Source organism: Meriones unguiculatus, chromosome 8, assembly GCF_030254825.1.
Source record: "Meriones unguiculatus strain TT.TT164.6M chromosome 8, Bangor_MerUng_6.1, whole genome shotgun sequence".
NCBI classification, from domain to species: domain Eukaryota; kingdom Metazoa; phylum Chordata; class Mammalia; order Rodentia; family Muridae; genus Meriones; species Meriones unguiculatus.
In genome coordinates, this window is record NC_083356.1 from 114860181 (window position 1) to 115427210 (window position 567030).

A 567030-nucleotide genomic window follows, 5' to 3' on the forward strand; every position below is an offset into this window, starting at 1 on the left:
TGTATGTAAGTGTAGTTATTACTGTGGAGCTAAGCATTACCTGGGACCTTCTGGGGGCGGCAGGTCTCTTACCACACCCGCACTATGGCCTGCTGGCACTTGTCCACCTTAAAGAGCAGAGGGACAGCTGTAGCAAAGCGTGGCTGTTAAGTATAGTGGGACTTAATGGCGCAGGCCGTTAACCCAGCACCTTCCTTGTCTGGGAGGCCTGCAAGTTCTCTTTCTCAGTCCTTACTGCCCCTCACGTCCTCTTTACAGCTGTTTTAGAGCTGTGCCTAAAGACTCTTCTTGAAGCATGCTGTGACCACTCCCACCCAGCTTGCACTGCTGTTCAAACTCTCTCATCTCTTCAGAACGACTCATCTGTTGACTTGTTGGCACCTCACCACCTGGTTCCCTTTGTTCTGTAGCCTGCCCCTCAGAAAGGACGAAGAAACAGATGGACTTGGTTAACTCTTCCACCCGTTAAGAACTGGTTTTGTCCGTAAGTGGAGACTGTGAAGTCCAAGATGCCAGAGGACTCAGGTCTTGGAGTCGTTTCCTGTCAGACCCTATTTTTATTTCAGATCAGCTTCCCCCCAGAGCAGGACTGGGGATGGGAGAGCCCTTGACGGCCTGTTGACTGGCAGCTCCTGCACCTAGTTGGATGAGCCCAAGCAAACTTAACCCCTTTCTTTTCCTATTCTTCTGAAGGATTCTTATAGTACTTGCTTTACAGAGCCCGGACTACGAAATAAAAACACAAAGTAAGCACTCAGCCCTCTTTCGTCCCCTTCACAAAGGAAGGACTTAAAAGAAAAATCGAGCTCTTTGATTGGCTTTTTATGATCCCTTTCTTTTATCTCACCTAAAATAGCACTTAACCTTTTCTTTTTCTTTTTAAATATTAAAGTAGCCACATAGGAAGGACATTTAGGTGGGATATAGGTATGACAAAAAGCCTTTTCCCATCATTTTTCTTGTATTTCTTACTGTTTACAGCCTTTAAGATTTTCCAGATACATATATCTTTTAAGCAGAAACAACCTGATTCTCCTGCCACTTCAGTGTGTTGCCAGGTGAGGAGGGGAGAAGGAGAAGACTTTTGTACGTACCAGTGAATTTTCTTAGAATTTTGAATTTATTTTTGAGATTATAATATAATTCCCTCATTCCTTTCTTCCCTTTCCTTTCTAAAAGCCTCTCACATCCCCCTCTTTGCTCAAATTCATGGTCTCTTTTTCATTGCTTGCATATATGTACATGTCTATACATAGAGATTTGTAAACACAACTGCTCAGTCTATTCAGTGTTACTTGTATGTTTTCAGAGCTGACTATTTGGTGTTGGACAACCCTTTGTATAGGTTTGAGGTTTTGTGGGCTTTTCGCCGTCCATGCTGGCATGTCCATTGGATCATTCCTGTTGAGCTCACACTTGGGCAGGCATATTGCAGAGACTTCACTAGTAGGACTTTCTCACAGCAGGCTCTCACCAATGAGTTCTTGACTTTAAAAATCTTACTTACACTGTTCTCATTGACTTGACTGACAGTGTATCCTCTCTGGCTTCATTGGTGTTTGTATCCTGAGAGGGTTTAGAGCTCCGGCACTCCTTTTGCAGGCCATTTACTGGAGAGGGCAAAAAGTACTTGTGCACACAAATATGCCCTAGAGAAGCCAAGAAAGTTAAACTCGCAGGCATCCTTCAAAGCAAGAGATGTTTAACCTGTCTTCCTGGAGGGCTGGGAGTGGATGTGCTTTATAACCTGGGATCCTTCGCTGATGAGCTAGACTCTACGCTGGTCTCGGAACTTATGTTTTACTTACTCCTTCCCCCCTAAAACCTTGAGCATTATTTCTGGGCCATAAAATCCATCCATATGAGAGATGTCATTTGTACTTTAAAACAGCCTAAGTTATCTTAGGGCCAAGCCAAATCCTGACTTCCACAGGCATTTAGTTTACCTCAGTCATTCTCCTAGACCGTTACGTTTCTAAGACAGCCAGAACCCGTCTTAGAGCTTCAATGTAAGCATGTCTGAAGCTTTGCTGTACTCACAGGGTTCACTTGTTATCAGAAAAACTTTTTTCCAGAATTGTGTTGTGCTTAAATATGGCAAAAAATAACCAAGCTTATGTCAGACCCCAAAAAGTCTTGGCCTAGCACTGGTTATCTAATTCTGGTTGAACTTAGTTTCATTCTCCCTCACCGGGATCATTTTCCCTGCAGGCTATAAAGGCCTGCAGTGTCTCCCATGAGTTACCATCTTTTGTAACTTAGTGAAGCAGCCTTCCAGACCTTTACATCCTTTCCCTGTTCCTCGTACACGTTGAAGACTGCTTCTGCAGCTCCGAGAGTGTCAACATCTGGTGACCCTTCAGGGGGACAGAGGGCCCAGTGTGACGCCTAAACATCATCCTTCCTGTGGACATTTCATCACACCCCAGACTAACCACCGCCTCACTGGCCTGCCTCGCCACTCTGACCTCTTTTTGTGTCTTCAGCCTTGGATGTGATACAGTATTCTTCCACTCACAGTTCCCTCATTCCCTTTCAGATGGCCTTGAAGATGTTTGAGTTTGTTACATGTCCCATTAGAATGCACATTATTTGAAGTCCTATCTGTGTTATGTTTACTGAAAATAAAGGGACTTTCTGTCAGTCTCTACCACTGCCCTCTCCCCATGTCCATGCTTTGTGCTGAACTGTTAAACTTCAGTCCAGCCCAGATGAGTTATACACAGGTAAAGAGTGGGTATTTGCCTACCCACAGTCACATGGAGTGATCCGGGAGTACCTGGCTGGGTTTATAATCTCACCTTTACCCCTTTCTGGCTATAGACCTGTGGAGAGGCCCTTTAACATCTGCCTTAAGTTTGATAATAGCACAATGGTATAATAATAATTCATGCTTGGAATAAGATCTCTGGAACACACATAGTGAGTGCCTGGCACAGAAAGCTCTGTGTTGTCATTACTGTTGCCTTTTTTTTTTTTTATTAGAATGTCATTGTCATTAAAGATGATCTGGTACCACTCATTAGACTAGAAGTTTCACAGACAAACACCTACTTTGATAGATGACATCAAATGAATCATACTGTGTAGCAAATGCAGGCAGCCCATCCTGTCCTGTATACCTGGAGGTTTTTCAGTGGCTGCTTGTTCAAGAGAATTCAAGATTTTTATGTTGTTTTTGTTAATGTGTATTAACTGGTTGTTTAATTCATGTGTTATAAAATACAAAGACTGGGGAAGTGGGATTGAGTTTACTGGATTAGCTTTACTCCTGGAAATGAGAACCTTTGGGATGATTTAGGGGTCCTTAAGAAGTCCATTTTCTATAAACAGGCCTATTTTACATAACTGGAGGTCTCTCTAAAGCTATGCTGTGGTCATAAACTGTTGTGTAGCTATTTCCCAAAAGTTGAAGCATTGCCTCCTGGAGGATGGACTCAGCTCAAAAAGTTCTAAGTCAGAAGGAATTTCCCAAGGTTATAAATACAGGTAAAGAAGAGGAGGACAAGAAGGAAGGAGAGGAAGAAGCAGCAACAAAAACAAACGAAATTCTTCAGGGGAGCTGCCCACATGTTGGGCAGGAAGCTCCAACAATTCAGCATTCATAAGTCATCCATTCTGAAGTGAACTTTAAGTGTGCAGTTATCTTAAGTTTCCTGTGCTCCTAGAGGTAACCCATGTGCCTTTAACCCCAATATATTGGTTTACCAAGCTATACTTAGAAGCTTTGGACTGTGAATAGACATCTATCTCCACCACCCACCACAATCCCCTGGTAGGGAAATTACAGCAGACCAAATTAAAGATACCACCAAAATCCAACTTGTTTAACAGTGAGTGTATTAGGGTTATGTAAGGGATCAGGAATGATCCCAAAATAGCTATATTGCTGAAAGCTATATGGGTGACAGCTCACAAGGGTGGAATCTTGGCACTGATTGCACAACTTGTGCATAGCTTGACAGGTCAGAGTCCCAAGAAACTCAGCTATCACCTTTGGTCTCCCCAGCAGTATTTTCTGCTTATCTGACCTTTGGGGGAATGTTGTGCGCATGTCCGAAGTTTTAGGGATGTCCTGCGCTTTCTGAGTTGTGTGCTTCCTGCCTACAGCACTGGAACTTCTCTTTAGAGCGTCCTGGGTCTTAAGGAGCCTTCTTTGAAACTGTCTGTGTATTGGCTGGCTGTAGAGAACAATACTACACAGTAGTCTGGCATAAGGCATAGGTTCCCTGTTGGGTGAACAGACATTTCTTTAAGTCTCCCTAGAAAATGTCACTTGGGAATACTTGTGAGCGTTGTGCTAAGCAACTGCAAATCCTCTTGCTGAGCAAATGATTCTAGTGAATCTGGCAACTGACCCTGAGCTAATGATTCTGATGAATCTGGCCACTGAAGCATTCACTGACTTGAAAAAACAGTATCTATGTCCCCTGTGCCATCTAACTGGTTCTGCAGTGACGTGGTCGAGCCATCCAGAATCCTTTACAATAGTTTTTTCAGTTTAGGGCTTGAAACACGGGGTCCTGTTTAAGGGTATGCAGGGCAGGAAGGGAGCTCTGGAGGATCGTTGTCCATCTTACCTAAAGCAAGCCTCCCCACTCACATGAGTCAGTGGATTCTGTCCCCACTTAACCTACTTTTCCTTTGGATTTGTACCACGTGCACTGAGAGCTCCAGATTAATGTGGATTCCTTGACGTACAGGCTGGGACGGCTTGGTGGTGAGCAGAGCTGTCCCCTCCTTAACTGTATTTTGCTTGCACACTTCTCACTTCCTTTTGACCACAAGTGGGAGTAAGTATAGTGATGGCTATAAAAAAGACTTTTGGGTATCTTCTTCCTTTATGGAAACATCTAAATGAGTAATTTTACATGAGAATAATTGTCTTACTAGAAGCCAGTGCTCTATTTTTATAAATTACAGAGAACTTCCTTCCTAGAGTATTCTTAGGCTTTGAAAAGTACAGATGCAAGAAGTTGATTCACAAACAACAACAACAACAACAACAAAAACCTCTTTAATATACCAATAAGGGGCCTAAGTGTATATTTTGAGAGCTTTAAGGCACAAGGCTTTAGAGCACATTATGTTAAGCAATAGTCTTTTTTCCCATACTACTTTAATATGCACTGCTGTGCAGCAAAGAACTGAGCATTTCCAGTATCTCAGTAGAAATGTCTGAAAAATCCCACTCCACACATGTGTGCAGATACTCTTTCCTGAAACACAGGGAAGATGTGGAAAGTGAATGTGCCACCATTCTTTGGGCTGGAGAATCCTTTTGTTTGTGTCATATTTTTGTCAAATGAGGGAAGAGTATCCTTCTTACAGATAGTTTTCAGTAGAGAGAAGGGGAGGAAAACTGTGCCCGTAGCCAGGGGATGCTGCCTTCGGTGCTGACGATAACCTTTATAGCTGCCAGTCTGCTGTGTGTGTTCCCCTAGGCCAAAGCAAGTGTCAGCAAAGGTACAGGGCACTCGGCGGGCAGACAGGGAGGGAGTGCTGGAAAAGAGTCATCAGCTCCTGTAGACACCTCTTGGAGAGCAGAAGTCCAACCATATATTTTTTGTAAGCCCAGGTTCAAATCTTAAACCATATGTAGATACTCAGAAATCTTTTGATGGGGAACTACAGAAAAGGACCCTCTGTTTCCACTTAGTGCTATGCAGAATGTTCCAGTGGTTTACTATTGAGATTCAACTGAATCTTTAAGTTCAGGGTCAACTACTGTTAAGCCGGTTACAGTTCCCATATAAGTGTTTTATGGTAGAGCAGGAAAAAGGATGCAAGAATGCATTTGCCTTAAAACCTTGGCCATTAATGTAAAGCTAAAATGCATGCATTAAGGTATGGCAGAAAATTTTAGATGTGGGGATGATATGAATGTGATATCTCCAGGGTTAACTCAAGTGATCTGGCTGGCCAGGCTGGCATCCCCTCTCTCTCCACGATTCCCTCTTCATTCCATCGGTGTCCTTCCCAAAGCTTCAAGGTGGGCTGAAGGAACAGCTTTCCCCACTAGAGGAAGAGAAGGCACTCTTCAGTCTAGGGTGATCCGGGAACTGCATTCTGCACAGAACCTCCAAACAAGCCTGGAGAAGCCTGCTTCACAGTAGCAGTTGGGATTCAGCAATTCCTGTCTCAGAAACATACTAAAATACACACATGTATGAACCGGAGGACATGTACAGGAATGTTCCGAGTAACACTGTTCATACTAGCCCAAACTGGGAAGCTGCCTGCGTTTATGTTGTGTTCATTCAATGGGATACTGTGCAGAAATGAAAGTGCAAAGACCGTAACTAAGTTCAACAGCACGAATCAACCTAACTCATAAATGCTGAGTAGAGAAACCAAATTCCCATGATCACACAATGTATGAGCCCCTACCTAAAAGTCTAAAGCAACACATTAGTCACAACTGTGGTTACCTTTGGGGAGGATAAGGTTGGAGAAATGATAAACAGGAACACTGGAACATTGGCAATGTTCTCACATGTAGCTGTAAGTTACACAAATGTATTCATTTTGTATGAATTCATTGAGCTCCAAACCCTTAAGATTTGTTTACTTTCAGTTCTCTAGCAAAAGCCAGGAAAATACAAGTATGCACTGTCACCTGCAGTGAGCAGTTTTCTGCATTTTTTTTTAACTTGAATGCAACTGGAATCATTGCCTTTCACTAGCCATAAACAAAAGTGTGTGACAGGGGAGATGACAGCTTACCTATTGAGGAATCTTACATAGATCCTCCTTCTCTTCTGGGTTGCTTGAGGAAGTTAATGCCTGAATTCTACAACAGACAAACAAAAGATTCTTTGGGGGAAAAAAGGGAGATTTCTTGTAAGCTGTGAAATGCAACTAGCCAGGTACTTTTCTGTGATGATTTATAGCTCAGGCAGTGTTGCCAGGGAGAAGAACTCATAGCAGCAAGAACACTGTAAAGCCCACACCGAAGGGAACACAGAGACACCACAGCTTCTCAGAACAGAGGAACAGTGGTAACTGGAGGCTTCCGTGATGGACCCATGACAGGAACAAGGCAATTTATGAAAGAACAAAAACAAACAACAAACAAAAACCTACCTTCCCCAATTTACTCAAATTTATTAAATCAACTTTTCTAATACTGAACAGCATAATTAATAGTAGGAGGTTTTGAGATTTTAAGCAATTATAAATATGAGCTGGGGATGTGGGTCCTTAATACTTAGCATGCGTGAAGCCCTGGATTTTATCACCAGCATGCCATAATTGGGTCAGATGCCTACAATCCTAGCACTTGCGGGAGTATCAGAAGTCTATCAAAGTCAGGCTTATGAATACAGCAGTTTGAGGCAAAACCTGGATGGAATACATGACACCATATCTTAAAAAAAAAAAATCACATCTATGGTTTAGAATGAGGAAATTATAGAAATACAACGTCATGAAATGTACTGTAAACTCTTCAGAGAGTCAGTGAAGGCTGTGAATGCCAGGGACAGGGCTGAGTTTGGAGGCAGACAATTAGCAGCATGCAGAGGGGATTTTGAAGAGAGGAGTCAGAGTGACAGAAATCAAGGTAAGAGGCACTGGGAAGGGAGTATGTCATAGGCCATGGACAAGGAACCGGTTTAGAGTAAGGTTAACTGCTACTAGACATAATCTCTCTGGTGGCCATGGGGTTTCTATTTATATTGAAAGTAACTTCAAGAAAAGATTGATGGCATTAAATCCATCATAGTCCAGCCTAGACACAGAAGAAACGTGACTTTAGCTCAAGAACTTACTAGCATATAGGAGGCATAAGAAACAGTCTTATCTGCTGAGATGTTTTGTAGTTCTTGACCTCCACCAGAGGCACAGGATGCAGAATGTGACCGGAAACACTGTCCCTGCCCTACCAAGACAAACTCAGCAACATCAAGTACACATTTTCAGTTAAGCGAAAGGGAGCTGAGCATGCAAAAGCCTTCATGAACTAAAACTCAAAAAGAGCATTCTCAGCTTCTCCAACCTCAAGAACAGCTGGAATAGGAGGAAGCTGCTGCAGATCCAGTAAGAGTAAAATGGCCATGAGTTTTAAAGACAAAATACAAGCTATCATGGTGACTCAGAGAACCCCAAAAGCCCCTCACAGAGGAAGAGTTTGCTCCCCTCAGATCTTTTCCACAGACCTTCGTTGGTGGTGGAGAAAAGGACAAGAGAATGAAGAATGTATCTATTTCGAGGAAGCACAAGCTACAGTTTGAAGGGAGACTGGGGAAGGAAGAGAATTCCTCAATGACAAGCTAGCCTCTCAAACACTGCTCCGGAGCACACAGACACACTAAAGTGTAACAGAAAAGCAGAAGTGAAAGGGAACCTATGGGCATGAAGGCCTCCCAGTGCCAAGATAAGGCTCTCAGAGCCTGGATAATACCACGAAGAGCAGGTGCAACAGTATCCGGAAGGCAAGCAGCAGGAGAGGAACCTGGAACCTCTCCAGTTACTAAGATCTTGAGCTACACTGTAGGGAATGACTTATTCCCACCCTCCAACCTTGGCAAAGCCTACTGAAGCATCAACTCTACATTCAACTCACCTGCAGACAGTATTACTCTACCCTCTCCACAAGAGCCTGACTGGAAAAGCACCCTTTCTGCAGAAATGTTGTGTTAACTTGTTTTCTCCATTCTTTGATATGCACTATTAATATTTAACTTAAAAATAGACAATGTATACTGAAGTGGAAGTCTCTGGACTCAGATTGGTCATGTGATGTTTTACTGCAAGATGGGCATGTGATATTTTAGAGTAGGTTGGCTTTTGAGAGGGCACATGATGTTTTGCTCTCTCATTTGAGGGGCATGACTTTGGCCAGCTGAGAACATTGTAACTCTGAGAAGAGGAGATATATAGAGGCCCGTACACAGTGAGACATCACTTTTTAGAACCACATCACTGCGCTGATCTTCTTGCTTCAACACTTGACTTTGCAGAGAGAAACATTCCAGAGAGCTTCTCTGGGTAATCCAACTGAGTCTTGGAGCTTTCATTGATTTTGTGTTGCTGCTTCCTTTTCACCTTTGGGCTGGACTATGGGTATCCTGACGGCTGAGTCTGGTAATCCCCTAATGACCCATCAACCCTAATCAACAGGAATTAGATAAAAGAAGACTACAGCCCCTTTTCCTACTAATCTCCTACCTAAGGTTTCAGGGAGCTTGGAAAAGAGGTAAAGGTGCTTAAGAACCCTAAATAAAGATTTGGTGAAAAATCTAAGCCTACAGTATACTTGGTGAAAATGACCTGGAATCTGTGAGGCTGTCCCTTAGCAAGGGCTCCTGATGGTGGAGGATATGGAGCCTGAACTAGCCATCTTCTGTAACTAGGCTAGGCTCCCAGTGGTGGGAGTGGGACACTAACCAGCCACAAAACCTATGACCTACAACTTGTTTTGCTGGCAAGATGCACTTTGGCACTTGTGGCTCAGACCTTGTAGCAGTGGACAACCAATGGCTGGTTGCCTTATTCATGTCAAATATTGCAAAACTGTTGTTTACAGCAGAATGGAAGTCTCCTACAGTTTCAGAAAATACAATAAATAAATAAATAAATGCTTGCCAACTTGTTTCAGGAGGACGGATTGTCCTCATGCATGGACCAGAGAAGGGCCGTGAGAAGAAAGAATTACAGCCTATTGTACATCTCAACAGCAGCTACCATGAAAGAGTGATGGCTAAATTCCAGCAAAGGGCAGAGGTGTCACACAGTTGTGGCTCAAGAAGAGACGGTGTGACTACTTTGGAGAAGTGTTTGAATGTTTTGTAGAAACAGCCAGACATATATTTACTTTACAGCTCCGCAGTTCCGCATCTAGGTGCTTAATCCAAAAGTAATTGAAACATGCGCACCAAAGCCTGATACACAACAACCTTATTTATCACAGATAAACACTGCAATCAGCCTAGGCGGCCATCAACAAAAACAAAATAAGTAAATAAATCGTGGCGTGCAATAGAAGGAAAAAAACCAACAAAACAAAACAAAACCTTCCCCATCAATGCAGGAGAATGAAGCAGAAACACAAAAAGTTCCAGAATACCTGGGTTACAGAAAACGATCCTCTTTCAAAGATCTAAACAACAACAACAACAACAAAAATGCCACCCTTCAAAAAAGAAAAAGCCCAGAAATCACACAAACAGCAGAAAACATTTTAAAACTATGGCTATATTTATCCTGAATATATGTGTCTGTGGCAAAAAGGCTCAGCAGAAAACATTTTTAAAACCATATGCTCAGTGAAAGAAGTCAGGGACAACCAAAACAGTGGTGCAGGGTTAGGGAAGGCCGGAGGGGACACAGCAGGCTTGTGAGGGAGGGGAGGGCTTCCTGTCCTTACAGCTTTAGGGGTTATGCCTAAAGTCTGCACATTTCCTTGCAGAGGAGTTATATTAAAGTCAACGTGGCTGGAAACCAAGACTCAAGGGACAATGTATTTTGAGAATTTCAACCAAATATTCCTGGTTAAGCTCCAACATTCAAATAGGAAACATTCTTCAGCTTATTATCACTTAGGTTTGTATCAAAAAAGCTAAAATAGGGCTGACGAGGTAGCTCGGAGGGTAACAGGACTTGCTGCGGAAGCAGGAGGATTCAAGTTCAAATCCTCAGAAACCACATAAAAAGCCAGGCATGGCAGTGTGCATAACTGTAGCACAGGGAAGGGAGTTGGGAGGAGACTAGAGACTACCTTGGGGCTTTCTGGCCAGCCAATCTACCTCCAGAGAAACCATGTCTCAAGGGACTAAGACAGTGATGAAGCAGACCCCAGCTTCTCTGGCTTCTGAACATGAGCATTAACACAATTTATGTGTCTCTCTCACATACACACAAACACCCCATCCATACAGCACACACAGAAGCTGAAGCAACTTCCTATGGGATTATTTAAATTTTTTTCTCTCTATTTTCCTTAAGTGAGTTTGCAAATTATAATCTCACTTCAGCTCAAATGTTGGACTTTGTAAAAGTTTCTTCTTTCTTTTCTCTTTTGGGTTGGATTGGCTTTAGCTATGAAACTGCTTTGAAGTCTCAGCAGGTTCAAGTTTGGGATCTAAAAGTCTGCCAGGGTCATTGTTCATCTTAGCCGTGAGTCTCATGATTTCCTTCCTTCTGAGGACACACAAGACAAAAACTCAATCCGCGTGTATTTGCCAAAGCCTCTATGTGAAAAAAAAAAAAATCTTGGCAGTATTATAATCTCACCAATCCCACTTCTCTAATTAATTTGTCATTAAATGTAATTAAAAAACTGTGGTAATTTAGTTTAAGAATCTGCATAAGTTCCAAAGGGTAATTAAAGGCTTTCTTTAATTGATTTCAATATAGAAGAAAAATGGAACCTGACCGCTCCACTTTGTTTCCAGCGGTTTCAAAGGCGCGCTGTCGCTCTTAGGTAATTCTTTTAACATAAAAATGTGTTATGTTGGTAGAGAGACTTTCTTCTTTGAAAAAAAATTGTTATTCTATGTCATTGTAAATCAAATACTCGCATGAAGGAATTCTTGAAAGCGTCAGAAAAGATGAGAATACTGAAAAGTCGGGGTTAACTTGGTTAACACTGTGAAGTATTTTGTTATTTTTTCCTTCTTTTAAATTTTTATTAACTATTACCATACCAAAGAGTACTTAGATGCACACCTGCCTGTATTTCAACATGGACTTTGTGTGAGCTTCTGTGTCTCTGCACACTTCATTCTGGGTTCCAGAGGGTTGTTTTGCTTTGCTTTATTTTGGTTTTAGGCCTTAGGATGCTTCATCAGTTTTTTGGATTTTTTTTTTCTAAACACAGTTCTCTTTCCACACATCTTCATCTTTTCTTTTAAAAATACAAATTACTGTTGGCATTTTGCGATTATAAAGATAACATATGTTAGTTATTTTAAAAGTTGGGGAATACACAAAAACACATTGAAGAATTTTTTTTTAACTTTTGAAACAAAGTGATAATGAGACAAAAGTCTACAAAAATACCATTGAGTTCTTTTGTCTTGATCCTCTACTTCTGAACAAGGGGCTCACAGTTAATTTATTTGTTTAATTTAACTTTTATGTGTCTGAGTGTTTTACCTGCATGTATATAAGTACACTGTATGCATGCCTGGTGTCAGAAGAGGCCAGAAGGAGACCTTGGACCTGGAGTCACAGGTGGTTATAAGCCACCATGAAGGTGCCTGGAATTTAACCCAGGTCCTCTGGGAGACCAGACAGTTAGTTTAACTGCTGAGTGAGCCGTCCCTCCAGCCTCTTAGAAGAAGAGCTAACCTATCCACAGACTCCTAGCCTGAAGCCACTGATGTTTTGGTACTGATGGTCCCTGTCTGTGTATTATTTGTATGCGTGTGACTTCTCGTCTGATTGTTTCTAGTGATGATTACATTTCATTGGTGACTTGACTAGATTTATAATCAACAAGAAAACACCCTTCTGGGCACATCTGTGAGAGCATTTCCGGAGAGCAATTAACTATTGATATGTTAGTGGAAGGAAGATCCACTCTGACTGTGGCCAGCACTGTTTCATGGGCCGAGGTCCTGAGTGGAAGAAGAAGGAGAAGCATAGCTGAGCGCCATTCTACCTCTCCCGTCCTGCTTCCTGACTACAGAGGTGGTTACCGGTACTTTGCGCTCCGGCTGCCATGCCTTCCCTTTGCGAACTGTGAGCCGGGATCAGTTCCTCCATCCTTGAGTTGTCCTTGCTAGGCATTTTGTCATAGCAGTGAGAAGAGGGCTGATACAGAAAACTGGCACTGGAAAGTGGTGTTGCCATCCTCACGTGTTTTACGGTATGGCTCTGAGGCCTGCAGCACGGGGTTTCCAGGGGGACGTGGAAAGTTCAGAGAGTCTGGCTACAGAGGACCTAGGGTGACGTAAGCAGAGCTCACTGGGCCATCGTGGTGTGAACGTGGAAGGCTGGGATGCTGGAGGAGAGGTGGACAGTGGGAGCCCAGCCTGCGTGGTCTGAGGGGAACAAGGACTCTATTGGGAACTGGGCTACAGGCCAGTAAGCTGTTCTGGCAAAGAATCTGACTTTATTATGCCTGTGTTCTGGTAACGTGATTGAGGCTGAAAAAAAAATACATACATATATATATATGTATATATATATAGTTCACATATATATGAACTTGAGGGAGGAAAGAGTATGAGCATCTATAAAATTGGAGACAAGAAGGATACAGACAGAGCTTGTGTCATTGTTAAAGAGATTAACACCAGTGCTGGGGAAAATGCACCTTTACTTCCACGGAGAGAACCTGAACCACCATAGCCGAGCTGAAGGCGTTCCCTGCTCAAAACAACCTTGAGCGTACCTCCTCAGATTCAGCTGGAAGCCGCACAGACACCATCACGCTTTGGTCCAGGGGAGCCAGGCTACATCTGGAGATGGAGCAGAACTCAAAAACATCTGCATGATAGCGGTTTTGCTGGTGCAAAGATGCCAGACTGAAAGTGCCGTAGGGTCTTGCAACCAAGGCTCCGGGTAGTTGCCGAGGCTAGGAAAAGTGTGAAAGGATTAGAATCTCTGTAAGAGGCCCCAAAAGGCCGTTCTGTGAAGCTGCGGAGGTAAAACGTAGTGGCAGGGGAGACCATAGAGCGCTGGAGACATCTGCCAAAGAAAACTGCCGAGGTGGAGTAGACTCAGCCCAAGGAGTGGCAACGTTGCTCCAGCTGGCAGGGATGGGGGAGGGGCCCTACTCAAGCCCTTTGGAGCCCAGAGAGTCCATCACAGGCTCCAGCAGTCAGACAGACACGGACCTGCCGGACCTGCCGGACCTGCAGGACCTGCAGGAACTGCCGTGTCTGACGTCTGCGCTCCTGGGTTTTTGTTTTGCTTGCTCCGAGCTTTCCCTGCTACGTCCCCATCCCTCATTTTTGGAATGTGAATATTTTATTTGTGTCATCATGTGTGGAAAGTCTTTAATTTGTTTGTTAATTTCATAGGGGTTTAAAACTAAGAGCTGAGTTTTTTGTTTTCTTTTTTTTTTTTTTTTTAATGGACTTTTGAGTAGTGTTGGGACTGCTAAAGGGACTTTTAGAGATAGATTAAATGCATTTTTTCTATCATGAAATGAAATAAGACACTGGGGATCAGAGCAGAATGCTCTGATATTTACATTTGACAAGGGATATACTTACAGTGATCAAAAAGAAGATTTGGGATCACTGTGTAGACCTAGCTCTGGGTGTATCTGTGAGCGCCAAGGACTTTCCCTGAAAAGGGAAGACCCACCCTGAGTTTTGCAAGGAACCATCTTAGGGCCAGAGGCCGGTTAAATGAAGGGGGCAAAGCGGGTTGAACATTGACGGCATTTTGCCTCACGCTGCTTTCTGAAGCAATGTTGTCAGCCCTGCGCTACCGCGTGCTCCTCGGTGCAGCAACAGGACCCCTTCCTGAGCGGAAAGCTAAAATTAAACCCTTCTTTCAGGTGTTTTTTGGTCTGGCATTTCATTACAGCAATGAGAAAAGTGAGTAGCACCTGTGTCATGCTCTATCTGTCATTTCGTATCCTGGTTTGTTTGTTTTTTTTTAATTTCTTTATAATATTTTATTAACATTTCCCACATCATTAAGTATCTCACAAGCACTCAATTTTGTGCCTTCGTTGTGTTCTTACACATGAGTGAACCAGAATGGCCAGTCCTTTGTGTTGTTTCTAAGTGTCCACAGTCATAAAAAATGTTGAAAGGAGCAGAAAGAAACCGTGTTCTCCTGGTCAGTTGCCCACGGCTATCATTTTATCCTCCTGCTATGGAAGATGGAGAATTACCTGTGTGGTGTTAGAACAATTTCTTCCTGGTTTTTGCCTTGCTCAGCTCTCTTCTGCAGCAACTTGCTTTTCTCCTGCTGTCTCTCCAATTCCTCATCATTAATAATCCTATTTATAGGACTATATTTTGATTCCTGAGTCAAATATATTAGCCACTTAAGAAATGGTACCATAGAGAGATAAGTAGTTAAATATAATTTTTAAAAGCAGTCAGAAAGTTTTTTCTTCTAACTCTGTATTCACTAAAGTCAATCTTGCTCCTGTCTATTGATGACTCAATTAACTATTAATATGACATCCATACAAACTGTCAAAAACACTGATTCCAAGAAAATAAAGATATTTCCATGGGTGACCATGCTATTCACCTATAGCAAGGGCATGGAGACAAGAGAGCATCTGTCCTCAACAAAGCCAGCATTTGCCAGAGATGAGTCATCTGTCAGCGAGACATGACAGGGGTACAATCCCTTCCTTCTTAAGAACTTCTCATCTCTTTTGCTGCCCTAGGACTTGGCTTGATTGACCCCTTCTTGAGTAAATTACAGATCAATCAGGAAAAGACAAAGCAAGAACAAGAAAAATCATGACTGTAGGCTGAGAATGAGTAACACAAATTTGAGGGAAGACATTTCCCAAGATGTTTGTGATCAAAAGAAAATGCTCAAAAATCTTTGTGTTTAGATAATATGGTAACAATGGACCATGGTTCATCCCCCTGTACCAAAAGTTACATTGTAGAAATAAAGTAAATGCAGTTTCACATCTCCAGCCTTGCTGGAAACCTGGGAGGAAACCAGAAACTATTTATATATAAGGCTGTAGCCATAGAAAGATTACAGGCAATATTCTTTTTAAATTCATTGTTGTCTCTCCCAAGTGAGTGATCTAGCTAGACTCTATTTTATATAGACACTTCTCTAAAGCTATTGAATTATCAGCCAGGCAGATCCCTCAGCATCAGTTTTACAGACTCAGATACATCATATATTCCAATGACACAGTCACAGTGCTTTCTATTTAATTTCTGTCAACTCTTTTCCCTGCAACAAAACTAATTTTGTTAATATAACTTGTCCTAATAAAGCCCTAATATATGACTCCAGTAGATGATAAGAACCAACATTTGTTTCAGGCAATTTGGATATGAGTTCCAGACTGTCATTAGCTCCTTTTCTGACCTTGGTGGATTGATTTACCATTTATTCAGTTTCTTCATTTGTTATATGCATCTTCCAGGATTAAATAATGAAATATGCAAAGCATTTCACGTGGTACTACCAGGCTACTGACATTTATTCTAAATGGCTACACTTAATTCATCTAGCACTTAACCAATACTTAGATATAATGCAGTGTTTGAGTAAATAGTAACATGATACAGACAAACAGGAGCTTATCTTGATGAAGGTTGCCATCTAGTTGGCTAATTTGGAGCATCCAACATGCAAATAGCTATAATACAGCATGTAATTACAATACAGTGCACCACAAGAGCTTCCGGGCTCTATCTATCATCTATCTATCTATCATCTATCTATCTATCTCATGCTTTCCCACACACCTCTTCATGAACGTGTGTCTGTTTTGTGTTGGTTAGTTTTTGTAGTGCTGGAAACCAACACAGCCCCTCACCTATGCTAGGCAAGATCTTTCCTACTGAGATGCACCTCTTGGCCATGACAAGAGCTTTGAATTAATACCCAGAATGAGTTCTGTACATTTTGGTGCAGTGGGAAGGTCTTTCAAGAGAGATGGAATATCATACTCCCAAAGACAGAATAGAGTAACTAGGGGCTCAGGCTCTGACATCAAGCAGATTCAATATAATTTCTAACTCTGTTCTTCCAGCTATGTATTCTAGGACAAATTATTGAAATGGTCTGTGCTGCAATTTCCCCATTAGCAGCAATGCAATTCTCTCCCATAGAGCTGTTTGGACCAGTATTGTTTGGACTCGTAAGTACATAGGTCCTGACCCAAGGAACCTGTAGAGCGAACAGCCACACCTAGAGGGAAATATTACAAAGGAGGGCAGAAAATGAACACAGTACAGGCATGCTCAAAGATGCCAGGGCATCCTTAAGAGGTCAGAAGACAACTTGCAGCTCTCTCCTATGAAGTTGGGTTCCCTGGACTGAACTCAGTTCATCAGTCTTGCTTGAGAAACGCCTTTACTCACCTACACGTCTCACTAGCCTAGGGTCAACTTTTTTAAAAATTGGAAATGTAGTTGATATGATTTTTTTTTTTAAAAGCAGGCAGGAACTCAATAAACGCAATTTGGTATTTATGATGATCACACTCTATTTGCTATTTTTTAATCAAACTTTTAAAATAAAGTAGCAAGGATTTTTTTCCAGGCTATTTAGATTATTAAATTTAAGAGATTTTCAGAGCCAAGACCTAGTCATAAATCATTTTAATTCTTTTTAGGGTACACAATTTTTAAAACCTTCTATACCACAGTGATAATTTTAAAATCAATTTCTTTTCTGAAGCTATGTTACTATTAATAATTTTATCCCATTATCCTTAGATATCATCTTACTTTATATAATTTTGTCTCTTTCTTTTACAAAATTATATTTATTGTGCTCATAATAACAAGCATACAGTTGAACATAAAACACAAAAGGCATAAACAGTGATGTTCTTAATATCCTTAAATGATAAATGTGATTGAATTAGATGCATTTACACCTCTGATGGTTAATCCAGCAGCAGAGATGCTAAACAATAAAAACGCATTTTGATTATTTATTAAATTATTGAAAATCCAAATGGTAAATGTTAGTATGTTATGAAGCTTTGATGTTTATTACAGTCCCTCTCATTCTGCATTGTCACACTTGACCAAAATATTATGAGTTCCATAATACTAAGTGAGAAAGTACCATAAATAAACAGTTCTAGAGAATAATTTTATCAACTTTGGCTTGCTTCTGGTTAAAAAGTTTGGATAACATGAACATTTTCTTCCCAATGACCACAGCACACCTCTGGAGGCCAAGTAGGAATTGTTCAATGTAAGTTCAAAAGAGAAACTCGAGCAGATGAAAGAGTTTAGCCAGGTGTTACAAGTCATTGGGCCAAGGTCAAGACACACTGTAAATGGAGGAAAAAGAAAAAGAAATTAAGGTTATCATAGACAAGACTTGAGCTAAACACTGTCCACTGGAAGGTCATAGGTGATGAGGTCAGCAAAATGCACCTAGAAAACACGTCATGAGTGACAGGCATGGAGACATGCAGGATAGCATGGCTGCCACAGGACTATGTGGCCCATACTCCAGCTGAGCCCTGAGGGTGTCGTTACTGTGACTGAAGCTTTCACTTAAGATTTGCCCTTTTGTCTGTGAGATGACTATATTGCTAGTGTTGGCTTTTGGGCTCTCACTGGTCCCTGACATGCACAGGAATCAAGGTAGGTGAGGCTATCATGGCGATCTCATCCTTTAAATCTATCTAAGCAGCATACATTTCTAGGGACTGACTCTGGGCTGATTTCTTCAGCTGCTTATTACTTTTCCAGAACTTTTTCTGGGGCAGGCCCCTTCAGACAACAGTTGTGTCCTTGAGTTCAATACTGACAATTGTTTCTGAAGTCCTGGCTCTGAGATCCCCTTGATAATTCATTGGACACACAAGGAGAAACATTACTCTTCTGGGTCAACAGGACCCACTTATTGAATTTCTGTTTTAAGGTATATTAAATGCTTAGTCAACCTTTATTGAGTACATGCTGTGCATCTAGCATTATATCAGACATTGTGGGCAGGCAGAGATAACAAACTGCCCAAGACTCATGCTCTAGAATAATTCTATAGAGAAAAATAAATGAAAAAGACAAAAGAGCCCTCAAAATAAAGCCTAGAAATATAAAATCTATCTAATACATCTTATATACATACTAAAATTTACCATTTGTCAATATCATTCATTAAACAAATATTTTTCACATGTTAAATATACATATACATTAAATATGCCAGCCCTTAGGTTACTGCTGACAAATTGTGTGTGCCCATAAGTTTGCTTGTAGTTTAGCCATGACAAACAGACCTCCACTAAGTGTCTCAGTATCTCCACTAAGTATCTACTTTCACACCAGGAAGGTGTGAAAGTAAGAGGAGTTACAAGTGTTCCCCCATATTAGTCAAGACTGTCTGACAAGAGATTGTTTCTTGCCTAGGTGCTTTAAAAACTCTACTTTGTGGTGTAGCTGGGTGTACATTATGTGGATTTGTCCTCAGGACAACCTGAGAGTTAGGCATATAAAGATCTCAGAATCACATTCCTAAATTAGTCATCACATAGGCTGACCTCTACATCTTGTCAGAGGGGTCACTGCCTTGAGACATTTACTGTGACGGATGCCATCTTCCACCTGAGAATTTTTTGGTGGAAATATCAGGTGTAAAGACTCACAGCCAAACTTTGGGCAAAGTGCAGGTGGTCTTATGGAAGAATTGGGGGACAGAAGGACACAAAGGGGACAGGAACTCCACAAGGAGACCAACAAAGCCAAAAAATCTGGCCCCAGGGAGTTCTGCAGAGACTGATGCACCAACCAAGGACCATGCTTAAAGAGGACCCAGACCCCCTGCTCAGATGTAGCCCATAGACAGCTCAGTCTACAAATGGTGTCCAAGTAATAGGAGCAGGGGCTGCTTCTCTCATGAACTCAATTGCCTGATCTTTGATCATTTCCCTCTGGCAATGCAGCCCTGCCAGGACACAGAGGAGGAGGATCCAGGCAGTCCTGATGAGACTTAATATGTAGGGTCAGTTGGTAGTAGGGGGGAAGGACTCCCCCTTTCAGTGGACTAAGGGAGAGGGATGGGGGGAAAGAGGGAAAGAGGGTGGGACCAGGAGAAGATGAGGGAGGGGCTGCAATTGGGATATAAAATGAATAAATTGTAAAAAAATATTAAAAAATAAAATTATATACACACACAACTATTTGCTGTATTGTTTGGGTTTTGTTTTGCTTTGCTTCAAACTGATACAGGATACGGAAAGTCTTGGAACTTTGGGTTAAAAAAAAAATCTTCACAAATGCTGTAAATAGAGCCCAATAGGCCATTCTGGTGGGTGCTTGGGAGACAAAGAATGCTGAGGAGAACGTGAACAGTGGAGATCTGAGGTTCCTAAGGCAGGCAACGCACTCTTAACAGGCATAGGAGGGGAGACATGGAGACGAAGATGGAGTCCTACTCCACAGCTGCAGAGAGCTGGGGACCGTAGGCGGTACCTCGCACGTTCTTTAAAGGAGGAGTCACAGCTTTCCTGGACGAATAGCATTTCAACTGGGAAAGTGAAATACTCTCTTATGCGCAATTCTGGTTGGAATCTGGTCCAGATGGCACTAAGTGAAATCATCCTCCTTCTCGTTGGGCGATTTAGGAGTCCTCTGCTCACAGGCGGGGTGCCTTGAACGAACACAGACCACAACCTCCATGCTAGGGAGGGATGGCTCACAGTGAGACCAAAACCAAAAGCAGGCCCAGGAGAAAACTGTTTCCGTCATAGCTCCTGAAATGACTACTGAAATCTCCAGTGAAAGGACTGAAATTTGTTTTGATTTCACCACCACTTTTTAAAGGAAGACAGTCCAAAAAAAAAAAAAAAAAAAAAAAAACCCACCCCGGAGATGTACATACTCCAGAGAGATTGCACACCACCCTGGGGAACAAGGCCAGCAAAGATTCCCTCCGAAATGGAAACAAAGAGACTCAGCCCCTATTCATGTACGCCCTCTCCCCTCTCCCACGCACCCTTGCTCAACTCTTCCCCGCAACCCACTCTGTGCTGGAAATAGATCGATAAGACTGCTTGTCAGACTTATGCAAGCCTCGCAGCCTCGCGAAGCTCTCCCAGACTGAGGCTCAGAGTGGGAGCTTACCCAGGAGGTTAAGAGTTGAGGCTTCGCCGGGCTGCGCAGTACACTCGCTGATGGCACACGGAGTTGCGACACGAAGAAAACCAAAGCACATCTGTGGCAGTGAGAGTCTGACATTTCCGCTTCCCCGGAGCCTGACGAGTGTGTGTGCCTACCCCTGCCCACTGCTGCAGCTTTTTTTCCTGGCGTTGGAACCAAATTGGGCCTGCGCAGAGTTTTGGAAAGAAGTATGATTCCCCACATACTAGTTGGGTGTTTCTGACCCAGGCTCACAGTGACCGCTTTGCTGTCTCTGACTCTCTAAGCCTCGGCCCCAATCCCTGTCCTTGAGTTTCCTGCTGGTGGTCAGCAAGATGGCCTCTGCTGTGAGCTTGGCTGCTTGGTCAACTCTGACCAGGCTTCTCGTTCCTCAGCTCGACAGCCCATGTGCTCTGTTTACAGAATAGTTGTTAATGCAGTAGGATATTGGAGACATAAAGATGACTGATTTTTAAGTGCACAATTCAGCGTCATGAAGTATATCACGTTGTGCAAGTGTCACCACTATCCATCTCTGGGGAACGTTCGCCTCTCCTGCTTGGAATTCTGTGGGCGTTCAGCCGTAACCTCCGTGCCCTGTGCAGCTCATTCTCCGGGAACACCCCTCAGTCCCCTCTGCACCTGTTTCATGCCAGTGTTTCATGTAAAAAGAACCGCACGGGGACTGTCTTTTTGCATCTATTGTAATTTCACGTGACACGTTGTTCTCAAGGCCTGCCCGTGGAGTACTGTAAAACCAGAACTTCATCTCCTGTAACTGGGGAGTAGTACGTTTCTGCAGTCTGTGCTCTGCGTCGTTCACCTGTTTATCCAGCGACACTCCTGCAGAGTGTTCTCACCCCTTTGGCTGTTAGAAATGCCCCTTCAAACAGTGGCCTGAGTCTGATTCCCTAGTTTCAATCCTTTTGGTTCTGTGACTGGACTATATACTGATTCTGCTTTCTTTTATTTGAATTTGGAGACTGAGGCTCACTGTATCACTCAGGCTGTCCTCAACGCCGCTATATAATCCAGGCTGGTCTTGAACTCGCAGTCCTCCCCAAGAGCTTCAGAGGGCTAGGGTTACAAGACTGAGCCGTTACAGCCAGCTTGTGCTTGCTTCCCACTACACTGTACAGGCCTGATAGCAACGCGACTTCTTCATATTCTTCCCAGAACTGGTTATTTTCTCATTCTGTATGTTAGTTTTTTGTTTAAATGATAACTCAGGTGGATGTGTAACACCATAGGTCAGTCCAGAGACTCTAGTCTAACTGGTCAAAGACTAGCATCCGTGGCTGATAGCACTATACAAGTTACTCCTCTATTACTGTAAGAAAATGCTATGACCAAGGCAACTTAATATTTAAACAAAATTAATTGACTATTTTGTCCCAGTTAGAGTTCAGGAAGGCATTGCGCCAGGAATAGATGAGAACTCACATTTTGAATCTCAAGGAGGCAGAGAGGGCACTCTGGGAGTAGTATGGGCTTTTGAAACCTCGAGGTGTGTCCCTAAGTGACACACTTCCTCCAGCAAGGCCACACCCACTTAACCTTCCCAAACAGTCCACAAACTGTGGACCAAGCCTTCAGTCATATGAGCCTAGACCACTCTCACTCAAACCATCACAGTCTCCAAGAGGCTCTTGGCTTCTTCTCCCTGCCTTCTGTATCTTGTTGCTGCTTTCCTGGTCCCATATGAAGAGACAGAAACCTAAAGAGGGACTTCTCAGGTAAACACAGTCATAACTCAAGAGATCGGTCTACTCCAGACCCCACATTCTGTCTGCTGTAACCAACTTGTGACCAAAAAGTGATCTTATAGGGTTTCCAACATAGGCAGACAACACAGGACATGCAGCACGCTTGGGCCTAGATTGTGGGGGTGTATTCATTTGGGGGGGGCTACTATAAAACTTCAATCAACAAAAATTTGGTGTGGGTATTCTAGCAGGTAGAAATTTAAAGTCAAATCCTAGTAGGCCTTGTTTCCCCTATTAGTTGAGTCTGTTCCTGACCAAACTCAACGGCACTTGGCAATCCATGGCATTCCCTGACTTGAAACTGCATCATCCCAACTCTTAATCCAAAGCCGTCGACCTTTAGTGCTGTCTGAGTCTTCTTTCCTTTTTTTTTTGTAAAGACAATGGTCTTTACAATTTAGTATAGGGCTTATTCTAAATCCAGGGTAATCTCATCTCTAAATCTCTCACATCTGTCACAATCTTTTTTCCAGATAAGGTCATGATCATGGGTGCTGGTGTTTAGGATTTAGATATGCCTTTTGGGGTGTCAAAGTTAAGTCCACTACAAGAGTTTTCTATTCACTTTCCAAACTGTAATTGGTTCTATTGTAAGTCAAGGGTTCAGAATACACTAGGTTCAATTCTTTAGAATCAGAGCTCGGGTTCTAATTGCTCGGCAACCTGTTTGCCTACATTCACCGCATATACAACGAAGCGTCTATCTGTAGGTCAATGGGTAAAGAAAATAGGACACAATGGAGTAGTATTTGGATTAAAAAAGGAATGAAACCTGTTATCTGATACAATATAGGAAGGATCTAGAAGACCTCGTGCTAAGAGGGATAAATTCTTTGAAAATGGAACAACACTGCACATTTTTCTCCTGTATGTGGCATCTAAATTTAATTTGCATAGAAGTAAATAATGATGGTTCCCAAGAAACAAAGAGAATGGTGCAATACAATGTAAAACAGTTCTCCAAAAATGCTGGAAACATACCTCATATTGCAAACAATAAAGTACTGTCCTCTTGAGAATGGGTTGAGTGTATTAGTTAGACTTCTTTGTCCCTATGACAATCTTGACAGAAACAAACTGGGAAAAGCCTTTTTTTTTTTTTTTTTTTTTTGTCTCATAGCTTCAGAGGGTTCAGTACAGGACTGAATGTGCTTGGGTATAACATCATAGCAGCATGAATGTATCCCAGGGAAGATTCTTTACTTCAGGATAGACTAGGAGAAGAGAAAAAAACGAATAGAGAAAGTAAATAAGGAGAGCTAAAGCTTCCAGAACACCTCAGAAATCTTTCTCCTTCAGCCAGATACAGGCCCTCACCTTTGATCCTCTCAGTAAGGCTGTCTTAAGTAGTCATCAAGAGGTTAATGCACTCATTAGGTCAGAGTCCTCAGGAACTAATTATCCCTGGAAATGACCTCACAGACACACCCACAAATTAGCTTCTCTAATCCCATAGGCATTTATTAATCCGATGAGTAGACAAATTAAATAGCACAGAACCCTCTTGCAGTAAATGTTCTTACCGCAAGAAGGTGGAGGAGATACAAGGAGCCCTTCTGAGGTGAAGGATGATAGACACTGTTATTACCCTAACTATGGTGAGGGCAGCATAAATACATACATGCATTCAGACTTACCAAACTGTTTGCATTATGCTGTGAAGGGTCTCACACACTAACTATACCTTAATAAAATGGGAAGAAGAAGGAAGAGGGAGGAGGGAGACGAGGTCATTGTGTAATGTATCTACATAATCTCTGCCTCAGTCACAAGAGACTGACATTTCAGTATATCTACAATGGGCTCTGAGGCCAAGGCCAGGATAGCCAGAGACTATCTCAGGGTGAGTGAGGTGTTGCTAGGAACCCACCACAAGATACCAAGAAAGGCCCAACTTGAGTTTATACTGATTCCTTTCCAATATAAGAGGATGCGACAGAGCTCACAGTGCTGAGGTTGTTGCTCTGTGGAAGCATGTGGAGTAATAGAAGGGTCTCCACTGAAGGCACTGGCTTTCCTGGAGAAGTCCTGAGTTAAGCAAGCTTCATAAGGACCCTCTTTTCCTACAACATTACTCAAGCTCATCCACCTTGGCCAATGGTTTTCAACTCCTAATGCTGTGACCTTTTAATAAAGTCCCTCATGTTATGGTGACCCCCAACCATATATTTCATTGCTACTTCATAACTGTCATTTTGTCACTGTTATGGGTTGTAATGTAAATATCTGATAGGCAGGATATCTGACATGAGACTCCCCAAAGAGGCTGCATAGTGCCCCCTGACAACTTCAAGTGGAGACAGGGCAAAGTTAGCGTCTCTGGAGGATCCCTTACCCATCTGAGCTCTCTCTTCATCTGAGCTGCATGTCCTATTGGGCAGTGAAAGCCCTCCCTCATGGCCAGTCTGCACACTCCCTATCCAGTCTGGGACAGCTTGGGGGAGTTGGTACATTTCATCTCCTAGCTCTTCTGCTGTGTGTGAAAACCAGGGCAGTCCCACTTTTCCAACTGTGCAGCATCTGGGCTGTTGGGTGTAAATTCAAGCTGAATTATTTTTGCCTCAGCAGCACTTGATAAGGTGTCTAAAATGGGAGTGTGTTGTTTCTCGACTCCAGGGGGAAGTGCACACATGGCTCTCACTCTCATCTTCTTTTAATATTTGGAATGATTTTATTGTAACCTGCGATTACTTTATGAGTGAATACATCTGAGGAGCCAAGTGCAGCTTCCCAGTAGACTCAGTTGTTCCTAAAACCATCAGAAAATATGCAACCAGGGACTTTAAGATGTGAGAGAGGCAATTCATCAACTCTTCATGCAAATTCCCCCATCTTCTGGGGAATTAAATTAGTTTTCACCTTCGGAAACATCAACACAGTTTTACTGTATAAATCTAATATGTGTTTAATGCTAACCTAGAATCATTTTACTCATGATAGTGGTGACTCAGTCCTACATTTTTTTTTCTAGTTTGAGGTTTTGTTTTAGCATATTTATTGATGATCCAATTTACCCAACTTATGACTCTGAGTCCTTAATGTTTTGTGAATTTACAACTTTTTTTATATGAAGCTTCTAAGCTGCCCATTTTTTTATGTTTTAATTTCTCATTTAGGATGCCTAGTTAATTAAATGGGAAAGCTCCAGCTTCAGGGACAGGGCCATATTAATTTTGCCTCCATGGGCTTAGGGGAATACCTGGCTACTGGCAAAAGTCCCATAGATGGTTGTGGAAATTTACACGTCAGGTGTGTTTCCGTCTTCTAAACATCAGAGAAGCCCAATCCTCCTTGACAACACTTAATCTTATAAATTTATAGTAGTTCTAATATGTGTTCTGTTATAAACCCTTACTAATCTACTAATGTCAGTAGGAAGTTTTAACTATCTATACATAAAAACATGATTGTAAATATTATTGGTGTACAAACAGCCAATGGATGAGTGTGAAGTTGCTCTGGCTCATTAATGAAATAGACGCAAATTAAAGCCATAAGATAATCTTGTCTGTCATTTTGTAAATGATATGTCTGATAAGAATTTGGCATTTTGAGCTGATGGGCCCCCGTGTTGTGGATGGGAATTGAAGTAGGTATACGAATCTGAGAAGGAAAGTGATCATTATGCTTAACTAGGCCATCTCACTCCAGGGGAATATAACCTGCAAAATAGAAGGCGAGATCTGTAAATACATGTAAAAACAATAGTTAGTATTTTCAGCAAGTTCTAATAATTTCAATGCCTATCACTAGAAGACTAAACAAACTCATACAATAGAATATAATGCAACCTTTACAAAGGACAAGCTGATGTACTTGGCCTGAAAGGATGATTCAGGGGGCAAACAAGTAGTGAACACACACACACACACACACACACACACACGAAGTATTATATGTCAATCCTGATTTTCATTAGAACAAGAATTATGTGTGTATGTGTGTGCATAGAACTTCTTAGACAGTCAAGTGTCAAAGTGTTAATAGAACTTGCTGTGTAAGTAGAGTAGATCTTCAGTTTTTACTTATTTTATTAACTTTTGATTGATTCTTTGTTTCACATCATGCACCCCACTTCCACTCATCTCCCAGTTCCTTTGTATCTATCCTCTGCCCTTGCACCCTCCCCCCAAAAGAAAACAAACATAAAAACAAAGAAACAGCAACAACAAAACAAAACATCTCCTCGTGGATGCTGTAGTGTGTCACGGGGTGTCACACAGTATACCGTGTTGGTGTTGTCACACATCATGACTTGCAAATCTTTGTTGCAATGAGCCATTGGTCTGGTCAAGGCCTCTGGCTTCTGCTATACTCTCAATCCTAGAACCTCCCTGGGACTCCTCTCCAGTACCCTGTTGTCCTGTGTCATGGATATCCTGCAGCTTTGGATCTGTAGGCCCAGGCCCTTTCACGTGCACCAGCAGTTCATAGATGGGATAGATGTTGGGGAGGGACAACTCAAAGCCATGGATGTGGGCCTTGGTGGTAGCTGAGCTGGTCAGCCGGCCAGCAATGCCACCCCCACATCACCAGGGTGAGCTTTGCAGCATTGCCCCTGGCTAGCTCATCCAATGCTGAAGCCGGCAAGGAACAGAGACAGTTTTCCAGATCTCATTAAATCGAAACCATCTCTCCAACCTGCCACAGGTGTCCAGGGGCAAGGGAAGAAGGGGGCATGCAGCTCTCTCATACCAAGACACCTCACAGCAGTCAAGTGTGGGACCATCTGTCCTGGGCTCACAGCTTTGGGGGCCGGCCCACCCATGCTCCTGACAACAGAGCCAGCTCTATTGCGCTACCCAGGCATGGTTCAGGGCCCACTCTCCTGAATGCTGCAGCCAGTGAGAGGGAGGGTCATTTCTGAGCAGCCATTGACCATCAACATGGTCCCAGGAGGCAGCCCAGACCAGGGACATCCCCAAGGTCTTTAGTGGTAATGTCAGACACAGACCCCTGCTGCTGCATGAACTGCCAGAGCCCCTCGGCAGAGTGGGACAGTTCTTGAGTGGGGAGGGAGAGGGCTGCCAGTAGAAACCGTCACACCGGTTTATTCCACAATCCTTTTTTATAGTAAGAGCAAATGACCTCAGTTCAATGAAGGGGTTAGAGAAGTAAAACTTGCTTACCTCAACCACTTGTCTGTGTGATTCTCACACAAACAAAAGGAAATGAACTTGGCAAAACATCCTGCCTATCTCTGTCTCTAGGCCAGGGTGAAAATAGGCTTTTCTCTGAGAGCTCAATAACAAAGCAGCCTGACAAACAAGCAGCTCTCCATAGGTCTTCCTTTTTTATATTAAAAAAAAAAATTGACCATAACTTAAGAGATATGGAGCAGAAGATTGTGCCTGTCTTAGGTTGTCTCTCTTGAAAGATATATTCTTACCCATCACCGGTACATGAATTCCATCATTCATGCCCTGTCTCGGGTTGAATATTCTTTAGAGGGATCTTACCTTTCTTTGACTACCAACCTCTGCTAGGGTAGATGTTGGAGTTTAATCTTATGCAGATCAGCTTTAACATTCTAAAAGGCCTTCATAAAGGTTTTAATTATCACTTGTAGGAGACATGCTCCTCCTAATAAGAGTAATAAGCCAAGTCCGAAAACATTCTATAAAAGTGACTTAGAAGATGACCCCCTATCAGAATACCAAGCCTGAGAAACATTCACAGGAACCTTAATAAAAGAAGGCTGTCGAACAACCAGGACCTGCTGTCCATTTGAAAGCTTAGAAATACAGTTTTAGTTTACATTGATGACAAGAAACATTAAAGTTTGAATCTTGTATTAAAATGTTAACATTTACAAACAACAAAGCATAAGAAGAATTTACACAGACAGTTACAGGGCCTCCCAAGAGTTTCTGTGACAAGCTTCCAAATATAAATCTGCTGAAAACCAGATTCAGATCACCAAAGTCCCACAGTCAGTCCTCTTTGAGAATTGTCCTGATTACCAATCAAGTACAGTCACATTGTATCTAAAAAGTTTCTCTCCACAACATCTTCTCTCTGGAGCAGAATGAAGCAAAGGTGGGTCAGGAGCATATGCCCCAAACAGCTCTCCATTCACCGTCGGGACAGAATTCACCATGGTCAGCAGCAGGAACATCTTCCTTCTGGGGCACATCTCCTGCAAATCTCACCAACCTTTTCTGGGATCCATTCGGCTCCTTCAGCATCCTGCAGAAAAACACAAACATGCCCTCTTCCCCAGAGGCCCTGCCACATTCCAGTAATCGGATCTTTCCATTTCATTTGGGCATAATTATCCTTGGTATTAGGGTGCCACAATCGATCAGCCACAGAATGGCCTTGTATATCCACATTCAAAAATTTTATAATAAAGATAGCATGATTAAGATTTGGGGAATATGATTCCCCCTTTTTATTTTTTGCAATGTTTTAAACATATCCAATGACCATAATCTATAACCAAGACATATTGAACATGGCAAACTTTTACATCCATAACAGACAGACAAAACACCTTGCTATTTGTTGAATCTGATTTTTATGACCACAGAAGCTTTGTAGCAGAATTAACCATTAGCTTTCTAACTGGAAAAAATGAGAAGCTGTCTTTTTCTTTCCCTAGCTCGAGTGATTTTAGCTGTTGCTTGACACTGCTCAGCAAATTTTAACTTTCACAATAAATGATCTTTTCCTGCTAAACATTCTTTTGCTAATTGCTTCCAGTCCCCTGGGCAGAGGACTTCGGTAGACAAGGCCTCTAACAGAGTTTGAGTAACATGTACTGTAGGACCATATTGAGGACATGCAATTTTCAGTTCTTTTAATTGTTTAAAACGTATAGGAGCATGGACTCTCACCATATGACCTGTCCATCAGGTTGCTCTATAATTGGAAGCCATAAAACTCAGTTATATATTTGCCTTTTTGCCTAGCTTGTTGTAAAGAAGCTAGTAAAGGGGATACAGTTGCCTGCAGAGTAGACAAAGGAAAAGGTCCCCTTTGTCTTTTGAGCAACAGCAACTGTAGCTGTCCTAGGAGGAGGGTCCAAGCCTGCAATCAATGAGGGAGTTGGAGTGGGGGATTGAACCTTATTTTCCCTAGTAGTTAATTTTCTAATTTTTCTGTTTGTTTCCTCTAAGCCCCATTCCAACTTTATTTTTTCTTCCAAGCGTAAGTTTTTTTTAACACTCATAGCCTGAATTGGAGGATAACTCTGAGAATAATATTTAGCTGCTTCTTCCTCCAACTCTGCAATCTCATCAGGATCTAAGTCATCCTCAAAGTTTTCTTCTAACAAGAAATTATTATCATCAGGAGGGACATGTAACTCTTCTGGAGGAGCTAATCTTTTTTTGTCTTGAAGCCTCCCATTTTTCTTTCCTCTTTCTCTCTAACCCTGAAAGTTTAATTTTCTCAGTTCTGTGCTGCATATACAATTTCTAATTAAATTCCATACAAAAAAAATGAGGCTACAGCCTTGTCCCATTTTTACTCTCGAATTTTACGCAGCGTGCCCTTTTCTCTTTACTTTATGATCCGAGCTCACTAACACTCGTGGTGTCCTTCACTGCTTCCCCGTATCTCAAGGTCCCTTTTTCGAGGCCACACTGCCAGATCCTGCTGGCAGAGTTGAACAGTTCTTGAGTGGGGAGTGAGGATTGAAAGAAACTTTAAAACCAACACACTACACATGGGATCTGTTGGAGAGGGCTGCCGGTAGAAACTGTCACACCGATTTATTCTACAATCCCCTTTTTAGAGTAAGAGCAATGCACCTTGATACAATGAAGGGGCTCATGAAGAAGTCAAATTTATTTACCTCGACCACCTTTCTGTGTGATCCTCACACAAACAAAAGGAAATGAACTTGGCAAAACATCCTGCCTATCCCTGTCTCCAGGTGAAGGCTAGGGTGAAAATGTTTTTCTCAATAACAAAGCAACCTGACAGACAAGCAACTCTCCAAAATGAACACAGATCCAGACATGGCGCTTAGAGGCAGCACTGGCTAGGACTTCACCATGGCCTCAAGTGGCAGGACAGGCCACTCACCTCAGGCTGTTCCTCTCCACCCTCGCTTCTCTAGTTCTGCCTCCCTTCATTGTGCTCCCTTTCCTCGTGTCTTTCTTTCCCATCTCTCCATCACTTTCTTGCACTGCACATTGCATATGGGCCTTGGGAGGAGGGCCTCTGGGTGGAGGCCCACTGGGACGGGCACTTATATTTTATTGTGGTGTGTGTACTTTTATTTTTAGGTGTTTAAAGTTTATAGTATGACAGAAGAATTTAAATGTATCTGACTTATCACAGCTAGTACAAAGCAGTAGAGGCTGGGTTACTGTACTTTCTAGTTGTCTTTGTTAGAAATGCTGTGTTTTTCCCTTTACCACCTCAGTGTTAAAGAAACAGAAACGATTCAGGGCCTGTGGCTAAATTTCACATATTGGTTATAGGAGATCCCACTTATCTTATGTTCTAAGTATAAATGTCTAGCCATTTATTCCTGAAATCATATTTAGAAATGCTAAGTAAGTGCAAAGATCTGTGTTTTATAAAGGCACCAGGAAATAGAGGGGTAATGGCTTTCTTGGAGAGCTATATGAGGAGGAACACTGGAAAAGACTGAGGCTGAACTGGAGCCCTAAGCCTCAAGTGAAGGATACATTTGCTCACTGGTGCTCAGCAATGTTGTAGGCAGGAACTCAGGGATAAGGAGATAGGATCTTCCTGAGGGTGCCGGAAACTCTAGGAGAGTTCTGATGTGCTAGCTCAACACTTTGTGCTTCATGTCCTCTGCCCTGGGACTTGGCATGGGTGTGGGGCACATTTCAAGAGTATATCTGCTGCCAGTGATGGGGGTTGCACACACCTTTAATCCCAGCACTCAGGGAGGCTAAGTCAGGCCCTGATCTACAATGCAAGTCCAGGACAGCCAGGGCTACACAAAGAAACCCTGTCTCAAAAAACAAAATAGAATCCACAAACTAGTCTACCTGCAGCAAGGCAGTAGGGCAGCCACTGTAAAGTTGATAAGTGTATTGATTACCTTTCTTAATGTTATGACTGAATGTTGGACAAGAAGGAACTTGAAGAAAGGATTTCTTTCGTCTCACAGTATAAGGGAATACAGTCCATCCAGGTAGGAAAAGCATAGTAGCAGGAGTTTAAGATGGTGTTCATGTTGTAGCCAGGCACAATCAGAAAGTTGTGGGGACAGGAAATAAGTTGGGTTGGAAGACCTCAAGCCCCACCCTCACTAAAGCCACTTTTTCTCCATAGATTCCATCCCTGAAGGTTCCGCAGCTTTCCAAAATAGCGCTAATATCTGGGGACCAAGGATTCAAACATGTAAACCCATAGAGAACCATTAATATTCAAGCCACAACAGGCAAAGACTACACATTAGTTTAGCTAGAAATATAAATAAAGGCAGTGGCAAACCCCAGGATTTATGTTGATAATGTAGACAGGTGGTCAGGAAAGGACTTTGGAGAAAGGATATTTGTTATGAGCTCTAAATGATAGAAAGCAGCTAGCTCTGACTGAGTCTGTAGGCAGAAAGAAAGACATCAATACTTCAAATTCATGTTTAAAACCCCCAATCTTCAATATGTGTGCTTTAGCGATAAGGAGTAGTTAAGATTAAGTGAGACCGCATGCTTGGGATTATGATGCGGTAGGATTCTTTTCCATAGAAAGAAGTGACCCTGAGGTACTTGCTGTCACCCCTGTGCAGATGAGGAGCCATCCGGTGGATGGCTAGTTGCAAGCCAGGAAGACGAGGCTTCACCGCAGACAGCGTCAGTCCATCATGCTTGGATATCTCCAGATGCAAGAATGACTAGAACATGAGTTTTTGCTGTAACCTGTGGCATTTGTTATGCTAGCTTGAGCAGAGCAAAGCACCAGTTCTAAGCCTTATTCAAATTAGAGCTGGCAGGACTTTCTGACAGGTTGACTGTGCAGAATAAGAAAAAAAAAAGTCAAATTCTGAGTCTTTTTGTCAGAGTTACTCGGGGAGCAAAGATTCGGGAAGGGAAGACTGGGGAGGGGTAAGACAATGTTTTAAGGAGGAAAGCATGACCACAAGTTTCATTGCTTATGCATGAAGTGGAAGATAGTCTTACCTGTTGAATGTTGTGCAGTGGAACTGGACATACAGACTGGGGCTCAGGGTTGAGGATGCTAAATTAGAAGATACTCTGCATTGCACTTGGCTTTAAAGCCATGGGAACTGCATGAGAATGTCTAACAAGAAGCATTGACTAGGAGCCCAGTGGCATTCCAGAGCTCTTGAGAGTAGTCTAGAAAAGAGCAGTGAAATCTGTAGAAATGTGTAGGGTGGGGAGAGTGTCAGAAACCAGGCATGGTCTGACTCCTGTTGGACACTAAGAGGTGAGTGAGACAGGAAAAGAGACTGAGGATTAACTTAAGCAGAGGGCTTCAGGTGCAGATCAGTCTCAAGACCCTCAGTGGAGAGGGGGGGATGGAAGATGAAGATGTCCTGTAGGGAATTCCACCACAGTGGGGAGCAGAGAAAGGAAGCTGCCAATTTAAAAAAAAATGCAGGAGCAAGAGACAATTTTTGAAAGTACTTTTATGATTGGGAATTTAAAACTTAGATAAATGTGAGCCTTCTAGCACACTCAACTCCCCATATCTGTAAGTGGCTATAAGAATAAATGGTCTTGGTATGCTTGTAATGTCACTGTAGTACTTTGAAGCAAATCATAGATATCATTATTTCATCTATAAATATTTGCGAGCATGCCGCTAGAAGAATGCTTTGCAGAAATGTAATTCAGTACCGACATGGCAATGAAAACCAGCAGATAAGGACACTCTCATTCCAAACAGAGAGCAATCATAGTTCTCACTGTCTCACAAATGCATATATTGTGTCTGAATGAAACAATTTCCAAACAATAGCTACATGTGGCAGTTCCTTTGGGTTCAATATTTGGTCCTATCTCTGTATGTCTCTTAATCTGAAGACTCTGTCTTCACCTTTTCCCTTGTTGCAATTTGTGTTACTTGTCCTATAGCTTCTTTTTGTCTTGACCTTTGTCTTTGCACATTTGGGGTTTCTGTAACAGAGTATTTGAGACTGGGAAACTAAAAAGAATGGATATTTATTTTTCACAGCTCTGGAAGTTGAAGAATATAAGATTAAAGCAGCTGCAAGTAAGTCTCTAATTCCAAGATATGTACTGAATCCTTCAGAGAGGATAAACATTGCAGAAAATCCCGAGAAAGATAGCCTAGACCCTAAATTCCTTAGCAGAGCTGTGCCCGTCTGTTCATGAGGTGGTACCCATACAATGAGGTGGTGCCCATATGATCGGGTATTTCCCATTAGACCCTACCTCCCAACACTGGGAGAGGGGGGTTAGGCACTAGATCTCAAATATGTATATTGGGGCCTATTTCTGATTAATTTTCTGTATATTTTAAATAATCCCCTTTCCGTTTTTTAAAATATTTCCTTCAATTCACAGCATCATCGAAAAGTTTGTCAGGTTTGAATTCAAATTTTGGATGAGATTATTTTATAGATAGTGACATTGTTCTTCTATGGGATAACACGATGCTCAAGGCCTGGATATATGTTAATTCAGAAGAGGCTGGTTATGAACTTCCTTCTTTCATTTCTTGAAGTATTTCCCTCATCCTTTTATTCAGTTTCTCATCATTACAGTTTGTTTAGGAAAGGCAGATTAATGTTGGATTGTGTCTCTCTGTTCTTGAATAATAAGTTGCTTAGTATCCTCCAACAAACAATAAATTTTTAAAATAATGAACTCATGGAATTAAATATATTCAGTATGTTTCAATAATTGGAGTTTTAACCCTTATTACATTCAAATTGTCTCAATCTGTGCACAGATGAGACATTGTCCTTTTGTCCCCAAAATCTTCTTGACATGCCCTGGGAGCATTTAATAGCTTCTTTGCTGTCTGGTATAACAGTTTTGATCTTACTTTGTAAAATTCTTATCTTAACATTTGAGAAAGGATCATCATAGAAGCTAATTCTTTCCATGGAGGAGAAGATGGGGCAGAGCGAATTGTTGGCCTTACACTGACACAATAACAGTTCATTATTGTGACAGTGTGACAGGGAAAGAAACATGCTACAATACAGGACCATAGAGATAACTCGGCAATAAAACTTTGTTTATATTATTCTGTGTTAAATTAACATATTTATTGTTTACAAATTCACACTTGTCCAAATAACTTCTACAATCAAGAAAGCGTAAGTCATGCACTAAACTTTTAAGACTGTCCACTGCTTTCAGGAATTATTTAAAACACAGGAGACAGTTATATTTAATATTAAATTTGTTTATTATAAGTTAATTTTTCTTCAATTTGAAAATTTGACATAGTAGTCATTTATTCCTAATATATTTGAAAAAAATATTGCTCTTCTGTTTGTTTTTGCTTTTGCTGGCTTGAGTCATTACCAGAGGAGGATCTTAAAGTCAATAAAAGTTCTCAACCAATGAATGTCCTTGATGTATTAATAGACAGTGTCCCTTATCTTTGCGGTATCAGAGGCAGCTAATAATGGCAAAGGGTATTGAGCTCACAGTTTGGGAGGTTTGAGGGAATTTACATTGGTGGAGTTCTGGTGAAGATCTCATGGCATAAGCGCCATGGGATAGTCATGTCTAGATCCAGAGGCAGGAAGTCCCTGTGGGGACCAGCTTAGGCTTTTATAGTAACCTTCTCAGAACTGCCAAGGACTCCCACAGTAACTCTCTTCAGATAGCATGCCTATAATGACTCAGTGATCCTCACATCCCACAGCTGACACCACCTTCTGTGCGCCAACAGCTCAATTGCAAAGGACCCCAGGGGATCCCTTTAATCACATCTAAACCAAAGCACCATCCATCCCAGGTTGTTTGACTTGCCTGAGGAGTTACTCCCTGTTTCATTCCTTCACAAGCCATTCCAAGTTATTTATTTATTTATTGCAAAGATCTGTTAAATCGTCTCTTCTATTTTCTGCAGTGTCCATTTGAGTACGTCAGAAATGCTGTAGAGGAGTGACCAGATGTAAAAGTATGTGGTCTCTCTCCATCATTGATAGGGCTGTTATTGAGCAGTAAAGTGAGATGCTCACCTCTTTCTCTCCCCACTAGAGGCTTTGCTCCCTGTATTTTTGGCCCAATTGCATGGGAAAGCAAAAGAAATTGTGAAGAGATAGGACAGCTTCAGGTCATCCTGCAGCTTGAAATACATCCTTTAATGCCATTTCAGCAGAGGACCATGAAGATTCCCCGAGGGCAGGGCTCTGAGAATGGAACTGGATCAGGAAGAAAGAAATGGAGAAAGTACAGGAGTGCTGATAGCAAATATTGCAGTTTTGAACTAGTGCTTAAGAAAACTCAGTAAAGATTTGAAGATGAAATTGTTTTTCATTCTCCTTTGTTCTTAAGATATGCAAGGCTTTTCAATCCCAAGATAAAACTGATCTGATAATTCACATTACAAATAGATTAATGATCACCAACATTAGAGTTAAAAGGATATGTGTGGGATCTTAGCTAAAATAATTTTGATGAAAGGTTTTATTCTGATTTTTCAGTAATTAATGTTATAGCTGAACATATTGGAATTGCATATAATCATAAATTTCAAACACATACGTGGTTTGTCTATGCAGAGTTGAATTTTCCAAGTGAAAATTAATATTTAATAAATCAATTTGCTGAATGATCCACCCTAGGATTCCTTTAAAATGGGAACTTATTTAGTGTGTGTTTCCAGACCATTAATTACTTGATAGGGGTTGGTTAAACAGCCTAATGCACAGAAGTTGGAGACTGGTAGGCAAAGATGGATGGAAAATTAATGTTAACCAAATTATAAGAGATATGAAAATAGAATTGATTTATTGATCTATATATGTTGGGAATAAATCAAATCATGAAAGTGAAGTAGAACGTTAATTGTTGCTCACCAGGCACATAGCCTAATTTTGTTGTAGTTATTACAGAGAGTAATCAAATATTTTCTTATAATATAAAATTCTCACTATAAATTTTTTACCCCTCTTCACAGATTTATCTGCATACCACTGTATACATAATTGAAATATGTATGAAAATAGGCATGCTGCTTATGAAAGGATGTGTCACTCTATCATGCCTGTCCCAGAGAGTTATTAAAATTTAATGAGTATCAGTTGGTGATAAATCCTAGGGTGATAAAGAGAGAGTAAGGCAATTATCCAGGTAACACAGAAACATGCAGAGTCTTTTTGTTTGATGCTTCTAGATGTTTTAAATTTTCCTCTCAAAGCTTAATTACAGCACTGATTGATTTGAGTAGGGAATTTTAGCATCCCTGCCCAAATAAAGCTTTGGTACTCAGCTAGAAATTGAATCATTGTGTTGAAGGAAAACTTTCATTTTGTGTAGCTATTTGGTTAAATGTAGAAGCCAATGGACAGACACTTCATAATGTTTATCAAATTAAACTCAACAATAGGTAGTTCTTATTAATCACACTAGGTGCTGGGATAATCCAGTCTCTGGTCTCATAGGATTTATAACTTAGTAAGCACACCAAAAAGATAAAATAATAGTACAAGTTATTATAAGCATACTCCAGAAACAGCATAAAACAAAAATTTGTGGCTAGCAAGCAAATAAATGGGTTTTTTCCTTTAAATGAATCATCAGGCATTCTGTGAGATTAAAACTTTGACTATAAGAATCAGCTATTGTAAGTGAAAATATGGTTTGACAGCAGAAACACGGAGGTTGGCCAATTAAGATGAGAAAACTAAGCATCTTTAGCTGACAATAGGCAACTGGGAAAACCCTTTGAACCTAGACTTTTGTTTTATAATAATAACTCTAGTAGGTTTGGAAGGTTTAATGGTTAATATTGATTTTCAAAGGAAATGGATCTAGAATGACCATGGAATACACCTGTGAGGGTATCTAAAGGTATTTCCAGAAAGGATTAGCAGAGAAAGGAAACCCCACTTTGAAGATGGGTGGCACTGTCCTGTAGGCTGGGGTTCTGGACCTGGTGGAGAGGAGAAAAGGGTGAAAGCCAAAAAAGGCTCCTGTCTTCCTGCTTCCTGATGCCCACACAATGTGACCAATGGCCCCATGCTTTCGCTGCCATGCCTTTCCTGCCATGAGAAATGATATCCTTAGTCTGTGAACCCAAACAATCTTCCTCCCTTAACTTTCTTTGTCTGTTATTTTGTAACCAATACAGATAGGCAGAAGTTGGAGTGTCAAATGCAAGACTTGAAAATGTGAGCTGACAATGCTCTGAGTAAGTATAAGAGTGTGGAAAGATGGGAGTGCTCATAGATTTCACAGTAGTAAGAGTGTAAAGACCTAGTAGCTGACTGGGTAGTGCTGACAAGGTAATGATAAAGAAGGAAAAATTAGAGAAATGTGTTGGGAAAGGATTATGGAGAGGACCACACAATATTCAGAAATTAGATAAGAAGGACAAGAGAAACTGAATTAGAAATTAGGTTATATGAGGAGAGAACAAATGTAGATTGGATAATCAAAAGGTAGTTGTTTGTATTTAATCATATGATAAGACTACAGCCATGCTGCAGTGGGTGGAGAAAGAAAGGAGGTCTTACCTTGGAGAAAATAGAGTAGAGAATTGTCTCTGAGTCATTGGGACCAAGTGCCCATGAAAAAAGATGATGACTTAGAGAAAAGTAAGATTGGGAAGGAGCTTCACGAAGGACGTAGGAGCTGCAGGAGAGAAAACAGATTGACCACATAGGGAGTCAGGATTCATCCTGGGGAAATAAGAGCCAGTATGGTCTGTCAGTTTGATGAGGCCAATCAACACAGCTTGGTGATTTTGTACCCGTACTGAGACTGGCTTCTTTTAGGGTCTGAATGAATGGCATGGGTGGGTGATGAACCTTCTCTTTGATTCTGGAGATTTGGGTGCTAGTCATACTAACCTCATGGAAACAAGAATAACTTGAAGTTTTAAATTTTTTCAAAATTTTCAATGATTCAAGTCTTTTTTATTTTTTAAGTCCAAGGTCTGGTGTCCCACCCTTTGTCCATCCCTTCCTTGCTCATTTGAAATACTGGAAATTATTTCCATTGTCAATTGCTGAATCATATACCTGAGATTACAGGCAATGCTATTTATACTAAAGAAATTGAGTGCACATCTATTTTAGCTTCCTGTCCTATTTTCATACTTCCATCCATTTAGATTTTTGTCCCATATGTTGTCCTCAGCATTCTGTCTTAAGCTGGTATCTAGTTATAGCTCAAAAAAGCTTCCGTTCCAAATGGGGCTTCATTCTCGTTGGGGGATGTACTTTCTTTCAATCTATTACCTAACTGACAGATATTGTAAAGATTAATTAGTCACTTCTTAAGAACTCTGTGTAATGGCAAAAAAGTAAGTTATATATCCTTGAATACTCTAGAGTGATGGTTCTTGGTAACTCCCCATATGAAAGCTAAGTGGCTAGAATGGCTGAATGCCACTAGTGGTAGAAGCCAAAGGATCCAAGGACATTTAGACCAACACTAGCAGGGAGGTGTGATGTCTCACCCTGTTCCGATCAATGAAACCTAGTGTTTTTCTCTGGTCCGTTTCCTTTTCTCTCTCTCCCATTTTTCTCTTTTCACCTTTAAGGATGCTTTACTTCTTGACCTCTAATTTCTTGAAGCCTCAAATTCATGGTTGGCTTTGAACTCTGTGCCAGGACCCAATTCTTCTCTTGTTTTTAGTCCTGACTGCCCAGTTTGACTCTATTATAAACTGCAACCAGTACCAATGGAATTTGACACAATTCCTTCCATATAGGATATTAACCCATGATAAGGAAAGAACTTGCTAAAATCTGGCAGGCACATGCCATGCTTTGGGAAAGATGAGCATCAAGAATACTCAATAACACTCAGGTAATTTACAGAACTAATTAGGTTTGCACAACAGAATGTTCCAACGGGCCTTTTAAGATATGACAGGAGGGTGTGGACAGCCATGCAAGGCTCATAAATAACATCCTAGTTCCATTTAGTGAGGAAATCTGGGTTAGAATTACTTCCTTTCCTCTGTTGGTAACTCACTTAGGATTCTTCTATTTTTATACCTGTGGGCCGGAAGTTAACATGGCTAAGATAAGCCCAGAACTGTCAAGTTAAATGCATATGAGAGTAAAAGGAGATTGAGGGTTGCGTTGCGTATCATGGTATTTACTATGTACAAGCTAAACATTTCAACGAAAGCAGCAACAATAGCGAAGTACGTTTGCACTCCCAAAGCAGAGTATGTTCACTGCATTGACCAGGAGGAAATAAAATCAAGCTAATGTGTGGCCCACAAACTAGCTTGGTATCAATAAAACATAGAAATCCAGGCTAAACCTATGTGCTAAAAGTTTCTCTAGTCCTAAAGAACTGGGAAACTTTGGCACTTGGTATCCAGTAGTTCATTTCTGGAGCGCCTTCATTCATTCTGGTGCCTTACCATCACTAACATCAAACTTGCATAACTACCCTGCAGTTTTCCTTTTCTTGGCTTGAAAATATGGTGAGGGTTGTATTATAGTTTTTCAGAGGAACAGAACTGATGGAATGAATATCTATGTGTGTACGTGATGTATGTGTGCATGTGTATATTTATATATGTATATGTATGTATGTATATATATGATATATATGTGTCTATACATATATATATACCACATATATATATATACACATATATATAAATACATATGCGAGTGCCTTATGAGCTATGTTCCAGCTAGTCCAACAATGATTGTCTCCCAATGATGCAATAGTTGTTCATTCCACAAAGCTGGGTGTCCCAGGTGATCATAACATGTCAATGTATGTCAGAATCCAAAAAAGTAGGCTAAATTTCTCAGGTGGCCTTCAGCATATATAAGAATCCTGAAGAAGTAGGCTGTGTGCCCTATGTATAAGGTAAGTCTTTACAATCTATCTATTTATTTATTTATTTTGCTATTAAGAAAACAGAAATAGGTAGGATTTTTCAGGAATTTATTCATGGGCTAAAGCTTTTGAAGAATGGACTTTACTTAAAACATAAATAAATATCTTCAATGATATGCATAGAAAATATTTTAAATATGTTTCCATTGGGATATAGCTCAAAGTATAGTTGTAGTAGTTGTAAACTGCTAGGAGGCTAAGAAATAATATACTCCAAATTTACCATAACGGCTTAATTTATCATCTTTAAGTTTGCTCCTTCAAGGCCTTCAATGATTTATTTCTTTGTAGGGATCTTTGTCTTATGTTCAGTTGAAGACTCTAATTCAGGGTTGCAGGGTTTATTGAGAAAACTCAAGACAAGAAGTCTGAGAATTCTTCATAGAGGAGGAAAGAATATGGTGAGTTGTCATGTCCCTTCCATTTGTAAACCCACACAAGAAGCTATTAGACTGTTCATAGTATTGAAGCACAGTGTGTGTGTGTGTGTGTGTGTTGAATTGTATCATAGGTATTCGGATGTATGAAATATATAATATTTTATATCTGGTTTCTCTCAATCTGTACTGCTGTGTTTAGGAGATTGTGCTGGATAGTTTTGACAATGAATTTTACACAACTAGAACCCAACGAAGAAGAGAGTGTTGATGAGGAATTTTCTCTATCAGGCTAGTGTGTGGGCATCCCTTCAGGGATTGCTTTGGCGCTAACTGATGTAGGAAGAACCAGCCCATTGTGGTTGGCTCTTATCTGAGCATGTGGGCCTGGACTCCGCAAGCAGGGAAAGCTAGACAAGAGCCAGCAGGCAGTCCAGCATCCATGTGCTTACAGAGAGATCGTTCTTTCTGCTCCTGACTGTGCTTTTTATTAGATACTTTAAATTTCTGTCTTGACTTCTCCAGAATAATGGACTTCAACCAGACACAGTAAATTAAATAAACCTTTTCTTGCCCAAGTTGCTTGTTATCAAGGTATTTTATCACTGCGATAGAAACTCAACTAGAACAGACATTAACCCTTATTCTTGCATGTAGTTCTAGATTGTTGTTATTGCATATATTTCCTTGTGTAAATACAACACAATTCATATATACCTTCTGAAAGTATTACCAAAGCAATCTAAAGTCAACTGTCTGAATCCCTCACGCTAAATTTCTGAAGCTATGTGACATTTGGGGTGGTGGGTAAAGGGGTTATACCGCCCTTGCCCAGGCTGTTATCCCTTCAGCAACAAAAACAATTCTAGCCCACGCGGCTAACGTGAAGTTGCACTGTCAGTTTAGGAACTTCTTCCTGCCTGTGACTGCGAAGCACCAGAGATCCAGAATGCCTCGAAATGTAAAGTACGTGTTTGATTTCAAAGGCGTAATATGAAAAACAACTCACTGAGTTTTATATTTATAACTTGTTAATATTATATAGGAATACACCTCTGGCATTAACGTCACCTATTTGTTTAGTTTTTTAAATATGACTGTTAGGGAATTTTTAATTGGGGAAAGAGCAATGGCTCGGGAGATAAAGGCCCCACATACAACCTGATGACAGGGGGTAAAGAGAGAACCGGATCCCACAGGCTGTCCTCTGCTCTGCACATGAGCACCACAGCACACACCTGCACATACACACCGACAGATGCCTGCAAAGGGAATTTTAAAATAAGAAAGGTTGCTTTGGTTAAGGTTTTGTTAATCTAGACCACTGTCTTATACAGATAACTTGGTAAAATTCAGAATGCTAAATCAGGCAACCCCCAAAGCTTTCTGAAAAACACTCTGCAAGTTCAGGTATGCACTAGACAAAGCGTGCAGATGTTCAGCTTTCCCAGTGCTTACTTCCCTTCTAGGCATCACAAGTTGGTCCAGTGAGAACCAGCTCGTGCCGCCATCTGGATGGGTCCTATTCATAATGCCCCAGACAGCTGAAGAGTTTGGGTATGATGCTAAGAGTAACTAAACAACTACCTAAACTAACTAACTAACTAACTAACTAACTGACTAAGAGTATGATAAGAATGTCAGTTACAGAGCAGTGGAGATGACTATGACAGACCCCACATTGCCAATCTCTACAGGGCAAGTACTTGCTTCGCTTGACCCTGCTTATAGCTGTTAGTTCTTAAGGGAGCGCAGCAGCTTACGTTCAAACAACTGATTTATTACAGTGTAACTTACATGGAGTCGCTTTAGAGTCCAGTTGAGTAATCAGAGTGTGAGCTGAGTGACAGTTTGTAGCCACGTGTTTGGGTGTTTATCATCTCAGGTAAGTCCCAAACTTCCAAATTAAGATAGTCACCAGTTCTACTGCAATAAATTCAAGACAAGCTCAGGAAAATTGGGTGGTTAAAGTGAACAAAAATAATTTAAAGGAGGAATATGATTCCTAATGATGTTCCTAATTATACTCACGGGTCACGTTTTATCCTACTGTGTAGATTTTAACATGTTAGAGGTAGGAACTCCTGAGTGTTTCTCTGGGCAGGTAATCTTTTTGGCACACTTGCATTTGAATATGTTACTTACGTGTTATTAATCTCTAGTGAATGACTGCTGGCAAACACACGTACGTTTTTCTCTCTAAAGTCACAATCGTCTACCACGGAGGTATATCCCCCCGGCCATGTTGCAAGCCTCTTTAATGTTTAAAAAAATCCATAGAAATACGATCTCTCGGTTTTACATTATATTATATTTCAAATTCCCAGTTGCTCAGGACTCATGACTAAGTGCTAGCACTCAGAAGCCTAATTCAGGAGGGTTACCATAAGTATGCCAGGAGGGTTACCATAAGTATGCCACCAGCCTGGGCTACAGATCGAGACCTTGTCTCAACAAGAAACAAAGCAACAAACCCTAATCGACTTAGTTAAAACCGAAGCGATTTAAATAATGACAAGGATGTTTTCATGGCTTTGTATTGTATTATGACTACACTTAAAGGGAAAATATTTGTTGCTATATATTTGTTAAACAAATAGATAGAATTATTCCAATTCCTCAAAATACAGTTATTAGGATTTCAAGTGGGAAGTTAGGAATCACACTCATACAAATGTATCCAAGGGGCAAAAACCAAGGACTTTTTTTTTTCCCCTAAATACCATTATAGGAAGGAGGGAAACCATGCTGATTTCAAAAAGAATTAAATATTGAACAGGCTCTAGAGTTTTCATCAGGAAATGATCTCGTTTTAGAATCTCCATTATTTTTTAAGCTACTTTTGCAGACTGTTTTAGAAATAGCCTCGGCTTCTTCGGAATTAACCTCTAAGCACGCACTGACTGAAATCTCTCCTGCTCTCTCTCTCACTGAGTCCTCTCACAAAGTCAGCCCATTAGAGACCTTCTTATGTAATCTTGAGCAATATAGGGCAGGACTGCGGTGCAAGCAGATGAGAGGAAACAGATGTCCTCGGTGGTCCGTGGTGCTTCTCACCCACAGAGCAGCCCGCTGTGCTGCCAGCGTCTATGCCCAGGACCTCTGAGGACTGCCAGCGGAGGACCTGAAAGTGACCGTCAACAAAACTCCAGACCTGATAGAGTCAGAAGGAAGCTTAGAAAGCCAGGAATCCATTCCCTCTTTCTGGGATACTGACGGGGCGGTGAGACCCTTAGGATTGAGAAAGCCAGCAACAGAGAAGGCAGGGAAGCTCTTAGCCCACTCTCACTCTCTCCAGGTAAAGTCAAGCGAGGCATGGCAGGAGCTTTCATGGACCTCAGGCTTTTTTTTTTTTTTTTGAAGAACATCTCCCGTGAAACCCTTCTGAGGGCCTTTTCAGATCCAGTGGTGTGATCTTGAGGGGCAGGGCATGATGCTTTCTCTTAAAGCCTGCAACTGCTGACAATGTGTTCTGCGCAGAAAATAATCTGTAACTTTGTAAATCAAACAAACAAAACAAAACAAATATCAGTGTTGACCATGGAACAAAGGACTCAGATTTTATTAGTTTACAGTTTCCACACTGTTGGCATTCAGAGGGACTTCAGTCTGTTTGCATTGCCTCTTGAAGTCATGCATATCCAGCGAAAACAGGAAAGACGCACCAGGCAGGGGGGATGGGTCTCAAATCTCCAGCAGCGATGGGAAAGCATTTTTGTTTTCATCAGCAAATCCATACTATTGTCAGATTCCACCGTGAAATATCCAGTCAAATCTATCCTGGTCCTGGTCTCAGATCAACAGACTCTGTAACGTTTGATTGAAAAGACCGAATTTCTGCATCTCTGCAGGCACTGCTGTGCCCTGTTTCTACACGTGTATCTCTCCCTGTCTCCCCAATCTCCAGTGCCTTCAACTCTGCAGCGGAAGATTTTCAAACGCGACACTCTTGACATTCTGAGCTTGAGAACTGGGGCTATGACTGTATTGTAAGGTGTTTCGCCACCAGTCTGGCCGCTTTCCACCGGATGTCGAGAACTTTTGCTAACAGTCCCGGTAATCAAATGTGTCTTCAAACAGGATGAGGTGATGCACATCTGTAATCTCAGCTCTTGGGGATGCAGAGCCAGTTGGATCTCTGAATTTGAGGCTAGCCTCATCTACAAAGCGAATCTAGGACAGCCAAGGATACATAAGAAACTCTGTCTTGAAAAAACAAACAATAAACAAACAAACAAAAAAAGTGTTTTCAAAGGAGATAACTGCATTAGTATGCTCCTTCTGCAGGACAGCCTGGGCCTTGAACCGTGATCTATCTTTGCATAGACACTGCCTTATACATACCTGTGCTGTTCCTTGCAGACAACTGGAGCAACCACACAGACACAGCAAGTTTGCCCAGGAAAGAATTTAACAACTTCCTTTCCTACTGTCTGCAGGCACCATGCTTCTCCGTGGTACTGAGCTTCTCTGATTGAGGTTGCTGTCACTGAAAGTGTCTCTTTAGCACTAAGGACTATCAGAGCAACTGAAACATCCTTTCTTATGGGTCTCTTCCATCACTGACAAGATGCTCCTCAGTTCTCAGTCACCAGAGAGGAGGGCTTTGTGTCTAGGAACCTACACGTTGATCTTTGGGCTGCCTCACTTCCCTGATGGTAAATCAGCTCACTCGTGGAGGACCCTAGAGGCAGATTTATTATAGCCAAAGCAACAAAACTCTCCCTCCCACACCCCTCCAATGTAATGGATTGCAAATGTGTCAAACCCCGGATAAGGACTGCGCTGCGTTGTCAAAGCAGTGTTGTCTTCAGCCTTGCCATTTCAGCTCTTCAGTGGGAACACTAAGTTCATAAGCCAACACAGCTAGAGAAGAGGGTGTGTGGGAACAGGAAAAGAGTGGGAGAAGCATTCTGTAATTTATTAAAATCAGAGTAACAGCACCTCTCATTTTTGTACAAAAACAAAAGGCAAAACATAGATACTTATTTAAATCTTTGCGTCTTCTGGACCAGTTCCCAGCAGTAGAGATGTGCTGTGAGGAGTCTTTGACTTTAGTTTAAGCTCAAATCGGCAGAGCTGCTCTGGTCGGTTAGCAGGTACGCAGACGAGGAAAGAAAAAAAAGAACCTCTCAGCAGCAGAGTCTTTCTCTTTCTCACTCCTTAATTTCCTCCTTGCATGCTGGATCAGGGCTTCCCTACTTACAGAGAGCTTGCTGGGGCCATTCCAGGTGAGTCTAGGACAGAAGAACGCCCACTGATACAGAGAAGGGGAAAATATCTTCTTTCTAAGACAGCTCAATCTGTTTGCATAACTCAGTGCTTCTCCAGGGACAGGGCTTCTAGGAGAGAGCATCACAGCGAGGCTGGTAAGGGGTCAGGGAGACTGTGTCCGGAGGACACCTCATGCAGCTGTTTGATGGTGCTGTCTCCAAAGAGGGTAGTCTGAACTGAACGGGCACTAGCTCTTCCCTCTAGGTCTTACCTTGTGGCTGTTCTAATGTGAGGGGAGAGATCAGATTCTTTATTATTATTTATTCATTTTACATCCTGCTCATAGCTCCCTTTCTCCTCTCCTTCCAGTCCCACCCTCCCTCCCTGTTTTCCCTATCCCTATCTCCTACTCTTCAGAGAAGGGGAGCCCTCCCACCCCCACCCATATCAAGTTGCATCAGGGCTGAGTGCATCCTCTTTCCTTGTGGCCTGGAGAGGTAGCACCGCCAGGGAGAGTGAACAACCAGTCCTGGAGATTAAATTCTTACTCATGAACTGTAAACCGCAGTGTGTTTATAGTAAGTGGGGATACTAACGCTGTGACTCTGAAGTTTGATAAATGCTGACAGATCTTCGCTTCCTGAAAAAGACCTTTCCTTCCACATCTCAATGCCAGGAAGGCATCATGCACCGCATGGGATCTATAGACCCCATGGGAATAAAAACACACATCGTCCTGAATCTGTTTTCATATCTTTTACAAGATTCTCCAGGGGGTCCATAATGGATGACAGGTTAAAAATCACCTTTTTAGAGGGAGTCTGTTTTTTGTTTTTTTTTGTCTTTGCCTGGGGTTGGGGGATAGAGTGTCCGTATGTGTATGAGTGTATAGTGTGAATTTTTTTTAAGAATGGAGAGTTTAATTGAGGTTCCCCTAAGGGACATTTTTTTTTTTTCTGACATTGGGTCAATTTAGGGTCAAAGAACTCCAGAGACTTATTCCTTTATTGTACTCGGTCTTGTAGAGAGGTGGTTTTTGTTTGTTTGTTTGTTTGTTTTGGTGGAAATTAAAAGGCATCATGCCATGAAAGATTATAATGAGCTGCGAAAGGACTTCCTAGGGAGAAAATGCACAGAGAGTTAAATCCTCAGGGTACACAATCCAGCTGTACTTTCCTTCAGACACATTGGAGGCAACAGATTGCCTTCTGGTTTGGTACTCCAACTCCAGCTTTCTGGGAGAGAAATACTCATGGATCACAGTGCTCAGAGCAAGGCCTGCAGGGCAGAAATCACTTATTTGCTCAAGGACCTTTCCCTGGGGGCCCTGATATACTGTACATATACTTTATGGTTTTCTTCCTACACTTATTTTTCTTTTCATCACCTGCCACCATCTTCTTCATTCTAGATTTCACTTATTTCAGTGCAACCCTGATGAGCTTTGCTTCCACTAGAGCATAGATTCTGGGAAACAGCAGCATTTTTCTTTGTTTTTGGTTTGTGATCAAAGCTATAGAGTGCACAGAATGATCTCTGGCCTATTGTAGACACTCTGTAAATGATCTTTGAATGTGATAGTTGAGCATTGACTTAATGGTATTTATAGTTTCCTAGGAGACACACCTTTTGATATGTCTGTGGGAGTGTTTCTGGGGGAGGGGGTGTTAACTGAGGAGGGGAGACTCACCCTGAATGTTGGTGTTACTGATATATGGATCCCAGACTGAGTAAGAAAGGAAAAAGGAAAAAACCATTTGAGCATCAGCCCTCGTCTCTTTCCTCTTTTGGATGACAATATAACCAGCTGCTTCACACCCCTGATACGATGCTTTCTCCATGGTTGTGGACTCTGACACTGCACTGAAATAAACTCTTATTCTCTGGGACTTTCTGTCAGGCACTTTGGCCTTCTCACAGCAATGACATGAGTAACTAGTACCTTGAACAATACCAAGAGATTCGGGCATAAAATCTGCCCCTACTAAATGGTGCCAGGGACCCGCTGTGCTAGTTTCACCGCTGTTGCTAGAATAAACAACGGCGATACAAAGGAAGCTAAAGGGGGAAGGAGGAAGGGCTCTATTTGTCTTAAGAGTCCAGGTTCCAGTTCACAAGTGTAGTGAAGTCACAGTGGCAGGCACTTGGAAGCAGCACGTCACATGACATGACATCCATGGGAAAAAGCAAAGAGAAGCAAAGGCGTCTGTGCTGTGTTTCTGCTCACGCTCAGCCAGCTAGCTGCCCTCGCTCTTCAGCCGCTCAGAACTCAGCTCACCGAATGGTGTCGTGCACTGCTGGGGAGCCTCTTCCTACCTCTGACACCAAGCCTACAGTGCTCCCCGCCGGCCCCCCCGCAGACCACACAGGTCAACCTGATCTCCATAGCCCCTCACTAAAAACGCTCTTCTCAAGTGAGTGTAGGCTGTGTCAAGTTGACAGTTACAATTAGTCGGTGCAGCTGCCAGGCCTCTGCTGCTGTTCTCTCACAGGCTAGTCAGGCAGGCTGGCGTAAGTGCCTCGCACTGCATCCAGCAAAGCACTTGGCATCTCCATGTTATGATCGTTACACTGGCTGTCCTCCCTGTGTTAAGACCTTTGGAAGAATGACTGCGTTTACCGGGAGTGGTGAGCTGTGGCTTAATGAAGTAACAAGGCACTCAAAGGGAAAATACTGGGGAACATACGTGAACGCCCAACCTCAGCTTCAGGGTAAGAAATTTCTCTACAAAAAATGAGCACATCCCCTTTGGAAGTGCTCAGAAGAACCCCCTAGAGGGTGGCAGGATGGAGAAGAAGCCGTGGTCTCTGAAGAAGCCTCTCAGAGCAAAATTAGGCAACAGCCTTGGAGCAGGCTCAGAGGGAAGTGCTGACAGGGAGCAGAATGAGACTAGAAAGTGGGACAGGAGCCAGGGAGAGGTGGCAGTGAAAACACTCAGTGACTGTAAAGCACTTGTGCATTCAAGTCCTGAGCTAAGGTAACTAGCAGTGAGGACAGGCGTCTTAAGGAAAATGGTGGGCGCGATGCCAGCCTGACTCTACAGCAGCTACGGTTCCCACAGTGATGTTAGCACTCTATGGAGGAGCATGCAGGCTTCATCCTTCTCATCGACCAAGCCATCGCTCACCTCTGCCAAGCCATATGATGTCTATCATTCTCTGCTTTGGCTTATTCAGAGAGACAGGGGACCTAGGAAGGTTAATTTTCCAGGTGCCAGTCTCCTTCTTGTCAGACCTTGAAACTGGATAGAACTTGCACAAACCAGTACGTTCTTTACCACCTTCTCTTCAGTGTTACCGTCCTCCAAAACTGATTTATTTTAGCCAAAACTTCATGGTAATTTTATTGTAAATCACACCCACGATAGCACATCTACTCTCTGCCACTCTTCTCATCATCAGTATTTATATCTTTGCAAATGTCATTTCCTTTAGAAATATGAAACTGTCCATCACTTCCTCCTATAAAATTGTCATCTGTATGCTAAAAAACTAACACCTTTTATCGTGCACTCTTAGAAAGAAAATGTCCACCTACCGAGAGCTGATAAAGAATGGAAAATAAGAAGCTCAGCATGTCAATCAAGAAGTTTCTGGCCCAATACAGAAGGTTTGTGTATTTTTTTCCCCTTCCATCATATTCTTTTAAGCTCTCTCTTTTTTTATTAAATGGCAATGGCAAGAAAAGTCAGGGGCATGCTGTGCCTGTCACTGTGGCTGATAGATCAGAAGAAAGCCAGTATTAATCATCTTGCCTGATTATGGAGTCTATTAATTTTCCAAGAACAGTGGCTCAATGATACAATTCCTTTATTCTGCAATCTCATGCAATGTCACTGTTCTTTCCCCTTGTTAAAGTAAACCTTGGAAAAGGTTAGTTACATAAAACCATTTTAAAGTAACCCCCTACCTTTCCACTGGCCAATTAGAAGAAAGTACCATTTATGAAGAATGTGCTTGGCCTCTCTTTTCCATCTTTCAAATGCAGTTCATGCCCTAGGCCTGACAACTAGCAACAAACTTGAGTTAAACTTGAGTTAATTTCTTCATCATTAGAGAGTCTTTTGTTTTGTTTTATTTATTTTTTTATTTTTTTTAATTTTTTAATAAAGGTGACTAGACTAAGATCTATTCTCAAGTCTCAGGTTGACAGTTTTTGGAATGAAATGTTTTTGTTTGTTTTGTTGTTGTTTTATTTGCTTGTTTCCGAAACATCTTCCAAATTCTGACATTATGGAAAGAGCTTGCTCCGTGCTCATGAAAGAAACCCTAATTAAACTCACTGGCTCATACCCAAAAAACACATAAAGGTATGAAGAGGGCTATAGCAGGGAAAGAGGTTCAGCAGGAATGAGAGAGGGATTAGCCAAGGTAATGAAGGAAGAGTATGATCAAAATGCATTTATATGTGTATAATTTGTCAAAGAATAAATAAAATAGTGAAAGTGAGAAAATTCTTTCGAAAATACTGTCTACATAGTAGGCCCTCAATGAACATTATTCAGTGACTCATGGAAGCTGAGGATAAAGCAGAGTCTATGTCCTGGCCCTGATCTGGAGAGGGACGAGGGCAGTACAAAATCTGGGATGTGACCAGTGGGGCCTCGATAGCTGCTGACTTGAGCCACTGAGCAAGGGGATGCACCCTGCTTCCCTGTGAAGCTTCCTTTCTGAATTTTGTCAGTGTATTCTCCGGAATATAATGGAATCTGTAATGGAATCTATAACTTTGGCTTAACTTCTGGTAAATGTCATTAAGTTAAACACTGAATTGTGTAGAGTAAGAAAATGTGAGTTGTATTTTGAACAAATAAGAAAGTATTTGTTCATTGTAAGATTTGTACAGGGCTGGAGAGATGGTTCAGTGGTTAAGATCACCTGGTGATCTCCCAGATGACCCAGGCGCAACTCCTGGCAACCGTACACAGCTCACAATGGACTGAAACTCCAGTCCCGGGGTTCTAATGCCCCCTTCTAGCCTCCTTGGGCACTGCACACAAGTGGTGCACATACTTTTACGCAGATAAACGGTCATACACATACAAGTTTCCAAAAAAAAAAAAAAAAACAAACAGAACTAAATATGAACTCAAAAAGTAAATAATGGCTTTTCAAGTGGGATTTATATATCTCCTGTGCATGTGATGCTATATAACGCCCAGTTTTTAAAGGATGGCAACTTCCTTTCATGTTTATCTATGGAACAACAAAAGTTGCCTTGACTATGCTGCAAGTTTACTGTTTTTCAAAGTGACCAAGTGGTGGAAGGCCAAAGTTAATTTTATAGTGCACCAGGTTTTCCCTTCCACTTTCCTCTGCTTTTTCCTTTACTGTTCTGTTTAAAGCCAGGTTCTATTTTCAGCCTGTGGGAGTGGGGAGAAGTCTAAAAGACACTTGTAACATCTGTAGCAATGGACAGAAGAATGACTAATAATAGGAAACATACCATCTGGTGCAAACACAGATGTGTCTTGTCTTTAAATATAAGACTCCAGCACTCTAAAAAGGGAAGGTTCATAAGCCAGAGAAGTCAAGAACCCATTGTTGAGTGGCTCTTCGTTAACAAGAAGCAGTCTTCCCTGCTTGTTGGTAATTTATTTATGCAACCAAAGTGGCAGGGACTGCTCATTTGTTGCCCACACTATGAATGCTAAGGTCACAGTGCTTGTGGCCAAAGATGACCCTGGGTGGTGTTTTCAATATGAATTGTTACTTGTTTGTAATCTGATATAGTGGACAAAACTCATGACATCCTGGGTTTTATCTGATAACTGGTCCTAGAGTATGAAAGTTTCAAAGAAAAAAGTTCAAAAATAATAGGGGACATAGCTGTATTTTATTAAGTTTATAATATTTAGATCTGTTTACAGGTTTATTGTGTAAACAGTGCATGGTGGGCACGTGGAGAGCAGCAGACAAGTTGCGGGAGTGCATTCTTTCCTGCCACAGCGTGGTCTCAGGAGATTAAGCTCCGGCAGCAAGGCTTGACGACAAGGGCTTTTACATGCCGGGATCACCCCTTAAGCATATGATCCTAATCCTTAACTACAGAAGAGTCTCTCCATAGAAATAGTGATGTCTGAAAAAAAAAAAAAGGAAAGAAAGAAAAAAAAATTCAGAGGGAAAGTTGCCTTTTAAAAAGTGATGCATACATTTAGTCCTAATAATGAATTTACCAAGCCTTCTCCTGTGGAGAATTGAATTCCTGTTTTTTATAGGCATCTCACATTTCTCGGGTTCTGAGAAATCCAAGTGTGTCTTAACAGAATAAAAGGCTGTGATGTCACCTTCCAGAATGTGAGCAATTCCTGTCAATTTAAAGTACCCCAGACACAATGGTGTAAATGTTATTGTAATATTGCTATGTTGAGACCATTCCAAGGACAGTCTAGAGTACATTTGCTGTCCACTCTTATTCGGTCACAAGATGATGGAGTGTCTCCTGGACATGGGAAACAATAGAAAAAGAATTATGAAAGGCCCGTGCTCTGCATGTGCATAAGACACACACATTCGTAAGGCGAGGAAAGGCCTCGCCTTTGCAGGTGGAATGCACTCTTGAGAAATATGTACCCTTTCCTAATCTCCTCAAAAAGTTTTCTTTATTATGAAATCAAATTACATGTGGCTTGTCCAGAATAAACAATGTATCTTCAAAGCCTCCTTACTCTCTGCCTCTTGTGTATAAAGAAAGAAAATAATGAAATTGGAAAGCATACCCTGAAATGTCCCTACTGTTACCCCGCAGGCTATTCGCTTCTGGTGCTCTCTCCTCGTAGTAGAGAATGTGTGTCGCTTCAGCTGCTCATCACCTCTGGGCTCATACATGCACAGGCAACATCTCCTGAGAGGGAGAGAGTTCTCACTAAAGTTGGAACACCCAACAATGGCGAGAACTGAGTACTCAGTCTGTAACCTATTGCTTTTGGTTGCTTCTTCATTCTAATTCTTTGATTCTCTTCTGGGTTGTTCCTCATTTAGCAGACGTCCAACACGTATGTACACATTTGAAGTGTGGAGATCTGCACGCAGAGACTGACCTTCTGAAGGTTCTTAGACTGTTTGGTTTGCTCATAGTACTTTTTAGAAAGGATGTAAAGATAACAAACAAAAACCCAATATGACTAGATTCCATATATTATTCTTTTTTCTGCAAATACGTATTTATTTACTTTATTTTTAAAGAACTTTTGAAAAATGAGCCCTATGAAAAAGTGCTGACAATTCAACCTCATTGGTTTAAAATCTTATTTTTCTCCTGTTCCAAACCTTACAGAGTTTATCTAGGAGATAAGAGGTTCGAGCAGTTGTAACAGAATAATTACAGATTCGCTCTTCTCAGCTAGCACAATTGCCCGCGCAGCTCATTCTGTGGGCAGACACCCCTCTACAGAACAACAGCAAAATAAGCTGTGCACACTTTGGGAATCACAGCGTGAGACTGGCTGGTGTCTGCAGAGCTTCTTATGATAATATTCTGCTGGACTGGAATCACACAACGTGTGGGAATAATGGGATTCTCCTACTATTTATTGCCGAGGAGGGTTGCTCGGAGTTGAGTGGGCAGGGTAAAGACATGAAAGACGGGACAAGCGCGACGCGGATGTGTTTCCGGTGAAGCTAGAAATGTTTGGGGAGCTGAATGGAGAACTCTCAACCTTGGGCATGGCTCTAAGGAGAGGTGTCATTTCAAACAAAGATTGCTGCCTGCTGGAAAACTGGAAGGAGAGGCAACAAAGTATAAACCTGCGGAAGGAGTGAGTGTCGCCTGGCCTTGAGCAGCCCTCGCTGCGGGACACAACAAAGCTCCCTCATGTGTTGGCCTTTGCAGAGAATCCTAGACTCCTCTATTTATTGTTGCCCCCAAGCCCCAGTAAGAAACTTGGTTGATAATCTAGCCAACACACACCTATACAGATAAAACCTTGTATGTAACTGAGACACAAGTTTAATAGACTGATACTTTTTTTTTTTTTAATAGAGTGCACATGCCTTGTATATATCTGTTTTCTATGCTATGAAAATTTGCACCTGGTCTATAAAAATCTGTAAATTATAGATAAAATTAAAGAAATATTTACCTACGAAGATTGATATATATGTGTGCATATATGTATGTTCATATATGATGATGATATATGATGTTATTTAAATCAATGTTGATCATGACTTACCAATGAGCTGTGATTACAGTTTGCCCAAACATAAGAAGCTATGACGATTACTTCTGACAATATGAGCATGTTTTCAGGAAGCCTGGGTGCCTCTCACCGTCATCAGGGGCATCTGGCTATTCTGCCCACATTCCCACAGCACCAAGGCCCACAGTTTGCACTGAGTTAATTCACACTTCTTACTCTGAGTGTTCTGACAACTTTCTCCTTGGTTCCTTTGAATTCTCAGCTTGATCGAAAACTGGGACATCAGGACTTGTGTTTTCTTGACTCCTGTATCTCCAGGCGTTGTGTGTGTGTCTTCCACTGAACTATTGATAAGTGCTGCCGCCGCTGTTCCACTCTCCCGGTAGTTCAAAAGCTGTGCACATCAATTAACTACATAGAATTGTAAACACAAACTTTTTTGCCCCTGCTTGAAGAATTTGCATCTATAAAACTGGAGGCTGACAAGACAGCTCAGAAGATTTGCCATGCAAGCCCGATGACCTGAATTTGATCCCTAGGACCCACATAAAGAAGAAAGCATAAACAACTTCACAAAGTTCTCCTATAATCTCCAAATACATGTCACAGAAGATATATCCACTCACATACCTGTATTCACACACACACACTAATAAATAAGTAATAAAATTTGTTTGAACTAAGGATTCAAAAATATATAATTTCTCTGTCATATTCTTTACCATTTACCAGTACACTAGCCTCACTATGTGGTGGGTAGCTGCTACTATTTTTAGTACAGATGCTATATAAAAATATATACTATATATGATATAAACTATAGGTATTAATCGTATGTACATCACATATATTTGCCCTTCAACAAGGTAGGGTAAGAGACAAGTAACAGGGTTTTCTCAGAATTGTGATTTATTTGAATCAACAGTTGAATTGTCTAATTTTTTATTAGATTGATACAGATTTTTTCTGTTTACTCTGTTCTCCTTAACATCATAATATAACCTAAAATTTGATGTTATTTAAAACATGGTTATTGATTTTGTTTTACTTTGGGACAAGATCTCACTATATAGATCAGGCAAGTCTCAAACTTATAATCCTCCTGCCTCAGTCTCCTATGTGCTAGGATTTTATGTATGGGCTATCACACCTAGCTTTAAATATTATTATTAAAACAAACCAATGAAATAATGATTTTGAAAAAGAAGTCAAAATTTAGATTTCCAAAAACCTAAGTCGTATTTAATAGTATCCCTCGTATTCCCCACACACTGTAACCTTCAGACCTCAAATTCATATAATTATATTAACCCTGGATTCACCACAGGTCCAATCAAAGCTTACTCGCTCATCTACCTAACCACCTCTTATAACCAAACTGTTTTATAGTTAATATTGTACCCAATATAAAACTATATTCTAAAGTTATTATAAATAACAATATCAATTAAGAGTGACAATGGCTGGAATGATTTTTTTAAGTTGACCAGTAGAAAAGGACAGGGAATCTGGGGTAACTGTGAGTTTGCATGAGGAGGTAGATCCCTGGCAAAAAGAGAAACCATTAAAAACGCTGAGCCAGGAAGAATATATGGGTTACCAGCTTTGACTAAGAGCTCAAAAGTCAAAAAGTAAACTTGAAAACTCCTTAAAGAAAATGTAGGTGACTTCTCTTCTCTCAAGCAGAGGAGAGCTTTTAAATTAAAATATAAAGTACTAGTTTTGAGAAGACTGATAAAACTGATTACTCTAAAATTAAGAAGCTGGATTCATCAAGTCATCTCATGAGAGAGAAAAAAAGCAAACAAAACAGAAGACAGCACAAAACTTGGAAAAATATTGGCAAATATACATTCCTGACATTGATCAATAGCAAAGCTATGTGATAAATACACTAGAAACGATAAATGCTTGCTTTTCTTCTCTTTCATGTATGTGCCCCTTTCCTCATATTTTCCATTAGCTCTTCATTCCTTCACTCAATCAACAAGAAGCAAGAAGGTACCTGAACAATTCATTTCCTCCAGAGGGTGAACATCTCATCCTATCAGCCTGGCCATCAACATCCCGGAACTCTTCCTAGAGCCCATCCTAGAGCCCAGTGCTCCTAAGAATCTTCCCCGTTGAAGACATCTCACCAGTTCTCCATCCATCCATCCATCCATCCATCCATCCATCCATCCATCCATCCACGGATTCAGAAAGAATCAGTGTTGTGGATATAAACATTTTTGTTTTGGTCCCAGGTGTGGGATATAGGACTGATTCAGATGGTCCACAGCAGACTATTATGTTGGCTCTGAGGGGAGCTCTTTGACAGCTGCAGATAGTTTAAATCTGAGGACTCTGGAGAGAGAATAAATGCCAGAGCCCAGAGAATAAAGGGGAGAAAGAACAATGCTGCTCCCACCTCCTCCTTGCTGCTCCTAGTTGCTGTTATGAGACAAGAATCCTACTGAAATGAGGATTGGACTGGCTCCAAGGAACACAACAACTCTGAACAGCAGGAAGCAGCTAAGAAAGAACTGCACCCCTTCCCCACCCCGGCATTTCTCTCTCCTACCTGGTGTTGGGGTGTTGGAAGGGATTGAGGTGGGGTAGGGAGAAGATGTAAGAAACATGAATAAAAATTGTTTTTTGGTTTTTTGTTTGTTTGTTTTAAGGTACGCCTACAAATCAGTTAAGACCTGGTTGCTATTTTTACAAACTATCCTTGGGTTCTGGTTTTTCAGATCCCCCATCTACCACATCACATGTCAACTTGCCTCGTTGTGAAAACTCTATTGCGTTTTGTTTTCATGCTCTTTATTCCGCTTGGTTTTTTCATCCTATTGCTAAACTCCAAGGTTATAGGGTGATGTTATCTAGTGAGTGGGAGTTTCTTTCATGGGCTGATTGCAAAATGAAGAATTCATTCACTTTAGTTATAACCTTTGAAAAATAGGACAAAAGTATGACCAACTTATCCATGGAAGTAAAAAGAAAGAAAAGGGAGCAGTTCAAACAAGTAAGTGCCTAACAGAGATCTTAGACAACTTATGCAGACATATGGAAAAGATATAAAAATATCAATTCACAAAGAAATTGTGAAGGAGGAAGAAAGCAATGTAAACAAGCCATAATAAGGGAAAGTGACATATTAGAGTAGAAAAAAACAATAAGCAGCAGGTTTTCAAAAACATGGCAAATGGCTACAAAGTGAACAAAATGATGGCAATGAATGAAGGTAAATGACTGGACTAATTAGGATTATAAACAAGAGATTGCTTAGGATATAAAAACCCAGATGTGTTTATGCCTTTTACTTTAGAAATAGCAGGTGGAAAAATACCTTTATCAGGCAACAATTTTCCTGGGACAACAGATGTAGGCACTTGGAGAAAAAAGTTACCTGCAAAGAAATCAGACAAGACAGCAATTCCAGGTCGGGTATGCTCGTGATGGTTAGAAGAGAGGAAGTGAGTGATGGTGCATTGATTTAGACAGTTTAAGATGCTATCAGTGTCATAAGAGTTTCAGAATGTTCACAATGTAGCAAGGCAGGAAGGAATCCATTCACTAAGCTTAGAAAAGTTGAGCAGCAGTTTAAGTTTGGGTATTTAAGATGCTCCAACTTCTCTGTGTATGCCACAACACCTTACTAAACGTGATTATTTGGAAATTATAACTTCACATCAAGTATTGCTTGCTCACAGAAGAATCTAGTCAAATGAGGGGTCGATCGCTTTTTAAATTGAGGCTGTTATGTTACATGTGCACCCAAAGATCCTAGTTATAAATCTGGATTGTGGACAAGGCATTTTTGTAGCATGAATTTCAATGACAACATCTAGGCATAATTATCTTACATTTGCCCCTCAGGTGCCTATGGTTAGATTGTGTTTTGTGTAGAAACACAGATGACAACGGCTATTGTGAAGCAGTTCTGTGTTGAGTGCTATGTGAAGCCCTGTGGCATGAGCATTAGGGCAAAACAGATATATTGCCCCATATATCCTGTATTCTGTGTGTGTATGCATAAGCTCATTGGTCGCTCACTGAACCATCCATACAAAGCCTGATGGAGGTGGCCATGGAAGTAAGACGTGTGGCAGCTCTGAAGATACAGCTCTGAGTCCAGGCTTTTTTGTCACGTACTTGCTGAGTAACGTGGGGGTAAATCAGATACTCTTCCACGTGCCTCATTTGGTGAATGGGGTCAGAGTTCAGCATGAGGGTGGGGTGTTTCCTCCTGATACGCTGTGTGTGAGAATTCATCTTGATCGGATGTAAGGCAATACTTTAAAATCACTAACAACTGAAATCAAGATAATCAAACAGGATGAAAACTGCCAGCGTTGATGAAGTAGGTTGAGGCCTGAAGGCTGTGGTTGAAGGGAAGCTGAGAAACTGCAGACAAAAAGCTGCCTTTTCTAAGAACTTTGTTGCCCGTGTGCAATCCACAGTGGAAAGAGAGATCGCCGTCTGTTGTGACTGATTTGCTTTGGTTTATTGAGTTTCTCTTACTGTGTAGCCTGTTGTAGTGTGAACTCCTCGTCCTTTTGCCTACCCTGCCTCATGCTGTGCTGACAGGTGAGTACTACCATACCGGCTAGAGAGGCATTTGAACAAGAGAGTGAAGAGACTGCATCTTGTGTGTTTTTATACGCCATGCTCTACTCTAACTCACCTCAAAGTATGGTGGTGAGAACAAGCAGGTGCTTGAAGTATTAAATATGTAGTAGGTGACAAAGAAGCAAGCAAGAAGGGAAATGGAAGAGATGTTTTTCTGTGTTTCAGTTGATTTTCTCTTGGATATGTTGATTTTAAGATCGTGTAGGAGGGACCACGGAGAAGAGGCCATTCTCTAAAATGGTGGAGCCAGTGTAGAGGCAACAAAGCTAAGGATGCAGAGGGCTGTCCCATAAGAAGTAAGAGAAATGGACATTAAGCATATATGGAGGAGCAGGCACAGTGGCGCACGCCTGTAATCCCAGCACTCTGTGAGTTCGAGGCTAGCTTGGTCTATGAAGTAAGTTCAGGACAGCCAAGGATAATCAGAGAAATAGTGTCTGGAAAAGCACCCTCCCCACACACACAAAAGAATACATGAAGGTAGGTATCTTGGATAGAAAAAAGCAAACTTCTTAGGTGTTACTTGTAGGGAGGAAGAAAGCTGACTATGCTCCCATCAGGTTCTGCCCTCCAGGAGTTCAGGAGTCAGGCCTCCCCTGCTGCCTACGAGGGCATTTGCAACTTGGATTTAGCTGACTACTGAATTAACTGGGGTAAGAAATAGATAGGTGGAAAGCACCTGGGGTAGGGATATCAGGATGTCAGCAGCAATGAAAAGTGAGGACAGACTGTGACCCACAGGTTAAGGAGAGGAGAGAGGGAGCTGAGGTGCTCTTTTGTTCTGCACAAGACAAAAATGGTATGCGGATCCCTCCCCCACCCAGCGCTCACCTTAAGTGACCCAACATGATAATACAGTTTCTCTTCTCTTCTTTCTCTTTCTCTCTCTCTCTCTCTCTTTCTTTAAATGGAAGAAGTTAAGCAGGGATCTGGGCATGAAAGTGCTGAAAATTGCTTGCAAGGAAAAAAAAGTTTTGAAATAAAGACAAGGAAAATTAACCTGATGAATTTGGATTCATGAAAAGGAAACATGAATGGTTGAAGATCTCCAGAAACAGGAGTGCCCTGTTGACCAGCACACACCCTCCTTATTGGTGAGGCTGATCTAGCTTTGGTACAACATTTTCAGCCAATGGAATTGAATTTCAGGATCCTCGGACATTTTAAGTGGCATTCTACTGATATCTAGGGTAGGCTGTGGTTCACCCAGCTGTGTTTAATAATTATTACTTTGATTCAACAAACCTCAGTCTTTCTCTCTCTCTGTGTATATATAAGCCATAGCCTGATGTTAGGTGTCTTTTTAAAAATTATTTACTTTTTATAATTTATTCGCTTTACATCCGATTGTAACCATCTCCCTCTTTTCCTCCCTGCCCCATCCTTCCTCCCTGCTCCCCCCTACTCACCTCCCCTAGTCCTCAGAAAGGGGGAACCCTCCGCCCCTACCATCTGATCCTAGCCTATCAAGTCTCATCAGGACTGCTTGCATCCCCTTCCTCTGTGGCCTGGCAAGACCTGACCCCCTTACCTCCACACCCCCACCAGAAGGAAGTGATCAAAGAGCAGGCAACAGAGTCCATGTCAGAGATAACTCTGCTCCTATTACTAGGTAACCCACATGTAGACTGAGGTGCCTATAGGCTACATCTGAGCAGGGGATCTAGGTCCTCTCCATGCACGGTTCTTGGCTGATACATCAATCTCTGAAGGACCACCTGGGCCCAGATTTGTTGGCTTTGTTGGTCTCCATGTGGAGTTCCTGTCCCCTCCTGGTCTTCTATCCTTCTATCCCCCCAACTCTTCCATAAGACTCTCTGCACTCTGCCCAAAGTTTGGCTGTGAGTCTCACCATCTGCTTCAATCCCCTGCTCGGTGGAATCTTTCAGAGGACATCTATGGAAGGCTCCCATCCTTTTCTTTTTCTTCAGCCACTTCTGATGTCTATTCTGTTTGTCCTTCTGAATGAGAATAAAGCATCCTCCCTAGAGTCCTTCTTGATATTTAGCTTCTGTAGGTCCGTGGATTGTAGTATGGTTATCATGTGTTGTATGACTAATATCTGCTTATAAATAAGTATATACCATTTGTGTCTTTCTGCTTCTGGGTTACCTCACTTGGATGACCTTTTCTAGTTCTCTCCATTTGCCTGCAGATCTCATTATTTCCTTGTTTTTAATAGTGGAGTAGTATTCCATTGTGTAAAAAGTAGCACAATTTCTGTATCCGTTCTTTGGCTGAGGAACATCTAGGCTGTTTGCAGTTTCTGGCTATTATGAATAAAGCTGCTATGAACATAGTTGAGCAAATGTCCTTGTTGAATGGTGGAGCATCTTTTGGGTATATGCCCAGGAGTGGATCTTGAGGTAGCACTATTCCCAATTTTCTGAGAAACACCAGATTAATCTCCAAAGTGGTTGTACAAGTTTGTTCTCCTATCAGCAATGAAAGAGCATACTACTTCCTCCACAACTTCTCCAGCATGTGTTGTCACTTGAGTTTTTGATCTTAGCCATTCTGATGGGAGTAAGGTGAAATCTACGGTTGTTTTGATTTGTGTTTCCCTGATGAGTAAGGACATTGAACATTTTTTTTAAATGTTTCTCTGCCATTCAATATTCCTCTGTTGAAAATTCTGTTTAGCTCTGTAGCCTAATTTTTAATTGGATTATTTGGTTTGTTGGTGTTTAATTTCTTGAGTTCTTTATATATTTTGAATATTAGCCCTTTGTCAGATACAGGTTTGGTAAAGATCTTTTCCTAGTCTGTAGCCTGTCATCTTGTTCTGTTGACAGTGTCCTAAGCTTTTCAGTTTATTTCTGGTTTTCGATTCAATTCCACTGATCCACCAGTCTGTTTTTATGCCAGGACCATGCCAATTTTATTATTGTTGCTCTGTAGTACAGCTTAATATCAGAAATGGAGATATCTCCAGAAGCTCTTTTATTTTATAGGATTGTTTTAGTTATTTTAGGTTTTTGTTTTGTTTTGTTTTGTTTCATATGAATTTGAGAGTTGTTCTTTTAAGGTCTGTAAAGAACTGTGTTGGTATTTTGGTGGGCATTGCATTGAATCTCTAGATTGCTTTTGGTAAGATGGCCATTTTCACTGTGTTAATCCTACCAATCCATGAGCATGGGACATCTTTCCATCTTCTGATATCTTTTTCATTTTATTTCTTCAGAGACTTTTTTCTTACAGGTCTTTCATTTGCTTGGTTAGAGTTAAACCAAGATACTTTCTATTATTTGTGGCTATTGTGATGGGTGTCGTTTCCCTAATTTCTTTCTCAGCCCATTTGTCTTTTGTATACAGGTGGGATTCAAAAATTTTTTTTTAGTTAATTTTCTATCCAGCCACTTTGCTGAAGGTGTTTATCAGCTGTAGGAGTTCCTTGGTAGAATTTTTTGGGGTCACTTATGTATACTATCATATCATCCATGAATCATCTACTTTGACTTCTTCCTTTCCAATTTGTATCTCCTTGATCTCTTTTAGTTTTCTTATTGCTCTTGCTAGGACTTCAAGTACTGCACTGAAGAGTTATAGAGAGTGGGCAGCCTTGTCCCTAATTTAGGTGACTTGATTTAAGTTTCTCTCCATTTAGTTTGATGTTGGCTATAGGCTTACTGTATATAGGCTTTACTATGTTTAGATGTGTGAGGAGTCTTCTGCTCTTTTTCTTATTGATTGATTGATGATTGATTGGATTACTTACTTTTTTAGAAGCAGGTCTCTTATTGATCCTGGAACCTGCCATTTTTGGCTAGAATGGCTGGCCAGCAACCCCCTAGATACACTCGCAGTGTGAGGGTTGCAAACATACGCCACTCCTATTTTTGGTGTGGGTACTGGATGTCTGAACCCAGGTGCTTGTGTATACAGCAAGCACCTTATCGGTATACTGGGCCATCTTCCAAATCCTCCAGTCAATTGCTTTTAAGGAGATTTTATTTGTTTTGCAAAAAAATGTTAAGTCACAAGTACAAATAACTTTCATTGAAAGGAGATTAGATGCATAGTACATTGATTTCCTTTATCATTCCACCGATTGCTGGGTCCTTAGTTTACTTGTGATGCTTTCTCATTCAAACCAGGGCAAAATAAGCATCTTTGTACCTACTGATTTTCTTCGGTATCCTAGTATGTTTCTACGATAATGTAGAGCTGTTGTGCGGAAGCACATGCACACTCATAAAGTAACTTCCTGAGAGACCATCTGAATTTAAAGCCCCATCAACAGCACATGAGTGTATGTGCATTGTTCAAGAGCCTCATATAGCATACCCACATCCTTAGAATGGGGGAAAAATGTTGCCTTTCACTTTAAACTAAGGAAAATTTAACATATGCAAAAGAAATCTCAGATGGTACCTAACTGAAAATACAGTATGCCAGTGCATCTAAGTATATATTAACCACCTTCTATAGTGAGTTTAAAACGCCATATATCAATCAGAACTCCCGGAAATCAACAAATATGGATGGATTTCTCACTGCAGTCAATCTTTCACTCCCTGATTTACTTTGCTTTGCCGTGATATATATTTTTTCTTTCCTTTCTTTGTACTCTGTGAGAGAGAGAAAGAGAGAGAGAGAGTGTGTACATTCAAGTGTGGACACATGTATGTGGAAACTAGGGGACAATCTTAGGCCTCATTCTGAGGAACACTGTTATGTGTTTTTTGAGTCTTTCATTGGCATGGAGCTCATAGGGTGGGCTAGCTTGCAAGTACCACTGATTTTATTTTTGCCTTCCCCCATTCTGGGAGGTAGTGCGTTCCACCATGCCTGGTTTCTTATATGGATGCTACAGATGGAATTTGGGTCCTCACACCCTTGTGAGATAACAACTTTGCTGACTGAGCCAACTCTTCCCAGTCCCTTTTCTCCTTCTTCCAACTACAGTTAATAATTTTCTACATCATTATAAAACTCTAACACACATCAATAAGAAAATCTTCAAAACATCCCCTTAATGGTATTTGTTTAACTGTTCCTCTTAGGTAGTCTTTAGTTTTTCCTATCATTCATAAAGCGATGATAAATATTTTTGGTGTGTTACTCCTCACACCTTTAGTATTATTTCTATAAAGTTGACTTTAGGATAAAAAATATCTTCTATGGAAATAAGAAGGCTTATTTCAGGTCTTTGGAAAATATGATAAGCACCATTTGGAAAAGTTGTGGCAAAGAACAAGGTACCCATTCCATGGCATCTTTATGAAACTGCTTCATGACTCTTCTGATGCTCTCATGGGATGTTTAGTGAGCACGAATGTTGTGTGTATCTGTCTTTGCACAGAACTGACCTTCAAGTGTGTTTCTCCTTCTTGGCTGAAGGGTCTGTCGCATGTGCTGAGATTATCTATCAGTTTCCTGGTGAAAAGACTAAAAATGCCTCCAGATGCCATCAGTGGTTGGGAGGTGGGGGTGGGAGTCAGTCCTTCCAGAGAATCCTCTTTTTCTTAAAAAGCAAATATTTTTTCAAAATTTAGTTTTGAGTTACTGACAGAGTTGATTTACCTTGTGAGTTGTACTATTTTGTATGTGTTGATGGTTAATTTTGACCGTCAATTGATGAACTCTAGAATCACCCAGGAGACAAACATCTGGGTTGTGTCTGCCAGGGTGTTTCCAAAGAGGTTTCACTGAGGTGGAAAATACTGACCTCCAGTATTATCCGCACTGTGCCATGGGCTGGACTCCAAACTGCATGAGAAGGAGAAAGCAGGTGGAACACCAGCATCGGCCTGTTTCCTGACTGTGGATGCAATGCCGTCAGTCACCTCACACTCCTGTGACCATGTCTCCCCTACCACAGTTGACTGCCTTCACACTGTGAACCAAAACAAACCCTTCATTCTCTCCCCTTCTCCTTCCGTCCTTCCCTCCCTTTCTCTTCTTCCCTCCCCTCTTCCCTTCCTCCACTCCTCCCCTCCTCCCTCTCTCCACTCCTACCTCCTTTCCCTCCCCTCCTCCCTCTTTCCTTCTTTCCATTGCTTTTGTCTAGTATTTTATCTCACTTGGGTCTGCTCAGAAAGCTTCCTGATGGTACCAAAGCTAGCAGACAGGACAGCAAAGGCACAGGAAACTTAACCAGCTTCTCATGACCCCTGTGCAGGAAGCTGGTGGTAGCGTGCCAGTCTTGAACCCTAGGCTCTCATGTCTTTGTGTAAACCAGTTCCCTTGTTCACATCACCTTTCCTCTTTGTTGCAATCCAGCCAGACTAATCTCCTTAAAGGGAGTATTTCTAGAAACCCACACAAGCTTCAATAATTTCAACCAGTCCTCTGGAGTATGCTGATAATATTGTGGAGTTGCTCAGCTAATGTTTGATACTTAAAATGATTATTAATTGTGCTCCGGACTTTAATGTAATAGCTCCTGTAGGATATTGAATAAAGAACACCCATAAAATGTTATCACCTGGCACAGTTTTAGTAGTATCTTGGAATAAATGGTTTATGAAAGTGCTCAAGTACTGCTCACTTCTTATGTTAATAAAAATACAAACAAACAAAGAAACTTTGGGCCTGTAGCAGGGAAGTTTAAAAATGTGGTAACAGAAGGACAATATTGAATTGAGTAGAATATTAATGTATTATGTTTACTAAGGAAAAGAGATGAGCAAAGGGATAGATGTGTTAAGAAAATGAAGAGAAAGATAGAGAGCAGGGAGGCAAAGGACATTTTGTACAAAACGTAGGACAAGATTACATCCAGGTGAAAGGAGAAGTGGCCATTGGTTGGCTTATTGTAAGTACACTTGCATTTCTATGGACCTTGGAATACATACTCCATGCTGTTCATCATGGTGTCCCTGGTGCCTGGTAAAATAACTGGATGTTAATTATAAATTGTGTATTAAAAGGTGATCAAATGCCTGGCTGGACCTGACTTCCTAAAACTTTTTTCCTTTGCTGCAGCAGGAAATCCTGTCTTGTCTGGCCCAAATGTGTGGTCTTCCTCCTGTCCTTTAGATCCTGGAATAATGACTCATAAGACTAGATTATTATTTTATAAATACCTAGGCCATATAGCTAGGCTCTTCTCTAACTAGCTAATAACTTAAAATAACCCATTATTCTAATTTACATTCTGCCACATGGCTAGTTACCTGAGCTCAGGCACCACGCACCCTTTCCTCCTCACATCTTGCCGACATCAAATCCAGCATACTTGGCTCTATCCCAGAATCCCCCTTGCCTACCAGAAAGAAGTCCCACCTATTTCTTGCCTCAGCCATAGGATTTCTTTTTTGACAGATGTTGCATACATACGATACACAATACCTACAAATGAGGGTTGATAAGAATGGAAATCACATGCTACATTTAAGCTAGCTTTGAACCCCAACTGGTGTGGTACATCCCTAGCAGTGGGAGCAAATTCAAGCAAAGCTTAGAGATGTTCATTGAGATGTTCATCAACACTGTAAATTTAGTGTATGGCAAAGGTAAAAATGGAGAACTATTTAAAGTTACAGTTTGAACCCAAAAGATCTTGGTCTTTAGGGAGACCCCCACGTGAGTTAAGTATATAAGGAATCAAAGAACTAAGGAGTATTAGCACATTTTCAGACCTTTAAAAGTAGAATGAAATCAAAATTGCAAATGCAAATTCAAAGATTAATTATTTCTTATTGTCTCAGAGCAAAGAGCCACACAGGAGAAGGTATGTAACCAACTTAATCATCTTATGATCTAATCAGGGGAGGGTTTAGGTGGTATTGTGAAATTTTGCAAACTTCGTGTCAGGACTCAGGACTGTGCTGGCTTGGTTTTCAAAGAAACAGAAGCAGAGCAAGAGGTACTGTTGCAAAGCTGTAGTTAGGGTCCAGAAGGAATCTTTTTATAATACTGATCACCTCTGGACAGAGAAGCTATTACCACTTCAGAGAGGGGACAAGAGTGTTACCGTCCAGCACCAATTCCAGGACTGCTCAAGAAAATACATTTTTAATGAGGAAAGAGTAAAAACAGAGTTCAGAAAATACTTAGGAAGAATACTGAGACAGTTAACATAAACATTTATGTAAATCATAATCTGTAAATAGGAAGGGTTCAGTGAGTGAGCAAGAAATTTATGTGGCCTTTCTCTGCTAAGAGCATTGAATTAAAGAAAAAAGGATGAAAAGAAACCCAATCTCCAGTTAAAATATAATTATAGGCCCAGAGGACAACTACTTTCCAAAGAATACTAATGATTCATATCAAAACAACCTCCAAGACAGGAAGAAAAAGAGAACAACTTGGCTCAGAAAAAAAGGCTGAGGTTTAACAGTTTGTTTTCTGTCTTCATCTTCTGAATACAGACAGTAGAGTCAGATTTAAAAGATAATGAAGTTAGATTCAAAAATAAGAAACACAAACCGACACGGCAGAAATAACTTTAAGATTTCCATCTAAAACAAACTCTTCTACACTTTATTTATTGACTGGTGTAGCGATAAATGTGCAGGTCAAGCTGGAACTTCTGAGTAAAAAGCCAACACGTGGACCTTAAAGGTCGAACAATGTTTTAATTTTTTAAGTGAATGTTTGAGAAAAGGACACTGAAAACTACTTGGCCCATAAAACCACAGAACTGTTTGTTACAGGTCACCATCGTCTGTCTTGAATGGGCAGAGACCCTTAGTTAAATCAAGCGGGCTCCTGTGTGGCGCAGTGGGAAAAGTTGTTTCCAACTGTAACCCACACGGTAGAGAAGAAGACCAGCTCCCGCAGGTCGCCCTCTGGTCTCCACATGCACAACACTTGTGCCTGCTCCCGATAAATCAATGTAGCTAAATAAAAATGACAATTCATACAAATTATTTTTAATAAATATTTTCTTTTTGCTGAATCTGAGTTAGGGCTCTAAAGAGCACAGCCTCTAAGGCACAGATTTCACTAATTTCTCATAAGTTGTGGAAATCATAAGGAAACAAAAGAGCTAGGATTTGCAGAAATGCATCTCGTGCTCCACAGAGAATAAGCGTTTTAAAAATTGTTTTGTTTTATTTTTGTTTGTTTGTTTTTCTGAGCCAAATATGAGTGAGTACAGCCCAGGAACATGGGTTCAGTTTCCCTGGATGACATCTTCCAGATACTTCCATGGAAGTACTTACTTGAACTTGTACTTTCACAAAACAAAACAGGATCGTAAGTTAATGCCTTTACCAAATACATTGGTGAGAACTTCAGGCATCCATGTTACGGTGACATCAGTAGCCAGATCACAGCAAAGCAGGGGGAATCCGTGTGACAGGTGTAGATGGGATTTTCTGACATCCTCAGCTGCTGTGTTGATGGAAGCTACGTGGGCCAAATCTATGGAGTGTATTTCAAGGCTTTGATACAAAAGTCAAGAGAACATTAGATCAGGCCCAGAGATGGACGATTAATGACCATCAAGACAACGAAAGGGAACCAAAGATAATTTTGGCTTTCTGTCTGCAACATTCCAACTCTCTGTAATCATGACATTCAATTCAGTCATTCCAGAAACTTAGGCTGGGGGTGGCCTCTCCTTTTCAGGGCTTGTAAACAAATGTAATTTAGTAGCTGATTGAAAATATCACATAGTATTTCTCTTCCATCTGTAAGCTGCTCTAACAGAACAAGAAGCACATTTTCATTTCTAGTACACTGTAGACGTTATTGCCAAACGTGTATATAGACCTCTCATTCATTTCCCAAGTATTTGTTAAAATGAATTATTGTAAGCACTTGTGATGTGTTTTGGAACTTAGGAAAAATTTTCTCATTTGTCTTGGTCTTCAGGATAATGCTATAAGGAAGACATTTTTATTCTCCCATGTTTCTGGTGAAGAAAGTAGGCCAAAGGCGTGGCTAAGCAGGGAAGGGCCCTCAGCATGAAGCCTGGTAACCTGAGTTCAACACCCAGGTGACAGGAGAGAACTGCCTTCCACAAGTTGTCCTTTGACCTCCATGCATGCTGTGCCATGTACACACACACACACACACACACACTAATTTTTTAAAGGTGAACTTTAGTAAGTAAGTGCTAGTTCCTCGCAAGGCCTGAAGTCAAGCTCTCGGACATGGGATCTCTGTCCCCATCCTAAAGCTGCGGAGCCACCCTAAGGCTTCCTAGTGCAGATTGTCGGGAGAGCGAAAGAAGATGTATAAAACACTGTGAAGAGTTGCATCGCACCCAGAGAGGCAAGGAGGGAAAAGAGAAATGTGAGCAAGATACCCGTCAATCAATGGTGCCTTTTGGGTTTGTGTGGTCGCCATACATCACGGCTTTCCAGAATTGCGGCGACACATCCAGACAGGCTGCGGCTACCAGTCACATGCCATGGGATGGAAGTCCTTGTCTGCAAAGCTACAGCTGAAGCTTGGGCTCTGGCTTTCTCTTCCACGACAAAAGTGGCTTTCAAAGTATGTTCCCATCCCAGAGAACAGAGTCTAACCAATGGCTGCGACAACATATATAAAGCCAACAGGGGTTTGTCTTATAAGATAATGTGCCGTGTTCACGTGTGCTACTGTATCATAAAACCAAGGGATTTCTAAAGCTCTCAGATTGGTTGATGGCCTGTTTGTCACTATTATCCACTGGGCAGGGGAATTAACATTATTGGAAATGAGTCTGACTGCATGTAATACGACTTTCAGGGAACCACATACCTCATAAACACAAAAGTGGGACAAGACTTCAACCAACCTCTTTCTGCTCTGTCCCTCCCAATGAGTGGTGTCTCTCTGGTGTGCTATCTGGTATGTTACTATCTGGATGCTCATAATTTAGGGTGTCAGGTCTCTGTAACTGAACAATGGTTTTAAGGAAAGGGTGGTGGGCCGGAGAGCCAGAAGTTGGCCTACAGCACACAGCTCTGGAAAAGCAGTCAATGCTAGATTCTCCAACAGAAAGTGAGACTTCCAGAGGGAAGCTTAGCTTTAATTTATTTTCTCTACACACCTCTTCTTTTACTCCGCAGTTGTTTTCATGTTGAAGTGTAATTCTGGAAAGGTAGGTATAGGGAGTGTTTTTGGACATGGACTTCTAGAAGCTTTTATCTTGCTTTGACTAAGGGCACAGTTCTTTGTCTCCTAAAAAAAAAAAAAAATGAGACTCTGCAAATATTTTATGCTTCTTTCACTGTTGTTAGGATATGCAACCCTCAAATTATTTTCTACCATACGTCTTAGCTATAAGTGATTAAAAATAGACAGGGAGGAGGGAAGGATATAGTTGCAGACTGCAGGACATTAAAAAAAATGCACATCCTGCTAAACTGTGCAAGCCACGGGGAGCGCTGTTCACAGGTGCTGCGGTCCATAGGGCTTGTTCCATTTTTTTCCCCTCCAAGTACAGTCAAAGGTGTGTTGGCTGGAGGCCTCCAGGGCCCTCCTCTCAACCTGCACCTTAGATTTCTGGGAATGCTAACTCTTGAGGTCAGCAGCAGCTGAGGCAACCACAGTGCTTTCAGCTCTCAAGTGCCAGGGCCTGGAAGCTGGGTGCTTTCAGGGAGTTTCCTGCTGGCCTTCATTCTCGGGGCTCATAAAATGCTTACTTTCAGTATAACCTTCATGGACAGGAAGAGATGTTAAGACCATAATTTTTAAAAGAACTCTTCAAGCAATTACAGTTCTTGGTGTTCTTTGGGGGTTATGAATTTTGCTGCTTGCCTCCTGTGGTCATTTCGAACAGAGGCAGTAGTAATAATAAACATACCAGTGAGGCTCTGTCCCTTAGTGGAGTGAGCCAGCCCAGCCAGAAGATATTTGGAGTCTAAAAATATAAAGATCATCAGTCAGATTAATGTCCCTTCTTACGCTGGTTACCTCAGGTGCGCTGGCGCCTGCAATAACCTGACATTCCAAGGTGGATAAAAAAAAAAAATACAAGCTGCTCCTTCAGAAGGCTCCAGAATGCTCCAGAATACGGTCGGTGCGCGTTCATCAGATCTCAAATCCACCCCGGAAGCAGCACTGGCTTTGGCTGGACTCGAAGATATTTACTCCGGACGCTATGCCAAGACATTAACAGCTGCCGGATTAATTATTTATGGCCTCAGTGTCAATCATCTAAGACAAGATCCAAAGAAAAAATATTTTAAAGTCAAGTCATCTGGTTTAAAAAAAAAAAATCTTTGCTGCCTAACACGGTTCCCTTGTCATTTGTTACCCTTGAATTTCTTCCCGAAGAAGTCATCTCAGAAGACTGAGCCCTTAAAATTATGTTTCCTACCCCCTCGGTGTTTCCTTTGAAGTGCTCTCAGCCGCAGAAACAAGCGCCCTGGCTGTGTCTGCACTATTTTCAGAAGATGGCTTAACCACCGGGAGAGCCCCTGACACGCTTTAGTTTTTGAAACTTCAATCGACGAGGTCTGGCGGTGGGAGGCAAGCGAGCCCCTCCCCTGCGCCGAGCCTCGCGGCCCCTGCCCGGCTGCCAAGCCCCGGGCCCACGCGGAGGCTTGCTCCGTGTCGCCCAGCCCGTTGCTGCACCGGCAGAGCCAGTACTTGGTGGCGAGCATCTCCAAGAAGAGTTTCAGTCCGCTTGGCCAGTAGGTGACACGTCGGCCCCCGCGCGCGAGGTTGGCATCCCGCCTTGGGGAGCCTCAGCCAACCCCTCCCCTCCTCCCCGACCCCCGCCGGAGGCTTAGGGGCGCGTGGGACCCGGTGACCGGGCGGGCTCCGAGGCTGCACCGCCCCCCGGGGCGTCTCCGCGGCGTCCCTCTCCCCGGCCGCAGCATCCCGCGCCCGCCGAGCGCCCTCGCCGGTCCTCGCGCCGGTCCCCGCGGCACACGCCCCTCACCTGGGCGAGGCCAGGCGCGCAGGCGCCGAGCGCGGAGCCCGCGAGCGGCCGCTCAGCCCGCGCTCCCGCTGGGGGGTCGGACGGTTCCGAGGGCCGCGGCGCAGAGCTGTCGCCGGCGCCACCGCCCCGGGCTGCCGCAGACCGCGGGAGAGCGTCTGCGCGAAGCCCCGGCGCAGCCCTGGCGGGGGCGCCGCCTCCCGGACGCCGGCCACAGCCCCCCACCGGCCGCAGGAGCGGCTGCCCCGCGCGCCCGCCGCCCGCGCGCAGAGGTAAGCTCGGGGCGAGCAGCTCCGCGCCGGTCCCCGCCGCCTCCGCCCGGGGCGGAGGATGGAGTTTGCGCTTCGTCCCGCCGCCCCACTTGTAGAGGCGGGCACCCCGCCGCTGCCCCGGCCGCAGAGGCGAGGCTCCCGCCAGCCCCCTCGAGTCGAGGAGCCTAGGTCCTGGAAGCTAGACGTGCAAGGAGTCCCCTGGGTGGACTGGGATAAGCCAGGATGGAAGGGGCGCTGGAGAAGGATGGGGTGGGGGTGGCAGGGAGAGCCTCGTAGGGGTCAGAGGCAGCTCCTCTGCCCCCAGAACTCCGGGGTTTACAGACTCTCTTTCCTAGAGGGAAAGGAATAATTTGGTTACAGAGGTGTGAGGGGAGGATGACTGTGGCAGCTTAGGGTCCCAAGGGCATTCTGCAGAGATAAAGACCGTGACATAGGTGGATGGTGAGGCTTGAGAGCAGACGCCCAAAGTTTGCACTTGTTGGGAGCTGGAGAGGGCAGCCTGGGTTAGCGAGAGCTGGTGAAGGTGTCAGCTCAGGGTGGGAGGACTCTGCAGGACGGCGGAAGCGAGGAGGGAAGCGGGAGGGGGAGGACCATCTGCTTTGCCTCTGCTGTGTGCGGGCCTTGGGATGAGGGGAAGGCTAGACGGAGGTCGCTCATGCTTTGCTGCCTATGGCCCGGGAGAACACTCGGATGGTGAAGGTCCTGGGGCCTTCAAGGAAAATGAAATGCCCCCGCCCCCATGAGCACAAACAATTTTGGAATGGCCTCAAAAGTTCCTGGATTTGGAAACATTTTCACATAGTGAGGAGGTTGGCGGTTCTCTGTGGTTTTGCTTATCTGATAAGCAGTACGCAGAGGCTATTGCAAACTTTGTCACAATGAAGCAAAATACCAGGAAAATAGATGCCCAAGTGGAGCAAAGACTTGTCATGGGGTAGACCGGCAGCGTCCATACAGCGTAGGAAGGGCTGAAAAAAGATTTATTAAATAAAGAGGCAGGTTTGTTTGTTTTTTTTTAGAAAGTTACTGAACTGCATCTCAAACACTTATGCTCCAGATATCTCCTTTAAGTGTTTCAAGGTCTGCTCTTGCCTGTTTCCAGAATCCTTCAATTTTATTTTAATATCATGTGTGCATTGAATATTGTCCTTTCCTGTCACAGATGAATGTCCTTAAGAATGTAAAATACTGGCTTGCAGGTTTGGCTGCTTAAGATATGGGTGAAGAAAATACGTTTATTTGGTCAAAGCATTGGTTGTTCAGATTTTATATTTTTCAGTAATCAAGTATTTGTGGATTTATCGTTTATACTCTTAACCCATCTCCGAAAGTGATTTGAGGAAGTTTAAGGTGAAAACCACAAATCAAATAAGCTATTCTTGTAAATCTCCTTGACCTCTTATGGGTGCATTTGTAGTAAATACTTTCGGAAAGGTGAACTCTCCCGCACGGGGAAGCATGGCTGTCGGTACTGGAAAAGTGCTGGTGGTAGCAGTGGTTTGCAGCACAACCCCTGAAGTCTCTCATTTGCATAATATTGTGTTTCAGGTACATAGGTAAATGATTTAAGAGGAGCCTAATCACCACTGTCACTGATATTAAGGAAAACAGTGTTGATAGCTTACAGCATTTAAACAATATACAGATTCCCAAGGCCAAAACAGTCTGTCTCTGAATGGAGGCAGAAAGAAGCCAAGGGGAGGCATTTCCTCCTCAGTGGAATGAGAGCCTGGCCGCAAACACGGCAGGTGATGAGAGCGACAGCAGTGGGAAGGCAGCCTCACAAAGTGCGACTACTGAATGATGATAAAACGTCCTGGCTGTGGGAATGAAGAGAACCCATCAAAACAGACATTCCCGGGAGACGGAAGTCTACGTAGGGTAATGCTGGACGGTGTTGGGAACCACAAGCGAGGCATCGCAGCGCTGCTGCTTTCCTTTCCCTTCTGGCTGAGTCTGAAGATGTTCCTGCTTAGCTTCTCATGACGGCAACATGCAAGCACACACACACACACGCACATGCACACGTGAGCAATTAGCTGACTTCTTACAGGAGTGACTACTTCACTTGTGGAAAACCTTTGCTCATGGAAACAAAGAGAAAAGTTGGCTTTCTAAGGCTTCCAAGTTCCTGCCTCTCCAAAGGTCTAAATTAGCACAGTGTTTTGGGTTGTTTTGTTTTGTTTTTTTTCTGTTGAAATTACCGCTGCCTTCTGGGATTGTGGGCATGCTCCACTGGCATTTTTTTTTTTTTTAATCTAGGGCCTTCTCTTGGTTTTCTTTGCTGTGTAGGTTATCTTCCTTTTGCTTTTTGTAGATTTTATCCGGCAGTGTTCGCCATCTCTTGTCTACCCCGTCCCTAATGCATTTCCCTCTCACTTTTGGAGAATATAACTTGCTCCTCATCAACTCTTCTGCAGTGCCCCAGTAACATAAATCTCTGCCTTAAGAGCAAGACCCTCTGCTAATAGGCTGTCCTCTGACCTCATTGACTCATTCATTAAGTGAATCTGTTCTGTGCTGGGCACAGCCTTGGCTGAGAATGAAAACAAAAACAAAACCTGTCTGTTTTATGTTCAGTGATATAGCGAACTTTTTCCCAATATTGGAATCCGCTGCTACAGTGTAGTCCTACATGGTAGAAACAGGGTCTCAGCAACCCAGCTGGCTTGTGGCTGCGCTGCTTAACCCTCCCAGGTGCAGCCAGGTGCAGTCAGTCTGGCCTGGCCTGTGCTGAAGGCGGTGACTTTCTTGGGATGGGCTGCCCTGCAGACTCCTGGGCTCATGCTGTTCCCTCTGCCGGGAGCAGACCTCTGTTTTCCCGCAGCCACTTCCACCTGTCTGAGACGCGGGGCAGTTGCCACGTGCTTCCTGATCTGCTTTTGAACTGTAGCTTTGACTGGTGGGTGCTCTATCATCTTCGATTCCACTTCTCTGAAGTGCAAGCCAGTTATGTGTTTTCTGCATTGCACTCAAGGGCACTGCAGCAACCTAGTCCTTTACTTCCTGAAATACCTAGCCCAGGGCCCGGCCTCTCGTACTGACATCAATAGATAATTTAACTAGTTGGATTACGTTCTTCCTGGTTCTGTGGTCTTACTTTATATAACTGATATTATTTAAACACTTCAATTTGGTTCTCATAGTAGAACCCATGCTTCATAAGTTTGAGTATGCATATAAACCATTCAAAAATGTTATTAAATGCAGATTCTGGTTGAGCAGGGGCTTGGAGAGGCCCACGATTCTGCACCTCTTACAAACTCCTGGGCACTCTGGAAGAAGCTGTGACACGTTCAGCATGAAGGCAAAATGTGATGATAAGCAGGCTTGCTGGGTTCTAGCAGTGACTGTCCTCCTGCCTGGTGGCTGCACTGCAGTTGGTGCTTGCCTCGTGTTAGAGAACTACAAGGTGCCGATGGTTCTCCAGGGTGAGTGGAAGGGTGGCTATTTCCATGTGTGTCCCTGTGATTTGGCTGCTACATGTTTGCAAGTGGGTCTGACCCCATTGTATTTTTCTCCAGCCTGACAGTAATGCTTTGTTACGCACCCCCATTTCCCCAGTGACACACCTTCTGGCTCTGTTTCTTTCTCACGCAGCTTCCATTTCCCCCTCCTCTTGTCTTAGGTGCTCTCTCTCTGCCTCCCTCCCCACCATCTCTTGGTCAGCCCTGGCTGACTCTGCCCCACCCATTTTCCCACCCTATCCAGAAGTTTTCAGGGTGCAGGAGACTCAAGCTCTCTTTCTGCCATGGTTGCCAGGTTAACGCCCCAGGCAAAAAACGTTTCCTTTCTGGGTATCTCCATCACGTGTCAGTAAAAAAAAAAGTAGTGATGGAGCTTCTTGGATCTGCTTCAGGACCAAGGCAGACACCATGCAGAATCTTCCTTCCCTTGGAGTGGAAGGCGCATGCTGGGCTGGGCAGAGAAACGAAGCTTGCTGATCTGCTCAAGCTGGCGTATGTCTCTGCCTGCGTTCCTGTATCACGGTCCTATTCAGTTAAAGAACTTGAACTTCTATTGTTAAAAGCAATTCATTGCTTTCCTTTTTTTTTTTTTTTTCAGTGTTGGGAATCTGAAATCTAGGTCTGCATGCTAAGCAAGTGCTCTACTTCTCTGGTACCTTTTAAGTTTCAAAATTTTATTTTCACATTTAATTGAATTGCTGTGTATATGTGCATATACTCACTCACGTGTGTGCAAGTGGAGGGACATGTGGACGGCGGAGGACAACTTGTGGAAATGGCTTCTCTTTTTCCACCGTGTGGGTCACAGCAATCAAATGCAGAGTTCCAGGTTTGGCAGTGGGTGCCTTTTGCCCACTTTTTTTTTTTTTTTTTTTTTTTTTGAGACAGGGTTTCACTAAGTTTCATAGGCTGGCCTTGAACTTGGAATCTTCCTGCCTCCACCTCCCAAATAGCTGGCATTTCTAGACCTGACATACTTGTATTTCTTAAGAAAATAAGTGTTCCCTGTATTTCCAACTCAGGTTCAGTAATCCATAGGTGTTTACTCAAAAGCGCTTTATGGAACTTAAACAATAAAAAATGCTTATTAATGTTTAAAAAACATCTCCGAGTTATTCTAGGCTCCAGGCTGAGTGGAAAACTTGAGCCTCTGGTGGGTAAAGTGGGTGTAAGGTGGTGGCTGAGAATGCGCAGTAGTTTTCTAAAGCGAGTGCTGGCCTTTGGCTCACCAGCCTGGCAGAGTCTGGAGGGGTCGCCTCAGCTCTCTGGGTCTTGATTTCTTCACGGTGAGATGACCTGACGTGCCCGTGGTGGACCCTGTGCCAGAGGCTGTCTGCTGTCGTGCCACGTGCACCTCCATCTGGGAAGGACAGCCACTGCTCACCCTGCAGGTCCATCCCAGGACTGCGGCCTCCAGGCCCTGACCCGCTGAGGGCCCCAGGACTGCAGCCTCCAGGCCCCACCGAGGGCCTCATCAACACTTCCCTCCCTGCCCGTTCAGCTCCAGGAGATTCAGCCCAGCGTGATCAGCTTGAAAGGAAATTCATGAGCATATCTTTCAGAAGGCAATGAAAAAAAAATGAGGAAGGCATATATACCAATAAAAACTCAACCACCCTTGGTATTCGATTCATTTGGTGCCACATCAACTCTGTGATCTCGTAAATAGCAGAGATAGATTAAAATACTTATAAACTGATACAGAAGGGTGGCATGACTTTTTTTAACCTACTTTATGAAAAATGACTTAGCTCTTTAATAAAGACAGTTCTGTCATCAACAAATAAAAAGGATTGAAATCCGTGAGCCTGGGAGAGCATTTTATTTTGGTAATAAATATGAATGTGCAAAGCATTTACATTTCTGAGTTTATGATGGGAAATGGAATTTAAAAATAAAAAAGCAAACACATAGATAGTCTGTCCTATGCGTCCAATCAACTTTTTTCCCCTCTTTTTGGCTGGAGTTCTGAATGGCCAGTATGCTATTATGTTATCATTGTCTCAGCAAAACGAAGATTAGATAAATGAACAGAACCAATAGTAACTGGGGGCTTCTGGTCCACCTTTTTCTTCATACATCTGAAAATAAATAATTTCAAAAAAAAAAAATAAAAGGTAATTTTGTAATCTCAGTGGACTTGGTCCAGGTAGCAGACTGTGATTGTCAGGGGTGCCCGTGTGACCCATTTGTCAGCTGGAATACAAAGTTTCATTCTGGGTTACTTTTTAGTCAGGAAGAATGTTTTCAGTTAAGATACTACCAACAGCCCAATATTAATTTCCTACCCTGTTGACATATAGGTTTTAAATAACATCATTAAAAAGATGAAATGGAACGTTAAAAGTACATTGAGCTCCTCTGAAGACTGTTTTGAGGAGTGATGAACACATTCTTGTCTTACCTTCAGTAGACTAGTGTAAAATTCTACAGAGAGCCGTGGTATTTGATGTGTGTTCCCTGAGTGGTCTGTCTCATGCTTAGACTATTAAGTACAGGCTTTATACCCTCAAAGCCTGGACATTTGGTCAGCTTACATTAATTCCCTTCAGGCTTAACAAATTTCTGTTTCTATGACACATCAGCAAAGAGTGTGGAAGTGACCAGTCATTCAAATGACCATTAAATCATGATGTCTCTAGGGTTAAAAGTGACCATCATACAAAATTCCCTGTGATAAGTAGAAAAATGAGACACTAAAAATTAATAATATTTAAAATCAGAGCCTAAGGACATTAAGCAGGGCAGGTAATGACAGATAATGCTTACTAGCATCAACACTAGATTCTAAACTTCTTATTGTAAGTGTATATGTGTGTGTGTTTGGGTATGATGGCTTGGGCGCAAGGAAGCTTACTCTCACAGGCTTTGAGGGGGAGGAATTACTTTAATGACACAAAGCACTGTTTACATATAAAAATTACTTATATATGAGGCATTTTGGTTTTATATGAAAGAAATATTTTTATTTAAGTCAGTAGATTATTTCACATGCTGGAGTCCTGGAAAGGTCCTCAATCCTCATTTGTGTTGCACTGCTGAAGATGGAAATAGAATGGCCCAAAGACTGAATTTTTATTCTTGAATCAGACTTTGTGGATGTCACTTGCAGCGCTTTCATTTATTAGCTTTGTAATACTGACTTAATATTACATAACGTTTACATGTTTTTAATTTCCCAAATATAACAACAATAAAAATACTTTCATGGGATTGTTTTTAGATAATACAACGTAATGTACTTAGCGAAGTCCTTGGCACCTATAGTATTCATAGAGGTAGCTTGAGTCGTCCAGGATGCAACTTATTATTAATAGAAGGTACCCCCCAGGTACTCGGACTTCTTTGCCAAGGGAACTCTTACCATCCCTGGAGGTCTGAGCTTCAGTTTGAAACTCACTTGGTATTTTACAATTTGTATTTTTTTAATCAGTTTTAATGTTTACCTTATTCTGCTCTCATGCAGTGCATCACAAAGGCAGCCTCCCCTCCCTGCTTCCCTCCAGCCGGCCCACCTCCCCTCTCTCCAGGTCCCCCGCTCTGCCATAATTTGTCCTTTTATTTCTCTCAACCACTTTTCCTTATTTACGTTAGGAGAACAATGAAATGGGAGCCTGAAGAGAGGTGGAATTTCAAGCACCCCAAGGACTCTTGGAAATGTGTAGCTATGTAAGGCCCCAGTGGATGGTTTACTGATGCAGATGGGTTCTAGAACTTGAGGAAAGAGCAGCTGGCTAAACAGCATCTGTATGACCATACTTCCCGCACCTGGGCTGTTGGGAAGTGCCCGCAGTCAGGAGTGGTCCAGGAATAGGCACTTATGTCACTGAGGTCTGTGCATCTAGGGTGAGGGCACATCCACCTAGTGGTGCTTTCTTCCCGGGCAACTGACTTTAGACAGATGGCCACCCATCCTGGGGATAGCAGCGTCTGTGCAAAAATCTGGATCCTGTTCGTTGTTATAATTTAGAAAGGGACAAGAGGGTGAACTACATGAAGGATTTCCAGAGCTTAAGTTCATACACCCCTCCTCCCCTCCTATGGTTCGTAACTGTCAATTTCACTTTCATAAGGATAGAATATTTGGAGGGGGAGGGGTGAGAAAGGGTTATTCTGAAACTCGCTCTGCAGACCTTGAACTGGCAGAGATCAGCCTGCTTCTGCTTCCTGAGTGCTACAAGTGACAGTGTGTGCCGCCACGGTTGGCCTTTGGAATTTATTCACTTTTGGAGGCTACGTCTCAGTTTCCCATTGCTGAGAGAAAATATTTGGGATAAAACTTAGAAGGAAGAATGTTTATTACGTACATGTATACATATATACATCACACAGGCAGGCAGGCACGCACACGCAGCTTGAGAAGTGTGGCATCTGTGGTGAGGGCATGTGGTGGAACACAGCTGCTCACCTCATGGTATCTGCAAAGCTAGAAGGGGCCAGGATCTAATGATATCACCCCTGGAAAAATTTAATTTTCTGACCAGACCCTACACCATGGAGGTTCTACTACTTCCTTTTAGTGAAACAGGTGGAGAACCAAGTGTGTAACACATCGCGTCTCTTGGGAGACATTTCAGATCCGAGACATAGCAGAGGCTTAACCTCCCCAGCTTGGAGGAGCAACCAGGCCACACTTGGAGATTAACGCTGCTTCTCAGCTAGGGATGCTTGTTGGCATTATTTATGGTTCTAAGTGAAAGACCAGGAAAGCACAGCCTTGTCAGAGAACACTGTCCTCACTTTGCCCCAAGAGCCAGCCATGCAGGGCCTTTCCTGTGTGAATTCTGGCAAGCAGAATTTGCTCCATCATCCACTGCTCACTGGGCTTTATGGGTTTTAGTCCGCTGCAATTCCCTACAGCAGTGACACTGCCGCTGTGTGCTCTGCCTCAGTGTTTCTGTAAGCATCCCCTATCGGGTGCTGGGATCCCTGGGCCCAAATCTCACCCCCCGCCAAACCTAAGTGAAAGGGCTGAGGAGATGGTTCAGTCAGTAGTTCGCTTGAAATACAAGTGTAGGGACGGGACTTCAGTCCTTCCAGAGCCATCATGGAGAAGCCGAATGCCGTGGTGAGTGCTGTAAGGCAAGACGGTCTCTGGGACTTTGGCTTCATGGGCAGTGGGTTTGGTTGAATCGCCAAGCTCCAAGGTCAGTATGAGACCTTATCTCAAAGATTAAGGTAAAGATCAATGGAAGACAACATCAGTGTCTACACCTAGTTTTCATACGTGTGTTCATCCATGTGCGTGCAACACACATGGGTATGCAGCCACACATACTGATGACAAATGTGTGCATTGCTCACCAGGATAAAAAAACATTCAAGATGAGAAGAAAAACAGAAAACCCCGTGAACACCAGAAGCAAGCAGGAAGAGCTGACATCTCGGAGCTAGTTAACCATGGCTGAGGTTTGCTGCTGGTACCGTGCGGAGTTTTTGCCTTCCATGAGCTCATGGGCTTCAGCCGCAGGCATGGAGTCCACCAGGGCTACTGAATGCTGGCACTGCCTCTTTCTCCCCGTGTGTCTAGGCTTTCCCCCGTGTCAGCATTCTGGGAACAGCCATTTGTTCAGTCTTGGTGGTTTTTATGGAGGGAAATCGGTCTCCTTTCTTCTCGGCTTCTTCCCATCGTCCCTCTCCAGAGCTGCCAAGCAGCAACCATGATAACTGCCAGAGGTCCAGATGTGATGGTGCGCAGACCGCTGCTGTCCTGGCAGACTCCTTTCAGTCTTTCAGGTCCTTGGAGAGTTTCTTGCCTTGTAGGACTTACATAAGCAAGGTTTAAATTTGCTGAGCGTTCGGTAGGCTCTCAGATCTCTCGTCTTCCTCTTGCATTGCAGTGGAGAAGGAACAATAGGGCAGGCCCAAGGCTGGCATTGGCAAAGGGGAATCAAATCTTTTGGAACAGCTGATCATTGAGCTCATGTTTCTGAAAGATCAAAAATGACAGCAAAGAACTGTGGAGGCTGTGTAACAATTCCCCTTGAGTCTTCAGGGTGCGCATTTCAGTGTAGCCATTCCAAATGCAAATATTAGAACTGTTTATGTTGATGTGTATAGCAATCAGCACAGGCGAGACTGCTCGTTGATGGGTAAGTTCCAGCTCTCACTCTGATCACTATTTCCAAACCCTGCAGTCCTGTTGTGTTTAGTTAAATCACACTGTTTTCAGAGGCAGGAGGCATCACAGGTCTATAATTTAGTGGTTCCTTGTTCTAGGGTCATTATGTGATTGAGTACTGCTTTCAATCTGCCTCATCTCACCCGATGTCACCCTCTCTCTGTGCTGTATGGGAAGGCTCGCTGGTAACCGAAGGGTGAGTTGCTGAAGGTGGATGATTAGCAGAAAGCTAGAATGAGAAGAATCGTACGTTCAGGACGTAGCAGCATCAAACCTTACGGATCCCGAAAGGCACATTACTGATCACCTGACAAGCTTATTTGCTAACATTAAGGAAAAAATATATAAAAGGAACCATCTGAACTGTTCCACAGGAGTAATTATGCAGGTGGCTTGAGGACACCTCTGCAAGATGGCTTTTTAATAGTCTGGAGAGCCTGTGCCTAATTGGGAAGGTCACGGCACCTGCAGGGCCTCTCTGGCTCCTTCATCCCTTTCAAGCCTGTGATGACCAGGCACATTGGGGTCAGGATGCCTTATGGGCAGAAGCCATTCCAAGTAAGGGACAGGATAGGTTTTTTTGTGAATCCCTCTAATCCCCGAGGCTGCTGTCTCTTAAACCCCCTTCAGCAAGCGGGGTGGCATGTGCCCCACCATCTGTGTCACATAAGAAGGCTTTAAACAGACGTGGCAGTTGCCCGAAAGCCCTGAGAGGGTGGCATGTGGTTACGGAAGTAGATTCATTTTCCGAAGCTCCAGCAGGCACCACCAGATTCAGTGGGCAGGAATATAGGAGACAGATTTCAACCCAATATGAGAAAGTACTTTCTAATGATTCCAACTTTCCAATAACAGTCTGTCTGCCTTGAAGTTTCACGTTCCCTTGAGCTGAGTGGTGAAAGTCAGCAGAGTGTGGACCAGTCACCAGAAACCGATGGAAGGGGTTCCAGCACTGACTGGAAACTCAGCTGAGCTGGTCTCTATGATCTAGCCTCTTGACGTTATTGTTAAAAAATCATTATAGAAAGGGGCAGGAGGCTGTAGGAGAGAAAGTAGGCGGTGTTTCTAGACTCTGCAAAACAAGAAGGAATGGTCCTACCTTCTCCCGATTTCTAACACACTGCTCTTACTCAGCGCTTGTGACAATGCTGCCACCTGCTCTCACTGAGCAACCCAACAGTGCAAATTCTGTTAGCCAGAATTCCACAACTTATTCCTCCTCCGCACACAAGGTCAAGACCTGAGGGACCTTTAGCAGGCTGTAAGCAATCAATCTGGCTTAAATACCCTTGAGAATCCTTGCATGTTTCACACCATTTTGCTGTGCTTTTCATATGCTATTTGTGATATTAGATTTTAACAGGCTTTGCCTTGTTCTCCCCTCCCCCCTTTACTAGAATGAAAGCTTCTTGAAATTAGGCTTGTTTATTTCTTTATCAAGTTAATGATTGTACGAGTGTCTGGCAAAAAGTAAACGCTAAGTCGTAAACCACCCACCTCACTCTTACCCCTGAAAGAAATATGTGGGCTGGGTTTTATCCTCCCAAGTGTGGGACCAAAATGCTACAATATTCTCTGTTTCTGGATCCACCTTTCTAATCCTAGTCACATCCTAATTACCTCTCCCGTACATTCTCTCTCTGGGAGAGAGGGAAGGCTAGAAAAGGGAATGAAGCCCTAAGAATGCTCCCCATTAGCTAAGGATGATGCTTATGCAACATTGTTGGTTTCCCGCTGGGTCTGTTGCCCTCTGAATCCCCGGTGTTAAGCTGGGCTGTGTTGTCTGTTTCTGTGACTTCACTGTTTCTTTCCAGACAGTTTCTGAGCTCATTTGCTCTTACATTCTGTGATTCATAATCTTTCTTCCCTTCCGGGGCTTTCTGCAGCCCTTCTCTTCAACACAATATTTTCCAAAAAGACAGACAGGATGATGCTGGCAGGAGACACACAGTGCTGGGCATGGAAATCTGGGAATTGCAATGGGAAAGAGTTTGTTCTCTCTGGGCTGACTCATCCAGATGAAGTTCCTGCTGCATGGATAACTTACAAACACCTCGAAGCAGAAGGCTCCTCTTGTGCAAAATGAGTGTGTTACGTATCTAGTAGGATTGCAAAGAATCGGTAAGACACTGTACAGGGAACATTTATGCTGGCCAAATAAAAAAATGAACAGTTAAGAAATGGTTGCTGCTAGTAGTTGGAAAGTCCTTTTTTTTTTCCCTTTCTCTTTTCTCCAACAACTGGAAGGTATACACACACACACACACACACACACACACACGTGCATGTACGCACAAACATCCTGAAGAAATTCCCTTGGCTCATGCCAAGCCCATCACCATTGTATTCTTTATTATTATTATTAATTTTTATTTTTTATATTAATCACAGGTTATTTACTTTCTATCCCAGCCATAGCCCTTTCCCTCATTCCCTCCCAACCCCACCCTCCCTCCCTCATCTCTCTACCCCTTTCCAAGTCCACTGCTAGGGGAGGTCCTCCTCCCCTTCCATCTGACCCTAGCTTATCAGGTATCTTCAGGACTGGCTGCCATGTCCTTCTCTGTGGCCTAGCAAAACTGTTCCTACCTCGGAGGGGGGAGGAGGTAAAGGAGCCAATTGTTGAGTTCTTGTCAGAATAGTTCCTGTTCCCCTTACTAGGGAAACCAACTTGGTTACTGAGCTACCATGGGCTACATCCGAGCAGGGGTTCTAGCTTATATCCATACATAGTCCTTGGTTGGAGGAACAGTCTCATAGAGGACCCCCATGCCCTGATATATTTTGTTGTTGTGGAGCTCCTATCCTCTCCCGGTCATATTAACTCCCCTTTTTATCATATGCTTCCCTGCATTCTGCAGAAGGTTTGGTTATGAGTCTCCACATCTGCCTTGATACACTGCTAGGTAGAGTCTAGAAAAGATCATCCTGAGTAAGGTATCCCGGGAGCAGAAAGACACACATGGCATATACTCACTTATATACCTTATATAAGATAGGGTAAACATACTAAAATATGTGCTCCTAAAGAAGATGAACAAGAAAGATTACCCAGAGTAAGATGATCAGTCCTCAAACGGGATGGACATGGGAAGGAGGAGAAAACAAGTAACTGACAGGACAGAAGTTTACTGCAGAGGAGAAAACAAGTAACTGACAGGACAGAAGCTTACTGCAGAGGCCTCTGAAAGAGTCTACCACGGTACTCTTGAATGTCAGTCATCTTCCATCTAGAATTGCTGGAGAAAAGCAAGATCCCCCTTCTCTGAGGCACGCTGCCCCTGCACGGGCAGTGAGAGAAACCTGTTTCCCAGCAGTGGGGAAGATATTCTGCATTTGTTTAGAAGACATAAATGGGACTGCAGAGACAGGAAGTGGGAGTGGGGATGTATCTTAACATCACATAATATATCACACCCGTATCAGGATTCCTTTATTTGCAAAAGCTTTGACTGAGCGATGGTGACACAGCAGCTCATAGACACCTTATAAAAATTTATGAAGTTTGGGTTGTAAGGAACACACTGCTCTACACATACAGAGCAGTCACATTTTTTATTAAAATAATTTCATCTCTAGGCCCATTGTCTCCATATCACCTGTAATAGAAGTTCATGCTATGGCTAGACACCTTGCCAGCCTGTAAACTTTATATGGGCTTTTGGCAAAGGCTGATAGTTTTATGAGATATGATTTTCTATCTTACCAAATTAGATTATTTGAGATAGCATCCCTGGATATAAAAATTCCAGTCCTGAGGAAATCGGTACCTCGGAGACTGTGCATCCTGACAGAGTGGAAATGGAGCATAATAAATCAGCCCAAGCCCATTTCTCTCCACTCAGCTTCATCATTCATCCTTCGTGTGGTTCCCATGACCACTTCTCCACCGTCAGTCAGTCTGCATCCGGGGTTGGCTCATCTCTTGTGCAGTTTGTCTTCCTTCCAGGGTCCAGCTCGTACCTACGGCATGTTGTTCTGTTCATAGGGTCCTTTCTGGAACCATGAGGCATTGCCCAAGTCTTCTCATGATCATATGACAAGGTCCAGGCTAGTGAGAACGTGCTCTGCTGGTTGCAAAAGCTTACTACTAAGGAGGTAGTTCATTTAATACGGGTTAGAACAGATAACTCCTTTCTGCAACACAAATGGAGGCCCACTGGGTAAGTCAAGAATTCTCTCCTGGGTCTCCTGTGAGGGCACAGAGGAGTGATCTGATACTAAAGGTCTCCTTATTCCATCCCTTCCACTTCTTCTATGAGGAATGCTTCTTTGCTGTGCTTCTTTGTCGATACTTCCTTGATCCATGGACACCATTATCTGTTGCCATAAATCCAAGGGTGACTGCAATGATGTGCAAGAAACTTGGAAAGAAAAAAAAAAGTAAGCTTAGGACACTTCACTGGGAATTAGATACATAGCTTTCAATCCTGTTTCCAGCCTGTATTGTTTGTGTGATGTTGGATCATTTTTCTGTACTACCCCTTGTCTTTGTTACGTACAAAGCAAGCAACAGGATTAGTTTACTCTTAACAGAAAACTATGAATGAAGCAACATGCACAGGGCCTAGACAGGTCTGCACCAGCTCTTCTGTATATGTACTACAGCTTTCAGTTAGTACTTTTATTTTGGACTCCTGAATTTGTAAACGAGTGGGTCTCTGATTCTGATTCTTGTGCCTGCTCTTGGGGCTCATCTATTTTTTCTGTTGGCTTGTCTTGTCTAACTTTGATATGATGGTTTTTGTCTTATCTCATTTTATTTCATTTTGTTTTGTTGTTATCTCCTGGAAGCCTGCTCTTTTTTTAATGAGAGACAGAGGGGGAATAGATCCGATGGGAGAGGAGATGAGGAGGAAGTGGGAGGAGCAGAGGGAAGGGAAACTTCATTGAGATTGTATTATGAGAAAAGAATCTATGTTTTAATAAAGAGAAAAAACTATAAATTATGACATGTGTAGACATGGGAAGTCAGACTCTCTTCTTCTGTACTATTTGATTTAAGAGGTAGATGTCCTGAGAATCAGCCAGTGGACTCTGAGCCTGGGAAAGGACTGCTCTCAAGAGAATGGCCCTGCTACTCTGAGCTCTAGCTAGGGGACTGTCAGAAACATCTCTGTGTAGAAGACTGGATTATTGGTCGTGACTTGGCTAGAGCAAACACCTGAAGCAGTGGCTTACCAGATAATGTGAGCGAGAGCGCAAGCGGGGCGCAAAGTGCATAGCTGAGCTGCTGGCACTCGTCTTGTGTAGGAGAAGAGGTAATGATTTCAACCTTCAGGAGTTTTTACATGGTGTGTGTAAGTGTGTGTGTGTGTATAGAAGTCTGTCTGCTGTGTGTCATGTACCCACACTTGTGTGGGTGTGCATGCCTGTATGCATGCATGTATTGGCCAGAGGAGGGTATTGGGAGTGTCTTTTTGTTTACGTCATACTTAAAGCCAGCAAGCTCTACAGTTCAGCATTTTGGCTCAGATAGCCGGTCACCAATCTTCCTGTCTGCAGACCCCAGTGCTGGGGTTTCAGGCATGTGTAGTCATGCCTTGCTTTTACACAGCTGTTGAGTCTTTGAACTCAGTTTCCCTGCTTGTACAGCAAGCAGTCTTGACCACTTAGCCGTCTTCCAAGCCCCCGACTAGACTTTTTTAGGGTGCTTTCACCTGTGTTTATCCACTCATATGCTTTCAACTCCCTTAATAAGGCTGGTGCTGACCTCTGTTTCTTGCCTGTCTATGGAAAGGAGGAGACTCTCAGTTAAGTCCTGAGAAGCAACATATTGTGCACAGAGCAGCACAGTTCCACAGTGGCAGACAAGGCTTCTATGTCACAGAAGCAGTTAGAGCCTAGGTTTATGGATCCACAGAATTTCAGTTCACACCTCATACCTCTTGGGTCAGAATCTCCACTGTGAACCTATAGATGTTTTATCTAGAGACTGGCTTCCAAGGAGTAGTGATTTTGAGGAACCTGGTGTCTCCACTGCAGACCCTTCTTTCTCATGCATGGTTGGCATCAGGTGGGCCCATCTGAATCCTTGGAGAGACCAGTCTATAGATGGAAATCCTACTCAAGGGGCCCCAGCACGGCTTCTTGGATTACACACACAGAATAAAATCAAAGGATGTTTCTGTTTTCCACACTAGCAGAAAAGGTGCTGCTTAGAACCATTCATGTAGATACGCCCCAAGCCTTCATCGTTCAGCTCCTTCAGAACTCCCTCTGACTGTCACCATCTCGTGTCAACAAAGTCCCACTTGAAAACAGGCAGTTGGAGCAGGGCAAGCCCAGAACACCTGCCAGACTTCCCAGTGCCTAAAACAATTCGAGTTAAAGTTTGTAGTTGTGATTCTGGCACAGATTCTGATAAGAGGACTGTTTGACCATATTCTGATAGCGGCCGGTCCCCAGTTCCAAAAGAGCTGTTCTACATGTGTTGTAAGGATGAGAAATAAACTTAAAAGTAACTGAATAGCATCAAATTTTGAACACAAAAATTTCTTGATTACCAATTATTTGTATAGTCGGGCAAGTCAGGAGCTCATTTTCCACATCTTCTAAAGGTATCATGGTGTCCCTCACCTTGTAAGAGAACAGCAGTGGGAAAGATGCGACCTCAGAGGAGAATAGGTGAAACAATATCTTTCATTGTCTTTCAGAAGAGCGGGATGGCTTTAAAAAGTTTCACTAGCCCACGGCTTGACAGCTCTCGATTTTGTTAAGATAACTGAGTGGAACAGGGACTACAGTGACTCAGTTTTCTCTGAATGCACCTGATGCCGTGGTGTAAGTAAGGGGCAGTGGACAGCTTGGTCCTGGCATTTCTTTGGAGGCATCTGGGACCCTCTAATGATGATGCTCATGTGAGCCAGCAGAGATCAGTTGTGCACAGGTTTTGCACATATGATCCCAGACAACGGAACACGAGCTGCAGATCCTCCAGAAAGAAGCATGATGCACAGGGATGCGTGTGATACAGGCTCCTTTTGAAAGCGTGTCATGCCCTTTGGTTGATGGCTTGATCACTGATCTCTGGTCCCATCACTTTGAATGGCACCTACTCTCAGATTTACAGGTCGAGTAATATTTTTATTCTGGCTGAGTGCCCTCCGTCAAACCGCCCACGGGCTGCAGCACTGCTGGTGAAAGTTTTCATCTCTTGAGGCTGGTTTTAAATTATGCCGCATGGTGCATCGCTGGGTTACTGATTTTTATTCTATTGCCTTGTTATATTCCTTCAGATCACACTGTTTACCCAACAAGGGAACTAAAACAGCCTGCATATTTAAGTAAATCTGTGCCAAGAATTTGCTGTATGGTATACTTATATATTTAGGATGGATATACTAATTCATTCTTCTGAACACGAAGGTACACATTATATTGGCAAATTGTCCTGTTGTGCTGTTTCAAGTCACTAAGACGCTGGCTCTCCAAGCAGGCTTGTCCCCCCTGCTCCCCTTCCCATTTCAGACTCAAGCATATTTGTCTCAAAGTGCCTTCCTAACTGTGAAAGGGAAGGAGGGAGGGGAGTAGCAAAACACCCCAAGAGTAAAAACAGTGTGTTCTTGGGAACAGCTAGGTAGTAAACCATTTCCAACAGGGTTAACTATTACTTACTCCATAATATTAAAAGACTTGCAGTAGGAACAGGTAGTTGGAAAGCTCATCCATGGAGAGACCAATCGGGAACTCTACCTGACTGCCTCAACTTCCCCAGCCAATTCCTGCTGGGTGTTTGTAAGCTCCAGATGTGATGATGTCTCCTTCTTTCGCTGGAGCTTCTCCAGTTATCTTGCTGGGTGCTGTAGGCAGGTACTGACCAGGTACTCGGTACTCTCCACTGGTTAGTTGCTTCTTGTTCCTTCACGTTCACTTGCTATGTACTTAGTGCGCTGACTTGTTCAAAGCCAGAAGTACGGTTGTCACAGCAGACCGTTCTCCTGACTGCACGAAGAGCGTCTTACAGCACTGATGCCTCCAGAAGCTCTGGACCTGTTTCTGTGTCGAGGTGATCAGTTGCATCCGAGATTATCTTTACGTATAGTGAGTGTTAAGACTCCTGATTGAACAAGGTTACACTCCCACCAGCAGTGGAGGAGGGTTCCCCTTTCTCCACATCCTCTCCAGCATGTGTTGTCACCTGAGTTTTTGATCTTAGACATTCTGATGGGTGTGAGGTGGAATCTCAGGGTCATTTTGATTTGCATTCCCCTGATTGCTAATGCTAATTGAGCATTTCTTTAAGTATTTCTCTGCCATTCGATATTCCTTTATTGAAGATTCTCTGTTTAGCTCTGTACCCATTTTTAAATCGGATTACGTGGTTTGTTGGTGTTTAACTTCTTGAGTTCTTTATATAGTATGGATATTAGCCCTCTGTCAGATATACGGTTGAAGATCCTTTCCCAGTCTGTAGGACACTGATGTCAGTGTCCTGTACAAGCATTTTGGAAATCAATCTGACACTTTCTCAGACAATTAGGAATAGTGCTTCCTCAAGATACAGCTATATCCCTCCTAGGCATATATCCAAAACTTGCTCAAGTATACAACAGGGACATTTGTTCAACCATGTTCCTAGCAGCTCTATTCATAATAGCCAGAAGCTGGAAACAGCTAGATGTCCTTCAACAGAGGAATGGGTACAGAAATTGTGGAACATTTACACAATGGAATACAACTCAGCTATTAAAAACAAGGAAATCGTGAAATTTGCAGGCAAATGGTAGGAAGTGGAAAAGATCATCTTAAGTGAGGTAACCCAGAAGCAGAAAGACACACATGGTATATACTCACTCATAAGTGGTCATTAGACATATAATATAGGATAAACATACTAAAATCTATAGTACTAAAGAAGCTAAACAACAAGGAAGACCTGAGGGAAGATGTTCAGTCCTCATTCAGAAGGGCAAATGGGATAGACATTGAAAGCAGGAGAATATAGGTAACAGTACAGGAGCCTACCACAGAGGGCCTCTGAAAGACTCTACTGATTGAGGTATCGAAGTAGAGGCTGAGACGCAGAGCCAAACTTTGGGCAGAGTGCATGGAATTTTATGAAAGAAGGGGGAGATAAAAAGACCTGGAGGTGGCAGAAGCTCCAAAAGGAGACTGACAGAACCAAACAAAAGCAAAAACAAACAAACAAACAAAAAACTGGGCCTTGGGGCCTCTGAAGAGACTGATATCCCAGGTAAGGACCATGAATGGAGAGGACCTAAAACTCCTGCTCAGATGTAGACCATAGACTCAGTCTCCAAGTGGGTTCCCTAGTACGGGGACCAGGGGCTGTCTCTGGAATGAACTCAGTGGAAGGCTCTCCGGTCACCTCCCCTTGGGGTGCAGCCTTGCCAGGCCACAGAGGAAGACAGTGAAGCCAGTCCTAATGAGACCTGATAGGCTAGGGTCAAATAGAAGGGGAGGAGGACCTCCCCTATCAGTGGACTAAGGGAAGAAGAGGGATGCAGGGTGGGATTGGGAGGAGACAAGGGAGTAGGCCACAGCCAGGATACAAAATGAATAAATTGTAATAAGTAACAAGTAAAAATTTAAAAAAAAAAGTTCTGATTGAAGGAGGGAAAATCCCAAGTGTACATGGATTTCAACAAGACAGTGTCACAGAGAAAGATGATGAAGTTACTAAGTCTGGGATGTGATACTTCAAGTTTAGTTGTTTATAGACATTATCTCTCATGAGGTAGTTACAGTTTTACTCAGTACTGTTTGTATTAGAACAACTCTTGGTATTAGTTTTTCATTTACATTCTGAGAATGATGAAACTTGAGGTCAGTAGTACTAGCTTTCTTTCTCAGGCCATAGTTAAACATGCTTTGCATTTATAACGCCGACACTTATACTGATTCACTGCACTTCTTCTCCTTACACTGCTAATAAGCAAATTAAAACTGTTTTTCTGGCTGAACAGTTACGAAGTTTTTATCTTCTAGTTTCATTCTCTTTGATTCCAAACAACAGCAATAGCAAGCAAAGGTCATGGGATGCTTAGCTATGCGCGCTGGTATTTTCAGTACCTAACATGCATCATTTGATAACCTGTCAGACACCGTCGTCACCACCGTTTACAGGCAGTGAAATGGATGCCTTCATCCTTGAGGAATTTTAAATTATAAATAATAACACCTGCCAGGACATGGTCTTGAATCTGGGGCTTACTGGTTCTGGAACTCATCTTACCAGAAAAACGTTAAGCAGGAACAGAAAGGAATTTTGAGATCAGATATTCCATTTTCATAGTTGAAGGCACAGGCCAAACGGATGTAAAAGTCCTCGTTTGTGGTCACACAAGTAGCCGATGCAAGAGGCAGTTTCTGTTGGTTTTTTTTTTTTTCAAGAAATTTGCAGACATTTCATCCCATCTAATTAGCCAACTAGGACCAAGTGTTTCCTCTCGATCTCCCTCTGATACCAAGGCGTTGGATGGAGCTCCATGCACAGAATTTTGAAGTGGTGCCCACCAGGGTACTCTCTTCTTGTGGCGTGTTAAGAGGAGTTCTTGTAGCTGGGAAAATACTGCGAAAGCTGCTCTCCCTGGCTGTTCGGCTCCCATCAGACTTCTACAAAGCCTGGAAGGAAGTCCCGCTAGGGAATTTTCCATGTCTTCAGGACTCCTGGTCCCTTTAAAGTGGATCACATTGAGGGTGAAGCCATTCTGCTCCCTTTGTTCTTTTCTTAGTCCACACTCCAGGCCCTCCCCCGGTGTGGAAGGTAGATTGAGTTTGACAGATGGAGAATCAGCAGCAGTCTCGATACTGACTGCCAAATGGGACCAGGGAGGAGGTGTTCTGAAGGGCTGTGGCACTGAACTGAAGGAGAAGAGACATATGCATGGAGGCTTACCCTATTGAGGGCACACCAGCGTTTCTGTCACTGAATGAATGCACTCAATTTAGAGAAGCACTTGATGAGCACAGTGCCTCTTCCTAACGGTCACCTGCATGGGATACCAATCAATCAGCCAATCATCTTCCTATCTGTATAATGAATAGCTCAGGCAGTATTTACTTTGTGAAGTTTTACTTCAACATAGATGCATTTTCTAGTTACACTTATTTTTTTTTATTACTAGTGCTTTCTGACCCAAACACCAAATATTATTTTATAAAAATATAAAGAGGAAGAAGAAGTTGTGGTTCAGAGAGATGCTCAGGCAGGTGAAAGAAACTATCTATTTATTTATTATTTAGTGACATGGCTGTGTTTTATTCTTTGTCCTTTCCCAACAAGTAGCCAGGCCTCCTGAGCTCTGCTTGCCTCAGGGAGTAGCTGTGTCACCAAGAAGAAGAGCAAGTTGCCCACACTAGAAAAGAGACTGGCTGTAATCTCCTTGAGGCCTCAGGAAGAACCACATACATAGGGACCTTTCAAAAGGTGTAGGTGGGAGGATGCAAGGAGCCCACCCAGAGCTGTTCTGGTCTGGGATTAGTAGATCCTGAGATCTGTTCCTTTGAAGCACCCCAGTGCTGTGAAGAGACTTGAGTTTGGAGCCATGGGAACAGGCAGAAAATGAAACACGGTTAGACCGTGGGTCCTGTCCTTTGTAGAGAATTCTTAAGCTCACAGTTCAGGGCCTACAACACCAGAGTCTCAAGAGGATTCCATTCCATCTTTTTGCTCTTAAAAATTAAAATCAAAGCAAATTTCCCAACAAAGGATCACTTTACGGACTTTTCATCCAGTAGAGAATAGCTAAGAAAGAAAAGCCTTCCAAGGTGAAATTGTCAGTCAAACCGTGACATCGTCAACCCCACAGCACCAGCCCGTGTCCCTGGGCAGGGACCATAAAGGCATCCTGAGGTCCCTGTGAGCAGATGGAGGCATGGGGCAAGGGTTGCACGTGGGGAGCCTTGACTGCCACCTGGTGGAGTCTCTTTGGCCCAGTGACTTTCAAAGGAGCACAGATATGTTTCCAAGTAAAAGTCTACAGAGAAGCACAAGGTCTAAAATAGACAATAACAGAGAAGCTTGCCACAGACTCTCATGATGGGTCCTCCTCACATGCCGTGTTCTTGAGGTGTCTTCGTGGGACCATGGCTCCCTGCACAGTAAGGAACCCCTGTCTGATCACATTTAACTTAAAACAACCCCCAACAAACAATAGCGGTATGAAGGCACACTAAGGGCCAGAACCAGGGGAGGTTGTACAGGTCACAGAGAACTAGATATGCTGAATATAATTTTTTGAACATCAACCTGTTCCATAAAAATAACTATTATCTGTGTTCTATGGCCTTCTGTTTCTACTGTGAACCTCCTTTGAGCTGATGGTGGAAACTGAGTTATAATTCATTGTCATAATCTCCCATGACTTGCCTTTAATCCCAGGGGTGCTTATGTGTATAGTAAAAGCCACCCACTTATTCAAACTTAATTACACAGGAATATACTCATTTAATTGCCTCTGCAGTCCTCTGTGCTGTACAGTGCTGGTAGCTCTGTCTTAGAGCTCTGGGGGACTGAGAACCAGAGTTGAGTGATGTCTAGGATTTAAACCTAAATAGCATGGCTTCCACTCCCTGCTAGTTAGGCTCTTGAATTTTGACCCAGACATCTGCAGTGTCACGCCACCTGTTGGGGAGCACTGTTTGCCCTTGGGGTGACTATTGCCCCTGAGGTTTTGTTTTCTTTCTCATTGGCCCCCAGGGCCATCATCCATTTCATCACTGCGGATTCATTCAGCTTTTCACATCTACACCATTGGGAAGCCTCTGAGGCTGTCTAGGGCTACCAAGACCAGGGGTTTTCAACAGGAATCTTGCCTTGAGCAGACACTTGGTCATTGAATGGAAATATTTCTGGTTTTCACAGCTAGGAGGATAGGGTGGAGAATACATTATAGACACCCGACAGGCAGAGACAAACCATGCCACCGCACACAAATGGCAGCCCAGTAACAAGAATCACCCAGACCAGAATGGCAGGGGTGTCGAGACTGAGGAGCGTTGGCATAAACGTGGAATTAACGTTGCCGTAACTTGTAAAGTCGCACTGTTGTCCCGGGGCTCTTTCTTGCCGGAAGGCACGGGTTCTCTAGGTTGATAGGTCCCCACCAAGCCATGGAGGTCTCCAGTTGCCTTTCTTCCTGTCAAGGCTCTGGGCACGGCTGGTGAGCAGCTGGAGATCCGGCCCTTGTTCAGGTCCCTTCCTGCCTTAGAATTCTCGGTTTGATCTACATGCTCCCCCTCCTCATATCCCCCTCCCCACCTTCCCATTGCTGCCACTGCCTCTTTCTTTTGTCAAGATGCAGTGTGCTAAGTTTTGCTCAACTCCCGTGCCCATGAATTACTTTTCCTAATGTTTGAAACTTTCACCAAAAGGTTAGATTTCCCCCTTTTCCTCCATTGTGCTGTGCAGTCCATTTCCTGGGGCAACAGATATACAAATGTCCCCCGAGGAATGAGGTTTAAGGTAATTCAAGGAAAACCCGAGGTTGCTCTCGTCAGCACTTTTCACACTGTTTTGAGACGACCACTCTCAAATCAACATGTTTTCTACAGATGTGCCCCCGCCCCCAGGAACTTGCAAGTCATACGAGAATTCTTAAAAGCCCAGGAAAATAAACCACATAAAGTTGCGTATCCCAGAGTTTCATGGAGGTATTTGACAAGAAACCCTCCTTTTTCACCTAATCCTCCAAGGACAGTTTTGGCATAGTCTGGAAAGGCCAGTTGTAGGATGAATGTAACCTTCATCAGCTCCCTGTCAGGAAGAGCAGGGAACATTGTCCAGTTATTAAAAGTCAGACTCATGCAGTGCTTGATGGATGATGGTTATGGCAGAGAAATCAGGAGAAGTCAATGGGACAGTATTGAAACTTCAAAATTGGAGGTGAAAATTTCCTATCACCCCTTCCATATCACAAAGTAGTAGGCGCCAGGGATTGAAAAAGTGTAAGCCACAAAGCAATGCTCCCGAATTGGTCTCTCTCCTGGACTACTGCCTCGGTTTTCTAAATAGTCTCCCAGCTTTCATACTCCGCAGTGACACCAAAGGCCTGTTCCTAAAGGATCACGACATTGCGCTGATCAAACAGCTTACATGGCTCAGTTTTCCCCCACAGACAAGCCAGACTCTTTTACAGAGGGCTCAGGGGCTCTTGTGAGAATTGTCCTGAATATGGGTGCTTGGTGGGATGTGAAATAAGTGGCTCTTAATTAGCAAGTACTTGCCAAGCACAACCAACGTCGATGTATGTTTTAGGGACTCAGCACTGGGGCTGCTCGCACTAGCTTCCACCCTATGTGAATGCTCTGACGCTTTAGAAACGTATTGGAGGGAGCTGGAGAGATGGTTCAGCATTTAAAAGCTCTGGTTGTTATTGCATAGGACCTACATTTAGTTCCCAGCATCCTCCTGGCAGCGGACAGCCGCCTGTAATTCCACTTCCAGGTTATCGGATGTCCCTCCTCTGGCTTCCACGGGCACCGGAAACACACATCAGTTTCCACCTGTGTGGATAACGCCTCATGGATTCTCTGGCTCTGTACTCACTTTTGCCTCTAGTCTCCTGGGCTCCAGGAGTTTAGTCTTTCAATATAACTCTTCTACCCTTTCCCTCCTTTAGAATGAAAAATTGGTAGGAGACAGAAAGGTGAAGGGGGATTAAGATCAGGGTGTTACCTCCATCTTTCCCTGGAAGCTCTGCAGGCTAGCTCTGTTCCTGCACCTTGCAAGGTGGTCAGCCCCCGTTTGCTTTTCCTCTCCCCTCTGGGTCAGGGCAGTAGCATCTGAAGCGTTCTTGTGCTTCCTCTATATCCTAATCGTGTACCTGCACAAAGCCATTTAGAAGCATTCCCACTCTCCCAGTTCAAAACTTCTTATCTCTTTTCATTTGGGACCCAACACAGTTGGCCAACTGAAGCAAAATTTTTAGTGCCCTCTAAATGATAAAGGATTGAACTGTGCATAAACGCTTAGCACAAAATATCTGTTTTGATTTTGCCTAATGTTTCAAACATCATGAAACTACCAAATGGAATATTGCATTGAAAAGTAACCTTAAATAAGGACACTGTTCATTTTTCTTCTGTGGTCTGTTGACTGGGAAAGGTTTCAGTTCATTCTCTAATAAAAATTAATGAGAGATGGGAGGAACTCCATCTGCACATAGTCCTCTCTGATGAGGTCCACAGGATCTCTGGGACTGACATGACATGCAGAAACCTAGGAATCATTTATTGCCTCAGAAGCTGTAGCTTTTCCATCTTCTTTAAAACAAACAACTTTTAAGGGTAAGTCAGACCCTCCGAGCTGGCTACAGCTAAGCAGGTCTCTTCTGGAGTCAGGTGGGACTCCTTCATGAGAACTCTCTGGAGAGGAGTCAGGTAGAAATTTGTATGTTTTCTCTCTAGCCTTTTTCTAGTATCCGGTGAATTAGCACACGTTTATGACACAGAAGCCAAAAGATCATATTCTAGCATGCTGTTTATACTAACTTCTAGTCTCTTTATTATTGGATCATACTGTAAACCCCAAACATACGTGTTTTATAATTACTGAATCTCTCTTTCCATGACTCTCACCCTAAAAACATTTTCATTAATGGATTTTTTTCCAAGATACACAAATAGTACTCAAATATGGCAGACAAGAAAGACTGATATTTCTGATCTTATCATTATTTGTGTGTTTGTGCGTGGCGTATGTATGTGTAGGCGTATGTGAGTGTACATAGTGTCTCTGTCTGTCTGTAGGCCAGAGATTGTCTGTGTCTTGTTCTTCCCCTGAATTCTTCCACCTTGGTTCTTTGAGGCGGTATCTCTCACTGAACCCGGAGCTTACACATTCTGCTCGTCTGGTTGACTTGCAAGCCCAGGGATCCTCCTGTCTCTGCCTCTCCAGCACTACCTTGCAGGCATATGCCTCTACACACATCTTTTTACATAGATGTTGGGCTTCTAACTTAGGTCTTCATGCTTATGAGGCAAGCTCTCTAAGGGACCGAGTAATGTCCTCAGTCTCCTTTCAGTGTTCTTATTGGCTGTCTTTTGCTTGTAGACCTAGTCATAAATAGCCCTCAGACTCTCTTCTTCTGTATTTTAGGTTATTTCTTTTCCTCTAGGGACCGTGTTTTGGAAAAGCTGTGGAGTGCATGTCCTTCGGCTTGGCAGAAGGGGGAAGGATCCCTGTGTCTCGGCAATGTTGCTGGGGAGAGAGGCAGTGGAGGATAGCAGCTCCCACTCCCCACTTGGTTATCAAGAAGCATGGTGGGGTGAGCGGACCTGCTGAGGTACCAGTGTTGTAAGGTTAGGAAAGGTCCAGGTGATCTGAATTCATGGCTCTCACTCTGTGGTTCCTTGGAACCTTTCCATTGTTGCCCAGTCACAGGGTGAAAACTGAAAAATAGGCTCTGGACACTGGCTTGTGTGACCCAGTGACCCTCACTGTGCTCAGCTCTCTGCTCCAGAAGCAAGGTTTTTATTTTACTCATTGGAACTTGAGTCAGAAATATTGGAGACTCACGTTCTTAAAAAATTAACAAAATTAGTGTGTTTCTTTTGTACTATATTGTTTTTATTTGTTTGTTTGTTTGTTTGAGACAGGGTTTCTCTCGGTAGCCCTGACTATCCTGCTTTGTGGACCAGGCTGGCCTCAAACTCACCGAGATCTGCTGCCTCTGCCTCCCAAGTGCTGGGATTAAAGGTGTGTGCCACCACACCCAGCTGAGAGTGTTTCTTTCATCTTGCAATTTTAGTTTCTCTTAGATGAGATTATAACTTAGTATTAAGGTTGATAAAACTCTAGACTGCAGCCACCGTGAAGGCATACCTTTTGGTTATTAAAGTATAATAATAACACAGTTAGTGATTTCCTTCCTTTAAATAATCTCACCTGGTGTTTACACCACCGTTGCTTTCTTCGTGTCAGATTCTAAGCCTTGTTTTATATTATAACCATAAAGCACTTCAAAGGAAAACCGTCTTGCTATTTATTATTGTGTGTAAATAAGCTGCAGTTCTTTTCCTAGCGTGAAAGCTGTGGTGAGGGATGCAAGCACACATACCCTCCAGATGCCTTTCTGTATGAAGCAATGGGTCTGGAGCAGTGCAGCCACCATGAGTCAGCCGTCTCTTCAGGCTCCTGTCACCAAACAAGCACTCTCTGCCTTGTTTAAATGACCTTGGCCCTCTCTTGGTCTGACTGCATTTTTGTTTCTCCTCTTGACAAGCTACATTTCTTTCTGCTCACTTGCTTTCCTGGACATACTTCGGGAGAGGGGCATAGTTTGTTCACAAGAACAACTTCCTAAGTCAGGAGAGAACATAAGTCATTGATAGTTCTTTTTACCCTGTAATCCTTACTGAAGGAAACATTCAGTCCCAAGTGCATTTTAATGAAGTATTCGGGAATAAATGCTGGAAGTCCTTTCCCATGTAAGTGTTCTCCTTTGTGCAGATTCTTTGAAATATGAAAGAACAGTTTTAGCAGGTTGGCAGCTTGGAAGTCCTTGCTTTATCAGCTAGCAAATGCTTCTTTTTTTTTTATCACATTTTATTGTCAATGCTCAGTTTCTGGTGCCTCAGAATGCAAAATTATGTGCTCAGCTGACCCTTTAATTAGCTCTCATTCTGTCTCACATGATTTATAGCCTGGTGGCTCACATGGAAGAATGATATATGATTTAATGAACCAGAAAGGCAGAATAGGGCCCCACCTGATTGCTTGGTGCTTCCTTCTGGCTGGACGATGGAGCAGTCAGGCCTAGGAAAGCTGCAGCTCCCCCTGCCCCCCATTTATTTATCCTCCCAAGGACAGCAAGGAAGGCCCCCCCCCGTCTGCTGTGGCTTGTGAGTTTTTATAAATCCTCTTTTGTTTTGTCAGTACACACATTGATCTAGGTATCTCGAAATGACTGTTGATACAAACATTAGAGGGGAGGCAATCAGGACTTACTCTTTGGGGTCTAGCTGGATTTTGTCCTGGCTGGTTTAGTCTGTGTTGTGGGAGTGTGTGAGGTGGTGATGGAAACGCTGGATCCAGCAGTGGATGGGAGATAAGACCCGTCCGTCCTAGAGGACAGATAACAAATGATGAATTAACTTTGAACTTTTTTTTTTTTAAGTTGAATTTTGACATTAGCTTTCAACTAGTGGTCTTCTTGAAGGTCTTTTCATAGATCATATAGATTAGCCCCTCTTCCTTCCCCTCACCCATTGCCCCTATCTCCACTGCTTAATCCTTTTGAATTTTCTCTTCTTTCATTTAATACGTATTCCACTATCCTTTCACTTCTGTGTGTAAGTTGGGCTGTGAGATGGTGAGAGCTATGATAAGCAGCTCTGTGAGCCTGGTCACAGAGATACCATGTGTGAGAGAAACTGGTCTTACTGTGACCAGCTTACTGCACGTCACATCATGTCCTCAAGCCCCATCCATGTTGCCGAATGTGCAGGATTTCCGAGGCAGCACAGGCCCTGCCACTCACAAGAAACAGGAACGGGAAGTATGCGAGGCAGCCAGGGAGGACAGAGGGAGCAGAGTTCAGGATGCTGGTGGCCACAGCGGAGGCATGCTAGCAACCATCAAGAGTCCTTAAGAATATGGCCAGGATCCTCAGCACCACGCAGAAGCTGTGCGCAAACCCAGTTTCTGCCTTGTCCATTAGTCCTGGGAGCCACCGGAGTAGTTTAGAATGCAAAGTTCCAATCCCAAAGCAGATGAAAGTGTCCTGCTTCCTTGAGAGTTCCCACCTTCTTCCTGCCCAAGGATGGATGCTGAGGAAACTGTGAATAGACGGAGAAGTTTGGTTCACTCCTCAGTGCCTTCACCAGGTGGTTGCAGGTTGCCATTCCTGCTTTCTACGGATGTGTCTGCACACACATTTGTTTTTTTGTTTTGTGTTTCTGCAACACGTCAAAATCAGTTGTAGACATGACATTCTGCCCTTAAATACCTCAGCGTGTAACTGACCATGGACAGAACTTTTTTAACAGGGCAAACAAAGTTTTCATCTGTTATTTAGACTGTTTTCCAAACAGTTCCAGTCATGTTCTTTCAGCTGATGGGCTGTCCTTTACTTTTGGTTTTCTCTAACTTGGAGCAAGCCGCTGCCCTGTTTTGTTCATTAGGAGTATGACAATTTTGAAGAGACTTGGATAAGTGAACTCAATTGCTCTAAGAGGTCCCTTTACCTTTGGTCAGCTCTGATGTTTATGAATAGATTTCACTTGAAGTACATTAAGACTGCCCTGTAGATGATGTATCTGTGTTATAAATAGTGTCCAGTGGCTTTGAGGTTATCTCATCATGTTCTTTTTAAACTACCTCTCTCGGTAGAGGAACACCAACCACACTTCTGCATTGAAGGGGTATCTCTTCCCTTTGCAATCAATAAATCATCTGTGGAGATACCCTGAGACTGAATATCTTGTTTCCTGGTGGCCTTTCACTTACTCGTATTTTGCATCCACAGGCACCCATCTCTTCAGGGTGGTGATTCGGCAAGAGGATAACATGCTCTTTGTATACTTAGTAAATGATCTAGATTTTGTTAGGGGAAAAATGCCTCCCCCTATCATGGCCTTAAAAATATCAGTATTCACTTTTTTAAAAAGTAAATGCTTTATGTGATTATCAAATTTCACCATTTTATATTCTGATGTTTGAATTGTATCACAAGAGTCCATGAATCGCAGTTTCTAATGGTAGTTGGACATTTCCTTCCCTCAACCAGGTACAGAAGGCTCACTGTACTTTCTCAGCCCCAAACCAGCAATCAGTGATTTTGAAAAAAAAAATCTTGTTTCTTTTAGTGTAAATGGTATTAAAAAATGAACATCTGGAAACTAGAAATGCTTATTCCTGTTGTTTCATTGTTTCAAGAATGGATGTATTGCTGGTTTTAGAACTGCTCGGTAGAAAAAGCGGTAGACACACAGGCACCCCCCTCACCACCACCCCAAGCACCCTCCCCAAACACATGTAGGATCATGAGCTGTGAGTTCTCCCTGACACTTCCCATTATACTCTGGGGTTCTAGCATCGTTTCTTCCTGTCCTGCATTCTTTATTTGTATCTCTTCTCTTCTATACATAATACTCATTTGAACATGGACACATTAATATTGCTTACTCCTACATGGCTACAATAATCCACCCCCACAATTTTAGCATTGCTGGATCAACTCTAGTACCAACAACAACTCGTGGAATTCATGATCTCTTTGCCCATCTCTTTGTCCGTATAATTTATTTTATTGATGATGTAAAGTTGTATATTATGTTCCTAATTACCTGCATTGTCTTCAACAAAATTATGCTTTTCAATATAATCAGGCTCTTTTCTGTTTGAATTAAATTTTAACTTCTTTCAATTTTTTTTATTTGTACATAGTGTGTGCATGTGTGTGTGTGTGTGTGTGTGTGTACAAGTGTGGTGTGTGTGGAGGCCAGCAGATAACCTTGGTTATCATTTCTCAGGGACCCTTCATCTCGTTTATTAGACATAATCACTTTGTAACCTGGAGATCACCAAGTAGGGTAGGCTGTGTGCCCAGCGAACTCCAGGGACCTTCGAGTCTCCATCTTCCAAGGTCTAGGATTACAGAAATGTGCTGCTGTGCGTGGAATTTTGTATATCAACTCTGGAGCCCCAACTTGAGTTCTCATGTTTGCAGCACTGGCGCTTTTCCAACTGAGCCATCTTCCCAGCCCTAAATATAACATTAAGAAATTATAAAATTAACACAGTCTTAAAATCAAAATGATATGAAAAGATATATAGTTACTGCTTCGTTGTTCATGTTTTATAGTAACTTCAGCAGAATATTACATCTTAGTTGTTTTGTTAGTGTTTCTTGTGTGTACTGTGCCTTAATTTGTGAGATCTGAAATCGTTTCCAAGAAAAATCAAGTGATTGCCTTGTTTATATGATTTTTTTTTGGTGAATTCTGAAGCAGTCAAAATATGGGTACATTGGGGAAACAAAAGATTTAGGACTAAAAAATATGTTAATACTCAGCTGTGTCTGGGCAAATTAAAATTGCACAACGTATCTGATTGCTTGAGTATACTACGTGTGGGTCTAATTTTTCTCTGGAAAAATTCTCTGTTTGTAAAGACTATCTAAAGACCATTATTGTCCAGAGTGGCAAGCCAGGAGAAACAGTAGGCTGTACAGATAGGAGGAAATTAGGGAAGTCTAAAATAACTTTTTAAATCTCTTACATGTATGCTTATCTTTACTCTGTACAGAGTAATTCAGGAGAATAAAATGTTTCTTCATGAAGGTAATACCAGTAAAATTATTTCAGCTCACAGGATGGTTTGTTTATCCATGCAACAAAAGCTAATCACATACTGTGCATTCCATTAGGCGGTAGCTATTTTCTCTCTAAGTGTGTCACTTTAATTCTTGTAGTCTTTGATTATTGGTGTGGATTCTGATGGTTGTTATTATACTATAGAGAATTGCAGTGGTAATTGAAGCTGTTTGCCTAAAGTTGTTGGCTCTGGAGTATTGTAGGGTACACTAGTAAACTCTCAGGAGTGAGGTGACAGGTTATCACTTCTGAGCTGGTGGCCAGTGTGGCTTTGTTAACAGAGGCACGATGCCGGTAGCACTCTTTTTTTTTTTTTTCTTTTTCCTAAACTCTTTGTTTTTTAAGGTTTATTTACAGTTTTCTCTTGTCCAAATTCCACATGAAAAGGCTTGTTTAATACCAACTTTGAGTTTTACATGCAGATACTGACCCCAGGAAGGGGGAAACTCCACTGTCATATATAGCACAGGCTGAGTCATTTTAATCTAATCGCCTTCCTTCTAAATCCTGGAAGAGCTGTATCAAAAGTACATTTAAAGATCAAGATGAAAGTCTTGTAGCGTATGCAGAACTTCAATGAACAGGCTGGGTGGATGCCCAGTGTAGCGGGGGCATGATGCATTAGGCAGAGAGGTGGGCGTGCAGACCGTGGAGAGCGCCTTTGTGAACTGAGCAAAAGCTTAAAGTCCAGTCTTCACCCTGGGCCCCATTCCCCAGGGCCAGCCAGCAGACTGAGCTCACGCTCTGAACGAGGTGTTTTCCAACTGTTGAGCTGATTGTCTGGAAGGAAGCTGTGCTGAGGGAACTGGAGGAAACTCACCCTGACATTTGGATGTTGCATGCAGGCAGCCTTGCTTACATCAGGATGAAGCTCCACCCTATCATAATTTATTCATGCCTTATGCCCAAACTATTTCTCCATCATAAGAATTACTAATCTTCCAAAATCCAAATGCATGAATCAGACAACTAGCAAGCATCTGAAGATTCTTCTTTGTTAGCCTCTTCATAAACTAACATGTTGAGGCACGTGTGCTCGGCCCAGAAGTGTAGAGCGTGGTCCATAGCCTTGGCTTCTCTACGTTTTGACCTCCTGATCTCATGATTGGCCTCTTTGCTCATAAACCTATTATTTGCTGTGACTGGATTTCCCTCTTCCTACCCTTCCTGCTTGCCTTCTCTCCCCCCCCCCCCTCACACTTTCCAAAAGAGAATTTGGGCAAATCAGGCCTTAAGAACATTGTCTGCTTGCATGGAAGAAGCATGCTTTTGCAAAACAAGAGACCATACCTTCATTTCAGGAATCTAAGTATACATAGATGCCACCATAGGTAGGAAGGTAATTTAATCAATAAGCCCATTTTATGCATTATTTTTATGCAAGCAACTCAGAGTAGTAAGTTTTAGAATCCCCACATGCAGACATATTAGTTCTTCTCTTTGTGAACTATGACAGTAACACTGTGGTAAAGAGAACGGTGGGGCTTGTCAGCCTGCTACTCTTTTGTCACTGTGTGAACTGCGGAAAATTTGTGTCTTTATATAGTCTCTTCCCTGACCCTCAGTTTCTCCTGTTGGAAACCTCTTGGTATGGGGTGATACCTGTGTGACGGTGGCTTATGAGATGCCGATTGTGACATCAGCTGAAGTCCATGGCTCACATGTGCGGGTGCACAAAAGCTCAGTGTTCACTTTGTTCAGATTCTTCTCCCCAAGACTGGAAACCAGTGACCTGTTACCACCCCATGGTTTTGCCCATTCCTGGCCACGTAGCTAGGAAATCTACAGTGTGTGTCTATTTAGACAGGCTGCTGTCACCCACTAATAACGTGTGAGCTTCTTGGATGTCCTCTCGTGGCCTAACAGCATTCCTGCAGCCAAACTGTTAACCATCATGAAGGCTTCTCTCATATTCTCGTAGACTATTACTCCTTTAGGTTAATACCCGCAAGCATGGTTGTTAGAGTCCACGGCGAGCACATGTCTGAGTGGGAGAGAAACAGGCCTGCATGTTCCGGAGTGGCTGACTTGGCCTTTCGCCAGCAGCGAGGGCCCCTCTCACTCTACACTCTCACTACCGGGGCCTCCTCAGTATTCCCGCTCTGCAGACAGGTTAGACGTGTTCTCGTCAGTGCGCAGTGGTAGCTCTTCATTGTATTGGTTTTCATCTTTACCTTCTTTCTTTTAGATTTATTTATATAGGTGTGAGTGTTTTAATTGTATGTGTGTATGTATGTTTGTAGGTATGTATGTGTGCATAACACATGTGTACCTGGTACCCAAAGAGGGTGTTGGATCCCCTGGGACTGAAGATAAAGATGGCTGTGAGCTGCCATGTGGGTGCTGGGAACTGAACCCAGGTCCTCTGCAGATGTAACAAGTTCCCTTAACAACTGAGCTGTCTCCCTCTAGGCCCCAGGCTGCATCTTTTGAAGGCTTGATATTCAGCACAGTTCCATCTGCCTATCATCTGTGTGTCTTCTTTGAGGAACTGTCTATTCATGTATCTTTCTCCTCTTTCCTGATTATTGAGAATCAGCAGTTTGGGGTTGAGTTCTTTATCAGACTCTTGACTTGAAAATGTTTCTCCTGGTTCCTGACCACCCGCCCATTCTCTGAAGGTGGTGCTGCCTCCACAGGAACTTTAAATCTCAGTAAAGTTCCTGTCTGTCCATTTTCTCTTGCTCTTGGATCATCTTTTTGGTGTTGCATGTGAAATCTCATTTCCAAGTTTAAGGTCATCTAGATTTTTCCATCTGTTGTCCCTTAGAAACTTTACGGTTTTGTGTTTCACACTTAGGTCTCCAATGAATTTTGAATCACTATTTTGTGAAAGGTCTAAGATGACTGTAAGTAATGATCATTATGCTATTGTTAGTTTATCTAATTTTTATACAGTTGAATAAATTAACATTCCCCGAATACACATAAGAAGATATTTTAATCACTGAAGGCTCGGTAGAATATTTATTTATTTATTTATTTATTTATTTATTTATTTATTTATTTGGTAAATAGAGGCTTTTTCTATGGAGAAATGTATGAGTTTGCGGGCCTCCTTGTCAGTGGACCACTGTCATATTTGGTGTTTTATGAATGAATGAATGGGAAAGACTATGGCACGTGCTATTTGGAATTGTTTCTATTTCTTGACCAGAATCTAGATGTCTAGATATCCAGCAAAATGCTTGCAGGGCTGTTGTTCAAACAGATGTTCTTCTGCGGCTAAAGCAGCCTTTGGGCAGCTGCTTTAAAAGAGGTTGGAATGGAACTGCACAAAGAGACCAACAGAGCCAAAAAACTTTCATAAGATTCCCTGTATTCTGCCCAAAGTTTGTTTATGAGTCTCAGCATCTGCTTTTATACACTGCTGGGTAGAGTCTTTCAGAGGCCCCCTCTGTTAGGCTCCTATCCTGTTTTCTGTTTTCTCCTTCTTCCAATTTCCATCCCATTTGTCTTTCTAAGTGAGGATTGATCATCTTACCCAGGGTCCTCCTTCTTGCTTAGCTTCTTTAGGTATACAGATTTTAGTGTGTTTATCCTATATTGTATGTCTAATATCCACTTATGAGTGAGGATATACCATGTGTGTCTTTCTGCTTCTGGGATACCTCACTCAGGATGATCTTTTCTAGATCCTACCATTTGCCTGCAAATATCATGATTTCCTTGTTTTTTAATTTCTGAGTAGTATTCCATTGTGTAAATGTACCACAATTTCTGTATCCATTCCTTCAAAATGCCTGTATGAAAAAAGCTTCAAGTCTCTGAAGAAAGAAATTGAAGAAGATATCAGAAGATGGAAAGATCTCCCATGTTCATGGATCAGTAGGGGGTCCAGCAGAGACCAAAACTCCAACCAAGGACCATGCATGGAGAGGACCTAAAACCCCTGCTCAGTTTCCAAGTGGGGTCCCTAGTAAAGGGGGAAGACTGTCTCTGACATGAGTGCAGTGGCCAGCTCTTTGATCACCTCCCCCTGGGGGTTGCAGCCTTACCAGGCCACAGAGGAAAATCCACGTATCCAGCCCTGATGAGACCTGATAGGCTAGGGTCAGATAGAAGGGGAGGAGGACCTCCCCATCAGTGGACTGGGGGAGGGGCATGGGAAGAGAAGAGGAAGGGAGGGTGGAACTGGGAGGAGATGGAGGGGGCTACAGCCAGGATACAAAGTGAATAAATTTTAATGAATAAATAAATAAATAAACAAACAAATAAGTCCTACTTTCTCTATTTAAAGAGTTTGGAATTGAAGACTTTGTTCTTCCCTTCCCCTCTCTTTCCTTTCTTCTGCCTCCCTCCTCCCATCTTCTCCCTTCTTTCTTTTCAAACTGCAGTTCTTGGCTAAGAAACCCAAACATCTGCTGACATTATTGATCCTAGGAATTAAAACGTGAGATGATCTCTGGAAATATTTCTAGGCACTGAGCCCAGGCAATCCATAAAACCGGTATATTTCAAATTGTGTGCGTTTTGTGAAATACTTTGAGCCACCAGTTTCCGATGGATGCTTTGGTTATATAGGGGTCTCTAAAAGAAAGGGTTTTAAGCTTCTCTTGAAGTGATTTTTATTCCTCATATTCTCAAACTTTATGAAAGTGAAAAAAGCATGTTTGTTTGTCGATTGTTTTTCTACCCAAACGCTTCCTTTAGGATACAGCTTCTTTTGGCAGAAATGTAGCAACTTATAATAGACAAGCTTGCTTCCCGTTGAAGCAAATTATCTGAAAGACGAAACTGAGTAACAGCTTACTTTGTTTTAAACTCAATTTAGGATTCAGAAGTCAGGTCATGTTTATAAGGATTTTCCCAAATAAAGGCCATTAGCTCTTAATTATGTGTAGAATGTATTGTGCTCACAGTGGAAGGATCACTGACCAAGTTATGGATGAGTGTGTAAATTCTAATCCAGCTGACCTTTGTGGAATATATTTTTATCCCTTGTGATTGTGGTTTTCCACACATCCTCATCCCACACCTGCCCTCTGTTAGAAAGTGCGCCACTGGCATTACAGAATTTAAATAAGGTAGGCTCAGCAATTCCTTTGTCGTTTACGTCTTTGTCCTCTAGACAGAAGGACATCTAATAGTAATCTCACCTGGGAAATACTTTTTAATTTTTTTAATACTTTATTTTTTGCAATTTTTAATAGTAGATTACAGAAATAGAGTATGATATGTATATGACAGAGTACTCTAAAGATGAGAGGGAATAATTTACAGCTATGTACAACAACATGAATAAAGCACATAAATGCGTAAATGTTACACGCTTCTGGCTGGAAGTTTAAACATAAAGAAAGCTGATCCAGGTTGTTTCCAGGTTCTGGCTATTATAAATAAAGCTGCTATGAACATGGTTGAGCAAATGTTCTTGTCCTTTCCCAGTGTACTTGAGTGTCTTTTGGATATATGCCTAGGAGTGGTATAGCTGGATCTTGAGGAAGCTCTATTCCCAATTGTCTGAGAAAGTGCCAGATTGATTTCCAAAGTGGTTGTACAAGTTTACATTCCCACCAACAATGGAGGAGGGTTCCTCTTTCTCCACATCCTCTCCACTTGAGTTTTTGATCTTAGCCATTCTGATGGGTGTAAGGTGAAATCTCAGAGTTGTTTGATTTGCATCTCCCTGATGACTAAGGAGCATTTCTTTAGTGTTTCTCTGCCATTCCATATTCCTCTGAAGAGAATTCTCTGTTTAGCTCTGTACTCCATTTTTGATTGGATTACTTGATTTGTTGCTTTTGAATGTCTTTAGTTCTTTATATATTCTGGATGTTAGACCTCTGTCAGATATAGGGTTGGTGAAGATCCTTTCACGGTTAGTAAGCTGTTGTTTTGTTCTGACAACAGTGTCCTTTGCTTTACAGAAACTTTTCAGTTTTATGAGGTCCCATTTATTGATTGTTGATCTTAGAGCCTGTTCTGTTGGTGTTCTGTTCAGGAAGTTGTCTCCTGTACCAATGAGTTCTAGGTTCTTCCCCACTTTTTCTTCACATATTTAGTATGTCTGGTTTTATGTTGAGGTCTTAGATTCACTTGGACTTTACTTTAGTGCAGGGTGATAAATATGGATCTATTTGCATTTTTCTACACATAGACATCTAGTTAGACCAGCACCATTGTTGAAGATGCTGTCTTTCTTTTTTCCCAATTGGTATTGTTTTGGCTTCTTTGTCAAAAATCAAGTATCCGTAGGTGTGTGGGTATATTTCTGGGTCTTCTATTCGGTTCCATTGATCCACCATTCTGTTTCTATGCCAGTACCATGCAGTTTTTATAACTGTTGCTCTATTGTACAGCTTGAGATCAGGGTTGGAGATACCTCCAGATGATCTGTTGTTATACAGGATTGTTTTGGCAATTCTTGACTTTTTGTTTTTCTATATGAAGTTGAGAATTGTTCTTTCAAGGTCTGTAAAGAACTGTGTTGTTATTTTGGTGGGAAATGCATTGAATCTGTAGATTGCTTTTGGCAGGATGACCATTTTCACTATGTTAATCCTACCGATCCATGAGCATGGGAGATCTTTCCATCTTCTGATATCTTCTTCAATTTCTTTCTTCAGAGACTTGAAGCTTTTTTCATACAGGCATTTTGGAGGAATGGATACAGAAATTGTGGTACATTTACACAATGGAATACTACTCAGAAATTAAAAAACAAGGAAATCATGATATTTGCAGGCAAATGGTAGGATCTAGAAAAGATCATCCTGAGTGAGGTATCCCAGAAGCAGAAAGACACACATGGTATATCCTCACTCATAAGTGGATATTAGACATACAATATAGGATAAACACACTAAAATCTGTACACCTAAAGAAGCTAAGCAAGAAGGAGGATCCTGGGTAAGATGATCAATCCTCACTTAGAAAGACAAATGGGATGGAAATTGGAAGAAGGAGAAAACAGAAAACAGGATAGGAGCCTAACAGAGGGGGCCTCTGAAAGACTCTACCCAGCAGTGTATAAAAGCAGATGCTGAGACTCATAAACAAACTTTGGGCAGAATACAGGGAATCTTATGAAAGAAGGGGGAAATAGTAAGACCTAGAGAGGAGAGGAGCACCACAAGGAGAGCAGCAGAACCAAAAAAATCTGGGCCCAGGGTTCTTTTCTGAGACTGATACTCCAACCAACGACCATTCATGTATATAACCTAGATAACTTAGAACCTCTGCTTAGATGTAGCCCATGGCAGCTCAGTTTCCAAGTGGACTCCCTAGTAACAGGGCTAGGGACCATCTCTGACATGAACTCATTGGATAGCTCTATGATCACCTCTCCTTGCCAGGCCACAGAGGAGGACAATGCAGGGAGTCCTGATGAGACCTGATAAGCTAGGGTCAGATGGAAGGGGAGGAGGACCTCCCTTATCAGTGGGCTTGGAGAGGAGCATGGGAAGAAATGAGGGCGGGAGGGTAGGATTGGAAGGGAATGAGGGAGGGGACTACAGCTGGGATACAAAGTGAATAGACTGTAATGAATATAAAAATAAAAATTAAAAAAAAAGAAAGCTGATCCATGATGTCAGAGGTGGGGGCAGTGGTTGCCCTTGAGGCTGGTCATGAGGAGGCCTGTGGAAATTTGGTAATGTAGCACATGATCTTAAAAGAGGCCACACGGGATATATTCATTTTGTGGCAATTTGTTGACTCTTTACCGATGTGTGTATGTGTGAACGTGTGTATGTGTGCATTAGTATGTGTGCGTGTGCACAATTGTATGCGCATGTATGTGCACTTGATTACATGCTGCTTTTAATGGTGTGATTTCAGAAAGAAAATGATTGATCAATGGTACTGAAACAATACTTTGCATTATTGTTTATGTTCTTCATTTGATAATGTTTCAAATGTGTTGTTGTGTATATTTGTCTAGATTTACAACACTAGTACCCCATCCTGGAGATAGACATCCACCCGTCTCTTAAAGTCGGCATAGGCACTTTACCAAAGATATTGAAGGCTTGAATTAGCAAAGGAAGACGTTTAGCTACTTCCCGTTGCTTTCAGGACAGAGCGCCGATGGCCTGGGGCAGCACACAAGGAGCAATAGACTGTCCTGAGTTTGCCCCTCAGGTTTCAGCCCTCTGCTGTGAGGGCTATCCACAGTGCTCAGTCACCTGGCTTTCCGTGAACACTGGTTCTCTGCTCTGGCTGTCCTCTGTGCAGGCCTGCCCTCCTCCCACCCCCACATTGGTAACACATTTTAATTTTTAAATATTATAATTCTCCTCAGGCATAGCAGGTACACTACCAGCACAGTACCTGCCATATGTGGGCCGCTGCTTAATTGAAGGCAGCTTGAAGATTGTGTATCTTATAATATACTATAACATTTTATCTCCTTAAGATAATTATATGTTTCTTCAGTAACTTTTAAGATCACTAAGTGTACTGTGAGTTTTCAGTTTGTTTTTGTGTGCTGTAGTACTTAGAAGAAGGTAGGAAATTATTACTGAATAAAAGAGTTGAAGTTTTGAATTAATGCATACTAGAAATCAACCAAAACTGTGCTTGACGTCTGTCTTGTCAAATGTAAACTTTACATTTATCTCCCTCACTGCGTTACTTACAGATGCAAAGGCAGTGTTTATTTTTAGAATGTATTTTCATGGGTAGGTGTGAGGCATGGAGAGAAATTCAGGCAAGCTCAAGAATTTTATTATGGATGGTTTACAAAGCAGGAGTTTACATGGAGCAAAGGAAAGCAAAGCCTGCCAGTTTTCATTAGGTGCAGACCCAGTGCACTCCTGCACCTGGCTACAGTTGAGAGCCTTGCCTGCTCTGAGGCACCTCTTGGGAATGGCCTTTGCTGTCAGCAGGGCGGTCACCAGAATGCTTGTCTCATAAGGACGGGTGGGCCTCAAGTATGTGGTGTCTGAGCATCCAGAAGGATTTTAGATAAGTCGTCTAGCTGGAGCTGTGCTGTTGACAGTCTGCTCTCCACCTTTACCCCTGACCTCATCAGAGTGCTTTCTGGCTTTGTTATTGTTTTATTTGTGGCTTTACAGAGTGGCATCAAGAAACAGCACTGCCAGTCTTGTCAAAAATACCCCCTCCCTTCTGAATACTTGAGAAAAACTCATCCCCTGTCCACTAAAGACTGAATGCTTGTTCAAAGCATTGCTCCAAACCCCAGACTCTTCTGCGAGAGTGGGAGGACGCGTGGGGCAGCTAAGGTTTCCCACTTATTTCCTGATCATGGGATGCACACGGGTGAGTTTGGAAAGGAGGGTCCTCCAAACTTCAGAGTAAAATTTGCAGAGCTGTGGGATTTGGCATCAGGACACTGAATTCCAGGATCTTGGGAGGAAGGAGAGGGAGAGACATCCTGAGGTGGTGGGCGGTGAGGGATGGGGGTTCAGGAGGGCAGGGGACACTGTCAGTACTGTACCCTCCTACTTACTTGATAATTAATTGGATGTGGGGGAAGCAGGCTTTGACAGTGCAGCTACATAAGGAGCCAGGAATTTCCATTCCAGAAGGGCCTGATGAGTCATCTTCAGGGAGTCACCTGCTTTAAAACATTATTGCTACTTGATTGATGAGTAGAGAACAGTTAACTGATCTGAGCTTTGAGATAAATACTCAGGTAATTTAGAAAAGAAAGGGTGAAATGGTTTTTGGAACTCATCTCTATATTGTCAAGAGCAGCTTAGCCTGCTGCTCTTTGTTCTTTAGAAGGAAAAGTTTTAATGAATAGTAACACCCTTAATGCAATCCAGAATTGCTTTTAAGCACAGACCAGAAGGATCAAATATTTATTCTTAGACAGTATTTAGAAAGGATGAAGGTACAGTTTGTTTTTCTGTCACTTAAAAACAACAGGAAAGAGTAGAGAGCTCCTGGGGGTCAGGCTGGCTCTGTCTGTGTAAGCGTGGGATTAGGATTTGTGGGCCCTGCAGAGGACAGGAAGCATTTGGGCTAGACAGACATAATCCGATCGCATTACAGTACAAGGCCATTCGAGTCCATTCAGTGTCCAGGGACTGCAAATACCTCCTGGCCACCGATTGGCTCAGGGAAGAGCATTAAGGAAAAAGATAATGATGAGTTTTAATCCAAATCCCCAAAACACAGCATCTGTGGCTTCAAATGAGTTTTCTTTGAGACTTTGGACAAGATTCTGCTTGCCGTTCCAGTGAGAGACAGAACTGAATTTTTCTTTACTACCCAAAAGAGGAACACCTAGTGCTTTGTTGTTGTTGTTTTTTAAATCTGAGCTTTCATAGTTCAGATCTCTTGTAGAATATAAGAGACACCCTGAAAACCTTTGTGTTTTATTTAAAAGCATTTTGGGCAAGTAACATATTTTCTGAAGCAGGGCTGGCTTGAGAATTAGTGAGCATTCTTATAAAACCCAAGGGACCAAAGATGACAATCCAGGAACCTCCTTGGCAGGCAAGCACAGCACACATGTTCACTGTACTTAATTGTCATATTTTTATCTGATTAAAAATTCCATAGCATAGTTATGAGGCCAGGGTTTAAAGGTTAGAGAACCAAATGCTGTTTTGGCATGTGAATTAAAATGCACATTAAAATGAAGAAGCAAAAACAACATAGCAATAACAAGAATGGGTTTGAGTTGTGGTCACAGTGAGCTTTTTAAATGTCCACTGTGTTTATACACGAATCACAAATTTGATTTTCTTCTTATCTGGAAATTCCTAACTGTATTGCTACTCTAGCAAGGATTTAATCAGTGTTCATTCTCTGTGCTTGTGTTTCACTGATTCTTCTATTCATACTGAATCTGTGCAGGTTGAATACTGTGCTGTTCTGTGTGTGATAGTATAAAGAATGGAAGGCAGGAGTATCAACTTGATAAATGTCAAAGATTTAGTTTTACAGCTAACATGCTTGGTTAATTATCAAAAGCCTTCTTCTTTTCCAAATAATTGCTCCCATTTTATAACTATACAAACTGAGTAACATAGATGTCTTCATCTGGAAAAGGGCCCCTTCATGGTAATCCATCACGTGCTCAGTCCTCTTAGGTATGGGGTAGCTTTGGAACTAACTGAATTGATGTTCATTGACATCTACAGGCTCAGTGAATGGGCAGGTGTTCAAGTGGCTTCATCAAACTAGCTCTGTGATGGTTTTACTTCCAAATTAATTAGAATACAGATTTTTTTATATACATGTATATGAAATGAAAACATTTTATGCTCTTCAGTGACTGATAGCAAAAGACTTAAGCTCTGGGTATTAGGTGAAGGAGACAGAAGGAACTACTAAATATGAAAGAAACAAATAGGAAAAGAAAAAATAGATCTATGCAGTGAGGATCCTGGAGAAATTTTAATCCAGCAACATGTCTACTCTGGCAAGCCATCCCAATCCAAAGACCTAGGTCTGTCAGATCTGGTTGGAAAACAGACATGCCCTTAGTATACACCTTTAATACCTCTGGATGGAATATAGACTTGACAAACCTTTAATCCCTCTGGCTGGAGTACAGATACAGCTTTAATCCCAAAGAGTGATATCTAATAGGGGGACAGATAAAGTGATAAATCAGAGAAAGATTTGACAGAATGAGTCAGAGCTAGGATACGCCCAACTCTCATGAGAACAGACAGCAAAGAGAGGCTACTTAAGAGAAGCACAGAGAGGAGGTAGGGGACAGGCAGGACAGAGAATACAGTGCCACACAGGAATACAGTAGAATTTGTGCAGTCAGTACAGGACAGTTGGGTGCAGTTTGGGTCAGTTTGGTGCAGGGTTTTCAGGAAGAGCTTTTCAGTGAGGAGACAATTTGAATCAGTCAGTTTGGAGAGGAGTTTAGGCCAGAACAGCTGAGTTGAGCCAGCCAGTCAGAGATCAGAAAGAACTAGAAAGGGTGAGCTTGTTCAGCAGTCAGCCTCAGAGGCTGAGAACATTCTAGGCCTGGGTTACCAGATGGGGGCTGGAAGCTGAAGCCTTCAAGGTCAGGATTGCAGATGATTAGATTGTATGGAGGCTAGAAGCTTCCAGGGATATAAGCCTAGGGATAGCTAGAACAGAGATAAAAAAAAGTTCTGGGCTCAGCCCAAGCCATGTATTCATAAAGCTTGAGTATGGACCTCATCTCATGCCCTCATCTGTGGAAATAAGAACCTTTACAAGGATGTATCAGTACACGGAGGAACAATGGGGACAGATGGGATGAAATGGCATGGAGGTTACTGATTTGATGAGCTCAGTTTTGAAAAAAAGCCAAGGAGTCAAAAATGAGCTTAGCCTGGTGGCTTTGGCTGACCTGGAAGGGATATAAAATTGTCTAGCCGTAGCAGGCATCTTTATTCTCATTTATAATTGAGATTTGCCTGTTTGTGAGCTTTGCTGTCATAAGGCATCACAATTTTATGCAGTGTTTTATGAGGACAGGCTTGGATTGGTGCAAACCAGATCCGACAGAACTTCGGATCTCATTCTCATTTCATGCATTTTCTCTCACTTACCACACAGGTTAGCTGGTGGCAGCATTCACTTAACCGGGTTTTGTAACCAGCACAGTTCCCTTTTGATTCTTCATGAATCCAAGTGCCTAAATACTAAATACTATAATTCTTCCCAACCTGCTCCAAATGGAGAAAACCCATTTAAGAAGAACATTTTCCAAACTCAGGCTGAAACCAGTTTTCCCCTCTCCCTTACAACATCCAAAGTTATATAATTCAAAGGAAGTTTCGTATCTTTAAAGCTCTATATTCTGAAAATTTCACAAAGAGCCCAGGACTTATATTGTGGTCACAATTAGTGGTTTTTTTTTTTATAAGCCCAGAATCCTGTTTCTGTGTGTTCATTGTGTGTGTGTGAGTGAGTGTGTGTGTGCAGAAGAATAATTCATGAGTGGAAAAATGTTCAGTAATAGCGCTAAGTTTTAGTGATCTGGAGTCTTTGGTCACTTACTCAGGAGGGTTCACCGGGTTCCCTATTTTATGCCTCCGTGGTACCCATGATAATCAGAGCCACGAATCCAAATCAGAAGGCAAGGCAAGGCATTTTCTTAGGGGTGATCTGTGGCAGTGACATCCAGAGTGCAGTGGTCTCCCTGGCACCCATGCACATGAGGACTCCACTAACTTGTCTCCCAGTGCAGCCTGTGTGAGAGCTGCTTCTAATAATTAGGGCTGTGCTGAATCAGAAGAGATTTTGCCATTACCTCCATGAAATTCTCAACATTAAAGTGCTTTACCAAATAAACTGGTTGGATAAGTTTGTGCCCGCCGTAAAAACTAGTTGCTAGTGATATGCCATGTAGCTGTGATTTAAGGACTCCAGACAGCAGAGGAATCTCACACCAGGAAGACACATGGTTAACAGGGACAGCGACCCTCTTCTTTGAATATAAAAGCTGCAAAAGGGGACAAAGCCCATTACCCACCGTTTCCCATGGCTCTGGATAAACCACTGTGCTCAGTGGAATTTTATTTAATTTATTACTTCAGTATAGTATTCATTTTAGGAATCCATTATGTAGGAAATTACTTTCTTTCATGGAAAGCCAAGACTTCAAATTGCTTAAATAATAAGAATTCTGTAAGACTGCTTTGGAGGGGACCATTTTTCCTCAAAAAGAGGAACATAATGAACTTACTCTTTTTTTTTTTTTTAAAGAGACTTTTAGTATGCATTACACCACACTGAATTTTAAGCATATGCAGTTGTTAAAATTTATCTTAATGGTATATTTCTGGGTGCTATAGTCGTACTTTTTTTTTCTTGCATTCTGTTTTGTCACATTAGTGAAACTTAATTATGAAGAATACAGTTTCATTAACATAATAAGAATTGAGATGTATTCCTTATAGGACCATGTTCAAAATGTTTTTATCAGTCACCTAAAAGAACTACAGTCAAGATAGCATTGGGAAAACTAGCGTGTCACACAAGTAACAAGGGGATGATGACTTGGACCAAGTTCCTTTTGATAGCCTGGCAAGATGAGGAATAGTACCTAACTACACACACATATATGTATACATATACATACATATGATTAACTATTAATTACATATTAACATATAAAACATACATACATGTTTGTTATATATACATATACAAATATATACATATATACATATACATTCATATGTTTATTAACTAGAGAGACTAAAATATGGACCAGCTCTAAGCTGGAAGATCTCCTCCGTGAAGCACCTGCCCTCTTTGCATCCTGGTCTCCCTGTTCTTTCATTGTTAGAGGAAACCTGGGTCTTACAGCCCATTTAAAATGAGTAGCATGAAGATTTTCGATGTTAAATAGCTTTAAAGATTTTCAAGTGCCTTTCTAAGAGCTTCCAAACCATCCTGCTCACGATTGTTGCTTAAGAGGAGGTGGTAGCAGAAGAAAGGGAAGAGTGACAAGGGCTTCAACTGTCCTGAGCTTGTATTCCCTGTGTTCTGTGTTGGCAGTTGGCCAGCTGCAGGATGACTTGAAGACTCCCTGTAAAGTCTGGCGCTTATTCCTTGAATCCATACTTTGGGTAGTAAAAGCAAAAAAGAAAAAAAAAATACATGTTTGTAGAAAACAATTGCTCTAAGTTATATTTGCATTTAGAATGATAGAGTAGTAACTGGGGACCTGCTGGTAGTTAATGCCATCATTGGATCCTCCATTCTCAACGCCCTTTTCTAGACTTAGTCTTCACCCCCAAAATGAAGCATCTTCCAGCCACGCTTTTATAAAACCTTGAATTCTTTTTACAATAAATAGACCACCAATATTAGGAACATAGTTGCAGATGTTTAAGAAGATACTTAAAGAAGAGAAGATACTTAAAATTATATACCACCCGAAAGTGTACTAATAGGCATTCATAACACCAAGTGGTTTTATTTCTTAAATCTATAAAATGAAAGACAGTGAGATGGCTCAGTGGGTAAAGATGCTTGGAGCCAAGCACGGTACCCTGAGCTTATTTTCCAGGATCCACATAGTAGAGGGAGAGACTGACTTCCATGAGTTTGTCCTTTGACCTCCATTTAAGTCCCATGCATGCACCTGCCCTTACCTACCTTGCCCTCCAATAAATAAATGATTGTAATTTTAAGACTGCAATGTAAATAGGCAGAAAGTGTGTATCAGCAAAATTCCACAATTTTGGGTTCAGGAAAGGACAGGCCAAAAGACCATAAAAGCCTGACAGCCAGCGTTAATGTCAAGGGCTGAAAATCTAATGTTGTGTCCTCTATTTTTCCTGGGTTTTGTCTTCTTGTGAGCATCAAAATGGGCTGTCCACAAAGATTAGCGCAGTCTTAGAAGGAGCAGCAAAATTTCAGCGAGAGCGATGGTGGATGGAACACAGATGAGGAGCCAGTCCCATCCTCACTCCTTCGAGGTCACAGGACTTACAGTGATAAGTGCATGAATAATGCAGTTAAACAGAAGATGGGGTGAAGAGGGACTGTAGTTGAGGCCCTTCAAGATTCCAGCATCTGCCACTGTCTTGGGCAGAATGAAAGCTGTCATTGCCTTTGGTGTGTTCCTGGTTTCTGGATAGCACCAGCTCATTGCTGGCCACAGCAGACAGAAGGCCATCAGCCCACCTTCCCGACTGAAAGAGAGTATGAGCTAATGAGCGCCGTTCGGAAGTGGGTGCTCAGAGGTAGTCATTGCCAACCACTGACCCACCCCATACGAGAGCACCATCCCCTGACACTGTGAACGATGCTCTGCTAAACTTGCAGACAGGAGCCTGTCAGAGTTGTCCTCTGAGAGACTCTACCCAGCAGCGCCTCAAAACAGATGCTGAGACTTACAACCAAACATTGGGTTGATATGTAGGGAGTCTTGAGGGATAGTGGGAGGAGAGAGAAAAGGACCTGGAGGTGACAGGAGCTCCACAGGAAGACCAACAGAGCCAACTAACCAGGGCCCAGAGGGGCTTGCTGAGACTGAAGCATCAACCAAGGACTGTGCACGAACTGGACCTAGGTCCCCTACAGAGATGTATCAGATGGGCAGCTTAGGCTTCATGTGGGTCCTCTAGTAAGGGAAGTGGAGACTGCATTGGACATGGACTCACTTGCCAGCATTTTGATCACTTCCCCATGGTGCTACTGCCTTACCAGGCCACAGGGGAAGAGGACATGCTCAGTCCTGATGCAACTTGATGAACTGGGGTGGATGGAAAAGCGAGCTCCCCTTTTCTGGGGAAAAGGGGAGGGGGAGGCAGAGGGAAGGAGTGTGGAACTGGGAGGGGAGGAGGGATAGGGGTACAACAAGGACATAAAGTGAATAAAAAAAGAATAATAAAGCAATGTGATATTAGACTGTAGGCGTAGAGTGAATTGTGTATTTTAAAAATGCATATATTTATACACATATCTCCGAGATGCTGGAAGGAAATACAGGGAAATAATACTGAGTTCTAGAAGGACACACTACCTGTGTTTCTTTCCACCCATGAGGAAGCTTTTGTAGGTGCAACTGAGCAGAGGGGTAATTCCTATGGATACAGTTGATGTTTCTTAGGGTTTATAATACAATGAGCATCAGAGCCAGCGCTCAGGATGAGACTTTTTCAATCTCTGATCACTGGTCTCCGCTGTCAGTGGGCTGGATTTAGAACCATTGAGGAGTTTGATGAGGCTCACCATTAGGTATGTCTGTGAGGATGCTTCTAGAGAAGATGAGCTAAGGGAAGAAGAGCCACGGAACTGCACATTTTGTAGGCTGAGGGGCTATATACTGCAAGCCAGTGAAAAGGTGATGTTAATACCCTCCCTTTCTCTGTTTCCTGATTGGTCAAGAAATAAACTACTGTTCTCTGCCACATGTTCTGCCATCATGATGTGTAGTTAAGTGACCATGGGCTGGGATTTTTGAAACTGTGAGCCAAAGCATATCTCTCTTCTTTTTATGTTGTTTCTATCAGTTGTTTTTCAGCAGTAGGAATAGCCAAGATATCCTTTAAGCATTCAGATGGTGAGGGGCCATCGTGTGAAATGTCTTTCTTACTCAGCTCTGGAGAACAAGACAGAATGAACGGAACTGAGGGATACTGTAGAAAGCGAAATAAGACAGCAATCTATGTACCATGTCAGTGTTTCATGGTACGTAGTTTTAAATGTTCAAACATTTCTGGCAACAGTGTGTTTTATGTTTATGCATAACACATACTATCAAGAGAGTTAACCATAATTAGTCAAAAATTACTTCAGTTGAACTTGAATTTAAAATGAAATGTTTAATCAATATACAGTGATCAATTGTAATACTTATTTAAAGAGCCATTTAGTGGGGGAGAATAATTATAGCAGGTCGTTTCAAACTGAAAGAAAAACCATCTTGCTTGCATGTGAAGTCGTAGCATTTAGCAATTGACTGAAGTCCAGGCCTGGCTATTAAGTCATTTTGTTGCATTCTTCACATGTAATTTATATTTGATGTTTTGAGACACACAGAAGAACCTCATGTAAGAAAGGTAGGTTTTAGTAAACGGTACTGTCATACATTTCAGAAAACTCTTTCAACACACAGATGTCAGAGAGTTGAAAGGCTCCCAGTTCTTCTAATACATGTGGACTGAGCCACACACATGCTCATTTGACCTGCATAGATACTCAGTCCTCTGTCTTACCCTTAAATGCTTAGCTGTTCAAGCTGATACACACAAACGATCCCCTCAATCAAGACAAAGCATACGTCGTAAAATGTTTGTAGCCACCAGTGTATACACATACTTTCACACATTCAGACACTCACACACAAGCACTCAGGGTAGTGTGTGCACGTGGACATGGAGGTATACACATAGTCAGTCATGCCAACATACCCATGTGGATCCATTCATGTTGTTACAGTAGCATGCTACAGCACACACACACACACACACACACACACACACACACACACACACACACACACAGATGGAGTAATGCCCAGCCACAGTAACAGTAAAGCTTAATCTCGCTCTCTTCCACTGTTTTATAATTGAGTTCTGATTTCTTTTGTCTTGGTCTTAGACTTAGAGGCGGATAGTTCGTACCAGTTCCTTTATACAGTTATATTTGTGCTGCCTCATTTTTATAATTTTCTTATTTGTGCGAACCCATCCTTCTCTAAGACGTGAAATGGAATGCTGAGGAATTTAAGCAAGCAGGTGGCAAAATTACTTTTCATCATACTTGTGAGGCTACAGGGCTAGAGGAAAGCTTGGAAAAGACCATCATGAGGTTTGAAAACAGTTTTTCTCCTTGCTCTATCATAACGCAGATGGCATTTTTGTGTAGCTGTGAACTCCTTTCTGGTATTTGCACCCCGTGGTTATCACTGGTTAATTTGAAAGGCCCATGTGACTGGAGAGGTAGCTCAGTAGGTCAGAGCATGCACCCCTCTGGCAGAGGACCCAAGTCTAGTTCCCAGCGCAGGTGGGCACAATAGCCTGTTAATTACCTCAGCACCTCAGTGAGAGACCGACGCCAGAGGAGGCTCGTCGGCTGCTCTTACGAAACTGAGATTTTTTTTTTTCCTACTTGTGAAAGTTCAGTGACACAAATGCGTGTCATTGTGCTCTCAGCGGAGCTGAGATGGCCGCTGCACTTCACAGTGAAAACCCCATTTTTGTGTGGAGGGTTGAAAAGCACCATCTGGGGCACACCGTGTGCCAGGTTTCTCCCAGAGAATCTGGAGACCATCCTTCCCGGACACCGTTCCTGATGACTGAAGGGGAGGGCATCTTCCATAAACCACACAGTGGGCTGGGCACTGGGCGTGAGAACAGCAGTGTGGAGGGGAATGGCCGTTAGAACACAGCCTGCTATAACCTGGAAGGAACAGGAGTGCTTCTGAGGGTTGGACCGGAAGATAGGCAGACGCTGACTATTTGGGGCAGCTTCTGCTTGTTGTCCTCAGAAAAAGCGTTTCTGTCCCATGTGGAAACCTGAGCAGGAGATGCTGCCCTGCTTCTGTCCCGCTGCCAGGGTGCTGTGGGAAGCTGACTTTGGTCTTCACTCTGAGGAGAGTGGTGGGGCAGAGAGTCAGAGCAGGAACGCTGGCCTGACCTCACCTACCCGTTTTAAATAATTAGTCTGGCTACTGTGGAGGGATCGAGCTGACAGAGAAGCTTCGTCGGAGGACCAGGCCATTCCAAACGGTGGCTAGCAGGAGCCTGGGAGTGGTTGGGTCCTGGAATGTCTCAAACACAGGCTAAAAAGGACGCGCAGCTCCACTTGTAACAGGCAGGTCTGGAGACCTGGGAAGGAAGACTGCAAGGCCCTAAGGCTGAACAGCCAGATGGATGGAGCTACCGGCTAGTCATGTTTTAACCCAGGCTTGGAGAGTATGTGGGTGTTTGCTTGTGGGGCATTTGATAATAATTAAAGAGCGATGGGAACCTCCTTTATGAAGTTTAGGCGAGTGGATGAGGCTGTGTGCGTGCACACAGCTGCGTATGTGTGCTGTTGAGATGCAGGCTCTTGTGTGTGCATACCTGCACATAGGTGTGCTTTGCTAACTGACAGGTATGTTTAATATCAAGAGCCTGGATGAGAGACTGTGGAGGAGACACTTCGCAGGACATGTCTACTTAACAATCGGACGTGGAGGGCACCAACAAAGGAGTGTGAGGGGGGTACAGTGTGAGTGCCGAGGGCACCAGTGACCCAGAAGCAAATAGGCTGTGATGTTCAAGACAGCCTAATTTCTAATTGTGTCATAGACTGGTACGGTAGCAAATAATGCAAAGACTGGGAACTGGCCACTGGACCCCCCACCCCCAATATGGAAGACATTCGTGTGGTGAATAAAAGAATCTAAATGGCTGATCAGGCAAATGACAAAAGAGATGGCATAGCTTTGTCAACAGAAGCGTTTTATGGTAAATAGGATAACAACTGCACTTGATTTTCCTAACTGAATGATTTCATGGTGTGTGTGTGTGTGTGTGTGTGTGTGTGTGTGTGTGTGTGTGTGCATCTGTGTGCATGTTTAGGTTTTTGTATGCCTATCGAGGTCAGAGGGCAACCTCGGGCATCACTCCTCAGGAAGCATCCATTTTGGTTCAGGAGGCAGGGCCTCTTGCTTTGCCTCAGATCCTCCCAGGGTGTGGTCCAGCTGGCCAGGGAGCCCTAGGCCTTGCCACCTCTGCCTCCGCAGTATGGGGCTTCTACAGAGTCAGCTATCTCCCCAGACCACCATGTCGTAATGCTGTGACATTGTTACTTAGGAAATGAACTCTGACAGAACCCTTCAGCACTCCCATCTTCCCTGCTGTTCCGTTTCCGTTTTGTCATCACCGCCTTTCTCCTCGACTTTGCCCACTGCCTGTGCTCACCTCTGTCTCAGCCGAGGAGGCGGCCTCACAGTGAGCGCTGCAGAAGTGGACACCTGTGAGCTCCTAGCAGCCATGCATCAGCCTGCCCGTCCCCGTCCCTGTTCTGTACTGACCTCCTGCAAGTACCAAAGGGGGAAGGGGGCGGCCTTCTTGCGCAGTGCATTTGTCATAGTCTGCCCATCCTGAAGCCACAGGCCATTCTACCTAACTAGGTCACAGTAACACTGATGTGGCAAAGCATTTTGGAAGGAAATGAAGAATGAAGAGTATGGCGACTGCTCGTGTTACTCCCGGCTATTTCTCTACGTGTTTTTTTTTTGATAAGAATCCAAGTAGATCTAGATTTAAAAATAATCTTCCCTTTTCATTCATCTAATATCATATTGTAATGTCTTCCACATGCCACCAGACAGTTTTGAAAATAACTACCTCAGTAACTAGACTAGGTGACACTGTGTTTGTGCTGTGATTTATATATTAATTATGTTATTGGATTTTCTACCTGGTTTCTATTTTTGATATAGGTGAAGCTACGGAGAGTATCTTTGCACATAAATCTTTTACTATATTTAAGATTATTTTCCAGCTCATAGCAAAAGCGAGTTGCTGAGTCAGAGGATCTGTATGATTTCATGACTCTTGTTAGATGCTGCCAGATTGTTTAAAAAAAAAAAGATTCTGCCAATTTCTATGCCTGCTGGGAAATGTAAGTGCACTCTCAGATTCTCCTCAGTGCTGAGGACTTCTTAAAACATTATTGTTGAGGTCTTTGCTAATTGGACAGTTTAATAAGTGTTGCTTCTTAAACATATTTGACTAATAAAGGATACAAATTACTTTCCATGTTTGCAGGAGTCGCGTATTTCAATTTCTAATGAATTTTGCCTTCATGTCCTTTATCCATCTACCATGTCCTTCACTGAAGTGGAATGCGCCTACAGCTTTTGCCGACTTCTAGAATTTGCCACGTATCTGTTGTCAGCACTTGTCTGTAATATTTAGTATAATTATTTATTGCAATTTGTGGCCTTTTACTTTTATGCTCTGTTAGCTTAAAAGTCTTAGGTAATCAAACAAACAGTTTAAAATTAAATTAGTGTCAGAATCATGAGCCCCCAAATAGGCTGAACCAGACATAGGAAGTTGGTATGCGAGGAAGGTAAATAATTCAGTGGGGACAAATACTCACATTTGGGGGTACAATTGGAGTCATATTTCATCCTGAGTGTCTAAATGATTTCTGGTTTATTAACTGCATTGGTTGCTTTTCCTGTCACTGGGAAAGAAAGCCAGACAGAAATATTTCAAGGAAAAATGATTTGTCACTGTTCAGGCGCAAGCTCATGAGGGCTTAGTCCAGGGTTGCTCGGCACACTGGACTTAGAAAGACAATCACGTGATACGAGCACGTAGACAAGAAGTCTTCAACTCATGATAGGCAAGAAGCAGAGACAGAGACCAGGAAGAATAACAATGTGGTCCCTGAGAACCGGACTCCAGGATCCTCTTCCTTCAGGAAGGCCACACCTCCTGCCTTTTCCTGCCTCCCTATGATGCCATTGAAGTGGGAATCCATCAAGGGGTTAATGCATTCATCAGGCCAAAGCCCTCATGATATAGTGCTCTCCTCATCACAGACACACCCAGAGCTCAGGTTTGTCAAGGCCCTAGGTGTCTCTTGGTCTTCCCAAGTGGACAGTGGAGATTAACCATCAAGCTAAGGATCCAAAGGCTGACACACGGCAGTCTCAGTGGATACTTACAGAGGTAGGAGGCCTTGGGGATGTCATGCAAAATGTGACTAACTCAGAAGCTTTCATGCGGTAAAAACTTGCAGATAAATACAAATCACAAGCAGGGGATATATTCAGGCCACATAGAAATCATTAATTTTATAAACACTCTAGTGGAGCGCTCCAGGAATCAGTTAGTAAAGGTCCACATAGACCATTGGTCAAAGATCAGGGAGGGATAACTAATAGCTAATAGCAACTAATAATACTTTCAGAAGCCTATAAACATCATTGGTTTTCAAAGAAAGTAAAACTAATGCATATATATGGACATATATAATGCATACATATATGGAAGCACATAAATGTGACGTTCTTAGTCAGAGCCATCAATCAACTGAATTGTTTTTAACTATTAAAATCAGAGGTTGTGAGAGGAACTCCAAGACTGGCTTTTAGAGCTAAGTAGTTGAAAGAGAAATTTGTTTTTAACCCTTGGTTTTGTTGCAGTTTCCTTTTAATAAAATGAAATACTTTATAGGCTCTAGAAATGATGATGATAATGGCAGTGGGTGTTTATATTTATTGAAATGGAGAAAAATCCTTAATACAAAACTTTAAATCACAAAGGAACTGTGTTTCATTTTATATAACAATCAAGAGCAATTTACATATTCACATACTTAAAAAGTCACATAAAATACAACAGAAGTTTGCCGTGGTGGTGAGGAGACACATGCCTTCTTGTGTATTTTCTTCATGAATTTTAAACTTTGTGAGTTTCTCACATTTGGATTTTGTAACTACAAGGGTAAACGTATTCACATTTTAAAGATCTGCTTTCCTTTTTGAAATAATTTTTCTTTGTGATTAAGGCAATGCCTTTATGAGACAGTGACCTTCAAAATAGTTGGTAGGGAGTGCTGGAGAGAGAGCTCAGCAGTTAGAGTGTGTTTGCTCTTCTAGAGAACCCCAGTGCAGTGCTCAGCACCACAATGGGGACTCAGAGCTACTGCAAATTTGGCTCCAAGATATTGGAAGCCTCTGGCCACCTCGGACACCTCTATATATGTATAGATACCCACAAACTCCCATATTTTAGGTTAAATTTTAAAAATTAAAAATCTCTTCCCATCTCGAATTTATTAAACGCATGGTTCGATGCAAGACTGTTTATTTCCCTAAGTAATCAGTGTTTAAATGTCAAGCATGGGCTTCACATTACCTGATGAGCGATGACTTGTTGATGCCTGGCACTCCTTAGCAAAGATCGAAGCCCCTGTTGTTGATTCAGCCATCTGTCCCCATGATGCCATTTTGCTGCTTTAATTATAATGCCTATCTTGAGTCTTAACGACTGATAGGACACTTAGTTTAATTTTTTAATTTTTACTTTTTTAAAGAACATACTAACAAATCTGTTTTTCCAATTTAATTTAGAATCAGAAGCTTAAAGTCATTTCCCCCCTCCCCGTTTCTTAATCAAGGTATATTGACTAGATGATTTTTTTTCTGAATAATTCAAGGCTGTGATTACTTATGAATCATCAAAAATGGTGACTTATCTAGATAAGATAGATTCTTTGCTCCTGTTACAAATGTCTCTTGATTAAAAGGTTTTCTAAAATTTCTGGGATAAATCTGCATTTTGTAATACTTTTCTTCAGTGATCCTCCCAGATGTTTTTAATCTCTTTAAAAATAACCCCCATCTGTACTGGGATGGCATGATTCAGTTTTTTTGTTTTTAAATCATCTGTGTAAAGTAAAATTAAATGACTGAGCTCTGTCCCTTATATATTGACTCTCCTTAGATGTTTTACATACGTTACCTATCTCGGTCATATTTCATGTATTTCCTTTTTAAAGTTTTATTTTTAATTAACATAAACAGTAGTTGCATGTACTTGTGGGTTTCAATATATTTTGACACATGAAAAATTAGCATATCCAATCCCTCAGGATTTTATAATTTGTTGTGGCGAGGCATTTATTATGCTTTCTTTTTGTTATGTTAAGAAACACTATTATTAATTACCTCCACCATGTACACTAGAACACCTGAGCTTATTCCCCTCTCTGACTGTATGTAGCTTTATACCTCTGATCAGCAATTCCCTCTCGGCATGATAACCACCATTCTCCCCTCCCAGTCTCTACTTCTCTGAATTCAGCCCTTTATATCCCACATATAAGTAAGATTGCATGACACTTCTTTCTCTGTGCTTGGCTTGTTCCCGTAAGGCAACATCCTTTAGGTTCATCCGCAACATTAGAAATGACAAGATGTCCATATTTTAAGGCTGAGTAGCATTCTGTTATGTATATGTGCTACAACTGATGGACACTTGGGTGATTTGCATATGCTGGCTGCTGTGGTTGTCCTTTCAGCTTACAATTTACTTTCACTTGGGTGTGCCTCCTGCAGGAGGGATTGCTGGATCATAGGGTGATTTTACTTTTAGGGTTTTTTTTTTTAAGCATTCTTCATATGGTTTTCCAAAATGTTTACTTAATTTATAATACTACTACTAGGTGTACGAGGGTTCTGTTTTCTCCACATCTTTGACATTTGTTAAACTTTATCCTTCTGATAGTAGCCAATCTAAACAGATATGATAGCCCATTATATCGTGATGTGATTTTCTCTGATGATTAGCAATGTTGAGCAGTTTTTAATATATTGTTGGCTGTTTTTGTCTTATTTTTTGAGAACAATCTATTCTCGATCTTTGTCCATTTTAATAAGTCTGTGTTTTCTGTATATGTTGAATATCAGCCCCTTTAATGATGCGTGACTTGAAAACAGTTTCTCCCAGACTGTGGCTTTCTCCTTACCCCACTAATTGTATCCCATGCTAAGCAGAAGCATTTTGTTGGATCCACACACCATTTGTCTGTGTGGTTTATTTTCTTTCATTTTATGTGTCCTGCCATCATTTCTAAGAAATTCTGCCCACTTCCATGTCATAGAGTTTTCCCTTACATTTTTCTAGTAATTTTATAAATTCAGATCTCATGTGTAGAGGAATTTTAATTCAGCAATATGGCTACTCCGGCAAGGGATCACATCCAAAGACCTAAGTCTGTGTGATCCAGCTGGAAGATAGACATGCCCTTAAGATATACCTTTAATCCCTCAGGCTGGAAAGCAGACATGCCTTTAGTACTCACCTTTAATCCCGAAAAATGATGTCTAATTGAGGGACAGACAAAGTGACGAATCAGAGAAAGATTTGACAGAATGAGTCAGAGATAGGATACGAACAGACAGGAAAGAGAAGCTACTTAAGAGCAGCACAGAGAGAGAGAGAGAGAGAGAGAGAGAGAGAGAGAGAGAGAGAGAGAGAGAGCGGGAGAGTTAGTGGAAACAGAACAGTAAAGTTCAGGAGTACAGTACAGTACGGTGCAGTTTGGTGCAGTTCAGTTGAGTGCTGTTAAGTTCATGCAATTCAGTTTGTAGAGTTCAGGGGCAGTTTTTACAAGCAAAGCAATTCAGTGAGAAGCCAAGAGAAGCCAAATTGAATCAGTCAGCTTGGAGAGGCATTTAGGCCAGAAGAGCTGAGTTGAACCAGCCAGCCAGCGTTCAGAAAAAAAACTAGAAAGTTTGAACTTAATCAGCAGTCAGTCTTGGAGGCCGAGAACATTCTAGGCCTAGGTTGACAGATGGAGGCTGGAAGCTGAAGCCTTCAAGGTCCAGATTTGTAGAAGATTAGATTGAATGGTGGTGGCTAGAAGCTTCCAGGCCTAGGCCTAGACGTAATTAGGCAGAAATGCTCTGGGCTCAGCCTAAGCCATGTGTTTGTAAAGCTTGGGTATGGCTCTCATCTCATCCCATCATCAGAGGAAATAAAAATGACATTTATAGTCATGTGTAAAACCTTTAGTTACTTTGAGTTGATTCTTGTGTAAGCAGTGAGATAAAGGCCAATTTTCACTTCTCCATATCTGGATTTCTCATTTGTCTAGTACCATCAATTGCATGTGATTAAGAGAGTATCCTCGCCAATGTGTGTTCTCGGCAACTTTGTTGAAAATCACTTGGCCATAGATGTGTAGCTTTTTCTCTTGGATCTCTTTTTCGTTCCATAGGTCAGTGTGCCTACACTAGAACCAGCCTCTTTTCATTGTTATGGAATTGTAATAATACGTGTTCAGATCCGGTAATGTAATGTCTCACGCTTTATTTTCGGTCAGATTTTGGTTTAAGATTGCTGTACTAGTTGTTTAAGTGTATTGCTGTGTTTGCACATAAGTATACACACACACACACACACACACACATATATATATATATATATATATATCTAAGTATAAGGATGTGGGTAAACATCACAGAGAGTGAAGTACAGTACAGTGGAAAGAGTAGAGAGACAGAATTGTTGAAGTCCTAGGTTTTCTTGTAGATGCCACATTCTGTGCCTGCTCTACTTCCTGGTGACCGAATTTGAATTACATCACTCTTTAGGTGGTACTTTGGTGGTAGAACTGAAGACAGAGTAGCAGACTAGTAAACTCATACTGTGGCATAAAGTTCTTTTGGTTTTTACGTCTGTGAGGTTTTCTTTTTGTCCTTGTCATCTGATATTATAGAGTCATTAATCTCAGCTTGACAGTTATCCACCTATTTTCAGTTCGTTAACCTTGAATGTTTTTTACTGCATGCGTGGGAGAGACACTAACAATTCTCTATAAAAATGTGGGAAAATATGTTTGTGTGTTTCACCTGCAGTTTTCTACCCTGTCATAAACAGTGTCACAGCAGGACAGGCAAGGTGCTGATATATTTTTTTTTCATAAATGATTTGTCACTTAATTTTATTTTCCTGTTTATCATAATATGTGTTTAGGGATTTTTCTTATTTGTCGTTTTATGTAACGCCATAGTGTTATTGCTGTAGTAGAAACAATTTATTTGCTGGTTCTCTAAAGGAAGGCAGAGCTCATCAAAGTTAAGGACCAGATGCAGCGACGGGCACTTTCTTAAAGCATTTTTTTTTCTCTCAAAAAAGGGCTTCGATGAAATATATGCAAATCACCTCCCTTGTCATTTATTTTTGGAATGTTCTCTGTTATACCACATTTCATTTGTTTTTGTATTTTTATTATGAACAACTTTAAATATAGAGACAAGTTTATAAACTAGCTTACCAGCAAGCACCTGCTGTGCGGTTTTATCAAGTGTCAGCATATTTGCCCTAGCTATGCATTTTTTAGAGTCAGCCCAGCATTACAGATACAGCTGTAGCTCCTGGGTGTCTTTCTCTATTGCTGTCTACCGTATATTCCTGAGATAGGGTGTCTCTTTGAACCTAGAACCTACTAGTTGGTAAAATTGGCTGGCAAATGAGCCTGTAGCATTCTCCTGTCTTCATCCCACGCTGTCAGGAATCATGGCGTTGGCTTCCATCTCTGGCTGGGTGGCCAGTCTTCCCTTCCTTCCTTCCTACCTCCCTCCCTCTCTCCTTCCATCCATGCCTTCCTTCCTTTCTACTTCCCTCCCTTCCATCCCATTATTTCCTCCCTCCTTCTTTTCTTTCTTGTGGATGCTGGGATCCAAATTTGGTTCCCCATGTTTGCATAGCAGGCATTTTATCCACTGGACTGTATTTTCAGACTCCCATAACCTCAATTTTCTAGATAAGGAAACCCAGGATTTCCTTATCTATGGATTGAATATAAAAAGATTCCCCTTTCCATAGACTGAACAATCTACATGTGGTCACAGTTTCAGGAAACACCAGGCTCAATTCATCTTCAGGGGCTGGTCGTCCTGTCAACCATATGGAAGCATCTAGGGTCTATGGCTTATAAAACGTGCATATTTCAAGTTACATCACAATTCCCGGATCATGCCCACCATATTGAAGAACGTGAGCCCAGGGAAAGGACCGGGAGTCATTCTAACCGTATCCCTGTGACTGCCACACAGTCTGTGCATTGCAGTCCAGGAACCTCTCTGACACTGGTCGTAGCTCCGTCACTTCCAGAGGTCTCAGGTCAAGCGTGTACTCTCATTCCAGATGCTAACGGTGGCCATGGTAGTGGAGGCCATCAGTGGCATCAAGATGTTGACAAATTTACTGATCAGATCCCCCTGTGAGAATCTTTGAATAAGAACAAGAGAAGGAAATACTTGGAAGCAGAAAACAGAGCGAGTGGCAGAAAAAGGCAAAAGTGGTAGCAGGCATGCGCATCAACTAAGTGCATCTGACCTGATTTTATTCCTGTCTCCAAATCCAAGCTGAATGGTTCTTGGATTTCTCTGCAGTCTTATCATAACACAGAACGCTTGTCCTTCTCATTTTCAAAGACATTTTTATAATCAAGTCCCATTATGAGGCATAACCTCAGGGAATTTTGACTCTTAGAATCAAGGAACCAGTCTAACAGATGTTTTCTTCTTGTTTTTATTTATTTTTTTATTAAGTCATTTATTTACTTTACATCCCTGTCTCAGCCTCCCTTCCCCCTCTGTTCTTCCCTCCCCCTCACCTGCTCCCTTTTTCTTCAGAAAAGGGGAGACCTCCCATGGATGTCAACCAGCCTTGGTATATCAACTTGCAGTAAGACTAGGTTCATCTTCTATAAGGCTAGACAAGGCAGCCCAGTTAGGGGAAAGGGATGTAAAGGCAGCCACATAGTCAGTGACAGCTCCTACTCCTACTGTTAGGAGTCCCACATGAAGATCAAGCTACACAACTGTTACATATGTGCAGAGGGCCTATGTCAGTCCCATGCAGACTCTGGCTGGCAGTTCAGTCTCCGTGAGCCCCTATGGGCGCGCCCAGGTTAGTTGAGTCTGTAGGTTTTCTTGTGGTATCCTTGACCCCTCTGGCTCCTTTGATCCTTCCTTGCCTTCTTTTGTAGTATTCTTCAAGCTTCACCTAATGTTTGGCTGTGGGTCTCTGCATCTGCTTCCACTAGTTGCTGGGTGAAGTCTATCTGGTGACAGTTAAGCTAAGCTCCTGTTTGCAAGTTATAGCAGAACCTCATTTACAGTGTCAGGGTGGGCTCCCTCTCATGGAATGGGTCTCCAGGCTGGACCAGTCATTGGTGGGCCAGCCCCTCAATTTCTGCTTCATCTTTACCCCAGCCCACCTTGTAGACAGGACAAATTGTGGGTCAGAGGTTTTGTGGCTGGGTTGGTGTCCCAGTCGCTCCATTGGAAGTCTTGCCTGGCTACAGGAGATGGCTGGTTCAGGTTCCATAGTCCTCATTGCTAGGAGTCTTAGGTTGGGTCTCAGAGATTCTTGAATCTCAGAGATTCCTGGGAGTTTCCATTGCCCTAGGTTTCTAGCTCATCTCAGAGATGCTCCCAACTCTTTCCATTGGTCTCTCCTAGCACTCTCTCCCCTGTCCTCCCCCCCCCGACCTGATCCTTCCTGTTTCCATCCCCACCCTCTCCCAACCCAGGCCCTTTCCTCAGTCCACCCCCAGGTTTATTCCACGTAACTTCCTCAGTGAGATTGGACCATCCGCCTTTGGGCCCTCCTTGTTAACTTAGCTTTTCTGGGTCTGTAGATTATAGCATGGTTGTGCTTTACTTTATGGCTAATAGCCACTTCTAAGTGAATACATACCATGGTAACCACAGCCCAGAAAGGCGTATTCAAATGCCCTGCCACGGACTAGTTTTTTAAAAATAGAGCCCAACCTCTTTTCATAAGGACTTTCTTTTCTTGGTTCTTGATCCAATCCAAGGCTTCGTATTCGGTAAATGACAAGCTGGTATTTGCTGACTTACTGTCTGTGTATTGAAAATTTGAACTTGTCTGTTGGTCATGGTCTCATGTTGATAATGTATAAAATCTCAGGCAGCCTACAATTCTCAATATGTTAGAGTTGAGCTTTTACCTCTGACATGGTCCATTATTTAGAAAAAAGCATTTGTGTTGAAAGTGTTTGAATTAAAAATAATTTTTATCTTAATATGCAATTTAATGTACAATTTTAAAAAACCATCTTTATTCAAACATCAGGTACACATAAAAATACTCTCACAGTTTATCATTTCTCACGAATGAGAATGAGCTACCTCAAGCCATGTTATCTTTTGTAGTTTTTGCAAACTGAAATAACATTACTTTTTAGTTATGTTCATATGTCTTGGGGCTTGGACAGAAGGCTCAGAGTGAGTACTGGATACTCTTCCAGAGGACCCAGGTTCAGTTCCCAGAACACACAGTTACAACCACCTCTAACTGTAATCCCAGGGGGTCCAACCCTCTCTCCTGGCCTCCGTGAGCATCGCACCAGAAGCATGTGGCATGCAGACATACATCTGCACAGAAACCCTTATTTAGGAGATAAAGATAAATCGTCTAAAAAATTATAAAAAGTAGTGTGACCTTAGCAGATGAGCATCGTATGGCATAAAGGTGGACACGTGGACCATTCACGTGGGCATTAGCAACACTCTGTGAAAACTGGACTCTGAACTTAGACAGTCATGCACGACTTGGTGCAAATTATCACAACTTTTGGGCTTCAGCTTCTCCATCGGTGGCACATGGACAATAAAAACATTTCTCTCAATAGAGCATTCCAAAATTAAATTAATTGTGTTACGGTTGTAAATGCTCATAACTAGGACCATATAATTAAGGGTTAGCTGTTCACTGTCATTTGTTGTTGGTTGCTAAGGCTAGAAGAAGCATGTCAGCCCCGTGCTCCAGAGCTTCGTCTGCTAAGGCTTCTGCTTGGCAGAGAAAGAAAACAGAATAGCAAACCCTCGAACAATAGCAGACTTCCACGGAGAACACTCTTAGCAGTCTCCCTCCCCGAGACCGGTCACTGCCTCCGGGAACCATTCTGCAGCTCTGGGTTGTAGGAGTGGGCTGTTTGCATTGATGGCATTCAGCTTCAAAATGGCTGTGCCGTTCTAAATGATCAGAGGGTGACATAAGGGCAGAACATGGAAAACTTGTGGAAATACTTTAGGAGTGATTTTTTTTTGTAAGGTTTAATTTGTGCTAAAAATTCATCTACACATCTCTAGCAAAGCAAATTTTCCCAAGACAGATGGAGGCTGTTTAAAAGTTGGTTGCTTGATTCTGATTGAGACTGTTTTAATTTTGTCACAGGGCACTTCAAAACAAGGAATGAAATGTAAGGTAAATTATTATCTAAAATAAGCCCTTCTCTTACGACGTAAAAACGGGATGTGAATTTCAGAGGGGAATGCACTGATGTTGTCATTGAGACTACAGCCACTTAGCAGAAGGGGTTTAGAGAGGAGATGAACATACCGGGTGGGGATGGTGGTGGAGGAGATGATTTAAAATGAATTACATAATGGAACATTCCCAAAAGGATGCATAAGAGAAGGGTGTGAAGAGGGCTGCATATTTTAAAGGCTGGGATGAGCAGTGTATATTTGCGGGGTCTCTGAGAATATAAAGAGATCTGCTCAGCATGGCAGCCAGCTGCTCACCTCTCACACTGGAATATGAAGAGAAGCGCTTAAGCTGGAGTGTAAATGATTTCAGCTTTCCTCACAATAAAGACTGTTAAACATTGATTTGAATTGGGTAATCTCAGTCCTGACAATAATGAAACAATGTCTTAACTGCCAATCAGCCGGACATTTTTTTTTTTTCCCATGCAAAGACAGAATGATGGGCCCGCGACCTCTTATTAGCCACAATTTGGTTTCCCTTGCATTTCAGTGTGTCAGAGCAATTTCTTACTTGAAAGTCTATGATTTCTTCCCCCAGATTCTTTCCTCCCGTGACCTTTTCCCTCTGTTTCCTTCTGATGCTCTATAATTGTGCATCTCACCGCTTTCCACCCTTCAGTTGCTCTATAGTGCTGAGATCTCACTGTGGATAGGTTGGAAGCCTTCTCTGGGGGGAGTAATGGCAAACCTGCCTCTTAAGTCCTGTTCTCACTGTGGGATGTGTGGGCTGTTCACTTAACTGCACTTTTCCCCCCAGGAGTTTTTATACACCACTGTGCTATACTTTAGAGCTTCAAAATTAAATAAGGCACAGTTTCCATCCTATTGGGATTTACCATGTAGTGGTGTAAGTGCCAGAAGTGATATTAGAAAAATGTGACGTGGTCCCTTCGCACAGAGGAAGGAGTTAAGAGCTTTGTTTGGGGAGGTTGTATTTGTCAACAAATGTGCCCACGAATCAGATCGTCTTGGGGAGCACATATTGAGGTAGGAGGAAATAATGGGGTGCCCTTTTTCTTTGGTCCAGGTCATCAGGGCAGCTTCTGAGCAACAATTCTATTCTCTCTCTCTCTCTCTCTCTCTCTCTCTCTCTCTCTCTCTCTCTCTCTCTCTGTCTCTCTGTCTCTGTGTGTGTGCTTCTTTCAATAGCTGCTATCTTATTCTTTCACAGTAAAGGTGTTCTTAGGGCCAGTGAGTTGGCTCAGAGAGTCAAGGAATTTGAAATGCTTGAAAATATTTTGATATTAAACTAGATAATAAGCACAAAAGCACCTAGTAAGACATAGGGTCTGAAGAAATATGTTTTAAAAGGAAGGGAGGGCTCCTACGTGAAAGGCATGTGGAATCAGCATAAATTAAACTGCTGTAGAGCGATTCTGAAGCAGCAGGAAGCCTTTGATAGGCACTAGGTGAGGAATGGAGTCAAGGAACCACTAACTATTTTTCAAATGGTGAAATAGCAACCGTGGTCATGTAAGAACATGTCCTAGGTATATGTGGAAGTGTGCCTGAAGTCTGCGGCCAGCTTCGAAGGGCTTCTGTGGAGGGCAGATACCGTAACTAGCACAAGTTCCTGATGTGAGTCTGGTCAGGATACCGATGTCTTCTCTCTTTCTATGTGCGCTGGAAGCATTTCATAGCCAAATTCTGCTCTTCTTCCGTCCCAGTGAGAGGACAAGACAGAGCTGGTGGGTTAGAGATGGAACTGCTAACAGCATGCAGGGCTTAATGGGAGACACACATACAGACAGGCGTGAAACTTGAGCCAGAAAGCCTATATATAGTCTACGTTTTGATGTTTTCTTATAAAGTTAGGCATGGCCCTTTAATGTGCAATCCTTAAGACAGATTTCTGGTCAAAAGCAAATCGGCACATTTCTTCAGCGTTGGTTATGAGTAGGAATCGTGTTCAGAGTTTATTGGCAAGAGTGAATAATTTTAATAGATCTGTAATTTCCAAAAAAGACACCTTATGATGTGGTGCTGCAAGCCTCTCATTTATTCCTGCTGAGTTATCCTGAGTTATCCTTTTCACATTCTAGCTTGTGTGACCTATTAGTTCTTTGTGGTTGATGTTTGCTCGAAAAGTTTTACAGAAAAAAGATGAATGTTAGTTTTATTTTTCTTATAAAAATATAGACACGTTTCTTCTCTAACTTAGATTATTCATAAGCATTGGAGATAAATTTTCAAGAACGCATTTCTATCTGAGGTTATATTTTCTATATTGAATAATCACTGTTGGAATTAAAAGTCACTTGAGATTAACAAGTTGCTTTTTTTTTCCCCCTCAGAAAATGTTTTATCTGCTTTCAGAGTTTTAGCTCTTGGATGTCAGATTAAAATTCTGAAACATGTTTGATTCATCTCAGAATTGAATGTCAAGTCCAAAGACAGATATTTATAACTGAGTTCTGTTCAGGCAACCGGGCCCCAACCACAGCTCCAATCATTGCAGGGTTCTTGTTCACAGTCATGGTGTCATCATTTTGAACGAACAAATTAGAGCTTTGAGATTGTGTTTTAGCAAAGCAGATATTTAATTCCCTGCATAGTATGCTTTTTATTTTCAGAGTGCTTTTGGGTTTCTGCACTGCTTTTGAATAATTCCAGTTCCATGTGACATGATGGCATGGTAGCATCCTTTTTCCTAGACTGATAGGTAAACACAAGCTCCGTGAAGTGGAATGATATGGCTGCTTAGCACTTGGCTCAGTTTTCTGCCTAGCTCTTCTGATTCCAAACTACTCCATTATAAAATTTCTATTACAAGTTTTTTTTTTTTTTTTTTTTTTTTTTAAGATAAGGGACTGGTGAAAAGAAATGCAGAAAAAAAATTCTGCACAATTCTAGAACTGTTTGCATACTAATATTGGAAAACTTAGGAGTTCAACAGAAATAGCTACCTTAATTAATTAGTTAATTAACTACTTTTTGGAGACAAGAGCTAGCTGTGTTATCCAGGCTGAAGGGATACTGTAAATGGGCCATTAATTATTTATAAATGAAAGACAAAATAGATTAAAACACATTAGATGTATTAGAAAATCCTCATTTATAATGATACTAAATGATGGCTTCATTAGTGGTCATTGGTAGAGTTATTGTAGAGAATCAACTCAGTACTCAGTATTTGGAAATAACCATAGAGGAAGCAAAGCAATTTGTTGTCTTTCCTATATGAACTGTGCCTCCGGATCAGGATGACTTGATGAGATGGTTTTCTTTCCTTGTGGGTGTCTTCTCACTAGTGAATGACAGAATTAGAATATTGCCATTTTGCAATAATGGATTCTGGTAATGACCATCAAGTATATTGTCATGAAAAGACGGATAAAAAGTCTTCATGTACCTCCCCGTGATTAATCAGTGCGGGAGAGTACATCTCAGTGTGACAAAGCATTGATCTGGCTGCCAGTTCTCAGGAAGAAAAGAAAAACAAAGCTGGGCATTAAAAGGCACCACGGGGCTGCAATCAGCAAAATCTAGCCGTGGAGTGCTCTGAAGTACCAATAAGCTACCACACCCACAAACAAACCGAGAGGGGGAAAGGTGAAGAGCAATTAGAGACTAAAATAGCCTCAAAAATTATATATATTATATATATATATATATATATATCAATTGAACAAATATCTAGGAAAATGTATGCCTACAACAGTTGGGAGATGAACACTGGCTGCATATTTGGTATCTAATTTCACCTTTGAAAGTGTGGTGACAGTATTGCCTCATTATGCTCTGCTGTAAAATCCACATCTTTTAAAGGCATACTGAAATATTTATGGATGAAATATTATTCCTGGAGTTGCTTCCAGATAATTTGGGTCCAGGGAGCGATAGAGAGTTTAGGTGATGCACCCATAAAATTTGTCCAGACTGGGAATAAACTGCACTATATACCAGATAGGTACCCTAATCATTTCACATGTATTATCTACAGTTCTTACAACTCACCAGAGTTCTGTGAAGAAATTGCACTGTCTTCAGTTTTTCTGCAACGCTGGGGTGGAATGCCTTGACCTCCACCATGGTGCCTGGCTATGCTTCCCTGTGGGCCTCAAGCTCGCCTTCCTCTGCTCAGCTCGAGCAGTTCACAGGGGCGGAGAGTTTGAGCAACAGTGTCTGCTGTTTTATATACTTCCCAGCCTACCCCCTCCCCATTTTCTTGATCAGCTCCTTTGCCCAGATTAAAGTCTTTAGGGGGAAATTGTAATTTGCATTTTGGCTAAATGAGATGCTCTCAAACTAGTCAGCCTGCTCCAAAGCAATTGGAGCCACTATCCGATTCTTTAATGAGGCAAGCTGTTCCCGTGCTCACAAGACAGGGAGCAAGGAGAAGCTCAGTTCGGGGTTTGCCATTCACCCTAATTGTCCAGAGGCTTTCCTTGGCACAGTGTGTTCATTGCTGGTGCTGCTGGCAGGCTGGCATGGGGTAGTGGGTCCTAATGTACGGTGCTCACTGCTATGCATGTGCGCAAAGGAGGAGGGAAACCCGTGGTGAGTAGGAAGTGACATTTTCAGCAACGAGAACCCTTAGGTGACATGCTTCTGAACTCCGGGGGTAGTGCCCTCAGCTAGGATCCAGGGGGATCAGAAAAGCCTTTCAAAGATGAATGTTCAAGTCCTCCATGGGCTATCAGAGCACCCCGTGTAAGTACTCTCTGGAGGTGCAAATTAAAAACCCCAAGTCAGTAAAAATCCTTTGCAGAGCTCGGTCCTCTTTGTCTCTTGGAGTGACTATAATTCATGACGTTTGCATCTTCATAGGTAAAGTAGCAGCCAGGAGCGTGACCGGGAGGGAAGCTTTGTTGTTGAAGAGGTTCATCGATTGACGCTGCACACAGGCAATTGTAGAGATCCGGGAAGCTTTCACTAGCAAACACATCTTTGTCTTCCACTTCTTTGAGATGAAGGCAACTGGTACATTTTCCCGGGAATGAATAACAAGTACAAAACTTGGTGAAGCAGTCTTTTAAAGATAGTAAAAACAATACTAAGAGTCTGGGACGCAGCTCCATGGTAGAACACTTGCCTGTTTAGGGTCCTGGACTCCATCGTCAGCATAGAAAATATTAATTTAAAATTTAAAATACATATACTAAGAACTTCAATTCTGAGGTGGTTAATGGTTGTTCAGATAATTGCTCCAACTTTCCACAAGATTTAATTGTCTCCCTTCTTTTCTGTGAATATATTTCTTCACACTCTCAGCAAGGGCAACCAAATTAACCTTCCATAGTTTCTGTCTCGTGGGGAAACAAAGGAAATGAATTGGTATTGTCTGTAGCCATCTGTTCTTTGGTTGAAATGCAAAGACTTCCTTCATGCCTGGACATGCTTCCTGCTCACTACATATTTGTTGACCAACTTTCAGTCACAGTGAAGGTCACAGAACGTCAGCTAGACTAGGGATTGCTCCAAAAGTTAAAACACAATTATTTCAAATAAGAATTTATTGTTAGCTCAATTATACAGGTAATACTACAAGTAAAATATTCATCCTTGGTTAAAATTTGTCAAAATAGATCAAGAACACCACTGCTTCATTGTTGCAAAGCATTACACAGTGATAACCCACTGTGACAACAGTAATGCTATAAAAAAATAAAAAAATAAAACTCCAAGAATACAAAAACAGTGGAAGCTAATGAAACCTAGAGGCCCTTCTAGACACTTAAATATAGAGACTTTGTTATTTATATGATCTCAAAGATGCAGTTGTGACTATGTTTATACAAGTTTCATATTCCCTATGTGTTAGTTTCCTTTCCATTGCTATGATAGAAGACTCTCACACAAACAAGTAACTTTGGAGAGAAAGGGTTCACTTGCCTTAATGTTCCTGGCGGGCGACCATTTCATCTTGCTGGAAGAGCCATGGAAAAGGAGGAGGAAGAGGTGTGCTCCTCATTCTGAAAACAGACACAGGACAAGATAAGAAGCCTGGAAGCCCACCCCTAGTTACATACTTCCTCTAGCAAGTCTCTGCCTCCTAGAATTTCCACAACCTCCCATCCAGTGTGGGGACCGAGGACATTTCCTATTGGAGCTGTAATAATTTATAGTGTTGGTGCCATCATAGTTGAGAAGGACAGTGTGCTCCCCTTGTGACTTTTGCCACCACAGTCACGTAAGAATTTTCATCCATCAGTAGTTGATCTGTGTGTAGACCTCATGTGCAGTAAACCATTCTGTAATGGGACAGGAAGATCCCACCACTTCCTCCAACTTTTCCTAACAGTTCCCCAAACCTGTATCTGTCTGTTAAGCCTTTTTCTCTGCCTTGAAAACACCCAACCTCACACCCTTTCCCTGTGTCTTTCCTCTGAGAATGCACTAACACCATCACTGCTCTCTTGTTTTCATTCTTTAATTATAGGCTCTTTGTAGTTTTGTCTTCAAAGCCATTTCCATCTCTCAGTCCCTAGGAAACACTTTTCGCCTTTCCCTAGTGGCCTCGTCCAAAGCCAGAATGCTTTGATATGAGAGCTATTTTTTAAATTCTCCCATTCCCTTTCCTTTTAGGTTCCCTCCACGCACTGCTCCCTTTGGGGACTTGTCTTTAGGCTGATGTGTCTCTACTCTTCTCCTTGTTTTGAGCTCTAGTTCCTGTCACAAGTTTCCCGGCTATGTTCTACCTTATCCAAGATGGCTGCCAAGTTCACCCTGACCTTTCTCCTCCCCGTTACAGATTTAGAATACCTGTGCCTAAGGCTATGGACAAATGTATGTTGGCCTTGATCCCAGTAAGAGTTTTAAGTTTCTTAAGACCATATCTTATGCATCTTTCTGCCTTCCTCTCCCAACACCCCAACTGATTTAGAGAACTAGTGAGGAGGGAGTGGTTATTAAGTACTGGAAGTCAATAATGGTACTCTGTGGGAGAGAGAACCCCACTTAGCTGGCTTTTGAGTGGTAGACTGACAGCTGCTGACCTACAGAACTGGAGCTGTGTTGTTATCCTGAGCTGCCGATGCTCAATGAACCTTTTCATGATGAGGAGCATCTTATTAGGATATGGGATATATAGAATTCAGCCTAATAGCATTTAGACAGCTTTAGAAACTGAGAGAGTGTTCACAAATTCAGGCATGGTCTAAAGGCCTCAGTAGACATGGCAATGCAGGCTCGTGTGCATAGATGACCGGTCCACGTAGTCGGTTGTAAACCAGTGCAGGTGAGCTGGTATGCATGGCGACAAGGTGCCCGGTAGAGGGAGAAAAGGAGTTGGCCAGGGTGACTTCCTTAAAAGAGATGGATTTGAAGCAGATTCTTACTTAAGATTGGAAAAACAGAAGACTGCCCAATAAGAACAGCTTGAGTTAAGGTTCAGAGTCAGAAGGCGGTCATTAGCATCAAGATGGAAAGGCTTGACTGCGATAAGCCCAAAGACATGGATTCAAACTTAAGAGTGGGCTCATCCCAAATGTTTGCTCTCCCTCCGACAACCTCAATCACAGACAGGTCTGTAAACATGCCCTTTGCCTGTATAACAGGTAGCATCGACACGATGGCTGAGCTTCCCACATTTGAGTCTCAAACTGGAAAGTAAAGTCACACATGCCAAACGTGACTGTCTCTACCTCTTTATTGTTCAACTTTGCCACTGCTGCCCTTGTGGGACCCACCTGTTACCTCTCTCCCTCACTGAGGCACATCATTAATGAGACCCCACATCCATGTTTTAGTGCCACCGCAGTTGCTGCTCACTGTCCCTGTGGCTGCATGGTCAGATTCCGTGGGACACTCTGGTGTCCCTGTCAGCTCAGCACTCCCTGAGAAAACAAATCCTTTTCTTCATGGAAGACATGGGATGCCTGAGAAAAGCCTGAGGCCAGGAATTACACAGATCTGGTCAAATTCAGGTATGATTTTTTTTTTTTTAAGTTTCACAACATATGAGTTTGCCATCTCAGGATTTTGCTGGGTGTGCATGAAGAAAGAGGCACTTCTTGCTTTTAAGGTTATTGGCGACGGGGTGAAGAGAAAATGTGTTGCGGGTGCACAGCCAGTTTCAGCCCAGGCATTCCTCTGTCGTGGCTTTCCACTCAGGTTCTAGACACCTTCATGAGAATCACTGTGTGTGAAGAGTCTTGGTACTCAGTTCAAATCTGTGGACAGCTGCCTGGGAACCTGCACTTGAAGCAGATTTACCACATGTGCCTTCAAGCTGAATTTCAGAACTCCTGCCATATGCATTCATCTTTCCCCCCTTTCAATGGATTTTCCTTTGCTCTCTTCATGAAACGGTGCATCTGAGACAGGGATTTTAAGGTCTAACTGCATCGTGTCCTATGTCATGTTGTTTTCACCTTTCTTTTTCTCTTCGATGAAAGGAAGTTTCTCTACTTCCACAGTCACTATTAGAATAAGTTGTTTAAATGGTACCAAATCTTTAGCAAAAGCACTCCTCCACATGATGATGGTACCACAAATGATTACAGTTGTTGTAATGGGGGGGGTGAGTCTTTCCTTATTAAGAAGAAAATATGGTAATATTACCTGTGACAGGCCCAGGTCCTAATGAAGTGAGGCCAACTTTCTGTGAAAACTTGAAGAGACTGTGAAAAGTTCAGTAATCTAGATAAACAAAACTTTATTTCAGTATTTTTAGAAAAATTAAAAATAACGCAAAAGTCCCACAGTGAACAAAATGTCAAAATTTTAAATGCAGTCAGGATTGGTCCTGTGATTTTTTTCTTTCGTCTTTGTGGTTTGCCTCAGCATTGTTATTGATGTGAAATACCGCAGCAAGACATGGCTTATCTGGAACACTGAAGTCTGTGGCGTCTCCGTAAGTCTCACACCTAGGCAAGTGCCCGCATTTGCCTCCCCATGGTCCTGGCACGGCTCTGTTCTGAATCTCGTCGATGTTTAAGAACCTGAAGCAGAACAGTCTGTTTCCTGGCATTTTGTGCCTGAATCTCTTTACTTTTTTTTTTTTTTCTGGTAACATTTGTACAGAAACTTTTCCATGGTACAGATCCTGGAAAATATCTACATTTTGAGAACATCAGTTTGTGTGTCAGGATTTAGATACATCTCAGAAATGAACATGATTTTGTAAACCACTGTGTCACCAAAAGACTGTTGTAGGTAGAAAGAGAAGTTAACGAGACTGCAAGTGAAATGCGTGGAGTCCATTTCTGACTGTTCTCGTTCAGACTTGGGGAAAGTAAGAGGGCTCAACATAAAAAGGAAAATGTTTAAGCAGATCAGAATCAGCCTGGGTGATCACGAAGGAGATTTTTGTATAATTAAATGTCAGTTTGCATTTTGAAATATTGCCTGCTGCCTCCTACTCAATCACCACGTGAGAGGAGAGGGATGTTCTCTGTGAATACCAGGAACAGACAGCAGCCGCATCGGAGCTCTGTCAAGGTGGCACTGTAGATCGGAAGAGGCAAGCGATCATTTTCCTAAGGCGGCACAATGTTGCTGATAAACCGTGAGACATTATGATTTCCCTGTAATCAAAGTGAATAGACAGAAGATGCGAAACAGCAGGGGGAAAACCAAACCTTACATAAACCTTTGTCATGTAAGAACAGGATGGAGCATTAGGGGTCATCTAGTTCATGCTCCTTCATTTACAGGAGAGGAATCTGATGCTCAGCCAGATGAATGGGTTCTCAAGGTCTCCCAACTATCAGGTGACTTGGGGGGCGGTCACGTTCACCTACTCGATGATGGAAGCATTTGGCAGGTTGTGGACCAGGTGAGGCCATTGGTCTTGGTGTCCTGTTCCTTGAAGACAAATGATTTCAGACGTTTTCAGTTCTGGTGTGGCAGGACTAGGAAGTGGGAGAAACTTCCATACCAGATGAACAAACATGCTCTTGGTATTGTAAGAAATGTCCTTTATCCCCCTGACCTGTTCTACCAATTATACAGAGGCCAACTTGTTGAACCAGAGTCTACAGGTATAGGGCTTGGACACGTGGATTTTGGTAAAATTCCTCCTGGTGTTTCCAGTGAACCTCTGCACTAAAACAGCAATGTGTGAGATTTTTGTCTTTAAGACAGATATGTCTGTATCAGTCAATATCCACTTAATGTAGAGAAAATTTCAGAGTAAGCTTGAGTGGGAATGAAAGGCAGTGTGTCAGAGGCTTAGGAAAGAAATTCATGAAAAGGCAGTTTTGTCCGACTAACACATGAACAGGAGGCTTGCTTATGTGTGGCAGCCCCCGTGAGAGGCGATTCTTGTTCCACTTGGGACCAGTAAACCACAGTAAACGCTTGAACGCCAGCTGGAGTTTCCTGTGCAGTTGGTCTGACATGTGATGGTTCTGGAACGGAAAGCAGTTTTGATCATTCTTCTGACTTCAGATGTCAATGAATGAGTTGGGCATGCTCCGTGGCTCACATGTTAACGCTCATCCCCGGTGCGTAAGAAACGCCTTTCGTGTGTCTGCGCATTGCCGTCTCCTGAAGCCGGCAGCGAGCCTGCGTTCTCATGTGGTTAGAAGGTCCTCTTAGAACCACCCCGGTGCTGTAGAAAAGCACAGGCACTCCAGGGTGCTTTGTGCTTCTCACGTGACCTTTATGAGGGGAGACAGAAGAAACATCCATTCTGGTGGGGGTGGGGATGGGAGCAGTGGTGTTCAGCCAACTCTCCATGGCAAGGCACTTTCAGTCCTCTTTCTCCTCAAGTTGCGCTTAGTGATATTAAGGTGTCCCAAAGATTCAAAATAGTGAATCCTGTCTGCCCATGCGTCATGCCATTTCCCTTTACCTTTTCGGTGCTCTCTGGGCACACAGGATGTGTGGTTGCCAGATGCCTAAAAACTGAAAGTAACTCACACGTGTTTATATATCTGAAAACCGTGAAATTTTTCTACAGTCTGACACAGTTACCAGTAGATCTTAGGGTTTATTAAAGTAGTTGAGCAAATTGTATGCAAGCTGTTCTTTAAGGTGTTTGTGTTTGTGTGTGTGTGTGTGTGTGTGTGTGTGTGTCTGTGTCTGTGTGTGTGTAAATCAGAGTGATTTTTGTCAACTTGATAAATTAGGAGCTTATCTAAAACTAATTGGGGAATAAACTTCATGAACATTTTATAGAGTAAATTGGGAGCAACATATAATTTTTTCAGTATCCTTCCATTTTTTTCTTTATAACAGAATTAAGTAAAAGTCACACACATACACACGCATACTCACTCACACCACATGGGAGAAAAGTGAGATAGTAAGGACTTTAAATGTCACTAAATGCAGTGGAGATATTTGGCAAAGACACATTTTTTTAGATCAATTTTAAAAGGGCAAAAGACCACTTAAAAGAAAATCAATATGGAAGGAACAGGTATCAGAAGTGGCCATAAATTAAAAGTTCAAGTAAATCAGCTTGTCATCGGCTCCTCCATCCAGACACCCCTCTTCTGGGTCAAGCATGTTGCCTCCTCTCACACGGATTCCAGCTAGCGCTGGGTGCCGCCTAATGAACAGTCGCAGGGACATCCTCTTCCGTTTGCAACTGGAACAGGCAGGGTCACCCGCAGGCCCACAGCTCTGCTTTCCGTCGAGCCGTCTTCTCCTTTGTTCTTCAGAAGTGTCTAATTTTGATTCTCAGAACCAGATGTCTCTCTCTCTCAATTGCTCTGCTGCCTGATTCACCGTGGCCCGTTCTCATCATTGTCTCTTATACATCCGACCTCATTCTCAGTAATTGGGCGCTCTTCTGACTGCACTGCCTTTGGGATTAATTTCTCCAACATGGCTCACAGGGTTATTTCCTGACAGCCACATCACACCACCAAGGCTGCCAGCATGGGGTCCTGACCCAGTGTTCTAAATTCTCTAGAGAGTCAGACAAATGACTCTTTTCTTCTAGTGTTATTCTTGAACATTTTCTACTCGATGCACGTTTTGACACAGCAGAGCACAGTCCCGCGAGGAAACGCACCTTCCTTCCCTGTTAGTGGTGCAGTTGAGTAACTAGCAGGGAGGGAAGAACCAGCTAACACCATTCGCAGGAAGTGTGGTCTCAGATCATGTTTGCGTATGACCGTTTCCCAGTGCAGCATTGAATTTTCAATTGTTCTGTGCAAGATTTGAAAATAACACGTAACAGGAAATGAATGAAAACTACTTTGTTGTTAACAGTTATTTGATTTGATTTGATTTGATCTGGAAAGGTTTACGTGAACCTTACATTTGCTCCGCATACAAACACTCACAGATGTTAAAACGCTGCTGCTGCTATACAAATAATGCAATGTCTGTGGCTTTTGAAAGAAGAAGAAATGATAAATGATACCTGAGATTTGTTTCAGTGAATTAATTACAGAGCCATCCCTTCATCTGAAGGTTGCTTAAGAGTTTTGCTGTCATTCATCTGTTCATTTTTCAGAATGGTGAACTAGATAAACTTCCAGTGCTCAGATTCTGCAGGTAAACAGAGATGTTTGCCAAGAGAGCTGGACAGATAATAGAGTATGTTTCATTCTCTGGAATCATAGCCTTCAGAGGGAAGATGGAGAGAGCTATCCTTTTACCTCCTAATCCCTTGGGATTGCAATGGAGTGTCTTTAAAGACTGTTCAGGTCCTTAGCAAGTTGAAGAGGAAGACAGTCCCTGGCCACAGGCTTAAGTGGTGGCTAGCAAGAGTCTTTCTTGCTCTTCTCCTGACCCCTCCTGGTTGACTTTCAGTGTAACATCCCAGTATGGCTCACAGCCATCTACACAACCATCTCATGTATCCTTCTCAGTGAAAAGGCATTACACTAGTTTTTAGCCTTCTATACTTCCATACATTGTCTATTTTATAACATGTTTAAAATTATAATGACAATTATAAAACTGTAATTAGGAATTAAGAATTTCTTCAAGACAGAGGACAGATTTTTCTCTTTCTTTCTCCCTGTCTTTGGGGCTGTCTGCTTGCCTGCCTGTCTTTCTCTTTAGCTAAGAGCAGAGCTCAGAAATGAGAGGATGGATTGACCTGAATATATTACAAGTAAAAACTAAGTGCATCCAAAAGTCACCAGGAACGAAATGAATTAAACGGAAGAGTGTTGGTAATAGATGAGAGACAAAGTTTATGTATTTAATGTATATCTGAAAATTGGTAAGAGTCAAGTTCCAGTTGGATAAGGGAGAAGGAAGAAAGCCCAGCAAGAGTCCTGTGGTGTCACGGAGCAGAGGAAACTTTACCCAGTATTGCTAGCAGACAGGAACATTTGAAACTGGGTTGTGCCTGTCAGACTGAGTCCTCTAGGCTGCGTAGTGCAGCTCATCTGGAGGCCGCATTGGCAGCGGGTACTAACACAAACCTAGGAATGCCACTCATAAAAATTCATCTTAAGGGAACAACCATCAATAGGTGCGGACACACACAGAGCTCAAACACCCTTTCCTGGGAATGTTTCAGGTAATCAAGAGGGGGAGAACCTGGGAATACGGATCAGAGATGGAGCCCTTCCCTAGTATCAGTTAAGTTCCCCAACAAGCTATTTGCATTTGATGCCTGCTGGGAAAGGGCAAATCAGTGTCTCTGGGTATATCAACCACACTTCAGGGTAGACCCCAGGCTCAGGAATAGTTGACCAACACGAAGAAAATGTCTTTTGAGTGTGCGTGTTTGTGTGTGCGCATGCTTTCTGTTTCATTTTGTTTGCCTTGATTTTGTTTTCTTTTATGTGAGAGAGAGAGATATCGAGAATGTACGGTGGGGAGGATCGAAGAAAAGTCGAGGGAGGGGAAAGAATATGATCAAAATATATTGTATAAAATTTTTAATAAAAAGAATTTCATAAATATGTAATCCTAGTATGAACAAACCTAGAAGAATATAGCCTAAATACGTACAAACGCCACATGGTAGACTTGAGGAAGTTTTGAAAAATAACATTACTCAATTTTTCTATGTTGAACACACAAAAGCTTATAGGGGCTGGAGGTAGAGCTTGGTGGTAGGGTGTTTGTCTGCCACTGTGAGGGCTGTAATCTCTAGTACTGCAACAAATAAAAAGAAATCATGCATGTATCATATACACCCAGAAAAGTGCACATACAATAAATGTCAACACTGCTCTAAAAGCTGAGCACACAGCTCCATACACAGTTATCATTGCGTCCTGTTCTAGCCTCAGGTCTGGGCCGACCACTGTCACTCAGCCCTTCACCGCTGCCCAAGGCAACGACCACTGCAGAGTTTCACATATTATACACATACATTTGTATGCTAAGTATATGGATGCATTCACATATTCATACAAATAGTTTAGCTGTACAATCTGTAGCCTTCTCATCTACCTGATGTTATACTCCTTTGATTAATTTTTTTTTTGACTCATACTCCAACCAAGGACTATTCATGGAGATAACCTAGAACCCCTGCACAGATGTAGCCCATAGTAGTTCAGTGTCCAAGTGGGTTCCATAGTAATGTGAAGAAGGACTGCCTCTGACATAATCTGATTGGCCTGCTCTTTGACCACCTCCCCCTGAGTGGGGAGCAGCCTTACCAGGCCACAGTAGAGGACAATTCAGCCACTTTTGATGAGAACTGATAGACTAAGATCAGAAAGGAGAGGAGAACCTCCCCTATCAGTGGACTTGGGGAGGGGCATGCATGCAGAAAGGAGAGGGAGGGTGGGATCAGGAGGGGAGGAGGGAGGGGCTTATGGGGGATACAAAATGAATAAAGTGTAATTAATAAATAAATAAAAATGTAAAATGTTAAAAAAAAGAAAAAAAAATGAAACGAAAAGTCCACAAAAATATCATGTTTTGTGTTGGCCAACTACTTGTGGTCACGGGCCTGCCCTGAATTGTGTTTGATGACACCCCATGAGACCCTGTTGGGGAACGCTGATTTTACCTTTTTAAAGGCATGTATCAGTTGCGGATAGCTTCTTGGGTAGGGTGAGACCTTGTGTCTGCTGCCCCCTCTCAGTCCTGGGACCCCATTTAGCTTGAACCCATGCAGGTTTTGTGCTGCTGCTGTAGTTCACACGTGCACCATGTCTGGAGGGCGCTGTTTTCTTGGAGTCATCCGTATCCTCTCGCTCTGTTCCTCATAGACGCCTGCGCCTTGAGGAGAGGGTTTGGATGAAGATACCCCTTCTAGGACTGAGGGCTCCAAAGTCTTTACTCCTCTTTGTATAAGAGACTTGTACTCTCTGTACAAGAACACTGTATAGTTATTGTTCTCCGTGCTAATTCCCATCCATTTCATGACGCTTCTCTGATGGGGGTTTAACAGCATGTTTATTAAGAGTCATTTTATTCCTCTTATGGAACTTTCATGTTCCTTCAGCAGAATAATAGCAGCAGGTTTCCCCCAGCACCACGACCTATCTAGCCTCAGGTTTTTGGCCAGCTTTGCAGTGTCAGGTATGTGTTCCAGCGCATGGAATGGGCCTGAAGTCCAGTCAAAAAGTGATTGGTTGCTCCTGTAGTATTTGTGTCACGATTGCTTCGCTGGGTAGGTCACCGTTGTCACTAGGCAGGCCACTGTTATCTGTCTGCTCCGGTGGCATGCTGAGTGCTTTCCAGTACCATAAATGCCAGGCAGTAGGGGTGAAGCTTCTGCTCGGCACCACACTAACTCCTCTCTGCTCAATGATGTACATAAGAACTGTCTTCAGCAGGAGAGCAACCAGTAGCCTCGGCAATACCCCGCGGTGTTTGGGATCTTCATGGGGTTTTGTGTGGCTTTGACGTCAGGGTGGCAGGGCCTTGTAAAAAAGAATTAGGAGATATTTCTTCAGTTCCTATTTTGTGGAATCATTTGAGCATTAGTGTTAATTCTCTGAATATTTGGTAGAATTCTGCTCTGAATACATTTTGCCCGGTATTTATTTATTTATTTATTTTCCCTTGAGAGACTTTTAATTACTATTTCTATTTCATTAGGGGTTAAAAGTCTGCATAAATTGCTTATTTGGTCTTGATTTATCCTTGGTAGGTCTATATATATCAAGTAATTCATACATATTTTTGTAAGTTTACCAGTTTGGTGGACTTTAAAACTATGTCCTTATGACTTTTTTTTTTTTTTTCATTCCCCTGGTGTCTGTTGTAATGTATTCTGTTGTTGTATCTAGCTTCAATTCATGGCGTTCACATAGGATGCATTTCAGTTTTCTTGTATGTGTTCAGAGTTGCTTTGTGTTTGTGTCCTTGCATGTGCTCAGTTTTGGAGAATTTTCCATGAGCTTCTGAGAAGAAAACTGTGTATGTGTTTGGGTAGAATGTTAGCACAGATGTCTAAGAGGTCCATTTAATTTATTATATTATTTAACTCCAGCATTTCTCTGGGTTTTTGTTTTGTTGTTGTTGTTTGCTTTGGTTTTGGTTTTGGTCTGGATCAACAGTCTGTTGGTGAGTCTGGGATATTGAAATCATCCACAATCACTATACAAAGGTCAGTAAGTTTTTATTTGTAGTAGTGTTTTTTGTTTGTTTGTTTGTTTGTTTAATGAATTTGGGTACCCTTGTGTTGGGTGCATAAATGTTTAGAATCATACTATCCTCTTGGCGGATTTTATTTTCTTTACTGAGTGTGTAGTGTTTTTCCCTATTTTTTTTTCCTGATTAGTTCTGCTTTTAGGTCTATTTTTGTCACATATAAAAATAGTTAACACCTGCTTGCTTCACGGGTCAATTTTCTTTTTCATCTTTTTGCCCTTAGTGATGCCTTTCTACCTTTACTGAGGTGTATTTCTTGGATGCAGCAGAAAGAAGGATCTTGTTTTCTGATCCAGTCTTTTAGTCTGTGTTTTCTTATTGAGATATGGAGACCATTGAGAGTTACCAATGAGCAGTGTTTACTGATTCCTGTTATTTAGTAGCTATGGTTGGTTCCCCCTTCCCCCCCCCCTTGATTTTCTGGTCTTGGATTATTTATTCCTGTGTTTTCTTAGGAGTAGTTAATCTCTTCAGGTTGGAGGTTTTGTTTTGTTTTGTTTTTCGAGACAGGGTTTCTCAGTGTAGACTTGCCTGTCCTGAACTTACTTTGTAGACCAGGCTGGCCTTGAATTCACAGAGATCGCCTGCCTCTGCCTTGAGTGCTGGGATCACAGGCCACCTCACTGGCTCTTCCATGAGCCATAACTTCTCATCTGTCAATGAGGCTTACCTGTGAGGTTTTTGTTTGTTATCCTGAGTTTTTCGTTTCAGTTTTGATTTTATTTAATTTTTACTTTTATGTCTTGAACTGTTTTCACTATTTTACTGACTGTGTTTTCGTGGTCTTCATTAAGACATCTATATCCTCTTCAAGGTCCTTGAACGTACTCATGATTGCTGTTTTGAAGTCTTTTCTTTGTGCTTCAGCTAACTTGCATTTCTTGTGGCCAACTGCAGCAGGTTACTGGCTTCCGGAGGAAGCATATTGTCTTGGGTATTAATGATTGTGTTTTTGTTCTGGGAACTAGGCATCTGAAGTTATGCTGTTTGAGGTGTTTCTTGGTGTAGGTATGTATCTGTTTCGTCTTTGTTGGATGGGTGTTCCATTCTTGGATTGGTGTTGCCTACTCTGGATCCTGCGTAAGTGAGGTGGCTGTGGGGTTCCTGGTAGGAAACAGTTTCTGCTCACCATGAGGCAGAGTTTCTGGGGAATGTAGGTGGGGTGAGAGGAGAGGTTCATGCGAACAGGCTGCTACGGAACTGAGAGATCAGAATGGGAGACAGGAAGGATAGTGAGAAATTTCAACGTGGGTCTCAGCGCAGTGCAGCCGCTGGAGGTCCCTGGTACGCAGGGTGTGTGTGGAGCATTACTGTACTGCCATAAACGAATGCAGATGGGCTGGGAGGAAAGGCTGAGAAAGTCGGCAATAACTAGCTGGTGTTATTCTTGAGATTCAGGCATATTGTTGCATACAGCTAGAAACCATCCTTTTTTAAAAAACATATATGCTATTCTCTAGGGTAGCAAACATATTGAATTAAAATATCGCATATATACTCATTATCCTTTCCTTTTGTTAGTTTTAAAATAACTTACCCTTTATACTTTTGATGGACAATTGAGCAGTTTTTGTGGAGGTCTGTTAGAAATAGTGCTTCTGTGCACAGATCTTAGTGGACACGTGTACATTCAAAGAACACATCTGCGTATATGTTGGCTATATGTGTAAGCGCGAAGTTGCTGAATCTTCAGGTGTGCGTATGCTCTACTTTAGCGCATCACCAACTAAAGGAGCAGTTTGCGCATCAGGCTTGATTTTTCTATTTCTTCATAATGGCTTCATGTCTTGTGCTGGTTTTACTTTAGCTAGCATCACATCATAATGTCATTTTATGTTTCTGTGATGCCTAAAGAATCAGGGTGCCTTTTCATGAGTTTACTTGCTGTTTGAGGACTGTCTTCTGAATTCAGAGTTTTGGTTTGTTTTTCTGTTGGATCTCCTGTCTTTAAAACTTCAGAGGAGATTTCATGTAGCAAGCCTTCTCTGAATTGCAAATATCTTTTTCTACCTTGCCTTTTCACACTGGTATCCTTAGTTGAAGAAATAATGTTGACTTTAATGTATTTAATATTTCTTTTTGTCTTGGGATCAGTACTTTTTATGTCTTCGCCTACTTTAGACTCATGAAAATAGGCTCCTCTCAAGCGATACCTACCATGCTCCTCCCTCAGCTCTGCCTACCACCATGACCCTTCACCTCTGTCTGTGACGGTCTCCTCTCACCTCTGCCTACCACCATCACACCTCACCTCTGCTTACTATTGTCATCCCTCACCATCCTCCAAGGCAAAGACAATCCTGAGTTGTGCAATAAATAGCAAATACTTTTTCCTGATATAGATGCTAATCAACTCGCTCCATTTATTGAAGTCACTATCTTCACCACTACACCATCAATTCTGTCATTAGTATATACACTCACACATAAACGAGCATACACCATAATCAGTGTGTTGACTTTTTCGTTCTGGTCAGTTTGTTTTTTTCTTCAGTTAAAACCGGGATGTCTTTCTGCAGCCTCATGACAGTCTGTGACCTCTACTGATTCAAGCCCTTCGCCTCAATTGTTCTTCAGAGTTGCCTTGGTTGCCCTTGGTTTGTTTAAATTCCATATACATCTTCAAATCATGTCAATTTTTCAAAAAGCAAATCTCCCAGGATTTAGTTATCACTATTTTGAATCAACTAATTGTGGAGAATAAGCATATTAGCTTTGTAATAAGAAAATGAAAAGTAATTTCACAAATGAAGCACGACTAAATTAAAGAATTTTAGAAAACAATTTTGTTTTCCAAAAGGGAAATGAAATAATTACAGTTGTTTTCAAGGAGAGAAAGAGAGAGAGAGAGAGAGAGAGAGAGAGAGAGAGAGAGAGAATATATACATTATATATATACACACATACACACTATACTAGAAGATACACTGGGAGGTAAGAAAGTAGCTGTAAACTGTAGCCATTAGTCCTTCAAATCAATTATAAGATAAGGTTTGTTTCTTCATGTAACTGGTGAGAGAGGAGAAAGTAGCAGGACTCTGTGTTTTCAATAGCTCAGCTACTCTTTAATGGACTCAAGTTACAGAGGAGTGTGTTGTGAGCATAGGTGACCATTTGCTGCATTTAAATTTAAATACTCCCGTTCCACATCTATTGACCTGGCACTGTAGCACTTTTCGTGGGCAAAGGTGTCCTTATTTGACCTAATACTCAAACAACAAGCCTATATAAATTTGGCTGCTATTATTTTTACTACAAATGCCATACCAATATATCACCCAAGAAAACAGACTTATTTTCAAAAAAATTGTCATAAATTAGAACTGCTCAAGTATTTCTAAATGTTACTTTTATCCACAGAGCCCTGTCGGTGGGTTAGGAAGAATGGCCTTTGGTGACGCTGGGTATAAAAAAAACCTTCATGACTGAAAGAAAGGGTCCAATGGGGAAAGCGCCCACAGCCAAGACTGAGTCCAGTACCTGCAGGGACCAGAGCAAAATCATTACTGCTTTTATGTTCTTATAGCTCAAGGACGACATTGAGAGAGAGACAGGAGGGCAGGCAAGCTGTAAATCCCAGCAGCTGCAGGGAGGAGGGGATGAAGGAGAGGAGGAAAGTCATGCCTTCCAGAAAGTGGGCAGGCTCAAGCTGTGGTGTCTGCAAGGAGCTGTGCAGGCAAAGATGGCCGGAGCCTTCCTGGAGTTGGTAAAGCAGCCCAGAGAGTCAGGAAAAGTGTGAGTTAGCTCTTAGATAGCATCTGAAAATGAAATAAAGAGAACAAAAAAGGGGAAAAAATGCTGTATTGGGTGGCAGATTTCAGTTCAGGTAGCACCTGATTCAGGTTCCTGTGTCCCAGGACAAAGGAGTACAGTATGGCATAATGGTCAAAAAGAGAAATAGAGACAGTTGATTAAGGCAGTGCAAAAGAATTTCTGAGAATGGGAGTGGACAAGTGAGCTAAGAGGAAGACATCTAAAAGCCCAAGCCAACCCTTCCTTGATGGACAATGCTGTCGTGTGCAAAGCCATTTGCATCCCCTCTCCATGCAATAGAAGATTCCTGTCAGGTGGGGTTACTTACTCCCACTTCATATGAAAACTTAGAGTGGTCCCGGGGCTTTCACAGGAAACCATTCCTGGGTGTACCCCAGCCAGGGCAATGGCAATGGCAAGGGCAGGGCTTCCTTGACTGTCCTTGCTGAGGGCACCACGTTTAGCTATTTCTGTGTCTCCTCTCGTGTGCGTTGTCTCTGTCTCATGTTGCACAGATTGACCAGGGATGTTACAGTACTGGTGGAATCCAGATGTCATCATCACAGAAGATTATGTGATTCTGTTGGTGTTGTACTGGTTTGGGTCTTGTCTGGGCAGTCTCCTAGGGCCCCACGCCTAGACAAAAAGCTCTGCAGGCAACTACAGAATGCCGGTAGCAGGAGAAATAGTCTTCCCCAGGGTTGAGCCCCCTGGTTATTTATCCAATAGCAAAGGGTCAGCCTGAAACCCTATACACACAGGTAACACCAAATGGACGGAGCAGGTTGTGCTTATTTATTTATGTGCTTGTATGTGTAATAGCAGTAGTTTAAAAAAGAGGCCATTAAATTTGAGAGGGAGCAAGACAGGTACAAGGAGAGGGCTAGAAGAAGGAAAGGTGAGGGGAAATGATATAATTATATTTTAATTAAAAAACATAAATTCAAAAGAGGAGTCTGTAGCCCAGATGAGCCTCTCCTGTAGTGGGAGGGGTAGCTAATGTATGTTTTAGTTGAAAATAAAAAGCCAAGTGGCGAAACCAATGCTTGGCAGGAATAGATTTTAATCTATCATTAATATAACTCTTGCTATATGGAAATGAAAAGCTATATCACATTATGGGTATAAGTGTATTTAATTATCTCCTTAGGGTAATTATTTTAAGTTAGCAAAGTTGGTCTTTTGCCTTTGATTCAACCCCAAAAGATGAGAATTCCCAAATAGCATTTTTTTTTCTAGGAAAGTTCATACTCTGATGAAATTAAATAAATAAAAAAATTAAATGTAGTGCTTGAAAATTATTTATTTATTATGAAAACTGGCATATCACATGATTCCTCTAAAGATTATAATTATGGTACAATCTAATTTCTATCCTAAAATCATTTACCTACTTATAAATATTTGTATCTCAAAATAAGTATATATTCTGTATCTATTACAGTCCTCTGTTTTAACCGAACATTTCACTGTTACTTATGTAACATTGACAGCATTTTTATTGTAACACTTAATGCTTGCACTAGGCAGCGTTCATGCTTCTTCCTGCTGATATGCTGATTGTATTTAGCAGGTAAGAAAGCTAGCTGTATTGGGGCAGGCCTTTAATCCCAGTACTCAGAAAGCTGGCTCAGGAGGATTGCAAGTTTGAGGCCAGCCTGGGCTACAGATGGAGACCTGGTTTCAAACAAGAGTATGGAAGATATTTTCAGCCCTTGCTTGATATGAAGTATGCATATACGGTTGAAACTGATATTCTGGTGTTAAGAATAAACTGCATTCTCATTGCTAATATTGTTAGGCTGTCTGAATTTGATGGCCATGGGCCACTTTGAAGATGAAAGTTTCTAGAAAAAGTATCTGTTTATAAACACCATCAACTTTTAGGTCTTTTGAAAGTCAAGATCAAGTCCACTGACATCTTCTGAGTAAAGCCAACCTACATTTGAATTCTAGCACCTGCTTGGTTTTATAGAATACCTTCTAAATGCCAGCTGTCTGATTAGTGGTAGCGACTAACAAGAATGCAGTTTGTTTCCTCTATACTTGGATATTCAAATGTCCTTCTGTGTTTGTCCACCAAACATAAAAATATACAACTACAGATCTGGGCTATAGTCCAGAGGCAGAGCTCTTATCCAGTATGCACACAATTCTAGTTTCAATCCCCAGCACCACAATACACACGTACATACCTAACTTTTATTTATTTATTTATTTATTTATTTATTTATTTATTTATTTATTTATTATTAGTTACATTTTATTAACTTTGTATCCCAGCTGTATCCAGCTCCCTCATTCCCTCCTAATCCCACCTTCCCTCCCTCATCTCCTCCCTGCCCCTTTCCAAGTCCACTGATAGGGGGGGGACCTCCTCCCCTTTCATCTGACCCTGTTTTATCAGGTATCTTCAGGACTGGCTGCAAAGTTCTCCTCTGTGGCCTAGCAGGGCTGCTCTTCCCTAGGGGGGTGGGGAGGTCAAAGAGCACGACATTGAATTTATGGCAGAAATAGTCCCTGTTCCCCTTACTTGGGAACACACTTGGATTCTGAGCTACCATGGGCTATGTCCAAGCAGAGTTTCTAGGTTATATTCATACATGGTCCTTGGTTGGAGAAACAGTCTCATATAAGACCCCTGTGCCCAGATATATTTGGTCCTTGTGAAGCTCTTGTCCTTTCCAGGTCATATTAACTCCCCTTGAACTCTGCGGAAGGTTTGGTTATGAGTCTCAGTATCTGCTTCATACATAACTTCTCACTTGACGCAGGAATTCTATTATCTTACCAGGTTTGGGGAACCCTTGAGATGTTATTATGCAGATATTTAATGTCTTCGCTGGCAGACTGGTTCTGAAACTCTGTCTCCCCCTTTCGTAGGTTGGTAGCATCCATCATTCCATTGCTGCCCCTCCCCCACACATGGCCTTCTTCTCAGGGGCCACCCCAGACTTTCACAGTGCTCCATGGTGACAAGATCATGTGTAATGTTTCGGTGTCTGCACCAATGTGTTAGAGATGCAATTAAATTTTAAGGCTTTGTTTTTTATATTTGATTATGCGTGTGTGTGTGTGTGTGTGTGTGTGTGTGTATGTGTGTGCGCACACACGTGTATGTGAGTGCAGGTGGCAGTGGAGGCCAGGGTGTGGTGTCAGATTACCTGCCCCCAGAGTTCAGCTTGTTGTGAGCCACCAGACCTGTGTGCTGAGAATCAAACTCAGGTTTTCTGTAAGAACAGTATGCACTGTTAACCACTGAGCTGCCTCTTCAGCCCCAAAGGTGTTTTGAGAGAGACAGACTACCAGAGGGGAGCTAAACACTGCTCCTAGACAGAGGGTCCTTGGGTTCCTGTACCGGACCCTCTGGAGACATCTCTGTTGAGGAGGTCTTTTGTGCCTAGCCTTGTCTGTCACCATGTGGCAGGGGTCCGTTTCTCTCCTCCCCCCAGGAATATCTGGACTGTAGGCTTCTGCTCCTCTACAGTGGAAATATCTCTTCTTTCCTAAACATACCCACAGAAATATGGTTGGCTTTTTTTTTTTTTTTGTAGCCATTAGGATAATGTCAGGGAAAAGGGGACTGGGCATGAAATTGTGCTTATTTATCCAAAATATGTGCCACGGAACTGTACATTGTGGAGCCTCAAGCCATTTCTCTCTTATTATGTGATATTTCAGCATCATCCTTTCCCAGCTAGTCTCCAAAATCTCCCAAGGTAATGGCGGAACCACACTCATCTCCCAGAATCTAACAAAAAATTTGGGATCCATAGAGCTTAAATTGACTTAGAAGACAGAAATACTTTATGAAAGGAAGCATCGTTCTCAGAGATGCAGCTGTGCAATGGTGAGGACACGTTTATACAGTTACGGGAGGCAGATGGACATCCTTGGAGCCCTAACTCCACAGCTTCCATCACAGAGTATTCTGAGCCCGTGTTCTCACCTTCACACACTACAAAGAGCCTGTAACGTCTTTCCTCTCAACTGAAGGATCAGTGCACCCCCAAAAGCTGAGTTAAAACTTTTTCTCAAAGAGAAGAAACTAACAGCAGCATTGCCGTGCCAGCACCTTTTGGGATCCAGATGAGTTCAGAGCTTCCTGTCACAGCCCGCTTCCTCAGACCCGGCAGACCGCCAGTGGATGACCGGAAAACAGGGGGCAGAGGAACAGTGCAGCGAAACCGGACGCTAAGCAGTCACTTCATCCCAGTGTAATAAGGCTGCAGTGGGAAAGGGGTGTGCTCGGAGGACCCGGGAGGCAGCTGTGCCTGGAGCTGTCTGGAGCCTGCGGAAGCAGCAGTCGCCACAGTGCAGAGCGCTCCCTTCTGCTTATTGCCTGTCGCTGTGGGGGACTGGACCTAGAGCCTTGCACACGCTGGGGAATTCTATGGGCTACAGTCCCCAGCTCTGGATTCTTCTTTTTAAAATCTTGCTGAGTTTTTATTTTAGGCAATTTTTTCATCACCTCAGGGCAAGGGCAGCTAATAACTGATAGTCAGTGTTGGACGAAGGTGAACTTGGATTAAATCAATTATCACCACCCGTAACTAGTTCCTGTTATGAAATAACACGGAACCTACAGCAGAAAGAACACATTTTGCTGACCTCTTAGTTTTTGCACAGGCAGAGAGACTCTGGAGGTAGGTGCTTAGTAGATGCTCTCGACCTAGGGAAAGGAACGCATTCTGTGTCAGAGTCCAGCCTGTTCTTCACCTTCGTCTTTTCATCTTTGCCCAAACCTTCCCCGTGGCACTTAGTGTATTGTTCCCCGTTAGACTAACTACAGGGAAGGAGGAGGCTTTGTGGAGAGCGACAGTGTGACAGGGCTAGAGGCGGGCTGCCCACAGGGAAATAGTTCAAGGTATTGAACTCGGTCACTATGTTCACAATGAGTGATACACACACACACACACACACACACACACACACACACACCTTTAACATGCATGTATAACATTCTATTAATTTATTCAGCCAGTATTAAATTCTTTTTGTACTAACTGAAATCGTGGATGCTGAGGGTACCGAGGCAGATTAAGAAAAGTTTTTAATCTTCAGGGGCTCTTGAAATCCAGTAAGGGAGGAAAAGTTTTCAGAGAACTTAGTGAGTGACAAAGTAAACAATAGTAATACTAACATAATAAGCCTAGATTAAGATTTACGGTGATCATGTAAGGGCTGTGTGCCATCCTAGATTCGTGAACAAACAGTTGTGAATAAAGAATTTTGGGGTGTAAAACCAGGGGAGAGACCCTGGTGAGAGGAGCACAAAGAGCACTCCAGGTGACAACTAGGGTGTGGCAATGAGGGGGCCGTGCAGAGCAGCTTCTCAGAACGTCACTTCCGCACCGTCCACAGGACTAGGCCACCTGTGTCACAGAATGCAGCATTTACTTCTGGAGCAGCCTCCAGCCCCGTTCAAGTCATTGTAAAGGCCACTGGACGGCCACGCACCCGGGGCTGGTCCTTGAGATAAGTGCTTGCCTTAGAAAAATTTACCCAGTCAGTCACCTCTGGATCATTTAAAATCACGCATTCTGATACGGATTGTTCATCCAGCTTGGGCCCTTCAGCTCATTTTCTCAAAGGCGTCCACTCATAGAGCATCCTTCCATACCTTACCCTGCCTAATAATGTGCCCTTCTCTCAGATGCTCAAGTATGGGCTGTCTCACCAAACAACACAAAAAGAGCACTGAACACGTTATCTACTTGCCTCTCCTTGTCCTGCCCCCAGAGACACCTTCTGGTCCACCTAAAGCAGCAGGCTGCCTACTGCTTTCAGAAATTCAGCAGCCCTGAAGGGCTTTCTGTCCCGTGCATACAAAATATGTCATCTGAGATAGTCTGCTGAAACAAATTTAAAATAGCAACTGAGATTTTTCTCTCTTCTTCTACTTCGACTCACTGCTAACCTTACCCTTAGCCAGAAAGTTGACATTATAAATGCCATCACCCCACACATGGCGTAAGCCTGGGCATTTTATGTGGAGACTCTGATATTTGCCACCTCTAGGTCCTTTCCCCAAGAGCTCTGAAACTAAATATACTTGGGTTGCAAGTGACTGTTAGTTAGAACCAGCTTCCCCCACCCCCAAGAAGCCAAGGAAATGTGGTGAGTAAAATCAGATCTTGGAGTGATAACAAGGAGTTTGTGAACATAGCTTTAGCCAATGAAATCCTATGCCCATTTATAACTCGGGAAAAACCAGAGACCTTCAGAGACCGACTCAGACGAAAGCATCAGCAGCCCTTGGGTAACTCAAGGCTCTGAATTACTTGGTTAAAATGTAGCTTGCAGGGTCCAGGAGTGTCCCCCTTTTCCACATCCTCAGCAGCACATGCTGTCACTTGAGTTTTTGATGCAGTGAGGTCTGGTGACTGGCCCAACTCGGTGAGGTTCACAGGTCCCAGTTTTCCTCAATGTGCTGTGGATGTTGCTCTCAGCAGGGTCTAACGTTGATTAGCTCACTTAAGAACTGTTAGTTTATCAGTTCAACTCGCTCAGCAGTTCTTACTTTTGGCTGTTTGGAGAGAGGGTATAGTGATGTTCGGACATGACTTTCATACGGCACTGACACTCTAAACTGTGTTGAGGTTTTGGATTTGAAATAAAAAACAAAAATATAAGTGTGGAATTCCAATCACATCTTAATTCCTTCTTTCAAACTTAGTTATGAGAATCGCTTACTTGTTATTTATGCATATTTTTTGTGGATTTTTTTCCCTCAAGGCATGACACATTTCAAGTGTGGAGGTGGGAAGCAGTTCTCTCCTTCCAACACGTAGGTCCTGGGAATTGACCTAGCTTGTTCGGCTTGGCACCAAGGGCCTTTACTTGCTGAGTCATCTCACCAGCCTGTTTGTGTAGGTTTAAAGGAAGAAAACTGATCAAGCAGAAAGAAATAGGTAAAGTCTTATAGAGTCCCTTAAAAAGGTAGTACCAGGTAAAATAGAATATGGGCCGAGAATGTTTTGTGCGTCACATAAGCAAGATGTGAACTGTCGTCACAGCTGATATGTGTGTACAAATAAGACATATTTGGTGTGTTGCCTGTTGAATCAACATGTCTTTGTGGTCACACCCTTTCTGAATTTTTATTATTCAGCCTGTGAACAACCACTTATGAACTTGTGTTTCATTTCTCCTTCCTTTCCAGAAAGCCCAACCCCAACTTGGATAAAATAATCACCCAAAGCCAATAAAATGTTTTAACCCCCCGAGTTTATCCCATACACAAAGATCTATCTCAAGTTAGTATGGGTCATGATTATTCATTTTTTTTCAATTCCATAGCATTTTTATTTTTGGGATTTCCTTACAAATACTTGAGTTCCAACTGTATATACATTACCTGTCTGTTTTTGTATATCATCATTTACATTTGAACACTTGGAATCTTAATCATTTTCTTTATTTTTATTTTTATTTTTTTATATTAGTTATAGTTTGTTAACTTTGTATCCCTGCTGTATCCCACTCCCTCCCAATCCCACCCTCCCACCCTCATCTTCTCCCTGCCCCTTTCCAAGTCCACTGATAAGTCCACCTCCTCCCCTTCCATCAGATACTGGTTAATCAGGTGTCTTCAGGACTGGCTGCAAAGTCCTCCTCTGTGGCCTAGCAAGGCTGCTTCTTCCAGGGTGTGTGTGTGTGGGGGGGGGTGTCAAAGAGCCTGCCATCGAGTTCATGTCAGAAACAGTCCCTGTTCCACTTATTAGGGTACCCACTTGGATACTGAGCTACCAAGGGCTACATCTGAGCAGGGGCTCTAGGTTGCATCCATACATGGTCCTTGTTTGGAGAAACAGTCTCATAAAAGACCCCTGTGCCCAGATATATTTGGTCCTTGTGGAACTCCTGCCCTCTCCAGGTCGTATTAACTCCCCCCCCCCTTTTTTTTGGTTCTCTGCATTCTGCCGGAAGTTTGGTTATAAGTCTTAATATCTGTTTTGATATACTGCTAGGTAGAGTCTTTCAGAGGCCCTCTGTGGTAGGCTCCTCTGTTACTTGTTTTCTCCTACGTCCAATGTCCATCGCATTTGTCTTTCTAAGTGAGGATTGATCATCATACCCTGGGTCCTCCTTCTTGTTTATCTTCTTTAGGTAGATAGATTTCAATATATTTATCCTATCTTATAGGACTATATAAGTGAGTATATACCATGTGTGTCTTTCTGCTTTTGGGATACCTCACTCAGGATGATCGTTTCTAGGTCCCACCATTTGCCTGCAAATTTCATGATTTCCTCGTTTTTAATTTCTGAGTAGTATTCCATTGTGTAAAAGTACCACAATTTTTGTATCCATTCCTCAACTGAGGGACATCTGGGTTGTTTCCAGGTTCTGGCTATTATGAATAAAGCTGCTACAAACATGGTTGAGCAAATGTCCTTGTTGTGTACTTGAACCGCTTTTGGATATATGCCTGGGAGTGGTATGGGTGGATCTTGAGGAAGCACTATTCCTAATTGTCTGAGAAAGTGCCAGATTGATTTCCAAAGTGGTTGTACAAGTTTGCATTCCCACCAGCAATGGAGGAGGGTTCCCCTTTCTCCACAACCTTTCCAGCATGTGTTGTCACTTGAGTTTTTGATCTTAGCAATTCTGGTGGGTGTCAGATGAAATCTCAGGATTGTTTTGATTTGCATCTCTCTGATGGCTAAGGACATTGAGCATTTCTTTAAGTGTTTCTCTGCCATTCTGTATTCCTCTAATGAGAATTCTCTATTTAGCTCTGTATCCAATTTTTTAATCGGATTGCTTGATTTGCTGCTTTTTAATTTCTTTAGTTCTTTATATATTCTGGATATCAGCCCTCTGTTAGAGGTAGGGTTGGTGAAATTCCTTTCCCAGTCTGTAGGCTGTCATTTTGTTTTGATGACTATGTCCTTTGCTTTACAGAAGCTTTTCAGCTTCATAAGGTCCCATTTATCAATTGTTGCTCATAGAGCCTGTGCTGTTAGTGTTCTGTTCAGGAAGTTGTCTCCAGTGCCAATGAGTTCCAATGTCTTACCCACTTTTTCTTCTAACCGATTTAGTGTATCTGGTTTTATGTTGATATCTTTGATCCACTTGGACTTTAGTTTTGTGCAGGGTGATAAATATGGATCTATTTTCATTTTTCTGCATGTAGACATCTAGTTGGACCAGCACCATTTGTTGAAGATGCTGTCTTTTTTCCACTGAATGGTTTTGGCTTCTTTGTCAAAAATCAAATATCCATAGGTATGTGGGTTTAATTTTGGGTCTTCTATTTGGTTCCTTTTATCCACTATTTTATTTCTATGCCAATACCATGATGTTTTTATTACTATTGTTCTGTAGTCCAGCTTGAGATCAGGGATGGAGATGCCTCCAAATGATCTGTTGTTGTACAGGATCGTTTTGGAAACGCTGGGTTTTTTGTTTCTCCATATGAAGTTAATGATTTTTCTCTCAAGATCTATGAAGAATTGTGTTGGTATTTTGATGGGAATTGCATTGAATCTGTAGATTGCTTTTGGCCGAATAGCCATTTTCACTATGTTAATCCTACCGATCCATGAGCACGGGAGATCTTTCCATCTTCTGTTATCTTCTTCAATTTCTTTCTTCAGAGATTTGAAGTTTTTCTCTTACAGGTCTTTCACTTGCTTGGTTAGAGTCACTCCAAGGTACTTTATGTTATTAGTGGCTATTTTGAAGTTCGTTGTTTCCCTAATTTCTTTCTCAGCCCTTTTGTCTTGGGTATACAGGAGGGCTTCTGATTTTTTTGAGTTAATTTTATATCCAGCCACTTTGCAGAAGGTGTTTATCAGCTGAAGGAGTTCTCTGGTTGAATTTTTGGGGTTGCTCATGTATACTATTATATCATCTTCGAATAGTGAAACATTGACCTCTTCTGTTCCAGTTTGTATTCCCTTGATCTCTTTTAGTTGTCTTATTGCTCTAACTAGAACTTCAAGTACTATGTTGAAGAGATATGGAGAGAGTGGGCAGCCTTGTCTTGTCCCTGTTTTCAGTGGGATTGGTTTGAGTTTCTCTCCATTGAGTTTGATGTTGGTTATAGGATTGCTGTGTATATTGCCTTTACTATGTTTAGGTACATTCCTTGAATCCCTGATCTCTCCAAGACTTTAAACATGAATGGGTGTTGGATTTTTCAAATGCTTTTTCGGCATCTAAGGAGATGATCATGTGGTTTTTCTCCTTCAGTTTGTTTATATGGTGGATTACATTGATGGATTTCCATATATTGAACCACCCTTGCATGCCTAGGATGAAGCCTACTTGGTCATGGTAGATGATATCTTTGATGTGTTCTTAGATTCAGTTTGCCAGTATTTTATTGAGTATTTTTGCATCAATGTTCATAAGAGAGATAGGTCTGAAGTTCTCTTTTTTTGTTGGGTCTTTGTGTGGTTTAGGTATCAAGGTGACTGTGGCTTCATAGAATGAGCTTGGTAATGTTCCTTCTGTTTCTATTTTGTGGAATAGTTTGAGGAGTATTGGTGTTAGTACTTCTTTGAAGGTCTGGTAAAAATTTGGCACTGAAACCATCTGGCCCAGGGCTTTTTTTGGAGGTGAGATTGTTAATGACTGCTTCAGTTTCCTTGGGAGATATAGGGCTACTCAGTCTTTCTACCTGATCTTGACTTAATGTTGGTAGATGGAATCTATCAAGAAAATTGTCCATTTCATTCAGATTTTTAAATTTTTTGGCATATAGGCTTTTGTAGTATGACCTAATGATTGTTTGGATTTCCTCAGTGTCTGTAGTTATGTCACCCTTTTCATTTCTAATTTTGCTGATTTGGATAGGTTCTCTCTGCTTTTTAGTTAGTTTGGGTAAGGGTTTGTCTATCTTGATTTTTTCAAAGAACCAGCTTTTTGTTTCATTGATTCTTTGAATAGTTTTATTTGTTTCTAATTGATTGATTTCAGCCCTGAATTTGATTATTTCCATCCGTCTGTGCCTCTTGGGTGTGTCTGCTTCTTCTTCTTCTTCTTTTTTTTTTTTTTAGGGTTTTCAGTTGGGCCATTAAGTTGCTTGTATGTGATGTTACAAATCTCTTCTTGAAGGCACTTAGAGCTATGCATTTTCCTCTGAGCACTGCTTTCAATGTGTCCCATAAATTTGGGTATGTTGTGCCTTCATTTTCATTTAATTCTAGGAAGTCTTTAATTTATTTCTTTATTTCTTCCTTGACCCAGCTGTCATTGAGTAGCAAGTTGTTCAGTTTCCATGTGTGTGTCAGCTTTTTGTTATTTCTGTTGTTGTTGAGGTCCAGCTTTAGTCCATGGTGGTCAGATAGAATACAAGGGATTATTTCAATCTTCTTGTATCTGTTGAGGCTTGTTTTGTGACCAACTAGATGGTCTATTTTGGAGAAAGTTCCGAGGTGCTGAAAAGAAGGTGTACTCTTTTGAGTTTGGGTGAAAAGATCTGTAGACATCTATTAGGTCCATTTGATTTAGGGACTCTGTAAGTGCCTTTATTTTCCTATTTGGTTTCTGTCTAGTTGATCTGTCCCTTGGTGAGAGTAGGGTGTTGAAGTCTCCCACTATTAAGGTATTAGGATCAATGTGTGATTTAAGTTTTAATAATGTTTTTTTTTACGAATGTAGGCGCTCTTGTATTTGGGGCATAGATGTTCAAAATTGTGATGTCCTCTTGGTGGATTTTTCCTTTGATGAGAATATAGAGGCCCTCTTTATCTGTTTTGATTAATTTTGGTTGAAAGTCTACTTTATTAGATATTAGGATGGCTACTCCAGCTTGTTTTCTGGAACCATTTGCTTGAAAAACATTTTTCCAGCCCTTTACTCTGAGTTAGTGTTTGTCTTTGTTACATAGGCGTGTTTCTTGGATGGAACAGAATGTTGGATCTTGTTTCTGCAACCATTCTGTTAGTACGTCTTTTTATTGGGGAGTTGAGTCCATTGATGTTGATACATACTAGTGACCAACAATTGTTACTTTCTTTTGATGTGGGGTTGGTGGTGTTGCTGAGTTTCATTGCCTGTATTTTGTTGTTGTTGTTGTTGTGTAGTTATCTATTTCCTCTGTTTCCTTAGATGTAGTTGTTTTCTTTGGGTTGGAGTTTCCCTTCTAGTAACTTCTGTAGAGCTGGGTTACTGTGTAGATATTGTTTAAATTTGGTTTTGTCATGGAATATTTTGACTTCTCCATCTATGTTGATTAAAAGTTTTGCTGGTATAGTAGTCCGGGTTGGCATCTGTGGTCCCTTAAGGACTGCATGATTTCTGTCCAGGCCCTTCTGGCTTTCATAGTTTCTATTGAGAAATCTGCTGTGATTCTGATAGGTCTACCTTCATATGTTACTTGGCCTTTTTCCCTTGCTGCTTATAAATTTTTTTCTTTGTTCTGCAGATTCAGTGTTTTGACTATGATGTGACGTGAAGAATTTCTTTTCTGGTCTAGTCTATTTGGTGTTATGTAGGCCTCTTGTATGTTTATGGACATCTCTTTCTTTAAGTTGGGAAAATTTTCTTCTATAATTTTCTTGAAAATATTTTCCAGACCTTGGAGCCTGATGTCTTCTTTTTCATCTACTCCTATTATTCTTAGATTTTTGTCTTTTCATGGTGTCCTTGATTTCTTGGATGTTTTGTGTTTGGAACTTTTCTGATTTTATTTTTTCTTTGAGAGATGTGTCAATTTCTGCAAGTGTATCTTAAGTACCCGAGATTCTGTCTTCCATCTCTTGTATTCTGTTGGTGATGCTTACTTTTGTAGTTCCTGATCTTTTCTCTATGTTCTCCAGCTCCAAGTTTTTCTCTATTTGTGTTTTCTTTATTGATTCTAATTCTGTTTTCATGTCTTGCACCATTTTCTTCATCTATGTGTATGTGGATTCTTGTCTTTCCATGATGGCTTCTATTTTTTGGTCAGTTTCTTCTCTATAAATTGCTAATTGTGCCTCTACTTGTTTGGTGTATTTGCCTGTATTTCTCTGAGAGCTTTGTTCATTTCTTCTTTATTTGCCTTCATTTGTGTAGATATTTCTTTGAGAAATTTGTTCATCTCCTCTTTGTTTGCCTCAATTTTCATGGTTATTTCTCTGAGAGTTTTATTTATTTCCTCTTTGTTCATCTCAATTTCTGTGGCTATTTCTTTGAGAGCTTTGTTCATTTTGTCTTTATGGGCCTCTAATAGCTGGAAAAACATAGTTTTTAAAGTCGTTTTCTTGTGTATCTAGTGAATTGAAGTGTCCATTGATTTGTGGGGTTGCTGGTGAAGCCATAATGTCCTGATTTTTGTTGGGTGTGTTCTTACATCTGCCTCTGGCCATCTGGTTATCTATAACCCTGACTGTTTGCTTCTGGAGTTTGTAGTTCAGGCTAAGATTGTCTCTTTCTGTTTTCTGGACTGTTTATTCAGGAAGATGAGAGAGGTTCACTGGTTTGGGAGTGTGCGTTGTGGTTTCAGTTTTGCCTAAGTAAGGAATGTGATGATGGCGCTATTCGCGTGCACTTTTAGCAGGCGCAGTGTGCATGCGTGGATTCCCTGACTATCACAGTGCCCTGCAGGCCACTATTATGCAGCTCTGTCTGGGATCCAGGGATTGTTTGCCTGGATTTCACTGGTAGTCCCGCAAGGCAGAGGCTTCAGTGTTGGGGTCGCTATCCCAAGAATCCCTATGGTGCCCACACTAGGGGTGTGGGTGGCAGGGATCTCTTGTCTGGTTGCTTAGTAGAGAGGCCCTGAGTCTTGGCTCACTCACTCCCTTGCAGGACCAGTTGGATTGCACTGGGGTTCCCCTTGTTTTCTACTCTCTGACTTGATCCTGCTGGGGCAAATGAGGGTGTAGGCTCACAGTCAGCTCTGTGGCACTGTAGCAGCAGGACTCAGTGTCCACCTGTCCTGTGTGCTGCCTTTCTGACCTTCCCCTCCACCAGGGAAGGTTTATGGTGGCTATGGGGTAGCACGGGGGAAAAAGTTGGGTTGAGTGTCCTCAATCCCAGATCCTGGGCCCAGATCTCTCTGCCAGAAGCCACCTGGTCCTAGCGCATTTTTCAGCGGTTCCAGGAGAGTACCAGGTAGGGTTGAGTGTCCTCAGATCCAGAACTTCGGTTTCTCTGCCAGGGGCCGCTGGGTGCGCTGGAGAGGGGGTGGTGTGGGCTGTGGCAGGCTGCCTCTCTGACCTTCCGCTAGGGCAAGCTTATGGTGGCACTCTCAGGGGAGTGCCAGGAGGGGTTGGGAATTCTCAGTCCCCAATCCTGAGCTGGGGGTTTCTCTACCAGGGGCTGCGGGGAGGGGGTGCCGGTGCTAGGACTTGGTTCTAGACCTTATTGCGCTGGACCCGGGAGAGTGTCAGGATGTGTTGAATGACTGCAGTCCCAGATCCCGAGCTGAAGTTTGTTTGCTAGGAGCAGCTGGCAGCATTGGGGTCCAGGCACTGTGAGCCATTGTGCACCTCTTTATCCTTCAGCTCTGCTGCTGCGTTCTCAGGGGAGTGCCCAAAAGGATTGGTTTTTCTCAGCCCCAGATCTCGGGCCTTTTTTGGTGGAAGCTGCAGCTCTCGCTGGGGCTGGGGTACAGTGTGGTCTGTGGAGGGTTTTGCTGGCCGCCTTCTGCCTCCTCCAAAGAGGGAATAGGGAGTTGGATATGGAGAAGTGCCTAGAGTTCAGCTCCCAGGGTGTCTCCTCCTGGAGGAGTCTGCAGTGACCTGATTCTAGATGGATTCAGTTCCTAGTTAGTCTCTTTCTTCCTGGAAGTCTAGATGACTCTGTTCAGGGTTGAACAGCCCCTTCACTCACCAATTTAGGCATTGCGGGTCCTTTGCCCTTCAGCTAAGGTGCACACTAGCCGCCGCCATCTTCTTCCGCCATGACTATTCATTTTCTAACCTTCATGGCCACCCACCCTCTTCAGCCTGCTCCTCCTCAAGCCACATTTCATTTCTTGCTGCCTAAGTTTTTGCCCTTGCTCTTCTTTTCATCTTGTTTTTCTGATATGTGTTTTGCTGTGTGGCCTGTCCTGGCCCTGAGCTGAAGAGGGTGGGGCTACAGGTGTTTGTCTCCGTGCCTGCGCACCCCTTACCCCCATCCTCACCAAGAGTGGCCTTCTCCTCATCAACCCAAGAAACAAAACAGTGACACAGTCGCATGGGTAGCCTGAAGATGCCAGCAGTTCTGGGATCGACTGAAATGAACACTTACCTGTTTTAAGGCAGGAGCGAACAGTAAATAAATAAATAAATAAACAAACGAATAAATAAAAAGACAAGGTCACTTTTGTTAACTGAGGTTCGAAAGGAACTAAAAGTTTCTTTTAAAATCCCTTAGGATGGATATAATTCTACATGTTCCTGTTTTCTGACAAATGAAAGAAAGTAGCAGCATTTAAAAATAAGATTATGTCAGATTCTGTTTTACCCTTTAACATCTCTGTCGATTCACTACAGTGTTCGCCTTTCTTTCTTTCTTTCTTCCAGATGCTCTACACTTCAAGCCTAGCAAAGATTAAATTGGTATTTATGGACTAACCTGGAAGCTGACCAACAGTTTGCTTCATTACATCTACAAGAAAGTACGTGTAAATTCCAGCCAGCTGGTCTGTCAAAGGGCGTTTACAACACAATTCAGTGTAAGTTGTTGCCACACTGTGCTTTCGTCTTTGTCAGCCCTACCTCTGGCCTGTGTCTGCTTGCATGTGTTCAAATGTATATGTGTGTGCGTGCATGTCTGTGTACACGTGTGTTCTTCATGTTCATTTCTGTCTTCACATATTCTTTGAGACAGTTTTGGGGTTCCAGACATTCCTTCCTTTTATAAACAGATAACTTACATGTCCACTCTGTATAGTTGTAGGCCTAAGACATACCCGGAGATGAGGCTACTGTCCTCACGGAGATCATACTTAATGGAGGAAATTGATAAAGAATTCCTTAGGCATGGAAGGGAGGCTGTGACTGGTTCTGTGAAGGAAGCCGTGTAGGTCTGGGGTGCACATGGCCAGGCCATGTCCTCTCTCTGGGTTCAGAATGAGCTCCCTGGAGAAGGCCACTGCTAAGCTAAGATCTTATGGGTAGGCAGGAGTTCAATGGATGGAGGGAGGGAGAAGTAATAGGAAAGGGGGTAGAGAGTTGTAAAATCTTCAGATTTGTTGAAGACCAAATCTGCTGAAGCCAACCATTAAACATGAATTATACCTGCACTGGAAGCAGAGAGAGCACATATAAATTTATAGACCGCTGTGGCATTTTTTTCTTTCAGTTATGAAGTACTCCTTCAGCCCTGACGACCCTCGTGAAGATGGAACTGTGAATATGGCAACCTTCCTCCGGGGCTTTGAAGAAAAGGGGTTAAAGAGCGACAGGCCTGGGGACCAGTTCAGGAAAGAGAAGAAGAAGATCCTCTTCTCCTTCTGTGACGTGTGCAACATCCAGCTCAACTCTGCAGCTCAGGCGCAGGTCCACTATGACGGCAAGTCGCACCGGAAGCGGGTCAAGCAGCTGAGCGATGGGCAGCCTCCACCCCCGGCCCAGGCCTCGGGGCCACTGCTGGCCAGCCCTTGCCCTGGCCCTGGCACGAACAGCAGCACAGGTAGGACACAGGCCCTGGAGCACCACTGCCTTTTGGGGGAAATTGTTCTGCTACAGAGATTGGAGGTTTTAGAACAAGGCACTGGCCACCTTAGAGCTACCACCATAGTATTTCTCTACAGGTGAGATCTAGGAGAATGTTTGTTTGCTCTCAGAATTTATACACACATACACACATACACACACACACACACACACACACACACACACACACGCACACACAAATACACTGGGCCATGGACTTACTCTCTTCCCATATTGTCTTACATTGTGTTTAACCAGGCTTTCCCCATCTACTCTCTATTATTGGGTAAGATACTTGATGGTGCATGAAAAGCTACAGCTGCATTTCTGACGTCCCACGATTCTGTAAGCTACTCTAATGCCTAGGCTCCCCTTACTCCTTTAGAGGGCACCAGCAGGGCTGTGGGGGAGCTGACAGCCGGAGCAGGCCCCCGTGCAAGCCGTCAAGCATGCCCTCTGAGTTCCCAGGCAGGAAAAAAGCCGAAGGGAAAAGCAGAAGCCTGAGAGTTCACACCGCTCCCTCTGCCCCCGTGTTTGAACTGTCTCTTCACTCCTTCACCTTGTCTCCTTTGCTCCTCCACAGCGCTGCTCAGCGCTGCCTTCATCTGGCAGAACTAGAGAGAACCCAGTTTTACCGTTATCTCTAGAGAAGGTTCCCACTCAGGGTGGGCCTTCTTTGGCCAGAAGCAATGTTCCCCCCTAAATGAGGCAGAAGAATTCTCAGACCCGTCCGGCAGTGTTCATATCACATGGCTTCAGCATGAAATGAGGCAGCACAGGTATGCCAGTTATTGGCGTATTGGTTTGGTCCACACTGACTCCACACTGGAAATGTGTGTGTGCTGCAGACAAAACAAGACAAAACAACTTTTGTATTTAGAGTGAAATGCAACCATGTTTTTGCCTAGTGAAGTAAATTTAACTTCATTAAACTAATTCCTCTAATCAGTGCTCATCACACAGTGATATAAGGTACACACTTACAACAGGCAAAAGTTACTTTCCAGTTCTACTCATTTATTGTAGTGATAATTATCATTGTTCACAGAAGCATGCGTATGCTTGTATTTTCATGTTAAGAATGTGTTAGTGTTAGGCTAAAAATTGATACCTCAGTCAGAAAGCAAATAGGCTGAGTTATGGGTTGAGAATTTCCTCTCAGTCCAAATGTCTACAGTCACCTTAGTACTTAAAACTATCTAATTTTATAGCCTGCTGACAGGCGGAAGTTTCTGTCCTAGGAGGCTGGGTGGCACAGCAGAAATTAGTGGGTGGCCCCGGCAAAGGTTTGACTGTTGTGAGCCTCCACTCAGTCAACACCCAGCCCGACATCAGGTCCCTTTTGTCCTGCTCGCCTCCCTCAGGTTTGATCCAGCGCACTGCTGTTCCCTGCTGGGCAGCAGCGCTCTCAGCACCGGTCTGGTCTCCACCCGTAACTTCCCGCCTTCTGTTCAGACGGACTCTTTTTTAAAATTTTTTTAATTAATTAATTATTACAATTTATTCACTTTGTATCCCAGCTGTACCCCACTCCCTGGTCTCCTCCCAGTCCCACCCTTCCTCTCTCATCTCCTCCCATGCCCCTCCTCTAGTTCACTGATAAGGGAGGTCCTCATCCTCTTATATATGACTCTAGCCTATCAGGACTGGCTGTGTTATCTTCCTTTGTGGCCTGGTAAGGCTGCTCCCCCCCAGGGGAAGGTGATCAAAGAGCCAGCCCCTGAGTTCATGACAGAGACAGTCCCTGTTCCCCTTACTAGGGAACCTGCTTGGAGACTGAGTCTATGGGCTACATCTGGGCAGGGGGTCTAGGTCCTCTCCATGCGTGGTCCTTGGTTGGTGCATTGGTCTCTTTGATGAGGCAGAATATGTCCTATTTATAAAACATCAATCGTATTAATGTAAATGAAGAGTTAGCTCCATGGTCCCTGGAGCTTAGAGTGGAGATGGGGACAGTCCCTGTCGCTCTGCTCTGCCTCAGTCCGCTCTCAGCCCTGGAGATGGGCACGTGGCGAGGAAGATGGAGTGCTGTGACCTCCTTTCGAGTTGCCGAAGTGGCAGTGCTGTTCCTAGTTGCTGCCTGCTGTCTGTCTCAGCTGTTTCTACGAGTCACGGCTGGCTGTCCAAAAGTCGTTCTTTGGCCACTGAGGGGCCTTTGTGAGATGGCTGAGTCTTCCAGCTTGCCCTCAGCTGGAATTTAATAGATTATTAAATTTAGATAATTATTTTTATTAAGTGTAATTGATATTAGAATTTATTGAATATTTCCAAGAAAAATGATGCTTTAATTACTATAAGCACATGAGTTTCCTTCCTTTGCTGATATGTTAAATTAACTTGATTGATATTTAATATACAGATCTAGCTTTATTTATATACCTCAAAGTTCCTTGGTCATATTTTTATACATTTCTGAATTAAAATTGTTTATATTTTGAGAAAGTTTGATTCTAGGTGCATGGTGCTGGAGCAAATTGCACTATTCCTCAACTGTGTGTGCCTCTGTCTTCCCAGACTGTTGTAGTACTGATAAAACGGTATCCTCCATTCTCCTAAGTTCCGGTTCACGGAGCTTCATGGCATCTGCAGAGTTCATCTTAAGCATTTGCAATTAATGGGATCCAGACAAGTAGAGAGCAGGTTTTGGGGGGCGGTTTTTCTTTCTTGCTCAAGTAGTGTAGGGGAGGCTGGCAGTTTCAAGGGCAACACGTGAATTCAAGCAAGGAACAAAATACCAGTGCCCCTATGTTTGCTCATTATTGCTTAACTTTGGAAAGTATGGTGAGTTGAAATCTGTTTCCTTCAGAAGTAAAAGAATAGAAAAAAAAAAAATCAAAACCCCCAAACAACTACAAAAACCTTCTGTTTTAAGAGTCCTAGCTCTGAAAGCAGGATATTATTGGGAAGTACAGTCCTTATTGTAACAATTCAGTTAAAATTAAGCCATTGATTCCTTCAAAATTAAAATTGCTTACTGTCTTAAAGAAAGAAGCCCGAATACAGGAGCGCACATCCAAGGAGAAGAGACGGTGACAAGACACAGGAGAAAAACGCTGACTATAACTTGAGGCTGAAGCTGTCCCTCCCTCAGAGCACTGGGAGCAGCCGGCTCACCTGACACCCCTCTGTTCCTGACATCTAGCCTCGGCAAGCAGGAAGCTGTGAATTGGGCTTGTTTAAGCAGCTCAGTGTGGTTTACTGCCCTGGTGGCTTTAGCTACTGATGTGTGGGCAGGGTCTGTTGCCACCTCCTGTTTAAAGGGGAAACAGTAGGGGCATCATAACGCTGTCCTACCTGATAACCATTTAGGAACTGGCTGCTTCCCCCCCCCCACCCGGGACTCTTAGAGCGCTGGGGTTTGTGGGGTGGGATTGGGGACCACGGACAGTTCTGCTGAGCATTCAAAGGGAAATTAACATCAGTCTAACCTGATCTCTTCCAGAAAATACAGGAGGAAGAAACTTTGTTGCTTACTTTATATGACCAGTATCACACTGATATGAGAAGCAGACAAAAATATTAAAAAAACAGAGAGCTATCAGATAATATCACTTATGCACCATGCACCTAGAATCAAACTTTCTCAAAATATAAACAATTTTAATTCAGAAATGTATAAAAATATGACCAAGGAACTTTGAGGTATATAAATAAAGCTAGATCTGTATATTAAATATCAATCAAGTTAATTTAACATATCAGCAAAGGAAGGAAACTCATGTGCTTATAGTAACTAAAGCATCATTTTTCTTGGAAATATTCAATAAATTCTAATATCAATTACACTTAATAAAAATAATTATCTAAATTTAATAATCTATTAAATGCCTATGGCTTGATGCTCTAAGATTGAAGGTTTAACTTTTAGGGTCTAGAACAAAATAAAGACTTCACTGTAATGCCTCTAATTCATCACATAGTTCTGGGAGTACTGGACTCTGAAATAAAACAAGAACATAAACAAAGAGCGCATAGATTAGAAGGGAGGAAATAAAAGGATTAGTTTCTTTTTATAGATGACACGATGATGGGTGTAAAATCCCAAAGAATCTATAAAGCAGCTGTTAGAGCTAATCTATGCAAGGTTATGTAAGAATAGCACAGAAAAATCACATAGACATATACCCAAAATGAAAGCATAGAAACCAAATTATATAAAAAAAAAACAGTACCATAAACACTACTCCAGTAAAATGAAATACGCAGCCATATCTTTTACAATCATGTATAGCGTCTGTATGCTTAAAATTATAAAATACTAAAGAAATAGCCCAAAGACATAAACAGATGGAGGTATGTACTATGTCCATGGATTAGAACTCAACATATTTAAGATGTCAAGGGTCTTGAATTGATCTGTATGTTTATAAAATGTCCAACTAAAATTTCACAAGTGTTTTGGATCAAATATAGACAAGAGCATTCTAAAATTAATGTGGAAAAAGCACAAATCTAGAACAGCTAAAACAATGTTGACAAAGATAAACCATGAGGAATCTCTAGCCAGGATTCAGGCTGACTGACAGCTGAAATAATCGAGACATCGTGATTGTAATGGATAAACAGACACTTAGATCAAAATCATGTAGAGTCCAGAAACAGCCCATATGCATTTACTGAGTTGATTTTAGTTATTAATGTCTGGGGAGAGAGGGTTCATGCATACGTGCTCATGTGCACTCACATGTTTGCACGTGTGGAGATCAATACTGAGTGTCTTTCTCTACTGTTCCCACCTTTCGGCATGCCAGGGCGGGGGAGCAAGGCTTCTCAGTGAACCTGGGACTTACTGTGTCAGATAAACAAGCTAGCCAACGAGTCTCTGATGTGCCTGTCTGACCCCACCACCCCAACATTGCAGTTACAGGTAAATCCCACAATATCGACTTTTAAGTGGGTAGTTAGGATACAGCAAACATTTGGCCAAGAGCCATCTCCACAGCCCCTCAATTGATATTTGATAAATGTGAAAAAAAAACATTCCAGTGGAAGGAGGACTGACTGATTCTTAGTCTTGTTTGCCAACTGGTGGGATTTAGAATCACCATGGAAACACATGTGTGTCTGGGCACGACCCTGAGGAGGTATCTGGATCAGCCTAATTGAGGCGAGGACACCCACTATCAATGTCGGTTGGTGCCCTTCCATGGGCTGATACAAGAGAGACAGTGAGCTGAGCACAGGCTTTCATTGCTCCATCTGTAGACGAGGGAAAAAGAAGACTGCCTACATTTCATAAAATAAGCAAAAGTTATCTGAAAGTAGGTCATCGACGTAGCTGTAAAACGTAAAGAAAACTTACAGGATAAAATGAGGAGACCCTTTGGGTCATAGGACGTTACTGAATTCTGTCCTAAAACCTAGTGGGTGATTCATTAAGTGGAGACTTGATTAATTGGACTTGATTCATGAAATACTACAGGAATATGATGAAAATACAGCTTTAAAAAAGAAGGAAATAGTTGAAAACCACACATGAACAAAGGACTGCTGTCTACAATATATAAAGAACACTCCAATTTCAATATTAAAGAATCAAAGGCTACACAAAGAAAGAAGTATTTCACAAAAGAGAAACAAAGAACAGCCAGCAGGTGCACAATTACCCATCGGGGAAATGTGGGTGGCACAGTGAGGCCCCACTACATTAACAACCAGAATGTTTGAGCAATAGTGCCAACAGCCACGTGCTGGCAAGGATGCTTAGATCACTCGTACATCTCGGTGATGTAAGTGGTCTGTTACTGTCATGGCAGGGCACCTGGTGCCCTTCATGCTGCCACCTAACACACGAAGGCTGGCCATCCTCTTTATCCCAAGCTGGAACGACTCCTCACAATCCCTACCCAGTCAGCGTTCTCCTTCTCCGAGTTGCTGAACTCACTAAACTTGAAAGCAGTGGACGAGTGAGTGGCTGATTGTATACCTCCGACCTGGAGCGCTCTAGCCAGTGAGCGCATTTCTGGGCGCCAGCTGTGAGCTGCTAATTCAGTGGTTCCAGCCGGAAGTCAGAGACCTTGTAAAAGCTTCCCAGCCAGTGCTGAAGCTGCCGCTGTCTGCTGGTGCCGAAGAACCCTGGGTTTAGCCTGTCGGGCGTGATCTGCACCCAGAACACGGGCCTTTAACTTTAGATGAATGCATAATAAGGCAACTGAGCCGAAAGCTGGACAGGCGAGGTGTGCATAGCAAGGCAGTCTTCTGACTGTGGTGTGCCCACCTGCCGTTTATTGACACAGGTCAGGCGGGGCAGGTACCACCAAGTCTGTGCTTAGTGGTTGCTGCTGCCCAGAGCGGGGTCTAGCATGGGAGCCAAGCCACAGACAGGCGTGATGTCCATTGTGCAGCCTGTGTCTGCGGCAGGGGGCAGCGGCAGTTGCCCGGAGTTCTCCCCTCCCCCTGCACACACACACACACACACACACACACACACACACACACTGCACTGAGTAATGCCTCTCTCTCTGATAGCCGGATGCCCTTGTCCTTTGAGTCAGCAGCGGGACGCTTGCCAGGTAGAGTGACAAATACTCATTTTACATTTTGTTCACTCAGTGTCCTTCAGGAACGTCTGTACCTTCCGTGGAGAAGCAGGGCGCCTGGGGGGTTTTGGTGGGAACTGTTTTTTTTTTTTTTTTTCTGGACTTTTTCTGGGCTCATCATCTCCTCAGAACGGGAAAGAGTTTGCTGCTAGGGAGCTGCTTCCTCTCTTGCCCTAGGCAATCCTTTGCCACAAATAATGTGTGAAGATAAGAAGGCTCAGGCCAAGAGCCTGTGTGGTGGCAGGACACGCAGACCCAGATGAGATCGGAGGTGAGCTAGGTGGAGAGATGGAAATAGGACACCTACCCTTGACTCACCGCCCGTGAGGGGGCAAGATACAACACTGACCGAAAGCCACTTGGACGAGGAAAGCATTTACTTGGCTTCCAGGGCATAGTCCGTCATCAAGGGATGCCCGATGTGGAGGCCGGAACTGAAGCAGAGGAAAGCCGTGCTGCTGGCTTGCTTGCCAGCTCCGTCAGCAGCTGCCGGGCGGCCCTGCCTGGAGATGGCCCCGACACCTGAGCTGGACCAGCCTGAGTCAATCCCCAACGAAGAAAATGCCTCAGGCATGGCCAGTCTGATCTCCGCAGTTCCTCAGTCGTGGTCCCCTCTTCCGAGGTGACCCTGCCCTTGTGTCACGTTGGCGGCTGAGCTTCAGTGTGACAGCGGGTGCAGCTCCGCCTGCTCTGTATTTGAGGGACTAGGAGCTGGAGAGAGCAGTCCCCCTTGGCTGTGACAGCAGACCCAAAGCCGGAAGTCTTCCCCGAAACCCTGTTATCTCTCGGCGCTTTCTGCCATGGACTAGACACAAAGTAGAGACCAAGCAGAATTCAGCGGGCCTGTTAGCTAACATTCGCCTTCCCCTGTTGTTTACTGACTCAGAGGTTAATTTTTGTTTTCTCTCATCTGCAACAGATTCGAAAGGAATTTCTAAGCCTCCTGTCAGGTCGACATGCTAAGGCTAAAAGCAAGTTAGTCATGCCAGGGCAGCAGCCCAGAGGGGCAGAGGCGACATTCAGAACGGGCCTGGAACGGAGAGCTTGGAAGTTTGGGGCCATGGGCAGAGGGCTTGAAAACATTTTTTTTTTTCCCTTAAGTAAGGTTTTCACAAGATCCTCCTTCTCTGGGTCAGAAATGTGTACTGGGCTTGGCAGGTTGTTCTGGCAGACCCAGCATGTCCCTGAGTGGGTGGCTGCCGCTGGTGTCACATGTGTGTCGGGGCAGCTGGTGACAGCAGCAGCGTGCTCATTTTGACCAACAGCCTCTGCTTTGGGGGAGGCTAAACCTTGCTTATCTAGGCGGCACTGACAAAGGAGCATCCTAAGCAGCGAGGGCAGAAGCTAGGCTGCTGGAATCGTTTGGGTCAGAGCTGCTCAGCCACAGGGCAGCCAAGACAGCCTACATTCTCCAAGAGGGGCATTTCAGCTGTCCTTCAGGAGTGTGTGTGTGTGTGCGCACACGCACATCCTTGTTCACTGAAACTGTAGCTCACTGGCAGCCCCACCTTTGGAATTTTAAACTGAGCTTGAGTGTAAGACCTGGACACGCTGAGTGGCAAGATAAGACAAGAATGCTGAAACCATGGGGTACTTTGCAGCAGTACTTTAAGATGATGGAGGAGGGACGGAGAACAAGAGGAGAAGAGGGTTTGCCAGCTGAAACATTTGTGAAACTTTGTGTCTGTGGGTCTCCTCGGCACCTCCAGGATTCTTGAATGGCTTTTTCTTCCAAACCCTTATTTTATTTTCCTATTCTGCATTTTAAATAGTGATAGTAAGCAGCTTGTTGGGGTGATGTCCTGTATTGGAGACTACGACCAATAAAATATGTGTGGGGGCTTGAGCTCCCATGCATCTCGTTCATATTTATGCTCAATTTATCAAGTGCATTTCCCCCAGACATTCAGAAAAGCCTTTAAGCTTGAAGGTGCAGTGACAAAAACCTGCCACACGATGGTGCTAAAAGTCCACAGAAAGCGAGGGAATTGCCTTAGTCCCATCTGTGGGTGGAATTTACGTTAATGATTGTGGGAACAAAGAACCGTACAAAATGATGGGTTGTGTGTGGATGTGCACTTACAGGCATGCTCACAGAGGTGGTAACCATTTTTATATGCACTAGAAAACCTATAGTCTGTTGTGTGTTGTTGGGGAAGGAGTGGGAGAGCTTATTCTCCAGTTTTCAGGAATAAAAATGGCAGTTTGAATGCTCTGTTATCGCCTCCCTTGTGGAGAAATACTATAGGAATACTGAAAAAGTCTAGGTATGAACACAGGAGTTAAGAAAGGCCAACACAGGCCTGTGTGCCTGATGTTGACGCGACTAGGAGAATCCACCCACGTGTGCCGGCAGTGGCTTTTTCCTTCCCTTCTCCTTTCCTATTTCACCTGTTTTGACAAGAGTCTCATTATACAGCTCAGCACAGCCTCTAACTTCCAGTCCTCCTGCCTCCAACTTCCTAGTGCTGCTTTTGCAGGTATGTGCTGTACACGCACTGTTTTGCTCTTCTTTTCATTTATTATTGTTTTGTTACGTGAGCGTGAGTGTTCTGCTGCATGTATGTCTTTGCACCGCATGTGTGCCTAGTGCCCACGGAGGCCAGCAGAGGGCACCAGATCCCCGGAATGGAGTTACAGACAGTTGCAAGCCACCATGTGGGTGCCGGAGTCCTCTGGAAGAATGGCCAATGTTCTCAACTGCTGAGTAGCCATCTCTCTGGCCCTGTTTCTATTTTTGATTCAAATAATTGGAGAAGTATCCACGTCATTTTAGTGTGAGGCGGGTGTCTAAATTAGTTACAGTGCACTTTCCCCCAGGCCACTACAGTGCTTTTTCTTATAATGACCACTCAGTCTTTTTATTGGGCAGAGTCTATGAGTTTTCATGAAGTAATGGAATTTGGAAGGAAAGGCCCTGGCCTGAATATCCACCGCTTGGACCTTTGGGTAGCTGTGAGCGTTTCTTACCATTTTCTCTAGATCCTAATGAGAGAACTCTGGAACCGTCCCTTGCTGATCTGGACCCAGATGATGCCCCCTGCTCCACAGGGAACGCTTCATCCTCTCCCGAGTCTTTGTCTCATTTGTACTGGGGACTGTCTCATTTTCAAGCAGGGATGCCACCGATGGCTCATATCCCTCCTCCCAGGGATATTTAATTGAGAGTCCTGCTGAAGAGACTTCTGGGATTGAGGCTCTTCTTAATGAGAGTAACTTGGAGACAGGAGGCAGGCTGAGGTCCTCATTCCACTTCCCCCAAATGCTTCACCCTGGAGAGAGCCTTGGCCAATCTGAATAATGTCACATATTTAAAACTACCAATGAGGTAGATTCAAGATCGTCATCATAAAACAACTCTGAGTTCTGTACAGGTGGTTAAAATGGTAAACAAAGGTGCTGATTATGTAAGTATGGGATTCTAAAGAAGGAATACTCACAGGCTTTTAAATTTTAAAAAAATTTAAAGAATTGAAAAGAATGGCTGGCCTTTTTTTTCAGTTAAGGAGTTATATTTGAAGATTGCTTTGGGCTGTGAACTTTCATGTATATTTTATTTTCCAAAAGATAAGGGCTGTCTAGCATCAAGTATTAGTTTTTAGATTTTGAAAAGTAAATAGCAACACTTTTCAGTGTGAGTATCAAGTCTTAGGCCATTAGGGCAAGCATTTGGTAGTGAGTGTTTTGAATCATCAAAGGTATTTTTAAAGTGCTGATGCCTTCTTGGAAAAGAAATGTTATCACTTTTAAAATGCTCTAGGAAGAAAGGCTTTGGGTAGCTGGCTCAATGGTGATGTAAAATTAATGAGTTCCCTCTCTGCCATGGGACGAGTGTGGTCACCCTGGCTGACCTGACTGCACATCGATGTTGTACTTTCATACCTTTACGGCATCCTGGGAGGGAGGCTGCCTCAGTGAGAAATCCCTGTGGCGGGGTACAGCTGGCGGTGGCACTGGGATTTGGCCTGGAGTTTTCTGGGGAGGGGGGCTGCTTCTTAGGCCAGCTGTGAAGTCTGTTAGCTCTCAGCACAGGGAGCATCCACAGGAGCTGTGTGGGATAGGTGTTGCATTTTTTATGGGCTGAGTATAACAGCCTTCATGTTGTCTCGACCCACTTTATTTCCAGAGGTCACACGCTTATGAGTCTGCATTGTAAGTCCAAAGATGGCTGGCTGATAGATGCCTGAAGTTCACCTACACTGTATGAGCATGCTTTAGAAGTGTATGTCAGAAGAGTGTGACCTTTACGTAAGGGCATTATGACTTTATTCTGTAATTGTTTCCCATCATTCTGGAAAGCCAGTTACTCTTATAAATTAAAATAGCTTTACCAAACCATAAATATATCACTTTGGTAGCAAAAGAGACAATTTGGACTTATGTAAAACAACAACAACAAAATCCCACGAAGCACCAGAAAAAAAAAATGCAGTTCTTCCCTCATGAAATGACTCTGTGATCATGTTCCGGGGATGAAGCTTAGAGCCCCACACTCTGAAGACTTCTCTTCATCCCCCTGCCCTTTGTGACTCCCCCCAGAGCAAGCCCATTCCCCAAAGTTGTCCAGTAAGTGATCTAAGGGAGCGGCTGGACTTATGTGGGATCAAAGCCTTAAGTCAAGTTCAAGCTTTGCTGTGCTAAAGGTCTGAACTAGACTTAGTTTTGAAAGTACATTATTCAGGGGCACTGGAGAGAAGGCTCAGTGGTAAGAGCACTGGCTGCTCCTCCAAAGGACCCAGGTTCAATTCCCAGCACACACATGGTGACTCACAGTCAGGAACCTCCAGTTCCAGGAGATCCAACCCCCTCTTGTGGTTCCTGTGGGCACAAGGCACACACATGGTGTATACATACATATGCAGGCAACAAAACACGAACAAACCAAACCCATACACATAGAAAAATAAAATGAACTTTAAAGTACATTATTTGGGAGGTCTCCTCAGGAGGACCTCCAAGTAAACCTACAGTCACAGTCATACTTACTGGAAAGGTTTATGGAGAAGATAGAACTATTTTTGCAAGTGATTTTGAAGAACTCCATGGTCAGTCCTCTCCAGAGGACACACAAATAAAACCGAAGCTTTAGCAGCATCCCATGTGATGTTTAGTATCCTCGACATTTTGTGTGTGGGCACAATAAGAATAGAGTAAGAGAAGCTTAAAACCCAACGTCTCATGCCCATTCTGAAAACAGAGTCTTCATTTCACCATTCCTTCTTGACTTTAATGTAGTGGTTTCAGAATACTTGGGCTGAAGGGCTGGTCTGAGCAGGCATGGATGCTTCATCCTCGGGCAGAAGGATCTAAGGCCAAATCCCCAGTACCGGGTTAAAGGCTTGACGTGGCTGTGCTTGCCTGTGACCCAGCACTGGGTAGGGACAGACAAATCCTGGACATTTGCTGGCCAGCCTGGCTTAGAGCACACAGTTCCACATCAGTGAGACCTCATCTCACGCCAACAAGGTGGAATGGAATAGAGAACACTCAGTGTCCTGCTCTGACCTTCCCGTGCCCTGCACACTCCCGTGCATGCAACACACACACACACACACACACACACACACACAACACAACACATACACATAGACCTACATACACATACACACACATATACGCCAGACCACACACACCACACATACACACAGATACACAGACACACAGACACACACATACACACAGATACACAGACACACACACACACACACCCTACTCTATCTTACACAAAGTAAGCAGCGTGTGGTTGATATTATTATGTGGGCTCTGAATCGTTGTTCGGTAATCTGCACGGCTTCCTCTCGCCTTAGGTCCCATGTCCTAGTTTTGTCAGCCTGTATTATTGCCACTTTCCTGCTCTGCTTTGTATCCCAGGCCTCCTCGTACCTTCCCCCCCGCGCCTACCCTGCTGGAGGACGGCTGCCCTCCATTCCACTGAGTATGTAGAAGTCCTGCCACTTCCTAGGTGCCACTTCCCAAGCCAGAGCTTTCAAGCAGAAACCCTTTGACTCTACTGTGCAAATCCAGCAGCCTAGGAAGTTTCAAAGACCAGCGAGTTTCATAATTCATACTGATGGGACTCTGGCCTGACCTGATGGGAGGTTAATTGTAATGTTTACTTACCCAGTCTTATGTGAATATGCATATTTTGCTACAGAAAGGTTAGCGTGTTTGGTTAGCGGTATTGTCCCAGATCTTATGGGTGTGTCCTGCCTGTCACTTATGGTATAAATGGAGGGTCACCTTCCAAAAGTACAAAAATATTGGTATCTGGAATGCACCACAAACTAACTGTTTAGTGAAAAGGAACTGCATACATACTGAAGGTTTTTTTATTCTTTTATTTTTATCTTATGTGTATGTATGAATATCTTCATGTATGTATGAACACTGTGTGTATGTGTGTGTGTGTTTGTGTGTGTATTGCCCTTTGAAGCCACAAGAGGGCATCTTGGAGATTGTGAGTCACCATATGGGTGCTGGGAGTGGAAGCCAGGTCCTCTGTAAGAGTAGCACATGCTGTTAACCACTGAGCTGTCTCTCCAGTTCCATCGTTTTAAATGCTTACTTTATTGCTAGGCTTCTTTGTTCGCAGGAATTACAGAAGGGTCGTCATGCTCGGTCTTCCAGGCAGCATTTCATAAGACGAGACTTGTGTCAGTATCTGGGGGAGACAAGGGTGGTAAGAAGGGAGGAGGACAAAGAAATAACAAGGATATTGAGCAGCTGGGAACTCTGTGATGGTCAGTGTCGTGGCCTCATGATACATTCGACTGTTGTCTTAGGGTCTTCACAAAATAAGTGGAATTTAAAAGGCAAAAAGTAATTGCAGAGGATGACAGTGCTTAGAGGTGTGCATTCGTGTGTGTGTGATAGATGTGTCTACTCAGATGCGCCTGTATTGTCTCCAAGAAAAGTGTCTAGCCAGCACTGTGCAAGGAATCAGCCCTCCATCAGGAGACAGTGAGGGAACCAGTGGGCACACCCAGTGGGAGTGCCTTGTTTGATCTTGCTCCAAACGCTGTTATGCAAATGAGCGTTACATTTAGTGCTCGTTCTTACACAGGTGTTTTAATTGCACACACTATTAAAAGCATCACACAAAGCAGTCACATTGCTAGCGCCGATCTCATTCACAGATTCTCAAGTTAAATATGGCCCTCACCGCACACATCCTGATTTGCTCCACCCTGACAGACTCGGGGAGAACCTAAAACCTGGTTTAAAAACTGGAACAGAACCTTAAGTGTGTCCTCTGTGAGTACAGCCCACTAGGAATCGCTTTGAGTTATCTTGGTGATTTATGATGTATGTTTTGTGTCCACTTTGCATGCACACGTGGAAGCCATGCATTTTGCAATTGAATCATTGTTCCTTTCTGGCTTACTTTATGCCACATCAGCCAGCACTTGCCTCTTATTTGTTAGTAACAAAAGAGGAATATTAATCAAAGAAGGTAAATATTTAAATTTGGAGTTGGCCCGAAGTGGAATATATGAGATTAATGAATCTATATTCTTATGGCATTGGAAAAAATACTCTTTCTCATATGGTTATTCTTTTTCTCACATAGAATAAATTTACGCTTTTTCTGTTTTAAAAACTTATCTTAAAGTAAAACTGATAGCATCTTGTACTGGTGCTTTCCACAGCCCTGCACAGTTTTCCTGTCATCCTACTTCACTGATGACGCTTAAGAGTTAAAGATATTTAAGTTGCTTTTTAATAGACATCGTCAAACAAATGGAGAATTCTCGTCATAATTGTCATGGACTGTAGTGATTTCACTTGTGAATGAAGAAGTCCTAGGAACCCTGCAGCTATTTTGGTCTTTGCAGCCTTAGTTCTTCTTCCTCATACTATAGGCTACCGATTTCTTCTCTGTAGCATGCTTATTGCTGAAAAGCAAGAGCTATTTTTAACATTCACACAGTTTGGAAAGGCGATTCTTCATTGCACAAAGCTCGTTGCTAAATCTGTGGAGCCTTTCATAATTACATCCTTTTTGCGGTTTGCTTGAATTTGATCACCGTGGCTGATTTCATGCATTGATAATGAAGGCTTAGGTTGCCTGTTTCTCGGCACCAATCCACCTCCGACTCGTGCGCTGACAGCGCTGCTGGTTTCAGCACGCGTGGAGATCCAGATTGGAATTGCTCTGCTTTCTTAACAAATGACTCAGAGTGTATTCGCCCTTCCCTGAAATGCCGCCAGCGTGTAAAGGGTTTTCAGTGAGAGTGCAATAAGCCAGCAACGGGAAGATTTTGAGCGGCACTGATGTAACGTGGGGCTGTCACGGGTAATCAGGCTGGAGCCAAGTCCCGGTAGCACCGTGCAGTCACCCTGGCCGCATCCTGGAAGTTTTGTTTATCCAACTTGGTTGCTCGAGAAGCTGCTGAGATCCCTGCCAGGATGTGGAGTGGACTTCCCAGCAGAGGTGAGTGTCTTTATTCTCAAACTTGGATGCCGGGTCTGGGGTGCCAGTAACAGATTCTTTCAACCATCGCTTTGAATCCCGTGGAGTCATCAGCGGTGATTATTGTATCGGCTGGCACCTCTGAAGGGGAAAATTGAAGGGCAAACAGAGCAGCCTTTAATTTTATTGGGAAGTAACTCTCTAAATGGGTGTGATAAGCATCTTCTTTTTCCCCTGTGCTAGCTGTGTGCCGAGGACATCTTACCAGCAGGTGACTTCCTCTGCATTTTAAACATTCAGAACAAGTCAGTGATATGCGATTTGCTATCATTACCGAAAGTAGGCAATTAGCAGTGTTAGTATGTGTTTCAGGTATATAAAAAATGCTATAAACCAAATATGTTCTGCAGAACCTCTGACATGAAAAATATGCAGGAGGAAACAAATCATGTTTACAAGGTAGCTGAGAAAGTGAGAGCAACGGCTTGCGTACTGGGGACGACACCTTGTTAAGCCTGACATTATTAATAATTAAAAGTTATGACCTGTCATGCAGTGGACAGCCTGCAGTAATTGGTTTCCAGCGACGGCGTGCTGACCACGAGTGGGGAAAGGAGCAGTGTTTCTGTATGGAGCATGCATGGAGTAGATGTGATGTTTCAGAGGTGGCACATTTTATCATTCAAATGTAACCTTCCCTGATGCCTCGCCTGGGGAGGGTAAATGACCAGACAACCCTGCTCTGAAAGGTCTGAGGTATTTTACATACGGGGGCACGGGAAACCGACAGGATGAGGGCAGGGTCAAAGTCAGCATCCTGGAGCATCGGTCCTGCTGCCCAGGCTGTGCCCAACTCTGAGTCCCTGTGACCAGAAGCTGTTTCTGAAAGAGAAGGGGGTACGGATGCTGTGCTGTGTCCAGACAGCACTGTGCTTATTATGTGCTGGCTGTGCCGGGGGCACAGAGAGATCTGTTCCTACTGATTGGAGGCTAACATGGCACATGGGATTTGAGCATGTATGTGAGTGTGTTTTTCTCGTTCAGTGTACTTGAGGCTGCTGTTTCCAGCTTTAAAGTTACAGATGAGTGTGTGCTTCTTAGAAGACCCGGGAACCCTGCTCACTGCCAGCACACGTAAAGCATGGCTAAGCAGTCACATCAGGAGCAAAGCGTTTGTGTTCACCAATCTGTCTCGGCAAGTCCCAGGGCCACTATCTCGCTAGAAGCCACTGTGTGCTTTTGAAAGCATGAAATGAGTTTTATCCCAACCACATGGTTTCTCGTTAGGCAGCTCCTTCTATGGCAATGGTCAATTGATGGTCCACTACCTGGGTTGTGGTGCCCTGCCAAAGGTGACTGCGTGTGCTAACGTGTTTGTAAAATTAAAAAAAAAAAAAAGGAGGAAGAGGGGTGGGAGGGGCACAGTGAGACCCTCAAGAGGAAAAGCTTACCTTCACTTTGGAGCCGTTCTCGTTTCTCCAAAGTTCTGTATGCTGTTTTGTTCAGGACACACAGTTCTGAAATTGCTGACATGGTCCAGCATGCACCTGCTCTGGGATGAGACATCAGCATAGCTGTGTTCTGCACTGTACAGTGCTTGTCCCTCCCTTTGCAATGCATATGTCAAAACTGCTCTACTGGCCTGCCATGTTTTGCAATTCATCATGACGCCTCCCTGCTTCTCTGCTAATGCCTGCTTAAGCCCCGCACAGGCAGGGGACCACATTTGGACATTCATATTCTACGTAAACAGCCAACACTTGGCCGTGCTCATACGTGCTCAGAGCAGGGTGAGCTCAGGCATCAACCCGAACCTGTCGGAAGAGACGTTAAAAATTTGAAAAATACCTTCTGTCTGGAAAAGATTTCATCTTGAAATTTTGAAAACAGTTTTTGCTTGTTTTCATGGGATGTTAGTAAATGAAATGTACTTTTGAACATGCCATCCTTAGGGTTTTCCTCCCTTCGGAAAGTAACACTTGTTGAAAGTTTTTGAAAGCACAGGTAACCGAAATGACCAAGCTATTTCAGGGAATAACATGTTCTCCTCGTCATCCTTAGTCATAAGAACAAGGATGACTTAGAGTTTCTGTTCTCTGCATGGTGTATCAGGCATGCAGGTGGACTGGGAAAACATAATGCCATGTTGATAATATGTTGTGTTTCTCTCTCTCTCTCTCTCATATGGTCTGAAAGCCCCTCTGGAACCTTTAAGTATTATTATTATTTTTTAAAAAGTTCTTGGATCTTTGCCTAGGTTAAGTGATTACACACATTTAAAGATCCAAGACAAGCCATCGCTCCAGGCATGTTAAGACTGTGTACCGCTCTTGGGGAGGACCTGAGTTCAGTTCCCAGCGCCCATGTCAGATAGCTCACAACTCCTGGAGCTTGCAACTCCAGCTCTTGGCAATCTACCATGCCTGCCACCTGTGCATGTAGTGTTCATTTGCACAAATGCTCACTCACACAAACACACACACAGACACAGACAGACAGACAGAGACAGAGACAGAAAGAAAAATAAATCTAAAAGTGATTTGAGATACAAATGTTATTGTTGAAATTCCAGGATGCAATACATGTCACTTTAATCAGAATAAGATGTGGTTTACATGAGGCATAATTTTAAACAACTTATTTTTCTTTTACTGTTTTGGGAATGTCATGTCCCCAGCCATTCTCACATTGTACGGTGGACTTTATCTTAGAAATATCTCACGTTTATCACCCCAAAGCCCAGGAAACTAATTGTGTTTGTGGGTTGAGAATTAGAATGTTGTAAGATCTTGACACTTCCTCTTGAAAGTCTAGATGATGTTATGTGTTTACTCAATGAAAGCCTTTAGAGAGGTTCTTGATGTCAGAACTCTCTGGAACAGTGGAATTTGTCATTTTATACACAGTGAAGAAAATCCACTCCAGGGAAGCAGGGGCGAGCTTGTCACACCAGCCTTGATGTCACCAGCACTCTCTCTTATAACGTAATAGGATGTGATCGTGCAGAGCAAGCGCTCTGCCGATAGCTCCTATTCTTCTATCAAAGGGCAACTAGCTGGACGTGCTCATCAGCAGACCTTTAAAGCGATAGCTTCTGTAATGTAGCCCATGGGGTGAATCTGTTTTAACTGAGAACATGACCAGTTTGTGGGCCCTCCCCACTTCCCAATGCCCTGGGTAGTTTCTGGAGTCTACAGTTTGGAGGTATACGGCTGAGGTGGATATGGTTTATTGAGAATGCATCTCTGATCTCAAAGTTCTATTTTTCTGTCGTTCCGTCTTTTCATTGACTTCCTACTAATGAACTAGGAAGGTCTTGTTTTACCTTTGCTAGCTTTGGCAAGTAAAAACACATAGGACTGCTAGTTAAACTTTAAATTTTAGCTAAAAATGGTTGTAATTTTAACCATCATTATGTTGCGTGCATCATCCGGGTCATTCTAAGTTGATTGACGTTTAGCTCTGCCTCCCGGTTTGGCCAGGTGTCCTGCACTAGCTGGAAGCTGAGCCTTCCTACCTGCTTTACCAATGAGAGGCTGTCTTTAGGTGGCAGCCTCTGCAGTCGGCTCTCACGAGAAGCCAGCACAGAGGCTTCCTGTTCCTGCCAAAGCAAATCCACTTCTGCTGTTGGATTTTTTTTTGCCTAAACATGCCCGCTGCTAAGTTGCCATTTGAGAAACTTAAAATGGGTAAAAATAGTACCATAGAATGGAAATAATGAGTGTGTGAAAGCTTCCTATAATTACTAAAATAAATCAATAACAGCAGAACAATAAATAATAGCTGCCAGCGACACTTCAAATAAATGAGGATTATACAATTAGCTTCCAATTGTTATCCCTTGCCAGTTAGAACACTTTCAGGACTTGATCAGATTTGAAGCATTTATAAATGAGTTTTCCTTGGTTGTACTTAGAATGCTTTATGCAAGTTTCCTCCTGTGGTCCCCTCTGCTCTACCACTCTGTCTGGTCTTTATTTAAATGATCTTTTTCTTACTAATCTTAGGACTCACTGCCCCCATGGCTTTCTTCAAAGGCCAAGAGACTTGTGGGCTTGACTGGGCAGGAACTTACTCTAGCGAGATAGAATGAGAAGGACAGTATTTGTATCCATTACACATACCTTTCGATGGCAGAATGTTTTGGCAGGTTAATCCCGGCTTATTGCAGTAACTTTATAACACATTTATATGCAATCATACATATGCTAAGCTGCTTACTCAAACCCCACCCCTATCCCCTGAGCTACCCCTATTTTCACCATGCTAGAACACACCAAGAGCATCATATCTTGGCTCTGCTTGCTGGAGAACAAAGGGCCCTGAGTCTCCTTTCAGGTGAGGGTGTCTTGAAAAGTGTTCTGCTCATTGCCTTCTGTATCGCCTTCCTGCTCTCCTCTGACTTCCTCACACTCCCATGTTTTGTAAATAATCCCAACAGAAACAAATACACATTGATGTGTATTTTAATGCCCAGAGTCATAAAAAAAAAAGTAGAGTGACCTTTGTGCACTGCGATAGTTTTGTTTTTCTTGCCAGGATACCTTATAATCAATTAGTGATTTATGGAGAGAAGATATGTGGGACAGTTTTTTAACCCTTCTGTTCCTTACTAACAAATGGCCTCAGTTTTCCGTCAGTCATGTGATATGTCAAACCAGGAAGCCCATTTCTTGTTTTTGTAAGTGCAGTTGACCTGACTTTTGAAAATGAAGGGCTGCTACTATGGTGATAAAGAACTGTGGGGTCAACCATATCTTCTCTACTTAAATGACTTCCCATCAGCCATGACTTCTCCGTGGCTTGCGAATAGAGAGACAGATTTTTATTATCGTATTTCTTCATGTCTGTTAACAATAAGTGCTGTTTCAGTCTGATCACTCTTATTCCCAAGTATAAATATAAATAGGTTTGGATTTCCCCTTCATTAACCTGTTTTTAATACCTTCCCCCCAATTTTCTAGCCAAGAATGTTATTATGTTATCCATCCTTCTCCCAACTTTTAAAGGGAGATTTGTGGTCTTTTCCAGTACCTAACCTATGCTATTTAAGAAAAGATTCTCTCTTGACCTTAAACATTACTTTGCTCTCTAAGTTCTCTTGAGTAACCTCCTCTGAATTTCAGGTATTGTTGGCCGTATAGTATGTTTGTGAAAGCAAATGACCAACATGAATCCATGATCCAACTTCCAGTCACTGAACATCTTCCAATGTTTTTTTGTTGTTTTTGTTTGTTTGTTTGTTTGTTTGTTTTGAAACTGGAAAGGTGCCGGCGAGGTCAAGATCCCAGTTTGAAACTCTATGAATTTCCTAAAAGATAAATGGTATGGTTTGAATATGTTCCTTTCATGTTTTGGAAATGCCAGGCCTAGTGCCAACAGCATGGACTAGTGGGGCCCATGGCAGGGGTTTAGCTCATGAGCACACCTTCACAAATGGAGTAATGCTGTCATCACAAAAGGGTGGGAGTGAGTCTGCAAGTCTGACCTCTTGTCTTTGCTGTGTGATGCCTTCAGAGCCAAAAGGTCCTTGTGAGGTGCAGTCTTCCTATCTCTGGGGCTCTGTAAGAGGGGACTGTTGGCTCTTTATCAATTACCCTGTCTTAGGTATTCTGTTATACCAGTACAAAATGAGCTAAAGCTCTGAGACGGAAACACACACAGAGAGAGATGGAAATAGCAATTAAATAATAAATAGGTGCCCCTTTTTGGGAATACCTAAGTTGTTAGGGTTTAGCAGAGTAATGTTTTCTGTAACAGCACAAGGGCATTTAGCCAAATGTCTCTTCGATGAGATTTCGAACAAGGTATTGATCAGTGATTGTTGTAGACTTATGGTAATGCTAGTACTAGAGAGATTTTTGTTTATTTGTTTGGTTTTTGTTTTCTCAGACTCTCACATCATTGTTTTTAGAAGAAATATTTTCTAGAAGCGTCTGTCTTCTGGCCAAAAACAAACACAAAAAACCAAACCAAACCCAAAACAATCCACCCAAAACAAACAAAAGCTATTGCTGAGGGCCTTTTTGGAGGGCTCTAGAAAGGGACAGGATTAACCAGACTCAGAAGTGAATCCACAGTAATTTCCTTTGCCAGCATTTTTCTATGCTTCATAGATTACATGATAGGTAATATTCCATTGGACTTTTACCTAACTTGAGCTTTTGGAGTTTGTGTGTTTTAGTAGACAGGGGGCCAAGTGAGATGACGCCATCAACACCATGGGTTTATATTTTCCCACTTGAGGGAAGTATGGGGGGGGGACGCCACTCCTACTGGGGGTTCCGAAATGGCTGTGGACCATTCTTTAACAGAGTCATGACTCAGATCTCTTGGTTCAACTACAACAGGTTTAACCAACATCAGATTCTTAGCAACAAGTTTCACGGTTGTTTTTATTTAGTGGCGCATGTGTGGTAAGCGGTGTAAGTGATAGGACCTAGTAAAAACAATAGCCACAGTCAGCTTTTGGGCTAATGTCATTCCCTGCCCTCAGACATGCAAACGCATTCAGTCTTTTTCACCCCGTAAAGGAGTCCCAAGGAAAGTGCAGTGCAGTGAAGGGAAGTCAACAGCCAGAGCCATACAGCAGCTCAGTCGAGATGGGAAATTCTCTTCGGGGCTGCAGAAGGCAAGTGTTTAATCAAGACCCAAGACCAACTCTTAGAGGAGAACCCACACCGCCAGGTGACAAAGAGTTTAGTAGATTTGTAACTGGCTGAACACCTGTACTTGAGGCACCTGACTCATGTGAACGGAGAGCAAAGCACCCTAATTTGTGATTCAGTTCAGATGCTCGTGACCTGGTCATTAAAATTTTCATGTAATCCAACGAGGATAAAAACCCATAGGAAAGCACAAGCAGTGTCTGTACTGGCCTGCAGGCTGCGCCCACGCCGAAAGCCCGAAAGCTCAGTCTCTACAGCTGCAGTTAAAGAGTCAAAACTCTTAACCTTTGCAAAATGCTCCTACTCAGCGGCCCTAGTTAGAACCACTGTTAACCAGCTTGGTTAATTCAATTAGGAGGAAATGAAGAAGAGAGTGAAGAACAGATGTAGGGGTATTTACAAAACACATCAACCTGAGTAAAAAGTAACGGTATGATTGCCATCTGCCCCTACAATTTTAAATGGCACTGTGGTTAATCTTTGTCAGCTGGGCTAGATTTAGAATCTGTGTGGGTGTCTGTGAGGCGTTTCCAGAGAGCATTAACTGAGAGGGGAAGACTCCCTCTGCTATGGCTAGTCCTATCCCTTGGGATGAGGGCAAGGAGAGCCAGGAGAGGTGGGGAAAGCTAGCTTTGAGTCACCATTCCCACTGCTCTGCTTCCTGACTGGCCACCAAGTAAACAGCTCTGCTCTGACACAGATTCCCGAAACCATGTGTTCCACTCAAATGCAAGCAGCCAAGCAACCATGGACCCTCGAACCCTCGGAAACCATAAGTCAACAGAAATAGTTCCTGCTTTGACTTGTTTCCATCATGAATCTGACAAAGGGAGGCAAAAAGTAACTTCTGCCCTTGGCAGCTCCTGTGGCGTTCTGTGGTACCGTCACAGAATGAGCTCAGTGATGAGACGTAAGCCACGCCCTCTTCTCATCGGGCAGAGCACATGAGCGAGCGGTGTAGGTGAATGGTGGCGGCTCCCTGTGCCTTCAGGAGATTGACCAGCAGGACAACAGGCACTCATGAAGGGGTGATAGCAGGGGACCGCTAAAGCAAAAGCAGGCTGTGACTTAAATGTGGCTAAAAGTGGTCCAGCGGTTGGATGGATGGCAGCAGTCTGTGATCGTCCATTCTCAGATGCACTGTTCCCATGAGCACGTTACATTAAAAGAGTAACGTTAAGTGGTCAGGCATTAGGGTTTACTAGTTCTGCTTCTAGAAGTGGAACAGCTTAGAAATGATTTCTAAGGCTTTCAGAGTCCAGAAACATTCCCACTGAACCTGCCCGATCACAGGCAAATGATTTTACTAGTAAAGATTTAGTCTCCTCATCTGCAGAGCAAGATAATAAAAGACCCAGCTGCACGGCAGAGGTAAAGATGACGCGAGGATGGCGAGCCGAGGGAAAACGCAATCAGAAGATCACCACTGCAAGAGGCGTAGCGAGGCCAAGTGATGCCTTTATGTCTTGCTGTGCACTAAACGCTCAATAAATGCCAATTCATATTATCCGAAAATTAATCTTTCTTGCATTATAGTTATCTTGTAGTAAAGTTAATGTCTCAAGATAAACTGAAAAGTGGCTGGTGCTAGGGGAAAGATGTGGAATTGGGGCAGGAGGCTGCAGGTTGGATGCAACCGGCTAAGAAGCATTTGGGTAGTAGAAGCCTCCCCAACCGTCAACCTTGGAGGGTTGACAGAGTTTCAGGGTGATGCACTGGGAAATCCATTGCTTTTAATTCTTCATTCATTCCCAGCCACTGTTCCATTTGACCCCTGCCGTGGTCCTGAGAAGAGAGAGGGGAGAATTTGCTCACTATGCTGACGATACATTAGCATAATAAAAACAGTAGCGACGATAGTGCATGTGCCAGATATGTGACAACACACATACATATATGTGTCAAGACACACATACATGCACACTTTTCCCAGCCTCCATGTCACACCAGCTCTTGTGGGTCTGGATGCAGCTTGGCCATCTACGTACGGGGCAGTAGACGCCCTGACCAGCACAGTGGTGTCAAACTAGCAGGGCAAGGTATGGAAAGTGAGTGTGGTCAGAGTTTCACTTACTCCACAGAAAAGGTGTAAAGCCTTTCCAGCTGGGAGGAAGGCTGGGAGGTGAGGGAAAGCTCCAGGGGCAGGCTTGCCAGCCGGGATGTTAACATTAGCATCACATCTTCTCGCATCTGACTAGGAAAGGGGCTTCCTGTGCAGTGTAATTAACTCTCGTTGACACACCTCACGCTAAAGGGCACGCTTCTTTAGCATGGTGTAACAAATCCACTGCTTAGCAGGAATCACTGCGGATTAAAAGTTTAATGGTTCTGTGATTTGGAGGAGGAACAAGGGCAGAAGAGGAAAGTTTGTGCTTGGATTTGCTGAAGAAAAAGAAAACATAAAAAATGCTGTAACATAATTGGAGGAACTATGTGCTCAGTTTTATCTTTTAGTCAAACTTGTAAAACTTCCGAAACAAGTATCAAGGTAGACAACTTATAAATTATTCTACTTTCTCTTATTTCAATAGATTATGATCACTGATCTAATATATATTTACCTAATATAACCTTTTAATGTTTGCTGTTATTGCTACTTATGACTTTCTATTGACCAAAGTATCCTGTTCATCTTCCTTTTATCACATTTAAATGTTTATAAAATTTTTAAAATTACTGACAAAATATATTTAAGAACATTATTTAAGTTCATTATTTGTCCATAATGAACTAGTTCTGTGCTGCGTCTCTAAGTAAACACATCCTATTAGTGTATTTATCACAGCACATCGCAGGGAGCAGGGAAAGCCCTGGGTGTGAGGGCTGAATGAGTATGTATTGTTGACGGGGCAAGGCCTTGTCATGGATTCCACAGCCTCAGACGCCCTCAGGAATGGCAGAGCAACCCCTCTCCCAGGATGAGGCTCAGAGAGGGATGGCAAAGCCTTCCTCTAGCCCTGTGGTTGTTGATAGTGTGTGCAGAAAATGTCTGCCATGGCCTCCACCCCCTTTCCCACATTCACAGTCTGAAGACAGCTCCCCTACAGAGACCGCGCCCAAGATGAGCCAAACCTGTCTCCTGGATGCAGCTGCACACCATAAACTCTGCCTCCATGCTTATTTGCATGAAACAACCCCACCTCCCCGTCCAGCGATCCTGCCCAGCTCATGGTGCCCTTTCTCCAGCAGAGAGCCCAGTGTACCCACCAGCCTCAGCATCTTGTGTGTCTGTGTGTCTGTCTCTTATCTCCATTCCCTTGCCACCCAGTCCAGTCTGTCCCTGGGACCGAGGAAGGACTCATCAAAGCAGCACCTTGAAAAGGGACCTGAACAAGAGAGTGGACACTGGCTTCCGGGGAACTCTCATAGGTCAGAGGAGAGAAGGCCCCTGTAGGAGCAGGCTCATTCATGCAGAAGAGGTAGTAAGGGAGAAGAAGGAAGGAAACAAGAAGAAGCAAAGGAGAAAAGAACAAAAGGGGCTGTGATTCCCAGGCCTAAGTTTTCAGGGAAGCCAATGATGAGTTTGGTTCCCTAGGGAAGAAATAGGAGAAAAACCGAGTAGCTGATACAGGGCAGAGGCTTTTTCAGCCAAGAGCCATGGCCACCTGACTCCAGCTTCCTGTCCCTGTGTCCATCCGGCATCTTTATTCCCTTGCCACCCCCAGTCAGGTCCAAGTCCCTGGATCCATACATGGACACAACAGTGCATATTCTTTTGAAAACCCCATCTGTCTCACATACTAGACTTTGAGCATCTTGAGATCACCGTATCCTTCAAGGACCAGCATCACCAGTCCTTCAAATATGTGACACCGACTACAATAGCTGGACATAAATGATGCAGTGAAAACACTGACCAGGGCAGCAGTTCCTAACCTTCCTAACGCTGAGAACCTTTGGTATAGTTCATGTTGTGGCTAATCCCTCCCCCGCCCCAAACCATAAAGTTATTTTTGTTGCTATTTCATCACTGAAGTTTTGTTACTGATATGAAGTGTAATGTAAATATTTGTGTTTTCTGATGGTCTTAGGGGACCCCACGTGGCTGCCCAGGGGCCGTGAACCACTGGTTGAGAACCCCTGGACTAGAGGGTAAGCACATACATTGAGGGTCCTGAAGAACTCAGTATGTTATTGGATAGTGCTGTTTTTAACAAGACTTACTCCCCCCTTTTTATGTGTGTCCCTGTATGCGAACGTAGAAGTCAGAGGTCAACACTGGGTGTCTTTTTTGACCATTCGTGATTCAAGGTATTTTGCTCAACTGGGAACTTGTCAGTTACTCTAGACTGGCTGACTGGCAAGCCTCTGGGATCCTCCTGTTTTAGCCATCCCAGCACTGGGCTGACGGGTACATGCCACTATGCCCAGCTCTTACATGGTTCTGGGTTTCAAACCCAGGTCATCATATCTGTGTGGCCAGCACTTTCCTGAGCCTTCTCCCCAACCCTAAGACGCCCTATTTAAAGTTACAGCACGATGGCTTTTTTTTTTCCTTAGCTTAAAAATGAGTAAGACCAAATGAACAACTATCTACGCATCTCAGATGGGACACCAACAATGAAGTCAGATAAATGGTTCCATTCAAGTCCGACTGGACTGGTTAGGGCAGCGTGAAACTAACTTCTCTAACAAGTGGCCACAAATAGCTGCGTCATCAAAACATCCCAAGAGAACGTGGGCGATGGCCTCCCGAAAGCTGCACAGAGTGGCCCTTCAGCTGGCCCGTCTCGGCACACCCCAGCATTTTCTGAGACTTTATGCAGGTGGTGCAGATTACATACCGTGGGGGTGGGGGCAGGGGCGGGGCGCCAGAGTCCGAGGCTCAGGTGAGGTCCACCACCCTTCTTCTGTTTGGGGACAGAATGGATCTTATGAGTGTCCCCTGCTGGTCGTCCCAGCTGCTCGGAATAAGATGGTAATGGTGTTGTCATGCCCAGAGGACATCAACCCGCATTTGGCAGATGATAGTGGTAATAACTGTTGCTAGTCCATGTGCTCTGATATTATGTAGTGATTTCAAGTAATAAGATACATCTGTAAAAACCGACATGTGATAGTGTATGAAACAAGCAAGGCAAAGTATGTATTTTTTATGTAGAAAACACATTTGTGTATATTTGTATGTGTGTTCATGTCTGGTCATGGGGAGGGGAAGGAGAGAAGGAGAAGAAAGAGAAAAACTGCGTTCTATCACAGAGGAATCCTGGCACTGTTCAAAGGAGAATTACTTTAGACTGTCTGTACTTTTCACTGTTTGATGCTTTTGAATTTTTAACATTGCAGTTGTTTGGGGGAGAATCACACATGAGGTCTACACAGAAAAGGATATGAAAGATGCAGGGGGTGGAGGGAACACGGAAGCAAGGTGATGTTATCAAAACTTACCTCAGTAAAAGCCTGCAGCTTTGTCCAGTGATGACTGTGGTTTTGATCCACAGTTAATATCTGGGGGAAAAGACACAGAGCAGAGGCCATCCTGCCCTGTACCTGGGGGTGGCCAGCCTGCTGCCCTACACCCTCTCAAGTGTCCGCCCCTGAGAAGGGCCAGGTAAAAATCTGGAGTTTGGACAAACCTGAGCAGGTCTTGTTCAGGGCCCACACGACCATGTTCATATTCAGGCTGAGCCTACCTGATGGTTTGTGTTTGTCTTCGGTGTCTGCTGGAACTAGTCCTCAAGCTTTCCTGCCTGTGCAGTTATTCAAATGTTCTTCCCATCAAACACTTGTGCTGTGTGTGCATACAGAACAGCAGGCCTTATGGGACCTGGGCTTTGCGATGGAAATGAAACTTCCTGAAGTACCCCATCACAAGTCCCACTACCATATAAAAAGAAAGAAAAAAGACAAAATCACATTGAGATAATAGCTCATCACTGGTGAGATCTGCAGAAATGACAGTGGTGCTATTTAGTGCCCCTCGGAGCTCACCACGCTGACTGTCGCACTGTGGGTTTGGTGCTTACTCTCATCCCACATTTAGTGCTCGCATTTTGAAACAGAGCACTGTCTCATAACACTAGGTGATTTTACATGGACCAGTTACCCTAGAACTGACAGCCTCAAGCGGGCTATCCTACACATGACAGCAAACATACGATCCTTTCACTTCGTCCAACTTTTACTTTTTTTTTTTTTTTTTTTTTTTTTTTTTGGAGTACCACAAATTGAACTCAGGGTCGTGTGCATTCTAAGCACCCCTACACTCCTACCCTGATCAGCTCTCTCAGGATCAGAAACATGGATATTCTGATGAGCCCCTCAATTTGTCTTTAAGGCACCTTTGAAAGCTGCTGCCTAAAGGGGTTTGCACTCTGCAGGCAGTGATAAGAGCCTTTGAAAGAACATCCCAAGTGATTGACTGTGAAAAGCTTATGGAAGGATTTGTGATTCACTCCTAACCCTGGCTCCTGTTAGCTGTGTGTGGCAGAGTCCAATTGGGTAGGTGAGAAGAGTAAATTAAATCACTTCTGTCAGAGAGACTGATACAACGCTAATAGCATGGAATTGTGGGAATGAGAAAAGCAGTGTCGGATTCCTCTTCTTCTAAACAAACTGGGAAGAGCCCTAGCCAGAGCCACACACTCAGGTTAGTGAACCTCAACCCGTGTGCCATGGAACAACCCTTTCACAGAGCTTGCATATCCGATATTTACCCTATGATTCATAACTGTAGAAAAGTTATAGTTATGAAGTACCAACGAAAATGATGTTTTTGTTGTTGTTGTTTGAGGGTCACAACAACATGAGGGACTCTATTAAAAGGTCAGGAATGTTTTGAACCATTGACATAGGTTGAAAGCAAATGTATGTACATTTTGATGAAGAAATGGTACGTATTTCTGTCAAGTAAATACATAATTTCTAAAAGTTTAACTCATTTGAAGTATTGATTTCCATGGAAAACATTTAGTTACATTTCTAAAGTCAAAAATCCCCACTGATTAAGTTTATAACTTTTGTTTACTTAGGATTTGCCGGCCATTGTAGGAAATGGGTGTGTGGAAGGAATTGTCCAAACTCATTTACTCTTTCGGATTTAATCTGCTCCCCCCATTCTTTTCTCTTTATCTTTGTATCATCATAATCACTATTGAGTGGTATGAACAGTCTTGAGGCTAGAAGAATGAAGAGGAGGGTCTTGATAGATGATGGTCATGTGATCTACCAGTAACATGGACATTTAAGAGCTATTAATGACTAAGCCATGGTGTCCCAGACATCAACTTGACACTGCCTTCTCCTGGAATGTTTGGCCACTTTAAGAAAGGATGTTCCAGTTTCCCTGTTCCAATATTTTTGATTCAACAGTTCATAATTAAAATGAACACCCAAGACAACCCCCCTCTTGGATCAGTGTGCTGTCTAATCACTGACCTTACGGCTAATAGTCACATGACCCTGATAGTCCTGCATTTAGGAAATTGGAGAAAATGAGTATTTTACATAAGCGTTACACACCTGGCCAGTGTGATCAAGACTAGGTTCAATGCTGTCCTGATGAATAATATGGCTCCAAATTTGAGAATACAAGATCTGTTCTTTAGGTTTTTCAGCTTTCTGCTGGGAGGTTTACATCTGTTACGAATTTCATTTCCGCAAGCACTTTGCACTCCCCAGATTCTGATCCTTGGGTCCACTCCCAGCTCTTTGGATTGTGTTTAACCACAGGAAAGTTCCGTTGGTTGTCAGTGATGCCTTGATTGATTCAGCTCTTTCTGTGTTACCTTTTCTCTGTTTGTTGTTGTTGTTTTGCTTTAATGTCCTTTTGGGATTTGGGGGAAAATTGAACTAAAAATAACATTAATTTCTCCTGTTGTTTTTTTCTTTCTTATTAGTATGGAGGAGTATTTTCATCAGTTTCCTTTAGTCCAGTTTTGACTCTGGTATAAATGTTTTACATGAACTAGATTTTCTTTGAAGCCCCATTTTCTTTCTTCTATGTCAGAAGGCAGACTTTAACCTCTTCTTTGTCTGGTACTTTAAATATAAACTACAGGAATATTTCAAAGGCTGTTACTTTAGAAGCAGGATTTAAGGGAAATTTTATAAGGGCTTGTATTTCCCTGGTTTATGTTTAGCTTATCTCTTATCAAGAACTTAAAACTGGGCTTTTAAACAGATGTAAAGTGGCTGTTTGGAGAGACAGTTTTGCATTAATTTCTTTTGTTGTTTTATTCTGCCCCAGGATCTTTGCAGCTGTGAGTTTACAGTGTCGTCACTGCTAGTTGGTGACTGCAGTTCATTCACCAGGGTGGAGGCTATGAGGCTATGTGATGACTCCGTCCTTCTGGAAGGAAGGGTGACATTATGAGAGCCGATAACCAAATATTTTAAACATTTAAAAAAATTACACGTCAAACAATTCTAGTATATTTAGGCCCAGAAATGACTGGCTATGAGAAAAGATAAAATTTCAAGACTCTAAATTGGAGTCCTTCACATTTTAGGCTTGTCCATAAAAGAACTGAAACAGAAGGAGGCACATCAGTTGAGAAATAGGTTAAGATGTTCGTTTGCTGCTCTCATTAATTAACTTTAAGCCCCAAGCAAGCCCTTATCTCTAAAATGATAGACTTAGGAATTTTTTTATTTTACACAATAACTATTATTATTATTTATTAATTGTTATTATTATTATGGAAACTGTGTCTTACTGTGTAGCCCAGGCTAGTCTCTAAATCACAGCAATTCTCCTGTTTCATCCCTCCCAAATTTTAGGACTGAAGGTATATGTCATTATGTCCAAGGTTCTTTTGTTTTTGTTTTAAATACTCTTTAATAGCAAAGTAAGCTATGAAATTCTAGGATTTTCATATGGCTTTGTATGCACTTCTCACATATTATCCTTCTCACATATTCTTTTTTAATTCCATGTGTTTATCTTTGTGCATGGGCCATGACCTACATGTAGAGTCAGAGGACAGTTTTCAGGAATGGGTTTTTTCTTCCTCCACCATGTGGGTCCTGGGGATTGAACTGACACTGCCAGGCTCGGCAACAGGCACCTATACCACTGGGAACAGTCTCAGTGAAAGCCATTCCCATGCACGGTGAAGGTTGAGCATCTTGGAAGTTGAAAGAAGAAGAAAATTTGCAATGATTTTGATTTTATCCGTAATTAGCTACTCTAAGGACATGAAGGATTAAGTGAGAAGTTATTATTGAGTTACCTCTACTCATAGGCTTTTTATTCAGGCAGATTCCTCATTGATTTTTGTCTGAAAGACTCAAACCCAACAAAAGGGCATTTGTTCTTTGAGAATGGGAAAGGGCTGCGTTTACCTTAAGGTTCGGGACTCATTGTGTGGTGCTCTTCAGTGGTGATTTCAAGTGCCCACCAATATTCCCGCACTTTACCCCTAAATTAAGTCCTTATTATGGACTTAATGGAAATGCCCAGCGATGTGGTTAATCCCCCAGTGAAACCTGCTGTCTCCAAGCTCATGAGGGCATGTGCCCCCAAGCAAGATTGCCTCATGCTCACAGTCAGTCTCTCAGTCACTTTACGGTAGTTGTGATGTGCATTTATGGCTTAAGGACATGGAATCTTGCTGTCACATGACGTTTATCCCTGGTGGTTATTCAAATCGGCTTTTATTATGCTCGTTGCTTATATTTGCAGCGTTTGACTTCCTCGTCCATCGTTGCTTTCATAATTCTTAGTTTACATAAAAATTAAAATACTTAAGTCTATGAAATTATAGTCTATTTTAGTAGACTATACCTATTTTTGATGATCAGCATTATTTCTGTTCCCCATGATTAATCCTCAAAAGCCCAGGAATAGTCATTCATAACTGTGACCACCACGTGCTCCAGGTACGTTCACTCACTTAAGAATGCTTCCGTATAAGATAGTCCACGCTATAAAACTGCTTAGATGACACCAAGGCCCCAAAATTCTACCAGCAAGAAATTCATTTCGCTTCATTTTCTACTTAGAAGTTACGTTTTAGAAAAATGAACGTGATGGTCATGTTAAGTGGAATAATTCAAGTTTGAATTCTGATGCTAATTTCTATCTGTTGGGTTAAAGAAGGAAAAGACTTAGAAAGGGTATCTGATACAATATTGTGCTTCTACTTTAGGCAGCTTTGACATATGTGTATGTGCATGTATGTATATGTCTATAGATGTACATATAGTTAGATGTGAGTGTTGAGGATTTGCTCATCTCATATGAGCTGATCACTGTAGTTCAGGTGTCCCAAGAAACATGGCCCTGGAACCCTAACCTTGAAAGCAGGGTTAATGTTTCAAGATGACAGTGCACGTTCACTTAAATCAGAGATGAGGAACTCAAGGGCGTGAATGAATTCCTGTCTCCCGTTGGCATTCATTGGCTCAATATCTAGTGCCCAGTCTTTATCCTCATATGTTACTTCATCAGTAATCTATGGTTTAATTTACTCATCTTTATAAGTACCTGCCTTATAAATCATGATGAAGTGCTTTTGAAGATAATGTGTAAAACGCAGAAGTGTTACTATTACTGACAAAGTAGCCAATCACTTCCAGGCTATTTTGTGACATTAATGTTAGATTTTGTCATCACAAAATGATGTAGAAAGTCTTGAATAGCAGGAGGAAGAAGTGGCTTACAAAAATAGCCACCTAACTGCCCTCACTGTACTTTTCTGACATCTTATTAGGTACTAACCGTGATAAAGTGTTTTGCATAACTGCACTTAATGTTTAAAAACTAACACCCCCCTCCAAACACACACACACACACACACACACACACACACACACACACGCACACACGAGAAACAAAAGTCTGAGAGTAACTCTCCCAAAGTCATAGAGTAGGTAAAAGAATACGGAATGGTCTTCTAGGCTCCTCTCACCGTGTTATTAAAACAGTACAGTGATTGCTAGTTTTACGTCAACTTGATACAAGCTAGAGTCATTAGAGCAGAGGGAACCTCAGTTGAAAAAAAGGCCTCTGTAAGATCCAGGACTAAGGCATTTTCTTGATTAGTTATTGATGGCAGAGGGCCCAGCCCATTGTGGGTGGCGCCATCCCTGGGCTGGAAGTCCTGGGTTCTCTAAGAAAGCAGGCTGAGCACGCCACGGAGAGCAAGCCAGTAAGCTTCTGCCTCCAGGTTCCTGCCCTTCCTGTGTTCCTGCCCTCACTGCTTTTGAAGATGCTATTATATGGAACTGTGAGAGAAGTCAATGCTTTCCTCCCCAAGTTGTTTTGGTCATGGTGTTTCATCACAGCTATACCCACCCTAACGACAACACATACCTAGGGCCCGGGTGTGGTGGTGCACACTTTTGAATGCCAGCACTGCAGAGGCAGAGGCAGATATATCTGTCAGTTCAAGTTCAAGGCCAGCCTTGTTTACATTCCAAGGTCCAGGCAAGCCAGGGCTATTTAGTAAGACTCTTCCTCTCCCAAACAAGAAATGCAAACCGTGCATTTAAAAACATGAAAGGAGGCATGAACCAGTCTCTGAGACCCCAAACAATGGCACCAAGACAAGAAATTTTAATGAAAGGTGTTATTGCCACACCACTCTTTTTGGCAAACTTGGATTTTGTACTTGTAGTAAAGGAAATTGAGGGTGTTGCTATGGAGACAGAGTGTTTAAAATGACAATAATCTTGTCTACAAGTAGGCAAAAGTGGGAGCCACCAATTTGCTCTAGCTAGACGGAAGCTGTGCCTTGCAGTCCTCATGCCCGGACAGTGCACATCTCCTGTGAGACAGAAAGAAAATGGGCTGTTGTCCACGCCTCCCCACGGCCGCTTTTAAATACACTCAGAATTATCGGACCTCCTTGGACTGAAGCAGCTCAATATTTGGAGCCTAGTTATTGCTACCAAATGCTTACATATTATTTTTCAGCCTTTTCAAACAATTTGAATAATGTATCTTTTTTGTTAAAACCTACATGCTTACTTACTCTACTTGTCAATTCTCTACCGTTTCGTTTCAATGTAACACTGCAGAGCAGTGTGAAACTGACTGTCAGAACTGGAGAAATAGAGAACCTTATGTCTACATACTAAATTTATGGCAACAAAGCCAACATTTTAATTTATAGCATGCAAGGAAAAAAGCTTATAAATGGTTTTCTAATGTATGTGTATTTCCCAAGGGAAACAATGTGTGTCCATATACATTCATGCACATATATGCATATATATGTATATATTTGGTGATTTTTAAGGTATTTAAGTCTTTTGTTACTGACTACACAAAATATATCACAGAATATGCAGTGAAAGCAGTATTTTCATTTGTAATTAACCTTTTCACTGGAAATTTACAGCTCATCTAGGCCTGAATAATTTCACTTGACATTTTGAAACACTTAGGTGTTTAGGAATAAGATTATTTTGATTAAACAGTATACACTGAATCTTTAATCACACAGTCATCTTATTAGAATGAGGTTTTACAACTATGTCTATGTAATTCTGATCTGATAGATGAAATTAAATAAGCATTAAATGATTTTAATTAATGTTGCATAGCTTTTGGCAGACATACAATGATATTAATTCACTGTAATGCTTATTTGCTTGTGTATATGCAGACAATTCACATGAATTATATACATGCCTATGTCTACCATAGTGGCACAAGTTCAGAATTTACATAAGAAGTATGATTGAAGGTGTTAGGTGGTATGGGTAAGGGGTATAAAAGAATGCATTAACCATGAAATATATTTATATTAATGACTTAACTTACAAAATCTTTATTGAAATTCCTATAAAAATAATGTCTCTGAGTCTGCAGCTTACACATCAAAGCTAGTACTAGTTTACCCATCAAAGCTGATAGATCCATGCTCGCTTCTGCCTTCCGTGCATATAGTCTAGACAGCATTATCTATGCTAATTTGTCTTATGGAGTCAAAACAACTAACAACCTTTTAAAAGTGCTCCCTTTTCATATTTCTGTCTTGCAAAGTTAGCTCCCTCTGCTAGTCTTATGCCCAAATTACATTGAAATAATATTCACTTAGTATGATTTCTAGTGTAAACATTGTACAGAATCAACCTCTATGAATAGCTTTCTCTTCTCTAAATCCTCATAATTTCGTGACATGCTTAATGGGACTTTTAAAAGTTTCTCTCCTCATAGTACAAATCATGAGAAATGCTAGCGTGGCAGGTTTATCCCTGAAGAACTTATCCCTAAAACATTTTTGAGAAGCAAATCAGTTAAGCCTTTAATAAGCCTTTGGTGTTAGAGATTCTGTTCTGGATAACCAGGTTATCACAGTTCCTTCTCTCAGTTTCCTAATCACTATAAATTATAAATTTAAAATCACTATAAATCTTGTTCAGAGACATACTTGCAGAAACTAGTCTCTGTGTAGAATGTGAGCGGTGACATTATTTGTCCTTGATTTCACCATCTTACTGTTTGGGTCTGACTTGATTATCCAAGCCCAGAGGGTTGGCCTAGTTAGTGTGCTAAGGGCATGGAGTAGTTTCACAATGTGAAATACGGAGCAGCTTCAACAGGTAGGTACAGTTATGACATGTTAAGACAGATTTCCTATTTACCTAACACTTGATTCCGCAGAGAAAACCTTCCTCTGCGAAAAGATGCCTCATTTCCCCCTTTGTTCTCACAAGGCCTTCCTGCTACCTCTCTCCTGCCCCCATGATGCTGACCAGCATCCATATATGCCTCCAAAAGAGCTGGCTGGCATTTGTTATGGTATGCCTACGCACTCAGATAATTTGTAAACATTTTTGCTTTTTCATGTTGCTTGAATTATGTCATTTTTAGCGTGACTTTAGTCTTGTGCCCTATACTCTTATCCATCCTTCTGATAATGTGTACATTGGCTCTTTCTCATCTTGGTTTACGTAGAGGCAGTGCTGAGTGAGCCCACGTACACACAATTGGCCAGTTGCTGGAGATCACATACTTAAAGCATATGTGTCCAGGAAGTGGAAGGTAGGGGCTGGGAATGTGTGCTTTCAGCTTGACGGAGGAAGGTTTATGTCTTGTTCATGGTGTTGCCTTGGAATGGGGCCAGATGCATGAGTGGTAAGTACTCAGCCAATGTGTATGGAATGAATGGGCAAAAGCCAAGCTACTCCCTAGCTGAGAGAGCAGCTGACTATCTAACCAGCAGCACCTGAGCATTCTACTGTATCTTTTCCTTGGCAACACTTGAAACTATCTGACTTTTCAAAATTGTTGACAGTCTGGTGGTGGTGAAGAGCTGCGTCCCTGGGGATTTAATTTGCATATCCCTAGTAACTACTGTCCTTGAATACCTTTTCACGTTTATTGGCCATTTGTGTCTCCTTCTCTATGAAATTCCTGTTCGTTTTAATAAATCGTGAGCTTTTAAAAATGTTACGAGTAGCAGATACTTATAAGATAGAGGTTACTGATGCTTTTTGGTTTATTTTTTTACATTGCCAGTTTACTCTCATGGTTTGTGTCTTGAGCTTCTGTTGTATTAGATGTCTGTTAATGAAAAATAATCCTTATTTTAAACATAATCTATTGCTTCCATGTTCAAAGAAGTTTCTCCTACACCAGGCTCATAACCCATTTCATGCATTTTCCTTCCTTCTGTATAGATAACCAACTGCTCAAGAGCCATTCCGTGGATACTTTCTTCTTCCTCACTGGTTCTCAGTATTCATTCTGCTAAAAGTGAAGTTTGTATAGATGTGTGTGTTTGCTCTCTATGCTTTTTTCTGGCTCACTGGTTTCTCTGTCCCTACACGAACACTATATTATTGTGATATCTATGAATTTATAAAAAGTCTTTATAGCTTCTTAGGTCAAATGTGCTACATTATTTTTATTTTATTATTTTTAAAAGAGTCACAGTGAAGTTTAATATGACATATATATTATATATCATTGTAAAACAGTCAGCTTGGGCTGCCATAACAAAATTCCATGGACCAAGTGGCTTAAATAGCAGATACTTATTTTACAGTTCTAGACCGGGAAAGGCCAGTCTAGACTAAGTGGCTTAAATAGCAGATACTTATTTTACAGTTCTAGACCGGGAAAGGCCAGTCTAGACCAAGTGGCTTAAATAGCAGATACTTATTTTTCACAGTTCTAGACTGGGAAAGGCCAGTCTGGACCAAGTGGCTTAAATAGCTGATACTTATTTTTCACAGTTCTAGACTTGGAAAGGCCAGTCTAGACCAAGTGGCTTAAGTACACAGATACTTATTTTTCCCAGTTCTAGACTGGGAAAGGCCAGTCTGGACCAAGTGGCTTAAATAGCTGATACTTATTTTTCACAGTTCTAGACTGGGAAAGGCCAGTCTAGGCCAAGTGGCTTAAGTACACAGATACTTATTTTTCCCAGTTCTAGACCGGGAAGGTACCAGCAGGATAGGTTTCACTCTGGAGCATTTATTTTTGCCATAGGTTGGTCATCAGCTGCTATGTTTATGAGACCTGTCTGCTGGCTCTCAAGTATCACACACTAGAAAGACGCTATCTTGACCCCTGTGCTTAGAGCACATCTGCTTTGTTTCTTGTGAATGGGAGACAGAAGTAGAGGATTACATTGAATTTGAATCCAGACTGGTCTCCATCGTGAGTTCCAGGTCAGCCAGAGACTCACAGCACAGCAGTCCCCAAATGAATAAACAATAACTAGAAAAAGGAGGGGGAGGGGGAGGGGGAGGGGGAGGAAGAGGAGGAGGAGGAGGAGGGGGAGGAGGAGATGTCTTCTTAAATCAGCACCTTATTCCTAGATCTCATTTACCCTAATCACTTTCTTGGGGGCATTATCTTCCAGAGAATACATTCTGGGGATTCAGGCTGACACATACAGTTCAGCTTTTATGTTTTAGAAATACACATCTCTTGAATATTTTGTTTCTTTTGTTCAAATGTTGACCAGTCTTATCTAAAATGTGTGGCCTCCTTCTCCCAAAAGTTATGTCTCTTTAAAGTCATTATATAAGCTCTAATTGTCTCACCTGAACACACTTAGGTGTTTTACATGCTCTTTTTCTGTTTTACGTAATAAATGCTTACAGATAAGATTGATTAATTTCCTAATAGTCCGTTTAGCTTACTCATCGCTAGAGGTGCCTTTTCACCTTGACGTCTGTTATTTTTAGTGTTAATATAATTTGTAGTACTACATTTATGTCATGTGAAGGCATGTCGCCTATGTTGGTTGTGCTTTTTGTTTGTTTTGGCTATAATCTGGAGAGTTCAGTTCACTATGCTTAAGAGATAACTAATACACCTAGATTTCCCTTCTACCAACTTATCATGGGCTTTCTCTTCTCTTTTTCCATTTCCTTTCATCATTTTCCTTATTTTTGCAGGCCTTTTGCATAAAATGAGCTTGTCTTTCCCCACTGTACTATATCAACATGTTCAGAAGTCATGTATTCTACAGTTGTTTCTTTACTGGTTACTCCATATGGTTTAGCACGGCATTGTCAAAGTTACTCAGTGCTTTTATTCTGATAATAAAGTCATTCTGAAGTTTGCATTCCGTGGTTGGCCAGTTTTTAAATTGCAGGGCTACCCCTCCAGATATTATTGTTACTGTCTGTGCTTTGAGATTTATTGCTTGAGAAGTTGCTGACTCTAAATTTGTTTTGCTTGTGGTGATGATCTTGGATTTACCCTGCGTCCTATTATTATTTCCTTGGACACATACTAAGACAAATGTGGATGTTAAGACAGTTCTGTCCTGATTATTGTGAAGGTAGCCCCTGCTCTGAGCTAATTAACAGGACCAAAGGCTGGTGTGACCACTAGGGTATGGAAATGCAACCTCAGCTTCCCAGATGTGTATGTACAGGCGCTGTGTAAGAAGGGGGGGGGGCGTTCTCTCGGGTAGGTATAAAATATGGTTCCCTTAGGAACGAGATCTCTGTTCAGTAGCCTGGGTTTGTTCCCGGGCAGGAAGGGAAGGCCCACTAGGCTTGGTTGCCCACTCAAACAGTTGCCCAGGAAAGAACAAATGAAGCCAAAGACCGGGCTGAAGGCAGTAACTTGCAGGGATTCCTCCTGGCAGGCACCGCAGGCTGGCTGATGAGGATTCCTGAGGAGCAGAAGATCTACTGTAGAAGAAAAGCAATGTATAGGTTGATATATGACAGACAGTAGGGTGAATAAATCTATACTTTCACATTATCCCTCATTTCTGCCACTGTTAATTCTATGAGCAATTACCTTTAAAATAAAAATGACAATTTGTGAAGATGCAATATGTACAGAAATAGTTATTTTAAAACCATGCCTTTATAATCCTTAATGCTGATTTTGATGATTTGGTGTGTAATGAAATATAAAAGTACATTTATGTGTATCTCACAGTACAGAGATTATAATTGTCCTTTAATGACAGAAATATATATTTATTTCCTATCATAAAGTAAGAAAAACATTTTAGGGAGTCATTGTTCAAACAAGTGAAGCTAAAATTCTTGTTATTTTTGCATTAGCATGGTAATGAATGAATTAAATCATGGAGAAATGCTTTCTCCTTTGAATAACTGTTAGTAAAAATCTTTCTGTGTTAAAAAGATTTCTATCTTTCAGCAATCCTTTGTGTTACTGAAGAATGTTTACTAATTTATACTTTATATCCTGTTGCATTTAAAACATTAACAGAATAATGAAATGTCATTAATTTAGCTTTGTTAATGTATACTATTGCTATGGTTGGCTCAGCATAGCAAAGACATCTATCAAGAAACCTGTTCTCCAAGTGATTTAATACCAAGTGAATTTTTAGATAGAAGCATTAATCTGTGGCAGGAGAAATTGCTTTCAAGTGTTTTGAAACCTTTATGCAAATAATAACGGCTAATGAGAAAGTGGTTTTAAAGACATCCAGCCAAACTTCCAACAAGAAATAAATATTATCTGAACATTCTGAAGCCATGAGGCTAGGTTTATCTGTTACTGTGACTACAGACTTGACTGCACCGATGTTGGAGTACTCCTGTGTCTGAATTCTGTTTGAGCATCGTTTTGCATTTTGTACCTAGAAAATGTTCAACTTCCTTGTGATCCTTTTTCCACTAACGTGAAATAACAAACATCTCGCAAGTGACGTATTTCTTATTTATTTCCAGTTTGAACATGCAACCACCTTTCAAATAAATGGGAAATAGAAGCGAATGGAAGTTTCTGAATGAGCTTGCATGAAAATAGTCACGTCAGGGCTAGAGAGTGGCTGCTCAGTGACTGCCTTCCCAGGTGTGGCCACATAAACGCTTCCTGATCACAGGGGCCTCGTTCAGGTCAGGTGAACCAGTAGCTCTAACCACCACGTGTTCAGGAATCTGGCGGCAGAAGTGAGAACCTGAGGGCCCCTGAGAGGTGTGGAGGTGTGTGAGCAGTCTCCATGCAGTGTTGGAATTGTAGAGAATCAGCCATGGGAGGTCCATGACATCACAGCTAGGCTCTATGGATGTGGCTTTACTCTAACAAGGTTGTCAACCCCCCCGGGTTTTCGAAGTTGATTAGCTTTTAAAGCACGATGCAGAGTGGAAATGAGTTAACTAATGCCTGAGAATCCACGGAAAGCTGTGTGCTTGGGATGGACTCCTGCCCTTCAGGATGAAGTTTCCAGATTGCTTCTTCACTGCTGTCTGCCATAAGGTTCTCGGTTACATAAATATACTTTGCCTCTTCTAATTACAAAAGGAGCATATGCTCAATCTTGGAAAACACAAAACAGAAAGCAAGACCCACTTCCAACTCCACTATACAGACATGGCCACAGCCAACATTTTACTATGTCTCGTTATCTCTCCCAGGACTGGGGAGGGTATCCGCCTTTACCCACAGTTCTGGGGGAGGTAGGTCTTCCTTTTCCTTCCTTATTGGTTTTGTTTGTTTGTTTGTTTTTGTTTTTGTTTTTTTTTTTGCCTTTTTTTTCCTGTAGATCTTTCCGTTCTGCCTTTATACCATCATTCCCACTATCATTTGTGTTTAATTTTATATCATCTTTCTCATTTTTATTTTATGTCTATATTTTGACAATTTAAATTTTGTATAAAGCACAAAATGTCACTTATTTACTCCTGTACACTACTTATTTACTATGCTTATACTCGGTTGTCCTAAAAGCATATGAAAACTTACCTATGTTTTTTCCAGAGTTTTTTTTTTTTATGCTGCAAATAATGTATGACCTTCATATGCGATTTAATTTTCCTTAGCTGATAACCTTAGCAACATCGTTGAAGCAGCCTTTGATCTGACCGTTATTACTGGTGTCATTACGGTTTGCTGAGACTAGGTCTTACTGCTTAAACTAAATTGAATTCAGCCCCACAGTCCTCCTGCCCCAGTCAGCCTCCCCAGTGGTGGGATTACAGACATGTGCCATCACATCTGACTTCTCATTAATCTTAAATGCCATCATTATCATCTTATTTTATATTATCGATTTGAACATAATGATGTCCCATTAACTTTATTTGAGTCTTTATTTTATTTTTTTTGGTCTGACACACCATGTATTTAAAAATTATTTTATATCCCTTTTTACAACATGATAAAAATAATCTATTAAAATACATCAGAAGATATTATATTTTAATTCTCACCTACTTCAGTAAAACTTACCTTGTGTTGTAATTTATTTAACAAGCACCAGTTTAACATACGTGTGTGTGTGTGTTTGTGTAAAACTTCTCTTTTTCTGTATAAGTAGTATTTTTAGGTTAATATATTTTCAGATCTGAAAAATCCTCAAAACTGCCGAGGTGCTTTGTGTTCTTGCAGAGGGCCTGAGTTGGGCTACCAGCATGTTGGAACAGCTTCTAAGTTCTAGCTCCAGAGAATCCTATTCTGGTCTCCATGAGCACTTTCACACACATGAAATATATTCATGGTCACATACACACAATGATTTTAACAGAATAGGTACAGTTATTAAGGGGTTATTTTTTAATCCACATTTAACATAACTGCTACATAATGATTAGAATAAAACTCTTAAATGAAGCAAAGGAAGTGAGATCCTACTCAAGACTATTTGCCTTGTAAGTGCCCAGAGTGCACACCAAATGAATTAAAATGAAAAGTAATCTGTTGAATAAGCTAAAGACACTGTTAGGATCCACCCCTACCCCAGGCTGGTTCTAAAGACTATGGTTATGGGCGTGGCTTCTATCTACAGTCATGCCTTCAGAAGTTCACTTTGGTCCCCGAAAGCAGGTCACCAGCAGACCCAGACTCTCCAGGTTAGCATGCTTGGTAAGAAGAGTCTCCTGAAGTAGACATATGGCAATCCCAAACGTTCAAGGCTTTTCCTGCATTTGCACAAACTTAGGTCTGAGAAGTCTGAGTCACCAACCTGGGTAACACCGCCTTCTTTGTGGTGAAACACAGGGACCAACAGCAACCCACACAGCTTGACCTAGAGCAGAGAACTCCTCTAAGAGACCCAAGACTCCGAAGAGGATGGGAAGGACTGGAAACTCACCCTTCCTGAAGGTGGTTAACAGTTACAGTTGAGCTCCAGAGCTTGTTACATGTGTAACAAGTGTAACTTGTAACATGTAACAAGTTACATGTGTAACTCCCTGAAGATAAACAAAGCCCCTCTTGGATGCCCCTCCAGTGTGGCCACAAGGGTACAGTTCTACGGATATTTTATTTACAGTTAATTTAAAACACTGCCATTAGTTCAAACATCCCCTCCAGCATAGTCCCTTCCCATGGCAAGGGGCACCTGCCTCTTCTTCAGTGACCAAGATTTTAAAAGACCGCACCTGCCTGTTTATGAGTGAGTTTCATTTCACCTGGAATCAAAAGAGAGCTGATTGTTTCTTGGTAGGGCCATGTGAAGATTCTAAAATAGCTTACATTATGCTACTTAATTATTATGCATACATTTCAGGCAACACTTGATACCACAAACAAATGCTAATTAAGAAATTTTTAGAGTCCCTAAAGCATTCTCAAGGTCAAAATAATGTAGATAGGGGCTGGAGAGATGCCTCACAGGCCTTAACACTTGTTGCTCTGGCAGAGGACCCAGGTTGGGTTCCCACAACCATCCACACGGCGGCTCACAACCATCCTTCTCGCCAAGTCCAAGGGGCTGGATTCATCTTCTGATCTCCACAGAGATTAGCTACATGCATAATATAATACATATACATATGCACGCATACATACACAGTAAATTCAGGTAAAATTCATACAAATAAATAAATGTAAAAATAGAGTAATATGGAGATATTTTAAGATTATCATGTAACAGATATTCCACATAATAGGCTTGGAACATAGCTTGATTGTTAGAGTGCTTGTTTCAGGAAGCCCTGGGGGTTCTGTCTCTAGTACCACATCAAACTGGGCCTAGTGTGGCACTTGAGAGGTATAGAAAAGGTCTATCCTTGACTAGATATTATGTTATATTACACATCTTCCACATAAAATGCATAAAAATATTATATATAATTTTATAAGCACATGAGATTTATTGAGGCCATGTTTCTTATAACTGAGATGTTAACCTTTATCATTTAGACCATTATTTAGGCCAAATGACTGGCATCATTTTTATGGCTGAATAATATTCCATTGTAGATAGATAGATAGATAGATAGATAGATAGATGTATATATGTGTATAGGTAAGTTTCACTTTCTATATCCATTCACTTACTGATAGATGCCTGGTTTAATTCCATTTCTTGTGCAACTAGTGTCACAATACACGAGTTAATGTCTGTGTTTCTATGTACATATCAGTCTCGTTTTCCTTTGATACCTAATAGTGGGAATGCTGGATTATGAGACCGTCTGTCTCCAGATTCTTGAAGGGGAAAGGCAGGCATAAAAAACAAAGGGCTGTATTACTTTTAGTCTTTCATTTTGTTGATAAAAACAAGAATAAACACAGGTTTTTAATAACAATTAGCTTGTTATTTAACATCCTAAAGTAAATGGAACAAATGAGATTTTGTTCACCTATCAACCTCAGTTTGATATTTTATCCCAAAAGGCAAAGAAATGGTGCTTGTGTATTCTAGCCATTATATATTAACTACCACAGTAGTTGTAGCTAATATGTAACTGGATTATTTCAGAAATCCTTGGGTGCCAAGCATACAGTAATGTTCGTGTGTAACACAAGGAAGCAGCTGTATGTGTATTTTAATGCCAGCGCTTCGTGTTCTATCATTTTGTCTTGAGCTGTAAACATTCTCCTAAAGTGTCATGGGGAGGTGTGTCAGCGGTAGTTGTTTTCTCTGTGAACACGTTGGTATTTACGCTGCAGAAAAGTAAACATCTACATGTTAGGAGGTCAGAGGTGGTGTAGGTATCCTGGGATTATCCGTGGTGAAAGTCGTGATTTAAATTTTGGCCTCATCAGGTGTGGAAGGAGGTCAAGCTGTACACAAGAAGCACAGGAGCTTGATATGATGGATTGCTACAGCAACTTGACCCTTATTTGTGAGAGTGAAGTTATTTATATTAAAGGGTCACATACCTGTATGTTTCTTATGATGAGAACAAAGATAAAGTTGACATGTGGGCTTTGGAGACAGATATAAGTGGAAACACGACAGACAGAGATAGGAAATTGTTGACTTTGGATCAGTGAAAAGTTCTGCCTTAAAAGCAAGAGAATCTTAAGATTTGGGGTACTATAGGTATTCTAAATTTCAGTCTTTGTGTGAGTGATTCTAAGGCTCTTACCATCAGCCTTTAATGGCTGTCGATTCTGACTCCATCCTTGGTCTTTTTTTTTTTTTTTTCTTGTCCTTTATACCCCAACTGCAGTCTTCCCTCCTCCAACTCCTCCCAGGTAGCCCCCCCACCTCCCATCTCCCCCAAATTGACTGCGCCTCCATTTCCCTTCAGAAAAGAGCAGGCCTCCCATGGATATCAGTCTAACAGAGCATAACAATAGGACTAGGCACAAACTCTCATATCAAGGCTGGGTGAGGCAACATGGTAGGAGGAAAAGGGTCCCAAGTGAAGGCAAAAGAGTCAGAGACAGGCTCCCACGCCCACTGTTAGGAGTCCCACACGAACACCAAAACAGACAACCATAACATGTATGCAGAGAACCTAGCTCAGAGCCATGCCTCCGTGATTATCCCTTCAGACTCTGCAAGCCCGTATGAGCTCTGCTTAGTTGAATCTGATTTCCTCAACCCCGCTGGCTCTCCCCTAGTCCTTCCTCTTTGTCTTCTGCAGGATTCCCCACACTCCGCCTAACGTGTGGCTGCAAGTCTTTGCATATGCTCCCATCAGCTGGCAGATGAAGCCTCTCTAATGATGATTGGGCTGGGCGCTGATCTATGAGAATAGCAGAATGTCATTAGGAATCATTTCACCGACTTCTTTTGTTTGTGGGTTTGTTTTTGGCCAGTTGAGCTTGGTTCTGTGGTAGGTCTCTGGGCTGTCCAGCCTCTTGTTCCTGGACCTCTGGGCAGTGTCAGGTGTGGCCTCCCTCCCATGGTGTGGGTCTCAGTTGAACCACTCCCATGTGTTCTGCAGCACCTTTACCCTAGCACATCATGCAGGCAGGAAAAATTGTAGGCTGGAGGTTTTGTGGCTAGGTTGGTGTCCCGATCCCTCCACTGGAAGCCTTGCCTGGTTGCAGAAGACCGCTGGCTCAGCCTCAGTAGCCCCCATCACTAGTAGTCTTCGCTAGCTCACCCTTGTAGATTGCAGGGAGTTTCCACTGCACTCAGTGTCCACGTTGTTCCCCAAATGTCACCCTCATTCCAGTCGTTCCTCCCAGCATTCTTTCCCTCCGTCTCTCTGATCCTTTCTGTTTTCACAGCTTTGCACCACTCCTCTCCTGTTACCTTGGTTAAGAAGGACCCCTGCATGTTTAAAAACAAAACACACTGTTGGTTTCAAATCTCAGCTCCATCATTTCCTGACTAAATGTACCTGAGAGGTCATTTAAGAGTGCTTTTGTCTAGTCGCGTTACATGTGGTAGATGGGGCTAGCTGCGTGCTTATTATACTGTCATGGAGCTAAGCGAGATGTTCCTGAAATAATACATGCTGACACCTGTGCTCAATAAATATGTATGGTGGTAATTGTTATTGTTGCTCGCATCGCTACGATTCCATCCTCCTACTTTTCCCAGCTCCCTCCTTTTTGGCCTTACAATTTTAAGTTTATTCCTCCTTGACAGCTTTGTCTAAGAAGAGGAAACTCTGAGAGGCAGAGTAGCCTGACCTCCCACATGCATGTGCTTATTGCTGGATCCAGGATTCGTAGAAGCTTTATTTATTTTTTCTTGGAATGGCAAATATCTTTGCCGGAACATTATTTTATGATTTGTCTATTCTGAAGGCCAGATCTCGAAAACCAAATTAATAGATTCTAACCTTACCTATAGTGTGTAAGGCAGGCTGGAATTATGATGAAACTTCTTACAACATTAAGTTGGATGAAGGTTTAGGACCCAAGCAAGACTCACACCCGTGGTGGTGCTAGTTTAAAAGATTAATGAGGCTAGTAATCTCACTTCTAAAATAAATACCACCCCCACCCTCCACACAACCTCCATGCTAGAGATGGAATCCTTGCTAAGCAAGTTCTACCACTGAACTCTGTTCCCAGTCATCTCACTTATCAGGATCTTCTGGCTACTGTGTTGAAGAGTGTGAAAGTCAGAAGCCAGAATCTAACACCTGTGGTATGACGAAACCTTTTCTGGTCAGAAGCAACCCCAGCCAGGGATCCCCGTACAGACCAAAGTCTGGACACCACCGAAGTCCATTTGCTGAAGCAATGAGTTTTACTGGGGCTACTTAAAGTATTACCGGTGAAGCTTAATTATAGGAATAGAAATGACACAAGGACAGATGCATCACCAAATGCCATCCCAGAATGGGTGACAGCTCGCCAAATCTTGGAACCTGGAGCACACTGCTCAGCCTGTGGGCAGCTCAACAGGTTGGAGTGTTCCTCACCGGTGACTAAGTTGGCCTAAAACTTTTCCAGGCGGCTCAGCTGGTTTCTGCTTCTTCCGGGCACCTGGTCTGATCTGTCTGTATTACAGCTTCACTTGTCTGAGAGTCTTTAGGTTGGCTTGTTTATTCTGGGTGGGGGGGTGACCTAGTGAATCTGGTCAGTTTCAGGGACTTCCTGAAGCTATTTTGAGTTATTTACCTTCCTTCTTCAGATGGTTCTGAGCTGGAATAGAATATTTCAATCTCAGAAGAAACTGTTACATAACACCATCCACCAGAATTCAAATAATGTTTCTTAGAAGAGAATGGTATTAGCCAGAGTGGTGGCAAATGACATATAGGCATTTACAGTTAGCTGCTCTCTCCCAGCCTGCCTTTTTTTTTTCTCTCTCTCTTTTTTATGTGATAGGATAGGGTCTCACTCTATAGCCCAGACTGGCCTGGAGCATGTGACATTCCTCTGGCATCAGCCTCCCAAGGGCTGGAATTGCATTTCATACATGCACCACTGGCTGGATTATGATTTTGCTCATGGACCATGTTTGGGATGAGAAAGGAAGAGCCCAAACACAGAGAAACAAAACAACAACAACAAAAATAGACAAAAACAAACGCCCAAGGTTTTGTATCTCATAACCCATGAAAATAAGAAAAATACCCTCTAGCTACTGGGAAATGAGTTCTTTCTGTACCAGTGGCTGGATTTCAGCCTTACAACCCCTCCTAGACACATTTAGTGGAACTTATGTCACAAAGAATTATCTTCCTGGAAACATTCTGTTTCTGTCTACATTGTGTCACCACAAGTTAAGAAAACTCATCTGCATGTGCGTCTTACAGGAATTAGTCACATTTAATAAGCATATCACATGCAATACACAAATCTGATTTTAATATCTGTCACAAAATGTCTGAGACCATGTTACTCCAGTAAAAATATTTCTACAAATTTCGCAGCTGAATTTGCTTAGCACCCAGTTCCCTTCTTTACATACAAATGCAATTGACTCTAAATGAATTATAAATGAATGGAGTTTTAAGCCACATTTTTATTTAAAAATTTTCACACAATATATTTTATCGTATTCTTTCCTCTCCCCAAATCCTTCCCACCTCCCTACTCCCCTTCATGTTCTTTCTGTCTCTCTTTCAAAACAACAACAAAATTCAAAATAAACCAATGAAAATCAGTAAGACAAAAAAAAGAGCAAAACAAAATACATACAAATAAGATGAAATCTGTTCTGTGTTGGCCAACTGTTTCTGGCTTGGGGCCTGTCCTGAACTGTGGTTGCTATGCCGTGGACCCTCCTTTTGATGAAATGGATGTTCCCCTTCCCCGCAGGTATCACTTGCAAATAGCTTTTTGGTTAGTGATAGAAAGTTGTGTCTGCTTCCCCTTTTCAGTGTTGGGACCCCAGAGGAAAATTTTTAGTGGGTAGGGTAAATTAATGACCAGAAGTGAAAATAAAACATACAAAATTTTCTCCTTTGATTACATTAAAATAGTCTTACAGAAATGCAAAATTTTAAATATAGTAATATATTTACAATGATCTTCATTTTAATATTCCTCAGAGGTTATAAAGAAATATGAGTTTTTAACGTAAAAGGTCTCTTGAAGTAACAAACTGACCTCTTCGACATGTTGGGCACAGTTGGCATTTATTTCCTTTGTTCCATTTATAAGTTAGAGATGTATCTCCCTGATTGGAAAGCTCTTAGCTTTTGCCTCCTCTTTTCCACAAGATTCCTTTCCAAGTGGGGGAGAAAAGGAGAGATTATTTTCTGGGTATTAGAGATGCCTACCATCAGAGGGTAGACCAATTTTAGTTTTAGCCTGGAGAAGTTATTTGGACAGGATTATCCAAGTCCAGTGATCCTTCAATGACAGCCATCAGTGAATTACTTATAAAATATATGTGAAAAAAAAATGGTTGCAGTGTCAGTCGTTGAATGGAAAGGTCCTTGCTATTAACACAGGGAACATGGAAACGCCACCTTGCCGACATCTCGGCACTAATAATAGTACGAACCTCCCTCCAGCTCTTCAAATCTTATCAATAGAGGAAACTCTAAAACAGAGACGATTTATACCCTCTAAAAGAGAGCTTTAATACGTATGCCCGAGACTGTGCGTGAGCACTCCTGGAGACCTTGCCCAGGGCCTGGGTTGTGCTGGATAAGTTTTGTAGGACCCTGTCCTGTGTGTTAGGCAGGGTGAGTAAGTTGTTCCCACCTTACAGCAATGTCGGGCAGATTAACTGAGCAGTTAGTGTGAAAGCCCTAGGACGGTTTCTAGCATGCAGTAAGCTGTCAGTAATCATTAGCTGTGACTATTGTCTGAGAAGATAATGGGACTCTAGGGCTTGCCAATAAATTGCATATTAAAATGGGACTAGAGTCAAGTGAAGAAAGAAAATAATTCCAAAGGAAGCCATATCTAGACAGTCTGAATGCATTTTTGTGCTTTCACCAGTAATAAGAAGTCTTGCAGCCAGAAGCCAAGTTGAGGGGCAGGGTGCAGGGTATTTCTAGGCTGCACATGGAATTCTTCGGTGTACAGCCTAGAAGAGCTCGTCTCAACAGTAACAGCATATTTAAAAATTAATACAGTGACTGCAGTTGCAGTCAGTTTCAGTTTGTTTTGAAAAATGAAGTAAACAGCTGGAGCTGATGAGCTGAGCTTTTAAAGAGTCACTCAGAATCTCCATGAAACCTGGTCCTTGTTGTCTCTGCATCCCCAGTCCCAGGACTCCTCAAACCGAGTTTATTCAGTATTCCATAATGACTCATCATGTCTTCCTTTGCAAGCATGCCGTGCCATCCCCCACTCTCTCCGAACATCTTTGGGATTTGCAGGCATAGACATAGAGTCTAAAGCTAAAAAGACATTGGAAAAGAACAAACATGTGCCAGTGGGGCCATGACATGTGTGGTCTGCAGATATGGTCATTTAGGCTGGAGAGTACTCTGAGTGAATGGGTACACTCACACTGAGACATCCTGGCAAACAGTCTCATACTATGTCAGCTGTGGCCTGGGGATTGAGTGGAATGAAGGTGTCCTATGAGCTGGCAGTCAACAAACACCAGCATACAATACAGGGCTACCTTTTAGAGTCAGGCGCTATAGGACAGGGGTGGGGTTAACACAGAAGTGTCATTTAAGAAAGGCATCAGCATTTTTGTTCATCAAAGTCAGTATAGTGGTTGCTTTTTAAATAGTCTGTTGCTTAAATGTTTGCTGTTTCAGCAAGCCTTTGTTGAGACAAGCAATTCTTTTTTCCTCATCTTTCTTCTTTTAATTTTTTTGGTACTGACTTTTCCCTTAATGTGTATTCAGTCTACTCAAAAAATTCATCTGCTAGCAAAGTGTGAGCCGCATGCCTGTAATCTCAGCATGCTGGGAGGCAGAGGCAGGCGGATCTTGAGAGTTCAAGGCCAGCCTGGTCTACAGAGCAAGTCAGGAGAGCCAAGACTGCACAGAGAAACCCTGTATTGAAAAAAACAAAACAAGCAAACAAAAACCCACCACCTCCAGCAACAAAAAGAACACAGGAACCCTTACATGTTCATTTAGATATCTTGAAGAAAACTACACGAAACAATCTCTGCCCCAACCAGTTATGTCATGTGGGCAAATTAACTGGCAACATTACATTTTTAATGCATGCCCCATACATACTCTGAATCATCTGTTAAAAGTGGGAATTGTGATTTGGGTGTGGTGGCACGCACCTGTAATCTGGGCACTCCGGAGGCCAAAGGAGGAAAACTGTTAAAACTTCCAGGCAAGTCTGCCCTGCAGAAGGAGCTCAGTGCCAGCCCGGGAGGCACATAGCAGACCCTTAACTCAAGCAACTAAAAGAACGAATTATTCAGTCATAAGAGAATTCATGGCATGGGATTTTCATTGATTTAGAAGTAAGCATGTAGCCCAAGTCTAAGATACATAACTGTACTGACAGACAAGCCCACAGTGGCCTGCACCCCTAATGGCGACACGTGACCGCGGTGTTTCTGAGGTATTAAGAGGAAAACCCAAAACGTATTCATTGAGGATTTCTGCTTGGATGTACTTCCATGTTTTGAGTGCGTGTTTTAGAGACACATGTCATTTAAATTTTCTCCTCATGGAGGAAAGAGTGTCATTGTTTAATGGACACTGAATTTCCGTTGAGGGCAGTCAGTGGTGGAGACTCCTGGGCAGTGGTTTGAACACACTAATCTCCGTGCTTCGACACGGCTCAGGGAGCAGAGATGTGTGTTATGTGTATCCTGTTACAACACAATTTTAAAACGTGTCTCCCCCACACGGAGAGGACATTCCAGTGTATCTATGGCATTATTTGAAAACATTATTTTTCTCAAAATAACTCTAAGTACAATATGAATATGCAATTACATGCATTACCATAAAACGTTGGTCAGACTTCAACTCCATGAAAATGCTTCAGCCCACATTGGGATGCAGTTAAGAAACGCCGCAGCACTAGCCGGCAGGGGTCTGAGGGCGTGCTTTGGCTTTATGCTTATCTTCATCAGCTTCTATAATGCAATGGTTTCTAGCCTGACTAGAAAGTTTAGAGATGACTTTTTATTGACTTTAGTCAAAGAAGGAGGAGATTATTCAATAAAGACCATAAACATTAAGCTTCTGGTATTTGGAAGTGTGTTAGATTGAATTTCAGGTATTATGTGTGGAATAAAGTGCTTTTATTATGATCACTCCTCTTTTCAACTCTCTATATTTCCAGTTTAATGGCATAATAATAGCATGGCTGGATTTACCAGCCGGAGTTATAAATATGTAACATTCATTTCCAGGTAATATATTACACGGCTCTTTTATGAAGAAGTAGTTACCCTTGATGTAAAAGTGGGCATTGGATTTGAATAAATGATTCTGGAATTTATGTGACACTGTTAGCTATCCTGTCCTCCCAGGCAATAAAGCACTGTTGCAAGATGTCAGAGTTGGATAAATAATAATTGGACTTGAAGAATCTTCGATCTGTATGGTAGTTATTTTAAAAATTCAGCTTAAACCCCTTATTTCAGACATGCTCTAGTTTTTCCTATACCTGTTGCTTAGCCACATTTTCCTGAAGAATAGCTTGTGCTCTATTGACAAACTGTCTCTCCTTTCTCTAGGATTCGCCGAAACTCTTCATATACCTAAATGATTACCTGATTGCCGTATATTTTTAATGTGACTCCATTCCTTTGAGAACTAAGCTCTCTGATTCATGAATTTATGAGGACTGTTTCAGTTCGCAAAGAAAGGACCACACAGATTCTCATAAAGAGAATCAACTTGACATCGCAACACAAACAGAGATCTTAACTTACAATTTCCAGCAGAACTGCATAGACGTCAAAGATTTAGCTTGCAGTCATAACTAGGTAGACCTAAGCAGAGAAGTATGTTTTGTTCTACAAAATCAGTTGTGCATAGAGAAATGGTTCATATGTTCATGTTAGTGAAAAAAATAGAATCGGACTCGACAGTAAGACATTTAATCTCTGGTCAATAGAGGACCCTCCGTCCTGAGAAGTTTTGTAAGCACTGAACTTTTACAGTTAGGCGAAGAATGGTAGATGTGGACACTCTTGGGGTCTGTGGCTCTTCTTAGTCCTTGCTGTGATCTTTCTCTGGGTGCAAATGGTCAACTGTCATTTTCTGCCTTCCTTTCCTTATTCACAGGAATTGGATTAAGAGCTATAGATGGCCCCAGCTCTGAGAACATTTCAATCAAAAAGGAGAGCCGTGCTAACTTTTTAAAATATGCAAATAGATGGTTGGTTCTATTGGATTTTAGCAAGCATTGCTGGCTTTTCACATCTGTGAATTCCACATCTTGATCCAACCAATTGAGGATCAGCAATATCTGCGGGAAAACACAATTTCATGAGAGGCGAGCACATATGGAATGGCTTTCTTCTCATATTCCTTAAGCAGTACAGGACGGCAACTCTTTATAGTGTATATGAGTTAGAAATAACCTAGTAAAGCTTGAAAGTATGTGGGAGGATGTGTGTAGGCTATTTGTGGACACTAGGCACACTGGAGACTTGGCACTAACATAAATTTTGGTACACATAACGGGGCCTGAAACCAATTGTCCCTTCTGTGCTAAAAGATTATTACTCATGCATAAACTGTATACTGAGAAGAAAACAGCTCCGTTACATAGTTTTTAAAAGCAGTGTTTATTGAACAGTTGTTTAAAGATGAACGTAGTTTGGGGATTTCTCCCTTACGGGTGCTCTCAGCACTTACATGAACCACAAGGTAGGGGGGAAGTCTTATTGGCTCATGGGCTTGTTCAAACATGGGCTTCTTACAGTTCTTTCTTCTGGAACTCATATAAACAGAGTAACAAAATATATCATTTTGAGTGATTGACTTCTCAAGGTTAGCTTTGCATTTTCAAGGCTTACCCATGCTGTCACACACATTTCTCCTCCAGTTCCTTCTCTTCATAGCTGACTAATATTCCACTGTATGGTCATACTGTCTTTGATCATTCTCCATCTGCTGATTGGCACATTATCTGTTGGTTAGAACATCTGTTGCTTCCGCCTTTGGGCTGATATAAACACTGCTGCTGCTATTAACACGCCTGCATGAATTTTTATGTTTATTTGTATTATAATTTCTCTTGGGTATATAATTAGGTGTGGAACTGCTGAGTTACAGAGTAAATCCATGGCTAATTGTGAGGAGAATCATCAGGTAATTTTTTCAAAGTGATGGCAGGACCATTTTACCTTGGTCCTGGGAATGCAAGAGGCCTCTGCTATAGCTCGATACTGACTCTCAGCATCTTAATGACTAGGAAACAGCATTTATTTGGGATTTTCATTTTTATGACCATAATGGCTAGTAGTATCTGGTATTTTTCATGTGCTTTTTGAACTTATGTTTATCAGCCTTGAAGAAGTGTTTATTCAAACAATTTCTCCATTTGTGTGTGTATGGTATATTGTGGGGGGAGGAGGTGCACACAATTGAATGTTAGGTGTGTGTAATCATCTGTGTGCACACGTGAAGGCGAAAGCAGGACTTTGGGCGTCTTCCTCCATCACTTCGACCTCATTGACTTGAGGTAGGGTCTCTCCCTGAGCTGGAAGCTTGCTCTCCCAGCTGTGCGGCTGGTCAGTAGTGCTGGGTTTACAGGTTTATGCAGCCACGCCTGGAAATCCACTGCTTCAGGGATTCATATTCACATCCGCATGGTTGCAGAGCAAGTGTTCCTACCCCTGAACGATCTTTCAGCTCCCCTCTTTTCATTCTTTAATAGCTCTTTTGTCTTTATTATGGAGTTACAATAAATACACAATATTTTTTCAAATTCCATGTAGAATTTCTTTATCACATAGAAGTTGAAAATATTTTTCCCATTCTATGGTCCATCTCCACTTTCTTAATTGTGTCCTTCAAAGCATAACTTTTTTAAAATCATGATGAAACTCAGCTTAATTTTTTTCCATTTGTTGTTCATGCTTTTGGGGTCATAGCTATGAATTCTCCACAAATTCCAAAATTATGACAATTTACTCCTATGTTTTCTCATGATACCTTTACAACTTTAGTTGTAAAGTTTTAGGTACTTTTTAGCCTTTGATATATTTGTAGCTTCAGCTCACTCCCAGAGATCCCCAGTTGCATGCTATCAGAGGATCCGTCAATGGACTAGAGGAAAACTTCCTGGCCTATGAATTGTGAGGATTTTTACTTGTAATTTCATGAGCATTGCATCCCACTGCCACTAACCAACCAGTTAGCCACAGATAGAAAGCAATAATCATGAGACAACAGAGAAATGTAACCAAGTCTATGAAAAAGAATGAACCAGAGGATTGGAAGATAACTAATGCTCCCAGATAGCTTCAATCAAAAGCCTACAGCTTCCTTGATTCAAAAGGCAACCTCTTCCCTTCCCGGATATTTTCTTCATTTCCAGCTGCTCAAACAGTGTGTCTGAAGGTCAATGTTCCCAGAATGTATTTTAGTTTTAAACAGACAAATTCATGGTAGCTGATGACCATTTTTTATCTTCTAGTAAATAATTCAATATATGTTTTACAAGTCAGTTTCATAGCTTAATGGAATTAATAACTCATGTTTACACAGTTACTTCAGTGACATTAAGCCGCAGTAAGCAACTGTGGGACAATGCAGCTGAGAGCTTTTCAAAATTATTTCCACTGTAATTGTAGACCATCTCTCCGTCAATTTCGGAGATGTTGGTTGAGTTACTCTTAACTGTGTAGCCCTTTGAGCAAAGTTTAGCAGTGATCCTAGGACCTGGTCACAATTAGCTACACAGCTGTAAGTTGGCTGGCCACAGATCAGCTTAGCTATGGGCTGACAATGGTGTGTGGTAAAGAAAGTTCTTTGTGGAATTTAATACTAATACTAATACTAATACTAATAATAATAATGACTGTGGAGCAATCAATATGACTCAGTAGGTAAGAGTGTCTTCTATCAATCCTGATGACCTTCCTAAGCTGGAGTCCCCTGAAGACAGTAGAAGTAGAGAATGATTCCAATGAGTTCTCTTCTGACCTCCACAAGTCACACACACGCACACACACACAACACATGAAAATAAAGAAGTAATTTTGATGTTTAAGAAAAGGCTTCCTCATTTACCTTTTTGTGTCACTCAGTGTTCCAGTACCGTGAAGAGATGCGGTGACCAAAGGAAACCTTATAAGAGAAAGCGCAATTGGGGGCTTGCTTACAGTTTCAGAGATTTAGTCTGTTGCCATCATGGCAGGGAGCATGGTGACATGCAGTAGCTGAGGATTCTACATCTGAATCTGTAGAGAGAGATTCAGGGCAAGGCATGGGCTTTTGAAACTTCATACTTCCTCCAACAAGGCCACACCTCTTAATTCTCCTTTCAAATAGTGTCACTCCCTAGGGACTAAGCGTTCAAATACATACGCCCATGGAAGCCATTATGAGTCTAACCACCAGTTTTTTAGAAATAATTTAATTGATATTGATTTGGATTCCCACCCTTGAATCTACTATTAAAACATGTCATTGCTGTATTTGAATGTAACTAAGTTCCAAATTACTGTGTTGATATATATTTTTTAATTTGTCCACTCCAGCTTTTGATGACATTGTTCTTGTAAGAAAACAGGAAAGTTTATTTTTATTTTTGATTTTGCAAAGTTACACAATTCAAGGAGTCAAGGCTCAAAAGAATTGTTTTCTGTCCTTTTGTCTCTTACTATCCACAGACCATGGCCTGTCTTCTTCACAGCTCTTGTTCCTTGTGGTTGGGTTCACAGGGATGTGCAGACTAAGCCTCTGTCTACAAAGACAGGCAGATGGAGCTTTGTAGGTTCTCTGTCAGTCTTTTTGTTCCAGAAATTATTTTATAAACAGTTATGAAAGATGTTATACATTTCTCAGTTCTAGGAGCTCCTCTGTGAAGTAGAACAGGATATAAGAAATGCAGCCACTGCAGATCTGGATTGTTTCCATTCATTAGCAAGCCCTGAGAACTTTGAAATTATGAAGTGCTTTTAAAATTATTCACTAAGCTTCTCTGTGTTAGAAATAATTAGTCATTACATTATTCTCACTGATTTCAAGACGAGTTGGTGTATTTGCTCATATCATCCAGTGAGGGCTAGAGAACATAATTCATATCTCCTTATTGCTTATTTATTTAAGGAGCAGTGTAAACTTGAGACACAGAATCTTCATCTCTGAACCTTTCTATCTGAACCCTTTTCATTGAGGTCAGTCATTCAGCATCCTGGCTGACCTGCATTCACAATCCAGGAGTGACTCTAAAATGGGGCTTGCTGGGTTGGTGGAAGGAGAAGCACAATGGAGGCCAGCCCATTTATCAGAGGGGGTGTATGTTATCCTGCAGATGTGTTTAGTGCAAACAAGACTTGGAAGGCACAGTCTCTGGGCCGTTCTTTTTTTTTTTTCCTCCAATTTCTTTTTTTTTATTTAATCATTATTTATTTATTTATTTAATACAATTTATTCACTTTGTATCCCTGCTACATCCCCTCCCTCATCTCCTCCCGGTCCCTCCTATCCTCCTTCTTGTCCCACTATGCCTTTCCCTAGTCCACTGATAGGGGAGGTCCTCCTCCCCTTCTACCTGAACCTACACGATCAGGTCTTGTCAAGGCTGGCTGCATCATTTTCCTCTGTGGCCTGGCAAGGCTGTACCTCTCAGGTGGAGGTTATCCAAGAGCCTGCCACTGAGTTCATGACAGAGAAAGCCTCTGTACCCCTTACTAGGGAACTCACTTGGACTCTGAGCAGCCTATGGGCTTCCTCTGAACAGGGTTTCTAGGTCCTCTCCATTCATGGTGCTTGTTTGGAGTTCCTCCAAATTCTTATTTATTTATTTATTTATTTATTTATTTATTTTTAGTAATTACAATTTATTTACTTTGTATCCCCCTGTATCTCCTTCCCTCTTCCCCTCCCAATCTCACCCTCCTTCTCCCTTCTCTACCCATGTCCCTCCCCAAGTCTACTGATGGGGGAGTCCTCCTCTCCTTCCTTCTGATCCTAGTCTATCAGGTCTCATCAGGAGTGGCTGCATTGTCTTCTTCTGTGGCCTGGTAAGGCTCCTCCCCACTCAGGGGGAGGTGATCCAAGAGCAGGCCAATCGGTTCATGTCAGAGACAGTCCCTGTTCCCATTACTATGGAACCCATTTGGACACTACACTGCCATGGGCTACATCTGTGCAGGGGCTCTAGGTTATCTCTATGAATGGTTCTTAGTTGGAGTATCAGTCTCAGAAAAGACCCCCATGCCTCTCTGCACTATTCTTATAAAGGTATACTACATGGAGCACTCTGATATCCTGAGAAAATATAGAAAAATCCCATCTGACTAGAAGTGCTCTAAAGCAGAGCTCTTCTTTATTCTTATTTTTAATAATTTATTCACTTATATCCCTGTGGAGGGGCAGGCTCCAATTGAGTAGGCCTCAGGTGGGACTCGGATGACACTCGGATGACAGAGCTGCCATCTGACAGGCTCCTAGCACTGAGTGCTGAGGTTCCATACTTGGAAGCCAAGGCCCACATGGTCCAGTCTTGCAGTTGACCCCTCTGAGTGCAGAAGCTGGAAGGTGAGAAAGTAGGGTTTATCTTGGAGAAAACAGATGTTTGCTCCTGTGGAGGGTGAGAGGATAAGGAAGAAGCTCCAGGAGGCACAGGAGAGACTAACTAACTGTGGTGACCCCAGAAAACCCTCACAGATAGGGCAGATCTCCTCTAACTGAAAAGACTTCTCTGAAGAGGCTGGTACTGCTTGGACAGGTGGATAAGAAACAGTATTATTATTATTTTTTACAAGTTCAGCAATAATTTTTTAAAGGAAACACAGAGAAATTGGTGTAGCAATCACACATAGAAAGGCATGTGGGGAAGCAAGCTGCCATCTGCAGCATTATCCCCTCAGCTTTTCCCGGGTGGCTGTGAGGAAAGATCTCTTCACCCCGGATACAGCATCAGCAACAGACCAAAGAAACGATCCCACCCCAGCGCAGCTTGGTGACCCAGTGAATTTAATTAGGCTTATTTGGCGGAGCACGGGAACTTGTGAGCGGCCACATCACCAAAGATAGTATCGTCCCCGAGCCACCCTTGACTAATTTTATCTCCCCGGGAGGTGTGGGGCTCTCCTGCAAGTGCACTGCCTCCTGGGCCCTCCCCCATGAGGGAGCCAAGTGATGTGCACAGCCACTGGGTGATCACGGAGCAGAGTGCTGACCTCTTCAGCACTTCAGAGCGAAGGCAAAGCCGAGTCCCCGGTTACAATTAAATCTCATACGAGCAAAACTAACTTTTAATAGAAGTACGTTAAGTGGGCGCTGGTAACCAGGTCCGTGTAACACGTTTATAGGTAAAACTTGCGTGTTGTTGACTTGAACGTCACATTTAATTGGGCCTCCTCTATTTTGTCCTCTATTTTGTAGACATGCCGGAACTTTTCAGTAAGGAGAGGTACAGATGAGGAGCACCCCTCGGGCTCGAGTTAACCTTGTGTTTGGAATACAGGCTCCACTGTCACTAGTGATGGTGAGGTTTAGTTGTTTCTGGGCAGTCTCCACCAGTGCACGGCACTGACTAAGTAGTTTTTGAATGAGCGAATGATGGTGAAGGCTAAAAATATTGAGGAGGTTTGTGCACAGTAATGAACAGAGCTAACTTTTTATATTTTCTCATAAACATATGAACAGATAACGGATTACATTCTTTTCTTCAGCACAGCAGACCTGAGGTAAATGTCTCAAGAATGTTCACCATGGCAAGTATGGTACAAAGGCTGGCTAAGGTGTTGAAAGTGGAACTTTTACGGATATTGTCAGTTGCACGCTACTAGCTCATTAGAATTTCGAAGAATAATTCTCAGGATTTTAGCTGATTAATAATTTGAGGATTTAAAGTGTAGTGCACAGCACAGACTGATGTGATTTGGAATATATTTCGAAGCAAAATCACTCCAAAGCTCATTTTTCGCCGAAGGGAAACATGACAGAGGTGCTGATTGCTGCAGCCTGCTGCGGTTGCCAAGGTGAGAACAGGTGGGGTTCATCAGCCTCACCCCGTCTTCATCCACATTTGCATCAGTGGAGAGAACTGATTGGGCTCTCCCGGACTTAACCACCTTTGACAAAAAGACGGCCTTGTTAGCGTTCTTGAAATTGAGACCTGTAACAAGAAAGGGTTTGATGAAGTATGGAGAGAGCAAGTACAGGTGCTACCTTTTCAGAGTTCGCTGTAAGCCAGCCTGGTGACATCGGAATAACACCTAATCTACTGAGTCTAGGGATGGAGGCATGTGGCTGTCTGTGTTCGGATGTGGAAGTAGAGGCATAGAGGAGTCAGTAGTCATCTGACAGAGTGGGTGTTAAGAAAATGGCATTTAAACTTCAGTTTATTCTGCAACACAGCATACTGGCGTCCTCTTAGGATAATAGACTTCCAAAAATATACGGACTTTTGTTTTTAAAGTAATTGGAAACAATTACAAGTGTTCCATATAGTAGGAATGTAGCTTTGAGCTCACACAAAGACACCAAGTAACCTCTAATCCTGCTCATTAGCATAGTCTCTCTGTTACTAACATTTTCTTTCCGCCTCTGCCATACTCAAGCAAGTGGGAGGTTTGTTCTGCATTTTCTCATGGCGCTGTTACCGCCGTAGCTGGACCAATCAGTTAACATCCGGGCATGCAGCAGATGATCGATGTATGCAGAGCAATTAGCAGGAACACAGTAAAGGCAGTATTTTCAAAGGTACGCCTAGGGCAACGGGAGCCAGTGTGAGAGTGGAGAAGGCCAAAGACTAGCAACATCTGGAATCACTGTGGAGGAACAAAGGACTTTAGAGAGAAATTACTAATAAATGATAAGATTGGAAGCCACAAGAGAGGAGCACCAGAGGGTAAGGGGCTGCTGAATTGCAGCAAGTATGCAGCCAAATCGCTGCAGTTAGCCAGAGATTACCCTAAAGTCCAGGACAACACAGCAATGCCTGCCCCACCTCGGCAGCATTACAATATCTTCTGGGGCCAGCAGCGACTCAATCAGAAGAGAGAAGAGGCACCCACTAACCCTCAACAGTACCAGTCTTGCAGGCATGATTCAGCATAGAGAAAAGGGAATATAAATATAAACATTAAGTAATATAATAGTAATACAAATGTATAGTTATAATAATACAAATACAAACAATTTCAGACTCCTCTGGTATTTCCTTTGAGCAACCATTCTCCTCAGAAGTTAGCTGACCCTTCTCCATACAGAGCTGCTATCCAATGGCTTCTTAAAATCACTTATATTCATTTTATTATTCCTTGATGTATATCCACAATCCTCCTACAGACGTACAGAAATGTAGCATCTCAGTGAAGTTGGGAGCAATGTCACGCAAGTCTTTTTATCACCCCAAAGCCCAGGAAGAATTCTCTTTACAAACAGCCAACCCTCGATCTCTACATGGGTTTGCTTCCAGAATCCCCGACAGGGACCAAAGCTCACAGATATTCAAACCTCTTAGATAAAATGGCAAAGTCTTTGTGTATAACTTACATGTATCATGCTGTATATGCTAATCTCTAGATCAGTAATAACACACAATGTAAGCATTGTAGGAATAGTCGTTTTACTGTACTGTTTACGGAGCAATGGCTAGAAGGAGTCTGCAAATACTCGGTCCAAGCACACCTGTCCTTACCTAATCGCATAGTACAGGAAGAAGACAGGGTGACAAGAGCTTGAAGAGTGAAGGGGGTCCTAGGACCTTGGAAATCTTAGGAGACTGTTTCACGCCTCTTCATTGTGTGGTGTTAAGTGTAGTGGTTGGCTTTTTGCAAATGTAAATTTTGCTTTTTTTTAAAAAAAAAACTTTCTGAGATTAAGAATATTTTTGATATGTGGTAGACTGAAGACATGTATGGGGTGAGCAGGGACATGGAGGGCAAACTTAATGTTTTACATGTATTTGTAGGCCGATTGTTAGAACAAAACACAGGAGTTAGAATATAGATAGTAATTTTTAGTCTTTTTTTAATCGGCAGGAAAATGGGAGCATTTGTTATGGTTCCATGAGTATCATGGCTAATCTCACTAGTCAGCTCGATGCGATGTGGAATCCTCGGGGAGACAGGCCTCCAGATGTGTGTGGGAATTATCTCGATTCGGTTAATCGAAGCGGGAAGACCCCGCCACTGTGGGTGGCGCCATTCTCTGGGCTGGGAACCTGCAGTGTGTACAGACTCTCTGCTTCTTGTCTGCGGCGGGTGTTTTGTCAGCCTCCTCCACAGAGACTTCCCAGACACGAGGACTGGAGCTTTAAGCTGCCCTTCCGCCTTTAGGGAGCTTCTTTTGGGGAACTTTATCACAGCCACAGGAAAGTATCTTAGACAGCACACCTAGGTCAGAAGAGGAGAGTCAAACAATATGACATTTCAGTCAGGCATGGGCACAGGCCAGGAGCGCTCTACTTCCGCCTTCAGGGATGTGTACAGGGTAGATGTGAGCGTCCTGTGGGGCCTTTTGTCCCAGAGCCTGAGAGGCTCTTCGGCGCCTACTGTTTCTCCCAGTAGAACGAAAACGCGGTTGGTCCAGCCTTAGAGCTATGTGGACACTCATAAACACACTGAGACCACGAGAAGTTTTTCTTCCTTTTTTAATGAAGGTTTTTACTTGATGTTCTTGAATAGACAGAACTACGTCTAAAACAACATTTCAGAACATTCTTTTCCCTGAGTTTCTATGTATTTATCTCCAAATTCCTGAGGCTTTCTGTCTCTGGTCTTTTCCCAGCCCTCCCCATCTCTGACCCATGCATCTCTCTGTTTTCTACCTTCTCCTTTTCCTTTTTTTTTTTTTTTTTTCTATTGTGAACTTGCCTGTGTCAAGCCCCTCTTAAAGGCTGAGAAGGGTAAGAAAGTGATCTGGTTAGCTCTGTGTGGTGAGTAGGCATGAGAAAGGCTCCTTCTGTACACGCCGTATCTGCAGGAGAGGCGGTGTGAGCCTCACTCGGTAAAGGAAGGAACATGGACCCATAGCTTACCGTGGGATGGCTGCTGTCTATGCCTGTTTGGGAAGCATGCTTTCAAACTACTTGCAGTAGCATGCATACTCACTTTATATTTCCTGCCACACTCATAAGCGTGTTTACTGCCCCTTCACTGGTGAGTATACTGAAGTTCGGAGAGGATTTCTTACCTTGTTGGCCACACAGCCGGCATGCATAAGGGCTGTAACTTGAATCCTGCGCCAGCCAAATATACATCTGTTCTTTAAGCAATTCTCAGTACCGCCCTGATCTCTGCTTCATCACATTACACACTAATTTTAAAAATTCATAATGTTGACATAGTTAACTTCTTATTTATTAACTGGAAGGTTCTGCGGGAATGTTATGTGTAAGAAATAAGGAAATGTCAGTGAGGCCAGAGAGATGACAACTGTTAAGAGTGTTTGCAGCTCCTGCAGGGGGCCTGAGCTCTCTTCTGAACATCCAAGTGCAGAGGCCTACAACTGCCTGTAAGGCTGGCTCCAGAGATGCCTTCTCACCTTGTGAGTACCTCACACATGGGCACCAACCTGCCCACAGACACACACACACATATAATTTAAAATAAAAACAAATATTTTTAAAGAGAAGCTGGAGAGCTAGCTCAGCAGTTTAGAGCGTTCACTGCTCTTGTAGAGGACCTGGTTTCTGTTCCCAGCACCCACATGTTGGCTCTCAGCTATCTGTCGCTCCAGTTCCAGGGTGATCAGATACTTCTTTTGGCCTCCGTGGACAGCGCATGCACGTTGTATATACATGCAGGTAAAATGGTCATACACATAACACAAAAATAAACACATCTTTAAAACAATCCCAATTGTTGAGGCTCAGCTTCAACAGTGCCAGTCAGTTACCAATGCTAAAATGAAGCTACAAAGGTCATGCCTATACCCTTGAAATAGAGAAACTTGGGCTTTGTTACATAAGTCAAGAGAATGTCGAACAGCAAGCAACTCTGGCAGCTAGGATTCAGAATGCAGGGTATGGCATCATCTCTTCACCAGGTTTCAAGATCAAATGACATTGATGATCACTAGCATCACTTTACATATAATGTAGTGAGAGCCACACCCCCAAGGGAGGGGGGTCTTCTAACAATTTGAATCAACTCCTTCATGGTTGGCTCCCATTTAGTACTGGACTCCACTCAGGCACCCATGGGAATTCTTGATGGCTCTTAATCATGCCCAACGACATCAGCTAAAAGGGAGGGAGAGGATGCTGTATCCGGTGGGAACATGGCTGAGGTAACTCTGTGGCCGATGAGTTCTAACGGAAAGGCAGCCTGCAGGTAATTACAATGGCTGAAATAAGGAGCTCCTGTCCCTGTGTGATTCAGGCTTGGGTGGAGTACTCAAAGAAGCCTTGGGAGACGCATGAAAGTGGTGATAGAGCCTATATAAACAGATCCATCAGCTTTAAGAAACTTGTTCTAGTTTTCTAATAACGTTTTAATTTTTGAGGATGAAACCTCACAGTTTTAGCGGATTATGTTTAATTTTAACACATCTGCATATCTTGTGCAACTTCTGATGAGATTTTTCTAGAAAGTACTTACATTTTGTTTTGCTTTACTCAGCTTTATGGAAAGACAAGCTGGGGAGCTATGGCTTTAAGATGGAGGGCAGTGTTAGATTGTTCTGTCTCCCAGACAGTCCTTCCTGTCCTTTGTCCTCCTGCCTCCCCTACAGCCTCACTCCACAGGGGCTGAGCTTCAAATATGTAAGGAAAGTGCTGTTTCTTGGTACAATACTTTTGAGTCTTCCTTTCCTCAAGGCAATTGCTGCTGTCAACCCCACTTCTTTTTTTCAGGTTAACTTCACTTAGGAGTGTCCCTTTAACTGAATAACGCAATCACTGGGATCTACTCAGGCGCTTACGGTGCGGAGCATCGCTTGCTCAAAGAGTGGGATATGGAACGCATGTCAGCTGTGCTGTGCAGCTGTGAAATTCCGAGTTCCAGCATCCCAGTAGAGGCCCATGGAAGCAGAGGAGATGGGGTGGGAAGAGCTTGGCGCTCGGTAGAGCTGTAAAGGGGAGAGCAACATGAACACAGCCGGCTGTAAAAATGAGATTGGCGCTCAGTTTAAAGGAAGGAGCAATGCCATGAAATGACAATCATTCTTTCTCCCAAACACAATATAAACACTTTTTTTTCAATGCTTCTTCAAGTTAAGAAAGCTGCACTCATTGTCTTAGTTTCTATGACCAAAAATCTGGAACAACAGTTTAAGAAGAGATTTTTCTTGCCTCATCTATCCATGCTCATTTGGCTCTGTATTCTCCATCCACAGTCGTGTTCTCCCAGTCACAGACCGGAAGCAAAGTACAGAGCCTATCATGGTGGATAGAAGGAGAATGGAGAACCATCAGGAAGTGTCAGGATTAGCTCCCAAGACTATGCCTCCACCCAGACACCTGTGCCCTCCAACTAACCTTAGCTTTCAGTTCTCACTTCCCAAAACCCAACCCAAAATCTGAACCCATAAACGAATTAAGCTGTTCATTAGCTTAGATGCCTCATGCTCTGCCGTTGGAGACACCTCATGGCCATCCCCAAAGTGCCCTTCCCTAGCGTCTGAGACATTGCTCAGGCCCCTCAGGTTCATCAGGATCAACTGTCACAAAGGTGAGAGAGTGAGTATAAAGGAACATTAGTCCAAAAAAGAGGGGACAGGTAGACCTCCAATCTCTTCCTGACAGGTAGAAGCCAGCTGGGTGGTGTCTTCCATTACAGTCTTCACCTTAGGGCATGTTACTCTTTGATGCCAGCTAACAAACAAAGTACAAAGTACAGGGAATTGTGTTAGGAACATGAAATCTACCAGACCTGTATTTTCGCTAAATGCAATTTGCTTTAAAAAAAAAAAAGAAAAAAAGAGCCAGGAGGCAGTTCAGGGAGTAAGAGCACTGACTGTACAAGTGAGATGACCCAGAAGCCACGTGAAAACCTGGGCATGGTGGCGTGGGGCTATAACCCCAGTACTGTGAGCCCCCTGACAGGACACTTAGGTTTCCTGGTTGCCAACCCAGTCCCCAGGTCAGTGAGAAACCATCTCTTGGCTCACAAGGGAAGACCTGACATTTTCAGAGCACCTATTATCTTTCTGGGTATTGGAAACACAATCGCTTTGAGGTAGTAAAATCTTGTGCTCGCCACACTGTCGGATGATTGCTGTTTCCACCATCTCTAGTCCACGAGTGGGTACTGGCTTCCATGTCTCCTTCTGCAAGGCTGTATAATGATTGCACTTTTTAATTAGGAGGGCAGTGATGCCACTACCAAGAAACTCAGTGCAATGAACATTTTATTATTAGAGATAAAAATTAATCCTCAGTTCCTTTGGCCTTTTAATTGTTAACTGTGGAACCAGCCAAATGTGGAGGCTGAAGAAGCATCAAGGGATAATGTAATTGCAAGTCTTCAAACAATTGTATCTGTCTGGAGAATGAAGATTGATGATCTGGAAAATAGATCTCATTGTTTCACTAGTAGAATTATGGGCTTTGCCTGTGGCGATTAAGAGAGATTTTCAAAGAAACTTTTTACGAAAAGGGAAAAAAAGTGATACTTGTTAGATGAAGAAAATTTAATTCAGCCACTTTTCATTAAACAAGGCCAGAAACTCTAATTCCCAAGTTCATAGTTGACGGAAGGCCCCAGAGCAGTAATTATCCATTTTTCAAGTTTCCTGATAGAAAGCTCTTCAATTAGATATAGACAAGGAGGAAATTGTGGTAAAAGGGAAGGGTATTTTTGTCCTTCCTAAAGAGCAGTAGGAAAATAGAGACTACATAACAATGCTAGGAGATAATTATATTAAATGAGTTAAGCACTTTGAATTATCTTAAAAGATGTTAAATTACTTTCACTATTGCTATTTCACTCAAAGTACTTAAATTTTTAATTCAGAATATAAACTCACATCCAGTATTCATTTATGTTTGCTAAATTCTCAGGACGGGTGGTTGTCTTGGCACCTTTGGCTATCTCTTCTGGGAATAGGCTTTTCTACCAATGAACACCCCGGCGTTTTGGTTCAGCCTGTCAGGGAGTGAATGCTGGGAATGTGAGCTGGTGCGTCACGATTTAAGATTGATTAGTTGTCTCACTCTTGGATCCAGTGTTTTCTGACAAGCATTGTTTTCATGGCCATTTTTCTTTCTGCTGTCCTTGTTGTCATATGAGGTAGATGAGAGTATAAAGGAGTGGCATGGTGGAGGGTGTGGCCGAGAGCCATCATGGATTAATATCCCTAGCAGGAAATGCCCTCCTCTCTCTTTAGCCACATAATGGAAGCATATGAATATTTTATTTTACCTTTTAAAGTAGAGCAGGACTCAGAAGGTGAGCATAAGTAATGAGGCCTTTCCTATCTTGTTTATGCCACAGTGTCTCTTCTTATCTGCTGCTGAGCATAAAATAGAGATGATTGTTGACCCCAGCCGGTAAAATGAAGGCCTACAGATAGGCTGCCTAATCAGCTAAGCCCTGTGTGTGCCTTAGGACTTAAGTGTAACTTGAGCACGAAGATGATTTGGAATGCACGTTTAGAATGGAGGTGTGGACCTGTCACTTGAGTTGCACCTGCTGGTGGAGAAGCTTGCCAGCAGAGGGCAAGTGTACGTAGGAGGTTCTGAAGGCTGAGACCTGAAAGCCGGATTCTGTATACTCATTATTGCTGTTATTGGAAGATTGTGAGATCACCATCCCTAAGTCTGTAACACTTATTTTAGAGTAAAGAGAGAGAGAGAGAGAGAGAGAGAGAGAGAGAGAGAGAGAGGAGTGTCAAATGAAAGTGATACTAAAAAATGATGAAATTATGGAATAAAGGAAAATTAAATTAGAAACAAACAAAACATAATTTATTTTCTTAGCATGGTTCATTCCTGCATTCCAGAAACAAAAGACAATGTCCAAGTTCAAAAAAAAAAAAAAAAAAAGAACATCAATGGTCTCTATTAGAAAAAGCGTGGATTAATTGTCATGGTTGTCGTATGTGTGCCTTTGCGGGAAGGCATTGAGACAAGGTCTGTGTCGGCCTGGCTGCCCTGTACCTCAATATCTATATCAGGGTCTGCCATGCCCTCAAGGCAGAGCCACCTGTCTCTGCCTCCTGAATGCTGGGATTGAAGGCATGTGCCCCCATGCCCAGCTTGTGTACGGTTGCAAAAGTCTAGATGTGAAATGATAACAGATTAAGCTTGAACAACTTCTGCAAGCATTGGGTACCCCATCTGAATTCTGTGGTTAGTTTTGGGAGGTGCAGTTTAAACAAAACAAAACCAAACAAAACAAAATGGCATGAAGGAATTCCTACTCTTTGATAAGGTACTTTATGTCACAACTTGGTAGAGTTTTTGTCTAGAAGTCATTAAAAGCCATTCATAAGATGAAACTGAGAGAGAAAAAAACCTGGGAGTCTGCATATTCAGCCACTTACCCGTTGGGCCCTCCCCATGTTCAAGGTCCTTGCTCCCCAAATACCTGAGATCTCACCTCAGGATCAACTCAGCTGTCTAGGGTACTAACTCAACATCATACTGTACAAAAATATTCTTTTCAAATTAAAGATGAAAGGACTGAAAGCTGCTACTAGTCTGGGAGTATTTTTCCTTTTGGATTTAGGAATGATGGAAACTCAGTGAAACAATGACAAAGGTGTGGACTGACAAGATTATACATTCTGGGCCATCTGCAGTCTGCATTCTAGTAAATAGGTTCCTCAGAGAGAGATAACCATGGAGGGAAGGCAGGAGGCCTCAGAAAGCATAAAGTGCAGAAAAATACCATTGCTGCCAGGAAGACCTGTTTTACACAGAAAAAGCTCTTTGCTTCCTGTTTATAGCAAGAACAGTAGAGAATGGAAAGAAGCCTTCAGAGGGATACATAGGCCTTGGCGATCATGCTGAAGACACACTTGGAAACAGGGATGGGGTGGGGATTTAAGCGGGAAAGAAACTTTTAAGATGCGTTCTGAACCCAAGAAAGAGGAAGAGTCACGGAAGGGAGTGAGGAGAGAGGTGGAACACTGGAAGCAAAGGCAGACACCTGATGTGGAAACCACTTTCTGAAGGTGTGTGTTGAAGGTTTTAAGAGACTTAGCGTCCTCCTCATGTGACCACATAGAAACATATATGACCTTTGATAGCATCACAGATTAAAAAAAGAATGACTGTTTAAGGATAGGTAAATATTATCTCACAGAAATTCCTAACGGTCAGGGTTTACTTATTTAATTTATTCTTGTGTGTGCAAGCACCTATAGAAGCTACACGGTAGTAAGAAACCCGTGAAGCTAGAGTAACAGGTACTTGTAAACCACTGGACGCTGGGATTCAAAGTCCGCTCCCGGCGATTGAGCACTAAGTACGCTGATGGCTGAGCCATCTCTCCAGCCAGCCCGTGACAGAGTCACTGGTAATGACCACCAAGTATCCTGTTTTGTGAATGTCTCATGCTCAATCTAATATATTTTTACTACTTGACATTTATGTTACACTAGGCCTTTAGTTCTTTTACTGCTATAAGTTATGCTGTAATATTCTTATAACTAATGTTAGAAAATGATAAGCATATCAGTACTTGCCTGCTTCATATCAACCTCCACAAACTGTGTGAATGCCCATTTTTATAATATGGAGAGCTTTGCCAAACTCTCTCCCACAAAGTTGGAGCCGGCGTACACTGTTATTAGCAGTGGAACAGTGATGCTTTCTGTCTTAAGACACTAGGTTGAAGGTACATTATCAGTTTTTTTAAAGCTTTGGATTACTTTTTTCTAGTCGTGTAGATGATATCAATTAAATCATATGAACTCTTTGTCTGGAAGCCATTGTGATCAAAGGTATGCTATTAAAAAGTACTGCATGGAAGCAAGAACTACATTCTGTTGTGATCAAAGAATATTTAAATTAGAGTGATTGTAGTCATCAAATAATTTTATACCAAAGTATTCTAATTAAGTCTTCTAGGCAAATCACTATTATTTCTGTCACTTATTCCTAATATTACATACCCATTAGAAAGAAAGGTGACACTTTTTTCCCTAAGACTACAAAGATCAAAAAGATAAACTCAGAACAGAAGGGCCCTGCACAGCTTGGTTTGAAACTATAGGCCAGTTAAAATAAAATAAAGCATTCAAAACAGGAATCTACCCACGTTTGACCTTTTTTTATTGGCCTATTTTGGGTGATGCGAGACATATTTTATACATGTTTTCTGTGAAGAATAAAAACAAATGGAAAATACAATTCTTCTCTTATTGACCTCAATAAATGCATTTTTCAGAGAAACTTGGGGAACACACCAGTGTCAGTTTTGAATACTCTAATGAACCTAGTGGGAATCAAAATTTTAAAAATAGTTATTTACACACTGGTAAAAAATTTGCCAAGTATGTATGAGAACCTGGGTTGTATTGGCAGCACCACAAAGTGAAAACATATGAATAACTAGTCATTTAAACTATAGATAATGTATTCTAGTTGCAGATTTTTGTATCTACATACAGTAGAAATGAAAGCAACATGTTAACCAGTGTTAGATTGCAATCTGCTGAGTGTGTAAACTAGGACAATGAAGTCTAAACACCTTTGAATCTTAGGTTATTATATACTTTAAATTCTGATTGGGCTGAGCAGTTTGAGTTTGTAGTCCCAGCACCTTAGATGCTGAAACAGGATGATCATTTGACCCCAGGAATTCAAGACCAGCGTGGCCAACATATTGAGACCTTATCTCAAAAAAAAAAAAAAGTAAATAAATACTAAATGAACTTATCACTTCTCATCTCTTACATGAGCAATACTTTTTCATTTTTTTTTATTATTACAATTTATTTACTTTGTATTCCCGCTGCAGCTCTCTTCCTCATCCTCTCCCACTCCTGCCCTTCCCTCCCCTTCTCCTCCTCCCATGTCCCTTCCCCAGTCCACTGATAGGGGAGGACCTCCTCCCCTTCCATCTGACCCTAGCTTATCAGGTCTCATCAGGACTGGCTGTACTGTCTTCCTCTGTGGCCTGGCAAGGCTGCACCCCCCAGGAGGAGGTGATCAAAGAGGCAGCCACTCACTGAGTTCATGTCAGAGAGTCCCTGTTCCTCTTACTAGGGAACCCACTTGGAGACAGAGCTGATATTCTTAATACATTCTCTTTTGCATGTTGAGATAACATAGTGAGAATTTGCAATGTTGCTTTTCCACTCAGGGTCTTAACATGTCTCTTAGACACCAGTCATTGGAACTGTGTTGGTAAGAGGTAGAAAGTAAGACATTGTATTCTTTAATTATGAAAAAAAAAGTGGTTCAGAGGGAGAGGAAGAGGTTAACAAGGGGGTTGGGTTGGTGAATACAGTCACAGTGCATTGTACATGTGTATGAAACTCTTTAAAAGTTTTTTTTTTAAATAACAATAACCCTGATGTCCTTTATGGCTTTAGTTTTGTCAGATGACCAAACCTAGCTTCAAGGGTAGCGAGACTTTACACATACCCAAAAACTGAATAAGGAAGGAATAGATATATACTGATTAGCCATGAGCACTATGCCATAGTCCTGGAGGATAAAAGGATAGATAGATAGATAGATAGATAGATAGATAGATAGATAGATAGATAGATAGATAGATGATAGATAGAGTTATATGAGGAATACGTTTATAGGAGGAATACATGGGATGAATAAGGCAGTAGAATCAACATGAGGAGACAGAATCTCATATACCTAACATGGGAAAATAGTTTAGTCATAAGGAAATCATATATATTTCTGCTCAAGAAAAAGCCAGTGCTGTGTAGCCTTCCTGTGCCTGTGCTGGTTTTCTGGTTTGTTTTGGTTCAGTTGGTTTTGAGTTTTTTCCTTTCATTTGGGGTTGTAGTTCCTTGTTAGAATGAAAGAAAAACTCCTGACTCTGCTGACATCCATTGACTCTCAACTCTTCATAGGTTCGTCCTTCTGCTGCTACATGTCTCAGATGATTGCAGCAGGCAACAGCTGGAGGCTTGGCAGCACTCTAGAAAAAGAAATGCGTCCTCCTAACTGCAGAAAATAAAGCAGTGCTTTGAAATCTCAAACCGCATTTGAAAATATCCTACGAAACAGAAAAGTGAATCTGTTCCGATTGGTCTATTTTTGCTGGTTGAAACAGATAGATTTGCAGACAGATGAAGTATTAAGGCATAATCTGAACCTCCCTGTTTTCAGTCCTATGCTTGGCTCTACCCTCCCCCACTTCCGCTTTCCTCCAAGGCACATGCTAGGCAATTAGTAGCTCTTCTTTTCAAATAAAAATGCTTATTTGCTTTTCTAATTTACCATTATGACACTAGGACTTAGAGAGAGAGAGAACATTTTAGCTTTTATAGTAAACAGTAAAGAAGCCTTATAAAGTTTCTCTCAGAACGCCATTTTTTTTTTCACAAGTAAGATTCTGTTTTTTCCAAAAGCCTACATTGACATGTTTGTTGCCAATTATTTTATCGAGGATCATTCCTTTAATCCCACTTCCTCTTTGGGAGGAGCACATCACAGAAGACTCAGTTTTAATAGGCTGTCATCACACAGGCAGCAAGGATCTCGGCAAGCAGCTATTGTCAGTGTAGACGGAAACCTGCAGTGTGATGGTTTTAGCCTTCATGACTATCTTGACGCTATTTTCACATGCTAAGAGTGTAAACTATATTTAGATCTTGCTGACTGGAGTGGCTACACATTACTTTTGCAGACAATGCTAGATTTATTTGTGGATTTTTGTGAAGCTGGGGAAGTGGGTGCAGCTCCCACCCCGTCAAACAGCATTCCACTATCCTATGTGTTTAAAGACTGTGCCGATTTGCATGCAGCTGGTCATTTAAATTTTGTTGTCCTAAAATAGCTCCTGATACACATTCTGTTTTCTTATTGTTGCATCTTATTTTTGGTAAATATAACTTTATATGAAAAGTTTTTCACATTCACCCCATATTACTTCCCTAAGTATGAGTCTGTTCAAAGGCTTCTTGGCTTTGGTGGTATTGTCATTTGGGTCACAGAATTCTTTGAGGTAGAAGACTGTCCACCGCATTGTAGGATATTTGGCATCATCCCTGGACACTACCCATTAGATACCAGCAGCATTTTCTTCTTTCTAGTTAGAGCAACAGAAAATGTCTTCATATATTGCCAAATGAACCATAAGAGGCAAAAATCACTCTTTGGAATGACTGGAACCAATGTCCACTCTAATCGTCCATTTCTCTCCATTTCTCATTACTGCTGTTGTCCAGGGAGCAATTGCCATGGCTCCTGCAGGGCTGTCCTCACTATATCCCATCTGATCCCTGGGCCATTCTCTACAATGGAGTCACAATGGTCTTTTTGAGATCTAAATCCTGTAATATTATGACATTTAAAAAGAGTACCAGGGATTCCCAAAGCTCTGGTGCAAAGATTGAGAACTCTAAATAACCTAAAGAGTTCAGTGTATTGGACTCTTAGAGTTCTTCTTGGCTTTCTCTCAACCCATTTTCTTCCACCAGCTCGGGCATTGTCCTTGCCCTGCTTCCTCCTGTCATATCTAGCCCTCTCAGCTCAGACATTCCATTCACCTTCACCCTCAAGCTGCCAGGGTACTTTCATTTGATGACTCAGGAGTAGATTACATTGACATGCTACTATAGGTTAATCGAAGCCATTTAGATTAGAGCCAATTTTCTAAAAGGCCATTTGGCCAAAGGGAAAAATTGCTGAACTAAACCACCAAATATTTTAACAAATCTTTGACTTTCTCTTTACCAATTACAGTGTGTCCTGTTGCTGTTTCTACATAGGCTAAGCAGAGTGATTGGTCAGGAGTTAAGAACTTGGAGATTTTGTGCTATTGGGTTCTCTTCTTACTTCTGGTCTTTCTTCCTTCGATCCACTTTTTCTTTTCTGAGACTAGAAAAGTAGCCCAATCATGTGCTAATCTGGGCCACCAACTAGCAACTATCTGGTGGTGGATTCAAATGGAAATATTTAACACAATGAAAAGAAACCATCAAACCTATTAGAGGAGTCCACACATATATATTACTTCCAAGTTTATAAGTTACTAAAGAAACACATTTTGGTAAATAGTTACAATTTATATATTTAGCAGTTTGTCTCTTGGGATTAGAATCAGGGAAGCCTAAAAATTCTGAAATATTTGAAAAACATTGACTTTAAAAGGATTCCATTAGAATGGGTATCAAGCTGCCTTCTAAAACACTGGTGTTTATGCCACAGACAAATGCTGCTGTCCTCATAAGCTTCTCTTTGCATGCAACAGCAGTGAGTGCAGAGACCTGTCATTGTTCATGGGACTTAGAGTAAGTGATGTTTGAGTGTTCTACCCTAAACAGGATATGTATACTCCTCCCTCTTAGACCGAGGAAACATCACAGAAGAGGGAGTGGAAAGAATATAAGAGCCAAAGATAGAGAGCAGGGCTGTCAAATGCTATCTGCAGGGCACAGCACAGCTATGGCAAAATATGATGTCAGAGCGTCTGTGCTTCCCTACCCTGGGCTTGCAAGAGCCAGCCAGGAGGGTGGGACAAGTCCAGGAAAATGCACCTCTCCTGCTGGCTGCTGGGTTCTGGGTGCGGGACGGTCATTATCTCCTTTTGTGTGCTCAGTGGTGAACCACCAGGCTCCACAGAGATGATTGTGTTAGACTCCGTGGATGACAACACAAAAAGACATGCAGGTGGGAAAGGGACCTCAGGGAATGCGGTGGGATGACAAGGGTGGGAGGGAGATTAGAGAAGATAAGCAACAGTTAACAGAATGTGCCGTATACATGCTCAAAATTGTCAAAGAACAAATTTAATCCACTAAAAAGACAAAGTTTTCAAAAAGAATAACTAGAGCTTATGCATACGAATAAAATCTGAGTTATAAGATTAATTAGTTCATAAGATAACTAAGCCTACGATTGCTCGCAACTTTTGACCTATCTAATATTCTTTAGAAGGGCCCTGAAAAGCATTGTGTTGCTCTAGCCAAGAATGTGGTGTGGTTGTTCCGTGGCAGTTCCGTGTAGATTTGATGAATACATTTATCTAATCTGTCTTCTTCAGTGTTCTGTAAATTCCATGAAACAAGAACTGTGACTAGCTCTGCTCATCAGTTATCTGTGGAACTATTGTACCCGACACAATGCTGATGTGCATTTGAATATTGTTGAATAGAAAATACATTTTTTTAAAGAAATGAAATATTTCCCCCCTTCATTCGCAGCATTGCAGAGCCTCCAGCTTTAGGAAAGTTATTAATAAGAATATGTAATAGAATTTATCGCCATGAAAGGTGGCATATGCCTGCAATCCTATCACTTGAGAGATGGGGGCATGAAGGTTAGGAGTTCAAAGTCATCCTTAGCTACATAGCACATTCATTGCCAGCTTGGTTAAATGAGACCATGTTACAAAAGGAAAAGTATTGTATTTTACGTAAAGTTTATGTAATGTTTCGCAAGGGCTATACATTTCACTCTGCTACTGTATTCAAGTGAAGCAGCATGGTTGTCAACTTTCAGAAACTTCCTTTATAAGGCTGTTTTTTTAACTTTTTTATTTTTTATTAATTACTATAAGGCTGTTTTAACATGACCATTATAAAATAATGTGTTCAGACGGACTAGAACTTTATCAGCTCCAGTTACAGAGCTTTACCTTCATCGTTGGCACTGATGCTCATGATTGATCTTATTCGGTTGATCTAATTTGGTGTTTGTTAAAATAATATTCTGGTTTTTTAGAGAACTAAAAGCCAGCTGAGGGAAGGCTGGACCTTCCATGTTGATGTACTTAGTTTGGGGTTTCTGTAACCAGGCAGGTTGTAATCTAAATCGTGAACCAAATAAGTAACTAAATACTGGCTACTGATGGATTCTGGGGGAGGGAGCTCACTGTCTTCAGTTGTAAATCCAAGGGTGAGCTCACCAGGTTCCAGCAGATAGCTCCAGACACAAGGTCACACAGACCAAAGTCCAAACATACAAGTGTGGGAAAAAGAGGGAGGTGGCAGGGCTTAGAAGGAGAGAAAAGAAAACGGGGGAGAGGGGGAAGACAAGAATAACCAGAGTGCATGCACATGTATCAGACTGTCAAAGAACAGTTTTAATTAATACAAAAAGGAGGTGCGCATGACAGAGCCATCACTGCTGTCTTCCTCCTGACTGTGGGTGTCATGTGACCAGCTGCTTCAAACTCCAGCTGCCTTGACTTCCCTCCCATAGTGGGCTGCCAGGTAAACTTCTTAAAAAGAAAAGAAAGTAAGTTATTTCTCAGTAAGCATGAATAGTCAAAATGATTTTTTTTTTGCTTGGGGGTTTCTTTTGTTTTTCGAGACAGGGTGTCTCTGTGTAGCCTTGGCTGACCTGGATTGGCTTTAGAGACCAGGCTGACCTCGAACTCATGGAGATCTGCCTGCCTCTACCTTCCTGAGTGATGGGATTACAGGCATGCTCCTCTGTGTCAGGTCCCAAAATCATGTTTTCTAATAATTTTATGTTTCTCCTCCATGCTCCTGAAGATTCCTATGCCCTCCTGTGTCTGTGTGGCGGAAGCTGCAGAGTAGCCTCCTATTCAACTGTTTCAAACTGTGTTCAAGAGTGTCACATTGAATTTTAAGATGATCTCGGTAAAAGTTAGGATTTCTCCCCTCCAGAGAGCTGGTGGTTCAGCCTACACTACCACACCACTTCCATCGTCCCTCTTTGAAATGTTCTGAAGCTGGGGTTGTTGCTCAGTGGAAGCGTTCTTGCCAACATCTGCAAAGCCGACGGTTCTGCAGTCATCACTGCATTCCCAAACAGACACAGATTCAGATGAGAGACACACAGACAGATACTGATAGAGATATATGTCGGAACTTAATTTTTAGGATTTCAGTATTACAGTGAGTTTGGGAGAGTTTCTTGGAAGATAACCAAACAACACACCCATTTCACGAAAGAGTAGATTCGCCTTATCTCTGAAGAAGGAGCATGCTTGTGCTTGCATGTTTTCCCGGTGAATTCATTGCTTTCGAGGAAAAATCCATTTCTTCATTACCCATCAATATGCGAAAGGGGAGTGTTACTATAATGCAGAGAAGATGCGATGCTGCTGCTTCCAGTGAGGCTGCTGATGAAGAGGCAGGAGCCTGGGCTGAGCGGTCTTGTCTTTCTGTGCTTTTCAATCACCCGGGAGATTCTGAAAACACAGAGGCACCCAGTGAGTGCCTCTCAGTGAGTCTTCAGTGAGTCAAGAATATCCAGGGCTGAAAATACATGGAATGTACCACACTCACTGCATGTCTGAGCAGCTTCCTTCCTCATGGTGGCAGACGGCTGAGACCTGTGGCTCCCTGCTGCCGCCTACCTCTGTGTTTGGAAAGATCAAAAGTTGAAGTACACCCCTATCGCTTTTGCACAAATCATGAGGTCAAAGAGTTGTGAGGCAGGATTTTTCAGTGTACTGATGGCATGTCCCGTGGAGACCCACAAAATCAAAACCCTTGAACTAATTTTCTTAATAGTTTCTGCCCCCCAACTTCCTGGCTGTGTAATCTTTGCTTAGTTGCTTTGTCTCTGTGCTTTATTTTTTTTTCCTTATCTGCAAAGTAATGATAGGAAGAGTTATAGTAATAGCAGCAATTATCGTTACTGGTAAAGAATTTAGGGGAGTGTATGTCACCCTAGCCTTCATTGTACTCTCTGTGCTTTGGGGTCATCTCCATGATTTGTAACATAAAGACATTTGCATACTTGAAGACTGAATCTTTATCTTCATTTTAGTATATTTTACTTCTGTTTTCTAATTTTTTAATTTGCATCAATATGTTATCATTTTTAGTGTCTGAAAATACTTAATTCTGCCTTTAGTTGGAAAACTGGAGATATGCTAAGGTACTTTTAGATGGTTCAAAGGCATTGCTGAGCCATGCCTACTGTAATGTTTTAATAAATCGTGGGAATAAAGTCTTTGCACTGGCTGAAAATGATGTTTCCTTCACACTATAAAAAAATTAAACTCCTCTTATATCCCCCTTGGGTTAAGAGGTGTGAGCAGTAAGTTGCAGACTCTCCTCTCAATAATAGCAAATATAGCATAAAGAAATAAAGCCAAGGGTTTTCCGCAAGCCCTCTTGTGCTGTAGCAAGATAACAAGTGGAACAAAACTTGTACGTGTGTTTACACGCATTGCTGAAGGAAAGAGGAGTTGCCTTTTGTTCATCTACTCAGCTTGAAGAGGATAGGTGTCGTGGGCCTATGGCTCTCAGGAAATCTGTGGCCAATCACAATGGGTTAGGACTTGTGGAAGCCAGTGTCAGAGCCGAGAAGACCAGAGGGCACCCTCTTTCTCTCAGTAAGTCTTTATCTCCTGTGGTCTCTTGCCTTTCCATAACTTCCGTATTCTGTTTTTCTCCAGTGAACTTGAACTTGGGCCCCAATAGACCCAGCTAGACCCTCCACACATTCCAGCACTATCCCAGTGTTTCAAATCTTCCCAATCTTTGAGGGATTGGTTGACAGTAAGCCACTGGTCAGTTATTTGTACCTGGATGTGCCAGCCGTGCCTAGAATTCAGTGGAGCTGTGTGGTAGGAGCAGGGTCACATTAGACAGAGGGGCCAGGAGTCTGTAAGCTCAGCACACATAGCTTATATTCAGCCTTCATTTCAGAGGACAGGATGTAAGGGTTTTCCAGCTGAGCATTCCTGCACTGTGTAATTTGTGCGGAATACTAATGAGTGATCAGAACAACACATTAAAAGTCTTCTGATTTACTGCTTCAGTCACTGCTTCAAGCTCTCTCTCTACTGTACAGATATTTCCTCTCTAAAGCATTCAGGTGAGCGATAATATGATGGATGCTGAATGCTAATGCCAAGGCTGAACTCTGTAAGCAACAGGAAATTAATGTCTTTGAATTTCAGAATCTTCTGCTTTTGGAGGCAGAGGGGTGCAGAAGTGAAACATCTTTGCAATTAAATTATGTCACCATATTCCTAATATGTTCGTCATTACAGAAAACATAATACATCTTTGGTTACATAACTTATTCATTGAAAGACACATAGAGTCAAAAACTTGCTTTTATATGGCAGTAGGTAAGACAATCATAAAGAAAAACACCTGAGGTGAATCTAGGAAAAATTGAAACAATAGCCACACCCATTGTCGGACATTTTACCTGAGAGTGGAGCTCATTAATCAGCTGTTCAAATCAGTACTTTTGTTTAGACAGTTGTGAGCCATTAGAGTGACCACAGTAAATAAGATGACAGTGAGTGACACAGAGCAGGCCCTGCTGGACCTCAGGACGAGGTATGTAATGCAGAATCCCAGGAATTAGAGAAAGAATATTCTTTATGAGTCTTTTTCCCTTCCCCAATTAAGCACCAGTAAAGAAGACAATTTGCCTCTCGGCATCTGTTCCTCATTTATAACATGAAATGGTTTGGCAGTCTATACTTTAGGTATTGAAATTTGATGTCTGTCTTTGTTTTTTATAAAATATGTATTAATTTTTTTCTTAAAACTGAATTCTCTACTTGAAAACAGCATGCAATTCTCTATCTTCTTTGTTGTATAAACTTTCCCCCTTTTTTCAGGTTTTATTTCATTTATGTAATCACTTTACAGCCTGATCCCAGCCTCCTTCCTCCTCTCCTCCCTGTCCCACCCTCACGCTCCTCCCCCATTCTATCCTCTCCTTCTTCTCCGAGAAGGAGCACCAACCCACCCTAGCACCTCAAGTCACCACAGAAACAAGAGCAACTTCTCCCACTGTGGTCAAACAAGGTAGCCCAGCCAGGGGAAAGGGATCCAAAGGCAGGCAACAGAGTCATGGACAGCCCTACTCCCATTATCAGGGGACCCACATGATGACCACACGATGATGTGTGTGCAGGGCCCATGCAAGCTTTTCGGTTTGTGGTTCCGTGTCTGGGAGCCCCATGGACCCAGGTTACTTTACACTGTGGGTCTTTTCCAGCTCCCCAGACCAGAAAATAGTATAAATTTTTCTATGATCCAGAGTTTGTATATGGTCTTCAGATTTCCATTGTCTTAAATTTCTGTTTGTGAATCAACTTGGAAAAAATATGACCGATACATTTTATAGAAAAGTCAACACTACAAAATCAGAGGGGGAAAAGCCATAGCTATAGCCATAGACATAGACACACATAACAGTGTGTCTCAGCCGTTGTGAGTGTGACTTTTGTGTTTTGGAATGTGTGTGTGCCATGGTGTGGACGTGGAGGTCAGATGATAGTTTTCAAGCCCTTCGACCAGGCAGGTCCCTAGTATTGAACTCAAGTATTCTTGCTTGGTAGCAGGAGATTTTATTAGCTGAACCATCTTTAAAAGACCTGCTTGTTTCTGATGTTGGGTGTCTCAGTTAGGGTTTCGATTGGTGTGATGAAACACCATGGCTGAACAACTTGGGGAGGAAAGGGTTTGTTTGTTGTTCTTACACACACACTATAGTTAAATATATATATTGTTAAATTTAACTTTATTTTTTTATAATTTATTCACTTTACATCCTGATTGTAGCCCCCTTCCTCGTCTTCTCCTGGTCCCACCCTCCCTCCCTCTTCCCCCTTATTCCCCTTTCCTGTTTCTCAGAAAGGGGGAGCCCTCCTCCCCTACCATATGCCAGCCAGTCTCATCAGGACTGCCTGCATCCTCTTCCTCTGTGGCCTGGCAATGCCCCCACCCCACCACCACCAGAGGGAAGTGATCAAAGAGCGGGCAACAGAGTCCATGTCAGAGACAGCCCCTGCTCCCCTTACAGAGACAGCCCCTGCTCCCCTTACTAGGCAACCCACATGGAGACTGATCTCAGCAGGGGGTCTAGGTCCTTTTCATCATTCTCTTTGGTTGGTTCATCAATTTCTCCAGGTCCTTCTCAGCCCAGAATTGTTGGCTCTCTTGGTCTTCTTATGGAGCTCCTTTCCACTCTGGGTCCTTCTATCACCCCACTCTTTCTTACGACTCCCTGCACTCCGCCCAAAGTTTGGCCGTGAGTCTAAGCTTGTGCTTCCATCCCCTCCTGGGGTGGAGTCTTACAGAGGCCGTTTATATTAGGCTCAGAAAGGGTTTATTTGGTTTACACTTCCACATCAATGTTCATCATCAAAGAAAGACAGGACAGGAGCTCAAAACAGGGCAGGAACCTGGAGGCAGGAGCTGACACAGAGACCATGAAAGGGTGCAGCTTACTAGCTTGTTGACCATGGCTCGCTCAGCCTGCTTTCTCACAGAAACTGGGACCACCAGCCCATTGGTGGTAGCACCCTCCTTGGGCTGGGCAGTCCCCTATGTATCACTAATTAAGAAAAAGCCTTACAGCTGGATCTTATAAAGTTTGTGTCAAGTTAACATAAAACATGGAGCCTGGAGCCTGGAGAATGCCCAGCAAGTGCTTTACTACTGAGCTACAATGCTAGCACCAATATTACATGTTAGTCATACATTCAAGGCCCTATTCTAAACACCTCTTTAAAGGAAACGAAACCCATCAATTGTCTTTAAAAATTAGTCTTAATTTATACGTAACAATTGTGTCTGTTTATAGGAGGAAGCTGGACACCTCCATTTGTTTCATAAATATATAAATTTAGTCTTATGTTGATAAAGGGAGAAAAAACATGATGAATATTTACATGTTCCCATGTTATAGGACATTCCAAAGTAATGTTTTTGCCATAAGTAAGAGCTTGCTGACCTTCATAACCAAAGCAATAGTTCAAGGTAAAGCAAAATAGTTTAGCAAATGAAGGTTTACAATTTGTTTTATAACTGGGGCTAGAGGGATGGCTCAGCATTGTCCACACTTGCGGAAGACCCAGCTTCAGCTCCTAGCATGCACTTGTCTGTAACGTTGTCTGGCTCCAGGAACTCCAACACCCGCCTCCAGCTTCTTCAAGGAGTAGGTGCGGACATGCTGGAGATATTCATGTGGGCAAAACGCCTAAAAATAATTTTAAAAATTAACTTTTCCCATGTACCTGCATGGATGTGCACACACCTATGCAAACACACACGTGCACACAAAATTTTGAACAAACATAGAGGCAAGTGGCTTTGGTTTGTGCGTGCTATTATTACTATTAAGTTATGGCCACTTTCAATCAGCACCATTTACAGAGACGCAGTCTACCATTGTTCTCATCAGTTAGGATACAACATAGTTGTATCAACATGTTGACATGTTGTACAACATGTCAGGCCTACATGTATATTACATGTTAAGCATGTGGGCAGTACACTCTGTCGCTCTGATTAGCATTTTCAGATAAGTTTGAAATACAGTTCCATGTAAGATCTAATTATTTCTATTTTGTTCACAAAAATAATAATACTTCATTTCAACAAAGTAAACACTTCAAATAAGTTTACTGGCAGATAACGAAAAAAAGAAATTCTGATGGTCTGCTCGTTTTCCACAATTGTTGCTTTCAAAAACACATACAGAGAAACTAATCTGAAATTCTGTGCTACAAAGAGAACAAACCCTCCTAATCTGGAATATTTCAGAACATATCAGAATGTGATCTGATTGTTTTTTAATTGCTTGCAGAAACACAAAACCAAAGAAAATTTCTTTTCACCTGGATTGAAGTTTAATAAGAACACAGTTCTGAATTTGGAGTGAGTATCATTTATTTAAATATGTAGGGCAGAAGATTTTTTTCAACTTTATTGATTCTTTTTTAGTTTCACACCATGCACCTCAGACCCATTTATTCCCCTCCCCTTGTATCCACCCTTGCAACTTCCCTCCCAAAAGAAAATTAAAAAAAAAACCAAACAATCCCAAACAAAAAAGAATAAACAAAACAAAGCATAGAGAATAAAGCTGTAGTGTGTCAGTGTGTCACGGGGTACACCCCTTTGTCCACATATCTTCACTTGCAAATGTTCATTGCAATGAGTCATCAGTCTGGTCTGAGGTCTCTGGCTTTGCCATATTACCAATTTTGGACCTTCCCTGGAACTCCTCTCGAGGGCATAAGATTTTAAGTCATATTTGGTTTCTTTTAAAGTTTAAGTAGATTTTAAAATACCTTAAGCCTGTGATTTATAGTATCAGATTGCAGCATGTATCAACTGCAAGTGTCTACAATGTAGACAATATTTTGTCTGCCATGATGGACAATCAGAAAGAGGGAACATTTGCTTTCTTTCAAGAAGAGAATAATACTCAATAAAAAATAATATTAGGAGACAAAGAAAAGCCTGGTCCCCCGAGTGAGAGGCCCTTTGACTTTAGACGGCAGTGTCTCCCTTAACTGATGTGGAGGGGCGTTGCCCCCGCTACTAGGAAGAGTGTACTGCCACCCCATTCCTGCACATCGAAGCTGTTATGTCTATATGAAAACATTTTTGAAATGGACACTGCATGACAACTAAGCAATTTTGGAATATATATATATATATATATTATATCACAGAAGGCATAAATTATTTGTACCTTAACTGTTCATTTTACTGGAAAAGTTTCACAAAACATGCTAGTGATTTTCAAATGCTGTCATAAATAAAAGTCAGGTGGTGGCACTTTATTATTTTTCTGAACCACATTTGATAAAAAGAAGCTAGCTCTTTACCTGTTTGGATAGTGGCGCAGTCTAGACCATAATATTAAAATGCACTTACAGAAATTAAGCTCATCCCAGTTTTCCCGTGAGGAGACATCATTTAGTTTGCGTCATTGGCCATGTACAGATAAGGGCTTAGGTTCAGCCACCGTGATGTTGGTGCCCACCTACACAGTGTCTCTTAGTGATGCCAGTCAGTCGGAGATACAAGTATACAGCCACAAGAGGCTGGACATCTGTCATCTCATGTTGACATGAACTGGGTGTCATGCCCTCGTGGATACTGAAGATTTTGCTGGTTGGACTTACTGGTTTTCAGTTATTCATCTGCAAGAAAACTAAATATTAGTGGAGACAAAGGTCACCATCTCCTTAGAACTAGAGAACAGAAGTCTCTCAGCATCCCTGATCAGAACCATGGAAATCAGCTCAATGTAGAAACCAGTTCTAGAGTGTAGCAGCACCTGCTCCTCCTCTCCAAGTAATTCTGCTACAAAGAAGGCCTTCATTCTGCGCCTGTTGGCCCAGCATAGCCTTGTGGTTTCTGATACCTAATTGCAGGCTCCTCCTCCTCCTCCTAGAATCTGGTGACAGCCCATAATATTAAACGAAGTGGGTGTGGCCAAGTTCATCCTCAGTGTAAAAAGTATCAGGCATATACACAAATATGTGACCATCTAATCACTGCAGAGGCTTTTGGCGATGGAGCGTCATTTCACTGTGTAACGATCAGAAATAAGTAATTGGTTTATCCAGTATCTCAGGACACTCCTCCCCACACCGTGTGTGTGTGTGTGTGTGTGTGTGTGTGTGTGTGTGTGTGTGTGGTGTATGTATGTGTTGGAAGACACCCTCTCTATTAGCTTTGAAATACACAGTTAAACTTTGTGATCCATAGTTGGATGATACAATCCTGTTGTAAAAGGTTAAAAGTTATTCCTTCTATCCATCTGCTTCCGTATATTCACAGACCTGGTAATGTTTTTGAAAATTGGAACATTTTATTTCAGATGTTTTGGCTAATAATAAACCTTAAAATATCTTTGGTTTTCATCTCTAAAAATTAAATGCATCTTAATATATTTGTTTTGAATATCATCTAAGTTGAAAATTGCCCGACCAGCTGAATATTTTATGGTCTCTGCATCTACTTCCAACTAACTATCTTTTATAGGCAGAGTAGGATAAGCACATTCCTCGCAGCAGGCAATCACTCCCGTGGGGTAAACAAGCATAGTGAATTTTGTCGCCCTAGGCCGGCTCTGCGAGAGAAGAGGTTTGCATATAAGTAAACAACTTAGTTGGGTGTGCAGGCAGATGAAGGTAGTTTAGAGGAACAAAACCAAAGGTGTGGTAGCCCTTCTCATTTGACCCCAGCGAAACGCCTGATAAAACTAACTGCGTGGTCAAACACTGCCCGGCATGGGAACAGAGCCGGCGTCCTGTCCAGTTGTCACCGATCAAGTAAGAAGTCTTTCGAAGTGTCTGACATAGCTGCGCTGTGTCTGCCGTGTACAGTGAGGCTATGGAAGCCTGATGGCATTGATGGAGGATAAATAGTTTAATGAAAGGCAGGCCATAAACTGTTTCTAGGGAGCCGCATCTGCCAGCATATGAATTATAGCCTTTGTACAAGTTAAATGCTTGGGTATAAATGGCAGTGTTATCATAGTAGTTAAAAAGATTTAATACCTCGAGTGGGGGTGTTTGAGCATTCGTAAGAGCCAATCCCGGAGCTGGCTTCCTGCCGTTCCCTCTCACTGCTCTTCTGTGTGGATGCAGAGAAGCACATGCTACAGATGAGGAGATGAAGTCACGGAGGAGTTGTAGGGATTGATGGCTGAGTCTCAGTATAAATATTCTATTACCATTACCCTCAGTCCCTTTTATCTTGTTTATTTCTCACCACTTACTATACATTAACACTCTGACCGTGATTGATGGAAGCCTCCTGCGGTCCTCAGTGCACAGGCGTACCCAGGGCTCGGCTTTGCTCTAGTTACAGCGCAGGCTCGTTCAGGCCCCAGGGAAATGGAGACCTGGGGTCAACATTGACTACAGTAGGCTTTTACTGTGAGCTTATTCAGACCGGCTCCTCCTGGATCCAGGCCTTTCTTTATGTGTAGGTTTCCATTTAAGTATCAAACCTTTATCACTACATTTTTATGAGTTTATTTATAGGTTAACATCAAACGGGGAGAAGGTAACAAAAAGAGTAAAGAAAAATAAAACCTTACATAAACCTGCAAAATTTGGGAGCATTTTTTACAAACATTTTTCTGCATATATGTGCACTCAACTGTGTATATGTATAATATGCAAATATCCATGTTGATATATGTTATACACATTTAATATACTTGTTTTCTCTTATTTTTAATTATACATTCTTTTCCCTGTTTGTTAAGTCGTGAACACTTATGTCACCAAGTAAAATTTATAATATTTGCTGTATGTTTCCAAGGGTTTGTGACTGTGTGTAGTATAATGAACAGCTTCATATTAAAACGTTTTCAGTCTTTCTCCTCTCTCAGTACATCCTGGGTTCTCAAGACACAGCTCATACACTGCCTGAATATTCCCTCTCTTCATATAGGTGCCAACCTAGTTAATAGAAATTATGTATCTTCATGGAGCTGCACTTAGACAAAATGGAAAGGCTGATTAGGTGGCGATTTTTCTTCAGTTAAGCTGAATTTCACCAGAAATAATGATATCTAATGTAGCTAGGTGGAGGAATGGGAGCTACTGAATATTTTTACATACATTTTAGACACGGAATGTGAAGACTCTGGAGCTGATGGTTAAAATGTGTTAGACCTTTGGTACTTGTTGTGCTAGGAAAGCTGAAAAAGAAGTGTGGTTTAAATGTCTTAATTTTGGTTGTTGTTGCTGTGGCCAGATCCCCGAGGAAGACTGACTTACGGAAAGCACAGCTGATCTAGGCTCACAGTTTCGGGGTGTGACGGGAACACAGCTGCAGGACAGAGAGGCAGCTCTCCATGCAGCCCCTGTGGTCAGGAAGCGGCGAGGGATAGGTGTCAGTGACCAGCTCACTGCCCATCTGTCTGAGGCTCGGTTCATGGGGCGGGGCCACCACAAACACCGTCACAGACACGACCTGAGGTGTGTTTCCACAGTGGTTCCAAGTCCAGTCTAGTGCGCATTCAGGATTCAGCATCAGCGCAAGGTAATATAATTCATTCTCAGACATGTTCAGAAGACAAGGGTCTTCCCTAAACAGAAGCTAACGGACTGCTTACTCAAAAACAAAACAAAACAAAACAAGTACCTTCCACTTAACTTTATTTTATATTCTATTACCAGTTTCAAACTATGAAATATTCTAAATTTTCTGGTAAAGTTAAAAAAAAAGTGCCATTTTCTCAAGCCTGCTGTGCCATCAGTTCGCAGGTTTTTGTGTGGTGTGAGCTTAGAAGGAGCACTAGGTTTTGCAGATTTGAGTTTTGTGCAGCTTGCTCCTGCTAGCATGGCCTTGTAGAGTCTGTGCCTGTGATGGCTGCTTCACAAACCTCCAGCTGGTTCTCGGCCAGGGCTGGTACGTCCAACTCGTGGTTAATTTTGTTTGTTTGTATTTAAAGTAGCACTCATTGCTTTTCTTTTTTAAATCATCTGTTCACTGTGCGTGTGCGTGTCTGGGTGTTGGCGTGCGTGCGTGTGTGCACGTGTGCACCACAGCTCTGTGGAGTCTCTGCTATCCTTCCATGCGTGTTCTGTCAGGCTTGCTCAGCAAGCACCTCCACCCACTGAGCCATTTTGCTGGCTCCTAGTTTTTGTTTTTAAATGATAAAGACAAGTTATTTCAAGAGTTGATTTTTTTTTTAATGCTTTCAAAGTCATAAGTTAAAACTGTGCTGGTAGGTAAATGCTAGCCTGGGGTTACAGGCACTCACACTGGGCCCAGCTTTTAGCTTAAGTCCGGGATTTGAAAGCAGTCCCTCATGCTAATGAGCAAGTGCCCTCAAACAGCCTCCCCCCCCCCCCCCCCCGAGCTCACTGGCCATTCAGTGTAGCTAAGATTGTGAGCTTTGGGTTCAGTGATTAACTGACATAAAGGAATAAGGCAGAGCATGCTAGAGGGGGCCACCTAATGTCCTCACCTTTACCTTCACACGTGAGCATTCCCCACACAAAGAGAAGAAGAAAGAGAAGTAATAATAGTAGTGGTGAGTAGTTAATTGGGGGGGGAAGCAAACCAACCTTAAATTTGTGGTTTCAAATGCTGCCGTACTTGTTGGTTTGAGCCTCAGTAGCCAATGTCATAGAGGCTCATGGGAGGGAGCTGATCTGTTTAAGGTGAATTAGCTCACTAACACTAAAGATGGAATTTAAAGATATCTTTTTCCTCTCCACTTTCTTACTATCCCGTAAGGAGAAAAGGGGGGAGGTTTAAAATGATACATTATGTAAAAGTTAATGGAAGGGAAAGCCTCCTGTCAATACCGCACTTCCTAAATGGTCTTGAATATAAAGAGACAAAAATTGAAATTAAATGAGCCACGAATGCAGCTTGAAAACTAGGAAAAGCGTATCAAAATTAAATTAAAAATAGGACACAAACATTAATAAGGATAAAAGCAAATATTTCTGGAATAGAAGACACAGAGAGGAATAGATACCAAGTCAAATCTCTTACTTTTCAGACAAGAACGATTTACTTAAATAGGTTATTCATGTCCAGCATGATGAAGGAGAAAATAAAGTACAAACTGGAGACAGCTCTGTCCTACCTACCCTTTCAAACTGCCAGTTGTGCTTTAGTACAAGCTCATCCTGTCCCTCCTGTGAAATGGCTGTATACTTAACATCAGGAACCTGGAACTATGCTGTACATTTGCTAAGATTGCTGCAACAAAGACCTACAGATATAGTGGCATAAACACTAGAAATGCAGTTCTTGAGCCTGGGGGCCTGAGGGAGGACCACGGCAATAAACCATCTCAGAGGATCTCTAAAAATGTTGCCTAGGTCTTTGAATTGCACCAACAACTTACAAATATTGAAATTTATTAAAAGAATTGGCAGTCACATTTGCCTGTAGTTGCATTGCTGAGCCCATAATAAACAATGCTAGTATATACCGCAGCTGCTTCCACTCTGGTCCTCTCTCTTTTGTGCTTTAATACGATTGATCGCTATTTTGATAGACAATCTGAAATTGCTGTCATTTCTCTACTAATGAACAGCTGCTTTCCTAATAACAAGCGCAAGCCCACACCTGTTATATGCCATTTTCCTAGGTAATGGCTTTTACTTTTAAAGTCAAATCATACTACAGGGTTTCTTTTTTCTGTTTATATTTTTTTAAAAATACTTTAAAAGGGTATTTACACTCAACACATTATATGACTCAAAGATATCACTCTCCTGAAGGTGATCTCTGCTGCCCATGAACAATTACTATAAGATTAGATTGATTATGCATAAATTCCGATCAGAACCTCAGAAAATTTGGAGAAAGATCTGGCAGTCTACATAATACTAATTCATGGTGTGGACTGTTCTTACCTCAGTATCAGTGTTAACTAAATACTCAAAGCCATGGTCCGAAGTTTTAGGAGAAATGGCACCAGCATCTCCTGGTCTGTAGTTGGGTTCTATGGAGAGACAAGAAGGCAGGATATGCACACATAGGTACAGATAGGGAATATAAGACTTGGCCCATGTCATGAGGAAACTGCAGGTCCTCGTACAAGCCCACTGCAAGCTAGAGAATCAGAGGCAACAACCTGGCTCAGTCTGTAGTAAAAGACCTTAGAACCAGAGAAGCTGATATGGTTCACTGTCCAAGGTCAAGTTCTTAAAAACTGGGATGCAAGTCTCTGAGTTTAGAGGCCAGAAAGTTAGTCCCAAAGAGAAGAAAAGGTGGTCCCAGATCTAAGGCAGAGAGAAAGAGAGAAAGCCAACTCTTTCATTTTCTACTTCATATGGAATAATAAGAAACCCAGAATAACTCAAACAATCCTCTAAAATAAAGATCTTCTGGAGGTATCTCCATCTCTGATCTCAAGATGTACTATAGAGCAACAGTAATAAAAGCTGCATGGTACTGACATAGAAACAGAATGGTGGATCAATGGAACCGAACAGAGGACCCAGAGATAAACCCACACACTTATGGACACCTGATCTTTGACAAAGATGCCAAAACCATACAATGGAAAAAAGATAGCATCTTCAACAAATGGTGCTGGTCTAACTGGATGTCTACATGTAGAAAAATGCAAATAGACCCATATTTATCATCCTGACACAGAAAACAACTTCATCTTCCTTTTTTTTTTTTAAAAAAAAAAAAAAAAAAAGCAGATGCTGAGACTTATGGCCAACTGTTGGGCAGAGTGCATGGAATCTTATGAAAGAAGTGGGAAATAGTAAGATCTGGAGAGGACAGGAGCTCCACAAGGAGAGCAACAGAACCAGAAAATCTGAGCACAGGGGTCTTTCCTGAGAGACATACTCCAACCAAGTACAATGCATAGAGATAACCTAGAACCCCTGCACAAATGTAGCCCATGGCAGTTCAGCGTCCAAGTGGGTTCCATAGTAACGGGAACAGGGACTGCCTCTGACAGGAACTGATTGGCTTGCTCTTTGATCACCTCCCCCTGAGAGGGGAGCAGCCTTACCAGGCCACAGAGGAAGATAATGCAGCCACTCCTGATGAGATCTGATAGGATCTGATAGGATCCAAAGGAAGGAGAGAAAGACCTCCCCTATCAGTGGACTTGGGGAGGGACATGCATGGAGAAAGGAGAGGAAAGGTAGAATTGGGAGGGGAGGTGGGAGGGGCTTATGGGGTGATACAAAGTGAATAAAGTGTAATTAGTAAAAATTAAAAAAAAAATAAAAAATTGCTCCACCCCTCTAGCCAACTAGCTGAGCTCCACCTCCCCATGGGGGACAGATCTTGCCCGTTAGTCTACCAGCTCACACCTATTCTCCTCTGAAACATTCGCAAAGGCATGCCCAGAAGTAGTGCTTTGCTGCTGCTCTGGGGACCTTGCCAAGTTGGCGCCCAAAATTAAGCATCACACCTGGTAATTTTTTTTTCTTGCAAATTCTCAAGCCCTACTGCAGATAGACTGAATCAGAAACAGACTTGGGATAGAGCCCAGAACTCTTTCTTTTAAAAAGCCCTCCAAGGGCTTTCCCATTCACTCAAGGGAGAGCTACAAGTCTGAAGTAAACGACTAGTCACAGGCAAGAAAAGGAGCCTCCCTTCCTCCAATATCGCCACAGAAATGTGCGTTAATACAAACACATACTTCCCGCTTCTAATTGGTATCTGGTTTAGCCAGTCTAGAACTACCTATCGCCATTCAATGAGTCATGTTCAGATTAGCTTGCGTTTTGCAACAGCAAGCAACAAGTCTTGCCAACTTTAGCCATCTCTCTTTCTGTCTTTCTTTCAAATTATCCTGTCTTTGTGACATCATCCTTCTTAACTGTGCAATCTAAGTTTCTTTCCATTTCTTTTCACACTGTTTTCAGACTTTATCTCACTTTTAAAATTTTTAACCTTGTTTTTATCAAAATAAAAATAGTCAGAGATTATGCATGTCAAGTGGAAGTGAACGTACCTCTGAGGATTACAGCAATGACTGATTTTTTCTGACTATTAAAGAAAGAAAAGAGAGAGGGAGGAAAGAAAGAAAGAAAGAAAGAAAGAAAGAAAGAAAGAAAGAAAGAAAGAAAGAAAGAAAGAAACAGAAATAGGAATAGATATTTGAAGGCTTCACCAAGTGTGCTGCAGGAAGGCTGCTCTTAACATCTGTCTTCTGCCATTATAGTGTGTAAATGGTGATATCTGCTGGTGAATAATGAGAGAGTCTGCTGGTTGGTCTTTGTCAAATGTGGCACAAGCTAGAGACACCGAGGAAAAGGAAATCTCAGCTGAAGATGTGGCTCCACTGCATTGGCTTGTGAGCATTCTGGCGTTTTCTTCATGAGTGATTAATGTGGGAGGGTCTAGGTGAGCCTGGGGTGTAGCCTGTCTTGCTATTTTGTGGGTTCTTCTCTCTTCCACCCTTTCAGCCCCCTAACACAAGACAAGAGAGAACAAAAGGGTAGAGAGGAAAAGAAAGAGATCCTGAATAAAGTCAGGGTTCGGAAAGGGGGCGACATTATATATTATATTATATTATATTATATTATATTATATTATATTATATTATATTATATTATTACTTCCTGCTGATTAGGGGGTGTCAAGTTCCTTTGGGCAGGTTTGATCTTCGCCAGCAGGATATCTAATTTCCTCTTGTTATTTTTTCTTCTTTGCACACGACTACTTAACAAACCACAACCAACAACAACAAACCAATAACCACAATCAGGGCTCTCCCACTTACATACTCTCTGAATAACCCCAGAATCCCAAACATCACACCATCGCAGAAGCTATCTTCACCTGGCAAAAATCACGCCTCAGCTAGAGCATGAAGCAAATCATAGTCAGCTGCTGGGAAGTAGTCCCACTTCCCCACACCTGGGATTAGAATGAAAGCATATTCTTATACCATTTCTTTTTTCTTTTCTTTTTTTTTTAAAGCAAAATTCCAAAATTCTCACTACACTGGGGTGTTTAGGAAAGCAAACTGAAGCAAGCCTCAGGACTAAGCCAGTAAGAAGCACTCCTCCATAGTCTCTGCCTGGGTTCCTGCCTCCAGCTTCCTGCCTTCCTTGAGTTCCTGTTTTCTCTAGATAATGGGATGGTGTGGAAGTGCAAGCAAAGTTAAAGTCTGTCCTCCCTCAGTTTCCTTTTGGTCATCATGTTTATCATAGCAACTGAGCGCATGTTAGAACAGCTAACTTAGAAACCAGCTAAGTAAGAAATAGGTAGACAGGTCATTTTATTTATCATGATAAAAATAAAACGTAGTCTCAGAAATCACTCATTTCATCAGCCTCATGAGGGCTGGCATGTTCTGTGTTTATATTTTGGGTCCAGGTATGTTTCTTTGTAAATTTTAATACCAACCCAGTAGAAAATAGAAATGGAGGGAATTTTTTTCTATTTTTTTAATATAGTCACCTGAATGTTCTTATTTTAAATTGTAGGGTTATTCTCTCAGAAGAAAACTATTTCAGAAATAATTATCTTCACATAGAAGCCAAACAAATAACCTATTGTGAAACTGAAATGTCATTGGTGATCCAAGCTCATAACAACAAACAATAAATATTGCTGCTATTTTCTGATCCTTGGTGAATGAGATAAATTAATACCCATTTTTTTCTTTAAAGTATGCAGTTTCTTTTGTGGCAGAATTTCTTTATGCTATATAGTGAACTGTATTTTAAATTATAAGAAAATATTTTTGAAGAGAAAAAGAGGGTGTTTTGTTTGTTTGTTTTAAAAAAAGAGTTACATTTTTTAAAACATGTCTTTCTTAACCTTATTTTCAGAGGTTTAAAGTTTTTCTTTGTGAACTGAGTATAAAACAGTACTTGGAATTTTAAAGAAATATCATGATCGCTTCAGAATACACGCCTCAGACTCCAGAGAAGTAACCTACTTTTCCATAATTTTTTTTGGCCCTGAGGACTGAGGAGGCACCGTCCCCTGACAGTCCCCGTATTGTTCCTTAGTTTCAAGCAAGGTACACACGGGGAGAGAGTGGAGTCTGGCCAGTCCTCCGGCAGGCATAGGGGACAAGGAAGAGTTTGTGAAGGCTTGTTCTGCACTCGCTGGGGGTAGCTCAGCCCTCCTCAGCTCCTGATGCATTTTCTAGGCAGAGATTACAACCTGGCTGAAGTGACTGTCGCTAGGAACCATGCTTCTAGGTAAGTCACAGAGCTCACGGAGGGCTGCTGCTTTGTTCTAAGTGATGGGAGGACACCTCCGTCTGTGTGCTTGGTTTTGCTTTTATTTCCCAGGCTTGCGAGGTCTCAAGCAGTGCCAGACAGTGCTATAATTAGTACTATTTATCCTGCCAGACTTTCGGTGATAAGATTCACTTAGAACAACCTTAGAAATGTGTATCTCTAACCCTGGTTAGCATTTGACCTCTATTTCTAAGATTCCCTTTACAGAAAGCATATTTTTTGGGATTTAGTTTATAGCTTTCAGAGACAACAGAGTCCTCAATATATAAATGTAAAAATTACTTTTTTAGAAAAAAAATACAGCAGGTTCATCTATGTTATTCACAAGATCCGGAGTGTCTTTGAAAAGGAGCGGTTTGCATGTCTGTCTTATTAGTATTGTGACCCTCAATTAGTATTGGTGACCCTCAAAAGTGTGTCTTACGCAATCTAAAAACGTTTTGAAAGTCAACATCAGCACGCGTCAGCCTTCTCAGAACTCTGATGAGAATTTCCTGAGATCATCTCACATAGGTGTTTTTCCTGTTGAGGAGAAGGGCATAATTAACTTACAGCTCCTCTGGATGCTTCATAAACATTTTTAAATGCTTCATTGGTAACTGTTCCTTTTGTTAGTACTGCAAAACACTGGCTGGCTTTTATGGTTTAGATTATTTATTTGGAAAAAATCAGCGTTTTTCTAGCAGATTATATCAGCTAGTAAAGGCTACACGAACCTCTGAAATCCCTAGGACACTGATTGAAGCCATCTGTAGTTATTAGGCTTTGCAGTTGCACACTGGCAATCGCATACATGACCTGACTTGTTGGAGCAATTCCAGCTTCAGTGTTGGAGACATTAAGAATGCGCCTGTCAGGAGTGGCTGACAACACATTTGGGATCCAGTTAACTATGCGAGTGGCTTGTTATTTGACATATTGTCAAAATGTTTTAGATATGAGGGTTTAATTTTTTGTTGTCTTCTCAAGCTTATCCTAGCTGGGAAAGCACACTAAAATAAAGACAAAGACTCCTTTAGAATTGGAAGGCCACCTTTTAATCTTGACTCTGTACGTTGCCCCCAACCACTGGGTAACCACTGTTATAAAATTATTTCTTCAGTTTTACCGTCTTGTTGCTGTTTAACTCTGCCCTCTCTGTCCGCTTTCCTGTCATGGCAGGGGTGGGTAGACATGTGTAAATTACTTTAGAAATTTTACACACAAGCTTCTGGAAAAGCACTTTTATAAAGTAGTCACCATTTTCTTAATCGTTTCCAAAAGCTCTAATGCATGCTTGTTTCAAGCCATCAGTCAGAAAATTGCGGCCGATACCCACCTCAAAAGCATTTGTTAAGGGGGGTTCGGTTCAGGTCATCTCTAAAGTAACTTCTTCCATGAAAAGTATCAAAACATTTTCACCTCATTTTCAGGACCTGTTCCTTTGCCTAAAATTGCCTCCGTTTGCTTGACCTTTAGAAGCCTGTACACTTGAGCCGATGCTCATTTCAAGGTGACAAAGGTGGGAAAGACAGGAGTCTGAGTCCTCTCTCCTCAGCTTCCAAGGAGTGTCCTTTCTGCACGCATCTCCTCTAGAGATGAGACAACATGGGCCTTTGCCATCAGGATTATACGGGCTGTGTTTGGGAAGTGTTGCATGGAGTGCTGTACCCTGAAAGCCAGCGACCACCAATAGTAGGCAGTTTATTGTCTTAGGAAATTATCAACCACTGTCTTCTCTCTGGACATGCCATACTTTCTAAGATTATAGGTGCATTATGGGTTTTCCGAAGTTAATTGCGTCCGTTTTCCAGTAAAGCGAGTGAATGACTTTCCTGTATGAAGTCTGAGCTGACCAGAGCTAACTCTGAATTATGGCTGTGATTACTTCAATGGTTGGGCATATTGACCTCTGGGCGTCAAAGGTTTTACTTTATGCTGCCCGTGAAAGAAGCGTTTGTGAATTCATTTCTGTCTTCTATTCATTCCTTGCTTCAAATGAGCCACGGTGTGGTGCAGTGTCTGAGCATTACATAAACTCACTTATTCTTGGCCACGTAGCTTCGGGAATATGCAAACAGGCCTGAAAGAAGTGGAACAGTGAATGTCTTCACAGGCAGGAAACCTAATATTTACACAACAGTCAACAGGGGATGGTCAGTAAGGTGGCTGGTGACTAAGTTTTCTTGTTCTCACTGAATGGAGGCTAGCATCCTCCCTCACAGGGCTCACTTGTGTCGGAACGTTCAGCAGGAGCGGTCTGCAGGACAGCTGTGACAGGGGCGTTTTGACAGCAGAGGCTCCCTTCTGTGCGCTGCTCCACATGGACCGCCCTTGCAGTCTCCTGGCCCTTGTCAACATGCTTTCTCCGTGTATTCATGCTAACATCTACATGACTGCAGAGACTCGGCAACATCCTCCACACATCCACACTTAAACACACTGAAAACGTTAAACTGAGATCCAGAATCCCTCATCCCTGATCACACAGTCATTGGCAATGGGCAGTAGGCAGGTGTGAGGGTCAGAGGAACAGAGGTAGAATGTGTGCATCGCGTTACCCCCACAGGACGAAACTTCACCGGGGGGTTAGCAAGTCTTACTTTTCTCATGTGTAAAACATTCATGTAAAGCATACATGTGTGTATGAACAGACATGTGGCGTGTCTGCAGGATTAGAGTTTCATGGGAGATGCTTAAGAAAAAAAATGTATCTAAGGAGATTCCTTAGGAGGGTTGTATATGTAACAAAACAAAAAGTAGGAAAATACTGATGTAGATAAGGGCGAGAAAGGAGGGACTTTGGAAGCCTACGAATATGAGGATGTATATTTTTTGTGTCTCTAAACTATTTCAGGGTTGGGCTTGATTTAGGAACTCTATTTAAAAAGCAGCACTTGCATTCTATCAAATAATTTCAAGTATCAGCCGAGCAGTTACTCTTTCCTAATTTTGAGTGAAGAAGAGGGAAGTGCTTGAGAACGAGATGTACTTTTGTGCGGATCACAGCCTCACTGCTCACTCATTCTCCAACCGTCCAGTCCGCAAATCATTTGCCCCCTAGGGGCCTCAGTTTCCATGTGTTTGGATTACTTGGGGATCATAACGTCTGTTTGTCATAATTCCAAGGCTCATAAGGATTAATCAAAATAACGTCTGAAAAAGCTTCTGTTTGTCACCCAACAAATGGTGAATGCATGCTGGTTAGTAAGAGGAATGTTGTATAATGCATCATTTCATATCATTTCCAGGTTTTTAAAGTTTCATAAAAGTGAAGACTATATCAGAAAGTTAAGAGTATAAGTATCCTCCCTCTGCCATGCTTGCAGACAGGAGCCTAGCTTTACTGTCTTCTGAGAGGCTTCATCCAGCAGCTGATAGAAACAGATGCAGAGACCCACAGCTAAACAATGGGCCTAGCTTGAGGAGTCTTGTGGAAGAGTTGGGAGGAAGGATTGAGGGAACCTGAAGGGTCAAGGATACCAGAAGAAGACCTACAGAGTAGACCGACCTGGGCCAGTGGGGGCTCCAAGAGACTAAACCACCACCAAAGAGCATGCATGGACTGGATCTAGACCCCCTACAGCTAAGTAGCAGATGTGTAGCTTAGTCATCATGTGGGGCCCCTAACAATGGGAGTAGGGGCTATCTCTGACTCTGTTGCCTGCCTTTGGTCCCTTGCTACCTGGGCTGCCTTGTCTGGCCCCAGTGGAAGAGGATGCACTTAGTCCTGTTGTGACTTGAGATACCTAGGTGGGTTGATACTCTTGGGGGGACTCCCCTTCTCTAAGGATAAGGGGATGGGAAAAGGGGAAAGGGGCTATGAGAGTGGGACTGGGTGGAGAAGAAGGAGGGGATCAGGCTATAAAGTGATTAAATAAATACATTAATGGAACATAAAAAAATAATAAAAAGTGCTTTTAAAAAGGAGTATTAGTATTTATGAAGGATAGAGATTCCACCAAAGTGCTAATATTGAAATAATGAAAGACATAATCCTAATATTCTGTGAAGCCAGTGACACATGCCTGTTGATATAAACTTAAAGCAGAATCAAACATGACTGAAGCCTTAATATCTTGTGATTCTGGTCCTGGGCCTTACGGTTCGCTGAGATCTTCTCTTCACACACCACATCACACGTAACTGTCTTATTTCTTTCTGTGCCATGGAAGTAGGTGCTAATTACTGGTCACATCTTTTGCGGGTTTGGTCTAGAATTAGCATTACTTCACTCTGTAGAGATGGTCTTTACCTTCAGCTGTTCTGGCATGCATTAAATCACGGGATTAAACAGCTAATTGAAAGGAAATAATGTGTATTTCAACCATGAGAAATCTCATGAGGTAGATGAATTTAAGTTTTATTAAAACCCTGTAAAAAGTTTTATTTTATTTTTTGAATGTCCACAAATATGGCCTCCTTCTTTCTCTCCCTCTTTGCTGTTTTTTTTTTTTTCTATTTTTGTGATGGCCACCTGCCAATATTTCTTTTCCTGGTTAATTTGCTTTCTTTTGCTTGGTAAAATTAACACTGTCACTTCCACTGATGAAAGTCCAACAGGAAAGGAAGGTGAATTAATTATGAGCATTGTGATATGGCAGATAGAATAACCCTTCTGAATGGAATAACGCATTCTCACTTGCCTATTGGCTTATCTAATTTGTTGGTAATTTATCTTCTCAACCATGTTTTGACTTTCCTATGAGAAAGTCATTTAATAATAAATAGCCATAGAGAAATGTTTTCTGTAGCACAGTAGGCTTTGTCAATTATTTCCTTAGTAAGAGAAAGCAGCCATTTGGGGATCAAAATTAAGAGAATGTTGTGTGCAGGTAACACACTTATCCAGCATAAATGGCCCCACGAGTAGTAGAGTATAAAATAGCACCAGAGAGACAATACTCAAGGTGTCTTAGCTTTCCAGGGAGCTGAGAGATTCTCTGGGTAGACACAACCCTGAATTTCAAAACTGTATGAGAAACCAGGGGCTTTGTTTATTATAAAATATATGGGCACCAATTCTTTAAATGTTATACTCTAAGAGGATTTAGGGGAACATTTCTTTCTTTTTTTTTTCTTTAAGATCTCTGACTTTTAGCAATCTGGTGCTTTCTCAGACAACTAGGAATAGCGCTTCCTCAAGATCCAGCCATACCACTCCTAGGCATATACCCAAAAGAGGCTCAAGTACACAAAAAGGACATTTGCTCAACCATGTTTGTAGCAGCTTTATTTGTAATAGCCAGAAGTTGGAAACAACCCAGATGCCCCTCAACTAAAGAATGGATGCAGAATTTGTGGTACATCTACACAATGGAATACTACTCAGCAATGAAAAATAAGGAAATCATGAAATTTGCAGGTAAATGGTGGGACCTGGAAAGGATCATCCTAAGTGAGTTGTCCCAGAAGCAAAAAGACACACACAGTATATGCTCACTCATATAGACATGCAACGTAGGACCGACCCACTGGAATCTGTGCATCTAGAGAGGCCGAGCAGGAGAGAGGACCCTGGCTAGAGTTTTCGATCCTCATCCTGAGGGGCAGGGAGGATGGACATCAGAGGAAGAAGAAAATAGGAAACAACCTAGAAACCTGCTACAGAGGGCCTCTGAAAGCCAGAAGAAGAAATCAGGAAACAAACTAGGAACATACCACAGAGGGCCTCTGAAAGCCTCTGCCCTGAAGACTATCAAAGCAGATGCTGAGCCTGATGGCCAACTCTCGGGCAGAGTGAATGGAATTTTGTGTAGGAAGTGGGAAATAGTGGGAGCTGGAGAGGACGGGGTCTCCACAAGGAGAGCAACAGAACAAGAAAATTTGAACACAGGGAACTTCCCAGAGACTCATACTCCAACCAAGGACTATTCATGGAGATGACCTGGAACCCCTGCGCAGATGTAGCCCATGGCAGATCGGTGTCCAGGTGGATTACCTAGTAATGGGAAGAGGGACTGCCTCTGACATAATCTGATTGGCCTGATCTTTGATCACCTCCCCCTGAGGGGGGAGCAGCCCTACCAGGCCACAGAAGAGGACAATGCAGCCACTTTTGACGAGAACTGATAGACTAAGATCAGAAAGGAGAGGAGAACCTCTCCTATCAGTGGACTTGGGGAGGGGCATGCATGCAGAAATCGGAGAGAGGGTGGGATCGGGAGGGGAGGAGGGAGATGCTTATGGGGGGATATAAAATTAATAAATTGTAATTAATAAAAAATAAGATCTCTGACTTTTATTTATTTTTTTGTATGTTTTGAAATTTTTTTTAGTTCATGATCATTTTTTATTCTTTATTAATTATACTTTATTCACTTTGTATCCCCCCTGTGATTCCCTCCCTCCTCCTGTCCCAATCCCTCCCTTCCTCCACCCTCTGCATGCATGCCCTTCCCCAAGTCCACTGATAGGGGAGGTCTTCTTTTAACTTCCTTCTGATCCTAGTCAATTAGGTCTCATCAGGAGTGGCTGCATTGTGTTCTTCTGTGGCCTGGTAATGCTGCTTCCCCCTCTGGGGGAGGTAATTAAAGAGCAGGCCAATCAGTTCATATCAGAGACAGTCCCTGTTCCTATTACAATGAAACCCACTTGGCCCTGGGCTACATCTGTGCAGGGGTCTTAGGTTATCTCCATGCATAGTCCTGGGTTGGAGTATCAGTCTCAGGAAAGACCCCTGTGCTCAGATTTTTTGGTTCTGTTGCTCTTCTTGTGGGGTTCCTGTCCTCTCCAGATCTTACTATTTCCCACTTCTTTCCTAAGATTCCCTGCACTCTGCCCAAAGGTTGCCCATAAGTCTTAGCATCTGCAATGATAGTCTGCAGGGCAGAGCCTTTCAGCGGTCCTCTGTGTCAGGCTCCTGACTTGGGGGGAACGTTTCTTACTTTGAGAAGCCATTAGGCTGGAAAGTTGGGTTAGGAAGTCATACCTATTAAATGATAGCTGGAAAGTTCAAGAACACAGCAGAGATCCTCTAATGCACGCATAATGGTCTCAGGTCTACCCACTGCCACTGCCATGCTCGCGAAAGAATCCAAGAGACTTAAAAACAGGAGAAGACCAAGATTTTAGAAAAATGTTAAGGTTTGAAACAGATCTCCTTTGACCACTGAGTGCTGAGATAATTTCCCAAACCTGGATGGCTGAAAGAAATTCCTCAGTTATTTAGAATAACTCTCAGAGACAGGAACTTGGAAATACAACCTCATGAAACATTAATATGGTATCTTTTGTGCATTAAAAAAAAAAAAGGTAAAGTGACTTTACAAGGTAAAGTTGTCTCACCCGGGAGAGCTGGGATCAGAACACGATTTTCTTCCCATTGTTTACCCTGCGGCCCTTTGTTTCAAGCCAGGTGGCCGAGGACCCTGACCTGTGACAGGCTCTAATCCTGTGAGCTGTGACAGGCTCTAATCCTGTGATGCGTGGTCACTAAATCCCACTGCTCTGGCCTTGATTATATTTGCACTTCTGTTGGCAATCCAAGATCTCTCTCTAGGACTTACTCTACTAATTTACTCACAAATTAGTAGAGCCAGACCTATGACCCCTTCTTAAAAAAAAAAAAAAACAACTATTTTTAATTCTGCTCATTCTTAGACTTTTTCCAATTTTCTGTGGAAATATTTCAAAGTACTTTGAAGAAGCATTACCAATTACTCGTTATTCATTCAGGAAGAATAGCATGGCCTTAGATAATGTGGCAAGGCCCAGGCTAGTCTAAATTTGCTCACTAGCTGGGGAACAATTGCCCCTGCTGGTCACGTATTAGCTTTGGTTTCTTGTTCTTTATGGCTCTCTTGGGTCATTTAGGATCCTGTAAGACACTAGGGGAAATGGAGATGGTTTGATAATTGATTTGTTCCTGCTCTGTCAGTTCTAAATCTCATACAAAGTAGCAGAGCCCAAACCTATTCTATGATATATTGAACACGCATCTGACCAAACATTCAAGACATGATCAGTTCAGATTTTCAAACATAATTTAATGGTCTCTGCCCAGAGATGTGGGTGACATATTTCAAAAAGATGAGATATCAACCACAGATGTAGAGGTGCTTTCCCCTTCTGTTCCTGAAAGAGAAAGGAGAGGGTGTAATTGCCCTCTCTGCTGACTAAGGGCTGAAAGGAGGCTGGAACCAAGGCCACTCTACAGGAGATGACTTTCTAGAAAGACGGCATGTAGAAAGCCACAAGGAGAGCAGCTGTGAGAAGCTCCTCAGGCTTTTCCCTTCATCCTCCTTTTGGGTGATTGTGCCTTTCACATTAGCGGAACACAACCTGAAGCCACGAGTGTTGCGATACAGGGCAGGAGGGGACCTGTCATCTATATCACACAGAAGGAATATTAGGACAGAAAACGCATGTGGGACCAGACACCTATCAGCATGCTTAGTTTCCTGACATCATCAGAGAACATCCTGTTTGAATCATACTTAATTTGAATAATCCCTGATGGAAGTGCCTTTCTGCTGAATATTTGGCTCTAGAGATGGAGTTTGGATTTTTTTCTAGCTGTTTTCTTTCAACTCAGGATCCTTAATGCAATATTTTTTAATGGTGACGTAAAACAATAGAATTCTATCAGCTCCTGAAAGTTGTACCTCCAATTGTGGTACTTTGTTTTGACATTTATTTTAATGGTCTTCAGAATTCTGTGGTATCAACAAACATGGGTTACAGCCATCTGTGGGCTTCTCTACAGGCAGTTCTACCTGTGGGTTCTGAATAAAGTGGTTTCTATTTTTCTGTGGATTTAGACAGGAAAAGATCATTGCTTTAGTAACTTCCTCAACAAAATTTCATTGGGTACCAATTATAAACCAGACCCTGTTAGATGGGTCCTGAGACTATCAAGGTTAGCAAACAGAAGATAAGAGACTCCTGCTCTTAAACACCTTATAACTTTTTTCCTATAAAAATATAACTTTTGAGACTTTAAGAACTCTCTCAAGTATCCTCAGTCTTCTCATCCACATGTGAAGGTAGCTGAGAGAGTCCACACTACAATTTCTAATGCTGTGTTCAATTCTGAAGAGTACAGTTAAGAGCTAAATAAGTGAACTACAATTATGGTCTTATGATTACTAGTAACATCCACTATTTCTGAGTCTCAGTTGAAAGTTGGTATCTGTAGGACTTGGTAAATTAATGGGATATCTTAATGTTCAGAAGGTTCTTCATGTAGCTGCTAAGCAGACACACAAATAACTTTGATGACAAGGTAAATGGGATAGTAAATGATGGTATTGTTTTGGAAGAGGGAAAGTGATGGAGTAATAACCACAGCACCCAATTTTCTGGCTGCTCAGGCAAGCCACCTCAAGCCCCACTCTTAGTAATGTGCCTTAATAGGAGTCTCAAAAGTACTCTCCTGTAAAGGCAATATCTCACAGAATCCATTAGTAGCACAAACTGTTCAGCAGTTTAAAGCACACATGAAACAGTTCCAGGTGTTGTTTGGGAGAAACTACAAGGACCTGAATTAGGATGCTCTGTAGAAATAATAATTTCAGAGCTCGTTGTGTATGTCCTTTTAACAGCGCTATTTGTCTTGTAGTTTGGAAAGATATTCACTGAATCTGTGAAAAGGTAAAACAGTAAGCATGAAAAATTTGTTCTACTAGGGGACTGGAAAGATAGCTTGGCAGCTAAGAGCACGGGCTACTCTTCCAGAAGATCCAGGTTCAATTCCCAGCAGCCACATGGTATCTGATGACCATATATAACTCCAGTTATAGGGGAATTCTTAACCCCTTCTGACCTCTGCAGACACTGCACACACAGTGGTGCTCAGACATACACACAAACATAATACTCATAACACATAAATTAAAAATAAGAGAGAAAAGCTGCTCTACGAGTAGTTGGTATTGTTCATGTACCAACAGTTGTGAACCCACACTCTCTACAGCTTACTCAGAAGGTCAGTGTCCTTATCATGCTTCTAAATCTATACATTAAAATGTTTTCTTGTCTTTTTATACAATGAAAGAGAAGCTCAACATTTGTGTATTTTTAAATAGGACAGAAAACATATCCAGTGAGGTACTTTGTAATTTTCTAAATAATAGGAGGAAACATTCCTTTGGTTTTTATTATCTTTCTGACTTTTCCCCTCTTCATTTTTAGAGAAAATATGTCTGTGATAAAGATGAGGAGAAAGAATCCAACTTTCCGTGACTACAACAAAATACCTGAGATAATTTGGCTCGTGGTTGTGAAGTTTGCAATCAGTTGTCCTCTTTGCTTTGAGCCTTTGGAATACAGCTGTTATTGTGGTGGGAATATTTGAAAAAACAAAACCCTGGCCAGGCAAAAGATTCAGTGAGAAGCCTGAGCCCCACTGTGTTCTTCTATACATATACCCCATGACCTAAAGACCTCTTATAAGACCCCACATATTAAAGATTGCACCATCTTCTAGTAGCACCACGCTGGGCTCAAGCCTTCAAAGAGAGCACTGATTCTGACCAACTTTTATTAGTAGAGCAATCTTGTTTATGTTCACCTGATGCTCAAAGCCTATCCCCTTATTTCTGACTGACAATGCGCAGGTACTGAGTGATCAAAGAACTTTCTACAAGAGTCTTGTCCATCTGCATAGATCCATGTTTGGAATTTCCCACAAAGAGTGAGATGAATGTCAGGAACTGTTTTACTATAGGGTTTTTGTATTTCTCTTTTCATATATGCTGAATGGGTTGGGTTGTTTCTGGGCTGTGCTATATCTATAGGGCTAAGCAACAGTATAAACATATATTTTATTCAGTGAGTTACCTAACATTATATATTCATTGAATAGAACATTGTGCTTAATGTTTTGTTCAGTCTCCAGACACTTTTAGTAAGACCTCTCTATATAAAGCAATGATTTTTGTTCATTGTTCAAAAAAGGTAGAACCTATATTTTTAGACGTTTTAGATAACTCAGTCTTCCGATTAACATTTTTAAAATTGAGTTTCACTGGTTTATAATTAGAGGTTCTTCTCCTTGGTAAATTTTTGAGTATTTTGTTTCAAAATGTAACTCTTGTACTATGAAAAATAAGTTTAGTCTACTTTGGTTTACTAATTTTGAAGGCAAACCCCATAATTGGGTCATTGGCTAGGCTTCCTCGAATGGTCAGGCATTGGAAAAAAAACATGACTCTGAAGACATGAAAGTCAGAATTATATAAACAACCATAGGGTTTTCTCTATGTTGCACCATTAATTAATGAGTCTTTTTTTTTTCTGAGTGATGTCCGTGGCTAAGGGAAACAGCATAGTTTCCTCGTGTTTGCCATGTTGATGCTGAAGATAACACTAATGCATTTGTCTTAATTAATACTTACATCCTGTCAGGCTGTGGCTGTTTCAGTTGTCCAGGGAATTTGCCTCCCACCTGTCCGGTAAGACAAGGAAAGGTTTGCTTCTCAGTCATCACACTGTAGTGCTGTGGCACATCCGTTCAAAGACGACTCATACTGCGGTGGAGATGCCACGAAGGCTTTGTCTCTGGGTTTCTCATTTCTCCGGTTGCCGGTTTGCCTTGCTCCTGACACAGGCAATGAAGCATCCACCCAGTGGAACCACTGTAAGCCTCTGATATAAACAGATGTCTGAAAGAGGCAGCACGGCACTTTCAAAATGGCAGAATCACTCTTTCGGTGATAAAATCCTCTGTGCTTCGCTCTGAGCTCACACGTGAAATCTGCCATGTTGTCCTGGTGGCATTTAGCAGCACCTGTTACCTGGACATCTTTTTTCATCTGACTTCAAGTGTTCCTCATCTTGAATAATGCATATTATGTTCTCTCATATGCACCTACTTTTGTGATTTCCTTTGAATAAAAACAAACCCTACCCACCAAGGGAGCATTCTCCATCATCCAGTGTCCTAACTATGGAGTCCAAGAAAGTAGAGCCAATGCGAATCAGAATTCCCTTTCTCATGCTTCAAGCACACTTCTCACCTCCTATATTAGTCTGGTTTCTGTTGCTGTCGCAAAATACTGGACACTAAGGGTTTTGTAGTGAAAAGATTTTCTGTTTAGCTCACAAGTTTTGAAAGCTGGAAGTCTAATACTGAGCATTAGCTCAGCCTTCAAGTAAGCACCCTACCCACCCCCACTGGCTGTGTCATAGCAGGAGGAAGAAGCAGACCCAAGCAGAAGGAACCACTTGGCCTCACTTTAGAGCTTCCCACTGAGAGCCTCATTAATCCCTCTAAAGGGATGCCTCCTTGACCTAACCACCTTCCACTAAGCCCTGCCTCTTAAAGGCCCCACCACATCATCACTGGTATACTGGACGCCAAATTTCCAGACCAGAGCAGGTGAAACCACAACTCCTCCCCAAATGTATACATGGGAACAGCCTTTTCGGGTATGATCTCTCTCTGCTTCTTCATTCTCGTAGCATTTTTACAGAACTTTTGAAACTTGTGTATAGTGAACATAGTAAATGCATGACTATAAACAGAAGTTTTCCCTGCTTTCAAAAGATTGTTGAAATCAACTGTCTGTGAACAGCATGCACATGAGCTCCGGCTCACACGTGCCCCAGCAGCATGTGATAACAGCCTACCGCGTGCCAGACTCCATGCTAAGCAGCCACTGGGTTCCTAACAGTGAAAATCCTTTTTTCATACATGGCCTGGCAGAGTGACACCAGGAAAAGCAAAGGCACAAAACTGAAGAATATAGTGATCTCATCATTGGAATTATGTTCCAATGAAGTTTTGAGTTAATCTGAGTATCACTTTTTTTTTTTTAAGTGAAGCATGCTTGCCATCACATGTGGAAGACCTTTTGGGCCACCCACACACCACTGCGTCACGGAGGTGAGTCCTGTGCCTGGTGCAGACACAGCTCGGCCACTCATGATCTGCCCTTCATCCCTCTGTCATGATTCCTCATGCAGGGCAGGCCTCTGTGCTAGACATTTCTCTCACTCTATTCTGCCCCGACACACCCAACACCACTAGTACATGCTCTCTCTACCTTGCTCGGCCGTACCTGTTAATTGCATAAAGGAACTATTTAAGACAACGAGAGGAAGCCTAACTTCGACAAAAGCATCATCTACCACTCTGTCAGCTCAAACAGCTATATAGGGGAAATAAAATAATGTGATTGCTTAAATAATTAGGTGGTGGATATGTCACTTACCTCAGCCTGCTCATTGCATACCATGTTCCTGTATTGAAGGGACATACTGCATCCCGTGATTATTTATAATAAGTATATGTTGATTAAAATTTTAAAAACTGAACTGATGGTTAAATGCTGATTACTGTACATCATAGACAAGCTCCCTTCTCTTTTCTGAGCTGCTCTTCCCATCTGTGAGAATCATTACTTCAGCACACTAGTTAGCCCTTAACACAGGAGCCTTACAGGAACATCCTTGTCCCTGAATGTGCCTTGCCATTTAATCTGAGCCTGGGCTATCCCAGCCACATAATGGCTTTGGTTGTCTGGGGACCCTGGTTTCTTCCATTCTTTTTGTCTCTGCTGTTGTTACTGATGAAGGAAAGCCCAATAACTTTGAGAGCAGGAGATGGTCATCTCTGATCACCTGGTAGCCTAGAGCCCGGCAGCCTCTGGGCGGAGTGTGGGCTCAGCCAGGGGCATGCAGGGCAGTGGGCTCTGCCTGGCTCAGGTGGAATACTGCTTGGCTTCAAGATTAAAGGAGCTTCAGGGCTCAGAGAAACCAGGCTCCCAGGCAGCACAGGGGCAAGCTCAGTGTCCTTACAGCTTATTCAGTTTCTTGTGCTAACTGCAACTCAAGCATTGGAAGACATTGAGGCTCAGGTAGAGATACGCACTTGTCGTGTGCTCTGTTCACATACAGACTGGGTAGAGTCCGTGTGAGCTGCGGACTCTGCGCCAGGGCTGTGCTGTGCTGGCATGTGCTAGCAGTCAGGCTCTCTCTGTGGCAAAGCCAAAGCTGAAACATCGGACGTAGGCAGCAAAAATTAATATTCGTGTGAAATGTCAACCCTTAAATATTCGATGCCTCTAAGTTACAGCTTCGCCTGCATATTTGCTTTGCTTGCATAGTGTTTACATATTAAATAGCATATCTATCTGATAATGAAAAGATTTTTGCCGCTTGAAAAATTAAACAAACAAATGAAAAGCACGAAGGAGCTTGTTTACTAACCAGATTGGGCTCTCTCTCTCTCTGCATCGCAACTTTGGCATGGTTTTCTCACTTTATCAGTGGAAGATGATACTTTTAATCTCAGGCAGAGCAGCTCCCCTTAAGCCAGGTAGAGCGCCAAGCACACAGGCTCGGGAGTCTTGGGGTGTCACGGTGAGCAAGTCTGCAGAGTTATTCTTGGGTTCTGACAAAGACCGGGGCTGTCAGCAGATACTCACTCACTCGTTCATTTGTTCAGTGGAAACTTACTTAGCAGCCCCTGCGCTCAGCATACTGTTAAGCGTGTAACAGGATCTCGAGTCGAGCACAACAGTGGTTAGGTTTCAAAAGAGCACTCTGGAACGTTAAGGAGGTTGGAACACAGGCAGGAAGACAAAGGCAAGAGGCCAGCCCTGTGCCGCTGCAGAATTAACAGAGGGTGCTGACGTGGAGTGGTGGAAAGGAGAGACCGGGGTAGACCCCAAATTCATAGAGTTGAAGTTCATAGAGTCACGAGTGTCTTTAATCGTCAGACAAAAGTGCTTCATCTAGTTTACTTGGGGGGGGGGAATATGTGCAGCTTCTCAGTCCTCTTTAAGAAAACAGGGCACAAACTTGTGTAAAAGAGATGCCAAAGGTATGGTATTTAGGAGAGGAGCACGGGGGTGATGCCAAGTGTGATGGAGTCCATGAGTGAAGAGCTGATTTTCTTCAGAGAGATTTCACGGGACACCTGTCTATGAGAGCCTCCCACTTAAGACTTAGCAGTTAAGCTGGCTTGAGAGGGGCTGATGAGGCAAAGCTCACAGAGGAACAGTGTGGTGCGAACGGGGACCACGAAGTCAGGATGGGAAAGCACTTCCGACAGTTCAGCACCGGTACTGCCTGGGTATCTGTGCAGTGGAGCAGAGAGTTTCACTCTGAGGAGCAGCTGATTCTCAGGACCTATCTCCTAACCATCCCTCCAACAAAGCCCGTCGCGCGATGGCCATCAGTCCCTGGCCTTCTGAAGTGCATCAGTGTATAACAGAGAGGTGTGTGGGTGTGTCTTGAGCCTGGTGAGGGTCATTTGACAGTGGCGCTTTAACTTCGTCAGCAGTCCCCAGAGTTGGAGAAAAGCTGGATGTGAACCAAAGCTGAAACAGTTAGCAGTTTTCAGCCACACTCTTCTGGGAGGCTGGTGTCACAGCACAGGCTTCCCGAAAGTGACAGAAGGGTTCTCGCCGCCGAGTCAGAGCCACCAACGTCAGATGTTTCGCTCATTCACTTTGAAAGCCGAGCGGAGTGGTGATGCGGAGAGAACGCTGGGGTGTTTCAATGTTTTCCCAGACCTCTCTGCTGTTGAAATCCCGACATCTCTGTTTCTGACAGGAGCTCTAGGGAAGGATGAAACCATCCTCTCACCATCAAATAATAATGAGAAATTGCAGTCCATATCTTAACATCCAAGTAATATAAACATGTTTAATAAAAGTAGAGTGTAACAGGATGACATAACAATATTCTTAATATTGTGACAAACTAAAAATTATATGAACCACACAAAATGTGGTAGTGAACAAAAATGGGACCTTGAATGAGCAAGTTGAGAGAGAGAGAGAGAGAGAGAGAGAGAGAGAGCACCTAAATTACCCTTTCGTATGTGCTGGACCACTCTAAGGGCAAGGATTTTTAAGGAGAAAAGAGGAGATGCAGGATGATGGCATCTTTGATGAAAAGTGCATTCATTCTGTCCCATGACAGCATTCGACTTTCTGTGTGTTTTATTTCAGTCTGGTGTGCCGATGTTATGGCCTATAAACCTGAAAGTACGGGAATAAAAAAGGTTCCAGGTTATCATTGGAAAAGTTGGAATTTTTATTTGAATTTTCAAAACAGTAATAATACTTGACCGGATGGTTTGAAATAAAGCTATGTCTCAAAATAAGCTTAGAGGCATTTGAGCCTTATAGGAGCCCACAGGGTAAAAAGCAGCTTTCTCTGTAAGATCCTTTGTGGTAAATACGTGGCCTTGATCCTGAACGTGCAGCATACCAAGGCCGTTGTGCAGGCTGTGAGAGATAGGACGTGAAGATGGTATGATCTACCCGCCAGGTTGATGAACAGATGATCGGCATAAGCCCCGGCATAGGGACCGGTGAGAGCAACTAACTCAGCGCAAGTTAATCGCTATCATTACCTCCGTCAAAATGCAGCAATGTCATCAAAAAGGTCTCCCCCGGACCGAGGGCATGTCACCAGGGTGGATTATGTCTGCTTTCCTACATTTAGTAGAGGAGCTGGATCGAGCATCACTGCAAGTCATCGAAAGACTGGTGCTGTGTGGATAACACCGTCTCTTGGTCTCTTGCCTTCCTCTGAGGACCGTAGTGTCAGTGTGTCCCGTTACTGGTGATGTTGATGTAAAGCTAGGACCTCCATGAGTGGAGTGCTCCATTGTAAAGAAGTTTCCCCTTTTTGATTCTGTTATCAAAAGTTTCAACTGGGACTATCCTTTTCCTCACTTCTTAGTGGTCTTACCGCCCTCTGATGATTGTTGCCTGGCTGGTTATTGTTATGTGGTAGAAAAATCCTGCCTTTCTATTTCAGATTTCCATAGATTTTTTTCTCATTGTTTTTTTTCTCCTCTCCTTTTGTAATACTGTGTAAGATTAGTTTGAATCCATGTGTAATTTTTTCTTTTTTCCATTTTAATTTGATTATTTTCCTTAAGTTTCACTAGTGTATACTTGACAAATCTATGGGCTGGGGACATTGCACAGTGGGTAACAGCAACTCCTCCATGAGCAGGAGGGTCCAAGTCCCAATTCCTGACACTAAAGTGAAAAGCCAGACATGGCTGTACATGACGCCTACGACCCTAGCAGTGGAGGGCAGAGACAGTTGAAGTCAAAGAGCTTACTGGTCAACCACCCTAGCTGAAACCACAAACTTACAGTTCAATGAAAGGCCCTTTTGCAAGGGGATAAGGCAGAGCTTCCTAAAAGAAGAGAACATTCTGCCTTCGACTGTGCATGGTGGCACACAAGCACATAATCCCCTCACACACGAATGCACGCAACACCCACACACTCACACAAATCAGATATGTTTATACTATACCATATACTTGGTATATATAATTCTTTCATGCACATATGTATATACATGTGGTTGGTTGCTCTGTTTCTGTACATATGTAAGCTGAGCACTACCACCTTAAGATGATACAAAGCCCTTAAGTTGGTATATGTGTGAAAGAATTCATGTGTGTGTGTGTGTGTGTGTGTGTGTGTCCATGTCTGTGTGTCTGTGTGTAACTGTGTCTGTGCAAGAGATCTCTGGGACTCCTTCATGCCTCACAGTTTTTACCTTTTGACTCTACTTTCAATTCAATATTACTATATTCTACTCCTGTCATTCTTGGTTTTGATTATCAAGCAGTAACAGATTTCCCTACCAGCAAGAGCTCTTCAAAGTTGCCTTAGTTGTCTTTGACATGAATTTCCCAGTTTGAGCACATCCTCTGCAGCACATCTAGATAAGTATCCAGACACTTCTGCCCTGTGCCTCTGGTGTATTCAGTACGTATATCAGCGTGCACACACAAACACACACACAGAGTTCGCTTGTGTCTGTATACTGTACTGCTGTGTGTGTGTGTGTGTGTGTGTGTGTCTTGTGTCCTCGGAATGGGACTAGACGCAGTGAGCCTCTGGGGTCCCTCTCTTGGGGAGTGAGGTTCTCCTTCCACCATTCCACCTTTGCAGTTATCTTCCTGCAAGTGGGATCCTGCTTCATTACAATATCGACATGTTTGCTCGTGTTTATAGCCCTGTGGTGGACACAGAATCACTTAGCATCTGCTGTACCGAGACCACTACTATCAACAATACACTGTCGGCTCAAAATTCCCTCCATTTCCTTTTAGCCTTATGTAATGGAAGTTTGGGTTTCTTCAAAAATTGGTATGTTGTATACATATGTTTTTGTTTTAATCCAGTGTGGGATTTTAGTTCGGGCCTTAGTTTGTTCTCAGCTGATAATTTCCTCCTGGGGGAACGTTGTCTTTGCCAGCTGGTAATGGCCTGCCCCCTGCCTCATGCAGCACCGAAAGGGACATGGTCTAGGACTCTGAGGGATATCAGTGTGAGAACCCAGAAAGAAAGTGTGGCAGACCTGAGACAGAGAAGTTGTGGCGACTTGGAGGAGACAGGCAGAGAGAAACGTTTCACGACAGCAGCTTGGAAGAGAGTGCTGGCTGTGATGGAGATTGGGATAGCCCCCAAAGAACCCATCAACCCTAAACAGCTAGGAGAAGTAAAGGGGTCTGTGCCCCCCACACACTAATTTTCTCTCTCCTACCTAGGGTTAAGTGGTTGGTGAAAGGAAGGTGGAGACTTAAATACCCTAAATAAAAGAGTTTAAAAATAAGCACAACAGCCTTAGAATGCGTATTTGTCTAGAGCCAAGATACTTTTAGAATAAATGTATGTAAATTATTTCATCGCTTCTCAGTTTGTTACAGGTTTAGAGTTAGCTGTTATTGTTTTAATTCTAAATTAGTGTGACATTTTACGTGATATCTAGCCTCTTAATGAAGCTTAAGTGCCCATGATAGTATTGTTAACTGAAGCACACTATATAGAAAACCCCAGAACACATTCATCTTACAGAGCTGAAGCTTTGCTCTCACAGAGTTTTAAGTGTAATCTACTTAAAAAGTCATTTTCCAGTTTTGGTAATTAAGTCTATTTTGAATATATAAAGTAATTTTGATTTTAAATGTAAAGAAAGAAAATATTTTACATTTCTACCTATTTAAAAAACTTATTAACACCTTGTGCTTTTATCATATATAAGGTCTGTTTAGAAAAGGCAAGCATATATTTTTCCCTCTGAACTGGTAAATAATTTCATATTAGTTCCACAATTTCAAGAAAAGAGAAAAAGTTTAGGCCTACTAGCACTGAAAGATGTTATACAGCTCTGGTTATTGGCAGGCTGCCTCCGGGATCAGGCACACCCTGGTTGTCACCGCAGCCACACCCATGGTTGGAGTAGGTTTGTTACCCGGTTTCTTTGCATCCTTAAGCTCAGCACTGCCATCTTGAGATGATGCAGAGCCCTTAACTTGCTGCCTGATGGGTCAGTAGCACATGCCAGAAGACTGCCCCCTGATCTAGGTGGTGATGAGTACATTTGAAATTACATCCTGGAAACTCAGCATTGCTATTAAGTTTTAAACACTCTCCTCTTTCTCTCTTCTCCCTTCCTTTGTACTTTTGATCTATGGCTTAGCTGGAAATTTTGGCCTGGGAATGGCCTTGTCCCTTTTAGGTAACTGAGAATTAAAAATAAAGATCACTCCCATAAGATCACTGTCAGTGGCCACAGTTGATCCCTGAGCAGGCTGTCTGTGCTAGGATGCCAAGTGTCTGCCACTATAAACACGGAGCCATCCTCCTTGACTCCATAGCTAAAACCTCGATAGGAAAGTCTGTCTAATGCCAGCTTCGGGAGTTCTCCTGAAACCCTTTCTAGCAACTCTGAGAGTTGACAAAACCAACATACAGTCAAAACAAATGTGATGTTCCTGTTCCCGGGAAGGAGAGTGCTGCATTAACCAACCCAAGCATAGTCAGTTATGAAGAGGTGCATGCATGCATGCGTGCGTGTGTGTATGTCTGTGTGTGTGTATGGTGAGTGCATGTATTTGTGTGGTCTCTGTGGGTATATGTCTTTGTGTGTGTGGTGCTTGCATGTGTCTGTGTGTGTCTCTGTGTGTGTGGTACATGCCTGTTCGTGTGTGTGTGTGTGTGTGTGTGTGTGTGTGTGTGTATGATATGTGGAGGCCCAAAACCAGGACCTCATGTTTATTAAGCAAGTGTTCTATTACTGAGCTTCACTCTGTGACTTAATCCTTCACTTGAACTGCTCAAGGATTAAAACAAAGAGTGGAAAGAGATGTTTGTATAGACAGATCCTTTTAATCCACAGCAGCTAGTTATAAACTCTAGATTCATAGAAATTCTTGACTTCGCCAATGCAGAAAGACAGAAGTTATAGATGATACTATCGCTGTTTGTTCCAGCTAGATCTTTTCAAGACAGTGCAAAATGATTGCATAACTGCATCCGTAGGGCAGCTCAGTGAAGAATGCGCCATGGGCTCGGAGAGTGCTGGTTTGTGTCCTGTGCAGTGAGGTCCCAGGGGATGGTGCATTTTCAACACTAGTCCTGTTCAGATAACTGAGACAACGTCCAGGATAGAATGAATGTTTGGCGAACGGCACAGCGAGATAACCATTCTCTCAAGAATTACTATCACGACTGTTGAAACCAAGCAGGGCCTTTGCTTGTGCGGGGGAAGTGTGGCCACAGGGCCAGACATTTTTAGTATTTGCTACAGTAACGTATTTGAACCAAACTGACTAAGACCAAAGCTTTCCTCTGCTCCAGCTCTATTTATCCCACCTTCCCTAAGCTGGATGGTATCTGAGGTAGCTTTGTGTGCAGGAGACCATGGGTTGAAGATACATTCACTCGGAGTTTGTGAGGCACAAACCTGTGCAGTCACTTCTACGTGCAATGAACACGGCTAAGCTATGGTCAGCCCTCACGGGGGTGGATGACTTCTGGGTCTGCCGTACACTCCGCTGTGTCACCAGCAGGGACAGTGGTCATGCTGCACTGTTAATGCTGGACAGCCCTGCAGGTACGTGGTCAGCAGAGGACAGATGATGGCAAAACGCACGCAACCAGAAAACCCATCCACTCACCAAGCTTACAGATACGCACCTGGGTGATTTAGGTGATTGCTATGAGTTCCCTGTGTGCAGAAAGAGCCGGATAGTTTATTGGTGCATGAAGTTACATCTCACATTCATATTTTTCTCTTTCTCTTCTCTCTCATTTTTTTTTTGGAATGTGGTTGTGTAAAATAAGAACATGAAATGTTTGTGTAATTTTCTAGAATAGCATCTGTAGGAAATGCATAAACCATGGCAGTTCTTTCAGTATGAATGTGTTTGTGTACTGTTGCATGCTTCTGTACATTCTAAGCATCAAAAACCAAAGGGAAGTCTAGTCAGCTACCCTGTGGCAAGAGTATGAATTCTGTCTCTCCTGTGGCATCATCTGGTCATTATCAGCTAAAAAGAGATCAAAGGGCAAGCAACCAAGATGTGAGAGTATGTGAGAATTCTTTTTTTTTTTTTTTTGGTGATTTTTTTTGGTATTTTTCTAGAAATTTCACATTTATAACTTGCTGTGGTTTTTCCATCAACATAAATATTTTTTCTTGCTCAACTTGTATTTGTAATTTCATTTTTATTGTATAAAAAAAATAGCCTAATCCTAAACAGCCTAGACTTTAGCTGCATCAAAGCCTGGACTTACTCCACTGCGTACTTACAAAGTGTGCGTCCACAGTGTTCTTCTCCACAGTCACTCATTTGTAACTACCCATGTGGCTTAGGTTGTACGTGAGCACAATGTACTTGTTTCATAGATTTCATGGATATGTCTTATGATAAGCCAGTAACTTTTGCTTCAATAAGGAAAACTCCAAATGCTGGTGGTTCCTTTTGCTTCGGCTGTTTTCCGTGAGTGTTCCACAACTGTGAGGAGCAGAGAAGAATCAGCCTCCATGATGAGTGGGGTACACGTCTGTTCTGACTGCTACGAAAACATGTTGTCCTCAGACTGGATCAGGAAATATGTAAGAGCCTGGAATAGAATGAGAAGTATGTGAGCTATCAAAAGCTACTGAGGCTGTGGCCAAAAGACATAGGAAATAATTTGAGAGAATCAAAAAGGATAATAGTGTCAAGAATAGAAATATAGCTTAGTGGTGGTGTTTTTTTAGGAACGCAGCGATACTAAAACACACACACACACAGCCAAGATGGAGGAGAGGGGCTGAAATTTACTGTAGCCCAGCAGATATGCTAAAATCCATGATTAGGCCAATCTCAGGTTGTTTATGGAGTATCAGGAAGTGGAGAGTTGTGAAGAGGATGTATAAGTCAGATCTTTGAGCCTACAGAGCCAGCTCTACCCAACAGCTGGGGGAGATAACAGAAGCAGTGCTTTCCCAAGTTACATGAGATCTTGTGTCAGATCCCGATCTAGAATGTACTGCTTCTTTGTCCTAGATCAGTTTAGTTTGACTGAGCCTTAGAGATCCCCTGTGGAATGAGGACGGTCATCTTTTGCTCCACAATGATACGAAGAGTTGGGGCTGGGGAGGCAACACAGCGCTAGAACAGGTGCCTAACGAAGGTCTTCAGTTCCAATCCCAGCACCAGATAAAGGAAGAAACACAAAACAGACTCATATATTACAGATAGCTGAACGGGGAATGATCATCCTTTGTGAAAGTGTCTTCCCTTCAAGAGCAAGTAGAAGACAGAGGTGGTTTCAACGTTTAAAAAGAAGGATGAAACTGATCTTCGTTTCTGAAGTCTTCCTGCCCTGAATTTCTATAATTAGTTAAAATTGCAGGTTTGGGCTGTGGTGTCACAAACCTACCAGAAACACAGCAAGCTTTCATTTCACTGGATATTAACTGGTAGGCTGGCAAGTTAATATGATACAATTATAGCTAGAATAGAGCCTTTGTTTCTTAAAGGTGGAGTTATCTGTCCAATGAGATCTGGCTTTGCAAAGACATAGTAAGAATTAACTGTTATCTTAGAAGTGACAGGTAAAAGGCTCTAACTGTCTTATTCTTCTCCCAGGGAATGTGCAGGGCCAGCCAAAGTATTTCTGGCATGACTAACCCTAAGGGAGATGTTGGCAAATTGGAAATGTTTCCATTCATGATTTTGATTATGCTTGAGCATACTTATTAATAATAACAGCATTATATTTTCTTTAAATTAAGCAATCAGCATGGTCTTAGCTAATGAAAGAAGTTCTCTCCCTTTTGTGTCATGAATAACTTTTTTTTTTTATGTGTGGAGACTTAAGATTAAGGTCATCACCACTTATATAACAATAAGGCAGCTTTTAGAATCACTGAATTATATGATACAGATGTTCTTTTTTATTTTGTAACTGAAGTTAAAATGAAGCTGAAAATATAAATCAAGCCAACTTTCAGAATCTGAACAAACTAGTGTGAAAGGCCTTGGAAATTTGATTTACATATGTAGGTCAGTATGTTCCTTCTGAGAATACAACTTGGGACATATTTGTCTCTCTGAGGGAGAGTTTCATGAATCATAAATCTAAATATTTGGGATCTCTGAGCAAATACTGAGAGATAAGAAGCAGCTTGCTGTACCATGCTCCCCAGGCTGAGTGTGCTATCATCTGTCTCATTCACCTTTGCTCTGAGAAGAACAGTTTTCCCTTCAACAATTAATGTATCTGCCCCTCGGAAAAATACAGCTTCCTGTTTACTTAAAATGCTGCTTTTTGTACCAAATAAAATTTAGTGGGTCATAAAAACTATATTGTAAGAAATGTCATGGAATAAAATAGAGAATTTTAGTAGCACTCACAAGGAAATATTAAACCTTTCTATTTTTTTTTCCCGAGGGGTGAATGTGTATTTCAGATATGGGTGTGTACATTTATTATATATATATTCTGAGTTGTTAAGTAAAATTTACTTTACTTCTGAGTGATAGTAATATATAATTAGAAAGCTGACGCTTTTAAAGGCGCAGTAACGATATTGTAGTAAAATAACTATCCTTCTTGTAGTCCATGTAAACATTATATTCACACTAGTCAACTTTCTTGAAATCTGCATGCACACACACCTGTTCTTAACAAAATCATCCTCGACTTAAAAGGTAGCAGAGTTAGGAGTCTGCTTAAGCCTTGGTAGGACAATAGAGATCCTTACACAAGAGAGCACTTTGTCGGGGACTTGGGGGTGGCAATCCTTTGTTTTGCTTTTATCCTTCATGAGGCAGGAAGGGTAGCATCGTGTGCCATCCATCCACCCTGCCAGCGAGGCAATTGCATGCTTATCATGTGGTATGTCACTGGCCCTATCCCATGAACTTAGATTTCCCTACTGCGGAGGGCAGAGGCTTTGCCATTGGGCTCTCAGCACTTCTCGTTTTTCACATGCCTCACACCTTTACTCTGTGCTAGGTCATTATTGCTTTAGTGATGATGGCTAAATTCTGCCCGTTACACTCTTTATCGATTATTATTCTTTTTATATTTACCCGTATGTTGGTATGCGCAGGGCTTTCGCAAAATTATGTATCATGAATAAATATGAAAATTATGGCTGAATTATAGGTAAAATAAATGACCATAATATGTAGGGACACAAACATTTGCATATATATATATATATATATGTGTGTGTGTGTGTGTGTGTGTGTGTGTGTGTATATGCACATAAACATGAAATAAGTGTGCCCCTAGGGGGACACCATAAATAGTCAAGGGATAAGTTCTTTCATAGTGTTTTGGGGGCTCATTCTTGAATCTGAACTTTACAGTTGACAAGTGGAAAAAAAATGTGACAAGTATATAATTCTCACTATTAAGTAGAAAGAGACAGTCCCAGGGAAAATCCTGGCCCACACGACAAGCATGCCTTCTCACATGACGCTGCATGTGAGACAGAGCAGCTGCACTGAGCAATGGCACTCCACCACCCAGAAGAAGCTGGCCCTGGGGTCTCATTTCTGTGACTTCCCCATGAATGCCGAAGGCTTTACCTTAAAACCCAGCGAAACCAGTCTGTCAGAAGACAGGAAATGGCGATCAAATCAGACAATTCTTTGCTACTCTGAAGGTATCGAGTAGAACATGGGAAGAAAATTCTTCAAGTACATCAAGCACTGTCTCCACTGAGTTTCAACTGGAGTGGACACAGGGAGCTTAGGAAAACAGTCTGCAGCAGGAGACCAGGTGACAGGCACTTGGCTGGGGTGTCTCAAACCAAATCCTTCGGCTTTACAGAAAGTTATGACGGGGATCTGGCCAGTATTGTTTGTGGAAACCGGCCCTGACTAGGCATCTCTGGGAGGGCAGAGAAGCCTCTGAAGCCCCCATAGCTACAGCCCTCTATGTTGTTGTTAACAAAATCTCAAATGTTCAGTTTCACCAAGAAAACACTCCGGAGCCAAGCGCTGAGGTGAAAGCCTGCCGGTTCAGGGAGGCAGAGAGAGCCCCTGGCCTGACCTTCCTCCAAAAAGCCAAAAGAAATGGTCCTTCCCCATGCTGCCTCCAAAAACCCTCAGACTGGCAGCCCTCTCTTTTGTTTTTCCTACATTTCTCTATCCGTCTTCCTCATCCTCTTACTCTCTGGTTTTTCCTGTTTACTCCCTGTCAACTGTTCAGTTGCCTCTTCACCTAGGGTTGACTTTATGTAATTGTCTTTACTATACTCAAGCAGGAAGCTCTTGGATTAAAGGTGTGTGCTTGGGCTGAGCCACACCACAACTAGAAACAAGTTTTTCCAGTAAACAACACAATCTTGGGGTTCACAATGTGATCAAAAATCCTGCGACACTAGTCTGCAACAGTATGCTGAAGGCTCCATAGCGTTGCACTTTCCCAGACTAGTTTCAAACCTATAGACATGCTTTTTGCCTAGATTTTGATTTGTTTTGTTCTTTTCTCTAATGTTGACAATCATTGGGTTCTGCTCAATCTGCTAACATGATTCTTGTTTTCCTAGTTTTCACACATACCTGGGAGTCCTATTGGTTTTCATCCAGATTCATATGCAATTTGGGATAGACCTAGAAAGACAGAGAGCCTAATGTCTGAAGCATCAGGCAGAGCTAGAACAGTCAGGTGTCCATCAAAAGTGCACAGAGATGGAAGTGTCACTCCTGCAACCTTAATTTCCATAGCAAGCAGCATCCCAACAGAGACCACGAGTAGATGTGGCAGAATCGATTCTAGGCATCTCTGCAGGGACTCCGCCGAGGAACCATGGCTAAGACACCGGTGGTGGGTGAAGAGTGATGGCCAGGTAGTGTAGCACACACCCTTAAGTCAGGTAGGCATTTCTCTGCAAGTTCAAAATCAGTCTGGTCTTTGTAGTGAGTTGCAGGCCAGCCATGGCTATACAGTAAGACCCTGTCTCAAAGAAAATTAATGTTTCACGGTTGGGTCTCAAGACTAGAGTGAGTCATACAAGGGTGACAGGTCTCTGAAGAAACAGAATAAAGACAGTTATGCTGGGATGACCAGGTCAGCCTCAACTTCTCACTCATCTGAAGGAAAGGAAGGTTCTTAAAAGTGAGACATGGCTAGTACTCAGGACCCAGAGGCAGGCAGGTCTCAGTGACTTCAAAGCCAGCCTGATCTACATTAGTGAGACTCTCATCTCAGGAGAGATGCAGAGTAATGAGAAAAGAATTATATATATATGTATATATATACATATATATATACATATATATATATGTATATATATCCTTTGTAATGTTGTAGCCACCTAGGGACTTAACTTCCATGAAAGCATAGAAGTAATTACCAGGCTGCCATTTTATTTCTAAATGGTTGTAGATGTAAGCTCAATTTAGAAGGAAATATAAGTTGTTTTTCTAATAGAATCTTTAGGGTCTAACGCCTCTTTGTGAAATAAATTATATGATTGCAATTTATTTGTTTAATCAGAGTTTAGTTGGGAGCAAAAAAAAAAAGAATGTTTGCAGCAGTTGTAGTTATGTATGTATGTGTGTATGTATGTATGACTGATCGGGGGACTCACAGATCAGCAGACAGCCTCTGGAATCAAGGCCAGACACTGGACAAAGCAAAAGGAACCAGGAAGTGAGAAATACAGCCTTAAGTCCCAGCATGAGTCTGTCTATTAAAAGCAGGACTATTGATTCCAGTAATCACTATCTGTGGCTAGTCTACACTGCACACACCCATCCCCCAGCTCTTCCTTGCTTCTGTTCCATGAGGGCTTGTTCCCTGTTCCTGCCTCTTGATATTACTCACTCAAGGTTTAAGGGGTGGGTGTTTGAGTATGGTCACCCAAATCCAGAGTCTCCGCATTTAGTAGGCAGAGACAAAAAGGATGGGAAGTAGGCACTAGCCTGGGTCTCTATAGTGGATTAGAGTTCACCCTGAGCTACCTAGCAAGAGACCCTATCTTAGTAGGAAGAAAAAAAAATGGAGGGAGAGAGGCAGGGAAAGGAAAGAAAAGTTGGTGATGCAGCTTAGGTTAAGCTAAGCCATGCCTTAGGTTCAAGAAAAGCGGAGAAAGTGAGTGAAGCCATTTGGTCCCTGAGAGTGGGAAATGGGCTTTGTCTCCCACTGTGACCCGCAAGGTCACAGCGACCCATCCCCTGACAGCAGGAAGCCTAGGACATGCAGGTAAATGTTTATTAAATTTCTCTTTTAATTGTTCATACATTTTCCAATCTCTGGATGATTTTTGGATCTAACTTCTCAGGAAAAGATAATCCAGTCATTCTTAACTGCCTGATGCAGTTAAAATGATGCTTTGCCAACCACTGTGGAAGAAAAGAGTGAAGGTAGTGAGTATGTCATCATTCTTAGTGCTGAGTTACCAGCACTTTAAGATTTGATGTCAAATACATCCTATTGTTGGTACCATGTTTTGTATAGAATAATTGAAAAGAAATCTAAATGTTCAGGACTTTGTCATGTATCTGTCCTCCAACCCACAAAAGTCATGACCATGACCATGGAGCACAAATTGGCTCTCACAGGCGCCAGCTGGGTGGGCATGTCCTTCTCTGTGCCAGGCTCTCTGCCAGCCACTCCGGTGCTTACCACAGCTGCTGCCCCTCCTGAGTGCGGGCCAGTCTTCTGTCTCTTGCTCCCTGACAATTCCAGTTACGGGGACTGTCGCCAGACCACACTCTGGGGTGGCGGTTGGACAAGTGAGGGCAAGAAAGATTTATCCAACTAGTTGTGATTAAAACTCCTAATCTCACACATGCAGCTTAAAATAACACCATTCTGCATGTACAGAATGGGAACCAAAATAACTCTCTCTAGCTTCAAAAATACATAGTTAGAACCAAAATAATTTCTCGAGCCCTTCCTGGGAGGATGTCTTCCCAAGCCGCCTGAGGCCTAAACTTAGAAAACAAGGTTTATTTTTAACTGTGGTACCTCTCTGAGCTATTCCAGGCAGCTTTCTTAGGGATTTTCCAGTGTCATTAAATGCCACAGACAAATATGTGCTGCACAAAGCTGGATTTTGTCTGTTACCCTTAAGATTAAATCCAAGTAACCCCAGGGGCATGTTTATAGCAGCAGTTCAAGCCAGGCTGAAGGTGCTTGGGTGATGCTCGCCTTACAGAGATGACCCTGATGTTCTGGGACCGGAATGTTACATGACATTCTTATTCATGGTTGCATATCTTGAGATCTGATCCATTCCCAGCTTTGAGTCCTGGAGTCCTTAGTCATTTGCATAAGTGCTCAGTACTGGGCTGATTTTTCTTTAGTTAAGTTTATTTTGTTTTATATGAGAAAAAAAAAAGCAAACAGGCTTTTGGTAAGCAAGTGGTGGCTTGCATAATGAGCTACAACTTATGGCCAGGATTCCTACTTAGAATACTGTGGAAGATCTAAAGATCCTGGAAAATCAGTGACTTTGTCCTGTCTCATATGTAGCCACATGCCACATTTTAACATTGTGGTCATCAGCCACATGGATGACAGTGGTCTCTGAAGTTAATAATGGGGATAGGATGCATTTCTTACTTGTCTGTGGTGATGCTGAGATAGAGAACACATCTGTATACCAATAATAGTGAGTATAACACTTTCAATTAGGTACGACATAATAGTTTGTAATTGTAATTTACTATACTATACCACTGATATTCTCACAGTGTTCTAGCTATGAAACCAAGCTCATATACTGTAACCCAATATGTCATATCTTGCCAGCAGAATTCACATCTATCTTTTTACGTCAGCTCTTGTTAGTCAGAAGGCTAAGTTGAACGCTTTACCTAGGCTGCTTGGGTTCTTTTATACATACTCCATAATGTTTACACGTGTCGGCATTATCTAAGGATACATTCTCAGGATATTATCGAGTGGCACATAATGGAATGACTTTATTTTATTTTTTTTTTTACAGCATTCACTGACATTGAGCTTACTTCAAACTGATACAGCGTTTATCATTGGAGCAGACATTCCAAACATTGTTATCAGTGGCCCAAACAGTCTTTCAGCTTGTTTCCAACGTGATTGGCTAGAACAGCAGTTCTCAACCTATTTGTCGTGATCCCCTTGTGGTTGGACGACCTTTCACAGGGGTCACCTAGGACCATCAGAAAACACAGCTATTTGCATTACAGTCCACAAAAGTCGCAAAATTATAGTTACGAAGGAGCAATGAAAATAATGTTATAGTTTGGGGCCAGCACAACATGAGGAACTGTATGCTGCAGAGGGCTGCAGCATTAAGACGGTGGAAAACCACTGCCCTAGAGGATGAGATCTAGGGTACGAACTGAACGCGATAGGTTGCCCACAGAACACAGCCCTGTTAGCCACAGTGAGGAACAGAATACTGAACCATCTTGCTGTCCTCTTGCTTCACACCTTTATGGGGGGGGCAGGGTTGACAAGTTACAAGGGAGGGGGGATTTATAGTTGATGCTTTACAACCAGGAAAGTCGGTCACCTGCATGTTTATCCGAGTGTCTAGCTAGTTCCAAGGATAAAGCAGTACTGATGCTAACCATTCTTAGACATAAAGAGGAATTTAAGCATTTCCTTAAAAATAAGAAATCGGACAGCCAAATGGGGCAAGAAGTGGAGAGGCTGAGGCAAAGTTCCTCAGCTCCGGGACTTACAATGTCTTTGTTGGTCAGGCACCATTTAGAACATGGAAGACCTTTGGTAGCTAAAAGCACAGAGGCATATGCCCCCGAGAGAGTGCCCTGGCACCAGTGGCTAAAGAACTGAAGAGGCTTTTCACTGAACTAAGTGCTGGGATTTCTCAGAGGGCTGCTGAGCCAGCGGATGACTTCCTGGCCAGGTACTCTGATCCATCAAGCATTTGCCATCTTCTTTTCCGGTTGAGTGAGGGGTAGCATTTGTACAGTGACAAGCCTGGCCTGCGCATGGACTACCTAACAATCAGGAATGAGCAGCTGCAAGGCTGTGAGACTCTGGGTCCATCAGCCAGCAGCATTCCTGCCTCATTTCAGGGCAGGATCACCTCCATTGTGAGAGAGCCTCCTTCCCTGCTGCCAATATCTGGCTAGTGGCCCTTACTCTGTGTTCCTCCTCCCCAGTTCATCAAGCCTCTTGTAGGAGATAGGCAGGAAGCTGACCTGCTCCCAGCCCTAGGACTGGGCAACACCAAAGGTCCATTTCCCCCTCTCTTCCTTCAGGTAGGTAGGTCCACGTAAGTGGCCTGCTCCCTTAGGAAGCCTCCTGCCATGCCTGTCAGAAGGCCACTACTGCAGGAGAGCAAGCCTTTTGACCCCTATGCCAGTTCTCTTGAAGCCAGTGCCACCCACGTTGGCACTCTAGTCCATGTCCTCACAGAACTAAGGGATGTGCTGTAAAGTCTGAAGAACGAGGTGACTATGGCTCAGATGGCAGTTTTACGTTTTCCAAGAATCGGGGCCCCTCCTGGCTGCAGCAGAGCTGTGCAAGCCCCGAACACAGCCGTGGCTCTCTCTGACACATAGTTCCGTGGAGACTTTCTCAACCTATACAGCGTTTTTATGTCAAGCAAGATAGTTATATGAGGTCATTGTTGCATTGAACCCTGAAGTTATCCAGTTATGTTAAAATACAACAAACTGTTTGGTTTTTGCATTTGAAATAAGAAATAAGAAATTGGTATTAGGAAGGTTGAAGAGGTTGGCTGAGATTGCAGTGGCAGAAATGGAATTTAACCCCATTCGTTTCTAGCTTTTGGTTTACATTTCCACAGTGTTCAGCTTCCATTGAATTAACAGTAAATGTTAAAGTTAATAGTGTTTTCTTTGTTTGTTTATTTATTTATTTATTTTTGCATACACGCTTCTTAGTTTGCAAAGAATAGCTTTAAAGGAATTAGCTCTGAATGCTCATGAGGTAGTTTATAAGTGTCTGGGTCCTCGCCATGAGTAAGTCTGCCTTTGGTGTACATGACTCAAGAGAAACCTAGCGCTGTACCCTTGTGCCTTTGTATGTACAGTGAATTTTTACACTAACGCCTGTGAAAAATAACAATAAGTACATCTAATCTGAGATGTACTTTGACCTTTCCCTCCTCTGTGTTGTGTGATTTTATATGAAGAGCTGTCATATCCTCACAGACCTCCTTGACTGAGTGGGACAGAGGGGTAAGGAGAGGACAGAGACAGAGTGGCCCTTAGATACTTGTGTGTACCACAAATGTTGAAAATGTTACATATCACACACACATATCTATGTATATCTCAGACATAAGATTTATAAAGGTCAGCAAAGACCTTAGTGAAACCATCAAAACCAATAATCTGATAGGCTGTCTTACTTTAGGAAAGTATGTGCTGAGAAGCTGTTTCTCATGAATGCTGTCCGTCACTGAGTTTATTGGTTATCACAGCTTCATGGGGCTCTTGCTGGGCTTGGGACACTCACAGCAATGAAAGGGGGAGATACACCGGAAGTGCTGGTTGGCACAGCAGGAGACTCAGCCTGCTGGCCCGGACCATTTGCCATGTACTCCATGCTTGAATTACTGGGGTAATTATGACTGTGAGGTGATAATTTGTGCTTGCAGGCACTTTATTTTCTTAACTGGGGGTCCAACCATCTAGTTCGTATATGTGTGTGTGTGTGTGTGTGTGTATATATGCATGTATATATTATAATGTTGTTTTAGTAAACAGAACAGGTGCTGTTTAATAGTACCTACATTATATTCTCTGAGCATAAAAGCAAAAATTAAAGAGAAACAAAAGCTTCTATACTTGTAGCTGCTCTCTGCTCCTAATCACAGAAACTGTATCTGTTTTAAGTTCAAGAAAAGAGTGAGTTTATGATCTGGGGGCCACCGTACAAGAAGCTGAAGGACAGCTTTTCATTGCTACAAGTAGAACTTTGGGCTTTTTTACCTGAGCAAAGAAAGAAATCCCACTTTGTAGCTTTTCTTGCCTCCTTTGGTCCCACTCACCGGTAATCCCATGACTCGTACAGCAAAAAAACTCAGGCACAGACAGGAGGCATTGTCATGAGTGCTGAACTATTCCAGAATCTCCTACTGCATAATAGAAAAGTCATAATAAGAGAGAGGAAACTGCAGCATAAACCTAGGAATTATAATGCTAGAAAAGAGGAAAAAGCCAAATACAGGAGGTATAAACCGTGCTTTTTGCTGCACACAAAGCATTCATGTAAGCTAATACTTCAGGACATTTTGGAGGAATCCAATCTTAAGAAACCATGTTTTGAAGGAAATCATAGGGGCAGACTCATAGGGAATGGAGTCAATGGCCAGAATTAGAAATGGAGGCAGCAGAATTAAAAGAATTAAATCCTTGATTTCCAAAAAAATAAAGATATGCCAAGTGACCATTACATTTATGCAGGCTGTCATAAATGAACTGTTACCTTATAAAATATGCAATAAAATTTTGTGCATTAAAAAAAATTCTTGGTTTCCCTCCTAAAATTAAGATCATTGGTGAAACTGATAACCTTTCTAAGATAAGGATTAGAACTGACTCTTTTTTATGGGGTTATGGTAGCTAATGAGCATGAGAATGTTCTCTTCCTGCGAATGAAAGGAGAAAGTCTGACCGTGGCACAGTAAGCATGGAGAGAGAAAGGAAAGATTAGAGGCGTGCAAGAGATTGCAGAGAGCAAGATTGCTTCGAGGGCCGCAAGCGTGGTTAGGAGAGACCCCATTTTCGAGACATTCATGAGTAGATTCTTTAGAGAATATGTTAGCTTTGCATTGTTGTAGCAAAATAATCAACTGGATAGTCATCTTCACAAGGGAAAGGTAACTTTGTCTCACGGTTTCAAAACCGTAGGTCTAGGGCCACTTAGTCCTGTTAATTTGAGTCTGTGGTGGCTTCATATATCCTGGGGAAAATGTGTGGTAAAGGAGGCCTCTTTCCTCACATGTACTGGGAAGCGAGGAGCAGGGACCAAGGTTCCAAACCCTTTCAAGGACTCAGGAGAGGGGCCCAACTCCCTTCCTCTAGGCCCTTCCTCACAAAGTTTCCATGAACTCCCCGGAGTGTAAATGAGTTAGGGATGGTGGGCCTCTGGGAGATTTTCATATCCAAATCACCACACTTTCTGGCCTCATCCTTGGTTTCCTGAACTAGAGACTTTTGATAGGAACCACCTGAGCTTCAGCAGAACCTCCAAGTTACAAGTGTGTCAAAATCTAAGAAAACAAAACAAAACCAACCAACGAAACAAACAAAAACACTGCCTCAAGGAACTTGTTTTCCGTAACATACTCTAGAAAGTTTAATGTCTCTCCTAAACTTCTTTTTCTTGGTTCTTTTTAATTCTCTATTGAAATCTAGGACCAAACAAGAAAAAAGAAAAAGCTAAGAAAAGCCAGCATTGGGCTTCAGATCTACAAACAGCAGCTGCAGAAACACCACTGGGTGTGCAGGGCACAGCACTGTCCCCTGTCCCAAATGCCCACATGCACGAATCATGTGTTAAAAATAAACTCTTAACTAGAAACTCAGAGGTGCCCTATTTGCCTTGCATCGGTGTCTTGAATTCTCTTTATGTGCTAAGAGCTATTATAAATATTCTCATTCGGTTTTCACAACAGCCCTGTGAAATGGGCGCTATTATTATCTCTACTTAAGGAACGAGGAAACTGATACTCTGAGGAGGAAAGGGACCAACATGTGAGTCTCTAGCATTTGAGGCCAATCTGTCTTACACCCGGTTCTGAGTTCCTTTCATTCCACTGCTATATATAAAAATGGAAACATGAATTGCTTGCGGGATAAGTTTACACTAATACTCATACTACTATCCTTCTTTAATAATACCCTTTTGTTATTTTGTTATTTTGATTTGTTATTTGATATAGCTATTCACTAACTGTTCCTGGTCTAAAGTTTGGGAAAAAAAAATAACCCATACCCAAATGCATTGTAATAGTAAGAGTGCTCATAAGTCCTCCCATTTTACCTCAGCTTGGCAAACACAGGGCACACTATGAGATGTGAAATGCTGTATGCCAAAATCTCCTTACAGTGATTTATAACACATAATTAAGGGCTCCCAAAGGAAGTAATATATGCTCATTGCATCCAACACATAATGTTCAAAAAATATGTAAAAGTAAAAGTTATAGTATACCATTATTTATTCTTATTTCTGGTGTCTCAAATCAGTCTAGGGGCCCCATAGCACGCAAGCCCCTACCAAACACTGACTCACTAGGGTTAAATAGAATCAAGACTTATGTGTGTTTGATTTTGAAGTATTCTCAAGGAGAACGTCCTATCTTCCACTTGTCTCTGGGTTCTGGAGCACCTTGAAGTCCGTGGAAAAGAGGCTTTCAACTATCAATAGGAAATCACTTAGATGATTTGAGAAAGCACACACCATCAACTTCCTGATTTATCAAAAGAAGCTCAAGAATTTTCATGTTTAACAGGTTCTCGGGTGGTACTGATGTATCAAGTCCATGGACCAAGCTTTAAGGATCACTGTAACAAAGTCCTTCAAAGAAAAGTTCTCACAGTCTTTGTAAATCCCTTAAAATTCAAGTGCAAGAACATGACCTTGATGAAAGTATTTAGAAGCAAAATCAGTGGCATATGGTAGCATGGTTAATAGCACCCCTTTGTAAAGAAATCCATATATTTCAGCTGCCTCTATTCAGCTGTCTCCATGTCTCCATGACAACAGTAAAAGTATAACCCAAAGAAAGAAAGTAAAAGAAAAGCTGTTGACACTGTTGCTAACACATCTCAAATGTCCAGATGAGTGTTGGTAGCAATGGAAGAGACAGCAGGACAAGGCCAGTTACATCCAATCAGAGGCCTGACATCTATCACAAAAGTCAAATGAATGTATGACATTTCTTAAGTGGGACAAATTCTACAGGAGCATGTTGATGCCACTGGCAGTTTTTATGAATTATACATGATGCACTATTTTAAAATTCAGTGGAAACTGCCATTTACCCTCACAATAAAAGATAGTATATAAAAAGTAAGGTTCTCGGTGAGTTAACATGAGGTGGGACCAACATAATGGATCGTAAGCAAACTTCTTTGTGGCCTCTGGTAGCTAGCAGAAGACAGGATCTTTCCAAAGCGAAGGAATCTCACTTCTGGGGTCAAAGTTTTTATCTCATCAGGCACTTCCTACGATGCAACTTTAACATTTTGATGATTTGGATTTTTTTTTTTATCTACATGCTAGGATAACATACAGCATACTTTGCATTCACTGGAAACACCCATTGTCACACAAGGTGCTTCATCCTAGAAAAATGTGAGTGTTAAGACTAAGAATTTTCAGCATGACCAGGAGTTCTAGGAGAATAAGAATTGTCAATTCTAATAAGAATTAGTCAATTGTCTATTGAGAGTTACCTACATTCCAAACATTATTGCTAGCCTAAGTTAGAGCAATAGAAAATGCAGATACACATACACAAAACAGTCTTGACCCTTAAAAGAGTCTTTCTTACTTCGACATTTTTAAAACAATGCTATAATCATTTATCAACCTTTTAACTAAGATCACTCACAGAGTTTTGCTGTGTAAAGATGTTTAAGGGCTTAGAAATGGAATTTTCATCAGAGAAGTTTCTTTGTGTAGTGAATGGTGTTCAGCACAGAACCTCACAACTGGTCAAAGTGCAGAAATAGAAGCATTAGTAAAGTGCTCAGCCACAGACAGGACATCTGCACCTCCCCTTCCGGAACCGCATCTACAGAGGGCAGAGACTCTGACAGAGGAGGATCAGCAGAGGAGAACCAGAGCACGATGGTGCCCTTGGCAGGACTGCAGCACTCGGAGCTCACAGTAGCCATGGCTACCTGAGCAAGGCCAAGCCGGTTGACATTGAAACTGGATCCGGTGCAGATCTCATAGCCCCTGCCCCTAATTGCAGGGCTATGGACAATCGATGGCTTCTGGGAGTGTCAGGGGTGGTTTTGTTTCTGTTTCAAGGGTGTGTCTCCTGGTAGGATGTCACTGCTGCAGTGGATGGCCCCGCTGCCATGTGCACACTGACAGATGTCACTCAAAGAATGACTTCAAACAAACAGACAAACAGAACAGGAAGTTTAGCAGGTGAGGAAGAGGTGGATCTAGGAGTAGTGAGGAGGAGTGGAGAGGGAATATGATTAGAATGTGTTGCATGAAATTCTCCAAGAATTAGTAAAAATATATTTATGTTTTTAATTGAAACTCTTTCTCCCTTTTCCCTCCCCCCAGCCTCTCCCACTTACCCTCCCTCAAATTCTTTCCAAGTCCCCCTTACTCCCAAGTTGATAGCCTCTTTTTCTTTGCTTATTATTGTTACAGACAGACAGAGAGACGGACAGACTGGTGTGTGTGCTCAGGTATATATAAATGAAACCTGCTAAATTCATTCTAGTGTTTTGTGCATGTTTATGGCTTCAGGGCTGACCACTCTGCGCTGGACAACCAATAAGGGGGCTCATTCGTAGGGGAGTATTCTCCCAGCAATCATTATCTTTCTGTAGGTCTTTGTCTAGGGGCATGGCCCCGTGAAGTGTCCCCACCCCATTAGCATGTCCATTGATACTGCCATTGTTCAGGCCCTGCTTGTGCAATCATTTCCAGGAGAGACTGTTTCACAGCAAACAGTTCCGGTGTGCTGGCTCTTAGAATCTTTTCAGCCCCTCTTCCACAAGGTTTTCTAAGCCATTGGTATGGGAGCAGTGGTGGAGATACATCCATTGGCTCCTCAGGATATGTGTTGATCTCTGCAGTGTGTCTAGCTGTGATTTTCTGTGATGTCTCTACATAGTTGTTTGTTTTTTTTTTTTTTAAAAAAAGGCTTTTTGATAACAGGTGCTAGCTGCCACACATACCTGTGGGTATCAGATCAGACTTAGAATGTAGTAAGGAATCATGCTGGTCCAGCAGCATGGTGACACTAGAGTCTTCCCTAGGTTGCTCCTGTTGAGAGGCCTTAATTTCCCTCGGATAGCTCCTGGTTGCCACAGACGTGGGGGTGCCACTCATTGTGCCCTTTGTGCATATCTTGCCATGCTGGTCGTTGTCCTGGTTCAGCTGCTTAATTGCATCCGTCCCTTGGCAGCTTGAACTGTATTTTCTGTAACCAAGACATCTAGACCACGGCAAAGAGACTTTCAGGTCAGATCCATCTCGAATCATCTGATCCCTGTGTCCTAAGTGTGTGGGGTCTTCAGCAGTAGGGGCACCTCTCACCCCTGAGAGGCAACCAACGACCGCATTGATAATCTATATTGTTTGAGGAGTTGTTTGGACTCGCTTGACCAGCCATCCCAAAGGGGGGCCCTCGTACCTGGTACTAGGGTTTTGGTTAGTCTGTGGATCTTGTGGGTATCGTCATCAGCCCGGGAGCTTGATTTTCTTTAAAATACTTTACATGTTTATCTCCATCCCTCTATTTATACAGCACTGTTTAAGTTTAGGTAAAAATAAAACACTGTCTTTCTTTGAGGCTTTATCAAACAGCCTTAGTGCTGTTTGTTCCTCCTCCTTCTGTACTGACCTTTACCCTTGTAGGCAGTGGGAGCCACCTTGCCACCACCCATGCTACCTTCATACTTCTTCTGATTTCTGTGCGTGTATTCACATCTGAGGATTTGGAATTAGGAATCAAAGGTGGAAGAGAACCCCTTTGTTTTCTTCTAGGTCTAGCTTACCTCACTCAATATAATTATTTCTGGTTCTAGCAATTCACTTGCAAATTTTGTTTTTCTTCACAGCTAAATAGTGTTCATGGGGTATGTGTGTCACATTTTCATTACCCGTTTCATCTGTTGAAAGACATTCAGGGGGTGTGGGGCTGGGGCCCAGGCAGGCATGATTTAGGGCAGAGGTGTCCTGGGTTTGAGGGCTTAAGGGGGTGTGACCTTCAGAGTGGGAAAAAGAAGGGCCCCATCTCTAATGCTCTGGTGTTTCCTGGACCCTTACTGCCTGTACATCCTTGGAATTCCTTGGGCTTCGAGGTTAAAAAATTAGACACCCCCCCTTGTGGTGGCACATGCCTATAATCCCAGAACTCAGGGAGGCAGAGGCAGGTGGATTACTGTGAGTTCAAGGTCAGCCTGGTCTACAAAGCCAGTTCAGAACAGCCAAGGCTACACAGAGAAACCCTGTCTCAACACCCCCCCCCCAAAAAAAAAGAAAGACATTCAGGCTGTTTCTATTTTCTGGAGAATTGTAAATAGAGCAGCCATGAACACTGCTGAGCAGGTATTTATGGAGTAGGGTGTGGAATCCTTTGGGCATATGCCAAGGAGTAATATAGCTGGGTTACACGGTAAGATTTATTTTTCGCTTTTAAAGGATTCTTCATACTGATTTCCAAAATGGCTGGACCAGTTTGCATTCCTCTCACCAATGAATAAGGGTTTCCTTTTCCCTTGTGAGTTGTTTTGTCCACTCCTCATCCATTTCCCTTCAGAAAAGAGCAAGCCTTCCAGGGACATCAACCAAACTTGGCATAACAAGCTACAATAAGACCCGGGTACATACCCTCATATCAGGGCTGGACAAGAGAACCCGCTAGGAGGAAAGGGGTTCCAAGAGCAGTTTGTCAGACACAACCCCCACTCCCACTTTTAGGGGTCCTGCAAGACCACCAGGCTACATAACCATAACATATGTGCAGAGGCCCTAGGTCAGACCCTGATGGTTGCTTCAGTCTCTGTGAGCCAATACGAGCCCTGCTTAATTCATTCTGCTATTTTTATTTCTTCTTTGGAGAACGCTCTTTAGATCCCTAGCCCATTTTTTAAAATTAGGCCATTTGTTCCCTTGACTCTGTGGTTATTTTGTTTTGTTTTGCTTTCCTTTGTCTTATTGTTTGTTTGTTGTTTAATTCTTTATATATTTTGAATATTAGTCTCTGTCAGCTGTGTGGCTGGCAGAGATTCTCTTTCATTTTGTGGATTTCCACCTCACTAGAGTGATTGTTTCTGTAGCAATACAGAAGCTTTTGAGTGGTACGTGCTCCCTCCCAGGTGTCATTTATGGCCTAATTCCTTTAAAAGAAAGAAAGAAATGCAGAGTTTGGTATGTAACCTCAGAGGTTCTAAAACAGAGTCTACCCTTCCATTTCTAAACTCCCTCAACAGACTTCCACTTACATAAAAACTTGAGAACCTCTACAATAGAAAACAGATTCTAAAGCAGTGGTTTAAGTTCTAACTTTATTTGGAAGTGCAAGCCCAGGAAAGTGAGAACAAAGGTCAAGGGCAGCAGTTCTCAACCTGTGTGTCCTGACCAAAAAAAAGAAAGACCCTTTCACAGGAGTCACCTAAGACCACCAGGAGTAGCCACGAAAATAACTATGTTGGGGGTCACCACAGCGTGAGGAACTGTATTCAAGGGTCACAGTGTTAGGGAGGTTGAGGAGCACCTGTCAAGGGTTAAGATAAGGGAAGCTGCAAAGCACTGAGATAAGGCTGTCCTGGCTTCAGCGTCTGGCAGGGCACCGTGGGTCAGTCAGGAGAAGGCTTGGCTCCCACCCAGAGCCTTCAAGCTTCACCCTTCCTTGCTGCCTCCTCCTCTGGTTGGTCCTCACAGCATGGAGAACCCTCCATTCTTCAGGGTTAGCCTTCCCATCTTGACATACAGAGGCAGCTGCAAATCAAGAAGGTAGAAATGGGAGGTGACTACAGATTAAGGGCTCTTAGAACATGCAAAATTTGGGTCTGATCATAAGGGATTATGGATATTCCTGTGCAGTCGAGTCAGTAGAAGTGAGTGGAAATCGCATTTATTTATCTGCTGACAAAGTGATTTACCAAAGGATTGTGAATCTTAACAAGAAACTGTCATTGCAACTTGGAGTAGATGAACTCTTTCTCAGCACTTCTTAGCACTCCCGACTCCTTGAATTGTAGCCCCCTGTTCCTTTGGGATCACTCGGGATTTATGCTCTATTACCTCAGCCCCTGGCTTTGTATTTCTAGCCCTGCCTTCCCTCAAGTACTATAAGCAGACCTGTGGCGTGTTCATAGTATTCATCCCTAGTCCCACAGTGACTAGCCCAAAACACACCACACATGTTTTGATCACTTCATGCCATATCCATACCCATGCACAAGCTAGTATGAGGTCCATGATTAGCCAAATAATCCAGGCAAAGTACAGGCAACACCAGTGACACCAGAGAAAGAGGGAAATCCCAGATGTAGGAGAGCCAGGACAGACTCTCCCAAGTGTCAGTCCTGTGAGAAAAGCTGACTCAGACCACAGACTTCACCCAGAGCAGAGTCCTGAAAGATTACAAAATGGGGAAACACCTATCAGGAGGAGCTATCCCCAAGCACAGAGAACATAGCTTTTCATTTTTACCATTTCCCACATAATAAAAGAAAAATCTCTCATAAGGCTCTGGTGCTATTAAAATGAAAAATTCTTCAGTTATTTCTACAAAAGTGTCTATCGTTTTTTTTCAAGAAAAGTCTTTTCAAGCACAGTAAGTAAAAACCAGAAAGACACACAGCCACTGAATTTTAAACCGTCTGTATATTTATAGGCAGTAAATCTTCCCAATCTCTAGAGTTTGGGAAACTCCGGAATTTTACGGCTGGAAACATAGAGGGCCCTGTTTCTCCCAGAGCAAAAGAAATGAAATATGTAAGGAGACAAAGAGCAGAAGCTGCTTTCTGAGGGCAGCTCCGGGGAGCACCGCACTGGCCTGCCCGGTGCCTGTGGAGACCTCTCAAGCTTGCCCCAGCTCACACCCCGCTATGCCAGATGCACCTCCCTGGTCTTCACTGGCCTGGACTCTAGACCCCTGTAGGGCGGGCCTCAGAGGCGTGGGTACTCAGACAAGTCTGTTGTGCTCTGAGGAAAGGATGCATATTTCAAATTCTACTTGAAATTCCAGTCTCAACCTATGTAACTGGCCAGAAGCTTGCTTCCCGCCAGCCAACCATTTCTCCAAGTCCTGCTACGAGTGTCACATAAATGTTAGCAGACATGGCCAGTGTACATCTACAAAAGTATTGTCAGGGACTATGCGATTTCTTACGCTATTATAAGAATAATAACAACCACCTCTACATGGGCTCACATGGTAATGGACATTCATTTCGCCAAAGTGGTTTGTAGATCAGTTCTGGAATCATTGACACCGAAAACTGTTCCTTACCTGATGTTAACAATCCCTTCTAAAGAAGTCTGTGCTAGGAAGCAGGAATGTTAGCTTTCTTGATGTGTCTTTTGTTTTGATTTGAACTACTAGAAGCCCCACACCTCAGTAATATTAATGTTTGATAAATTAAAATCTGTTAATTCACCTGGGATGGCCATACTTGGAGAAGTGAGTTTTCTAGTGGCCTTTCAACATCTCTGTAATTATTGAACACTTTTGATAGTTCATAAAAATAAATGCACCTACTTGGGGGACAAATATCCCTTAGTCCTGACCAGTCATTTTTCACAGTGAACCAAGTCCCTCAATAAGTAATTAGTCAGAGAGATACCTGTCACTGCACAGATAATATAAGTGTTAAGACCTGCTGTCACCATGTTGATTAGCAGTAAAGTATGGTATTTGATGACCCAACAGGGTGACATGCTGTTAGGTCCCATTTCCACAACCAATCCATAAATAGTCTTCTAATCCTACACATAGACAGTGCCTTAAAATATACTTAATAGCAACTGATGATTCCAATGTAATTTTCAGAATTTTGAACATTTAAAAAGAGATTCTTCAAATTCATAGACAATTTGGAATGGTTTATAAGCAAGAACATATAACAGATAAAACAGCACAGGAAACACTCTGTATGCACTGTTTTAAGCAGAGAGTGGATATCCTAAAAAGGGGGGGGGACATTTTTATTCAGTCTAAAAGTGAAAGATGAAATGTGGCAAAATTAAATATTTTACAAAAATATTTTACAAAAATACTCTTATTAACATTTAATATTTCAGAACATATTTCTGTGCATTTCAAGACTCATCCTGTCTGCATCAACCACGCTGCCATAGAGCACCCCAAATCCTTGAGAAAGCTTCAGGGCTCTGTGTAAAGGCTGTGGCATTGTGTGCCAACAGATGAGACAGCCAGAAATCAAAAACTGCCCCATCTGAGAATGCCTTCAAATATGCAACTTGGGAAACAAATTACTCCACAATTATGTACCTTGCTTGAAAAGAAAACATTTACTTTCCCTGGTGCTGCAGAACTTTTAATGTGGTTTTAGATGGCATTAAAAAGACGTATGTAGGCACAGGGGAATTTTAAATTTTTAAATGCTATCATCTTTGAATATAGAGTTTGGGACATACCCTACCCCAAAACGTTAATAAGGGCAGTTTTTACAAGAGAATTTCCTCAGAAACAGTCTTGTAGTTTTACTTTGGAAGAAATTAAAATATCTATGCACTATTAAATTTCTGAACACTTATAATATACCAAAATATTTACTTTGGAAAAAAATCTCTGGATATTAAGCCCCAGTGATAGTTTGTATTTGTTTTATATAAAGAAGATGCAAAGGAGATTACTGACATAAATATTTTTATATTATTAGAAATGTTTGTAGAAATTCTGGGTTCCAAATAGACCTGTCTTGTCAACTGACTCTGATGTTCTTGAAAACATGCTGATTCTTCCACATCGGGATGAGCAGAACATAATTTTTATACTCATTTCTTGTCCTTTCCCCCTCTTCTTAGCACTCCTATTTAGCATAAGCCCTTTCACAGGAAAGCACTTTTGTAAAAACACATCTTTTTCCTAACATCCTTCCCTGAACTTCAGGCCTCCTTTTGGCAAATTTGTCCATGTCTCTGCCAGACTGAATACCTCCCGTGGTGTCATCTGCAGCACTAGTCCTTAGGGGGCTTTCAGGCAAGTGTTCTAAAGCATTGCAAGATGGAGGTTTTCCACTTGGTTTCCATTAAGTTAACTAGGGTAGAAAAGCATATTCGTCAATAATGCAGCATGTGTTTTGCTCCCCGCAAGAGTTGTGGCCCCTAGGATGAACAATGGGTGCATGGAAGTGCGTGGCCTCATCAGTGGCCAGAGATGCGCCAAGGGCTAAGCAGAGAAGCCAGCCTTTCCTTTGACCCCCCTCATGCGGCTGGTACTACTATCACGTCAGGTAAATGGGAGCTGCCGCTCTGAGAACTGTACGCTTCGCATCCTACCACCTTGGCGTGGTTATGCCTTCCCGTGATCCGGGGACAGTTAATCACTGTTACAAAGGGAACTAGGCTCGGTGGTGCATGCTGATGATTCCAGCGAGGCAGGAAGCTGAGGCAGGAGAGTTCTGAGGTCATGGCCTGCCTGGGCAGCTCGGCGTAACCTTGTTTCAGAATTGCAAATAAATGGAAAGAGTGCTTCTGAGGAAGTTTTTGCTAAAGGTCCTACCTGCGGCGGGGCGGGGCTGGCAGACCCGCCCTCTGCCGAGGGGTGGAGCTTCTCCTCTTCCAGAGGCCAAGCACTGTTCCCTTTCCCCACTTCCTCCTCTTCCCCATCCTCGTCCTCACTCTCCACCTCTTCTCTCTTCCTTCCCCCCACCTTCCTTCCCCCGCCCCCAAGGAGCACTCCGCTCCCCCTCCGGCGCGCTCCTAATAAACCTGAATTTACATAATCTACAGCGTCGTCTCACCGTTAGCCCATTCCGTTTTATCCAATCAATCGATTTTTAGCGCAGTGCTAGTTGCAGGTCTAGCGTGATTCAGGCCGGAGAGGGTCAGTCTCCGGTGTTGCCAAAAGAACAGGAATCTGGAAGAACCTCCTTCAGAGCGCCAAGACTCTGCTGCTGGTGTTCTTAACCAAGCCTCATTAAATCCCAATCAGTGTTTTCAGAAGCCTTAGTCCTGTGCTGAGGGCGGGGCCAGGTCGGCTGACAACCTGAGTCCTTCTATGGGTGAGGAGGTTATGGCTGAGATTTATTAGTATCTTAAAGACATCGTGAGTCTCCGTTTGTCTTGCTTTAATACCAATTCTAGTTTTCCTCTTCTTTTTTTTTCCTCCCTGTAAATATCCTTAGTTGAATTCTAATCAATTTCAGGGAGCTACAGTTCCACAAGGAAGACGAATAAATGGGAAGAATTGCATCGTTCCGTTTCAAATTGCTTTGAAGATGCCTTTGGCATCATGGTGATCTTTAAGAGGTATTTAAGGAAAATGTTAGCATCTTTGCCTAAAAAGAACTTTAAAGATACTAATTAACATGAAAAATGCATACTCAAATACATCTCCTTAATGAGTTACTGCTTGATGAAGCTATGCCCGTGGCAGTGCACAAACTTTTCAAATATTTAATTTATGATCAAGTATCAGGATTTTGCTCTCAAATGTAACATTTGGATTATGATAACTTTCATTTTAAAAACGAATATTCCTTTGGGAAATCATTTTTAGTTTCTCCCAATCTTATTTGTGGACAATGTATGAACTGTTTTCTCTTGAAATGTTGCAGGGAAGTTCCCATTGTAGGAGACAAAAATTATCAAGTCATTTATAGCTAGACGGGCCATTAGGAGAGCAAATTATCATATTCACAAATGCAACTCCAGCTTGTCAACCTGAGGTGGTTTCTGAAAGATGTTTATAATCTGTAATTTTCCAGACAGGGAAAGAAAGCATTTGCTTAGTAGATTCAAGATCCTGGCTCCTGGGCTCGGGAGATGAGCATGGGGTCCAGTGCTACCAGCCCAAACATGAAGACCGAAGCCCAGCGATGAGGCAGCGACCAGGGAGGCCGGAACGAACTGGCTCCCTAGAGCTTATTGGCCAGCCAGGCAAGTCAGATCAGTGAGCTTCAGGTTTAAAAATCAGAGGTGGAGTAGATAAGGACGACACTTAGTGTCCACCTCTGTCCTCCTCAAGAGCAGATGTGTTCATGCACACTCACACTAACAGGTCCATATAGCACTCACCCAGTGCAAAACATCCTAGCACACATAGCACCGAGAAAAGGTGTATTTTGGTTGTACCTTTGGTCCTTATCCTAAAAGGTGGTCTAGGAGATGGTAGCTCTAATCAGAGGAACAGGAACAATGTTTAAAAACCAAGGCTTTTCCTTTTGATTTCAACATGTGTGTGATAGGATTGACAGCTCTATTGCCTGAGGGGACCTTAATTCCAGGAACTATATGTGATGAGTATACCACAATGAAGGCAAACAACTGCAAGCAATCGAGCCCATACAGAGTGCCATGGCCGCGACCCAGGTTCAATCAGCAATACAAACCTTATTAGCAACTGTTGTCATATTTTACATTTTACGGGCTATTATGAAAAGAACTGTGCCTATTCTACATCTGTTGTCTAGTTTCAGAAGAAACAGAAGAAGCAGTCATAGTTTATAATGAAGTCTATTCAGAAATATGTTACTTCTTTGAGGCTTTTTTTTTTTTTCTTCAGAATTTTCATTATGAACTTTAAACTCTCTTACTCTTGCTCACGCAGCCCTGGTCCTTTACTCTCCCTCAGCGCAAAGCTATCAAGTGAGCTGACAGCGTCCGCAGCACTAAACGCAGCTCCTAGACACTGCTGAAGAAATACGTTTGGGGTCTCTAATGCATTTCAGAGGGTTGAAGAATATGCATTTTTGTCTTTTATATTCAAAGAAAATGGTGCTGACTAAGGCACCCAAGTGGATTATATGTCTTCATTCACCCAAGAATGAAACAGCTAACATATTTATAATGCCACTTTCACCTTCTCTTTCTGTTCTCTCCCCACGAATTCCCAAAACTTCTGCGGAACTCAGCTGCCCTTCGTCATCTCCTTCCCAGGGAGAGCTGAAAGCTGCCATTATGTAGGAAAGTAGGAGCTGGGAAATGTTTTTCCTAAATGGAAGGCTGCTGCAGCCTGATACGATTCTGACGACTGTTGTTAGGGGCTTACCATATGCCGGTCTGTAGTGGAGGGAAGAAAATACGTGATGCGGGCTTTGGTCTTGCTCTGGTAAGCTCAGTGTTGTGAAAACGGTCGTGTCAACAGTAGCTGTGGAGAAAATACAACCAAGCAGCTGCTTCCCACCTGCCAATCAAGTCAAATGCCTGTGCCCCCTGTAGAAGCCAGAATAAGGAATTACATGACTTAATCTTTCTATATAAAGGAGCTTGCCCATTCAGAGGCTGGGGAGTGAAATTATTTGTCCTGAAAAGATATAGAATGATATACATGCTAATCTATCCAGATTTTCATATTTAGAAAAATAGCTTTTCATCTGGAGGAGCTCATTCTGAGGCTGTGTGGTTCTGGTTAAAGTTTTAATGGCTCTCCTCTGGTTGAATTGCTGAAAGAAATAATTTACTTTATTGTCATACTGTTAGCTTCCAATTTGCATTTCTAGTTTTTCAGTCGAAGTGCAAGGCTTTCTCTGTTAGTTGATATTCCAAGAAAATCCTCCACTTTTTCAAGTAATATCTTTAGTTCACGGTACTTGAGCTACTTTGTTTATTGAGCCCCCTCTTAAAATTAAGATGGGGCCATTTGTCACATACGCATATGATGGCAGACAAGCCCCCAAAGTGAGATCAATCTCTCCAGGTTAGGCTAGAAGAAGAGCATAAGGCCCAGCCTCGCTCACTCCATTCAGAGGTGTTGACATTTGACATTTACGAAGAGGCTGTCAAGCAGTTAGCACAAGAAATACATGGTCAAGATACAGGTTAGCATCAGGCATGGTGGCACACACCTGTAATTCTACACGGTGAATTTAAAGTTAGCCTAGGCAACTGGGAGACACCTCATCTCAAAGTTCCTGGAGGAAACTGTGCATATAGCTCTGAACAGACTTGTCTGGCATAAGCAAAGCCCTGAATTCAATCCTCAGTACTGGAAAGAAAAGAGAAGACTAGCAGCTGAGGCTCCTGATGCCTCCCTTGTTCCTCATTCCGGCAGCACAGGCAGGTCATCGGGACAGCCCAAGGACGGTCATCAGGACAGCCCGGAAACAGTCATCAGGACAGCCCGGGGACGGTCAGGAACCCATCAGGGCAGAGCATGCAGGGGTCACCTCATAGCAGGACACACTGCGGAAGGGTTTGTCAGCACAGGAGGTCTGTCCTCCTGAACCACCCTCCTGTACTCCCGTGTTCATTTTTCATTGCGCCATCAACTAAAATGTTCAAGATCTCTTGCTTCTTGTCTGTACCACCCCCTGTTTGATTTAGGTATGACTGGTCAGCTCATTAGTGGTTGAAGAAAAAGCCAGGATCTAAATTTGTCATCTGGGGTGTTTGTTAAGAATCCACTTTGGGGAGAATACTGTTGCTCATGCCATGGATTCTCCTTCCACGGAGCTGCTTCAGTTGACAAGAAGCACAGGGAGAAAATAATTCCACATGAGATTATAAAAAGTGTTTATACTTTCAGCAATCAGTTGAAACTAAGCAATGAGCTCCTCTTACTAGTTGTGATAGTCTGTCGTTTCTCAGGAATTTTATCAGCCTCTCCGTTAATATTTGTGTGGGCATGTGTGCACATACATGTGTGTGATGTATGTGAGAACACACATGCTACAACAGTCATGGAGATCAGAGGACAACTTGCAGAAATCAGTTCTTTTTTTCCTATCTTGTGGGCTCTGGGGATGAAACATGGGTTATCAGTCTTAGCAGCAAACGCCTTACCCTGGAGCCCATCTTGCCATACCACCTTCATATTTTAAGAACTGTCCGTCAACACAGATGTGACAGTGGGTTGTGTACATGGTATATTGTGGGTTTTGGCATCAGACGGTTTGGGTCTGATCTTCTGGCGTGCAGACTCAGTCAACATGTGAGTAAATCTTTCCGTTTTGAAGACTGGGGAGTGGGTATTCGTTGAACCACACCCAAGTGTACTAGTTAAGTAGATTATGGACAGATTGTGTAGAGAATACAAGTGTTAGCAAACAGTGGATGCCTGTGCTGATGAATTTACACACCGGACGTGAATTCTGTTCCTTAGAAAAGGCCTGCTTGCCCACTCCTTTAGAGGTGCTATCTTTTAAGACGCGGTGCGCCTGCTTGCCCACTCCTTTAGAGGTGCTGTCTTTTAAGACGCGGTGCACACTGTTTAACAATACACTTATTCAAATACTCTTGTGCTAAGTTATTTTGAACCTGTGTCAGATAATGCGCTGTGCTTACACGTGGACCGAAAGCCATGATTCTTCCCACAGAATTCTCCACAGTTACGAATCATCTTCTTTATTGTAAATATATAAAGCGTTTAATACAAGAGTCTCTTTCTTACAGCAAAGTGTCTTGATGTTTATTAAAATAGTGACAGGCTAGAAAGGAACAAAAAGTAGTGGTGTGCTGTTGGGCAACAGGAGAGCTATCAATGCTGATGGACTATACGCTTCAGAAAGCTTGGATAGAAAAATATGGAATGACTCTACGGTGAAGAAATGGTAAATGCTTGAGAAGAACTTGATTCAAACAATATGTGCTATAATATGACGATCAAAACATTGCAAAATAGTTTGTTTCCTCTGTTAATTAAAAATGAAGCAAAATGTGTTAAAAAAAAAACTGCAAAATTCTATTCTTTCAAAATGAAGTCTCCTAACAAATCACTACCTTTGTTTCCAGGGGCTGTACAGTAGTAGATAGTAATGGTAATTTTTTGAAGTGCCAAACGTTTGAGGTATCCAAAGATGGCCGAACTTTTGACAGTTGCTGTGATGGGATTCATTGTATTTATCATAGCTTGATGGTGTGTTCGGAGTCCAAGTTCAAAGCTGTGATAATGTGCTACGGGATTCATTATTTTGTCATATCATGTGCACACATCCTGAGAGCGACAGATGCCATCTTTAGGTAACTATGTAGACTACTACAGACTCGGGCTGCTGTAGATGGGCTCTATCTGCCCCATACTCAGATCTACTCAGTTATTTACATGTATAACAAGAAGTCTGTCGTGTGTTTCAGATGATTAAGTCTAAATATAAACCATTTGAACCATGCCGTGGGAGGAGACCACAGAGCAGAGGTAGTTCTGGTGTGAGTCCCAATAGTAATAGCTGTATGCATTAATCCTGGAAGAATACTGCATGCCCCGCAGGGGTTACTCACATATCTCATTGCTGTGTCAAAGTACCCAACGGAAACACGTTGAGGAAGGGCCTGCTGTGATTTACGTCCAGCATGACAGAGAAAGCCTTGTCCCCAGAGCAGCTCTAGCTGGAGCAACAGGAGTGTGAGGTAGATGGTCCCATCGTCTCCACAGTTAAACAGAGAGAGACAGATGCTGGCTGGCATTCAGCTAGCTTTCTTCTCTTCATTCAGGTGGCCTCAGCCCATGAAATGCTGCTGCCAATTTCGGGGTGGGTCTTTTTAAACCTCTTTGGAAGGAAGAGCCTACAAAAACCATATCCATAAGGGTGTCTCCTGGGGCAATTCTAAATCCTGTGACTCAGGATCATCCCTCAAGCCACTCTCTCATTGTGGAGCAGGGTACATATGAAAAAACACATGAGCAACTGCCCCACCAACTGCATAGGAGGACGCTGCTCACCTCGGGAATAAGAAAATAAGCTCATTGGAATGAGTTCTAAGTTTGGTTGTATTTTTAAGACATCTTCCTCCTGAAATTATTTTAAGTTTCCTAAGTATTTTTGAGTTCTCCAAACTTTGAATTTATTAACTATGTCTTCATCCTGAAGGATCTAATTCAGATTTTACTAACCACATCCTAGGTTGCAACAGAATCTACAGCAGTTACCATGGCAACCACTGGTGTTTCTTTTTGCTAACTTGGATTTTTTTTTTTTTTTCTGGGATTCATTCTTTTTCAGATCTTGAATTCTAGTGAAGATTTCTATTGCTTCACATTGGGCGCAGATGAATTAATCTTTTTGGAGCTCTTTGTGCGTGGTGAATTTTTTTGTCCTTGGTCAATTCAACTTAGAACTTGAAATTGAAGTCAAGGCGGAGAAGCCTATAGAGCAAGCAATGAAATTACCTAGTCTGCCCACCTATGCCTATATGCCGTGATTATCACAGATCCTGCATTTCTTTCTCTTAACAAGCTCCAGGTTGCATTAAAATATAAATGTAGATGGTAGTAGAGAGTGGTTTATATTGACAGGATTTCCAAATAATTGATACCAAGGACTTGGTGGATAAGTTGTGTGGTAACCGTCTCTGTGATGGCCACAGGGAAAGTAGATAGAGGGGCTGACGGCAGCGTCATTTCACCAGTGTGTGGAGATAACTGTGCAAAATGATCCATTTGGCACTTTGAGCACTGGCATCAGACCAGGCTAAAAACTCTAAAAGTCATCGATCAGAGCAGCGTCTGCTTCACTAATTGGGGTACTATAGAACTGTTTAAAAGTGTCACTCGTCCTTTGAATATAAGATGACTTAAATCAACCATAAAAGTTTTAATTATAGTTGTAACAACTACCGGCAACAGCTCTTTTCTGAAGTGACAGTTTAGGTGCCTAGAGCAGGGTGCTGCCATAATAGATCTTGGTCTAGGAAGAGTTTGGGACTGAAGATTTGAGTAGGACCTGAGACCTGGTAGGACCCGAGAAACAATAGAAAAGCACAGTTTATTTGAACAAACTCCGTAAAAACATGAACATTGCTGGGGGCTCAGTCTTATTATTAGGAACTGAAAGAATGTAGATCCTTGTCACATATTGGCCAAAAGCCAACTGGAGTTGTCCCTGTTGATGACTTGAAAGACAGAACTTTTGAAGGAATTAAGAATCTAGCTAAGGAAATTTCCAAGGAAAATGTGTCCTGTTTCCGTTACTGCTTTGAGTGAAATGTTAGAGAAGAGAGAGTCGAAATACAAGTAAACTATTCAGATGACCAAATATCCAAAATTAAGAAATAATGGCATGGGAGTAAAAACTCTTGGCTAAAATTTAAAAAATTTTAAAAGCTCAAAAGACTAGTGTTTCATCATAAGAGATTAAAGGTGTGCCTCACAGATCTCCCTGCTTTGATTAGAGGTTGTCTAATTCTAACTCAGAAATACAGCCTTTATTTAGACACAGCCAAAGACAGAGAAGGATTAACTCAGAACCACACTTGGACAGGACCTCTCTTTCACTGCCAGCATCGCTGTGCCTTCCATGAGAGACTCACAAAATTCTTGAGGAAAACACATCATCAGGAACACTACCTTCTTGTCCTACAGTGAAGGAGGAAAGCACAGGAGAAAGGCTGCTAGACACCAACATTTTCTTAACTGGCAGAAGGGTAAAAGAGCTAGTGCCAATCTTTTACTGTTGTGAAAGAGGAAGTGGGGGCTTCTGGGTAACACCTTATCTGTTCAACACCTTATCTTGGCCAGGAGAGAGCCTCCTCAGAGAGTCAATTAAGTTCACGCAGGCTTGTGGTAGACTGAACTGTAAGATCCCTTGAGTGTTCAAAGTCACTGCGTTTATTGGTGATGGATTGTGCACTAATGTAGGATAGACACTGATCAGTAAAGCATAGAGCACATGGTTTAGGACAGAATAAACCATGTGTCCCCACTCCGAAGGCCCTAAGCTGATGCTTCTACTGAAAGCCAGTTCTTTAAGTGCTGTATTTCCAAGATTGTTTCTGCTGGTTTATAAATGCATATTTTCCTACCTAGATAGTGCTCACTATCTCCCTCCTCATGTCCATCTCAGTGTACATTACATGGAAGCATAATTCATGTCTCTTTAGGGCCAGAGCTGAACATAGCTTATGGAATGTCTTCTCTCTTGCTTATTTATATCATTCCGTGACTTGGCTACTATAGATTAAAAGACAGAACATCAACCTGGATCTTCAGGACCATTTGAAAGAAAAAAAGAAAGAAAAAAAAAAAACATGAGGAGACATTCTGTTTTCACTTTTTTTGTTATATCAGAAGATAGTTCAATCTGCAAGTGGAAGAAAATGGTATGTATGACCTGTGTTCAGATTGTTCTGGTGTCTGGGGCAGCAGGGTGGGGCTTGTGACAATGGCCAAGTCAATACTCTAGAACATACCAACCCAAATCATTTTGAGTCTTTGAGATCAACAGACGGAGGCACAGAAAGGAAAGACACGGAGTCTGGTGATAGGTTGGTAGAGCAGAGGGTGGGTGTCCTAGTCTCCTAGAAGAAACTGATGCTTGCTACTGTATGTTTCCATAAGGCAGCACAAAACTTCGTGTTTTGCTTTCAAGGTACATTTCAGAGATCCAATCCGTATGACTAAATTCAAGAAAGGATTTATTAAAACATGCTAAATGCCTTGCAGAACAATTAAGATTGCTAAATAATAATAATTCTTAGCCTTTAGTTTCCCGAAGCTCTTTCACAGAACTGGCTTTGCTGGCAGTCTTTCACAGCTGGCAGCTGCTGCTTCCAGTGGGAAACATCAACCCCCCACCCAAACGTCTAATATAACCCACTGCATCAGAAACAGGACCTTACACCTCACTTTGACCCATATGAAATAGCACTTTTTCTCATTTGTGTGACCTAAAGCATATCTAGAACGGACAGCAAGTGCATAGAGGAGAGATGTAGCTTTCAAGCCTGGCAGAAAAGAATGTCACAAGGTCCATAGAGCTGGTGAGCAATTCAGAAAGACTGCCCTCCCCGCCCCAACAGAGGTTTAAAGAACCACATTAACCAGACCACGAGAAACATTTGATTAGAAAAGCCATTCTTTGTTTTGGAGGTAACAATAAAAAGATCAGCTACCTAAAGATAATTACCTTAGAATGTTCCTAGCTTTCTGAAAAAGCTATAATGAAAAAAAAATTAATGTTTTTTGGTTTGTTTCCATTTAAATTCTTTATTGGGTGATTTTAAATGGAGACCATCAAACTTAGTTTTTGGTTTTTTCTTTTTTTTTTTTTTTGTTTTGTTTTGTTTTTTCACTGACTTTTATTTCATGCTCTTGTAAAATTTGCTTCATCTTATTGTCATAGATCTTTAAAGCCTTTCAGTCGTTTCTAATCTGTGGCTAGAATTCACCTCCATTACCTTAGACAGTGACTTTGTGTCAGGGTTTGGTAACATATTGTTGTCCTACTCATCAGCATATTTTGGCAACGAGCCACCCATTATCTGAACGAGCTTCAAAAATACTAACGTCAAAAATAACCCCAGCTTACAATGGGCTTAGAGCAGGGAGGGCAGATTTAGTAACTGAGTCAGCCTTAGACCAACTGCCATTTGCTGGCTGAAGTCATATGTTTGGATGCTGTTTTCGGGGACCTACACCCAGAACCGGGCTTTAGATATGGGTTGTTACAAAGAAGACTAGAAATCAGTAGGGGTGGACCATCTCTTCTCCGCATTCAAAGAACAGCAGGTATTATAACTTGTATGGGAATGACATGACAATGGTTTGTTTGGTGTCGCTGCCATTTGAGAATGCTGCACACCCTTTGGAATTACCTTGAGTATTGTTCATTAGTGGAACCTGGGGAATGAACCTCCTCTCATTCTAAGGCTCACTTGGATTTACTCTCATGAGTGCCAAATGAAATTGAATTGAAAGCTGCTTAATGACAATAGAAAATGACTAATCTCAACCAACTGTTAATCTGTACTAGTTAACTACTGGCTAGAAGGAAAGCAAAAGCAGGTTTAAAGCAAGTAATCTGAGAACTGGTCCTGAATGTTCTTTTCTTTGTAACCTTTGCTCTTCCATAGTAATTGATCGTAGTTTCTTTGGGTCTTCTCTACCTCCGTGCTTGCTCATCTTTGATGAAGATGAAGGAAATATGTGTATCGTTTTGCTTTCCAAAACCTCCACCCCTTCCTGTCATTATTTACACTTCCTGAAACTGGAGACGGTGGCTCCATGTCCACGCTGCTAACCTAACACTAGCGGAGTGATTAGAGAGGACAGCTCTTAAGCATGGTGGCCATGCCAGGCATTGTGCTCTTAGCGTCTGTCTGTGGACAGCCTCCCCTCGGGTCACTAAACTGTCCTGGTTGTTGACAAATGTCCTGGTTGCCCTGGTTATGACAACGATGAGTTAAATAATAGTGTAAAGTATGATGACTGTCTCTGAAAATGCCAGTGGTAGTTGATGTGTTTGGTGAATACAGCTTTTCTCATTAATAATCACAGGGGCAAAATTGCCTGCTTGACACGAGTCTCTAGCAAGCCTGGAGAGCTAGTTTATCTACTCAGAGTGCTTTCAAGTATTTAAACAGTCGTTTGTATTTGCATGTATGAAAGTTAAATGACTCAAAATTCTTGTAGACTTACAATAAATGAGAGTTTATTTTCCATCAGTAATTTTTTGAGAAAGATTGCTGATGAGGATTCTTACAATTTAGAAACATATATGGAAATTTTATAATACATATTCAGGGTAGATTTTTTTTTAAATAACTTTTTACCACTTATTATTTATTTATTATTTTTCATGAAATTGTTTCAATTTAAGGTGTGTTCAGGTATTTGAAATATTTTTATTTTTTGAAATGAAAATATAATTACATAGTAAAGTCCCCCTCTCTTTCTTCTGTCCAGTCCTTCCCATGAACTACCCACGCCTTGTTCTCTCTAAAATTCATGGCCTCTCTTTCTTGATTATTGTGTATGTGTGCGTGTGTGTGTGTGTGTATTCCCAAAAATACAGCCTCACTCTTATAAAGTTTCTTGTATGTGTGCATTTCAGGGCTGACTGTCTGGCATTAGCTAACCAGTTTGGGACCTCTTTCTTGAGGAAACCTATTTCTCCTGCGCTCAGCATTTTTTAGTTGCCTGTAGTAATAATTTTTTAAGAATACTATTATTGCTAGTAATTATTGGTAAAGAGAAAGTATCTAAATAGAAAATATTTGAAAGAGTCAGTGAGCAGAGCAAAATCAATAAAGTAGACTCCTTTTCTGATACTGTAATTTTCTTTTTCATTTATGATTTCTGAAGGCTATTTTCTGTTATGTTTCGGCAGTTATTCTAGTTTTTTTTTTTAATGTTTCTTGCCTCAAACCAGGTTTTCATTTTCAGTGATAGCTAGTAGTTCGTGTTTATCGTAATTGAAAGTGATATTAATATTTGGGGAAATTTAATTGAATCATAAAGCAGTTATTCCTTTGTCTGCTCTCCTGACAGTGCCTTTATATAATGCATTGAATATATATGTCCCGCAGAAAGCTTGCATTAGCAGTCTCAGCGTTCACTTGTGAGATCCTTCACAGAAGGCCGGGGAAGGGATTTAAGAGGCCACTAGGGTCTGATGCCCGAAAAGTAAGACACAAAACAGCCAACTCTTTGATATTTTGGATTGCCCAGGCTCATTGTAAGCAATTGGGATGCACAGCTTTCAGGTGGCACTAACACACTTGAGGTCGAAGGTTGTTTTTGTTTGCTTGTTTGTTTGCTTCTTTTCCACCTTGCAAGTAATTTAATGCAGTAACTCCATCAGGACCATGAAATCACAGAACACAATTCCAAAGGCATTCTTATAGAATATCTGTTTCTGTCAAAATTGGCTTTCTGAGTCGGGAAGACGGCTCTGTGGGTAAGTGCCTTCTGCCGAAGGTTGAGGGCTGGAGTTCAGATCTCCAGAACCCAGGCAGATGCCAAGCAAGCATGGCAGCCTGCCAGCAGTTCTGGTCTCAGAAGGCTGTGAGAAGGATCCCTAGAGAGAGCTGACTAGTGAGACTAGCCATTATCGACAAGCTCTGGGTTTGATTGAGAGACCTGCCTTACTGAGTAAGGTAAAAGAGTGATCGAGGATGATTGCTGTCAACCTCAGACCGCCGTGTGCATGTGCGCCCTCAAGGACGTGTGCTCACACACATGCCTACATCCAAGTGTGCACACACACACACAAATGAAAAGAGAAGACACAGGTCATTCATAGATAACCACACTGTGCTTACTCTCCAGTATCATTTCCCAGTTCCCACATCTCAGCACCTTCAGAGGGTGGGGTTTGCTGACAGTGCTTAATCACGGTGCTGGACTTGCTTTTCAGCTTCTCAGTTAGTATACTGGGAGCCAAGTGGAGGTTCCTGGGCAGACTTGACGGAATGGTATATTTAAGCCATGCTTTCCCAGGGACTTAAGTTATAGTGCCCACTGCTGTTCTTGTGAGGTAATGGAATGGCACTTCCTTTTTGTACACTTTTTTAGGCAGACTGTGTGCTTGTGTGAACAAGCAGATAAAGAGTATGCATGCATGGAGGTCTTGACTCCTTCAATGCTCAGGTTCAAGTGCTGTTTAGAAGGCGGTAAAAGGGGGAGAAGGCTGGGAGAGAGGGCGAGTCTCAGAGCACTGATATCTGCACTTTCACAGAAACCCCAACCTCCTCATCCTTCATGAATGCAATTATATGCAAGCCTCCATGGTGGGATTTTTAGTAAGTCTAACTTAAAATCACATCATACCTGTTTGACTGCTGTGGACACCACCCCATTTCCACACTCTGGCCCAGAGACTAGACCCCCAGCCTGTTTTCCGCGCAGGAAAAGGAAACGGAGATGATAATTGAGTCACTGAGACTGAGAGACTCTAGCATCCCATGAGCCTGTGGCCTGATTCTGGAAGGGAGACACTTCTGATTCTGAGTGAATCTCTGAGAGATGTACCTGAACCTCAGCTTACCTGTCAGTGAGGACAAGTCAGTGTTCCACTGTGCTAATCCAGGAGGGAGAGAGCATTGTGAAGGACCAGGGAAACTGGGCAAGCGTGTCGAGGAAGTAGAGTGGAGACTGAGCCATAGCAATGGGCTGCTGGGCCCTTCTCCCCCACCCTGCAGCCTAACCAGATATGGAGGTCATCATTTTGGTAGCGTGCTCGGAAGGCAAGTTGCATTTTCACTAGCACACGGTAGCTTTCTAGAAACAACTAACCATTCCATAAAATCATTTCGGAAAGCCCATCCCCCACTGGTTTCTCTTTGCTGTTTCAGTGTCATGGCCTTCTCTTTGTTGCCCCTGTTTTTTCTAGACAACAACAAAATAAATTCCACCCAAAGTAAGATATACCCTAATATTTTTTTGCTTGGTGCAAGGATCACTGAGCTGGTGAAGGGAAATTTTCTTTTTGAAACCATATTCTAAAAATAATATAAAAAAGGACATGGAAACAGAGAAAGTATACAGTGAAATGGATTAAAAATACAGTAAAAAAGGATTTCCTGTGATTATAAAGATATTTTCTAAGAGTTTGATTATACATATATGGATGCTAGTAGTTGTGTATATGTAGACACAATTAATGTACAGACATGGTGGGGTTTTGGGGGGAGACGAGGGTGAATGAGCCATTCGGGAACTAGTATACTCTCTTGTGATAAGCAGTGGATAACTAGACCATCTCTCAGATCTCATTTAACGTTCTCTTTATAGATCTGTTTCTGTTATCGGTCATCATGTCAATGTGAGCCCAGCAAAGTATTCATCTACATAGAAAGCTAAAACAGATAATATTTACGTTAGTGTGTAAAATTCTAAGCCCAGGAGTAGAAAGGAAACTTTAAAAGAAGAAATAAAATTGCTATTTATTGAACAGTACCACGCTCTGGATAGTAAAAGGATGGATGGAAACACCAGTCACTTGTGGAATGGGCAAGAAAGCATCGTTAAAGCGCCAGCTGCCAGGCAGTTGGCTTACATTCCATGTATTGCAGGCTATGATGGTGTGAAATGAAGTCTGAGCACATTCCCCATTGACAGAGTTCTGAGAATTCTGAGCCACAAAGGGCTTTGCTTCTTTTGTCTGAATTGTCTGGAGGTGAGGGACATGAGTTCCTACTGCAGTGGCCCAGCTCCGTGGCCCCCTAAGTCTTCATAAACTATAAATAAACATCATCTCTGATGTCTGTCCCACCAGAGGACACATCAGCGGAGACCAGAGAGGTGAGATGTCTCCAGGGCTGTGCATATGCGCAGTCAGACACCAGGGCCAGTAAGCCCCTATAAATGTATACTCCTCACCACAGTAAGCTGAAATTTCCCCAGTGTAAGTCTTGTCTTTGTGATGGCAGTCTAATGAGCACTGAGTTGAATAACTACCTATAATTAGATTTTTCCCACAAAAGGGAAATCAGGAGAGCAGCTGTAGCCCAGGCTGGCGATAAGCAGTCACAGCAATGACAGGTCTCTTCTCAGCCTGGGCCGCTGCACAGCCATCCGCAAGGCTGTTCTGGATACTGAAGTGGACAGTCACACCAGTCTAGTGACTAACATGATCACGTCTCATTGGCATTACTTCTCTTAACCATCAGGCTAGGCCGGTGCAGCGGGACTGCTGTTTATGTCTAAATTCCAAGTAAGATATAGCTCTCTCCAAACAGTAATGAAAAGGTGTGGGTCAGCTGTCCCCCTGCTCCCCGGGGGGCCCAGTCAGGAGAGGGGATGATTGCTCCTGGCTCCTTTTGTTCTCTTTCCCCCCCGTGGGATTCGTTTGTGGTTTGCATGTGATGAAAGAACAGCCAGGAAGCCACATCAGGCAGATACACACAGAAACTGAGTCACAGACCGAAGCTAAGCCCTTGCGTTCATCCCACAGTGCCGTCGGGCAGCTAGACCACGGTGACGTGACGATTTTCATCCCCTTCTGTCATCATTGAGATGACAGCTGACAGGTAACAATTTAGAGATACCACAGCTTCCTTAATTCTCTCCGAGGAACTTGGGTGTGGTCATGCAGGACACATGAAATTGTTCCAGATGACAGATACTGGCTTGAAAAATTGAAATGCAATGTGGAAAGTACCAGAGGCCGGAGGTGTACGGTCTCGGGAAAATCAGTTTCTGAAATCCTAAGACAAAGGCTAACGCAGGAGTCTCTGCAAGGCTGGGCTGAGGGTCTTGGGGTTTTGGGGGGGGTTGTTTTTTGGTTTTTGTTTTTGTTTTTTGTTGGTGTAGCTGCTGTCTCTGTGACTTTTTTTTTTTCTTCTGTGGTACAGTTCTCAAGCTTCACCCTACTGTGCCTTTACATTTTTTTTTCCAGATTCGCCATTGTTGGTGGTGTGACGATGCCACTGTACTGCAGAGGACAGTGTATTGTAACTCTGAAGGGGGTAAAGGAAAGTCTTCAGTCAGGAGGCAGGCTGACCTCAGGGCAGTCAAGCCAATTATCCCAGCCCAGGGTGTCTGGTCAAAGGATCACTGGGCTGTGGCAGGTGATGAATGAGCAGTTTCCGTGGCTCCGGGCTCCTTCCCAGGAGAGAGACTAAGTTGGAAAATGATTTTAGCCATTATGGTGGGTAAGCGTGACAGAAGTCAGATACTGTCTCCTACGCCCCTGCTAGCATGGCGTGCTTGGAGAGGAGTAGGTCATGACAGGTAAGATAGTCACTGTAGAGATAAGAGAAATCATGCTTCCCATTCGCTGCCCTGTTTGCAAGGAAAATCTGCCCCAGCAGGGCAGGCCGTCTGTGCGTCAGGAGTTTTGATGCTGCAGAACAAGCCTTACCTTTCTTATGGAAGTTAGGAAGAATCGTACCATGGAAGCTCACTATTCATATCCAAGTGCCCTTGACTCCTACAGAACATAAGAGACCGATTCATCATGTGGGAAACTCTAAACAGGTTGAGAGACTGCTCTACTTCATACGTTTAGAAACCAGCTTATTATTACAGGGAAAGAGAACTTGGGTATTTTGTTAGTGCTGTTGATCTACTTTTGAGATGGAGACTTGAAAGAAGCCGGGTGTTAGAGGAGGTCTCTTCATCTTTTCTTCCCTGTGCTTTTGGGGTGACGTTAGGCTGTGCCATCTGGAGAGCATGTACATGCTAAACATATACTCAAAGGCTTCAGCTCTTTGAGGGAGCCGGGTTTTGTTTATCTTGCCTAAACATAAAATAGGCTTCCATCTGAAAATCTCTGCATGTCGGTTTGGGGCAGAGCCTTAATGGGCTCTTTGGAGCCTCCAGTGTTCTGAAGCTTCATACTAAGGGTTGCTAAAACACCGCAAGTAAAACATATTTGTGAGCTCTGTGTTTTACGTGCCAACATGAATATAAAAGACAAGCTAGATGCCTTTTACAGTTATTAATAGATGTACTTAAAAAGGTTGATTCATATGACCTAATACAGAGATACAGTCTTCTCCTGTAAGTCAATGTGGTTGCACAATTCCACGAAAGTTCTGGCATTCATTATTATTTTTTTAAATTGTTATGGCTGGGTGCTGTGGTGCACACCTGTAATCCCAGCACTCAGGGAGGCAGAGGCAGGTGGATATCTGTGATTTCAAGACCAGCCTGATCTCCAAAGCGAGTCCAGGAGAGCCAAGGCTACAAAGAAAAACCATGTCTTGAAAAAAAAACAAAAACACACATAAAATTGTTACATTTATCATGTAGTTAGTATGTTTGCGCCAGCATGCAATTGTGACATATGTGTGTCAGGGCATATATGTGGAGGGCAGAGGACCATTTAAAGGGATCTCTTCTAAAATGTGGTTACTAGGATCAAACTCAGATTACTAGGCTTGGCAGCAATATCAAGGCATTATCCACTGAGCCATCTTTTTTATTATTTTATTTTATTTTTTCATTATTCTTACCTATAAATAGCCACAACAAACTAGAATATTAGCCTACTATGATTATTTAATTGAAATACCTAGAGCACATTCTAGGGAGAAGGGTGAGGATGAATCAACCCGCCAAGTCAAAAGACCAAGTCTCCTTTTCTCTCAACAAGAAGGAAGTCATGGTTCCTTATCAAGTATTTACTTAACTATCTGAGCTTAAAACCATTTTGAAACAAGTCCATGACTTCTGTGGCTATACGTTAGGGACGTTGCTTTCAAATAGACATTGTGGAGTGGAAAAGAGAGGTCGCTCAGTCAATACAGTACTTTCTTTGCCAGCATGAGAACCTGAGTTCCATCTACTGAGCCCATATAAAAAAGGCAGGCATAGTTACCTGGGGGTGTAAGCCCAGCATTGTAAAGATGGAGACAGACAAATTCCTGGGCTCTCTGCCCCGTCAGCTTAGTCTACTTGGTGAGTTCTAGACCAGTGAAAGACTCTGTCCCTAAACAAAAAAACAAACAAACAAATAACGTTGATGGTGCTGAGGAACAACATGCAGTTTTCCTTTTGCCTCTATATATTTGCCCATGCATGTACACACACACACACACACACACACACACACACACACACACACACACACACAACATGTGGTCATGGCCGAGTTTAGCAATATAAGTCCTGCTTTGAAGTCAGGCAGCGTCTGAAACTCCTTTCCTCATTCTGTCTCTCCTGAGATGGGTGACCTCAGTTGTGTGATTTAATTCCTTTGAGTCTTGTTTCCTTGATATGAGAAATACAGTCCTAGACCGAGTTCACTCAATAGCTATTGACTGAGTTCACAAAATGCACCGGTCGTGTGAAATGTCATATTCTTACTGTGCTCTGACACTTTTTTTTTTTTTTTTTTTTTTGTGAGACACAAAAAATAGAAAAAGCAGCTCCTGTCTTTAAGGAGCTGAAAGTTTAATAGGATAAGCATTGGTAAAAGACTAATACAGGATAAAAAGTATATATGAAACCTGTATAGCAGTCTGTATGAGAAGAGAAGACAATTCCTTGAGCTTAGTTGGGGGAGAGAAACTGGACAGAGGTGTTGAAAGGGAGGGTTAGCTCTGCCTTCTCCAGATGAGGAGCACAGTTGAAGGAGAGTCAGCACAGGCCCCAGGATCTCCAAGTGGTTACCAGACCAAGTGATCTGGAAGGGGAGCATGAACCGTTATATCCGAGAGCTGACTGGACACAGAGAGGAGCCTCTGTGTGGCATAAGGAGACTGGATTTGTGAGAGGCACAATGCTGCTGTGAATTCACTCGTGTGTGTGTGCTCCAGAAACATCATCTGGCAAAGGCTTCACGATGGCAGTTCGAGGCAAGGGACCCTGTTAGAAGTCCATGAGACACACACAGGGGAAGGAAGGTGGAGGTGACAGTGGTAGCTTAGAGTGGAAGGGAAGGGACAAGTTGTCTGGGATGTCATTCCTCCTAATCACTGAACGGACGAGGTAGAAGAGAAAGGGCAGGTCTCCACATGCCTTTCAACCTCTGTCTTTCATGAACCAAATCTTCCAAGGCTTCTAGGTCACACGCTGAGACCTCCTTATCGTCATAAATGTACTTAATGGAAATGCAGTTTTAGACCTTGATAGGAAAAAAAAAAGGCTTTTTCTTATGAATTCTAGCTTTTAAACTGTTGGGATCATTCTGTTTATAAAAGGAGCCCTATAAAGTGAGTTCAGAATGGCTCAGGTATTAATGTTAGCCCTTTGTTCTGAAGGAGTATTATAGACAAGTAAATAGGTACCACAGGTCACATTGAATCACACAGTCTTCCGTGGAAGGCAGAAATAATCTAGTGTGCTTATATTCAGCAAAAAGGCATGAGGTAAGTTCACATAAATACCCGGGAGACTCAGAGGCCCAGGCACAAGTACAGCTTGTGGGCAGTGTCCACAATTAGCCCGAAGCCAGAACTCAGGCTGATTTTCAGTTTTCACTTGTTGCTCTACCCTGAGCATTATTATTCCAATATTTTGGCAGTATTTCTTAGACGTCTCTTCCCAGATCTCATCGCATTGCCCGCAGGCCACTGTAAGCTCGTGGCTACCCAAAGCACGCCAATACACAACATCTTCCTGATTCCCCATTCCAGTGGATGTGTCTCTCTCCTCATCTTACTTGACCTTTATGCTGTGTTTATGAAACTCACCTCGTTCGCCCTCTGTGACATCAGACTTTCCTGACTTTCCCTTACCTCCATCCACTCTGTCACTGTCAGACCCACGCACCCCCCTTCCAAGCTTTATACTTTCCCCAGGTCACCCCATCCACACATATGGCTACTATATATAGATGCCCTGAGTCATGCTGCTGTTTCAGAAACAAAAACCCAACTTACTGCTGGACAGCTACACCTGACTGTCCCTCAGGCAACTCCAGTTCAACACGCTCAAAAGGCGAGCTCCATCCTTAATCCTTCCCCTTCGGTGATCACAGCTCCTCAGGCTCTAAGTACATACTTGTGTCCCTCGGTAGGCCTGTGCCCCTTTTTATACTCTCCTCACAGTCTTACCGCCACACTCTGCGTGTGCTTGGTCGTCTTTAATCCCACTCGTTATCAATTCAGCATACATACACATACGGTTCGCCTGCTGATTTTTCTAAACTTTCAGGCCTCTGCGGAAGACTGGCCTCCTCTAGAGTTGTGCCTATCCGTAGACCCTGTTGTTAGATGCTCACTCTCTGTGGTTTTGTGTGTCATGCACTCTCTTGTACCATCTCTAGTAAAATGAGAAGAGTGGGAGATAGAGATACGCTTTCTCCCTGGGACCTTAAATGCGATGATCCTGACATTTGGCAGGTGAGTTGTGGCAGTAAATATTCTACAGCGTGTAGTCCATTAAAACAATGAGTTATGTGGGTCACGATCTGTCTAATTCCGAGGTTAAGAGACCTTACCCTGTTGTAATTGCCTGTTTTTCTATTTCTTTCACTAGACAATAAACTTTGGTATGGAGGAGCTATGTCCTGCTATATGGAGGCCTATTTGAGAATGATCGATGCCCTGTGAAGGTGAATGTGAAACTGAGGAGATAGAGGGCTCTGTGTGTTGATATATGGTTTGATGGTTTCCCACAGCAGACAACAGAGAAAGCCTAGAGTTACAAGGGCGGTATGTCCTGAGGTTTCACTGCTCAAGGGTTCTTGATGCCAGTCCTAATGCTTAAAGTTCTTATCATGAAGAGAAATGAGAGAATTTAAGCTGAGAGTACATCTTTTCATTCTGTTGTGTATCTGAAAGTAAATCATGTCTATATTTGGTATTTATATATTTTCCTTTGTTGTGGAGTACCAATATATGTGTTAACACTGCTAGTATGTCTGTCTATTATACGTAAGACATTTTAGCATATTGCCATAGGAAATGGCCTGGTCTGGGGATGCATGTCTTTAATTCCAGAAGTTAGGAAGTAGAAGTAGGTGGATCTCTGTGAGTTCAAGGCCAGGATGGTCTATATAGTAAGTACCAGAGCAGCCATACCCACATATTGAAACCTGTCTCAAAAAAGAAAAGAAGGAAGGAAGAGAGCAAGGAAGGAAGGGAGGGAGGAAGGGAGGGAGGGAGGGAGGGAGGGAGGGAGGGAGGGAGGGAGAGAAAGAAAAAGAAAGAAAGAAAGAAAGAAAGAAAGGAAGGAAGGAAGGAAGGAAGAGAAGAGAAGAGAAGAGAAGAGAAGAGAAGAGAAGAGAAGAGAAGAGAAGAGAAGAGAAGAGAAGAGAAGAGAAGAGAAGAGAAGAGAAGAGAAGAGAAGAGAAGAGAAGAGAAGAGAAGAGAAGAAAATGGGAAAATGGGTTTGGGTTCAGATTCAGCTTAGACATTCCAAGCTCTATAAAACAGAACAGTAGTCTTAGCTCTACTAATGTTTAATTTTCTCACAGTATTGTTTTGATGATAATAAAAATTAAAGTATATACAGCACTCAATATATACTAGAACTTCAGAAAATGGTACTTCTCTTCACTATTCTGCAAATTAAATGTCTTGAGTTAAATCCCAGTTGATTTTTCTACCGCATAAAAGAAGTCAGGAAGTCTTTACTCCAAAATTGTTTGACATCTTCATGAATTCATTAAGGAACTAAGTTTTGTTTTTTTACCTTGACATCATACCAACCCCAAAGTATGGGCTTCGGAAATCAGATAAAATAGGGTGCATAATGGAATGGCCATCTACCAAAGTATGGTCTGGAAACTTTGGATGCCCGTCACTGCTTTTCTGTGCCATGCAGCAGAGAGGAGGACACTGTGAAAAAGACCATATGCTCTCAAGTTCCATCCAGGAAGCATGTCTGATACCACAGTGTATTCAGATGTAGATTTTGAAAGGAGTAGCCTCCTAGAATACAAATAGGAAGACATTGTAGTAATTAGAAAATTGATTTTATGGTTCTAGAGATAACTATTTTATCATTATTTTAAGTCTGTATATATTTAAATACATATATATGTATATATTTCTAAATACACATTCCAGAGTAAATTGACCATATTTTAATGCAGAAATACATAATGAGGTTATTAGCATTAATTCTCAAAAATATATTTAATTTTAAAACTCACTGGTAGGTCCTGGAAATTTCATTTCTTATTCTAATAGCACAAAGCACTTCTGATGCTCAAATTTGTAATTGTAAATACATTCTTCAGCACATGGGCTCCTTGGGGAACAGGGCTGACATTAGCAGTGATGAGTCACTTTGTTATTGTATATCTCTTTTCTATCAGGTTATAGGAAGGACACTCAGCCCCTCTGCTCTTTTTTCCAAATGCCACAACTCCAATGCAATCATGAGAAAGTATTAAACAAATCAAAATTGAGGGACATTTATAAAATACCAGACCAGTACTTCTCATTATTGTAAGACCATGGTTTAAAACATCAAGAAATGAGAACTGTCCAAAGTAGAAAAAAATGAAGGAAGCCAGGTGAATAATAGCAGACAGAGATGGCAGTGATGAGGAGAAGCTAGCAAAGGTAAAATCCAGTTAATAGAATGGCTGATTTTTTTTAATTTAGCAAAATCCACATTGTATGTATTTATTAAAACAATATTGTATGTATTTATTAAAATAATATATTTTATTCTGTCCAACTTGTAGCTCTTAGCCATGTATTGAGTGTGTCCGACTTGTAGCTCTTGGCTGTGGATAGCCACATGTGGCTCAGCAGAGCTATGAAAGAAGACCAACACAAAAACATAAAATTACCTAAAACATTAGAGAGAAATGTACACATGTCTGTGTGTGTGTCTGTGTGTGTCACTGTGTGTGTATGTGACTTGATTGCGTGTTTTTTTTAGAAAGAAAGGGAGAGAGAAAAAGAAAGGAAGAGAGAGAAAGAAAAAAGAGAAAAAGAAACAGAGAAAGAGAAAGAAACAGAAAGAAAGAAAGAGAGAAGAGAGAAAGAAACAAAGAAACAAAGAAAGAAACAGAAAGAAACAAAGAAAGAGAAAGAGAAAAAAGAAAGAAAGAGGATTGTATGGTTCTTAAGCATGAAATTTGTAGATGACAATGTGACGTTGCAATGTGAAAATGTTGGACAGGGTTGCATCTGTACCGTAAATTCAATAGTTCTACCTCATCTGAAAATTTGCTTTTACCACTTAATTCTGTTCAACTCTACTTTGAAAATGTTAAAAGGTAAATGCCATAACTAAACACTGTGTTAGTTGTAAATGCCTGCCATTGTGAGTAGTATGATGTTTGCTGTCGTCCTCCTTCGCAGCCTCCCACCCAGGATGTAAATCATCCCTCTGGCCCTTAAGTCTACACTGTATAAGCCACTCAGCTATGGTTAGTTACTCAGTAGCCAGCTTACCTATCATAGAAGTTTGGGATATTCACCTTTGTTCAAGTAATTCTTATTTCTGTTAATGATAGACCCAAAGTTTGGGAGTGATAGTCTTGGGAGTTCAAATATGCCAATGAAAAGTATAAATACTTCCTTTAAATGAATAGTAGTTCTTGAATTAATAAGGAAAAATTATAGTCATATGCTAAGTTCTATAATAAGGGTATTTTTTTTGCCTATGAAATTTTAAAGAAGAAGTGCCAGATGTTTCTGTTTCATATCAAACTGTAGAAGGTATAGCCATGTGATAAATGGTAGAACTTACAGCCATAACATGTGATAAATGGTTAGTTATAATGAAAAGAATGTTAAGCAAAAGCTTTCCATGTTATCTGAAGTTTCTGATAACCACTGCAAATCTCAGAACTTATCCCCTGAGTATAATGTAAGGGGAATACTGTATCAAATTAGTTTCTTAATATTAACAAATGTATCACAGTCATATAAAATGTTAACATTGGAGAAAACTATGCAACAAGTATATAAGAACTCATCTTTATCTTCACCTTTTCTATAAATTTAAAATTATAAATTTAACTTTAAAATATAGGTTATTGGGCTAGGCCTTGTGGTCTTTATTTTTTATTTATTTTTTATATTTTGAACTAACCATTCAGTGTTTAATTGAAATAAAATAAGCCAGGTTTCCATGAAAAATAATGTTAGCAACTAAGATTTAAATCCTAACTATGGCAAACTCTGAAAAATCAATACGGATTTATTTTACAAGGTATGTAAACATTGCACAAACACACAAATACAATGCAAGTTATGAGTGTTTTTTTTTTGCTGTGACTTACTATTTTTTATTTTTATTAATTACATCGTTTTTTTTTTTTCTTGTGGTCTTTAATTCTAGCACTTGAAAGGCAAAGACAGGCAAATCATGTGGGTTCAAGGTCAACCTGGTCTAGGTATCAAGTTCTAGGCCAGCTAAGGCTACATAGTGAGACCCTATTTAAAATACAAATAAAGCAAAAACATGTATGGGTGGGTGGGTGGGTGAATGGATGGATGGATGGATGGCAGATAAATGGATAGTTCAATAGATAGATTGATGGATGGAAAGCTAGATAGTAAGTAGGTAGGTGGATGGATGATAGATGGAAAGATAGATGAATAGATAGATAATAGAGATAGATAGATAGATAGATAGATAGATAGATAGATAGATAGACAGGTAAATAGACAGTTAGGTGGATGGATGTGGATGGATGGTACATAGATGGAAAGATAGATCAAAAGATAGATAATAGAGATAGATAGATAGATAGATAGATAGATAGATAGATGATAGGTAAATAGGTAGATGGATGGATGGATGGATGGTAGATAGATGGATCAATGGATTGATAGATGGATATATAGAATTGACACATTGAAAGCCTGCTGTGCTAATTTTTAAGGTATTATCTCCAGAGGATGCATTTGAGCATAATCTCTAATTGTACCTACCACAGCTTTATCTGGCTTTCCCCTGCCATCTGCTCAGGACATAAAGGGAAACCTAAGGATAGTGATAAAAGAGTAAAGTACACATGAAAACCCTTTCTGTTCTGCCTCTCATCTGTTGCTACTTCCTGTGTATTATTCTGTGCATTAAAGCAGCCTCACTCACCCACCACTTTACATCCCAGAAGCAACATGCTTCCTTCCCAGTTTCCCTGGTAGAACATGTCATAAGGGATCCTTTTAGAGGTGTTGGTAGCTGTCAGGCTCTTTACAAGAAAAGAGAATTATCGGTAGCCTGGTTTTAATCCAAGCAAATGGAAGACTTTTTATAGTCCTGTGAGATTAATAGATCAGGAATTAGAAAGCAGCACAATTCTAACGTCTCATAAAATCCGTAATGTTCTGTCTGTTAGTGTAAGAAAGATAAAACAGGAAAGACATTTGGTTAAACTTCTGTCCTCTCCACTTGGTGTTTGTGTGATTGTGAGGAACTCCTGTCATACTTTTGTGATTAAATTCACTAGTAAAACTGAGATAGTGCTATTTTATTACAAGTGGGTAAAATCTACTTTTAATGAAAATGCAGTTCAGTTACTGTGAGAATGTGCAAGTCCACAGTGGCTCTCTCAAGAGGCTCGTGTCTCATCAGTAATCCACGAATGATATGGCAGTGTGTTGGGCACCCAAACTACCACATCTTTCTTCACAGGCTCTTGTGATCCTTAGCTCTATTTTCAGGTTCAACTCACCACTTAGCTCCACACTCCACAGTGCAAATAAAAAGTCATCCACAAGAAGTATGCAGTTCCTTCTAAACACATGACATGGAAGTTAATTATTTCCAGTCTTGCTTATTGGCAAAAACCTAGTTGTGTGGCCCTAACTAACTTCAAAGAAAGCTGAAGACGATTTGCTGACTTATATTTCTGGTTTCATGGAGACAGGCAAGGCAACCTGGAGTTTTTAATTCTAAATACCTGCAGTGGTGCCTTGTGCCCAATAAATGCTTACTAAATGTTCTCTTTAAATCATATAGAAGACAATTAGTGGGAAAGGAGAAATAAAATATGAACACTTTAACATGACATTTTAATCACTGAGAATTTAGGATTTACCTTTCTAGGCAAATATATTCACATTTGAAAACATTTATTATGTTCATAAATGAAAACACGATTCCCAAGAAATAAGATTTCTATTCACCTTAAAGAAAAGAAGTTGCAGAAGCAGGTCTTTTATATGTTTCTATATTAGAAACAAGAAGCATACTTATTGGACCCACTTCAGTTAGTTTTCTGTTTAGTTCAGGAAACATTGGTGGATCAACCCAGAAGGAGGCAAGCGTCGGTGAAAATCAAGACGCCGAGGGAATGTGTTACTTGCACCTAACTTAGAAGTTCTTTTGTTTGGTTGCTTACCACAACTGTAATTTTATGACTGAATTTTTCTGTTGTTTACTCCTTGTAGGGATTTGGTTTCAACCTTTTAACATTTTTGTAACAGCGGTGCAGCTTCACCTTTATTGGCCTATTTCCATTTTTTCTTGCTTAATATGAATGCTTTCTTGAGAACATTTACACCAACCTGATGAACTGCTATGGTTTTGTACTGGACCCCATTCATGCTAAACTTTCCTAGGACATTCGTGCATTCACAGGACACAGTCCCAGCCTGTCAGCTTTGCCTGTGATTTATCTGGCCGTACCGCCTCCCAGCTGGCAGCTGGACTGGGCTGAGTTGGCCCTGCTCTTTGGGTGACATTGGCAGCATGAGGGGTGAACACGATACTCGTTACATTAATCTGCCTGGGCTGCCATAACAAAATACCAAAGACTTGCTTAACATTTATTTCTTACATTAGGGAGACTGAGAGATTCAGGACCAAGGTCTTAACTGCTCTCATGTCTCTTCCTGGCTTGCAGGTGTCTTACTTCTCAAGTGCGTGGAGGGGGTGGGGGAGACAGGGAGGAAGATGGGCCGGAAGTGATAGGATAACCTTTGTTACTCTCTCACATGTCGTATGTCCAGTGCAATTATATCACGTCTGGGTGTCGATAGGCAAGCTGAGGGGAGTACAGGTGGGTAGCCTGTAATACTGGGACTTGCTCTAGGTTACCTGCTCTGGGCAACCTGTCAAAGCTTCAGCAGAAGCAGAAGGAAAAGGTGGTCCCGCTGGCTTCCTAAACTCTTTCTCTAATGAGATCTCTGCTTTAATTTGTGACCACACAGAGGACTTCAGGATTTGAAAACTGTTAAGTTGATCTAAGAAGTGGTGTTTTAGAGTACTCTATAGTTCTCCTACATTAACTCCAGAATCCTCACGGCAACCTTCATAAGAATGTTTGAACTATTTCATTGGCTCTGTCGTACATCAGAAAAGTGAAGCTTGGAGAACTTTGTTGGTTTGGCTGAGGTCAGAGAGCTAACAGGAAATAGACACTGAGATTCTATTCCAGGCCTTTGGGTTTTTAAACTGCATTTAGATCAATATGAGCTGGAGTTTGGCTCAAGAGCCACTCAAGTTTGGTTTCAATTCAAGCTCTGTCACTTATTAACAGGAAGTAGGAGAGTTACTTAACTCACTAGAACCCCTCAGTCTCTCTCTGACATGGAAATAACTGAGTGAGTTTCATACTGCTTTATTAAAAATTAAATCATAGAATGCGTAGAAACCACTTAGAAAAGCACCTGCTAAGAGCGGTAAAATCACTGCCTATTATGTGCAAGTACAGATCAAATCCTGTTTGATTAAATTTAACTCAGAAACCAAATGTACACATTCTATTGGACTTTAGATTGAAGTGTAGTTCAAATTACATAATGTATTGACTATGAAGTATTTTATTTACAAGCTTGTAACATATAGTTCACAATGTAGCTTTTATTCAGGCGTGAGTTTCTTGTCACTTCAGCACCCATCTCCATCTCACTTCTACTCACATATTTATTCAAGATATTTTCATCTCCACCCAAGCAACGGAATTTAGCAGCAAATGACAGACAGGTGCCTTATAAGTTTGTATCAGTTACAAGTTAAGCAAGCCAATGACTTTTAAAATATTATTATTATCAATTATTCCATTGCCTCATGATTATTTAGTCTTTACTAATAAAAGAAACTGACTTTTGCATTGTCATTTTTATCTCACACCAGAAAGTCAATAAACAGATACTGATGAATACAGGCCAATGAATGTTATCAAAGAAACCAACAGTGAAAGAACAGAGATTTCATTGCTTGAAATTTGGGAAACGAACAAACAAGCAAAAAAGTCAAATTAAGCTTTTCAATTTTTATACACATTTCTCAGGACTTAATCTCTAACAGATCTCTATGTTCCTATTATTAGTTTGATCCCACAAGCTCAGCAAAAGGGTGGGTAGCAGCACCATCAGCTTATAAAAGCCATTGTGATGGGGAAACACCCGCCTAATATGCCCAGGTTTGTGGGTAACAGACTGTGCATGCCAAGGCAAATTAACAATACATACTTTGATATGTCTTGCACAGAAGTCCTGGTTCTATCTGGAAGAGGTAATTAGGGAATTTTATTCGTTTCTAGTTTAGTATGTTGTCCATGCTCATGGATGAACAAAGAAAGAAATATTTGGATAATTATTTGGGTTAAACTTCCATGCAGGAAACCATTTATTTTCCTCAGGTAGAAGAAACCAGACCAACCCAAACCTTGCCATACTGAAAGCAAAGTGCATTAGTTATGTAAATGTCGTAATCTCTGCTCTGCAATCAGCTGAACAAACAATCAAGGCCAGTGTGCCTTTGAAGCTTTGGGAGCAGAATCTAATGACTTTGAAAGTCAAAAGTAAGTAAATAAATTTTAAAACCACTTCCAACCTGGGTAGTCAGTCCTGTTCATGACTGAGAATTACTAATGAGTTTATTTTAAAATGATTTTTAGAGTCAGGGCAGAGCATCTATGAACATGTTCATGAGTAAGATGAACTATGACTTAAATTTGTCTCTCTGTACACACATGGAAAACACCTTCTCAATGTCTTTATTAGTACTACTAGTAGTAATAATACTACTATTATACTATTATTATTAATATTATTATTACTATTGTTAATAGTAATAATAATAATTTATTACAGTCTATTCAGTTTGTATCCTGGCTGTAGCCCCCTCCCTCGTCTCCTGCCAATCCCACTCTTCCTCCCTTTTCTCTCCCTATGCCCCTCCGCTAGTCCACTGATAGGGGAGGTCCTCCTCTATGATCTGACCCTAACCTGTGAGGTCTCATCAGGACTGTTTGGATCCTCTTTCTCTGTGGCCTAATTAGGCCACCTTGCCAGGAGGAGGTGATCAAAGAGCAGGCAACCGAGTTCATTCCAGAGTCAAAGTCTTGTTGTGGAGGGCAAAATGAACATCCCTGCAGTTTCCTTTTCTGTTCGGTTGTTAAATTGCTGCCGTTTTATACTGCATCACGCACAGCTTATCACATGTGTTTATCCTGTTTTCCCAACTCTGTCCTTCAGTTTTGTCATTATTGTTTTTGGTTTTCATATTTGTTTTTTAGCATTATCAGATGGGGCACATATCCCACAAAATGCATGTAAAAGTCAGAGGTCAACTTTTAGGCGTTCCCTTCTCTTCTGCATTGTTGAGGCAAGGACTCTTTTGTGGGTTTTGCTATGCTGAATACTCTAGGCTAGCAGGCCTGCAAGCTTCTAGACCAGCAGTTCTCAACCTTCCTAATGCTGCAACTTTTAATACAGCTCCTGGTGTTGTGGTGATCCCCCAATCATAAAATTACTTCGTTGCTACTTCATAACTGTGATTTTGCTACAGTTATGAATCGACAAGTAAATGTCTGACAGGCCAGCTATCTGAAATGCGACCATCGAAGGGGTCACAACCTACAGATCGAGAACCACTGTTCTAGACCATTCTCCTCTCTCTGTCTCCCACCTTGCAGCTGAAAGGCTGGTTTTATAGATGTGCACCTCCAACTCCAGCTTTTCAAACTTGTGTTCTGCATATCTGTAGTGCAAGCAGCTTTATCCGCCGAACCCTCTTGCTGTGTCTTTAAAGCAGAGATGTCATGTCTTTCTCAGGGTTAACACGGGGCTTAGGTCACAGTCAATGCAAACTAAGATTTTGAGTGACTGGTTTGTGCAACATGAATATATACAAACATCACTTGAAGAATGTTATGGTACATATGGATGCACACATTTATTAAAATATTTATATACAGTTATCCAAATTTTTATTACAAAGGAATTTAGGGACTTTTCTAAGGGCAAGAATCCATACAGTTTCGAATGTTTTAATAATACTTTAAATTAACCTGATTCTCCCCCACCCCCAGAGATTAGTAATTATAAAACACCTTGGGTCTAGTTGCCATACATTGTGTTAGAAATATACGACAGACATGGCCATGGACAGAGTTTGCTTTTAAAACTGATCACAGAGAGTTCTGGAAGCTTTTTGGATGGTATGGAGCTATTCCATGCCGGTTTTGAGTTTAGTGGTAATGCTCACTTCTTACTTCCTTGGTATTTTTTGTATCCAGTTTTCCAGGATTGCTGTTATCTCATATGAAGAATGCTTGAAGCTATCATTAAGAAATTTTCCTTGGAGTCTCTTCTGTAGTGAAAAGAGCAGTGTTTATCACAACGTAATCAGAAAGGCAGATGTAACAATGAGCCATTGAATGTAGTCCGTGTTTGTTAAGCTACCCCAATTTTCAAGCTTATGGTGGGTATGAGATTAGACTTTGTCTTCTGCCAAATGTCATCTATCTCCTTCACTTTTTTCCTGAATTGTGACTGTCTTTGGTATTTGTATCTCTTTGTCATCATTGTCTCCTGAAATCATATATTATATACCTTCTATATGATGATTAATATAACATATAACCATGTTCAGGATTGGCAGCCATTAAATGTCTGTTGGGAACGAAATATGAATAAAATGACTGTGGTCATGGCCATACCGTGCAGTGTAGCAGGTTAACAATGTGGAACTCAGGCAGTATCAGAAAACAGCGGCAATGCTTCAACTAGCCTGAGTGGTTCAAAATAACACCCTCACTCTAAGTGGGCAGGAAGAGGCAGCTGAATGTGGGCGAGGAGGGTAAAGGGCAAACATAAGAAAATCACAGGCGTGTGAGGCAGCATACTCTGTATAGATGGAACTGTAAACAGGCTGTAGTGCCCGTGCAGTGTGGAGACAGATGGTGAAGAATGAGGCCCAGACAGTGACACAAATGAAGCACAGGTAATAAACAAGGTAGAAGAGGCGTGTTCGTGCAGATGAACTGGGGAGGTGACACTCCCTGGGCAAGCAAGGGTCCGACTCATCTGTCTTGCGCCCACCCATTCCCAACTTTGTGTCCAGGTCTGTTCACAAGGCCTGGCCTGCGGCAACCGTGTTCTGAGTGAATGTGGGATGCTGGGACACTCAGCAGAAGAGTGAGAAGGTCCCTCCTCTGCTTTAGAGATCCACAGCTCTCGCAAGCAGCATGGAGGTAAATGTGCAGAGATCAAGAGTGGGGTAACAGAGTCCAGCGATGAGGAGAAAAGATGAACTTGTCGGTGACAGGGGTGAGTTCGAGTCCTTTGGCAGACTAAACATAGACACCTGTTATTAGGAGCCAGTGAGAAGAAAAGGAGAGCGAGGCTCCTTGGACCCCACAGTTGACTGAAACTGAACGAGGAAAGACAGACTAAGGAAGAGACAGATTCAAAGTCTTCTAAAAATAACTTGTCATGCAGATTGTTTCAACATTTAGTTTTAAAATGAAAAGCTGAGGGTGAGCAAGATGGTTCAGTGGAAGGCTTTGATGATGCCCCCCTCCCAACTCTTTCTAGAGGGAACATCACCAGGTCCAATCTTTTTTCATGTTGATTTCAAGATGGCAATAGCTAAGTCATTCTCAGAGAACAGAGTTCCATAATTCCTTCCTTTTAGAGGGGAAAAAAGTTATTTATTTTATGACACCAACACATTTTGATATAACTATATTACCACTTAATCTTCACCAAAAAAAAAAATGGTAAGAAGAAAAATAATCTACGACTCTTAACACAAATGCTCAGCACCTGCTATTTCTTAGCGCTTCACTCCCGGACACGTGGCTTCTTAAAGTCTGCATGCTTTGCATGGGGAATGAAACAACGATTGTAAGCCAAGGAGATTTCCAAACAAATACCATTTTCACTTCTTTTTTTCAGTCAAATTCCTGAAAACAGACCCAACCAAACAAAGAGCTTTAACTACTGGGCCATCTTACCAGCCCTAGAAATATGTTTTATTTGAAGAGAATATTCGTTTAGGATTAGTAATTTCTTTCTGCCAAAGGAGACTCAGTGTGACGTTACCCGTGGGTATGGGATATCCATTTGGCAGCACCACGGGTATCTGGATATGCTCTTGGGAGCAGAGTCAGCTCTGAACTCGAGGGTCAATAGTTCTTTCTGCATTTTTAGTAACCATTGTTTGTGTGTGACAATGGGGTGGGGGACACGCATGTGCCACAGCACACACATAGAAATTAGAGGACAAATGTGTACAGTCAGTTCTCTCTCACCGCTTTTTACATGGCCCCAGGGATCTAATTCAGGCCCCAGGCTCACATAGCAAGCGCCTTCCCTTACTGAGCCATTTTGCCGGTGGGTGATCAGCAGTTCTCAAAGAGGGCTCTCATGCAGAACAGCCTCAGACCCCCATGGTGAGACCTGAACAGCGACAGCATCCATCCACAGAGCCAGAAGAGGAAGGTCAGCTCCTTCCTCGAGGCCAGGGAAGGATCTGCGTGATGAAAGTTCCAGAAATTAGGGAGAAAATGAAGGAAAGAATGAGAGCAAGTGAAGCCGGGAACTTGCCTACACAGCAAAACCCGGTCTTTCTCTGTTTGGTCCATCATCTCCCCACTCCAGGTAGGCCAGCAGAGAAGAGGACGGCAAGTCCTCCGCCTTCACCTGTGTTTACGGAGGATGCTGTGTGTGCAAGTTTGGCTTTAGAGTACTTTCTTCCTTAGTCTTGTTCCCATCTATTTTGGCTAGAGAATCTGTGTCTTCTAATGTAAGAAATCTGACTACATGCTAGGGTTTCAGTGTTTTTTATCTCCGTGGTTACCCAGCACATTTCACCACTGTTTATAATCAGTATGTTTTGTTTTTTTTTTCCCTGCCCCTATTCAGTATGAAACATAAATACCTTGCCCAGAGCCAAACAGGAATGGCTTCTCTCTAGCTTTCAGGAGCTATATACTTCACTGTGAGCACATAAAAAAAATAAATAAATATAATTTTTTAAACCTATAAAAATCAGAGAGAAGGATAAATGGGAAAAGTTCGTCTTAGTGTGTGGTGTGTTCATGTATTGTGCTTAGCAAGCACCACAATGACTCTCTGATTGACATCAGTTTCAGCCATAGGAAAGTATGATTCTGCCCTCGGCCCACTATCCTCAGCATAAATCAGGGTTTAGTTATAGCCACCTATGTTAAGTGCAATTGGTATACAGAATTTAATCTGGGTATGGGTAGTAATTTTATGCCCTCATTTTGATGACTTTTCACTTGTTCATCCCTAAGAGGCCAAGATTTTATTAATTTTTAAAATTTTTTTTTCCAGTAGAAGATTTACAGTACAGAAATTACTTTTGAAACCATCCCTTTTAGGTCACAGGACCAGTTCTGTTTAAAGATGACTTTGGATGTATCTAATAATAACTAGACATTTTACCAGATGGCTGTCAGAGTTCATTCTTTGCTGTGACATTTTGAGGAGTGTGTTTTTATTCTATTTATCCTGCTCACGAAGGAATTGAAATGTAAAGAAATTAAGAGTTTTACCATAGTCACAGAAACATTAGACCTGAGTAACCTTGGCATGGCTGACTGCAGCCTTATCTTCTTCCTCTAAGCTGGCTTGAAATATTAATGATGACCTTGAAAAGTGTTCTCATCCAGTTTTTGTTTTTGTTTCCCCCTCAGGAAAATTGATTTATATTTTTTAACCTAAAAACTTCACAGCAAACAATGGCTAAATGGTTGAAAAGTTATTAAGTTTTCAATTTGAAAGTAAAACCTAACTGTGTCATATATGACATGACTGAGAAAAACAATAGACTTCAGTTTTGACAAGTTTTTCAAAAAGCACAGTCCTCATTCTTGAGTACTTTGGGATTTGATCTTCGGGTTTTTTTTCTAGCAGTTACTAGCTTAGTAACTGTTTAATGTGGCAAAATGATTGTAGTGACTTTGAGCCAAACCTAAATGCTATTATTTAATTTGTAACTAACTAACTAATTAATTAATTAATTTTGCTTCCAATATCAATATTGGAGATTAAGGGAAAACTATAATTCAGATGTGGTGATAAAGCTTAATTGCTGACATAATTTAGTATGAAATGCACATGAAAAATCTGAGAAGATGTATTTTGGAAGATATGAATTAGCCTATGCAACCTGTTTTTAAACCTTTGAAGGAGCAGAATTAATAAGCTAACTTCAAATAGTTGAGAACATGATCTTGAAATATTTAATAAATGTGAATTCTTGCTATAATATTTAAGATACCTGAAAACCAAATATAATTATAAAAGTTCAGATATTTTGTCATTTAGTGACTAGTCCCAGGAACATTTATGATAACTAATAACGATTTTAAGCAATGATTATCTATGAGTGAAGTGTTACAGAGGAGAGCCTCTGTCATCCCTTCATTCATGGTTGCATTTGTCTGTCCTTCCTCCTGGCTGCATAAAAGAAGCAGAGCAGAGTGAGGAGGAAGACTCAGCACAGTCTTCACGATCATATTGAAAGACAGAAGCCCAGATCTCCAACTTGCTCAGATCAAATATCAGAAATTGAATTTCCCTGCAAGATCGTCCTTAGTCTTGTGCCCCTTCTCTTTCTTACACACAAACTTTGCTTCAGCCCATTAGGTAACATCCCAGAAACCAGCGAGTTATCATGTGCTGCTGACTGTACCACTCATCTGTGTGATTTTCTCAGCCTTGGTTCTTGACTCTCAGAACGCTAGACGGCCAAGTGTTATTTTAGAATTCCGGGATCCTTCACCATTCTGTGCCAAAACATGAAAGCAGACCCGTGTCCTGTCCTGCTCTCTGACCTGCGCCAGAGAAAGCCACATCTCCAAGCTTCCTCTGAGGTTCCTGGAAACGGCCACCTTGTCCGTCCACCTCAAGGACAGGTCTGGAAAGCAGTCCTAAGCGGGCTTTGGGGGCTGTTTCAGGGCCACCAGTGCACGCGCTTATGCAGTCCCAGAATGAGGTCTAGAAGGGAAGAAGAACACAGATTTGCTGTGGGCGACCCCACTGGGGCCGGTAGACTAGTGAGGGACGTGGATATTACAGTCCACTTACGTTTAAAACTCCGTCAAAGTATGGGAATAGACCTTGAAGGCTGCAGATATGTCCTCCCTACCTAGCCTTTCAACCACTTATGTCTCCAGACCCAGTGTCTCTCAGATCTGGTATGTCCTGGGAAGCAACTTCAAGTAGTGCTTACGGGCAGGCCCGCAAGCCGAGGCGGAGCTGTGAGCTGGTTTGATTTCTGAGTTGTCCATTTTCTGACCGTAGCACCCTGGGCACAGTGCGCTGCCTGCTGAGCAGTGGTAATAAAATCTTCCTGCAGGGTTGTGGCTCAAGTAGGAGAGGTTAAAGTCTTTAAGAGGCTTAACTCAGGTAACTGCTTCATAGATCATTGTGCTGTCATCGTCTTCATAACCACTGACATGATTGTCACAGCTGTCATTCCTCATTGTCCATGGGTATGATGACCTTGGGCAAATCACATGGCCCTTCAGAACCTCCATTCCTTTATTTATACAGTATCTGCACACAGGATAATTAAGATTCTGTGTGGTTGAGCAGGAACATTGTACAGTTCTTCCATTTCCTTTCCACTCAACTTGATCATGACCCCCCCACCCACAATCTCTCGTAAATTGTGCATGGAAGTTAGCTATTATGCATGTGGTATCTCGGAATTCTACATTGCACTACATTGTGATTAAACTTGATACGTGAAAATCTGAATCTTCCCTGCAGTACTGAAGGACTAAATATGCATGAAAGATATAAGTAGTTGCTTACAGAAGGATCTATTGTGGAGTTCCTGTACTCGTGGGCTCTTCTGGTAAATTAAAAATCAAATCTGATTTACAAAAAGATATTGAGTTTGCCTGTAACTCTTCAGAAGCATGTAAGTATTTTTTTAATCACTTTGAATCACAGGCTTTTGAGAGTTGATTTAATCTGATTTCTCTCTCTGAAAAACAAGCATGCCTGCAAATATTTGTAGCCAGTTCCTGAAGAAAAGATGGTTCACGGATCCTAAGTCAAGAATCCTGGCTTCCAACCAAAACAAAGATAAAGCTAGAGAAAGCAGAATATGCTGACAAGGTTGAAGCCCGTTCTAAATTTGGGCTTCAACCACCTGCACCCTTAGCATCACAGAAGCAAAGAGAATAACATCTACCACAGGTGACACTTGTCCCAAGCATGGAATTAAACATTTTATGACAGCTACAGCGTCATTCCTCATCCAAACATGAGACGGCAGATCTATCTGATAAGAAAACCAAGGCTAAAGCAGTCCTCTAAAGACCCAGCAGGAGCCAAAGATGGGAGCAAACTCCTAACTTGGGTCTTGCTGTACAGCTACTACAGTAATGGTGGAAAGGTCCTGCATTCCTTCCTCTTTCTCCTCAAGCTCCAAATCCTCACAAATGACAGAAATGCAGAGATTGCTCTTGTGAGCTCTGCGCAGAGGACCTTCTTAAACCAGTATGGTACTGGCAGGCAGTCCTGCCTTCTCCCGTGCTGGGAGCTTGGCTGTCATGCAACCGTGGTGTGTTGCTGTTGGGATAGATGGGGTGGGCAGAGGACTGAGGGATAACTGACTCTCTTGGCTAGACATGACTCAACAGTTCTGATCCCCTACGTGCCCCAGTAAAAGTTCCCAGCTGATGGCTATATAAAACAGTTGTCAGCAGAGAGGTGGCCTCTCAGATTCAGAATGTCCCATCTGCCAAATCCCACATGAGAAAAGTGAAGACAGGGCCCGTTTGGAAGAGAAGAACTGCTTCTAGAAAGATTTATTACAGGGGTCATGTTGCGCCCATTAACGTGCTCACCTGACTTCACCCCTCCTTGACTCATTCATTCATTTATGTTTAAGATGATTTATTAATCTCTTCTAAATGGAGGACTAAACAGAGGGCCTTATACAAGGGACAGAACAATCAGAACCTTGCTGGAGTTCTGTCTTTCATTATACTCTAATAGGGACCTTTCTTGATAAACAACCTGACTCAGTATTGTGAAGAAATGGCTGTGGTTTGCAATTAAAAGCCCCCTCTGGTAAGGTGAGACCCATGTCCCCATCTTTTATCCTGGAATATTCTTAGTGAGCTAAGAATATGCTCAGAGATCCATTTTTGGTTTCAAGTCATTTTAAGATATGCTATCTTATCACTTCAGACTTCACAGTGTGTCCTAGAAAACCATGCTGTTTTCACACTGATATTAAAGGCAGTGTGTGGCTTGGGATTTGATTTAGATTTTTCCTTGTGATTTCCCACATGATCCAAAGTGTCTGACCTTTATTTGGCAATAATGAGGAAAACATACCTTGAGAATATTTGAGAGGAAATATGCATATTTAGAAAAATGTTATATCTTCTGTGCCATTTTTCTTACAGGCTGTGGATGGTACAAATGATAAAACTCTTAGACCTCCAATGAGGAGTTTACAAGAAATGTTTATCTAAGAGCCATTGATAAATATATAGAGATGAACAATAAACTCATTGAGTGTTACTTGTTCTTAAAACTCCTTTAGTGGGAGGTGACATTGAGAAATGGTCAGGCAGGAAAGAGAATTTTGATTCCTCAGGAACCAAACGATAAGTTTCACATGACAGCATGTGTCCAAAATTCCAGCTCTGAAGAAGCAGAAAGGAGGATCCCTGAGGCTGGCTAGTGAGATGGTCTAGACCAAATCACAGGGCCCTGGGCCAGTAAGAGACCCTGCCTCAAAACAAAAACAAAGTGCAAAGCAATTGAAAAGGACACCTGATATGGACCTCTGCCCTCTGCATATAACACACACACACACACACACACACACACACACACACACAAAGACAGAAAAAATAAAAATACATTGTCAGGGCCAGGGATATAGCTTAGTTGGTAGAATGAGTGCCTTCCTGCTATTACACAAAGCCCTGGGTTCGATCCTCCAGCACACATACATTTAACTGTGATGATGCACCCCTATAGTCTCATTGTTTAAAAAGTGGAAGCAGGGGGATCAGAAATACAAGATCATCTTTCGCTACATGGTGAGTTCAAGACTGGCCTGGGATGCCTCAAAGCCCTCCCTCAAATAAATAAATAAATAAATGAATAAATAGATAAATAAATAAATAAGTTGGCCTTATGGAGTTTAGGATAGAGCTTTCTTGTGAAAGCGCTAGCTGGGACCACTGCTGTTCCTTTTGTCAACTGCTATCAAATCTACATATAAGCCAGTGGGTCCTTTACATTAATTAGCCCATCTGTGGGCTGAGGACATGTGCATGCCTATAAATGGAGATAAACACAAAGTATTTGATAGATTGAGCAAATACAGTGTCTTACACATACCAAGAGATATTTTTTTTCCAATTGTGTGTCATCCCAACTGTGATAATGAAATACCACTTTATTTTAAATGTTACTGACTTCATAAGAACTTTATAAATACTAAGAAGACTATAATAATAATAATATATAAGGAGCCCTTACAAATCATATGATACTGAGATTGTGTGTCTTTATTGGAAGATGTGGCCATCATTCATGTAAGGACTCTCCTGAGCGCCTGCTTTGCGTCTGGCCCTGTTCCAGAAGCTGAGAAGACCTTCTGAAAAAAATAGCTGTTGTGTTCTTGCTGACTAAATTCCAGAGAAGAGACAAGGAGCTTCTACACAGCTGGCTTGGAGAGGGGAGCTCTGTGATGAGGAAACCTCTTTTGAAGGTAGTAATTTGGCATTCAGGAAAAGAAAAGGAGACTCAGAGCTTGGGGGGACAGCGGAGGAGGATGTTACTGAGAAAGCTCTGAGTTAAGCAACACAGAAGCTAAGGGCGTCACCACGTGGCAACTGTAGACCCTGTCAGCGTGCACAGCTTCCTACAAAGTCCAGCGGGAAAAGCCTTCCACCTTGGCATCTGGTTTGCTTGGCTGCTCGGTTGAGAACCAAGTGTAGGAGAACATCAGGGTCTCCTTGTAGGCCTGGTAAGAGCCGGTAACTGGGGTGCAAAAAGATGGTCTGGAGCTAGACCATGGAGCGACACAGAGAGAAGCCGCGAGGTTTGCTGGGAGGGAGAAAACAGTAGGATTCAGTGGCACCTGGGATGCAGGCGAGGAGGTAAGGGAGCATCCGAGAAGGAAGCACCTACGTTAAGACCTTGCTTTCATCCTGACTTCAGCTGACACATTCTCTGGCCATTCTGACCCTATTACTTCCTCTGTCTGGGACAGTAGTTGATCGTTAAACTCATAATGCTAGTGTAAAGCAAGGCTCCAGGCGTTAGAGGTATTGGTGAACATAGGAGAATTCTGCCTTTCTGGAGGCTAGCCTGCCTCTTCCTGTCCTGTAGCCTGGTTTATTGGGGTCTATTTTGTTTGTTTGTTCTTTCCTGGTCATTTTTACAAAATTTTGTGTGTCTTAATAGTCTATAATTATTTTAGGAACCCACTTTTTTTCTGGGTTTTCAAGACAGGGTTTCTCTGTGTAGCCCTGGCTGTTCTGTAGACCAGGCTGGCCTCGAACTCAGAGAGGTCCACCTGCCTCTGCCTCCCTGAGTGCTGGAATTAAAGGTGTGTGTCATCACCACTTGGCTTTTGGGACCCACTATTCAGTCTGTATGTCTAATTGAGGGGATGAGGAAGCAAAAGTTAATGTGGAAAATCCGGCTTCTCCACAAATAACTTCAGAGGTTTGCCTGCGTTGAAGATGCAAACTCATGACAACCCAAATCTCCATCACATCATTGACACACAATAATGTTTTACATTAAAATGGAGTTAGTTTGAGACAGCAGACCCCTCTAGTGATGTAATCAAAAGCTTGTCGATTAGTCATATGTGTTTGTAAGAAGGAGTTTATATAAAAGTGCTGATGCTGAGTGTCAGAGGCCGCCATCAATTAAAACTTAGTCCACAATGAAGAGAAAAAGCTAAAGTTTGGAAATCCAAGTAAAACATTATAATTTCTGATTTCTAAAAATTTAAATTTTTATAGGATTTGTTATGACTCTTTAAGAAGATCGTGTTCCTGTTCACAAACAATAAGCACCTTTTCACACACAGAAAAATGAGGTCTGGTTATGGCTCTCTAAGTATGTCTTAACATATAACAAAGATCGCAGTTCAGGCTTCCCAAGGAAGACAGGTCATACACAAAGAGAAGGCTGCCTCCATTTCAAGCCCATTGTGATAAATGTTGCCATAGAGATGCCGTTGCTAGCACATTGCTGTATTGACTACAGCTACCCAAAGGTTAACAAACTTCCTGTGGTCTGTCCAGGAACTCTCTTGTTCAAGGAAAATGCTCCTGAGTTCTGGAAAGCTGAGCTTTGATTGCAGGGCTGGTGGTACACATGGCGGGAGGGAGTGGGTTTGCCCAGCCTACAGGAAGTCCTTGTTCGATCCTTAGTATCCAATACATTGGGTGTGGTGGGACAAGACAGTAACCCCAGCACTCAGGAGATGGAGCTAGGAGGAGTTCAAGGTCATTCTCAACTATCTAGTAAGTTTGAAGCCAGCCCAAAATATATGAGACCCTGTCTCTAAAGAAAAATTAAATGGAACCCATTTGTAAGGAGTAGTTCTGTACTCTTGCCAATGTTCATAATTATCAACAGGAAATAAGACCAAGTAGTAACAAGGTTCTTAGAGTAAAATATAGATGCTATTCCCTTCATCTCATTCATTCATTCAACATATTTCAATGAATGCCTTTTCTGGACAGTGCAGTGGGCAAAGCAGTAAACCAAATCTACTCTCTAACTCCAAAGAGCTTATGGTTCCATAGGTATCAACACACAAAACAGTGTCCTAAGCACTGTAATAAACACACCACAGGATACATTTCAGTCTTAAAAGAAAACAAGATACTTTTCTTATAAAGGTAGAAAACACCCTCCTGAGAAAAATGGCATCTAAAATGCTGTTGTAAACAGAAAGGATTTAAAATAAGCAAGAAGGAGGCACATCTTGGGAGGTAAGACATGAACAAAGTAATAGAAGCAAGAGAGCATGCTCGTCTGAGAAACAGCTGGTACCTCCTGCAGCGAGCACTCCTGCGGCATCGCCCTGTATCCAGCACTGTCTGAGGGCCAAGAGATAAGAGATAAATAAGTAAACAAATAAGGAGGCATTGCTCTTGATGGAGACCTCTGTGTAACACATTTTGTAAATAGTTCTCTCACGTCTGAAGATGGCAGTAGATGCTGAGTGGAAGCCATTGGACTGAGATCCCATGGTGGTGGCTGAGTGGCAGTGATGAAAACACTCAGTGAATCCTTCAATAGTCTAGGAACTGCGATAAGAATTTACGGCATTATTTCCCTCAGTGCCACTCAGGGGATACTATTATTATTTTATTCTTTCTCATCAGCCGAAAGAATTATATCACAAAGGGCAATTAATTCATGAAATATTCAGTTAGGAAGTAGCAGAGTGAAGATTTGCATGGGTATGTTGGGTTTCGGGCCTATAACTCCCAGAGGGAAGCCACCATAAGCACTTGAACAGGAAACTGGTTGATTCGGGGTGCTTTTAAGGATTCTGTTGGCTGATACTGAGCACAACAGGTGCCATTATGTTAGTGTGCTGGAAACTGTGAGAAGTCCCATCTAGGGTACCACCTGTTTTAAGGAAACTGGGGTTCCCCACTCAAGAGCCATAGTGTCCTTAATAATAGAACTTAAAAACAGACTCAGTAGGGTGCTCAAGGGCAACTTTGTTAAAGTTGAAAAGAAAAACCACAGGACAGGTAAGCTGTAAATCTCTGTAGCTGCTTTGAAAAAGCAGATGGAGAAGAAAAAGAGAGAATGCCCTTTTGAGTTAGGTGCGGAAGAAAAGCAGCCACATACAAAAGGTAGGTAGCTTCAGAGAAAGAATAAAAAAGCCCAAGCTATGGGAGAAAGGATATTTAGACTCTAGCCAGCATCTGAAAGAAATGGACATAAAAGAAAGGAAAAGAAAAAAAGTGCAGCTTCCTGTGTGAGGATTCAGAGTGGGTGAGCTTAACAGCGTCAGACAGCAAGAATGCTGGGAAGGAAAAATACATTCTCATTAAAGGGACTGCAGTTTCTTGCAGCTCTTCGGTGTAAGATGTGCTTCTGCCTTCGTGAGGAGCTGTCTCTTAGCAGGAGGACTGCCCTGTCCAACTAGATCAACTCCTGTGTTTGGAGTAGTTTGGAATGTTAGATTTCCGCCCAGGCCAAAGGTACAGGATCTTTTTCCTTTTCCAGGAGGAAATAGGTTCCTTAATGACCTCCAGTGCTACAAGAGTAAAACATAGACTCTATTCCCTTCACTCATTCATTCATTTGTTCATTTATTCATTCAAGACATTCCACCAAGGGCCTTCTGTATCAACTTCTTTGCCTACTTCAGCAGTAGCAAGCTACTGCTGTGGCCCTCAGTGAAGGTGACTCCCCCATCCTTTAGACAGTGGTTTACAGGCCACCTCTCTACAAAGCCTTTGCTCTCCCAGTCTTCCCTGTGGAGATGTAAGTATTCTTTATCCCAGTCTCCTGCTGCTCTTGAACACACAGCACCCCCCACCAGCCTAGAGTCTGCTGCCTCAGGCTGCCTGGAGGTGGCAGGGCCCTGGCCCCTGGGAGGGGACCTGGGAATTTGTTCTTCATCCATGTTCTGGGGAGATGCTGATGGAGCTCTCGCCAGGGGCCCACACTTTGTGAACACAGACTGAAGCTAGGCAGATACAGAAGTGTACAAAGAAAGCTTTTTCACTGAAGATTCACTGGCTGCAGACCCAGAGGAGGTAGTTCTGAAAAATACTCCAGTCCAGAGTGTGTCACCTAACTCTGCCATGGAGGAAAAGTGTATGCCGTCTCTTCTGAGCCATGGGCTCCTAAGAGAGATGCATCATGGGTAAAATTTTAATTTCACACAAAAAAAGGCAGAATCCCAGCATGACTGTCTTTCACGTTAATCCTCGGAGACTAAATATAATGTGAGTAAGACACACACAAGTGTTAGAGGGCATTAAGCTCAGAGCTAACCTGCCATGTCCTGTTTAGAGTACTCATGTCATGCCTGAGCTAAGGGAGCCCGCAGCATTCCGCTTCTAAGAGCTGATGTTATAATCACTGTTCCGAACGCATCTGGTTGTTAGACTAGGTTTCACCTTCCCCCGGTCACAACTGCGCAAACCTGGCAGGATCTGCACCAGGTTTCGCAAGGCACGTGCAAACATGGGCGAGGTGCCCTCTAAGCCGAGTCGCCTGTGCTGGTGACAGAACAACACACAGACCCCACACTAGTCATTGGCACGATGGGCAGCGTGGACAGACATACCTCATCCTTACCTTGACCACGGAGCCAAGTCCCAGGAGATGGTGGGTGGCATTGGTTAAATATGGAAGTAGGTAGTATATCATTTTACTCCCAAGCCTAGACAAGTGCTAATTTCCACATGATCATTCCCCCACAGAACTGAAATTAGGGTTTGGAGTTGGAATGCACAGACACTGCTGCTAATGTTGTCAACATCAAATTGTCATCAGCCTTAGTCTTTTTTAATTATATGCTCTGAATCTTTACTTAAAACCTAAATTTCCATGGAAAAGAAAGCACTTTTTTTTTTCATGCCAAATAGCTTGTAAATAAAGTGTCCTCTGCTAACAGAATACAAATCGGGTTCATTTGGGAATGGGTTCTGCTCTGAAATAAGAAAGCAAATTTAAATTGTAGATCTGGCTGCCCGTTTAGGAAAAACAAAACAACCTCTTGAAATCTAAGTGATACTGAGAATTCCGAATCATTGTGATAAATACTTGGTGAGCACTGAGCTGTGTCATTGGAGGAGAAACCAGACCGGTATCTGATTCATCTTGCCACCGAAGAGTGCATGGGGGACCGAGAAAAAATGACAATAAAGAAAGCGACTTGTCAGTCTTTTAGGATATATTTGGTTGGATGTCGTCAGAAGGTAGCCAGCCCTCTCCCTGGGAACGCGTTGCAAACACTCTCCACTGTAGTAATTAGAGCTAGGCAGCAATTACAGGACTTGCGATTTGTCAAACGCACTGCCTGCCGGCCTCTTCCTGGAGCTGCATCTCGCAGGAGCACCGGGTTGAAATGATGGAAGAATTTCTCTCCCCGAGTAACGCGTGCCGTGCGTGAGGGGCGGCGTGAGCGAGCGGGGACTGTAATCTTTACAGGGAAGGTAAGCAACTGCTCAGCAGTCACACTTCAGAGAACTTCGCCACAAAATGTGTGACAGAGAAAGGAAATCGTTCAAAGAAGCTGCAGCAAGAAAAGGAAAACATCAGAATTGGGGTGGGGTTGGATAACACTTGCTAATTTTAAGACCGACGCCCCGCCCCTGGCTGCGCGCCTCACCTCACCTCTGGTTTTGGTTGATTTTTTTCTTTTTTTACTTGCTGGTATTTAAAGTTTGTTATCGAGGCCCTTGACTAAATATCCTAAAGATGTGGCTGGATGGTTCTTTGCGCTGTCTGTCTGAGCTTCAGTTCTTTTTCCTTTCTGAGTTTGTTTTAGAATAACTGCTGGATAAAAAGTAAGTTTGTATTTAACCCAAGTGAGTGAGAACGGCTTCTCCTCTTTCCCTTGTCCTCCAGAGGTCTCTGACTGAGGATGTTCTCTGTCAATGTGAATGTGAACTCATTCATATTGACAAAATAATGACTGGTCTCCTGCAATAAGATGGAGAGACAAGGGTGATTTGTGCTCCTGACATGTGATTTCTTTTTTTATGACAGGTGCATTTCAGGCTGTAAGTCTAGTTTAAGTCAAATTCAGTGTTTGTTTCAACTCTTGGGCATAGAACTCCCATGGGACAGTGGGTAAGCTTAGCAACCCCAGAGGAGTAGTGGGTGCTGGGAGGGGGGGGGGGAGGCTATTGAGCATAAAATAGGTGTTTGCGACAACCTCCTCACTCCTTCTTGAAAGTCACCACTTTATTTTCTCATGATTTCTCCCCCTTTTCCTTTGACTGCTGTTTGTAAGACATGAATAAGTGTTACTGTTCGGAAAGGACCCGGGAACCCACGGCGGAGGGAAGGGAAGATGTGTTTACCTTCTAGTCCCCGGCAGGATTGTAGGTGGTTTGGAAAACATTGAAACAGCACCAGGTTCCCGTGTTCTGCCTCCCTGGCGGATTAGAGGTGTAAACACCAGGAGTTCAGTGAACTCTTGCAACAAAAAGCCGTGTGCTGGAGCCAAAGCTCACTAGTTTTCCCAAGGTCCTTCAGGCCCTGTGATGTGTGTGACCTCGGAGGCTGTGGGGCTGAGCGTAGTCATCACTTAGGCTGGCGCCTGATTTGAGAAGTTTTGTCTAGTCCTCTCTCTACTGTTGTTAGCATTTCGTATGATGGCCTTCTCCACACATTTGTTATGGGTACATGTGATACGTACGTGTGTGTTCATGTGTGTACATGCACAGGGAGACCAGAGGTCTGACACGCTCCTCCTTGCATCTTGTGATAGTCTCCTGTGGAACCTGAAGCTCAAGCTCACTGACTGAGCGAGGCTCCCTAGCCAAGGAGCTCCAGGGATCCAAATCTGGGTGCTCACAAACGAAGCCACCCCCCACAAGGCCCTGCATGTTTACTTTTTTTTATGAAATTGTTTACCCATGAATATTACTTCATTTAAAAAAGCATGGACAATGATACTCTATCCTATAAATATGTATGTCAGAAGTCTACTTAACAGACAGTAGGACCATGAGCCCTGAAGTGAGAAGCGATAGTGCTTGTGTCACCCCAGGACGAACTGCTAAGTTTCTGTAAGAATACACCCTAAAAGTCCATAGTGTGTCTACATCCCTAACTTGTCCTACTCTCTCACAAGTTCATCAGATACCACTGTGGATGCATATAGGAGGCCAAACCTTTGTTGGTACAGCCAGCACAACCACGTGAGCCACGACTACAGGTGTGTGGCCTAACAGACATGTTGTGTCTTGACCAGATCCTTGTGTCATCTCAGACTCTTCATTTATAATGCAATAATGCAAGTTGTGAGAACACACAGCAGAGCTTCAAAGGAGGTGGATGCGGATGCTCGTGGGCACTTTCCCGTTCCCAGTGCTTTTAGGGTGAGGGACGGACAAGGAGACAGGAGAGAGAACACAGACAGAAGAAGAGATGCAAGGCAAGAAAGACTAGCAGACTGGGGGTCGGGGTGGGGATGGCGATGGATAAGAGAAAGACAGAGATCTGAGTTGTTAGAAAAGAGACAGACAGAGCAATCCAAGCTTGAAAATGCATAGATATTATGCAATTTTGAAACTTTACCTGGAATACACTTCATCAAAGTAAACTCGGTGAGTACCATGTCCATTTTTATGTTGTTTTTTTTTTCTTTGCCTTGCTGTAGTTTAAAGCAGGCATTGCTTAAAAAGCTGTGTGAAGTCCAAAAGAGAATACGAGTTAAAATAAATGGGTTCTGAAAGAAAATATTTCCATTCCTTTGCTGCCTTATGCCATAAATCATTGAAAGGAAGAATAATGAGTACTATGATAAAATTCTTCACTTTTGTGGGATTCCTCATTAAAAGCCCATTGTGTCCATCCCTCCTCATAGTTTTCTGATGAGCTCAGTATTGCACAGGGATAAGCAATTCCAAGAGAAGAAAGCATACAAGAAGCCAGTCATGAACCTAGAAAATTAGTTTATTGAATGAGCAACGGAGAGACATTTGAGAAGTCAAAAAGATATTCCATGTAAGAAATATTATCTAGCTTAAAAAAAAACACACACATCGTTTGCAGTAATGTGGATGAAACTTAGTATGATGAGCTAACTAGATAAGCCAGTCAGAGAGAAAAATGTCACCCATCTTCTCTGTGGAATATTTAACAAGATTGGAAAGCATAAAAAGGGGAGAGCAGGAAGCTTACCTGAGAAGTGGGAGCGGGGAGGGCAGGGGGAGTGTAGGCCAGAGGCGCAGACCTGCATTTACACAGGAAGGCTAAATCCAGGGCTGCACAGACAGCGCAAAGACAGCCTTAGTTAGTGATACCACTTGGTGTGCCGGAGAGTCCCTCGGGAGAGATTGCAGGCGCCGTCAGCACACACGAAGGTAATTGTAGGATGATGTCAAACTGCTTACCCATAGCCAGCACCTGAGGACTCTGAGCATAGCAATCACTATGTAGATGATGGTAGAAAACCTTCTACTACGTGGAGAACAGCGAGAAAACACTAAAGTCCAGTTATAAAATAAAAACTGCAATGACTTTGATAAATATGTTCTCTAATTAAAAAGGAAAGAAGGAAGGATGGAAGGACGGATCAACAGGCAAACTTGGGAGAAAGCCTCACCAGTAAAGTGGCCTTGTCAGGGCACCCTGAGTAAAATCTCCAGAACCCAATGAAAAAAAACAAAAAACAAACAAAAAATAAAACAAAACAAATAAAAAATCAGGAACGGGCATGGTGGCTTGTGCTTTGTAACCCCAGGGTTTGGGAAGCAGAGACATCCGGACTCCCTGGCCAGACAGCCTAACCTACTTGTTGAGTTCTAGGTCAGTCAGAGACCCTGTCTTAAATGTAAAGTAAAAATGTAAAAATAAGCAATGATGCCTTGGAACTGCATTCAAGGTTGATCACACACATATATGCACATGTACCAACACACACTCACACACACACACACACACACACACACACACACACACACACACACACGTGCGTGCGCGCGCGCGTACGTGTATCTGCACATACGTGAACACACACACGAAGAAGAAAGAAATCCCGTAAGAGAAGAACTAGAACAAAGGTGGTGTGATCTCACAGAGTGAACACTGCACAGGGCAGGCATGTCACTTCTGAAGAATCACTCGGTGCACACAGCCCTGGGTGTCCGTGCTGGGCCTTATCTGATGCTGTTTTGCATATCACTGTGGGCTCAGGAACTGCTGCCTGACTGAAACAAGTAGAATCAATTGCTAGGATGTCAGGGGTGGCAGAGATCCAAGTCAAGCCAGGCATTGGCCCAGTCTGCTAAACACCCACTAAAGCCCCTGCGGAGTATAAGCACCGGGCTACAGAACTCTCCCCTTTGTCATGGTGACGGTCATAGCAAGGTATTCTGGTGGCACAGCTCCTGTGTTTGGAGGAGTTTGGTGCTCTGCCTCGCTAGGTTGTTGCTGCTCCTGTAATTTTTGCTTTGTTCTCTACACAAGAAAAAGATGATGGGGGTGGACCTTCTAGCAGATAAATCCAGGAAATTCTAAATAAGCAAATGGTGTTGATCCCAGTCCTTTTTGTAAACCTAAGACACATTCAACCACCATGCTCCCTTCCATCTCCTGTCCCAGCCCTGTGTCACCTCATTACTCAAACCTGCTCACCCTTCCACTGGCATGGGGCGGTTACACACCCCAGTGGCAGGACTCCCTGAGGGTGTAACAGCGTCTTCATGCTTCTTGGGTCAGCTAGGAACCGTGTCTGCTCCTGGGCAGGAGCGGCTTCTTTGATGGGAGAGGTGACCGGGAGAATCCACCCTGTCTGATGATGGCTCTCATGGTTGTTAACAGGCCATTGGCAGTTTTCCTGAATGCCCGGTAGCTGTTATGACGATGACCATGAAGAGGGGCATGCACAGGGGGCCAGAGTGGTGTTTGCTGTTTCTATCTATTATTCCCAGCAGTGCTTTCGGGGAGTCCATTGCTTTCTGGGGGTAGGGGATGACAACAGTTTTTTTTAATAGCTTTGAAGTATTTGGTTAATATTTAAACCCAGGAAACCTGTCCCTCTTTACCAAGGTGGAAATAGAAGGCTCAGACAGAGCAAATACTGTGTTTCCTTACATTGAGCAAGCTTGGGGGAGGGTATCTTTTTAAGAGTATAATTTATGTAACACACAATTCCTCCCCACCCACCCATTTTGAGTTCTTAAATGTAAATAGCCTAAATATTGAATGCAGGAACTGAAATTCTTTCTCACCAGGGCGTGACGGCATTTTGTGTCCTGGAGCTGGAATTTACAGCAGCAGCTGGTATACTGACCTCCTGAGAGGCTGTATCCAGCCCCCGTCCTGCTGGCACTTTGTTCGAGGCTGGCCCAAAAAGAGCCAGAGGCCAGAAGGGCCTGCTGCTTTGATCTGCTCCAGCAGAAGGCCAGTTGCCATTGCTTGGGAAAAAAATCTTTTCAGAGAGTGAGTTCATTGCAGCTCGGATGGTGCTTCTGTGTGAACCCACCAACCCAAGCGTGGGCGTCCTACCTCAATGCTGTTGGAATTTGTTGTATTGATCCAAGCCCTGTGTTTAAAAGCCTGGTTTTAATGGACTCTGTTGGTCTCTCCCGTTCCCATTGGGGAAATTAGAAGACATATTCAAAATGAGGTGTTGTGATCAATCCTCTGCTCTTCTTTAAACTGAGGAGAAATACCAGTCCTTGGCCACGTCAGTTTTTCTTTTATTTGATTTTCTTTTCCTTAATTATTCATAGTGACAAAAAAAGCTGACATTAAAATCTCCCTTTAAAAAAGTGTTGGGTTTTCCCCCCTCTGTTGAAGTTCAAAGTTAGAAAGCAAAATAGAGCAATACACACTTAAACGGTGGAAACCAACGATGCCTTCTGGGGTGGTACATGTCTCTAATGTCAGTTGGTGAGAGGTAGAAAGAACAAGCGATCAGTGGTCTCAGCAACACAGTGAGTTCAAACATTCAAGGCCAACCTGGGCTACAAGAGACCCCGCCTCCTGTCTCATCCCTCTCTAACCCCCTCGAGAAAGAAGATAAAAACAATAACTCGTAATTCTTAATGCAACTTAGGTTGTAACCAACTTAAATATTCAAAACGATGGCACTGGGCTGTGGCCTCTGACTTTATTCACCAGCCACGTGCTGTGGTAAGATCTCATTTTACTCAAATAAAATGCCAACTATGTTTATCTATACGATATTTACCTCTAATATTATATGAGATAGAACTTTCCTAGGAATATATGATCAATTGGGAAACACAGTTGTCTTTTTTAGGGAAGTCTGTATTTTTAGGACACTAACTAAAGTAAGCCATAGCGCCGTGGTGCTGTGTGGGGACAGCAAACCCTTGATGTGTTTATCACATAAAGCTTGCAGACAGCATGGAAGTCTGGATACCAAGGCTGGCAGGCACTGCACTGACAGCCGAGGACCATCCCTCTGAGTCTTCTGGCCAAAAGAATGTCACCAGGCTCCTGTGACCTCTCAGCCATGCCTGTCCTCAGACAGTTTTAGTACATCCATGTCTGGAGATCATTCTGGCTTCTCTAAACAGTTGGTAATTCAGGAACCAACACATGACATTCCCTTTGGATAAGTCAGGTGTATTAAAACGCTGCTTTCAAAGCTTGAGAGGGCATCTGTTTGAAGCTGCTTTCCCTTCTGTGAGTCTTCCATCTTGCACACTTGTGCTTCCTCCTATCGGGAAACCAGTTGAAGAACTGTAATAAAGCTGAAATATTTCTAATTCAGTTTTGATCATCTAAACTTATACTGTAAAATGCTCCCATTTTTCTCAAAAGATCCCAGCTGCAGCAAAACATGTCGCGTGCTTACATAAACCATAATGTGCGCCACATTGTAAATAAATCTCACTTGTTCTTCCAACATTTAAAATATAAGAAATCCAGTATGTGGGCCAGGTAGTCAGAGAGAAATCCATCGCTACCTGGCTGTGTGTACTGTACTGCCACAGCATGAGAAAAGCCTTCCTGATGGATTCATCATTTTGTAGAAAAGCTGTGCATTACAACTAAACTGAAGGGCACTGTGGCTTACAGTCCATCAGGACAGGACTCCACTGCTGTCTTCTCATGCAGAACATCTCACTGCGTGCACACCGGAGCACTGGGCTTCCGAGGAGTCCTTTGTCAATGCATCATTCCCCCAGGTTCCTACAGTACCATGTACTGAGGAGTCTCTCTGTGGGATGAGGGGCCTCTAAGGCCCAGAAGCCAACAGTTAAAATTATAGAGACTCAGAAGGCTGCAGAGATAGCTCAGAGGCTGAGAAGACCCAGGTTCAATCCCCAGCACCTACCTCGAAGCTTCCAGGGAATCTGATGTCTTCTCCTGCCCCCTTGGGCACAGCGCACATATATGGTATATAGCAAAACACTGCTACATGTTAAATAAAATAACAATCTTTTTTTAATCATGTAGCCTCAGACTTCCAGACACATACTAGCCCATTGGACATCGTTGGATGTCTGTCCCAAATTTCCTAAGAACATGCCAAAATCAGGGAATTCCTATTAACTGACAAGTCACTTAGAGGGCAGTCGAGCTGGTCATGGAAAAGGGAACTCAAATCTCACCAAATGTGCTATAATAACCTGAAAATATTTGGAAACGTCCTTCCTATTGAAGAGGTTTTTTTTCTTTATAAAAATGATGTACTTAATCTTGTTTTATGTGCATTGGTGTGAAGGTTACAGATCCCCTGGAACTGGAGTTACAGACAGTTGTGAGCTGCCTGTGGATGCAGGAACTGAACCCCAGTTGTCTAGAAGGGCAGCCACTGCTCTTAACCACCGAGCCAGAGTTCCAGCCCTGAGAGGTTTTGTTTTTCCTTATTTGTGGAAATGTTTTCTTAACCATACTGATCCTGTTTGTAGAAACAGCTGTTAATATACACAGGAAGGCGCCTGGGAGCTCTATTGTTGCAATAGGTTAGCACACAGGACTTGACAGAAAGGTGTCTTGTGCACAGTTGAAGAAATGTAAAAAAAAAAAAAAAAAAAAAAAAAAAAAAAAGCACACCAATATCCCTGGTCTTCAGAAGAAGGAAAAGGCATTTCTAATATCTGGGAGATGCTGTCAGGCTGTATTCTAGTCACTCCATCCCCCACACACTTCCCTTCTTCCCATAGAGATAGCTGTGGTCCCCAAAATATAGGCTGGTTGTGCCTAGCTGTGCGCTTCTCAAGATGTTATCATCTGTGCCTACTCCGTTAGTCCTTTTCCTCAACATTGTTTTCTCCAAGTGTTCTCTTACTCACTGTTGTATATAATATGGTATTGTTGGTTCTCACTACCAAAGTCCATTGTTATGAATGTTTTGTTATATAAGATCCCAAACGTTCTGTACTTTATGGGCTAACTTACTGTTTTCCAGTTGGGACTACTATTTCTGTGATTATTCTATAATATATACTACTTCTGTCGGCATATCTGGAGGCAGAATTGCCGATGTACCAATCTTAAGGGGATGCTGTCGAACAGTTTTTTCCAAGGAGTTGTAACAATTTATGCTTCATCATTGACTCCTGGCAATGTTTCGTCTCTCTTTCTTCGTTGTAGATCTAATCTCATGACTATATAGTAACATCTCCTTTTAGTCTAGTTCTCTCATCCCAAAAGCATAATAAACCACCTTTTGTAGAATTATTGGCCATTTCAATAGGTTATCTCCAATTCCTTGAAGGTGTTGACTTTTGTTTTGTTTTTCTTCTTCTTCTTTTCCTTTTCCTTTTTTTTTCTTTTTCTTTTCTTTTCTTCTTTTCTTTTTCTATATCCTTGTTCTTAGTAAGGTAGATTCTTCAATCTTTTCCTTTCATGATCAATACCTTCAATTTACTGCTTAAGAAACCTTGTCTTATTCCAAGGTTATAAAGATGCTCCAGTTTTTCTCTTTATTATTTTATCTCTGATCCACAAACCCTGAGGAAAACCTGAGAGTCTACACTGATCCATATAAATATGTTTGGCTTCTGTGTGCTTATGCAGTGCCACCAAATTCTCCCATATTCATCTTCCAAAACGCTATCCACTCCTTGAGGTTTATCGGAGTAGTCAACCCCCCCAGGCAGGTGTTGATAAACCCAGCTTACAGCAATTCCTTTCTCCTTTGAATCTCCCACACATTGTGTTGATATCACATGGCATCCTGTCCACAAGTCTTGCCTTTTATGATGAATATCAATGGCCTTAACTACTTGTGCTTTCCTGGGGGTGTGTCATGGTATGTGGCACATGAGTAACTGGCCACAGTCATTGATGCATTCACAACACTGGCTGTGTCTCAAGCACAATGCTCAGCACTTTCCAAAAAAGAGCCCAAAGTTGTGCTTCCCTTGCAAGCAAGTGCTCTTGCATTTGAACTGCATCCTTACTGCTGGTGGTAGGACCTTTTCACCTAACAAATATTGCGTTTCCTACTTTATGTAGTCATGATCTAGGATTTCTAATCAGAGGAACAAAAACTTGGACCCATGCTGTCCTAGTTAGGGTTTTATTGCTGTGAAGAGGCACCATGAGCACGGCAGCTCTTATAAAGGAAAGCATTTAACTGGGACTGGTTTACAGTTCAGAGGTTTAGTCCATTATTATGGCGGGAAGCATGGTTACACACAGGCAGACACGGCTCCAACAGCAGCAGAAGACAGACTGTGTTCCACACTGGGCATAGCTTGATCATAAGAGACCTCAAGGCCTGCTCCATAGTGACACACTTCCTCCAACAAGGCCACACCCCTAATAGTGCCACTGCCTTTGGGCCAAGCATTCAAACACATGAGTTTGTGGGGGTCATCCTTGAGTTTGTGGGGGTCATCCTTGAGTTTGTGGGGGTCACTCCTATTCAGACCACCACACAGGCTGTAGCTCCTATTAAATGATACAAACTTGATGGGTTATTTAATAGTTTAAAATAAAACAAGGGGTACAGATCACCTGCATAGTAGCTAGCATGTAGTAGAATCTCAGTAATGCTTGCATTTATTATATTAGTATTTTCCTGTTCTTTCTTAAAAGTAAAATAAGTCCTGACACAGTTTATAAACCCATCAATACTGTACCTTATGAGTCCCTTTTAACTATTTATTGACTGAAATAATAAGACTCTTTGGGGAAGAAGAATTTTAACCCAGCAACATGGCTTCTCTGGCAAGGGGTCTGATCCAAAGACCTTCTGGGACTATGTGATCCAGTTGGAACGTGGGCACGATCTGGATTACAGTATGATCTGGCTGGAATACAGACACATCCATAGTATACACCTTTAATCCATGAAAGTGAAAGTGACATCTAATTGAGGGGCAGACAAAGCAGCAAATCAGGGGAAGATTTGACAGAATGAGTCAGAGATAGGATATGTCCAGCTTTCACCAGAATAGAACAGGAAAGAGAGGCTACTCAAGAGCAGCGCAGGGAGAGAGGAGGTTTTTTACTAAGAGTTTTTTACTGAGAGATTTTTACTAGGACAGTTTTATAGAGACAAGTTGCAGAAAGAATTGGCTAGACACAGGTGAAAACAGAATGAGGCAGAGAATGAGAAGGAGCCAGAATATTAAAAACATGTTACCAGGGTTAGTTTGAGGTCAGGTAGAGCAATTCAGTCAGAATCCAAGAGAAGCCAGTTTAAATCAGTCGCTTGGAAAGGAGTTTGGGCCCAAACTGCTGAGTTGAACGAGCAAGCAAGAGTTTAGAAAGAGCTAGAAAGGCTCAGGCATGGCTCTCATCCCCTCATCTGAGGAAGTAAAAACATTTACAGAGAATTATTTTTAAGTCAATATATGCTAGAGCGAGGTCTCATAGAACTTTTTAAAAAATCTTACACATTTTAGTTATCTCAGTATCAGACATTATGTTAATGTCAAGAGTTTTAGTTAATTCAGAGCAGCAAAGAATTTTTGTTTGCATATTTAACATGTTAAATAGCTTGGCTTTTGGTTCAAATCTTTTTCTTTACAGCTGGAGAAAATACTTAGATAGTGAGAGTGTCTTCAGCAATATCCCGGTAATAAAAACCAGGAGCCAGAAGTCAAAACGCCTGGATTTGAAGTCTTGCACCTGCATATATAAACTATGTGAAGTTGGAGTCACTCTGTGCCTCAGTTTCCCATCTCTGAAATCAGGCTAATAATCTCTTGTTGTTTTGGGGGCTGTTGTAAAGATTGGATGAGTTTACAAGTATAAATATATATGTGGATAGGAATATACACTGATATGCGTATCTATATACATGTGTGCATATTAACATCTGTCCCATGGTCCATAGTTCTGTGCTACAATCCTATAGCTATTTTGGAAGCAAAGCTATCTCAGTCTCACCCTTTATTGACATATCTACTTCCTAGGGGTCATGCTTGCTCAGTAGACCTCTTAGTCTTCTGTGTGTTCCTGACACACAGACTGGGAGAAGAGTGGGAGATGCTTGGCTGTTGGTTGGGCTGGTCAGCAGGAAAGATTTACAAAGTGAGGGGTCACAAAGCTGGGAAAACAATGAAGAGAAAAAAATTGAACTGCCACACATTTTAATTTCTTTAGAGATATCTTTGGGAGGTCCATACTTGGCGTTTCTGGCATGTTACGTTTTCTGTTAGTACCTGCTGGAAGGTACTAGACCTGGCAATGGCATGAGGAGGAAGTCCTGCATGGTAAAGAACAGATTTTATCCCACTCTGTAAACATTTCTTCATTTGGGTTGTCTGGCTCTCATTTCTAAGAGTTAGGTACTGTGTTTGTTTCTGTTATGGCACAAAGATGAGGCACCAGGAAGCCTTGGGATTATAATGTAAAAGGGCCTTCAAGATCACATTTCTAAAGGTCAGAGACTAAGGCAATAATTCCAAGTGTCACTTGGCCCTCAAATGAGCTTTCATTGTGATGGATTATGACATAATCCATTGACATGATAAGGTACCTATTATGTTACGGAGGCGGCTGGCTGAAATAATAGGATTTTTTTATGATCACAGTGGTGAGTCTTTCGCGTATTACTGGCTTCATAGATAGATAAATATAACTTCTATTTGTTGGGACTCCAGAAACTGCAACTGTGCCCCCAAAGTAGGGTACCTTGCCAGGGTGAGCATGGTAAATTAACAAGTGGAAGGCCTTAAAAACTTGGGCCCAAGGTGTCTCTCTCCTCTGACCTTGAACACTGAAATCAGCTATTGCTCCCTCCCTTTTCTTCCTTCCCCACTTCCTCTTCCCCCTTTACATTTCTTCTCAAGGGAAACATCTCCCCACCCCCCAACCCCCAACCCTCAACCCCAATTCACCAGAACCAAAGAAGTGTGTGTTTCATTTTAACAGGCAGTTTGATGAATATACATGATATAAACAGCCTCATCAAGTAAAGTGAAACCCTGTTTTGACTTCATTCATTTATATGAAACTCAGTACTTTGCACACTGGCCTAAAAAAGTTAGTTTCCTAGATTGCTTTGTAAGGCTGTGATAAAATACTGACCAAATCAACTTGAGGGAGAAGGGGTTTATTTCATCTTACAAGTTACAGTCCAGTATCAGGGTAATTGAGGCAGGAACAGTAGCAGAGACTGTAGAGGAACCACAGACGCTTGCTGCCATGGCTTGCTCAATCTTCTCAGAGAGAAGGTATGTGTGCACCAGCCACATATCAACCATTACCAAGAAAAAGCCCTACAGGTAGGCCTGCAGGCCAGTCTGACAGAGGCAATTCCTCAATTCAGGTTCTCTATTGGGAGGTGACTCTAGTTTGTGTCTAGTTGACAAAAAACAAAACAAAACAAAACAAAACTACCCAGCATAGTTAGTAATTTAAAAAAAAAGAGAAGATCTGTTGATGCTGGAGAGACAGCTCATTGGAGAGGGATGCTTGCTGAGTTTGCATCCCAACACCATTGAGAAGTTCCTCAGGGTACGCTGCTCCTGTCACCCTAGTGTTGGAAGTTGCTGGGTGGCAGGGCTCAGGGATAGGAGGACCGCTGGAGCCTGTTGTCTGCCCAGCGTAGGTAGCTCCAAGTTCAGTGAGAGACCCTGCCTCAAAAAGCAGTGAGTCAGGAAGTGACACAATAGGCTACCTGTCTTCCTCCTCTATGCACAACTGACCCACTCCTCAACTGCGCCTTTACCAGATCCACACACATGCACACAATTTAGAGCGACAGCTATTGCTGAGCAGTTACAGAAAAGTCAAAAGCTGGTGGCAGTTTTTACCAGTAGAACACATCCAGGTGCCTGGGTGTGTACCAGGGCCTGTCTTCACACCTTCCCTCTAATCTTAAGCACGCTTTTTATCTTAATAAACTGCATTTTACTTAATAACCCCCTTTTCCCCTTACCCCCCAAGTCTGTTCTTTTTAAAAAGTTAAATATTGGTCCTAACTCATGAGAACAGCAATGCAAAGGGGGCAGTTTTACATGAAAATGCTCGTTATTGTATTATTAACCTTTCCTTCTTTCTTAAAAATCTCAGCAAGTCTGACTTTTAGAAAAATTGAACATTTTCTTGCAGGGTGAATGCACTTTAGCCAAATTTCTGCTCACAACCCTTACTGACTTAGAGGTACCCAAAGGTGACAAGAAAGGCTTGCCAGGAGTAGCAAAATCTGGAATAAAGTGACAGAGGATCAAAGCATGAAATAATTTGTGACCAGGAAAAAAAAAAAAAAGCTCTTTGTCTTTTTGTCTTTTATTTCCATCTGCAGAAGTGTCTTTGGAAGCAGTCAGTCTTGGTGAATCAATACTAAAAAAAGAAAAGAAAAGAAAACAGCCAAACTAAGGCGAAGGTATAGATGGAAGCATGTTCAGAAGATCCATCAGTACTTTAAAACAATCTGTGTTTAACGTGGCAAATTGTGGGTCATTAAGATGCTAATGAAATGGTAAACAGCTGCTAAGTTTTTATGCTAATGAGTGGAAGAAGCTAAGTAGTTCTCCAGCCTCCCGTCTATTAGCATAGAGATGTGATTGGGTAAGGAGGATTGCAGAACATTCTGACCTTCCTTGATGGAGCAATCTGTTGGTGAGTTTCTCCACTGCATTCGATTTGGTTTGAGTTTGTTATTACAGAGTGACTCTCAGCAGGCCCTGGGGGCATCTGTATTGCACAGCTATCACAGCTACCACTGAGGCCTTATAAATGCAACTTGGCTTCCCTTTCAGAGACCCGCAGCCACAAAGGAGTTGTGTTTGTTCAGTAGGTGGCTTAGACTAATTCTACCTACTAACACTTTGTACTTTAGAATTCTAATAATTATCATGATGATAAACCACTAATGGCCATTTTCTGTAGCTTTCTGTTCAGCTACGATTAAAAAAAAAAGTCCTTTCAGATATGCCTCTGCGACATTTTGATGCAATGATGTAATATGTCATCTTGGATCTTCAAGCTTGAAGTTAGCAGTGGAGGTAGCATTTCCTGATTAGGAAAGTAATATGAAATTAAATGCCAGTGGTATGTGCATGCCAGGTCAAACCTGATTATCTAATTGAGCATCAGAAAAAGAAAAAAACAAATCTCTGTTTCATCTATACTCTTTCCTGATTCTCTACTGAATCCTCATTTCATAGCCTAATGTCTATGGCTGACCCAAATGGCTATTACCCCAAAAGAGACCCTTTTCTCTCCTTTTTCTTTATACATATACATGTATTGCATATATATATATATATACATGCATATATTTGTGTATGTATATCATGTACATATATATATATATATGATCAATGTAAATGAGCTATAGCACTCAGTTCAACACAGTTGCCAATACTGTCCACACCTGACTGGCAACATACCACCAGTTTCTTTGGAAACTCATTAGCAAAACAAGTTATCACTGAGGCGGGAGCTTCAGTAATTTGGGGACACTGTAAGAGGTTGGTGGACACTTTAAAAATTGGGGCATTCTCTCACACCACTCATTGCTCCTTGAAGCTGGTGAGGAATTCTAGGTGTGAAATTATTGTGTGATACCGGATAGGCAGGCCTGTGGGAACTGAGCCCTTGTGTGCTGATGGTGGTGATGTGAAAGTCTGTGCCCTCTTCACAACACCCACAAAGTGCAACTGATCCAAATGCCCATGACCTGGTAAATGAATATGCAAACTACGGGGAAGTGCCCACAGCAGAGTATCATTGAGCCGTCCACACTGACACTTGCTGTCACAGTCTGACTAAACCTTGAGAGCATTCATCTCAAACCAACGAAGCCAGTCACAAGAGACATGCTGTATGGTTTTAGTTAAATGGCTTGCTCTGGACAGACACATCTGTACATAAAGAAAAGTGATTGCTGGTTGTTTGGGAGCTGGAGATGCTGGGTGAAATGAGTAGAGTTTAAGTCGTGAAAATGTTCTGAATGTAAATAGGATGCTCATTTACCACTCTGTGGATATGCCAAAAACAAAATAACAAAACAAAACAAAAAACTATTGAATTTCTAGTTTAAATGAATGAATTACCTGATATGTGATTAGTATACATACATACATACATACACGAATACATACATACAGGCATGCATGCTACAACTATGTAGATAGCTCAGTTGATAAAGGGCTTGCCATGCACCCGTAAGAACCCGAGTTTGAGCCCCGCTCTCCCACTCGAAAAGCAGCCGTGGTAGCATTCTCTGAGGGGTTACTCCGGCAACCTCAGCTCGGGGAGCCAACAGCAGCAGGACCCTTTGAGCCACTACCAGATGGGACTCAGAAAACAAGGTGGGGGTCCCTAACAAATGACATCCGATGCTGACGTCTGGTCCCTGCATGTGCACACACGTCTGCAGAAGCATGCATGCACACACACAGCAAGCCAGAGCCTGTATCCCAGAGAGCCAAGCAGGCCAGCAAACGTGTCTGTACTCTATGACTGCTAATGACCAGGAAATATGCCAACATCACTCTAAATCAGCAGGTTCCCCCACCAAACCAGCTACTGAAGGAGAGAGCAGCTAACTATTCAAAGGGACAGGTGCCCACAGAACGCAAGTTCACCAGACATAAAAATTAAGACAAAATGTTGAGTTCCCATCGCCAGCTCCCTGTCTGCAGCCAGACCCTAGCCTGCCTTCTTGTATTTTCTAGCCATTCCATGTCTAGACTCCCTCCTTCCCCTGGAGTAAGGACAACGCTGTGATCATTTCTAAGACAACAAACTGAGTTGTAACTGTAGCCTGTACCTGCCAAAGTCCAAGTTTCCTTCCACATAAAAACCCTGGTTAATTATCTCCGATTTGCATAAAATCTGCTGCTGGCCGGTTACTCCGAATACAGAAGAGCATCTTGAAGGGCCCCTCCCTTACTCTCTAGCAGTTTGTGGTTCTGTGGGTTCTCAAAGGTGCCAGGAGAGTCGGGCGCCAGGACACTGCCACTGTGCCACACCTGCTGGTGGCACCTGGACAGTGTGTCCCTGGGAAACCTTTTGCTTGTGCTCAGGACAGTAGTGCGGTGCCCCGTCCGTGAAGAGGCCTTTTTGGCTGTATTTGCCCGGCACTCGCTTCTGCAGGTCGCAGCCGTGAGCTGCGGGCCTGAGGGGGAAGCGGGTGGGAGTGAGAGACTGAATCTGTCTTGTTTTGTTCCCGGCAGGCAGCGCATGCCACACCACTACCCTTCCTGCCCTCGTGCGCACCCCCGCCCTCATGATGCAGCCTTCGCTGGACATCAAGCCGTTTATGTCTTTCCCCGTGGACAGTACTTCTGCTGTCGGGCTCTTCCCAAATTTTAACACGGTGAGTAACCGCCTTCTTGTTTGATTTGCGCCGACTCGGTCTCATTTCTTCCGCCACGCTCCGGGGTGGATCGTGGTGGCTTAGGCGCCCCTCGCTGTGCCGTGGAAAGCGGCCCCCTCTGGAACCCAGCCCAGACAGTGGCTGGCTGGCACGGAGACTTCACGGGTGGCTTCACGGGTGACTGCCAGGGTCCCGCGGTCCGTCCAGCTCTGGTTAGCTTGGCCACGGCCTCGGCGCCTCTGTTGTTCCTGAGGCACTGTTCACACATGCTCAAGAACGCAATTTAGAGACACCGCACCACATTGATTTTTCCAATTCTTGCTATAAAGAAAAATAAAAGCGGCAACTGTGAGCTCCATCTCTCCGGGTGCGTCTGTATCGGGGAGATGTTTTAGATGAAGTGTGCCTTTCATAGAAACAGAGGCTTTCTTTGGGAGCTCTTGTGGCGTTATTGAGTCTAACTGGCTCATTTTAAATCTACGCATCAGTTATCTGTACGCGGTGTAGCCATTCTCCGTTAAACGCAGGTAACGGGTACGAGCGACCTGACCACTCCAACCGGCGTACTCAGTCAGCTGACTTTCTTTCATTCGTTGAAAGACATTTCATAGGCGTGCCAAGCAGAACTGACAACTTTGAGCAGCAGGGTTCTGGGCAGCTTGGAGACTTCTGGCGGGAGAAAGGTTGAACACTGAGGAAACGGTTTGGAGTACATCTGCACCAGAGATGAATAGTCCGGCAGGGCAGGATGGTGGCCATGAATAAGAACCGCGTAGATGCTGCCACGGTGCAAACAAACAATCCAATCGCGTTATCACCAACACCAGACCGTGTGCTCTGGAAGCTTGCCAAATGCCGCCCTCCTCCCCCCCACACCTCCCCTTTGCAAACTTATCTTCTGCAGAAGTGAAAACAGCGAGAGGGTTTTTCCTCAAGGGTTGTAAATAAAATCTGTTGACGAGCCTTCTGTCGGGCCCAGTGCTGTTCGGCAATCAGCTGGGAAAGCGCCAGACAGCCTGGTAAAGGCTCTGCCTTTGACTTAGCGGGGAAACGGTTGAATGTTTCTGTTTTCTGTGGGTTCATTTTCTGGCCAACCCAACAGGCTTTTCTGTTTGGTTTGGGGTTTTGTTCTAAGGCATGAAAAGGTAAATGTGGTTTCTAGTCCAAAGGAGCACAGGACGTAAGATAAATCTCAGGCCCGTCTTGGCCACATGAATGCCCCAGAACTGAGAGTGGGCCCTGCCCGAGGGAGGCGCCGAGCCATTCCAGAAAGCCGGAGTCAGGCCTGCTATGGAGTCCTCCGTCTTTCGGAAGAGTTTGCTGTCACTTGGGATGTCTTCTAGGAATCTGTCTTTTGGTCCCCATGAGTCTGTGGACTACTGCCCAAGGGAGAGACTGTTGATAGCAGCCTGGGCGATGGAGTGAGCCTAAGTGTGTGAGCCTGTGTGTTTACTTTTTAATGCAAGTCTCACACATGACTATTAGCACAAGTGACACAGTTTTGTTTTGTTTTTCAAAATTTCCCCACAGGAAATTAGAGCTGTCTTACAAGCACGGTCTGCTTCAAATAAAACATTCCCACTTAAGGCAAAATGAAAACCTGGTTCTCTGCCCCCGATCACACCCTGCCTCCTTGACTGGGAATGTGCTGTCAGCAGCTGGCACATTTGAAAGCTGCACATCTAACAGATAGACACCTGATTACAGGTGGTTTTTACAACCAGAGATAGTGATGTTCTGCCTGTCATTGTTACAACTTTCAAAATGTCTTTCATGCTAGTGCATCTCTGTTTCCCAGGGAATCATGAAAATAAAGTTTATATTGGCTTATTCTTGCTGCATAGGGCACACAGAGGCACCGAGTTGCCATATTGTTTGTTTATTGTGCATAACAAATTTATGATATAATATGTTGATGAAATTCAGTGAATATTCCTTTTATACCGTTTTCTTCCTTCTTAGAAGAAAATAAGCTCTAAATTTTCAAACACTATCATTGCTTGATTACCACAGTGAAAAAAAAATTGTAAGAAAACCTACCAGAGATACTGATTCTGTTCAGTTTGTTAAATCCAAGTCATACCCCTTCTAGTGCTGTATTAAAATTGAGTCAGCCCTAGTGGGACCTCCCTGATACTGTTGAGCAAAGTGAGCACCAATGGGGCCAAAACAGAAAGATCTTTTCTTCAAAGTCAGCAAAATACACAAAGATACACACACACACACACACACACATACTCAAAACACACACACAGATACAAACACATACACAGGCTTGTGTGTATGTGTAATGTTCTCTGAGTTGCAGTTTAAATGACTGCCCTTTTCCCCCCTGGTTTTTCTGTCCCAGCAGCCAACTCACTCAGGATGTTTCCTAGGAGAATTTGGGGACACCATTAGCCACCTTCCTGAGGAAATGTTTCTGTATCGCTACTAGTTATTACACTAAATTGCCATGTATTTGTGATAACTTCTATCCCTCTGAGTCTTCAGGCCTCAAGACATTGAGGAGTCAGTTCTTGTCACTCCTATTGTCAAGAGGAGGAGCTGGGACTGTATTTCACAATCTTCTGACTATGAAACTTGTGTTCCAGCTCTTTGCGCTGTGGCTCTTTAGGCCCGGTCACTCCCGCTCCATTCACAGGGAACAAAGCCTAATCAGGACTCTTTCTCTGTCCACACTGGACACATGCTAGATCATTTTCTGCAGGACCATGAAGGAAAAGAGGAAATGACTTTTGAATATGGAACACAAGCTTCTATAAGCAGCTCTGCCGAATGTGTACAACAGCTGTAGATCTTGTTGGCAAAGTTCAAAAGTTACTGTGTAGTCTTTCTGTGAGGAACAAGGTGAATTGTGCTGTCATTTATTTTCAGCCAGCACTGTTATTAATAATGATTAAAAAGGGATCAAACTTAATCAATCAAATTTTATCTTAAGAGTAGCAGTAGAATTACTACATTTTAGATAAATGCTTTGAAAATTCCAAGCTTTGTTACCTTAAGTTAATTTAAAATACATATATTTGGGGGCTGGAGTGATATCTCAGTGGTTAAGAGCCCTTGGTGCTTTTGCAGAGGCTCCAAGTGCAATTCCCAGAACCCACATGAACTGGTACACAACTGTCTGTAATTCCAGCTCCAGTAGAGTAGTGCCCTCTTCTGTCCTCCACACACACACACACACACACACAAATGAAGTAATTCTTTTAAAAAGTCATGATCAGGTATGGTGGTGCACACCTTTAATCCCAGCACATAGGCAGTCAGATCTCTGGGAGACCGAAGCCAGCCTGACCTATATATGAATTCCAGGCCAGTCAAGGCTACATAGTGAGACTGTGTTTCAATAAACAAATAATTAATGTTTCTCTTTTGTTTATAGTACAGTGGAATATTACACAATGAATTAGAATTAAAAATGAATTGTGTCACAGTCTAAAACGGGGGTTCTCAACCTTCCTTTATTGCGGTTCCTCATGGTATGGTGAGCCCCAGCCATAAAATTATTTCCACTTATATCTCATAACTGTAATTTTGCAACTGTTATAAATTGTAATGTAAATATCTGATATGCAGGTGGCTTTAGGTGACCTCTGTGAAAGGGTTTGACAATCCCTTTCCCCAAAGGGCCTAAGACCTACAGATTAGGAACCACTGGTCAAAACCCAAATAGGGGTCTTGTTCTTGTATTTATGGTTGTGAGTCATCTCTCCAGCCCAGGTGTCTTGTTTTGTGTTGAATTTATACACTGCAAAATCTACACACATTCCAGCATTCATTTAGAGGTTGTCTTGCCTCAACTCCACAACTGAGAGAATCTCTCTGTGCTATATATGATGAATAAGCAGATGGCTCAGGGGTAAGAGCTCGTACTAACCTCTGAGGGCACCAGGCACACATATGGCACATGCATCATCATAGGTAAATGCTCACAAGTACGAAATTAAGTAAACAAACCTTTTCAAAGACAATACACAAAGAGCATAAGACCCCATCCAGCAGAGCTGTGAAGGGACAGGTAAGGAAATGCCCATCAGGAGCATGATCTTTTGGCCCCATGTCCTGATGAATACAGCCCGGTAAGAGCAGCCCCCAGATTCAGTGCTTATGCTGTTCAGAGGGCTGGTCTGTGTCACTGAAAGAGCAGAAGACCATGGAAACACAGACATCAATTCTCTTTAAGAATTTGACCTTCACAGCCAAGACCCAGCAGGCTTTTCTGCCTGGCTACACACTGATGCCCATTGCTGCCACTGCCCTGGCGTTCACTGTTTGTCTTTCAAGAGCAGTTTTCTTTTCATCAAGGTGGCTGCCTGCATCGGGCCATCCGGCGACTTCAGTTTTCTTATTTATATCCAGTTAGCACTCGCAGACTGGGTCATTTCTCAGCCCCACCCCCTGCCAATTTTTAAGCTGTTCCCAACTTATTAAAATTGTTATATTTTGAGATACAACATTTTTCCTTCTCTTAACTTCTTCCAAACGCTCCCGTGTGCCCTACCCTGCTCTCCTTCAACTCCATGGCCTCCTTTTTCACTAATTGTTTTTACATGCTTATGTATATGTGTGTGTACATATTTATATTCCCAAACATAACCTGACCTAATCACAGACTCCGTCCTCCAGGGGCGTGAAAACACGAAGCCACGAGGTCTGTGATATTTTGCTGTGAGCTCAGATCAGACAGGTTTCCAACTCACACGACTACATGTATCGGTAGGTGGAGCTTCATCTAGGAGGCCACATTCTGCACACAGGGACAGATGTGTTTGCATGCATTTTGACTGGAGTCAGGAGCTCCCTAGGGCCCACAGCCACCCCTCAGTTTCTCCGCGTGCTGACAGGTGTTTTATGAGCCTGTTTATGTGAAGTTCTTCTCAGGTCCAGCTGTGCTTCTGCTACTTTTTTAGGAAACCGCGGGCACAACTGCTGTTTCACAGCAAGAGGCCCAGTAACCTTATTTTTTTTTTTAGGGAGAAACAAAACAAAACAAAACAAAACAACAACAACAACAAAAAAAACAACTCTGGTTTAACTGCTTACCTTGAAATTATTTTTTCCTAACACATGATCAAGTTTGTGGAACAGTGTAACGACGGCTCCAGAGTATAAAGTCTCAAGCCTCTGTGTGATCCTCTGAGTCACACATGACAAGCTCTGAGATCACCAACGCGATTAGCAAGTCACCTTATCAGTCTAGATGCTCCGGCAGTCTGAATCACTCGTAGCCGGGAAACATCACCAAGCGCTCAAAGTTTCTCTTTCTGAGAATAGAAATGATGCATTTATCAACTGGTGCTGAGAGAGAGAAATTAGAAACTAAAGTCTCATTTACTCTGCTGTTTTAGCTTACGCCTGTTCCTCAGGAGCTGTCATCGTAAGGTGCCCTAAAGTCAACACTGACCTCTTCCACCAGCTTCTGACACTCTGACCTACTGAATAAGCCGCTTATTTCTACATTCAAGTACATACTTCTGCTTTTTCCTTGTGCAGTGAGCTGCTTCAGCTGATGTAACCCCAAGAGAATCTTGTCACTTTGGGTCTGATTTTTATACTTTAATGGTGCTTGATAGCATTAAAAAGTTATTTATTTCATATTTTATGCATACTAGTGTGTATAACTAACTATACTTACCCCTTTATCCCAGCCAAATTTTTAAAAATGCAGGTGAAAATTTACTTTTGATGGTAGCTTTAAAGTACGTTAAAGAGCCATCCTCATTTATATTGTTCTGAAGAAGCGTGTGATATTAAGATACAGTGAGATGAAATCTTCTGCAGTTACTCGGAATCACTTGAAAGAGGTGGAAATTGTTTCTGGACCAGGTCCAGCATGCTTATGGCAAAGCTTCATGGGACTGGAGAGATGGCCTGAGAGTGTGTGATGCTTTTGCAGAGCATCTGAGTTCAGTTCCCAATGCCCACATTAGGTAGCTCACGACCACCTTACTCCAACTTCAGGGACTCCAGCGTCCTCTTCTGGCCTCTGCCAGGCACCCACACTCTTGTGTACATACACACACGCACACACACACACACAATTAGAATAAATTAGGAAAAAAAGAAAACTTTTAAGATTCGGTAAAGAAATAACAAAGATTTTTTTTTTGTACAAATACTTAGCCATGGGTATGTATGTCTAGAAAATATTGAAATTTGACACAGGAAAAAATATCGTGATCAGTGGGAAGAGAAAGCCAACTTCACAGTGATAATGCACACGCTTGTTTTCCTACCCCCTCAAGGGCACAAACATGCCATTTTTACTTGGATCCTTTGCCTCACTCAGCAGCCTTAACACTTACTGTACTAACGACTTCATGGCTGTAAGTATAAAGGGGTGCTTCTGCAAGGGCAGCCCAGGTTCCTCCGTGTGTCTAAATCACTGGTTAAGACACCCACTCACAACCATTCCCTGTGTGGCTGAGGCTACTGTCACTGTGATGAGCAAATGTTAACTTGACAACTGAGTTGGAATTCACCCATAAGCTCCCTGGAGGTTCTGATCAGATTCTGATGGTCCTTTTGAGGTGTGGGCAGTCTACAAAGAGGCCTCTGCGGCCCCAACACGCTGCATGTGCGCCTGTCCTCCTGTGCGCCCCTTTCATTGTCCCAGGCTCCACGCGCTGCGGGACAAATCGTCACTGCTCAGGTTTCAAGGATTATGTGTACTTGGAGGGCTCATTAGATTTTTCTGGCAAGACGGGTCCTCAGCCTTGGCACTGCCCCAGGTCAGCATTTTTCAACAGTAGCATCACCTCGGAAAGAGTGTCTACCTTGGTCCATCTTCTTTAAAAACTGTATCTCATTCTCAACTAGTATTCTTAGGAATAGAAGAAACCTCCAGCTTATTCTTTTAAAAATATTTTTATTAATTTGAGAACTTTATCACAATGTATTTTGATCATATTTGCCCTGCTCCTCTCCCTAGCTCCTTCCATATCCATCTCCACTCCTAAGCTTGTTGTTTTTGATATATAATTATCAAGTTCAATTTGTACCGTTCATATAATTGAGGATGTGGGGCCATCCACTGGAATATGGTCAGCGTACCATATTGCTCCTTTCTCCCCTCGATGTCGTCAGCTGTGTGCAGCACCTCAGTTAGGGGTGGGGATTCCCCAACCCCTTCCTCATCCGTGCTGAAATGTCGATGGCTTGATCTTGTACTCGTCACATGTAGACAACCACAGCTGCTGTGGGTCCCTGGAGTGCAAAGGTCCTGTCACAGCCAGAAGACACAGTTTCACTCCGTCCTTCCCACCCTTAGCTCTTACAGTCTTTCTACCTGCTCTTCTGCAGTGCTCCCTGAGCTTTGTGGCAGGCAGTAGGGTGAGAGCAAGGGAGAAAGTTTGATATGAATGTCCTGCTTGTGGCTGGGCACTCCATAGACACTTATTCCCTGACCTTTGACCTGTTGTGAGTCTCCGAATTAAGCATGGTCCATTGCTCTAAGAACTTCTCAGGTGAGGTCTGAGAGGTGCTCTGATTTGTGGGTGTAGGAATCCAGTTTCAGAGAGCAGTTACTATGTCTGTCCATTTAGCAGAAAAAAAATAGTAGTGGGCTGTGTTCCCAATCCCAGGTTCTTGGCGAGATTTATAGTATCAGGCGTGGGTTTCTTCCTGTGGAGCAGGCCTTAAATCCAATTAGAAAGTGGCCAGTTACAGCCATAACACAAGCCTGTAGGTAGCTTGTCTCAGCCACCAAGCCGTTGTGCGCCAGTGATAAAGCGGGAACAAACACTCAGCAAGAAAGCTGGGAAATATTAATAGGTAAAACATTCTCTTCAGCCCAGAAGAGGTACTTGACTTCTAAGTCAGGTGCTCAGTGATTGGTGGTGGCGGTACCCCAAAAAGCACCCCTCCGGGAACACAGTTTTTCTTGCTTCTTCTTTTTCTGTCTTGTCCTCCTTCTAGACTCTTGTGCTCAGAATTAAGCATTACGTCTCTTTGCAGATGAGCAGCACGCTGTGGAATATTCCAGTCTCTTTGCTTTTATGGTTGCACTGAGGGTGCTAAAGATGAATTGGAGTGCTATTTGGCAATCTGTGAAGTTAAAACACATCTGCAAGCTTAGTAGGAATCTTGGGAAAAGACTTTCTCACAAATTGAGCTTTCACTTCAGTTTTTTATAACTTCCTTTTTTACGTTGGGATGCTTGAAATGGAACGATAAACAGCCTGAGCTTTATGAATGATACCTTGTTCCCGTGGAACCCGGAATCACAGGGCGTTAGCATGTTTTGAGGCTATCTAATAGCTAATTATTTTAATGTGCTCATGTATGAAATAGGTTTTCCTTGTCATTGCTGAGGACTCTGTGGATCAGAAGGATGAAGGATATAACCGACTGTCTCCGTTTCTTCCAGTAGAGTGGGCTAGCCCTAAAAAGAATAAAAATAATGAGAAGCAAGCAAGGGATGGCCCCCACAGTCACCTGACCCAAATTGAAGTGCGGACACTTCTCACAGTTTCTTCATGTGGGGTGCTATTTTCAGTGCCCAACAAACCCTCCAAAGTCAAGCTGAGAACCCCCCTTCGCATGCCCTGTTCCTTGAGGACAGGTTTGTCTTGTGAGTCCCAACCTGCTCTCTAGTGAGTGTAGTTCCTAGAGCCAGCTGAAGCTCTGAGAGGCACAGTGGCACAGAGCGTCTCTCTCTCTCACAGGCCTGTGTGAACAAAGAACTCTCCTCGTTGAGAACGTGTCTGGATCTAGTTCCCGCTTTCTCATAAGCGGACACCATGCTGCTGTCACGCGCGATGGCTCCTTGTCACTGCAGTGTGATCAAACTCACAAACTCTCCTTCCCTCCAAAGGAAGCGATCAGACACGGAAGTGATAAACCATCTCTGCTGTCAGGAGGGACACCTTGAAGCACTTACCATCTAAATTGGGAGGTGTGTGCCCTTTACAAGTTTAATTAGTCACAAAATTCATTATATTCTACCTCTTGCGGAAGCCATCGAGAAGATCCTCTTTAATCTAAGGAATGACTCTGCATGACTGGCTCCATAGGAAGGCATGACGTCAGGTCATGCTGGCCTGGAAACCAGGGTCCACGTGGGAGCAAAGAGGGAGAGGGCACTGTTTATTTCCAAGCAGAGTGTGGGAGTGATCTTGAGAAGGTCATTTTGTGCCGCTGCCTCCACCTCAATACTTATAATCCTAATACTTATATAATAAAAGTTTGAGTTTATTATCTTCACAGAGAACTGAGGACGGTTGAATATTTAGGAACTTTCCAGAGTTTATTTGGTTTTTCTTGGTTATGGGAGGAAAATGTTGTGAAACATCACAATAATATTTTTAATCATTTAAAATACTTTTTGCATATAGGATTTTTGCAAAAGGACTCAACATAACAAGGCACTATTCTTACAAATAATAGTAATTTATATTAATATTTCAGTCCCTTTGATCCCTTTTAACTGCCATAAATAAATAATGTGCATCACTGGAACTGGCTTTGTGCATTAAAGAAACCCTAATAACATAGATACCAAGATTATACATGTGGCCAAGAACTTGAGCTTATGAGATGAGTACTCTAGTTTGAAATGTTTGTACCTGTTTTTGGTGTGTATCCAGTTTGTTCCAGTTGAATGAGAAATGACAGACTATGCCATCACACACCAGAATCACCTGACTTCCTCCAAGTACTAAAGATGGTCACAACAAATTCAGGAAAGGCTAAGAAAAGGGTCTACTTGGTGGAGGTCAGGACTCTGTTTTTCTCTAAGGATACTTGGGAAGCTGAGAGTTGTGCGCCCATGAGGCTGTCATTGAGCCCTAAGACAGCGCTGTTTTCTGTAATAATTTAAAGATGCTTTTGGAACCTTTGGTCCACATTATTCACTAGTGAAGCCACAACTAGGTCAATGGCCACTTAAGAAGCGATTTACTCAGTCCTAACAGTCAGCTTACAAAGTTATCCTTCACACGCTAATAATGAACATTTATTCCAAGAATTCCGCAGCTTTCCATGTTTAACTTACACATTTCCCACTGTTACGCCCCTTCTCCGTAAACTTTTGTTTTCCTGAATTTAAGGCACGCTACCTAAACTCTGAGTAACTGCAACTTGCTAGGTTCCACCCTAAGTCTTAGATGGACTTTTAAGGGAAGTATATGTGTACAATAGTTTTTTTCTCATAATAAAAATATCACCTTAAATAAAATTTTACTCGGGGGGATAAGTTTTTAGCCATAGCCAAGCAGGACCAGCAGAAAAACTGCATGGGTCTTTGGACTTTTGTAAGTTAAAACTGATACATTCTTTAAATCAGCTATTGCAGAGAAGGACTTTTTAGAAAGGTGGCTTGTAGCACACAGCTGATCGGCCTCCATGCAATCAGGCCCCACATTGTCTTCGAAGAGCACTGCCGTCTCCCAGACCTGGTCCCTGTAATGGATGAGCAGCTTTGTGACCCGCAGACGTGGAGCTCTTTGAAGCCGCACGTCTGGGGAACAGCCCTTTGTTACGGTCCAGGAGTAATATCAGAATTTCCTGGGAGTGGGTCATCACAGGAAATTATCAGCAATTCATAGGCTTTCCTTTTGGCGTTCACTTCAGCCTCAAGGGTAATCACAAAAGATTATAGTCTCCATTTCAGCTTCCACGTCTCTGCAATATTCTTCTCTGCTGAGAGCATGATTGATTCCCAGAGGACAGCTTTTAACCCCAGCTTGAGGAGGGTGGGGCAAACTGAAGTATTTTGATAACTGACAGTCATCGCCATTGTGGGTGATTCTGCTGTCTGGCGGGTATTTGGTGATCCCCAAATAATTACACAAAATATTTTAAATGAAGTTACTTGTGTTATGAGGGAGAGGCATTTGTCCAATTTCAGTAAAAAGGTTAGACATGACAGGAGAGTCATAGTGGTCAATAAACTTTCAGATGATCTCGTGAAGACTGAAGGACCAAGCATCCTGAAAGAACTAATTTCAGAAAATGGAAAACTGCTTTACCGTCACTCCTGAAATCTTCCTAAATACCCTTTTGCTTAAAACGGTAAACTTTTGTTATTATTTTGTTTCATTTTCTTGGCTGTGTAGCCCAGGCTGGCCTTGAACTCACGGCAGTCACCCTTGCTCCGCCACCCACGTGTTGGGATTACAGTCATGTGCTTCTGTGGCCCATCCAGAAAGATAAATCTCTAGGGTGTTACAGACAGACACTTGCTGCGTTTCCTGACAACTGTGCTGTTTCCTTTGCTTCTCTCATTGTTCATGCGTAGTATGTGCCGGCGTGTGCACCGTTCATGAACACGTGGAAGTGGGTATCTTTGAGACAGGGTCTCAGCTTGCTAGACTAGGTAGCCAGCAAGCTCCTCCAGTCTGCCTGTTTGCCCCTGCTCCAGTGCCGTGGTTGCAGGCCAGTTACACCGTGCATGGTTATTTTCCACAGCTGCTAGGGATCTGAGCTCAGCATGCACTGAGCCAACTTCCAGCTCCTCTCTATTTCTTGATTAGAAAATATTGAGGCACTATCTATGTAAGCAAACTGGATGGGTTTTAAAGTTTGGTGATGTTGTACACTATATAGAAACACATGTATGTATGTATACATATATATATATATATATATACATGTGTGTATATATACATGTGTGTATATATATATATATATATACACACACACACTCTCTCCTCTTATGTGTTGGTTCTATTTAGAAAGAAGACTTTGTGTATTTCTAAACTAAGTTTGGATGTAATCACATTCTCTTACAAATTTAAAGGAAAACGAGGATGGTTCTCTTTAAATCTACTTTTGGATTGAACTCCTTGCCTCTTTGCATTCATGGAAAATAATTTCAAGTCAAATGAACAAGTTTTGAATGTCAAGCTGTACAATTAACAGAGCTTTAGTCAATAAAGCAATTATCACTGTTGCCAGCAGAGTGAGGCATTTTATTACAGCTCTTTATTTCCCTTTACAACTATTGTATATTTTTATAACATGAATGGAAAAACAAACTTGAACCAGAGATGTTTTCTACTGAGAAAAGCTGAGAAGTGCATGCATACACAAGAAAGGAACAATAGGAATAGGAAAACACATAAAAATTAATCTTGATAGTCCATAAAGCCCCTCAGGGACTACTTGGCAATCAAAATCCTAAAAAACTTAAGTTTGGGCAAGGCGAGCATGCAAGAAGCAGCAGGACACTGTTCTGAGAGCATGTCTCCCGCATCTACAGTCAAGAAAGGAGCAGGTGAGATCAGAGTCGATGCACAGGGCACTCTAGTAACATGGCTTTCTGGTAAACCGCTGGTAGAGTTTGGACATGAGCTGTCCACCACAGCCTTGAGTGTCCAATGCTTGGGCCCCGACTGAGTGAGGTCCTTGCAACTTTAGAATGTGGAGGGGGTCACAGGAAAGATGGTGCTGGAGGTCATACCCCTCTTCGGCTTCTTGCCCTCCGCTTAACTCTCAGTTTGTTGTTATGCTGCCATTTTGGTTTTGTTGTTAATCTAAAATTCACCAGAAAGAAGGAGTGAATTAAAAAAACAAAAAAACATAAAATTTAACTGGCCATCTTAGATTCTTGTTTGCTCGATCTGGCAACTTATTGCAGATATGCTTTTAGAGAGAGAGGCTTGCCTAGGTCACTAACTTGTCAAAGTCTTTCCTCTTTTTCAAGTTAAGAAGCTGTACTAAAATCACACTGGTTTGTGTAGAGTCTGGTCTACCTACTTGAGCTACCATTTGTTTTTCAGTATGTTATCGTATTGAATTTCCAGTTAGGATTCTGTTCAGATGGGGAAATTCTGGGACTCTAAAAGCAAATTTAAAGAAGGAAGCATGCCAGGCATGGTAGCACTTGTCTTTAGTCCCAACAACTCGCTTACTGGGCGAAAGCAGAATCTCTCTAAGTTTAAGGTCAGCCTGGACCATATAAAGCACATTCTAGGCCACACTTGTAGGCCACACGAGCCTACACAGTGATGTAGATAGTCCTGGAGACTTTACCACCACACAAGGCGTGGCTCGGGAAAGCCAAGGCTGTCCTTAGGACTGAACACTCCAGATCTGTTGCCCTGTGTGGAGAAACAGCTCAGTTATCACGTCCTTTAGTGGGAGGGCAAGCAGCATGTCATTGGCCATGTAAGAGGAAACATGCTTCAGCTTTGCAGAATTAGGAATCCATCAAACAGGCCCCCTGCCTTTCCGCTTCTTTCTGCCCAGAGGAGTTTCCTTTTTGTCTTCTCTCTTTTTTTTTTTTCTCTGCAGCACAGACCTGATCTTCCCCAGCACTGTGCTGTACACGTTGAGTTCCTGAGCAACATTCCAACTTGTTTAGGCAGGGAGTTTCTGAAAGGATGTCATTTAATTTGTTTTGCTGGTCCAGAGGTGTATTGATTTTTAAATCAGGAATGATCATCACCTCCATGGTCTTTCAGAAGGCTCTGGTGGTATTGTCTTAGCCCTTGTACACAAAGCAGGTGATCAAGGCCTCAATTATTGGAATTTGGAGACCTCACGCTTCAAACCACATTGGCTGGTGTCAGGGCATAGAATCAGGTGGCATACATGCAAGTTTTCCACCCTTAAAATAACAAGGAATTCTATTTTTAAATAATACTTCTCAGACTTATTTTGGGGTGTTGAACTGTCTGTTTTAGGAATGTAATAGATATATTTGGGAGTTGTTTTCAAGTGATGATTTTTTGAAAGAAAAAAAAAAAACAACTTCCTTTGGGCTCAGTGAGCAGGAATTCCTGCTGTGCAGGCACAAGGACCTGAGTGATTTGTGAATCCCCGCACCCACATAAAGAACCAGGAATAGATGCTTGTGTGACCCCAGCATGTGGGACTGGAGACAGGGGAATGTTGGGAGCTCAGTGGCCAGCCAGACTAGTGATAACCAAGAGGCTGATTCAGTAAATAAGCCTCTGAGGAAATAAGGGAGGTCATGATAGAGTGCGGCATTTAATGTTATTCTGCACATGCACACACACACAGATGCATGCACATACACACAAATATGCACGCAGACAGAGGCACGTGTGCACATGTGCACACATTCTCACACACACGCACACAGACACATGTACACGCACACAGGCACACACATACACACACACACACACACACCAGAGAGACGGCAAGGCAGAGAATAAAATCCAGTTTTGATGATTATCTTATATTTAGCCCGTCTTCCAAACATGAAAATGTGTTATAGAACAATCACTCTCATAACATGCCCTCAAATGAAAAGATTCTTTAGTCTGAGTTCCTGAAATGATATTTTTTTTGTTTTATTTCACCCCAAGGAGACCCAATACTAGACAACGCAGGTGACAGTCTGTTTATTTTGTGTTCTCCTGATGAGAACAATCCTTGATGTTATCACTCTGAACAGTGAACTGTAACATCATCGTAGGTATTTGTATTTGCATCTTACAGTTTATTGTCAACCATGCATTTTTAAAATGTTCATATATTTTATTGAGAAAAATAAAACATAATAATTTGAAGAAACTGGCTTCTCTGGGGATAAGAAAATATTAATTTTACTTCCTACTATTTTATTTCTCACATGGAGCTATTAAATTTTGCAACAGAGGTAAATTCTCATTTGTTTATTCGATGATCCCAAGTAAGTTTCATCTCCTTTACAAATTCTCTATTTTTTCTCATTTTTTTTCAAAAGCCTACGTGGCAGTGTGATAGGAAGTGTCGTTACAGTGTCTTTGCAGACGAGCACAAATCTCTGTGTTTATAATTTGACCAGAAATTACTTTAATTATAGAACATTGAGAGTAAAATGAAAACCTTTCTAGAATGTTCTTTGTATCCTGATTGGAAAAATACTTTCTTTCCTAGTGATTTTAGTCCCATCTCAACATTTCCCAGTTAAGGATGGAAGCAAGGAAAGACACATGTTTGCCCTGGAGCCAGCTGCTCACCTAATGCCTCCCCGTCCCCAGAGCAGCAATTGTGGTCAGGGTTGAGTTTGGTCTGTTTCTTAATTCATCCAATCAACTAATCAGACCTCTTGGCATGCACGTTATTACCCTGAATTGAGAACTCTGTGTCGCAGGATCTCGGTTCTGTAGTTCTTCATCTAACACCGGGACAGGATCGGCACTGTCCGAGGGACTGCTGAGGATGAGAGTAAGCGGCAGCTGTACCCACGCAGGAAAAAGCCCACCCTCTCTTTGTTTAAACTGGACCCATGAAGGCTCACTGATACGGCGTTTGGAATTACGCTGCAGCATGAATTCAACTTTGACTCATTTCTCCCGATCATTTGTAGCATGGGAGGTTACCAAGTATGTGGGCAGCCAGGAAAAGAGAAAATTTTTCGTTGTTGTTGTTAATTTTTTAATGACTTTTAGATTTTATTTTACGTGCATTGGTGTTTTGCCTTCCTGTTTGTATGTGTGAAGGTGTCAAATCCCCTGGAACTAGAGTTACAGATAGTTGTGAATTGCCGTGTGGGTGCTGGGAATTGAACCTGGGTCCTCTAGAAGAGCAGCCAGTGCTCTTAACTGCTGAACCATCTTTCCAGCCCCGAGAACCTTTTATATATGTATAATTTGCTACATACAAGTATCCGCTTCAGATTAGACCTTCCATGTCAGCAAGAGGCACATGGCTGGCTGTGTGGCAATTCCCACTAGCAAAAGAACAACCAAACTGCCTGAAAGTGTGGTTTAAAAATTATTTTTTCTACTCAAGACAGCTTAAAAATGCTCTGTCAAGCCAGGCGTGGAGACTCACACACATAATGCAGCACTTGGAAGGTTGAGGTCAGGAGTTTAAGGCTAATCTGGGCTGCACACTGAGTTCAAGGTTAGCCTGGGCTACAGAGAGAGAACCTGGTAAACAAACAAATAAATAAATAAATAAATAAGGGAGTGGGAAAGAAAGAGGAAGGAGAGAGAAATAAATGACTCCTAATGACATCCTGATATATATAACATGTATATAAGATATGTTATATATATATGTGTATATATATATATATGGTGTGTGTGTGTGTGTGTGTGTGTGTGTGTGTGTGTGTGTGCTGTGTGTGTGTATGCTTAGATCAGCACCTTACCCAGCCATCATCAGAGATGTTTCCTTCACCAACAGATGGGACCAAATACAGATACCCATAATGCAGACATTATGGAGAGAGTGAGAGACCTTGGCACACTCAGCCCTAAAAGGGATGTCTCCATCACATCCCTCCTTTTAGTGCTCAGGGAAACCTGCAGAGGAGGAAGTGCAAAGAGTTTAAGAATCAGAAAGGATGGAGGACGGGAAGGAAACAAGGCCTTCTCAATCAACATGACAAAAGCTCAAAGAGGCTCACAAAGACCGAAGCCCTGTGCGCAGGTCTGACCCGCTCCTCTGTCTGTATGTTGTAGCTTCTAGTTTCGCGCATTTAATGGGATTCCTGAGGATGACTGAGTGGGTTTCTGATTTTCTGGCCTTCTCTTGGACCCTTTTCCATCTGTTTGTTGGGCTTGTCAACTCCAACCTATTTTTGTTTTATCTCACTCTATTTTATTTTATTATCAAAATAAACTTTCAACCTTTAGGAATCCTAAAACTTAAAAACGGATTAATTTAAGGACATTCTGTATGTTTCTTTTGATCTGCCAAAATGGGATTCTAGAAAAACTACCAGAAAATGCAGACTAATCGTCTTTGTGAAATGTTTTTCTCCAAATAGACCAAGAATGTCTTTCTTTACACCAAGCCTCCTTGGCAATGGAATTGTGCTTGTTGGCTCTCAGAACCCTGGTCAATACAGAACTGAGTACCGGAGCTCAAGTTTTCTAAATGTATTTCTTTCTCGATAATTTCATACCTTAGATGCTAAATTTTAGTCATTTTCACCTATTACCCTCCCCACTGAAACACTTGTTCCCAAGAAGCCTCCTTTGTACCTTCATGCCTCTGTTTTAAAGTGACTGTGCTCTTCAATAATACAGCCGTCACTTTTCAATGAGTTATTTTATGAATATTTGAAGTGTAACAAGACTCTTTTGTCACATATTTTCCCGGAAGTCTGAGACTGAAAAAGAAAGGGGTGAAAAAGAATGGTCAGTCTTCATGTGCTACAGTAATTTGATGATGTCACAGTTAAAAGGCTGATGCTTAGCCAAACTTGGAGAAGGTCCTAAACCAAAGGGGATAGTAACTGACGCTCTCTTTGCCACAGTAAAGGGAAGACAGGCGCCGAAGATGCCTACCTCTTGCTAACCAGTAATCTCGTGTTTTCAAAGCGTTTGTCTGCGTGCAGTTTGAACAGCTATGATTAGGAAAGAGGGCAGAAACACCCCAATTTGATATGGTTTTCCAAAAATTACTCAATAAAAAGGGGAGAGTGTATTAAGAGAAGATAGAATAAAAAAGAGAATAGCCAGGGCCACTTCTCTGAGACACTTGTGTGGGCAGCGGCCTTCTGGATTCTAGAAACTCAAGACTCCTCCATCCTGTGCCAGTGAGATACGTGGTCTGCAGTGTCCCTAACTAGGGTCAGTGTGGAGAGGGACCCCAGCTAAGCCTGCAGCAGGAATTCGGTACCGAGAGCATAAGGGTGAACAGCGACGGAATGTCTCAGGCCTGGGATTCTTCTTCTGTGCAGGGAAAATTACAAGTGGTTCCCTTCACCTGCTGGTGGAAAAGCAGTGAGCTCACTTCTCCATGTGCCCTCACTAGACTCAGGCTGCGAGAGTCTAATCAGCTCTTCTGATGTTGTTTATTAGTGTTACGACACACTTAGGGAATGGACTTACAAAGCAAATATGCACACAGGATAGCACCAAAGTCATACACTGAGAGGAGGCTCCTGGATACCTGAGTGTAAGACTGGAGAGGGAGAGTGGAGCCCAAAGTTGGAAGGACACTAGGAAACAGACTATTTCTAGTTTGTTTGTTTCTTTCTCTCATTCCTTCTTTCCTTTCTTTCTTTCCCATATCTTCTTCTTTTACTTAATAGTGACTTTCATCCTCCAGATTCCAATTAATTAGTTTACGGTGTCTCATATTTCAACTTTAAAACTATGTTGTCTCTCATCTTTGACTCATTTCCTCATGCAGACTGGAACATTCTCTCAACTAGAATAAGATTCTAGAAATGTTTTGTGTAAGGGGGGGAGGGTGGATGATTTTTAAATATAAAAAATACTGAAAGCAATGGACTTACTGAATTGTGCAGGTAATCCATGATTAGCAACTGGTTTTAAGGACAGTAGTATGAAGAGATGATTGGTTTAAAGTTGCCTTAAGAACAACATGGATACAAGAAAGTCCTCTATAATTCTCAAACAATATCCCTACTTAATAGGGTGGCGCCTGGTTCTTCCTAGTCTCAGCTTTCCTCTGTAGCTAAATTGTTTAAAGGCATCAGATGCAGCCTTGTTCTTGAAAAGTACTGGGATAGCTGAGCAAACTTCTAATTCTAATTCTAATTCCCATCTAGAAAATAATCTAGTGTCTAAACTACGATCCAGCATTTGATCACACAGCACAGAGACTCGGCCCATCCTTAGCAGAAGGCATCAGTGATACTTTGCTGTGTCTGAGTTTCTCCATAGCCTCCTGTTTCCATGTGATTGCTTACACTGTGAAGCTGCAGATTACCTTTTGCTATACTCAGGGCAAGCAATGGTCTTTTAAAAAAGATATTCATGCAGGTTTGTGGGCCTTGTGATCTTGACAAATATACCAAAGAGGTGTCAGTTCTCATTTTGATGTTGAAAATGTAATAGGTAGGGTGAGCAGGCCAGCTTCATTGGTTCATCTTACGGCACCGCAGTCAATAGTCAGTTCACCCATCTGTGGCCTCCAGTCTCCCCGATTCCTGATCACAGATACGACCCCGTCTTCCGTCTTTATTTCCTAGCATTTAATTGCACTGATGGGTTTGATCTTCATTTCTGTGCAGTCTTCATTAGAAGCACTACGAAGCGCTCAGTCGTGCTGCGCTGTAATTAGTGAGCATTTGGGGGTTCTTCACGAACATGAGTAGGGAAGGGGGCTTCTAAAACGTGTAGATATGTGTGAATATGCACACTCTTCTCAAAGCACCAGGTGATTACTTCTAACTTTTACTTTTTTTAGAAAAGAAGAGGCTTATATGGGACCAATAAATTCTGCCAGGTAAGGGACTCTGGTAGCCGGAGCTACGTAGCAGGGATTTGATTTATTTATTTTTTCCCCTTAAAGGCTTTGTCATGATCATTTCCCAGTGAATCATAATTTTCCCTATCCACAGCCTTTTCTGTGTATATGGAAATAACATGAGCTAAATGGTCTAACCAAGTAACAAGCATTTGGTTACTTAAAATTTATATCTTTCTTCTAACAATTGTTGAAAGCATCCATTTTTAACAACTAAGTACCTATGAACTGCCAATTAAGCCTTTTAAAATATTGCTTTGGTGTGTAATTGCATTTCTTCCAATAATTTACCTTAATAGTTTATATATGAAATCATTATTATATACATACATAATTTTTCATTTGGTGAATTAAACTATTTGATATTATAGGTCTTTATGAGACTGTCTTTACTAATCTAGGATCCGTTATTTATTCTGGAGATTACTGAATGAATGACAGAAGAATCATCACTGTCGTGTAACTTTAGGAGATGGAAACACCCCCTCAGCCCAGTTGCAGAGGAATAGATTCTGTCCAAGTGTATTGTCCCAGTTCTGTCAATGAGTATATTGGGGTTATTTACAGGAGTGTGCGTGACTCAAAGGTTAGCCAGACTACCAGGAAGTCTGGTAGGCAACATACAGGCATCTAGGCCACTGAGGAGGTTCTTCCCGCAGCACGGACAGCTCATATAAACTGCACTGCTGAAGAGGCACCCGGGCCGCTTGCACGTAACGTCACAATCAACGCAGCCCCTGTAGGCTACTGTTTATTCCTTATGGAACCTCACGGGAGGGAGAAACCTCAGGCAGGACAGCATGGAGGCCCAAGCCCCATAAGCCTCAGGAGCCCTGTTGGCTCTCCCTCCCTCCGATAGGGATCACAGCAGCTCTGATTCGGTGTGCTGTCGATCACATCCGACCCAGAGGAAGCAGCTTCACCACAACCATCAATTTCCTCAACACAGTGCATTCTAACTATGCAAGGACCTTCCCACGAGGAACACAAGCAAGCAGGCAAACAAAAAGTCTATCTGATAGCAGTTACTCTCACCTAACTTCTTAGAACATTGCCGGAAGACATAAAGTAAAACTTCAGAATATTACCACCTTCTAATCTTTTAAAAATCTGAAGACCTTGTCTTATGATGCTCAGACTGGCAACTGGAGCATCTACACCCCTTTTACAGTTTCATTTTCATTAAATCATGTCCGACAAATAGGATCTGAATTAAAAACTGTAATTATAGCTGTTTTAGGCTCTCTGTTGCTGAGACAAATACTGAAGGAAACAAGGGGAGGAGGATGTATTGCCATTTTTCATCTTTTTATCCAAAACACAAAAGGAAACACAACTTTTAAAAAATGCAACTTTATCTAGATCACAGTTTCAGAGGTTTTTTGCTTTTGTTTTTTTCAACAGTCCTTGGCTGTGTTTATTCTGGTCCTGTGATGAGGCAGAACACTGTGGTATTGTCCAGGCAGATAGGAAGTAGATTGTGAGGGAGGGAGAGGGAACCAGGTACAGCCCTCAGCAACGTGTGCCCAGCAGTCTGCTTCCTCCGGGTAGGCCCAACCTCCCCCGAGTTCACCTGTCTGTCTTCTTAACACCACCAAGGAATGATCCATCTGCCATGGAGCCCCTGTGGGGCACTTCCTGTCCAAGCCATAGGAAGAGAGATTCCCCTGGGTTTCAGTTTGTTATGCCAGGGATGGTGTGATGACCTGAGCAGCTGAATCATCAAGGGCAGAGAGAAGAACACAGGCTTTCCTCCTTTCAGATGGATCCTCCCTGCTGATCCTCCCCGGAACAGGCTTGCAGACACACCCAGAGGTGTGCTCCACTTACCTCCTGGTGTCTCTCAATCCTGACCGGCACTCAGGATTTACCCTCAAAATAGACATCTAAGTGAAAGATAAAAGGGATGTAACAAGAGGAAAACATGGGTGTTCTCTGAGAATTCATATAAGGAAATGAATCATTTTCAGTAGAAAACAGAGCATCTTTCTAAGGGAGAGACACAGGGGCAAGATTGTGACATGGCGAGCTGCAAGCAGCTCCAATGAAGGCAGCAGGGAACAAGGACACTGTTACAACTGCTGCTTAAGGAGTGGTGTGGCTGGGTCTTGAGGAAGTGCTATTCCTAGTTGTCTGAGAAAGCACCAGATTGATTTCCAGAGTGGTTGTACAAGTTTACACTCCCACCAGCAATGGAGGAGGGTTCCCCTTTCTCCACAACCTCTCCAGCATGTGTTATCACTTGAGTAAGGTGAAATCTCAGGGTCGTTTTGACTTGCATTTCCCTGATGGCTAATGACATTGAGCATTTCTTTAAGTGTTTCTCTGCCATTCGATATACCTCTACAGAGAATTCTCTTTTTAGCTCTGTTCCCCATTTTTTTTAATTGGATTACTTGATTTGGTGCTTTTCAACTTCTTTAGTTCTTTATATATACTGGATATTAGTCCTCTGTCAGATAGAGATTTGGTGAAGATTCTTTCCCAATCTGTAGGCATTTGTTTTGTTTTGATGACAGTGTCCTTTGCTTTACAGAAGCTTTTCAGTTTCATGAGGTCCCATTTATTGATTGTTGCTCTTAGAACTTGGTGTTCTGTTCAGGAAGTTGTCTCCTATACCAATGAGTTCAAGGCTCTTCCCCACTTTTTCTTCTAACTGATTTAATGTGTCTGGTTTTATGTTGAGGTCTTTGATCCACTTGGACTTTAGTTTTGTGCAGGGTGATAAGTATGGATCTATTTGCAGTTTTCTACATGTAGACATCCAGTTAGACCAGAACCATTTGTTGAAGATGCTGTCTTTTTTCCATTGTATGGTTTTGGCATCTTTGTCCATTTGCTCAACCATGTTTGTAGCAGCTTTATTTGTAATAGCCAGAAGCTGGAAACAACCCAGATGCTCCTCAACTGAGGAATGGATACAGAAATTGTGGTACATCTACACAATGGAATATTATCCAGCAATAAAAAACAGGGAAATCATGAAATTTGCAGGTAAGTGGTAGGAATTAGAAAAGATCATCCTGAGTGAGCTATCCCAGAAGCAGAAAGACACACATGGTATATACTCACTCACATAGACATATAATATAGGATAAACCTACTAAAATTTGTACATCTAAAGAAACTAATCAAGAGGGAGGACTCTGGCTAAAATGTTCAATCCCCATCCCGAAAGGCAAAGAGGATGGACATCAGAAGAAGAAGAAAACAGAAAACAAGTTAGGAGCCTGCCACAGAGGGTCTCAGAAAGGCTCTGCCCTGCAGACTATCAAAGCAGATGCTGAGACTTATAGCCAACTGTGGGGCAGAGTGCATGGAATCTTATGAAAGAAGGGGAAATAGTAAGATCTGGAGAGGACAGGAGCTCCACAAGGAGAGCAACAGAACCAAAAAAATCTGAGCACAGGGGTCTTTCCTGAGACTCATACTCCAACCAAGGACCATGCATGGTGATAACCTAGAACCCCTGCACAGATGTAGCCCATGGCAGTTCAGTGTCCAAGTGGGTTCCACAGTAATGGGATGAGGGACTGTCTCTGACATGAACTGATTGGCCTGCTCTTTGATCACCTCCCCCTGAGGGGGGAGCAGCCTTACCAGGCCACAGAGGAAGACAATGCAGCCACTCCTGATGAGATCTGAGAGACTAGGATCAGAAGGAAGGAGAGGAAGACCTCCCCTATCAGTGGACTTGGGGAGGGGCATTTGTGGAGAAGAGGGAGGGAAGGTGTGATTGGGAGGGGAGGAGAGAGGAGTTTATGGGGGGATACAAAGTGAATAAAGTGTAATTAGTAAAAAAACAAAAATGCTGTTCCAACTGAACTGACTTTGTGAAGAAATCCATGCTCTGCCACACCCCAGTAGCCAAATCCTGTACCACTGTCTTACAGGGACCCCCTGGCCCCATAACCTGCTTTGGGAGGCAGGAGGTTGGGAACTTTTCTGCCTCTACTTTGGAGTGTTCAGCCTGATTTACCTACCCTGGGGACAGAGAATAGGAAGCAATGTTTTCAGGCTGATGAGGTATAGATGTCAGATTTGAGCAAGATACGGTTGTATTAGGAGTCCTTTGAAAAAGAATTTAGGAGGAGCATTTATATTCAAGGATTGTTAGATCCAGCCCTAATCATCTTGTTTTGATAAAAGTTTTAAACTGGAATATTTTAGGCTCATAGCTTCTGTGTGCTTCTGTGTCATACCATAGGGAAAGCCAGCACACATGATTTATTTTAAGCAATGGAAGTTTTTTTTTTAAATTTTTTATTTTTATTAATTAGACTTTATTCACTTTGTATCTCCCCCATAAGCCCCTCCCTCCTCCCTTCCCTATCCCACCCTTCCTCCCCCTTCTTCACGCATGCCCCTCCCCAAGTCCACTGATAGGGGAGGTCCTCTTCTCCTTCCTTCTGATCTTAGTCTATCAGATCTCATCAGGAGTGGCTGCATTGTCATCTTCTGTAGCCTGGTAAGGCTGCTCCCCCCTCAGGGGGAGGTGATCAAAGAGCAGTTTTTAATTTTAAGGTTAATTTTCAATATATTTTTAATTAGTCATAGGTAAAAATGTACAGTCTTACTGTGGTTTAATGGATATTATTATTTATGATTTTAAAAGCACCTTGCTGAAGATGAAGTATTAGTGTAGACATATAGCAAAGATGAGCAAAGCGGCATGCATGAATTAGAGTTTGATAGATATCTGCATCATTTTATCCGTTGTGTTTCACACATTACCGGATGGAAAGTATTTTACACAGACTGAAAATAAAAACGATCAAGATAAAAGGCTCTTTTGATACTTTGAATATTTGGGGATTTAAATAACTGCTAATTAGGTTGGTCTGCTTTATTTTTAAGCCTAATACAAATTGGTAGGCTAATATGTCCATTGGAGCCATCAGGAAGTGTTTAGATACACACATCTGCAGATAAAAGAAATATCTCATGTTTTCCTTCCTGGCGTTTGAGGATTTGCTTTGCTCGCCAGTGACTCTTTTTTTGTTTAGCTTAGTTCTGTTTCGTCTAATTCTCATGCAATAAAATTCAAGGACTGTGGACGGAGGACAGTGGTAACACTTGCCTGGCATGCACCAGCCTCTAGGTTAGGATGTGAGGCCATTTCTCCCAACCCAGGAAACGTACGTTTACACCGCCACCCGTTTCTATAGTGGCGACTCATTTACAATCATATCTCCTGGCTCTTAAACGTGTAGCAGAAATTGGCTAATTCTAATAACTTTAATTTTTTTTAGTTTTGGAGAATTTCATATATGAGTACACTGTGTTTGTCTGGTTTCTAACTTTCTCCTCACCATCTTCTCCAGTGCTCCCTATCCCTTCTCAGACTCAGTACGTCTTCTCCTATAATCATCATTGTGTTTTATATACATACGTATTCACGTGTGTCTTCTATTATTGTATGTGGTATCTATATCAATAATTCTGCCCTCTTTCTTGCTGTATGTACGTTCCCCCAAGTGCTAATTTTATACTTTGTTGATTTATAACCGTGATCAGGGATGGTATTTCTTCTCTCTCAAATGTCATCAGCTTATCCAATGTTAAACCCTGAGCTAGGGAGATTTCCTGGTTGGCGGTGTCAGCTGACCTGTCCTTGTTTGAGTCACACCTGTTGATGGTTAATTCTTCGCTAGTCATCTGCATTGTTTTGTGACCTTCCAGTTGTCTGATGTTGCTGAGGGATTAGTTTCTGGGGTACACAAGAGAATCATCACTTAGTCTTTTTATAGAATTGCTTCTTTTTCTAGGTGTGATGACTCTGCACCAGGCCTTTTTCTGTGGCTGAATACTTTCATTACTGTATATTTTCTCCAAATATGTATGTTTTATACAGAAGCCAAAAGGAATCACAGGCTATAAATCGAAACCTTGCTTGATTAATATTTAAACAAGGATTGCATATTAGCCAGTCTCTTACATGCACCTGAGCATTCATTTGTAATATACTTTCTGATACAGTGACTTTCAATCCATAGGACGGGAAAGCTAATAAATTATCTTAAAATAAAGATGCACACTTTCTGTTCCGTAAGAAGAGCCTGACATTTACAACTTTGTCGTAAATCAAAACTTAAGAAGTTAAATACATCTGTGGTAACTGTCACTGAGGTCATTCAAGACCATCCTAAGTATTATCGCTCCCGTCGATGAAAACATTAACAACTTAATTATAACCCTAATACGTGGCTCTCTGTTCTTCGGGCAGTACGACTCCTTAACATTTCTCATGCCTCCTTTTCGATACTAGATTGAGAGGCAGGCGGTGATTCTCTTGTGGTCCTTTTGTGTTGTGGCTTCAAACAGGTTTGTTTTGCTTTTGTTTTTATTCTTGATTCCCGGAGACAGGACTGTCCCTGATGAGTGAGACTCCCTGATAGCCTCATTTGGGAACTAAGAGTCAAACCCTTTGTAGGAGCTACTCTGCTCCTCCCGTTTGCCCACACTGCTGTTTTTCTTTGAAGATAATTTTGACTCTCTGTTCTCGATCATTTGCTCTTCAGATGGACCCTGTACAGAAGGCCGTCATTAACCACACGTTTGGAGCCTCCATTCCCCCCAAGAAGAAACAAGTTATTTCTTGCAATGTCTGCCAGCTTCGCTTTAACTCGGACGTGAGTATCGCCTTTTTATTGCTCTCTGAAGTGTGTCGGGCTGATGCTGATTGGTGTGAATACAAATAAGTCTCTCCATGTCTGTGTGCCCTGTGGCATCTCCGCACAGTCCTCCTCGCCTGTACTGTTCTATACTGATCCCACATTTCCATTTGCTTGCAAAGATACTTGAAAATGTGAAAAAATTCAGTGAATGATGAAGAAGACCACTGTCATTTTTTGAGAAGAACTCACACGTTTCATGCATTGTTCAGTCTTAGTAAATATCCCAAAGCATGACGTATCATACAAGTTATGTTTCCATTTCAGAGGAACGTAGGAAAAATTTTATTATAACGAGCCAACATGGACATTCTTCTGAAAAGATACCAAGAAAATGGTAACATCCAAGTAGGTTTTGAAGTGTATAAAAGAAATCTGATACTGTTCAACTGCCAGATAAAACCAGCTACGCTGCAGAGTCTGGGTACCGTGTCTGGCCGTGGAACTTCCTGAGTTTCTGAACTCAGAAGCCATTTTGCAAAGAGTATACCACAGATTTAATGTGCTTTCAGAAATGCAAAAATAACAGATATCCTTCACAAATACCATCAAGTGACATTTTCATAATTCTGCACAGTTAAGGCAATGAAATTTCACTCACTGGAAAAGAAGAGAAGTTGGTCAGGATTTGAGCAATTATATTTAGTGTGATTTCAACCAAGGTCTAATGAATGTTTAGTACCTCATAAAACTCCACAGTGAAGAATCGAAATGCATCTAAGTAAACAGGAAAACAGGAATGTCAATTCGTTAGACAACTCAGTGTCATTGTGCCACCAGCTCTCCCTGTCAAGACAGCAGAATGAACACCCAAATCTTCTATCTTTGTTAAAAATCACCTACTTCTCAGAGTTCACATGCGAAAGAAGAAAAAAAATAGGAGTGTAAATGTTGAAGGTTTATACTTCCTGATTTCATTACTTACTATAAAACCTACAATAATCAAGGTATATTGAAAACTCACTCCGTCTTGGGGCAGGACAGATGACTCAGCAGTGGAAAGTACTAATTTGCTTTGGAGATGAGTTCCAGTCCCAGCACCATCCCTAACTCCAATTTCCGGGGAACTGGCGTCCTCTGCTGGCCGCCGTCGGTACTGCACCCACTAGTGCACCTGCATCTGTGCAGGCAAAACAGGCATATTCATAAAGTTAAATCAATCTTCTTTAAGTTCTCATCCAGTTCAGCCCCTCAAGCCATGCTTGCCATTCCTAATTGTCATCAACACTTACTGCTTTTTGTATAACCTTCCAGAGCTTGTTTGTGGAACAGTAACTAAATGTGAGTATATGTTTTTCTTTTTCTTACGTAGAGAGTAATATACACTCTTCTCTGCCTTGTTTGTTTTTATTGTGATCATGCATGTGTATTATTTTGCCTCAGTCTCTTTTTTTTTAAAGCATTTTGAGATTGATTTTTATTTCATATGCCTTGGTGTTCTGCCTGCATGTATGTCTGGATGAGGGTGTCAGATCCCCTGGAACTGGAGTTACAGACAGTTGTGAGCTCCCATGTGGGTGCTGGGAATTGAACCCAGGTCCTCTGGAAGAGCAGCCAGTGCTCTTAGCCTCTGTGCTATCTCTCCAGCCCCGCCCTCTTTTTCTTGTGACAGGGTCTCTCACTAAATCTAGAGTTCATCTTCTCGGCTAGATTACCCAGCCAATGAGCCCCGGAGAGCCGATTGTCTCTGCTCCCCGGCACGTGGCCACCACACCTGGCTCTTACACGAAGGCTCGCATCCTCATGCTTCCAGGACACAGGCTTCACCGTTGAGCCACCTCCTGCCCTATGCTTCCCCCACTACACTGCTTTAAGGAGAAGAAGCCGCTCTGTGACTGGGGAGCTTCCTTGACCCTTTTATTTGCAAATATGGTTGACAAAGACGCTTATGTCCTAACCACCCCCCCACCCCCCCACCCCGTCCTCTTAGTATGCTGCAATTACATCACAGAGGGGAAGTGAGTTAGCAGACAGAATTGGAGGTGGCACCCTCCTTCATCCACTTCCGTCTTGTGTGGCCAGTGCACAAGGCTCCTTAAAGAGGGAAGCGGAAGGCAGAAGAAACCGTCATTAACGGTTCACTGTGAGAAGAATCTGATTGCTTCCTAACAGCTTTGAAGTTAAAGGGCTGTTCACGGGTTCTAGAAGCTCCACCAGGGAAGTCAGTGTTAGCCCAGAAAGACGCACATCCCATTTCTGGAGTCCAACTACATGGCAGTAAACTCGCGTTGCTCTTAGCTTACTCTCTTCCCTGTGAACGCGGTTGAAAGCCGCATCATCAGGTCTGTGAACATGTCCCGAGGGCTGTTCCCGGAGTGCCCATTAGCAGTGTGGGCGTGCCGAGTCGGTGAGCCTGTGGGCTCTGCCCCACTCGTGAGCATCGCATACACTCTCACAGTCAGAACACAACAGGACCAGGGCGTAAATCCGGGTGCCTTGCCTCCAAGCCTGCGGCTGTGCCTACGGAACTATTTCCTGTCGTTTGGCCTTTTCTCTGTGGGTTAGTCGAGCCCCTCTTGGATAATGGTGGGACGTTCCGAGGAAGCAGCTTTCACCAGCCAATGACATAACGCAGCTGTCTGGGTCTGTCTTCACACAGCGAAACGAGAACATCGCGGGCCTTCTACTCAGTCACAGTCCTCCCATGGTGACACACACCACTAATCCCACGCTTAGGAAGCAGAGGGAGAGGTGGTCTACATAGTGGGTTCCAGGACAAACTGGCTGCGTAGACCCTGTCTCCAAATTTAAAATTAAATAAAGAAATGGTTCTTGAACACAGGATTAAGTTCTGGTTCTGAACTTGAGACATGATACTAGCACTGTTGGCCTTAGTTTCCCCCTCTATGATAGGAACTAAAATGGACCAGTCTAGCTCTGTGATTAAAAATAATTTCCATGGTATTGCCATCAGCAGAACAGGACATAAGCACAACTATCTTACAGATAGGACAGCTCAGACCTCAGAATTCTGCTTTCTGTTGTGTCCAGGAAGCCAGGTGTGATGGCCTGCCCCTGCAATCCCAGAACCCAGGAGGCTGAGGCAGGAGGCTGGAGTTGATGGCCAGCCTTGCCTATGGAGTGAATGTGAGGCCCAGACGACATAGGGCCTTGTTTGAAAAGCCAAACTGCACAAATCCAAGAAAACCAGAAACTCATCTGTTCCTTGGGACGTTTGAGGGGAGGAGTGAGAGGTTTTTTCTCTCTGTTGTCCAGAACTTCTCATCCCTTCGGGTTGAGCTCACCAGCCTCCATTTTGTCTCTGAGTGCACAGATATGGACAGGGGCAGCTGCCCCCGCGTCAGCAGCTGACCACCAGCTCCCCATGGAGAGTAGAGAAAGGAATGAGATTTCTGAGTCACGCTTAGATTCTAGGCAATAAGACCACAAAAATCTGGATGGCAAGTTCAGAAACGTGACATCTATGTTCCCAGTCTTTAGTAGCGGCACCATAATCTGCATAACTGAGCTTTCTAACTGAGCATTTTTTATTGGGGAGAAAGTTTATTATTTTATAATTACCCTATTTACATTTTAATGCAAGAATTAAGAAGATGCTCGCCCTTATTTCCTTTAATAACATTTCTAAATCAGCCAGATACTGAATTGGCTTCACTCTTCAGTGTAGAAAATATGTTTATTGAAAGATCTGGAAGGCAAATTTGCACAGCAAACAGACCGCTCTCCACGGTTCCCTGTAACCCACATAAAACATTCCGGGGTAGGCCTCGCGCAGTAAAACTCGGAGCGACCTAGTTTAGGCGCTCTGCAGCCCACTTTGTCCAGCTTTTATCATCTCAGTAGAACTCCACTGTTGGAAAGCGAAAGGCTACAGCTTTATTTACACAATGCAGCCTCATGTAAATGAGCGAGCATTCATCACAAACATTTCCCAAGTGAGCCTTTACAAATTGACACCATTAACTTTGCCAGAGGCAGGCACTGCAGTCCAGGAATAATACACTTTCCAAAAGAGTCCTGGACCTTTGCACAAATACATGCAGATGCCAACTCCTCCTTTCTTCTTTTTCGTTTTTTTTTTTTTTTCTTTTTAATCCTAACCTAGGGTAAGCCAAAATTAGGTTGTCATGAGCCTCCATGTTCCTTTGCTCATCCACAAATGAGTGCTCTACAACTGTAGGATGGTCGTAAATTGGAGAGCCTGAGTAGGAATCTTTACCTATTAGCTGGAAAGTGCCATCTCCAGAGATGAGCCCCGTCAGGGAAATGAGCTAGCAGACACTTCAAAAGCCTGGAGGCAAGCATTCTTTCTCTTTTTTTGGCTAGGTTGGAAGTTGAGAGATCACAAATAATTTTTAATTTGCATATTAATTTCAGTTCCTCAGAGACTAGCAGTAGAAGGATCAAGAAAATACAGATGCAGTTTTATATAAGATTAGAGCAGGGAAACTTGGGTTTTTTTAAGTGTTCAAAAACAGATGACATCATTACCACCATCATTATCATCATGTCAGAAAACGGATCACTGTGAAAGGATCTTCATCCCACCTGGATCCCCAAGCTTCGTAGGGAAACAGGAACAAAAGCATAGTGATCTAACTGAGTTTTGCAGACTGTAGATCAGGAATCGACTGTAAAAATTTGGAATTCATCATGAAAGCCGCAAATTATGAAGCACTATGCTAATGCCATGGGAGTTCATTACTATCACAGAGCTAACCCATCTGCCTCACAAAACCTGCATCACTACGTTTTGGATATCAACCTCAACTTTGAACCCCATCACAGTCCACATTCTCCTCATTTTATTTTACTCCATGACATTTGTAGGCTGGTGAGGTTCACTGACATTGTCCTGTCTGGGTTCCTGTATGGGCTTTGGTTTAGCCGGTACCTCTGCATTTAGCTTCCTGTCCTTGCTCTGCTTTGTGTTTTCCTGTCTGGGGAATGTGTAGAGATGACCTCATGCCGTTTCATTGATTGACCTCAGAGTATTATAGGTAGGCAGGAAGCTAAAGGTTTACTTCAAAGATAGAATGGTGGGGTGGCAGCCGCTTGTGTGAACACCGCTGAAGGTGACTTCACTCTCCTCCTCTCGGCTATGAACCTCCGAGATTCTGAAAATTGCAGTCATCAGAGATCGGCCGCAATTCCCAGGACGGCAGTTAGCAGACAATTGGTACTTGGGTAAGCCTGGCACCGTCATCGTGGGGGGGTGTCATCTTACTCCCTTCCTTGGGCCCAGATCGCGTCCTCCAGGCTTTCTGCCTGTACCCTCCTTCCTGCCCCAGCTTGTGTGAGACCCACTTCCTGGTTTCCTGATTTGGCAGTTAAAATCTCACAGTGCAAACTGTCCTGCCTTTTGTAAACAAACTTCATCCACCATGTAACATGCAAGAAGCCTTCCTGCGGCATCTGCTAGAGGCACTGGCATCTCTGTGGCTCCCCCAGCAGAATCTTCCTCAGTCGCGGGGCTGGCTACAAAGCCACAGCTCTGGGTCCTTCCCACATGCTGCTGGTGGATCGTCTGTCTCTTGGCTACCACACACAACTGTCCTCCTCCACCAGCTGTCCTGTGGTACCAAGTCCCTGCAGCAGCTGCCCTTCCTAGGAAACCTTTGAAAATGTCCCTTTCAGCAAAACCAGTACAGGCAGCTGGCCACCAGAGCTTTGTGAAGTTCTGGCCCCATTTCGTATTCTTGCAGTTCTGCAACTTACTGTTGACATCACGAGCTATCATCTTATGTCTGAAACATGTCTTCCTTCATTCTTCTTCGTGTTCTCTTCCAGACCATTACGTTTCTTCCTTCCTTCTCCACTTGATCTTTTCTTTTTCCCCAATGCCTTTTCCTTTTCTCTCCTCTGACACAGAAGATTGACAAATACACTGCTTTCCCTGACTTTCTCAACATTGGCAGTATTTTCCTTTCCTTCAGCAGATTCTTTGCCTTCAATATAGAAAATGGATCTCCTAGCATTTGCTTCTCCCAAACCTAAGGTCCTGTCACGTGAATCTGTCCAACTTCTCTACATGCATTGAGGTATACTCCAGCTGTTCCCCTACCTCATGTATATGCCTCTAACCACTGCCAACCACCTGCACACATCTACCCTCTTGCTCCTGATAGGCCTGCGGATAGACAGCCAGTCCTCTGTGGTTTCATTTGTGGAGCCACATATAAATTATATAAAGCAGACCTCCAGTACTCAGGAGGTCCACAGATAGTCAAAATCATGAATGGGTTTGTACCAAAAACACAGGGTGTGTCCCTTCACCTCATCCCCTAAACAACACAGCCTAAGAGCTATTGCACAGAATTTATGTTTCAGTGGCGTTGTCAACACTCTGGAGATGATTTTAAAAGAGCTCGGGCGGATATAGTCAAATCCTGTGTCATTTTGTATAAGGAACTTCAGCAATCACAGATTTTTAACACTCAAGGAAGCTTCAGGAACAATCGCTCATGAACGTGAGGAATGGCTACATGCCCATTCACGGATAAGTTGTATGCTTTTGAGAGCACTGGTGCCCAGTCAATTAAATTTTACCTGCGCCAGCATGACTGCTATTGGGGGGGGGGAAGAGTCATGGATGTTGCCCTCACTGAAATGTGAGTGTGGGGGGAGGGGAGGGGTGGAGGGAACTGGAGAAGGTTGGACTTCAGCAGAACTCTGCAGCAGCTGATTAAGTCAAGAGATGCTGAGGGAACCTCCCCCGCCCCCGCCCCCAGTCTCACTGTTGATCCCGGAACTGCAATGCTTAGGGTAAAATTTACATCTGCTACTAAGCAAAATGAATTATAAGGAAAATTAATACTGTAACTTTGAAAACCCAACCAGTTCTGTGAAGAACAAAGGTACATTGCCAAAAATAGAAGGGATCAATAGCTTCCATGAAAATCTAGAAAGTGATGGCCAGCTTTCGCCAAACATTTTACATTTTTTCCCATAAATAAGACTATTTATATTGATTCTTAGGTTTGGAGGGTAGTGAAGCAGATAGGAGGTAATTAAAAGCATAAATCTCCAGAGCCTGAGAAGGCAATTCTCTGTTTCTCAAGACAGAGCTGACAAAATGATGAACATTTTTTGCTTCAACATGACAGAAATATAGCGTGATTACATGGAACAGGGACATAGGGTGCTAAAAGTTTTCTTCAATAGCCGCCATTAAACAAAGCTCTTAAAAGTTCTGTCAGCTTCTTGAGGGATATAGTAGTTACTCATTAAATTCTTCAGAACCTCACTTCCACGGCAGCGCTGTGTGAGAACAAGAGCGTTGCAGTCCTCGGGATCCCCTTCTGTTTTAAGTAGATAGGTAGATAGGTAGGGCTGGTCTTAAACATCCTGCTCAGGGCTGAGGGGATGGTTTCCTCCAGTGAAGTGTTTGCCACGCAAGGCTGCGGGCCAGAGTGCGGCAGCAGGCTGCGGTAACAGGTGGAGCTTAGCTCTGAGTTCCGTGAAAGACTCTGTCTCAAAAAAGAAAAAGAAGAACAATGGAGGAAGACAGTAACTGCTGACTTCTGGTCTCTACACAGGTGCACACATACTTGCAAACATATGTGCACAGGAGAGAGTACATAACACACCCACACGTGCACACACACACACACACACACACACACATAACACACCCACACGTGCACACACACACATGCACATTGAAGTGAGCATAATGATTTGTAGAGACTAATCAGATCCTGTATGAACTAATGGGGAAATCATGCAATATATGATTCAGTATCTTCCCAGCTCAAAAAAAAAAGGCCTCCCACGCCGTGGAACTCTAGCTTTCGTCTCCAGCCATATTCAGAATGGCACATTCTGGCTACTATGGCGCTCAGGATGTAAATGTGAATGTTAGAGCAAAGGTACCAGCAACCAGCTCTGCTCCTCAGGGTCCATTCTCAAGGGACAGCCACCGCTATTTCTAACTCACCTTCACTGCAGCGAACCCTGTTCTATTTCCAGTGGGCGATTGGCTAATCAGATGCTAATAATGCTTTAAAAAATATTAGAGTTATTGTGTTTCTAATATTCTTCAGTTAATGACCCTTTTAATAAAAAGCTTTTTAATTTTGAATTCCTTGTCAGTTTTTTTTTTTTCAAGTCATTTTGTTGTTTTTCATCCAAAACTTTTCATGCCACTTGGGGCTTTGGAAAGACTCCTAAGCGTGTCTGTATTTTGCTTCCTCCCTGAGTATGGATTTCTTCAGTTAAGACTGATTCTGGAATCGTTAACAATAAGAAAAGGTTTCACTTGATTTTTGTGGCTTGGGACTTGAGCCTCACATTCATTCGATATATAATTAAGGACAGATAGAAATTCTAGGCTAAGCCCCTCTAGGCTCAACGTGATTAGCTGCTGGTGTAAAGCAGAGATCTGGGCTTTATTTTAGGAAGCATTTGGCTTTCCATAGCTTCTCTCTATAATGCTTTATTAGGCAGTTGGCTAGAATTTTCTTCACGTCTCCACAACAAGAAATGGAAAGTATTATTTATGTATGACCCAAAAAAAGAGGGAAAAAATAGATGAAAGTTTGTATGCTCCACTGCTTGAGTAAGACGGGTGACTTAAAACAGTTTAGGACATCCGGCAGGAAAGAGACCTCTTTAGCTAATTGTACCTCCCAGGCAGCCCCTTGAATAACATGGGAGCGCTTTGGGCTGCAGGCCCAGGGACTTCAGATCTGGTGGCAAGGCTGTAGGAACTCTTCCATCCATGACTTGCAGCATGAGGAGGTGGAAGAAGACAGCAGAGGAGAAATTACCGCTTCAGTCGGTTTTCAAAATATCAAACTCTGCTCTGGCAAAACAGTATGGACAGAGTGACTGAGAGTGGCCTCTTTGGAGGAGAGATAAGCGGCTAAGAAACAATTGAAATACCCCTGCCTCAAAGGGAAGGCCTGGGCAATTTTCATGGACTTGGTTATCTCCCTGGGGAAAGAAAAACGAGAGAGAGAGAGAGAGAGAGAGAGAGAGAGAGAGAGAGAGAGAGGAACTTAAGAGAGAGAGAGAGAGAGAGAGAGGATTTTAAAGCTGTGTGGTGCTAACTGTGCCATGATTTTGGAGAGGACTGGAGCCTCCCGTGGCTAGAACAGCCTCCAGTGGAATGCTGTTGCGTGGGCGCCACCTCTCTGCCTGGTTCTCCACTGACGCTCTTCACACACGCCATCTCTATAACTGCACACAGGCAGTGAAGAGGGGAAGCCTTGAGAGAAAGTAAAGCGGAAGAACCATGTAGTTCTATAGCTAAACCAGACTGGGCTCAGCCAGCCTTGGTGACACTGGCTCATGCCTTTAGTTCTGGCACTCAAGAGGCAGAAGTTGGTGGATCTCTGTAATTCTGAGGTTAGCCTGGACCACATATGAAGAAACCAAGTATGGCTTGTTACATATGTGGCCCATGGTCCTCAAACAGGCATCAGGGACTCCATGACCTCCCCAAATCATGCAGAATAGTTCGTGTTTTCCTATCTGAAGCCACGGTCTCTTAGACAGGTGGCTAAGTTTTCTTCTTGGGGGGGCTGATGTTCAACATCTTTTATCAACATGTTCTCATGTTCTAGATCTTACTTGCCTAAACCTTTTACCTTTCCTTTCTTTTCTCTTGTTCCTTCCCCTTCCTCCCTCCCTCCCTTCCTTTCATTCATTCCTTTCTTCTCCTTTCAGTGGTATTAATGGGGATTTGAGTTGAACCCAGGGTCTCATACTAGGCAAGTCCAGCTGAGCTAAATCACCATGTAAATCCAAAAGCAAGTGAACAAAACCCCTCTACCCCTCTACTCTACCCCTCCCCAGCACACACACACACACACTCCCCCCCGCCTCTCTAGCTCTGTGTTCTAGGGAACATGGAGAATATATGCTGTGTTCACGGATCACACGACTGGTCTGGCAAACAAGGACTCTGAGGACCGCACCACGCTATCAGCGTGTGGGCTTTGACAACGTGACTCAGTGCTCACTGCTCTAAGCTTTCGATCTGACTGAAAAGTGGGCATTCCTAGCACTATCAGTGACCACACACAAGACGACAGGGGAGCAGGATAAGGCTGACTGGGAGGAAGCAGAGCGGTGACGAGGTGAAAGGTGGAAATGACGACCGTTCACAATACACAAAAATGAAGCTGTCAGTACATTGAAAGGAAAATCAGAAAGTTAGGAGCAACACACATGAGCATCTTTTCCCCCAAGTCAAGACAAAGTGGAGGAAGAAGCTGACGAGGGTACTGGGAGGCAGCTGCCCACACAGCTGGCGTTTTCACTGGCATGCAGTTCTAACCCCGTGCACGGATGTCAGTGTAGCTTAATTGCTATGTGTGTGACATGGCCGCTAATGTCACAGATCGGAAGGGGTGCGGTTTAGCAGTAATGCGTGATAATTCTACTGCACCATTGTGAGATGCACCATTGTGAGATGCCCGATATGCACTGCAGATCACATTAAAAAGTACAGTAGTGGGTCTCATGCCTAACGCTTTACCTTGTAAACGTGAAAAGAAATGGAGTTCAGTTTTGAATAAGACGGTGAAAGCTGAGGGGGAAAGCAAATGACTTGTGCTTTTTAATCACACCGACATATTCAAGAGGAAATTTAAAAAAAAAAAAAAACTCTTAAAACAGAAATTTCAAGTAGACACATAAAATTTAAAAAGATTTGCTTCTGTACCTTTGAAATCCTTGTGATATTGTGTGTTCAGGTCAGATCAGCTCTTGAACTGACATAGTAAGAGGAGCAGAGGTTTACAATTTTAAACACATCTGAGATGACTTTGGGTTCTCACCATTAGGAATTTACTTTTCTTCTTCTTTTCAGTTTCTTTGTCATTTATTTATCTATTTAATCACTCCACAACCCGATTCAGCCCGTTCCCTCCTCTCCTCCCAGGCCCACCCTCACAACCCCCTTCCCCTATCCTCCCATCTCCTTTTTCTCAGAGAAGGGGAGACCCCAAGGGGTTCCAACCCACCCTGGGACCTCAAGCTGCAGCAGGTCTAAGCACATCCTCTCCTGCTGAGGCCAGACAAGGCTGCCCAGCTAGGAGAAACGGATCCAAAGGCAGCAACAGAGTCAGAGACAGCCCCTGCTCCAATGATTAGGGGACCCACATGATGACCAAGTGGCACATCTACTACATATGTGTAGGGGCCTAGGTCCAGCCCATGCCAGCTCTTCGGTTGGTGGTTCAGTCTCTGTGAGCCTCCATGGGCCCAGGTTAGTTTACTCTGTAGGTCTTCTTGTGGTGTCCTTGACCCTCTGGCTCTCTCAATCCTTCCTTCCACTCTTCTCCAAACCTCCCAGAGTTCAGCCTATTGTTTGGCTCTGAGTGTTTGCATCTGTTATCATCAGCTGCTGGATGAAACCTCTCAGAAGACAGTCATGATAGGCTCCCGTCTGCAAGCAGAGCAGAGCAGAGTGTCTTTAATGGTGTCAGGGGTTTTGTCAGAGTCTACTCTTCCAGGGGTCCTGAGTTCAATTCCCAGGAACCATATGGTGGCTCACAAACATTTATAATGGGATCTGATTCCCTCTTCTGGCATGCAGGTACACATGCAGACAGAACACTGTATACATAACAGAAATAGATAAAGGAATTTCCTCTTAGAATGATTATACATAGTGGATTGCACACACACACACACACACACACACACACACTTAAAATTTACTGAGTTGACAGCTCAGTAGCAGCATGCCCGAGACCTTGGATTCCATGCCAGTGCTGGAGGAAAGGAGAAACATAAGAGTAACCACAACACCTATTTAAAACTTAGACTAACAACAAAGAGCATTGCCAAGGAAGAGTATTTTGGTTTTGTAGTTCACGATTACCAGCATGTGGGCTGGAGAGACAGTGCACTTGCATTCTTGCAAAAGAACATTGTTTGGTTCCCGGCACCCACGTGGTGGCTCAACACCATGCGAAACTCCACTTCTAACAGACCCAGTGTGCTCTTCTGAACTCCCAAGGCATCCAGCACATACATGGTACACATACATACACAGGCAGAACACTCATACACATAACATAGAATAAGTAAATATACAGTCACCAGCATGTAGTGAAAATGCAAAACAGGCTGTTTTTAGCCCGTTTTTTGTTTAAATTAACTACAGACCATGCAAAGCCTTTCCCTCTGAGGGCCACTTAGGGCCCTGCCTTCAGTGTGTCTCTGAAGACTGCTATTCATCCCATAGGAATGAGTTTCAGTGCTGCTCACACCCACTTTCATTTAGAGTGAGAGATGCAGAACGCTGACTTGGGAATCACAGGTTTCCTTTGTCTTTGATCCATCTGCTAAATGCTCCCAGACAACTGGCTCACCTCCACTGCCTGCTGGCCCGGCTCAAGACGATCGCTCAGGCTTTGCCGTGGAAGGAGATAGTCTGTATTAGGACAGACACCTACAGAGCCCTCCTGTGCTGATCTGGGATTTGATGTCATAGCCAGTTAGTAATGTTGGTTCTGTCGACTTTTTCTTGTGCCGTTTGGGAGGAACGGAAAAGATTAGATTCTAAAGGTTCTAACGGAGCCATTAATAATTTGTTAAGAATCTTGTAATTGAAATGGTTTAAGCCAACAAAAATGCTCCACACATATTTTTAAACTAAAAATACCAGCAGTCACATTTTGTGTTCAGACTATACATTTGCACAGATGGTCAGAGGACGGAGTATGCATCAAGATGTGTAAGTCATGCGAAAATGATAGATCTCCACATTTGCTGAGTGCCACAATAGCATTACTGAGTTTACAGATGTAAATTAAAAAAAACGCGAAGACTGAAAAATACGAATATCTGGCATTCTTTTCCAGCTTGCTAGAGATTTACATACCGAATAATTATCATTTGCATGCATATGCATTTTTATAAATGTGATAAATTCTTATTAATTTGGATTGTATTAACTAGGAATCTTTGGGACTTCAGGTGTGTATGAATGTATAAACTGCATTTTTGTTTGTTCCGAATTCTTACTTAAAGATAGTACATGATTCTTGCAAAGGGGCTTGAAGCCTAAATGCTGGAAACTAGCAGAGATGGATTCTCAAGCCCATGTATGTACTTAACTGCACTGAAAAAGCAATGGTATCATTTCAGTGACTGTACCATGATTTTAACAAGTTGCTTCACCTCTGGCAGCTGACGGTCCCTTTCAAACAGCTTTCTTTTCTCCTTCTCTTTTTTCCCAGCTAACGGCATCATCTCTTCAAAATGTTCTAGTTTTGGACCTTCATGTACTCACCTCTGACATTCTCCCCAGTTTGTAGCCATGTAGTAATGTCTTATACCAATCGCACCTTTAAAGGAAACCAGAAATTTTCTTACTTATTTAACATTTTCTTTAAACAAGATACTGTCACCTAACATCCTCAAAATTCAGATTCCTGAGTGTGCCCACCTCTGATTGAGTTCCTGCCTCTGGCCCTTGTTGCCTTCATCCAAAAGCCACTGGAACTTTGATTTTCCTGAGTACTACAGACCCCTCCCTCCCACTCTAGGTCTAGTTCCTGCTCATCTTTCAGGTCTGACTTTAAATATTTCCTCCTCAAATCATGTTTTCAAGATTTGGTGCTCTAATTTATCCACTCCTCCTACCAGCTTTGTTAAATGTGTCACAGTTAGGAAATATATATATATATATTTATTTATTTATGGAACTCTTTGTTTAACACCCTTCCTCCATTGATCCCATTGATGATGACAGAAGGGCAAAGACTGGATCTGTTCGCCCTTCCCTCTGGTACTAAGCTCAGGGCATGGGAATGATAATAAAAGCAACCTGGTCACTAAGATCATTAAAGTCACTAAATCCATGCTCTATGGTAAAAACTGAACTTAACATGACCTTAAAGGCTACTTCTCCCCCACTCCCCACTACCAAAATAATCCCTCTTGACTCTAGTTCCCCTTCTAGCAGGGCCTGTCTGGTTTTGAACCATCTTTGAGGGCTGTTTCAATCTAGGCTTGGGGCCTCCTTCATTGATCTGCAATATGCTGAAAAGCCTGTTTTTTAATCTTTGATTCAAATCCAAGACCTTCCATTGCTGATATTGTGATTGAGCAATAACAACTGTCTAGAGTTCTCTGTAAACTCTGACTCATCTTCTTTGCTTTGTGTGTCTTTATGAGGTAAAATAAGGCTCTCACAGACAGTGCTTGGTCCTGTGCCTGGCACATGGCGAGCCAGAACAGCAGCCGTGTGTCTGTATTTTTATTTTTGAGTTCAGGAAAATGTGTCGTAGCCTTTATGCTTGAAGCTTTTTTGGAAACTGTGTTTCCTTTCTGGCTGTGTATTCTTCCGTTCTTCAAAGTGACGGGGGCAAGGTGCTCTGATTTCTCTTGAGGCAGCTACCAGCCCCGTATTTATATAAACATGGCTACCCCTCTGCTTTTGGTGCTACATTGCCAACTTCCGGAAGGAGATGACCTCAGATTCTCTTATTTTCCAGTCGTTTAATAAAGCTGATCTGAAATGGCGGAAAAGTGCTTTAGCACCTAAAGCGCTGCTACACTTCATGAAGACTACAGCTCTTCCTAGAAAGTTGGAGTTTAAAATTATTTTCTCTTGGACTTTTTCACTGCCCTCTGCTCTGTCCTCTTTTCTTGTCCATCCCACTTTCCTGGTGACCCTTCTGTCCTGACTGCTGAGCCCCGAATGTCAGATGTCACTGTCTTTTCAAGACTTTCTCCTGAAATAGATTTTTATCCCCGCTGTACATAACTGCTTTCTTGAGATTCTTTTCTCAAACAGATTTCCTTCCCACTGTACTTAATTCCTTTGGACCCTCATCTGTGTCCAAAGATTCATCCATCATCTTGTCATCTAGTTCCCAAATAGTTGTCTACACGGCAGCTAGTTCTTCCTCAGCCAGCAATGGTTGAATCTCCCCAGTGTGCACCGGCAAGCAGCCTAGACAGACACCCAAACAAAATTCTCATTTCCTCCTGAAAAATCTCCCCATCCACCAGAGCTACGTTCTTGTTATCTTTTTTTTTTTTTTTGGCACTTTCTCTGCCGTTTGGTTATACACAATTTAAAGTCAGCTCTGTTTTCCCATCCTCTATCTTAAATGATATTTTGAAGTGATAGAGATTGTATATTCATTCACTCACCTATCCATGTAATAAATATTTATCAGATGGCCACTGCGTTTCAATGAAGAGGAAACCTCCTGCAGGTCCGAACCGTAATGGAGGCTGTGGTCTGATGGGAGAAGACAGAGTTAATCAGATGGCCACTTGAACTCATAAATAAGTTCAGAATAGGGGAGGACTTTTGGAAAACATTGTACAGAGTCAGAAGGAGGGCCCGCGCTAGCATTTGGTGGACTGTTCTCTGAAAGAATCCAAAGTTAGCATGTGACTGCAGGGGTCACGGAAGGGTTCTTCAGGATGGGAGTCTAGCCAGGTTCTGCAGAAGAACAGGAGTCAACGGAGACAAGTCACGAGGGCTAGCTAACTTCCAGGCCCGGGAAAGACGACCTCATGTATTTTACCTGCCTGCAGCCACACTCTTCAGTTTCTGTCTCTGAGAACAAAAGAGAGGGCCCAAACAAAGCATCCAGAAGTAGGGAGGGAGAAGACCAGGCAGGGCGCCAGTATGATGATTTAGGCTCAGGAAGCAACAACAGTGAAGCCTTGTGGATTTTTAAAAACCAAGGAATGACCATGGTCAGCTTTGTGTTTGAAAATACCACTACTGAGAGCCGAGGAAGGTCTTCCTGTGGCCACGGAGAAGGCTTTAAAAGATGACAGCAGGTTTAATCAGGGGGTTGTGACAGTGAGGGAGAATCAACCTAACCAGAAAAGCATCAGGCCGAAATCTGTAGGCTTTGTTACAGGTGTAGAGTGTGATAATGAGGGGCGCCCCGGGTCCTTTCGACACATCCCGAGATGCTGATGATGGAGCTAAGAGGTTCAGAGAGGGAAACTCGCAGTCTGTTACCGTGAGTTCAGTTTTGATTTGTTGTTGTTCAAGATTCAGACTGGACATCCAGAATCTGGTATGCAGGTGGTTTTATGTGCTATAATGTGGGTGCAGTTAGAGAGCAGATTGGAAAGCTTGTGTTAAAACCCAGAAAGGGCTAAGAAAAAACAAGGTTTAATGACTGAGCAAGGAAAGGATGAGCCAGCGAGTGCTCTCTGTACCAGGATTTCTTTTAGATAACCACCTCATTCACTTCATTCAGGTCTCGGGGTAAATTCCCTTCCATAGAGTCTCCTTGGTACCTGAAATGGCATGTCATACCACTTTAGCATGCTACCTTATTCTTCCTTGTTTTTATGGGATGGTGCATCATATTCAGAGAACGTATCACTTACCACTTAACACCCTCTGAAAATATTCTACATGTATATGAATTCATTATTTCTATGTCCCCATAATAGAATGCAAGTTTCAGTTATCTGTGTGTTCCTTCACCTAGAATGGTGCCTGGGAAACAATGGGTATTCAATGAATATCTGTTTCTTGAAGAAAGAGAATGAGCCCCTAATGCTAACTTTCTAATTGTAGATTTTTCTTTCTTGCTCCCATATATATGAACTGGACTCAAGAAAATGTCCAACTAAAGTAACTCACATTGATCTCATCATATGTGATCTCTGAACAACCTTTGCTGTAACTTATAGGTCAGCAGAACATCTGTGGGAGTTGGTTCTCGCCTTCCACGTATGACATCCAGGGAGTGAACTCAGGTCATCAGTCGCAACGGCAAGCGCCTTCACGCCCTCAGCCATCTTGTTGTTTGCAGTAGACCCTATAGTAGCACACAGACTCAGAAAGGGGAATCCAGCAGCAATGGCTGACTAAAATATTTCAGATTTTGTAGGTGAATCAAAGGTGAAGACGTTTCATTCCTATTTTACTTCAAGCAGGCAGAGCTCTTACATATAAATCAGAATGAAAACTTCGGCTTTAATCTGGTGCTTTAGTGTAAAGACACAGTTAGCATGGCAAGGTTATCTGTGGTTTCATTATTTCCACGTAGTTACCTTTGTGTATTATGGGAGTTTATCAGAGTGCTCTTCATATCTACATATTTTATTTAATCTGACTTTTAATGTTACGCTGGGGCTTAGTCCCTAATTGGACGCTTTGAAATATGTATCTTTCTGCAACTGTAAAACAGATTCTCGGGTGAGTAATGATGGATAAGCTAATGCATCAACATAAGAAATGCTGCTAGAGCTGTGTTTAAACCTGTTCCCCGAGCTGGGGCCCTCCCAGTCACTCTGCCCCTGTAGCGGGCATGACAGTTATTATTCGTAGACTAGGAGACACAGTGCAGGTTCTCATCTTAGACTTATTTGGTATCATTTATATAAACGTCCTTATTTTGGAAATGGAAGAGTGTAATGCTTCCTCAGGCTGCTTCGTGGTATGAATGTGAAAGTCCGAGAGCCTGAGTTAAGAGACAGTTGAGAACGTTTGAATTAGTTAGGTGAAGGGCCACAGCAACGGCCCCTGAAAGCTTGCGGTCCTCCGAAACATGCCAGCCCAGAAGTGAAAGTTGAGTCACTGCAAAGTTGGAGATCTACCTCCCAGTTCCAGGGGAGTAGCTAACACCTCCCAGGTTTATATAAAATGTGAAATTTCTTTGAAGGAGGTAGATAGATCACTTCCACTTTTCAATACTTGGAGAAAAAAAAATCCCAAAATAAATCATTCAAAGATAATGAGTAATCACCAACCAATCTTCAATATTTTCCTCTTGTGTCATAAAAACGAAAAATAAAATCTATGTGATTCATAAAATGATCTCAGGGGTTTAGTCCCCGTGTGCACAGTTTTAAAGAAAATTAGGTATTCTCTACATTATAAAAATGATTGTTATCATTTCATATTTTAGTCATGTCAGTGTGCAAAGCACTTACCTTCCTGCGCTAGATATAATCATTTGGAGAGTAGAGCTCATTAAGTGCAGTCTCTGGGGTCAATCAGCCATTCCCCTTTGATCTGAGGTGGTGGAGCACACCTCACCAGGTTCGTTGCTTCGTCTCTCCCAGTTAGACTGTTGGCCGCTTATTAGGAATTCACTGAAGCATGAGGTATTGGCATACACGCTCACTGTGTTCTAGACCTGATCCCCAACTCAGAAGACAGTGTAAGCACCCCTCAAAAATCACAAGACCGCACTGCGAAACGTAAACAGTCTTGTTGCCTTTTAAAGATCCAGCATCTCAGACACTTGAAAATTCCTGGGTAATTTGTAATGACATTTAACAGATCCGCGATGCTAAACTCCTACGCTGAAGAACTCGCGCAGGCGCCCTACCATTTGAGTGGTGAAAGAAAATATTTTTCAAAATGCAATCTCTATAATTGTCATTGTTTAAACAGAATGAAGATGGGGATCATCCATGTTGAACTTCGCCTTAGAGCACGTATAAAAGAAACTTCTTTGCTTCTTTTATTTTATATTTTTTATGAAGATAAATTTTAATTATGGCCTAATTTGAAATGAAATGGAGAACTAGGAAAGAGAGAGATCAGGACTGACCAAATTAAAGGACCCACAGTCAGATCGCAGTTAATACAGGAGCTCCAGAATAACTGTGTCTCTTATGCCTGCTCCCATCAGCCCTAAGTTGGTAATGCAGTGTACGCTTGGATCCCCAAGGGGAGGAGCTAAGACTGCTGGGAATCACATAAAAGTAACAATCCGCCTTCAGACAACTAACGTGAAGTCTAAAACTGGGAGGAGTGCCTGAGCTTTGCTCGCCTGAGACTGTGAGAGACCACCGTGCTCGTTTTCTGAGAGGCCCGTTCCCAGTCTCCCCACCACATTCCAGCAGACCATTAACTCAAGCTGCAGCGCCCTCCCAACGTATCACCTATGGGCAGTCGGTGTGCTTCCGTGCAGCTTTTCACGCCAAGCAGAAACAGGCATCCAGGCTCACAGATGACTAATGGGGCATATTTGAAAAATTACTTTGAAGGGCACTAAAGACCTCAGCGTTTTTAAGGAATGGATTAATTTGTCTCCGCTGAAATGTACAAAGTGAAACGAGGTGTGAGTAAAGCTGGACATCAAACAGTGGCACTCTGGAGCAGTTGTGACCCAAGAACTCTACTTCTGTCTCTAATATTTGATGGAATTTAAATTGGGCCCAAAGAGAATTAACAGTCTAGAGTGCACATCATTTTTCTGCTGGGGAGCCACTGCTTTTCCCTTTAGTGATACAGAAAGCTTTGGGGAATTTGGGGGGTGGGGGTTCTCTGTTGTTCAGACAGTGTGCGTAGAATGCCTTTTTCAGGACGCTGGCCTGCTGCCTGTGGCCTAGCGGATAGGACCTGGGATGAACTGTGGGGCAGTGGTGCCCCCTGGAGTTACACGGACCAGGGCGCTGGCTGCACTGTAGGAACCACAACCAGGTAGATCTCAGAGAAGAGCAAAGACATGGAGTCTCTTTAAGCTCCAAAGTTCAGAGGGGTCGTGGTTTTGTCTGAGCCTTTTGTTTTCAACAGATTCCTAGTAAGTGAAGATTGAATGGAGTCCTATGTAGTTATTGATACTGCAGACAGTATCAGAAGAAAGGTTTAGTAGCCATGTTTGGATGGAGTGAGCCTTTCTCTTGGTAGCATCTGTAGTTTCTCATAGTGTGGCCCTGTGTCTGGAAGTACCAAATCTTATCAGTGCAAAAATACATACTAAAGGGCTTTTACTAGTAAAAAAGAGTTTTGTGGAAAAAAAAATGTGATAAGGCAGAGATTCAAGTAATTATTTAGCTTCTATTCGGTAATTTTTAATATGTTTCTTATCTTATTGATAGATTTCAAAGTGTCACGATTTTATCTCAGATAATTATCAGAGTAGTCTAGCCATGATACAGGATTATAGCTTAGCACACAGGATAAGATCTGTAATGTAAAAACATCACTTTCTATTCAAAATGCTTACTAATAGAGCATTTGATGTGTAATTGGAAAGCACTGTAATGGCTTCCATTTCACAAGGGACGTGATGCTTAAGGTGACAGATCAGCAGCATCTCTCTGTTGTTTTCTCTGTAGCAGTGTGTTTGACAGGAGCTAAAAGCACATAGGCCAGGGAACACTATAGTTCAAGGGTCCGGCACATGCTGTTCTTCTTTCCCCAAAGCGTCTGCTGCTGTGCACTATCATCTCAGAGCCCACCCCAGAGACAGGGCCCAACCTCTGTGCCCTCTTTTGAAGAGCTTCCATGATCCTCTACAGTCTGAAGGGATTTTTTTTTCTGTTCTCCCATGGTTCTTAGTTGCTCTGTCCGTGATGTTCCCACGCTCTGGCTTCAGGTTATTTTTTTCACCTTGAACTTTGGATTGTGGTTTGCATTTCGTTTCCTCCATCTACTGATTCACACGTGATGTTCATTTTTAAAATGACATACTGTCCAACACATGGATTGTGCCGAATTGTTTTTAGAACAATCAGATTTATTAGCCTGTTTATGGTAGTTTATTTGGCATGTTTTACTTAGTATTTTCATTATTTAGATGTTTTATTTCTAATGTGCTGTTGCTTGTTTAAAATCAACTGAGCACCCCCTACAGCCATAACTTGGTCAGACATCAACTAACCGTTGCTGCCCTCCCTCAATGCTGCTGAGCACATTAGTACCTAAGGTAGGAGAGGAGATACCGCAATTTAGATGGTCCATTTTCTTTAATCGGGGAAACAGGTTTGCTTATTTCTTTAAACACAAAGAGGTCTGTTCTGTAAGTGGAGAGTTGGGCACTTCCCACCATCCCAAGAGTCCGCCTTTCCACACACACTGAGCCCCGATTTGACATCATGACTGGAGATGGCAGCCCTACTTCTCGGAACTTAGACCTTCAGTGAAACCAGGAGGCGAGAGCAATATAGATTTTAAAATGTCTCCCAGGGAATACTTTGTTACGTTTTTAATCTTCAGTCAAAACCATGTCTAACTCATTATCTTTTTTATTCGGACCAGTGAGGTTCTGAATTCTGAGAAATGTTGAGGATTTGGAAAATCGAAGGGTCTTGGTACTGAAGAGAATTAATGGGGGGGGGGATGTATGCCTGGATGTCCTGTCTTGTGAAGGTGGTTTTGCCAGTGGACAGTGGGTGTCCCGGGAGCTATAGACATGGCCTGTAAAGTACGAGGCCATCAGGCCCTAGGTGGAGGTCAGGTAGTCCTTCCAGCAACCCTTCCTATGTCTGCAGTTCTTCCTAGGGGCTCTCGTCTTTCTTCTCCTTCTTCACTGCTCAGACTCAAACCCAGGTTCTGTGCAGCAAAGCGTGGGCCCTACTGCCAAGCCACATCTTCAAGCACTGGGCACCGGCAGGTGGGGTTACAGCAGCACCCTTGATGCCGTTGGCACTAGACGGCCATCTGCTGCTGCTCAGTCCCTGGGCTGCCAGGAAAGTCAGCCCCGGCCCAGCAAGTCCATTGTCTGATTGCGCGTCACCTGGTCCCATGAGCTCCCTGGCTCTCGTCCTTGGCTCTTTCACTCCTCAATTAAGGTGCTTCCTTGCTAATGAAGTAGGGTCAGTGTTGTTACTACTTAACAGTGTCTCACTTTCGCTTGAAGATCTGCCCAGGAGGCAGAAGCTGTTGACACTGCATCAGATAAAGTACCGGGGACAGCAAAGTGCCACTCAGCAAAAATGTCCTAGGGAAGTAGAGGTGTGCCAAGTGAGAGGGAGGGTGCCTACCACGCTCTCTGTTCCTCCACCAGCTACTTCACTTGCCACAAATGCCAGTCAGCTGAGCCACAGACCCTCAATGCCTGCTTCTCCATGCCCCAAACTCAGAAGAAGATCGGGTCACATTGTGGAAGAGACCTCCACGTGCAGTGAGGTATCACCTAGCTGTGTCTTTATCTCGAGTGCTGACTGACGCTGTTAGCTCCCTGCCCTGATGCCAGGAAATAGTAATGAGGAAATCACGCTCTGTTCATCTTGTACTTGAAAGTTATATTTAGAGAATCGTGTTCTTGAGCCAAAGGGCATCAAATAACCCTGAACCACTCAGGGCACTTGAAAAGATGAGGTATTGAAAGGTGTACTTGGAACCTTGCATGGTGCCATGTGCTTGTCATTCTAGCACTTGGGACAAGGAGGCGGAGGGTCAGGGGTTCAAGGCCAGCCTCTGCTGCATAGTGAGTTGCAGATTGGACTTGGCTACAGAGCCTCTCTCAAATTTTAAAAGGGGGGATAGCTTAGTACCTTGTAGAAATTAGTATATAACAAAAAAGTGGGACTTTAGGGCTTTCTCAGCTACTCGTTAAAAGGACTGGGGAAAAGGATTGGGGCTAATGCATTATCTTTCTCCAAAATTAGGTAGCTATTTCCTATTCATAGAAATTTCGGCAATGATAAGGTCTAAGGCCTTCCTGTTATTTAAAGCAGTGTGCTGCCTTTGTAACTTTTCAGTGCTAACAGAATTATAGTGTAAACTTATTGTAGTCGTAGGCATCTACGTGTGGGTACATAATTAAATGGAGATATTCATCTAAACACTTCATAGCTACCAGATGCCTTCCCAGACACCCTCTGTGGCTGTTGGTGAGGTGTCTGCCTTTAGTGTATATAGTTTCCCATTTGTGAGGCACTGGCTGATAAAGCAGTCTGCCACGAGATACCGTGAGGATCAAGTGGGCTAATTCATGCAGTGTGTGCTCAGCCTGGAACAGTGCTCAGGAACATTAGTCATCACTATTATTTCCATTAGGCACTTTTAAATTGCATTCATTTTCCTAGCTTATGCCTATTGTTCTGGTGTGCTTTCTGTTGCTGCGATAAAGACTGTAGCTGAGAACAGCTTAGAGGAAGAAGGCACTTTCAGGTCATAATCCAAGACTGAAGGAAGTCTGAGCAGGGACTAGACCAGAAACCAATAAGGAACCCTGCTTGCTCGTTCACTCCCTGGGTTCTGTTCAACCGTCTTTCTTATACAGTCTAGGACTCCTGCCTAAGTCAATTATCAATCAAGAAAATGCCCCAGGGATGGGCCTACAGGCCCATCTGATCAAGGCAATCCCCCAGTTGAGACTCCCTCCAAGGATAACTATGAGCTGTGGCAACATGACCAGAACTACACAGCTACCCTTGACTTCACCTTTCTTGGCTAACAGAAGAAAGTCTTAAGTACGCTTTTTCTTTTTGCTTAGGAATTTTTTTTTAACTTTGGCAAAGAATATGAGAAATCCGTCAGCCTACTGAGAAAGAGCAATGATAAGTCAATGAAAAACTGAAATTACAATTGCAGGGAAATACTGAGAAAAGCAGAAGTGCGCTCACCACAGGCCTTGGGGGACAAAGGTCATACACAAGGGAAGTCATGGAAGTACTTTTAGTTGTAATGCAAAATAAACGCACCCCCTGATTACACTTCTGTCAAGGCAGCAAATCCCTGTTTTCACATCCGTTTTCTAGCCCACATGAAAACCACCACAAAGTCAGAGAGCTCTGAAAACCGCCGAGTCCCCTCCAATGGGACAGCACACGTACAGGTAGGACGTTCGACTCGTTGCGTCTTTCCCTCATCTTCAGAGCTAGAGCTCAGCCAGAACGCCCACCGTCCTTCATCTCATCACGCGTGCATTCAGCTAAGCCAGGCCTCCCCCACGGCGGTGCACAGTGATGGGGCATTGAAGTGGTGTTCCCAGTCACCATAGAAACAAGTGAGCTAAGTTGCTGGAGATAGTGAAGTTGCGTGTCTTCTGCTGGAGTTGGAACAAAACAAGCCGGGAAGTCAGGAAAACATTTCAACACACACATACCCTCAGACGGCACTCGGGCTAATGTGGCATTTTGGAAGAACACTCTATATTGAGTAATGACCAGTAAACCGGTTGGCTTCACTTAAGCAAAGGACTACTGGTATTGAGTAACGTTTCCAGGAACTTGACCTACTATTATAATGGGAACAATTTGTTATATTCATATCCTCGTGATTTTAACCCCCAGACTAGCCTGTATTCACCGTGTTTCCTTGTCCATTGTCCCTTTCTCATAATCAATCAAGAAACATAATTAGCTATGCTAGAAAGCCTCCCCACGTGGAATCTGTGGCATCATGCATTCGCTGAAGAGTTCCATCCCTGCGATATCCTGCTCCCACGCCTGGATGCCACTGGCCTTCTCTTGCAGATAGTCTATCACGTGTTCAGTGTAAACCCGCTGCACCGTACACACGCCTCTGTTTCCTCGGCCAGAATTCTCCCACCCAACGTGAACTTTCTTCTGCCAGTTCGTGTGTAACTCTTCCTTCAGCCGTTCCCTCAAAAGCTGCCCGTTTTAGGAAATCTCCTCAAGACTACTCACGATGATCCCTTTTGCTTTTGCTCTGCCTCTGCTCATGCCGCCTTTGCCCACTTCCTCATGAGTGGATCTGCATTGCACCTGTTGCCTCACGGTCCTATGAACTTTTGGTGGCCTTGATCCTTTTTAGACACACTCAGATTCTAATGAAAACTGACAAAGGAAAAAGTATTAGCTTAAAAATCCTCTAATAAACCCCCATCTTGTTTACATAAAATTTCTCATGTATGTCGCTTTATACCTAAACCAGTATATTCACTGTGTCTTCTAGGTTTATTGTAGTTTAGTGTTGTCTCTTGTCTCGCTTTCTACTTCCTTTGACCTGGTATGGAAGTCACAGTGCTACATACACTTTATGTATGAGAATTTAATGCTAACTGCTTTGATGTGAGAATCTCATCTGAGATCAAGGACTGTCCTCACCTCCCTTGTGGCATGAGCTATAATTGGAACTGGAATCATGCACGATAAGGCATGTAGATGCCTCAGAATGTAGTGCCATCCTCACTCAGCAGCATCCCTCGGCCTGTCGCTTCGTCACTCTAGTCGCTCTCGGAGCAGAGACCAGGGGAGACTAGGTGCGGAGCAGACAGGCTTTATGGAGTGAGCAGGGGTGACTGCGGAAGTCCCTGTCTGCAAGCCTGGATAGGATACTCAGTGCGGATGCTGCCAGCCAAATGTCAAGAAAGCAATCGTCCCCAGCATGAGCAGGGGTGAGAGGGCACTGCTGACCCACCTCACCGTCCTCATGCTTTTGATCCTGTGGTCTACTGACGGAATTTCTAGGTTTTCAAAGACACAAGTCCTCTGGCAGACAGCAAGGTTGGATATGTCGAAACGTCTTAGATAAATGCCTGAAATGTAGTCAAGCACTCACTTGTAAATGTCTGTGGTACCTATGACTGATTGTATTTTTTTCCTGCATGCTCATCCATCGTGGTGTTTGTAAGTAGCAAAACAATGAGCCTGATTTGTTCTCCTTTGTAGAGCCAGGCCGAGGCCCACTACAAAGGAAGTAAACATGCCAAGAAGGTCAAAGCACTAGAGGCAACGAAAAATAAACCCAAAATGGTTTCTTCCAAGGACAGCGCAAAGGCTAATCCCAGCTGCTCCGTCAGGCCAGTCACAGGCGACAGCTCTGACAAATCAGGTCAATGACACTTTTCGTTCTTTGGCATTGTCTTGTCCCTCCCGCTCCCCTGCCCCAACCCCGCCTTCCTCCCCCTTGGATGTTGCATGTTACTCTCCATGATTTATTTTTGTAATATGATATGTTTCCCTCACAGGAAGGAGTGTGTGTTAGCACAGAATGTAAACATTTGATATGTTGCCATTCCATGTTGTAAAATATATATATTTAAATATATATGTGTATATAAGTATATATGTATCAAAATAAGCAAAGACTGTTGGTCCCATGTTCATGCAAAAATCAAGGAATGGATATAAAACAGTGGTATTATTCCTTTCTGTTCCTTTTATGTTTGGTTTGTGTTACAGGTTCTTTTGGACAAGGGATTTTTAAACCTGTTAATAATATATATTATTATGTTAATAATATATATAACATATGTATTATCCTCTAATCTCAGTGAAGAGTTGGGGGATAACATTTTCTGAGGGAATGACATAACAGATTCTGATTCTTTAACACTTCTATGAAGCTCTTCTCTGAATTACAAATAGACCCAAATAATTTAAAGGAATTATTTACGAAGCCAAGAATTGCTTAACAGAAATCCTTACTATATCATTAGAAAAGTGCTGTTGGTGGAAGAGCCTCATAAGAAAATCCTTTCATACAGAACCTGTAATATCTGAGTGAGTTCTTTCAGTGGGAAACAAAATTCTCTCTGTCTCTTGCAGCGTGGATACCATGAAATTGGGTGTTGATAGGCTCGCTCTCACAGCTGCCCTTGGGACCCGTGATGGATTTGTCATCCTGTTTTAGTGGCTAGCTGAGGAACGGTGTCTGTAAAAGGACACTAGGAGGACGTGTCCCTTTCTTTATGTTTGACTCTGGCGTTAGAGACTTCTATGTTTTGGGAAATACACACTTCAGGTTCTCTCCTGATCGTCAAAATCCCTATAGCACTTGAGGAGGAAGCTGAAGAATGCTTACCCATGACTGCCCAGGGCCACTAGAGACAGGCAAATCCATTACCGTAAGAGGAGAGTTCAGAAAGCCTCTTCAAATAAGAAAACTATGTACAAAGGAAACGTTATTGCTTAAGTCCTGTAGATTCTGGCTCCAAAAGCATGGAAGCCTAGGATTAAGCTGCCAGATTTCGTGTCTATAATAATGATCCTTTGTGCTTTCTAGGAGAGGGTCACCAAATCTTCCCATGTGCTAAGTCCTGGAGTGTTTCACAGCACTTCTAACCTTGTAACAGAACCCCCATAGAGGCGAATGGAAAGCCTAGTATTTAACCTATGCCTCAAGCACTTATTAGCGTACATACCAAACACCGTCTTCATGTGTGCAGTGTCACAACCAGCATCGCAGCTCAAGGTGAGGCCATTGTCAAGGCAGTTGTCTGCTAGCAGTTGCCCTGCCTCTGGAAGAGCAAAATCCATCCGCAGTCCGGTCCCCTGACTTCCCACCAGCTTTCATTTTCCAGAGAGTACTGTTGCCTTTATGGAACAATACTCTGCCAGAGGTTTTATTACCCGACTCGTTGTCTTCACCTCCAGCAGAATGTACAAGTAAAAAGATAAAAGAATGGACTTAGTGTCACCCCATTCCTCCGGTGTACTTTGTGGCTTGAGCTAATCAAGTAGGCAGTGGGCTCGATAAATACTCCCAACGCTGCAACTGAATGTGCTCAGCATTTCATGTGAGCCCCATAACCATCTGGGAATTGTGTTTGCTCTAAGGATGGCAGTAAAAGTAATGAGCAGAAAGTGAACTAGAAAGAGTCAAAGAGAAGAGGAGATAGAATCAAAGAATCAAGGAGAGAGCAACGTGGACGTAGAAAATGCAAGAGGCTCGGTTATGATCACAGCTCTCAGGCCTATAGGGTAGCCAGTGAAGACTGTTGAAATACGCTTCAACAATTCAAGGTTTTTCTTCCAACGTTGGAACGTTGGCATTCGTGGAGGACTGGTGTTCACAAACAAAGGGACCTCCTAGGCAGCTATGTTTGCCCAGTGAGCTACTGAAACGATCGAGGGCTAAGAATGCAGGTGAGATTAACAAAGAAAGAGGACCAAGGTTCAGGCAAAACCCTGGGAGATGAGAGTGGAGAGATGAAAACAGAAATTGGAATGGCTGCATTTCGAAGGTAAACATGAGGTGGCTGCATTTCGAAGGTAAACATGAGGTGTTCTTTAACCCTGAGATCTCAGCTTCCCCTGTGAGGGTTCCGAAAACCTCCTGCCACTGTACCTGTAGTCTCTCAGCATGTAAATCTCTCACTGGGAGATGCTCCAGGTGTGGACCAGGGATGAGGAAAATGTGTGTATTTGGAGCACCTCACTTTCCATGACACCTTACTCAAAAATCTACATATTTGCAAAACACATCGATTAGATTACCCATGGCTTGTAATATATTAATGTGAATGAAATATGCTATTTCTATGATGGCCAACGTAACACAAACATCAATGGGGGACAGTGTTTTTAAAATAACTGAGTTGTACTTGTTAGGTGTATGTTCTTTTGTCCCCTTTAGCTGAAACTAGTTTCTAAGTAAGAATTCCTTTGTGTTTTGTATAATTTCCAAAGGAGGAAATTAGAAGCTTTACCCAACTAGAGAATCTGACATAAGTAACCTAACCAAGGATCACTTGCTAACCACCTATTTCTAAGTCCTTGAACTGCTTTTTGTCAGTATTACATATTCTAGTCAGTACTTTTCATTCATTTAAAACCCCACGTAGGAAAAACAGAAGACAGGAAAGCCAGTTCTTTCTAACTGGCCTGGGTAGAATGGTGTGAGAAAGTGAGAGGAGGAGGACCGGAGGCGAATTGTGATACCTGCCTGACAGAAATGCCTCTCTCAGACCGCACTGCCTCTGAAGACACAGCCAAAACTGAGTCACTCACAGGGACTCCATGGTTGATTACCAAATCCTGTGAGACTGAAATTCGCCCAGTAATGGTCTTTTCTTCTGGATAGAGTCCCGGGCCACTGGTTTTAGGCAGCAACTGTGATGCCTAGGGTTTTGGATGAGAAGAAGGCAGCCACCCGATGCCTGAACCCTCAACAATGTGGGGAACTGCTTTCACCACACAATTTACTAACCCTGCTTCTTTTCATATCAACTTAGCAGCAGAAAGTTGTTGAAGGGAAGCAAATTTCGAAGGAAAAGAAAGAATGAGGCGTTGAGGGAGAAAGCTTTCAGGAGAACAGCATTCTGGGATTCATTGAGTACCACTGGACATAAGACGAGGACTTGGAGTATCTGCTGAGGTACATGGAGGCCTCTGAAGACCTCTCTGGGATCCTTCATGCTCCCCAAGAGCACACACAGTTCATTCTGACATGTGCACTTCCCGTGTTGCAGGGGTTTGATGAGTCTTTCTACCCGCTACCTTGACACTTGGTGCAACCATTTCTCTCCTTTATGTTATATTTGGAGATATAATTTGGCTCACGTTGAATCTGGGTCTGTACAATACAGAGAGATTTGTTATAATAGAGCCAACAGATGTAAGAATGTCAGGATGACATGGCAAGCTCTCTGGGTCTTTCTCTCAGGTCAGTAAACAAAGTAGGTTTAAAATACAATAGCAGGTGTCTCATTTATAGGAAATCCCAACTGCATGATTTTCAAAGGCTAATGAAAGTTGAGTAAGAATAGCTGCCCCACTCAATTCTTAAAAGCTGAGGTAGAATTAAGTGTAAAATACAGACAAGTAGCTTTCTGGTCTCCCAGGATCTGCCCCAACTTTTAATGGTGCTTCCGTGGGTGTTGGGAACATAGTGGGAAGGGGGAGGAATGTATTTGGGGAGAATTAGGGTCAGAACACAGCAAGCATTAGGCAGCTTCAGGAAGACAGCCGGAACAGATAGGCCAGACACTGCACCCAGATCTCTCCCCGGAGCACAAGTGTCGCAACGGCATGAGGCACTGCCCATCCGGTGATGATGTGGCCCCCACCCCCAGATCACATTGAAGGCTCTTTTGTGACAGCATTTCAGAACTTGGTACAGGCTCAGACTCACAGAGCCTTCACAGGAAACCTTATTTCTTACAAATAACGAACCATCAATACAATCAGCCATATCCCATAGCCCCAGGCTTTATATTAGGCCTTTTAAAAATTAATGAACTAATACAATGCAGAAAAACATTTCTGGTTCAAAGTATATTAAAGTGACTTAAAACTAGGAAGACTTTTAAATGGTTGTTCTCTAAGCAAGGGAAGACATGAGGAGCGATTTCAAGTGTCCAGCTAAATTTACAAATGCAGTTTAGAGCAAAAGCAACGAACGCAGCATGCTCTGCATGAAATACGGCCACAGGACCTTCATAAACATGCCACGCTTGCAAGACACGGGCACATAAGTGTTTCCGCGAGGACCCTTCAGGAGCCCGGCAACAAGTAGGGCTAAAGCCAGTGCCCACCTTTTCTTCAATCACGTTCCAACCAGGGTCTCCGTGCAGTTGGTTGTCCTCTATAACAGCCACTCTGGACCGGCTTCGGCAGGTCAACCGAGCCTTCCACAGGGCTGGCCTAAGAACACCCTACATATCAGATATCTCCATTATAAGCCATAACAGTAGCAAAATTACAGTTATGAAGTTGCAGTGAAAATGGGAGTTTAGGGAGTCACCACAACATGAGGGAAAGGTTGAGGACCCCCACTGCTCTGTACTGTAGTGTGATAGTGTGTGTGTGTGTGTGTGTGTGTGTGTGTGTGTGTGTGTGTGTGTTAGATGAAGGGGTGCAGCAGCGAATAGAAAGATTTTTTTCCCCTCCTCTAAGGGCTTCTCAGTCTAGCAATAGTTAAGATTGGAAATTCGTGATATAAATATAACTAATCTGTAGCCACCACCTTCAGGTTGCTCCCAAGACTATGGTAACGGTGAAGAAGTGCGTCTCGCCCAGCATCTCGAGTGGCAGACCCTGCGGGAGCCATCCCAGTAGAGTCAGGGAGAACCAGGGACTCCTGTTCCAGCTCACTCTGATCCCAGTCACTTCTCAGCTTCCCCGACTTAGAGCAACACAAGCAAGAATACCGGGGGAGGTGGCGAGGGGGTGCATACTTAACTTTTCAGCGGCCACTGACGCTTTAGGTATGCCAATGACCGTGAGAGGGACAGCATACGCTCCAGTTTTTGTTTGTTTGTTTGTTTGGTTGGTTTTTTTGTTGTTGTTGTTGTTGTTTTGATAATCCTAAAGTTCTTATGCAGCTCTTACCTATAGTGTTTAACTGTAATAGGAAGAAGCTTTATTTTGGAAGTGATACATTTTTTATTTAAGGGAAAATTTGAATAAAACCATTCATCTCATGGCTGGAGAGTTGGCCCAATGGTTAAGAGCACCGGCTGCTCTTCCAGGGAACCTGGGTTCAATTCCCAGCACCCATGTGGCAGCTCACAACTGTCTGTAACGGTTCCAGGGGATCCGATGCCCTCACACACACACATACATGTAGGCAAAATATCAGTGCACGTAAAATAAAAATAATACATTATTTAAAAACAAACAAACAAACAAACCACTCATCAGGTTACAGCACACGAGAAGTATCGCTGAAGTTCCAGCTGACAAACGTAGATGCGGCATGTCTAGAGACAAACAACACTGACTGGGATGAAGCCAGAAGGACACTTCCAGCACGGCACAGACCTGACCCTTCCTTCAAAAGGATACGTTTTGGTTCCCTCCGGTGCTTGTCCACCAGAATTTAAAGCCATTCCATTTAAAGCTGGCAGTGAGGACATGGGGATTATTTTGTTGCTTCACACCCATGACCTTTGGAGACTATGAGATGGCAATGGAGTTCCCAGGTCAGGACACCTCCGTGCAGCTCATCTCTGCAATTGTTTTGCGTGGGGGCCAGTCCCTAGGTGTGAACAGAAAGCTGTTATCAACTCGTGCAACCGTTCAGTGTGATTTTCCCAGGAAGGCTTGCTTTTCAGTTGCTTACGTTTGCCCTATTGCCCTGTGAAAGAACATCTTCAGTTTTGTCGAAGAGTGCCCCTGGCAAAGACTCATCCTTTGGTCCCCATGCGTGTTTACTACTTTTTATGTGTTGTCATAAATGGAGCCAAGTTTTCCAAAAGGCAGCTTCTCGTTTGCACTGACTGCCACTGCATTCCATCTGTCAGCCAGCAAGGTCTTCCTAAGTGCGCCTTCTCCCTTCCAGTACCCAGCAGTAGGACCTTCCGCTGTTAAACAGAAGAAAATAATAGTTTCTTGCTCTGACCGTGCCTGTCATTTGTAGACAAGTGCCATCATAAATTTGGTATACATCTATCCAGATCCATGGAGCCAAGATTTACTAGCCCTCATAAAATAATAGATTAACTGTATTTATGACAAACATCTTAAGCCTAAAATTCAGGGGTACAATCATGTAGAACATAAATGAGCCCTATCTGTCTGGAGAGAGCAGGCCATTATACTAAAGCTCATACACTCCTGAGATGTTCATATATCATGAAGACTTTCAAAGGAAATTTCAGAAGCGAAAGTGCCTCCATCTTTGCTCATGCCTGCTGAGGATGACAGGAGCAACCGGCCAGGTGAAGCTAGTAGCTCCTTAAATATTTGTCTCCACCCGAAGCTAACTGCTACAACTTGTGGCCATTTGCAGCAGCTTCAAGAAAAAGAATGCTGAGGTTTTACTATCATGCTTCCTGCTCTTAAAAGCTGCTCCCTAGTGTTGCTTTTTTTTCTTTTTTTAAGTGAACCAGGGGAAAAAAAGGTGAGACGGATATATGATCGACCTGTTAACTTATGATTTACTGGGGACATGTTCTAAGCCACACCCCCCGCTCCATAAGCTGTGGGTTGTGCTTCATTAAGCTTATCACCTTTACAGACTTCCCTCATCTTCAGTTCTTTCTATTTCAAGTCGTATTCACCTCTTTTGACGACCCTTATTCACAACATTTCTGCCTTGAAAAGCTACTAGAATGGAAAAGACTTTGTACATACACTGAGTAATTTTGTATAACCACAAATGCCCTTGAGATTTCAACAAAGGTTATTATTTATATTTTAATGGCATTCCTTTTATTTGCTTCAGGAAAAATTCTCTTGTTGTGGCATATTTTTCTGACAAGGCTGGCTGCTCACATAGAGCTACTCAATAAGTATTTTATATTCTGTGTGCCAGGCACGTATGTGAGACAGTTTTTTTTTTTTAGGATGCTGGGCCCAGTCCTAACAGCATCATCTAATACCACACAAAAATCAAACGTTCAGAAGCAGATTCCTTAACCCCTGCCTCGCTCAAGTACGCCCGGATGTAGTTTGACCCTCCCCACCTAGAGAGCTCCAGGGTCAGCCTTGGCAATGTCCAGGGGGGCTCACTTGACAACTGTGCAGAATGTAAGGGCATTAAGGACAAGGTTTTTTTTACACAGAGACCTACAGACGTTGTGGACGTCAGAGGGGCCCAGGTAGAGCTGTGTTGTAGCTGCAGAGGCACCAGTGGACCACGCCCACACTGCCCAGAAGAACTGTGGTGTCAGGGACATCTCCAGAATCTCCTGACAGACAATGGCCAGTGGTGCAGCAGATGGGGGAGCTGTCTTCCTAATACCGAAACTGTGTAGTTCCAGTGTGTCAGCCTGAGAGAACACAAACATGAAGGCATGGGGTTCGAACCTGTGAGAGCTGCAGCTGTAGCAAGCAAAGCCATAAAGTCTTTCTTCTTGCCTCTTTCTGCCTTTTAGAGCGAAAATGCCTAAACCATCCCACTGTCACATTTTGGAAATAGCTCATTTGGTTTCCACAGACTCAGAGCTACAGGGAACTGACCTTATGCAGAACAGTGCCTTCTATTGCATTCACCTGATTTGGTTGAGACTCTGGGCTTTGGACTTTTGAGTCTGGGACAAGCTAAGATTCTGAAGCAATTGGAATGGGTGAATGAATTTTGCATGTGAGGAGATGAAGGTGGAAGTCTGTAGTTTGAATGTCCCCTCCAAAGCTCATGATGAATTTGTTTCACTTGACATAGCACAAAAGCTATCTAGAAAGCAGATAGCTGTGCTACATGGAAAGTGGGCCCTCCCGAGAACACCAGATTTTTAAATGTCTTGATTCTAGACTGTCCAGTCTCCAAATTAGAGGAACAAATTTACAGTGTTTATAAAGTGCTCAGTCCGTGGTAGTTTGTCATAGGAGGAGAGACTGGGCGGAGACACAGCAAAGCTAAGGATGATTACCATATAACTAGGGATGATCTTGGGGCCCATGCTATGCCAAGTGTTTAAATACACTGTTTTACTTATGGGCTATACGTCTTCTGACGGAAAGTGAGGCCTAGAGAAAGGGAGAAGAGACTAGGAGGACATCTTCAGGTTGAGGGTAGTTACAAGATCACCCAGGCCACCCCTCAGCTTCTCTCCTATGATGGGCTAGCCTTTGGAAAAGCTTTGTGGACTATAGTACTGTATGCTTTTTAAAAGGATGCTCAGGAATGTTTTATTTACTAAGTAGCACTCTTCGAATTCTCTTGTCTGAAAAGCTACATTGTTCCTTTTCCCAGCTTGCTTTCCCTGCTGGTTTTGTTGTCGTTGCCATTGTTTTGCTTTGTTTTGAATCAAGTTAGGCTGAGCATGGTGCCCATGCCTCTACTCCTAGCGCTGGGGAGACAGAGGGCAGAACTCTGTGGCTCTTAGGTAAGCCTGGTCCACGTGGCAAGTTCTAGCCCAGCCAGGAATACATAGTGAGATTCAAGTGGTCAGTGGATTTGCATAATGATACGTTAGTCAAAGTGTGATCTCTGAGTGCCATTTACCTGCATTGCAGCTACTGTATAGTGAAAGGAATATGAACTTAAAGTCAAGCCCTTTAGTTCCACCTCTCTTTGATATAATTTTGACTGAGTCATGCTTTCTGACCTATTGACTCATCTCTAATACCTATCTCCTAAGGTTGTCAAGATTAATGAGCTAAAAAATAATGCTAGGTGCTCAGCGAAGCGCCCAACAGGTAACAGGCACCGAAAAACTGGTAGTCATAAAAAGCAACCATTTGCTCACAGGCACTCAAGGCCCTGCCCCTTCCTCTACCATCACTGACACACTGACACGCAACAATGGCCTGCACGCAAATTCCCTTTATGTGCCTCTTTATTATCTCGGAGTAATTATACGCACATGTGTTTTCATTCCAGGACATTGAGGCTTGATGAGCCCGGTACCCTGTGAGACATTTAAAATGTTCCAAGAAAACCCTTTGGGTCTTCCTCGTGTTTCTGATCCTCTTGCTGGCTTAAGTGCCCTGTCCAATCCGTCCTCTGTCATCGCTAGTGCCCTGGTCCGCGCATGGCGGTCACATAGGTAGCTTGCATCGGATGAATACTTTGAAGGAAAATTTAGTGGTGGAGGCCCTGGCTCCTGCCCTAGACAGTGGGTGGGTCGGCAAGACGCCAGTTAGCTCTTGTGTGTCCCCCAGTCAGTGTGAAGGAAGCCAGGCCACAGCGTTGAACACAGGTACAACCCAACACGCTTCCAGTGTTTAGAGAGAATTTGGGTGTTGAAGGTTGATCAGTGTAGCTCGAGCTGGAACCAGTCTTGACCCCTGAGATCAAAGATTTAGAGGACACGGGTGATCTGAATGAGAAACACGCCCTGCCTGGCAAAGCCAGATGGCATTTGTGTCGATCAGTAAGAATTTTGTCAGCTCAGATATTTAATTCCCAGCTATGAAACTTTCTTGGCATATGGCATTTACTTGGTGATTCTTCTGTCTTGTTAATGACTAAACCTCTAACTATACTTTTTTTTTCTTTTTAAATGTGAAATGGCAAAAATAAATACTAGAATTTTTCTCACAATAGAGATTATTCTTGCTTTTAGATATTTGAATTTCTGTCTGAATTTTATAATTTTTCCCATCGAACTGGAAAAATGGCTATTAAGATAAAAGACCACTGTTCTAGCACATCATTGTTCCTAATTCTCTCGTAACAAGTGATTTTACTCAGTATTGAAATGAACTGATGTGCGGCCATTTCCTTAGTGTCCACGAGGGACTGGTTCCCAGACCCCTAAAGTAGGCTAGAATCTGCAGATGTTCGAATTAATCATACAAAACAGCAAAGTGTTTGCACAGAACCTACATGTAGCCTCCCTAGTACTTTAAATCACCGCAGAACATTCACAGCACCCGCTACAGTGGGAAGACTGTCGAAAAGTTGTTTCACCGTCTCTAGAGAGAGATTATAAACAAATATCTATACGTGTGCATTACAGACCTAATTCTTACCTGAATAGTTTGATTCATAGTTGGTTGAAATTATCGATGCAAGCATGGGTATATGGACTGACTGTCCTGCAATTTTGAGTTTAGGAAAAATTGTTTATTTCTTTTCAGCGAGAATTAGACTCACTCTTTCAGCTAATCCAAAAACCATAATGATGAATACCTAGTTAAAAATATGGACTCGGGACAGCTTAGTTGAAGCGCTTGTCTCACAAGCATGAATACCTTAGCTTGATGCCCAGAACCCAGATGTGGGTCACTTTGCCAGTGCTGCAGATGTGGAGACAGCTGGATCTCTAGGGTTCGCTGGCTAGCCAGCCTGGCTCACTCGGTGAGTTTAGAGCAGTGAGAGAGCCTGTCTCAAAGAAAAAGTAGACAGTGTGCTTGAGGACCAGTTCTCTGAGCTCTGCACACATGCACCTGCATACATATATGTGAGCAAGACACACACACACATGCGTGCACACATACATACATATATGCATTCATATGGATGTACATGCATACATACATGCATACAAACACTTTCTTCCCTAGGAACTGTAGTTTGAAAACTTGTTAGTACAACTCTTCTCCCCAGAGTGCTTGTGGTGTTGAAAATTTGGAGAATCCATGCCTGCATTGGTAAAGTGCCTTACCAAGAAGAACAAGGTCCTGTGGATCCCCAGTCCCTACAGAAAAAGCCAGGAGTGGTGGCGCATGTCTGTAACCCCAGCACTGGGGAGGCAGACAGACATATTTCTGGCGCTTGCTGCCCAGCCAGACTAGCTGCACCAGCTCCAGCTTTAGGGAAAGACCCTGTCTCATACCAACCAGCTGGAGAAGTAATTGAGGAAGACACCTGATGTTAACCTTTGACCTCTACATGCACATACAAGTACCCGTATGAACACCTGAATATATCCATACACAAAATATAAGCATTAAATAGAAAGAATCATTTCAGAAGTGAACCTCATAGACACATTAAAGAAACATAAAAAGGTCCATTCCATTAGATAAGTGAATTCTTTCTGGGTTCTAGGACATTATTCATGAAGGGGCACACTGTGTTTGTGCTACTGTACAATGGAAACAAGATGATTAATACCAAAGAAATTATTTAAATAAACTAGTTGCATTATGCATCTTAAAAGTAAATAAAAGCAGTAACATGAAAATAACAAGTAATGGACAATTAAGAGTTAGAGAATATTTTAAATTAAAATAATAAAAAATTATATATATTATTATGCGCACACATAAAGATACACACATGTGCATTCCCTAGTAAACACTGTGCATTGTGGCAGGCCCTGGTGGTTGAAGGGTCAGCACCTCACAGAACTTCACACATTTCATCTAAGGCAATGATGATACAGGCGAGAAAGGAACCTAGGCCAGTGCCTGACAGTGAGTGCATGGAAGGGTGAGCATGCAGGCAGAACGAAATGACCCATGAGGACATGATACCTAACCATTCTGTGTGTCATGGATTCCTGCGGCCAGCCAATGAAGCCTCTGGTTCGACCAGTGCTTTGAAGTGCACATGACACAAACATACCTGTCAGTTTTTGTTATGTTATCCAAATATAGCCTCAACCGTGCAGATGGGCTCTCGCTGTGGGTCTAACATCTCCCTGAACTTAAAGCGATGGCAAACACACACCTGTTTCTGCATAAGTGTTCTGTGACAATGCTGCTGTCGCCTTGGTGGCAGACCTACAGACACTGCTAAGCCTGTCATGGTCATTTGAACTGAAGGAAATGCTAAATTTTAATTAGAGATTAATGAAAGTGAAGATAAATGTTTGCTAGCCAGAGCATGTATGCCATTGGGAATTAGAGCTCTGGGACTATTTTTTTTCCTCTCTCTAATTCTCATATGCCGTCATAGTATTAGCTTAAGCCTCGATGAGGGTATATGGGACAGACACAGATAGGACAGGAAGGAAACTTACAGGCATATGTTTGCGTTCTAGTTGTGAGGTTAACAGATGACCATGTAACGCCCGATCTATCTCTTCCTCAGTTCTCATGTGGTCAGCATCTGCTTCGGCCTGAGTTTGACCACAGACCCGAGTCTGAAACAAGCAACTTAAAACAAGAAAAGGTTGATTTGGGCTTCTAGTTTTGGAGGCTTCAGTCCGGGTCATTTGGTCCTGTCACTTTTGAGCCTGTGACCAGGCAATGCTTCATCATGGAGCTCGTGCCGAAGCAAAAGGGCTTCATTGCAAGGAAGCAGAATAAAAGAGGTAGGGACAGGCGTCTCAGTGTCTGCTTGAAAGGAATCCATCCTGCAAGGGGGACCTAGAAGCCTCCAACCAGGACCCACTTTTTAAAACGTTCTGCCATCTTTTAATTGCCCCAAGCTAAGGACCAAGTCTATCAGGCATAGGATCAGAACCGTAGCAGTTCCCCAGACCAGGCAGGATAAGCGACTCAAAACAAATTCCTCTGGAGACTCAGCCTTTTAAATTAAAAGTGACTTCCCACGGACAGCGTCTGTCCCCAGCATCTAGAGGTCTTAAATATTAAGCTGGCTTTGACAACTCCATAAAGCCACAGACTGAATTTAGAGACAGAAGCCAGGTGAGAAATAGGAAAACATGATGGCTGTTTAGCCATGCGTTCGTAAAGATCCCTAGCTTCTTCCTTCTGCGGCCTAAATGTCTGGCCCCGAGTGTCTACCTAGGCTCTTTAGAGCAGACAGTACCCACTCAAGTTCATAAAGCTTATGGGCTGAGTACCTGGCTGCCAGGGCAGCCCGAGGCTATACGCTTATTTCCCAGCAGTAATTGTTTGGCTCTGACTAGGTGAAGGAAGAGCCAATGTCCTCCACAGCCCTCAGACCAACCTTTCCATCCTCAGTGCGTACCTCCCCCTGCCTGGAGCATCAAAGCTGCTCCCTTCCCTGAGCTTGTAGCTGGAGAGGGAAAAGGTGGGCCTGAATTCAAACGCTTTTTTTTTTTTTTTTTTTTTTGGCTTGGGCTTTGTGAATCTAAAATTGTGTTCTCTGAAATAGGCCCATACACTTAGCAAAAAAAGACCCTGTCCCTCATTCTACCTTGAAAATTAGTTTTTTAATCTTATTCCCAGCTTTTAAATCCCTACTCCCTAAGGGTCTTGATTTGAGTGACATGAGTTACTTATTTTATTTTCAATAATAAAGGTCCCTCAAAAATAACTGTTTCACATCTTTTTGGTGACAAATCAGAAAAGGGGCAATTTTTCAACCTAAAGAAGTTGAAATATGATTTCTCTATTGTACAAGTCAAATGGCTGGAAAACTATACAAAATAGGAGAAAGCTTTTCATTAGATTCAAACTCCAGCAAACAATCTCTCTTTTGTGCTCACTCGGGAAGACTGACAAGTTCACGGATATCAGCGCCAGTTCACTGATAGCAAGGTGGGGCTGCCAGCCTTCAGCATGGAGGCATTTGGTTCTGCCTCTGCTTTGTCTGAGTGTGAGGCTGGCTGCTTTTGCTGCAGAACAAGGGACAGCGTACAAGGGACAAGGGCAGCCCGTGGCATGCAGTCCGGCAATGGGGTAACAGCTGACATTTCCCTGGACCACAGGCCCCTGCAAGGCCAGGCCCGGTGAACAACCTGATTGACAGAGGCTTTCAGATGGAAATGAGAGCAGCCTCCCAAGTCAGGGCCGTAGCCTGGCACAGAGTTTCCAGGTGCCAGTATAGCACTGGGCCAATTTTGAACTTACAGAATTAGTCATAATCACTTTTGTGAGTCCTAAATGACTTTTAAATAAGTGGACTTTAAATAAGTGGACTTTTTTTTTCCTTAAAGGACATTTGCAGTCTGATTCAGCAAAGAAGCAGTTTAACTTAGATGATATTTACCTACTTTCAGAGTTAGTCTAAAGGCCACCGTATGAAAATTAAGCATAAACATAGTTAATTAGGAATTAGTAAGCTTCACAGTGATCAGCCATGCTTGAAGACGCAGGGTTTCTGGAATTTAGTGGGGGATGCGGCATTAAACATCAAGACCCCGACAGCTTCAGACCTGGCACTCTGAGGATTTTACAAACCAGCAGTAATCCCTCTGCTTTTCTACGGCCACTTGGTATTTCCGGGCTGACGGCTGAAGCGCTCTACTCTGTTTTTCATGTCTGCTAAATATGGAAAGAGCTTTCGGGGTCCAGGTCCACAGGGTGTTCTGAAGTTCATTCCCAAGTGTGGAGCTGGATCAGATGTTTCCCAGCAGGAAGTCCCCTGACCAGTAAATCAAGATAGCCAGGTAGCAGATGTGAGGCTAGATGTGCACACTGGGCGAGGCAGGGTGAACTCTGGGGACACTTGAAAGAGATCCAGTCTAAGTAGGACCTTCACTTGGAACAAAATCTAAAGGGGTGCCTAGAAGACCCCATCTGCTGGGTCAGACAGGGCCTTGGGACTTCAGTTAGGCTAAGACACAAAGCCTCCATGATGGCCTTCAACAATGACACCCAAAGGGTTTGCTTACTAGGGTTGGATGCTTTCTCCTGCTTTGTCTACTTTTTCAGAGAGCTAGCACTTACAAGGAATGCAAAAGCCATAGGACCCAGCACTGCAACCACCAAAAAAAGGGGGAAAGAACAAAAGAAAACAAGTTGACAGAAAACAGGAGACAAGTTTGCTTGCAAAGAGGACTGGCTGCCCCCCCCTCCATGTGTGCTTTAGATCTTGTGGCAGGGTACCTAAAGGCAGACCTTCAACTGGATCAGCTCTATTGGCTTCAGCAGTGTGTATCTGGATGGACGCTGTGCAGTGTGGCTAACAGAGAATACAATGAAATGTTCTGATTCGCTCATTTTATCAAACATTACAATATCAAACCTTTCACAAGTCATTTTTGTTATTTTTATTATAACTATTCTAACATACCTCTAAGAGATCCATTGTTAAGAGAAAAGCTTCAGTGTGATCCATTGTTAAAAGAAAGCTGACATTCACTATTGCAGGTAAGGAGGCTGGGGAGATGGTCCAGAGGTTAAGAGTACTTGCTGCTCTTTTGGAAGACCAGATTTCAGTTCCCAGCACTCACATCAGGCAGCTCACAACCACCTGTAACTCCAGCTCCAGAATGTCCCATGCCTCTGGCTTCTGTCAGCGCACTCACATGCACATAGCCACACATAGACACATACATACATATAATTACTAATAATAACCTTAATAATAAAATGAACCCTATAAAATTACAAACATGTAATATTAGCAAGAGTGGTTTAAGTATTTTACACAATCAATCAAGAAATACATGTTTTTTTTTTTGTTTTACTCACTATAATTCAGTGGTTAGCACTGAAGTTTAGACAATTTTTATTTCCATAGCACCGTCTAGAATTAGGCCCTCTGTGGCTCAGTGGAATCGTTGCCCATGGATGTTCTTCTGCATGCTTGGCATAAGATAGGTTAAGATGTTCCCAGGGCTCAAGAATTTCCATCTTGACAATTTGTAGGCACAAATAAATAATTAATGGATAATAGAATAATTTTGTGAAGAGGATTAGAAAAGCACAGTAGGGGAAAAGAGAAGATGTGATTCTGAAAACGACCCAGCAAAATTAGTAGAGATGTTTGTCTTACGGTGACTCAGAAAGGACAGAAGAGGGTGTGAAATGAGCAGCTGTGTGTCGTAGATGCTAGAGGAATGTCAGCAGGCTGAAAGGGTGAAAATGCGGGGAGGAAAAATACTGAAAAGACAGACCTTAAAATATCCTTTATGGATATTACAGTGGTGTTGAGAGAGGAAGTGAATAAACCCCCTAAGTTAACGAAATACTGAAAGTAAGATGGGAAGAGAACTCTGGGGTCCTGACATAGCAGCTTAGTGGGGACAAGGACAAGGAGACTACTTGGAACCCCTCCTCAGTGGGACAGCCCAGCCTGCTTAGTATCAGCCATGTTGAGTCTCCAGATCCACGGAACATCTAGACATAGACATACGGAAAGGGTCTTGAAGAAGGAGGGCACTGAGTTCCTTGGGGGCAATTCCAGTCTTCACCTCATCCTCTCTCTTTTCTCTTGAACACTTGACAGACCAGCAGCAACAGCAACAGGAGCAGGAACCAGCGGGAGGAACAGCCTCACCTCCTCTCCTGGGGCTCTGGTCTTTTTATACTCTCTCTAGCGTCCCCAGATTTAAACTGTCTTCGGCTGGCAGGATCACACCACTGACAGAGCACGCACAAGGCCAACAGTCTGCTGCTGGGGACAGTCTGAAGCAGCCCCACATCCCACACCTGGGAATAAAACAAAAAACATGTTTCTATAACATAACTGGGTTTCTTAAGACACCAAAATTCTGTGTTTAGTGAGAAATATAAATGGAGACTTTATCAATGAAGTGAACGCTTCTCAAATCAACGGTCAAGGAATTTTTTTTTTCTATTCCATGATGACTCTTGGCTGCTCTTGTCTGAAAGGACTCATACTTTTTGCTGCTGAGCCCCCAAGATAGGGCTCCAAAGCTGCTTCCTGATGGCAAGAGATTACCTCATTTGTCCCTCTTGGACCTACATTCACTTTTCCAGTGATGGCCCTTACCACAGTAAGATGGAAAACACCAGGAAGGGTTCTTTTGGAGAAACCATGGCAGCCAGAAATGCCTTGTTCCTTTCTCTGGCAGAAAGTACTGTATTTCTCACAGTTACTGCTGGAGATGGTTTGAGATATGACTTTCAAAGTACTGTATTTCTCAGAGTTAATGTACCTACACTTTTGTACTCTGAGGCTTTTAGCCCTCCAATTTCTTTTTAAATATCCTAATTTACTGCAAGTAAAGTCTTAGCTAGAGCAATGAGACAACTGAAGTAGATCAAGGAGTGTCTACAGGTATCTGGATTTATATCTGAGTCTTCATGAATGTGTCTGGTTTTGTGCCAATACCATGGAGGTATTATTACTATGGCTCTGCAGTGCAATTTGAGGTTGTATATGGTGATAATACTTCCAGCAGTTCTTTGATTATTCAGGATTGGACATTAACCTGTTTTCTTGTGTGGTGGTTGTTTTGGTTGTGTGTGTGTGTGTGTGTGTGTGTGTGTGTGTGTGTGTGTGTGTTTTCATGTGAAGGTGAAGATTGTCCTTTCAAGATCTCTGAAGATTTATGTTGGAATTGTAAAATAAAGATTGCATTGATCTGTAGATTGCTTTTGGTAGGGTGGCATTTTTACTATGTTAATCGTACTGATTCACATGCGGGGGAGATCTTTCTATCTCCTGAAATCTTCAGTTTCTTTCTTTAATGTCTTAAGGTTTTTACCATATAAGTATTTTACTTGCATGTTTCGAGTTGTCCCAAGAATTTTTTTTTTTTGAGGCCTTTGTGAAAGGTGTTGTTTCCCTGATTTCTTTCTCAGTTCTTTTGTCATTTGTACATCAGTGGACTAGTGATTTTTGTGAGTGAATTTTGTATTCAGATACTTTGCTGAAGTGTTTATAGGCTGTAGGAGTTTCCCTGTGGGATTTTTAGGATCACTTATTCATAGTATCATATCATCTGCAAATAAAGATACGTTGACTTCTGCTTTTCCAATTTGTATCTCCTTTATCTCCTTCAGTTGTCTTATTGCTCTAGCTAAGACTTAATATTCTATATTGAATAGGTCTGAAGAGAGTGGACCACCTTGTCTTGTTTCTGATTTTAGGGGAATTGCTTTGGGTGTCTCTTCATTTAATTTGATGTTGGCTATGGGGTTGCTGTAAACTGCCTTTATTATGTTGAGGTTTATCTTTTGTATTCTCTCCAGGGTGATGAATTTTGTCAGAGGCCTTTTCTGCCTCTGATGAGATGGTCATGTGGTTTTTGTCTTTTAATTTGTTTAAATGGTGGATTACATTTATCATTTTACATATGTTGAACCATCTGGGATGTTTCATCTAGGATGAAATATACTTGATCTTAGATAATCTTTTTGGTGTGTCCTTGGATTTGGTTTTCAAATGTTTCATTTAGAATTTTTGTATCTATGTTCATGAGGAAAAATGGTTTGTAATTCCCTTGTTTGCTGGGTCTTCATGCAGTTTGGATAACAGCAAAACAATGCCCTCATAAAACAAACTGCGCAGTGTTCTTTCTGCTGGTGTTCTGTGGAATAACTTGAGTATTGCATTACTCTTCTTTGAAAGTCTGGTAGAGTTCTGGACTAAACCCATCTGGTTCTGGGCTTTTTTTTTATAACTGCTCTATTTCACTAGGGGTTATTGGTCTGTTTAAATTGTTTATCTAATCTTGATTTAATTATAAGTGATATATATGGAGTGTATTATCCATTTATTTGGGATTTTCTAATTTGGTAGAGTATAGGTTTTTAAAGTATGTCATTATTGTTCTCCTAATTTCCTCTATGCCTGTTGTTATGCCCCCTTTTTTATTTCTAATTTTCTTAATTTAGATATTCTTTATCTATCCTTTAGTTAATTTGGATAAGCTTCGTTAGTTTTACTGATTTTCTCAAAGAACAAACTCTTTGTTTCCTTGATTCATTGTATTGTTTTTGTTGTTGTTGTTTCTATTTTATTGATTATAATAATAATCTGCCCAATAATAATCTTGATGCCTCCTTCTTTTGGGTATGATTTCTTCTTTTTGCTCTACAGCTTTCAGTTGTGTGGTTAAGTTACTAGTCTGAGATCTCTCCAGTTTTCTTTTGTTTTTTTGTTTTTGTTTTTTATGGAGGTAGATCTGAGTAAAGTTTATTTTCTCTGATATTAAAATGGCTATGCCAGCTCTCTTCTTAGGTCTATTTTCTTGGAATAACTTTTTCATCCTTTACCCTGAGGTAAAGTCTATCCTTGATGTTGTTAAGATGTGTTTCTTGGATGCAGCAGAAGATGTATCTAGTTTTTGCATCCATTCTGTTAGTCTGTATCTTTTATTAGGGAATGTTAAGAGACATCAATGAGCAGTATTTGTTGATTATTTTGTTATTTTGTCATTATGGGGTGAGGGGGATGTTTCCTCTCTTGATTTGCTGGTCTGGGATTACTTATTCCTTATGTTTTCTTGAGTGTGGTTAACATCTTTAGGTTGAAATTTTCCTTCTAGCACCTTCTATAGGGCTGGACTTGTAGATAGGTATTGATTAAATTGGCTTTTATCATAGAACGTCTTAATTTTCTCCATCTATGGTTATTGAAGGTTTGGCTGGATATAGTAGCCTAGGCTGGCATCTCTGGTCTCTTAGTCTGTAGAACATCTGCCCAGGCCCTTCTGGCTTTTACAGTCTCCGTGGAGAAGTCAGGTGTTATTTTAATAGGTCTGCCTTAATATGTTACTTGGTCTTTTTCCCTTTGCAGATTTTAATATTTCTTTTTTTCTGTATGTTTAGTTACATACTTTGTTTTGCTTTGCTTTTTATTTTTATGTGACAGAGGGAATTTCATTTTCTCGTCCTGTCTATTTGACGTTTTGCATGCTTATTTTATGTTGATACAGATCTCTTTCTTTAGGTTAAGGAAATTTTCATCTGTGATTTTTGTTGAAAATCTTTTCTGTGCCTTTGACCTGGGTGTTTTTTGTTTGTTTGTTTGTTTTTTAATGCTTCCTCTATTCCTCTTATTTTAGACTTGGTCTTTTCATGGTGTCCCAGATTTCCTTGTGTTTTATATTAAGAGTCTATTAGTTTTAATGTTTTCTTTGACTGAAGTGCCTCTTTCTTTTATATCTTCAATTGCTGAGATTCTCCCTTCCATCTCTTGTATTCGGTTGGTGAGGCTTACCTCTGAGTTTCCTGTTCAAGTTCCCACATTTTTCATTCCTGTATTTTCTTCAGTTTGGGTTTTCTTATTGATTTTATTCCCTCTTTTGTGTATTGGATTGTTTTATTCAGTTCCTTCTACTATTCATGTTTTCATAGCTTTCTTAAGGAATTTATTCACTTCCTCTTTAAGGATCACCATCATATCCATAAAGGTCATTTAAGGTCTTTGTCTTGTGCTTCGGCTGTGTTGCGACACTCAGAGCCTGCTGTGGCAGGTTCCTGGCTCCAGGGAGACCTACTGTCACGGCTGTTATGCTTGTGTTTTTATCTGGCGACTGGGCACCTGGGTTTGGGAAGCTTGTTCTTCTAGGTGCTCGTATCTGTTCTTGTTTGTGTTGGGTGTATGTTTTGCTCCTTGGTTGCTGTTCCCTGCTCTGCTTTGTAGGAGAGTGTGTTGGCTGTGTGTTGCCTGCTAGTAAATTCTTCTGGGATTCTGATAGGTGTAGCCACTGGAGGTTCCATGTAAAATGTTTTTCTTAAGTAATGGGAACTGACACTTAGGACCGGGAATCATCTGGGTAGGAGGCTGAGGGTGTCCACAGCAGGGAGAAAGGCAGGCTGCCACTAGGATCTGCTTAGTCCCCTGGGAATCAGGGAGGAGAGTGAGGAGAGGCCACAGGCGCCTATAGAGCTGAAGATGAGCCTGGGGTTTAGCTTCGGAGGAATGAAGGTGTAGATCTTCAGAAGCCCACCTGCTCCCCTGGCCTCAGCAGCCTGCAGGTCACCATGTAGTACCTGCCTGAATTGGGGGCTGGGATAAAGCAGTGGATGGGCTTGCAGTGGGGGAGGGGAAGAGCTACGTGACCCACTGGAGATGGAGGCACAGGGCAGAGGGGCAGCTAAAGGAGATGCTCTGCTGCAGAACATCTCATGTGGGGCCGAGACCATGAGGTTGGAATTGGGGGAATGAAGGGTGATGAGGAAATCTGAATTTAACCCACCTGCTTCCCTGGCTAAAGTGTGCATGTTTTTAATTTAAATGAATTTAATCTTTCAGGTCAGAGGGCAGTAAAATAGTTATTTATGGATATTGCATTGCCAGAAAAAAAAAAGTTGTATTGTCCAAAAACTGTCTTTTAAATAGTGTCTTCAAATTACTGCATTTTCCATAATCTTCCTATATATAACCTTTAAGAAAACACCTGTTAGTAGAGTTAAGGGGAACTGACTGCCATATCTACCATCCTCCACAAGGCTGGCCTTTTCTTCCTGCTTTTTCTGACAGCTCCTGTTATACTACAAATGAAGAGCACTCTCTTTGTGCATCCAGCCACACACAAAGCGCAACACAGAAAGAAGATGTTAGCGATGGCAGTCTAACATCTGTGCATCTTTTATTACGATATTGTTTTGCATCCCAGGTACCAGACCGGCCTGTTCATTTATTCATCTTACAGCTTGTGTGCTGCTGCCTCTGTACTCTGTGGAGGATTTTTTTCCCTCCAAATCCATTACCTATCTTAATGGAATTCTACTTTAAACTATAAAATATCTGTCATCAGTTAGTGGAGGTTTCTGTCCCTCGTGCTGTGTCAAATGTGTGCATCAGGCTGAGACAGAAGAAGTGAAGGCGTGAGAAGTCCTTGGCAACACATCGATTTACATACACACAGGTTTGCAGTAGGTCCTCCTAGACCCTAACCCCCTGCCTGGTCTGGTATGGAGCCCTCTGGACTTGGCTTCATTTCTCATGAGACTGCACGGGCAAGTGGGAGCTCTGACTGAAACCCATTCATTTCTTACTATTTGGAAAATAGAAATATAAAACCAAAGAAAATGATCTTAGACTTCCTCGAACTGAAATACTTTGGCCCCATGAGTCTGAAGTGACGGAGACTTGTTGCTTGAAGTGTTGGTGAATAAAGGACGGAGAATGGCCAGGCATGCTTTCATTGCCTGCCTCCATGCCTAATCCTGTCCAATAAAATATTAAGTATAAAAGAGAGAAATCACTTACTTAAGTTGACTAAAACTAAAAACTAAGCTAAAAGTAAACTGATAGAAAAAAAGATGCTAGCTTTTATTCCTTCTTGGCCGAAATCTAACAAAAACTAACTGGTAAGCTCATGGTAATGACCATGACTAGATTTCCTGTCTCACACATTCATCCTGAGGCTGAGGCCACAGAGAACAGCCTTTCATTGACTGCAAAGTAAAAACAATTAGTAACAGAATGCAGTTAGTGATTTCTGCCTTGCTTGGCACAGAGGTGCCCTTTTTATAGCTATGAGCCATATTTTCCCAGGAAGAGCACCATTTTTACACCCACTCCAAAGCCTCAATGGACAAAGACTCAATGTCACTGGTTCTTTGGTTTTTCCTGATTGCCCTCCTTTGTCCATTCTTGCAAGGCACGCTGTCGTTCCTTCACACTCTGGCTTCTTTAAAAGTTCTTTTGCCTTTCTTCTGGTCTCCATTTGGTTCGTTTTCTGGGGAGGTCCTGTCGGAGATGTCGCTAACCTCAGTACTCCTCATCCAAGGATGGAGAGTGTTTTCTGCTTCCTTGGAAATGATATATTCTCTTAAAACCTTCAGGCTTTGGCATTCCTTTGCTCCTCTGGAAGGGCTGCTTAGTGAAGAAATCAATAGGTATCAGTGAGCAAGGCATAAAGCTTAACAAATGACAAACAAGTATGTAATAAGCAGTGAGAAGTGCATCTTAATGATAACGTAATGATAAAATGACAATGGTAATAATAATGTATAAGTGTATAAATAATCCTGCCTCCTCAAAATTAAATATTAACATCACTGCTTTGCAGCCTAGGAGTTGACCTGGGGTAGCCCTGCTGTGGTGCTTTTCTAGTTAGGACTAGACAGCATTTTTCTCTTGGTCCTTATCAGTAAACTGCGTGGGTAAATGACCCACAGCACGCCACTGTGCAGTGAAATCCATGGCCTGAGGGGTGCGTTACCGACAGCTACTCCCCACAGCTATTACCACTCACGGCACCTCCCTCCTGAAACCCTCGCCTTACCTTCATGTTCTCCTAGATTCTTCAGACCAACAAGAAAAGGAAAGTGTTTTGCCAGTCTGAGTATTAATTTACCAATCACTTAAATCTTGCTTGAGATTAATGTCAGTGGGGAACGCAACAAGGAATTGCCAAGTTTTCTTAACTATAAAATGGTAGGTTTTGTTATCCTTCTAAATACTGTCACCCCCTCTTCATAAAGGGCGCCACCATCATTTACCAAGTGTCCATGCCAACACTGTAGAAACGAGCCCTGACTTCTCTCTTTGGATAGTTCACATATAATCAAGATCTCTCGATGGTTCTACACAGAGATATCCCCTAAAGCCATGGTGCAGTTCTCCGCTATTAACTTTGGCTAGCTTGTGGACAACTGCAGCGGTGTGCCCGCTTCTCTCTGTGCTTTTAGGGTTTGCTTTCCAATCATGTTGATAGATGCAGGCTGGGCCACTCACCTCTCAAATGCAAGTTCTCAGAAGAGTTGCAAAGGGCTTTTTTACAGGGAAGAAATGGAAGAAGAGTGAGACAGTGCACAAGAAGGCTACATTTAACGTGTCTTAGATATCCAGGGAGCAAGTCTTTTTTGGGTCTTGTTCTTTGGGTCCCTCCCTCCTGACAAATGCTGACAAATGATGCTTAGGATAACTCACAAAGCAATGGCCATTGCCATGACAGCAGTCAACATGACCATCCGAACATGAGTTAGGTCACCTCTTTCCCCTTCTCAGTAATCATACTTATCTTGTGATTAATTCCAAATTTCCCTCATGCTCTACCAGACTATATGTGCTCTGATCCTTGATCAGAGTTCTGTTGAAATCTGTTACCTGATAGTGGACAGATTAAGAGGGGCAGGGGGACATATAAATTATTTAATATCCACAGGGGCCAGAGGAAGAAACTCAAAGAAAGAGTCAGGTCTCACAGTTGAACATTAAATGTCCTCTTCTTGGGAAAAAAGGCTGTGAATAGGGGGATGGCAAGTGGTTCTCGGGAGTCCCCCCAAAAAAGAGACAGTGACCTGGGATGAAATCCTCTGAGCTCTGGCATAGTTGGCAGCCATGGGTTACAAGGAGGCTCAAGGACAGAACTCTGCTGTCACCCTGATTCCTCCTACAAGGCAGATAGAGGTCCGGGCCATCTCTGATAACTACCTACAGAAGTGCAGGTGAAAAGTCCATCTCAGCATGGAGGCAAACAGTCCTTCTCTGGCAGTTAGTCTTTCCTAGCTGACGAAATTCCCAGAGAGAGGGTTGAAGATAATTTTTTCCATCTTTTAGAAGAAATTTCAGCCAGATCTTAAAAGTAAAACCTGTCAGGGAGCTCTGTGCTTGTGGGGTGGGGGCTTGGGGGAGAAGCTGTGTGGCCCAGGAGGTGAAGAGGCCTGATTTCCTGCAGCTTCTAAGATCTTCCAATTTTATTTTTTTATTTCATCTTCAATTCTAGATGCTTAGGTAGCACTAATAGCCAAAGCACTATTATTTCCCACCATCCCCCCACCTCACACACACACACAAAACACATGCGCACACACACTTTATTTTCTATCCCATAGCTATATACTTAGTTTTCATCGAGTCAAAGATTTGGTCTTTCTTCTTCCAACTTTGCTGTTTGTATACTATAGAATATATGATAGGTGTTCACAAAATGATTGCTGCATGGATAGATGACTACTTCTTTATGCTAATTTACAGGCCCACACACAATTGTATACGTAATTAATTTATAGTAAATATTTACATAGCTATACATATGTCTTGTAAGATATATATGTCTTATGTGTCTTTTCACCCCCCTCCTATTGTAATTTTTAAGTCTTTGCCATTTCTCAGAGGTGGAGAATTCTTAATGGCTTTTAATTTATACAGACCTGGCAAATCAATACATTAAAAACAACAGGGCAAAAAAAAATTTTCACTTATGAAACTGGAGAATTCCACTGGCACATCTATTAAGTTTGGGAACTTAATCAGGAAGTAGAAAGCCACAGAAAAATAATCTAGGTAGATTTTTGCATGAAATGAAGATTTGGGGGAGGGTATTAACAGTTGCTTTCCTGGGGCACATGCTAAGCTACTGCTACAGTACAGAAGAATAAAACAATTTTTCTCTCCTTTTGAGTTTCTGGTTGGAACTGATCCCTGTAATAAAGCACAGCTTAGAGGGGGAAAAACATTGCATGTATATCTCTGTTTATCCTTGCAATGCCAAAGAAAAATGAGAGCATAGCCGAGAAACGGCTTTGAGTTCGGATTTTAGTACCATCTTCAAGTAAGTAAAGAAAGGCTTGGAGAGGGCAGTTACTGGATGTGGCCGGGAAGAACGAGAGTAAATAAAGATAACGTGGAAACTAGCTTTCCATTAAGAGCTTCTAGAGATGTAGAGTCCTTCTCTTCCTGGTACAGAGAAAGGGACACCCTTACAAGTAGGCTGTCTCGTAGGTGTGTACTTCCCTTAAAATGCAGCAATTTCTACTAATTTGCTGAGCCTCTCTTCCAGCTGCTGTTTCTCAAAAATAATCCTTATGCCAAAAAGACCCCTAAGAGGAGGTATTTCTGACCCCCCGTCCACTCAAAGAAACAGCACTAGAACAGATTTATTTTGCTGTTTCTTGACAGTTTGGAGTATAATGTGTGATGCTCTTGATGGCATCTTGTAGCTTCCGTACACAGAATGATCCCATCCACTTACTGTGTCAAACCTTCAAGAAAATAATCAACAGTGAGCATTCTCAGTTTGGTATCCTGAGAAATGGTGGAGCAGGAACGCCAGCTCCGTGTTCAGGCACCCTTTGTGTGGGTCGGTGCTCTGCCCTTTAGTAATTAACAGCTGTAGGCAACTTATTTACTTAAACCCCCGGCTGGTTTTATTTTGTTTTTACATAACTGAGATTATCCTAAGACTACACTCAGAAGATGAAAAGCCTCAAGTTGGGAGAGGAGTTGTGATACGTATTTAACAAAGGATGTCAGCACAGGTGTGTGTGTGTGTGTGTGTGTGTGTGTGTTGTGTGTGTGCCTATAAGTCAAAAATTTTAAAGGTAACTACCCACTTTAAACATTGTTTATACAGACATTTCCAGAGCCAAGTGTGCATCTGCGTATCTTTAATCCCGGCACTCAGAAGGCAGAGGCAGGTGGAGCTCTGTAAGGTCAAAGCCAGCTTGGTCTACATATGACTTCCAGGAGAGCCAGGGCTACACTGAGAAGCTCTGTCTCAAACAGCAACAAAACCAAAAATACCTTACAAAATAAAGCATATAATAAGAATATGAAGATATTCTCAATTTCGCTAGTCAGTAGGAAAATAAATGCAAGTCAGTATTACAATAAGATAATAATTCATTTCCACCAAGTTGCTAAAACCAGAGGTGATGATGATTCCGATATCGGTATTCGAGATAAGGCCTGGAAGGATCTCAGGAGGGAAACTGAGACCTCTACCCAGTGTTTCCAGGTTCTGTGAAGGAAAGGCAAAGTAAGGAACAGGGGAGAGGTTTACTGTGCAGTGAAAGGACACACTCAAGACGTAAAGATGGCGTTCTCTGTTCTCGTGTCATCTGCCAGGGATTTGGTGAGCACCTCCCTAGCCATACCTAACGGAGGAGAGCATTTCTTAAGAGGCAAGGTGTGGGAAAGGCAGGGAACTCCCAGAGGGTCAGAGACTCCCTGGAATAAGGGTTGTACCCCTTGCTATCCTTTTACATGGGTTTTTCAAATGTGGCATCCTGACAGATGTATCGTGGGTACAGCCAGTCCATAATGCTAACTGAAATAGGGACACCAGCATAAAGAAACCAGGAAGAGTGAGCAGCTATCTCAGAAGCCATGGTGGTCCTAACCAGTTCTAGCAAGGTGTCATTTTTTACTGTTTCAGTGCCCACCCAGTCCTGCTGCCCTATCACAGTACTGTGGCTTTAGCCTTTTCCAGCGTGCCCTCACCTCTGCCTCTAGCCTACCTGGGCCTAAAGAGAATGCAGGAAGATTGGGGTTCTCATATGTTCCTGATAAGAGTATGATCGGTACCATTATTTTTGGAAAACTATTTTCAGAGTCTACTAAAGGTAGAGGGGTGAGTTTCTTGTGGCCTAGAGATTCTACTATGCATATCTAGCGGCTATAAATTAGTATTTATGTTTACAGAAGAAGATAAGAACTCTCATAGTAGCATTATACAAAATAGGTCATGGTGGTGCACACCTTTAATCCCAGCACTCGGGAGTCTGAGGCAGGTGAGTCCAAGGCTAGCCTGGTCTACCAAGTGAGTTCAGGACAGCCAAGGCTATAAAGAGAAACCCTATCTCAAAAAAATAATAACAAATAAATTAAAATGGGTAAAGCAGGCAAAGCTGAAAACAATCTGAATGTTCATCAGTATCCAAAGGATAAACTAGAGTGCAGTCACGTGTTGTGGGATGGTACTGAGCAGTGAGGGGAAAAAAAAAAAAAAAAACCTTCTCTGTGTAATCTCACAAATGCACATTGTGTGATTTCCATGTATATGAAAAAATAGTTACTATATATTTTGATAGAGGCAAGAATAATGGTTGTCTCTGTAAGTTTCTAATTGATTAGGAACTCTGACAAGCCTTCTGGGATGGAGGGAACCTTCTGTATCTGCCTTAACAGAGGTAGAGCTGTATGAATATAAAATCCTGTGTGGTCTGTGGAGACTGCCAAGCAGCTCAGACTAAAGGTAACGGCGCAGGTGGCCGTGGTTTCTCCGTCATCAGAGTCTGTATAAAACAAGTGACATACAACTTGTGGTGAAACCATGGATGATTTTAATTTTTAAATGTCATCTGGCCTTACTTTATTTTAATTTTTCTAAGTTTTTACAGTGAACACAGATATTTGCTAATATAAAGATACATATGTTATTCAGGCCTTGAAACCTGGTTAAAAAATTATCATGGTAGTAAAATCAAATTCAAGAGTAACCATTGGAAATGGAATAATTTAAAAAAAATGGTAGGGCTTTCAAAGTTCTAATACAAAATGTAAGACAAGCATTGTAAGTACAGTTTGGTTTTTTTTTATTAAGACTATATATATATGATCTACCAGGATCCATTTCTTAGCACAAAATCCAGAAAATTCCACCCTTTGTGTTGGTGCAGTTGTCCTCCAAGGTACCATTTATGAAATACAGTGTTAACTTTGAACAAGGTGAACTTATTTGCGTGAAGTTTGTGGAGTGGAAAATAAGAATGACAAGTATTGATGACTGAGTTTCCTTGTGTGGTTCATCAGCTGGATGTAAACGACAGTCCCCAGTGAGGAGACTTGAAGTGCTCCGAGCTCTGGGAAGTGGGCGAGAAGTCCAGTAGCTTTAAAGCCCTGCAGCATAAAGCCTTACAAGAAGGGTGTGAGTAGACAGAAAATAATTATGACAGTCAGAGGACCTGCTAATTAACATTAGTCAAGGGAACACTTCAAAATGGAATTTACATTAACTCCAAGTTCCAGATGACACGCATCTTTATTAAAGGAAACAGAAGTAAACAGTACATTAATTAAACCTTCAAATCCATTTTAAAACTTGGGTTTTAAAAATGTCACTTAGCAAAGGGAAACAACAGAGTAGATTGTGATATCAGAACACTGAGAGAGGAAACAATAAAATTGGGCCCTGTTCATAAATTCACACATCCTGGGAGAATGCCACTGTTTAAATATGTCAATGCAGCAGTGATTTTCCTGATTGTAGAGTTTCCTTTATTGACCAGCAGGTATCAGTCTAGCAGCAGAATCCCTCTGAATATGTTGAAATCATTTGTGCATTTCCAATATCAATTTTTTTTTATGTTCCAACATATTAAGACCCTAGCCTGCCTCATGGAGAACAATGACTTATCTAAATGGTAAATCACATTAAAGTTAAGTATACTATACATTTCAACATGTTGTCAAAGGGGAGTTTCTGCCCTCAGTATATATTCACTGATCTGAGAGACTCTGCCTCTGGGCTCCTTGACCTTTGTGGCAGTATTTCCCACAACATCTGATGTCAGTCCTGTCCTCAGCAGCCATGTTGAAACCCTGCGGGTTTTAACCTCTACCCATGCCCTTGTGTGTTTTGCTCATGATGTCCATTTTCTATTCTTTTCACCCTCATTCTACGCTTATCTAAATCTGACCTTCAAAACTCCAAAACGCCACTTCCTTAATAAAAAATGCTTCTTTCTTCCCAAGCAGAAGTAATTATTTCTGCTCTATGCTCCCAAGCCTCTCGCTGCTTTCTGCCATAAATTAGAACCTCTGAATGGCTCTCATTCCCCTAGCTCCTCTGTGGCTTTCTTTAACTCGGTACCTGGCTTATTTACTGTTCTCTTCAGTGTCTAGCACCCTGTCAGCAATTAACATGATGTCAACATACATTTGTTAGTGAATAAATTAACAATTTTAAAAAGAGGATTAAAAAAAATAAATATGCAGTTTTTTCTTAAAGAAATAAGCATAGAAAAAATATTTTATTATATCTTCTCATTGTAACCTGAAGCAAGTGATTATTGAGCACAGTGTACAGTATTTTCACTTAAGAAAAAATAAATTATATATATATATCTTTCTCTCTGCCCCTCTCCTCTCTCTCCCTCCCTCTCTCTCTCTCTCTCTCTCTCTCTCTCTGTGTGTGTGTGTGTGTGTGTGTGTGTGTGTTTAAATAATTAAAGAAAAAATGAGGGGTAGAAATGATATAATATGTACTCATGTGTGAAATTTTTTTAAATTAAAAAAGTCCTAACACTAAACTTCTGTTAAAAAAACAGTAGCTAGTTTATATGTAGGGTGGTTTTTTTTTTTTTAATTCATCAATAATATTAATGATGCTATATTAAGTTACTTCCCCTCTTGGTAAAAATGTCAGTATACTGCCAGAAGACCAGGTGTGGGAAACATCACACTTATTTTATAAAATTCAGTTTTCTCAGCTTAAAAGTAGAAAAAAAAATATTTTCAGCCTTACCTACCCACAAGTCTGTTGTAGCAGAATACCGTTAGCAATATTTGTAAGCTACAACGCTTGACGTAAGCGTAAAGGGGCGTGGGCAACTTAACATAAGGCACCCAGCTTAGCACCGTCAGGAAGAATGGGAGAGTGGAGCAGTGACAAGCCTGGGGTCTTTCGGGTCAAGGTTGTACAAACTGGCAAATGAAATGCTTGGAGCAGGAGGTAACTTGTGCAGCCAGGCTCCTCCATCCCAAGAGCCGGGCAGCTCCAACAGCATGATGGAAAGACCGCTGTATCACTTTGATGCTTATGAGGTCTCCAAAACTCAGTATGAGAGATGCTTGCAGGTGGAGCTCCAGTCTAAACAATAAATCTCCATCTTGATTTAGTCCTACCAATTAGAAGGGACAATCTTCCTCCCCAAACTCAGGTTACTTTTATAAATGGTGTAGACTTTCTTCATTAAACTTCATCTCATCCTAAATTTGAATATAGTTTCTGAAAAGGAATACAAAATGTGGCGCCCAAGGATGCAGACCTTGGCTCCTCAAATCTGGGGCCCCCTCTAGGGCACTCTTACTCCTTCAGTCTTCACATGTCAATCTCGACACAGACCCAGCACAGGGGAAAGATGGAAACTGGTGAATTCCCATATCCATGAAGCTTTTAAAATCACGATACTAAGCACTGCAAGCTTTGGTTTGCCACGTGGAGAATTTTGTGAATAAACACAGAAACAGACACACTAGCCTGATGGTCACCTCAGCCAATGGCATGCAGTCCTGAATGGCCTGGGACAATTAGCAGATATGTTTTCACATAGTCATCCTCTCTTACTGGGAGTTTATTATACACTGCTAGAACATACCTCAGAGAGCCAGCTCTGCTAGAATTGAACATAGGATGGGGTTGCTGTTGCCTACTAGACCTCAGGTTGCCTTCCCAAGAGAGCCACCGAACAACGCCCTAGATTCCATCCGAGTCACCCTGACCCCTCGCAGCCTGCCCAGGGCTCTTCAGGATAATAAGCCTCCAGTAATTGCATGACTGAAAATGTCAAGATGCCTTTAAATTGTTTGACTAATATTCATTTTGTGACTGTGGTTGATGTGATGATTTAAAGCTTTTTATTTAGACTGGCATTAATGCAGGAGCCTAAAGAACTCAACTCTCCCGTATTTTGGATAGAATGCAGTACCGTTCAAAAAAAGCAGGGAAAAGTTAACCAGTCATAACCACAATTAACCATGGTTTCTCCCCTTTCCTCTACCCAAGCACCCAAAGGTAAAATTTTGACTTGGTATAAAAGCTAAATTTTAACTTCATACCCACGCCATAACTAAGTCATAAGTAGTCAGCTGAAGCCAGCATGGGCTAATGACTTCTCTCATGGTGCCATCTTGTCTCGTCGTAAAGCCTTCCCTAGAGTGTGGCTTACAACTCAGGGATTTTGGAAAAAAATCATCTACTCTAAGTGGGAGAATAAAGTCATGCTTCATAGATCACCATGATTTGGGGGTGACCTGATGTGGAAGCTGAAGGGGTGGGATAAAATTTTGTTTTAATCAAGCTCTACAGGCTGAAATCTGTGCTAAACTTAAAAAGAATCTGTGTTGGTTTTCCTGTGTGGTATGGAGGTCAGATTCCAGTGTGCCATTCTTGGTTTGTATGGTTTAGGAGGCTCAAGTAACGGCTCTGTGTCTCCCTTAGAAGACAAAGGGAAGCCAAAAGCCACCAGCTCCAGTCAGCCCTCAGGCTCGGAAGGAGGCTCCTTTCTCCTCAAGGCAGGCACAACAGCCCTGCCACCAGGAGCCATCGCTTCTCCTTCCAAGAGCACAAACGGAGCTCCCGGGTCTGTTGCTGAGTCTGAAGAAGAAAAAGCCAAGAAACTACTCTACTGCTCACTATGCAAAGTGGCTGTGAACTCACTGTCACAGCTGGAGGCGCACAATACAGGTTAGCTGCACTCTTCGTAGTGTAAATAATGTTGCTACCTAAACCCAACCCTTCCCTCCAGAATGTCACACCTATTGTTCACACACCAACATTGTTCACTATTCTCTCTCTCTGGAGTGATTTTAGGAAAGTATGGTCATAGTGACTGAAAAGTGCAAAGCAAAAGTAGTGCAGAGACAAAACATGTTCTTTTCTTTATTTCATTATAAAAGCATCTGATACCTACCAAAAATCATTTTGATGAAGTGATGGAGATATAATCAGAGGTTTGGGTAGACTGGTACATACTCATGAGCGAAAAAAAAAAAAAAAAAAAAAAAAAAAAAGGACAACATAAAAGTTCTCCAGTAACAAAATTCTGGCTACATTATAATAACCCAATGTGATAGAATATTCTACTCAGGCATTAAAATTAATGAAAAGAAAACCTGTACATAAGGGCTAGATGTTGTGGCACATGCCCATAATTCTAGCACTCAAGAGGCTCAGGCAGGAGAATCACAAGTTTCAGGCTAGGATGTGCTGCAAGGTGAGTTCAAGGCCAGCCTGGGATATATAGCAAGGCCCTGTCTTAAAGAAAACGAGGAAGGAGGAAAGTTGGGGAAAGAAGGAGAAAGGAGGGGAGGGGGAAAAAGTGAAGGAAGAGGAGAGAGGAAAGAAGGAAGAAACGTAAAGTGCTTCCTATAGTCCGAGTGTGTTTGTTTGTTGTTTGGGTAGGGTCTCATGTAGCCTACGCTGGCTTTGGACTTGCTGTGTAACTGATAACCTTGAACTTCACCCTCCAAGTGCTGGGACTACAAGCACACACCACCACAGCAAGATCATGAAGCACTGGGGATAGGTCACAGGTCTCCACACATGCTGGGCAAACACTCCACCCACAGAGAGAGACACAGTTCTCAAATAGCCACTTAATGCACACCCCTTTCATTTCAGGGTCTAAACACAAGACCATGGTTGAGGCTCGTAATGGAGCTGGTCCAATTAAGTCCTACCCAAGACCTGGGTCGAGATTAAAGATGCAGAATGGCAGCAAGGGTTCAGGACTACAGAACAAAACATTTCATTGTGAAATCTGTGATGTTCATGTTAACTCCGAAATTCAACTCAAACAGGTAAGGCAGTCCAAATTAGATGGTCTTAGGCCATCAAGTGTCTGTCCGAGGCGCCTTATAAATGGTTCTCTGTGTGCTCAAAGGTAAACTTGAGGTCACTGCCCAATATCCCAGCCTGAGCTTCCTCCCTCTCGGCTCCCAGCGTGGCGCCAAAGACGGACAGAGGGACACAAAAGCCACCAAAAGCACACAGTTCATGGGGAGCATGTCTCCTTAACACTCCGGGTCCAGTCAAGGAAGTTGGGCGCGATGGAGACCCTGGCAAGCCAGGGGAATCTGCTTAGGCGGTGGAGAACATTAGAGGGACAAGGACATTGGTGTGGAGAGAGAGAAAGTCCTCTCCTCAGGGGATCAGAAAGATTTTTAGCCAAACCATCTTGGAAGGTGGGAATGGAGGAAGCAGCCACCCCCGTGTGGGAAACCATCCTTCCAGTGAGTCAGCTAATGGTCCGTGCTTCTTTCAGCACATTTCAAGCCGAAGGCATAAAGATCGCGTGGCAGGAAAGCCGCTGAAGCCGAAATACAGCCCCTACAACAAGCTCCACAGGAGCCCGAGCATTTTAGCCGTGAGTGCCCTTTGCCCCCCGGTTTGTGGGGCAGCTTTGTGGGGGGTTGGATGGTGGCCAGCAGGAGGGCCTAGGGATGGGTGGTCATAGAGTCTTGGAATGATTCATTCATTCATTTTTATTTCTTTATTTACTAATAATTTAATTGGTTGGGCTGGCAGTCAAGTCCAGAACTTCCCCCTCCTGAGTAAGAATTCTACCTCTAAGCCAAAGGTTGTGAATTCGTGGCTGAGAGGTGCTGGTCCATGGTGCGTATGTGGGGGTCAGAGGGAAACTCGGGGCGTTGGTTCTCTCCTTTCACCATGTGGGTCCTGGGGATGGAATCCTGGGTGCGAGGCCCCGCCACAGGCACATGTATCCGGTGGGCGGCAGGTCGCTTTACCTGCTGAGCCATCTGGAACAGGTCCAGAACTGTTAGAGTGAAGTGTGTAATTCCTGCTACAAGGCCCCTTTTAGAACTCTTCCTTAGAACAGCAGGAGGAGGGGCGGGCCGCTCTTTAAAAGCCAGTGTCTTGGTGCTGGAGAGAAGGTGGGTTAGAAGCACTTGCTGGTTCCTAGCCCTCAGGACAGGCAGCTCACAGCAGCTCCAGGGATCTGGCACCTTCTTCTGAACGTCACAGGCATCTGCACTCACAGACACACACGTATGCACACCCACTCACACACATACACACATGTATATACTCTCACACATGTATGCACACACACACACACACATGCATACACACACATATACATACACGCATACACACATATAAACGACATATACACACACAATGAAAATGAAAATAAAGCTTTTTTAAGAGTTAATGTCTTATTCTTTTACTAAAACCTTGTCAAAGACGACCTTCCGTAAGATATGAAGAAAACAAAAGGCCTACACAAGAACAAGTGAATTCTGGAGATTCTGGGGAATTCTGGAAAGTTTCAGACCCGGAGTGTGGGTCTGACAAAAATCCATAAATGTAATATCTCCTCCTGTCCTGTTACGTGTTCATGTACACATGAAAGCCGTCGCATTGCTCTTTCTGTTCTTGTTGGTAATCTGTTCTTGTTGGTGACTGTTCTTGACAGTCACCGTCAGGGACAGAATTTGATTTAGCTATAGTTTTTTTCAGGGAACGCTCATCATGAGGACAGTACAGGAAGTGCAAATTGATTTCATGTTCTGGAGTCCTCATGGGTCCCTAACGTTCTCCACCTCAGTTCCCTAACCTCAGTATAGTGTGTCTAAGAGATGCGAAATGAATGGTCACACTTCTCAGGAGCCCACAGCATGCTGTGGCTCATCTGGAGGACGAGACAAGTTCAAGGCCAGAGTAGACTGCATGCCTCTCTAGGCCACGTGGTTGGAGTCTGGAGCTGAGCAGGTTGCCGAAGCAGGACCCTTCTAGGTGTCTCTTCAGTGACCCAAACAGAGCTGAAGAGTGGAAAGCCAAGCCACACCCAGAGCCTCTGAGCCCAGTGGCAGCCATCCTTTAATGACCTCTCAGGGTCAAGATGCTGGAAATTCAGTTCCTTGCCTCTGTCGTCTTTTACTAAGTGAAAATCTCTGGGGCGCTGTGAGATTTTAACAGTATCCTCACCCTGTTTCCCGGTTCTCATCCCTTCTTTAGGCGAAGCTTGCATTCCAGAAAGATCTGATGAAGCCTCTGGCCCCGACCTTTCTGTCCTCCCCCCTGGCGGCTGCCGCTGTGTCCTCTGCGCTGTCCCTGCCTCCTCGGCCTTCGGCCTCCCTCTTCCAGGCCACGGCCATCCCCCCTGCGCTGCTGAGGCCGGGCCACGGGCCCATTCGGGCCACGCCTGCCTCCATCCTCTTTGCCCCTTACTAAACATTTACAGCCCCGAGACACCACGCCAGGTCGGTGGGAAGGTGTGGAAGAAAAACCCAAAGGATTCAGCGATGTAGGCCCTGTGTGTGACTGTAAGTACCCCCGCCCACCCACTAAAAAGTGCAGGCCCAGAGGGAGGCCAGGCTCCTCTCGGTGGCCCCTCCATCCTCCCCCAGCTAATTGGTATACTTGAGATACTTAAGTTTCTTGAAAATGTATTGACCAGACAGAAAAAGAAAACCGACCTGTGTATTCCCATATCCCCATGGGCACGATCTGGCTTAGAAATGAAATGGAGCCTCGCCCCGGGCAGGCTTGAACTGTAGGCTTGTCCTCGGATGTCTGTAAATAACTCCAGAATCCAAGCGGGCATCTTTCCAGTGCAGAACAAAAGTCCGTCGCAAGTGCTCAGCTGTGGCTACCATCTTCCCCCACGGATCACGGCGTTCCTCTTTCTGGTGTACTAGTGTTCACGGGGATTGTGTACTGTTCTAGACCCAAGTGCTGTTGTATCCCGCGTAGTACTAGATCGTAACTCTTGTCGAATTGAACTCTCGTCCTTTTTCGTTGCTGTGTAACTGTTAGGAAGCAAAATAGCTTTGAAGTTGTTTTATTTTATCTCTCTCTCTCCAAGAGAACAAAAGATGTATTTTCTTTATTTCATGTCTTGTTTGGAGATATTTAAACAAAAAATAGAAAGCCATATAACATAGCTATAATTACTACCTGTTTGCTATTTTTTTTTGTTTTGTTTTAACTTATTTTGTAGCATCCTCACTGGTTTGAGTTGCTAAGCAAATGTATACGAAAACAAAAAGAGCTTCCTAAATTGCACATTTTTGCACCTTCTGTGCATCTGCAAGAAGACAACGTATCTGTGTATTTCTGCACAGTGATCTTCATTTTAACTTTCGTTTTTCATTTGTAACAATGCTACATAACTCTGTGGCTCCCTGATGCAATAATGTACAGAAGATATATAATTTATAATTGAACAATCTGTCTTTCTGTTCAGTGACTGTGTCACAGGTCACGTGACCATGCTCCCCCTTTCACCCCCTCCCCCAAGAAAAACAAACTGATGTTAAAAAGACTGGAATGTTTGTGATATCAGGGGCAAGAAGTATCATAAAACAACATAGAGTGAACTCTTTTAGAGGGCCTATATCTGCAATCTGTAAATGGTAAAATGTCTGTGTATTTTTTTAAATGTACCTTTTCAATAAAAGTACAAAAAAAAATCTGCTGATGTTTTCTGTATTCTTTTTCTCCGAGACTCCTGTAATTTCACATCATCTGACGAGATGCCTAATGGGTAGGGGGACTGCCTCTCACATATTTTTTTGCACCCGGTCTTTTTTTTTTTATTTTTTTATTTTTAAATAATTTTATTCATTCACTTGTATCCCAGCTGTAGCCCTCTCCCTCTTTCCCTCCCAATCCTTCCCTCCCTCCCTCATCTCCTCCCTGCCCCCTTCCGAGTCCACTGAGAGGGGGCGTCCTCCTCTCCTTCCGTCTGACCCTAGCTTATCCGGTATCTTCAGGATGGTTGCAATGTCCTTATCTGTGACCTAGCAAGGCTGTTCCTCCCTCGGGGGGAGGGGAACCTCACAAGTTCGTGTCAGAAACAATTCCTGTCCCCCTTACTAGGGAACCCACTTGGATACTGAGCTACCATGGGCTATGTCTGAGCAGGGGTTGTAAGTTATATCCACGCATGGTCCTTGGTTGGAAAAACAGTCTCAGAGAAGACCCCTGGGCTCACATATATTTGGACCTTGTGGGGCTCCCTGTCCCCTCTAGGATATACTAATTCCTCCTTCCTTCATAGGATTCCCTGCACGCTGCCGAAGGCTTGGTTATGGGTCTCAGCATCTGCTTTGATACACTGCTAGGCAGAGTCTTTCAGGTTGCACCCGTTCTTAATTGTGGTGTTTATCGTCGCTGTTCACGGCATCTGTGCGAGTGCAGGCTTTCCCCCACCTTCTCTCGCATCTCTGCGAAGCTGGGCCGGGTCGTAACCCTGTCCAAAATGGCGGCAGCCTGCGGAGACCCTGTGGCTCTGGCTCCTTAGAACTCTGCAGGTCCTCACCATCCCCGCCTCATCGGTTATCCCTGTCAGTGACCTCTATCGTCGCTTAGAGCTTCTTGCCCCTCCCTCCAGTCAGGCCACCCCGTTCCATCACTTTTTAATCACCATGTTTAATGCATTGCTCTTCATTCTGATGAGCTTCTTCGCCAACTAAAACTTTGTGGCCTAAAAGAACAACCGTTTTATTACATCAGGGTTTCATGGGCTGGTAATGCCAGAGGGCATTTGACTGGGTTGTTCTTCTGTTCCCTCAAGCATCACTAGAGTTCCCTTGGTCCTGTCCTGCCAGAAGCTGGGCTGGGCAGGGAGGTCAGATAACTTCATTGGCCTGTCCACCCCTGTGGAGATGACTAGCTTGGACTTTACTAAAACAGTCTACCAGAGTATGTATGTGTGGCCCTGCATCGTTCCAGTGGAATCGGATATGCACAAGGGCTAGGAACTGAAGTCATTAGTTACTAGTCCAGGGAGCCCTAGTGTGTTATTCATGCCCAGTCCAGTGATCAAAAAAGACACCGCACCCATCCAGATCTAAGGGGGGACTAGTAGGCCTCGGTCCTTAAATAAAGACCAGCAAAGAATCTGCCGCCATCTTTAATCTATCACACTGTTGTAGAATTTTGAGGAAAAAATGGTTTAAAAAAATTATAGGTCCTCTGTCTTCAGAGCCCAAACTCTGTTATTCTTTAAAATGGAGACTTGGGTTGAGTGAGAAGTGAATATTCTCTTCTTAAAAACCAGCGTCGCTGTGATGGACACACGGTAAGTGAGATGGCTGGCTTCTTCCATCCAAGAGCTCATCCAACTGTCTGGAGAATGGCTGACCTTAACCTCTTACAAACAGGTTACTTTGAAAGGGTAATGGAAGTCTAGTTTGGCATTCAGAGTTTGGGTTTTGTTGTTTTACTGTAACCCATTTGAACTCTATGCAGCACTCATTAAACCTGTGTAATTTGACCCCCAAGGCTGGGCTGATTCATGTCATACTCTGTGAAGGAATTCTGTTTCCATTTGACACTTTGGAGAATTTTTTTTTTTCTGGCCTTCACTGGCAGTCATTCTTGCCTTGCCTTGCCTTGCCTTGTCCTGTCTGGTCGAAGCTTATTGCAACCCTCAGAAATTTTCAAATGTCAGTATTTAAATGGACCTAGAAACTTATTGATTAGATTTAGAGTTTTATATCACCCCAAGGAGGAAGCACAAAAGAATAGCAATTCATTAGAATTCAGCCCTCCAAAAGAAGCCATGAGTAGCTTCAAGCTATGATTTATGAAACACTATTAAGCAGGCCACTTCTCACATCCACCCTGATACTGAAGTGTCAGAGTTGGGCAGCCCCGAGGGGATACACATATTTGAGCTAATGCCTCCTTGTATGTCATCTCTAAAGGAAAAAGATGACTACTGAACTCTGCCAGCTATGTAAGTTCAAAACAAAACAAAACATATGCTGCGTTGGACTTGAGAGGCTGAGGGAGGAGAATCAGAGGTGAAGACAATTCAAAGCCACATTCAGCTTCATGGTTCTAGGTTAGCCTGAGCTAGGGATGACCCTCAAAAGATGAAACAAAACACAAACACCCTGCTTTCTCTGGCATAGTCCAGCTACAACTGGTCTGCTGAAGGGTAGCCAGATAAAATATGAAAATACTTAAGTTAAATTTTAATTTAAAATAAGATACAAGTAAATCTAGTATAGTATTTAATTTTAGTATAGCATATGTCATTGCATAGAGAATCCGTATATCCCATGAATTAGTATACATTATCTGGACATGCTTCTACTAAAAGATCACCTGTTATTTATCTGAAATCCCAGTCTATTTAAACGTCCAAACCTCACGGTCTTTTTCTCAGGAGTGTCCGTCCCTCCTCGAATCAAGTGCTGTGTGCTTCAGCAGAGAAGGCCTGCTCAGATATTAAAAACAATAATGAGTTTTTATAAAGGCACATTGTGAAATATATTTGCAAATTGGCAGAAGCAACCAGCATTAAGTAAATAATACACAGGAACAGCGTGGAAGGAGATGTCAATACTCATGCCTTCTATTTTAGCCTGTGTCAGCTTGACACGATTTAATTAAGAGAAGAAAACACAAAATATTAATTTGTATTTTGTATCAAATGCATCACCTTGATTCTCTCCATTTTTTTATCCTAAGAGAATTTTTACTTCCAATGACAAACTAGATACAGCTATGCAGACTTTTTCTCTCAGAAAGTGCTTTAGTTAATGCGTTGAGACAAAGAACAAAGGAAATACAAAGGTTTGCTATGCTGAGATTCACAAAGGAGTCAAGAGAATCACGGAAGAGATTGTGCTTGGAACAGTGTAAAAAGTAGGCACCCACTGAAAGAAGAACCATGGGAGAAGGGGTAGCCAGGCTTTCTGAGATGTACAGATGAGGTGAGCATCGAGACATGTGCCATACATAAGCGTGTAGGAACAACCCCGTTCCTTCTTCTCATCTCTCTACCTGGTTTGGGATTCTTGTCTTCACTGGAAAGCAATAGTCTGCAATACCTCGGAGGGTAAGTTGTGTACTGCAAGAGGCAGTTCCACAAGGGATGCGCCTCTTTGTCTGCTTTGTCCAAGTAATTGGCTCCATCGGGAAATGCATCAGGACCATGACAGTGCAGGTTCTCGGCTGCAGAGTGTGACTGGGGAATTGCCCTCGTTTCTTCGGCTGAGATTTCTAAGGCCAGAATGACAATATAATGTCATTCTTCGCTCAGCTAAGTGCTCACCATGCATCAAACCTCGGTTGTCAGGCAGAATTCCTTCCGTGGGTGCAGTGGGAATGTCCTCATGTCACTTTCTTCAGGTGAAGAAGTCACTTATGTACACAGGATTGGACAAGCTTGCTGTTAAGGACCAGCTCTTCATTTTTATAGCAGTGAGAAGGCAAAATGGGATAGAAGAGAGATCAACATCAACAATATATAATCTTTATAAGACCCAAATTCAAATTCTGGCCACATCGTGCACATATTAAGTCTATGATTTTAAATCACAAACATATCTTCCTAAAGCTTGTTTTTTAATCTCATATAAACAAGTGCTTTTCAAACAAAATGGCTCTAATGAGCAAATAAAATTAGGAGGGGAAAATGTTTTCATAAATTAATAACATACTTAATAAATTTTTATTATGAGTGAAATCAATTTTTTTTCTTATTTTAAAATTGTTGTTAAGGTTTGTCTCATGTTTTATATCTTTAATGGTGACTCAGACTCAGAGAAAAATAGAGCAGTAATAGAAAGTAGCAAATTCATTAGTTACAATTTTTATGCTTCTCTTCTTAAAGGTATAATTCAAATAGAGTTAACACTAGATGATAAACCAATGTATCATGGGCAGCTTCTCAGAAAAGAAAATGGATTTAGGTTTAGTATATCAAGATTTCACATACTGGTTTTTATTTTGCCTTTGAGAAAAGGTCTCACTATTTGGCTTAGGCTGGTCTCAAACTTAAAATCATTCTACCTCACTTCTAACAGTTAGGCTGAGGAGAACAGCCTTTAGGTTTGGGATCTAAGGACGTCTGCATGCATATAAGAAAATGCTTTTCAGTAACCCAGAGGGATTTGGAATACCCTGGGAATCTATTTGGTTTTGTCCCCTTTGCTAGCAAAATCCTACCATAACACCTCATTTAAAAGTAAAAGAGAGAAAACCAGGAGTAGTTTGTAATGTGGATGAAGACCTCACAAGTTATGAATGGAGAACTCAAGTAAGGGGATGTGTTTTGGTCGTTTTCAGACTTAGGCTTATCCTTCTGCAACAGTTCTAGAATCATGGATCACTGAGGCTGGCTTTTAAAACAAGGTCTTTTAAACCTATCTATAATTATTGCAGGTGAAGGAAAGCATGGCTTTCTATAAAGAGAGAATCAGATTTTTGTGATAATTCATAATTGAAAACATTATAAATGGTTTGTATATATACTTATGGGAAGGGGGAAAAAGACTAAAAAATCAAAATCCTAACTAAATTTTAGTGTAAGAACCATATTCATTTGGCATAATACCTTAAGCTCATTTAGATTCAGGATCTCCTCTATTAAATGTAATGATATTCCTTTTCCTGCATAGAGTAAAATTTATCATGGGGCTCCAATAAAACAACCACGGTAAGTGCCTAGCAAGTGCTTACTTATCCTATTACTGGTAGGACAGACGCTGCACCTACCCAAGAAATAGATGAGGCACGTGGATGCTAATTACTACAGGTTTGTCCCGGGGTGTCAGGACCCCCTGGCTCTCCTGGGACTGCTGTCAGAGCACTGGATTCTGAAGCCAGACTCTGGGAACCATTAGCAGCAATGCAGAGAGGGTAAGCTACTTACTAAGGTTCCCGATGAAGCCTGGAGTCTGGGCTATCCAAATGGGAAGGTGGATGGAAAAGAGTTTTCTCTTAGTCCCACTCAACAGTCACTGAGTGTCAGACGCTCACAGGATGGGAAATGGTCAAGAATGGCAGTTTCAGATCCTGGAAACAGGGCAGGAGGCAGCAGAGTGCAGGAAGTGCTGTGAAGACAAACACATGTAAAGGTTGGTTTAAGCAGTGGTTCTCAGCCTGTGGGTTGTGGCCCTTTACAGGAGTCACACAGCAGATATCCTGCTTATCAGATATTTACATTACGATATATAACAGAATTTCAGTTATGAAGTAGCTATTATGACAAAAATAATTTTATGGTTGGAGGTCACCACAGCATGAGGAACTCTACAAAAGGGTCGCAGTGTTCGGAAGGTTGAGAACCAGTGAGCTAGAGTAAGAACAAATGGAAGCCCACTAGCCCAGCTGGTAGAGATGGCACAGCGTGAGGTGAGCAAGGACTTGTCTGGAAAACAAGGCGGCTCAGTGGCAAAAATAAAAAAAAGATTTCATAAAGAAAAAGAATGGCCTGGAGTACAAACTGGTGAGGGTTCAAAGCAAGTCAGAGCTGAAAATAAGAGGCTAGGAGGGAGAGAGGCAGCAGGGAAAAGGCCATGGGGCACCAGGAAGAGCTGTCATGCAGCAGTCAGGGTTAACTGCTGTAGCTTGTAGAGACAGGACTGAATTTGCTCTTAGAGCTTTCTAGTAAAGAAGGCTGGATGACTTTTTTTTCAGAGTAGAGATAGTTCTAAAGCATAGGGATGACCTGACCTTGGATCTTAGCTACAAGAACCATCAAATGATTTGGACAACAAAGGCTGCCATTGAAAAGACAAATAGGAATGGCACAGAGGCTCTACGCTTTGAGCACCTCGAGAACAAAATGTCCTGGAGCCTGGTACAAGGAAGAGCCTCAATTCCCAGGGCTCATGTCTTATGACCCAATGCATTCACCATGATACCTCGTCCCATAAGTCCTCGTAAATGAATGTACACCAGGCCCAAGATCAGAGGTGTTGGTATGTATAGTTAGTTATGGTTATCTGGATCCTTAATAGTCCCAGATCATGATGTCCTGAGCTCTGATTTTCTCTTTTCTACATGTATCACTTTTCTTAGTGTTAAATAACAAAGCACCTACCTCTCATCCTCTTTGCTTCTACGAATGGAGAAACCAGAGAAGCAAGACTATGAAAAGTTTGTGTAACGTAGGAGTGGTGCTCCCAAGGTTAGTAAAAATTCCAAGCAGATTGAGAGATGAGATTTAACTCATCTCTGCAAATCAATTCATATCAAAACATCGGAACATCATTTCATGTTAAAACAAAGAGGAAATTACACATTAAAAAACAAACAAAACAAAAAACACCACACAAGTAACTGGTCATTCTAACTCTTCTGTCTGTTTTAGCTGCTCAAGAACATTTTTTCCCCTGTTTTTAGCTTTTGGTGCTCCATAGTACTTGTAGGAGGAGGGTGTCACAGGATGTTTTTTTTTTTTTTTTTTTCTAGAGGTATGTCCTGAATCACTCTCCTACCATAAGAATACATCACAACCCCCTTGAGGCATCCTGCAAACTGGAGTGTGCCAGGCACTAGAACACTAAAACAAACTAGCCACCACCTGGCTCTGAGGCTGGACTGACACCCTCAAAGAAAGGAGCACCAGTTCCTGATGAGTGGGTTCTTTCTAGTTAATGTCTATTCCCCTGTTTGTTTTAACATGAAATGATTGTTCTGATTTGTTTTGATATAAATTGATTTTCAGAGACGAGTTTAATCATCTTAATTCTCAGCCTGCTTGGAATTTTCAAAAACTACAAAAGCCGAATCTTCCTGTCAGCCCCGCTGAGTCAGAATCTCAGAAGGGGAAGCGGACATGGCCACAAACTCAGAAAACATCACCTCCTGTATCTCTGCGTAGACTAATAACAGTCAGCAGACGCATTTCCCTTCACTCCCTTAGAGATGAACAGGGACCCGAAAGCGACACCAGGACGAGCTTGGAGCTTTCTACCTGAGAATATGTGTGTCCTCCATTTTAATGAGCAGGAGCAGTAAGCCAGCTTCCTAGGTGTGTGAGTGGCAGGAGGGGGGAGATGATCTGGTTAAATGACGCCTTGCTTTTCTTCATCAGGTCATGTAGCGTCCCTGCATGTGGCACTCTAGACCATGTGCGCTGCCAGCTGGCCCTACAGCCATGGGGACTGGAGGAGGAGAACTTTGTCATTTATTACCAAACCTCTGGCGAAAGACAATAAACTCTAGAAGTCAATTTTCTAAAATTACCTAAATGTAAAATTCCCCCAAGTGACACAGACTAATATGACCAACATATGATGCTAGAACAATTTTTCAAAATTATTTTAATGCCTCAACATCTACGATCATACGGTTGGTCCCCAAAATCACTATGGGGAGTTGACAAATGTCAAATTCCGGCTGATGGCTTCTGGATCCTGCAGTGGCATTTGGGTACATTAGTGGACTTTACCACGTGGCTAACAGGAGTCATAACACTCGGGACCTGCTTTGAACCCTTTAACCAGCGGTTCCCAAATATGGCTCAGGGACTCAGGGGTCTCCTAAGACCATCATCAGGGTGGACGCATGTGAGCCTGGAATCACTTTGTGCCTCACATGCCATGAGACCTTGACTTCAATTCCCAGCGCCACAAAAATGAAAACAAGTAAAACAGTGGGACCTGAGCATAAGCAGACAGCAGATCTCCCCCTTTACTGGGAAAGTGGCTGTTTTGAGAACAACTTCAGCTTTTCTCACCTCAGTTGAGCACAATTCGGGATGCTAGGGTCCCAGACGAATTAACAGCCACCAAAGCAACTCTGGGCCGGTTGGTGGCTTCCAGGTTCTCTGTCTCTTGAATTCAAAGGATAAAATTCATGGACAAATGAAAGGTGACTTTAGAAGGGAGTTTTATTACAGGATTGCAGGTGAGAGCTTAAGAGTAGCTGGGGTACCACCAAGCCCAGAAGCTTTTTATAAGGCTCATGGCAGAAACTGGGGCGTGGGGAGAGGGAGTGAGCTGGTTCATCTGTTGGTGCACGCATGAGCTATCTGGGTGCTCTGGGTTTGGATCCTACCCTCACGTGTGCCCTCCAGGCAGAAGTCCTCATTTAGGGAAGAAGAGACCACAACTCAGCCTTCTCTCCTAGCCTCTGGCAAGGACAGAGCTGCCCACAGAACCAAGGGCATTTTCAGCTTCTAGCCAAGGACAAGAGTTAAAATGTTTGGGGTCATTACCCAAAACTGCCTGACTGTTTTTTTTTTTATCACAGGAAGGCTACCAGAGGCTTGTAGGCTGGGCCCCTTCAAAACGTTTTCCTGCTTTGTCAGTGCCAGTTTCTGACAGATTCTCCCAGTCACCCCATGCTCCCGTATGACAACAGACCAGCACTGGGTCTGTTCAGGTCTAGGGTTTGGAAGAGACAGAGTCAGATCATCATTTTAGGCAAAAGGTTTAATAATGTCAGTCATACAGCAGGAGAATGAAGGAGGGAGAGGGTGATGGAGGGGAGGGAAATACAGAGTAAGGGGCTGGTTCAGGAAAGAGTTGACACAAAATTACTCTTCAAATCTGAGCTTTCCTAGGGGAGAGGGCCTGGAGACTCCAGGGAGCCATGCTTGGACCTTGAGGAAGGGAGAGTACGTTAAAGGAACAGTACGTTATATCAGAGACAACACAATGGAGCCTTAAAGGGAAGGAGAAAGTTCCCTTTAAAACTTGGAGAGGAACTTCTGTAAAAGTAAGAGTTAGCCTTCTGGACAGATGGAAGGAGGCTTGTGGAGGAACCTTCAGAGCAGAGCAAAGGGTCCACTGGGGAGTTAACATGTGATTTAGTTCAACAAAGCCCACACAACAAAGAGCGTGGAATCAGGTACTGAGTCAAACAACAAATTAGAGGCTGTAAAACACCAGCACAGCTTTTTTCCTCTTTCCTAACGGGAGATACAAGAGTTGAGGGGGAGCAGGGCAGCTCCAGGATTTCCGTCAGTGTTAGAGCAAGCTGCCTGTTAGAGAGGCAAGCCTGTCATCTAGGAACGAAGTCTACAGCCCAGAGTGGGACAGCAAAGGCAGACTTAGAAAGTTCCCTGAGGTGTGTGTGTTGGGGGGGAGGAGAATTCCTATAGGGCAAGAAAGAAAGCTGGTTAAATTGCAATCCATGTTACCTGACTGAGGACGGGAAATGAGGAAACAAGACATGTCTGACACAGGTTAGATGGAAGGCGGGTGGTGTGGGGTTCCAGCCTTCCCTGCTTACAATCTGTTTCCTTAGAAGGTCTGGGTTGTCCAACAGACATTGACCTTTAAACAAAAACATAACCTCACGAAGGTGAGGCTGTCTGTCACTATTCCTTTCTTGTGAGGAAGGTGTGACCCTACACACCTAATGACAGTAAATGATGCGCAACACTCTGGATGCCTTTGAGCCATCACATTACGGAGCAATCTCTAGCAGATTGCAAACAAGGCTTCTCTGCTTCGAGTGTGACTGCTGCCAGCTTCTGTGAGGCAGTGCCACCACGTTTCCTTTCTGAGACCCGTCGTCATCATTGTCAGACTCCATGCAGAGCTAAGAGATACCTCATACATAAGAAAGGAGGGCAGAGCTGGGGGGGGGGGTCAACCTACCGCTCCCTTCTTAGTCCTTCCTCTAAATTTTCATCGGCTAAGTAATTAATGTCTTGTGCTCCAATGTATCTCAGAGAGCTGAATGTTGACTCTTCCCCTTCCTGCTTCCGGCACATTTAAAAACAAATATGGAGACACAGGTCACACAGGGTTCCTCTCTAGGAACCCACCATGCAGACTTCCTGGTCACAAAGCTTGTGGCCAAATTCACCACTGCAGACAGAAGCCAAGAGGGAATAAATGAAAGGGTCCTGCAGGTGTTCGCATCCTGTCACACCCAGGTGCCAAGCCCATCTGTGAGTGCCACTCTGAGCCTGAGGGGCGGGGCTGGCTTTTAAGCCAAGGAAGCCCTGGCTGTGAACTGCCTGGGTCCCTTTGCAGGCCTGTCTACTGTGGGGGCTCCACAGAGCCTGCAGCTGGAGGCTGGGAGAGGGGGTGTGTGGCACTGACTAGCCAGAGGCTGAGGCACTGAGATGGACATCTGCCCATGTCCCCACGTGTCCCTGCTCAGTGCTAAATGCCGATTTTACACAATCTGCTAGGTCCACTGTCTGCAGAATCAGGTAACATGGTGCTCATTAAAAGCAAATGCAGGCAATAGTGGAGTTAAGTTATTAGGTGAAGCTGGGACTTGACAATTTAGACTAAGTCAAATCCTTAGGGCAGGACCAGCTTGGCATTTAGGAAGACCTGAAGCCATTTTCACCCAGCAGGGGACGGACACCGCTTGCACTGCAAGGTTTCTGCTGCTGGGAAGCCTGCCTTCCCACACAGCTCCCTCCTAAAGACAGTTCAGTCAATAAAGGGACCAGTCTGGAGCAGTCGCAAATGTGTTTGGCTCTAATATAAAAGCAGCATGAACGCTTGATCCAGCCTGTGCCGGATGCAGCACGGGTCTCCTGCCCTTCCCCTGAGAGCAGATGGGAACCCTGGCAACAAAAGGGGCCAAAGGGAGAAGCAAGCCTGTGGTTTCTCTGCCCCTACAAGTAAATGGGGAGCAGTTTCCTGCTGGTCCCAAAGATGTCTGAGATGAAATGGGGTGTTCTGGGACACACAGGCAAGCAGGCAATTTAATTAACCAAACCACTTTGGAGCCAGAAGAAGAAAAAGGCAGAACCTAGGAGCAATCAATATAAGTTAAGTAAGTCCAAGGTGCCCTTAGCCAAGACGACGCTTCCCCCAATTTCACCAGGGGCACTCCCCCTCACGTGGAGGTGACCTCCCCAGTCAAGAGCATCCCAGACCTTAAGCCAGTGGCCACCTGTCCCCTAAAGTTCATTTTCAGAGGGCTGGAGGGAATTCTGTGTGTGAATCCAAAGTCTTCAATACCTCAGTTTCTTTTGCCTTGCCCAGTGGCTTCCACAACTAAGTAAATTCCTCCAGACTTGAATGTGAGGATCATGAAGATGCGATGGCACATCTTATTAGGTTCCTTTACCTGCTCCCAGGCGATGCAGATAGGCAATAAAATTAATTAAGTCAACACTCTCCATTACCACTCCTACTATTTTGCCCAGAACTTGTCATTCTCTGGAAGAAAAAGAATTTGTTTTCCCCAAGGCTGTTTTAAAATGGTAATACAACCTCTGCTACAAACGCAGGCAGACGGGCAGTAAGATTTGCAAACTTGCCTTTTCTCAATTTAATTAAACTCCTGTAGCAAGGGTGTCTCCTGGAGCCGTGGTCCTCTCCTGGGTTCAGGTGGATTGGAGTGTATTTGTTGAACCTGGGAAGGAGGAGCTGGTCTGCAGGATGGAGCAAATGGACTTGTCTCACTCACTCCCGCTCCAAAACCCAGAGGCCCACGAGCACCCTCAGCAGCTGAGAAGAGCTGAAGGCTGAGGTGCATGCCCCGAGGAGAAAGCCTAGGAGGTAGGATGTGGGGGAAGCTGGTTCCTTAAGAACCCGCTGAAGTTTTGGGTTCTCGCCCCAGAAAAATGTACATAGCCCATGTAGCGTTGCATTTCCTATACACGCCAGGGATGTCCTCAGAGGACCCCCGGTGTAGGTCACCCTATGGCTCAAGGAAGCACTTTCCTGAGAGTCCCTGCTGCTTGGGAACTGTCTGGAAATAGCAGAATACTCCTTTATCCTGTCTCTCCACCTCCAGCGCCGTGGCCTGGATACAAGATGGCTCCCATGGAAGCAAGAGGCCACTGTTCTCAGTCCTGTCACACTCTAGATGTCCCCACCTAGAACTGCGAGTACAGATGCTGCGGTGATCCTGTGTGGTGTGGCATGGCTCGTTTTTTTGTTTCTTTGTTTTCCCCCTCTGGGCATAACATGATGCCATTTTGGACTTTCCCTCCAGTATCCATGGCAACCAGAGCAGAACAACACAGTGGTAGCCAGGTCTGTGATAACGGTATGAAGCTATTCACACTCCCAAGGACAGCCGGGAAAGCCTCACCTAGGATTCTTGCTATTGTCCCTCCAACCCACCTCCTGCTGTCGGTGATCTTGGGAGATGCTGGCACATATTGAAAGTGACGCTGCGTCACGCAGCCTCCCTGAGGTCGGCGCCCATCACGGGAGGGACTTCGTACTGATGTGGCTATCTTTCGGGTGTCTCCAACATTCATGAACGTAATCCTTCACCTGTGCTCTGTAAGAAAGCCCAAGAAACGCACCGGTCTCACCAAGTTGAGCTTTGATGAAATGTCACTTTGGGGTCAGCGGATTTTGTTTGCTTGTTCTCTGGAAAAGCTAAAGCAATATGCAGCCTTCCTTACAGGTCAGTGAGGCGCAGGGCTGCTGTAGATTACACCTAATAACTGTTAGCTGGTGTTGAGATCAGACTATCACCTGCACTGAGTCCACATTTTATAAAACTGATTTTTGAGACTATGTGATGCCTGAGGAGACTCCATGTCAACAGCAGTTTTGACTTCTTTTTGAGGGAGAAGGATGATTGCAGCCCCCGCATGGACCCAGAAATCATGCCCATGCCAGGAACCAATCATCCAATACAGACTGATGAATGGCTTATTTCTGGGAGTAGAAACGGAGCCTCCTTTTTTTGTTTTGTTGGAGTAAATTGAGACAGTAGGGCCATGTAGGCATATTAAAATCATGTAAGGGAAACCAGGTCCAAGAACTTCTCAGACACACAAGACAAAGGAAAGGGTGTAACCTTCTTACCTGGCCCCTATGAAGTGATAAATATTCAACCCTGCCATGGCATGGCGCATTTGATATCTGGTGTGTGTGTGTGTGTGTAGGAGGAGGACCAAGGACTCCCAGACTGCGTGAAGCTTCAGCTCAGCTCCCCCCTACACACCCCCTGCTGTTGATGTGGCCTACTCACTACCTGTCCATCCACCTGTTCACCCATCTGGACCTGACGCTCCATCTCCTGCTCTCAGCCCCTGAGTTGATGATTTCCACCTGGCACTGGGAACTTTGCTCTCACACCTGATGCCAGCAGTTTCGTCCCAGCAGTGGTCTGATTTGTTATCAATGCAGACCCTCAGCCCACTTGTGAGATCTCTTGGGCCCTGCTGCCACCTCTTTAACGTGTATTATTATGTGAACCACACATACCCATATACATATATTTACTATGTGATGTGTGATATGAGCGTTTATATGAGTAATTAAGATTGCAATGCAAAAACCAGCCTGGGCCGGAATCCCAAGGCCGGTAGAGATTCGCCAAATTTCTGTTTCTAAAGCTGCAGAGTCTTGTGAATTTACTGCTATTCAGAAAGTCCTGACATTGTGGAAAGAAACCAATGTACTGTTTCTGGCCTGGTATTCTCAGGGTGGAGAAGTCAGTGCTGGGGAGAGAGCTAGTTTGATGCGTGGAGTGAATTTTAGGTGGAACGGCTTCTGTATTAACACGGGCTCCAGTGCAGCCAACAGGAAGGTGTGAGTCTGGGGAATGAGAGGAGGGGCTTATGTTTATAACATTTTCGGAGCACTTGCTGCTCTAGGATGGTATGTGTCTCTACTCCACGGACTGCCTGCTTGACTGGGGGCACTGGGCTTTAGGAAGCCTGGCCCCAGCTCAAAGCCAGGAACTGAGGACGTGGGAGGGATTGCTTGTTTGCATGGTCCTGTTGTTCCTGCAGTGAGTGGGGTTGGGGTTTTAGTTCTCCCTGTCTTGGATTTGTCTCTCCCCCATCTGTGTATCTCACGTATCTGACAGCAGAGGCAAATCAGCTACAGAGGCGGGGAGCACCGCTGTGAGCTAATAGTCCCTCCATGTAAAGCCACAGATTGCAATTAAAGACAGGCCCAGAGGGGCTTGAGGAGACTGAAGCACCAACCAAAGACCTTGCATAACTGGACCTAAGGCCCCCTACACAGATGTAGCTGATGGGCAGCTCAGGCTTCATGTGGGTTCCTTAGTTAGGGGAGCCGAGGCTGTCTCCAACTTGGACCCTGTTGCCTGGTCTTTGGTCACTTCCCCCTGGAGGGACTGCCTTGTCAGGCCACAGGGGGAGAGGAGGAGTTCAGTCCTGATGTGGCTTGATAAGCTGGGGTGAGTTGGTAGAGTGGAGGGCTCCCCTTTTCTGAGGAATAGGGGAAGGGGAGGGAAAGAGAAGGGAGGGCGAGACTGGGAGGTGAGGGAGATGCCTACAATTGCAATGTAAAATAAATAAATTAATTAATTTTTAAAAAAAGACTATCCCAATCCAAATTGCCATTGTGTTCAGGAATTCTGCTGGGCCAGCTCACAAGATATCATCACAGCCAGGCCTGTTGACTACCTTTCTTTATAGAAGGTGGGGGCCGTAAGGGCCTGGGACCCTCACTGGAGTAGCCAGTCGCCTCTTCCAACAAGCTGTATGCAATCCTGCCCTAATTGCACCTGGTCTTCAAAGAGGAGCCAGGAGACACAGGGAAGGGATTCCATCCACACAGCCACAGGGTAGCCAGCAACCCCACTGTACCTTCCAGTTTGGCTACTTGAAAGTCACCCATGATTCTGCCTATAACCCTTATCCATTGCTCTCTAAGTAAGCCAAACACACTCACTTGTTCCTGTCTCAGGGTTTCTATTGCTGTGATAAAGCACAAGGACCAAAAGCAACTTGGAGAAGAGGGGGCTTTATTTCACTTACACTGCATCTCACAATTCTTCATCAGAGGAAGCCAAGGAGAACCTCAGACAGAAGCTGACACAAAAGCAATGGAGGAATGAGACTAACTAGCTTGACCCTCATGGTCTGCTCAGCCTGCTTCCTTTCTTTCTTCTTTTTTTTTTAATTTTTTTCTTTTAATGAAATTCATTTCTCATACAATATACCCTGATTATAATTTCCCTTCCCTCTACTCCTCCCAGATCCTACCTACTTCTCCAGATCCACTCCCTTTCTGTCTTTCGTAAAAAATGAACAGACTTCTAAGAGATAACTACAAGACATGATAAAATGAAATACAATAAAGATGAAGCGAAAACTATAATACCAAAGTTAGACATGGCAACCCAAAGGGAGGAGAAGAGTCCCAAGAGCAGGCACAAGAGTTAACAATCCACTCATTCTCATGGTCAGGAGTCCCATAAAAATACTAAACTAAGAGCTGTAACGTACATGCAGAGGACCTGGTACAGACCCATGTAGGCCCCGTGTTTGCTTCTTCAGTCTCTGTGAGCTCACATGTGCCTTGCTTAGTTGATTAAGAAGGCCTTGTTCTGGTGTCCTTCATCCCCTCTGGGTCTTAAACTCTTTCCACCAATTTAGCGGGATTCCTTGAGCTCTGAGAGGCGAGATTTGACGGAGACCTCCCAATTAGACTCTCACTATGCATAACGTCTGGCTGTGGGTCTCTGCATCTGTTCTCATCTGCTGCTGGAGGAAACCTCTCTAATGGTGACTGGATAAGCCACTGATCTATAAGTATAACAGAATATCATTCGGGGTCATTTTATTGATGCTTTATTTTTTTCTAAGCCAGTAGCATCTTGTTTCACTCTAGGTCTCTGGGCTATCTGGTCTCTGGTTCTTGGCTACCCAAGCAGTGTTACCCAAGTATGGGGTTCCCTCTCCTGGAGTGGGCCTTAAGTCAAGTCAGACATCAGTTGGCTACTCCCACAAATTCAACCTGCTTTCTTATAGAGCCCAAGAGCCCCAGCCCAGGGGTAACCCCACCCACATGGGCTGGACCCTCTCCCATCACTCAGTTGTTAAGAAAATGTCCTATAGGCTTGCCTACAATCCAGTCATTTAGAGCCATGTCCTCATTTGAGGTTCCCTTCTCTAAGATGACTCTAGCTTCTTATGTCCACTCTGAGTCAGGTGGACATAAAGTAGCCAGCCAGCAACATTTCTCCAGGGTGAACTTGGTGGAATCGCACCTCAGTGTGTACGTGGGTTTGTTATTGGGGCCTTAGGGGGAGGGACAGGTGTTGTACACATATCCCCATGGAATTTTATCAACAGTACCTAAATAGAGCGCGTTTACATCTGTTGGTGATCACCTGTGAACGGTGCAGGTCAGGTGGCCTCTCCTGTGAAATGAAGCCTTCAGCAATGTTATCTTATCTCTAATCTCCTAAAACAGCAGCTGCTGAGGATCAAAGCATACACACACCCACAGTGCCTTTATTCTGTGTGGCCCTGATTTCCAGAAGGACTTTCTCTTATTTAGTCTAGGTCAGTGCTAAGAGTGCAGGCTCTAGAGGCAAACTGTCTCTCTGCAGTTCAGCTCCCGGTTCTTCCACATGCTGTGTAACCATAAGCAAAATAGAAGCCTCCCTGTGCATGCACTCCCTAAAATCCATACGGCGACAACACTGATTCTTGTCCCCATAGGGTTGCTGTGAGGATTAAGAGAATCACACGCTTACAATAACGTTTGGTGCGTCTTGACTAGACTGAAGTCATGAATACTCCAGGGTATGGTTAAGGGAAAGTTCTTTATTGTAGCTGTGAGAGAGAGAACCACTAGAGGCATATGGAAGAGTATGGGGAAGAAACAAGCAGACTGGATACGGCCAGCAGACTGGATGTGGCCAGGGCTATCTGCACGAGGGAAGAAGAGCAAAGGAGTAGAGAGAACAGAGAGTAAACAGTGATAAAAGCAGGAAGGGCGCATCAGAATTCTAATGAGAACAGCGGGGTTACAAAGACAATGAGTTGCTGAGGTGAAGGAAGCTCATGAGCTGGAGTACCGGAACAAGGGACGGGGTGAGAAGGGTTAGGATGCTAGCCTGGATTTTGAAATGTGTAACAGGTATTTGTGATACTGAAGGAGCCTGGAGGTAAACATGTGCCAATTTGATATGCTGATAGATTCCATATGTCCCTTCTGCCAGAGGCAAGAGAAATGCCTCCTTTTGGTAGAGGAGAACATATTTCACAAGTTCCTCAGGAAGGCTGGCTTTTATCTAACCTTCGGAAATCCTCCTTTATAGTCCAGATTGAGCTCAATTCTGGATATTTGGACTGATTATTGGAGTTTGAGGAATTGGAGTTTCCTTTGGCCCTAACACATTATAACTACTAAATTAATATAAATTCTATTTACTTTGAAATTTACTCCATTTTGGGATGAGTGCCTCCTTTTAATTTTCCATTTTATTTTTCTCCTTTGCTATTTTTACATATGTATTTTGGTTGCATTGTCTCCTGAGGAATTAATGTGGTTAATAAATTTGAATTTGTGATGACCAACTTCAGTGCATCCATTAACTGTGGCTGAGAGACACTGTTTGAAGTTCATGCCCATTGAGATATCATAAGTCTACAGTTTTTTTCTGATTTATTTTGCTCATAAGTAGAATTCAGACTGTAGGTCAGCCTCTTCATGGAACCGAGCCTTTCTTCCAGTGCCTGGCATGTAAGTGGCCATTTGAAGGATGCCAAGACCTGTGTGTTCCAAGCAGCTTCTGCTACCCACCACATCCTCCTGCCAACATCAGATATTCCATCTCCCTTATGCTCTGTGGAGCCCCCTAGCCTGCTGCAGTGACCAACCTGTACCTACTGTCCATGGCAGCTGGAAGTCCCTGCTTCTGGAAGGGTGACTATGACCTGTACAGCTCTCACACACAAGTTCAGTTTTCAAGACTTTTTCATTTCAAGTTTAATGTTTTCATGTACGCGTTGGGGTCCCGGTAATGTTTTCACCATTTAGAGATGAGGAAGAGGAAGGAGAGAAGGTGAAAGAGTTGACATTCATCTTTCGCTGAGCAACATAGCACCCAGTTGGTTCTCCACTGGGGACTCACCACAGAAGACCCAAATTTAGAGACATTGACAATTTAGCTTCAGGGTCATTTCTTTCCCCACCACTTGGAGGTTAGAAACCGAGCTTAGAGTTTCTGGATCCCAGAGTGGCTGAAAGGAAGAGTTAGCCTCTCAGAGCAGACAGGAAATGGGGAGCCACTGAGCGTCAGAAGGGAAGTAAGATGGAAGAGGATAGCACTACAGGGTTTGAAAGACCAAAAAGTAGACATCCAGTTCCCAACCATGAATAAACCCAATAAGGAAAGGCGGGCCCCGACAACAGGGTGAGATTCCTGGGTCAACACTGATGACAACAGGGTGAGATTCCTGGGCCAACACTGATGACAACAGGGTGAGATTCCTGGGTCAACACTGATGACAACAGGGCGAGATTCCTGGGTCAACACCGATGACAGGTGAAGGTGCACCCCAAGGTGGGTGGAGCAAACCCTGACTCCCCACAGCTCATGACCCAGACCAAACTCCCCAGGCACTGAGCTCCTTCCTTGTTGTCATAGTAGGTTAGGCTTGCTGACTCTCCAGAAACTGTCCCCTTCTATTGTCTGCATAACAAGCCCTGGTAAGTTATTTATTCATCCCAGGAGGCAGAGGAAGGTGGGTCTCTGAGTTTGAGGCCAGCCTGGTCTACAGAACAAGTTCCAGGACAGCCAGGGTTACACATATATACTCTGTTTCCAAAAACAAATAAACAAAAAACAAAGAAGGAGGAGAAGGAGGATGAAGGGGAAGAGGAAGGGGAGGAGGAGGAAAAGAAAGAGGAGGAGAAGGAGGAGGAGAAGAACTAAAAACATTATAGAAAGATTTAACCCCACATCTTCAAAAAAAAAAAAAAAGAACTAATATTGCGTCCTTATTAGCCATTTATTTCTCCCTTCCATCTTTCCTCATCCTACACTGTCTAGAATGCCTGCCTCCCATCACACATTTTTTCAGGAATGCTGTGCTAGCAGCACATCCTGGCCAGCCCCCATTTCACAGCAAGTAGGTGCCACCGGGGAACTTTTTCCTCCTCCCCACCAGGTGCTGTGAAGATGCAATCCATTTGCATCCTGAAGCACTAAAGCCAGAGGTGGGCATGATATCCTAGCTCAGGTAGCTGCACTCTCCTCTGGCTGAGGCCTTGGACATCGACAAGATGAGAGCTCCTTTGCTGGGTATCAAAGCTGTGGAGAGAGTAAGGACCTAACCCCCAGAGCCTCACCTTTCCCAGGCCCCAGTCACCTCTTCTTCAGTTCTCTAAGTTCCTGTGTTCCATCCCACCTTGAGTCCCCATTTACCCTTCTCTTACCCTGAGTCAGGTGCTGTTTGCAACCAAAGATTTCATTATCGATATGATGCTTCAGACCATCAGAGCAAAATAGTTGTTTTCCCTGTATTCATGAATCTCCAACATATTAATTAAAAAAAAAAAAAAAAAGGACCGTCTGTTGCATGCTGAGGCAGAGCCACACTAAAGAAAAACACAGGCTCTTCTTGGCTCTCATCCTGGCTCCACGACTTACTGTAAACTCGGGGCAGATTACTAATTAGGTATTGCTCGTCCTCCGTATTTCCATGTGACCGTAAGAGCTTTTATGACCCAGATTTGAGAAGGACGTACAGTGAGCAAGCATTTATCATCACGAGAATTTATGTAGAGTCTAGAACTTAATAAATTCCTCATGATGTTAGGCGGTATGTTCCATTATCTGATGAATGCATATTAAGTCGGAATGGACAGGCTGGGTGCTCAGAATCTGAAGAACTCCCTCATTGAGCCACTGCTCCAGCAACATGCAGCTTCCACGGCACTTCCATTTCTCTGCAATAAAACACAGCGAAACAGATGGCTTGTGACTTAATGTGTGTATAAAGCACTGTGGAATCCTTAGATAAAATGTGCCCCTGGGCATTTTTATCACATGACGAGCCATTGAGGGTTATTATAGGGTTAGGTTTTATATTTTTAATATATTTAAGTGCTTTTTTTGTCAACAAGCAAAAGGAGGAAAACAAAGTGGTGTTTGAGCAGAACCCCATAAACAGTGCTATAATTGCCTTCTGGCTTGAACTGTCCTGTTATATTCATCTCATGGCACAAAGAAGTTGAAAGATGAAAGTCCTCATTTTTTTTTTTCTGAAGCTTGAATTTCAATAATCTCACCCTTATAAACAAGACCATGCCAAGCCTGAATCTGTGACTTGGATGAGCTGGAGCCTTCATACGTGCATGTCAGAGCGTTCATTTTTAAATGAGCAGCAGCCGGAACCCATGTCTGTTCTCAGCTCGGTCGCTGTTAAAGGGCCTCAGACTCCATGATACATCTGAGGACACCTAGGTCACTACTTACTCTATGCAAAGAGCAGCTCCTTTTCCGTCATTAAAAGGAGCATTGTGAAAATCACCACAATTATGTGCAGTGCATGATGGACACTTTCGGGAACAGCAGTTTAGAATTGGGCTTGGGTTTTATTTATGTTTCTGGCACGTATTAGCTATGTGGTAGTGACAAATTACTTTTAGTAATAACAAAATGATGTGTAATTTACAAGCCACCACCTAAAGGGTATCAAAGCCAGAACCTAGCATGGAATAGCCGTCTCCCCTCCTAGCTCTTTGATGAAAGACTGCCTTCATGAGATCCTAAAGCCCTCAGGTTTTCAGACCATTCTCTTGGAGGTCAAATCAAGTTTACAAGATACAAGAGAGCTGAAATTTTGCTTACTGTTGCTCAGGCTGCCCAATAGAATTAGCTTCTGAACTTCTGAATGCTCCACTTAGGAAGGCCATGCTGTAATGAGAATAATGAGGCCAAAAGCTGAACCCAGGAAAGCTGCTCCAGTCTGCTGCTCCAAGGGCTTCAAGGAAGAGTCAAACAACCCCACAACCTTCTGGTGCCCCCTGGAGGCTACCTGGCGCATGCCACCTTCAGACAGATGCTCATAGACAGGAAACTGTGGAAAAGACAAACCCAGAGCCTCACACCTAGAAGTGTGGGGGTGGGGGTGGGGAGGAGTTATCACCAATTTCCACCTACCAGATACAATATATACATATATGTTTGGATTTTCTCTACAGAAGATTTGTCTATATTTTTGAGTTCATTAATGTTCTGTAAGATGTCTGGCTCCTTTGGAAGAAGTAATAACAAGCATTAAGAAGAGTTCATAAAAAGCCAGCACTCCAGGAGATACAAATCAAAATCACAATGAGACATCACTTTGAATGTGCTAAATAGCAGGTGCTGGTGAGGCTGTGTGGATTCTGAAACTCTTGTACACTGTTACCCTGCTTTTAGGAATGCAAAACAGCACAGCACCAGCAGCAGCAACAAAGACAACCACATGCTTCTTCCCATTCTACCTTGCACGCTGCCACTTCAAACAGCAACGAAATAGAGGGCAGGAACGCGTACCTGCACACACACCCTAGCAACAATGTTCACAATAGCTGGGGGGCGGGGCAAGCCAAGTACCACCAACAAATGCATGGCTAAGTAAAGGTCAGGTCCACGATGGGATGCTCCTCAGCCTTTCAGGGGAAGGATGGTCTAATTGCACAGCAGCGTGCACAAAAGCCGAAGATGCTATTAGCATTTCCATCCCCAAAGAACAAAAGTGGAATATTTTGACTCATGTACAGCACCCATGGATGCCAAACTCAGGAGAAAAAAAGAAGGGCTGTCATAAAGGATGAGACTGAACCAGAAAGAAAGAAGTGGGCTAGAAAAAGGACTGGGTTCCTAAACACACAAACAACAACTCTAGTAGAAATAATAATTCCACAGAACGTCTGATTAGGGGACCACCCAAATCCCAGTATTTCTCCGTATCATCTAAAAATCAATGAGGACAAGAAATAAGCCATCCACAATTCATGTCCACAGTGGAACTTCAGTCTATTTGGAGTGTTGATTGGCATATTTTAGAAAAATAAGCACCTGACGGCCAGAGCCCATTCTAGAGCCAACAGAACCAAGCAAAAACTGTACAAGGGATGAACTCTAGACGTGGGGAAAAGATCCATACTTCAGTTATTCCAATCACTGGCTACAAACTGACAAAAGTGAGGCATGGCAGATAGCGTTTGTATTAGTCAGCTATGCAATACGGTAGCAAAACACCTGAGATGATCCATTTTAAAAGAGAAAAGTTCCATTTGGCTCACACTTTCAGAATCCACAACCAGGTCCCTTCACGGCCTTTGTTTAAACGGACTCCGATCTCACACCCACTACACACTGCAGACAGAAGTGAACACGCGGTTTTGGCACGCTGGGACTCAGCACATCCATCCCCTTTCCCTTCCTCCCTGGTCTAAAACATGACTTAGATTAGCAGAGAACTGACCTTCATTCCCAGCCTGAACCTCCTACACTCAGTCAATTACTAAACCATCCCAGTTCTTGTGAGAGTCAGACATTCTACTATCAGCTGTGACCCTCTCCTTCACTCCTTCACCCTCTGCTTAGCCGAGTTCCTCTCGAGTGTGACTATCCCTTCTCGGGCTAAGATAGAAGGGACTTCCAGGAAGCAACCAAGATCAGGTCTGACTTTGGATGCTGTCTGAAAACGTGACTGCTTTCCTTCCAATATGAGGTCATGTCCACCGAGGCTGACGACTATGTTTTACCTCTGAGGTCTGTGTGACCTTAAAATGCTTCTTCAAATCTATCCCAGCAGTACAAGAGTTTGCAAAACGCCTAGCAATGAGCACCATCTCAATTTCACTGCACTGACATTCAGCAGCTTCTGGGGGCCAAGAACCACACTACCGCCCCCTGGTGGATGATTTCCAGGTTTTTCCTCCCCCCCCCCATTTTGAACTCATTTTAATACAAGACATTATCTCGTGAATGAAAATTTTAAATTCTTACATATGTTTCTGAAAACTAGGCTCTGCGTTCTCTTTGGCCCAATTGTAAGTGTTCCTTTCAACACAAGTATTCCAGGAGAATATACATTCCTTTGGTTTTTATAAGAGTAGGCTGGCTCTGATAGGAAGATTCTGGGCTTCACAGGCGCGTAGGGGCACATGACACTCCAGAACTCATGTCAACTATGTGTTTATATGGAGGTGTGCATTTTGCCTAGATAAATTGTCACTCCCAGCAGATTCTTGAAGATCCGTTATCTCTGCCTGAAAAAGCATTAGCTGCACGTGTTTACGGGCAGGGAGCAAGAGTGGAATGGCGTCCTTGTCGCCTCTCCTTCAAAGAGGGCTTGTAGTCCGTGTGACTGTTCTGGTCTATTTCTTCAAGGAAGCAACGACACACTACAACCGTAATCCCTCCAGAGTGTAACTTCACAGTCACTTAATTATAAATCAATAACCTTGTGCTGTTTAAATCCTTGCAAGGTAAAGCCACAGATGCACAAAACTTGTCAAGTAATTGGGAATTCCTGTAAACTTTCCAAATCTAATTAACTAAAGCTACATTGAACGGTGATACCATCAACCCCTTTATGTTTGATTAACACCACTTGCTTTAATTATTTTAATATCTCTATAGGGCTTTCAGGAACTTGTTTGTTTTTTATCAAAAGAAGAGAGAGGGAGGGTTTTCAGAGGGATGTAACCGCTCCTGATGGGTTACAGTGGTGGATACCTGTCATAAACGTGGCAAACTCACAGAGAATACACCATGACTGCTCCATGTGCTGAAATTAGTGTAGCGCTGCTGTGGGTAAAGTTGACCATGGAGAGGCTGTGTGTTTGTGGGAGCAAGGGATATGTGGAAAACCTCCCTGTCTTCTGGTCAGTTTGGCAGTGGACCTGAAGCTGCTTTTAAAAATAAGATCTAAAGAGGATGAAGTAGGAAGGAAGGACGGAAGGAAGGAAGGATGGAAGGAAAGAAGGAAGGATGGAAGGAAAGAAGGAAGGAAGGAAGGGATGAAGGAAGGAAGAAAGAAAAGGAAAGGTGGATTTTTAACTTCAGCTGACTGCTAAGGACATGCCTTTATGAATTTACTATAAAGGAGCTCTTATGAAGACCAGCTAATCAGTTCCAGGAGCAGGAGGCACGTAGCCACCCAAAGTCATGGTTAAATCTCCCGATTGATAGAGTAAACTGCTGACAACAGAAACGATTGTATTGACCGAGCACTGTGGTTTGATTAAGTTTGCTCATTTATTTTATAAATCTGCTGTAAAGCCATTAGAAGAGTTTTATTACTCAAATTATGAGGCTGAGTCAGAGTGGCCTTTAAAATCTATAAATTAATTAGAACTCTATTTCAAGAGCTCTGAGACTAGCCAGCCCTTTCATTTAATGAATATATTTCCTTTCTCTATTACAAATAAATTGTGATTTAGTTCACAATTTCCCCAGCTTGCCATCACTCACATGCATGGTCCTTGCATAGATTAGCAAATATAATTACACATTTACTGTCCATAGCCGATGAGAAAAGCTTATATAAGCATATTATAGAAGAGACTGGAGGCAATAAGGGCATTTTCTGCCTTCGGCATATGATTTAAACCATGCCCAAGCAAAGGTGGGGTTCTGAACTGTCTTCACTTTGCATTAAGTACTTTTTGCCTAACTTAAAACTTCACAGGAATGTATACATTCTGTAAGACAGCATTCTTTTTTTGATCCAACACTATTTTTATTGATTATTTGCAAATTTCCCATAATGCACCCCAATCGCACTCACTTCCCAGTGCCCCCAGGTCGACCCCTCTCCCCTTGTGACCTCTTCCCAGAAAAGAGAAGGAGAAAGAAGACAAACACCAAACCCATTTGGTGACGCCCATATTCCCACTGGAGCATGGTCAGACCCCAGTGACCAGCCCCTTAAAGGAAGCCGAGGCCTTCCCCCGCCCACCCCACCCAGAAGCCGTCAGCTGTGGAGAGCTTCACTTCAGCATCTTTACCACAGTTTTTAAGGGTTCTCTTCAATGCCTTCTTATATAGGCTGTTTCTTTCCAGGGGTGGGTGGAGGGGTTGGGGTGGGGGAGGAGGTTGTCACCGAAGCCTTCTGTGTCTCTCATTCAAGAGGGCATTCTTGTTACATTTTCTTTTTCATCAGCTGGACACTCAGACCTCCCAACCATGGCTTCTTTATAAATTTCTCCCTGTGCTATTCAATTCTAGCCACACAAACTAGACAGTTTACACTCAGTAAGAGACAAGATATTCTTAGCAAAACCCCAAATTCAACCTCATAAAACAACATTGTCAAGGCGTATTAACTGATAAGAAGTAGAAACCAATTTCAGTCGTGTGTAATTTGAAAGAAATATTTATTCACTCTCCTCTTACAGTTTCACAGGAAAGGGAGACAAAGAAAATTGGGTCCCAGGATGCAGGCGCTGTTTTTTGTATTTTTTTTTTCTTCATTTCAGCTTGACGTCATTGTCACGGGCTGACAGATCTTCTCCATTTGGAGATAACAAATCCACTGCCGATTCCAAAACTGCATCCACAGCAGCTTGCTATGATGTTTCCAGGGCAGGCTGTACTTCCCTGGCTTCATTTGCTCTGGCTAATGCCCTGGCTAGCCCTTGCTGGGCTGTGTTGTTAGGAGGACCGTTCTCCTTGGTTCTTGTCTTGGAGGACAAAAGACTAGTTTAGGCAGAAGTTCATTCAGCAGCAGGAAGCAAAGTGATGTTCCCCTCCAGAGAGAGACAGGAGCAGGCTGACCCCACTAGGTGGTAGCAGCCCAATGGGCTCTGCAACGTAGCATTTAAAGATGCTCTTAGGATCTCCAGGAGGTAGGTGACATGTGGTGACTCCTTTTCTCTCCTAGATCATGGTGGAACAGGCCTCGCTGTTAGGGTGTTTCTTTCTATGGTCCTTTTAGAAAGCTCACAGGAGGAGTCAAAGCCTCAGTGCAGATGAGAAGTTCCCCATGTCCGCCTCAAGCCCAGTTCCCTGTCTACTTGGTCTCACCCTCCTCTGTGTGACCTGCCTGCCCCTGTGGTTAACAGTCCCAGGAAAGCTGCCAGGGAGGTGGGGGCAAGTGGAAGAGGAGGGGAAGCAGTTTAGAAGGTTGTCTAAACTTACAGTTAAGGGACCCAGGTTCACTCATTACCTGTGCTCATCTCTGTCCCTTTCCAACATCTCACTGGGATGAAGGCGTAAACCGGTTAAAAGTACAGAACTGGAAGAAGTTGTGTGAGTGTACGAGAAAGCAAATCGTGACCTTGGAAGGCTGGAAACAAATGGAGGAACAAAAGCCTGAGGGGCTCCTGATTAAGGGGGTTACCAAGTGCTGAGTAGGAAACGCTCCACATTGATCCACGGCCACAGGAAGAGAGATGACAACCTCAGAAGAACAAAACAGGAGGTCACATTAAAAAGAGTGGAAGCTGAGCATGGTCTTGAATTTGACTTACTCAGAGGCTTCACAAATTAGTGGGCACCAGAGCGTGATCCCTTCAAAATGACAAGGTGGGCTGTGTGTGAGTCTCCTGTTTCCCCACAGAGTACAGAACAAGGCCATGTTTATCTCAGTAGAATACACTTCATGCCTTTCCCTGAAGAGCGAGCCCCACTAAACTCAGGAGTGAACACAAGTCCGTGGTGCACAAGCCCAGCTGAGGCAGGGGGATTCCGAGTCCAAGGTCAGCCTAAACTGCCCAGCAAGACCCTGTTTAGGAAAAGAACCATTGAAGTAAGGCTAGAGAGAAGGAAAAAAATAAAGTCTGAAGTCAAGCCTGGTCTACATAGTGAGGTCCCGGCTAGCCAGGGCTGCATAGCGAGACCCTGTTGAGAGAAAGGGTAGGAATTGATTTTGAGTCTAGAAGCCAGCAAGACAGCTCATCACATAAAGGCACGTGTGGCCAGGCTTGATGGAATAAACTGGGTCCCAGGACCCACATGATGAAAGGAAATAAATGACTTTCAATTCCTCCTCTGATAGCCACATGTGCGTATACACATCCTCACACACGCACACACACACACACAATTTAAAAATAATAAAAAAATAGGGTCTATTCGGTTATAACCAGAGATCTCAAGTTAATAACATGAGAAAATGGCAATATGGGTTTTTGTTTAGAAATATGGACTTGAAAATAGAAAAAGCTGGGTTTTTTTCCTTTTTTTTTTAAGAAATCAATAATTGCATTTACAGCCAAGGACATATTTTTCATTTTAAGCTTATTGATATCTTTTAATTTTTAGTTCCATATATTCCATATATTTCATTTCATGAGTATTTTTTAAAGCAACACAATTGAACAGCAAAATGATTAAGCTCAACCAGCCTTTTCCCAGTGTTTTTATGTCACCTGCACTAGATAGTATGTCTCTGAAAATAAGCCATCCCATAAAACCCCTTTTGATTTACATCTATAAAGGCATAACTTAAAATATTTAAGGACAAATGCTGTGTTGACTCCAGCAAGGTCACTTAATCCGATGTGTACCTCTGAAACCTCACTCGGTATCATCCGATGCCACAGTATGGTTCAGAGCAGATTTATGCAACCGCTTACTCCATGAGCAGAGCAGTAGAACGCTCCAGGAGAAGCGGGCCCTGAGAAATCGCCCTCTTGAAATAGTGTGGATTTTTAACCACATAAATCCTAAGTTTAAGAAATTGTCCAAATAAGCCCCAATAGAGCAGGAACTTAACTCAGAAAGTACTTCAAATCCTCCAGACAGAAAGTACTGTAAATCCTTTAGGTTTTATTAGAGAGCCAAAAGAGAGGGGATGTTTTTAAATCTGTGAATTACATAGCAGAATTAGATCAGCTTGGGAAATTCCTGCCACGGTGCGATTCCCCGGGGAGCTCATTCACGCCGTCACTGCGTCGTCGCTCAGGAAAACACAGCATTCTTCTCCACCCTGGGCTCCTGCAGCCTGAGCCCTCAGGAGTCTCTGAAAATGCACAGTGTCTGAAAACAAAAAGGTAAGATGGTTCACCAACGCAATTCTTATACGATGTCTCTGAAGCTGGGAAACACCGAGGATGCCTGGCACACAGTGGCTTGAGAAACAGCTCAGTAGGACAACGGCCGGTGCGCCGGGAGATGGCACCTCTGTCTCCACATCTCCATCGGGGCATTTCAGTCATCTGTGGATCCTCGAAAATCAGATCAACGTTGCCAGTCTCTGGGAGAACTTGTCAGCCATAACCAATTACTTGCCTCACCCTTCACGGTCTGTCACTCCTCTTCTTTAAAACCAGGATGACAAAGAGCTTCGTCCTTCACCTAAAGTGTTTACATCAAGAGCATCCACTGCTTAGGAGAATGAACTGCTGCTCATCAAGGGATTACTGACTCATCAATATTACCCTTCCTTGACTTCATCCCCTCTGACCCTAGAACAGACAAACATCTTCCTGGCAAAGTGGGACACACACACACACACACACACACACACACACACACTTTACCTACTCAACAGGCTCCTCCCACTAAGTCCTCAGCATACTGTCTAGCTGTAAGGTAGAGAAGCTAGTGTTTACAGGAGTCAGTGCCTAGATGGAGAGAAAAGTCAACTCACTTTTGGGATTTTTTTTTTCTGATGGTTTTGTTCCTTCATAATCTATCGCAGTTGTTTTTTATGACTTTACACACACACAACCCATTATTTTTATAAACAGAAAATAACTTGAAGGTATTTTTAAAATATTAAAAGGAAGAACAAAAAGAAGGCAGAGGATGATAAAGTTAGAGTCATACTTCACTAAAGATGAAAGAATGTTTTTCATAAACAGGGAGTGTGTTACCTAACTCCCGAGGGGAGTTCTCGCTCTTGTAAGAGCTGCTATTTGCATTAAGATTCAAAACAATTCAAAAATTAAAATAAAAAATAAAAGTAAAAGTCATGGCAGCAGCATAAGGTATACCGGGAAAAGACAGCAGTCATTCCAGGCAAGAAGAGCAAATGCAAAATTCCCAAGAAGGAATAGACCTTTATGGAGTAGGCAAGCTCACTGTGGGTGGAGACTACAGAGAGGAACATATAGCGTAAAACCTCAGACCTAGCAGGGACTGGTCATGTGGGCCTTATTGTCTATAGCAAGATGCTTAGGGTGGAGACAAGGCTCCGAGCATTTGAGTCCCAGAACCCACATAAACGCCCTACGATTTTCAGCCTTAGGCAGCAAACACAAGAGAACCCCAGAGCAAGCTGCTGCCCTCAAGACTGGCCCCTGCCTCTGAGATCTGAGTTAGGAGATCCTGCCTCAGTGAAAAAGGTAGAAGAGTGATCCAGAGGATTCCTGGCACCGATGCCCAGCACATGCACACTCAAGCAGCATAAACTCCAACACATGTGTTCCCAAACATGCGAATGTGCATAACACACTAACACACAGAGAGAGAGAGAAAGAGAAAGAATGGAAAATTTTAAAAGACTACTGTAGGAGGTGGGAGCCCAGAGCTTCCTTCCTCCACTAAACAAGACAAGAGAGCTTTGGTTGTTCTGACAGGGTGCGGCTCAGTGAGACAGGATGTATATATGCACTAGACACCAGTGGGACCCAGGGGAAGTGAATATGTTTGGATAGATTTTAAAGTTGCACCTGCTAGCACCTGAAAAGAATGAATGGGGGGGGCTCGGGAGAGTGAGCCATCAAAGTGTGCCTGTAGCCTGAGAGGCTGGTGTGTGTGTGTGTGTGTGTGTGTGTGTGTGTGTGTGTGGTGTGTACGTTTCTGGAGATGGGAGAGCAGAAGTTGTTGGGGGCCTAGTGAATCTGTCGGTTGGGACACTGGATATATCGATCTAGAGCTGAGAAGACCGGAGTGGAGATGGATCTCTGAGTAGTAGGCCCAGTATGAAATCACCTCCTGAGAGACGAGAGAGAAAAAGAGGACCTGTGGACAAGCCCTGTTCATCCAACGTTAAGAATCAAGTGAGGAGAGGCTGGGCCAGCCTGGCCAACCTGATCCAACTAGAGGACTTTTGTGCAAGGTGTGCTGGCTGGTTTTATGTCAACTTGGCCCAAGCTAGCGTCAGCAGAGAGAAGTGAGAGCCTCAATTAAGAAAATGCTTCCATAAGATCCAGCTGCAAGGCTTTTTCTTAGTGATTGATGGGGCATGACCCAGCCCATTGTGGGTGGAGTCATCCCTAGACTGGCGGTTATGGATTCTATAAGAAAGCAGGCTGAGCAAGCCACAGGGAGCAAGCCAGTAAGCAGCACCCCTCCGTGGTCTCTGCATCAGCTCCTGCTCCAGGTTCCTGCTCTGTGTGAGTTCCTGCCCTCACTGCTTTTAATGATGAACTGTTACGTGGAACTGTGAGTAAAATAAACCCTTTCCTCCCCAAATTGCTTTTGGTTGCGGTGTTCAGCCGAGCAGTAGAAACCCTAACTAAGACACAAGGCATTTTGTTTGTTTGTCTGTCTGCTTTTGGTTTGGAGTTTTTGTTCTTTTGTTGTTTGTTTTTGTGGTAGTGTGGGGTAAACCCATTAAATATGCTTTTAGTTAACTACCTGGATGAAAGTCCTCTAATGTCAGAAGTAATTTCCAGGAACTAGAGATCCACAGCTTTCACAACAGCCTCTCCATGCCTGAAAACACTTTCTTTCCCTGAACTTGTAGCTAAAAAAGCTGAAAGGATATTTCCCCTTATCTAGTCTAACTACAATTCTTGACTCTCAACTGAAAGATCCATGGCCGGCATACACAAGTATATGGCTGACAACAGACCTTAACATGAGAAGTAAGCCGAGGCCAGGTAGGGTGCTTTGTGGTCATAACACAGTTGATTAAACTGTGTGGTAATAAACACACACACACACACACACACAATTGTTTTCAGGTGAAGTATAGCAAGCATCACAAGAGAGTAACTTCTGAAGGAGAAAAATCAATACGGTAAGCTCGACACATGCAGAGCCCACTGTATAGAGAAACTTCCCAGAAGGCAATGCAGAGGGGACTAACCTAGAAGAGGCCAACTGTCTCCTAAGTTGTGAAGACAGGATTAAGGGTTTGTAGGGCTCTGGAGTTTGGGCAAGGAATTAGAGAGGAGAGAGGGTCCATTAAAACTACTGTGGAGATCTTCATAGCTGTTAATCACCCTTACCAAGGCTCCTGAGTTCTGCCACTGCTTGTTTATGAGAAAATTTCCTGAAGCCTTGGAAGGAGCTACTGGAGGGGCATGTGAAAGTCATCTCTGGGGCACAATCAGGACAGAAATCGTTGCTGGGTTTTGTTTTGTCGTTTCCCCGACAGGAGAAAAACATGGCTTCAGATAGGGACTTCGTGTCGCTCAGAGGTGTATCCGGAAACAAACCATGCACAGTTTAATCAATCAACCGTGTTTTCTAGTATTGACTTATTAGTGAGTAAATCAGCCATACAAGAAAGGGGAATCTGGTTCTGGTGAATACAAGCACCAGAAATAGAAACAAGTGTTGCATGGCTTGTCCTGAGGAGTCACATAGACACCCCTAACTGCCCTCGATTTCGTCCAACTCCAGCTTGGTGAACAAATAGGCATATTGTGACCAAATAGGCTTACTTCCGGGCCCATGGCTGACTCTCAGGCAGGAGGATGACTCACTCCCCCATGGCCTCCGTGGAGTCCCAAGTCCAGTAAAATTTCTACCTCCTATATATTCTAGTACCCCTCAAGACATGTGCAACTGGGAAAGAATTACATGGGGATGAATGAACTCTGTTTGAGGTCTGAGGTTTTCCTGCAGGAAATCACTGCTCCTCTAATTTCATGACAATGGCTATCTAAAGCCCAACGGACAGAGTTCTACGCATGTCTAAATGCTGAGAGCATAGTTCCATGCTAAAGTAGCCATGGGTGAGGTCCTAAGTTCAGTTCAACCACCACAACATCATCATCATTAACAAAAACAACAACAACACACACACACACCATGTCTCTCAAAAGATTAAACTGTTGAAGGTAATTTAAAAACGTCCCAGAACAAAGCTCAAAACATTTTTAACAACATGAGTAGGCTGTGATGGTATCTGCCTTTAATCCTAGCATCCTAGAGGTAACTTGCAGGCAGAGTCTTCCGTTTCAGGCCAGTTAAGGCGCTACGGTACGGCCTGTCTCAAAGGACAAAGCAAGCCGACAAAGACGTGAATAAGGGATGAGGATGTAGCTCAGCTGGTTGAATGCTTGCCTCACATACATGCAGCCCTGGTTTGATCCCAAGCACCGTGTAAACCAGGCATGTTGGTACACGCCTCCAGTCCTGACACTTGGTGGGTAGATGCAGGAGGATCAGAAGTTTGAGAGCAATGTGGGTTACAGGAGCTGCTATCCAGAAGTCAACAGAGCAAATTTTTCAGTGTCTGGCATATAACCAAAAATTAATAAGCATTCAAGCAAACAAGAAAACGAGGCCCCTAATAAGTAAGACTATCAATCAAAATAGAAACAGATGTAGAACTTGCAAACAAACATTAAAGTAATTATCATTACTCATTCCATATGCTCACAAATCTAGAGGAAAACACAAGTAGAAAAAAAAATTTGTGAAAATGATTAAAACTGGTTGTCCAGAAACCGACAATGCAATGTCAGAGACTAGAGATGTAACCCCTCTGACATCAGTTTCCACTGGACGAGGCAGAGACCCACCCACTTCCTCATTTGTAGACTGTGGGTGATAATAGCATAGCACCCCAGCCTTTTTTGTCAATGTGACAAAATACGTGACACAAACTTGAGGAAGGAGAAAAAACTTGGTTTTGTTGCTGTGTTGCCTGGGTGGTAAGCAGGGTGTGGGGGAGCAAAGGGAACTGCTTCTTAGAGACAGGAATCAGTGAGGGAGAAGAGAAATGGGAGGAGAGGGGGAAAATGTCTGGATTTGATGGTTTTCTCCTGCCACCGATTTTACTCCTCCCAAGCCCCCAGCATAGGGGATGGTGACACTCACATTGAGGATGAGTATTCCCCGCCCTTGCTCACTGTTCTCGGGAAACACCCTCCCCCACATGTTCAGCCAGGTGCTCTGCTAGTGCCCTAGGTGTTTCTCAGTCCGATCAGGCCGGCAATCTAATCATTACCTACTTTCATTATATTGGGCTGTTGAGACTAAACAGGCCGGCAGCCCCGACCCCTACAAATGGCTCATTACTATATGATAATAACAATAGTATTTTTCTTCTTTGCCAGTCACAAACACTTGCTCTGCTCCATTTTTTCTTGTTTCCCGTTGCCAACTGCCTCGTGGAACACCGATTACCTAGTAGCATTCAAGTTGACAGAACTTCTGTTCATCATGGTCAGCGGGCTATGGTACTAATTCCCATTCCTCCCAAAGGCCAGAGTAATGTCTGCTTCTTTTCCCACTTGGCTTATTCTGTCCTGCTGTTTATCAAATTCACTGTTCTCTGTCTGACAACAGGGAACCTTGAAAGTCATCCAGTCCAATCACTGAAACTTCTACCTGTGATAGGCATTAGAAAGAGCTTATTGTATTTTTCTGTGTTCAGAGTTTCCTTTAACAAAGACATAACATATATAAGCCAGTTTCGTAAAGTATGTATTGCCAAGCTAGTGGGTTTTTACTAAATCCTAGAATGTAATCTGTTATATTTTAGCTATATTATATGATCTATAATATGTACACAATGCAGAGAACCATAATAGATAAAATTAATGTTATACTGTATAATACTATACAATTCTACACTGTGTTGTTTATAAATGCTAATAAAAAGTAATGAACCAATTGCATTCATAACAGATATAATTTCTGGACATTTTATTTGCCAAGAAAGGTTTCCATATGAAGATTCTTCCATTCTTACAACTCTTGTGGAATAGTTACTACTAATAGGACTTCACAAATGGCATAACTGAGCTTCAGAAAGTTTCAGTGACTTGATATTCATGTTATTTCGGGAAAAATGGTTCTGCATTCCAGTCCATGTCTCTCGAGCTCAAAAAACCAATGCTCTTACCCATTCCGCTGCACAGGACTAAAATGAGGTGAGAGCAATGAATAAAACCACCACCTTTATTCCACTTTGGCTGCATACTTATTACTAAAGTGTAAGACAGAAAGACCTACAATATTAAGGTTGAAAGGGCCCTGGTAATGTACAGATAGGAGTAAACCCCAGGGAGAGAGCAACCGCAATGTATACTGTATCTTGTATCACCCATGAAGTTGAAACAAGAATGAAGTCCAACTGTAGTTAGAAATCAATTTTCTTTCTACTTTCTCATAGCTTTTCTTTGCCTGCTCTTTAAACTATCCTAATCTGCTTTCCTGCTGTGACTTATTTCCAGTCATTTAGAGTCCAAATAACAGCATCCTCACACCTAGTGGGCTATGCAGCTATGCATGCTGGGAATGGTAAGGACTATGAGAAACGGGGGAGTGCATCGCAAACCATCATCACTTCAAAATGAAGACATGAGCTGTGCTGACGGTGGGAACTGGCCACAGGCAATAGCATCAAAGCCACAGGGCACCCTCCCAGGCAAAGGCACCCTCAGTCAGAGCTGGCTGGTGGGCATTTTGATGTGAAATAACATGTTTCATTCAAGTGCTATCTTCTGTTTATTGACTGTATGCTTTTAATCATAAAATACACAGTCATTAATTTTTCTATAAATGTGCTCATTATCCGGCCCAGGCATCATGCTTAGTACAGAGAGTAACAAAAATCAATAACAAATAGTTCAAGATCTCAGAATGTCCACTGTCTGTTATAAACATCACCTATGTAAATGCTTTGATGCCCACCAGCTAAAAACCAGCATGACTATACCTGTACATCGACAAAGCCAGGCCTATTATTTACTGCAACAAGGGACACTGGGCCATAATGAACAAAAGGAAGTCACAGAGGGCAGTGTGGAGAGATTTGTAAGGGGGTTTGGGTTGTATTAGATAATTTGAGGGAAAGTTCAAAGAAACCGTTTTCTGTGGATCAGGTACCGTCAGAACATGAGTTTTCTTCCATTAGATGTCAGTAAGTTTGTTTTTGTTTTTAAAGAATGGGGTAATGGTACAATGTTGCATCTATAACTTGCAAAGCCTTGTGAGTCCCTTTGATTTGGAAAAGAAGATGAGTGAATACTGTTGTGGTTAGTACCGTATTCTTGGTCTTGCCTGTACTGAGACATTTGCACAGGGAGTTCCTGGCTTAATTTTGAACCCTGAAATGGATTGACCATGGAATAACATGATTTTGTGGCTTTAGGCAAATATTATACTAGGCTGTGTTTACCTTCTCAGGAGTAAGTTATAGTATGTCCTGGTAAGTACTGGATTACAAGGATGCTTGTGTGTGTGCGCCAGTTTGAAAGCCAGCTAAATTCTGCTTCTGAATAGGTGTTCTCCAGGAGGGCAGTTCACATGAACGGTGTCCTGAAAGATACAGAGATATTTTATGGGCAGACGGAAAGGACAAAGGTCATTTCTATGCCAAAACAAAAAGCTTGAATATACGTATCAAGTGTAAGGTAAATGCTGGCTCCAGTGCATGAGATAAAGGAGTATTTTCACACAACATAATAGACATTGTGAGATATAAATATTTAAATATTTTCAAGTATTTCATAAAAGGACAATAAGCTCAGTGTGCTGACTAAGTAAGAACTTAAGAGTCTCCAAAACATTACTTTTTGTTAAATAAAAAATAGAGTATATTAGTAATTTCCTTCTGAGATGAAAACTTTTTCAATGGATAAAACTTCTAGACTTGTCACTTATATTTGGTAACTAAAAGGTAGAGCTGAAAACAGGTAGAGTTTGGGAGAACAGCATGGTATGGGAAACAGCAATTTCTCTTGCTGGTACCAAAAGTCTTACAGGTCTGTTGGGGGGGTATAATTGGCATACAATAAACTACACATTTTAAAGACATATAACTTGATAAGCTTTAAATGCTTCTAAAATTAGCATGAAAGTTAAGATCAAGAATACACCCAAGTGGAGTGCATAGTGCCACACTTTTTTTTTTTTTTTTTTTTTTTTTTAAAAACACCAGCATGTGGGACTCAGAGGTAAGTGATCTCTGTAAGTTTAAGGTCAGCCTGGCCTATACAGTGAGTCCCAGGCCAGTCATGGTAAAATAGTAAGACCTTCTCTCAAACAGACAGGCAGACAGACAGACAACAAAAAGAATATATGTCCAAGAAGCTCCAATGGTTTTCTCATGCCACCTACAAGTCCCTCCCTCCTTCCATGCATCGCTCACTAATGCCAGTTCCATGCAACCACCTTTCTCTAAATGTAGCTTACTGTCTAGTTCTTAGGACAAAGTTCCATGTTGTGTCTTTCAGTGTGACTTCTTTCACTTAGCACAATAATTCACAGGTTTGTCTATATCGTTGCTTGTGTCAGAAGTTTCATTTCTTTAAGTCATAAAATACCCACTGTATACTGACATAAATACCTCTCTATATGCTCCTGCTGATGGACATTTAGGTTGTGTGGTGGTTTCAATATGCCTGGAACTTCTTTGACACAGACTTAGCAACTTGTTGGTCATGATAGGATAAAGCAACAGTGGTGCTGTACAGTGTTAGAAGCTGGGTCATGTAAGGACCGGGCTGTCTCCCCCTGCACACTTGTTTTGAATTGCTTCTCAGAGAAGTTAAGAACCATAGTGTACAAACCCTCAAGCAGCCCCGTGGAGAAGGCCAAGTGTCCTGGAGCAATTTCCTCTGCAATGAATCATTCCCTCCTGGAGGGAGAAAGAAGAACCGGGAGACTCCAGGAGTAAACAAACCTCACAGAGCTAAGAAAGCCCAATTTACAGGATGCACAAGGCTTCTCTTCTCTCCCAGGTTACAGAAGCCATAAACAGCTGCCCAGGAGAGAGACTCAAGCCAGGTGAAGAGACTCTTCACCCAGGAAACCCACCTGGATTAGAGTCTGACCCCCAGGGCTGCCTGTGGGCTGAGCAGAGAGGGCCAGAGTTGTGGCTTTCGTGGTCATCAGCCATCTGGGGTGGATGCTTTCTTGAGGCAAACGCCTTTCAGTTGTCTCTGCTGGTATAGATGACCCCTCATCCACTCCTGTAAGTGATGGGAATAAACTCATTCCTCTGCCAATTGGCCTTTTGTAGAACCCTGGCTTTGGCTTGTGGTTGTTTGCCAGCTGAGGTGAGTAGACATTAGAAACGGAGCCCATCAACATCAACCCTTCAGCTTCCTCCTAGATCTCAGATGCCCACAGCCTGGAAAGCTGAATTTCAACTTCATGGGAGGCCCCAAAGCAGACCCACCTAGATAAGCTGCCCACAAATGCCTGATCCACAGACACGTGTGCTAATAAACATTTGGTGCTTTGAGTCATTAAAGTTTACGTTAACGTGTTTCATAGCAATAGAAACCTGAAACCTGATAGAAGTGGGTTTTTTTGTTTTTTTTTTTTTTGGCTTACTAGGAATAAAATTGACATAAACATCCATGCACAAGTCTTTGTCTGGCATAAAAATTTGTGTACACGTCTTTCTATGACGTGTTTTCATTTCCTTTGGGTTACTGTATATTTTGTCTCCATTTTTATTTTTTCTTAAATCATTTTCCACTCAAGTGTCAAGTTTATTCAAAAAGGTCATAATCTTCAGATAGTCACTTAATATTCCACATGCTCAGCCTCCTGTTAATTGTCTAGTGGGTGATCAATATCTTCAATTGAGATAAATTGAGGGCAGTGACAAATGCTCAAGTGACTTTCAGTAGTAGGCACAGAACTGAGAAGGAGATTCAGTGTTGCTGCTGGATTCACTGACTGACCTCCTGTATCCCCATTCTATGAAAAACTAATCGATCGGCTTTAGGTTCCGGAGAGAAATGTAGCTTGAAGTCCATAAGGGAAACTTAATCTTTAGGTGAGAGGAATTCTAATTCAGACCTCACATGTAGTGGGGAAAATGAACCTACCTTCATCCCAGTAAAAATCTGAAGTGATGTATGTTTCTAAATAGAAACAAAACCTAATTGATCACGTTGCCAAACTGTGTCCTTTCTCTCTCACTGCCCTTTCAACCAATTTTGGACGTGCCTAGGGGAACTTGCTGTGGCACTGAGAATTTGAGAAATGCTTCTCTTTCAGCTCTCACATACAGTTGGAAACAGCAGGTGGAAATAACAGAGAAATGAATGCCTTGTGTTTCAGAGGGATTCTGATTTTCTCCCTTTATTGAATGTGGAGAACGTTGAGCTTTTTAAAAGGGAAGAATTATCTCAAAGAAACTTTCTAAGCAAAGAGGCTGCCACTGAACTTTGTAGGCATGAGGGAAGGCATTTATGTCAAATATAAGCAGGTCTGTGCAGGAAGAAATCACTCCATAGTGACTCACAAAGCTAAAAGTAACATGGCCTTACTAAAATATCAGTGATACTATCTACGGTTGATTCTGCCAATAAATTTGAGTTAAAGTTTCTAAAACACAAAGGCCAACAGAGAAAAATTGTTACTATTCAACTTTTGATTTCCATAATGAAATATAGTCCTCTCAAGCGTGTGTGTGTGTGTGTGTGCATGTGTGTGCACGCATGCATGTGTGCACTTTTCAGTGTTTATGTGTCGACCTTGGGTGTCTTCCTCCATGCTTTACCTTAGTTTTTGAGACAGGCTCTCTTATTGAGCCTGGAGCTTACTGATTGGCTAGGATGGCCAGCCAGTAAGCTCCCAGGATCCACCTGTCTCTGCCATCTCCTCCTCCTCAGTGCTGGAGCTACAGAGGGGTTCCAGTGTAACCGGGTCCTGAGGACCCCAAGCCAGGCCCTCGTGTTTATGCAGCAAGATTTCACCTACCAAGACATCCTCTCAGTCCACAGATGCCCCTTTACACCTACGCAGCCTACATCTTCAGAATCAGTCACATCTGGATTGAAAACGCTCAGTGGGAAAACGCATGTGTGCCAAATACGCAATTCCCTAAACAATATTAAAAAAATAACTATTTATATAACATTTGCATTGTATTGAGCAACATGCATGATTTGCAGACAATTTAAATTACACATGGCTATGTGCATAGGTTATATGCAAACACTATCGTTTTCTACAAGGGGCTTAGGCATCCATAGAATTTGGTATCATGATGGGGCTAGGATAGAGGCATCTTAGAACCTGTCCTACACAGATGATGAAGGACTACTGTAAATTTTGTTAGAGAAAATATATATAGAGAGAGTTTTTCTTAATGGGTTATCCTGCTCTTTAGACAGGATATTTATTTAGATTCAGACAACCAATATTGATCATTTTAATTTTTTTTCACAAGATAGCTCTCATTCATACCGGAAGACTAAGAAGGCACAGCCACTCTTTGCTTGGTTGGTTAGGAAGTTAGGTGTGGCAGGAAGGAGCAGAGGCAACAAGCTAAGGAGACAGCAGAGCTTCTGGCCACTTCCCTGCCTCTTGAGCCCAGGCTCAAAGCACTTGGCGCTACAGAAACACCCTGATGGGTGTGCCAGAGCCCAAGGGATGCTATCGGCGTGCATCACTCACTGCAGTTCCCCCAGACCATCTCTACCAACAACTTCCAGTATAAAAAGGAAGAGCAGCACGGGGCTGCAAGCAGAGTGTAAGCAGACTTGGGAGCCTGACTCCCAGAGTCAGAATTCCATAAATTTCTCCAGCCCCCAGGTAAATAAGTTGAGAAGTCATGAGAGCATTTCTGAACCAACAGAGCCCTCTGATTTCAGCTTTAGGGCCAGAGCAAATAGCAAACACCCCAGCTGCCAATACAGACACCAAGAGGAAGGGGTATCAAGAATAACCCCCCAGCAGCCCATGAGATGCTGGAATCTAAGTCAGGCACACAGATACAGAAGCTATTATTCTCTCTTGCATGAAAGCTGTGATAATAAGAACTTGTTGTACAAATTGACAACTGTATTCATCTGCTAGGGATGCTACATGACAGTTCCTCGGGCCATTAAAAAACCATTGGTCCATTTTCTTGTATTTTCACATCCTCTATGCATGTCCCTGTGTCCTCATTCCCTCTTTTGATGAAGACACCAGTCACTAGGTGACCCTGTGGCTTCACTTAACCTTATTGATTTAAATGTCCTGTCTCTGAAATAGTCACAGTCTGAGGTCCTGGGGTTGGGGCTTCAGCACGTGCATGTTGAGAGTGGGGTGGCCCTGAAACATCCTTTACCTTGCAAGAAATTAGAATTAGAATATTGTAATTCTTACCATGTTTTCCTAATATGAATAGCACAGTGTTATGTCAAGAGTGTAATTTCAGAAGTTAACAGCTCTTCCTAAAATCTTCCCACTTCTTAGAAAAAAAATTCTCTACATTATCCTAGAACGGATTATTTATTTCCTCTGGTCAGTTAATCTTTCAGACTAATTCCCAGGCCAGCAAGATGGCTCAGAGAGCAAAGTCACTTGCCACCAAGCTTGACGACCTGGGTTCAGAACCAGCTCCCGTAAACTGTCGTCTGATCTCCACACACACTGTACCAGGCATGGGCATACACAATAAATGTTTAAAGTGTAATGAAGACACATTCTCAGATGCTAGCTCTCTATTGAGTCTGCACTCACGATGAGTCATTCTCTGTGATACAAAAGAGCAAGAACTGTTTAAAGAAGGCATAGGTTTTCCCCACCCCACCCCCACCCCTACCCCCACCCCTCACCACTGCAGGGATGCATCGTTGTTTTTTATTTATTGCTCTATTTTTTTTTAAGTTTCCTTTGGGAAATTACTCACTCCCTTCTGTGCCATAAGACAAGAGGCTCTGTTGTTGTCTAGCCCGGAAGTACACAGGAGCCAAAGATGAGCAGTTAGCTAATTTTTCCCAAGACTTTCAATTTTAGGTACAAAGAAGGAAAACACAGTTGGAGCAGCCTGCAGAAAATGCTGTGGACTGCACCTCCAGACTCCAGAGGTATTTCATTTCTGTTCTCCAAGCCTTGTACTTCGGCCTCTTTGCTCACATTAACCAGAGATTATTCCTTTCCCTAAACTCTTATCTGTGGCTAATACAAGCATTGGACAGTAAGAGGGACAATGAAGTAGGTACAGGCCAGGTTCAAGTATAGATTAGTGACACTTGTGATCATTAATGTCCCTTAGTTAGGGACTTTCCATAAGCTTCTTAGAAATGCAAAGACATGAACTACGGTTTATCAAGAGACACAGCCTGGAGGGAGTGTGTCTGAGTTAGCAGGCAGACTGGCAGAAAAACACTTCCCTCTTTAAAAACAGGAAAAACAATTATCAGAATCCTGATGGTTTTCTGGCTTTTAAAGGTCAACATCTGGACCTAAAGGCTGTCTTCAGGCTTGAAATAATAGGGCTTTAGCGTCAAAGTGAGAATATCCACAAGAATAATCAAAAAGCCTTTAAGGAAACCCAAATATACTATACGTGATTGCAGTCTAAGCCAGTAGTAATATTAGACTAACATCATGGCAGGTGGTATTTTGATAGTCAGTTTTTTGTCACTTTGCTCATTGCTGTGACAACCTAAGATAGACAACAGACAAGATAGATAGACAGATAGGAAATGCTTGCCTTTGGCTCATGGTTTCAGATTGTGATTACTTGCTTTGGATCTGTGACAACACAGTAAGTCATGAATGCAGAGAAAGAGAGAGAGATAAGGGAAAGGAAGAAGGAGAGGGAAAGGGAGAAAGAGGAGACCAAGTCCCATCTCAATACAATCTTCAAGGGTACACCTCAAAAGTACACGTTACTCGAGGCAGTAACCCCTGCCTCAAAGGGTATCCATCTTCCGCTCTCAGCAAACCTTTAACACAAAGGTCCTTGAGGGACATCTCATATTCAAGCTATAGCATGTAACAAAGAATCTGAACTTTACAAAGAAGGTTTATTTTATCTCACAGTTTTTGGAGGCTCTGTCTGGAGATTCTTGGCTTGTTTATTTGGGGACTGTGGCAAAGGAAGAGCATGGTGAGCTGGGGAGATGGCTCCTCCCTTAAAGGCGTGGGCTCACACTTGCCTTCTATGTGCAGCAGGATGTGCATCGAGTGGGAGCGAACCGCTCGCATCCTGTCAGGAAGTAAACTGTGTACTGATAGATTGGTGCCTTGCCTAACTAGCATCAAGAGAAGCTCCCTCTGGCAGCAGATGGAAGCAAGCAAAGAGGCCCACAGCCAGACATTGTACAGAGAGTCTAAATTGGAGGTGTCGGTCCCTCCCTTTAGAGTGAGAGTCAGAGCAGGTGGAGGACACCAGGAAAACATGGCCCACAAAGTCAACTAAGCAGGGTTCACACTCATAGTGCTATGGAGTAGCGGCGGTTGCAGGGGTTGGAAAGTAGAATAAAGATCACCAAACAGTGCACGGAATCACCAGGCAAGGCTCTGAAGAGGAAGGTGCCGAGTTGAGTTCTTTGGATGTGGCTTCAGAGAAAAAGAGAATACACCTCGGAGACATGTCGCCTCAGTTTTAGGAAGTAAATTATGCCTCTGTTTAACAGCACAGAACAATTAGGAGTGGAGCCAGACCTGGAGACCAGACTGGAGGCTTCCAAACATGGGATTGAAAAGTGTTCACTCACTGATCGTTTCCATCTCCAAAAGAAACAATTAGGAAAAATAAACAAGTTCTCAGAACCTAACTTCTTCCCAGCTCAGAGATTAAACTTATAGAAAATACAAACTGCAAAAGCACTCCTGACTTTGGCTGAGGAGGAAAAGGTTTAAGATAAAGACCTCAGGTCAGCATTCAGCATAGGGATAGAGAATAAAGGGCTTTATTACCATTGTGAAGAAAGTGTTAGGTAAAAACACAGGTTAAACTCAGGAAAGTAAGTTTTGCTTCTGACATTTTCTGAAATCTCTTTCAGTTTATGACAATCGAGTTTGAAAAATTCCATTTACAACCAAGAAGATAAGCAAGCCCACAGTCCCATGCTGCTACAAGCCTTCAATTTTCCAGCGTTTTCCCTGTAGAGATACTAAAAATTCCCTGTGGGTTTTAGAATATCTTAAGTACTTTAGTGGTACGGTTTTCAGCTTGAACTGGTATCACTTGTAAGCTTTTATGATTTGAAAAGCCATATGGCATGCTACTTCAAAACAGCCCCAAAGACCATCATGACATTTCCATAATCATTTAACCCAGTAGTGTATGTCACAAGAAAATGTCCCTGATTTCAAAAGCCATGTTTCCCTTGGCAAAACACTTGTTTCAGAGAAAAAGCAAAAGCCTCTCACAGACAAGACACTGGGGGCACGGGACAGTGCTTCCGAGAGCCTGGCTAACAGTGTTGACACTGATGACACGGCTAGCGCTAAAGCGACACGGGTTCCCGCACCCCACCCCCACATGTCACCTTCCCAAGAGAGACCTAGGCTAGCGTAACTGACCAGCCTGTGCATCCGTGCTCACTGTGGTGACTTCCTGCTGAAAGCTGGAGCCAGGACATCCTCGGGGGAATGGGGGCTGGGGCTCCTTAGCATTGTCGCCATCAATGCATAGCAGTTTATTCTGAAAGGTTTCTTGAAGTACCCCTGGGTCATTTGTATCAAGGTAATCTGGGGTGCTGACTTACAAAGGCATGCTTGAGTATACCCTTAAACTGATTGGATAAGAATTGTTGATTTGCCTCTAATGTGTGTCAGAATCTGCCGGCCATGACTGTTGAGAAATTGTTTCCTTTTGAGTATGAAACAGTACTGAAATGTGAGCGTTAGAGACTTCAGTGGTAGTGAACATTTCTAGCTATATCCATATGATGTGGTGGTGTTGCTGTGAAGAATTTCCCATGGGCTTGTGCGTTCAGATACTTCATCACCCATGGGTGCTCCTTTGGAGGGTGGGCCTTGAGATTTTATAACAGGGCCTGGCTTCCTGTCTGCTCTCTAACTAGCTGCCTCGTCCTTAGGCCGCTGCATTTTCTGCCATGAGGTGTTGCATGGTCTTAGACTGTGAGCAGAATAAACCCTATCCCCTTCAGTTACTTCTACCGGGTATTTGTTTAAGTGAACTGATTCAGACATCAACATCTAGGGGAGGTGAACCACCCCCTGCCTACATGCTTAGAAATTATTTCATGACATTTGTTGAAAACAGTGAGCCATCAAGCTAAATGTTAATTTCCTCAGTTCACATCACAGAAGGTTTCATGGGGTTGATTGTCCAAGGAGGAGTTTATTACTGATACAATTTCTCTGTTTAAAAAATCTTTTTAAATATTGTAGTTAGGATGTAGCCTAGGCCAGGAAGGATAGTTGACATAAAGCCAAAACAAGCAGTTTAAAAAAAAAAAAAAAAAAAAACACCTTAAAAAGAATAAAGTGTGCTTTACTGACAGGATATTTTTCAATCATATTACATATTATATAAAATACCAGCCTTTACATCCTGTGTACTGATAGGTGTTTGGTAGGCCCCGAACCCCTACAATGTGTTACTGTACTTTGGAAAGGAAGATTGGTAGGGAAAGGAGTTGACATAGTCGTGGTGGGACTGCGCTCCCCGTTCCCAGGTGGCTGTAGCTCAGTTTCTGAAACTCTGCCCAGAAGGGCCATTTATTGAATAGGGAGAAATCTCTGACTTCAAGGAAATGTGTAATCTAGGTTCTGTTCCTCTGCCTGCTATTCCGTGGTTAAGATAATTGAGCGGGAAATTACGGCGAGCTACCGGGGAGTTGAACAAGCCTACAACAGAGGAACCATCACAAAGCCTCTGAGAGAGAGAGAGAGAGAGAGAGAGAGAGAGAGAGAGAGAGAGAGAGAGAGAGATGGGTTTTCTCAAACTCTGCTGAGAGCCCTATAGCCCCTGAGATCTATAAATACCTACAGAAGTTCTCCCCTTTGATTTGAGCTGAATTTAGGGGGCCTCTGTTCTCAAAGCCCTGAGGAACACAATGTTCTTAAGAGAATGTGATGAGGTTCTTAAGAGATGTTCTGTGAAAAGCATTTAGAGGGGAGCTTTGTGCTTTCATTTAGGTTCAACCAACGTCTGGTCTTTGTCTTATATGAGCATTTTGGTGCACATCGTGTGGGGAAGGATTACATATAGAAGATGATGTTTCACTCCGTCCACACCATTTAATACACATTGTGTTTAATCAGTTGAAGCTCCTCCAAGGATTTACAAAGATTACTAACCGTGTTTCACAGGCAATGGTCTTTCTGGTGATTAACTTCTCACTTCAAAGCCGTATGAAACTCAGGCTCAGATTTGCAAATAATTGAAGTTATAACGTGGCAGTGTTTGTACAGTAAGCCGTTCTCTGCGATACTTTTTCACAGCAGTGACAAGATATCTGGCACAAGTAAATCAAAGACAGAAGAAAGAGTTTGTTTTTGTGCTACAGTTTGAAGATACACCATGTCAGGTAAGGCACGGGAGCAGGGAAAGAGGCAACTGGTCGCAGTGTTTCTATAGTCAAGAGAGGAAGGAGGGAACAGGGAAGGCAGAGGAAGAAGGAAGCTGGGCTCAGCTCATGTCATCATTTTCAGTCAGTTCTGAAACACAGTGCATGGCGCGTGGGTCCTCACGCCTCAGTTACCCCAGTTAGGAAGCTCCTCACAGATAAGCCTTGTCTCCACGGTTTTTCTAGAACCTGTGGAACAGGTTCCATCATACTCAGTGTGTCTCAAGATGGAATACTAATTGTGATAGCTAAGACAATTTCAAACAGATTGTGTTTTTTAAAATGAAGGATCTAAAACTAAACAGTTAAATATATTAGGAAAATAATTTAAATCCAGTTTGATTTTGTAAACATAGGCATATGATTGAGATGGCATATAGATATGTAAAAAATAATCTCGAATAAAAATTATTGAACTCTGGGAAGACTTCACCATGCTGCTCAAATTAAGTGATCGATAATCCCATGAAAACGTGTTCAGAAGTAATCCAGTGATCCTATTGAATTCAAAGTTTGTATATAAATTAGAAAGTTTTAGAAAAGACTTATAAGTAACAGCTTCCTACATATATGTGTGATGTTGAAAGTATCTGTGTATGAAGACATCATCCCATTTTTATATAACCTCCTTTTTGCTGACATTTAAAACATTAAAATATAAACTGTGTCCCTGAAAGCACATATGTTGAGGGCTGGGTCGCCAGTGCAGCAAAGTTCGGAGGTGAAGTATTAGGTATACAATTGGGTAGCAAAGCCTCAAGTTCATCAATAGACTGATCCGCTATGGATTCATACATAGTTCAGGACTGCGAGGCAACAGACCCGTCAGGAGATGAAGCCCAGTTTGAGGAAGCAGGTCCCTGGGAGCACACATTCAAAGGGTGTTTTTACTCCTGTTCCCTCCTCTTCTTCTCTCACTCCCCTCCTCTCTCCTTCCCCCCCTTGTTACACATCCTGACCATAATGAAGTACACATCCCTGTTCCATCAGACCTTGCCTGTCACGGTCTTCTGTCTTGCTTGGGGCCTAGAGCAACAGAGTGGTGCAATCATGGCCTGGGACTTCTGAGGTCATGGACCAAGAAAAACCCTTCCTCCCTTCGCCGTGACACTGTAACTCAAGCATTTTGTCACAGTGACCGAAAGCTGGTGAGCACAATATCTAATCCGGGCAGATTATGATTGCTGAGTAACAACATGGATAAACCGTGTAAACTGTCCAAATGCTTTTATCAAAAGCTGAAAGGGGTTAAGCACACACTCAGCAGCTCTGTGGGTTTTCTACATAATTGATAAATCAAAGATAGATCGGTACAATGAAAAACAGGGGCGTTCAACCACTGAAGATAAATCGGACCTGGGAAAGTAACTTAGAAACCAAAATCACGCGTGACTACACACATGAACACTTGCAGCCAAACTGAAACGCCCTCTTCATGTTCTTCTGGGGTGCTATGCTCTTAGGAGGATTCCAACACTGCCTCATCTCAGTTGAGATGAGGGAATATATTCAAAAGGGAATATATCCGCAGGTCTGGAGGATGAAGGCTCCGAGCTCCTATCTCCCAACCAGAGGGATTCCTATGAGGTCTTGCACTGCTCTGAATTTCTACATCCTCGTTCAGATACAATGACCTAGCTGACCAGATGGAAAGATCGTCAATTGTAAAGTGCTGTGCAGTGTTAGGCAGAACCGCATTTCAATGTCCTTTTACAACAAGATAAGCTTGTTTCATTTCCTCTTGTATTTGAGATCACCTATATTTCAAAGTTCATTTAGTGTGTTTCTCTTTTAGAAGCATGCTTATTCTGGAATACAGAATAATAATTAAGAGGTGAAGGGCAGAAGTGTATTTATAGTGGGGAACAGGTGGACTATTGTATACAAGACTGTCTTCCCCACGGAATACCTCAGCAGATTAGGTAGGCCACTGGACGGTCCAGCCCAAGGAGAGAAACACGCAAGACCCGCTCTTCTTAGATCCTCATGAGGGCAGTGCTCACTGTCACGTGCACTGAGCCATCGCAGTGAGATCGCAACAGTGAGGAGGCTGAGCCCTGCACCTGCTCCCAGGAAAGCATTGCTGTGTTCAGAAGGTCGCTTCCATCTTTCACTGCCAACTTGCATCTTCCTGAGGCTTTAAAAAGCCTATGCCTTTATTTTGTTTTGTTAGAGCCAGGAAGTTCATCTTTGTGAAGTCTCTTTTGGAGAGGTTTTAACCAACAGGCTTAACGAATGAGCCAGTGGCACACTTCTGCATGTAAATGAAGACTTATTTTTTCCTAATGAACTCCTTAGAAACACTTCTGCATTCATTGATGGAGTCACTTTATTTTCACCAAGACACACATTCCCCCTCAAAAGGCACTTGATGCTCTGCCGGGGTTGGTTGTCAGCTATGACGGCCATTTCTCAAAGCCATTGCTCTCCCAGATCACTTACTGAGGCGTTCTTCGAGCGCTGTGACTCCAATCGCCTTTTCTTTCTCTGTCATGTTCTTCTGCTCTAACATATGGAAGAAAGCCTGCTTATTGTTCCCCCTAGTGGCGACTAGAACAGTTTTTTTAAACATACTATTTCAGTCTTTGGCTTTTTTGTTGTCAATTTAATGCAATTTAAAAGCAGTTCATCCAGCTTGGAAGAGATACAAAAGATGGCATCATTTCTATTACATCGTTATGATGTTGGTGAATAGTTAAAATAGTTTCACAAGCGGTCTCCTATTTCCTTTATGCTTTATTTACCCAAAGCTTATTGACTGTTAAATTTTAAATGGATTTTTCTTTCCAGTTAAAAATATTATCAGTAACTTTTAAGTTTAATTTTCTTTCCAGTTAAAAATATTATCAGTAACTCTACAATTACAAAAATATCATTTATATTTGAGTTCAGGGACCTTTTTGTTCATGCTTAGTCATGTCTGCCTCTCATTTTCTAGGAATTAACAACATTTCAAATAAAACAAGTCATTCATGGGACTTCTGATTCTATAAGAACCAAGGTCTGGTACGTGCAATTCCTTGGGACTCAGCTATTTCTCCCTCTCTCCCTCCTTCTGCACTTTCCATTTCTTCTATCCCCCAAAAGGCATGGCTGACAATGGGATTCTCATCCTGTCTCCTTTCTTTTCAGGTAGAAATTTAATGAAATATTTCCCTTCTAAAGTTTTTGCTTCCAAATGCTAATGAACTGTATAGTTGTGGCAGAGGGTGAGGAAAAACAGTTGAGAAAAACAAAGAAGATAATTGAGCAGCACAGGTGGCTCTGTACAAAAACCTGAAATTAGGACTTGTCTTCACCTGAGAGCATTCAAAAGATAACTGTCAATTAAAATGACTTTGATAAATAGATTTGTAGAATGTCTTGTTCCTGGAAGAAAAGACTCAGTATTTTAAGGTGTCAATTTCTCCAAATTATCCTTAGTCCAATAGCATCCCAGTAGAATTTAGTAAACTTTAGCAATTGTTCTTGAAATCTATCTGAAAAAATATGCAAGCAAAAATAGCTGAAAACAACAAAAAAATTAATAAAGGTACTGGAGGGAAAGGCTGTGCTTAATATGTTTTTAATGGGGTTATGAAGCCACAATAAAATACTATGTTATAAGATCAACAAAAGAGGTGTTCCAATAAAGCCAGGAAAGAAAGCAAATAAAGAGGAATGTGGTGATTTATTAAGGCTAATATTTGCAGTTTAAATTAGTGAGAGAAAAGGGGGCAGATCTACCAATTAGCCCTTTGAAGAAAAGACCCAGCATCCAACTTCTCTCCTCATATGTGAACATGGACGCTCAGTAGGTTTGTAGATTACAACTTAAAGCACTGAAGACAAGTAAGAATGAGTATGTTAATAACAAAATGAAAGGAGCGTTTATAAAACCCAGGGAAGTATCTATTACAATACATACAGATTTGAAAAAGGAAAGTGAAAAAATTGCCAAAATATTTGTGAAGGCAAAGTGATGATTTTGTAATTTGCACAGCCCAAGTCATTAGGAAAAAGATGTCACAGTGGGGAAGTGACAAAGGACATAAACAGGAAAGCCACGGGAAAACAATTACAAACAACCACCAGTGATGAAAGGCTCTCAGCCTCACTGATGGCCTAACCTAAACCCAATCTGCAAAACCCAAGAATTCATCATACAAAATTCGTCAACACGTGTAGAATCAAGAACATTCAGAACTATAAGTAGAAATGTGAGTTAATGCAATTCCTATTTGAGGTAAATCTGGTAATATACATCAAATGTTTTTGATCAGGAAATTCCCCTCTTAAGCTTTTGAAATTTTGTCCTACAGAAACAACTTACAAGAAGTGTGTGTGTATGTGTGTGTGTGTGTATGTGTATCAAAATATCAGTTCCTGAAAAAATACTACAGAGAATTACAATATGATCCAGTAACGCACTGAGCTCATATTCCCTAAAACCGAAAGTAGAGACTTGTGGTTTGATTGTGAAATGTCCTCCATAGGCTCATGTGTTTGAACATGTAGTCTCCAACTGTTGATGATATTTGGGGAGCTTGTGGGACCTTGCCAGGGGAAGTATGTCACTGAGGGAAATCTTTGTGGTTTTATACCTTGGCTCTACTCTTGTTCTCTCTCTCTCTCTCTCCACTTCCTGTATGGGGATGAATTCTGATCACTCTGCTTTCTAACTGCCAGGCCTGCCTCATACTCCTGCCTCCATGCCTTCCCAACATGAAGGACTTTATCGCACTTGGAACAATGAGCCAAAATAAACCTTTTCCCCTAGTTGCTTTGTGTCAGGACATTCTATCCCAGCAACACAAAAGCACTAATACAGGTCTCAAAAAGACATCGTGCCTCCGTGTTCAGAGCAGCACAATCGACAGTGACCACAACGCTGAAATTCATTGTTGTACCAACATCACCACTGTCTATATTCAGTATATTCAGAAATTTTTCATCTTCTCCAACGGAACTTCTGTTCTCATTGAATACTAACTCATCATTCCTCTCACACTCATCACCTAAAAACCATAGCTCTATCTTCTGGCGCTATGGCTTTGACTACTCCAGGAACCTCTTATGAACAGATTTATGCAATACTCTTCTGACTGGCTCATGTTACTTAGCAAAAGATGCCCTGAAGGTTGTCAATGTCATTGAGTGCATATTTGTTCCCATTTTAGGCCAAATAACAGTTTGGTTTTCTATGGACTGCATTTTCTAAATTAGGTACCTACCAATAGATAGATGGATTACTCAACGACATCTAGTTCAACAAATCCTCATTTTAAGTCCCAAGACAAGTATTGTATGACAATAGATAACCTCCATCCCTTTACATTTTCACCGTTTAATTCAATCATGTATTGAGTTATTTTCCCGAATAGAAAGTAGTCTTAATCCATCATGAGCTTTCACATCAACAGTTAAAATGACAAAAATATTCCAAACCTTTCATGTGATGTACATGATAGAAAAAAAAATATTTCCAAGAGTGTAGGAGATGATCCACTGTCAAAAAAATGTCCCTAACGGAATTAACCATAGAGTCTCTTTATTTCCTTCACTGTGTATGTTCAATTATTTTTGCAATAGGAGTTTTGTTACTTTCCACAGGGACATCAAAGGCAAACATGGTCTCTGCCTTTTATGAACTCATGGTTTATGGCTTACAGTCCAGCAACCAAGCCAGCCATGGCATGGTTGGGCAGTGGCTTATCTGTGGGCATTGTAGAACTGAGATGCCTATCTGTATTGTCAAACCCTGTCCTCTGGGCATAAAGACCAGTACCGTCTTCACCAAAGTGACTGCCTGAAAGAGACTATGATGTCAGACCCGTAGACAACCCCTCACAGAAGGAGGGTGTAGAGGGTGGGGCCAGCAGCCTCCTGTCTATTATCAGATACTCTCTTGCACTTCCCTTCTAGCTGTTTGTATTTGTGCCCTAGCTACATATGGTTGCCAGAGTATGACTGAGTATGCAGTAGATGGAAGGTTAACTGATGAGGAATTTCATGTACATGACCATGGGAAGGTTGTCATCCATGCTGGAGTGGGGGTTTTCCATAGCATGGCTCTCTGAGGGTCACCTACACCCCTATAAAGAACTTTTCCCATTCTCTGAAAGGAAACCCTATAAACCCCATGCTTCTCCTTCTCCAGGGAAGGACTGTTTCACTGGCCTGTCTGGTGCAGTATCTTCGTGGAGGGGTGTACTGTGTCTGCATCTGCAAGGAAAATGCCCCACAGCTGCCTGCAATGTCTATTCTTTTACATACACATGACACATTTTCTCAGTAGCAACAGACCCATTTTACAACTCCTGCAACCACAAGTTGCCATCAGTTGATGATTTCACTCTGTCTCCCTGGGAGCTCTGCATGACAAAGATCAATGTTTTATTTTCCCCCTGCCATTCACACTATAATTTATCCTTTGTGAGGCTTTAATTACAACATCTGAACACTTCCTCTGGAGCTCTGACATCAAAGAGCTGGGTATGGGGTCAGACATGACTTCTTGCTTGCTCTCATAAGAACACTAGGGAGTGCCAATTCTACCAGGTACCCCCACCCTAGATTTGGAGTTTAAATTTAGATCATTTAATTATATTTATGGAATGAGGTGAGTTGGTAGCAAGAGTAGTTCTCGCGGCTAGAAAGCCACCTTTTATCTCTTGGTTAAAAAGTAGGACAGATCCTTGTTAATCGTATTAGCAAGTGCTTTTTATAGCATGCTATATATTCCCAAGGAGAGATATCCTAATTTTGACTTCTAAGCAAAAGTTAATAGTTAACTAATTTTTATTCTTAAAAATTATACTGAGAATGCAGCAGGCCAAATACTCAGGAAGGGAGAGTCTGTTCTAACCACCTTTAGGAAAATCTAAATGGAACTAAATTAAGTTGCTAAGATACTGTCAATCATACTCCTGCTGAAAAGCATTATCATAGATTTATATTTTAGCTGAATATCACAGGTCTATGTGAAGGAGAGAGAAATATGAAGTTGACAGTAAAATATTTATGTTCTGGAGTTATTTATGCCCCTTTTTATTTAGGTCCTTCTCTATGTATTTCTATTACAAGTGTAAAACTAAAAGATTCTGGCGTATCTCTCTACACTTGACTCTTCTGGTGATATTTAAATTGCCCAAGCGCTAAGTTGAAGGCTTCTAAGATAAATCACAGGGCATTTATAAATCTCATCATCTCAAAGGCAAGAGAGTGATATTTGTGCTTTCGGCTTGTTACTAACCTGAGGAGTCCGTCGCCCTGAAGGCAACAAGACTACTTAACAGCCTCAGGGTTTGCATGTATCAGAATAAATAACAATTTGGGCATAAAACACAAAAGCAGATATTTCACAGCAAGAGCTACTCATTTTCTGCTGCCCGAGTCCGTCTGTCTCTAGGTGACAACTATTTAGGAAAGCCACTGCCCGCCATGTTTCTAAATGATTCTGAAATGTTACAACGTCATCCTTCAGTGTTTAGATGGAAGAAAACCATACTTTAATTAGGAGAGATGCCAACTCTCGGAAGTCCTCCAACTGGGCATTTCCCCATCGGCCAACACCGCAGACACCGGTCGACCAGCGCGCTCACGGCCTGCTCTACAGCTAGCTTCCTCTTCCTAATGGAGGCTCTTCATTCTCTGCTCCCACAGAGGTGCTGGCTAGAGTTGCAGGGTAAAGGCTGCACTTAGCAATGCTCCTTGTTCCTGCCCAAGGCCAGGCTGTGAACAGTCTCCAGAAGGGTGGACAGAATTCTACTGTGAGGGAGATGCCTTCCTATGGGCACTCTTCCAAACGCCATAGGTTTTGAGCTTTCAAAATTGTACTGCTGCTGCTGCTGCTGTTCCTGTTGCTGTCTAATTGTGCATATGTTTATAGGTGACTATGCACATGTAAGTATGGTTGTCCAGTGAGCCAGAGCCCTCAGATGGATGCCCTGTATCAGGAGTTACAGGGGTGGTGAGCCACCAGACCTGGGTGCTAGGAACCGCACACAGGTCCTCTGAAAAAGCAGAAAACCGTCGAGCCATCTCTCTGCCAGCTTAAGCTTAATCAAGAAGGTTAGAGCCTGGCAAGCTTTCAAACAATCCTCATAGACCCCAAGAATTCAGTGTGGGATTGCCATTGTTAGTTTGTTGCTTGTCATGTCCTCCTGCCATGTCCCCTGTGGAGGCAGTCTGTTCTTTCCCATTGGCTCCTCTCAGTGCTTTGCTCGTCAGTTTGGCTTCCAATGTCCATGCCCCCACCCGATCTGTTCTGGAGCTATTAAAGTCCTGGATGTGATCTCTTTCTACTACGTATATCCCCTTCAGCCAATGAAATCTACAGCTACACATTAGCTTACGTTGTGTAACGTTCCTGGGGAATCTAAATAGAGCAATGACAGGCCAGTGAAAAGATTCCATTCAATCCAGTTTGCTGAACCAGTGAGTTGTTTGGGATGCTGTTCAAAACATGTCGACAGCTTGCAGCCCCGCCCCAGGTCCAGCAGGAAAGAGAAAGGACTTCATTTACCCTCTTCTGTGACAGTCACCTGTTTCCAGGAGGGAAGCAGTTTCCTGCCTGGCCTTTGTCAGCATTAGATTCCTCGATTTTCGTAAGAAATCATCAGTCTCACCCCTGGCTCCACCAGCTGAAAGATGTGGCAGTGTCATTGATGACCTGCTTCCTAGCTACACCTCAGAAAACACAGCCTTGAACTCTGCTCAAACAAATAAAAAGCCAGTGGGTTGCTGGGGAAGAAAGACCCTGGTAAAACTCCAAGATGGCCCTAGAGTCTATTTCTTCCATTGACTTGACATTTCATTCCAAAATAATTTTTCTTCTATTAGCTTATGATGATGTAGAAATTGATGGTTTTGTTGTGACATTTTCAGACATGCATGTACTCTGATATATCCCCCACCATTCCCCTCTTTTTTCCCTCCTTCCCCAAATTTCCTTCATTGTCCCTAGTAGTATTCCTTGGTCATCCTCCCGCTTTTAAAATATTCATTGCAAAAAAAAAAAAAATTCCTTGTCTTCCCAGATTTCATATGTGAGAGAAAATGTGTGAGACTTGACTTTCTACATCTATCTGGTTTGGATAGACAAATGACAATGGATGAGGATATCTAGTGTCATCCATTTTCTTGAAAATGTCATGGTTTTGTTCAACTTCATGGTTGACTAATCCTCCTTTGTTGATATGCAGCACACCTTTATCCATCCATCCGTCTGTTCATCCATCCATCCATCCATTTATTCCTTCATGATTACTCTGGATTATTCGGGTTGGCTGCTGTGAATATCGCTGTCATAAGCATGGGTGTGCCGATACTTTTATTGCATACTGACTCAGATTCCTTTGTGAGAGGTCTATCTGGACAACACAGATCAGACTGTAGCCTTTTGGGGACCCTCCATACTGACTGTCATAGTATTTGCCCAGTTGGCATTGGTACCAGCAGCCAATAAGGGCTCTTCTTTCTGCCAGCATTTGTCACTTGTTCTCTTGGTGAGAGCCATCTGACTGGGGGCAGCTAGAATGCCAGTAGAGTTTGGTGCACATTTCCTGGGTGGATAAAGGAAAATTTTAAAACAGGCTTAATTGTTATTTGTATTTTTTCTCTTGAAAAGTGTCTGTTTAGTTCATTTGTCTGTTCATGGGTGACTTTTTCTCAGTGTTGAACTGTTTTGAGTTCTTTGTACATTCTGTATAATAATGCCTTGTCAGGTCAGCTCAGAGGTTTTCTACCACTCTGAAGGCTTTGTCTTTAACTCCAGTATTTTTCCCTTTTCTGTATAGAAACTTTTAATTCATACAGTCACACTCGTTAGTTATTGCTAGTGTGTCCTGAGTTTGGGGATGCCATCTAGAAAGGCATTTCCCATGCCCACATCTTGAAGTGCTCTCCCCCTGTTCTCCTGACACCTTCAGCTTCTGTAGTCTTTGACTGGATTTGTTGTTACTGGCATATTTTTTACACTCATATATTAAGGTCTATCTCACAACTGCGTTATTGAACTCCTTATAGAATTGCTTTTAATGAGATGCGCTTGCACTCACAACCACCAATGAGCATTGAGACGCTCTAACAGCCCTATGAAACACACCGTCATACTGTATGTTTAGATGCCGTGTTCCGTTTTCACCCCTTGACTGCATCTCAGGAGGAAATTTCTCCCAGTCAAAACCCACTATTATTCTTATAAACAATAAGCATAAAAATCATATGTACACTATAATTTATGCTGCCCACTTACAAATTATGTAGCTAATACAACCCCCTCCTATGAAACTGTGGGCAAATGTATGGCATCTCTCTCACAAGGGTCTACATGTGGGTGTGATGTGTTGGTCCCTGGGTTTTCCCTGAGACTAGTCCCTTGCGATACTTTCTCAATTTTATATGCTCCTTCAAAGTGTTCTAGAACAACAACACAATGTATCTGGAAATGTTTTTAAATAATTAGGAGAAAAGGGAAGGAAGAAAATAATGTGGGCATGCAAGCAGGCAGACGGGGAAAGGAGGAAAAGATGAAAGGACAGAAGGAAGAGGAGGGAATTGGTTACGATTTCCAAGCAATAGACTATGGAGAGGTGTTTGTTGTGGATATAAACGTATTTTGTTTTTGGTCCCAGGTGTGGGATGTGGGACTGATTCAGACTGTTCACAGCAGCAGATTGTTTGCCTCATGCGGGCTCTGAAAGGAGCTCTTTGCCAGCTGCAGAGAGTTTAAATCCTGCCTAGCCCAGAGAGTGCAGAGGGGAGAAAGAACAAGACTGCTCCTACCTCTCTCTTGCTACACCTAGTTACTGTTGTGAGAGAAGGTGGAGATCTCCTGAAATGAGGATTGGGCTGGCTTCAAGGAACCTGACGACCCTGACCGTCAGGAAGCAACTAAGAACTGTGCCGTCTCCTACCTGGTGCTTGGGTGTTGGAAGTGAATGGGGTAGAGTAAGGAGCAAAAGATAAAAGAAACATAAATACAAGAGTTTTTTGTTTTTTTTTTTTTTAAAGAAAACCAGCACCCACAGGTTTTACTTCTCTATCTGTTTTTCTAGAACAATCCACTGTAAGGAACTGGTGTGATGAAAACACAGCAAATGAAAGGCTTCTCTCAGTACTTGGTTTTAAGAGGCACTGTCAGAGTCGAAGGTGAGGAACACATACAGTTTTGAAAAGATGTAGAGAGGGAGATTGACAGAACAGACCAACAGGACCGATGGACCATCAGGGGCATAGGAGAAAGTGATGGCTTAGTCACTGTTCTGTTGCTGTGAAGAGACACAATAACCAAAACAAGTCTTATAAAAAAAAATAAAAGCATTTAATTGAGGGCTGGCTTACAGTTTCGGAGGTTAGTCCACTGTCATCACGCTTGGGAGCATGGCCGCAGGCAGACGTGGCACTAGAGAAGTACTGAGAGCTACACCAGGATGCACAAGCAGAAATGAAGAGAGGCACTGGGCCTTAGTAAACCTCAAAGCCCACCCTTCAGTGATTCATTTCCGCCAACAAACCCATACATACTCCAACAGGGCCACATTTCCTAATCCTTCTAATCCTTCTCAAACAATGCCACTCCCTGGTGACTAAACATTCAAATATAGGAGCCTGTGTGGACCATTCTTATTCAAACCACCAAAAGTGACTTTGTTCTGGTTCTTTGCCATTTTCTAGTTTATGTTCTGTGTTACATCTTGACATCACCTTTATTTGTAGACTCCAAAATGTGGGAGAGCAAAGACAGGCTAAATATCAGAGTGAAGGAGTGTGGGCTCTGCCAACTAACCAACAGGTGAGCATGGGATTGAGGCCACTTTGTTCCTGGACTCTGGACAAGCCCCTCCCCAGAGCACCTCAGAAGATCCTCTACCTCCTCCGCCTTGTCTTCCAGGATTTTCATCATCTGTTGTTTTCACTCCGTGTTATGCCGTGGTGTCTTGCATCATCTGTTTCTTTCTTTATTTTCCCTCAACTTTATGCTGTGGTGTCTTGACCTTTCCTATAGGCAGGGCTATGGGCAGGGCTTTGATCTCTTCCTTGCCTGTAAACAGCCCTGGGCTCTGTGCTAACTTTCCATGCAGAACAGTTTACATCTAAGCAGCCGTCTCACTGAGGGGAGCAGAAGTGTTCAGGGCCACAGCACTGACCAGGAGAGGAAACGCACTCATGAACCTAGCACCCCGAGAAAGGCTGCTTGCAAAAAGGAGCCAGCTCAGAAGGGTCAGGAAAGCAGCCAAAAAAACCACACAGGGGCAAAGGCACAGAGTCCGTCCACAGGTTTGGAGAGGACCCGGCTTCCAGTGTGAGAGAGGAAGGCACGCAAAGCCCTCAGTCAGCAGCAGGAAGATGGCTCCTAAAATGGTTCTGATGCCTCAATACAAAAGAACAGAGACAAAAGAAATGAAGCTCAGAGCCTCTGGAAGCCTTTCTTCAGCTATTGATCTTTAAATATTTGCTGCTCAAACTGAAGTCTGGATGGATTTGAACTTTACATTTTATGTTTCTCAAAGGTCATTGCCTTAAAAGTCAACTTTTTAAAGTAAAAGAATGAAGCATAACCATATGTGCTGGAAAAGCCTGATAATACAAACACTTTAAAATGTATGATGGTGGCAGTTTCTGGTGAATCAACAAGAATTAGATATAAGAATGGTTGGAAAGGGCGGTATTGGTCATACCTATAAAACAAAACATGAGGATTACATTACAAAAAGCCTCCTCAAACTCAGTTTGAACCAGCCATCATACTAGCTGCAATTCAAATAATACAGTCTGATTATAAATGTATCATCTTATATATGCTAGTGAGACTCTTAGGGGAAAAAAAGATATAATTATCCCATATTTCAGATAAGAAAATTGAGTGTCAGGGGCGGTAGATAATTTCTCTAAGATTATACCACTACAGTGAGAAGAGAAGCCTAGTCTATTAGAATGCAAAGACACCCCCAATGCTTCCCCCAGCCCTACACAGTAGCAAATGCCTATAATCCTGGAAATCATGTGCTAAGTGCTAGTTCATGGACGTCTCAGGGCACATAGCAAAACAGGGCAGCCAAGGCTACACAGGGAAACCCTGTCAAAAAAAAAAAAAAAAAAAAAGATTCTTGTGTATCAAAACATGGCTTGGTTGTTCCTTCCGTGTACTGAAATGCAGTAATATTTAGCTGTTTGTCTATTTGTCCACTTACAGACAGGTAGTAGCCCAGGCTGACCTCACACTCTTGGTTCTGACTCAACCTCCCACGTCCTGAGACTGCAGGATGCTCATACTTTCTGCCGTTTTGTGTCAGCTGGCATGCGATGGGTCCCAAATTCTGCAAACGAGGTTTGCACTGGGATAGAGGGAGGAGATCTATTCGCTCTTCAGTCACGCCCCCTTCCACCTCTCCCATCTGAGGTGGCCACAGCTGGCTACCGCCCTGTGGTTATTCCATGCGCCACCTCCCAGGATTCCTGCTATCTCCCTGTCCCGCACTGGCTACAGGCTGCCAAGCCGTGTCAGTCACTGGGAGTTGGGGTTTCAGAATCAGCTTTTATTAATCATTTAAGGGGAAGCAGAATCTTCTATGCATTCCAACCCCAAACCTTTGTACCTTCAGGCTCAGTTGCTATGCCTGACTGTAGGAGGGAGGCTAAGCCTCCAGAGGTGGAAGTTCTAGATGCATCTGGGAAACTGGCAATGAACTGGCCTGGAAATAAGCCAGGTCTGTCTGAACTCAGAACCCACAATTCCGAATGCTCACTCGCCATCCATTTTGGCACTAATTGGCTTAAATCACTTGTCAAGTACAGATGGCCTAGGCAGGGGGAAATCAAAGCACTTCTCGTTATCACCTGCAGCAGGTCCCGGCAGAGATTGCTTAAGCCCTGCATACCCGCTGTATTAAGTAACAGTGACGTACACAGCAGTTAATCTCTGCTCGGAGCTTTCCAATCCTCCCAGCGAAAGCCAGTTTACCGCCCAGTCTTTAACACTAACACCGGCTAATCTCCCTGTAACAATTACAGAGTGAGTGTTCGGCTGGGAGCTGTGAAGGGCAGCCCAGCCGGCTGGACTTCCGCACAGCGGTGTGTCTTCCTCTCGTTTAATTTTATATTGGTATCTTTGACACGCAGTGGTGGTCTTCCCGTTTGAATTCCCTTTAAAAACAAGTCTGGTCCAGGGAAAGAGAGTTGGCTAATAGAATGGGTTTGGAGATGCTGAGAACTAGGAGAGTAATATACATCGGTACACGCACACAGCAACAAGGTGTGAGAGAGCACTTTTGGTTGGTTCATCCGAGAATCCAGAGGGTTAGTACAGAGGGCAGTTAATCTAGACGCCACCAGAGGGCAGTGTGTCAGCAACTATAAAACTGAAACAGCGTCAGGTCGCCCTTGCTTAGGCCCGTGTTAGTCCACGAGTGGTCAGCAGAGGGCAGTGTCAACCCTAGGGTGACAGAGAAGCGGACTCCGGGGTCCCAAACCTGGTGAGTCGGAAAGGTGCTTTGTGATTTGGAAGCACTGAGTCAGACTGAGCTGCGGGAAGCTGAGCTCTTCCCACTTGGGGAATAGGGCTGACAGGTCTATGCGTTTGGAGAAGTGTGCTTGCCGGTGGATTCTACGTCGGCACTGCTTAGATTTGAATGCAGCTTCCTTCTCTGACAACATCACTTGTGCAATAAACAGGATTTCCGACGCTCAGAAGGTGGTTTTGAGGAGCAGGTGGCATGAGCAGTAAATGGATGCATGCGCCAGTCATTCGGATGCAGGGAAGCCATTTGCTCAATCATCGCGTCTTTTCCGATGTCCTTTACTTTGTAGCTTTGGTGAGTCACACGGATGCAGCTGAGACCATTTCTGATGTGTTCGGTGAGCTCTCTGGCCTCTGTCCCCGTGTACTGGTGTCTGCTATGTGTGCACAAGGGGGGAACCAGAAGGATTTCACATGCTCACTTTTTTAATCAAGATGCAAAAGATTCACACACACACACACACACACACACACATACACACACACACACACAATAGGATGTGTCAGCCAAAAATACTTTGAGATGTGGCATTACCACCCTCAAATAAATCTCCAACGTTTTCCCATTTAGTAGGAATGGAAAATGAACAGAAGTGTGCAAAATGCAAGGAAGGACCCCGCGACCCTGTGCTGCGGCTCTCCCCTATTCACGTCGCAGACTGGCTTCCGTCTGGGCTCCTGAGAGGGAGAGGAGAGAGGAGTCTAATGTGCTGGTCTCCAGGGTCCCAAGGCCGAAACCCCACAGGGCAACCCCCAGCGGCCTGTGAAACCAAGATTTTCTTGTCACTCAATTGTGAGCTGGGAAATGCCTTCCTCTTTCAAACATGCACTTTTCCTGATTTTTTTTTTAGCTCCATTCCTTCAGTCAGTTTTTTTTTTCCTTCTCGTGTAATCAGCACATATTTGTGAGCTCCTTATAAACCAGGGTTCTCAACCTATGTGCCCTGACCCCCCTTGGGGTGAGTAGACCCACGGAGCTTTACATTTCCATTTGTAACAGTAGCAAAATCACATATGAAGTACGTATGTAGCGTGTATACATAGGAAGTAGCAACAAGAATAATTTTATGGTTGGGGCCACCAACAGGTGAGGGACTGAACTACAGGACCAAGGCCTTAGGAAGGGTGAGGATCCTTGTTTCAGATAGAAGGGCTGGAGAAGCATAAACACAGCCATGCTCTAAAAGAAGGGATTTCTAAAGTGTGAATGAGGACACCGACAAATAACAGCCAGAGATTATTTCAAAGTTCCAGAAAAAGACAGAAGGTAACGTAGCTGTGAGCGAAGAATTCAGACAACTTGGAGTCAGTCAGTACCCAAAGACTCCTGGACAAGCAAAGGATGTATGTGGCTATTCCTCCATGCCTTGCAGGGGAAAAACAAACAAACAAACAAAACCCAAACCCTTCTAATTAGAGGACAGCTAAGGAAAAAACCCTGGGCAAGACAGAGTTTTGTGCTTCCAAAAAGCAAGAATTAGTGTGCCAGTAGGAAGCTGGAGGAGGTAGGACATAAAAACCACATCGCCACGGAGTCAGTGATACCCAAGGTGTGGGCACGTGGAGATGTGAGCCCAGAGGCTTCCCAGGACACGCTGTGATGTCCCTTGTACTACCTACAGTAAACTAAAAGCTTTTGGGAGTGGAAGCTGCCCTTGCTGTGGGGCTAGGTGGGCTAAAGGGGTTTCTGATGCTCAGAACTATGCCTATTTAAGTGACCTTTCCTGTGTCTAGAAACGGCTGAGTCTATTCCTTTGTGCTGTGTGTCCCACCATGAGGTGTTTTGTTTTGTTTTGTTTTGTTTTGGACACTCACTCATGGTGGCTCTTACAATGTAGAAACCAAGCCCACTCATGAAAGTCTCAGATAGAAAAAATGTTGGACCTAGCAGCAACCATTATAATCACCTTCACATCTAAGTCTGTTTTTTTTCTTTCTCCTCAAAGCATCATCATTCTTCCTAATGAGTTCTATAATTTCCCCATAGAATACGACCCATTTCGGCTGAAGCGCTGAAACTCAGCGCCAACAGTTGATCACTGTCTGTAATTTGCATTGCTCTTTATCCAAGAAAATATTCGTTCTTATTAGACAGATTGAGACCTATTATGAATGTCAATGTAACTTAATTAAAGCATAATATCGATCATAATACCACTCTCCTGACTCAAATGCCTTCCCCAATGATGCTTACGAACCTAAACCTTCACTGATGAAGTACGAAAATAAATTAGGTAAAGGCATTTTTGATGAGTTGGGGAGATTTAACCAAAGTCTTTCTTAATGAAAAAAATAATAGAAAGTGTGAGAAGAATTATATCTGCTAGATCATACACTCAAGACGACTTCAACAAAATAAAAAAAAAAAAAAAACGAGCTTTGCTACCTTTCTATCTGAACGCCAGGCAATGTTGATTAAACTCCTAAGTATTCATTTCACCGTGCAGTATAAATGTTAGCCCACACAGTGAATTCAGACTCTGTCAGTCTTCCCAAACTCTATTTATTATTATCTAAAGCGAACAAAGCATTAGAAAACGGATACAACCTCACACTTCTGGCTTAGTATTTACATATGCAACAATGCTCAGGATATCGGTGAGATTCTGTAATCATGGAGACAATCGCAAGTTTTTCAGGAAGAAAATGCCCATTTCTTTGGAAAGATATTTTAATGGATTTAAGGCTAGGCAGAAAAAGGTCCCCAACAGGGTTGGTGTTGGGGAATGTGAGCCAATGGGAGGTGAATATGAAGATAATGAAGTTTCAAAACTCTGGCCATCTCGGATTCTCTTCTGTGGGTGAAGAGAATGTTGTTTATTTGGAGATTCTTGGTCGGAGAAGTATGTAGTTGTTCCAGAAATTACTGAGTTGTCATCCTAGAGCTAAACATAGGAAGAAGGAGATGGCTCAAATCTATACAGGGGTGGCCAGAGCCATAAAAGAAAAGGTGACGACAGACAGAAAAGGAGTCCCTGCCCGGGAATCCCCAGAGCGCTTAGATACATGCTGTCTTGCCACAGACTCTGGAATGAGGGTCTAAGTGATGGCCACAGTGAAAAGATCCTTTGAACTATGGGAAGTCTGTGGATTTTCAGCTTGCTCTTCAACTCATATCCACTGAAACACTTGTGAGTGCAAATAGCAAAAGGCAGCCCTTACTAGATTAAACAAAAGCTGGGGACTTGAGGCTGGAAATGCTGAGCCCCTGGGTGAGTGAGTAGGGAAAGAGAGAGTCTCTCAGGCCATAAACTTTGAAGGAGCAATGCTTTGGGTCTGTTTCCTGTGAAACATCAGACTGGCATCACCAAATGGCTGCAGAGTCTCTGAGGCCACCTGCTTCAACCTCACATCAAAAACAGAGACACAGACGCCCTCCCAGCCAGCGTCCAAAGACAGTCCCAGTGATGGCTTTGAACCTCAGGGACTAGACTGCTGTGTCTGGTCTGGGTTCATCTGGACTAGGTATGGAAGTAATACTGGGGGAGTAGTAGATAGCATTGAAGACCTTTATAAAATCTAGCTACCTCTCAGAATTTAGACATCTGGTCTACCAAAAAAAGTATTCCTTAACTGCTCAAAAGAAACCAGTTTTAATTCTCTTCCCATAGCTGTTATATAATAAAATTATTTTCAGCTTAACCGAATCACAGAGCTAAGAGTCAGGCCCATTTAATCTGTATCAATAGTATCGCGTTGTTGGGTAGAAATAAGATCTCTCCACTTGGCCCAGCCTAGCCCAGAGTTTTGATGGCTTCTGCCGCAGCCTCATGACAGTACTTTTAAATGAAACTCGCCATCCTTAGGCCTGAGCATTCTTGATTTGACTGTGCTTTGAAAGCTTTGCGGATATAACCGGCTCATGAATTCTCACCAAATCTAAGGCTCGCTGCCCAAACATGATGGCAGCCTTGCAGCTGAGAGGGGGAACCCAGCTGGGAAACCCCCAGAGGGTTCTCCGGGCCTCCCTCTGGGCATCCTTGCGCCGCTGTTGCAGGGCTCTCCCAATAAATGCCGAAAGTCAGAGAAGCTGGGATTCCTGCTGGCGGCTTGCAGTGGGAACCCGGCTTTAGCCAGCAATGTTTTCCAGATGTACATACGCGGGGAGATCTGCTGAGAAGAGGGCGGGTGTTTACCCTGCTAACTGGAGAGAGTGTGCGACAGACGCCCTTCGAGGTCCGAATGAATTCAAGGAATTCTCTTGAATTTGTTTAAGGTGGTGATAACCTGGTGACGAAAGCACTAGAGGGTTTCGGGAAGAAGGAGGCCTTGGGTTCAGCCCCACATTGTTTCAGATCCTGTCCCTCCCTTCCAGGCCCGTTTGCAGAAGACATTGCTGTGTGTTGTTACGGCACTTTCAAAGGTCCTGGAGTGCTGTTCTATGAAGAAGTGGGAGTCCTTTTCCTTTTGATTTCCCTTTGACTTAGGCTGAGATCTCCCAGTGTGCCGCTTTCCTTCTAAAGCTCTCCCGGGCCACACCTGGTAGAAGCCTTCTGTACTGTCAAGTGAGCAAGGCCTTTAAAGACTCAGAACCACGGACATTTGCATTTTAAAGAATGTTAACTGCCTTGATTGTGAACAGAGGCCAGAAAACACGAGAAAAGTCTGATGGCAAATGCATTATTTATGTGGGTTTGTTTTTAATTGATTGATTTGAATAATTTCGGGCAGGCTGGTGCAGACTGACAGACAGCATATGCTGTCTGGTGGCTGCCTAGCAGGCTGGCTTTTTAAAAGGGCGGCAGGTTTTCATCTGCAAATGCTGACCTTGGGCAGAAGAGTACGCTGCAAACCTGCCTCTGCTGTGACAAACATTCTCTACTTAAAAAAAAAAAAAAAAAAAGCTGCCTTGCCGGTTTTGAAATCCTTCCCCTGTACCTTCCTGCTTAGAATTCATGTCCAGGAGCCCCCTTCTGAAGTGTAAATATTATTCAGGAAAGTTGTGTATTTACCCCACTCACATCTGGGTTACATAGACTGTCTCCTTGAGTTTAATTCTTTGTCCTAAGCTTTCTGGTTGGAGGCAGTACCTAAGACTTTATCCACAGCCTCTGCATTCTTTACATTGGGGTTAATCCTTAGTCCTAAAATTGTAATACATTGGCACATTTATGTAACTAATCCCTCAAGTATGTGACTCAAAACAGCATTTTGTATTGATGATGCTGCGAATGTAATTATAACCTCACTATTAATTGTCATGCATCTTAGTCCTCCTGAGTTCAGTGTTGAATCCTAGTCTCACTATTCTGATTGGCCATTTCCTAACAAAAAGAAATGTTTCCCAGTTGCTAGGAAACATGCAGCATTGTCTGTGCCCTCTACTTTCTGCATTCTTCTGGATTCCTTCTTGCAGTCTAATTATAATTGTTTTCCTTCTGAAGGCTCTCTCTCCATTCAGAGCTGCCATTGTCATCTGATAACTGTCAGTGTTATTGTCACTATTGAATTCAGGGATGAGAAGCTACAATTTGCTCATCCTTCAACAGAATAGAAAATTGACGTGTCCTTATGAGGCATCTGCATGCTGTCAGAGAATCCATTTTCTCCCAGAGGTCTCATCTCCAAAGTCTTCAATACTTGGCATCCCTCCTGCCTCTCACATCCCTCATCTCTCTGCCTCCTGCTATATAACCCCTGTCCTTGAAGATGTAGGCTTGTGTCTACATTCAGGTTTTGTGTGTGTGTATGATGATAAAATTATGAAAAAGTAAAGTGAAGAAATCCACCCAGTCTATGAAAGCAAAACAGCACATACAACAAACAACACAAAAATAATAGAAACCACATCTAAGCATGGACCCATCGTGCCAGGCATCGACCAGTGGTTTACTTATGTTATCTGTTCTTTCTTCCTATATTCTATAGAACCCCTTATAGGGGGTTATCACTCCCACCATGAAACAGGAAGCTGAGCAGAGTCTCAGAGCCAAGACTCTAGGTAAGTGCAGTCAGGGGAGGGCAGAAGCAAAACCTCTTCAGTTAAGATGTCATTGAGCATAAGAAGTAGCAGCAATTTAGTAACAACTAAATAAGATAAGGTTTGAATTTTGAGAGAATACCAAAAGTAAGGAAAAGCATGGACCTTAAACCCAAAACTGAATCTTTGGCTCACCCTTTGGAATCGTTCTCTAACTTTGTTCTGGAAAAGTGGTGGAGCTGGACCTGTGTCTTTATAGTCTGTTGTTTGGCCATACACATTCCAACCTCCATCTCCCGCTGGGGTTCAGTGGCGCCAGACCCAGCACACACACGGCTATGCAGATTTTCTTTAACCTGGAGTCAGAGACTGCCTTTGTCACCTGCCAGAAAAATTGTCCTGAGCAAAACTTATTTATCTCACTAATTTCATTATCTAGTCACATTTGCTTTATCTTCTCATATTTTCTTTTACACGGATTTGTAAAAAAAAAAAAAAAAAAAAAAAAAAAATTGTATACTATCATATCATCTGCAGATTAGAAGGAGGATCCTGGGTAAGATGATCAATTATCATTCAGAAAGGCAAACAGGATGGACAGCAGAAGAGGGAGAAAACAGGGAACAGGACAGGAGCCTACCACAGAGAGCCTCTGAAAGACACTACCCTGAAGGGTATTAAAGCAGATACTGAGACTCATAGCCAAACTTTGGGCAGAGTGCAGGAAATCTTATGAAAGATGGGGGAGATAGAAAGACCTGGAGGGGGCAGGAGCTCCACAAGGAAAAAAAAGGGGGGGCACAGGAGTCTTTTCTGAGATTGATACTCCAACCAAGGACCGTGCATGGAGATAACCTAGAACCCCTGCACAGATGTGACCCATGGCAGCTCAGTATAAAAGTGGGTTTCCTAGTAAGCGGAACAGGGACTGTCTCTGACATGAACTCAGTGGCCTGCTCTTTGATCACCTTGTCCTGAGGGAGGAACAGCCTTACCAGTCTACAAAGGAAGACAATGCAGCCAGTCCTGATGAGACCTGATAGACTAGGGTCAGATGGAAGGGGGGAGGACCTCCCCTATCAGTGGACTAGGGGAGGGGCATAGGGGGAGAAGAGGAAGGGAGGGTAGGGTTGGGAGGGGAAAAGGGAGGGGCTAAAGTTGGGATATAAAATAAATAAATAGTCTGTAATTAATAAAAAAAAGAAATTTTAAAAAAGAAAAAAAAAGACAATAAATGGTACAAATCAGAAAAAAAAAAAAATTCCCAAGCTTCTACCCCTAGTAGCCTGTGATATCCTGAGTGGTAAATTCTGTCACTGTTTTTCCTGACAGTATTATTTTAGTAGTTGTACATACTGAACGGGGTGTTAAGTACGTATTTAACCACTCTTGCTAATGCAGATTTTTCAAATGGTCAGCTACAGTGTTCTAGCCTCCTGGGAACTCCTGCTACGGAGAAGACCCAATCTCTCCGTCTTCCTGCAGGGAACACCCTGGCATGGCTGAGTGTTCACCTTCCCTTCACGCTTTCCTCAAAGAGCCCAGGAGTCCGCTCTTTCTTTAAGACTATATAACTTCTCAAACACTAAATTCGTGCCTGGTGTTTAAAGAATACGGAAGACGCGGGTGAACGACAGGGGAGCTGGGCACGGAGTCCGTTTTACTGGGCTCAGAGGCAGAATGAGTAGAGTAAACTCTGTGCTACCGATGGTTAGAAACTTTATTTCCACGTGGACGGTATAGCGTGAACGTCTCTGTCTGCCCATCTTGAGAAACAGCAACTCCGGAAGCATAAATTAGTCTCGCAATGAGGCCAGGGAAGCCCACTGCCCAAAAGGGTTGACACGGAGACCTAGGAAGCGAATAGGGCAAGCTTAGCTGAACAGATGCGCCGCTGCTCTCCCTGTGAAAGGAGAGGAAGAAGAGGAACATCTAATTTGACTAGGAGCTCAATTCCCTTTGTTCTTTCTTTCCTGTTACACCTCATCTTGGAATTGTTCCATAAAAGGAACAAACTTAGAGAGAAAGCTCAGTTGAGAACTTACGAGAAACACAAAACCCAAAAATGGGAAAAGGACAATGAACATGCTCTGTTGAAAATCTAGGTTTATGTTGTTTTTTGTTCAAGGTTTTGAATTTTGACCTTTGAGGACTGAATCAGGGTTTAGTTGGCATATTTCTAGACAAAAAGGACAGGCATTTGCCTGTTTTTAGTTGTCAGTTTGCTGTTACTTATCTGATGAGTAGCCTTTTACATCACCCCTTTTCAACTATGAGGTTCACAAATTCCCCATAGTAGCAGGCGAAGATTCTGTTTCAGGGACTATTGGTTATGTCTTTCTGGAGCAGATTCTGTCCTGCTCTAGCCAGTACTTTCCCTTATTTTATGAGTGCTGTGTGACTGGATTTTCATTCTGTCTCCTGGATGTGTTTAAACTTTACTTTCCAGACTTGGTGTACCCTCTCAGGAATACTGTTAGACTCAGGTCGGCTCAAGCCCTGTGTGAGCACAACCATTTCCCACTGGACGGCAAGGCTGCTCACCCATCAATCATTCCTGTTAGCCTTGGTATGCTTGGGCTGCATCTGAATACCACAGCTCAGGCATCCACAGCTAATGCAGTCTCAGGTAGCATAAAACCTTTCTGCCAACATGTACTGGAGACTAAGCTAGCCCTGTCATTTTCTTGAATTATTGCAAATACTATATTATTAACCAAATTGTTCCAGGACTTCTTTTCTACATGGTGGGATGTTCCCTTTCGCATATTTTTTCTTGAATTATAAAATGATATTCATTCACTGTAACTAGGATTATTTAATGAAGGAAAAGGCCCTCTCAGTAGGAATTCCAGTCTTGGGCTTATTTTATACCTCATCCAAGAGAAATGAACACAAATTTAATCTAGGAACATTATAAATCAAGATGTGAAATCGGAAATCACAAGGAAACCTTGTAGGCTTCAATTTTTATTAACTTTTGCATGCATCTGTTTCATGAATTCTCTGAGCATTTTTTTTAAATCAATAGAATCAGTAATGCAGTATTTGTTATCTTTGATGTCCAGAATGTGTGTTTCTTTACCCATGGTGCTTAAAATAGATGCTGCCTGTCATAAGTGATCAGCTCCTAGAAGCAAAAGCGAAATCATGGCTTCTTATAATAGCACAGAGCAATTCCTCTGGTACAGTTTCTTAGTGTGTTCATTTGCCTCAGGTTAGAATGGGAAACTTTTAGGTCTGCTGGCAACACTGTGGAGCATACCAGTTTCTATGCACAATGAATCCCCCAGGGACAAGACACAGGTCTAACATTTAATTAAGATGACACCCTTCTCCCACTGGACCTCAACCCTACACTGGAGGCTACTGTGGAATTCTGAGAGTGGGAGAAATAGTTTTCCCTGGAGGAGAACCTCTCAGTTGGTTACCCATTACCAAGTGGTCGGCCCTGAAACCTTATACAAACAAATAACATTGTATGGACTGAACAGGTTGTGCTTATTATATAGGAATTTATACATGTTTGTATGACATACGTCCTTACCCATTTGGGTAACTGTCAATATTTATTTTAAATGAGGCCATGAATTTGTGGGGAAAAAAAAGCTATAGAGTCATACATGGAATGGGCTGAAGAGAAGAAAAGGGAACAGGAAATGATCTCAGTATGATTTTAATTTCAAACAATAAAAAAAATGCACACATGCACACACAAAGACAGGTACCCCTCTATGCCACCTTTCTTTGTGTCAGTTTTAACCAAGTTCTCATTTTAGCTGAGGCAAAGTAAAGGTTTGCTGGGTTAGGAAACACAGCACCCAACATCATACCTTGACAGTGTTCGGTTCTTATTGTGTGTCCACTAATTAGTTTTATGGTGATGATTGGACATCATCAAATTTTCGTAAGTTGCAGCAGTAAGCTAGCACCTTGCCAGTCCCATCACCAGGTGGCAATCTTTCTTAGCAGCACATCCACTAACTCGACAAGGTAACTGAAGCACAGATAAAATCCAGGAACCAAAGGTATGTGTAGATCATCTTGACATCCCTGCTGGAGATATGGATCATATTCATATTCTATATAAAGACATGGGATGGAGGTGGGTTTCTATGTAGAGAAAGCTGAACATGGGCTACACAAAGCATGGGATGTCAGACTAGAACCTTTTCAGGGCTGGACAAGCTCAGCTGGGGAGTCTAAGAAAGGTAGGAAGGAAGTAAGGAGTCAATAGGAAGAGAAATCGTGGGAGAGAGCAGGGGTCCTACGTGCAGAGAAAAAAAGAACTATTCATCAAGACTTTTCATTTTTGATGGAAAATTCTATTAAAATTGGTTCAAACCGAGGTATAGAAGAGAAAAGCATCAAGGTAAGGGAAAGGAAGTTTTACCATTTGTTGGCTTTACTTTTATTGATAAGAATGGGTCTCACCAGGTAATCCTAACTGGCTTGAAACTCACTCTGTAGACCACGCTGGCCTCAAACTCACAGAGATCCACCTGCCTCTGCCTTCCAAGAGCTGGGATTAAAGGTGTGCACCCAAAAGGAAGTTTACAGCTAGCATTCTGGGAAGCTGAAGACTTCACTAGCTCATTTTTTTTTTGTTTCCATCAGAAGTTGAAGAAAATTTTATTTAATAAATATAAATGGACAATTATAAAACACATTGGGACAAATGCTGCAACTAAGAAAAAGCAAAAGTATTTTTTAGGTTGTTGTGGGACACTGTCCCCTGGCTATGACATGGCCATTGCCCTCTTGATCTGTCAGTGTGGTTGACCAAGGAGACCTGCACAGGCTTGGATCTGTTACCTCTCCTATCATGAACTGTGGGGAGGGGGGAAGGTTGCTTACAGGACCCTGCCTCTCCTCAAGGACTGATGTACAGTTCACAGCTGCTGGGAGGGAAAGCTCCCTCCCCCAATTTTATGCAATTCATGGTTGCTTGGGGTGGAGAGACAGAGTCTATGTACCTGTCCAGTGTTTAGTTGGCCATAAGTTGCCCACGCTCCTGTAAGTAACCCCAATTAAGCTCATTTGTTTATCCACTGCGCTTGGGTGGAATCATTACTTTGTTGATGTCACGTCTGTAGTGAATAGATGTTTGTTCATCTCTCAGGAAAATCACAACAGAGGGCACTCAGAGCCCAAATGAGCCTAAAAAATATAAATTATAAGGATACCAAGCTATATCATAATACAAGTTCCTGGGGGGCGTCTGCATGTAAATGAGCATGGAAAGAGTAGAATCAAGGTATCTTTGTATGTAGTAGAATGTCTCCATGAAAGTCATCAGAAGCCACAGGTGGCCAAGTCATACCTTGCAACCTTTTAAAAAATAGTAAGAAAGTGTTCGATGTAATTTAGGGTCATCAGCTAGCATCAATAATGACCTGTGCCATGGCACTGGCTCCACTGATAACTATATAACTAGGGTTTGTAGTTCGTTCATCTCTTCTCCACCTTTCTGGAATTTAGAGTATTTGCAAGATGGAAAGCCTGACTCCAGACAAGTCCTCTTTGAGCTGACTACAGAAGATTGTTTCCAGTGATCTCTATTTTTTCAGTCTTAATTTTATTTTATGTATATGTTTGTTTTGCCTGCTTGTGCCTGTGCACCAGGTGTGTGTGGTGCCAATGGAAGCCAGAAAAGTGTCAGATCACCTGTAACTGGGGTTAAAGACGGTTGTGAGCTGCCGCACTGGTGCTGGGGATCCAGGCAGTGTCCTTAACTGCTGAGCCATCTCCTCGCCTTTCATCATTCTCATTAGATACGTTGACTTTGACACACTGGCATCTGTCCTAACTTGCTTTCTATTGCTATGATAAACACCAGGACACAAAGAACCTTGGGAAGGAGAGGACTTACATTCTTCTCTTAGAGCTTATAGTCCATCAGGAAGGGAAGTTGGGGCAGGAACTCAAAGCAGGAACCATGGGCAGGAACCCACGGAGGGACTCTGCTTACTGGCTCCTTTCTCATGGCTCATTTCCACGGCTTGTTCCTCATGGCTTTTCCTTAGGGCTCATTCCCCATAGCTCCTTCCCCATGGCTCGTTCCTCATGGCTCAGTCCTCATGGTTTGTTCTTCACGGCTTCTTTTTCCTGTTTATTTTATACAACACAGGGCCACCTGCCAAGGGGTGGCTCTGTTCACAGGGAGCTGGGCCCTTTCACATTCATCATTATTCAAGAGAATGCCCCACAGATCTGCCTAAAAGTCAGTCTGACTTTGGAATGTGACATGGCTCTCACACACTCAAATCTGTAACAGTTATACTTACCTGCACAAGACAGGGCCAAGAAGCGTGCTGTCTTGCTTACAGAAGGGGGACCCATTAATGGTTGATGGGGGAGTATAATGGATCATCTGGCTTGTCAACTTGACTGCATTCCAAATCAACCAAAAAACGAGGAGCTGGGTGTGTCAGTGAAGGATTTTCTTGACCAGATTATTTGAAACATGAAAACCCTCCATAAGCCTAGGTGGACCTTCTGGTGGCAGCCTGGATAAAAGGACGTAGAAGAAGGAACTTTCCTTTTTGCCTGCTTGTCCTTATTCTTCCTACCAAGCCCATCTGTCCTGTTGCTGTAGCAGTCCTGCTTCTTCAGTATTCCAACACAGACTGAAGACTAGAATCTCTCCAGGAAACTTCCTGGCCTCTGTGGCAAATTGGGACCACAGGGATGTCCAGACTTGTAGACCGAGCAGTTAACAGATTCTCGGTCTTTCCAGTGTGAGATAGCCACTGTTAGACTGGCCAGACTTTAAACATCATTAAGCTAATCTAACAAATCTGCTTTTAATGCACCGATTTATTTTATCAGTCCTGTTTCTTTATAAAACCTAACATGGTGGGGGGGATATTTTCATGAGTGGGGTAGCCACTGGCATTGTACCCTGTTCTTATAAACAAACTCTTACTTATGCTCCTTTAAAAAATAAAACTCTTGGATTAAAAAGAAAGAAAGAAAGAGAGAGAGAGAGAGAGAGAGAGAGAGAGAGAAAGAAAGAAAGAAAGAAAGAAAGAAAGAAAAAGAAAGACAGACAGACAGATGTGGAAATAAAAGCATGCTAGCTGGGAAGAGGAAGAGAGGGAATTAATGTGACCGGAAGGGGAACAAGAGAGAGTAACAGGGGTGAATATAATGTAAATATATACATGCATATATGTGTGGAAATGTCATAACAAAACTATTATGTATGTTTACTATATGTCAATAGAAAAATTAAAAGGGGTCTCCACGCCCATGCATTTATGAATTTAGAGCTATGTACATAGGATGTTAGAAGTAGCACTAATTTATAAATTAAAAACAGAGAGCTATGCCCCTCTTCAAGTCCAGGAATTGGAGAGGGGCATAGGAGGAGAGGAGGGAGGGAGGGGGCTACAGCTGGGACACAAAGTGAATAAAGTGTAATTAATGTGAAAATAAAACTTTAATTAAAATAACAGAGAGCTTAGCCTTTCTAAATGGAAAGTGTTCATTCAAAGAAAACATTATTAATAAGTAGAATTCTAAGTGTGTTTACAAAGGCTGCATGCTTCAAAGGGCTAAGTCTTAGATATAAGGAGAACTGACTTCAACAAAACCTGTTTCTGGAACTCATTCTGGAGAAGTCACTCCATTTGGAAAATGAAAAGATGGCTCCTGTTGAATAGTTGATGCCATGGTGAGCTGTTTAAAATCCCGCTGAAATGTCATTTTAAGTAGAAGATGGGAAAATGTCAAATTCCAATTATAGGCGCTATACTTAGAAGGCTACTTTACATTTTAAGGTAAAAAGTAGAAATTCAATATGGAAATTCAGGAGGGAAAAATTGTGTTCTTTCCAGCTATGCTCTTTGAAATGTTCTATAATGTCTAGACAGATGTGTCTTGGCCATAAGAAAATTCTCTTTTAACATCAATAATTTAAGATGATGTTTAAAATCCAAGATGGGGAGTACTCAAAGAATATAAATAAAATCTTCAAGTTCACAGTATGCATACTTTCCTGACAACTGTTAGGAAAATCACTTCATTCGCTTATGGTATTTTCCATATCTGTAAAATAGTATGCTAGAAAGGGCATTAATAAGGGTGAGCCTTACTGTCAGATAAAGTGTTTTGTGACAAGCAATGGAAATCAGGAATTTTAAAAATCTAATTTTCTCTTAGAAGGTAAATTAATACCCAGCTGAGACTGGGTCAGTTTCATGTTGGCATAATCTAGTTACAGCTAAGTCAGAAATAAAGGGTCAGACCGATAGGACAGACACAAAAATACTTATTCTGCTGGAAATGCTTTCAGTTGCGACATTGAAGAAATCTATAAAACGTGATTTTTTTTCCACAAGAATAATAAGAGGGGGTTGGGGATTTAGCTCAGTGGTAGAGCGCTTGCCTAGCAAGTACAAGGCCCTGGGTTCGGTCCTCAGCTCTGGAAAAAAAAAAAAAGACAAAATAACAAAAAGAATAATAAGAGCCTTGAGGTAGGTGGCAGAATTTGACTCCACAACCAGCACGTCATACCTTCTGGTTCTTCGGCCACATAGAATCCAGACCAAATTCAGGCTAATCCTCCTCTGTGCATAGATGGCTGGAGTTCTCCTGTCTTAGCTCCTGTGAAAGTTGTAATGAGGAAGCACAGATGTTTACCCCCCAGGGAGGAAGTGCCTGCTCCCAGGGGAAACTTGCCAGCCGGAACACATGACGTCAGGTGGCTGCAGGAAACTTGCTTCCAGAGGTAAAGCAAGAGCTTCCTGGGTGGTACTTTAATCCTTACTCAAAATATTTTTAAACTATGGTTGCTTATGGAGCTTAGGAAAGGCAGAGTTAGGGCCAAGGATGCAACTCAGTCATAGTATGCAGAAGGCCCTGGATAACTGATCCATGCTACAACAACAACAACGAAAAGAAGAAGAAAAAGAAGGAGAGGGAGGTTTCTTTCTTTTCTCCTCTCCCTGCTCCTGGTTAGGAGGAGGAAAGAAAGGAGACAGAGAGAGGACGGGGGAGGGAGGAAGGAATAGAAAAAGGGGGGAGGGAGAGGAAAAAAAAGGCAGACATAGTAACTGATGAAAAGTTGTTGGTTTTTTGTTTTGTTTTGTTTTGTTTTGTTTTGTTTTTTAACATTTCGGAATCTTCTATGAAAAGAAATGTCCATATACAAATAAACCGTTTTATGTATTCCAAATGGCTTCTGTGATGAGCAGAGAAAAAGCTTTAGATGATGACAGCAGAAGGCCTTCCAGGGTTCACCGAGCAATTTGAAGTATGAGCCAGATAAACAGTCCTTTGGACTTAGATTTGCGCTTTTCAGTATGCACGGTGGAGTGTGGGCGGGTGACATTTTATAGATATTTTTGTATCATTACAGTTTTCCACTTTAAAATGAGAGATAAATTTGAGAAAGTTGTGTGTAACCCAAACTCTGGATTTTGAAATCACCTCACAGAGCTGAGTAAAGGGGACAAGCGAGTGCTTCACCCTCACCCAGGCTCTGTGAGCGTCTCGCTGGCTTTGACTAGAGCCAGGTCCACGTACCTTATAAAGTCAATATTTATATAGCAATTTTACTTTTCATGCAAGGTGAAATTCCTAATTACTTCTTCCATTTTTTTTCTTTGAGGTTGAGCAGCTTCCATCATTAATCCAAAGTTATTTCTACTTATGATTAACTGAACCAGCCACTGACTCAAAGGAGAACTAATTATTGCCTTCCTGCCTTGCTGATGCATGGTATTAGAACATATAATTAGGTGAACTCAAAACCACCACAAGTTACCTGAGAAACTCGATTTCTGCTGTTGGTCACGTGATGATGTTCATTCTTCACCAGGAAAGTAAGCGGAAATGCCGTGCAGCCATGTTTGGGGTTTGTGTGAGTCAGCTCTAACACTGACTGGAAACTGTGTTGCAATCAATCAAATACGCTGCTTCACGTCTGTGACCTAAAAGCTTAGCTTTCACATTTTGACGCGGTTGAAAGCTTCAAAAGAGGAATGCCATTTTGTGATATTATTAAAAATTATATACAATTTGGTATCCATAAAGTTTTAACAGGATAGCCATATTCCTTCATTTATTTAACTTATAGTTACTTCTTATTACAAAAGCAGCAATGAATGGTTTTCAAAGAAACGGTATGGCTCATTTAAAGTATTTGCTATATTACATTTTACAAAAAGATTCCTGATGTGTTGTATTTCACATATGGGGTATGTGTCCCAGCAATAGAGCCTAGCATAGAAAAATAATGTTTATGTTTGACTTAAGTGAAATTCTAAAATATCATAAAGTTGAACTAATGTGGACATTCTGTAAACATATAACAGTACAAATAGAAACTAGTCATATCAAAATGACAAATACATGGGTGACTTTTAAAATGTATTTGCATACTTTTTTCATATAATATATTTTGATCATATTCTTTTTCTTTTTTTCCCATATCTTCCTTACCTCCATACCCACCCCTCTCTCTCTCTAACAACAACAAACAACTGGACAAAGAAATAAGACAAAACAAAACAAAAAGTGCACAAACAACATGGAGTCTGTTTTGGGCTGGTCAGCTACTTCTGGATGTAGCCAGGGACATCCCATTGAAGAAAACTGACTTCTTTTTCTTTCTTTTCTTTTCTTTTTTTTTACAAAGATACCCCTTGTTATACAAGGCAAAGAGACAAGGCTGCTGAATCTGAACAGGAGAGAAATAGCAGCAAATAGCTTTGCAAGTATTAAATTTTAATTAATTAATTATTTTATTTACTTATTGCAATTTATTCACTTTGTATCCCTACTGTAGTACCCTCCTTCATCTCTACCCAGTCCCTCCCTCCCTCTTCTCCCCCTATACCCCTCCCCTATTCCCCTGATAGGGGAAGTCCTCCTCCCTTCTAACCCTAGTCTATCATCTAGCAAGTATCAATTGTAAATGGCTTCTTGGTTAAGTGTGGGACTTCATGTTACCTTCCCCTTTTCAGGGCTGGGATTTTGTCTTGTTTGAACCTGTGCAGGTCTTGTGTGTACTGTCATAGTCTCTCTGTGCTCATATATGTATCAGTTGTATTGTGTCTGGGAAATGCTGTTTGGTTAAAGCCATCTACCATCACTAGCCATTTCTGCCTCCTCTTCCTTGCAGATCCCTAAGGGAGGGGAGGGTTTGATAGAGACATCCCCCTCCCATTTAGGCCTGATTTCTCCAAGGCCTCTCACTCTAGGCACATTTCCTAGTTGTGGGTCTCTGGGTTAATTCCCATCTACTGCGAGAATAAGCTTCTTTGCTGAGAGCTGAGCGACTCACTAACGTATGGACATAGCACTATGTCATTAGCCTCATTAGAACAAGGTTCTTCTAATAATAGTATTAGGTTTTTCCTAGTCCTGTGACCTATACAGTCCTGAGTTCTTGCAATGTTAACAGTACCAGTAATGGGTTCCATCTCATGGAGTGGACCATAAGTCAAAATTTTAAAAGTGATTGGTTATTCCCTTAGTATTTATACCAGCATTGCGCCCACGTACCTTCAAGCAGATCACTGTTGCACACCACAGGGTCCGTAGCTCGGTGCTACTGATGACTGCCTTTCTGCTCTGGTAGCATGCACTGGTCTTTCCAGCACCACATATGCTGATCAGTAGGGGGTGAATCATCTAGTTGGGAGCTAGTTGTCTTCACGGTCTGTGATATAAGCAAGTGTTATCTTCAATAATACGGCCTTACCATCAGGGTTTCTTTTAGAATAACCAATACTCTTGGCAATACTTGTGATGTTTTGGGGGCGACGTGTCTCTGTGACTCCTTTGGCTCAACAAGGTGTAACTCATTTCTGGCACTGGGGGGATTTCCATAAGTGATCTTAAAATGAGCTTACATTGTCACTTCAATGAAAAAAAGAAAAAGAAAAGAACTACAAATAGGTGCAGCAGTGTACCAATGCATCATTTTGGAGCGCTTGGGTTTGTGTTGTTTAGCGGTATCCTCCTAATTGAGATATGCCCAAGGAAAGGGGGACGCTTATAAGGCTCAGGAAGTAAATAATTTCACATGGATGGGAAAACTAAAGCTTGAAAGCTTCGTGAGGGACTCTCCCCTGGGTTGTAGAAGCAGTAAGTAAATACAAGGGGAGGAGACTGACCAGCCAAGCTGCCAAGAAGAGAGTCATGGACCTGCCCAGACGACTGTGCGCCTGCTTTCAGGGTCCAGTTATCATGTGCTGCCACCCATGTTGGGGTGGGCTTTTCAGTGACATGGCTGCTTTTGAGTCATTCCTGCTCCTGTAAACAGCCTCTCACCCATAGTCTTGCTAGTAACCCCCAAAGTGTCATTGTTCGAAGACCTATGATTTTATGAGGCCTCAACCCTACACAAAGAACCCCAAGCAACTAAGGAGTGCTGAGGTTGCGGGAGAAGTAGTCTTCCAATCTGTTATCCAATATGAAATAATGAGCCATGAAAACATACAAGTAATGAACAGGCTGAGCATGTTTTATTTGTATATATATATATATATATATATATATATATATATATATATATGTGTGTGTGTGTGTATATATCAAAAATTAATGAAAATGAGCCATAGAAGAATAGAAGAAAGACAGGAATGGGAGAAATTATGTAATTATGTTATACTCTCAAAAAATAAAAGAAATAATTAAGAAAATATCATCAAGATCTTGGGTATCTTATTGTTTCACTGAACTGGGCTTCAGTCACTTGGACAACTGGACCAATCCGTCCTCTTCTCTCGCTTGATACACCTTTCTTGGACCACATAATGACATTTCTAATTACCTTCAGAATACCTTCCAAAGGTGGCTCAGCTTGCCTTCATTTCTACTGCTCTCAGCCGCACTGGTCTCTGTAGGCTTTTCTTGGGCCAGGCACCTAGGTACATATTGGTCCAGTCAGCTATGGCATGAAGAATATGGAGATCAACGACCTCAATGACCTTTAGGCTACTCCCATGAACTCAAGGTTAGACGTAGAGCAGCTTTCTCCAAATATAGCTTAAGGGGAAGCAGAACACAATAAGTAATTGGTATAACGCTAGCCCCATGACTTGCCTGTGTGCTGAGGTAACACGTTTGTGCCTTGCAGAAATGGGTCCTGTTTGGACCAACACCAGAATTCATCATTGGAAAGACAAGAGTTTATAAGTTCAGTTTGAGTCTCTAGGATGACTAGGGGCACATTCCTAGACAGCTCAAGTTTTAAGGGCCCAGGAAGAAACTACCCTAATAATTCATACTTTTTCCTCCTCTTCTCTTTCTTTTTTGCCCCCTTATTTCCCATTTTTCTCTTCCTACTGTACATTGAAGAGTATTTATGTCTCACATAAAGATTTTTGTACACTTTTATATTCTCCCTCTTACACTTATAAATTTTTCTTTACAACTTTTTTCACTATTAGGCAATATACCTTTCTTTTTATTCACTTTTTTCTAATCATACTTCTTTCTCTCCCCCTCTCTCTTGCGCACTAGTGTTTTGAGACAGGGTTTCTTTGTGTAGCCTTGGCTGTTCTGGAACTCATCCTGCAGACCAGGAAATCCACTTGCCTCTGCCTCCCAAGTGCTGGGATTAAAGGCCTGCTCCACCACACCACATGCTCTCATTTTTTTCTTTTTTCTTTTTTTTAACAATGGTCTTGTCTTTTCTCCTTTTCCTTTTATAAATTAAGCTGCTTCATATCTGTTCCTCTCTTCCCCTTAATCCTTTCTGTGATCTCATTCATTTGCTGTTTTTCATTAATTATGAATAATTTTAAGCTTCATATAATACTGCTTGTTAATTTTGCCATTCTCTGATATGCAGTTATTGATGATGTGTGTGCGGGATTTGTTTCATTATAAACATGTTTCTATATCTTATTCGGCTTGGAGGTTGTGTTAGGAGAGCAACTTGCCTTCTCTGTGAATCCTCAAGCATAGGCTGTTCATTAGGAATCCCCCTCCCCCCCAAAAAAAAACCCAAACTGGAAAGGACATTTGGATCAACAAATGCACAAATTACAATGGTAAAACTACGGAAACTATGAAAAGGCTACATTACTATGAGCCCTCCAAATAATCATAACTCTTAGACTACTGAATTTAAAGAGACTAGTACAAAGATGGATAAATCAGTAGAGGAAGATTTCAAAGGGTTAATAGTAAACATGATCAGTGACCTCCAATGAATTATAAGCAAGCAGATGATTATGTAAAGAGTTCCTCTAGGATCCAAAGAGGATTCTACCAACATAGGTGAAAATATGTATTCAAAAGAAAAATGACAACAACAACAAAACTGGAAAAGTCTGAAAAAAGCTGAATAAATTCCTAGACTCATAAGAGCTACCAAAATTGAATCAACAGGACATTGAAAGACTTCAACAGAACCAGAATAAACAACAAGATTTGAACAGTGGCAAAGAGACTACAAATAAAGAAAACCCCAGAACAGAAAGTTTCATTGCCAAATTATTTTAGACTTTTAAAGAAGAGCTAACATCAATGTTCCTCAAATTATCCCACAAAATAGAATTCTATAAAGCCAGTATTACCTTGATACCTGTATTAGTCACGATTCTCTAGATAATAGAACTTATAGAATGAATCTCTCTCTCTCTTTCTCTGTCTCTCTCTATATATATAGAGAAGAGATATCCAGATCAAATTTCAGTGGCAAAACCACAAAGATGAAAAGACAGACAGACAGAGACAGGGGAAAGAGACAGACAGAGACAAATAGAGAGAAAGGGATTTATTAGCAGGATTTACAGGCTGTGATCCAGATAATCCAACAGCAGCTAAACAGGAAAGAAAATTCAGGAGTCCAGTAGTTGCTCAGTCCACAAGGCTGGATGTCTGAGCTGGTCTTCAGTATCTGCTCAAATCCTGAAGAAGTAAGCTCTAATACCAGTGAAGAATGGACTTACGAGCACAGTGAGGGCAGGTAGGCAAAAAGCAAAAGCATCCTTCTTTTGTGTGTACAGGGTTCCAGCAGAAGGTGATCTCCAGGTTAGATCTGGATTAAAAACCCAGGTTAAATGTAAGTCTTCCTACTTCAAAAGTCCAGCTTAGAAGTGGATCTTCCCCCTTCAGATTTAGCAGAAATTCCTCACAGATGCGCCCTCTATTTTGTGACTTTAGTTAATTTCAGATGTAGTCAAGCTGACAACCAAGAACAGCCATCACGATACTCAAATGAGCTAAGTAAACAACAATAAAACTGTAGATGGATAAATGTAATATAGAACATAAATTGACCCGGCAATAGAAAAAAGGAATTGTCTCAGTAGATTCAGAAGAGACAACCGACAAAGTTGAGCACTCTTTTGTGATAAAAGCTCTGGAGAAACGAGCAATAAAAGGAGCATAATAGAGTTTGTGTACAACATTCCTACAGCCAACGCTGTTCTAAATGGGGAGAAAGCTGAAATGTCGCCCTCTAAATTAAGGGAGATGAGAAGGGTATTTGCTCTATTCTTATTCAATAAAGTTCTTAGAAGTCTTAGAGGAATAAAGCAAGAAAAAGAGAAGAAGAAAATCTAGCCCGTTATATAGAAAAGATGAGCCTATGCTTTGAAGATGCAGAAGACTCCAGAAGAAAATTCCTAGATCTGATGAAGATAAACACTCTTGGCAGAATAGCAGGTCATACAATTTACATGCGGAAGTCAGCATCTTTCCTTCATGCCACATCAAACCCACCAGGAAGAAATCGCATCATACAACAGCAGAGGCCCTAAGAATAAGCCTAACCAAGAAAAGGAAAGATATTTATGTTAAAATCTTTACAACTCAAAGAAATTTAAAAAAAAAAAAGTATTGGAAGATCGAAAGACCTCCCATGCTCATCATATAGTGCAATTGCTACAGAAGTCAGGGTGGAGGCTGGAGAGATGGCTCAGAGGCTAGAGCGCTGGCTCGTCTTCCTAAAGATCCTGAGTTCAACTCCCAGCAACCACATGGTGGTGGCTCAAAACTGTCTATAGTGATATCTGGTGCCCTCTTCTGGTGTACAGTCATACATGGAGGAAGAACACTGTATAAATAATAAATAAACAAATAAATAAATATTAAAAAGATGAGAACTTTAAAATAAAAAAAAAGAAAAGAAAAAGAAAAGGAAAACAAACAAACAACCTAAAAATAGAACTACCATATGATACAGCTCAATGAACGTGCCACAGAGATATTTGCATATCTATATCTGTTGTTGCATTATTCACAATGGCCAAGATATGGATATGGATATCGTAAAAGTCCATGAACAGAAAATAGATAAAGAAAATGTGGTATATACAGACAAAGAAATTTTATTCTGCTGAAGTACATTTACAGGGGAATGGATGAAACTGGAGATCATGTTTGGCAAAATGAGCTGAAATAAGATAAACAAACATTACCTGTTTTCTCGTATACAGAGTCTATACTTGAAAATATATTTGTACATTTTTGTATATCGCATAGAAGTATAAATAGAGGGTGGAAAGAAAAGCTCTAAAAAGAAGAAAAAGGAAATAAGAGAAGGTAATGGAAACAAGAGGACAAACTGTCCTGTACTTTCACATATGAAAAAATTCATATGCTGTGAGGGCTTGCAGGGGTCTGCACCAGGTCCTCCGCACTTAAATCATGGCTTCTGGTTTGGTGTTTTTATAGGATTCCTGAGTGTGAATGAGTACTCCTCTGATCTTGTGAATCCATTTACGCTACTTTTTTTTTCCTATTGGTTTGTGTTATCCATATTCAATGTGATAATTTTATTTTATATTTTATTTTGTTATATTTTTAGATGAATGAATGAATGAAAAACTAGTTACAAGGGTAAAGGTTAACAACTTAACTGTCATTAATACCTTCTGGGAGAGGAAAAACCAATTTTCTCTAGTGGGGTGCATTGGGCCTATCAACTATTCCAGGGCAGGCCTCATGTTCGGGAGTAGTTATCTGATAGATAAGGGACTCCACATTTTTTCTGTGTGTGCGCTCTTATTTGGTTACAGCTTGGTAGTCTTATTTGTTTTCTTTGGTGGGGTGGTGTTTCATTTATATCTATTCCTTATTTGGGGGGAGGTTGTTGTCATATTGGGTTTTCGTTTGCTTTTTGAGGAAGAACGTGAGGTTGGGTGGGTAGGGAGAGGATCAAGGTTTGCTTTGGGAGTCATCCTCCATTGCTCTCCATATTATTCTTTGCAGCAGGGTGAACCCAGATCTCATCGATAGGACTATGCCAGCTAGGCAGCTTGCTCTGGGGTACAGGTAACAGGACCGACTACTACACCCCCAGGAATTCTGGGCTCTGACCTTCAAGCCTCATGTCTGCCTGGCCAGTGCTTTACCCAATAAGCCACCTCCCCAGCCATCTCCATCTCTTGATGGTATAACAATAACTTTCGGTTGTCCTCCAGGTTTTTGTGGTGATAAGGCCCTGATTTTGAGCTGCATAAATGATTACACCATTGGAAACCGAGAGCCTGACATTCCTAGCTTCTGTTGCAGAGAGGCGTGGCTGCTTTGTCTACTGTCAGCCCAGAGGAATCCAAGCAAAAGGGTCATGGGTCATCTCTGGGAATCAGTCCTCTGATGTAACACACACACACATCTTGCCTTTGTCCTTTGTCTCTATCTTCCTGCTGCCTGAAGCCCAAAGCAGTTTCTGGAGTCATCTCTGTGACTGAGTCCCTCCAGAATTCAACACTGAAGAATATATGTCTGTCTCTCACTGTTGCAGCCCTGAACTACCAAATGGGCTTATGCTTCACAGAGAAGTCAGCTTTTATCTACTCTAACACTGTTATTTAGAACTGTTTTTTGTTTTTTTTTTTTCATACATATTTGAACTTAATCTTGGTACGTAGGCTTGTGAATTTTGCTATAGTTCAGCCTTTTCACTTAACACAATATCAGCTTTTATTGCTAAATAATCATTGTAGCCATAATTGTAAATGACTGCTTACAACTTCATCTCATAAATATGTTACAATGTATATAAACACCTTCTAATCATTTAGCATTTTACTTAATATTGCTTCATTTATTTAGCTTTAAAACATTATACACTTACTGTGCCTGCTTATCACTACTTGAAAAAGTTTATCAAGATAATTTACTTTTTGTCTATCTATTTACGATGACACCATTTGATAAACTTTGTATCTCTTTCTTTCTTTGTATCCCTTTCTAATACTGACTTTATCCTATTTAAAATTCTTATTGAGTTGATTGTGTGTCACTTACTATACTCAATTAACTTACCTACTATTATGGCAGTAATCAATTTATTTTACTTACAATGCTCATGAAATGACATAACAGCAAATATGTTAAAGTATTTATAACTCTATTTTAAAATTTAAACCAGTCTACTATAAATACATTTTTTTTTTCTAGATTTGGTTCTGTTTTTCAAAAGCAATGTCCAAGACAGTGATGTGTTGCTTTCTGTTTAACTAGTATTTATGTCAAAGCCCCATCAAATTTTTTGTTTCATTTGAGTCCTGAATTGTGCTATTATGACATCATTCAGATTAGCCACATTCAGCTTCTTGGTCCCCTCAAATTGAAAACCAGAGGATTTTCAAAAAGAATTTAGACTCTGCTTCACTGAAATTGTTCTGCAATGCTCCTGAGGAGACAGCTGTCAACTCTGTTGGCCACAGCCCCAGTGCTGGCTTGCAATTATGGAGAGGGTTCTACAGTCAGGTCAGAGCCGTTAGCCTCATGCTAACTGTGGTTGCAGCTGTCTTCAGTCACGCTGAGCGTGGTCCAGCACCACCATCCATCAGAGCACTGCTCCTCCGTGCCTGCTTTAAAAGCAAATCCCTGTAAAGTAGGACAAGTCATTGAAGCTTTGTAATCTTTCAGCATGGGGCCTCGGCTCTCATCTTAACTCAATGGGATGTGCTTGGGAGAGAGGCGAGAAGTGCTTGTAGGAATAATAAATCATGAGAGAGACGTTCTACCGAGTTTTGGCTTTTGCTTCTGACAACAGAGTGATATGCCACCCTGAGAGTTTAACGGGCTTCTCAGAATAGAAGTTCTTCTGTCCTTCAAGTGATTTCTCTACCAACGAGGTATGGTTCAAGGGTGATTAGACAAAAATGCAAGCAATTCCTGAGATCCTGTATATTTTTTCTTCAGGGAAGCGAGAGTGCCAACTAGAGCAGCTGGGAGTTTTCTGTGAGTGGTAGTTGTACAAATATGCTGTATAATGTTATAAAGGGGACGGGAAATGGAAGTCTCCTCAGGTTAGCTGTATAGACGCCTTTATAAATTCCATACAAGTTAACTTTTATATCAAGGCACTGTAAGATAGACAAGTGAGCTGAGGGGGAATAATGCAGGATTGGAAAGAAGTCGACAGGGCATTTGTGAAAACTGAAGCAACCCTGGCTTAGGTCAAGCTGCTCGTACAAGGAATTTCAGGGAGAAAACAGTTAAATCACACAGCAGGAAGGTCACTGAAAACGACTTTCCCAGTTTGATGCCATCAGAACACATTGCCGCAAACACAGACACATGCTCATGGAAACACATTTTCCTTGCTCCTTGGTGAGGGAAATGCTGGCCAGCACATCTCTGCACTGTGTGGCTTCCCTGGGCCTTCAGTAGAACAAATAGCTCCACCAAGAGAGGCTCTAGAGTGCAGCCACTTCTCAACTGTATTTGACACCTACTCAGAGAACCTATTTCTGTCTCCTAGAATACAGTGGAGATATAATATGGAATATCCATAGATAGTGTATGTATTGAATATAGGATTTAGAATATCGGAGAGCCCAGAAGAAGCGCATAGGTAATTTGGCTTTGAGGGTATGTGCTGGAAGGATGAAAGAATGCTTTCAGCTCTTAGGTCTGAACTTCGATGCCTCTGAGAGATATGAACTGCTTGTGAGAAACTGCTGTAGCCTTTTAACATCCAAGGAGAAAACCTCATCTGGAAACAGGGGGAGAGAACTGAGAACTCCATTATAAAGTTGTTAATTCATTCTGCTTATAAAACCAGAGCATTTTAAACCTGAGAAAGATCTTAAAAGAACCCCATTTTAGCCAGTTCTCAGACTTTACAATGAGGAAATTGAGTGGTTTGGCCAGGGTCATCCAATTAGAAGTCTAACGTGAGGCCAGACCTAGTTGTGATAACAGTCCTGTCCTGTTCTCATAATCCCAGCACACCAGGCCAGTTGGATTTTTAAAAAGCACATAAAAGGAAAGCATGAAATGTCTTCCTTTAGTTATCCCTTCACCTTCTGCTCAATGCAGAGACGATGGTTGTATGGTTGCTTTTGACTTTGTGAGTAAATGTGTGTTGTTCAAATTTTGTTCGACACTCTACAACTTCCCTGTCGAACCATTGAGCACTCAGTAAGAACTGCCCATGTGCTGCCATTGTGCAATCTGAGTCTGCTCTCGAGGCACTCAGCTGGTGAGAGAGATGGCAGAGTCTGTGAGAGGAACCATGTCATCCACTAGTTAAGAAACTCAGGAACTCTGTGGCTTGACTTGTGAGAAACCACAGGGAGGGAGATGGTGTTTCCTAGAAGGCCTTATATAAGAGACTTTTAAAAAGAAATTTATTTTGATTTATGTCTGTGTCTCTGTGAGTGTCTGCAGGAAGAAGCAGTTCAGTGGGGAAGTCAAGGGATGGATGGAGTCTCAGTAAACTAGGCAAGAAGGGCAGGAAGCTGAGAACTTTTCCTGCTAAAAAGCCCGTGCTTTCCTGAATTGTAAGCTTTCTGTTGGGTGATCCAACTGGACCCTGGAGCAGTAATGCGGAAGGAGTTAGGGGAGGAGACTGGCTAAGTATGATCGGCATGCATTGTATGAAATTCCCAAAGAATTGATAAAAGTATTATAAAATAAAACAGTAACTTCAAAACCACTATTGCATGTAGTAGTAAGGGGAGACCTGTGGGGAAATAAAGGGAAGGAAGACAAATCAGGAGAACCAAATCCAGAAGTTTCTTTCTGGGTTCTCTCCACTGGGCTCCTACAGATGGGGGATGGGGTGGGCTGGGAGGTGAAGTGAAGTCAGGGACTTCCTTCTCTTGCCCTCAGCCAGAACTGAGTTTCCCTGATACAACTTAGTCTTCACTCCAGTAGCTTCCCTTCCATGCAATCCGGGATCCTCTGCTGGCCACGCTCAACTCTGCAGTCCCCAACGCCACGACAGGCCCGCAGGTTTGCGAGCCCCGAGATGGCTAGCGTGCCAACAGAAGGAAGGGCACCTCCCGGATGGGTTGAGTGAGGGAAGCAAACACAGCGCCTGGGCTGGTGGGCAAGGATTCATCTTTAAAACCAGCTCGGGATGAAGGAAGGAGCTGCGGAAGGCACACACTCAGATGGAGCTGTGTAGTTCCCGCTCCTACCCAGCACTGCTTTGCAGCAGGTGTTTCCAGAGGTTGGGCTGCTTGTTGACCTCAGACCCGGCGCTCCCAGACTCAGCACGTACCCTCAGGTGATGGGCGCAGCTCCTGCCACTGTGGACAGAGATGTCACCTACATCACCCCAGATGGACTGCTGTGCATCAGCTCTCCCCCTTTCCGTGTCCACCGCCCCTAAACACACACACATCTGTCTCTAACTTTGAGACTGGAGATTTGACCTCAGGCCCGATGACTTGATTAGCTCAGCACTAAATAACTCACAATAGCACTTCACAGCAACCCTCTGAGTCACGAGGAATATAAACAGATGTCCTCTCCACACACCATGGCAGAAGAGTCGACTGGAACCCCCGACTGGATTTGAGTCCTGCACTTGGGTCCAGCACTGCTGGTCTTCCAGCTGTCTTCTGGAGAGGCTGCTGTGGACCATTCTCTCCCTGTTGCTCCCCAAGCTCCCCTGTACTTATATTCGGCTCCATCTGTACCTGCTTAGCCCTTTCCACGGGTTGCCCTTCCATGTCCACCCTCTTTGGCTCTACTATGATCTCTGATGCCCTTTCAATCCTTTCTCTCCTTGGAACAGAGACAATTCTTTGTTATTTTGATGTTTGTTTTTTTTTTTATTCACATAGTCAATTTCTAATTGCTATCTCACCTCATAACCCAACAGTGTAATTTGTTGATGGCTTTATTACCAGTAATATGATCTTGAAGAGCTAATATCAAAGAGTCAGACACATTCCTGATCCCAGGATCCAGCTGTAAGCTTCACATATCACTGTCATGGTTTTTATCTATTTATAGTTCGCTGGTAAAGTAAAGTGGGGAAAACTGACCAGGGTTATTCTGGTACAGCCCTGGCAGTTGTGGCATTTGCAACTCAAGATGGCTGGAGTCATGTCAAGCCAAACCCAAAGAAGCCCATAATAGAAAAACACATCAAAGGGAATGGCTTGTGCAAAGGCCTAAAAATGGGACCCTACTAGATATGTTTGAGGCACATCAGGTGACAGGATGGAATGGGTGAGTTGGGTTAGAGGCAGACTACAAAGAGCCAAGAAGGCCATTGTATTTAAAATCGTAATATGTACCTAGTGAAACAGACAGTGATGATCATTTTTCTCTCTCAGTTCTCTCTCTCTCTCTCTCTTTTTAAGGAGGCAATGCTGCTGTGTAGAGAATGGACTATCAGGAACACGGGCATGGAGAGAGCAATCCCCCCTCAAGATCCAGAAAAGACATGATTAAGCTCAGAGCAGAGCCACAGTTATAAGAATGGAGAGAACTAGAAACTGTCAGGATATCTTCTCATGTCATATACTCATCAATCAATCATGTATGGAATGCCTACTGTTTGCCAAGTTGTAGTATAATTTCTAATAGGTGGAAATGGTTAGTGTCATGACCACATTATGACAGCAATGTAAATGGACATTTTTATGTTTTTCCACACTGTTGGAACGTATCAGTTAATAGCAAATCCACGAGATATGTCAACATCGCTGATTTTAATTCACCAAGTATTACTAGATTCACTTGGTAGATATTAACAGTCACAGGGTCTTCATCCCAATTTTTCATTACTGATTTTAACTAGCACATCACATACACATGGTGTTGTGTGGCTTTTCCTAGGGGACTGTGGACAAATGTCACACATGTCTGTGCCAAATAGGGCACAGATGGAAGTTTAAGAAATGATTCCATGTATCTGTTACTGTTCTACTGCCGTGAAAGACAGCATGGCCTAGGCAGCTCTTATGAGAAGGAAGCATTTAACTGGAGGCTTGTTTATTGTTTCAGAGGGGTAGTCCATGTTCATCATGGTGAGATGCAGAAAGGCCACGGTGCTGAAGCAGTAGCTCAGAGCTTTACATCCTGATCCACAGGCAGAGAGACACTGGGTGGAGCCTGGGCTTTTGAATCCTCAGAACCCAGCTTGAGCAACACACCTGCTCCAACAAGGCCACACCTACCCTGCATCTCCCAGTCCTTCCAAAGGGTTCATCACTTGGGAACTGAGAGTAAAAACAGATGAGCCTGTGGGGGACATTCTCATTCAAACCACCACACAAGTCTAACTTTGTGAAGTGATGAGGTTATTGGGGTCACAAAAAGCTCACCTCAGCATGGGTGATGACTCATGAACGCTGCATTCTTGAAGCTTCTGGCGTGACTTGGCGTGACATACTATGTGTATGTGTGTTTGTGTGTGTGTGTATGTGTGTTTGTGTGATGACTTCAACTTGGGCAATCAGAAAGTTTCTTCTCACCCCAACGACTTTACTTCTAATGTAGCTTTGCAAGGAGTTGGGACTTTGTGATTCTTGGAACTTTTTGTAGCATCCTAGGCCTTGTAAATTTTATTTCCTGGATCCTGTGTTTTCTTTACTCCAAGAGTTGAATAACCCTCCCTTCTCTCAGCAAAGACTGTTTCAATTGGGAGACTTGATTTTCTTATATTTAGGTTAGTGCTGAGTTTTTCTGAGGCCAGACAGAGCTTAGCCTTCAGGTCAGTAGTTCGCCTTTTTTGTGTGTTCCAGGATCCTGTGCTAGCCACACTTAGCTCTGTAGCCTCACACAACATTGGGAGGCCCCAAAGTTTGCAAACCCTGTGACTCATGTTCCAACAGAGGCTTGCTTCCCCATGAGGAACTACACAGAACACAAAATATGTGTGCACATACATATGTCACAGAGTTGAGACAGATGTGTTCAAGAGGACAAAGATTGGTGAAGGCCAGAGCAAGCATACAGCTGATGCTGACAGAAAACACCAAGGTGTCTTTGAGAGTGACAGAGTCTTTCTCTGCCCTTAGTGAGCTTGTTTTGGGGGTGGGGTAAGACAACAGTTCCCAATGCAGCCCTATGACAGTGGCTTTAGGATCCTTGGGAATTCAAAATTTGAATTTCATGGACAACAGAGGAAGGGTTCTAGAGAAAAGCTTATTATACATGGAACTTAAAAGGGAGGGAGGAAGAGAGAAAGAAAATGGTGGAAAAGGAAGAGAAATAAAGAGGGAGGGAGGGAAGAAGGGAGGTTAAGAGGAGGGGGGAGGGGAAAATAAGGAAGGAAAGGGGGAGGGAGAAAGGAAGGGAAAAAGGGAAGGAGGAAGGAAGGAAAGAGGGAGGAAGGGGAGGGAGGAAGGGATAGAGGGAAGGAAGAAGGGAGGGAAGGAAGGAGGGAGAGAGAGGAAGAATGAAGGGAAGGAGGGAGGACACCTTCAAGCTGCTGGTCTAAGAACACTGTACATCTTGCAGCAGAAACCAGGATAAGCCATGAGAAGGCGATGAACCTGTGCATCCAGTTCAATGCTGAGCATTCAGGCGCCTGCTGCAGTTCCAGCCATGTTCACACATGCAGCCTCCAGAGACAAGGGCTGACAAGGAAGCAGGAGACAGAGCTCTCTGCGGACATCTCTAACTCTAGAAAAGACACTCATCCAGCTGCTGTCTTCTGGGGGTTGGGGGGTTATCCCTTCCTTTCCATCTCCTGTTCTCATCAAGACAAATGCAGAGAGACTCACCATATGTAAGGTAAGATTGAAAATCAAGAAACTAATCGGAGCTGTTGGAAGCAGATAAAGCTCGTTGAAGGTGAAGCACAGGGCTGGCTTAAGGAAATGCACAGATTTCATCCACAGCACAAAGGAAGCACAAAGGGCAATTCCCATGGGGGAAATCACACTAAGTTAAGTCTCAGGGGACACGGTTTTGGAACTGGTTGCCCATCAGTGTCAGTTTCATCCTACAATGCGTGCACTGGGTGCGGTGGTGGAGGGCCAGTTGGTGGCACCCTAACTCAGATAGGGGCCCCTTTGTGTGAAGGAAATGAGTGTCACATCAGTATCTCAAGTGGTCTGGCGTGTTCAATAAGTTCATGGGCATGAATGTTTTTCCTGATATGCTTTGACATGCTCAAGTACCCTTGCATGCCTACTTTAATTTGGGAAGTTCATAGGTGGTGGTACTTTAGCTGCATGGCTAAGTTAGTTATGCACAGTGCTTTGTGGGAAACAGATGGTTGTTGTTTATTTGCACAAACAACACTTAGCATCATTTTTTCTTCCTAAACATATTCATCTGAAAAGTGTTAGTGTGCAGGCAATTCTGCTGGCCTGCCCTCAGGGACCTAGCAATGTTTTATCTTATCACCTGCTGCTGCCAGGTGCCCCCAGGTGTGGACGGCCAGATAAAAGGACATATGCCAACCCGGCTTGCTCTCTGTCTGTCCTAGCTCTCTCTGTTCCTGCATTCTCTCTCTCTCTCTCTCCCTGACTCCATTCCTTCCTTCCTCCCTCCCTCTTTCTCTGTCCCCTCTCCCTGCCCTCATGGCTCCCTTCTCTGTCTCACCCCTTCTCCAGGTCCTCCTCTCCCTTCCCCCAATAAATCTCCTTACACCATATTTATTACATGGTGTAATTCCTCCGGGGCATATCTTAGCATGCCCCTGCCCTGCATCATTTATATTTCATAACAAAATGTGGCAAGTAGTTATCCTGGAAAACAGAGTCACCAAAGCAAGGCATTGTTTGAAAGTTTGTGTTCATGCACACTGAGCACTTTCAAACTCTCACACAATAGGAGTAGTTTAGAGTGGAGCGTAGTCTCCACAGGTAAGATCCCAGATAGAAAAGCTCATTCCAAAACAGTGGCTATAGGACTTGGAGAGAAACGAGAAATATGTGTTTGCAAGGAGGAGAAAATAAGATCATAAAAATGTTCTGAAATGTAAAATTGGTAAATGGTGAGGAGTTGAGTTAACCAAAAGTCTGCTTAAATAAGTGTGTTGACGAGGCAAGAAAGGATGCCATTCTCTTCAGGAAATGAGGCGCTACCTAGTCTCACTCAGCATCCTCTTTCCATTTCAAGGAAAACAACATACCCTCTCCCAATTTCATATGCCCAAGACTCCTGGTTGCAGCATGGGGTCACTTTAAAACCCCTAGGAAGGGAAGAGCTGGCATGGGACAAAGGCAGGATATGAAGAGAGAAATGTAGAGGAGGGAGATCAAGAATGCTTCCAGACACACCTCAGGCAGACACTGGGCCAGCATGTACAAAACAGCAAACAAAAATGAAACTGCGTCTCCATCCAGGACCGTAAGGGAAGTGGTATATTTGTTATAATGAAAGCCGACAACTACCGCATTTTAAACAGACATAGCATCAATCTGCCCTGGCTGCCATAGCAACAAAGCGTAGGATGGTGGCTTACACCTAAACTTCCCGCAGCTCGGAGGCCGGAAGTGTGAGGAGATAGGATAGAGTTCAGTCTCTCCTGAGGCCTCTCCTGCCCCGTAGGAGGTCTGCTTGCTCGCTGTGTCCTTAGTTCATGCCCATGAACTTATCGGACACACCAGACCACTTAAGATAGTGATGTGACAGCCATTACCTTCACACAAATGGGCCCTTATACTTCGCGTCCCCTATGCAGACTCCCTGGGCTTACTCTACATTAGATTAGGCTCCTTTTTTGTGTGTATTTTCTTTTTTTGTCTTTTTTATATTAATTATAGTTTATTCACTTTGTATCCCAGCTGTAGCCCCCTCCTTTATTCCCTCCCAATCCCACCCTCCCTCCTTCATCTCCTCCTATTCCTCTCTCCAAGTCCACTGATAGGGGAGGTCCTCTTCCCCTCCCATCTGATCCTAGCCTATCAGTTCTCATCAGGACTGGCTGCATTGTCCTCCTCTGTGGCCTGGCAAGGCTGCTCCCCACTCAGGGGGAGATGATCAAAGAACCAGCCCCTGAGACAGTCTTACTAGGGTACCCTCTTGGACACTTAGCTGCCATGGGTTCAGTGAGCAGGAGTCTAGGTTATCTCCATGCATGGTCCTTGGTTAGAGTATCGGTCTCAGAAAAGACCCCTCTGCCCAGTTATTTTGGTTCTGTGGCTCTCCTTGTGGAGCTCCTGTCCTCCCCAGATCTTACTGTCTACCCCTTCTTTTATAAGATTCCCTGCAATCCGCCCAAAGTCTCAGCATCTGCTTTGATGTACTGCTGGGTAGAGTCTTTCAGAGGCCCTCGGTAGTAAGTTCCTGTTCTGTTTCTTGTTTTCTCCTACTTCCAATGTCTATCCCATTTGTCTTTCTGAGTGAGGATTGATCATCTTACCCCAGAACTGCTTCTTGTTTAGCTTCTTTAGGTGTTCAGATTTTTATAGGTTTATCCTATATTATAGGTCTAGTATCCACTTATAAATGAGTATATACTGGGTGTGTCTTTCTGCTTCTGGGATATCTCACTCAGGATGATCTTTTCTAGTTCCTACCATTTGCCTGCAAATTTCATGATTTCTTTGTTTTTAATTGCTGAGTTAGTATTCCATTGTGTAAATGTACCACAATTTCTGAATCCATTCCTCTGTTGAGGGATATCTGGGTTGTTTCCAGGTTCTGGCTGTTAAGAATAAAGCTGCTGAAACTCAAGTGACAATACATGCTGGAGAGGATGTGGAGAAAGGGAACCCTCCTCCACTGCTGGTGGGAATGTAAACTTGTACAACCACTCTGGAAATCAATCTGGCACTTTCTCAGACAACTAGGAATAGTGCTTCCTCAAGATCCAGCTGTTCCACTCCTAGGCATATATCCAGAAGATGCGCAAGCAGGTTAGAGTCTTCCCTGCCGCCTTGTTTAACTTAACTACCTGCTCTGAACACTCTATCTTTATGCACTGTCATATCTTGAGAACTTTGAGATTTGAGTGGTGGAAGCGTGGATGTCGGACAGTCCATGTGGTACCCACAAGGACTAGAACATTACCTGAAATTTTGAGAAATCTCGTCAGAGAATCTCCACATGTTACCCAGGAAATCAAGGTCCCTTCTTGGGGTTCTTAATCTTGGCAGTGTAAGAACTTAATGGCAAACTTAAAAGGAAGCTTGTAGACACTTTTATTAGAGTTTGAAAGAAAAATTTCCAAACAGGCAAGCTCTAAGTCTCAGCAGGTGCTGGAAGAGGGAGACAGAGAAGAGCAGGAGAGAATACCGTGTTCTTTGATTTGGGCTGACATGGAAGTCAGCAATAGCAGACAGGCAGCCACAGGGCTGGGAGAGATGCTTTAGAGGAAGAGTGAAGCCCGCAGTGTTTGGGAAGGCGTACTTAGAAAAGAGAAGGTGCAGGCCATGGCAGTATGCCCATTTAGCACCAGCTGTGGGAGTCTGGTGGATCTCAGTGAATGGGCTATGCTTTTCTGAGTAATTGATTTTAAAACTGCATGACTGCAACTCTGTCAGGGCCCTCACTGGGGTCAGGAATTCTGAAAAGGAAAGGTGCATTACTGAATTAAAAGGATAATTGTTCCTCCCATCTCTTTAACATGGCTTAAGGTAGATCTGCCTTCCTGAGGGGTGGTCCTCTAGCCTGCTGATTGATCTATGCACCTGGAGTGTTAGGTCTCTATGGAGACCAGATATTTCATTCTCTTGACCAGAAGCAAATAGTCTTCCCTTAATGCTACTGTGACAAGAATGAAAGACAGAGAGAGGGATGAGAAGCTGAAGGAGAACCCAGGCTTTATTTGGGAAAAGTCTGCCTGTGGGGGCAGTAGTTCATTGTCTGCTTATAGTCCAGTAGTTATAGGACAGAAAGAGGGAAGAGGGAAGGGAGCTAAATCTTTCCTCCTGTTTGGGTCTGTGGTTAGCCATTGATAGGGGTGGCTTGGGAAGCAAGGTAAGGGGTGAGCTGAAGAATGTCAGATGATCAATAAACATTACCTGTGATCAGCTCTTGGCAGGTGGTCAGTGCAGGTAGAGGGCAAGAATCTAGAAAAACCAGTTACTTCAGCTCTGGAAATCAAGTGACTTTAGTTTGGAGGAAATCGTCACTGTTTAACCAAAATGAAGAAACAACAAAATGGCCATGCTAATAACACCTAAGCTATTTTATCTATCTATCTATCTACCTACCCATCTATCTATCTATCTATCTATCTATCTATCTATCTATCTATCTATCCAACTGTGAGTTTTGTGTGCATATGTGTGCATACATGTAAGCCACAGCATGTGTGTAGTTCAGAGTATAACATGTGGGTTTTCTCCTTCCAACTTGTGGGTTCTGGAGGGTCAAACTTAGGTTGTCAGGCTCCAGTCCAGGGTCCATGACAAATGCTTTTACCCTTGAAGACAAACTCTCAGGCCCTAATCATCCCAGCACTTGGGAGGCGGAGGAAGGCAGATCTCTGAGTTTGAGGCCGGCTTCGTATACAGATCTAATTCTAGGACATCCAGGGCTACATAGAAAAACCCTGTCTCAGAAAACAAAATAAAAAAAACTTCATAGAGTCCTCCAGTCATTTAAGTTAGAGTTTAAGTTACAACTTACAAGATAATGTAAACAAACTCAGGAAGCATGAAAGCAAAATAACGCATTTTTTAATAAAATTGCAACGAAGATACAATAAACTTTTGAACCATTGCCTTTTAAATACAAAGAAGTAAAATATGACTGAGACAGTGAGCTTTTGGGCCTTGTACTGCAACCACAGGCTTTTCAGGTAAAGTCTTCGGGGTAATTAGCTCCCTTCAAGGTTCTGTAAACAGCTAATAGAGCTAGATTCTCAACTCTGTCGCACTGGACAGGAATCCATGTATAAATCATGGGAATAATGCTTCTCATAATGCAATGTGCTCATGCATGCTAAGCACATACTCCATGGCTGGCCTACTTCCAGCACCAACTAGTGCTCTCTCTCTCTTTCTCTCTTTCCTTCTCCCTTCAAGATAGATAAACCATTTCAGAAATAAAATGAAAGAAATTTTTTTCTGTATCTTTGATTTAAAAAATTTCCCCCATAGTTGGAGAATAGTTGTCTGTTCATATTAAAGATTAGGTGATGAAAGGGCCGGAGGGGTGCTGATTACCAACAAAACCCCAAAGCGCTGAAGCGCAATTAAGATGCTGGAACACACGGTTTCATATTTCTTATCAAATTCTACTCACCTTAGAGCGCAGGGAACCTCAGTTAGGGCTGAGTTCTTAGGAATAGGATTCTTACACCTATGATGTTTCATGGAATGGAAATGTTTGTTTGAACATTATATTTTCTAAAATACCTTTTTTTCATGTACTAATAAATACTTATATCTCCAAATTGATACCTTTCTGTTCCTCTGCCCTTGCTGAAGGAAACATGGGCTACTGAGGATGACAGAAATCTCATGCTCTGGCTTCATGTCTTTTGAAATTTCATCGCTGTTGGGAGCCACTGATGATTATTTGGAATATGACACTATCTTATAGTAATGCTGTGGTGGGTTAGGCTGTCAATCCATGAGGTTATCCCATTTCTTTTTCAAATTGTACATTCTAAGTAAGGAATTCGCTATTTCACATAATTCAAAGATGACATGCAATTACCACCAACCACCGAGTAGAATAACTTCATTTCAAATCCCTTCTGCATCAGATACAATACGTTGCAGATCTGAGGGTCTTTTGCAAGCCAGTGGTGTGTGATCAATTTGACCTTTCACAAGCATTAACTGCCAAATAATTAACAATGATAAATTATTATCATCTGAATGACTTTAGTCATTAGGAGCCAACATATATTTTTTACTCACTATCAACTATGGCTATTCTATAACCTATTATATATACTTATTTAGGGCTAGAAAGATGGTTCAGTGGTTTAAAGCACTTGTTACTCTTGCGAAGGACCTGGGTTCAACTCTGAGCACCCATGCAGTGGCTCACAACCATTTGCAACTCCACTTCCAGGGGGTCCAATGCCCTTTTCTGATCTCTGTGTGTACCAGGCACATACATACACAGAGGCAAAACATTCATACAGATAAAATAGATACTTGAAAAAATAGATACACTTATTTATTTTATCTCTTTAACACATACTAACCTTGGGTCTAGTATGTACCAAAAAGTGTCATGATGGGATTTACATTCGTAACTGAAACAAAGCAAAGATGCAATATAATGTATTAGAAGTTACTGCGCACTATGGAAAATAATAAAACTAAGAAAGGAAGTTGAAGGTATGTTTGAAAGCAATAGAGTGCAATTTTTAAAAGGATGGACAAGGAAGACAGTATCTGAACAAGCGCTGAAGGGCGTGAGGGAGGGAAATATGAATTTCTGCAGAGAAATTAGATTCAGATGATCAGTGTTTTAGTGTGTTTGGGCTCTGGGAGTTTTCTAGAATAAAAGATTTTCAATGTGTAAACCCAGTAGGCCAGGCCAGATAGACAATCACTTTAGGAACCTCAAGAAGAGAACCCCAGTACCATGTGTTGAAGATGCTGTCCTTTTTCCATTGTATGGTTTTGGCTTCTTTGTAAAAAATCAAGTATCCGTAGGTGTGTTTTTTTTTTGTTTGTTTGTTTTGTTTTTTCCTGGGTCTTCATTCAATTTCATTGATCCACCATTCTGTTTCTATACCAGTACCATGCCATTTTTATTACTGTTGCTGGGTAGTATAGCTTGAGATCAGGGATGGAGAAACCTCCAGAAGTTCTTTTATTGCCTTTTTTTTTTTTTTTTTTTTTTTTTTTAGCAATTCTGGGTTTTTGTTGTTTTGTTTTTCCATATGAAATTGAGAATAGTTCTTTCAAGGTCTGTAAAGAATTGTGTTGGCTCTTTGATCACCTCCCTCTGGGCGGGGAGGAGCCTTGCCAGGCCACAAAGAAAGATGTTGCAGCCAGTCCTGATGAGACCTGATAGGCTAGGGTCAAATAAAGGGGAGGAGGACCTGCCCTATCAGGGGACTAGGGGAGGAGCATAGGGAGAGAAGAGGGAGGGAGGGTAGAACTGGGAGGAGACAATGGAGGGTGTCACAGCCGGAATACCAAGTGAATAAATTATAATAAATAAATAAATAAATAAATAAATAAATAAATAAGAGAGGGACCTCAAAGAACAAAGGACCTGAGTTAAGAGCCTGGGGTCAGGAACGAGGAAGGATACTACTAGAGGGGTGAGGTCAGGGGCTGCAAGAGGAGTCACATTGTGCAGGCCTCATTTTGGTATGCGTGTTGGAAGCCCATCTAGATCCTGTCCAGAGACTGGTGCAGGCAGCTGCCACAAAGCGCCTGTCCATGGTCTCCTTCACTGGGAAACTTTCTTCTTTGGGGCATATCTCTCCCCAGAAGCAGCCGTGACCAATGACTGACTAATTCGGAACCGCAAAGGCCTGGTCCCCACCCTTAATCTGCCCCACTTACAAGTGGTTGAGGCCTCATTTGTTTGTAACTGACTGTTTTTGTTTTGTTTTGTTTTTAGCTTCTCCCTCTGCAGCACTATTTCACAGGTGCATCTCCTGAGAGCACTCCCAAGCCCAGATGCAGCCTCCATCTTATCCTCTGTGTCCAGGGAACTCAGCAAAGATGGCCTGGAAGGGGCTTTGGGAGAGATGATATATCAGACCTTTGATGGGTCCTGAAGACACTGAACCCTGAAATATATATCCATATTTTCCTCTCATAGGGAAACGTGCAAGTTTTATCAGGGTATCCTTCTGAGCCTCACGACAATTATTTTATGGGAAGAGAGGACTGGGCAGTATCCCAGCTGGAAAGTTTAGGTCTGCTGAATTGTTGGCATTTCCCCTCATGGCTGAAAATGTGGGCAGGTAGACAAAGTCTCCAGCTGAGGCAGCCAACTTGTTGTGTTCCTGGACGGATTGCATCAGACATCAGAGTCCTTTGTGTTTCTGGGACTTCAGTTGTTTTCAATCAAACAACGGCAAGCGAGAAGGATTTCATTGTATTTGTTCGTCTATGAGCCATCTTATTGAAAATGTTCAATCATAAATGGCTTACCCTGGCCTACCTCAGAGCCTCATTTCCTGTAGAACCAGCATTCTTTGGGAGTGGCTGGCAAGCGGAGTGGAAAAATGCCAAATGAGAAAACGGCCGTCTAGCACTTTCTCGTCACATAAACTAGCTCAAATATCCAACTGTTCTGGAAACCCACCAGCTGCATTGAGTATGTCAAGCATTTTCATATTTAGGGCAGAAAGTAGGATCCAAATTCACGATCCTTGGAAGGAGAATGAATAGGTAAGCATTGAGTGGCCACTCCCCTTGCTGGTGTGTGCCAGACGGCATCCTTTTTCCCGTGGTTCCTCTAATAAAGCCTCATAGCATAAAAGCTTCTCTGACATGCAGGTTATTTTTCCAAACATATATGAATTCTTATATGGTGACAACGTTCAAGAAATCAGTTGTGCTTATTGTCTGTGTGTACAATATTAGCTGTGCAGATTTAGAAACAAAAGTATGCTGCCGCGAGAGTACACAGATAGATCTGAATTTATTTTCAGGGCTGAAGCTGATCCATGTGCGGATAACATTTCTAGACCTTGGAAAAAGTCTAGAAATGACTCTAGAAGTGACATAATGGGATTTTAAAAGAGAAACAGGTTTGCAAAAATTTTTCCGCTTAATTTTTACAGATGGACAGTGGCGTGGATCCACTTCTGGGAGTCACTAAACAGCTTCTTATATTTTAGTAAGTAACTCAATCTTCACAGCACTGTCTTCTTTATCTATTAGGTGGGTTGGGAGCTGAGCCGTCTGTCTCTCAGAGAACTGCTCGCATGCATTAGTGGATGTGAGCCCAACTTGAGAACTGCAAAGAACAAGAAGCTAGTTCCCACTTAGTTTTAAGTGGACATAAACTCCGCATACATTCAGACCGAGTTCTGAAATAAACGATGCAATGCGTATGTAAAGGACTCTTGTTCTTTATACATCCAAACACAGCTACACACTCACAAACATATCAGTTAACAGAGTCTGTAACGCGCAGAGTTTAGCATATTTGGGAGGTTCAGTTTTCACTGGTGAATGAATGAAGCTAAATGAATGAATAAATGAGTGAAGCTCAGAGCCACAGAGGATTACATTTTGTTGCCATATATCAAGGAAGTTTAAAAAAATACATTAAATTTTACAGTGCCTATCAATGATGAGCAGTCATCATAGTTAAATTCCATGTGTCTGCAATTTTACAAAAGAAATCTGAGCTTAGCAAGTGATTTCAACAAAATAAGATGTTACTTAAATGACTATACTTTTTCCTTAGAATGAGAATAAAAATAATTGATAAATATCAGAGTTTCACATTATTTTGTCAAAACAAAAAGCCAGGTGTAGTGGTGCACATCTGTAATCCCAAGCACTCAAGAGGCAGAGGCAGTGCTGGATCTCTGTGAGTTTAAGGCCAGCCTGGTCTACATGGTGCATTTCAATACAGTCAGGACTGTGTAGAGAGACCCTGCCTAAAAACACCAGATAGACAAATAGATGATAGATAGATAGATAGATAGATAGATAGATAGATAGATGTTGCAGGATATTTGATCACATTGTAAACCCTGAAATTGTGAACTGCAAGAATCTGTTTCTAATTGTAGTGTGGCTCAGCCTTTGGCCCTAGAGCTTTCTGTTTACCATAAACAAGTACCTGTGGTGTGGCTCAGCCCTAGCCCACACCTTTAATCTTAAGAGCCAAATAAAGTTAACCTCTAGGTCAAGAGGTGGAGCAACCAGATGACAGGATGTGAGCATGGAAAGAAAAACATCGAGAGAAAGAGGAAGTCCAGAGGGCTAATAGAGAGATGGACAGGAAGTAGAAAGGAAGGACTTTAAGTAAACAGCATGGAGAGTGAGAAGGGGCTTTTTCCTTCTGGGTGTGAGCTGATAGGGAGGTCAGCTGGGTGGTTCTCTGCCTCTCTGAGCTAGCAGGTTTTCAACCCAGCATCTGGCTCCTGAGTCTTTATTGGTTAAATTGAATGATTGGGATTTTCTTTTTTTATAGCAAAAGATAGATAGATAGATAGATAGATAGATAGATAGATAGATAGATGATAGATAGATGATATGCTAATAATGAAATTTGTCATTCTCCTTTTATTTAAGAAATTAAGATATCCTTTTAGCTACTAAAAATATTTTTACATTAAGAGCACCCATATGTAAAAATCCTGAAGCACTTACATAGACCCAGTCTCAGAGTGCAAACACACTGATCAAAAGGGCCAAAGATTGTGACAAATCTCTCTATTAGAAGAAATAAGTATTAGCTCAATAACACAGAGAGATGGGCTAGGAACCAGAAACAGAACAAAGCACTGTCACCACCATCAAAAGAGACAAATTTTGGAAGGTAAAGAAAGGGTTCCACCCAAGCCAGAAACAATAACATTTATCTGCAGAGCAGCAGAAAGCTTCATATGTCAATTTCTACAAACAAGCATGGCTGACAAAATCAGTAATCTTGGTATATAGGGAGCTAATACTCCACAAGAGAAAAACTAGAAAAAAAAACTATCAAAGTACTAAAAAGACATTAAGAAAAAATAAAATACAAATAAAAATGTCAATACATGCATTAATTTATAATTCAGAAAATGCAAATTAGTAGGAAAAAACTTTGCCTATTCACTTAGAAAAAAATTTTTTTAAAAATACAGTTGTAAGTGCTAATGGGAATTTCAATTGGAACAAAGTACTTGTAAAGTAGTTTGTGCACATAAAGATACTTTGTAGCTATTCTTAAATTTGACAATGTAATCTCACCTCTAAGAACATTTATTCAGGGAATAGCCAAAACCACATAGGATTATATACAAATGTGTTCATTACAGCATAATTTCTGATAGAAAAATGAGACAATTGCAATATTCACCAATATTTAAAAATTGCAGTTCATTTATAAGACACTGTACAGCCATTAGAATTTACATGCCAAGATCATTTGTATGTAGAATGGTGTTCATGGCACACAGTCAAATGTTAAAAGCAAGGTACAATATTATATATAAGGTATGAGACAATTTTTTAAAAAAATGGGCCTGTATGCACAACTTGGGTTTTTAAAAAATATATCTGCATAATGAGATTCCTGATGGGTTTTGCTTTTTATGTTTAGAATGTCTTTGTAGTCATCTGCAATGAAAGCTAAGTATCTTATGGTGAGGATCAATATTCTAAAATCAACAAGAACAAGAGCATTAAAAGAAATGCATGGTTATCAGTTGGAGTCGACACTGATGGAGGCAGCCACCCCGCCTATACTCCTCATCTCTGAAGCACCCGCCTGGCCCCCTTCCTCTGCCTTTTCTACCATTTGCCTCTCAACAGGACCACCATTTGCTCACTTCACCATCTTCTATACCCAGCTACCCTCTTCTTAGTTTGCCTGATTTTTTTTTTTTAATTCAAAACCTAAAGTTGGTTTTCTTCCTCCAGTGCTACCCCAAACTCATCCTCCATCTTCTTCCTAAAGTGTTATTTCCAGCCAGGCATGGTGATTCATCTCTGTAATTATAGCACTCAGGAGGCTGAGGCAGGGGTATTTCCAACCGGAAGCCAGCCTGATCTACATGGTACATTCAAGGCCATCTTTTGATACATCCCTCAAAATGAGCTGGGGGTTAATTCCTAAGCTTGAGACATATTCATAAGAAAAGGCACAAGGAGGTGACATCTTGTTCTGTGCTTGTGGTGGTGGTTCTCAATTGTCTCCTGGATGGTGTCCAGAATCACCTCCAGACATGCCATGACCAAAGCAACTTGGGGTTAAAGGGTTTATTTGGCTTGCAGGTTACAGTCCATTATCAGGGAAAGTTGAATCAGGAATAGAAGGAGGGAACCTGGACTCAGGAACAGAAGCAGAGATGGTGGATGAGCGCTGCTTACTGGCTGACTCAGCCTGCCCTCTTGCGCTGCCATGGACCATCTGCCCAGGGATGACACTGTTCCCATGGGCTGGGCTCCTCCAAATCAATTAAGAAAATGTCCCACGTACTTGATACCAGCCAATCAGATGGAGGCATTTTCTTGGTTAAGGTTTCTTCTCAGATGACACCAGCTTTTGTCAAGTTCACACACACACACAGCCAACCAGCGCAATGGCTAGCAATATCAAATACTATACACAGAGAGGAAAGGAAGAAATGTCATTGCCTGTGGTAGTTCAAAAGTCACTGATATCTTTTGAAAGAACCACTTGAGTGGAGAGGCAGGAGTGGGGGGTTGGAGAATCAATAGTCATTTCCAGTTGGGATACCTCTCCACTCCAACATAAGAAATCTGTCACGAAGTGGAAGGAGAAAAGATCATCTTAGCTCAAAAGAATAAAAATAAAAGGACAAATGAACCCAACACATTTGTAAACAAAGAAAAAAAAACACATATAGGACAATATCAGTGTCGCATGGTAAGGTTGATTAATGGGAAGATTTTAGTACTTTCCAAGTCACAGGCATTTCAGCGGTATGTTGGCTTACACATTATGTTTGTGCTATTAACTAAGAGCTTTCACCAGCTCTGCCATTTCTCCAGCCCCCTTCTCTGTGTCCCTCAAAGAAGAAATTAGTTATCAGAATAATGTAAGATCAGCCTCAAGGTCAGCATGCCAGAGCCGGGAGGTTAGTCTTGGCTGGTGCAATTGTCATTAGCCATGTGGAGTGAATGTCCTTTCCTTGTCCGGTCCTGATTATCTTCCATGACTGCTTCAAGATTTGATTTTTACATACATTTTATCTTCTTATTTTGAGCTGCAGCTTGGGAGGTTTCTTCTGTTCTGTCCTTCAGTGTGTTAGCTTTTATGCTTAGTTGTCCCCAGCATATGTTTTACTCAATTGATGTTTTTAAAATCTGTGCAGTTCTAAATTTTAGTTTCTAAAAGATTCCTCTAGACTGTTTTCAAATGTGCCCCGTCTTAGAGGGATGCCTTATTTGTTGCTTATTTTTGTGTTTCCATCTTTTATTTCTTTCAATGTTTTGTAAGAGTTGTTTCACATTCTTTGCCTGATAACTCGAAGATTTGAAATTCCTGTTGGACTAATCTGATGTTTGTCTTAATACCCTCATGTATTCCTTGCTGATTATAAATCACGTTTAGTTGATTTTGGTCTGTAGAAACCCAGGAGAGTTGAGCTGAGGATGTGTTGTTCCAAATCTTTCCCTCTGTATGGAGCGGTGCTCTCTGGGGCTGCTGTGACCCCTTTCACAGTCCAGGCCTTCGTGGGGTAGCTGCTCTCTGCTGATCCCCACCAGGCTCCCTATCTGGATGCAGCTGGCATCAGGCCAGTCTGCCTTGATAGACTGTGGCCCTTCTTCAGTTTTTCCTACAAGTCTTGTGACCCTAGAAGAACATGGAATTTTTTGTTTTGGAGCAAAAGAGACTTTCTTCCTGTTTTTAATTCTCCTTTCTACTCCCATCATTTCATCACAATTATGCTTCCTAAGATCACCAATAATGTTCCACTCAGCCTCAGAAAACTCACTCTCATAGCTAACTCCTCTTATCTATCTGTCTATCTATCTATCTATCTATCTATCTATCTATCTATCTATCTATCTAAATTTATTTTTGAGACAAGGTCTTTCTACGTGGCCCTGGCTAACCAGGTTAATTCTACTCCCTTCCTTCCTTCTTTCTCCTTTCCCTCAGTCCCTCCGTTCCTCCGTTCCTCCGTCCCTCCGTTCCTCCCTCCGTTCCTCCCTCCCTCCCTTTCTTTCTTTCAACTTATTTTTGAGACAAGGTCTTTCTGTATAGCCCTGGCTGGCCTGAAGCTCCCTGTGTCGTTCAGGCTAGGCTCACCTCACAGAGATCCACTTAGCTCTGCATGGAGGATTCAGGGATTAAAGGTGTGTGCCACCATTCCTCCTAGGGAGAGTTATTTTTGAGCATCATACTTGCCTGGCTTGTAGTTGCCAGCTATTCCGTCAAATTTTTTTTCTAGATGTTTCTATAAGAGTAAATGTTGAATAGAACAGATTGGATGGACTTCACCCAATCAACTCAAGACTTGGGTGGCTCAGAAGTCTGTCTTGTTTAAGCAAGAAAGAATTTGGAAGGCTTTAACTCACTATGGATTCTTCATGGCTGTTTAGAACTGCTCACTGGTCTATCTGCATGTGCTGGTCTTCTCAGATGCCATAACCACATATGCCAATCCTTACAGTAAACCTTTCTGTGTCTCCGGAAAGCCCTGGCTAACAGCTAGTTGTTTTAGTAGTTTCACAGTGGGCCACCACTGGCTCTTTGGGAAGGTGCTTTCTTTTGTAGTTTCAAAGAGCATTCTCCAACCTCATTGGCTGCTGCTTCTCCGACTCACTTTTGCTCCTCCTCTTCTCAATCACCATGTCCTAGAGCTGAGCTGTTGCTGAATCTCATGATGGTCACATTGTTTACTTTCTGCTATACCAACAAATTTCAGTGACGGTTCTCCCCTTAACCTCTTATCTTTAGACTCATATGAATAACTGTATATAGACAAAGGTCAAAGGTAGCATTTCTGCAACAACGTCACCTAATTCTGTATCTCCCCTAGACGAAACGCCCTCACCATCTTCTCCATAGGAAGTTGGATGTTGTCATTCTAAATGCTTAGGCCCCAAGCATTACCCTTCTCTCTAGGTTTTCTTTTCATTTCTCTTTTCCACACCCCATATGCAGTGTCAGAAAGTCCCAGTGCTTTCTTTTCGACGTAATACCAGAATCCTATTACTTCCTGCCACCTTTGTTGCTACTGCTTAGGCAGAAGGCGCTTTCAGGTCCATCTTGAATGGTCTTTCTCTCTTCTCAGCTTTCCCCTCTTCCCAAGCTTCTTCTCCATTGACACCTATTCTAGCTGTATGGAAAACTCTGTAAAAGGATAAACCCCATCCATCACTCCTCTGCTTCCAACTAGTAAAAAAAAAAAAAAATTTAAACAAGGTTTCTCTGTGTAGCCCTGGCTGTCCTGGAACTTGCTCTGTAGGCCAGGCTGGCCTCCAACTCCACCCACCCTTGCCTCCAGAGTGCTGGGACTAAAGGTGTGAACTGCCACCATCGGGCTAGTCTTGCCTTGCTGAGAGGTGAAGACTCTCTCCTCGTAATTGCCTAAAAGACCCTTTCCTGTCTTCCCCTCCTCCATTTCCTCTACCTGCTGCCCTGGAGGTGTGTTCTCTCCACCCAGGCAGTCTTTCTGGCTGTGGTTATGGCAGAGTTCTCCACTGGAAGTATTTTTCCTACAGATAAGTGTTCTTACTGGACAACCCTCATTTTCCCCAACCTTTGTTCAATGCCTCCATTTGGGGGAACCTTACAGATCATACTATTTTATCACCCATTCTCTATCTGGTCCTCCTATGTTTTTCTCCACATCATTTATATTATAACTGGCTACATGATTTATTTTTTTAAATATATTTTCTGTCTCCCCTCACCACAGAGCAAGTTCCAAGATATAGGATTTTTATTTTGGTTTCTGTGGTATTCTCAATTCTGTATACAATTTGTCAACCATGAGCCCCACATAAATACATGCCAAAAAATAAATGAAAAAAAAAAAAGGCAACTGTGAATATTCATCACTAGGAAGAGTAGAGTAAGAAAAGAAACATTCTCTCTGATTGTTTGGGGGTTATAATTTGTACAATAGCTTGAGAGACTGTATGTTCTCCCATAAGCCATCAACCTGTCACTCACAGCATCTGTGTTTAGTCCCTGAATCTGCTGTGATTTCAGTCATTTGCATAACATTCCTGGGTCTGCAGGTTGTTTTCAAACCTGGACCAAAAGCCCTTCACATTTTGATCATGCCCGTAAGTGTCCCTCATTCAGCCACAGCAAGAATACTCAAAACTCCCCTTGAGATATGGCATTCTTCACTGCTTCTCAGCCTTCCCATTTGCTCTTTCCTCTTCTCGGTCTGCATGGCTCTGGCTCATTCTTTTATATTCCGTTGAGGTTCAAAGCCTCTGCAAACCTTTCACCAGACACCTGGCGGTGACTCATGTCTGGGTCCTGGGAAGATTTTGTGTGGCGTTCAGTTACAGCTCTCCTGTATATCCTGTTGCACTTGGTGTGTGTTTGGGCTGCTGTCTGTCAGCTAGGCAGAAAGCAAAGTCATGACATCCTCATTTTTGTTCCCAGGTTTCCAGAGCACCGGAGTACCCTATTTTGGTCACCTGAACAAAGACATTTTTTAATTTATTTTCCTTAGGCTGCTTTCTCGCTCCCTTCCTTTTCAAGTAAAATGTTTAAAAGTGGCTCATAAAACATCTGAGCCATACATTTTCTTAAATGCAATAGTTTGACCTGCACACAGGCCTTGGAATGTCTGCAGATAGTCTTGGAAGGAGGTAAGGGACATCATCTTTAGAGAAGAGCCCAAGTATTATTCATCTGGTTGCTAAGTCAGGCAGCAGCAGCTCTCATTCTAAATTTGATGCTGTAGTTTACAAGGAGAAGTCTTGATAAAGAAAATACATTTTTTTTAAAATTGTGCACTGTGGTCAGCAGTTTCAGCTCCAGTGAGGCTGAGGCAGAAAAATTATGACACATTCAAGGCGAGGCTGTGCTGTGTAATAAGACCCTGTCTTAAAAAACAAAACAAAACTATTTTTCTTCACCATTGTGAATGATGATAATACATCTTGTTGTTTTTGAAAGGTTTTCATATAAAAAGTTAAGGTTTAGAATAAAGTAGTTAAGTACTGTGCGTGCAGTAATTCCTCGTGTGTGTGTTCCCAAAGAAAAGCCCTCTTTCCTCTTTCTTTCCCCGCATTGAGCGCAGTGTCCACAAGGCATGAACCTAATTTGTTTTGATTATACTAATGCACAGTGCCAGAATCAAGTAACCCCACACCCTAAGAAGTGGCTGCAACCCAGGATGACACAGTCTGTATTTGTCCATTGCCAACTTAAAAAAGAAAGCAATTGCTTAAAGGCCCTTTGTTACATAATAATGTCGTATTCAGAGGGGGAGGGAAAGTTAAGATTAATACAAAAGGCAATTCTTTCCATCTTCCACTTTACCCAGCCAACCAAATCAGTTCTTTGCCGCTGCATTGACAGCGCTTCCTGCGACTTTAGTCCATCCACAGAACTTCCCGTGCGCTGCCATTCAGCAGCAGGCCACAGTTTACGCACCTCTCCAGGGCAGCTGGAGGGAGTGACACATGGGAAGAAGCCTGCTGCCCATGGGTGGAGATCACTTCCAAATGTGGTTTGTCCCTGTTTTGCTCAAAAAAAAAAAAAAAAAAAAAAAAAGTAGATAAACAAGGGAGTCATTTCTGACCACCGGAGAATTGAGTCAAGGAGAGGCCGCTTCAGGCTCCGGCCCCAGGCTTTCCCAGTCCAGAGCAGAACACCACCCCTGATCTCCGCAGTAAATATCGTCGACCTTTTATGCAGGCTGATGGCTGGAGCACATCAGGAAAACAAGAGGGAGCCAAGTGTGTAATGTGGGCTAAGCTGGTCGTTAACGTTCTTTTCTTATTTACTGATATGTAAGACCCGGCCCCACATTCAGCATGGCATGGAACTGCAGGACCTGGCCCTGTACCTTAGAGAACACCTTTTCAGTGGGACAGACACTTTGCCATGCAGCTTAAATTTGACAATCGAGTCTTTTATATTCTCAGTGGTGAATAAAACATTATCTGGACTTAAAACTTTTAGACATATTTCAAGTAATAAGTAAAAGCAGTCTGATGAAGTCAGAAAACTGGTATCTTCGTACAAATGTCATGAGCAAGATAGAAGGATTTTTCTGGGGCAGGATTTTAAGTGTGCATCAGCAAATTAGAAAATGAGTTCTTTAGTATAAGATCTTAATATGAAGTAATGAGACGGAGAATGATTTACATTGTAAGTCTGGTAGTTGGTTGATTATACAAAATATGTCACAAGAATCCTTTCCTAATGATGTCTGCTTAGAGAGGCACATATCTGGCCATGGCAGAGTACTTGTCTGGTATCCCGTTCGCTATGGCAATATTCCTGGCTTCTTAACGATAAACTTCCTTATGTAGTAGGAGATACTTTCTTCACACCTGCAAGCCATTTTTTTTTTCCCACCAGCCACAGCATTCACAAAACCAAAATATCAGCCAGTTCATGAGGCAGAAGCTAAGCATCCATTGGTCCTCGGAGCTCAGCCCTTGTGATCTATTCCAGGCTGCTTTGCTGGTGGAAGGACTGCAGTGGCCTCTGAGAGGGACAGCTGTGACAGGAGAGGCAATGAGAGACATGCTGACTTTTCTTGGGTCTTTGAGATCCCTGAAATGCAGTTTTCCCCTCAGGGCTCTGAGTTGCCCAGGATTATCCTAGAATTCCTTCATCCTTCTACTTGAATCCAGTGTAAATTCTTTTGTCCCTTGTGGAGTTTGAACCCAGAGACAGCCATTTCAACATACACTGAACCAACATGATTTATTGGAAGAAACTGTATTGGAGATGGGTGTACAACCATTGGCCTCATTAGTTTGCTGTAGCCTAATATTCAATTGATGTGTTGTATATTGTCAGAATATTTGTAACAACTTGCTAAAACATTCGGATCATCATTTGGCATCCTTAATGTACAGCTAAAGCTTACATTGAGAGTGAAGGAGATTATTCATTGAAATTACAGATTAAAATTTTATTTTGGCTCCTAACACCTTTAAAGCACCATTGATGCTTAAGGGGGATACACTGTATTATTTCTAAGTTACACACTTCTATTTACACATATATAGATGGTAACACAAATATCTACATATCTACATATATTCTATTCCTGTCACTAGTAAACAGGAGGTCTGAATTCTAGTCTGTGGTATTTTGTTTGTTAACTCTGGAGTTGGTTTTGTTGCTTAATATCTCTGTGTTCCATGAAAAAGAAGACATTGGAATAGAGGAAGTCTCTCTGTGTGTGTCATTTCCACCTTAAAAAAAAAATCCTATGACCTCATGACTAGAAAAATAAGCCAGTTTTGTTTCAAAAGGTTTTGATGATTAACAACAACAGCAAACAGATTTTACTCCTTACCGTTTGGTTTGGCTTGTTTGTTAAAAGAAAAGAAAGAAAACCATTTTGTGATTTGGGAAATAGAGCCAGCTGACACTCGTAGAGAGAGGCTATGTCAGTTGGGGAAGACTTCTGGGGGGAGGAAGCCCTCAAAGTCACTGGCTCCCACGATAAACCAGCAAGAGGCTAAAGGAAGCCAACAGCCTCCTCCAACCTAAAAGTTATGCTTACAGAGCTTCTGAACCACGGAGGAAAATTTTAAAAGATGACCTGATTTTTATACCTCTCTCCTTAGCCTAGAGAAATTTTGATCTGGAAATTAAAATGTCAACTCTAAACATGATAAAATTAGACACTCCATCATTTCTGTAAAATTATTAAACATTTTTTTAAAAATGTAATGATATATTGAATGTGCATTATTAAAATTAATGCCATCTAGTTTAGCAGTTTTCTTTTCTTTTTCTTTCTCTACCCCCCTTTTTTTTCACAACTGGGAGAACGAATCCAGGACCTTAGGGGTAGACGCCTACCATGTGCTCTGCCGCTGAGCCACGTGCCCAATCCAACTAAAGCAATTTTCTTTTTAGTTTTTTTTTATATTAATGATGGTTTATTCACTTTCTATCCCAGCTGTAGTCTCCTCCCTCGTTCCCTCCCAATCCTACCCTCCTTCCCTTATGTCCTCCCAAGCCCCTCTCCAAGTCCACTGATAGGGGAGGTCCTCTTCCCCTTTCATCTGACCCTACTAGCCTATCAGGTCTTATCAGGACTGGCTGCATTGTCTTCTTCTGTGGCCTGGTAAGGCTCAAAGAGCAGGCCACTGAGTTCATGTCAAAGACAGTCCCTGTTCCCCTTACTAGAGAACCCACTTAGATACTGAGTTGCCATGGGCTACATCTGAGCAGGGGCTCTAGGTTATCTCAATGCATGGTCCTTGGTTGGAGCATCAGTCTCAGAAAAGTCCCCTGTGCCCAGATTTTTTGGTTCTGTTGCTCTCCTTTTGGAGCTCTTGTCCCCTCCAAGTCCTTCTATCTCCCCCTTCTTTCATAACATTCCCTGCACTCTGCTCAAAGTTTGGCTATGAGTCCAGCCTCTGCTTTGATACCTTGTAGGGTACAGTCTTTCAGAGGCCCTCCGTGGTAGGCTCCTGTCCTGTTCTCTGTTTTCTCCCTCTTCTGATGTCTGTCCCATTTGCCTTTCTGAGTGAGGATTGATCATCTTACCCAGGGTCCTTTTTCTTGCTTAGCTTCTTTAGGTGTACAAATTTTAGTATGTTTATTCTATATTATATGTCTAATATCCGCTTATAAATGAGTATATACCATGTGTGTCTTTCTGCTTCTGGGTTACCTCACTCAGGATGATCTTTTTCAAATTTTGATTTTGATACCTCACGCTCCTACATTTCTGTTTGTTTTTTTTTTTTGCAGTTGTTTGTTGCTGTTGTTGCTGCTGGCTGTTTGTTTTGTTCCTAAAGGCCAGTTATAGGAAGATGGCCTCAAGCCCTGTGCTATAGTTAGGACCTCATAGCTTATTTGGTTGGTATGAGGAGGGCTCAGGGCCATGCTTTCCATGCTCGGCCCCTGACAGCCTCTCCCACGGCACCTGCCCCATGAGGATGACCCACCTTCCCAGCTCCCTCTGTGTCCACTCCGACTCCAGGCTTGTCTTATCTTCACCGAGGACCGCTTTGTCTCATCCTCCTCGGTGGGAGCTTCTCAGTGAGTTCTTTCCCAGCCCAGTTACAACAAACATACTCTTCTCCCTGGACCTTCTGTTTGCTACACTGTTCTATCCAGCACGCATGGTCTTCTGACATGTCAGGTGCTTTTCTTCCTTACTGTGCTTATTATGAGTCTGTTCCCCCACTGGAGTACATAATCCAAAAAGCCAAGTTCTTGTTGTGTCTGTACTGTAACCCCTGCATCTGAGGCGAAGCAGCTACCTAGTAAGTAAGTGGTTATATGATGAGTGAATACATGTGAGACTGATGCTGTCCGCCTGGCCACGGTGTGGCTGACCTTAACTTCCATCCACTGGTGCTGTCACGGCTCTCCTCGATCCTCCCATTTGACTGCACTTTCCTCAGCCGGTTGCTTGACTGGAGCTACTTAATTTTTAGACTAAACTTTTCCCCCAGTTCAGTTTCTGAAAGACTGTGTTCTGCCTTGTCATCATACCCAGTATAAACCAGGAACAGTTAGGGACCATACACACAGCCCAAGAATACTTCCAGGGTACACCCCTTCAGCAAGGGCTACGGGAACTATAATTTCTCCAGGAGGCCAGTGTTAGTGCTGGGGATGCAGGGGCTGTTGTGCACACTGCCTAACTCTCCAAAGTGCCAACAAAACGGCATCGACGACACTGGTCTGCCTTACCTTGGGATTTC

General features: G+C 42.6%; 1 protein-coding gene and 3 long non-coding RNA genes across 11 annotated transcripts; 1 reads left to right on the forward strand and 3 right to left on the reverse strand.

Annotated features, from left to right (window-relative positions):
* Positions 1–66530: 66530 nt before the first annotated feature.
* Positions 66531–71718, reverse strand: LOC132655931 (uncharacterized). The gene is made up of 3 exons (XR_009593896.1): positions 71583–71718; positions 69744–70852; positions 66531–68145 (listed from the first exon to the last, which is right to left on the reverse strand). It is a non-coding gene; the product is annotated as an uncharacterized LOC132655931 (long non-coding RNA).
* On the forward strand, positions 70848–454789 carry Znf385b (zinc finger protein 385B). Of its 8 annotated transcripts, none has more exons than XM_060390400.1 (11): positions 70848–71331; positions 169538–169689; positions 170319–170648; positions 366805–366947; positions 386022–386060; positions 392603–392713; positions 417986–418148; positions 449788–450033; positions 450970–451148; positions 451613–451714; positions 453331–454789. In XM_060390400.1, exons 3-11 carry the CDS (start codon positions 170321–170323, stop codon positions 453544–453546), a joined length of 1527 nt encoding a protein of 508 aa, XP_060246383.1. In that variant the 5' UTR covers positions 70848–71331; positions 169538–169689; positions 170319–170320; the 3' UTR covers positions 453547–454789. The 8 variants fall into 8 exon arrangements, with proteins under 8 accessions (XP_060246383.1, XP_060246384.1, XP_060246382.1 ...); XM_060390401.1 differs by lacking the exon at positions 70848–71331 and adding an exon at positions 71698–71851 and having other exon boundaries at positions 449791–450033; XM_060390399.1 differs by lacking the exon at positions 70848–71331 and adding an exon at positions 71702–71851.
* On the reverse strand, positions 403557–408001 carry LOC132656059 (uncharacterized). Its single transcript, XR_009594006.1, has 3 exons — positions 407840–408001; positions 405969–406023; positions 403557–404114 (listed from the first exon to the last, which is right to left on the reverse strand). It is a non-coding gene; the product is annotated as an uncharacterized LOC132656059 (long non-coding RNA).
* A 74005-nt stretch (positions 454790–528794) lies between the features above and the next one.
* On the reverse strand, positions 528795–530380 carry LOC132656060 (uncharacterized). Its single transcript, XR_009594007.1, has 3 exons — positions 530277–530380; positions 529025–529114; positions 528795–528932 (listed from the first exon to the last, which is right to left on the reverse strand). It is a non-coding gene; the product is annotated as an uncharacterized LOC132656060 (long non-coding RNA).
* Positions 530381–567030: the final 36650 nt, after the last annotated feature.

Bases quoted from the DNA above. Each gene is read 5' to 3' on its own strand.
- Znf385b (XM_060390400.1), top strand. From the start codon at position 170,321: ATGAAGTACTCCTTCAGCCCTGACGACCCTCGTGAAGATGGAACTGTG. The intron at 418,149-449,787 runs GTCAATGACACT...TGTCTCCCTTAG, and splicing joins CGACAGCTCTGACAAATCAG to AAGACAAAGGGAAGCCAAAA. The intron at 451,149-451,612 runs GTAAGGCAGTCC...TGCTTCTTTCAG, and splicing joins CCGAAATTCAACTCAAACAG to CACATTTCAAGCCGAAGGCA.